At 39.0% G+C, this 570,830-nt stretch overlaps 1 protein-coding gene, 1 long non-coding RNA gene, 1 other non-coding gene and 1 pseudogene across 7 annotated transcripts; 3 read left to right on the top strand and 1 right to left on the bottom strand.

Annotated features, from left to right (window-relative positions):
* The first annotated feature begins 31,050 nt into the window (after positions 1-31,050).
* Positions 31,051-52,482, top strand: LOC129537713 (uncharacterized). The gene is made up of 3 exons (XR_008682086.2): positions 31,051-31,249; positions 33,615-33,691; positions 49,692-52,482. It is a non-coding gene; the product is annotated as an uncharacterized LOC129537713 (long non-coding RNA).
* A 33,212-nt stretch (positions 52,483-85,694) lies between these two features.
* LOC129538733 (U8 small nucleolar RNA) lies at positions 85,695-85,830 on the top strand. The gene has a single exon (XR_008682282.1). It is a non-coding gene; the product is annotated as a U8 small nucleolar RNA (small nucleolar RNA).
* Positions 85,831-183,708: 97,878 nt separating this feature from the next.
* Positions 183,709-556,647, top strand: ZNF385B (zinc finger protein 385B). 5 transcript variants are annotated; one of them, XM_055398885.2, is made up of 11 exons: positions 183,713-183,807; positions 188,551-188,698; positions 189,396-189,716; positions 452,409-452,551; positions 474,067-474,105; positions 478,546-478,656; positions 514,834-514,996; positions 548,996-549,241; positions 550,256-550,434; positions 551,488-551,589; positions 552,992-556,647. In XM_055398885.2, the coding sequence occupies exons 3-11, from the start codon at positions 189,443-189,445 to the stop codon at positions 553,208-553,210; spliced, it is 1,476 nt and encodes a 491-aa protein (XP_055254860.1). In that variant the 5' UTR covers positions 183,713-183,807; positions 188,551-188,698; positions 189,396-189,442; the 3' UTR covers positions 553,211-556,647. The 5 variants fall into 5 exon arrangements, with proteins under 5 accessions (XP_055254861.1, XP_055254860.1, XP_055254865.1 ...); XM_055398886.2 differs by lacking the exon at positions 474,067-474,105 and having other exon boundaries at positions 183,709-183,807; XM_055398890.2 differs by lacking the exons at positions 183,713-183,807; positions 188,551-188,698; positions 189,396-189,716 and adding an exon at positions 397,200-397,286.
* LOC148778611 (phosphatidylinositol 4-kinase beta pseudogene) lies at positions 317,911-319,555 on the bottom strand (annotated as a pseudogene).
* Positions 556,648-570,830: the final 14,183 nt, after the last annotated feature.

Here is a 570,830-nt window from a genome sequence, read left to right as displayed (position 1 = left end):
CAGATTATTTTGACATTGCTAGGCAGAATGATTTGATATGCTTTGGGAGTCTCAGGGTTTTATGAAATTTTATATGCAAGATCAGCTACTGTTAACCTAATTGGGGTCCAGATGTAAGTATTTCATTTGGTAGAGCAAGAGAAAGTAGAAGGTAAGAATGGGTTAGCTTAAAACCCTAAAATGTATATATAAAAGTAGTGGGAGTGTAAATGAGTGCAATCAGTTTAGAAAATTGTTTGATAGTATCAGCTAAATTTGAGCATACATGTTCGCTGTAAGCCAGCAATTTTACTCCTAGGTACTTAATAGGACAGTGGAACACTGCATGTTGAATTGGGGGTCGTTGGTAAAAGGGTACAGACTTTCAGTTATAAGATAAATAAGCTCTAAGGATATAATGTATAACGTGGTGACTGTAGCTGATAACACTATTATGTAAATAAAATTTGCTAAGGGTATAGAACTTAAGTGTTCTCATTAAAAACCAAATCAAAACAACAACAACAAAAGATTGTGTGACATGAGAGTTGAGAGTTGTGTTAATTAACTCATGGGGGTGGGGGGAGTGGTATTCTTTCACAGTGTATGCTTTGTACACTTTAAATATCTTACAATTTTATTTATCAATTATATCTCAAAACTGCAGGGGAATTTAAAAAAATAACACTGCCGGCTAGGTACTTAGGTACTTGAATAGTAAGAACACTGCAAACATTTCTGTCTCCTTTCTTAGCAGAAATGTGTGTACACCAAACGACATGTACAAGAATATTCAGAGTATCCACATTCATAATAGTCAAAAATTGGAAACAACCCAAACATTCATCAACAGTTGAATGGATAAACAAATGTGTGGTTTATTCATACAGTGGAATGCTATACAGAAATGAAAATGATAAAACAGCAGCTATGTTCAATAACAGAATAGTGGTTACCTTTGAGGAGGAGAGTAGGACGATGTTGGGAGAAGAGATAAATGGGACTATTGGGTTACTGGTATCGTTTTATTTCCAGACATCAGTGTTACAAAATTGTCTTTATTTGTGCTAGTGCTTTGACTTGTACAGGCTTAGTATTTTCATACTTTCTGTTCAGTAGCAAAAGCAAAAAGAAAACATATACAGATGTGTAAAATCTCCTACATGTGCTTTTGACCTTCCTTCCAACTCAAGTATAACTCCAATTTTTGCCTCATATTTACTATAAGCAAAGATGCCCGAGGCAGGAGAGTACATCACGGCCACAGATTTGTCTAGTCTCTCTTCACAGCCTTTATCACTGCGTTATTTTCTGTTACTCCATTGTCGGGTCCAAAGAGATACCGAGTATGGAACCTGTGTGTTTGTCTGAACCCTAGTTAGAATTTCAGCCTTTTTACAACAAGAATATATAATTTACCCCTCTGCAAGAGGTTTGAATCTAGGGATGTGATTTGTTTTGGCTAATGAATGGGAGGCGTGAAAAGTCTTGTCACTGGGGCTTAGAGTCTCATGATGCTGGAAATCCTTTTTCCACCAAGTACATGGACAGTTTGCTGGGTAATGAGAGGCCATGACCACACTCCTAGCCTCCAGTGAGCCCTGCACTGGCTGTCACAGACCAGAAGAACCCCCCAGCAACCCCTCAGAACTTTAGGAACTAATAAGTGTTTGTTCTTTTAAACACTGGTTTAAGAGTATTTTGCTTCGCAACAGAAGCAAACAGATACGTACAACAATGATTTGAACTTTTTGCTCAGCAGCTAGTATAATAAATACATTTCACATACTATTACACACTTAACAAATGTTCTAATAATGAGGACAGTTTCCTCTTGTTCTTCTAACCTTTCTCCTAAGTGGTCGATTTTACAATATAAACCCCCCAATGTTTAGCTTTAGAAATGTTAAAATATTTTAAATGTCTATTACACTGTTTTTATCATTATTTTGTTTTGTTTTACTAGACCAGCCTTCTTGAAAGCTCCAGGAATGATCTTCCTATGTGGTAAGGTTTTTCCCTCAAACCATGCTAATTACTGTTTTCTGTCTGTTTAGAAAATAATAATCAAAGCTGTTTTTCAGCAACTGGATGATTTTTTTTTTTTTTTTAAGGAATGTGTTTCCTGTCAGAGAAATGTTGGACAAATTTTCTACGGAGGGTTGTGGGATCTACTGTAAACTTTTGAAGAAAAACTTCTCTCCTTTTGGGACATATCTAAAGGTAACCTTTTGATCCTTTCCAATCTCCTGATTTTAGTTTATGCCACAAATGCAACATAAAGAAGCAAGCCCAGGAAAGTTGGCGTGTATCTCTATGCAGTGTAGTGGGACTGCCAATAATTTTTATAATGGTCCTAACTCTGAGTGATCTCTCTTAGCTGTGCATGGTAGTCCCTATCTTTTAGCTGCTATCTTTCTGATGTGTATTGCTAATCAGAGGTGCGGGATGAGGGAGACTCTGGTGAATAATTAACAATTGTATGGCTACGATAAGAAAACTCACCCAAGTATATGTTCTACTGAGAGAGGCTCAATAGCACCATCATTAAACAGCTGTTAGGGAGTATTGCAGAGAATTCTCTCTCTATTCTTGATATTTCTACTGGTCCCAACTACTTTAAATTTAAAAACGGATAATAACAAGTTTATGGGGCAGATGTTTTGAAATATTAACTGATATGTTTTCACTTTCATCTCCCTCCCATCACTTTCCGTTACCCAGTTTACCCTTTTCAGTGTTTAAATCATTTGGCAGGTGACCTATTGTCCTCAATGGGAGTTGCCACAGTAGAATCAGAGAACAAAGACGTCAAGTCTTGGCTTTTGAGTTTCAAAAGAGTAAAGCTGAGATATTTGGAAGAATGTGTGATGAGGAAGACTTAATTTTTTATCACTCCCTTCTAAGATAAAGATTCTCTGAATTCGAAGGGAGAATAGACAACACCATGTAAATTTGAAATTCTGAGTTAAAGAGTCCTGTAACCTGCTGCCCTTTTTGGTTTCCTGGGAGGGTCACAAACCCTGAAGAATTCTTTGTATCATCGTGGCACTGGAGAATACATTAGAAATGTCTAAATACGATGAATAGACGAAAGAATCTTAAGAAGCCTTACAGATTCCTCATGAAACTCAACCTACAAAGGGAAGTGAAAGTGAAGTGTTAGTCTTTCAGTTGTGTCCAACTCTGAGACTCTGCGGAATGGACTGTACCCCTCCAGGCTCCTCTGTTCATGGAGTTTTCCAGTCAAGAATCCTGGAGTGTGTAGCCATTTCCTTTTCCAGGGGATCTTCCTGACCCAGGGATCGAACCCGGGTCTCATGCATTGCAGGCATATTCCTTACGGTCTTTTTCTGTGAATATGACACTGAGAACCTGTGGACTTGCGGTTTGGGGCCTCATAAGCGGGAGAAGGCAGAGCGGCATGTTTAGTGTGGAATTCGCAGTACAAGGTGTATGAGCACTCAGACGCCGCGGGATCTGCCAGTGTGGGAGAGTGGCGACCACTGCAGCGCTCCAAGATGGGTCCATAACACTGAAGACGAGAGGCCCAACCCAGGGGGGAGAATGGGGAGCAAGGAAACCATGACTTCGTTGACTTTACCCTAAATTGGCTTTGTTAACTTTTCTGTCACTAAATAAAATAGAGTTCAAAACTGAGGGTTGTTAGATGAGAATATAACTGCACGTCTTGTGATGTGAAGTGAGGCTGTAGGTATCATGCAACACCAGATCATAAGGAACATTGTCATCTGTGCTGTGGGAGCCACTGAAGGACTTCAAAGTTGGCTACAGAATCAGCTCTGTGTTTTAGGAATTATCTCTCAGCAGCGTACACAGTGCACTGGAGAACAAGCAAGATTCAAGGAAGGAGCCTTGGTGACAAAGTAGGATGGTGGAGAGGCACCAGAAGAGAAGACTCCATTGTTGAGAGACTTGATTAATCTCCATGATGGTACCTGAAACTTCAATTATATTGAAAGTAACATCGTATAAGAAAAGATTGAGGACATCTGGGTAAAAGTCTAAGTTAATGTGATCATGGTCCTGCCTGGGGAAAGGGGAAGTAATAAACTTATTCCAAGAACTTAATATTGTATAAGATTTAAGAGGGAGCTATGCATTGGAGAAGGAAATGCAACCCACTCCAGTGTTCTTGCCTGGAGAATCCCAGGGATGGGGAAGCCTGGTGGGCTTCCGTCTATGGGGTCACACAGAGTCGGACACGACTGAAGTGACTTAGCAGCAGCAGCAGCAGTAGCAGTACTAAGTCACTTCAGTCATGTCTGACTCTTTGCGACCCTATGAACTGTAGCCTGCCAGGCTCCTCTGTCCATGGACTTCTCCAGGCAAGAATCCTGGAGTGGCTATGGAGAACAGTGTGGAGATTCCTTAAAAAATGGGGAATAGAACTACCGTATGACCCAGCAAACCCGCTGCTGAACATACACCCTGAGGAAACCAGAATTGAAAGAGACACATGTACCCCAATGTTTGCAGTACTATTTACAATAGCTAGGACATGAAAGCAACCTAGATGGTCATCGGCAGATGAATGGATAAGGGAGTTGTAGTACATTCACACAAAGGAATATTACTCAGTTTTAGAAAGAAATGCGTTTGAATCAGTTCTAATGAGGTGGATGAACCTGAGCCTATTATACCCAGTGAAGTAAGTCAGAAAGAGAAAGACAAATACTGTATATTAACACATATATATGGAATTTAGAAAGACGATACCAATGATCCAACATGCAGGGCAGTAAAGGAGACACAAGTAAAGAACAGACTTTGGACTCAGCAGGAGAAACCACGGGTGGGATGGTTTGAGAGAACACCACTGAAGCAAGTACATTACCATATGTAAAATAAATGACCAGTGCAAATTCAATGCATGAAGCAAGGTACCCAAATCTCGTGCTCTGGGACAACCCAGAGGGATGTGGTAGGGAGGGAGGTGAGAGGGGAGTTCAGCATGGGGGGACACATGTACACCTGTGGCCAATTCATGTTGACATATGGCAAAAACCATCACAATATTGTAAAGTTATGACCAACCTAGATAGCATATTAAAAAACAGAGACATTACTTTGCCAACAAAGGTCTGTCTAGTCAAAGGTATGGTTTTTCTATAGTCATGTATGGAGGTGGAAGTTGGACTATAAAGAAAGCTGAGTGCCAAAGAATCGATGCTTTTCAACTGTGGTGTTGGAGAAGACTCTTGAGAGTCCTTTGGACTGCAAGGAGATCCAACCAGTCCATCCTAAAGGAAATAAGTCCTGAATGTTCATTGGAAGGCCTGATACTGAAACTGAAACTCCAATACTTTGGCCACCTGATGTGAAGAACTGACTCATGTGAAGACCCTGATGCTGGGAAAGATTGAAGGCAGGAGAAGGGGATGACAGAGGATGAGATGGTTGGATGGCATCACCGAGTCTATAGACATGAGTTTGAGTAAGCACTGGGATTGGTGATGGACAGGGAAGCCTGGCGTGCTGCAGTCCATGGGGTGGCAAAGAGTCAGACATGACTGAGCAACTGAACTGAATTATTCTCCAATTAAATTAATAAAAATTACCAAGCCCAACCTCGATTCAGGGCAGGGGGCTGGAGATTGAGTTCAGTCATTTGGCCAGTGACTTCATGAATCATAGCTAGGTAATGAAACCCCAGTAAAAACTCTGGACATGAGGCTTGGTGTTAGTGAGCACCAACCAAGGTCTTCCTGGTTGGTGAGTGTGTTGACATCCCAGAAAGGTAAAGCTTCCTGACACCATGGGGAAAGTGCACGGGAGCTCTGCCTCCCCACTACCCTCAGGCCTCACCTATGTGTGTCCTTTATAATAAACTGTTAATTGCAGATCTAAAAAAATTAATAATAATACTTGAGTGGGTTGCCATGCCCTCCTCCAGGGAATCTTCCCAACCCAGGGATCCAACCTGAGTCTCTTATGTCTCCTGCTTTGGCAGGCAGGTTCCCAGGATTTAAGAGTCTTATTTAAAGACTAGTGCTATCCTTTCACATTGAATTATGATGTAAGCTATAGAAAGTCCTATGTAACAAGAACAATCTGGATAATGTACAGATTCATAGTATTTTTTTGTTGGTTGGAAGGCACAGAAGAGAGATGAGGATGCAAAGAACCTAATAAACTACAATGAGAGAAGAGATCCACAGATGCCCCATTCTTGGTGGAATAGCTGAAGGGGGAGGAAGCTGATACAAAAGTGTGTAAGAAGAGTATGGTTGAGTTTTTTAACACATTTTAAAAGTCTGAGTAAAGGCCAGTGTGATGATTCAAAAACACTGAGATCTCCACACACAGAGACAATTTGCTCTCACCCATCAGAGTGAGACTGTTTAAAATATCCAACTCTTCAAGACGAAGAGTATTTATAGATGGAAGAGGGACATTTCATAATAATAAAACAGAAAACAATATGTAGGCACCTAATTAAGCTCTTCAGTGCTTGAAGTTATTAGTATGATAGGAGACAAATTTAGTGAGAGATTTTAGCACCTCAGTAAATGACAGAGCAAATAGAAAAAAAAATCAGTAAAGATATACAAGATTGGAAAAATTGTATCAACTTACTGGATTTACACATCCCTTTAAAACAGTACCACCAAAAAACAAGAGAATGCAGATTCTTTTCAATTGCATTTGGGAAATGTGTCAAGATAGACTATATATGATCCTCTAAAGCAAGTCTCAATAATTCCAAAAATTGAAGTCTTTGGGGCATATTTTCTGTCCACAATAGTATTTTTTTTAATTAAAGTATAGTTGATTTACAATATTGTATTAGTTTCAGGTGTAGAATGTAGTATTTAACATTTTTATAGATTATATTCCATTTAAAATTATTATATAATAATAGCTTTATTTCCCAGTGCTGTGTAATGTATCGTTTTTGTTTATTTATTTTATGCATAGCAGTTTGTTTCTTTTTTTTTGTAATTAATTTATTTTTTATTGGAGGCAAATTATTTTACAATATTATATTGGTTGGTTTTGCCATACATTGACATGAATTCGCCCTGGGTTTACATAAGCTCCCCCTCCTGAACCTCCCTCCCACCTCCCTCCTCCCTTTATCCTCCCTCTGGGTCATCCCCGCATGCCAGCCCCGAGCATCCTATAACATGCATTGACCCTGAACTAGTGATTCATTTCACATATGACAACATACGTGTTTCAATGACATTCTCCCAAATCATCCCACCCTCACCCTCTCCCACAGAGTCCCAAAGACTGATCTATACATCTGTGTCTCTTTTCCTGTCTCGTATACAGGGTTATCATTTGCATCTTTCTAAATTCCATATATATGCGTTAGTATGCTGCATTGGTGTTTTTCTTTCTGGCTTAATTCACTCTGTATAATAGGCTCTAGTTTCATCCACCTCATTAGAACTGATTCAAATGTATTCTTTTTAATGGCTGAATAATACTCCATTGTGTATATGTACCAAAGCTTTCTTATCCATTTGTCTGCAGATGGACATCTAGGTTGCTTCCATGTCCTGGCTATTATAAACAGTGCTGCAATGAACATTGGAGTACGTGTGTCTCTTTCAATTCTGGTTTCCTCGGTGTGTATGCCCAGGAGTGCGATTGCTGCATCATATGGCAGTTCTATTTCCAGTTTTTTGAGGAATCTCCACACTGTTCTCCATAGTGGCTGTACTAGTTTGCATTCCCACCAACAGTGTAAGAGGGTTCCTTTCTTTCCACATCCTCTCCAGCATTTATTGCATGTAGACTTTTGGATAGCAGCCATTCTGACAGGTGAGAAATGGTATCTCATTGTGGTTTTGATTTGCATCTCTCTGATTATGAGGGATGTTGAGCATTTTTTCATGTGTTTGTTAGCCATCTTTATGTCTTCTTTGGAGAAATGTCTTTTTAGTTCTTTGGCCCATTTTTTGATTGGGTCATTTATTTTTCTGGAATTGAGCTGCAGGAGCTGCTTGTATATTTTGGAGATTAATCCTTTATCAGTTGCTTCATTTGCTATTATTTTCTCCCATTCTGAAGGCTGTCTTTTCACCTTGCTTATAGTTTCCTTTGCTGTGCAGAAGCTTTTGATTTTAATTAGGTCCCATTTGTTTATTTTTGCTTTTATTTCCAATATTCTGGGAGGTGGGTCTTGGAGGATCCTGCTTTGATTTATGTCGGAGAGTGTTTTGCCTATGTTCTCCTCTAGGAGTTTTATAGTTTCTGGTCTTACATTTAGCTCTCTAATCCATTTTGAGTTTATTTTTGTGTATGGTATTAGGAAGTGTTCTAGTTTCATTCTTTTACAAGTGGCTGACCAGTTTTCCCAGCACCACTTGTTAAAGAGACTGTCTTTTCTCCATTTTATATTCTTGCCTCCTTTGTCAAAGATAAGGTGTCCATAGGTGCATGGATTTATCTCTGGGCTTTCTATTTTGTTCCATTGATCTATATTTCTGTCTTTATGCCAGTACCATACTGTCTTGATCACTGTGGCTTCGTAGTAGAGCCTGAAGTCCGGCAGGTTAATTCCCCCAGTTCCATTTTTCTTCCTCAAGATTGCTTTGGCTATTCGAGGCTTTTTGTATTTCCATACAAATTGTGAGATTATTTGTTCTAGTTCTGTGAAAAATATCGTTAGTAGCTTGATAGGGATTGCATTGAATGTATAAATTACTTTGGGTAGTATACTCATTTTTACAATATTTATTCTTCCAATCCATGAGCATGGTATATTTCTCCATCTATTAGTGTCCTCTTTGATTGCTTTCAGTAGTGTTTTATAGTTTTCTATGTACAAGTCTTTTGTTTCCTTAGGTAGATATATTCCTAAGTATTTAATTCTTTTCGTTGTAACAGTGAATGGAATAGTTTCCTTAATTTCTCTTTCTATTTTCTCATTATTAGTGTATAGGAATGCAAGGGATTTATGTGTGTTGATTTTATATCCTGCAACGTTACTGTAATCATTGATTAGCTCTAGTAGTTTTCTGGTAGAGTCTCTAGGGTTTTCTGTGTAGAGGATCATATCATCAGCGAACAGTGAAAGTTTTACTTCTTCTTTCTCAATTTGTATTCCTTTTATGTTTTTTCTACTCTGATTGCTGTGGCCAAAACTTCCAGAACTATGTTGAATAGTAGTGGTGAGAGTGGGCATCCTTGTCTTGTTCCTGACTTTAGGGGAAATGCTTTCAGTTTTTCACCATTGAGGATAATGTTTGCTGTTGGTTTGTCATATATAGCTTTTATTATGTTGAGGTATGTCCCTTCTATTCCCACTTTCTGGAGGGTTTTTATCATACATGGATGTTGAATTTTGGCGAAGGCTTTCTCTGCATCTATTGAGATAATCATATGATTTTTATTTTTCAGCTTGTTAATGTGGTGTATTACGTTGATTGATTTGCAGATATTGAAGAATCCTTGCATTCCTGGGATAAAGCCCACTTGGTCATGATGTATGATCTTCTTAATATGTTGTTGGATTCTGATTGCTAGAATTTTGTTAAGGATTTTTGCATCTATGTTCATCAGTGATATTGGCCTGTAGTTTTCTTTTTTTGTGGGGTCTTTACCAGGTTTTGGGATTAGGGTGATGGTGGCCTCATAGAATGAGTTTGGAAGTTTCCCTTCCTCAGCAATTTTCTGGAAGAGTTTGAGTAGAATAGGTGTTAGCTCTTCTCTAAATTTTTGGTAGAATTCGGCTGTGAAACTGTCTGGACCTGGGCTTTTGTTTGCTGGAAGATTCCTGATTACAGCCTCTAGTTCCGTGCTTGTGATGGATCTGTTCAGATTTTCTATTTCTTCCTGGTTCAGTTTTGGAAAGTTGTACTTTTCTAGGAATTTGTCCATTTCTTCCAGGTTATTCATTTTATTGCCATATAATTGCTGATAGTATTCTCTAATAATCCTTTGTATTTCTGTGTTGTCAGTTGTGATCTCTTCATTTTCATTTCTAATTTTATTGATTTGGTTCTTCTCCCTTTGTTTCTTGATAAGTCTGGCTAGCGGTTTGTCAATTTTATTTACCTTCTCAAAGAACCAGCTTTTGGCTTTGTTGATTTTTGCTATGGTCTCTTTTGTTTCTTTTGCATTTATCTCTGCCCTAATTTTTACAATTTCTTTCCTTCTACTGACCCTGGGGTTTTTCATTTCTTCCTTTTCTAGTTGCTTTAGATGTAGAGTTAGGTTATTTAGTTGACTTTTTTCTTGTTTCTTGATGTGTGCCTGTATTGCTATGAACTTCCCCCTTAGCACTGCTTTTACAGTGTCCCAGAGGTTTTGGGTTGTTGTGTTTTCATTTTCATTCATTTCTATGCATATTTTGATTTCTCTTTTGATTTCTTCTATGATTTGTTCATTATTCAGCAGTGTGTTGTTCAGCCTCCATATGTTGGCATTTTTAATAGTTTTTTTCTTGTAATTAAGATCTAATCTTACTGCATTGTGGTCAGAAAAGATGCATGGAATGATTTCAACTTTTTTGAATTTACCAAGGCTAGATTTATGGCCCAGGATGTGATCTATCCTGGAAAAGGTTCCATGTGCGCTTGAGAAAAAGGTGAAATTCATTGTTTTGGGGTGAAATGTCCTATAGAGATCTATTAGGTCTAACTGGTCTATTGTATCATTTAAAGTTTGTGTTTCCTTGTTAATTTTCTGTTTAGTTGATCTATCCATAGATGTAAGTGGGGTATTAAAATCTCCCACTATTATTGCATTATTGTTAATTTCCCCTTTCATACTTGTTAGTAATTGTCTTACATATTGCGGTGCTCCTATGTTGGGTGCATAAATATTTATAATTGTTATATCTTCATCTTGGATTGATCCTTTGATCATTAGGTAGTTTCCTTCTTTGTCTCTTTTCACAGCCTTTGTTTTAAAGTCTATTTTATCTGATATGAATATTGCTACTCCTGCTTTCTTTTGGTCTCTATTTGCATGGAATATCTTTTTCCAGCCCTTCACTTTCAGTCTGTGTGTGTCCCTCGTTTTGAGGTGGGTCTCTTGCAGACAACATATATAGGGGTCTTGTTTTTGTATCCATTCAGCCAGCCTTTGTCTTTTGGTTGGGGCATTCAACCCGTTTACGTTTAAGGTAATTATTGATAAGTACGATCCCGTAGCCATTTTCTTTATTGCTTTGGGTTCGAGTTTATACACCCTTTCTGTGTTTCCTGTCTAGAAAAGATCCTTTAGCATTTGTTGGAGAGCTGGTTTGGTAATGCTGAATTCTCTCAGCTTTTGCTTATCTGTAAAGCTTTTGATTTCTCCTTCCTATTTGAATGAGATCCTTGCTGGGTACAGTAGTCTGGGCTGTAGGTTATTTTCTTTCATCACTTTAAGTATGTCTTGCCATTCCCTCCTGGCCTGAAGAGTTTCTGTTGAAAGATCGGCTGTTATCCTTATGGGAATCCCTTTATGTGTTATTTGCTGTTTTTCCCTTGCTGCTTTTAATATTTGTTCTTTGTGTTTGATCTTTGTTAATTTGATTAATATGTGTCTTGGAGTATTTCGCCTTGGGTTTATCCTGTTGGGGACTCTCTGGGTTTCTTGGACTTGGGTGATTATTTCTTTCCCTATTTTCGGGAAGTTTTCAACTATTATCTCCTCAAGTATTCTTTCATGGTCTTTCTTTTTGTCTTCTTCTTCTGGGATTCCTATGATTCGAATGTTGGAGCGTTTAACATTGTCCCAGAGGTCTCTAATATTGTTCTCATTTCTTTTAATTTGTTTTTCTTTTTTCCTCTCTGTTTCATTTATTTCTACAATTCTATCTTCTAACTCGCTTATCCTGTCTTCTGCCTCTGTTATTCTACTGTTTGTTCCTTCCAGAGTGTTTCTGATCTCATCTATTGCATTATTCATTGTATATTGACTCTTTTTTATTTCCTCTAAGTCCTTATTAAACCTTTCTTCCATCTTCTCAATCTTTTTCTCCAGGTTATTTATCTGTAACTCCATTTTGCTTTCAAGATTTTGAATCATTTTCACCATCAAAATTCGAAATTCTTTATCAGGTAGATTCCCTATATCTTCCTCTTTTGTTTGTGTTGATGGGCAATTATCTTGTTCCTTTACTTGCTGGGTATTTCTCTGCCTCTTCTTCTTGCTTATAATGCTTTGCTTGGGGTGGCCTTTCCCTCTTCTGGCCATTTGTGGAGTTCTCTTTATTATGTAGTTTCCTCGTTGTGTGTGGGGTTGGACAGGTGACTTGTCAAGGTTCCCTGGTTACGGAAGCTTGTGTTGGTGTTCTGGTGGGTGGAGCTGGATTTGTTCTCTCTGGAGTGCAATGAAGTGTCCAGTAATGAGTTATGAGATGTCAGTGGGTTTGGAATGACTTTGGGCAGCCTGTATATTGAAGCTCAGGGCTAGTTTCCTGTGTTACTGGAGAATTTGCGTGGTATGTCTTGCTCTAGAACTTGTTGACCCTTGGGTGGTGCTTGGTTTTAGTGTAGGTATGGAGATGTATGATGAGCTCCTATCGATTAATGTTCCCTGGAGTCAGGAGTTCTCTGGTGTTCTCAGGATTCGGCCTTAAGCCTCTTGCCTCTGGTTTTTGGTCTTATTCTTGGAGTAGCCTCTAGACGTCTCTATCTGTCATTTCCAAGGTGGTTCCCTCTGTTTTAGCTTCTATTTGCTGGTCTCTTCAGTGTCTAATTTCCTCCCTGATACTAGGGGGTGGGTGGACACTTTTTAAGGCTCAGTTGTTCAGTCCTGTTCTGGGAAGGGAGGAACGCTGCAGACGAATATCTCTGGCGTCTGTGGGGAGTGCTCGCAGCGTCTTGGCCACACTGGGTTTGCCCCCACTCACAGCACGTATGCTGTCCCAGTCTACACTGCACAGGCTCTAGGTTGCTCTGCCGGGAACTGTCTGAGGCCGGCGCCGAGTTGTATGCACTTCCCAGGTCTGAGCGGCTCAAGTTCAGGTTCTCAGGTACTCCACAAAGGCGCAGACTTGGCTGGGCCTGCGTTTTGTGCCTTCCCTGGTCCGAGCAGTTCAGGGGACCAGGTATTTGGCGAGCACTGTCTCTGCAACTTATCGCCTCCCCAGTCCCCGCCACTCAGTTTTCTGGGTGTACAACCGGCGCACCTTCTCAGGGGGATATTGACCAGCCCGAGCCCAAGAAATCCTGATTAGCAACAAGCCTGTCTGCAGTTTGTATCAGATGCCTTTCTGGGGCCGCGGTTGCCCGCTCCGGCTCTGGCTGCGCTCCCTGCCTGTCTCGGCGGGGGATGGGGGATGGGCCGACTGCAGCCGGCTCGCTCTGCTCAGTCCTTTATTCTGTGAGCGGGGCTGGCCGAGTCTTTGGTTAGAGCTTTCCGCCTTTTCATGGGGAAGCTATCCCACAGTCTGCTTTGCTCTCCCCAGTTCTCTCAAATTGTTCTCGCGGCATTCAAGCCCAGTCCTCTCTCTAAGCAGTTCAGCCGGCTCCTCCCTGCCCAGCCCCCGCTTGCTAATGGTGTATGCAGGCGTCTGCGCTGCTTTTCCGCTGGGAGTTACCGTTTGGCGGGTAGTCTGTGGGTTTTAAAAAAATCTTAAAAAAAAAAGAGGGTTATGTGGCCCTCTGAGCTTCCAAGGCTCGCCACAGATTCGCCAGTGAGAGTGTTTCCTGGTGTTTGGAAACTTCTCTCTTTTTAAAGCCTCCCTTCCCGGGACGGAGCTCCGTCCTTACTTCTTTTGTCTCACTTTTTATCTTTTATGTTTTTTCCTACCTCCTTTCGAAGACAATGGGCTGCTTTTCTGGGTGCCTGAAGTCCTCTGCCAGCATTCAGGAGTTGTTTTGTGGACTTTAGTCCGCGTTAAAATGTTCTTTTGATGAATTTGTGGAGGAGAGAGTGGTCTCGCCGTCCTATTCCTCTGCCATCTTGTTCCTCCTCGCAGTTTGTTTCTTTTAATCTCCTATCTCGCCCCTCTCCGTTTTCCCCACTGATAACCACTAATTTGTCCTCTCTGTCTGTGAGTCTGTTTATGTTTTGTTATATATGTTTCATTTCTTTCAGATTCCACATAGGAGTGATGACAGAGTATTTGACTTTCTCTGTCTGACTTAGTTCACTTAATATAATGCCCTCTAGGGGCATTTGTGTTGTTGCAAATGGCAGGGTATAATTTTTTATGGCTGAGTACTATTTCATTCTGTGTATACACCACATATTCTATATCCACTCATATCTTGTTGTACGCCTAGTTTGCTTCCATAACTTGGCTATTAAAAATAGTGCTGCTATGAAAATAGGGGTTCATGTATTTTTTTGAATTAATCTTTTCTTTTTTTTAAGATATATACTGAGGAGTAGAAATTTTAGGTCATATGGTAGTTGTATTTTTAGTTTTTTAAGGAACCTCTGTACTGTTTTCCACAGTGGCTGTGCCAATTTACATTTCCATCAACATTTCAAGGGTTCCCTTTTCTTCATATTCCTGCCAACATTTATTATTTCACAAGAGAACTAAATTAGAAATTAATAACATTAAGATGTCTAGAAAATCCTCAAATATTTGGAAAATAAACAACTTATTTTAAGTAACTTATGGACCAAGGAAGAAATCATAAGAGAAGTAAAAAAATAAAATGTGTGGCATGCAACTAAAGCTGTGCCTAGAGGTAAATTTCTATTCCAGATAGAAATGCTTATATTAGAAAAAATAATTTATAAAAAAACTTTATATTATAAACTTGCATTTTATTTCTTTATTTTTTATATTTTATTTTTATATTTTTATAATATAAGCCTCACTTAAAGTTATATTAGGGAAAAAAGATGTAGATTTCAGTACAGTTCAGTCACTCAGTTGTGTCCAACTCCTTGCAACTCCATGAACTGCAGCAGGCTTCTCTGTCCATCACCAACTCCCAGAGTCCATCCAAACCCATGTCCATCAAGTCGGTGATGCCATCCAACCATCTCATCCTCTGTCATCCCCTTCTCCTCCTGCCCTCAATCTTTCCCAGGATCAGGATCTTTTCAAATGAGTCAGGTCTTCACATCAGGTGGCCAAACTATTGGAGTTTCAGCTTCAACATCAGTCCTTCCAATGATCACCCAGGCCTGATCTCCTTTAGGATGGACTGGTTGGATCTCCTTATAGTTCAAGGGACTCTCAAGAGTCTTCTCCAACACCACAGTTCAAAAGCATCAATTCTTCGGCACTCAGCTTTCTTTATAGTCCAACTCTCACATCCATACATGACTACTGGAAAAACCATAGCCTTGACTAGATGGACCTTTGTTGGCAAAGTAATGTCTCTGCTTTTTAATATGCTGTCTAGGTTGGTCATAACTTTCCTTCCAAGGAGTAAGCATCTTTTAATTTCATGGCTGCAATCACCAACTGCAGTGATTTTGGAGCCCAGAAGAATAAAATCAGCCACAGTTTCCACTGTTTCCCCATCTATTTGCCATGAAGTGATGGGACTGGATGCCATGATGTTAATTTTCTGAATGTTGAGCTTTAAGCCAACTTTTTCACTCTCATCTTTCACTTTCATCAAGAGGCTCTTCTTCACTTTCTGCCATAGGGTGGTGTCATCTGCATATCTGAGGTTATTGCTATTTCTCCCAGCAATCTTGATTCCAACTTGTACTTCTTCCAGCCCATCATTTCTCACTATGTTCTCTGCATAGAAGTTAAATAAGCAGGGTGACAATATACAGCCTTGACATACTCCTTTTCCTGTTTGGAACCAGTCTGTTGTTCTGTGTCCAGTTCTAACTGTTGCTTTCTGACCTGCATACAGGTTTCTCAAGCGACAGGTCAGGTGGTCTGGTATTCCCATCTCTTTCAGAATTTTCCACAGTTTATTGTGATCTACAGTCAAAGGCTTTGGCATAGTCAATAAAGCAGAAATAGATGTTTTTCTGGAACTCTTTTGCTTTCTCCATGATCCAGCGGATGTTGGCAATTTGATCTCTGGTTCATCTGCCTTTTCTAAAACCAGCTTGATCATCTGGAAGGTCATGGTTCACATATTGCTGAAGCCTGGCTTGGAGAATTTTGAGCATGACTTTACTAGCGTGTGAGATGAGTGCAGTTGTGCGGTAGATGTAGATTAAGTGACGTATGTTTTTAACTTAGTAAGTGTCAGGGAATGTTTAACAGGAGGATTCCTACGTGCTGTTTCTCATAAATCCTTTGTTCCTTATCAGTTTCGGTTTTCAGAAACTAGTGGAACAGCACACCGCTCCCAGGACTGAGATCATAGGATGAGACAGGCTTGAATCTCCTTCAGTAAACATTCTCCTTACAACAAAACTGCTTAGTCTCGATCCTCTTTCTTGAGATATGGATTGTCTCCTGACATTGTGACCATTATTAATCCCTTGTTCCCTTGATAATGGTTGCTGTACGTTTGGCTTCTGATCTTTATCATTGTCGACAGAAATTTCTTGTACAACAGCCTATATATACTCACAGAAAGATCATTAAAGCACCTTTGCTCCATCAGAGCTTGGGTCCCCGTGTCTGTCTGTCTGTCTGTCTTTCTTTTCCTCTCTCTCTCTCCCCCTCTCTCCTTCCGGCTCTCTCTTTCGCTTTCTTTTTTTTTAAGTTTTTTTTTTTTTATTGGAGGCTAATTATTTTACAATATTATATTGGTTGGTTTTGCCATACATTGACATGAATCCGCCCCAGGTGTATCATCACCTTTGGACCACCAGGTTCCGGTCCATTAAAGGACCCCAACAATAAGGAACTTGAAAAATCAGAGCAAATTTAGCCCAGTGTAAGTAAAAGATCTAATAGGAGTTGAAATCAGTGAAATAGAAAATGGACAAAAACAAACAAAAAGAATGATTTCAAAATTTGGTTCTTTGAAAAGATTAATAAAAATTGTTAAATATCTAACAGAACTGATCAAGAAAAGAGAGAAAGCACAAATAGCCAATACTAGAAATGATGGAGGGGATATCATTACAAATTCTGCATATATTAAAGATGAAAGTGATATTATAAACAATCTTATGCCAGTAAGTTAAAACTTAGATAAAACAAGCAAATTCAATATAGATACAAATTACAAAAGCTAACATGACAATATGTAGAAAATCTTGATAGACTTACACCTGTTAAAGAACTCAAAACCTCTGTATGAAAATTCCCAAAGTTTCAGAAAATACAGAAAGAGGGAACACTTCCCATCTTGTTTTATAAGGCCAGATTTCCCTAATATCAGTCAAGACCAGACAAGACTATTTCAGTCCACACTCACTAAAATGGCTAAAATGAAAATGACTGACAATACCAATGTTGTTAAAGAGTGGATCAAACAAAATTCTCATACATTCATGGTAGGAGTATAAAATGGTACTTTGGAGAACTCTTTGGCTGTTAAAAACAAACAAAAAATATACATTTACTTTGTAATCTAGCTGTCCCATATCTAAGTATTTAATCTAAAAAAAATTAAAATATGTTGTTCACCAATACCTTGTACAAAAGTATTCAAAGCAGCTTTATTTGAACAGTAATAACTAAAGTCTGGAAACAGCCCAGGTGGCCAACAAGAAAATGGGTAAACAGTCCGTGGTATAAAATAGAACAAAAAGCATGAAACAGTTTTTAATTTTGCTGAACAAAAGAAGCCAGACACAAAAGAATGATTCTTGAAAAATAAAATCCAATCAATGATAATAGAAATCAGGGCAGTGGTTGCATGAGGTTACAAGTTGAGAAGGTCTGGGCACAAAGGAAAGTTCTCAGCTAATGATAGTGGTCTATAGCTTTACAGGTGTTTGGGTCACTCAGGCATATTCATTTGTTAGATCAGATTGAAGTGTATATTCAATATCTGTGTGTTTCATTCAATATGATTATACCTTAATAAATATGACTGCAAATTAAAAGAAAATTTAGAAGCAATTTAGGCCACTTAAAAATTGCAAGCTAAATTAAAATTTTCAATTAGGAAACAGTATTCACCCTTAAGAATCAGTTAGCTTATTTTTTTAATGTTAGAAAAACTGAAACATCTTTCAAAGAGATTTAAAAAATCTCATTGTCTCCTTGCATGATTTTTCAAACTGTAATTTTTATGAAGTGAAAAGTCACTCATTGGTGTCTGACTCTTTGCAACCCCATGTACAGTCCATGAAATTCTCCAGGTCAGAATACTGGAGTGGGTAGCCTTTCCCTTCTCCAGGGGATCATCGTAACCCAGGGATCCAACCTAGGTCTCCCACATTGCAAGCAGATTCTTTACCAGCTGAGCCACAAGGAAAGACCAGTTTTTATAGTAAGTTGAATTCAGCACGTTAAAGAAGTCTTTTTCCCTTCTCTTTAGGATTTGATTATTCAACTAGTTATTAAAAATTCTCTGTCTAAAAACATAGCAATGTCAGTGCTTCTCTTACTGATGGGCCATATTCTAACCTTTTCTTTCTATAAACACATTCATTCAAAACTAAATCAATCTTATTTTTGCCACAGACTCTTTGCAGCAAGTTTAATTCTCAGCAGTCTTATAATTTTATCAGTCCCAGATCTCTAGTTAATTTGTCATTAAATATAATTAAGAAACTGAAGTAACTGAGCTTAAGAATCTTCATAAGTTCCAAAGAGTAATTAAAAAGCTTCCTTAATTCATTGGAAATTTGATATTATGTTTTTATTCACCAGAGAAAAAAACCGAACCCAAGAGTCTTCCCACTCTGTGATATTTTAGAACTTTGTCTATTTATCTGTAAATAAGAGAGAAAAGTCTAGGTAATGGGATTGTCTGAGTTTGGTATTATATGCAAAGAGATTCATCATGTTGTGAAACCATAGGCTTCCTTTCCTGTATTAAGCATTTCATCATTATAGTTTTACTATAAATTTAATACAGTTTCAAGAAAAAACATGAAAGTATCAGAAAATATGGGAAATAAAAATACTTGTAGTTGCATGATCCAAATGCAATTGTAGTTAACACTATGGAGTATTTCTTTTTAGGCTACTTTAAAAATAGATTAAGTGACCAGTCCAGGTTCGACGCATAAATTTTCCTCTGTTCATTTCTTTGCATTTGTGCTTTTTTAATAAAATTCTTTTTTAGAAATAAAAAAAAATAAATAAAAATAAAAATAGATTAATAAAATATTTTATTAAATATTGACAACATAAAAAGGAACACTTAAAATATATTTTAAGGCATGCTGCTGCTGCTGCTAAGTCACTTCAGTCGTGTCCGACTCTGTGCGACCCCATAGACGGCAGTCCACCAGGCTCCCCCATCCCTGGGATTCTCCAGGTAAGAACACTGGAGTGGGTTTAAAGAGTAACAATAAAAAGGAATACCTGTGTATCCAATGCCAACGTTAAGAAATAGAATGTTACTAGTACAATTATCCCATGAACAACACGGGTTTAAACTGCATGGAATCCACTTATACACAAGTTGGTGGTTGGTTGACTCTCTGGATGCAAAGGAACTCTGGATGTGGAGGGTAGACTATTATGAATTAACCCCATTGTTCAAGGAACAACTATTTTTAAAGCCCTATATTTCTCCACATGAGCCAATGCTTCTCTCCATCCCTCTGATAACCATTATTCTGAATTTAATATTTCTTATTCCTCTGCCTTTACTTATGGATTTACCACATGTGTGTCTGCCCCGCCCCAGCATTCTACCACATTGCTTCACCTCTCTTACATATTTGCCACTCCTTCTGACTCTTCTTGCTGTGACCTTGATACTTTCTTTAGATCTACCTTTTGATTTTTCTAATGCTTTCTTCAGCTATGTCTAATATTCTATTTAACTTGTTCAATGAGTTTTTCATTTCCATTACTTGATTTTTTTTTTATTTGTAGAAATACTATTTGTTTTCCTCAAATCTCTTTCTTTCTTCTGTTTTAATAGACCTTCACTCTGTTCTCATATTTATAGTTCTCCATTTAATGTCTTTAAATATATTAAACTTGTTTTCTATTTTGTGCCCAATTTATGTTTTAAATTCTTGCAAATCTGTTTTTGCTGTTGTTTTTTACTGTCTCATTTTCTTGGATGTTTAAATGTAGGCTAATATTTTTTTCCTTGTGCTAATTTTTGAGTCTTAGTTGTAAGTATATTTCTACAGAAAGTGTTTGTATTTAAATCAACCAGAAGTCTGGGAATACTACCAACTGGGGCCACTTTTGAATTTCAGTTCAAAATAGGTAGTATGAGTTTCAGGTCCTGACATTTTCATGAGGGTAAGCTTGCAGTTAAATTTTCAGGGAAGATATTTTATCTCCCACCTAGTATCAAGTTTGTTTTCTTTCTCTTTTAAAAAATGTATATATCTTGTTTATTTTTGGTTACACTGGGTCTTCGTTGCTGTGTGATGGCTTTCTCTAGTTTTGGCAAGTGGAGGGCTCATTACAGTGACTTCTCTTGTTGGAGCACCAGCTCTAAGTATGTGGGCTTCAGTGGTTGTGGCATGTGGGCTTAGTTGCCCAGCAGCATGTGGAATCTTCTTGGACCAGGGATTGAACCCGTATCTCCTGCATTGGCAGGTGAATTCCTAACCACCTGTCAACCAGAGAAGTCCCAAGTTTGTTTTCCTGATGATTCCTACTGTGGAATAGCCTTATTTCTGCTTCTCTTTTACACTAAATATGCTGTTCTCTGGAACCCAGCTTTACATGGGGTCTAAAATTAGACTCGCTATGTCCTATAGACCCTAGGATTTGTCTCCTAAACTTTATGCTCAGTAATGTGTTGCTAACTGCCTAGGAACTGGCTCTCTGAGAAAGAGTTCCTTGATTTGTAGCGCTTCCTGGTTCCTGTATTATAAATATTATAAATACTTGCTGATTGCAAGTTACCAAGTTGGAATTATTGAATTGAAGTTGCATAGTAGCCAGCAGCGTCACTCCACTGCTACCTGGCTCTGAAAACAAGCTCAGTTCACCAGTGTTTGGCATATCCCTCAAAGTGGAAGACATTTGAGTAATTACTTACCTCCTTGGAGTTCTTTGAATTTGTTTTAGGCTTCTGTGTATCTACCAGCTTGGCAATATGTTTTGTTTATATAAATTTGTATTTTGTATTGGAATATAGCTGATTAACACTTTTGTGATAGTTGCAGGTGAACAGTAAATTCACTAAGCCATAAATACACACATATCCATTCTCCCCCAAACTCCCCTCCCATCCAGGCTGCCACATAACATTGAGCAGAGTCCCATGTTTGGCAATGTGTTTGAAAAGGAGGGGTTTTATTTTATTTTAGCTCAGAATTTCTTTTCAATAAAAGGGATATTTAGGGTACATGTTCAGCTTTATTGCCAAAAATAAAATTCTGTTTTCTTCCCTTTTAGAAATATGATGTATTGTTTTTATTCTGAAATTGTAAAGACAATACATGTTAATTATCGAGAATTTGAATAGTAAGCAAAAGTGCAGAAAAAATATTAAAACCATCCACAAGTTCATGATCCAGAGCTAAGTACTTTTTGGTACTTATCTTTCCTGTCCCTCTATGATGAACGTACATGTGCATACCTCTGTTTATTTCTGTCTAATTTCCATCATGCTGTATCTACCATTTTATAAGCTCATTTTTATTTCTTTATAATATCTAATGAATTTTGTGTCATTAAATATATCTCTGCAACCCATTTTTATCACTTCATAGTATTCTCTCACGTGAGAGTGAACCATAATAGCAGTGATTTATATTGTTGCTAAGTCTTTACCAGTATAAATAATACTAAAGGGAAGGTAAGAAGTGTGGCTCTGGTCAGTTCTGTTTTCCGCTAGGCAATGCATTCTTTTTCCGTCTTGGAATTGAGACATTCTTCCTCTCTCAGATCAGACCATTTTTCTCTTTCCTTATTTCTGCCTTGCTCAGACCTGCCTCATTCTGCAGCAGCTCTCTTTTTCCTGCTGTATCTCTTAATTCTTCATCATTAATAATTCTTTACAGATCTGTATTTTTACTTTGTCAGCCAAACATATTAAGCATTTAAAAAAATGGTACCACGAAGGGATATATAGTTAAATGCAGCATTTTAGAAGGCTGAAGGAAAAATCTGCTAAATCTTTTCCATTTCTGTGTTCACTAAAATCAGTTTTGCTCCTGGATATTGATGGCGCTATTAACTATTGATATGGCCACCTTGTAAACTATCAAACGTATCCCTTCTCAGCAAATAAAACTATGGCCAGCCTATTGTGGCCAGTTTGGCAAAGGCCCAGAGACAGCAGAGCAGAAGCGGCCAGTGGTGCCAGTGTTCACAGAAGTGACGCATCACTTTATGAGAAGTTACAATGGAGGGCAGCCCTTGTTTACTGAACGCTCTTCACTTCTCCTGCTGCCCTGATACTTGTTTCCACTGATGCTCTTTTGGGGTAAATCATCTATCAGGAAAGGACAAAGCGAGAGGAAGTGAAGGAATGATTCCACATTGACCCCTGGAAAGAAAATAAAATAGGTAATATAACACAAACTTGAAGTAGGAAGAGTAGGTCATATTTCCCAAGAGATTTGTGGTCAAAAGGACATTTGAGACTGTTATTTTTAATAACTCAATAATAATGGATTTTGGAATATATTTTATATTAAAGCTAATTCATGTAAAAAATCAAGTTGTGGAAATAAAAGCAGCCTCACTTCTCTGGTAGAAATAGTTGGCAATCTCATATAAAATCAGAAGATATTAAATGTCAGACTTTAGTTCTAGAAGGATTGCAGATAATGTTTTTGACTAAATTCAATATTCCATTCTCCAAAGTGAATGAGATACCTAGAAAAGCTGTCTTCTACCCAACTCTTTCTCCCCTATTCCATAGTATTAAATATTAGTCAGTCATATTGCTGATATTCAACCCCATGTACTCAGACACGTAATATATAAAAGTGATATATATATAGTCTATTCAGTAAATTCTTGTTCACCCTTTATTCAGAAGCAAAATTAATTTGTTAATATCACTCTCCCTAGCCAAGTCCTGATGTAACATTGCAGTAGATGATAAGAATGTAGATTTTTCTTTAGATGATTTAGATTTGAATACTACACTGTCACTAGTTATCTTTGTGACCTTGACCAAATTATTTAATTATTTCTTCCATTTCTTTATTTGTAAAATGGGCAGGATGAACTCTACTTTCCAGGTTACCTTCAGAAATATGAGATAACATATGTAAAGTACGTAGTACAATACAAAGATAAATGTGCTAAATACCTTATTAACCATCAGCGTCTATTTTAAATGGTCACACTCCATTGAGTTTATGGACAGAGGAGCCTGGTTAGGCTGCAGTCCATGGGGTCGCTAAGAGTCAGACACAACTGAGCATCTTCACTTTCACTTTTCACTTTCATGCATTGGAGAAGGAAATGGCAGCCCACTCCAGTGTTCTTGCCTGGAGAATCCCAGGGACGGGGGAGCCTCGTGGGTTGCCGTCTATGGGGTTGCACAGAGTTGGATACGACTGAAGCGACTTAGCAGCATCAGCAGTACTTACTGGGTGCTTAGTTAGTGAGATAGTGGTTTGGTAAACTAGAAGAGTATAGTGCACATTTTTAATATATTTATTTTTAATAAAAGTTGTATACACTTAAGATTTACAACAGGATGATATATATATATATAGAGAGAGAGAGAGAGTGAAATGATTACTATAGTCAAACTAATTAACATACATTTTCCTCACATAGTTAGTCTTTTGTGTGTGTGTCATGAGAGTGCCTGAAATCCACTGTCTTAGCAAATTGCTGTTGCTCAGTACATTATTATTAACTATCCTCATCATGTTGTACATTAGATCTCTAAACATGTCTATTCTAAATAACTACAACTCTGTACTCAGAGACTAGCATCGCGCTATTTCTCCATTCCACAGTCCCTAGTAAACACCATCCTATTTGCTGCTTCTGTATATTTGACTTTTTAAGAGTGCATATTAGTAAATGTCTGGCTCATTTCACTTAGCATAAAATTTTCCAGGTTTGTTGCAAAGGGCAGGCTCGCTCTCTTTTTTAAGCTGAATAATATTCATTAGGTAGGTAGGAGATACACAGATAATCTCAAATTTTGTATCCATTCATTCTCTGCTGGACACTTGGGTTGTTTCCATATCTTGCCTATGTGACTTATGCTGCAATGAACATGGGAGTGCAGATATCTCTTTGAGGCATTGATTTCATTTCCTTTATTTGATTTCATTTCCTGTATACCCAGGGAAAGGGTTGCTGAATCTTTTGACAGATCTATATTTAGTTTCTTAGAGAACTTCCATGCTTTTTCCTGAAAAGCTTTCCCCATTTTTATCCCCACCAAGACTGTACAAGAGTTCCCTTTTCTAAATATCCTCACTGACAACTTGTTATCTTTCGCTTTTTGAGTCTAATATGAGAGATATTAGTCATAAGCCTACCTTCGTGAAGTTTACAGTCTAGTTGAAGAACAAGTTTTACACACTTTAAAAATGTCCTTGACAATATAAAGCAGTATATAATTAAGCATGATATACATGGGAAAAGCTCTGATTTAGATAAGGGAGTGAAATTTGTGTGGGCTGCAGAAGTAGGCAGGTCTTTTGAAGGAGATTTAACACTCTTAATAACTCAACTGTTACTCTTAATCAGAAGAGCTGAGGCTTTAGTGTCAAATAGGAATGATTTGAATTCTGGCTCTGCCACATCTAACAAATTATTTAGCTTCTTCATTCCTCCGTTCCCCTGTCTGTGCCATGAGGAGGAGTAGCCATAGGGCTGTCTGGAATGTTTAGCAAGATTGTGCGTTTGAATGATGAGTGCAGTTCTTGACCTGTGCTGGGTGCTTTATGAATGTGGAGGTGATATAGAAAATGCTGTAAATGAAAACTGTTAAGGAGAATGAACATAGCAGCTACACAAAGATCAATTTTTAGCGAGCCCCTATTTTGTTATTTATGTACTTGGTGTGATTTTAAAAGAAGATGGGTGTTTAATAAAGGTTGTAATGATCATACTTTGTTATTCTTTTTGAATTTTTTAATAAAATACCAAGGGTTTTTTAGGCTAAATTATTAAATTTTCAGAGCCAAAAGCCATCCATGAATCATTTTCATTCTTTGTAGGGTACACAAATTTTTAAAAACCTTCTCTACCATAGTGTTAATTTTAAAACCAGTTTATTTCCTAAAGCTCTGTTTCTATTAATAGTTTTTACTTTATTCCTTTCCCTTTAGATATAATTCTACTTTATATAATTTTGTCTTTTTTCTAAAATTATATTTATTGTTCTCATAATGACACCTACACAGTTGAATACAAAACACAAAAGCCATTAACGGTGCAGTTATTAATATGCCTACAAGATAAACATGATTGAATTAGAGGTATTTGCATCTCTGATGGATAATCCATAGGCAAATATGTTGAATAATAAAAACCTTCATTGGTGTTCTGTTAAATTAGTGAAAACCCAGTGGTAAATATTAGTATAATATAAGACTTGAATATTCATTATATTTCTTCCACTTTTGGATTTTTCTCTCATTTGAGAAAAAATATTCTTATCATTTCCATAACCCTGGCTGTACCAAATATCATAAAGAAGCCATTTTAAAGAATAATTTCATCATCAGAACTTTAGTTCCTTTCTTTGAAAAAAAATCTGGATTACTCTTTTAAAAGTTTGGATAACATCAGCGTTTACTTTCCTACTAATAAAACTTTGGAAACAGAAGTAATTAATTAATCACAAGTTCATTAGTGGTTCTTATGTGGATGAAAGGAAATTCATCCAGGAGACAATCAGTCAGGGTTAAGACACAGCACGGGTAAAGGAAAATGACGAAAATAAGTCAGTCGTGGGCAGGACTGGAGCCAAGAGCTTTGTATGCTAGAGAGTAAAGGTGGCTCTGCAGGACATTGTGCAGACAAGGAGCAAAATGCAAGGAGCCGTCTTAGTGAGCAGAGTCAGCACTGGCCACCATAACTGGACCTTGTAGGTGCTGCTTTCACAGGAATTCACAGTTGAGATCTCCCCTTGCACTGTGGCAGTCCAGATATTTGTTAGGTAGCCTCATCATTAATGTTGACTTTTAGGCTGACCTAGCCATGGAGGTGGAGAAGGCAACGGCAAGCCACTCCAGTACTCTTGCCTAGAAAATCGCATGGACAGAGGAGCCTGGTGGGCTGCAGTCCGTGGGGTCGCTACTAGTCGGACACGACTGAGCGACTTCACTTTCACTTTCCACTTTCACACATTGGAGAAGGAAATGGCAACCCACTCCAGTGTTCTTGCCTGGAGAATCCCAGGGACGGGGGAGCCTGGTGGGCTGCCGTCTATGGGGTCGCACAGAGTCGGACACGACTGAAGCGTCTTAGCAGCAGCAGCAGCAGCCATGGAGGAGGGCGTGGCAACCCACTCCTGTATTCTTGCCTAGAGAATCCCGTAGGCAGAGAAGCCTGGCGGCTACAGTCCATAGGGTCACAGAGAGTCAGACACGACTGAAGTGACTTAGCACAGCACACAGTATGGTATATTCACTCTCCTAAAAGGAAATCTTTGATTTCTGTGTGGGTGTAAAAGTCAGAGGAAATCTTTTACATCTAAGGAATCTAAGTTTCTATGGACCAAGTACAGGCTGATTTCTTAAGCTTTTTTTTATTCTTTGGGAATTATCTATCTCTGAGGCAGGTCCTTTCCAATAATAGTTGTGTCCTTGAGTTTGGCATTGACAATTGCTTCTAAAATCATAGCTCTAAGATACTCCTTGGTAATCCATTAGACACACAAGGAGAAACATTACTCTTTCAGGTCACTGCGACTACATTTATTGAATTTCTGTTTTGAGGTATTAAACGCTTAGTCAGTCAACCTTTATTGAGCACACATTGAGTATCCAGCACTATATTAGATGTTGTCGACAGGCAGAAAAGATATAATAGATGAGGTTCATTCCCTGGTCTGATTTCAATACAGGAAAAATAAATGTAATTGAAAAAAGAGCTCTTGAAATGAAACATTAAAATGTAAAAATGAATGTAGCACATTTTGGGTATGTCCCACACTCCATCATTCATTTAACAAACAGTTATGGTACAATATGATGTATAAGACCCTAGGATAGTGCTGTGATATTGTAAGCTTTGAATATACCACAGCCTGGCCTTACATTGCTCATAACCTAGGAATAATTATGAAAAGCAGACAAGTAGTTATAACACTTGCAGTGTACAAAGTAACTGGACAGACTGAGATGGCTACAACTAAGAAAAGCATTAGAATAGGTGATATTTGTGCTGTGCCTTAAAAGGTGAGGAAGCTACAACGAGAGAACATGTACAAAGCGAGTCCACCCAGAAGGAAAGCCCAGAACAAAAGACACAAGTGTAGCCTATCTGTGTTAGTCATCTAACGCTGTGTAACAAATTTCCCCATAACTTACTTGCTTAAAACTATTGTAATCATTTGTTACATCTCATAGTATTTATGGATGAAGAATTTGGGACTGGCTCAGCTGGCTGGTTCTGCTTTGGGATCTCTCATAAGGTTGTATTCACATCCTGACCAGGGTTGCAGTCACGTGAAGGTTTGACTAAGGTTGACATATATCTTGTAAGATGATCAAATCATGTGACTAGTAGGTTGATGCTAGCTATGGCCGGGGTTCTTAATTCCTTTTCAACTAGTCTTTCCATGGGTCACTTGAGTGTCCTCATAGTATGTGGCTATCTAGTGAGAAATCCAAGAGATTAAAGTAGGAGCAGTAATAACATCTCTAACCTCAGAAGTCACTCTGTTGTATTTTATTGGCCACACAGACTAGCACTCGTTTAATGTGGGAAGGAGCCTTATAAAAGGATAGAGATCGGGAGGTGAGGACATTGGAAATCATCTTGGAGATTGACACAGGACTACCCACAATGAGGATGATTTTAAAATAATATATAACAATCTGCAAAATCAGGTGATACACAGATATGTGATGTGCAGCATAGTTGGTTTTGGACTCATTTGTAGATATCTATCAGAGATTTCATAGTCTACCTTCCCAAGTAGTTAATGTGGATACCTTTAGGGTAAAAATCGTGTCTTTTTTTCTGTGTTGTTTTCTTCAGTACCTAGAATACTGCTTGGAAAATTTTAGACATTTCATATGTGTGTCTTGAAGAATTGAATTAGTGAATATTTGAATGAATATGATCCAAAAGATAAATTTAAAATATCACAACCACAAGGTGAAGTCTTGATTCAGGAGAATGGGAGAAGCTACAGAAGTGAGCTGGGGCAATTATCTTGTTCCTTTACTTGCTGTGTATTTCTCTGCCTCTTCATCTTGCTTATATTGCTTTGCTTGGGGTGGCAACAAAAGAAGAAGATATAGGGAATTTACCTGATAAAGAATTTCAAATATTGATGGTGAAAATGATTCAAAATCTTGAAAGCAAAATGGAGTTACAGATAAATAACCTGGAGAAAAGGATTGAGAAGATGGAAGAAAGATTTAATAAGGACTTAGAAGAAATAAAAAAGAGTCAATATACAATGAATAATGCAATAGATGAGATCAGAAACACTCTGGAGGGAACAAACAGTAGAATAACAGAGGCAGAAGACAGGATAAGCGAACTAGAAGATAGAATTGTAGAAATAAATGAAACAGAGAGGAAAAAAGAAAAACGAATTAAAAGAAATGAGGACAATATTAGAGACCTCTGGGACAATGTTAAACGCTCCAACATTCGAATCATAGGAGTCCCAGAAGAAGAAGACAAAAAGAAAGACCATGAGAGAATACTTGAGGAGATAATAGTTGAAAACTTCCCTAAAATAGGGAAAGAAATAATCACCCAAGTCCAAGAAACCCAGAGAGTCCCCAACAGGATAAACCCAAGGCGAAATACTCCAAGACACATATTAATCAAATTAACAAAGATCAAACACAAAGAACAAATATTAAAAGCAGCAAGGGAAAAGCAGCAAATAACACATAAGGGGATTCCCATAAGGATAACAGCTGATCTTTCAACAGAAACTCTTCAGGCCAGAAGGGAGTGGCAAGACATACTTAAAGTGATGAAAGAAAATACCCTACAGCCCAGATTACTATACCCAGCAAGGATCTCATTCAAATGTGAAGGAGAAATCAAAAGCTTTACAGACAAGCAAAAGCTGAGAGAATTCAGCATCACCAAACCAGCTCTCCAACAAATGCTAAAGGATCTTCTATAGACAGGAAACACAGAAAGAGTGTATAAACTTGAACCCAAAGCAATAAAGAAAATGGCTATGGGATCGTACTTATCAATAATTACCTTAAACGTAAATGGGTTGAAATTTTCAAAAAGGCTAGGAAACAACTCTCATAGCCATCAATAGTTCAGTGTTGAGTTCATGAATAGTTTTTAAAGTTTGGGACAAACTGTAGTATTTGTTATTTGAAGTACTATTTGTAATTGGCATATTACGATGTAACATTGGTCTTCATTTCCAACTTAAAACGCCTAAAAATGCCTAACAGGTTTTTAGATTTGTGAATTTTAGTTGAAATGTATTTTACGATGTTACTAAACCTGCAGAAATATTGAAATATTTCAGAGAACTTATTCACTGTACATTTAATTTATTTTATTTATAAAAGTTATGAACTGTAGAAAGTTTTACTTGTTGGGTCAAATGCTTGTTGCTTCAAATGCTTGTTGCATTTGAAGTGCTAGTTACAAGAAAATCAAATACCTTCAATGTATAAATGCTATTAAGTTTTTAAAAGACTCTGGAGTATAAGTAAGTTTGTTTAAAGGAATTTAGTCTGTTCAACTTGAATCAGCTCTGTCAAACATTAATTAAAAGCCTCATTTAAAAAAAATAAAATAAAATAAAGATTAAAAAAAAAAAAGAAGAAGTGAGCTGGGCTCTGCACTGAATTTAGAAGAGAAGGTAAGGTGGATAATTAGAATTGTAGGTGTCATCCAGGCTAGCCAAGGCTCCCCCCGGCAGACATGATTATTCCAGTCACTCACAAAGTCCACCTTGTGGTATAAATGAGGGAATGGTTGGATGAAGTAGAATGCAGAACACCCAGAGAGTTTAAATGACCAAATCAGATCTCTGAATTCCATCTCTGAATTAGCCAATCAAACAAGTCTTGCCTCTGAATGTTGTCACTGGAGACACAGCATGTTTACTGTGACATATTGCTATTCTTCACCTTAGAATGTCTTTGGTGGAAATGGCAAAGAATTTGGAGTCAGTTATTTATCATATCATTTGTTCTTCACAACCTTAGTCCCTGGCCAGGCCAGTTGTACTGATGTCCCAAGTAACCCTGTGGTTCAACAAGAAGCAAAGAAGCAAAGTTATGGCATAACTGCCATAAGGCAGGTGCAGCGCATCTGGAAATCCTGAACCTGGAGCCTGGATAGGAGGTCTGAGTGCTGCAGGCTGCTAGGCCCTGCAGCCCCCACACAGCCATCCCCTTTTATAAAAGTATAGAAGGCAGTGAGCACACCTATAGGATCTTTGGACCTGGTGGATTTCTCTCTGCGTGACTGCCAGGACTCCAAATTTTGGGAACATGTAAACCAAGGAGCCCTGGGAGCCAAATCTACTGACACCATTGTGTATCCTTCATCTTGCCCATCCTGTTTGCTTATTAGTACAAAGGGAAAGCAGTCTTAATGGGGCCTGAGTCAGCTGGATCCTGAACCAGCTGTTGTGGTCTCACCCCACCCCTGAGCACAGCACTAATGAAACTAAACCCATTTATGTGGTGCTGGAGAAGACTCTTGAGAGTCCCTTGGACTGCAAGGAGATCCAACCAGTCTATTCTGAAGGAGATCAATCCTGGGTGTTCATTGGAAGGACTGATGCTAAAGCTGAAACTCCAATACTTTGGCCACCTCATGCGATGAGTTGACTCACTGGAAAAGACTCTGATGCTGGGAAGGATTGGGGGCGGGAGGAGAAGGGGATGACAGAGAATGAGATGGCTGGATGGCATCACCGACTTGATGGACATGAGTTTGAGGACTCCGGGAGTTGGTGATGGACAGGGAGGCCTGGCGTGCTGTGGTTCATGGGGTCACAAAGAGTCGGACACGACTGAGCGACTGAACTGAACTGATGTTCAAACAGAGCTATAAAGGTTCTTGGAAACATGGAAGGCTACATATTTAATCCTTTTGTTTTCTCTTATTTGAAGGAAGTGTTTAGAGTTGTTCTGCATAACTCCATTAAAATAGAGGAGAGGTGGAGTACTTCCCTCTACACGGGAGCTGCTGTTAGCAGCTGGCAGGGATGGCGTGTGACAGCTGAAACCTGACTTCCCACTCATGCACTTTCTTCCTGAGGTATGCTAAGGGCTACATCTCCTCGCAGAGGCAGCACAGCTGAGCAGAGACACAAGCGCAGCCATTATGCTGGCAAGAAGCGGGCTCAGGAGTCAGTGAATGGTACAACGCTAAAACTAAAGCTCTGTGTGTTCTTTCAGTGCTAACAAGACTGGAAAGTGTTTCAAATGAAAGGGCTGAAATTTGGTTTTGACAGTATTATTATCACTTTTTGAAAGACGAGTGTCCCAAAGCAGTGCTAAGAGAGTGCATGCCCAGACCCGAAGACCCGGTCAGAAGCGGCTGCCTCTGAGACTGAACCGAGTGGAATCAACAGCTATTCATACACGCCCTCACCCCACACCCATGCACCCTTGCTCAACTCTTATCTGCAGCCCACTCTGTGCTGGAAATAGATCGATAGACTGCTCTGTCAGACTTAGGCAAGGCTGACAGGCGCTCAAACCTCTCTCAGACTGATGTGCAGAGTGGGAGTTTGCCCAAGGGGTTAAGAGTTGAGGTTTCACAGGGTTTCTCTATGCATGAAGAAAATGTGTGGAGTTGAGATCTTAACAAAACAAAGCAGATTTGGGTCTGTAGCAGTCTTTGGGGTTTCCGTTTCCTGAGTTCCCTTTCTGCCCTCCCAGTCCCCACAAGCTTTGTCCCACAGGTGAATCCCCTTTTGTCCTATGTAGAATGTTGGGGAGGAACCCCGTTTAAATAATGCTGATTCAGTGCCACATCTCTGATGCTGTTGGTCCTTTTTAAAAACATTTTATTTCTGTATTAGTTTTCGGCCGTGCTGCATCTTTGTTTCTGTGCTGGCTTTCTCGAGTTGTGGTGAGAGGAGGCTGCTCTTCACTGCAGTGTGCGGGCTTCCCGTTGCGCTGGCCTCTCTTGTTGTAGAGCCCAGGCTCTAGAACATGGGCTCAGCAGTGTGGCGCACAGAATTAGTTGCGCCATGGCTCGCGGGATCTTCCCAGAACAGGGACTGAACCCAGGACTCCTGCATTGGCAGGCAGGTTCTTTACCACTGAGCCACAAGGGAAGCCCCGATGCTGTTGGTCCTTAGCTGAGTTTGGTGAGCCAGGCTTGCAGTGACTGCAATCCTGCCATGGAGTCTTAGCATCTCAGTCCTGGGTGTGAGTCTCTGTCCCAGGTCTCCCAGAGTTAGAGCCCAGGTGATTCTGTGTTGTGGGCTCTGTCCCAGTTCTCCTCCCTGGCCGCTGGCCAGGTGATCTCTTCCAAGACTTGCCCACCTGCCTCAGCCTCTTGAACTTGGGCATTGCTTATCCTGTTTCTCAACTCTGTTGCTCATCAGCGTTGCCCAGGAAGGGCTTTTGCTTTTGTTCTTTTTATACTTTTCCCTGTTTTATTGAGAAAGAATTGACATATATCACTGTATAAATTTACAGTGTATAGCACGATGGCTTGATTTACATACATTGTCACAGTAGGTATAATTAACATTTCATTTTTTTGTGTTTTTTTTTATGATGACAGTATACATAATGTAAGATTTACCATTTTAACCACTTTCAGTGGCATCAAATACAGTGTTGTGTAACCACCACTAGCCTCTATCTCCAGAGCTTTTTCATCTTCCCAAACTGAAATTCTGTGCCCACTAAACACAGATTCTTCTTTCTCTCCTCTCCCCAGCCCCTGGAAGCCACTCTTTTACTTTCTGTCTCTATGTATTTGATTATTGTAGGTAGTTACTAGAAGTGGAGTCATACGATATTTGTCCTTTTGTGTCTGATGTTCTGTTACTTAGCATAATGTCTTCAGGTTCCATCTATGTTGTAGCATGTGTCAGAATCTCCTTTGTTAAGGCTGAATAATATTCCATTCTATGTATATATCACACTTTGCTTATCCACTCACCCACTGAGGGACATTTGCCTTGTTTCCACTTTTTGGCTGTTGTGAATAATGTGGTATGTACGTGGGTGTACAGATATATTTTTGAGTTCCTGGTTTCGATCCTTTGTGTATATAGCTAGAAATGGAATCACCAGGTCATATGGTAATTCTGTGTTTTAGCTTTAAGAAGTGCCATACTGTTTCACACAGCAGCTGCATCATTTTACATTGCCACCAGCAATGCACAAGGGTTTCAGTTTCTCCATATCCTTGCCAACGTTTGTTATTTTCTGGGGGTTTTATGACAATAGTTAGCTAGTGAATATAAAGTGGTGCCCAGCAAGTTTTGAAAATTACCATATCCTTTGGGTCAGTCCTAGAGAATCTGATTTAGTTGAGGTGAGGCTTTGTAAACAGTATTTTTTAGAACTTCCTCAGGTGACATTAGCATGCAGTCAGGATTGATAACCTCCAATGTGTTCTTGGCTTATACTACCTGACTTCTGTCTCATATTCCCAGGCTGCCTTCCTGATCTCACATGAAGATACAGAAGCCTAGAGGGACTTGCCAAGTACACACAGTGGTAATTAACAAAGGTCTGTCCAACTCCAAACCCTGTGTTCTGTCCATTGTACCCCAACTGTGCCCTAAAAGGTGACACAGGATTCCCAATGCAGTCTGCAGAACAGATCACACTAACTCACGGGATGTGGATTGTGTGGTGTATTAGTTTCTAGGGCTACCATAAACTGTATGGCTTAAAATGACAGAAATGTAGTTTCTCACATTTCTAGGGAACAGAGATCTAAACTCAAGGCATTCGCAGAGCTGGCTCCTCCGGGAGACTCTGAGGACTCCTTCCATGGCCCTCTTTTAGTTTCTGGTGGCAGCTGGCAACCCTTGGCTCGTCACTCTAGTCTCTGCATCTGTCTTCACCTGGCTTTTCCCTCTGGTCTTTGTGTCTTCTCTTCTGTCTCCTGTAAGTATACTGGTCATTTGACTCAGGCCTGCCCAGAGCCCAGGATAATTTTATCTTGAGAATCAACTTTTTTATATCTGCAAAGACCCTTTTTTCAAATAAGGTCACAGTCGCAGCTACCTAGAGTTAGGAGTTGGACAATTTGGCAGGGGTTGTGAAGGCAGGCAGGCTTCTTAAGTGGTGCCAGTGGTGAAGAACCTGCCTGCCAAGGCAGGAGACACAGGAGACGCAGTTTCGATCACTGGGTTGGGAAGATCTCCTGGAGGAAAGCACAGCAATCCACTCCAGCATTCTTGCCTGGAAAATCCCATGGACAGAGGAGCCTGGCAGGCTACCGCCCACAGGGTCACAAAGAGTTGGACACAACTAAGGCAACACAGCATGCATTCATGGGAAGGCAGGCAGGGGCACAGATGTCTCTTTACAAGGAGTTTTCGGTTTCTCTTCTAATTGTAATCAATTCCATTGAGTCAAGAGTTCAGTTCAGTTCAGTCGCTCAGTCGTGTCCGACTCCTTGTGACCCCATGAACCACAGCACGCCAGGCCTCCTTGTCCATCACCAATTCCCAGAGTCCGCCCAAACCCATGTCCATTGTGTCGGTGAGGCCATCCAGCCATCTCATTCTCTGTCGTCCCCTTCTCCTCCTGCTCCCAATCTTTCCCAGCATCAGAGTCTTTTCCAGTGAGTCAGCTCTTCGCATCAGGTGGCCAAAGTATTGGAGCTTCAGCTTCAGCATCAGTCCCTCCAGTGAACACCCAGGTCTGATCTCCTTTAGAATGGACTGGTTGGCTCTCCTTGCAGTCCAAGGGACTCTCAAGAGTCTTCTCCAGCACCACAGTTCAAAAGCATCAATTCTTCTGTGCTCAGGTTTCTTAATAGTCCAACTCTCACATCCATACATGACCACTGGAAAGACCATAGCCTTGACTAAATGGACCTTTGTTGGCAAAGTGATGTCTCTGCTCTTTAACATGCTGTCTAGGTTGGTCATAACTTTCCTTCCAAGGAGTAAGCATCTTTTAATTTCATGGCTGCAATCACAATCCGCAGTGATTTTGGAGGCCACAAAAATAAACTCAGCCACTGTCTCCACTGTTTCCCCATCTATTTGCCATGAAGTGATGGGACCAGATGCCATGATTTTAGTTTTCTGAATGTTGAGTTTAAGCCAACTTTTTCACTCTCCTCTTTCACTTTCATCAAGAGACTCGTTAGTTATTCTTCACTTTCTGCCATAAGGGTGGTGTCATCTGCCTATCTGAGGTTATTGATACTTCTCCCGGCAATCTTGATTCCAGCTTGTGCTTCCTCCAGCCCAGCGTTTCTCATGATGTACTCTGCATATAAGTTAAATAAGTTCAGCATATGCCAAAACTCAATCTGTTAGGATCAAGGCTAGAACTGGAATCAGATTACCAATGTGGCCACCTAATCCTTGCCTCAGGCCAAGGAGGCTGCCTGATTTATAATCTGTCTGTAAGGGTCTCTGGAACAAAGTACAATCCCTAAGGTAGATTTGAGGCTGCCTAGGTGCTCAAAGGAAAAGGAAATGGCAACCCACTCCAGTGTTCTTGCCTGGAGAATCCCAGGGACAGGGGAGCCTGGTGGGCTTCCGTCTATGGGGTCACACAGAGTCGGACACGACTGAAGTGACTTAGCAGCAGCAGCAGGTGCTCAAAGGCACCCCGGCACCCCACTCCAGTACTCTTGCCTGGAAAATCCCATGGACATTGGAGCCTGGTAGGCTGCAGTCCATGGGGTTTTGAAGAGTCGGACACGACTGAGCGACTTCACTTTCACTTTTCACTTTCATGCATTGGAGAAGGAAATGGCAACCCACTCCAGTGTTCTTGCCTGGAGAATCCCAGGGACGGCAGAGATCCTGGTGGGCTGCCATCTGTGGGGTCGCACAGAGTCGGACACAACTGCAGAGACTTAGCAGCAGCAGTAGGTGCTAATGAAGTAGTGCCAAGACCCTCCAAGATACCACAGAAACATCCAGAGTAGAGCACATGTATGTTTTCCAGGATCTTCCAGAGCAACAAGGCATTGAGGCTGCTCTAGGAGGGAAGTGTCTGGGGCAGAAAGCACCAATCCCTGGGGGCAGCTCTACTGATAACCTTTACTGACTCCCAGTTAAGAGACCCAAATCTCCCTGGATCTCTCCCTGTCTCCTTACTCAAACGTACCTCATCTAATCTTTGGTGTCCACACTGCCCCCATGATGACACTGACTCTTCTTGGAAAAGAAATGACAACAACAAAATCAACCTCCTTCTCATAGAACAGGCTGGGGCCTGTGGGGAGATGGGAGGTCTCCTTACCAGGCTGTCTCACTCCAGCTTATTTACTGTCCTGTTTGGATCAGAAAGGCCCAACCCTCCAGACCCTGTATAATCTTTCAGCAGTTTAGGGGGAAGGAAGTTACATTTTGACTCATCAATACCTCCACAACATGCCAGAATCAGGGCAGCCCCACTTTTCCAACTGCATGGGCATCTGGTATGCTGAGTGTAAAATCCTGAGCTGAATTATTTTCAGTTTTGACTCCTTTGATAAGGTGTCTTAAGCGAGAGCATTTTGTTTCTCAGCTTTACAGAGAATTGTATTCATTGTTCTCACTCATTTTCTTTTAATGACGGGAATGATTTTATTACAAGCTATGACTTCTTTATGAGTGAATACATCTGAGAATCCAAACGCAGTCTCCCAGTGGATGCAGCCATTTGTAAAACTGTCAGGGATTCTACAGGCGGAGGTTTTAAGAAGTGAGAGAAGCATTTCATCAACTCTTCATGCATATTCTTCTGACTGCCAAGGAAATTAAGTTTGTTTTCACCCTGAAACCTCAGCACATGTTTATACTGTAGACCTAATATGTGTTTAATGCTAATCTTCAATCAGTTTACCCATGGTGGTGAAAACCTTGCAGTATATATTTTTTCCTCTTTAGAAGTTTCCCTTAGCATATCCATTGATGATCTAATTTGTGGGTCTGTATCATAAAGGTTTTGTAAATTTACAATTGTTTAATTGAAATGTCTAAACTGGTCATTTTTATATTTTAATTTCTCCTGTTAGGATGTTTGGTTAATTATACAGAAATAGTACAAGTTCAGGGGACAATAGTATTAAGCTTAGCTCCCAAGTGCTTAGAGGAGTGCCTGCTTCATAGTAAGTATCCCACAACTGTTTATTGAAATGCATATATGCAAAATGGGTTTGTGCCTTATATATAACACATACGTTTAATCTCCCCACAAATTTCATTTTATCCATTTTTAATAGTTCTCTTTGTGTTTTATTGTGAGCATTCGCAAATCTTAGTAGGGTATTTTTGTTATATACACAAAAAACAACATGAATATAAAAGTTGTAGTGTACAAAAGGCCAATAGATACATGTAAAGATGTTCTGTCTTGTTGATAATTAAATAAATGCAAATTAAAGCTGTAAGATAATTTTATCTGTTTGGCACACATGTAATAGTCTGATAACATTTTGAGGATTTTAAGCTGATGAGAGCAATGCCATACATTGTTGATGAGAATTGAAATAGGTATATGAATTCAAGAATGAAAATGTTCATTTCACTTAAGAGAATCATCTCAATATTGGGAATCTAGCCTACAAAAATAATTGCACAAATCTGTAAGTAAACATGCACAAAGAACTTTGTATTAATGAATGATTTTAAACAACCTCAGTGCCATCTGGAGAAGCATGAATAAGGAAACTGTGGTTCAGACCACAGCATATAATTCAACTTTTAAAAAGGACAAACTAGATCTACATAGCCCAGAGGATGGTCAGGGCATATTTCTATGTGAGAAAATTAGTTATGAAGCAATATGTATATAGAATAATACTGCTTTTATTAGAAAAAGTAGGTGTTTATATATATGTGTGTGTGTAAGTGTATGTGTGTGTGTGTGTAAGAGTATAGGTATAGATATGAAAAGCAGTGTAAGATTGGGAGAGTGAAACTCCCCTCAATTTTTATTTTGTTAAACTTACACTTTTTAAATAGAGAAATAGAAATAATTCAGAACATATGGCTTAACTTGATATAGTGATTATTAGAATAGCGTATGTTTTCTTATAAGTTTACTTACTTTTTAAATCATCTTTAGAATCATTGAGACCTGGAAGGCTGGAAGTTATACAGTCATTAAGAAAGGGAGGAAAAATGAGTATTTTAGGGAGAGAAGGACTTCTTGGAAAGTGCTAGCCTGGAGAAGATTGCAGAGAAGAACACTCTAGGCAGAAGGAAAAATGTAAGAGCACCCAAATTGTGTGGTCAGATGATATGGACAGAATTGTGTCCCCTCGTTCCCCTCAATTCATATTTGAAGCCCTAACCCTCCCTGTGTCTAAATTTGGGGACAATGCCTACAAAGAGGTAGTTAAATTTAAGTGAACTCATAGAGGAGGCCCCAGTAGGCTGGGATTAGTGTCCTAATGTGTTCTGTCTCTTTCCTAGCTATGTGAGAAGGTGGTTTTCTGTAACCCAGGAAAAGAGTTCTCATCAGAAACCAAACTGGGCAGCACCTTGATCTTTCCAGCCTCCAGGTTTATGAAAAGATAAATTTCTGTCATTTAAGTCCCTTAGTCTATAGTATTCTGTTATGGCATCCCAAGCTGACTATGATCAGGTTTAAGATCAGTTTAAATTGGAGCATACAGGACTTGCTGAGAAGTTGAATGTACAGAGTAGAGAGGAAAAGATCAAAGATAACCCTGAAGCTCTTTGCCTGAGTGACTAGAGAATGGTGATGCATTACCTAAGAAGAGAAGAAGAGTGGGGTCAGGAGAGTGCATGAGGGGGAGGAGGAAGGATCAGGATTTCACTGTATACTTATTCATTTTAAGATTCTGCCTGCTAGATACTGCGATAGATTTGGACATCACGATAGAGTTGGACATCCAAGTTGGGGCCCAGGGATGGAAATGCTAAGTTGGATGCCACCAGCATTTATATGGGGTTGAAAGCTGTGGAACGGAGTGAGATGATGTAGCGAATCTGTTGGTGGGAGCCTGGAGGCATTGCAACAGTCTGAGAAGAATCAAAGACAGAGAAGCCGACAAGGAGAGCACAAGAAATCAAGAATGGTCAGGCTGCTGCCAAGTGCCGCCAAGAGGGTGCTGCTAAGTCACCTCAGTCGTGTCCGACTGTGCGACCCCACAGACGGCAGCCCACCAGGCTCTCTGCCGTCCCTGGGATTCTCCAGGCAAGAACACTGGAGTGGGTTGCCATTGAAAGCAGAGGTTGAAGGCTGGATCAGCAGATGGACGTCATAGGGTGTCTAGATGACAGGAGTTTCAGTAAAGTAGTGGAAAGTAAAAAGCTAAAAGGCTAAAGAAGAGGATGAGAGGTAAAAAAGTAAAGATGAGTCTCCTGTGGAATTTTGCTCCAATTAGGAGCAGAAGAATGAGTATGGACTTACAGAGAGATGCAGGTTCAAGAGACTTTTTCTTTTAACTTTTTATTTTGTATTGGGGTATAGCCAATTAACAATGTTGTGATAGTTTCAAGTGAACAGTGAAGGGACCCAGCTATACATATATATGTATCCATTCTCCTCCAAACTCCCCTCCCATCCAGGCCACATAATATAGAGCAGAGTTCCATGTGCTATACCTTACTGGTTATTCACTTTGAATATAGCAGTGCATACAAATCCATCCTGAACTCCCTAGCTATCCCTTCCCCCGGCAACCTCAAGAGACAATTTTTTTTTTATGATTTTTAAAACATAAAATGGTAGAACTAACAGTATGATAGACTTCCAGTACCCATGAATATCTTTAACAATTAGTAATCTTGTTATTTAATTTATATTCAGAGTACATCATGAGAAATGCTGGGCTGGATGAAGCACAAGCTGGAATCAAGATTCCCGGGAGCAATATCAATAACCTCAGATATGCAGATGACACCACCTTTATGGCAGAAAGTGAAGAGGAACTAAAAAGCCTCTTGATGAAAGTGAAAGAGGAGAGTGAAAAGGTTGGCTTGAAGCTCAACATTCAGAAAACAAAGATCATGGCATCTGGTCCCATCACTTCATGGGAAATAGATGGGGAAACAGTGGAAACAGTGTCAGTCTTTATTTTTATGGGCTCCAAAATCACTGTGGATGCTGATTGCAGCCATGAAATTAAAAGACGCTTACTCCTTGGAAGGAAAGTTAAGACCAACTTTGATAGCATATTAAAAAGCAGAGACATTACTTTGCCAACAAAGGTCCATCTAGTCAAGGCTATGATTTTTCCAGTGGTCATGTATGGATGTGAGAGTTGGACTGTGAAGAAAGCTGAGCGCAGAAGAATTGATGCTTTTGAGCTGTGGTGCTGGAGAAGACTCTTGAGAGTCCCTTGTACTGCAAGAAGATCCAACCAGTCCATCCTAAAGGAGATCAGTCCTCGGTGTTCATTGGAAGGACTGATGGTTAGGCTGAAACTCCAATACTTTGGCCACCTCATGTGAAGAGTTGACTCACTGGAAAAGACTCTGATGCTGGGAAGGATTGGGGGCAGGAGGAGAAGGGGATGACAGAGAATGAGATGGCTGGATGGCATCACCGACTCAATGATCATGAGTTTGAGTGAAATCCGGGAGTTGGTGATAGACAGGGAGACCTGGCGTGCTGTGATTCATGTGGTCGCAAAGAGTCGGACACGACTGAGCGACTGAACTGAACTCTTACAATTAGTCTAGGAAAGATAGAATAAATGTTTAATTCTTTCTTTTTAATAGTTTTTTAAAAATAAGTTATTTAGCTAGTATCCTTTAACAGTGAATAATTTTAAAAATAATATGAACTCATGGATTTAAATATATTTACTGCATTTCAATACATTGTAGTTTATCCTTCAGTTCAGTTCAGTTCAGTTCAGTCGCTCAGTCGTGTCCAACTCTCCGCGACCCCATGAATCACAGCACGCCAGGCCTCCCTGTCCATCACCACATCACCAACTCCCGGAGTTCACTCAAACTCATGTCCACAGAGTCGGTGATGCCATCCAGCCATCTCATTCTCTGTCGTCCCCTTCTCCTCCAGCCCCCAACCTTTCCCAGCATCAGAGTTTTTTCCAGTGAGTCAACTCGTCGCATGAGGTGGCCAAAGTATTGGAGTTTCAGCTTTAGCATCAGTCCTTCCGATGAACACCCAGGATTGATCTCCTTTAGAATGGACTGGTTGGATCTTCTTGGAGTCCAAGGGACTCTCAAGCTTCTTCTCCAACACCACAGTTCAAAAGCATCAATTCTTCGGCGATCAGCTTTTTCACAGTCCAACTCTCACATCCATATATGACCACGGGAAAAACCATAGCCTTGACTAGACGGACCTTTGTTGGCAAAGTAATGTCTCTGCTTTTTAATATACTATCAAGGTTGGTCATAACTTTCCTTCCAAGGAGTAAGTGTCTTTTAATTTCATGGCTGCAATCAACATCTGCAGTGATTTTGGAGCCCAAAATATAAATTCTGACACTGTTTCCACTGTTTCCCCATCTATTTCCCATGAAGTGATGGGACCAGATGCCATGATCTTTGTTTTCTAAATGTTGAGCTTCAAGCCAACCTTTTCACTCTCCTCTTTTACTTTCATCAAGAGGCTTTTGAGTTCCTCTTCACTTTCTGCCATAAGGGTGGTGTCTTCTGCATATCTGAGGTTATTGATATTTCTCCCAGCAATCTTGATTCCAGCTTGTGCTTCTTCCAGCCCAGCGTTTCTGATGATGTACTCTGCATATAAGTTAAATAAGCAGGGTGACAATATACAGCCTTGACGTACTCCTTTTCCTATTTGGAACCAGTCTGTTTCATGTCCAGTTCTAACTGTTGCTTCCTGACCTGCATACAGGTTTCTCAAGAGGCAGGTCAGGTGGTCTGGTATTCCCATCTCTTTCAGAATTTTCCACAGTTTATTGTGATCCACACAGTCAAAGGCTTTGGCATAGTCAATGAAGCAGAAATAGATGTTTTTCTGGAACTCTCTTGCTTTCTCCATGATCTAGCGGATGTTGGCAATTTGATCTCTGGTGCCTCTGCCTTTTCTAAAACCTGCTTGAACATCTGGGAGTTCACAGTTCACATATTGCTGAAGCCTGGCTTGGAGAATTTTGAGTTTATCCTTATTGATGCTCAAATCATTGCCATTTGTACCCAAGGAGAGGTTCTTCAGTTGTCCCCAGAATTCTTTTGCCATACCCTGCCAGTTTTGTTTGTTGTTGGTCTTACAGTTTCCTACTTTCTGGTATAACGTGGTGTTCTAGGCTCATCATGTACAGTTTCTAACTTACATTAGAATCAGCCATTTCTTCAAAGAGAAGAATTTTTATTTTAAATTTGACATATTGAAGTTCATTTGTACATGAATGGGAATAATCCAGATTAGAAGGGACAACTGTAGAAGCACGATCATTGAGTAGGTAAGAAGGGATTGGGTAGGTGGCAAGGTTGGTTTTCGTGTGGAACATGTAATTCATTGTGATGGTACATTGGGCAAAGCAAAATTTTGTGAAGGAATTCTGTGTAGGAGCCATATGGATGATTAGAAAATAAAACTCTGCCTTCATGATTCTGGGTTAAGTGCCACATTTCCTACTTTATAAATTCTATACTCAAAGGTATAAAATTCAGCTAGTCATTTCCTTGATCAGCAAATATGTTTTTTTACTATAAAACTTTTGTTTTTCTACAAATAACTTCCACAATCAAGAAATCACAAGATATTTGACTAGCAATATGCTAAACTTTTGGGATATTCCATAGATTTTTAACAATTATTTCAAACTCTAAATAAAAATACTTAACTCTAAAGGTTTTAAAATTGTTTATTCCTCAGTATTTTTCTCTTAATTTCCAAGCTGTGTATTTATAATATTTACCCCTAATATATTTGAAAATTGAAAATTATTGATCTGGTGGTTTCTTTGCTTTTGCTGCCAATAGGAGGATCTCTTAAAAGTCACAGTTTTCACCAATGACTGTCTCTGGCATACAAATAGCTCTTCTATCACGTCTGACTTGCCTAAAGAGTCCTCCCGTGACACCTGCTTTTCCTTCATATGCATTGCTGCTGGTAGATCTATGCCATTCCTTTCTTTGCAAGGGTTGTGACATGATCTCTTCTCCCCATTTCCTTCTCATGTTTGTTTCACTATGTTTTAAAGGAAGCTGTCAAGGAATGTCTGGATACTGTTTTTAAAAATGCAAACTCACTTCGCTCACCTTTAGGCCTGGTATAAATGGGCCTCATGAGACTGCCACCCTCTCTCTTCTCCACACTATGGCGCCTGCTTCCTACATTTTTGGTTCACCTGGATTGGGAGCAGTTTGGAAGAGATATGATGAGTCTGTCATTTTGAAACCTGAAATATTCATTTTAATGCCATTCAAGCAAGAGACTACAAAAAGAAAACCTCAGAGCAAGACCCTGAGGATAGAGATAGATAGGGAAAAAAAAGAAAATTAGATGTGAAAGAGTACTCATAACAAAGCTTGCAGGTTTGAAATAGTGCTTTGAACTAGGAGTGAAAGAAGAAACTGTTCTCCGTTCTCTCCTTTCTTTCTATGACATTCTATGCTCTCTGGCACCAGAATCCTGAAACTGAACTACTTATGAATGTTGCTAATGTGCTACAGGTCACCAGCATCAGAGTTCAAAAGTATCATTTTGGAGAATTTAACTAAAATGATTAGAGCACAAGATTTTATTCTAATTTTTTATTAATTTTCACAGTGACTTTCAAACTATCAAACTATCTTAGGAGCTGTTTTTCAAAGTACAGGTTAGCATCCAGTGACTCAGTTTGCAGAAGTATTTACTCTAGGATTCCTTTAAAATAGGAATTTTTTAATGTTTGTTTCCAGACCATTAACTACTTGACAGAGAATCTATGGGTGGGTTAAGCAGCCTAATGAACAAAAGTTGGAAATTGTTAGACAAAGATGAGAAATGAATGTTAAATAAATTATAGGGAGATAGGAAAATAGAATAGATTTATTGATCTGTATATTTTAGGAATAAATCTATGAAAGTGAGATAGAGCCTTAACTGCTGCTCACCGTGCACATAGTATAATTTTGTTGTGTTGTTACAGGGGGTAATCAAGTGTGTCCTCCTTACAACAATGGAAATGCTTACCATTGTTTCCTTATTCCAGTCTATTGATTTATCTGCATACTATTTGACATACTTAATTGAAATGTTTATATGTCTGCATGTTGCTTGTGAAAATGCAATGTCACTGTCATATATATCCCAGAGAGTTATTAAACTTTAATGAGCTTCAGTTAATGATAAATCTTATAGCCATAACATAAAATAAGATGGTGGTAAGGCAATTATCTAGGTAATTTGGGAAAATGCAGACTTACTTCACCTAATGCTTCTAGATATTTTTAAAATGTCCCTCTAGAATTTAATTTATACCACTGAGTGACTGGAGTGGGGCTGAATTTTAGCAACCCTATCCATGACTGCTTTTGTTCTAAACTGGCAATTAAATCACACGTATTGAAGGAAAGCTCTCTCATTTTACATGACTCTTTGGCTAAAGGTTGAAAGCCAGTAACTACTTCATAATGCTTATTCAATTCAACTCAAAAATATTGAGTTCTTAGCATTTCTGCTAGATACAGAGATTACTGAGTCTCTAGTTTCATGGAGTTTATGATCTAGTGAGGAAGACTGAAATAATATAATGTGATATACTCTAAAATTATAAGTTATAAAAATGTGATATACTCTATTTTTAGAGTATATCACATTATAAGTTATAAAAATTCCATGGGTATAAAGCAAGTAGAGTGATTTGCTCTGAGAAGTCTTTGTGGAAAATGTAGTTTTTAAGACTAGCCTTAAAGGATGAGGAAGTTTTTCAATAGGCAAAGATGTTGGGGGTTAATTTTCTGAAGAAAGAATACAGAGGCAGGAAAGCACAAGACATCCTTGAAGAATTGTGAAATGTCCTGTGGGACTAAAACCTAGGCTATGGGAATATGGTATTTGGAAATATGATCTGGGACCAGAATTACAGGGTTTGGTGACATAAGACAAAACTGAACCTTCCTAATTGGCTGTAAGTAGCTGGGGAAAGGTTTTGAACACAGATAGTTCTGTTCTTCTCTTAGACCAGTTTGTGGGATTAGAAGGGGTAGAAACTGGAGTGTTGGAGATCAAACAGAAGACTCTCTCATTTGCCTAATGAGAAGCAAATGAGGCTCTGAATTGTGTAGGAGCAATGGGAATGGAAAGAGAGGGTGGTTTCCAGATTTCACCAGGGTAGGACTGTGATAACCTAGTGACAGACTGGGTTGCACAGGAGCAGGGGCGATGCAGAAACCTCCTACATGTACGCAGAGGAAGAGAAAGAAAAATAAGAAGAAGGAACAAGTTTGGAGGGAAGCTCCACAGTATCTCAGAAACCAGACGAGGACAGGGTTTCAAGAAGGAGGGCAACAGAAACAAATGATTCAGGGAAATACAGTTAAGACTGAGATAAAGAAGAAATATGTCGATTTAACAATCAGAAAGTTGCTGTTAGTTTTTATTAAGGTGATGAACTGGAAGCCAATAAAGGAGAGTTGTTATCTTGGAGGAAACAAGAGTAGAGAATTATTTTTTGAGACGAGGTGATGAAGTGTAAAGGAGAGAGGATTATCTGTTTGAGGAGAATAAGATTGGAAAGGAAATTATATTAGAATAAGGAAAGCTGATTCTAAGGAGAATCAGTGAGCCCCAATGAGCTATGTCTCTCAGTATTCATGTCTTTGTGTGGTCTCTTCTCCTCAAATCTGGGATGGCCTCGTGACCAACAGAATGTGATGTCCTTGGACAGGCTTCCAAGTCCAGGAATTAAGAAGACCTGGCAGCTTCTGCTTTTATACACTGGAGAAGCCAGCTTACTGTGTAAGAGGTCTGAACCTGAAACCATCCTGCTGGGCGGGAAAACCACACTATCCAGATGAAATTGTCAAAAGGACAGAGAGAGATGTCCAGCCAGCTGAGGCAGCAGACTTAAGTGTAGAAGCCGTTTGGGGATCTCCTGCCCCAGAAGATGCCCCAAGGATCACTGAGCACCCCTGCTCTACTCAGACTGCAGACTTGTGCATAAGTAAATGACTGGCTATTTTAAGCCACTGAAGATTGTGAGTGATTATTATGCAAAAATAGATGACTGCAACAGGTGGCTTTTTTTCCCCCTTAATGTTAAAGAGGTTTGAGACATGGAATAAGGCCCTAAAGAAGATGAAGGGAGACAGGATCAAGTGGGAGAATTGGTCTTGGAAGTGAACGAAGACATTGCTTTTTTGAGGCAGAAAGAGTTGAAGAAAGGCTGGGTAAAATTAAAGTTTGACATGAATGGGAAGGAAATGGGACCAATTCAAGTTAGACGGTGAGGTATCATGTTGAGAATGAGGGCTGAATGAGGGGGCTGAGAGCTAAAGAGGGGGAGAAAAGGTTTCACTGCAAGTGGGAACAGGATTTATCCCAGGAGGAGTAGACCAGGGACAGACCTGTGGGTGCCCTGGTGAGTGTGGTGGTCATGAGCTTGGAATGAGGCCAAGAGGCTTGTGGTATTTTGAACCCATCCTTACTGAGATTGTCTTCCATCAGCAATCAAAAAGCGTACTGTCTAGGTGGGTAGACAGTCACTCCTATTTACTTTAGAAGATTTGGACGCTCACTGTAAACAAATGGAAATTTTTTTTTTGTTTACAATAAATGTAAACAAATGGGAAAAAAAAAACCTAGAATTTGTTTCAAGTGTTTTCAAATCTTTTAGAGACCCTCCTCACTTCTATAAAACAATCCATGGACCTGCTGCAAATGATATTTCCATTTGCAATACCGGAAGTGATTTCATTAACCATTGCTGAATCATATACCTGACACTACAGACAATACTATTTATGCTAAAGAAATTGATTGCACATCTATCCTGGCTTCCTGGCCTATTTTCACACTTCCATCCGTTTGGATTTTTGTCCCATGTGTTTTCCTCAGCACTCTGTCTGAAATGGCTGTCTAGTGATAGCTCAAAAACCAAAAAAGCTGCTGTTCCAAATGGGACTTTGTTTCAATAGGGGGCTGCCCTTTCTTTTAAGCTATTACTTAACCGACAGATACTGTGAAGCTTAATTAGTCAGTTTTTAAAGCTCTCTGTGATGGCAAAAAGAAAAAAATTAGTTCTGATATCCTTGAATTGTACAGAGTGACTCTTCTTTGTAACTTCTTATACAAAAGGTAAACTACTGGAGGGATTTGGAATAAGGTTGGTTGTAGAAGCCAAAGCTAAATGAGCCAATGACGTTCAGATGCTAAAAGGAGTTTATGACGTGCCATAAAGTCCGGTTGCTTCCACTTGGTCCCTCAGCTTGCTTTGACCCCAGAGACTCCCTCTTCCCTGACCTCTCATTCCCCTAAGCCTCAAATTCATGGTTGAGTTTGAACCTCTGGTCCTACTTATTTCAGTGCCAGGACCTAACTGTATCGTTTCTCTCAGTTCTGGCTGTTCAGCCTGACTCAGTGACACACTGCAATCAGTGGGCCTGGAGTTTCACACTTTGACATCCCTCCCACTGACTAAAATGTGCCTGCGCAGTAAGGAACGAACTTGCCAAGATGCAATATCCATTGACCTGTGCCAGGCAATGCCTAGTGTTATGGTTGACCAGAGAGGTTACCCAATGGCATTCAGGTAATTCTAACAGCTGATAAAATAGGTTTGTTCACCGGAAAATTTCAAACAGGCCCTTTAAAATATGATAAGATAATGTGGGTTGTCATGTCAGGGTTGCTAAATAAAGTTCCAGACATTCAGTGAGAAGATCTAAGTGAGCATTCATGGTTCTTTCAATCGTTAGCTGGGAAGCAATTTAGGACTCCTTTATGTTCATACCTATATGCTGGAAGTTAATGCATATTAGGACAAGCACGGACTCACTACTAAGTTAAATGAATATCAGGCTGAAGGAAGTTGAGGTTACAGTCTGTGGTACGTACCATGGACAAGTAAAATAAGTATTTCAACTGAAACAAAAACACATTTTTGCTATCCCAGTCAAACTACATGCTAAATAGATTGGGAAGGAGAAAATAGAATCAAACAAATCTATGGATTGGAAACAGGATTGGCATCAACATTACCAGGGAAATTCAAGCCAGACTGGAGATGTGCTGAAAACCAAATTTTCTAAAGGCCCTGGAGACTTTGGCATATAGTATTGAGCAGTTAAATTCTAGAGCTGTTTCATTTGTGCCAGCTACTTAGCATCACCAACATCAAACTTGCATAACAACACTGCAGTTTTACTGCTGAAAATGAACTTTTTTTGGCTTGAAAATGTGCAGAGGGTAAATGGCAAAAAGAGATCTGAACTGCTGTGCAAAAAGCTAAAGGGAAACATTTATAGGAGGAGGCTTGAGCATAAAGAACTTCCCAAAGACATTTGACAGAATGATTTCCATGTAAGGGATTGCCATTACCTGGTTTGAAACAACAGACTAAGGAAACTCATTTCATATGAGGCCTTCCAAAACAATAATTAGGAACAAGATGTCCCAAAGATCATAATGAAAAGAATGATGATCATAGAAAACCACCGGGAGACAGATATTTCCTGTTACCTGATATAAAAGCACAGCTTTTCCTACAATGCTTGTAGTGGGTACTGTTATTTGCCACCTTGATGTGCTCTTCGGGGCTGAGGTGTTCTTTTCCTCAGCTGTGTGGGACACTGGCTGCTGTTCGCTTACAGCTGATTACCTAACCCTCTGCTGAGAAGGCTGTCTTTCTCCAGGTCATGCTTCCTTCCTTCCTGGAGCAACCTGTACCTACTGACTGTCCGTTGGTGGTTACAAAGGCCTGGGCCCCTAGTAAGGACCATCACACTTTCAAAGCGCCACTGGAGGAAAACAGGAGGTCTCCATCCACACTGCTTCTCACTCTGTTCTGTTACCCTGCCTTCCTCCTTCCCTAACAGGGGTTCTTCCAAAGAGCTCTCCTCGGTAAACCTCTTCCAGTCACATCTCTGTCTTAGAATCTCTTTCTCCAAGAATCCAGTCTAAGATGAGGCTAATCTGATACCAACACTGTGTTGGCAAATTGCCAACATATGCTTGTTCCCAGCCTTCCTTTCCCCTGTTCCTCTAAAAAGGAGTCAGATGTTGTTTAATTTCTCCCCCTTTAGCCTCCTCCAGGCACCATACTTCTTTACAGAGTTTTGATAAAGTGAAACACAACGAGGTAGGGAAACAGAACAAAACCAGTGCTCAGAAGATTCCTCTGCCTCCTTTTCCAGTCACTGCTGTCTATCAAGGATCATCACTTCTTAACTTTGTACTCCTTGGGTTTTCCTGCTTTTTTGTAGTGTATGTAATTGGATGCATAGCTCTATAACTTTTGTACCTGGTTTCTTTTACTATATGTTTTATTTGTATGATTCATCCTTACTGTTGCATGTATTTGTAATCCTTTCATTCTTATTGCATAGCATTCCATCGTATGAATATTTCACAACTTGCACATAATTCTTTTGGAAGCACTGTTACTATAGCCGGTAAAAATCTAACTTCCATTGCTTTGTCTGAATCTCTAGGGCCAATAGTTATGTACGGATGGGAGAGCTGGACCATAAAGAAGACTGAGTGCCAAAGAGTTGATGCTTTCAAACTGTGGTGCTGGAGAACACTCTTGAGAGTCACTTGGACAGCAGGGGGATCAAGCTAGAGTCCTAAAGGAAATCAACCCTGAATGTTCTTTGGAAGAACTAATGCTGAAGCTGAAGCTCCAGTACTTTGGCCACCTGATGCAAAGAGCCAACTCATTAGAAAAGACTCTGATGCTGGAAAAGATTGAAGGCAAAAGAGGAGCAGGGAGAACAGAGGAGCCTGGCAGGTTGCAGTCCATGGGGTCGCCAAGAGTGATACAGGACTTAGCGACTGCACAGCAACAAAAACTGGGGCCAAACAGTGCTTTCTGAAGGGAGAGGCTACCTTTTCCCAGGCTTTTCATCCCGTCAATGCCAAAAAGCCATCCTGGCCCACTTTGATAGCACAGAACTACACTGTTAACACAGTAGCTCCTAGCAGACATGTGACTTCTGAATATTTGAAATGTGGCTGGTACAAATTGAGAAAAACATCCACTTCTGCTTCACTGACTATGCTAAAGCCTTTGTCTGTGTGGATCACAACAAACTGTGGAAAATTCTGAAAGAGATGGGAATACCAGACCCCCTTACCTTCCTCCTAAGAAATCTGTATGCAGGTTAAGAAGCAACACTTAGAACTGGACATGGAACAAATTGGGAAAGGAGTATGTCAAGGCTGTATACTATTACCCTGCTTATTTAACATATATGCAGAATCCATCATGTGAAACGTTGGGTTGGATGAAGCACAAGATGGAATCAAAACTGCTGAAAGAAATATCAACAACCTCAGATATGCAGATGACACCACCCTTATGGCAGAAAGTGAAGAAGAACTAAAGAGCCTCTTGATGAAGGTGAAAGAGGAGAGTGAAAAAGCTGACTTAAAGTTCAACATTAAAAATAACTAAGATCATGGCATCTAGTCCCATCACATCATGGCAAATAGATAGGTAAACAGTGGAAACAGTGGCTGACTTTATTTTCTTGGGTTCCCAAATTACTGCAGATGGTGACTGCAGTCATGAAATTAAAAAACGCTTGCTCCTTGGAAGAAAAACTATGACCAACCTAGACAACATATTAAAAAGCAGAGACATTACTTTGCTGACAAAGGTCTGTCTAGTCAAAGCTTTGGTTTTTTCTAGTAGTCATGTATGGATGTGAGAGTTGGACCATAAAGAAAGCTGAGTGCCAAAGAATTGATGCTTTTGAACTGTGGTGTTGGAGAAGACTCTTGACAGTCGCTTAGACTGCAAGGAGATCCAACCAGTCAATCCTAAAGGAAATCAGTCCTGAATATTGGAAGGACTGATGCTGAAGCTCCAATACTTTGGCCACCTGATGTGAAGAACTCACTCATTGAAAAAGACCCTGATGCTGGGCAAGATTGAAGGCAGGAGGAGAAAGGGGTGACAGAGGATGAGATGGTTGGATGGCATCACTGACTCAGTAGACATGAGTCTGAGCAAACTCTGGGAGTTGGTGATGGACAGGGAAGCCTGGCGTGTGCAGTCCTCTGGGTCGCAAAGTGTCAGACACAACTGAGTGCCTGAACTGACTGACAAACTGAGACATGCTGTGTGTGTAAAATACACATGAAATTTAAAAGATATGGCATGAAAAAATAGTTTTAAACTTTTCAATAATTTTATATTGGTTACTTGTTGAAATATGGTTTTGACTGAATGAAATATACTATTAGAATTAATTTTGCCTTCTTTTACTTTTAAAAATGTGGCTATTAGAAAAATTTAAATTCCATGGATTCCTTAATTTTTTCTTGGGCTATAGGGATCCAGATCACTGTCTTACACAGATAACTTCATTACTCTTCTGCCTAAAGTCAGATGGTGGAGCAAGTGCTTTCCCAAGTTTTTTTGTTCATAAAATTTCCAAAGGTCCAAGTGCCCATTGGAACCAGTACATGGATGCTCAAGTCCCATCAGCAATCTGAGGTCTGTCCAAGTGAAAACCAAAAAGCTTGCTGCCTTGGAATGTCAGGTCTGTGTCTATGCCTCGGTAGCCAACAAGCTTGGGTACTGCATTAAACACTGATACCACTTTAATTAAAAACGTGACAAAATGTTGATTATGAAAGCATACGAGGCTAAAAATCATGAGAGACTTCACATTTCCTGCCTCCATAGGGAAACCACTTTTCGCTTCAGTTCACACTGTTTATAGCTGCTGTTGGTTTATATGGAAAATGTGGCAGCTAAAGTTCAAACGATTTATATACGGCAATATAATTTATATGGAGTCATTTTGGAGGCCAGCTGAATAATGAGAATGTCAATTAATTTTAAAGTTTTCAACCATGTGTCTAGGTTTTATCATCCAAAGACCACATTTTAGATCAATTCCAAGCATTCAGATTAAGATGGTCCCACAAGTCCCACAGCAATAAAGAAATTAAGATGATCCTAGTGAAATAGGAATATAAAATGTAAGAATTTATTTTAATGAAGATATGGTTCCTAAGAACTTTACTGAATTACACGTTCTACTTACACATGAAGTTTTATTTGGACATACTGCTTTTAACCTGGAAGAATTCAGGACTGTTGAACATTTTACCAGGCAGATAGATTTTAAATGTTCTCAGCACAGCTGACTTTTCTTATTTTTAACGCACATCTTCCTATTCTTCTCCAGGGTCATTATTACCCACTGTTGGCAAATATGTCCACATACTTCTCCTCTTTAAAGTCAGAAGAGCTTTAAATTATTTAAAACATATAGGAGTATGACCTCTTGATTGTGTATTGTATTACGTTTCTAATCCCAAATTGCCTTAATCCTGTAATTAAAACTGGAGCAATTTAAATCATTTGCACTGATGTTTTTGTGATTCTGTATTTTAATTGCATTTAAATGATGAATATTTGATGCTGTATATTTGTCAGGCAAATAGGAGTAAGCACTCCAATTCCCCCCAAAACACTTAGCTACAATTTAAAACTAGGAAAGCCTTGATTAAAAAAATTAAGAAATTAGACACAGCATGTAAATGTGTCCAAGGGGCAGATTTAAGAACTTCATTCTAAACACCTTTCTGAGAAAAAGAAAAACCATGCTGATTTCAGAAAGGATTAAAAATTGAACAGGCCTAGAGTTTTCATCAGGAAATGATCTGGTTTTAGAATTGCTATTATTTTTTAAGCTACTTTGGGGACTATTTTAGAAACAGCTCAGCTTCTGTGGAATGATCCTCTGAGTAAAGCACTGACTAGAATCTGTTTTTCTATCATTGGATTCTCACATAAAATCAGCCCCATTAAAGTCCCTCTCACATAATCTTGAGAAGGAATATAAGGCGTTTCTTGAGAGCAAGAATGAGAGGTGAGGAATGGCACACAGGGCTCGCCACCCACAGAGCAGCCTGCTGTGGTAATGAGTTCGCACAAGGCCGCTGAAGACAGCGGAGGATGCAGGCATTTGGCAGCCTTCTGCAGGCACGGAATGAATGTTGACACAGAATCCAGAAATGTTAGAGCTGGAAAGGGGCCTTAGAGATCACTGAATCCAACTCTCTTTGTGAGGAAGCTGAGGTCCAAAGGGGAGGTGACATGCTCGGTACTGATTCAAAGGCGTGCACACACACACACAGACACACTCACTCACCCACATGCTCACACACTGCTGGCCCTCCGTCCTCAGTAAATTCTCCCAGGGTGATAGTCTCATCAGGAGAGGAGGGAGCTCTTCTCTTTATTTTTGTATTTTATCTTATTTTTTCCCAGCTTCATCAAAGTCTGATTGACAAAAATTGTATCTATATTTCAGGTGTACAACATGATGTTTTGATATATGGATACGTTGTGACATGATTACAATCAATCTACTTAACATGTCCATTAGCTCACATAGTTACTTTTCTGTGTGTGTGATGATGTGTATTCTCTTAGCAAGTTTCAAGTGCTCACTGTATTTTTAACCACAGTCACTATCCTGTCCATTAGGTTCGTAGACCTTATTCATCAACTGAAAGTCTATATCCTTTGGGGAAAAGTTTTCATTTCTTCACCCCCCAGTCACCACTCTTCTACTCTCTGCTTCTGAGTTTGACTTGTTTATATTTCATATATAAGTGAGATCACAAAATATTTGTCTATTTTTGTTAAGCATATTTCAGTTAGTGTAATGTCCTCCAGGTTTATCCATGTTGCCACCAAATGACATGATTTCCTTCTTTCTTAAGGGTAAATAATATTTTCTTGTATATGTTGTTGTTGTTCTGTAGCTCAGTCATGTCTGACTCTTTGCAACCCTATGGACTGCAGCACGCCAGGTTTTCCTGCCCTTCACCATCTCCTAGCCATCCAGCCATCTCATCCTCTGTCATCCCCTTCTCCTATCTTCAACTTTTTCCAGGATCAGACCCACTGGGTCTTTTCCAGTGAGCCAACTCTTCGTATCAGGTTGCCAAAGTATTGGAGCTTCAGCATCCATCCTTCCAATGAACACTTAGGATTGATTTCCTTTAGGATTGATTGGTTTAATCTCCTTGCAATCCAAGGGACTTTCAAAAGTCTTCTCCATCACCATAGTTCAAAAGCATCAATAATCTTTTCTGTGTATATGTACCAGAGAATATTATTTTTGGTAAGGATGTAGAGAAAAGGAAAACCTTATAGACTCTTAGTAGAGATATAAATTGGGACAATCATTGTGGAAAAGAGTATGGAGGTTCCTCAAAAAGTTAAAAATATTACTACCATATGATCCAGCAATCCCACCTGTGGCTATATATACAAAAGAAATACAGTCACTTAGATATCTGCATTGTCATGCCCATGGCGGCATTATTCACAGCAGCCACAGGACGACCACATCGTAAGTGCCTGCTGATAGAGGCGGGAGTGCTTTCCATGGACCTGCACCCAGCTTTGAAAAGTCACTCCTGAGAAATCCATGAGGCGTTTTTTCAGGTCCGGTGTTTCAGTCTTGAGGGACAGGAGACAGCTCATTTATCTTAAGCCCACGGTCGTCAACAATGTGTCAGATGCAAAGAAGAGATGCACAGAGGACCGAGGTGGTGCTCATGCCCCCGGCCTCCTTCTCTCGTGTGTGTCTGCGTTTGTGCTGTCCTGCTCCTTACACACATCCATACACACAGAAAGTGAAGGCTTCCCCAGGAGGGTGAGGGTGTTAACTTCAAGCAGGAGAATACTCCTATCTGATACTCTTGTCTGATCTGAAGTGAAATAGCCAGCCAAAAATATTCTACCCCATTTTGAAGTTTTGAAAGCGTTTGAGGTTTGATTGAGAAGTCCATGTTCTGCCACCCATAGGGCCCTCTGCCGTGTTCACCTCTCCTGTCTCCCAAAGCCTCACACCCTCGTTCTCACCGGCACAGTGTTTCTTAGCCTCGGAGCTACGGACGGACACCTTGGGCCAAGTCAGTCTTTGTTGGGGGTGAGGTGGGCGTGGGGCTGTCCTGAGCATTAGAGGATATTTAGTGGGATTCCTGGCCTCTACCTCTAGATGCACCCCCTATCTGAGTCATACTAATGCAGACTGGCTCCACACTCAGCCCCCACTGCAGACCCGCTGCTCCAGTGTGATCATTCTGAGGGCCGGGCTGACTGTACAGTCTCTAGTGTCTGCCTGCTCATATCCCATCCTACAGAACCTGTGCTACACCTTACAGAGGTCTGCAGCAGCGCCAGACCCTCTCCCTACGCACAGTACAGAGCTTAACGAGCTCCCATCCTGGTCGCTGTGGCTGCTGCATTCTCCTGTAGTGTGCTTGGAATTCCTCTGAGTGAAGATGCCCTTATTAAATACAAGAAGGTTCTCCACAGAGCTGGGGAGTAGGGAAGACTGGAGCCCTGGCTGCCCTTCTCACAGGACCTCCTGCTCTCTCGCCACTGGTGAGCACTTTTCTACAAGGCTGAGCCCTGGCTCCCCATTAAAGGAGGGGTAGGCTGCCTGCTGATGTCACTCCCCTCTCAGAAGGCACAGAGGGTCCCCACGTCCCGGTGCCATGGATTGCGAATGTATCTCACGCTGAATGAGTTAGGGTTAGGGATGTGGCTTCGTTAAAGTGGTGCTGATTTCAGTTATCCTCCACAAATTATCCAGTTCTTCTGAGCTAACTCCTTGGGTGAGAACAACAAGTTCACAAACCAATCGGGTTAGAGAGGAGTGTGTGGGAACAGGAAAAGAGTGGGAGAAGCATTTTACACTTTATTAAAATAAAGATCTCAGCACCTCTTTTTTCATACAAAAACAAAAAGCAATGCATATATGCCTGCTTAAACTCTTCCTTCTTCTGGACCATTTCCTAGCAGCAAAGATGTATCGTTTTATAGTTTTGTTTATCTTGAACCTCAGTGTTTATGCTCAGATTCATAGGGCTGCTGGTAGGTTCGCAGGTATACAGATGAGAAAAATATCAGCAAGCAGAACATTTCTCCTTCTCTCTCCTTAATATCCTCCTTTATATGCTGGAACAGACCTTCATGCTTACAAAGAGATTTGAGAGGCCATTCCAGGTGAGTGCAGTGAATAAATGGTAGAACAGAGGATCACCCACGGATACAAAGAGGTGGGGGAACCCTTCTTTCCCACATTGCTAAATCTGTTTGTATAACTCATGCTTCTCCAGGAGCTAGAGCTCATTGCTGGGTCACAGAGAGGTTGCCGTGGGGTCATGGAGCCCGTGCCCAGAGGATACCCCCTGCAGCTGTTTGTGGCATCTCCAAAGGCAGATGGTTGAGTGGGATGAACCCTCTCCCTAATACTGAATTCTGTTGCTAGCTGCGTTTCCCAGCTCCAGTCTTATGTCTGCTCTCATGTCAAGAGGGAGATTAGATTCTGATTACTGAGTTGTAAACTACAGTGTGTTTATGGTAAATGGAGGTGGTGGAGCCCGAACTCTCAAGTTTTAAGGAATGTCAATGAATCTAAAGATGCGAAATGTTTTTCAAGAAAGAAAGAATTGTTCCTTTCAAAGCAGATATTCTGAATCCCAACTCTATAGAGTCATCCATGGATAGGCTTCCCCCCTTACAATTGAATGTGTATCCATTTTCCTGAGACAGACTATATCTTTCATCAGATTCTACAAGATCCATAATTGATGAAAGGTTAAGAAGCCCTGTTTCGGAGGCAGTCATGAAGGTGCTGTTTTTTTGTTTTGTCTAGAATTTTGACTTGTCTTTTACTGTGTGTGTGGGTGTTTTGATATTGAATTTTCTGAGGCCAGATATTGTCTATGATATGTTTTCCTAGATGGTGAGCCAATTTGGGGTTGAAAGATCTCTGGAAATTCAACTCTTAACTGTAATTTATTTAGGTCTTATAGAAAGTTTTCCACTTGAATTTAATGGTGACTCTCTGTGTCAGATGAAGTCAGGTTGAGAAAGGTCCTTGGCAGGAGGTGGCGGTGGGGGGGTGGGCAGCTGTGCGTGGGGAGGAAGAAAACTAAATACTCGGGCTGCACCATGACTTTTGTACCTTTCCTTAAATATGCCTGAGGTAATCGAGTTCATTCTTGTCCGTTAAGATTACTGCCCCCATTTATCTTCCCTGGAAGAAGTGTGACATCAAATGCTATCCCGAGAGCAAGCAGTGAGGACGACTGAAGATTACAAGGGTGACTCCAGGCCTGGGAAACAGGACTGTCCTCCCACACTGCTGCCCTCGATCCTCAATTCACTACTCCAAATGCTGCGTCTTTTCACGAAGTCCTGAAATTGGGCTGGGGAGCGAGTTCATCTTCTCTTCTTTAAAAGGAGAGAGATTCCTCACCAATCCATTCTCTGATCTCAAGCCACAAGGGCTTCCTTACTGTTTTTAGACATACCAGACACTTCCCAAAGATCAAGCAGTCAAACCAATCAGGCAAGCTGGTTTAAGTGGCCCAATAGCCCCTATGTTTACATCTATCAAAGCACTTGTCATCTTTATACCATAATCTATTTATAAATTGACTGTTCTCTTCACCAGGTTTAAACTCTGCAAGGGGAATGAGGATTATGTCTTCAACTCAGAGATGAGGCCTGGGACATATAGCAGATGCTCAATAAATGTGGAGAACAATGAGTAAACGAAAGAAAATACAAAAACTCTGAGACCAGATACTAAGGCAGATGTGAATAGCCAATCACAGAATAAAGAATTTCTTTGTGAAGATGTATTTGTTATTATTCAAGAAATTTTATTTAAGAAATCCTCCAGAGAGTGACAAGCAGGGTAGGGAAGAAGTCTCTAAAGATATCTTTGAAAGCAAAATTAAGCAGGGAATGTAAGCTGCTTTGGATCAAGTGCAGACAGACGTGCCCAGGTAACGGAACGGGGCAGGGTCATTACAGGAGCCAGAGCGGCAGCTGGAGTGAAAGTTCAGGGATGTGGCGAATGGAGGCCATCTTGAAGCAGAGGGCTGGGTTATGGGAAGCAACCACTAGGGTCAGAGTCCTAAGAAAAACAGTGACAGTGACTCCAGGTTGGTGTTCTGATGGCCCCAGGTTCACACAGTGGCGTCAACCTTTTACATGGGGTTTGGATACGCCATCTTTCTCATCTACACGGCAGGCTTCCAAATCCAGTTGAAACCACTGTGACCTGATTGAGCCCTGTTGGTACATTCTCTCAAACTGGTTTACTCTATGGCCTTGACCATCTTCTAATTCAGTTTTGCAGTCCTCCAAAACTGATTTTAGCTAACCAAAATTTCATGATGATTTTATTATAAAAGCACACCCACAATTAGCACATTTACTTTCCCTGACTTTCCTCAGCACCATAGCTTTGCAAATGGCATTTCCTTTATGAAAGTACGAGGGTGTATCACTTTCTTTCTATAAAATTGTTACTTGTGTTTAAAACGCTAGTACTTTTTACCTGACTCTCTTGATAAAGAAACTATCTACCATATACAGAACCCCTATGATCAAAATTTAGGAATCAGAAGATGGGTATATCAATCAAGCAGTTTCTGATCCAATGCAGAAGGCTTTATTTTTTCCTTCATAGTCTACTTCTAAGCTTTCTCTTTTCATTAAATCACAATGCCAGGCTAAGTCAGGGTCATGCTGTGCTTGTCATTGTGGTTTATAGATCAAATGAAAGCCAGTATTAATCATCTTGCTTGATTTTGGAACCTATTAATTTCCCAAGAACAGTCCCCCAATGACACAAGTCCTTTATTCTGTGATCTGATGTGGTGTCATTTGCCTTTCCTCCTCTTAGAGTAAAACTTAGAAAATGTTAGTTACATAAAATCATTTTAAAGTTAATCTTTACTTTTCCACTGGCCAAGCAGGTGAAAGTTCAGCTCAACAAAAGTCTACTTGGCTCCTATTTTCCTCAGGAATCTCTAGGTTTGGCCTACTAACTAGAGAGAAACAGGAGTCCCTTTTTATTGTAAAGGATTTTCTAGAGAATGGATTAAGATATATTCTCATATCTACGTTGTTCAAATATTTTGGTGCTGAAAAATTTTTTAAAGTTCTTCAGAGTCTTAAGGCTATCTAAAGAGAGGGATGCTTACAATAAAGTCCTCAAGATATTAAATTTCTTAGGAGAAACTGTGTATACGGTAGACCTTCCATAAATACTGTTCAGTGAATCAGTGGAGCTGAGGATGGGACATGTTCTCTGTCCTCATCCCATCCCCAGAAAGAAGAGGCTGGTTAAGGAGCAGGGGATACTCAGGCAAGGCCACAGTACGTCCTGATTAGAACCATTGTGTAGCTAGATTAACACAGGGTCATTTTGTTAAAGTTTATTTCTGCATAGCATATCATCAGTGTATTCTCTGCTGACAGAATATGCACCCTTTGACTTGACTCCAAATAATGTCATTTAAGTAAAGATTGCATGTGGTGGCTTCAGAAATATGTCAAATGTTTGTTCATTGCAAGGTTAGTACAGGTGTTAAGCTGTAAAGATAATTAAGTTAGAACTAGACAAACAGGTTAGAAGTCTACAACTAGGATTTTTAACCCAAGGGCAATTCTGTATGCATACATTATCATATAAAGTCTAATTTATGGAAGTTGAGGGGACTGAGAACAAAATTAACCTAATTATGCACCTGGTTTTCATTTCAACTTTTCTTTGCCTCTTTATTGACTGTTATGTTTAATGTTAGTTTCTGTTTTTAGCCTTAAGAGAGGGGAGAGGTGTAGAAGATACTTGTAACATCTGTAGCAATGGACAGAAGAGTGAATAATAATAGGAAATGTCTACATGCCATCTGGAATAAACACAGATGTGTGTTTTCTTTAAAACTAACAATCCTGCACTCTAAAAAAGGAAGATTTACAACACTCTACAGAAAGTGAAGAACCCATTCTTGAGTGGCTCATAATTAACAAGAAGCTAACCTGCTTGCTAGTTGCCAGTTTATTTCTAAAACTGCAACTGTAGGCACTGCTGTTTTCCCCTTTGGATTCTGAGCGCAGGATCATGACACCCTCCAGCACTAATGGCAACACCAGACGAATGTTTTCATGCCAGTTATTATATTTCTTTGCATCTTTATGCACTTATATGGCAAATTCCAGATTAGGATAGCCAGTGTTTCCTCTGAAACATCATCATGGAATTCAGAAGCTTTGGAGAAAAGGGTATAAGGTAGACTGATGGAGATTAGGCATATTTCATAACATCACATAATTTTAATTCTTAACTACACAATAATCTCTACATAAGAGAAGATACTCTGTAAAACCAACAAACCACATATAGGGAAGGTTGTCCTTTCTTTAAGCCATTATACATTTAGTGCCAATAACAAATTTACCAAACCTACTTCATTTTGTGGAGAACTGAATTTGCGTTTTTGCTAGGCATCCCACACTTCTCAAACTCAGATGGGCCACAGCATATCTTAACATAATAAAAGGCTCAGGGGGTATGTCCTTTGAGAGATTGCTGACAAGTTAAATTTCTCCAGAAATGAGAGTGTAAATGTAGTTACAAATGTTGGTATTTTGAGACCATCCCAAGGCAATTTGGAGGACTTCCAGGGGCACCTCTCTGAAAATCACAGTATGATGAAATGTCTGATGAGCATGGAAAACAATAAAAAAGAATTATGAAATACCTTCTGTTGTGAATGTTCATAACCTTCACCCACCAAAGGTAGGGACAGGACCAAACTTGCATGGATGAAATGTATGCTTAGAAAGATGCAGTCTCTGTTTTGAACTTCAAAATTTTACCTTTTGATTCAGTGAATCCATTTGGCTTGGCTAACATAAATATAATATTTTCAGAGCCTTCTGATTTTCCACCTTTCTTTCTATGAAAAATAAATTGAAAAGCACAGTTTTGCTACTCAGGAATATTAGCCTTAGTTAAGAGCCATTATCTTTTGTCTGTTTACTTCTGGCAGTGTCACTATAAAAGAAAAGTGACATAATTGCAGCTTCAAGTTGTGCTTGTCATGTACAGGTGCAGTTTTTCTCTTGTATGCAAGCACATGAAATCTATTGGTACTCAAAATTCACAGTGAAGTTAGAAGACATTCAACAATAGCAAAAATTGGGTACTCAGTCTATAACCTATTGGCCTACTACTTCTTGTTGGCTGTGTTTTCTAACTCTGATTCTTTTCCAGGCTATTCTTCACTTGGTAGGTACCTGTTATGTGCTCATTTGATGTATTCAGGATTGAGCTGTAAAAGCAACCTTTTCTTCATTCTTGGATTGTCTCAAAAACAAATGACAGTAAAAAACAAAACAAAAAGCTAACACAACTGGTCTCCATAGATAGAATCCATTTATCCTGTTGCTTTCAACAGGTTGTTTTCATTGTTTCAACAACTTTTGACAAATGAGTGCTAGAGGAAAAGTGCTGACAATTTTAACTTTATTAGTTCAAATATTATCTTCTCAGTTTTAAAAACTTATAGAGCTTATCTGGAAAATAAATAATGGAAGGCAGTTGTTACAGAATAATTACATAATTACAGATTTACTCTTAGAAAAAGGATAGCGAATTGCCCACGCATTACATTAAATGAATATTAACTCCTTCTATATAATATAGTTAAGGCAAACCATATGCTGTTTGGAACTTACAGTATGAGATTCACTTGTCTGTAGGTTCATCTTGACACTGCTCTGCTAGACTGGGAATAAATGGACTGGCTGGGGCAACAGGTTCCCCACATTACTGCTGAAGAGCATTGCCCTGTTGCCTAGGTAGATAAAGATTTGGAAGATGTGACAACTTCTAAACCAATGCACATATGCTCAGTTATGAAGTTGTGTCCAACTGTTTGCAACCCCATGGACTGTAGCCCACAGGCTCCTCTGTCCGTGGGATTCTAGGCAAGAGTACTGGAGTAGATTGCCAGTTCCTCCTCCAGGCGATTTTCCCAACCCAGGGATCAAACACATGTCTCCTATGTCTCTTGCATTGGCAGGCAATTCTTTACCTCTGAGCCACTGGGAAGACTCTCTAAACTGATGACAAAGCTATAAATATCAGGATTCCTAGCCTTGCAAGTAACTGTAAGAAACAGGGTAAGTTCTTTTAAACAAAGATTGCTGCCTGGCTACAAATCTGAGAGGACAAGGTAACAAAATTTATGCCTATCATAGAGTGAGTGACTAGTGCCTGGCCTTTAAGAGTCATTACTGTGTGTGGACAGGACAAAAACCAGTGGTTTTTCTTAAACTGGCTTTTCAGCTGGTTGCACAGACACTTTTGCTGATCCATTTTCTGGGTAAAAAATTATGACCCAGCACTCACCTACAAGGGCTTCCTTGGTGGCTCAGCAGTAAAAGAATCCACCTTCAGTGCAGCAGATATGGGAGATGTGGGTTTGATCCCTGAATTGGGAAGATCCTCTAGAAAAGGGAATGGCAACCCAATTCAATACTCTCGCCTGAAGAATCCCATGGACTGAGAATCCTGGCAGGCTACAGTCTGTAGGGTCCCAAAGGGTAGGACACAACTGAAGCAACTGAACACTTGCACACACACACACACTCACCTACACATATAAAACCGTAAGAGTCATCAAAATAAAAGTTTAATAAGCTGACACTTTTTCTATTTTCAGCATATGCCATGGATGTACTCTATTTGAAATTATTCTTTTTGAAAGTATAGCTTATGAAATTATTCTCTTCTATTTGTCCATAGGTAATAAAGAAATTTATAAGAAATCTATCTATAAATTATAGATAAATCAAAGATATGTATTATCTATGTCGAGATAAATACAGATAATATGTCTATTTTCTGTTTAAATAAATGTGGATCATAACTCACTGGGAGTCTGTGACCACAGTGACATTTAATCCTTCTGTAGTAGGAGAAAGAGCTCATATGAGCTCCAGTCTCTCACCTTCCAAAGGGACACTCGCTGCTTTGCCTGCTTTCTCTCAACACCAATGCACACGGTTTGCACAGAGTTAATTTACACTTATTACTCTAAGCATTCTGACATTTTCTCTTTGGTTCATTTTGTATTCTCAGCTTGAATAAAAACTCGTACAACAGGGGCCATAACAACTTGACTCATGCATCTCCTTCCACAGCTCGTCCAAATGTCTAGTCTGGTGTGTCCATTTCACTGGCCAGCTGATGAAAGTTGCTGACTATTAATACAATGGCAGGACAATGCAGGAGGAATAGAATTTGATTAGCTGCATGGAATTGTAAATGTGGGCTCTTTTTCCTAACTGAAGAGTTATACTCTATAAAACTGGTTGAACTAAAGATTCAAATTAAAAATATAATTAACATTGTTGTATGTTATATAGGAAAATTAAGAGGATAAATGCTAAAAGTTCTCATCAAAAGGAAAAATAATTTTTTCTCTGAATTTGTATCCATATGATGGATGTTCACTAAATTTATTGTGGTAATTGTGGTATTCACTTTGTGTGTGCAATTCATTTCTTGCATGTCAGTCAAATAATGCTGTATACCTTACACTTACACAGTATTTCAATTATATCTCAATAAAATTTGGAATGAAAAATGTATAAATTTTATGACACTCTCCACTATTCATTTGTTTATCCATCCATGCCTCAAACATTTATCAAGTGGCTACTATTTATAAGACATTAGTTTAGGTGCTGGATTTACATAGTCCATGCCCTGAAAATATGTGGGCTATAAGAAAGATAGGGCTTCCCAGGTAGCTGAGTGGTAAAGAATCTACCTGGCCAATGCAGAAGACACAGGAAATGTGGGTTTGATTCCTGGGTCAGGAAGATCTTCTGGAGTGGGGACTAACAACCCCCTCCAGTATTCTTGCCTGGAGAATCCCACGGACAGAGGGATCACCAAGAGTCTGACATAATTGAGTAATTAAGCACGTGCACACATGCACACGCACACATACACACACACACACACAAGAAAGATAATGGATTTCTCTAAACCAACAGTCAAATTGTGTAATTTTGATTTGACTGATCCAGAGGTCTTGCGTATACTTTGCTTTCTTCAGTGTCACTCATTATACAATCTATAATATGACCTAACTTTAAAAAAGAATACCAAAAATGCAACCAGTGGCATCTCATTTACTCCCCACCAAAGGCAACCTTTGGACCTCAACTGCATAGAATTAATCATAATTCTGGGTTCATGAAAACTGTCATCAATGGCCCATTGAAGACTCATCCATCTATCTATCTACCTACCATATCCCAGTTGATCTGTAGACTGAATATTATACTAAATATAAAACATCAATTGCAAAGTTATTTTAATTGAGGCAGCATTTAAAAATGTCTATGACAGAGAATGAGATGGCTGGATGGCATCACCGACTCAATGGACATGAGTTTGAGTGAACTCTGGGAGTTGGTGATGGACAGGGAGGCCTGGCGTGCTGTGATTCATGGGGTCGCAAAGAGTTGGACACGACTGAGCGACTGAACTGAACTGAACTGAACGGATGGTAAGGGAAATTGCTTGTTAATTGATCAGAGGAATAGAGCAGAAAAACTGAAACAGACTAGTACAACTTTTTGTGTATGTCAGAAAGGGTATAGTAGATCACTGGGGAAAGGAAAGATAATTGAATCAATCGAGCTAGGAAAAAATATGCATCACCAATATTAACTGCACATGGATTAAGAACTTAAATGTCAAAAGTCAACTTAAAAACTTTTTGAAGAAAACATAGCTGGGTATTTTTCTAACTTCAGGTAGAGAAGTAGTTCTTAAACAAGATATAGATGTAATAATCATAAAGGAGGAGATTAATAAATTTGACTACTCTAAAATTAAGAACATGTGCTCAAGTCATCTTTAAAAAAGATAGAAGACAAGCTAGGGAACTGGGCGGAAATATTTGCAGCTCACATAACTGACAAAGATCAGAATCAAAATCATGTGAAGAAGTCCTTCTAATTAAAATTGATAAACATGCCCCTTTCCTTCTAGTCTTTCCAGCTTTCCGCTGGTATCTCATTTTCCCCTGACTCTGATTCCCTCATCCAGCCAGCAACAACTGGATGTTGTCTGAATGAGCTGTTCATTTCTACCTCAGTGCCATTTCCTTCAGCTGGAATACTGCCACCACCAGCTGGACCACCGACAGCCGATACACTTCCCTGAGCAAAGTCCATCCCTCCCAAGAACCTTCCTTGATGACTCCAACTCTCCACTGCTTATTCCTTCAGAATTCACAGAGTCCATTTATACTTGGTTGCCATATTTAAATGTATCTTTTTGAATTCTGATTTTTTGAGGTACTTTTACCCTGTTAAAGTGAATACCTTTATACTTTCCCTGAATATAAGAACTCTTGTCTTCCACTCTTCATGGCCTTCCTTCTGCCTGGCTTTGCCATCCCACAGCTTAGCACAAGGTTGTACACGTGAGGATACCCAGCAAGTGGCTGGCTGATTGAAAACATAAAGATTTTACTCAATTTCATCAAAAGCCCTTCCAAAAAAAGAACAAAATTAAGGTGGTTTTATCCAACGAAATAAAAAGAAAAGACAGCAGTTCACACAAATAAAAGCCTAACAGGGATCTTAAACCAGTTATAGAGACATATGGAAGAGATTTTAAAATACCCATTTACGAAAAAATTGTGAAGGAGGAATAAAACAATGTAAGCAAGCCAAATTAAGGAAAAATTACATATTGGAGTAGGGAAAGAAAATAAGTAGCAAGTTTCAGAAAACATTCCGAATGGCAAATAAATGTTCAATTTGGATAGCAACAGATAAAAGTAAATGACTAGGCTAATTAGGACTATAAGCAAGCGATTGTTTAGAAGATAAAAACCCAGATGTGTTTATATCCCTTACTTTAGAAAAAGCAGGTGGAGAGCTACCTTTATCAGACATTTTTCCCCCCCGGGACAACAGATGTAGGCAGTTTATAAAAAGTTACCTGCAAACAAATTAGATGAGGCAGCAATTCTAGATAGGCTGTGTTCATAATTTTTTATAAGAAAGGAAGAAAGTGACAAATATTCATTTAGACATTTTTAGATGGTACCAGGATCATAACAGTTTCAGAATGATTAGAATATAACAAGGTGGGAATGAATCCATTAATTAAAGATCATACAGGTTGAGAAGGGGGCTTCCCTGGTGGCTCAGGCAGTAAAATATCTGCCTTCAATGCAGGATTTTCCCTGGGTCAGGAAAATCCCCTGGAGAAGGAAATGGCAACCCACTCTGATATTCTTGCCTGGGGAAGAATTCCGTGGACAGAGGAGCTTGGAAGGTTATATTCCATGAGGTTGCGAAGAGTGACATGACTGAGCGACTAACACTTTATAGGTTGAGAAATCAATAATGAAATTAATTTGAGTATTTAAGATGTTCCAATTTCTTTGATTACTCAAAAATATTTGAATGAAGGTGATTATTTGTAAATTGAAGCTTTACCAACGCATTATCTTTTAGTAGTGAAACATACTAAAAGGGGAGTTCATCTGCTCTTCAGACTAGGGCTGTTGAGTTAGGCACCAAAAGAACTTATTGCAAAACTGGTTGACATATAAGGTACTTCTGTGACAGGAATCCTGAGGACAGCATTTCAGTAAAACCAGACAATGTCTTTCCCATCCAGATACCTAAGGTCAGCATGTATTCTGTGTTGAAACCTAGACAGCAACAATTACTGGGCAGTAATTCTATGCCTAGAGCTGCAAGACAAGCTGTCAGGTTAAGACAGAGAAAGAAAAAGGTTTTCAAACATTCTGCATTCTCTATGGCACAGAGTTGATTAATGCAGATGCTTCCAGCCATCCATTTAGTCATCCACAGAAGGTATGGGGTTAAAGAAGCATGCCAGCTTTAGAATCTAACAATGTGGGGTCAGGTCCAGGCTCTGTCAGGTACCTGCTGGGTGATCCTGGACTGGTGGCTTTCTCTTCCTGAGCCTCATCGGGTGAGTGAGGGTGGGAGTTTGGGGTTGTGATGGAATACCTCTCCTATAGGGTTATTGTGAGGATTAACTTTGAACATGCCTGTGAAAATATCTTTGCAATCATTAGCTTCATCTTAAAGGAGAACAAAGCGCACGAGAACTGGAAATCCTTGAGATCTGGGAATCGATCAACCACCGATTTTATTGGAAGGGGAACTTTGAGGAGATAACGGATCTGACTGAGGAGAAGGTGAGAAAGTTTAAACAGCAACTGGAGTCCGTGTTTTCCAAGGTGGGTTTTTGTGTATTTGCCTCCTGAAATAGATTAGACTTTGAAATCAGAGACTTGTGTCTTATTTATTTCTATATCCCTAACTCTAAACAGAGCTAAGTAGCAGGGTATCTTGTACACGTAGTCACTTAAATTATTAAATATATGTTGATGTAAAAGTAAAAATGAAAGAAGACAATAGCTTTAGGTGAAACAAATTCAAGAAAAGCCTTTCTGTTTTTTAGTTCTTTTTATTTTGAAAACAGGAGCCCCCTGATTAATTCTAAGAGGGCAGTGTGAGTAAAGTAGGAGAGATCAAAGATTTTTCAGAGATGCACATATTATCTCCAGTGATGGAGACGGGTGAAAGGAAATGAGATCAAGACTCTAGAGGGGATTGCACTGAAGAAAGGAAGAGAAATTGGCATCAAGTGTGTATGGAGGAGGCCTTACCCCAGAGAGAGAAATTTAGAGAAATTCTCAAGTGGTCCTTGTGGTGAGGAAGAAAGTTTACACGCTCAAGTCAGAGGGTTTCTCCCTTCCAGGAATGCAAGAGTTAAGCTTGTCCTTCTGGATAAGAGAGTGGGTTTTGAAATGGTTGAACGTTCCGTAAGAATTTAGTATGAGATAAGTAATGGATAGTTGAAAAGGACCTGGTGTAAGGGTATCAGTATATCAGGAGTGATGAAAAGGAAGACTGAGTGTGAATTACAGGTTAGCAAAAATGGACCAGGAGGGCTTAGTGACTGGATATTTAGTTGTTATTATTGGTGTATATGCAGGCCAAGAGTGGTATGCTGATGCCTTGCCCAATTTTCACCTTGGATGGACCAACCGGAACATTATTTTTTTTCTTTCAATGGAAGAGGATAAGCAGGAAACCTGTATGCAACTTGAAACTTGCTTGGAAGTAAGCTTTTGAAATAGAAATGAGGAAAATGTATATATAAATTTAGAATTGTGCTAAAGAAGAAATATTTCATAATTGGACCTCTAGAGGTGGCAGGGTTGTTTTGAGAAGAATGAGTTCCCAGCAGTACAGAAGCTCATCTAGGTCAAAGGATGCAATGATTGGTTTGGATTAAAACAAATGACATTTAACTTCATTATTCTTGGAATAAGCTTGAATGGCATTCTTGAGCATTATCACTGCTATAAATAAGTATATACTACTTCATGCCCAGTCAACTAATTTTGAAAGGCATTTATTACTTTTATAATAAGAGTTGATATGTGAATACTTTATGCTTATAAAATGTTTAGTTAATATATAATAGGGCAATTTATTTTAGATTCCTCTGTTATTAGTTTTGGTTGCTCAGTCATGTCTGATTCTTTGTGACCCCATGGACTGTAGCCTGCCAGGCTCCTCCATCCATTGGATTTCCCAGGCAAGAATACTGGAGTGGGTTGCCATTTCCAATTTTTTCTTATTCAAAGTACAATGTAACAAACATCTTTGTACATGCTGCTTTGCTTGGATATGTCTCTAGGATAATGAGGGACCTCTGTGTTGAAGGATGTACACACGAATCAGGTAACTTCCTGAGAGGTTATATCAACTTACAATACCATCAATAGTGCATGAGAGCAAGCATGATCGTTTGATAGTCTCATATAACACAGAACCACATCTTTAGTATGATGCAGACAGTAGAAAGCAAACTCTAATCTCAGGCTTCTAAATGAGGAAAACTTAACACATTGAAAGGAAAATCAGATGGTACAAACCACAAAATACAATAAGGAAGATATATCCAAGCATATATCGTGTGACATATAATGTGCTTGAACTGCTGTGTCAACCAAAACTTGTAAATCAATTGATATGGATGGGTTTTGCACTTCCTTCAATCTTGCCACGCATTGACTTATCTTGCTTAGTTGTGATCATGGTATGTTACAGGTCTTTTCTCCTTTCCTCTTTATATCACAGTCAATAATTTCTCACATTACTAATACAAATTCCTAACAAATATCATTAAAAATAACTGCATAATATTCCTTTAATGGGATATGTTTGACTACTCCCTTTGGGTTGTCTTCAGTTCTTCTTATCATTAGTAAGGCTCTGATAAACATTTTCTTGTGGCTCATTTTCTCTGCATTTAGCATTATTTCATTAAGCTATAGTTCTAGATTAAAATTACTAAACCAACAGGAATAATCATTTTAAGACTTTGATAAATATGACAAAACATTGCTTGTAGAAAAAGCTGTTGCACCAATGAAGAAGACATCCATTTCACCATACTTTTGCCATATTGCTTTATCTTTTTATAACCTCTGAAAAACAAGTAACTTGATGTTATGGGATGCTGTTTTAAATACATGTTTTTAATTTTTAGTGAGGATGAACATTGCATATCCCTTTGTCCACACAAAAATTGTCCCTTAATTTACTAAACTTGGTTATTGTTGGATAAACCTTTGCTGTGGGCTATGACCTGTGAATTATAGATTGTTTAGCAGCATTCCAGGCTTCCCAGGTGGCATTAGTGATAAAGAACCCACCTGCCAATGCAGGAGATGCAAGAGACGTGTGTTCGATCCCTGGGTTGGGAACATTCCCTGAAATAGGAAATGACAACCTGTTCCAGTATTCTTGTCTGGGAAATTCTATGGACAGAGGAGCCTGGCAGGCTACAGTCCATGGGGCTGCAAAGAGTCAGACACGACTGAGCGACTAAGCACACACTAGCAGCATTCCTGTCCTCCACATACTAGATGCCCGTAACCCACTAACTCATAACAACTAAAAATGTGAGTCATACAACTGGGAAAAAATCAGACCTTCTAAAGAATCTTATTTTTAGCAAATAAATGTTCAATAATGTAGTAAACTGCCTATTTAGTTGATCTGTTTTGGAAGTCCAGATGTTTGTATCTAAAGTGAGAAACCATCACTCAAAAATATGAAGTAAGTGCAATGAGTTCAGGCTAGAGAGTGAAGTGTTAATAGGCTCATGGAGGTCAGTTTAGAAGATTTCAAGATAGTGCTAAAGCAGAACAGATAGGGAAACAGAAGCTCAGGGAATTTAATTCAACTGCCCAAACTTGCATTCCGACTGGGACTATAATAGAATTCAAGTCTTTTCTCAAGCTAAAGTATAGTTGAGGTACAATATTATTGGAAAGAATTCAAGTCTTTCCACTTCTACTCACAATGACCATGCCCCGCCCCAACCAAGGCCTTAGGTCTTTTCTTAATTCCACACTACCTTGCAGGCCATCCCTGCTCTCCATTATAATCCTACTGGGTCTGTTTTGTTCAAGGAAACTTTTTCAGGAAATCTACCTGAGCTACATATCCTCTAAGACATGACTTTAATGACATGGAGTTCTTCAGTTAACATGTGATGTTTAAATGATTGTCACTTGGACTCCAGGTTTGGTCCCAATAGTTTAAAAATTCTTGGAGAGTACTAGGATAGAGGGCTGTGATCACAAAGGACACTCACAAAACATTATTAACTAGACAGCTTCAATAGCATCTTGAATTATTTTGTAAGGATTAACATGGCCCCTTACCTTAAACTGGCCAAGCAGTTCTAAAGCCTGATGCAGACTTGTGCATTAAACACGTAGTATGGGCTTCCCTGATAGCTCAGTTGGTAAAGAATCCACCTGCAATGCAGGAGATCTCAGTTCAATTCCTGGGTCGGGAAGATCCACTGGAGAAGGGATGGACTATCCACTCCAGTATTCTTGGGCTTCCGTTGTGGCTCAGGGGGTAAAGAATCTGCCTACAATATGGGAGACCTGGGTTTGACTCCTGGGTTGGGAAGATCCCCTGGCGAAGGGAAAGGCTACCCACTCCAGTATTCTGGCCAGGAGGTTCCATGCGCTGTATAGTCCATGGGGTCACAGAGTCCAACACGACTGAGCGACTTTCACTTTCACTTACTGAAATGATTGAGTGAGAGCTTCTTGAGCATCACCTCCTCTGTGCAGAGTCAGGTCTTGCTCTTTGCACTGTGAATGTGAGAATCAGAATGGAAAATCACCGGCTGCATTCAAGCTTGCACAGAGTGCCTACAACTGGTTTGATTCAGTCCTAGGCATTGCAGGTTGGGGTGGGGGAGGGGGTGAATGCAAAATATAAGAAACAGTCTTGGGCTCTAAGAATCAGACAATAGTATTGTAAAGATAAGAGATAGCAACCATTTGCAATGTGTTTGTTTAAAGAGGTTCAGATGGTTGTCCACAACAGAAGGATATTGAGAACTCAAAGACTACAATGTATTAGGAATTTGTGAAGAAATAGGGTATTTCTCCTCAGCTCTCTCAATTCCTTTCCTGAAAATTTTCCTACCTTAAGTTTCCTAAGCTGCAAATGGCTTCAGAAGATAGAGAGATGGCAGTTGTAGTCAGTGAAAAGCAGAAATGAGAAACCGTTTATTCTGCACACAGATTTTGAACTTCTCTTTGTAAGGAACTATATGTTAGGTCTTATAAGGGACTACAGCGCAAGTAGGATATGATTTCTGCTCCCAGTGGCGCTTACAGTCTAATCAATACTTTTGATTAACCTCAAGAAGCAGCATATAAAGAGCTTTTTAAAGATAAGAAAAACTTGAACTAGAACTTTGGCTCTGCCAATTTGTGACCTTGTGTATATTGCAAATGTATGGTTTATTGCTTTTCCCCTCTGTGAAATGACATCAATATTTCCCCCTTATGGGATTCTTACTACAATAAATGAGACAGTGCATTTATAGTACCTGGGACACAGTATTCCTCAGTAAGCTCTGTGTTGGCTATTTAGACACTGAAGGCTTTTGAAAATTATTCAACACAGTAAGTTCAACACTCATAATTTATCTAAAATTATGACATAGGTTAAAGTGAAAAACTCATGAAACCATGCAACTTTAAAAAGTTTTAGTCATCAGGGAGCTTCCCCAGTTATCAGGTGGTTATGAGTTAAATACACAAGAAAAGCTAAAACTAAGAAATAGATCAACGTTTTTGAAAGGAGTATCACCACATCTTCAGATTTACAAAAAGTGGAGGGAAATTATAATTTCAAATGCAGTCCAAAGAAGATTAATTATTTTATATCCATTTCAGAGCAAAGAGTCAAAGGGGAGTATGTGCTAATCGAGGTAATAACCTTGCAATGTCATCAGGGAAGGATTTGGGAGTAATGCGAAGTCATGCAACCTTCATCTTGGGTCCCAGGGCAGTGCTGGATTAAGTTTCAAAGAGACAGATGCATAAGAAGAGTCACAGTTACTACCTCAAATCTGGGGTTAGGGTGCAGGAGGAATATTTTTACAGTATCGATCACTTCTGGACATAAAAATGTTATTTCCTCAGAGAAGGGGGCACAGTGCCACAGCAAAGCACCAGTCCCACTAGATTTCAAGAAAATAAGCTTTTATGAGGAAAAGGTAAAAACAGACAGATCTTGGTCACACATAGGAAAAATAATTAATTTTAAAATATCAAGATAAGTCAAAATATGTTCAATGTGAAAAGGGAGGACGCATGTTAGCAAGAAAGGAATTTCAATACATGGCTATTTTCTGCTAAGAACATTCAGGTAGAAAAGAAAGATGAAAGGGAACTCAATCTTTAATTAAAAAATAATTGTAGGCTAAAAAGACAATTCTTTCTCACAGAATAGAACACTAGTGAGTCACATAAAAACAATTCTCTAGAAGAGGGAGATAAAAAGGCTAGCATATCTCCTCAAGGATGTCTGAGATTTAGCAATGAGTTTTATATCCCATCTTCTAAAGGCAGATACTCCAATTAGATTTAAAAGATAATACAGTTAGGTTTAGAAATGGGATAAATGTAAAACACAAATTGAAAATTCAGAAATAGCCTTAAGATTTTCATTTAAAACAACTTCCTCCACTTTTTTATACTCATTTTTTTAAATATAAATGTCTGGGTAAAATTTGGAATTTCTGCATGAAACCAATTCATTAGCCTTAAAGAGCTATCTGTCCCATCTCATATGTTTCATCAAATGTTTGAGAAAATGAGAATGAAAATTATCTGATTAAAAAAAACTCAACATTTTGTGTTTCAACTCACTGTTATCTATCTTGAGCAGGCAGACATCTTAAGGTAAGTAACATCAGTGGTTTTGAACAAAAACAGAATTTTTTGTTGAACTTGAGTTGGCGCTTTTAAGAACAAATGTCACATTCATTCCATTAATTTCTGATAATATGTGGAAGCTGAAAGATTTTATGGTATTTGCAATATTCATGTACCCTTGAATATAAATATAATTTAGCAGTCTATTTTTTAAAAAATTACATCATCTTCAATCTAGTTGTAAGTTGCTCTGAAAATCCCGCGTATATATATATACACACACAAAATATACATATATATATAATTTTTCTGGTATTTCTAAGACATTTTAGATCTTATTGCCTAATATGGAGATAAAGCTCCTATTGACTTCCCAAATTGTTGTTAAAATAAATCACAATGAACATTTGTCGGTGCTTTTATAGTTTGAAAAATACTTTCCTGTTTGCTTTGATCCTCAGGATAACTCCTGTGGTGAAGGTATATTTATTTTCCCATGTTAGAGACAAGGAAATGGAAGCTTAGAAGGAATGGAGACCATCAGGTGGGTAGTGGGTCAGTACTAAGCCAGAGCTCAAGTCACACTCAGTTAGCACTAGAACTTGTGCTAGCCCCATTATATAACTTAGTTATCAGGGAAGATGCATAGTGGAGATTGTTGAAGATTCAGCTCGACAGGAGTTATAAGGCACTTTGAGGGAAAGTTTGCAGAACACCTCAAAAGCAGTAGAGGAAAAGCAAACAATGAGCAGGACAGTTCTCAACCGATGGGTGCCGTTTTCAGAGTGTTTCACATACATTACATCTTTACAGCAACTCACTGAGACAAGGCTGTGATAACTAGCCCCGTCTTGTGTGCTCAATCACGTCCGACTCTTTGCAGCCCCATGGATGGTAGCTCGCCAGGCTCCTCTGTTCATGGAATTTTCCAGGCAAGAATCCTAGCGTAGAGGCTTCCCTGGTGGCTCAGTGGTAAAGAATCTGCCTGCCAGTGCAGGACCTACGGGTTCGATCCCGATCCAGGAAGGTCCCACATGCCACAGAACGACGAAGCCCAGGTGCCACATCTACTGAGCCTCTGCTCTAAAGCCTGACAGTCACAACTTCTGAGCCCAAGCGCTATAGCTACTGAAGCCCACGCAGGCTAGAGCCTATGCTCTGCAACAGGAAAGGCACTGCAACAAAGAACAGCCCCCACTCACTGCAACTAGAGAAAGGTCCAAGCAGCAGGGAATACCCAGCACAGCCAAAGTAAACAGATAACATTATTAAAGAAAAAAAAAAAAGAATATCGGAGCAGATGGCCATCTCCTACTCCAGGGTATCTTCCTGACCCAGGGATTGAACCCACATCCCCTGCATTGGCTGGTAGCTTTCTTACCACTAGCACCACCTGGGAGGCCCTGTCTTATGTATGAAGGAACTAAGGTTTCCAGGTTTGAAAGTGAGAGCTGAATTTGGAATTTGAAACTTCTAGGGTTCCCTGGTGGCTCAGACGGTAAAAAAAAAATCTGCCCACAATACGGGAGACCTGGGTTCAATCCCTGGGTTGGGAAGGTCTCTTGGAAAAGGGAATGGCAACTCACTCTAGTATTCTTGCCTGGAGAATCCCATGGACAGAGGAGCCTAGCAGGCTACAGTCCATGGGGTCACAGAGTCAGACACGGCTGAGAGACTAACAGACACACACACTCTTACTTCCGTTTTCTTGTGTGTCCACCATGTGCTTTTCAAAATACGGCCCCCAGTTCTGAGACCAGAAAATTGCTGATGGCTGCAAATCAATCTAAATTGTCTATAGGGCCTTGTATTAGAACATCTTATTTGTCCATTTCTTACTTTATTCATTTCTTAGAAAGTAAAACTGTGATTGATGAAGTCTTCAAATGTGTTGATACTTAATACCAAGTTCTTTATCCACTGGAAAGTATAGATTTATAAACAGTTAGAAGGAGTTTGTCTGCATAAGTTCATCAATGTATACGAAGCAATGCATCACGCACCTCAATGACACAAATAGTAGAAACAGGCTCAAATTAATCCCTTTCTGCTATGTTTTTTCTCAAGGTTTAGGGACCACTTCTTGCTGCTGCACAATCCCTCTGTGTTGCAGCTATCCTCGGGCTAACACTCTCTGAGTTGGTTTTACTTCATTGCTGCCAGGAATGAGCAATAACGGTTCTAGGAAAATGATGGTGAGAGAGTTTGCAGATAGCAGGACCCCCTACATCAGATCTCACTGGAAAGGCACAGGCAATGCCCAGATACGCAGTAGGCACAAATCTGCAATCAGAAAATCTCTAGAGAGCTGTTCTTTTTATGTACTTAAATCTTGTGGTTTTTTTTAGTTTACTATTGTTTCCAGTTGAAGTGCATTTCGAAAGGAGGCATTGCAATTATTCTAGTGCTTGAATCCAGAGGCCTAAATCCTGCTCTGGCTAAGGACATTAAGGCACAGCTTTTAGTCAGTTATGTCACAGGTGAAAAACTGAGAGTTATCTGTACCTATTTTATGCTTCTTTCAGCTGTTGTTAGGAAGTGCAGTCCTCGAACTATTCTCCACCATAAGTCTTTGCTCTAGGTGATTAAAAATAGACCGGGAGGAGAGAAGGATATAGTTGCAGTTTGCAGGACATAAAAAAGGCACATGCTGCTAAATTGCACAAACCACAAGGAACACTTCTCACAGGTGTTCCGCTCTGCAGAGGTTACTCATTTGCCTCCAAGTGCAATCTAAGGTGTTGGCTTAAGGTTTCAAAGGCCCCCTCCCCCTGGCGCTATGCTTGAGGTACCTGGAGACACCAATACTTATCTAGGCTCAGTAGAAACCACACTGTTCCCGGCTCTGAAGTGCAGGGCGTTGGAAACTGGGTGTTTTCCTCATGGAAGGCTTTTGCCTCTGGAATTTCCTGCCAGTCCCAGTCTGCCAGAACCCCACCTTACTGACCTTCAGGGACTCATGAAAGACTCGTTTTCTATATATCCTTCACTACAGGGAGAGACCTTATAACCATGATTTTGTAAGAATCAGTTTAAGGAATTAGCATAGCTCACCGTCTTCTGGGTTACAATGGTTTAATTTTGGTGCTGGCTTCCTGTTGCAATTTCAAATAGGGTAAAATTTTCAGAATAAACATACCAAATAAGTGCCTGTTCTTAGTAATGAGGAAGCGAGAATGCCTACCTGGACGTGAAGATATTTAGAATTCTAAAAATATAAAAACTTGTCAGATTATGCTCCTTCTCACACTGGTACCTCAGGTGCCTGCAATAACCCTTAATTCCGAGGCAGGCAAAAACCGCTCCTTTAAAGCTCGAGGACGATGCGCATGTGTGCTTGTCAAATCCCAAACCCACCCTGGAGAATAGCACTGGCTTTGACTGGACGTTCACATATTTACCCTGGACTGTTACGCCAAGGCATTAACAGCTGCTGGCTTAATTATTAATGGAGTTAGTGTCAATCATCTGAGAAGAGAATTAAAGAATAATATTTTAAAATCATCTGGTCCAAAAAGAAAAAAGAATCTTTGTAAAACACAACTCTCTTGTCATTTATTCCTCTTGAACGTCTCCAGCCAAAGGAGTAATCTCAGAAAACTGCTCTTCTAAAATTATTTTTCCTATCCCCTTAAACGTTTTCTGTCTGAGCGCTCTCGCTTTCAGAACCCAGCACTTGCCATGTTTGCATGATTTTCGCAAGATGCCCTACACCAGGGGACCCGATGATACGGTACAGTTTTGATAACTCAAGCAGGTAAGAGAAATAACAGAGGAGCAAGAGCCCCCCTTTGAAGAGCCCTTTAGATCCGCGGCGAGCCTGCGATGCCTTTAGCGCTGCGGGCCTTCCCGGCTCCGCCAAAAACGCGGAGGCTGCTTGGCGTGTCTTAGAGCCGAGAGCAGGTCAAAGAGGAAAAACAAATAGTTGTTCTGATGATCTCCAAGAAGAGAGTTTCACTCTGGTCGTATTTGAAAGATCCCGCCCCCCGCTCCCCCCGCGCCGCTGGATACCCGGGTTTTGGGACCTCTGTAGTTGTCAAGAAATTTTTTTCAGGGACCGGGGCCCCGAGGCCGAAGACCGCGAGGACCCTCCTCATCGGGACCGGGACTCCTCTCCCTCGCGGTGCGCGCACGCCTGGAAAGGCGGGATTTAGAGGCGGCGATGCTGCGGGAGACTCTGCAGTGTCAACGATCCCCCGAATGGTCCCGCCTCATTCGCCCCAGGGTGTGTGCCTCGCCAGTCCCCGCCCGGTGAACCGTCGCCAGCTCCGGTGCGCGCGAGAGGCGCTGGCGGGTCCGACCCCGGGGGTCCGCGGCCAGGCCGGACGCCGGGCGTCTGCCGAGCCAGGCCCGAGCCCAGCCCCGGCCCGGCGCGTCCCGCGGCCGCCGGGCACACGCCCCTCACCTGGGCGAGGCAGGGCGCGCAGGCGCTCAGCGCGGGGGCCGGCGGCGGGAGCCTCAGCCCCGAGCCCGCCGGAGTTGGACAGTTCCGGGGCCGCACCCGGCCGAGCTGCCGCCGCCGCCGCCCGGGCTGCCGCAGAGCGCGGGAGAGCGTCTGCGCGAAGCCCCCGCGCAGCCCCGGCGGGACCGCCGCCGCCGCCCGAGAGCGAGCCGCAGCTTCTGCGCTGAAGAGCCACTGCCCCCACGCACCCGCGGCCCGCGCGCGAAGGTAAGCTCCGGGCGCCCAGCCCCGCCGGGCCCCCGCCCGCCTGCACCGGGCGAGCCGGCACCTGGGCGCGCCGCCCGAGGGCAGGGCCGCCGGGAGCCCCCCTCCCGATGGAGTTTGCACTTTGTCCCGCGGTCCCACTTGTAGAGGAGGATGCCCGGCCGCCGCTTGCCCGGGCCGTGGGCTGAGGTCCAGGGAGCTTCTGGAGTCAGGACCGGGTCGTGGAAGCCGGAGCAGTGGAGGCGTCCCCAGTGTGGGCTCCTGGGCTCCAGTGCACCCAGACGGAGGGAGGATGGAGCAGGGCGGAGGAGAGAGCCCGTCTGTGGTTAGCCGCAGTGCCTCCGCCACCTGGGCTGGACGCCTGTCCCTTTAGTACAGGGAAATGGGTAGTTTGGGGACAGAGGTGCGGGAGGAAGAGAGCAACTGAAGCTTGGGATCCAGAAAGAGTTCTGCAGATGAATGAAGGTGAAAGGGGGGCGGCGAAGCAGACGGAAGGTCTCCAAAGTTTGTGCTGGCTGGGAGCCCTAGGGAGCGTGGGGCTGGGGAGGCTCGGTTAGCAAGCTGTAGGTGAAGGTGTCAGCACGGGATGGGAGGACACTGTGGGACTGCGGAAGGGACGAGGAGAAGGGAGGGGAGGACCATCTGCTTTGCCACGGGTGTTTGCGGGGGCCCGTGGGGAGAAGGAGAGCTGGCAGGGCGATGATTCCCTGAAGCCTTCCACAGGCTCTGGAAGACATGCAGTTTTTATAGTGAATCTGGTTGGGGAGGGTGGCGTGGATGCTGTGGTCCTTCAAGGAAAATAAATTGCTTTCAAGCCCCCTACGCCCATAAGTACAAAATAAACAGTTTTGGAATGCCCTCAAAAGTTCTTGGATTAGGGAACGCGTCTTCATTTTCATGCAGAAATGTGGTTTGCAGTTCTCTTTGGTTTTGCTTTGCTCAAGAGCATCTCACCAAGGTGAATGCAAACTTAGTTAAGATGTGGCAAAAGATGCTCAGACAGAAGAAATAAAACATTTGTGTTGTAGGGCCCAGCTTAAAGCTTAGAAACTGGCAGCTACAGAATAGTGCGTGAAGCTATAAAAAAAAAAAAAAAAAAAAAAAACCAACAAAAACCAATGCATTTGTCAAATTAAAAAGAAGGGTTTTTCACAAAGTAAACTATGTGTTAGATAAAGGATTTGGCTAGAAAGAACTCCCTTAAGTATTTCAGGGCCCAGTTTCTCAGGTTTTCAGAGTCCTTTCATCTTATTTTGATGGCATATGTGCAACGAGTGTGTGTGCTACCTCTTCTCTTCCCTCTAACAGATAAATGCCCTTAGAATGCAAATACGCATTCAAAGTTACGTTGTTACCTTAGGTTCTTAAGGTGAAAAAATATTTGACTAAAGTGCTGGTTGTAGTTCAAATTTTATATTCTTATAAATCAAGTATTTGTAGATTTATAATTTACACTCCTACTCGTTTCCAGAAGTGATTTGAGGAAGCTTGGAATGAAAACCACAAATCAAATAGCTGTTCTTATAGATCTGCTTGACCGTCTCTTGGATACATTTGTAGTAAAAATGTGCTTGAGACGGTGAATTCTCCTAATAAAGGAAAAATTACTATTCTCTGGAGTCATCCTCGTGATATAAATGTTTTGCAGTATAATTCCTTATGTATTCCATTTGCATTTTATTGTTTTACATTATGTAAGTGACGATCTCTTTGAAGAAATTTAATAGCCATTAAATAGCATCTATATTAAAGAAAATAATGTTGATATTTTGCAGTATTTTACCAATATATAGATTCACATAGCAAAAAAAAAAAAAAAGAACAGTGAATTTAATGTGTTGTTCTTGAATCGAGGCAATCAAGGGAGGTGTCTCCTCTACAGTCAAACCAGAGAAGGAACTGTCCTTAGTACTTGTCACCCAGACATGGCCAATTAGTGAGACCTGTCAGCAGTTGGAGGGTAACTTTATAAAGAGCAACTATTACGTGAGGATTCATCAAAGCATATCAGGTGTTCTCAGCATTTTTTTCCTCAGGCTGGTGACCTGGCTCAGAGACAAGAAAACCAAAAAAAGTCCTCCAAAACAAACACAATTCCAAAAGGTGAAATGTCTACATAGATAGTGCTTTGTGGAACTCCCACCATGGAAGAATCTAAAATCCATGGACTACCTCCCCAGCTTTAGATATTTTTTTCTTCCAGCTGAGTTTGAAGATATCATTGCTCAGTTTTAAACAGGAACAATTTATATTAAAAAAAAAAACAAGCAATGAGTTTACTTCTCACTGGAGTGACTGCTTTATTTGTGAAAATCTTTGTTCACAGAAATAAAGAGCAAAATTGGCTTTCTGCTGTGCCTATAAAATCCCACGTCTTGTAAGAGCTAAAGAGCAAGGAGAGTTTGTGCCACTGCTTTTTATTTGCTTCTGGGTTTTTATTGTGACCCTACCACCACCCCACCATTTCACTATATTTGACCACCTTCCCGACTCCGTCTCTGTTCCTGAGCGTCTCATACAGACTTTTTATCCTCCTTTTTCTGTTTTTTCCTTCTGCAGATTTTTCTTGATCTTCTTTTCTATATAGATGACCTCCTTTTTAGTCTTTTGCATGTGACTTTTTATTCAGTGGTGTCCTCTTATTAGTGCTAGGTTATTTCCACTTTGTCCTAAATTTCATATTGACATTTGAACCGCCCACAGGTGACTTTATATTATTCTCAGGTGCTTCAAATCTAACAGGTGTAGCTCTAATCATTCTCCTTACATGAACAAGGGTGATTCTGTCAATTTCTGTACTTCTCAGTCACCTAGAACCTTTCCAATATATTTTCTTCCCACACGTAATTCACAGACAAATGCTGTCTCCACGATGGCTTATGATGCCAACTTCTCTACCTTTTTACTGCCACTGTGACTGTCTTTGTTCAGACTCCACTTATCTCCTTCTAGAGACTACCAGGATGTCTTTCTGACTAGTTTCCCCTCTCTAGCCTCTCTCATTTTCAAACCATTTTACACATGGTTTGCAGAATAAGCTCCTTAAAGCAGAACCAAGTTCAGTCACTGGGTAATAAACTTCTCAGCGCTCTGCCAAGTGACATATAAACCTCTCTCTTGTCTGACGTTTCACCATTTGCAGTCTAGCCCCAGAGCAGCTCCACATTTTTTACTTTGATCTCATAGATTCATTCATTATTTAATTTATTCAGTAGATATTTGAGTACTGACTACATGCCAGGCAGAGCTATAGGTAATAATTTTAGAAGCAATATAGTATACCTTGTATATTGCTCAGTGATATGCTTCATATTTTATTTTTCACTGGTGGGGTCCACTGTAAGAATATCTTGTGTGGTTGATATGGGACCCCGGTAATCCCGCTGGCCTTGCTTCCCTTAGGCTCTGAGGCATCGTCCCAGACTCATGAGTCTCTGTGAAGTAATTTGAGAATCACTGCTCTAGATGAAGGCAGTGTTCCCTCAGTACACAGCAGTCTTCTGAGTTCTGCATCTTTGCTTGTTCTGTTTTTCTGCCTGGAACAGACCTTTCCGCTTCCCCGTTACCACTTCCATCTGTCAGAGAGTCCGTGCAATTGCTGCACGGCTCCTGATCTCCCTCTAAACTTCAGCTTCTGCTCTTCCAGACCTGGTCACACTTTGCTCGACCTCTCCTTGGAACACAAGTCCTGGTCTTCGTTAGGTGCGTGCGCTTTTTGTTTTCTGCCCTAAGGGCATCAGGCTAACCATGCCTGGCCTCAATCCTTCATTTCCAGAAAAACCCAGCTCAGGGCCTGGCTTCTCATGGGGCCGCAGCAAATAATTTAGTCAGATTGATGTCTACTTAGCTACTTAGTTCTTTAGTCCACCTTCTGCCTGTAACAGTTGTTTGTTTTTTATGCGTCAGTTTGCTTCTTACAGTAGAGCCAGTGCTTTGCAAACTTGAATATGCATCTAAATCATGAGGGGATCTAATTAAAATGCAGCTTTTGGTTCAGCAGATCTGGCAGGGCCAAGAGGCTGCATATCGACACGTTCCTCGATGATATTGAAAGAGCTGATCCTCAAACCACACTTTGAGTAGCAAGGTAGTTGTTCATGCTTCCCCGGTTTGGGGGTTTCTGGCCCTCCCTCCCTGCCAAGTGATTTTGCTACAGCTACTGTTTGCTTTGATATTAGATGATTTTGCAAATACTTTATTTCTTGCCATGCTTCCCATAGCCGAATGGAAGGTGCCTTTTATTCCCTTGTATTTCCCCCTTATTGTGTTGATAAAGTATCACGATGGCTAGCTCTCCCTATTTGATTTTTTTCTGACCATTTCCTTTGCTTTCTTATATATTTCTTCTCATTTCCCATTGTTTTCAGACTATGCCTGTTCTCCTTTCTAATTCTGCTATGATTTTTGCTGTTGTTGTTCCTTTGCTCTCTCTGGTTCTTGAAATTCTCTTTGGATGCCTTGGCTGACTCCCTGCCCCAACTGTTTTCCAACTGCTTCCAATTTTTTTTTTTTTTTATTCTCCGAAAGGAGCACTGACACGGGGTGGGAGATTCCAGCTCTCGGTCTGCCTTTCCTGCTCACATGAGACGTTGGCAAAGCTGTTTCTTTTCTGGACTCCTCACTTGTGGATGGAGTGTGTGGGTTCCACGGCTTCCCGGGTCTGCTTCAGCACCAGACGCCACGTGGGAGCCTCACGTGGGGCAGAAGGCGCAGGTTGAGCGAGGAAATAAGGGTATTCTGATGATACTGGTGTTGGTGCCTGCCCCCAGCTAGTGTTTCTGTTCCAGATAAACAGTTTGAACTTGTGTTGTTCTCTCACTGCTCAGAGAAAGACTCATATTTCTTAAGAAAATAACTATTCTTTGGCCTTTGCTAATCCAGTTGTTTTCAACCGTGGCTTCACACTAAATTGAAGAGTCCTTGAAAAAAAAAAAAATCCTGGCATTCTTAGCCTACCTCAAGGGAATGATTTAATTATCAGTATTTTTCTAAGTCTCCCCAAGTGATTCCAATCTGCAGCCTGGGTGGAGAACTACAGGATCTGAGGGCAGTGAGGAGTGGCGCTCGAGAACATAGCATCGTGCTGAGACATACCCTGGCTTTGCTCCTCGCCAGCCTTGAGAGCTTGGGGATGTTACTTAAACTTAGGGCCTTGATTTCTTGATCTGTGAAGTGGGTTGACTTGGTTGTTGTGAGGAATATGTGAGAGCCAGAGGTGCAGAACTGTGTGCATTGTGGTGGTTTATCATGACAATTATTCTGTTACATTTAATATCTGTTGAATCACTAAAGGGTCAGTCGTCTTGCCTTAACAGTTAATACTCTCACCCTCTGCTCAACTTTAAGACATTCAGCACAGTATAATCACTTTCAAAGGAAATTTATGAGCATATTTTTCAGAAGTCAGTAGAAAAAATACAGCAGAAGGCGTACATATTAATAAAACCAATCATTTTTTATATTTGATGCATTTGGTATGCCACATCAACTGTATGATCTCATAAATAGTAGAGATGAATTAAAATACATACAAACTGATACAAAAAGATGACCGGGCTTTCATACATACTTCCTGAAAAATGACTTAGCCCTTTAATAAAGACAGTTCAACAAATAGAAAGGACTGAAATTCATGAGTCTTAGAGAGCATTTTATTTTAGAAATAAATATGAATGTGCTAAATGTTTACATTTCTAAGTTTATAATGTGAGTTGAAATTTAAAAATAAGAAAAGCACACACAGAGAGCCTGTCTTATGCAAGCTAAAGCTAGTCAACTTTTCCTTCTCTTTTTGGCTGCGATTCTGAAATAGCCATTATACTGGTATGTCATCAGTCAATCAAAATTGGATAAATGGACATAACCAATATTAATTGAGAACCTATATTCCCCCTTTTTTTCTGGACACCTCTGAAAATAAGTGAAAGGGGTATTCACTAGTTCCAGTGGGCCTGGCATAGGGACTCAATCATGAATATCAGGAGTTGTTAGGTTAATGGACTTTGGGTTTGAAAGAGATGCAGATGGGTACTATTTTTCATCTTTTTCTCTTGGAATAGAATGTTTTATCTCTGCATTATTTACTTTTTGATCAGTAAGAATATTTTTCAATGAAATCTTCACTAATGTTTATTCTCCACATTGTCATTGTACATTAGAAAATAACACAAATTAGAAGATACTATTTTTAAAAGAACTTTTGAGTCACGCTAGGGAAAGGAGCATTGTGAGAAATGATTAGCTAATTCTTTAAAATCTTTGTTTTAATAAACTCATGTTAAAATTGTGTAAAATTCTGCATAGAGTTGTGATTTTTCATGTGTGTTAGTTAAAGAATTTGGTCTATTATGTATGGTATTCAGAATCTACAGACCTGGACTCTTGGTCAACTTAAACTGTTCACTAATCATTAGAGTTCAGATTCTAATTCATCTCAGACTTAATACATTGCTATTTCTGTGAAATACTAATTAAGGATGTGGAAATGACTACAATTCAGTCAGAGAAAATTATTATATGTCTTGGGTTAAAAGGAATTTTTTTTGCAATATTTATCCTTGATAAATTAGAGAAGTGAGACCCGTATAGAATCTGGGAAATTTAAAATCTGAGCCTAGGAAAGATAAAGGTTACAGATAAAGGTAGAAAACTTCTGCTGATATTAACACTAGAATTTAAATTTCACCCAGAAATTGTGTGGACTCTATCATGTCCTTCAATTTGATACTTTCAGTTCAGTTGCTTAGTCATGTCCAACCCTGAGTGACACCATGGACTGCAGCATGCCAGGCTTCTCTGTCCATCACCAACTCCTGGAGCTTACTTAAACTCATGTCCATCGAGTCGGTGATGCCATCCAACCATCTCATCCTCTGTCATCCCCTTCTCCTCCTGCCTTCAATCTTTCCCAGCATCAGGGTGTTTTTCAATGCGTCAGTTCTTCACATCCGGTGGCCAAAGTATTGGAGTTTCAGCTTTAGCATCAGTCCGTCCAATGAATATTCAGGACTGATTTCCCTTAGGATGGATGGTTGGATCTCCTTGCAGTGCAAGGGACTCTCAAGAGTCTTCTCCAATACCACAGTTCAAAGGCATCAATTCTTCGGTGCTCAGCTTTCTTTATAGTCCAACTCTCACATCCATACATGACTACTGGAATAACCATAGCTTTGACTAGATGAACCTTTGTTGGCAAAGTAATGTCTCTGCTTTTTAATATGCTGTCTAGGTTGGTCATAGCTTTTCTCCCAAGGAGTAAGCGTCTTTTAATTTCAGGGCTGCATTCACCAGCTGCAGTAATTTTGGAGCCCAAGAAAAGAAAGCCTGTCACTGTTTCCATTGTTTCCCCATCGATTTGGCATGAAGTGATGGGACCAGATGCCATGATCTTAGTTTTCTGAATGTTGAGTTTTAAGCCAACTTTTTCACTCTCCTCTTTCACTTTCATCAAGAGGCTCTTCAGTTCTTCTTCACTTTCTGCCATAAGGGTGGTGTCATCTGCATATCTGAGGTTATCAGGTATTGCTCCTGGCAGTCTTGATTCCAGCTTGTGCTTCACCCAGCCCAGCATTTGCATGATGTACTCTGCATATAAGTTGAATAAGCATCAGGTAGAATATAAGTTAAATAAGCATCAGGTAGGATAATCCTTACCTATTCCTCCTCTTGGAGGGCAGAATAAAATGTGATTTGATACTTTAGAGGTGGGAAAGCTCCCTCACAGTCTTAGGGAGAGGTATTACCTTGTATGTTATTAAAATTATGATATTGAGAATAGAAATAGCATAAAATGCTATTGGTTGTGTACACATAAACATACCTGTATATAAGCACCAGTGATTATATATGTATGAGATGATTTTACCTTAATCAGTTGGTCGTTATGCATGGTCTTTAATAATATTTGGAGATGCTGATGATTAAGCAAAACTTCCCACACTTGTTACACTATTGAAGGTGGGAAGTAGTATAGCCTAATGGTTAAGTTCAGCTTCTGGAGTCAGACTTTGTGAACGCAAATTCCAGCTTCTCCAGTCATTAGCTGTGTGATTTTTGATCAAGTTAATCAACCTATCTGCGCTTTAGTTTCCCAAATCTAGGAGACAATGAGACAAACTTTAAAGGGATTATTGTCAGGTAAAAATGAGATAATACACATAACACACTTAGCAAAGTTCTTTGCTACAGAACTACGTGAAGTTCTACAGCACTCACAAAGCTAGCCATTATTATAAATTATCCAGTTTAATAATTAATATCAACTACTTCATATATACACTAATTTCTTTGCCAAGAGAATTTTTGCAACCCTGATTTTTGAGCCTTCTGTTCGAAACTGACTTCTTATTTTTAAATGATGTATGTCTTTGTTCACTTGTCTATTTTTCCTTGTTGGCTTTGGGAGAACAATGAAATGGAAGGGAGAACAGAGGTGGAATTGTAAACACTACAGGAGCTCTTGAAGACGTGTAACCGTGTCAAACGCAGGCAGATTTTTAACAGCAAAATATATAACTTGGGTTTTAGATTTTTGGAAAGACCAAGTGACTTAAAACGTTGCTTCTGCATGAATGTGCTATGTGAACCCTGTATGCATGTGTAAACCTGGAATGTTGGACGTGACCCAAATCAGAGCGAGATCCAGGTATAGGAGCCAGGTTATGTAACCAGTGTCTGTGTAACCAGGGCGGACTCATTCAAGGACAGTCTCTTCTCAGGCACCCGAATTGTAGTTGAATAGTCACCTGGATCCTCCTGGGTTCACAGACATTTATTTTAACACTTGAATTGGATTTTCTATATTGGAATTTAGACAACAGAATAATTAGCAAGGAAAAGACATAATTGGTGAACTACAAACAGCCTTACCAAAGAGTTTAAGTCCAGAACTCCGGGAGTTGGTGATGGACAGGGAGGCCTGGCGTGCTGTGTTTCATGGGGTCGCGGAGAGTCGGACACGACTGAACTGAACTGAACTAAACTGATACCTAATTACTACATGTGTGATTCTTCGTGCTCAGTCTCACTTCCACAGAAATAAAAGTGTCAAGACTCAGAGTGTGGAAGGTAAAATCTTAGTCTTGTTTCTCTCTCGCAGAGCCTTCTTTTTGTGTCCCCAACATGTGGCCACCAGGCTGGTCTTAAGACCTCTCTATTGCAGTGGCTCTTGGACTTTTAGCATGAAAGAAAGCCTGGAGAGCTTGCAAAAAATGCAGATTCCTGGAATTCATCCTTGAAGTTTCTGACTCAGAAGTCTGAGGGTATGATCCAGGAATACAAATATCTTTTTAAATTGAAGTGCAGTTAATTTACAATGTTATATTAATTTCAAGTATAGATCAAAGCGATTCAGTTTACGCATATATATTTTTTTCAGATTCTTATATAAGATATTGAGTATAGTTCCCTATGCTATATAGTAGATCTTTATTGTTTACCTGTTTTACATATAGCGGTGTGTATATATTAATCCCAAACTCTGGAATCTAAACTTTTTATCCAAATATTTTATAAGAATCACAGTTGATTCACAGACCACACTTGGAAATCACTACTAGTTTTCTAGAGGAACACTCGTTTCAACCTGGGATGCCTATCAGAATTACTGTGGCTCTAAGTGAAGTCCAGTGAAATATGCTCTGCTCTGTCCCTCCATGCTGCATTAACCACTGCTGTGAGCCATCCGTGTGGAGTCTGTCATGTGTGAATTCTAGAGAACCAGGCCATGTTCTCTCATTTTCTACCCGCTGGCCTTTACCCACAGGTGTTCATCCACTGTGATTCTCCATGGTGATATGGACCACTGGCCACGACCTCAGTATCCCTGTGAGCTCACTTGTAATACTCAGTTTCCAGGGTCCAAACGTAACCCTACAAAGTCTAAAAGGAAATGATGGGAGGTAAGGTCTTGGAGCCAGAATTTCTCCCCTGCTCCCCAGATGACAGTCGCGCCTTGGTGGAGTTCTCTAGCCAGGTCTCTGTGGCGCTCCAGACCACCCAGGGGCTGTGGTAGCCCCTGGAGTGTAGTGACCGTGTAGTCGGTATGGAGACCACCACGACTGCTGAATGTCAGCAGTGTCTCCCCTTGCACGGCTCCAGGCCTCTCCCTTCTTTGCCTCCTGGGAATGCCACTTCCCCTGTCCTTGTGGTTTTCTGGTGGCAAACACAGGCTCCTTCTCTCTGGTCTCTTCTTGTCCACCACCCTCTTCCACAACTGCCAAGTAGAGGCCAGATGACTATGCCAGGTATGCAGACGTGATGGCACATGTTCAAACTACCACTGTCCTGGCAGAAGGACCCCTGTAAGCCCTTCATACCCTTGCAGTCCTTCTCTCCTCCTTGTATAGAGCTTACCTAAGCAAGGTTTAAATTAGTTGAGAATTTCACAGGCTCTCGGATCTACTGTCTTCTTCTTACACTGCATTGGCAAAGGAATGGTATAACGTACTCGTGGCTGGCCGGGGGAGAAGGCAATCTGGTCTTTAGAAATATGTGATTTCTTGAAATGTTTCTGAATTATCAAGAATTAAAACAAGAAAAATGTTTACTGTGTTTGGGTAATAGTTTTGAGTCTTCAGTGTATGTACTTCAATAGATGCATTTAAAAATTCTATAATTAAAAATTTAATTATAGAATGTTTTAACGTTGCTGTATAAAATAATAAAGAAACTGTATAAAATAGTGAAAGGAGGGAGGGGGCATATGTATACCTATGGCTGATTCATATTGCTGTATGACAGAAACCAGCACCATATTGTAAAGCAACTATCCTCTAATTAAAACTAAATAAATTTTTAGAAAGTGACATTAAAGATGATGAACAACTCTATTGCTGATTATTTTAAAAGCCAGCAATAGTGTTCTGTCTTGTTAAATAGCTTTTTAATTTTAATTTTATTTATTTAATTTTTGGCTGTGCTGGGTCTTCGTTGCTTCAGACTTTCTCTGTTTGCAGCGAGCAGGGTCTCCTCCTTGTGCAGTTTGGGCTTCTCATTGTAGATCCACAACAAGTTCTCTTATTGTGGAACATGAGCTCTGGGCTCTGGGGCATCAGTGGTTGTGGCACACGGGCTCTGTAGCGGCAGCACATGGGCTTAGTTGCTCCTGAGCCTGTGGTATCTTCCTGGATCAAACCCACCTCCTCTGCATTGGCAGGCAGATTCTTAATCGCTGGATCACCAGGGAAGTCCCAAATAACCCTTTTTTTAGAAAAACATAATCTATGAAACCCCAGGGGGTGATTGAGGGTTGGGTTTAACATCCTGTCATTGCAAGATCATAGTATGATGGAGACCTGCATCCAGCCTGACTCAGCCCTCCTAGATGACCATTTCTTTCCTCAACGATAAGAAAAGCTCACTGGTAACTTAAGGGAGCAAGGTTTGTTGAAGGTGAGTGATTGGCGAAAAGATACACCTACCTGGAAAATGATATCACCAGTCAAATTAGAAGAGAAAGGGAATTATGCATATGGGAGAGCACAGCGTTACAGGTCTTCTCCAGAGGTAATTATTGGTCTTGTGGCAGTTTATTTCTAACACTAGGGGAAAAAAATTAAAAGGCAACATCTGAACTGTTCCATCTGGCTAATAATGGTGGTTTTTGGAGAGGCCCTCCCTCCACAGGATGGAGTTTTAATAGTCTCTGGGGCATGTGCTTAGGTGGGAACGTGGTGCTACACCTGAGGCCTCTCAGACTAGCCCAGTTCTTTGTTTCTGTCAGGTTCTTATTATGACACTAGGAGCATGATTTCAGCACTGATTGAAGCCACTCTCAGCAGCCCAGCATGAAGAAAGGCCCAGAGCAGAATCTCTGTGAGCTCCTCACCCCACCCCATGACTGCTGTTTCCTAACCTCCTTAGTGACAGGACGAGGCACACCAGCTGGTGCCAGAATAGGTGGCTTTGAACAGACACGGCGACTGTCTGCAAACACTTGAAGGGATGACATGTGGACAAAGTAGATTCATTTTTCCAAAGTTCCAGCAGCCATGACCAGATTCAGTGGGCAGGATGGTAAGGAGGCAGATTTGAAATCAACACGGGAAGAACTTTCTAATGATTCAAACTGTCCTGTAATGGCCATGAAATTTCATGCTCGCTCCAGGGTGTCAGTGTGCAGTGGATGAGAAGAGCAGAAACAACATTAAAAAAATGGGAACTTCCCTGGTGGTCCAGTGGCTAAGACTCTGTGCTCCCGGTGCAGGGGGCATGGGTTCGATTCCTGGTCAAGGAACTAGGTCTCACATACCTCAACTAAGAGTTCACATGTTACAAGTAAAAAGATCCCACACGCTGCAACTGAGGATCCCGCTTGCCATTATGAACACTGAAGATTTCTTGTGCTGCAGCTAAGACCCAGCACAGCCAAATAAGTAAATAAAAAACATACCTGAGGGTAGCTGCAACTATCATTAAAAACATCAACAAAAACGGTAAAGGAGATCTGGCACTGCACGGAAACTTGAACGGGTTGATCACTGCAATCAGTGCCCTTCTTGGCACTATTGATAAACCATTTAACTACAGGCAATGGAGGGGGACATATAAGAAAAAAGGGAGAAGAGATGTGACAGAATAGTTACTATGTCTTTTTACCCCAGATTATTAAGCACATTACTCTTATTGAGCATCTACTATGTGCCAGGCATCCCTGGTGGCTCAGCTGGTAAAGAATTCACCTGCAATGCGGGAGACCTTCATTCGACCCCAGGGTTGGGAAGATCCCCTGGAGAAGGGAACAGCTACCTACTTCAGTATTCTGGCTTGGAGAATTCCATGGACTGTGTAGTCCATGGGGTCACAAAGAGTCGGACTCGACGGAGAGACTTTCACTATGTGCCAGAACGTTATATCATTTAAGAGCCAAAGGCACAAGATCCCTGTGTGTCCCCTCTTAGCCAGAATTCTGCAATTGTTTTTCAGCCCCTCACATGAAGGTCAAGCCCTGTGGTCATCCTCAGTGACTTCCCATAGGCTGCCCTGAGTACTCATCATATCTGAGCTAAACTCCTTGATGATCTTTTCATGTTCTCATATCGTATTTTCTGCTTCTCTCATGGTGCTTGCAGCATTATATTTTAACGGTCAGTTTGTACCCATTGTATTGAGTTTTTCCTCACTAGACAGTAAGCCCTTTAAAAGCAGATCCTTAGTCATCAAATTAATGACTGTCTAGAAGTAGTGAATTCTAGTGTCTGTTGACTGAGTATTTGATTACTCCTCTCATTTCATCCTATTCCCCAAAGAAATCTCTAGGAGGAATTTTATCCTCAGGTTAAGGACCTGAAAGGAAAAATACTGGAATACTCTTTATTCTCCTGGCCCTTCCTTTCCAGTTCTAATCACATCCTAATTACCTATCCCATTCATTCTGTTCCAGGGGAAGAGCAGAAGGTACTAAGGAGAATGAGGTAGGAAAAAATGCCCAATATTAGAGAAGGGAAAAGTCACTTTTTGTGTAACTCCTTTATCAACTCAACTAGATGTATTGCCTTCAGCAGCGCTAGTTGTAGGATGAGTAGAAAATCCTGCTCCTGATGTTAACTAGCTGTGTGACCCAGAACTAGCCCTGTGACCACCTTGCTACTTCTTCTCAGTAAAATGAAGAGTTTGCCCAGGCAGTTTTCAGGGGCTCATTCTGGTCCATGCGTGTATACAAAGTTGCTTCAATTGTGGTCTGATTTTTTGAGACCCAGTGGACTGTAGCCCACCAGGCTCCGCTGTCCAAGGGATTCTCCAGGCAGGAATGCTGGATTGGGTTGCCATGCTGTCCTCCAGGGGATCTTCCCAACCCAGGGATCGAACCCCTGTCTCCTGGATTGCAGGTGGTTTCTTTACCACTAGTGCCACCTGGGAAGCCCTTATTCTGGTCCAATACAATGTAAGTCATAATATCTTTTCCCTTCCAAGTTTTTCTGAAGTTCTTTTCCTCTTCATAGTATTCTCCTGAATAATCAAGAATACAGAATGATATTGATGAGAAACAATATTGAGAGGTGACATTGGAATAAAACTGTGTTTGTGATCTGACACATCTAAATTGAGTCCCTGCTGTATGACTTTGGGCAAATTATAATCATCTCCAAGCTGAAGATTCATGTCCTGTAAAATAGACATGCTACTCTACATTTCCTAGGATTGCAGGACTCAGTGAAATAATGGATATGAAGTGCTGATTCTCTGCCACAAACATAATGAGCTCTTGGAAGATGATAGTAATTCTTATTCGGAAGTAGCCCCCTCTCTTTCTTCCTCTTCTGTCCAACCCTTGAAAGATACCCACGCACAAGCCCTAAAGAAGTTACTGGGCATAGGTTTTCTGTGTGTGTGTGTGTATGTGTGTGTGTGTGTACTCCTCAGCATCATTTCTCTTCCATCTAGAATTAGTAGAGGACAGTCAAGGTCCCTTCCTGCTGGGGCACTCTGCTCCTATGTGTATAATGGCCAAACAAAGAACCCATTTCACAGTGATGGGGAATATATTTATTTTAACATTTGCATAGAAGACAGGAATGTTGCTGGAAGTAGGTGTGGGGTCAGCTATCTTAATATCATGTATAATATCACACTGAGATTGAGATTCTTTTATTTTAAAAAGCTTTGACTGAGCAACAGTGACACAGCAGCTCCCAAGTCTGACAATAAAGAGACACCTTATAAAAATTTATGAAGTTCAGGTTGTAAAACACAAACCACACACAGTGAGTAGCAGCATTTCTTATTAAAATAATTTTAAGTTTGTTGTCTTCATGTCGCCTATAATAGAAGTTTGTGCCATGGCTAGATACCTCAACAGTCTGTAAACTTTTATATGGGCTTTTGAAAAGGGATGATAGTTTTATGAGATATGATTTTCTCATCTCACCAAATTAGATTATTTGAGATAGTGTCCCAGGATGTAAAATTTCAATCCTGAGTAAATCTGTACCTCAGAGACTCTGTGCAGCCTGCTAGAAGAGTGGAAATGGAGTGTAATAAATCTGCCCTGAGCCCATTTCTCTCCACACAGCCCCATAATTCACTCTGTGCGTGGTACCCATGACCACTTTTTCACGGCTAATCAGTCTGTATTCAGACTGGCTTCTCTCAAGTGCAAGGTGCGTGCATGCTGTCGCTTCAGTCATGTCTGATTCTTTGGGACTCCATGGCCTATAGCCTGCCAGGCTCCTCTGTCCATTGGATTCTCCAGGCAAGAATACTGGAGTGGGTTGGGATGTCCTCCTCTGGAGGGTCTTTCCGACTATCTCTTACATCTCCTACATTGGGAGGTGGGTTCTTTACCACTAGCGCCACCTCAAGTGCAGTACCTCCTCCTTGATCCAGACTGCATCTCTCTCTCGGCATGCTGTACCACTTCCAGGTGTTTTTCGAGAGCTGTGTGCCATCAGGGGCCCAAGATGTTCCTAATCATACTCTGGCTATAAGGTGGCCATTTGTTTACAGTATACTTTTCAATTTATTCTTCTAGTATTTTTGGCTGTGCTGGGTCCTCTTCGCTGTTGGACTTTTCTCTAGTTGTAGCAAGCAGGGGCTACTGTCTAGTTGCTTTATGTGGGCTTCTCAGTAGAGCAACTTCTCTTGTTGCAAAGCATGAGCTCTAGGGTGCGAGGGTTTCAGTAGTTGTGGCACATGGGTTCCTACAAGCTCAATAGTTGTGGCACGTGGGCTTATTTGCTATGTAGTGTGTGGGATCTTCCCAGATCAGGGGTCAAACCTGTGTCTCCTGCATTGTCAGGCAGATTTCTTTACCACTGAGCCACCAGGGAAGCCCTGTTGCAATATACTTTCAAAAAGATATTCTGTTGAAAATAGATTAAAATAGATAACAGCATCTCTGAGGACACCTCAGAGATGGGTCCAGTGGGTCCAGTGAGTATTTCAGCTACGCTTTCCTGAGTCTTCTCTAAGGGGATGGAAGAGCTGCCACTAATGCAACTAGTTTCCTTATTCTGGTCCCTTCCACCTTATCTATGAGGAATGCCTCTCCATCACTCCCAGGGTGTCTATCTTTCCTTCACTTCAGCATTGTATTGGTTCAGGGGCACCACCGTCAAATGCTGCCGCAAAACCAAGAGTGGCTGCAGGTAACTTTTAAGGAGCTTGGGGAAAAAAAAGTGTAGGAAAATTTCTTCCAAGGTGGAGTCAAGGTTATCAGACTGAACTGGAAATTAAACACATCATTTCCAGTCCCAATTCCACTCTTAATTATTTTTGTGATATTGACCGAGGGATTTATTTTCATTGGCCCTCACTTTTGTCAAGTATAAAACAAGCAGTAGCAATGGCACCTTTTAGGAGAGAAAATTCTGTGAATTATAAATTATACAGACATGGAAAATTGTCTTCTCTTCCTCCCTACAATTTAACAACTTATTGTCACAAATTATGTTAATGGACCTGGGACTTTGGAAGAAGAGTTATCAAGGGCATTATGGCACCCTGCAGGATGTAGGTCGAGCATCACTCAGAAGTGAGGTTGTGTAGAAGGCTGGTTAACAGTTGTAACAGCCCGGGCAAGGAGCAGGGATCTAGAGCAGCAGTTTATGCAGAAACAAAAAGCAAATGCTCTGCGGGACAGGAAACTGGTGACGTCAATGGAATCCAGTTTGTTAGTTTTAGGGGAAGAGTTATCTTCATGTCCTTCAGTGATTTTTAAAGACAGTTCATCAAGGAGCTCTTTAAACTTTTTTTTCAGAACGTTTTCACCTGAATGTATTCATTGACCTTCTCTTCAACTCCTGAATTTGCTAATAGCCTCTATTTCTTTCTTTTTTTCAGTTACAAACATATATATATATATATTTCCAGGTTATTTTCCATTATAGGTTATTATAAGATATTGAATACTATTCCTTGTGTTACATAATAAATTCTGTTTATCTATTTCTTATCTAGCTTTATAGGGGAGGAAGCTGAAGCCCTGAGAAAAGCAGAAAGTGGTCTAGCCCTGTAGAGGAAGGGCCGCACAGGGCACTCAGCAAGGACAGGGCTCCAGCAGCATCACTCAGATCTGCTGGACCTGAATCTCCATTTTAAACCTCTGGTTTGCTGCATTTGCACATTAAAGTCAGAGAAGGACAGTCATGAAGTGTAATCTCCCTGTCTACTGAAAGTTCCTTTTTTAGCTCCATACTTCTGAACCTGGTGCAGGCCCTCTGGGTTCATGGAGAAGCCAATCGATAAAGGGAGAAGCATGCCCAAGATGCCATGGATAGCTTCCTGGATTTTATATGTGAAATAAAATAGAGGTATTTAGCCCTCACCATCATTTTGAGGGCTTATGTAGACAAATATAAATAGATAAGCAGGATATGAAATATTTATCTTTCAGTTTAAGGCTTTCTAAGTTGGCCCCTGAGCAAACTCCCTTCAAATATCACCACCTTATATTAGCAGAGTCCCATGTGAAAGTATGTAAATATAACAGGACCAGTAAGCAACATACCTGGTTAGACATCTGAGTGATTAGAGTGACTTAAGTTAAATCTTGTATCTCTGTCTCTAAAATGACTATAGGATTCTAAAGCTGTTAGACCGCCTAATTTCCAAATTCTGGAAATAGCCATTCTAGATGTTTTACAAGAATATGGCTTTAAAGTGCAAACATCAGAGTAACTGCTTAACACCAAATTTGGGAAATAAACATGTTCTCATTACTCTTTTGGTAGTCAGCAAGTCATTAACTCATCCAAGAAGATGACTTTCCACAGTCAAATAAAAGAATGTATTTAGTTTCAGCCATGTGCAGGTGTGGTCAATGGAGAAGATTCTAAGAGGAAAATCTTTGAGCTGTTCTCTTTGTCTTTCACCATCTTGCAAAAGAACCGCTGACTTTGAAAAAGTCCTGCCAGGCACACGACATGACAACTCTTGATAGTGCCAAGATAATTGAATGGGACAGATGAGAGTGAGTCATTTGTTCTGAGATATCCAGGCAGGACCAACCACCTTAAACATTTTTTGAATTCTAGGGCACCTGATACCAAATTGTAAATACGGGATAATGGATGCTTTAGTTCTCGCGTCCCTCCAGGGGTCTCTGGGATCGCCCCCATAGGGAAACTCTTGCCAGTTCCCTGGTGTGACCATCTGAAAGGGTCACTTGTGCACATGTTACATCATTCATGGAAGCTTAGGAAATGGAACAGGGCTGTAAATCTTTACAAATCTGATGTGAAAGATATGGTGTGTGTGATCTATATAGTTCTTTTATGTGAGAGGCAGATGTGACGTGCCCTTTGTGTGATGGCTTTATCTTTGATTCCTGTCCCCATCATTTTTTGTGGCACTTGCTCTCAGCTTTGCAGGTAGAATGACATTGTTGTTTTGGCTGGAGTATGCTGGGTTGACAGCCTTCACTGACTGCAGCCCCTCCCCTGCTGAGATTTTCCATCTCTCGAGGCTGGCATTGTATTATGCCACAGTGTGCAGCCCTGGTTCCTTTATTATTTTTGTTTTTCTCTCTTACCTGTCTCATATTCTCTCTCACCGTTCTTTCGATCGCATGGTACCCAGTCAGATCATGTGACTCCCCAAAGAAATCGACTCATGTCAGTGGCTGCCAGAGCATCCCATTTATGTAGACAAAAATATTCTATAATAGACACCTAGTTTATTCCTTGAGAGTTTCAAAATATTACCACCTTTAAGGGTGTTAGGGTGATTTCTAGATTGAGATAATCAGAGCGGAGATAATCAATCATGTGGTATTGGAGTAGTCAGTATACTTTTGACATAAGAAAGGAATATTTCTGGTGTGTAGATATTGTACATGTCACTAAAGCAAGGTTATAAAGAAAGACTATGGAATATATGTCTTCAGTATGGTTCTTCAAGTTGAATAGTCTATAGACTCTGTCATTTGTGAGAGTTATAATTTTACCCCATGCTGTTTATATTTGCAGTATTCTTTGTTATCACATTTTTATTTAAATTCTGAAAGTGATAGGGCTTGACATAAATAGTGTTACATTTTTTAAGACCATAATTGAACATTCTGTACATGCTTGCATGCTAAGTCGCTTCAGTTGTGTCTGACTCTTTGCAACCCCATGGACTGTAGCCTGCCAGGTTACGCTGTCCATGGGATTCTCCAGGCAAAATCACTGGAGCGGGTTGCCATGCCTTCCTGCAGGGCTGTTGGTGTTTACATGCCTGTGAAGTCACATGGATTCTTTGTCCTTTCTCCCCTCCCTTCTTTGCACTGCTGCTGCTAAGTCGTGTCTGACTCTTTGTGACCCCATGGACTGTAGCCTACCAGGATTCTCTGTCCATGGGATTTTCCAGGCACGAATACTGGAGTGGGTTGCTGTTTCCTTCTCCTCTTTGCACTGATATTAAGCCATATAGTTTGATCTTCTTATTCAAACCATTCCTTTAACTGAATAATTATGATGTTTTCACCTTAGTTTGTTCCCTTTTCTTCTTTCCCTCCTTTTTTTTTTTTTTTTTAAAGAAATTCACTTTATATTCCATGTAGGAATAACAATAACCATAGCAACCAGAGGCCATAGTCTGCTTTCCTTTGTGTGATAGTGGTTAAGCATGTAAAGTGCACTATTTTGCCTGATACCAAGGAAGGCACTAACATCATCCCCATTTTACAGATGATGAAACCCATGCTTCAGAATTCCAGGAACTTTTCTAGGTCATAAGGCTCGTGACTGATAGAACATGGTCTTGAATCCAGGCCTCAATGACTCTAGAGTCTACCTTCTTTATGACAACCATAATGCAAGAGCAGAAAGGAAATCTAAACATCATCTAGTTCAAATTATTCTTTTCACAGATGAAGAAATAGGTCAAGAGGTTACATGCCCCACACTAGGTCATACAACTAGCAAGTGAAAGAGGCAGCTTCAACTGGTGTCCATTTTTATGTAAGCATATTCCACTCTATCTAATAGGATAGCTTGGACCACGTCCTCTCTGGACCGATCCACTGTAGCAAGGAGTATGGGCACACTGTACAGAATTGTTCAGAATGGCTGCTCCCTCATGCTCCTCTTGCTGGGGCTTAAGAGGAATCCTTATAGCTGGGAAGATACATAAATAGCATCACTATTTATGTTGTCTTCTAGGCTGTAAGCCTGTTTCTAGCCAGATTCTCTCAAAGTCAGGAAGCAAGTCCCCACTAAGGAATATTCTATGTTGTTAGGACTCTTTCTCCATTCTGGGCTTCCTAGGTGGTGCTAGTGCTAAAGAACCTTCCTGCCACTACAGGAGACACAATGGGACACTAATTTGGTCCTTGGGTTGGAAAGATCTGCTAGAGGAGGAAATGGCAACCCACTCTAGAATTCATGCCTGGAAAATCCCATGGACAGAGGAACCTGGCAGATTACCGTCCATGGGGTCGCAAACAGTCGGACATGACTGAAGCAACTTAGCATGCATGCTTCTCCATTCAAAGTAGATCAAATCCAGGAGGAAACCAGTCTGCCTTCGTTGTTCTTTGCTCAGTCCACTCTCCATGCCCTGCCTCTAGGTTGAAGGTAGATTGAGTTTGACAGATGGAAAACCAGCAGCAGTCCTGAGACTGGCTGCCAAATGGGACAGAGGAGGCAGTGATCTGATGGGTTGTGGCATTAAACTGAAAGTGTAGAACATCGATGCACAAATGAAGGCAATGAATGGTGACCCTCCTGAGGAAAGAGTGATATTTTTCACTACTGAAGGAGCCATCTTGAAGGTTTGGAAAAGGGAAAAGACAGCTACTGGGTAAGGTGTTGCTTTCTAGATCATGATTTAACTTGTAGAAGGGTCTTCAGCATAGATGTGTGTCCCAATTGGACTTGTTTTTAATAGTATATTTTTCTGACCACAAAACTAAACTGGTTTGAGAAAAGTATGAGGAAAGAAGTTGCGATTCACTGAGACACACGTGTAGATGGAGTGGCGGTTCACTTGATACAGCTGTGTTTTACTCTAGATGTACGTTTCCCTTCCCTTTCCAGGCCTCTGTGCTGTCTTTGTCTCAGGGCACAGTTGTACAGTAGAGATGAAAGCAGAAGTTGCCCAAACTTCTAGAGGAGAGACTGGCTCCGGTGTTCTAATAGCTCTTAGAAGGGACTAGATCCTCTAAGGGAAGAGCATAGGGACCTTGGGGAAAGATAAGCAGGACAATGTAAAAGAACAGAAAAAGAGAGGTTAGTGGATTCAATGCTCTGTTTTTTTGGAGCACTCCAGGACTTTGTAGTGGAATTTGAGCTTAGGGAAGCTAGGTATTTTCCTTGCTGTGTGCTCAGTCGTGTCCAACTCTTTGAGACCCCATAGACTGTAGCCTGCCAGGCTTCTCTGTCCATGGGGATTCTCCAGGCAAGAATACTGGAGTGGGTTGCCATGCCCTCCTCCAAGGGATCTTCCCAACGTGGGCATCAAACCCAGGTCTTTTGCATTGCAGGCAAATTCTTTACTGCCTGAGCCACCAGGGACGCCCAAGGTATTTTCCTTACCAGCCTTATAAGGAATCCTGCAGTATGTGAAGCAGGTCCCCCAGCACCAGAGTCCATGAGATTTCTTTCAAAAATGTAAATCTAAGCGTGTTTCCCAGAAAAAAGTTCCTTCAGTGACTTCCTGTCTGTAGGAGACGCAGAAAAGTATTCCAGGCAGTCAAAATTGCCTGTGTAAAACTATGAAGTTCATGGCACATGTACTCTGCACAGGTGACTTTCTTCATCTGGATAGCAAGGTTGTTGATGAGCAGCTGGAGGGACGGGCAAGGGCCTTCATGGGTGGCCTTGACTGCCATCTGGTGGAGTCTCAATAGGCCAGTGTTTTCAAATGTTTTCTTAGGAGCATACATAATTTTTAAAATAATAAAAAATCTTTCACAGGAAGAATGAACTCTCATGCCATGCCCTCCCCTACATAGCCTTGAACTCTTGAGGTGTCTCTGTGTGACCATGACTATGGATAATAGGGAACCCAGTATCTGATCAGATTTGGGATTTAAAATGATGACCATAATGGTGGTATGAATATACATCGAGGGGTGGAGATGGAGGTCAGACTGGATGCAAAGAGACCAAGGTAGTGAGAAGAAACTTGTGATACAAATCAGTAGGTCCAGTGGGTAAGGCTCTGTGCTCCTAAAACAAGGGACCAGGGTTTGATCCTTTGTCAGGGAATTAGATCCCACATGCTGCAACTGAGATCTGGCACAGCCAAATAAATAAATAAAAATAAATTTAAAAAGAAACAAATTGGAAATGTAAAAATAACTTCATTTACCTATAAATTTCAGTTTTTATTATGAACCTTATTTGATTTGATAGTTGAAATTTAGTTTTAATTCATGGTTATGCTCCTACTCTGAATTAGATCAAATTTCAGGGAAATGTTTTTATACATAACAAAAACCACTTCTTAATGCTCAATTATGGAGAGAGCAGGACTTTTAATCATTTCACACATTTAATTACTGTAGTAATCCTGTATAACCTGCACTATTATTATCTCTGTCTTATGTATTAGGTCTATAAAATGGAGTACTTTGCCAAAGTCAAATAGCTCTTAATGATTAGAGCTAGGATTGGAACCCAGATAGCCTGCCTCCTAGTATGTGCCAGTATCTTTGTTCGTAACCAGTGAAGTTATGATGTGGAAGCATCCGTGGGGAGGGTGCCATTTTGTTCTTGAATATGATCAGTCCTGTCTGGCAACTCTTGCTGTTGCATTTTTTTTTCTTCATCCCATCTGGTTCTAGGACATCATTCATACAAGTTGCTCTGGCTCTTCCGGAAGGATTCATTCAGCTATTCACAATCTATGCCACACTTTTAAGAAACTCGTTGAGGCTGTCTAGGACTGCGTCTACATAGAGCAGTGGTCTCAACTGCAGTTTTGCTCCCACGGATATTTGGCAGGGCCTGGAAATGTTGGTTGCCCAAACTGAGGGTGGGGATTACATTATTGGAATTTAGTGGGTAGAGGCCAGGGATGCTAATAAAACATTCTGCCATACACAGGACAGTCCCCACAACAAAGATTTATTGTTGACAAAATGTTCATAGTGCCAAGGTTGAGAAACTCTAGCATAGACGTGAAATTACATTTCAGCCATTTCGTTTATAAAGTCATGCTTTATTCCCAGCCCTCTGTCTTCCCAGGAAGGCATAGATTCCCCTGGTTCTTAGGTCCACCAAAGCTTCTGTGTTTGTTGTGACTTTTCCCTCCATCATGGCTCAGTTTGGAGCTGTTAAGTGGGCTGGGACCTGACTCGCTTTTCAGGTACCACTTAAGTTGAAACACTCTGCTTACCTTTTGGCTGTTTCCCTCTCCCTTCCTTTTATCTAGTCTGAATGTAAGAAGCTTTGCTCTTATTCATCATATTTTTCCAAATCTGTTGCCCATGAGTTCCCCTAACATTTGCAACAAACTGTAAGAATTGATTACCTTTTCCTCTGCTTTATGTTATGTGATCTCTGTCCTGAGGGCAATAAATACAGAAAAGTCAGCAGACTGAACGAAGTTTTATAGACATGCAAGGAAAACCTTCGTTTGTCCATGTCAGCATTTTGCAGTCTATATTCTGAGGTATCCCACTGTCCTTGGAGAAGTCACTAGATTTTTTATGAAAAGGAAGAACTAATGCATGTGTTCCCTCCTCTCTAAGAATCCACACGTGGGTATAAACAAACCATTTACATTTGTTTATTCCATGACTTCCACAAAGCATTTGACCAGAAAGCTTTTATTTTTCATGGAGTCCCCAAGAATGGCTTGTACATAATTTTGAGAAATGCTAGTCTGTGTGATAAGTGTGACCTTTATCTGAAAACATTGGTGGAGAAAAGAGGACAGTCCTAGAGATGTTAGATTCAACAAGACTTGATGAATGAATGGTCCTGGGAGGTAAAGAAATCATTGAGAGACTGATAGAAATTTCAAGATTGAAGGAACAAATTTTGTATCATTCCTTATATATCGCCAAGTACTAGGCACAAGAGATTTTAAAAAGTGCAAAACACAGAATAACAGTCCTGAACTTATCTTCCTCCTGAATTACTGTAATGGCTTTCTAAATGGTCTCCTACATTTCCTTCAGTGCTTCTTCTAATCTCAACATCACAAAGTGACCAAAGGAAACTTTCTAAACACAGATGTAATCATGGCATTGCTCTGATCAAAAAACCTCTATGACTCAGTTTTGCATAGACAGCCCAGATTCCTTTTCATAGTGTTCAGAGGCCCTTGTTAAAATCTTCTTGAATATGGATTTACCTTGGGGTGGTGAGAAATGAGCAGCAACTCTTATTAAACAGATCTTGCCTTGCACAGCCAGTACCTACGTGCTGTGTGATTTTAGGGACTCTGGGGGACAAGACAAGCTGTCCTGGGGCCCTTCCATCTGTTCCTGCCTCATGCGGATGCCTCACTTCTGTATGTTTTATAAATATATCATGAAAAGTGAAAGTCGTTCAGTTGTGTCTGACTCTTTGCGATCCCATGGACTATACAGTCCTTGGAATTCTCCAAGCCAGAATACTGGAGTGGAGAGAAGATCCCTTTTCCAGGGGATCTTCCCAACCCACATATGGCACCCAGGTCTCCTGCATTGCAGGTGAATTCTTTACCAGCTGAGCTCTCAGGGAAGCCCTATGAATAGATCATAATTCACTCTAATCTTAGAGTGGAAGCATGTGCGTTCCTGTCTCTGCCCACGTGGGGGTCTTCTCTTTGTCCCTCCAGATCCACTTTCACCCTTGTCCGCTTGTTTCTCTGCACCAGGAGGCTGACCTGAATGGACTGAATCCATGGTATCCCTTGGCCTCTGTATTATAGTTGGGTTTGGTTAATGGAAAATACCGAGAGGAGAGAGGGAGTAGAGTGACATCAGAGTACATGTCCCCTGGCTCCCTCTCTGCAGGGGCCCTGCAGTCTGCTGTGTCCTGTGCTGGCCATGCTTCTCGCCATGTAGTCTCCCCCATGGTCTTCCTCTCCAGGTTGCTCTCTCTCTGGTGGTGGTAACATCCCTTCTGCTTTAGCTGCTGCTTCCTGCATATCCTTATGGTTCCACTATGCCCAAATGTCCGTTCTGAAGGAGATCAATCCTGGGTGTTCATTGGAAGGACTGATGCTGAAGCTGAAACTCCAATATTTTGGACACCTCATGCGACGAGTTGACTCACTGGAAAAGAGTCTGATGCTAGGAGGGATTGGGGGTGGGAGGAGACGGGGACAACAGAGAATGAGATGGCTGGATGGCATCGCTGACTCAATGGACATGAGTTTGAGTGAACTCCGGAAGTTGGTGATGGATGGGGAGGCCCGGCGTGCTGTGATTCATGGGGTCTCAAAGAGTCAGACACAACTGAGCGACTGAACCGAACTGAACTGAAATAGTCCCTTAAAAATAAATCTTCTTCAAATATTTTCCTAAACTGAAAGGTGTATTTCTTTCCCATTGGGACTCTAACTGATGCAGTTGACCATCTGAAACACTTAGATTTTTGAGTGTCTGTGAATGGTAAAGATTTACATGGTAAAGAATTAGACAAAGACACATCATAAAATGTCCTTTTGTATTTTACCTCATCATTTAAAATGGTACCATAAATTATAAAATGGAATGTTAAATTTAAAAGTAACTAAATAAGGATAATATTCATTTTCTGGTCAAGAAAGACCATTTCTTTTTTTAAAATTTATTTATTTTTTATTGAAGGATAATTGCTTTACAGAATTTTGCTGTTTTCTGTCAAACCTCAACATGAATCAGCCATAGGTATACATATATCCCCTCCCTTTTGAAACTCCCTTCCATCTCCTTCCCCACCCCACCCCTCTAGGTTGATGCAGAGTCCCTGTTTGAGTTTCCTAAGCCACACAGCAAATTCCCGTTAGCTATCTATTTTACATATGGTAATGTATGTTTCCATGTTACTCTCTCCATACGTCTCACCCTCTCTTCCCCCTTCTCCATGTCCATGAGTCTATTTTCTATGTCTGTTTCTCCGTTATTGCCCTGTAAATAAATCCTTCAGTTCCTTTTTCTAGATTCCGTATATATGCATTAGAATACAGTGTTTATATTTCTCCTTCTGACTCACTTCACTCTGTATAATAGGTTCTAGGTTCACCCACCTCAAATGCATTCCTTCTTATGGCTGAGTAATGTTCCATTGTGTATATGTACACAACTTCTTTATCCATTCATCTGTCAATGGACATCTAGTTTGCTTTCATGTTCCAGCTATTGTAAATAGTGCTGCAGTTAACGATGGGATACATGTGTCTTTTTCAATTTTGATTTCCTCAGGGTATATGCCTAGGAGTGGGATTGCTGGGTCATATGGTGGTTTTATTACTAGTTTTTTTTAAGGAACCTCCATTCTGTCTTCCATAGTGGCTGTATCAATTTACATTTCCACCAACCAGTGCAAGAGTGTTCCCTTTTCTCTACACTCTCTCCAGCATTTTTGATGATGGCCATTCTGACTGGTGTGAGGTGGTATCTCATTGTAGTTTTGATTTGCATTTCTATAATAATGAGCGCTGTTGAGCATCTTTTCTTATGTTTGTTAGTCATCTGTATGTCTTTTTTGGAGAAATGTCTGTTTAGGTCTTTTTCCCACTTTTTCGTTGGGTTGTTTGTTTTTCTGGTGTTGAGTTGTTGAGCTGCTTGTATATTTTGGAAATCAATGCTTTGTCAGTTGTTTCATTTGCTACTATTTTCTCCCATTCTGAGGGCTGTCTTTTTACCTTGCTTATAGTTTCCTTTGCTGTGCAAAAGCTTTTAAGTTTGATCAGGTCCCATTGGCTCAGAGGTTAATGCGTCTGCCTCCAATGCGGGAGACCCGGGTTTGATCCCTGGGTCGGGAAGATCCCCTGGAGAAGGAAACGGTAACCCACTCCAGTATTCTTGCCTGGAGAATCCCATGGATGGAGAAGCCTGGTTAGGCTACAGTCCACGGGGTTGCAAAGAGTCGGACACGACTGAGAGATGGAACGGATTTGTTTACTTTTGTTTTTATTTTCGTTACTCTAGGAGGTGGGTCATAGAGATTCTTGCTTTGATTTATGTCATCGAGTGTTCTGCCTATGTTTTCCTCTAAGAGTTTGATAGTTTCTGGTCTTACATTTAGGTCTTTAATCCATTTTGAGTTTATCTTTGTGTATGGTGTTAGGAAGTGTTCTAATTTCATTCTTTTACATGGAGCTGTCCAGTTTACCTAGCACCATTTATTGAAGAGGCTGTCTTTGCCCCATTGTATGTTCTCACCTCCTTTGTAAAAAACAAGGTACCCATAGGTGCATGGGTTTATTTCTGGACTTTCTATCTTGTTCCATTGGTCTATATTTCTGTTCATGTGCCAGTACCATACTGTCTTGATGACTGTAGCTTTGTAGTATAATCTGAGGTCAGGAAGGTTGATTCCTCCCGCTCCATTCTTCTTTTTCAAGACTGCTTTGGCTATTTGGGGTCTTTTGTGTTTCCATATGAATTGTGAAATTTTTTGTTCTAGTTCTGTGAAAAAGGCTGTGGGTAATTTGAAAGGGATCACATTGAATCTGTAGATTGCATTTGGTAGTATAGTCATTTTCACAATATTGATTTTTCCTACCCAGGAACATGGAATATCTCTCCATCTGTTTATGTCATTTTTGATTTCTTTCATTAGAGTCTTATACTTTTTGGTGTACAGTTCTTTTGTCTCCTTAGGTAAGTTTATTTCTAGATATTTAATTCTTTTTGTCGCAATGTTGAATGGGATTGATTACTTAATTTCCCTTTCTAATTTTTCATTGTTAGTATATAGAAATGCAAGTGATTTCTGTGTATTGATTTTGTATCTTGCAACTGCTAAATTCACTGATTAGTTCTAGTAATTTTCTGATAGTATCTTTACAGTTTTCTATGTACAGTATCACGTCATCTGTAAACAGTGAGAGCTTTACTTCTTCCTTTCCAATCTAGAGTCCTTTTATTTCTTTTTCTTCTATGATTGTTGCAGCTAGGACTTCCAGAACTATGTTGAATAATGGTGGCGAAAATGGACACCCTCATCTTATTTCTGATCTTAGAGGGAATGCTTTCAGTTCTTCACCATTGAGAATAGTTTGCTGTGTGTGTGCGTGATAGTCGCTCCGTCATGTTCAACTCTTTGTGACCCTATGGATTATATAGCCTGGTAGGCTCCTCTGTCCATGGAATTCTTCAGGCAATAATACTGGAGTGGGTTGCCAATTCCTTCTCCAAATGTTTGCTGTAGGCTTATCATATATGGCCTTTACTGTGTTGAGGTAGGTTCCTTCCATGCCCATTTTTTGAAGTTTTAATCATAAATGGGTGCTGAATTTTGCTAAAGGCTTTTTCTGCATCTATTGAGATTACCATATGGTTTTTAATCTTTCAGTTTGTTAATATGGTGTATCACATTGCTTGATTTCTGTATATTGAAGAATCCTTGCATCCGTGGAATAAACCCAACTTGATCATGGTGTATGAGCTTTTTGATGTGTTGTTGAATTCTGTTTGCTAAAATTTTGTTGAAGATTTTTGCATCTATGTTCATCAGTGATACTGGCCTGTAGTTTTCTTTTATTGTGTTGTCTTTGTCTGGTTTTGGTGACAGGGTGATGGTTCCCTCATAGTATGAGTTTGGAAGTGTTCCTTCCTCTGAAATTTTTTGAAAGAGTTTTAGAAGGATAGTCATTAACTCTTCTCTAAATGTTTGGTAGAATTCTTCTGTGAAGCCATCTGGGCTTTTCTTTTTTTGGAGATTTTTGATCACAGCTTCAATTTCAGTGCTTGTAATTGGGTTGTTAATAATTTTTATTTCTTCCTGGTTCAGTCTTAGAAGAGTGAACTTTTCTAAGAACCTGTCCATTTCTTCCAGGCTATGTATTTTATTGTCATATAGTTGTTCATAATAGTCTCTTATAATCCTTTATATTTCTGCGTTGTCTGTTGTAACCTCCCCTTTTTCATTTCTAATTTTGTTGATTTGATTCTTCTCTCTTTTTTTCTTGATGAGTCTGGCTAAAGGTTTGTCAATTTTGTTTATCTTCTCCAAGAATCATCTTTTAGTTTTATTAATCTTTACTATTGTTTCTTTCATTTCTTTTTCATTTATTTCTTCTCAGATCTTTATGATTTCTTTCCTTCTACTGATTTTGGGGTTTTTCTGTTCTTCTTTTTCCAGTTGTTTTAGGTGTAAAGTTAGGTTGTCTATTCGATGTTTTTCTTATTTCTTGAGGTAGGATTGTATTTCTATAAACTTCCCTCTTAGAACTGCTTTTGCTGCATCCCATAGGTTTTGAGTTGTCATTTTTTTCATTGTCATTTGTTTCAAAAATTTTTTGATTTCCCTTTTGATTTCTTCAGTAACCTGTTGGTTACTGAAACCAACATGTTTAGAAACGTGTTGTTTAATCTCCATGTATTTGTGTTTCTTACACTTTTTTTCTTATAATTGATACCTAGTCTTATAGCATTATGGTCAGAGAAGATGCTGGATATGATTTCAGTTTTCTTAAATTTACTGAGGTTTGACTTGTGACCCAAGATGTGGTCTGTCCTGGAGAATGCTCCATGTGCACTTCAGAAGAAGGTGTATTCTTCTGCATTTGGATGGAATGTCCTGAAGATATCAATGAGATCCATCTCATCTAAGGTATCATTTAAGACTTGTGTTTCCTCATTAATTTTCTGTTTTGATGATCTGTCCACTGGTGTGTGTGGGGTGTTAAAGTTTCCCACTGTTACTGTGTTACTGTCAATTTTTCCTTTTATGTCTGTTAGTGTTTGTCTTACGTATTGAGGTGTTCCTATGTTGGGTACATAGATATTTACGGTTGTTATGTCTTCCTCTTGGGTTGATCCCTTGATCATTATGGAGTGTCCTTCTTATCTCCTGTCATCTTCTTTATTTTAAGATCTATTTTGTCTGATATGAGGATTGCTACTCCAGATTTCTTTTGCTTCCCATTTACATGGAATATATTTTTTCATCCTCTCACTTTCAGTTTGTATGTGTCTTGAGGTCTGAAGTGGGTTTCTTGTAGACAGCATTTATATGGGTCTTGTTTTTGTAGCCATTCAGCCAGTCAATGTCTTTTGGTTGGAGCATTTAATCTATTTACATTTAAAGTAATTATTGATATATGTGTTCCTACTGCCATTTTCTTAATTGTTTGGGATTAACTTTGTAGATCTGTTTTCTTGTATTTCTTGACTATATAAGTCCCTTTAACTTTTGTTGTAAAGCTGATTTGGTGGTACTGAATTCTCTTAACTTTTGCTTGTGTGTTGAATGAGATCCTTGCTGGGTACAGTAATCTTGGTTGTAGATTTTCCCCTTTCCATACTTTAAATATAGCCTGCCATTCCCTTCTAGCCTGCAGAGTTTCTGCTGAAAGATCAGCTGTTAAGTGTATGGGGTTTTCCTTGTGTGTCACTTGTTGATTCTCCCTTGCTGCTTTTAACCATCTTTCTTTGTGTTTCAGTTCATTTCAGTTCAGTCACTCAGTTGTGTCTGACTCTTTGAGACCCCCATAGACTGCAGCACGCCAGGCTTCCCTGTCCATCACCAACTCCTGGAGCTTACTCAAACTCATGTCCATTGATTCGGTGATGCCATCCAACCATCTCATCCTCTGTTGTCCCCTTCTCCTCCTGCCTTCAATATTTCCCTGCATAAGGGTTTTTTCAGATGAGTCCATTCTTTGCATCAGGTGGCCAAAGTATTGGAGTTTCAGCTTGAGCATCAGTCCTTCCAGCGAACATTCAGAACTGATTTCCTTTAGGATGGACTGGTTTAGTCTTTGTTACTTTGACTAGTATGTGTCTTGGCCTGTTTTTCCATGGGTTTATCCTGTATGGGACTCTTTGTGCCTCTTGGACTTGATTGACTATTTCCTTTTCCATGTTGGGAAAATTTTCACCTATAATCTCTTCAAAAATTTTCTCATAGCCTTTCTTTTTCTCTTCTTCTCCTGGGACCCCTATAATTTGAATGTTGGTGCATTTGATATGGTCCCAGAGGTCTCTGAGACTGTCCTCAGTTGCTTTCATTCTTTTTACTTTTTCTGCTCTTCAGAACTGCTCTTCTGCTATTGATTCCTTCTAGAGTATTTTTAATTTCAGTAATTGTGTTTTTTGTTTCTGTATGTTTATTCTTTAACTCTTCTTGGTCTTTGTTAATTGATGCTTGCATTTCCTCCATTTTGTTTTCAATGTTTTTGATCATCTTTACTATCATTGTTGTGAATTCTTTGGCAGGTAGTTTGCCTGTTTCCTCTTCATTTATTTGGACTTCTGTGTTTCTCATTTGTTCCTTCATTTGTGCAGTATTTCTCTGCCTTTTCTTTTTTTTTTTAGGTTATTGTTTGAAGTCTCCTTTTCCCAGGCTTCAAGGAAAGTTGAATTCTTTCCTTGAAGAAGGTTGAATTCTTTTTTCCTTTTGGTTTCTGCCCTCCTAAGGTTGGTCCAGTGGTTTGTGTGAGCTTTCTATAAGGTGAGATTTGTGCTGAGATTTCATTTGTTTGTTTGTTTGTTTTTCCTCTGATGGTCAAGGCTGAGTGAGGTGGTAATCCTGTCTACAAACCCTGATGGTTGGGTTTGTATTTTTGTTTTGCTTGTTGTTTAGATGAGGCATCCTGCACAGGGTGCTACTGGTAGTTGGCTGATGCTGGGTCTTGTATTCAAGTGGTTTCTTTTGTGTGAATTATCATATTTGATACTCCCTAGGGTTAGTTCCAGAGAAGGCAATGACAAGCCACTCCAGTACTCTTGCCTGGAAAATCCCATGGACGGAGGAGCCTGGTAGGCTGCAGTCCATGGGGTCGCTAAGGGTCGGACACGACTGAGCGACTTCACTTTCACTTTTCACTTTCACACACTGGAGAAGGCAATGGCAACCCACTCCAGTGTTCTTGCCTGGAAAATCCCAGGGACGGGGAACCCTGGTGGGCTTCTGTCTATGGGGTCACACAGAGTCGGACACGACTGAAGTGACTTAGCAGCAGCAGCAGCAGCAGGGTTAGTTCTCTGGTAGTCTAGGCTCTTGGAGTCAATGCTCCCACTCCAAAGGCTCAGGGCTTGATCTAGTTGAAGACTTCCTATCTCATTCTCTGCTCTCCTCAAAGACAGTGATTTTTCTGAAGCTGTTATTTTTTCATTCCCTTTTGAACCTCCGATCTTCAGACTTCCTCAAGAAAGGCCCTTTCTTTTGTGACTCATTGTCTGGAAAAATTTCCATTTCATTGGCTAATGATTTTCCATGAAAGTTAATGGACAAGAGCTTTGAGTTGGTTTGGGTGGTGGGAAAAACTCCATGTACACACATTTCTCTCCGGTGAGGTCCATGGGCTAGGTGTGTTGAAAGCTTAATGGTGGCAACAGAGGTAAGAATCTTTAGATGGCTCAGTGACTATAGCTTTTGCAGCTAGTCTTTAATGAGCCCCTGGCCCCAAATTTTCAAGTAAAAGAATCTTTTAACTGACTGCAAGGTAAGCAGTTCTCTTCTAGAGTCAGGGGAGAATCTTCTCTAGGAGAGGAATTCTCCATGAAGAATCCAGGTAGAAATGTCATTTCTAGATAGCCTTCCTCCTCCAGTTGGCTTATAGTACACTGTGTTCTTTAAATTAGGGCAGAATATGTTGCACTGAAGCTAAAAAGGACTTCAGTGTGAAATTTGCAAAGAACAGCAAAATGCTATTTTTTCTATTTACAATAATAACTGATATTTAGCTCAGTCTGTTTCTTTTTGGTTAATATTCTTTGAAGCAACAACATGTATACATAAATATGTGTGTTTATATATGTATATATATACTTTAAAGGTAGGTTTATATAAGTTAATTTTACCTTCCATAATTCTAGCCATGAAAAAAAAAATCAAATTACTGATTCTTTATTAGGAAAGAGGGAATAGTGCTCAAATGTGATAGACTAGAGATATCATGAAGCTCCCAGTATTCTTGTTCACTATTTTTTGCTTGTAGATCTAGCCATATAGATATTTATACATCATCTATATATAGCTTTACATCCCATGGAAGCATGTGCTTTTCTTTTCCTGAGGAATCTTCTTTTGGAAACAGCAGAGCAATAAGCATTTCCTTTGTAGTTGCGGAGGGGATGGAACCCTATGAATTATAACAGTGATGCTGGGGTGAGGTGTAGCAAAGAATAATTGCCACACTTTCCATGTGATCAGAAGTGAGGTACTCCATATACCTGAAGACAGGTTAAAAAAAGATGCACTATTGTGCAAGCAGGGTTTGCTGTGAAGTTTTTCTTGTTTTGTACATACTGAAATACCAGTGTTGTTGTAATTAGTGGTTCATGGTGGGGCATAATATTAGAAAAGAGCAAAGTAATCTTTTAAATATGTTGTCCAAGCTACGTTTTTCTTGCTTTCTTTTTGGTGCTTATTTGATCACAGAGAAAAATGTGTATCATGTTATTTGGAAAGAGGATTGAAAAACAGGTACAGCTGTGAAACCTCGAACTGTATACCTCATCAGTTCCCATCTTGTTTGCCTCTGTATTCACAGAGGGAAACTTTTTTTCTACTCTGGGACTTGAATAGGAAATATTGGAGATTTATATTTTTAAAGAATTAGTAAATTAACATTTTAGTTTCTTTTAGCTGTAATTCTGAAGGAGACTTAAAAGTTGACAAAGTCCTAATCATAATGCAAGACTGTATAAAACTACCCTATTTTTTTAAGTTTTAGATTATACTACTGATAGAAGGTTAGTAGCTTTCTTCTTTTAAAAACTGTAACCTAGTATTTATACCTGACTGTGCTGTCTCAGTGTGTTAGATCTCAAGCTCTATTTTATAACCATGAAGATCTTTAAAAGTAGGAAAATAGTCTTGATGTTTATCACAGTGTTTAAGTAAGATGGTGAGATTTTTTTCTAATGTGAAAGTTCTCTGTTGTAAGGAATGCAAGTGTAAAATGCATAGAACTTGCACCCCCACCTTTTAGGTGAAACAGTGTATTTGGAGGAGGGAAAACCACCGTCAGTCAGGTGTCCCTTCGGTTCTACCCTCAGAATGGCTTCTGTTGGTGACCTTGGCCATCGTGGTCTCACTCCATTTTCATTTTCCCTCTTGACACATGGAATTTCTTTATACTAACCTGCTTTCCCTGAACATACTTTGGAGGAAAGATGTTGTATAAGTACCAATTAACAATAATATTGCTTATCTCAAGAGTGAACTTCAATCTGAAATGAGAATGCAATTCACTGGTATTTTTTGACCTTGTAATCCTTACCAAAAAACAATAAATAAAATCTAAGTATATTTTAATGAAGTGCTCCGAATAAATGAAAGTTCATTACCATATAATAATTATATCCAATATGGAGTTTTTTAAATATGAAAATTTGTTATAGGAAGTTGGCAGCTTGAAAATCCTTGGTTTATTACTTAGCAAATGATTCAGGGTTTCATCATATTTATTGTCAATCTCAGTTTTTGGGTACCTAGGAATTCAAAATTATATGCTCAGCTGACCCTTTAATTAGCTCTCATTCTGTCTTACATGATTTATAGCCTGGCGGCTCACATATAAAAATGATGTATGATTTAATGAAGTGAAAAGGCAGAATAGGTTCCCACCTTCAATTGTTTAATGCTATCCTCTGGCTGGTGACTAGAGTGCTGTGGGCAGACAAAGCAGCAGTTACATCCCCTCATTCATTTATCCTTGCAAGGACCGGAAGATTCATTTTTGCTATGATATGTGATCGTTTGCAAATATTCTTTTGTTTCATTAGAAAACAAGAGCATTGATTCAGGTATCTTGAATTAGTCTTAAGAGAAATACGGGAGAGGCTATCGACTCAAATTCTCTTCATTTTGCATTTTTATTTTATTGCTCTAAATGCAGGTAGGCTGTGGGGAAGGCAATATAGTGTTTAATCCACAGGGTTGTGCAGTGTGTTAGCACCACCGGTCCATTAAGTCCCTAAGTGTTTATGGAATACACTAGGTACTGATCGAGGCCCTGTGTTGCAGCAGTGGCCAAGAGAGATGAGGCTGCTTCATGGGAGGATGGCTAACAAACCAGTAAATAAATGCATAAATATGATAATCTCTAACTTGTGAATGGGGTGAGTGAGTGAAGAGCAACTTTAAAAAGATGCGCTCAGAGTGCATACAGGGAGTGGAGGGTCACTCTAGAGCTGGTGATGGCAGGAAGGATGCTCCGGCCAAGACATACATGACATGACGTTTACAGTGCATGAGGGTCTGGAGGCAGCGCTGCTGAGCAGGGGGCACAGAGAACACAAGTCCAAGGAGGAGGGAGCTCGGTGGTCCTGAGGAATAGAAAAGGGGAAGTAGGGATGAGGAATGTGTACACGAGCAGGAGAGGCAGGAGTTGAGAACCGAAGCGGACAGATAGTGCAGGGCCCGGCAGGACACAGAAAGGAAGGCCCTGTGTTCCAGAAGTGTCACACTCCGAAGGCTTTTTCTGAGGTTCCCTCAGCCTCTGTGCTCACCAGCATCCCACAGGCACTGTCATGCCCCTGTTGTTTCTGCATACCCCAAAAAGATGTGGTCCTACTTGAATAACAGAGAGTATAGAGTTCTGGGGTCAAAGCATGCATGAAAGTGTCCCATTAAATACATTAAGGATTCCCACCCTCTCCCAACAATTTTTATTTTGAAAAATTGCAAATATGCAGAAAAGTTGCAAAATCAGTCACGTAGAGTCACCAGCTGGCAGTAATTTGTCACCTTCACTTTATCTCTTTCCCTTTGTGTGCACACTTGGGTTTTATTTGGTTTTGCTGAAGCATTTCAATGTTTGTTGCAGATGTTATAACTTTTCACCATGAACTTAAATACTTCAGCATCTATTTGATCATGTCCAAGAAATTTAACAATACTTTTACCTACTATATAGCCTATATTGAAAATTTTCAGATTGTTCTAATCAGGGCCTTTGTAGCTGTTTTTTAAAAACAGTATTGATATTTTTGAAGAGTATAAGCCAGTTTTTCAGAATCTCTCTCAATTGGATTTGTCTGATGTTTCCTCATGATTAGATTCAGGTTAAATATATTTGTCAAGAATGCTCCATAGGTGTGTATCAAGTGGCTTATCATGTTGCTTTGTCCTAATGTTGATGACATTAAACTCAATCACTGGTAAAGGTGTCTCTGCCAGATTTCTGCACTGTAAGGATATCATTTCCCTTTGCAATCAATAAGTAATCTGTGGCAAGATACTTTGAGACTCCATGACTATCTTGTTTCCTAATTGCCTTTCACTTAATGATATTAGCATCTTCAGATGCATCTTTCTTGAACTGGTTGTTACTATGGTGATTGTGAAAATGATGACTTTCTCTTTCTCTTGTTCATTCTATAGTCATTAGTTGGCTTACTTCTGTAAAGAAAACTTTTCCTCCTCCTATCCCCATTTTAAAAAAAACCAATATGGATTCAAGGACTTTTTTTTAAAGTCACATTATAATCCAGTCACGTCATTAGACATCTTAATGCTATAATTGTCCCAAATTTAACTAGTGATAGCCCCTTCAAGCTAACCATTTTGATCCATTTTGAGTACTTTCTTTTTTCTCCAGTATAGAAACAGGTTTTAGGCAATACTTTGTGCTTTTTGTTCTCTAGACTAAGAATCAGTGATTTCTCCCAAATGTCCTGGTTTATTTTAGTGGAGAATGATGTTTAGAAACCAGTATCTTGGAAGTAGACGTGTTTATTGCTCCCAGCGTGTCACTGCTTTCAGAGGGGGGTTTGTTTTCGCTTCTGGACGTGTTCAGTGGACAGAGCTAGTGGATGCAGGCAGAGAATCATAAGTCCTCACCAATGCCTTGGATTCCAGTCCAACATGACAGCATGTTCCCCTCCCCCCGTTCTGTTTCTGTACGTCCTTTCTCCCACAGAGAAGTGCCTGGCTCCCAACAATATCCATATATTCAGTTCAGTTCAGTTCAGTTGCTCAGTCGTGTCCGACTCTTTGCAACCCCATGAATCACAGCACGCCAGGCCTCCCTGTCTATCACCAACTCCCGGAGTTCACTCAAACTCATGTCCATTGAGTTGGTGATGCCATCCATCCATCTCATTCTCTGTCATCCCCGTCTCCTCCCACCCCCAATCCCTCCCAGCATCAGACTCTTTTCCAGTGAGTCAACTCGTCGCATGAGGTGGCCAAAGTATTGGAGTTGCAGCTTTAGTATCAGTCCTTCCAATGAACACCCAGGATTGATCTCCTTTAGAATGGACTGGTTGGATCTCCCTTCAGTCCAAGTGACTCTCAAGAGTCTTCTCCAGCACCACAGTTCAAAAGCATCAATTCTTCGGCGATCAGCTTTCTTCATAGTCCAACTCTCACATCCATACATGACCACGGGAAAAACCATAGCCTTGACTAGACGGACCTTTGTTGGCAAAGTAATGTCTCTGCTTTTTAATATGCTATCTAGGTTGGTCATAATTTTCCTTCCAAGGAATAATATTTACTAATTTGTAGTTCTATTAACCCCCTCCCCCAAATTTTAAAATTGTAATGTCAGTCCCAGTACCAGCAATAAACTCATTAAGTCCACGATCACGCCACTCTTCTTTTTGCCCATAGAAAATATTTCATTGAGGATGTAAGTCATATCCTGCATTCAGAAGTTACCTCCATTCTTCTGTACAGTTATTCTGTCTGTCTGACATACAATTAAATTTGTGTTTTAAACCAAACTTAGTTTCTTCCATCATTATTTAAATTATTAATATATAAAGCATTAACATGGTTTAAAAGTCAAAACTGTATAGAAAGATGTATTCAGTACTTCCAAGCTTTAAAAACACCATTAGTCATCTTTAACTGTAAGCTCTAATGCGACAGCAGGGTAGATATTTACCATTAGTAAATAGGGCAGCTTCATCAATGTGACATAATGCGTATCGATACACTCATAGAACTTTAAAGGACCATGCAATAATAATTCTTCTTGCTTTGATTCTGGCATTAGTACTTTCCCCTCTTGTTAATCTTCTAACTTTATACCTGAGAATTATATATATATATATATATATATATATATATATTTAGCAGGATACTGTGTGTGTGTGAGAGAGAGAGAGAGAGAAAATATTGATGTGTATGTTTTCATTGTTTTTTTAGGTAGTCATCTATAGAGCAGTGCTTTTCATGTGCCTTATTTTTGAGGTCTAAAATAGTTTCCAAGAAAAAGAAAAAGATCATTTTATTTATATGATCTTTCTTTGTGTTCTCCTGAGATAGTTAAAATATGGGCACATTTGGGGAAACAAAAGGGTGAAAAAGTGAAAAGGGTATGTTCAATTGGGTCTAAATTAGCTAAAATTACACAAAGTGTCATGTTGTTTAATATTTTTGTACATACATGTAAATATACATGTATGTTTCAGTTTTTTGTCCAGTGTGATATACTTAGAGAAATGTGAAATAATGGGCTGTATATGAACAGGGAGGCCTGGCGTGCTGTGATTTATGGAGTCGCAAAGAGTCGCACATGACTGAGCGACTGAACTGAACACTTTAGAGAAGCCGTTTAGTAACTTTGAAAAACTTTTTATATAACATTGTTATTTGGGGCCCAAGCCAGAGAAACTTCAAATATATAAAAAGTTTCTTGTTGAAGGTAATGGCAACAAAATCACTTCTACTCTTGCCATGTTTTGTTTACTCATGAAACAAAAATTAACTGCAGTTATGTCTTGACTATTTTCTCTGAGCATATCTGTAATTCTTGGATGCTTTGATTATTAGTGTCGAGTGTGATGGTTATCATGAAGTGCATATTTGACAATTTAGGCAAGCAATTTCAGTGTTAGCCCACAGAACATGTACATCCTGGCATCTTGTGGAGTGGATTGGGTTTGAATTAGCAGTCTTTCAGAAGTGGAGTGCTGGATTGCTTGGGTCTCCTTTTGTTTTTCTGATTTGCTAATCTAAAGTTGAATGGGTGATAAAGACAGGAGGTCCCAGAATAGCATGATTTACTCTCCTAAAAATTAATCAATTTTAAAAGCCCACAAAACTTCCTCTTATTCAAATTTCACTTTTGAAAGGTTTATGTATATTAAAAGGTTCGAATACTGACTCTGGAAGGGTTAAGCTCATTTTAGCCATTTATACTGTAGTCTGATTCATTTTAATCTGTTTACTTGCCTTCTAAATCCTAGAGGAGCTGCAGCAAGACTGCAATTTTAAAAGAAGAGGTGAATATCTTGTAGCACCTAGGGAACTTCAAGGATCATCCTGGGAGGAATGCCCCGTGAGATGTGGACGTGAAGAGGGGCATGGATTTGGCAGTGGAGGGGTAGAGTGCATTGCTAGGGGGAGGGAGATTCCTTTGTAAACATAGCACAGGCCAGAATTTTTCTATTTTTCAGTTTTGCACAGGGCCCAGGTTATCCAGAATCCAGCAGGAACTGATCTTCCTAATACTGACACAGTGTAATTAATCTGACTATTCTGCTCCTTTGAGATTTGCCTGTGGAGAGGCTATTCCACCGAACCCCAGATCCACCTCTGGAGGCTGCTACACTAAGCTGGGCTTGCCTAAATTGAGATGAAACTGTACTTTATCATAATTTCTTCATGCCTTATGACTGAGTTTTTCCATCAGAAGAATTAATAATCTTCAAGGTCACATGTACATGAATCAGAGCACTAGAAGGTACCCAGAGATTTTCATTATTAGTCTCTTTAAGTCCAGTTCCCAAGAGACAGACATGTTCGGCACAGGAGTGACAGGGCTTGGACCACAATTCAGGTCTCTCCCCTCTCAGCCCAGGGCTTACTCCCTTGCCCACACACCTATGATTTACTGTAACTGAACTGACCTCTCTTTTTCTCTTGAAAGGATCATTTGAGCAAATTTCTGGGCCATGAAAGCATTGGTATATGCTTTCAAGAAAGACTCCTTGTAGAAAATTAGAGATCATAGTTTCATTTTATGCAAGTATGGTTAAGTATATGTAGGTCACAGATTTAAAAAAAAACCACACAATTTAGATGATAAGCTCATTTTTTTACCCTGTGTTTTTTCACGTGACCTCACCTGATAAATTTGGAAACTTGGGTTCATGTTCATATAATTTCATTGCATCTTCCCTTTGCAGTAAAATGTGAAATAGCACTGTGGTTAAGAGTGCACAGCGGGGTTCATACCTGCTCACCATTCACTAGCTATGTGAATTGGAAAAGCTCCTGTTTCCTTATTTGAAAAAGCAGGGTAACAGTACATATCTCATCAGGTTATGTGAGGATTACATTAGAAAATGCATAAAATGTATAGCATAGTGCCTGGCACTTTGTAAATGCACATTAACTGTTATCCACTACCGCCACCATCATCGTCATTATTATTATTATTATGGACACTGCCTGGAAAAGAAAGTCTGTACAGACCAGGCATCTTAAATCCAGGACTCCAGTGCTATTTCTCTTGTTTCCTATTTCACCATGTCATACTGTATTTTCAGATATTTTAACTGCATTAAAGCTTAAATCAGTTCATTTAGTTTTTTTCTATCAACAGACTATTTTTTTTTAAGTTTTAGGCTTATAGAAAAGTCAAGGAGAAATTAGAGTTCCCTATATATACTCTTTCATGCCTCGGTTTCCCCATTCTTAACACCTTGCATTTGTATGGTATATTTCTTACAATTGATGAACCAATATTGATACATTACTGTTAACTAAGGTTCACAGTATACATTAGGGTTGACAGTTTGCACTCTACTGTTCTATGGGTTTTGCCAAATGCGTATTTTTATCCACCTTTGCCATATCAAATATAATAGTTACACTGTCCGAAAACTCTTCTGTGCTCTACCAATTCATCTCTCTCTCCCCTTCCCAATCACTGAAAACCACTGATTTTTTTTTTACTGTCTCCATAGTTTTGCCTTTTCTAGAATATCTTATAGTTGGAATCATAGAGTATGTGGCCTTTTCAGACTGGTTTTTTTTTTCACTTAACAGTATTCGTTTAAAATTCCTGCATATCTCTTTATGGCTTAGTAGCTCATTTCTTTTTATTGCCAAATAATACTCCATTGTATGCGTATGCCAGAGTTTCTTTATCCATTCACTAACTGAAAGACATCTTAGTTGCTTCCAAGTTTTGGCAATTATGCATAAAACTGCTATAATCATCTATATACAGGTTTTGGGGTGAACATATGTTTTCAACTTATTTGGGCAGATACCCAGAAGCACAAATACTACATCATATGGTAAGACTGTGTTTAACGTTGTAAGAGCTGTCTGTGTTTTTAAGTAGCTTACCATTTTATATGCCTCCTGGCAATGAGTGAGAGTTCCTATTGTTCCACATCCTCACCAGCGTTTGGTCTGTCAGTGTTCCAGATTTGGCCATTCTAATAGGTATCTTGTAGTTTTAATTTGCAATTCCCTGATTACATATGCTGTGGAGCATCATTTCATATTCTTATTTACCATCCATATATCTTCTTGGTTGAGAGTGTCTATTCAGATCTTTTACGCTTTTTTAAATTGTGTTGTTTCTTATTGGTGAGTTTTAAGAGAGTTTTTCGTACATTTTAGATACAAATTCTTTATTAGATAAGTGTTTTACAAATGTTTTCTCCCAGTCTGTGGCTTGCTTTTTATTCCCTTAACAGTATTTTCACAGAGCAGACTTTTTTCAGTTCAGTGAAGTTCCACTTACCAGTTTTTTTCCCTCACGAATCATGCTTTCCGTGCTGCATCTAAAAACTACCGTCAAATCCATGATCACTGAGATTTTCTCTTATCTTCTAGAAGTCTCATTGTTCTGTGATTTACAGTTACGTCTATGATACCTTTTGAGTTAATTTTTGTGAAAGGTATTATCTAGATTCATTTTTTTAATGTGGATTCCATTTGCTAGTTCATTTAATTTTTCTCTAGTAAATGAATTACCATTATTCCTAAGAAAGATATTTTAATCACTGAAAACCAGGAAGAATATTTTATTCCTCTTGGCAAACAGTCTCTTAACCTATCTGGAGAAATATTATCAACAATATAGAATTGTTTATCAGTGAAGTGTTTTGGTATTTGGTCTTTTATTATATTTTAGGATGCTTTGGAAAGAATGTGGAATGGTGTATATGATTTAAAGCTGGTTGTATTTCTTAACTAAAACCTAGTTATTCAGTAGAATGTTTTGTATAGTTATTGTTCAAGTGCTTTCACTCTTTTGCAACTTCTTTTTTTTTTTAATCTATTTGTCCTTTGAGTTACTGGTTTGGGGGATTGTTGAACTGCTTGCCTCACTCCCTCCCTCCCTTTCCCCTTCCCTTCCTTCCTACTTTCCTCCCTCCCTCCTTTTTCTTCTTTCCTTCCTGTCTCTCACCTTCCCTTTGTCCCTCTTCCCGCTCCTTCCTGTTTCTTTCCTTCTAAGTCACTGTACTTGGTTAACAAGGCTTAACATCTTCTGACATTATTGATCCTAGGAATAAAACATGAGGTGATCACTGGGAAAAATTCCAGGCACAGAGTCCAGACAATCCATAAAACCCATATATTTCAAATCATGCAAGCTTTGTGAAATATTTTCAGAAATACAGTTGCCAGTGATTTGGTTATGCAGGCCCATTTAAAGGATAGGTTTTCAAGTACTTGAAGTGATTTGTGTTTTTCAAACTCTCAGACATCATGAAAACTCAGAGCCATTTCTTCTCCAAACATTTCCTCTTGGGTTCTTTTCTACCTTCTTTTTAACTTTACTGTAGCCACTCACAGTATGATGGCTTGCTTAATGTTAAGGCAAATCATCTGAAATATAAAATTGAGTAAAGGGTTTATTCTTTTTAAAATTTTACTTAATCAAACTGCAAAGTAGAAATAGGTTTATGTTATACATTTAATACAGAGTTTTTAGTGGAAGGCCTTTGTTCCTAAATGGTATGTGGTGTGATGGTATGATGCACTCACAGTAAAAGAATTAATAATCAATTTAATAAATAATGTTTGCATTTGGTCCAGCTGTTCTTTATAGGATGTATTTTTACTTGCTTTGTTCTTTTGTGATTTCCTACCTATTCCTATCTTAAATCTGCTTTGTTTGAAAGTGTCTATGTTACAAACAATAAGTATATAAGGCAGACCTGGCAATTCCACAAGTATATGTACTTTTGTCTCCAGTACACAGGGTGTTCATTGTAGCATCATTTGTAGTAGAGTGAACAGGAAAGTACTCAAATGTCAATTTATAGTAGACAGATAAATAAGCTGTGATGTATTCATAGAATACCATAGATCAATGGAAATGAATGATTTATAAATAAACACAGCAAAATCAACAAAACTCACGCAAGAATAAATAGTGCATGATTTTACTTTTAGGAAGTTTAAAAACAGGCAAATCTAACAGGTTGTTAATACATTAAGGGCAGCTTGAAGCCTTTATCTGGCTCTCATAGCATGCATGCATGCTTGGTTGTGTTTGGCTCTGCGACCCCATGGACTGTAGGCCTCCCTGTCCATGGAGTTTTCCAGGCAAGAGTCCTGGAATAGGTTGCCATTTCCTTCTCCAGGGAATCTTTCCAACACTAGAGTCAAACTGCATTTCCTGCATTGGCCAGTGGGTTCTTTACTACTGAGTCACCTGGGAAGCCCCACTTATAGTATACTGTATCATTTTATCACCTTAATTATATGTCTCCCTATTAGGTTTTAATATCAATAAAGGTAGGGTGAGTTTCCAATTTGTCTTGTCCACTGTAGTACTTAGAACATGGTGGGAACATAATAAGTGTTGAATGGATGAAGGATCTGAATGTTTTGAATTGATCCATAAAGCAGAAGTCGACTAAATTTTTCTTTGATGTATATCTTATGAATTCCTAGCTTCAAAATTTACCTTTCTTATTGCATTATTTATAGATACAAAAGCAGTTGATGTTTATTTTTAGTATACAACTTTTGGGTAGGTGCTAGGCAGTGAGAGGAATCAAGGCAGAGATTTTATTCTCGATAATTTTTAAGTAGATTAAAACAAAACTAACCATCAGCTTATTTTAGATACGCATCTCTTGTTTGCATTGGAGGAATATTTTGCAGCTGACCCCCTGTTTTAAGGAAGGGTGCTGCATACTTTAAAGGCACCTTGCAAGAATATTTTTGCTTTTCAGCAGAGCTTCCATAGAACCTTTGCTTCATAGAGATGGATGGGGCTGGGGAATGGATATCTGAGTATTTTAGCAGGAGTGAAATCAGTCATCGAGTTAGAGTTGAAATGCCATCTTTTTGTTGTTGTTAACAAGCCTGTCTTTCACATCCAACCCTGAAGAAAACCCATGAGTACATCAAAGCCCTTGCCTGTTTTGTTGTTGCTTTATTTGTGGCTTCACAGAGTTGCATTAAGAAATAGTGTGCTATCAGCCTTTGTGGAAACACTCTTTCCCTTCCTAATGCCTTTAGAAAAAATTATTCCCATGTTAATTTAAACATTGGACTCTATTCCTGTGAGACAATTCCAAACTGTCATATGTGAGGGTGGCAGCTACCTTTTGGATAGCTGGTTTTTGTACTTCAGTTACTTCTTTATCTACCTATCCTCTACTAAGTTTAGGCTCTCATTTCCAGGTCATGTGACTGACTCACAGAGACAATGCAAAATTTAGAAAGGAACATTCCCCCTAATTTAGTCTCACTGAAGTCTCACAAAGCTGTGAGAGGAGATGGCATCAGGATTTTGACAGTGAATTCTAGGATCCTGGGAGGAAGGGGATGACAGTGAAAAAGAAGAAAGTTGGGCTGGCAGATGGTAAAAGCCGTGAGTTAAGGAAGGGACGGAATGTTGCCTTCAATTACACTTTATCCCCCACTCCCCTGCACTTCCTTGAAAATGATAGCAAATCTCAAAAGGCTCATGGGAAGGCAGGACTTGACTACAGTGTAATAAAATGGCAAAGGGCTCATTTCAGAATGGTTTGGTGAGTCATCTTGTGGGGACTTCTGCCTTAAAACATCATCACCGCTTAACTGATAAAGTATCTCTAACTAATCTGAGCTTCAAGATTAACTCTCAAGTGATTTAGAAAAGAGGAAATGAGATGCTTTTTAAGCTTTCTTTATTGTTTTAGAATAGTAGGGGTAGTTTATTTTGTTAATCTACATGCTTTAGAAGGAAAAGAATTGTGTTTTTGTAATAACATATTTAGGCTAGCAAAACAGCACTTAAACTAATGCTCAAAACTTCCAAATACTTATTTTTAGACTAAACTAGTGAATTTAAAATTTATTTTAACTTCCGTCACTTCAAGTGTTTTTTTTTTTTTTTAATTTTTAAAGAGGAAAAAATGAATAGCTAACCATCAGAGACTAGACTGGCTTTGCTTTTGTAAATGGGGGATTAGGATTTGTCTGTCCTATAAAGGACACACAGCATTTAGATTAAGCATAATCTGATTGTATTGCAATACAAAGGCCATTCAAGACAGCTCAGTGTCCAGCGTCTGTAAACACCATATGACCACTGATTAGTCTGGGGAAGGGTATTAATAGAAAGGTAATGATGAGTTTTAATCCAGATCCCTAAAGCACAACAGCTGTGGCTGAAAATGAGTTTCCTTTCAGACTTTAGACGTGATGCTATATTTCTAACAACATGATAAATTAAACTCTTTATTCTTTTTTTTACTCCCACAACGAATGCCTGTTTAACTTTACTATTATTTATTTAGGTAGTTTTCTTGTCCCACATTTCTTTAGAATATAATATAGATTAAATATAGACATTTATTTAAAATTAAACTGACTGTATAATTTGTTATCCAGAGCAGGACATATGGAGGATAAAAATGGGTATTATTAATAGTTACCCAGGGAAAAGGCATAAACCAGGAATCTTCTGGGTAAACCGGCATGGTTGACCACCCTACTTAAAAGTCATATTTTTAACTTTTATTTTATATCCTCCAATAAAATTTTAAAATCACAATTAGGATATTAGAGAACCAAATATCTTTTCCAAATGTGATTCAAAATGTATGGTTCTTTAGTAGTGAAAAAACAGAATATAAAAACAATAACAAAAAACAAAATATGGGTCTGTGGTCACAATCAGTTCTCTCAATGTGAAGCTTGCCTAAATCTGATGCATGTACTGTGTTTTCTTCTCACCTTGTGATTCTCAAGTGTGTTGTTGAGCAAGCACGTACTCATCATTTGTACTCTGTATGTTTGTGTTTCACTGTCATTATTCATATTTCGCCTATGGTACAGAGACTGTCTATGGAACAACAGACTGGTTCCAATAGGGAAAGGAGTACGCTGAGGCTGTATATTGTCACCCTGCTTATTTAACTTATATGCAGAGTACATCATGAGAAACACTAGGCTGGAGGAAGCACAAGCTGGAATCAAAACTGCCGGGGGAAATATCAATAACCTCAGATATGCAGATGACACCACCGTTGTGGCAGAAAGTGAAGAGGAACTAAAGAGCCTCTTGATGAAAGTGAAAGAGGAGAGTGAAAAAGTTGGCTTAAAACTCAACTTTCAGAAAACAAAGATCATGGCATCTGGTCCCATCCTTTCATGGGAAATAGGTGGGGAAGCAGTGGAAACAGTGACAGGCTTTATTTTTTTGGGCTCCAAAATCACTGCAGATGGTGACTGCAGCCCTGAAATTAAAAAATGCTTGCTCCTTGGAAGGAAAGTTATGACCAACCTAGATAGCATATTAAAAAGCAGAGACATTACTTTGCCAACAAAGGTCTGTCTAGTCAAGGCTATGGTTTTTCCAGTAGTCATGTATAGGTATGAGAGTTGGACTATAAAGAAAGCTGAGTGCAGAAGAATTGATGCTTTTGAACTGTAGTGTTGGAGAAGACTCTTGAGAGTCCCTTGGACTGCAAGGAGATCCAACCAGTCCATCCTAAAGGAAATCAATCCTGAATATTCATTGGAAAAAATAATGCTGAAGTTGAAACTCCAATACTTTGGTCAGCTGATACGAAGAACTGACTCATTTGAAAAGACCCTGATGCTGGGAAAGATTGAAGGCAGGAAGAGAAAGGGATGACAGAGGATGAGATGGTTGTATGGTATCGCCGACTCAATGGACATGAGTTTGAGTGGACTCCGGGAGTTGGTGATGGACAGGGAGGCCTGATGTGCTGTAGTCCATAGGGTCGCAAAGAGTCGGACACGACTGAGCGACTGAACTGAACTAACAGAGACTGTCATGCTGTTCTGCGTAGGACAATAAAAACTTGATAACTACAAAGGATTTAATTTTAGAGTCAACACTTACTGGTTGACTCTTCTCTCTTCCAAACACAGTACCCCCAATTCCCTAACCATGAAGTTTGATTAACATAGACCAAAGTAGAGCTCTACTTCAGCTTCCAAAGAGCCTTGATTAGCTTAAACAATCAGTGTTTCCCATCCCATTAGCCACATTATTATCATTATTTTTATTAGTGATACTCTCATGGTGCAGGCATGTACAACTGGACTGGGTACTGGCATTTTAACTGAGCTACTGGAAACAGGCTCTCACTTTCCTACTGAAAGTAATTGAAACTGTAGCTTTAGGAGGTACTGCAGATCCTCTGAATATCAGATCAAGCCTTAGAGTGAGTACAACACCCTAAAGTGCTGGTGTAAATATAGTATTAGTGATATTGTTCAGCTTCTGGATAAAGCCAAACTCTGTCACTGGGTTTTTTGGTTCCAGAAAGCAATAACTTTTCTTTTTAGAAAATAATTTTTGCTGCAGTAACTTTTATTAATGACTTCTGTTGCTTAAGATTTGAGTTGGACTTTCAGTTACTTGTAACCAAAGACTTCCTAACTAATATTAGATTTAAAAATAATTGAAAACCATTTAATTTTCAAATATTTGCGACCATTATTTGAGAAGAGGACTGGCAGGCTATTTTTGTGATTGATATAGGAAGGTCTTTGAGTCTGCATATTGGTTTAGGGAAGAAGAAACGAGATGAAGAGTGAAAAATGCAAGAAAAACTGCCCTAGTCAGGATAATTCAGTACAAAGAGAAACAATGGGAGCAAAGAAAAAAGAGTATTACAAGGAGAAAGGAGTGTTAAGAAAAATCTCACAGACGTACTTGATAGTGAGCCAATTTTGACAAAAAGCTAAGAAGTAGTTAAAAATTGAACTCAGCTTTGCGGCTTAGGGTGGCCTAGACAAGATAGCCAGATATCAAAGGTCTGGTTGTAGCAAGTACCCTCATCTTTTTATCTGTAATTGTGAAGTCTTGGTCGCTCAGTCGTGCCCAACTCTTTGGGACCCCATGGACTGCAGCCTACCAGGCTCCTCTGTCCATGGGATTTTCCATGCAAGGATACTGGAGTGGTTTGCCATTTCCTTCTCCAGGGGATCCTCCCATCCAAGGGATCAAACCTGGGTCTCCTGCACTGCAGGCAGATTCTTTACAGTTGGAGCTACCAGAGAAGCCCCATTTATCTGTAATTAAAATTCACATATTTGTGAGGCTTGCACTGCAGCTGTCCAGTGGAGCATTGCAATTGTATCCAGTATTCTATGGTAACTGAAGAATTTGATTTATGGGGACAAGATCCAGGCAGAAAAATGGGTTTTACTCTCGTTACCTCAACTACTTTATCTCTCTTATGGAGTCAAGGTTAGTAAATTGAAATACTTCTTTGGCTAGGGTTTTATGACCATTGCACAGTTATCTTTTGATTCACTGTGAATTTTGAGCTCTTGAACACTAAATTATTTTTATTGTCTTTTTTTTTCCCTTCCCAAATGGAGAGAACCCATCTGTAGAGGAAATTTTCCATATACAGGCTAGAATTTGCTTTTTCCTCTTGCAACTTCTAACATTATGTAACCACAAAACTTCATGGTCCTTTTCTCAGAAACTTTATACCAAAAGGCTAAGATTGGTGTCATGCTTTATATATAATAGATGGTTTGCTCCTAGAAGTCTAGAATTCCTATTGTGATGTGTTCATTTTTTTATGCAAGAGAATAATTCTTTAGAATGGAAAAGGTATTGCAATGACCTGATCTTTTTAAGGATTAATGATTTGGGATCTTTGGCCTTTCACTTCAGGAGAAGGTGTCTAGCACTCTGTTCTATTTTTATAGCCATGTGGTATTCACTTGTGAGCTTCAGTTATTGATTAAAGTTAAAAAATCTACGAAAGTTGGGTTCAGTAGGTAGAAATTACATTCAGAACACAAATATCCTTCGTGGCTTAAGGATGGTAACTTCCATGAGTACAGGACTCCACCAATGTCTATGTTGCTGCTGCTGCTAATTAGGATTACATTAATGAGACAGAATTTTAAAAAATTATTTTTAATTGAAGGATATTTGCTTTACAATATTGTGTTGTCATACACCAGCATGAGTCGCCCATAGGTATATATATGTCTCCTCCCTCTTAAAACCTCCCTTCTGCCTCCCACTTCCTCCTACCCTTCTAAGTTGTCATGAAGCCCTGGACTGAGTTCCCTGAGCCATACAGCAAATTCCCATTGGCTACCCATTTCCATATGGTAGTGTATATGTTTCCATGTCACTGTATCCATTTGTTCTTCCCTCTCCTTCCTCCCTGCTCCCCACCATGTCTGTCAGTCTGTTCTGTATGTCTGCCTGAATGAGATAGAATATTTTGATTTCCATCAATATCTTTATGCTATTTTTGGACTTTACGTTGCCAAAAGAAAATGGTTTTACATGTTAGTCTGTTGCCTTTATTGAAAAGCTAGTTTTGAATAAGCTGGTATCCAAATCTCCATTGATTTAGTAACTATAAATCATGCAGTGGCCTCACACTTGGAAGATATATGAGTGATAGGAGTGACAGTCAGTCCTCTTTGAAGAAGGGACATAAGAAAGATGGAGAAGGACAAAATCATGTGAATCCACCCTTCTCCACTGTCCTTAGTGAATCGGTGTGCTCGGTCAATTTTTATTTAACTCATGTGTTGTTGTTGTTTAGTCGGTCATCTCCAACTCTTTTGTGACCCCATGGATTATAGCCCTCAGGCTTCTCCGTCCGTGGGATTATCCAGGCAAGAATATTGGAGTGGGTTGCCACTTCCTTTTTACAGGGGTTCTCGACTCAAGGATGGAACCCACATTTCCTGCATTGCAGGCAGATTCTTTACTGTTTAGTCATTGGGAAAGCATATAATATGCATTTCATAAATCCATTGTATAGAAAATTTTCTTTCATGGAAACCCAGAATATTAATTACTTAATAGAATCATATAGGCTTTTTTGGAGGTGACCATTTTCCTCAAAAAGAGGAATTTAATAGGCGTACTGCTGTTATTTTTCTACAGGAAACCTGTATTATTCAGCAGAACATAGTGAATTTTGAGCATATGTTATCAGTGATGAATTATCCCAGCTTCATCTCTTTGGACACAATAGAGGCACTGTTTTTTCCTTGCAGTCTGTTTTGTCACTCCAGTCAGATTAATGAATTATGAACTATGCCATTTCATTAGGATAGTAAGAATTAAGAGAAGATGTTTTCCTTGGGGACTTCTGCTTGGAATATATCATTAATCATATTCTGTGAGAACTATAGTTAGGGCTGAACTGAGAAGGCTAGCTTATCTGACACATACCCAGGGGGAAAACAAGTTGTCATTTAGTCTATCTCAGCTAAAGTAGATCTTAATAAAATTCCTGGTTAAGGAATGACATCTTAAAACTGTTCTTTATTTCTCTCTCTGTCAGAGGACTGAAGAACCATGTGTGAAGCTTTGACGTGTTCTCACAAAAAGTAGAAATCATTTGACAAGAGTATTGTTTTTAGAGTGGTTTTTAAGTCAAGGGATATAAGATGTAAAAATAACTGGCCACTGAGTTGGAGACTTTGCTTATTTTCTCAGTGGCCCTGACCCTGTTCACCCTCCTAAACTCCCCATTCTTCTTTTGGTGGAGGAAACCCAAAAACCTAACAGGATATTTTAAATGATTAACATGAAGATTTCTAATATAAAATGGCATTAAATTACCCCAAATTTTATTAATCTTATTAATTACCCCAATTATCCTATGAGGATCTTATTAATTACCCCAGATGACTCAGCTTGTGGTCATTGCTTTAAACGATAGATGGAAAGAGAAGGAGGGTGTTCCAGAGGGAGAGAGAATGCTGTGCTCTGACGAGCTGGGGTTGGATCTACTCACCAGTTATGGCACCGTGCAGGAGCTTTCAGCAAAGATGAAAAATCTTTCATTCAATAAGTACTTTGAGTGAAAAAGGAAATAAATGTAGAAATCTTGTGCTAAAAGTTCTGTTTAAGATCTACTTGTTTTGATAGATTCGACCGAAGTGCACAAATAGGAAATTTTGTATTTATTTCTAGGTTGCGTGCCTGCTAAGTTGCTTCAGTCGTGTCTGACTCTTTGACACCCTATGGACTCTTTGCCATAGAGCCCGCCAGGCTCCTCTGTCCATGGGATTCTCCAGGCAAGAATACTGGAGTGGGTTGCCATTCCCTCCTCCAGGGGAATCTTCCTGACTCAGTGATCAAACCGATCTCTTTTATCTCCTGCATTGACAAGAGGGTTCTTTACCACTAACACTGTGTGGGAAGCCCAATTTCTAGGTTAGAAATATAGGAACGAGACATGGAGTAATAAACTGAGACTTCTCAATGGCTGATCATATCATTAAGGTTTTAATATTTTAGATGGAGCACCCCCCTCAATTCACAAAACTCTTTTCCAAACTTAAAATAGTCACAGAAAAAGAAAACATTCCCCTATATCAAAGAAAAAATTAAAAACACAACTACAGACTTTTAAGTAATGAAAAAAGAAAATTGTGTATCAGTTATGTTGTGAGCCAAAAAGAAATTTATAGATAATTTCATAAAACCTAAGAGATTTTATTGTTTATTTTTAAAATTTATTTATTTTAATTGGAGGCTAATTACTTTACATTATTGTATAAAAGTAAAATCTGAAAATAAATGAGTGAAACATTTAACTCTAGATAATTTGGGAGGGAAAAAAGTCCTGAAACAGAAACAACAATAAACCGAAATTAATCAAGAAAAATAAATTAATAATAAAGACAAACATAGAATTTAACGTTAGAAAGCAGGGAAATAGTAACATTGATGAATCTAAGACTTACAATCAAACAATGAAATAAATGTTTAGTTAATGGAGCAAAAAGGAGTGAGAAAAACACAAATAAATACATTTAAGAATAATGAAAAGACAGTGACTACAGTCTGAAGAGATTAAGAGTTATGCCAATACCCTGTGTAACTTTATACAGATATACTTGAAAATCTTGGTGAAGCTTTCTGCATGTTAATTCTCATTAACAAAATCCAAGCTCCATAGTAAAGTGGAAAAGATACTTTAAGTAAATATTATAGAAAAATACCAAAGTTTTATAACGTAGCTCTTGCACCTCAGGAAAACACTTCAGTGGGGAATCTTGGGCGATACATAAACATACTTAACACACATTCACATGCATATACACGTGTTTATTCTCCCAGGATGTCTGAAAAGTCTGGAGACATGAAGTAAACTTGTTTTCAACAATATGCTAGTTACATTTAAAAAAATATATTTTCAGTACATTTCCCCTTAACCTCTAGATACCTTTTCAGGGTAAGTACCTGAAGCGATATGTCCAACTGTTAATTTGAAAACAGTATAATTAGTATACTACTAGTATCCATATATCTGTCAACACAGGCAAAAATAGTATATTAATAGAATCTCAGAAATTTTGGCTGTTGAAATGTTGACAAAGCATTCCTATTTTCCATTTTTTTTCTAGGAAGGAGAGGCCAAAATTATTTTTTGAAAAGAGTCCGAGCATCTCATATTTCTCTTTTCCAGGGGTACTACTAAAGGACCTTTGGATTTGACCCTCAGAGAGAGCATTAAGTTAGGTTGCCCAAGACAGAATGAGGTTTTGAGACTTGAAAGAATCTGAAAGGTCCCACCTTAGAGTTATGGCTTATGAAGCAGAAAGGAGAGTGACAGGGGTCCGTTCTTGCTCCCATGGGGGAAATCCTTGGAGGTGATAAGACCTTTCTGGGTGATGGCTAGATGATGTGGTGGAGGGGGAAGTGGTATCATGAGGGAGGCCATTGTGTTTTAGGCAGTTAGAGATGCCAGGATCTACACTGGCATGGAGGGAGTGCAGCTCACCTACCTTTGACCTTTGAGATTTATGTGTGTGTATATGTGTGTGTGTGTGTGTTAGTCGCTCAGTTGTGGCCGACTCTTTGCAATCCCATGGACTGAAGCCCACCAGGCTTCTTTGTCGGTGGAATTCTCCAGGCAAGAATACTAGAGTGGGTTGCCATTCCCTTCTCCAGAGGAACTTCCCAACCCAGGGATCGAACCCTGGTCTCCTGCATTGCAGGCAGATTCTTTACCTACAGGAAAGTCTGTAGTTTAGACACCAGCATCTCAATAGTGTGAACACAGACTGAAAGCCACAGCCTATCCTTCAGTTCAGTTCAGTCGCTCAGTCATGTCCGACTCTGCAACCCCACGGACTGCAGCACACCAGGCCTCCCTGTCCGTCACTAACTCCCGGAGTTTACTCAAACTCATGTCCATTGAGTCGATGATGCCATCCAACCATCTCATCCTCTGTCGTCCCCTTCTCCTCCTGCCTTCAATCTTTCCCAGCATCAGGGTCTTTTCAAATGAGTCAACTCTTCGCATCAGGTGGCCAAAGTATTGGAGTTTCAGCTTCAACATCAGATCTTCCAATGAACACTTAGGACTGATCTTTAGGATGGACTGGTAGGATCTTCTCGCAGTCCAAGGGACTCTCAAGACTCTTCTCCAACACCACAGTTCAAAAGCATCAATTCTTTGACGCTCAGCTTTCTTTATGGTCCAACTGTCACATCCATACATGACCACTGGAAAAACCATAGCCTTGACTAGACAGACCTTTGCTGGGAAAGTGATGTCTCTGTTTTTTAATATACTGTCTAGGTTGGTCATAACTTTCCTTCCAAGGAGTAATCCTATCCTTAAGTTTGCTGAATTTCTTGGTGCTCTTATAAGACCAGGGCCAGATGAAGTATGAAATAATAAATATTGTTAGCAAACACCTACTTGGAGCTAGGCTTTATTTGATTGAGAAAAATAAAACAATGTGGCATTAGATGACATTAGATCATGGAGACAATTTTTACACATGTGTGTGTATATTTATAAATGTGCATATATTTATATACATGTATCTATGAGATGCTGGCAGAAAATCCACGGAAATAGTAGCTGAGTTCTCAAAACAGAAACCTACCTTTGTTACCTTCCATCTAATGAAGAACTGAAATTTTGGGGAAGAGCAGTTCCCCTGGATGAGTTTGATGTTCTTCTGGGTTTATCTCGGGATGTTTAAGATCTGATGAGCATTAGGCCAGCATTGAAGATGAAACATTTCTATCTTTTCCATTGGCTGTGTGTATGTCCCCTTCCAGTCAGCCGTGGGGAGCAAGGCAGCGTGAACTGACCTGAAGTGTGCTGTGGTAATCAAAATTCAGTTCTAATCCAGCATACTGTGTCGGTGCTACATGGTGCCCAGCTTCAAACGTGGAAATATTTCCGGCAAGGGTGTATTTTATGTTTATGTATAAAACACTAACATACTACCAAGGGATTTAACTGTGACCGTTCAGAAATAATTTATCTGTTAAACCTTAATTTAAAATAAAGTGATGTTTAATCAAGAGACATTAATCAATTGTAATATGGATTTAAAGAGCCATTAAGTGAAGGAAAAATTAGTTCATTATATCAGGTTATTGTAAACTGAAAGAAAAATAGCCCTCTGTTAGCTTATAAAGTGGTAATGTTTAAAATGACTAAATTTTTCATGTCTTTCTGCTAGATTGTTTTAGGATATTTTTCGCATCTAATTTCTATTGAGTTTAATTTAGGCATTTGAAGGTACCTGCCCTTATGTAAAAAGGTTTTAATAAAACTATCTGTGCTTTCATGGTTTTTGGAAAACATTTCTATTACACAGTATACAAGGAAATGAAAAGATTCTAGTTCTTCCTGCCTATCACACACACTCACATACGCACACATACTCATGTGTTCTGCCGTACATGTATACCGTTCTCTCCCTGCCTCCCACATGCATATGCTTCCTCGGGCACAAGCAGATATTCATGCTCAGACAGATAAACACATACTTTTTCTTTCTCTTGCTTGGTGGACATATGTATACATAGTCTCTTTTTTGCTCAGGCCAAAAGACACACAGACATATCAGTTCAGTTCAGTCACTCAGTCGTGTCCGACTCCTTGCGACCCCATGAACCACGGCACGCCAGGCTTCCCTATCCATCACCAGCTCCCGGAGTCCACCCAAACCCATGTCCATTGAGTCAGTGATGCCATGCAACCATCTCATCCTCTGTCGTCCCCTTCTCCTCCCAGTCTTTCCCAGCATCAGGGTCTTTTCAAATGAAACAGCTTTTTGCATTAGGTGGCCAAAGTATTGGAGTTTCAGCTTCAACATCACTCCTTCCAATGAATACCCAGGACTGATCTCCTTTAGGATAGACTGGTTAAATCTCCTTGCAGTCCAAGGGACTCTCAAGAGTCTTCTCCAACACCACAGTTCAAAAGCATCAGTTCTTTGGCGCTCAGCTTTCTTCACAGTCCAACCCTCATATCCATACATGACTACTGGAAAAACCATAGCCTTGACTAGACAGACCTTTGTTGACACAGTAATGTCTCTGCTTTTGTCTAGGTTGGTCATAACTTTCCTTCCAAGGAGTACGCGTCTTTTAATTTCATGACTGCCATCACCATCTGACATATGCTGCTGCTAAGTCGCTTCAGTCATGTCCAATTCTGTGTGACCCCATAGATGGCAGCCCACCAGGCTCCACCATCCCTGGGATTCTCCAGGCAAGAACCCTGGAGTGGGTTGTCATTTCCTTCTCTAATGTATGGAAGTGAAAAGTGAAAGTGAAGTCACTTGGTCATGTCCGACTCTCAGCGACCCCATGGACTGCAGCCTACCAGGCTCCTCCATCCATGGGATTTTCCAGGCAAGAGTACTGGAGTGGGGTGCCAGTGCCTTCTTCTGTCTGACATATGGACCCATTCAAATTCACATGCACATATATACATACACAAACACAGGGTAATGATTGTATATATACAGTTAAGCTCTTATTCTCTTTCTCTCCACTGCTAATGTCTGACTTTTCTGTCTTCAGTTTATATTCTCTTGATCTTTGACTTAGATATGGGTGACTTAGACCAATTACTTCACATAATTGCATTTGGAGTGAGACTGATGATTTTGATATGGGCTCATTTTTATTATTTTCATGTAAGTTTAAGAGAAGGCACTTGATGAACTTACTGTGATTTCACATGCAAAGTGAATATTGAGGAGATTATGTAAGTAGATGAGAAAATTGCCTTTCATACATATTTCTTTTTTTTCATACATATTTCTTGAGTCGACAGGATCAGATGAGAAGTTGGCAAAGAATATATCATGAAATTCAAGAAACAATTTTTTTATTTTGCCGTGTTGAAGGGAAATGTTCTTTCTGTGCACTTTGTGCTACTTTTTATTGCTTTCAGCAATTGTGATAGTTGATCAATTATGAAATAATGTGCAACCAAATAGGAAAAAAAATTAGTATTTTGATGGAAAACTGAATGGAAAGGTGGGCAGTTGACTTGTCATTTTGAAATTGAGAGCTTTCTGTTTGTGAATCTATATGGAGAGATATGTGTCATTCTGCTTTCAACAGAGTTGGAAATGTCCACTGTTCTTCACAGTGAAAGCTTCATTTTTGTGTGTAAAAGATTGGAAAGTGCCATCTGGGACACATCATATGTTCATGTTTCTCCAAGAGAATCTGGAAATTATACTTCTGAGATTTTGTTACTAATGAAGAGAACGGGAAAGAAAATCTTCCGTAAATTATACCTGGTCCATTTCTTGTAAAAATTGAAATGAGAGAATGACAAATAGAGTATAGTATATTATATCTGGGCTTCCCTGGTGGCTAAGTTGGTAAATAATCTGCCTGCAGTGCAGGAGACCTGGGTTCATCCCTGGGTTGGGAAGATCCCGTGGAGGAGGGCATGGCAACCCACTCCAGTATTTTGGCCTGGAGAATCCCCATAGGCAGAGGAGCCTGGCAGGCTGCAGTCCATAGGGTCACAAAGAGTTGGACATGACTGAATGACTAAGCACAGCACAGCACATATATCTGGAATATATCAGTAGTTCTGAAATTTCATATTTTAAAAGTATGAACTTTTATTTAGATATGTATTAATATTTTGTTTGGTCACTTTCTTGGTATTGCTAGTTAGATAAGAAACATTTGGAAAAATGTGCCTTGGACAGACATTTAACTTGTACTTGGGGAAACTCTTAGTATGGTCTTTTGATAAATTATTCATCTCCCATATAGAAACCTAAGCAGAGGGAAGTACCTCTTGCTCTCTGCCTCTCTTTCCCCATTCAGACTGGCAAACTCTCCTTGACCATGCCAATAACTTCCTTTTAAAAAAAGATATGCCAGTTTGGTTCCTGTTATTTACAACTAAGGACCCTGAGTCACATAGAAGATTTCAGAGTGAAATACTTAATTTCCTATTTCAACACCCAGTATAGTAACCTGGCACATAGCCGGTATTAAAAAATAACTTTATTCACTGCTTCATCTAAATATTCAGATATTTATGAACACCTACTACATAATAGGCTTTGAGATTATCACAGTAAGTAAAACAAATATATCTGACTCTGAGGGTTTTATTTGGGTGTGAAAATGGACAAATACTCAGATGCATATTAGGTGGGGATGTGTGCTATGGAAAAATACATTAAAGTAAATAAAGCAGGATAGGGGTATGGGTTGCTAGGCTTTTCTGTAGGGCAGTCATGGAAGACCTCTGTGAGGAGGCCTTCCTTCTCAGAGGCTGATGTGGAAGGGCTCCTGGGGAAACAGTGCTCCAAATAAAAGGAATAGCAGATACAAATACTCAGAGGGTGAAGAGCAGAAAGATGCTTGGCATGTTGAGTGAAGGGGAGAAATGTGGAAGATTGGTCTGTAGACATTGCAGGTGTTTGGTAGACCTTGGATATTATGGCCTTAGTCATAACGATTTTAGTTTTTACTTTGAAAGAAATGGGGAATCATCAGAGAATTGTGAGCAGAGGAGAGGTATGATCCGATTTTCGTGTTTTAAAGAATCACTCTGGTTACTATGGGGAGAACAGACTGAGGGGATTAGGAGATGAGAGAGAATGTTCCTTGGGAAACCAAGGCATTCCAGGTGAGTAACCTGCTTGAACCAGAATGAAGGTGGTGAGATATGATCAGATCCTGGAATGATTTGAAAATAGAGTAAATAGGATTTGTAGGTCTATTAGTAGAAGGCAAAAAGAAATGGAGACCCTAATGATGATTCCTAAGTTTTTAGCTTGAACAACTAGATGAATGGAATTTACATTTAGTTAAATGGGCAAGTAATTGGGGATAAAGAGTAGTTTGGAACTTGCTTGTGGACAATTTGATAGAGGTTTATGTAGAATAAGCAGTTCTGCATGAGTTTGAAGTTCAGGTAAAAGATTGAAACTGCTTGTGTGTCTGTGTGTGTAATTTAATATATAGGTATGTTGTTGGTGTATGAAAAGTGCTTAAAGCCAAGAACCTGCATGAGATCATCCTGCAAATGAATGAATACAGGGAAGAGGCACAAAGTTTGAGCCTTGGAGTACTTGAATATTTTCAAAGAAGTCTATGAAAGGTTACCCCTTACAGTAGAAATAAGGGAATGTGCTATCCTACAAGCTCATGAATTATACTTTTTAAGAATGAGGATTTCCTAAATGTGTCATAGGCTTCCCTGGTGCTCAGATGGTAAAGAATCTACCTGCAATGTGGGAGACCTGGGTTTAATCCCTGGATCGGGAAGATCCCCTGGAGAAGAGAATGGCTACCCACTCCAGTATTTTGCCTGGAGAATTACTTGGACAGAGAAGCCTAGTGGGCTATATAGTTCATAGCATCACAAAGAGTCAGACATGACTGAGTGACTAACACTTTGCAACCCCATGGACTGTAGCCTCCCAGGCTCCTTTGTCCATGGAATTCTCCAGGCCAGAATACTGGAGTGAGTAGCCATTCCCTTCTCCAGGGGATCTTTCCAAACCAGGGATTGAACCAGGTCTCCTACATTACAGGTGGATTCCTTAAGGTCTGAGCTACCTGGAAAGCCCAAGAATACTGGAGTGGGTAGCCTATCCCTTCAGCAGATTTTCCTGACCCAGGAGTCAAACCAGGGTCTCCTGCATTGCCGGTGGGTTCTTTACCAACTGAGCTACCAGGGAAGCCCCTGAATGTGTCGTAAACTGATAAAATGTCAAATAACCTGAGGACTGTGAATTGATCACTGAATTTTCAAATGTGCAGGGCATTCATGATTTGGTTGGTTAAGGGCTTATTGTTGTTCAGTCGCTCAGTCGTGTCTGACTCTTTATGACCCTATGAACTGCAGCACGCCAAGCTTCCCTGTCCTTCATTATTTCCTGGAGTTTGCTCAAACTTCTGTCCACTGAGTCAGTGATGCTACCTAACCATCTCATCTTCTGTTGCCTGCTTCTCCTCCTGCCCTGAATCTTTCCTCACATTAGGTGGCCAAAGTATTGGAGCTTCAGCTTCAGCATCAGTCCTTCTGGTGAATATTCAGGGCTGATTTCCTTGCTGTTCAAGGGACTCTCAAGAGTCTTCTCCAGCACCACAGTTCGAAAGCATCAATTCTTCAGTGCTCAGCCTTCTTTATGGTCAAACTCTCACATCTGTACATGACTGCTGGAAAAATGATTGCTTTGACTATGTGGACCTTTGTTGGAAAAGTGATGTCTCTGCTTTTTAATACACTGTCTAGGTTTTTTACAGCTTTCCTTCCAAGGAGCAAGTGTCTTTTAATTTCATGACTGCAGTCACTATCCGTAGTGATTTTGGAGCCCAAGAAAAGAAAATCTATCACTGTTTCTACTTGTTCCCCTCTGTTTGCCATGAAGTGATGGGACCAGATGCCATAATCTTAGTTTTTTGAATGTTAAGTTTTGAATGATATTAAATGAATAACAAAATCAGAATCAATCAGTGAAGACATAGCATAGATATGTTAATAGATTTTTTTTTCTCTGATGAACAAATAGAACTAAATAATTTGAGGCTCACAGCATGTTTTTAGGTATTCACAGAAATACCAGGGCAGTTCTTTTCACTATTTTTAATTAGCTCCCTCTCCCCTTGTGCTTTCATAACCCTTATCATTCTTCTCAAGGAGGGCATGGCAACCCATGGCAGTATTCTTGCCTGGAGAATCCCATGGACAGAGAAGCCTGGTCCATAGGGTTGAAAAGAGTTGGACATGACTGAAGTGACTTAGCATGCACACATGTATGCACCATTCTTCTCAAGTTCCCTAACCACCTTCCATCCATTTCAGTTTCAGTTTATGAGCTTGCCTTGTGCTTGACTTAGGTGGTCACAGTCCCTGAACGTTCTGTCCCCGTTCCCTGCTTGTAAATCCATTTGTCTTTGCTTCGATCAGGTACTTTTTCCTCACAAGCATCAGTACAAAGATGCTCCTCTTCACCTATATGTCCCTCCCTATACGGATCCTTATAGCATCCATCCCCTTCTTTTAGACCTTCATTCTCTGCTTCTCTCTGCTACTTCTTACAGCTCATAAAGCTTTATTCATAATTTCTCCATCTCAAAAATACCAGGCATTGTCAAGTTTATGGTTTCACCTAACTTGATAAAAATGGGAGATGTATTGTAAAGTATTTTGAAAATAAGGAAATGAAGAAAATAATAATCACTGGTAATCTGACTTCTCAGAGGTGATCATCATGTGTGTTTACATTCTGTTTTTCTATATGTGTTTTTGCTGATTAGAATCCAAAAAATATATCAAATCTTCCTTTTTATTTGCCCAATGATATATTTTAAGACTTTCTACATGCCATTAAACCAGTTTGAGAGATAACTACTTTAAGTAGCTAGAGTATTCAGTACTATGGTTATGTTGTGATTTATATATTCACTATTTTCTTGGATTTTTTAACTAGTTTCTATTTTTGATGTAAAATAAAGGTGAATATCTTTGTACATAAATTTTTTACTGCATTTCAAATTATGTTCTAGGCTGGAGTGTAAAAGAAACTGCAGTATCAAAGGATATACTCTGTTTTATGACTCTTGTTATAGATTGCCAAATTGTTTTTAAAAAATGATTCTTTCCATTTATATGCCTACTGGGAAGTTTAAGTGCCTGTGTCCTCAGATTCTTTTAAACTTTCAGGACATTTGAACAACTTATTTGTGAAACAACCTTTGCTGATTGAGTAGCTTAATAAATGTTATGTCATTTCTTAAACTTTGAATACTAGTGAGGTGAAGATCACTTTTTAATGTTTACATTATTGATTTTTTTTCTTCTATGACATTTTCTTTCATATTCTTTGCTTAATTTCCATTCCCAACCATGGAATTTGGGTAGTTTTTTGTTGATTAGTATGATTTATCATATTGATGCTATAAATTATCTGTCATATTTGCTGCAGTATTTTTTCTAATTTATTGCCTTTTCAGTCAGTTCAGTTCAGTCGCTCAATCATGTCCGACTCTTTGCAACCCCATGAATCGCAGCACGCCAGGCCTCCCTGTCCATCACCAACTCCCGGAGTTCACTTATACTCATGTCCATCGAGTCGGTGATGCCATCCAGCCATCTCATTCTCTGTCGTCACCTTCTCCTCCCACCTCCAATCCCTCCCAGCATCAGAGTCTTTTCCAGTGAGTCAACTCGTCGCATGAGGTGGCCAAAGTATTGCAGTTTCAGCTTTAGCATCAGTCCCTCCAATGAACACCCAGGATTGATCTCCTTTAGAATGGACTGGTTGGACCTCCTTGCAGTCCAAGGTACTCTCAAAAATCTTCTCCAACACCACAGCTCAAAAGCATCAATTCTTCGGCGATCAGCTTTCTTCACAGTCCAACTCTCACATCCATACATGACCACTGGAAAAACCATAGCCTTGACTAGACGGACCCTTGTTGGCAAAGTAATGTCTCTGCTTTTTAATATGCTATCTAGGTTGGTCATAACTTTCCTTCCAAGGAGTAAGCGTCTTTTAATTTCCTGGCTGCAGTCAGCATCTGCAGTGATTTTGGAGCCCAATAAAATAAAGTCTGACACTATTTCCACTGTTTCCCCATCTATTGCCTTTTAGTTGTATGCTTTAATTCAAATGCATAAATTAAATAATAATTTATGATTTAATGCAAAATAAATGCATAATTAAATCATTTAATTAAATTGAATAATTAATTTAGTTAAATAAATGACAGAAGATAAGAGCCAAACAGACCCAAGTAGATTTAAGAATTTGGTTTATGTTCAAGGTATTTAATTCATAGGGAATAAATATCTAAATTTGGTGGTAAACATTGTTGGAATTTTTCTCATACTTCATATATTTCATGTAACCTACAGATTCAAAAATTAAAAACACACAAAAAACATAGGATCATGTGAAAGTTGAAATTTATATAATCATGAAGTAGCGATGATCCATGTAAGCATGACAATAAAGGTGGAAACCACTAGGGTAAATATTTTAAAATGTGACTAATTTGAAACCTGCCACTTGGCAAAAAAAATTAACAAAGATAAAATACAAATGACAAACAGGCAAAATTATGTATATCATATATTGAAACTATTAATTTTGTAAATATTTCTGGAGTGCTCTGTTAACAAATCAATAGAAAATTTCCAGGTAGGACCTTGCTCAAAGAACATAAAGGGATAACTTAGAAAAGAAGAAATACTGATAAACCATGACTGATACATTTTTAAAAATCCAACTTCACTAATTTTCAAGGAAAGTAAAATAAATGGAAAGATATAATATTTGAAAATATATATGAATTTAGTTTGCTTTCTAGTACTTTCAGAATATGAGTTACCCTCTGAGTCAGAGTCATCTATTAATTGGAAGAATTTTTACATCATTAAAAACGGTAGAAGAAAAAAAGATTTCCAAAGTTGGCTTTTGAAGCCAGATAGTTGAAAGATGAAAATTTTGTTTGTTTTTAATTCCCAAAGTTTCCTTTTAATGGAATAAGATATATTAAAACCATTTCAAATGTTGATGATGATAAAAAGCATCAATATTGGCACAGAAAGTTCTGTTCAGTACAAAAATGAAAAACTTTAAATTACAAAACAGCTGTGATCCCACTTGTATAGTAGTAAAAAAGAAAATCTCACATAAAAATATATAATCTCACTAAAAATATAAAAAACATTCTTTAAAATGTAGCAGCATTTTCCCTGGATCATGAGGAGAATCAACAAGCTTTCTTGTTTATCTTTTTCATGCATTTTTGTATTTCTGACTTTCCCACATATTGCTTTTATGATTATAAAATAAAGATATTTACATTTTGAAAAACTTGACCTTCTGTTTTTAGTCATTTTTCTCTATACTTCGTTTTTAATTTAAATAAATAGTGACCTTTGAAGTATTTTTTTTAACTTTTGCTGTCTGAAATTGATTTAATATATTGGAGTGACACTGTAAATCCTTCTAAGTAGCCAGTATTCTAAATAGCTGAGTAACTGTTTTAGTACCGTGCATTAGGTAATTATTGATTTTGCTGATGCTCCCCTAATCAAAGATCACTAACTTCTATTCCATGTTATCTATTTGGAGATAGTTCTGATCCATTAATCTGGCTGTCTGTTCTTGTGATATTATCTCACTCTTTTAATTATTATTTCATTACATTCACTGTGTCTTAATACAGATAGGACACATCTTGCTACTTTTTCCTAGAACATTCTTACATATGTGTTTTACCAGATTATTTTGTTTTCTTTTCCCTTAATATTTTATATCTTAAAAAAATTTTTATTGAAGTATAGTTGCTTTCCAGTGTTGTTAGTTTTCTGCCGCACCGCAAAGTGAATTAGTTATACGTATACATCAATCCCCTCTCTTTTAGGTTTCCTTCCTGTTTAGGTCGCCACAGAGTACCAAATACAGTTCCCTGTGCTGTACAGCAGGTTCTCATCAGTTATCTATTTTATACATGGTGTCAATATATATTTATATCAATCCCAATCTCCCACCCCATCCCATGTCCCACTCCCTCCCTTAGTAAATACAGGTTTATTTTCTATATACTAGAAGCTTAAAATTCATTTCCACATGCTTTTTAATCAAATGTATACTTAATAAATGACTTATTTTTCTTGAATATTCAAAGCCATGACTCTGAATCATCATAAATACTATAGCCTTCATGATTGATTCTTTGCTCATGTTGTAAGTAGCTCTTGATTATTAAGTTTTCTAAAATTTCTATGACACATTTTTATTTTCCCCCACATTTTAATAAAGCTTCCAGATGTTATATCTATGCCTTTTTAAACAGCTCCCATCTGTAGCAGACTGGGATTTCATATGATTAATTTTTTTTTAGCACTCTTGCGTATAATAAGACTAAATGACCTCTTTGCTTTGTATTTTCTTGCTCTTGAACTTTTTAATGTATGTTTCCTTTCTTGACCATGTTTTTGTGCAATTTAAATTGCTATTTTAATGGCTGGTAAGTGTGGTATTACAGTGTTTGCATGGGGATACCTCAATGATAAGAAATACAGATAGAAAAGAGTTTTTCTGAAATCTTGAATTATTTTCCTGAGATAAATTTCCTTGTGTGTCCTATTTTTAAATCTGTTGTTCCCTATACCCCAATCTCAGAATTTGTAACTAGATCACTGTCTATTCTGGAATTTAGATGATAGGATGAAAATGCGCAGAGTAACAGGCCAGTAAACTCATAGCTGAACACAAGCGCCTTTTTTTTCTTTTTTTTTTTAACCCTGGAGCTCTTTACCTTTTGGTGTTCCAGAGGCCTTAACACATAGTTCGACAGTTGATCTACTTGATTCAAAATTATTAACCCTAAATGTTTTCTGTGTGGAAGAAAAACTACCAACACCATAAAAAGATGTTGAAACATATTTCATTCTTGTAAATATTTCACCTGCTATTATCTGTCCTGTCATGTTTTGCCAGGTGAGGGCAAAGACATTGCTGATATTTTCATAAACATTTTGCCACTCATTTTATTTTCCTGTTAATTATAATACATATCTTACTTTGTTGTTTTGTGGAAAACTATGTTATTACTAGAGTAGAAACACTTCAGTTCAGTTCAGTCGCTCAGTCGTGTCCGACTCTCCGTGACCCCATGAATCACAGCACGCCAGGCCTCCCTGTCCATCACCAACTCCCGGAGTACACTCAAACTCATGTCCATCGAGTCGGTGATGCCATCCAGCCATCTCATCCTCTGTCGTCCCCTTCTCCTCCCACCCTCAATCCTTCCCAGCATCAGAGTCTTCCAAAATTGCCGGGAGAAACACTTGATTTTGTTAAATATCTAAAGGAAGGCAGGATCCAGGAAAGTTTAAGGACCTGGACTCAGAGTAACAGTTGCTCCTGTAAAGCAATGCATTTCTCAGAAAAGAACTTTGATGAAATATATGTGAATCACCTGTTTTGTTATTTATTTTTGGAATGGTCTCTGTTATACCACATTTCACTTGTTTTTGTATTTTTATTTTGAGATACTTTAAATGTAGAAACAAGTATACAAACTAGTTTACCACCCTGCACCTGCCACCAATTTTATTAAACCTCAACACACTTGCCTTAGTTTTTTCAAAGCCAGCATTACATTGCAGATATAGTTGAAATTACTCAGTGCCCTTGACTCATCCCTTTCCCCCCAGAGGTAACCATGCCTTTGAATTTAGCATTGGTCATCTCCATTCATCATTGTGTACTTGACTAAATATTCATACCTCATTCAAGAATATATATGATATTCTTCATGTTCAGTTCAATTCAGTCTCTCGGTTGTGTCTGACTCCTCGTGACCCCATGGACTGCACCATGCCAGGCTTTCCTGTTCATCACCAACTCCTGGAGCTTGCTCAAACTCATGTGCATCAAGTCAGTGATGCCATTCAACCATCTTATCCACTGTCACCCCCTTCTCCACCTGGCTTCAATCTTTCCCAGCATCAGGGTCTTTTCCAGTGAGTCAGTTCTTCCCATAAGTTGGCCAAAGTATTGGAGCTTCAGCTTCAGCATCAGTCTTTCCAATGAATATTCAGGACTGATTTCATTTAGGATTGACCGGTTTCATCTCCTTGCAGTAAAAGGGACTGTCAAGAGTCTTCTCCAACACTACAGTTCTAAAGTATCAATTCTTTAGTGCCCACCTTTCTTTATGGTCCAACTTTCACATCCACACGTGACTACTGGAAAAACCATAGCTTTGACTAGCCGGACCTTTGTTGGCAAAGTAATGTCTCTGCTTTTTAATACGCTGTCTAGATTAGTCGTAGCTTTTCTTCAAGGACCAAGCGTCTTTTAATTTCATGGCTGCAATCACCATATGCAGTGATTTTGGAGCCCAAGAAAATAAAGTCTGCCACTGTTTCCATTGTTTTCCCATCTATTTGCCATGAAGTGATGGGACCAGATGCCATGATCTTAGCTTTTTGGATGTTGAGTTTTAAACCAACTTTTTCACTCTCCTCTTTCACTTTCATCAAGAGGTTCTTTAGTTCCTCTTTGCTTTCTGCCATAAGGGTGGTGTCATCTGTGTATCTGAGGTTATTGATATTTCTCCCAGCAATCTTGATTCCACCTTGTGCTCCATCCAGTCTCCAGTCTGGCATTTCTCATGATGTACTCTGCATATAAGTTAAATAAGCAACGTGACAATATACAGCCTTGATGCACTCCTTTCCCAATTTGGAACCAGTCCGTTGTTCCATGTCCGGTTTTAACTGTTGCTTCTTGACCTGCATTCAGGTTTCTCAGGAGGCAGGTAAGGTGATCTAGTATTCCCATCTCTTGAAGAATTTTCCACAGTTTGTTTTGATCCACACAGTCAAAGGCTTTAGTGTAGTCAATGAAGCAGATGTTTTTCTGGAATTCCTTTGCTTTTTTATGATCCAGTGGATGTTTGCAATTTGTTCTCTGGTTCTTCTGCCTTTTCTAAATCCAGCTTGAACATCTGGAAGTTCTTGGTTCACATACTGTTGAATCCTGCTGCTGCTAAGTCACCTCAGTCGTGTCCGACTCTGTGTGACCCCACAGACGGCAGCCCACCAGGCTCCCCCATCCCTGGGACTCTCCAGGCAAGAACACTGGAGTGGCTTGCCATTGCCTTCTCTGACTGTTGAATCCTAGCAGGGAGAATTTTGAACATTATTTTGTTAGCATGTGAGATGAATCCAATTGTGTGGTAGTTTGCGGATTCTTTGGCATTCCCTTTCTTTGGGATTGGAATGAAAACTGACCTCTTCCAGTCCTGTGGCCACTGCTGAATTTTCCAATTTGATTTAGGTCATACCTGAGTGGTCTAGTGGTTTTCCCTACTTTCTTCAATTTAAGTCTGAATTATGCAATAAGAAGTTCATGATTTGAGTCATAGTCAGCTTTGGAGAAGGCAATGGCAAGCCACTCCAGTACTCTTGCTTAGAAAATCCCATGGATGGAGGAACCTGGTGGGCTGCAGTCCATGGGGTCGCTAAGGGTCAGACATGACTGAGTGACTTCACTTTCACTTTTCACTTTCACACATGGGAGAAGGAAATGGCAACCCACTCCAGTGTTCTTGCCTGGAGAATCCCAGGGACGGGGGAGCCTGGTGGGCTTCCGTCTATGGGGTCACACAGAGTCGGACACGACTGAAGTGACTTAGCAGCAGCAGCAGAAGCAGCAGTTTCTGGTCTTGTTTTTGCTGACCATAGAGAACTTCGCCATCTCCAGCTGCAAAGGATATAGTCAATCTGATTCCACTATTGATCATCTGGTCATGTCCATGTGTAGAGTCATCTCTTGTGTTTTTGGAAGAGGATGTTTGCTATGACCAGTGCATTCTCTTGGCAAAATTCTGTTAGCCTTTGCCCTGCTTCATTTTGTACTCCAAGGTCAAACTTGCTTGTTACTCCAGGTATCTCTTAACTTCCTACTTTTGCATTCCAGTCCCCTGTGATGAAAAGGATATCTTTTTTTGGTGTTAGCTTTACCAGACCACCTGACCTGCCTCTTGAGAAACATGTATGCAGGTCAGGAAGCAACAGTTAGAGCTGGACATGGAACAACAGACTGGTTCCAAATAGGAAAAGGAATACATCAAGGTTGTATATTGTCACCCTGCTTATTTAACTTCTATGCACAGTACATCATGAGGAACGCTGGGCTGGAAGAAGCACAAGCTGGAATCAAGATTGCCGGGAGAAATATCAGTAACCTCAGATATGCAGATGACACTACCCTTATGGCAGAAAGTGAAGAGGAACTCAAAAGCCTCTTGATGAAAGTGAAAGAGGAGAGTGAAAAGGTTGGCTTGAAGCTCAACATTCAGAAAACAAAGATCATGGCATCTGGCCCTATCACTTCATGGGAAATAGATGGGGAAACAGTGTCAGACTTTATTTTTGGGGGCTCCAAAATCACTGCAGATGCTGATTGAAGCCATGAAATTAAAAGACGCTTACTCCTTGGAAGGATAGTTATGACCAACCTAGATAGCATATTAAAAAGCGGAGACATTACTTTGCCAACCAAGGTCCATCTAGTCAAGGCTATGGTTTTTCCCGTGGTCATGTATGGATGTGAGAGTTGGACTGTGAAGAAAGCTGATCGCCGAAGCATTGATGCTCTTGAACTGTGGTGTTGGAGAAGACTCTTGAGAGTCCCTTGGACTGCAGGGAGATCCAACCAGTCCATTCTAAAGGAGATCGGTCCTGGGTGTTCATTGGAGGAACTGATGCTAAAGCTGAAACTCCAATACTTTGGCCACCTCATGCGACGAGTTGACTCACTGGAAAAGAGTCTGATGCTAGGAGGGATTCGGGGTGGGAGTAGACGGGGACGACAGAGAATGAGATGGCTGGATGGCATCACCGACTCGATGGACATGAGTTTGAGTGAACTCCGGGAGTTGGTGATGGACAGGGAGGCCTGGCGTGCTGTGATTCATGGGGTCGCAAAGAGTTGGACACGACTGAGCAACTGAACTGACTGAACTTAGAAGGTCTTGTCGATCTTCATAGAATCGTTCAACTTCAGCTTCATCAGCATTAGTGGTTGGAGCAATGACTTGGATTACTGTGATATTGAATGGTTTGCCTTGGAAATGGACAGAGATCATTCTGTCATTTTTGAGATTGCACCCACGTACCGCATTTCAGACTTTTTTGTTGACTATGGGGGCTACTCCATTTCTTTTAAGGGATTCTTGCCTACAGTAGTAGTAGTGGTCATCTGAATTAAATTCGCCCGTTCCAGTCCATTTTAATTCACCAGTTCCTAAAATGTCGATATTCACTCTTTATATTTCCTGTTTGACCACTTCCATTTTACCTTTATTCATGGATCTAACATTCATTCCTAGGCATTATTGTTCTTTGTAGCATCGAGCTTTACTTCTGTCACCAGTCACATCCACAATTGGATGTTGTTTTCACTTTGGCTTAGCCTTGTAATACTTTCTGGAGCTGTTTCTCCACTCTTCTCCAGTAGCTTATTGGGCACCTACTGACCTGGGGAGTTCATCTTCGAGTGTCATATATTTTTGCCTTTTCATAAAGTTCATGGGGTTCTCAAGGCAAGAATGCTGAAGTGGTTTGCCTTTCCTTTCTCTGGTGGACCACATTTTGTCAGAACTCTCCACCATGATTTTTTATAAAAGAAGTTCACCAGATCATTCTTCAACTAGTTTTAAATTTAATATTATTTTCAGATTTTCTCTTATGAAGCTAGTACTTTAATTTATTCCTCTCAACTGCTGAACAGTATTCCATTTTGTGACTATCCTAAATTCTGTGGATAGAGATAAATCTATCTCTGTGTATATATTTGTTATTACAAACATGATTGAAATGAACATTTCTCTACTTATTTCCTTGGCAAATATTTTCTCTGCCGTATTTATCTAGAAGTGAAACTGCTATATCATAGAAATACACATCTTCCATTTTAGTAGATATTGGCAAATACCGCGAAAGTGTTTGTACCAGTTTATAAGCCCTCTAGAGGATTAAGTCACTACTGCTCCATATCCTCATAGTGCTTATTGTTGTCAGACTTTTAAATAGTTGCTATTCTGATGCTGGGAAAGGTTGGGGGCGGGAGGAGAAGGGGATGACAGAGAATGAGATGGCTGTATGGCATCACCGACTCTGTGGACATGAGTTTGAGTGAGCTCCGGGAGTTGGTGATGGACAGGGAGACCTGGAGTGCTGTGATTCATGGGGTCACGGAGAGTCGGACACGACTGAGCGACTGATCTGATCTGATCTGATTCTGCATATAGTGTGAAATGGTATATTGCAAGTTTGTATGGCCCTGATGACTAGCAAGACTGATTGAGCACCTTTTCGTATGTCACATGTTTATGGGCAATAATAACATGGTTAAGAGCTGGATGTTAGGTCCAGATACCTTGGATTTGGGTTCTAACTCTTCTGGGTGACCTTGGGCTCATTACCATTTTGTGTCTTATTAGCACAGTTGGGGTAATAGTCATACCCACATCATGGGGTTGTTCTGAACTGATACGTGAGAATCTCTCACAGCTGTGTCTAGCCTAAATAAGGACGATGATGTTGAAATAAAACATCAGTGAGAAGTGAGAAGTGTAATTCAAAGAATTTGATTACATTAAATGTCAGGTTGCATAATTGAAGGTGAATGGCTCTAATCAGCCTGACTATGGCAAGCCTGGAATGGAAGAATTCTGGAGCTTGGGGGACATCCCCTTCTCTTCATCTTCTTGATTCACTCACACTATCCTCTTCCTTCTCAGGAGATAACTTTAGCTCAGAGTCCAGATGGAGGGTGAGGAGCCGATTACCAAGCATGTAACATCCAATTTTTTAAAAAAGTGATGGGTTTGTTATCTTGGAGTTTTATTGAATTATGTTGTTGACCATTTGTGTTTCCCTTATGCAAGTTGCTTTATTATATTTCCCATGTTGTATTGGGTTATTTGCTTTTTCTGATTAATTAGTAGTTCTTTATATTTTGAACACTAATTCTGACAAATTTCTTTTCCCAATCTCTAATTTGTCTGTAAACTTTATGATATATTTTTTGTTTATTTGTTTACACAGAATTTTAAAGATTTGCTGTGATTAAATGGAGCAATTATTTCTATAATGATTTGTATTTTTATAGCTAGTTTAAGATTTTTTCTTCCATAAACAAATGTTAAGGACATTCTCCTGTATTTTCTTCTGTTATGAAGGTTTTGTCCTTTAGAACAATATTCTCTCTGGAATTTGTTTTTGTGTCTAGTAAAAGTTGGAAAGCTAATTGTCAATCACTATTTACTGTCTAGTTTCAGTGGTCTCTTTGGCTGGCCATGACCTGAAATGATAGTCTCTTGGTTACTATGCATTTATAATAGTAGAAATAAGAGGAGGAGGAGCAGGAGGAAGAGCAGCATCAGTTACCAGTCTTACCATTCTGTGTGCTTTACATGTATTGACTCATTTAGTCCTTACCAGAGCCCCATGCAGTGACTCTCATGATCTCCATTTTATCTTTAAGGAAACTGAGGCACAGACAAGTTAAGTGATTTGCCACAAAAATGTGTAGGTGGAATTCAAACCCACTGAAGCTGAAATCAAAACCCAGGCCACCTGCTTCAGACTCCATATTTATAACCACTCTCTTGCCCAGCCTCCAAAGCACCATGGTGGCTGATAAAACATGTTCTCTCTCCTCCTTGTTCTTAAAAAATAAACACGCGAACTCTTGGCTGACTTTGGCCACTTCCTCTGTTTCCTTTGTTTTTGTTTTCTTTTTCTTTCAGTTATCAGAAGAATATGGTATATACACAGGGTTCTAAGTAGAAATTATAATAGTAAATCATCTGATCATTATTTTGGGGTAAAATTATACCCTTTCTATAACTTACTTCAAATCACAAAGGGTTAGAGATGGCCAAGATGACAGGCTGGGGTTGACTTTTGAATTTGCACCTTTGTTTTAGTGATTGTAAATTATTACTTTTCTTGGAATTTATTCTGAAAAAAAAAAAAAAAGAATTTTCCTTAAGGCCATAGTTACTAGTCTTGAGACTCTCAATAGAGGAGACCAACATAAAAATAAATAATTACAATACAATTTGACAATTTGTTAAATTACGGATAGAATTATGAGAGCTTAACCCAAGAAATACCTGTCTAGGAGTTTAATGAATGATGTTTTGATATTGCTATAATAAACAACCTGTATTATTGACATAATAAAACAACAAAAACACAGTGGCTTAGAACCATTTTATTATCATTTCAAGCCACTACAAATTGTTATTTTATTATTTCTTATGTTTCCCTGGGCTTACTAAGCTCAGCTGGGAACATGGTATTGCCTAGGCCTGTAGTTTTCTGGGGCTTGACTGGGCTGGACCATCTAACATGGCTCATTCACAAGGCTGAGGGTTCACCTGGCATCAGCTGGGAGCTAAGGTGGGGTACTGAACAGTGTGCCTTGGTCCCCCTCTGTAACATCTCCGTGTGGCACGGGCTTCTCATAGCATGGTGGCAGCGTTCCAAGAGCAGGAGGAAAAGGCCTGGGTTTGAGAACTCCAGTATGTACTTCTACCATATTCTAGATTCCAAGCCAGTCCTAGTGCCAACACAGATCCAAACGTAGGGCATTGAATTGCCCACCCTTAATGTGAGAAGTTGCATAAACATATGAAGCCAGAGGAATTGTTGGAGGTCCCCTCTGGAGACTGTCAACCAGGGAGGCCTTGCTCAGAAAAGGAAATTTATATATGCTGAATTTTGAGTGATGAGGGAGCCTTTACCAGGGAGAATTAGAGGAAGAAGATCCACAGAAGGTAAGAGTAGAGACATGGAAGAGTATAATATGTAGGGGTAGAATTTTTGTGCTGTGGAGTTATAAGGGATAAAATTGGTACGGTGTGTTCAGTTCAGTTCAGTCGCTCAGTCGTGTCCGACTCTCCGCGACCCCATGAATCACAGCACGCCAGGCCTCCCTGTCCATCACCAACTCCCGGAGTTCACTCAAACTCATGTCCACAGAGTCGGTGATGCCATCCAGCCATCTCATTCTCGGTCGTCCCCTTCTCCTCCCGCCCCCAACCTTTCCCAGCATCAGAGTCTTTTCCAGTGAGTCAACTTGTCGCATGAGGTGGCCAAAGTATTGCAGTTTCAGCTTTAGCATTAGAAATAAGAAAATAATAACTAAAATTCATCAAGAGGTTATGGTGTGCCAGGCACATCTCAAGGATCTTTGAATGACTTATTTATCCTCATGACGACCCTATGAAGTCAGGAGTACTACTACCTTAATTTTAAGATAGCTTGCACGGTGTCATATATCCTGTAAACGTTAGAGCTAAATTAGAACACAGGTGGTGTCATTAGAGATTACCCTCTCAACCACCATACCTGTAAATTATTTTTTAAAATTTGTGTGACATGTTATATATTGTCCCCCATAGATTGTATATATCATATTAAGAGAATTGGGTTATAAGTAAGAAACTGTAGTTTGATCCCACTGGTATTCAAATTGCTGTATTTCTAACACTGGTCCAGATGTCTCAGAAGCAGTTGAGTCTAGGAGTCCCTCAGATGTTGATAGTGGCTCCATGGTTTCAGGAGGTCTAGGTCAAGCAGAGTGGTCTTCTCTCATCTTAGGTACATCTTTTGGTAATACCAAAGGTAGTTTCTTGGTGGGAGAGCTGATCCCAGCAAAGCAGTGGTGACATACTCGATGGTCAGAGCCTCAAAGTCTTTGAATGAAATTCACAGAGAGAAGGAAGAAGTTGGAAACAGAAAGAGACCCAATGACAGAAGCAGAGATGGCAATAAGTGGAGTAAGGGTTAGCAGAGTCAGGGTGATTATCTTGTTTTCATTGCTCTTTTGAATCCCAAATGACTTTCCAGTTTTGAACTCATTTTTATCCCTCCAAGCTTGAGCTTGGACATCATTCCTGAATATTCATTGGAAGGACTGATGCTAAAGTGAAACTCCAATACTTTGACCACCTGACATGAACTGACTCATTGGAAAAGACCCTGATGCTGGGAAAGATTGAAGGCAGGAGGAGAAGGGGATGACAGCGGGTGAGATAGTTGGATGGTATCACTCACTCAATGGACATGAGTTTGGGCAGGCTCTGGGAGTTGGTGATGGACAGGGAGGCTTGGCGTGCTGTAGTCTATGGGGTCACAAAGAGTTGGACGTGACTGAGCAACTGAACTGAAATGAAGTTTGAGCTGAATGGTTCCTGGGTTTCTGTGCCATTCAACTGAATGGTAGGGAAACACCTATCTTCCTAATTTCTAAATACAGCCTATAGTCAATCCCTATTACATGACATAACCCAAGTGAACCTCTATTCTTATAATCAAAAGAGCCCAACTAACATGGATATTTAGTTTTTATCAGATGCTCTGTTACTGGTTATTTTTTTGAGGATAGAGATTGACCCTATTTATATCAGGACTGTCCTTTATATGTATCTAGCCCAAACCTTTGCACTCATTAAATGCTAAAAAGCTGATACTTGATCCTTTTTTCTGTCCATTGGGATTTTGAATATGTTTGTTGTTCATGGGGCCATGATGATCTATAAATTATCATATACAGTTTATAAAACTTGTGAGATTTATGCTTCCCTCTCTGAACTGTTCCATTCATTAGAACAAAGCATTTGTCTAAACACAATTTGAGTTTTAAAAATAGCTTCATATAAACAACTGATATTTTTATTAAGAAATCTTTTTTTATATTTAGGGAAATCTTTATGTAAGTATCAGGCAGACACATACATGTACTGGTAGAATGTTCTCAACAGCTTACCACCACTGTAGGTGGAAAGACTAGCTACTTTGAAAGTACATTAATAGCATGTTGATTATTCTTTCTATTTTTTGTTAAGTAAGATAAAACATTATTTCAAAAATGTTCATTCTGACTGACTGACTGACTGACTAACTATATATTACCTTAGCAGACAAATGTCCTGTGTCACAAAGAAGGCTATTCTGAACCATTGACATCATAGATTCTGATTAACAACACAAATTCTGGAGCCAGATACCCTGAATTTAAATCCTAGGAAAATCATGGATGGCTTTGGGAAAGTTACTTTAACTCTTGTGACCACAGTTTCTTCATCTTAATATGAGGATGATAAAAGTATCTCCCTCACAAGAGTATTCTAAAAATTGAATAAGTTAATACGTGTGAAGTACTTATATTAGTACCAGCACATAATCATAAGACTTAGATACTGTGTTGCTGTTGTTTTATTATTTACTCTTAGTTTTCAAGGCTAAAAAAGGCATTTTCATTTTAGCTCTCTTTTACTATTGACTATGCCAAAGCCTTTGACTGTGTGGATCACAATAAACTGTGGAAAATTATGAAACAGATGGGAATAGCAGACCACCTGACCTGCCTCTTGAGAACCATGTATGCAGGTCAGGAAGCAACAGTCAGAACTGGACATGGAACAAAAGACTGGTTCCAAATAGGAAAAAGAGTACGTCAAGGTTGTGTGTTGTCACCCTGCTTATTTAACTTATATGCAGAGTACATCATGAGGAATGCTGGGCTGGAAGAAGCACAAGCTGGAATCAAGATTGCCGGGAGGAATATCAATAACCTCAGATATGCAGATGACACCACCCTTATGGCAGAAAATGAAGAGGAACTCAAAAGCCTCTTGATGAAAGTGAAAGAGGAGAGTGAAAGGTTTTCAACATTCAGAAAACAAAGATAATGGCATCTGGTCCCATCACTTCATGGGAAATAGATGGAAACAGTGGAAACAGTGTCAGACTATTTTTTTGGGCTCCAAAATCACTGCGGATGCTGATTGCAGCCATGAAATTAAAAGATGCTTACTCCTTGGAAGGAAAGTTATGACCAACCTAGATAGTATAATAAAAAGCAGAGACATTACTTTGCCAATCAAGGTCCGTCTAGTCAAGGCTGTGGTTTTTCCCGTGGTCATGTATGGATGTGAGAGTTGGACTGTGAAGAAAGCTGAGCAGTGAAGAATTGATGCTTTTGAACTGTGGTGCTGGAGAAGACTCTTGAGAGTCCCTTGGACTGCAGGGAGATCTAACCAGTCCATTCTAAAGGAGATTAATCCTGGGTATTCATTGGAAGGACTGATGCTAAAGCTGAAACTCCAATACTTTGGCCACCTCATGCGAAGAGTTGACTCACTGGAAAAGAGTCTGATGCTGGGAGGGATTGGGGGCAGGAGGAGAAGGGGACGACAGAGAATGAGATGGCTGGATGGCATCACCCACTCGATGGACATGAGTTTGAGTGAACTCTGGGAGTTGGTGATGGACAGGGAGGCCTGGCGTGCTGTGATTCATGGGGTCGCAAAGAGTCGGACATGACTGAGCGCTGAACTGAACCGATCTGTCAGAAGTTTTGGGTGGCAGTAATAAAATCAGAATCATAGGGACTTCCCTGCTGGTCTAGTGGTTAAGACTCTGCACTTCCAATGTAGGAGGCGCAGGTTGATCCCTGATCAGGGAACTTAGATCCCACATGCTGTGTGGCATGACCAAAAAAGAAAAAAAAAGAATCATAAACCTTCTAATAAGCCGTGTCATATAGTAGAGAACACTACTTCTGGCCTCTTTGCCTGGGACCAGTCATTTCACCTCCCAGAAATGTTTGTCAGATTTGTAAGTTGTAAGCAGGGTAGTTTGAATCCATGTGATTCAGCTTCACAACGGCTGTACTTTCCAAAGTGTCAGAGGTGACATGATGGCAAAACACTCTATGAAACACTTGTAGAAATACTTGAGGACTGATTTTGTGAGGTTTAATTTGTGCTAAAAATTCATCAACACATCTCCAGGAAGGCAAATCCTCCCAAGACATATGGAGACTGTTTTAAGATTGGTTTCATGATTCTGATCGGGACTGTTTTAATTTTATCATTGGCCACTTCAAAAGAAGGAGAGAGATGTAAGGTAAATTATCTAAAATAAGTCCTGTTAAGATGTGGAAAGTAGAATGCCAATTTTAAAGGGGAAGGAAGTAATGTAGTAAACTGAACTAGAGACATTAACAGAAGGGCTTAGGGAGAGGTGAAGTTAAGGAGTGTAGCATGAAAGAAAAAATGGATGATTTACAAGGATGAATTACATAAAGAAACATTCCCAACAGGATGCATACGGAAGGGTGTGAAGAGAGCTGCATATTTTAGAGACTGGAATAAGCAGTACATATTTGGAGGGTCTTGGAGTATATAAAGAGATCTGCTTAGCATGGCAGCCAGCTGCTCACCTCTCATGAAAGAAAAGAAATGTGCTTAAGCTGAAATGTAAGGGATTTTGGTTTGACTTTCTAAACAATAAAGATTGTTAAACGTTGATCTGAATTGTGTTATCTCTTCCCTGGTAATACTGAAAAATGGCTTAACTGCTAATCATCCAGAGATGTTCCTGTGCAAAGACAAAGTATGGATCCAGGACTTCTTGTTAGCTACAACTTGTTTGCTTTGTGTTTTAGCATTTCAGAGAAATTTCTTACTTCAAGTATGCCATCTTCTCTTGGACTCTTTTCCCCCACCACTCTTACCTTTTGTATTTTTCATATGCTCTATAATTTTGTGTATCACTATTTCCATGCCTTAGTTTCCATACAGTGCTGTGATTTTGTTGTGACTGCGTTAGATGGCTTCCTCTCAAATAAATGATATACCTGCCTCCTAAACACCTTCTGAAAGTGGAATGTGTAACCAATGTTCATTTTTTTTTTATTCCACAAATTGTTATGTATGAATACTGGAGGTTCAAAGTTGAATAAGGCATAATTTCTATCCTGTTGGGATTTACTGTGTAGGGATTGAAGACAGACATAACTCCAATTAAAATGTAAGAAGTGACGTAATAGAAACATGACACAGAGAAAGGAGGTAAGAGCTCTGTCTTGGGAAGATGTGTCTATCAACAGATACAGCTGTAAGTCACCTTGCAGGGAGCATCTTGAGGGGAAGTTACTGGGCCCTGTGTCACTGGGAAATTGACAGACCAGCCCTGGTCTGCAGGGATCAAATGGCCACTCCCTTGACAAGTGATCACTCCTCTGTTGGCAGCTGCTTCCTAGTTATTAACCATGCGGGAGAAAGTCCAGATTTGGGGAGACTAGTACCTGTGTCTGTTGCTTTACTTCCTGAAGATATTTTGAGATTAAATTAGATGATAAATGCAAAAGCATCTAGCAAAAAATAGGCACTTAAGAGATGAATATCTAATAAGTTTCTTCAACAAGAGAAACCCGTAGTCAGTGGTATAAGGGAGAAGTAGAGGGAGCACATTTCTCAATTAATACAGGCTTTATTAATTGAGATGTAACAACCAGATGTAATATGTAGATTTTACTCAATCCTAATTTAAACATAGCAACTCTAAGATAATGTTATGAAGCAATAGGAAAAATGTTGATTAAGAACCAGGTAGCATATAAAATCAAAATGCTTACTGACAGTTTTGCTGGGGTGGAAGTGATACTGTGGTTATGTGAAAAGATGTCCATCCTTTTTAGAGATGTATGCTGAAGTGAGATTTGCTTTAAATAGATTCCACAAAGAACTGAAGGGGAAGTGCTATAAATATAGCGACCCCATGGACTGTAGCTTACTACACTTCTCCGTCCATGGGATTTTCCAGGCAAGAGTACTGGAGTGGGTTGCCATTTCCTTCTCCAGAGGATCTTCCCAACCCAGGGATCAAATCTGAGTCTCCTGCATTGTAGGTAGATGTTTTACCATCTGAGCTACCAGGGAAGTCAATAAACATAGCAGGTTCTTGATGTTGTTAAATCTGGTTGATGGAAATGTGGAGGCTCATTGACCTATTACTGCTGCTCTTGTGTATGTTTGGAAATTTCATAACTAATTCCACTGTCCTCCTTCCCCCAGCCAGCTCTTCATGAGTGGACTGGTGGCTTAGACATGGTTGGCAGCATGCAGGATTTAAGTGAAAAGAGAAAAATAATGTCTAACCAGGAAGTTTAGAACTAAAAAAAATTATATACAATATTGTTTTTAAAAATGTTAACATGTTAACTTAGGCATAACCCTTCAATGAGCACCCCATAAGGTAGATTGCTGTTTGAAAGCAGAGAGGCAGATTTCTTCCACTTCAGTTATAAATAGGAACCATCCTCAGAGTTCATTGACAGGAATGAATGATTTCAGTGTGTATGATTTGTAATGACCAATAAAGGCAACTACAAACATAGTTGATTTTTAATACAGTATCACAGATCTCCTGTTTATTCCTGTTGCTTTATCATTTGCTGAATAACATTCAAAAGGTTAAACCATATAATTTTCTTTATTTAATGAAAAAATTTTTTAAAGTTTAAGAGAAAAACTGATTCATTTTGGTGTTTTATTTTCCCTTAACACAAAATGTACATATATTTCCTTTCCAACTTAGATAATGTAAAAGCTTTGAAGGAGAATTTTCAAAAATGAATTTCTGTCTGAAGATTTATTTCCTATATTGAATAATCAGAGTTAGAATTAACAGTCACTTGAGATTAACAGATTGCCTTTGTAAAAAATATTTTATCTACTTTCAGAGTTTCAGCTCTTGGGTGTCAGATTAAAATTCTGAATCATGTTTGATTCCTCTCAGAATTGAATGTCAAATCCAAAGACATATTTATAACAGCGTTCTGTTCAGGCAAAAAGTCAGTTTTCAGACTGCAGCATGGATGAGTATAAAGCTCTTATTCACAATTGGATGTTGCGATAATTTTAAACAAACAAATTAAAGCTTTAAGATTGAATTTTAGTAAACCAGCCATTTCATTTCCTGTTTTATTATGCTTTTACATTTGCAGAGTGCTGTGTGGTTTATATGTTGCATTCAAATAATTCTTTCTTTCTCACAACAACATTACCACACTGGTACTACTATTTCCGCTTGACTGATAATACTATTGAAATTCTAAGTGGTGAAGTGACTTGTCCTAAGTCATCCAGCTAGTTAGAGCTTACATAAAACTTCTATGCATTTTTTTCTGGTTCCAAATATTTCCATTATAAAATTCCTGTTCTAAATGTCTACAAACAAGAATCTGGTTAAAAAAATAACTTACATGCATTCTAGAGCTCCTTATAAATATTTCAAGATTTTATTAATGGGATATGTCTTCTTACAAATGCCTAGAGAAGTGAAGTGAATTCACATACTAATTTTCAGCAGATTTTTGTATGAAGAAATACAACACTGGCTCAAACAGAAACAGCCAGCTTTTAAGAGAAATAGCTTTATAGTTATTCCTTTTTAATATTGACACCTTAAGTGAGGGTATAAGGCATGCTTATAAGACTAATCTTAAACATGAAACAGGATGCCTTTTCATTAGACTACCATGCTGAATCTTGTGTGTTACAGTAACATCTGATAATCATTACATTATTTTTAGGCAACATATGCAGTTGTTTAAATCTCATAAGGTAGGAAAATGATAAGATGCAGGAGCTGTTGAGTGAAATAAAAATGGATAGATGTATACACAGTATCTGGAGGAGGAAATGACAACTCACTCCAGTATTCTTGCCTGGAAAATTTCATGGAGAGAGGAGCCTGGTGGGCTGTAGTCCATGGGGGTCACAAAGAGTTGGACCCAACGGAGTACACACACACAAACACACATGCACACAGAGTATAGTGCCATTATCATTCTTCTAATAAAGAGGTATATTTGCTTATTGGAGAAGGAAATGACAACCCACTCCTGTAATCTTGCCTGGAGAATTCCAAGGACAGGAGAGCCTGGCAGTTTGCTGTCCATGGGGTCGCAGAGAGTCGGACACGACTGAGTGACTAACCCAACAACAATATTTGCTTATATTAAAAATATAATGGAAACATTATTAAATATAAAATATTACTGCAAAGGAAGAAGGGGACAAGTATATAGGTTAAAATTTCCTGAATATACCTTTTTTATAGATATGATCTTGGAACAATATAAGTATTTTCAATAATTATAAAACACAAATGTAAGAAACAATCCCTGGAAGTCAAAAGCAAAGTGAAATAGCCTAATTGTAACAAATTTGTGGCATAGCTACATGGAAGAACTTCATAAAACTTTAAACCACAGTAATTTCACTATATATACCTATGGATATATATTCTAATAACAAAATACATGCAGAAATTATTTCTGTGAATATATTGTTCAGTTCAGTTGCTCAGTTGTGTCCAACTCTTTGCAGCCCCATAAACTGCAGCATGCCAGACTTCCCTGTTCATCACCAGCTCCCAAAGCCTGATCCAACTCATGTTCGAGTCGGTGATGCCATCCAACCTTATCATCCTCTGTTGTCCCCTTCTCCTCCTGCCTCAGTCTTTCCCAGCATCAGGGTCTTTTCCAATGAGTCAGTTCTTCACATCAGGTGGCAAAAGTATTGGAGTTTCAGCTTCAGCATTACTCCTTCCAATGAACACCCAGGACTGATCTCCTTTAGAATGGACTGGTTGGATCTCCTTGCAGTCCAGGGGACTCTCAAGAGTCTTCTCCAGCACCACAGTTCAAAACCATCAATTCTTCGGCGCTCAGCTTTCTTTATCGTCCAAAACTCATATCCATACATGACTACTGGAAAACCGTAGCTTAGATTAGATGGACCTTTGTTGGCAAAGTGATGTCTCTGCTTTTTAACATGCTGTCTAGGTTGGTCATAGCTTTTCTTCCAAGGAGCAAGCATTTTAATTTCATGGCTGCAGTCACCATCTTCAGTGATTTGGGAGGTCAAAAAAATTAAGTCGCTCACTGTTTCCATTGTTTCCCTATCTGTATGACATGAAGTGATGGGAACAAATGCCATAATCTTAGTTTTCTGTATGTTGAGCTTTAAGCCAACTTTTTCACTCTCCTCTTTCATTTTCATCAAGAGGCTCATTAGTTCTTCTTCACTTTCTGCCATAAGGATGCTGTCATCTGCATATCTGAGGTTATTGATGTTTCTCTTAGCAGTCTTAATTACAGCTTGTGCTTCATTCAGCCCAGCGTTTCTCATGATGTACTCTGCATATAAGTTAAATAAGCAAGGTTCCAGTATACACCTTTGACATACACCTTTCCCAATTTGGAACCAATCTGTTGTTCATGTCCAGTTCTAACTGTTGCTTCTTGACCTGCATACAGATTTCTCAGGAGGCAGGTCAGGTGGTCTGGTATTCCCATCTCTTGAAGAATTTTCCACAGTTTGTTGTGATCCTCACAGTCAAAGGCTTTGACATAGTCAATAAAGCAGAAGTAGAAGTTTTTCTGGAATGCTCTTGCTTTTTCTATGATCCAACGGATGTTGGCAATTTGATCTCTGGTTCCTTTGCCTTTTCTAAATCCAGCTTGAACTTCTGGAAGTTTATGGCTCACGTACTGTTGAAGCCTGGCTCGGAGAATTTTGAGCATTACTTTGCTAGTGTGTGAGATGAGTGCAATTGTGTGGTAATTTGAGCATTCTTTGGCATTGCCTTTCTTTGGGATTGGAATGAAAACTGATCTTTTCCAGTCCTGTGGCCACTGCTGAGTTTTCCTAATTTGCTGGCTTATTGGGTACAGCACTTTAATAGCATTATCTTTTAGGATTTGAAATAGCTTAACTGGAATTCCATCACCTCCACTATCTATTTGTAGTGATGCTTCCTAAGGCCCACTTGACTTCACATTCCAGGATGTCTGGTTCTAGGTGAGTGATCACACCATCGTGGTTATCTGGTATAGTTCTTCTTCTGTGTATTTTTGCCACCTCTTCTTAATATTTTCTGCTTCTGTTAGATCCATACCGTTTCTGTCATTTATTGTGCCCATCTTTGCATGAAATGTTCCCTTGGTATGCCTAATTTTCTTGATGAGATCTCTAGTCTTTCACATTCTATTGTTTTCCTCCATTTCTTTGCATTGATCACTGAGAAAGGCTTTCTTATCTCTCCATGCTCTAGTTTGGAACTTGCATTCAAATGGGTATATCTTTCCTTTTTTTCTTTGCCTTTTGCTTCTCTTATTTTCTCAGATATTTGTAAGGCCTCCTTGCCAACCATTTTGCCCTTTTGCATTTCTTTTTCTTAGGGATGCTCTTGATCCGTGCTTCCTGTACAGTGTCAGAAACCTCCATCCATAGTTCTTCAGGCACTGTCTATCAGATCTAATCCCTTGAATCTATTTGTCACTTTCACTGTGTAATTGTAAGGGATTTGATTTAGGTCATACCTGAATGGTCTAGTGGATTTCTCTACTTTCTTCAGTTTAAGTCTGAATTTAGCAATAAGGAGTTCATGATCTGAGTCACAGTAGGCTCCCAGTCTTGTTTTTGCTGACTGTATAGAGCTTCTCCATCTTTGGCTGCTAAGAATATAATCAATCTGATTTCAGTATTGACCATCTGGTGATGTCCATGTGTAGAGTCATCTCTTGTGTTGTTGGAAGAGGGTGTTTTCTATTACCAGTGCATTATTTTGGCAAAACTCTGTTAGCCTTTGCCCTGCTTCATTTTGTACTCCAAGGCCAAATTTGCCTATTACTCCAGGTATCTCTTCACTTCCAACTTTTGCATTCCAGTCCCCTATGATGAAAAAGACATCTTTATTTCGGTGTTAGTTCTAGAAGGTCTAGTAGAACCGTTCAACTAATGCTTCTTCAGCATTAGTGGTTGGGGCATTAACTTTGATTACTGTGATTGTGAATGGTTTGCCTTGGAAACGAACAGAGCTCATCTTGTCATTTTTGGGATTGCACCCAAGTACTGTATTTCAGACTCTTTTGTTGATTATGAAGGCTACTCTATTACCTCTAAGGGATTCTTGCCCACAGTAGTATATGTAATCATAATCTGAATTAAATTAGACCATTCCAGTCCATTTTAGTTTACTGATTTAAAAGTGGCAAAATCACACGTAGAATCAAACCCTGTACCTGCCAGAGATGCTCAGAGCACTCAAAGAAAACTTGGGCTCACCAGGATCCAGAGACCCCACAGAGACTGAGCCAGACCTGCCTTTGAGTGTTTGAGTGTCTCCTGTGGAGGTGCAGGTCAGAGTGCCTTCCACGGGGCAGGTACTCTGCGTTTAGCAGACCTGGGTTACACAGCATGTGGCATAAGCCCTCTTGGAGGAGGCCACCATTAACCCTACCATAGAGCCGCTAAACAGATGACCCACAAACTGCAGAACAATTATACTAAATAAATTCTTGCACTGTTAGGAAAGTTCTAGGACCCAAAACAGTTTTCCCAACCTGGAGATCCAGCAAAGGGAATGAGAACCCCCAGGGAATTTAACTTTGGAGGCCACTGGTTTTGATTATAGAACTTACACAGGACTGGTGAAACAGACTCTTGGAGGGCACAAACAAAACTTTGTGCACACAAGGACCCAGGAGAAGGGAGCAGTGACCCCATGAGAGACTGACCCAGACTTGCCTGTGAGTGTTCAGGAGTCTCCTGCAGAGGTGTGGGTTGGCGGTGGCCGGCTGCAGGGTCGGGGGCACTGAGCGATGCAGTTTGTGCACAGGCCCTTTGAAGGAGGTTGCCATTATCTTCATTACCTCCACCATAGTTTGGTCTCAGGTCAAACAATAGGGAGGGAACACAACCCCGCCCATTAACAGAAAATTGTATTAAAGATTTACTGAGCACAGCCCTGCCTATCAAAGCAAGACCCAGTTTGCCTCACAGTCAGTGTCTTCTATCTGGAAGCTTCCATAAGCCTCTTATCCTTTTTCAGCAGAGGGCTGATCACATGGACCACAGCCTTGTCTAACTCAGTGAAACTATGAGCCATGCCGTGTAGTGCCACCTAAGACGGACGGTTCATGGTGGAGAGTTCTGACAGAATGTGGTGCACTGGAGAAGGGAATGGCAAATCACTTCAGCATTCTTGCCTTGAGAACCTCCTGAACATTATCAAAAGGCAGAAAAATACGACACTGAAAGATGAACTCCCCAGTTTGGTAGGTTCCCAATATGCTACTGGAGGAGAGTGGAGAAATAACTCCAGAAAGAATGAAGAGACAGAGCCAAAGCAAAAACAGTGCCCAGTTGTGGATGTGACTGGTGATGGAAGTAAAGGTCAATGATGTAAAGAACAATATTTCATAGTAACCAGGAGTGTTAGGTCCATGAATCAAGGGAAATTGGAAGTGGTCAAACAGGGGACGGAGAGAGTGAACATCGACATTTTAGGAATCAGTGAACTAAAATGGACTGGAATGGGCAAATTTAATTCAGAATCAGTTGCAGTGTATGGACCTTATTCAGATACAGATTCAGCAACAGCAAAAACCTGTTAGGGGAAAAAATAAACATGCATATGGCAATTGGGGAACTCTGAATGTTGGCTGGATATTTGATGATATTAGGGAATTATTAATTTAAAAAGTGTGATAACAGTATTGTGGTTATATTTTTAAATCCACATTTTTTACAGACATACTGAAATATTTATGGATTAAATGATATTATGTTAGAGATTTGCTTCAAAATAATCTGGGAGGGGGAGAAATGGCAGTGAGTACAGATGAAATACAAGATGACAGTTATCAAAACTGAGGATGAACTATAAATTCTCTCTACTTCTGTGTATGCTTAATATTTTTTAACAATAAGATAAAAAAGGAATGTCACTTAAGGTCAATCTCAGAGATCATATTGTTGTAATAAGTAGTCATTCCTGTGAAATGATTATTAAGAAGGGCCTGAGGTTAGGGATGTTTTTTTACTCCTTTCTCTAAAATGTACATACATTCGCATGATAGGATGTACTTATGCTGTGCTGTGCTAAGTTACTTCAGTTGTATCTGACTCTTTGTGACCCCATGAACCTAAATACCAAGTTATGTGACCAGTCATTTTGCGTGTATTTTTTTTATCTCCATATTTACCAGAATTTTATGAGGAAATTCAGCTGCCTTCATTTTTCAGATCATGCTAAGAGATCAAATATTTTAAACCAAGACACAGCTAGTAGAGGAAAGATCCAGGCTTGCAATGCATCCCTTTTGGCTTTCTATATCGGCATGCTCCCCCTACTCTGTTCAGTCTGAGCAGATAACAGGAATGGAGATTTTAAATGACAGTGTCTGCTATCTTTTTTTCCATTTTCTAGATCAGCATTTTTTTTTTAACCCAATTTCAAATCTTTTGCATTTTGGCTAAATAAGAGACTCAAAAGCTAGTCAGCTGCTCAAAGGCAATACTAGCCACTATTTGGATCTTTAATTAATAAATGAATCTTCAGTTAATTAAATTATTGAGGCAAACTGTTCCCCTTCCCCACAAGATGGGAATAAGTACAATTTTGGCTTAATATTCTTCTTCGTTGCTCCAAGGCAGTTTTCCCTGGTGTGGGGTATTAATGGTGTGCTGCTGTTAGGAAAGGGAAGGATGGTACAGTGCACCCAAAGGTGAGACCTCATTATCATGCATGTATGCAAAGGAGAGGGGACCAATGGCAGAGAAGACATGGCATTTTCATTAAGAAATGAAAATAACCCCTGGATAAAACTCTGATGTTCACCAGGGCAATGGCTCCCTCATCTAGGATCCAGGGGAGCTTTTAAAATCTTTTTAAAAGGTGAATGCTCAGGTCATCTCTAGATTGTCAGAAGGTTTTGCATAAGTCATCTCTTGATGAGTAATTAAAAACCTCAGTGGAGAGTAAAATCCTCTCCATTTCTTGGAGCAATTATAAAATTTGTGATCATTGAAGCTTTAATGGTAAAATGAAGCAGCCAATGTTCTTGCCTGGAGAATCCCAGGGACGGCGGAGCCTGGTGGGCTGCCGTCTACGGGGTCACACAGAATCGAACACGACTGAAGCGACTTAGCAATAGCAGCAGCAGCAGCCCAGCATGATGACAAAATAAGTTTTTATGCTTCAAGCAGATCAATGACTAATTCCAGACATGATGAGCAAGGCATCTTTTATCTCTCACTTCATTGAAATGGGAGCAGCTTAGACATTATTCCTGAAACTCATAATACATATAAAATATGTAGTAAAGCAATCCTTTAAGGATGGTAAAAGAGATACTAGGAAGTTCGATTCCTAGTTGACCAATAAATATTTAGAAATTTACTACAAATTACCTCAAGATTGGTATAAGAGTACATGCCCTTCAAAACTTAAAATTAGTTTTCCCCCCTTTTTTGTGAGTGGATTTCCTTATACCCCCAGGAAGGATAGCTAAGTTAGACCCTTCATAGCTTCGGTTTCATGGGGAAAACAGGGAAATAAGTCAGCATGGTCTGTAGTAGTCTATTATTTGATTCAAATCTAAAATTTACCTTTACGCCTGGAGACACTTCTGACTTTACTATGTAGTTGTTGAATACCTTTCTCATGTATGGAAGGTCATAGATATTTTCAGTTAAATTAAGAATTGCCCCACATTTTATAGTTATTTTTAACAGGGAGTTAATGTTAACTCTTTTGATATTATTTACAAAATTTGTGTGTCACTTACTTTGTCAATCCAAGTTGCTATCACCACTGCTCTTTTATTTCAAAACATTATGTAGTAACAATCCAAATTAGCAAAAAATTGAAATTGGTTGTCTCATAGTATATAAAAAATGATAAAAGAAGGAAAATTGGATTTTTCTTCTAGATATTTAAACATATATAAACTTTTAAAATTAGTTGCACTTTATAATCTTGAGAAAGAAGCTGTTGATTTATATAAGATTTAAAGCTGAAACTGCAACACTTTGGCCACCTCATGCGACAAGTTGACTCACTGGAAAAATCTCTGATGCTGGGAAAGGTTGGGGGCAGGAGGAGAAGGGGACTACAGAGAATGAGATGGCTGGATGGCATCACCAACTCTACGGACATGAGTTTGAGTGAACTCCAGAAGTTGGTGATGGACAGGGAGGCCTGGCATGCTGTGATTCATGGGGTTGCAGAGAGTCGGACACGACTGAGCGACTGAACTGAACTGAACTGATACTTTCCCTATATATGAATACTCTACATAAGATTTAGCACACACACCATAGTGCAACCATAGTGAAAATACACCAACACCTTATAAATCTCACCACCACAGTTAATCACAACGTTCTTATCTACCCCGACTCTCTTTTTGCCTGTAGGAACTGGATCTTACCTTCCACACATTGAAAAATGATGGAAACCATCTGGAGTCAAGTCTCTCCTGTGCCTCCAACTTTTTCCAGCAGTTCTCTGTATCCACATCTTCTTTAAAAGGCTCTTTCTTCCCTCTATAGCTTTCTCTGGTGAAGGGCATGGCAACCCACTCCAGTACTCTTGCCTGAGAATCCCATGGACAGAGGAGCTTGGTGGCCTACAGTCCATGGGGTCACAAAGAGTCAGACACAACTGAGCATGCATGCGTAACTTTCTCATCCACTGTATCATACATCCCATCTCTACCTCCTCCTTCTAGGAACTCACTGCCATAGTTACCTGTTTTTTAGCTATAGGTTCTTTGTATTCTATCTTAAAAGTCATTCAAGTCTCTTCTTTCTACAAAACAGAATTCAATTACCCCAGTGGCCTCCTCCTTTCTTAGAATCTTTTGATGTAAGAACTATCGCTATTCCTTCTTATTCTTTATTCTCTCATTCATTTTCTTTTTAAAAGCCCTCTCCACATGTAATCTTTCCATTACATGCTTTCATGACTCTTATCTTGGCTGTATCTTTAGCCTTCACTTCTCTCTGTGTTTTATGCCATTTTTTTCTCCTTTACATCTGATCAGATCCTGACTAGTGGTGTTTCCATGTCATCCAAGAAAACTCCAAGTCAGTTTGATCCTTCTTTACTCTATTCTGGTTGCAGATTCAAAATATTAATATCTTGGCCTAAAATTGTAGACAGAGTGTGTTGGATTTTTCCCCTCCATACAATTTTAAATTTCTTAAGACTATGGCTTATACCACCCCTACTCCCAACAGATCTAGAGAAATACGGAGAGTCTAATAGTTATTAACTATTAGAGATGTATTCTTTTGGGGAGAAAAACTCACTTCAGTGGCAGGTGAATGACAGCATTTCAGAGCTATTGACCTACGAGTATGCAGTTATTTTATTAGCATTCTCTTCAGTATATCCTCATTGACCCTTTTCATGGTATACAGCATTTTATTAGGTAATACAGTTTTTGTAATAAGGTTTTATAAATTTTAGACACCTCCAGAAATTGAAAATCTGTTTACAAATTGAGCCATGGCCTAGATACATTTTTAGAGCTAACAACACAGGCATGGCTGCATAAATAGTAAGTATCATCTGCTGCTGCTGCTCAGTCACGTCAGTTGTTTCCAACTCTGTGCGACCCCATAGACGGCAGCCCACCAGGCTCCCCCGTCCCTGGGATTCTCCAGGCAAGAACACTGGAGTGGGTTGCCATTTCCTTCTCCAATGCATGAAAGTGAAAAGTGAAAGTGAAGTTGCTCAGTTGTGTCCGACTCTTAGTGACCCCATGGACTGCAGCCTACCAGGCTCCTCCATCCATGGGATTTTCCAGGCAAGAGTACTGGAGTGGGGTGCCATTGCCTTCTCCGAAGTATCGTCTAGTTAACTGTATAAACACAGTGAAGATTGGGTGGGCATGATGGTCAGATGTCACTTACAGGATGGTATTGAGTTGAGCAAGCTCCAGAAAATGATGAAGATCAGGGAAGCCTCGCATGCTGCTGTCCATGGGGTGACAAAGAGTCAGACATGACTGAGCGACTGACAACAATAATTGAGTTAACCAGAGTGATTTCTCTGGGGAGAGGATTTCAAGTTTCTTCTGCCTTACAATTATAAAAACTGAAGACTGGCCCAGTAAGAACAGCTTGAGTTCAGGATCAGAGACAGAAGGCACAGAAAGGCAGAATGGAGATAAATCCAGAGATGTAGGCTTAAACGGGAAAACAGGTTCAATCCAAGATTTTGTTCTTCCCTCATCAAACTAAGTTATTGTTGTATCTATAAATATATTATGTGATTTGCTCGTATGATAGCTAGCATTGACATAATGGTTACACTTCTCATTTTGAGCTTTAAAATGGAAAGTAAAACCATCACATGTGCAAAACACTACTTTCTTCCTATTTTCTGGATTGTTCTCCCTCACTCCCCACCCCCAACATTTCTGCCACCCTTTCTTTTCACCTTGTCTTCCACCCCAGTCGCCTGCCATTGCGGCTGTTGACCACCAACTCTTATGCTGTAGCTGGATTCCTTGGTACAGTTCAGTGTCCCTGGGTTGTTCGTTATTGGTGGAGGAGGAGGGTTGGAGTTGAGAAAATGTCTTCCAGATATATAGCCTAGTTTCGGCTAAAATGGGAGCTCCCAATCAGTGTTTCTCAACACGTGGTCCTTAGAACACCTGCATCAGAATCACTTAAAAATGCAGATTCTGGGACATGCCCCAGGCCTTATTTGATTTATGTCATTGAGAATCAGCCAGAGAATCTACATTTTAAGCAAATATGCCAGATGAATCTTACAGAAACTGAAATTTGAAACTTTCTGGGATATGTTTTCATCTTCCTATCTTCTTTCCTATATTTCTTCCTCTTTTATTTTTTTACCACCCCCCCCCACCATCTCATTTAACATGACAGTGTGTATATGGTGTAGAATTTTTCAGCTATTAATTGCATTATATCCCTTGTCAGGTTATTTGCACCTTTCAGGGTTTCATTTTTCTCTTACATAAACAGAAAGTTGCCTACTTCTCCATTCACTGCTTAGAATAAATTATTAAAATGGCATTAACCACTTGGTGAAGGCAGACACACAAATAGTAACTATGATAGAAATAATTAGAGTTGTAGGACTCCCTTTTTATTAAGAACAAGATGCAGTAATGTTGGTGTATGGCTTATAACAGAAGGTAAGTTATTCTAGGGCAGGACTAAGGTAAAGTGAAGACACTTGTCTTGGATGCAGACTTTAAGTTTTAAGGGGATCCCAGAAGTTCAGCAATCAAGATAAATATTTTATTTCAACATTTCAAAAAAATAAAAGTTAATTAAAAAAATACACAGTTAACAAAATACCAAAATTTTAAATAAAGATCAGTATCATGATATTTCCTTTTGCATCTGGGTCCAATATGGATTGCCGTGGCAATGTTACTGACCTAAAATATTGCGTTAAAACATTGTTTATGTTGATTACTCAGTTTTTGTATGCCTCCTTAAATTCAACATCTGCGGCAAGAGCCTCATTCCACCTCACTGTAGTCCTGGCCCTGGCTTATCTCTAAGCTGAGTCATTTCAATGTTTAATTAATTAAAACAGAAAAGTCCATTTTTATCTACTTTCTGCAAGAATCTCCATTTAAACATTTAAGTGACATTTTTACAAATACTCTATTTTTGATACAAATATTGGGAAATGTCCAGATTTTGAAAATGTCGTTATAGATGTCAGGGATTCAAGTAAGTCTCAGAAAGAAACTTCATTTTGTAAATAACAGTGTCACCTAAAGATTCTAAGAGGTAGAAGAAGAATTAACAAGACTATAAATCTAGTGTTTGAGGCTCATTTGTTCTCCACATGAACACTAGAAAACTAGGAGTCAACAAAAAAGGAAAAACGGTCAAATATATCAGAGGTGGCCTGGAAAAACAAGGGATTGTGAAAGGGGATTTTTGTATAATTAAATGTCAGTTTGCATTTTGAAATATTGCCGGCTGCCTCCCACTCAATCACCAAGTAAGAAGAGCGGGAATAGTCTCTCTGTGAAACCCAGAACTGAGGGCCGCACTTGGCTTCTCCATGAAGGATGAGCTGCAGGTTGGAAGGATCAGAGCACATCATTTTTCCCAAGGCAGTACAGTATTGCCAGTAAATTCAGTTGGACTTTATAATTTCCCTTTTTAAGAAGGGTAAATAGCAGTAGCCAAGATGAAGTTGTGTAAAGTTCTGGATTTTAGAAGAGGGAGAAATTTTAGAGGTCATCTAGTTCATTCTCCTCCCTTTACAGAAGAGGAATTTGATGCCCAGGCAGATGAGTGGTTTCTCAAGGGCACTCAACTATCAAGTGACTGGTGGAGCTGTCACTTTCTTCCACAAGATACTGGGAGCAATTGTTAGGTTGAGAAACTGGGGAATGGTGCAACAGAAAGTAGTACTGGTTTCCTGTTCCTTGTACATTAGTGGCTTAAAAATTGGTGGGGGAAGAGTGGAAGGAGAGAGTGCGACGAATTAAGAGTAGCACGACCATGTGTAAAATAGCTAGTAGGAAGCTGCTGTAACACAGGGAGTTCAACTCCGTGTTCTCTGATGACCTAGAGGGGTAGGATGTGGGGTGGAGTGGGAGCAAGGCTCCAGAGGGAGGGATATATGTATACTTAGAGCTGATTCACATTACTGTACAGCAGAAATTAACACAACCTTGTAAAGCAATTGTACTCCAATTAAAAAATAAAAATAAATTAGAAAAAGTAAAAAGCCACCCCCCCCAAAAAAAAAAAAAAACAGAGACAGTTATAAAAAAAGAAGGCTTTACACCTGATGTCATGGGACTCTGAAGTGGGGGAGACATCCTTATATAAATGCTCAGGACCAGCTGAACATGTAAGTTTCTTAGTAGTCCAAGAAATACTTGATTTCTTTCTTCCCCATTCTGCCAATTATACAAATGCAAAATTTATTGAATTAGAGTCTACAGGGATAGAGCTTGGACACAGGGATTTTGAAACACACTCCCCAGGTGTTTTTGATGTTAAGCTGCATTAAACATAGTGGCATTAGAGATTCATTTCTTTTTGACAAATATATCTTTATCATCCAATAGCAACTTAGAATTAATTCAAGGGAAGGCTTGAATGAGGATGCAAAGTGAAGCATAGGAGTCCTAGAAAAACAGCTTATAAAAGGCAAAAGAGGAATTCTTCAAAAGCAAATATTGACTTTTCAATTTCGTTCAGTCAGTGTAAGAATGGGAGGAGCTTAGATCCATAATTAGCAGTCCTACAAGGACTTTTCTTTGTTCATAATCAGACTAAGCTTTTGAATGCCCCACTTTGAACTACTTGAGAATCTTATTGATATGATCTTATTGTTATGAAGCATAATACTACTTTATTTATCATCATGGAGTAGTTTCAAGAAAAAAATTGGTTTTTATCTTTATTCCAAACTCAGATGTAGAGAGTTGAATTAATTATAATTCAACTTGTGACCCTCAAGTCACAGCATATAATATTTATCCCTGGATCCTGAGAGGCTCCTTTCTTGTATTTATTTATTTCGTTTCCATTTCCCCTCTTCCTATCACCATAAAGGCACACATTCTTGTGTGTTTGGCCTGAGTCATTTTAAAACTCTTCCACCATACTGTGAATATACTGTTTTAGTATGTCTTACATTCCTCAACTGGGTCATTGAGGTGAGAGAAGAAAGAGCTTATTAGATGCTCCAATACATCTTTCAACAGACAGATATTTATGAGGGTTATTGGATATGCCTTTCAAAATATTTATACTCCTCCCTTAATATGACTTATCTGTGTAATACCGTATGAATTTCACTTGATGATGTGAACATAGTGCTCCAAGAATTCATATGAGCAATTCTCATCTAGCCCAGGTAGTTAGTTCCTACCCTGCATTGCCCCAGATTGCCAGACACTTATAAATCAAAAATACCTAGTACTCATGTATGTAATTTGAAAACATGAAGTTGGTCTACAGCCTGACGTAGTCACCAGGAAATAAAAGTGTCTTTGAGTGGCTATACAAATTGTACGCTGGCTGTTATTTTTTTAGTCTTCTGGTTGTCAATCAGAGTGATTTTAGTAACTTCATAACTTTGAAATTAAGAATTCATCCTGCTGAAATCATCAAGACAGTATCATAGTGGCACAGAAACAGAAATATAGATCAATGAAACAAGAAATAAAGCCCAGAGATAAATCCACGCACCTATGGGCATCTTATCTTTGACAAAGGAGTCAAGAATATACCTATGAAGAGAAGATATTCTCTTAAATAAAGGGTGCTGGGAAAACTAGACAGCTACATGTGAAAGAATAAAATTAGAACACTTCCTAAAAAAAAAAAAAAAGAAAGAAAAAAACACTTCCTAACACCATACACAAAGATAAACTCAAAATGGATTAAAGACCTAAATGTAAGACCAGAACTATAGAACTCTTAGAGGAAAACATAAGCAGAACACTTCATGACATAAATCACAGCAAGATCCTCTATTACCCACCTCCTAGAGTAATGGAGATGAAAACAAAATAAACAAGTGGGACCTAATTAAACTTAAAAGTTTTGCACAGCAAAGGAAACCATAAATAAGATGAAAAGACAATCCTCAGAATGAGAGAAAATAATATCAAATGGAACAACTGACAAAGGAATAATTTCCAAAATATGTAAGCAGTTGATGCAACTCAATACCAGAAAAACAAACAATCCAATCAAAAAGTGGGCAGAAGCCCTAAATAGACATTTCTCCAAAGAAGACATACAGATGGCTAACAGACACTTGAAAAGATGCTTTAACATCGTTCATTATTAGAGAAATGCAAATCGAAACTACAATGAGATACCACCTCACACCAGTCAGGATGACCATCATCAAAAATCTACAAACAATAAATGCTGGAGAGGGTGTGGAGAAAAGGGAACCCTCTTGCACTGTTGGTGGGATATAAATTGATACAGCCACTATGGAGAACTGTATGGAGATTCCTTAAAAAACTAGGAATAAATCTACCATGTGAGTCCACATTCCCACTATTGGGCATATACCCTGAGGGAAACTGTAATTGAAAAAGACACATGTACCCCATTGTCCACTGCAGTACTATTTACAATAGCTAGAACATGGAAGCAACCTAGATGTCCATTGACAGATGAATGGAAAAAGAAGCTTTGGTAAATATACAATGGAATATTACTCAACCATAAAAAGGAATGTACTTGATGAGCTGTATGAACCTAGAACCTATTATACAGCGTGAAGTAAGTCAGAAAAACAAGCATCGTATTTGAAACATATATACCTAATCTAGAAAGATGGTACTAATGAGCCTATTTGGAGAACAGCAATGGAGACACATGGAGAGGGCAATGGCACCCCACTCCAGTACTCTTGCCTGGAAAATCCCATGGATGGGGGAGTCTGGTAGGCTGCAGTCCATGGGGTCGCGAAGAGTCAGACACGACTGAGCGACTTCACTTTCACTTTTCACTTTCCTGCATTGGAGAAGGAAAGGAAACCCACTCCAGTGTTCTTGCCTGGAGAATCCCAGGTACGGAAGAGCCTGGTGGGCTGCTGTCTATGGGGTCACACAGAGTTGGACATGACTGGAGCGATTTAGCAGCAGCAGTGGAGACACAGGCATGGAGAACAGGCTTGTGGACACGGAAAGGGGAAGGAGAGAGTGGGGCAAATGGAGAGAGTAGCATGGAAACATATACGCTGCCACATGTAAAATAGAGACCCAGCGGGGATCTGCTGTATGACTTAGGAAGCCCAAACTGTACTCTGTGACAACCTAGAGGGGTGGGATGGGGTGGGCGATGGGAGGGAGGCTCCAGAGGGAGGGAACATGCGTGTACCTTTGGCTGATTCATGTTGAAAACCAACACAATATTGTAAAGCAATTATCCTTCAATTTAAAAACTCCATCTAAAAATAGTTTGGGGAATGTGCTGCATGAACATTTTATAGAGTAAAATTAGCAATTGCTCTTGGGGGCAACTAATAAATTTGGTTTTCACTATTTTTCTAGTTTTTTCTTAGAATTGAATTAAGTCAAAGCTACCCTTTCTTTCAGGGGGAAAGGGAGAATATAAAGATTTTAAATGTCATCAAATGTAACATAAGAAGCAATGGAGATATTTGGCAAAGAAACACTGTAAAAAAATCAATTTTAAAAGGGCAAAAGACCATTTAAAAGAAAATCAATATGGAAAGAACAGGTAGTCAGAAGTGACAATAAATTAAAAGTTCAAGCAAAATCAACTCTCTTGCCGTCAGACTCTTATTCTGCACATTTCTTTTCTAGGTCATCTTTACTGCCTTCTCTGTTTTTATCAATTCCAACTAGCAATGGGGTGATAACGTTATGAACCTGGACATTCCTACTCCATTTAAAACCTGAAGAGTTGGTCTTGCTCCCAGCAACATCAGGACACTGATTTTTCAACAAGACATTTTTTTCTTTTCACTTATGAGCAGTTTCTGGCTTTGACTCTCACAATCAAAATCTGACGATCTTGATTGCTCTGGTATTTGAGTCTTTGTGGCCTGTTCTTCTCATCATGGTCTTTTATAAACCTGACTTTCTTCTCAGTAATTGGGTCATCTTCTTCCTATGGTACCTTTGGGATTAATTTCTCCAGCAAGGCTTGCAAGGTCATTTCCTGGCAGCCATATCACACCCACCGAAGCTATCAGCTTTGGATCTTGATCTGGTGTTCTAAGTTCTTAATGGAGCTTTGGGATTGCTATTTTCTTTCCATGTTAGTCTTAACTCTGTGTTTGCTGTGTGCTTTGTCCCGATACAACGCTGTCCCTTGTCTCAATCTATCTTTGTTCCTATTAGTGGCAGTAGCTTGTAATAGGTTAGCCACAAGGGCAAGAGAAGAACCTGTCAAAAGACCCGATACAATTACTCAAAGTACTAGCTTCAAACTCACCAATGTCTCCATATTAATTATTACTTATGTGTGTATGTGTGTGTGTGTATGTATATACACACATAGAGAATTGAATTTTCAAATATTCCAGACTAAATTTTAAAATACTATATCAGAAGACAAAAATTAAAATCACATTATTGTCAAAAGTTATACTATCTGATGTTGAAAAGCAATCATCAGAGTCGGAATCTTACAGTAAAGTTTATTTTCTAATTTTGAGTACTCACAGATGTGAAAGCTGCATCTGCTGTGCAATTAATACAACTTCTTTGACTTTTTGATATTAAAAATGATACCTAAGCTTTGCCCAGTGCATTAATTATACCACCATTCCTTTATCTGACAGTTGTTCAGGGTTTCACAGCAGTTCGTCTTTTGGCTTTCAGAACAGCCACTGGAACACATCTCTAGTATCCAGATTTTGTAGTTGAGAAGAGAATTGGTTGGTAAAGCTGGATGGAGGTTGTTTCCTGGATGTGTGTTCTCCTTCTCTAGAGTCAGAGCAAGAAATGGAAGCTGGGCAGCTCTGCCCTCCTGCCTCTGGTAAGATTACACTGGAGTGGTCTCCAAGACAGAGCCCAGTCCCTCTCAACAAGATGAAGAGAAGGATGGTTCGTCACCGAGATCTTTAGGAACAAATGTTTTTAGAACCTTTCTTGCTTTACCTCCTCCTCTTCCTTGACTTTCAACGTAACCACCTAATAGTGGCCACAGCCAATGACACAATTGTCACATATGCCCTTAAGTATATGAAGAGGAATTGTACTGGTTTTTAGGCTTCTTTGATCCTTTCTTCTTCTATGTATCCTGCTTAAAATGATGACACCTACAAAACTATTTTTAAAAATTAAGAACTTCTGTAACATTGACCTGGGAAGTATTTTTTCTAAGCAAAAGGCAATGATCATAAATGAAAAGATGAGAAGATTTGATGACATGAAAAATAAAAACTTTGAAGATCATCATAGACCAAATGAAAATATAAGTGGAAAAGTATTTGCAATATATGAGAGAGAGTTAGTTTGTTTAATATACAAAAGTATCTTTTAAAATCAGTGAACTTCCATTGAAAAAGAATAAAGGAAAGGTCATGAATAGGAAATTTACAAATAAAAGCTATAATACATGGTTAATAGGTGTATGAAAAACCGCCCAATTATGCTAGTAATCACATAAGTACATTTGAGAACATGCCGTGCTTGTCAAATGGACTAAGCGTTGTTTAAACAGCTTTCTCAGTGCTGTTGAGGGTATAGGGAAATAGACATTGTCATGGACTACTGAGAGAAGTTTGAATTGGGAAAGCTTATTTAGAAGTCAAATTGGCAATACATATCAAAAGTGGACTTGGGAACTCTGCTTCCTAGAATTTATCCTAAGGGAATAACCATGGACATGCATAAAGACACAGATTTTAAAAAAATCCTTTCTAGGTGTGTTTAACATAGTTAAAAAAAAAAGTGAAAAAAACACTGTCATACCACCATCCATAGGTTCCAGGGGAAATGAAATGGTTCCAGTGATCCTTAATTCCCTAGAATTTGAAACTGTTAGCAAGAAATGGCTACAAAGGCCTTAGGGGTGCTTTAGATTCCCTGGAAATACTCTTGTCCTCGTATCCCAGGAATGAGACTCCAGTTTGGCTAAATTATCTCTGTTGGGGGAATATTTTGCTGTCATTAGGACTGATATTAAAGATAAATATTTAATGCAAAGAAAAATGTTCATGATGTATTAAGTGGAGAAGCAAGTTATAAATCATGTACAGTAATCAGGTTTTTCTAAATATATAGTTCCATTTTTTAAAATCTAGGGTAGTGTACTTTAAAATGCAAATCTCTGGTGGTGGGTGTGAGGGAACTTTAATTTTCCTTCTTTTTATGTCATTTCTCAAATATTCTGTGTTGATCACATTACCTTTAAAAGCATTAACTGAAGTAGATATACAACTCAGAACATATTATAAATGTATAGCTTAATGAATTGTATATACAGCTGGTTACACACGTAACCAGTACTGAACTAAGACATAGAACACCGTTGGCCCATTTTGTGTTCACTTTAAGTCCTTCACCTCCTTCATCACCACCACTAACACCTCCAAAGTGATGACTGCCTTGACTTCTCACAGCATGGATTAGTTCTACATGGTTTTGTACTTCGTATGGAGAGATGAAATCATACTAGTTAGACTTTTGATTTGGCTTCCTTTGCTCATTGTCATATCAAGATGCATCCTTCTTGTGGCATGTACTTGTAAATCATTAATTCTCATTGCCATATGTTATACCTTTGTGGGAATTAATATATTCCCCAAGCTTCCTTGGTGGCTCAGATGATAAACAATCCACCTGCAATGACGGAGACATGGGTCCCATCCCTGGGTTGGGAAGATTTCCTGGAGGAGGAGGGCATGGAAACCCACTCCAGTATTCTTGCCTGGAGAATCCCCATGGGTGGAGGAGGCTGGTGGGCTACAGTCCATGAGGTTGCAAAGAGTCAGACATGACTGAGCAACTAAGCACAGCACATTCCTTTGTGGGAATTAATGTAATACAATGTACTAACTCATTTTACTCTTGATAAGCATTTGTATACTTTTTAAGTTTGGGCCTATTATGAATAGTGCTTCTAGGGACATTTTAATGAATATTGTACATTTGGTGAACATATCTGTATATTTCTGTTAGATATATGCCTACAAGTAGAATTGCTGGATCTTAGACTATGCTTATGCCCAGCTTTAGTAGATGCTACCAGTTTTCCAAAGTAGTTGTACCAGCCTGTGCAGGAGCCCTTTAGGAGAAGTTCCCCAGATTGCCATAGCTCCTCAGGTCTCTTGGGTGTGAGCCCCATTGGTCTTCAAAGCCAGATGTTTTGGAGGCTTGTCTATCAAATGCTGATCCTAAAAGTTGGAGTGACTCATATGGGGTATGAATCTTTCACTCCACGCTCTGGGTTTTGAGTTCACTCTTCATCGTATGTTGCTGTACCCACCTTTGACGAGATGGAATCTCTACTGTTTCTACTTGATTTGTTGTCCTTTTTCTCTTGCTTGCCCAGTGTGAAGGGGTTGCTCTGCTGATAGGATTATTTTCAGAGGGAATTGTCCCAAATGTAGCTGTAGATTCAGTTTGCCCATAGGAGAAGTAAGTTAAGGATCTTCCTAAAAGATGATGCTATTAAAGTGCTGCACTCAATATGTCAGCAAATTTGGAAGACTCAGCAGTGGCCACAGAACTGAAAAAGGTAAGTTTTCATTCCAATTCCAAAGAAAGGCAATGCCAAAGAATGTTCAAATTGCCACACAATTGCACTCATCTCACACACTAGCAATAGGAAAGTAATGCCCAAAATTCTCCAAGCCAGACTTCAACAGTACATGAACCGTGAACTTCCAGATGTTCAAGCTGGATTTAGAAAAGGCAGAGGAACCAGAGATCAAATTGCCAATATCCGTTGGATCATAGAAAAAGCAAGAGCGTTTCAGAAAAATATCTACTTCTGCTTTATTGACTATGCCAAAGCCTTTGACTGTGTGGATCACAACAAACTGTGGAAAATTTTGAAAGAGATGGGAATACCAGACCACCTGACCTGCCTCCTGAGAAACCTGTATGCAGGTCAGGAAGCAACAGTTAGAACTGGACATGGAACAACAGGCTGGTTACAAATAGGAAAAGGAGTACGTCAAGGCTGTATATTGTCACCCTGCTTATTTAAGTTATATGCAGAGTACATCATGAGGAACGCTGGGCTGGAAGAAGCACAAGCTGGAATCTAGATTGCCGGGAGAAATACCAGTAACCTCAGATATGCCTATGACACCACCCTTATGGCAGAAAGTGAAGAAGGACTAAAGATTCTCTTGATGAAGGTGAAAGAGGAGAGTGAAAAATGTTGGCTTAAAATTCAACATTCAGAAAACTAAGATCATGGCATCTGGTCCCATCACTTCATGGCAAATAGATGGGGAAATAACAGAAACAGTGAGAAACTTTATTTTCTAGGGCTCCAGAATCACTGCAGATGGTGATTGCAACCCTGAAATTAAAAGACACTTGCTCCTTGGAAGAAAAGTTATGACTCACCTACACAACATATTAAAAAGCAGAGACATTACTTTGCCAACAAAGGTTCATCTAGTCGAAGCTATGGTCTTTCCAGTAGTCATGTATGGATGTGAGAGTTGGAATATAAAGAAAGCTGAGCACCGAAGAATTGATGCTTTTGAATTATGGTGTTGGAGAAGACTCTTGAGAGTCCCTTGGACATCCAACCAGTCAATTCTAAAGGAAATCAGACCTGAATATTCATTGGAAGGACTGATGCTGAAGCTAAAACTAATACTTTGGCCTCCTGATGCAAAGTACTGACTCATTGGAAAAGACCCTGATGCTAGGAAAGATTGAGGGCAGGAGGAGAAGGGGACAACAGAGGATGAGATGGTTGGTTGGCATCACTGACTTGATGGACAAGAGTTTGGGCAAACTCTGGGAGTTGGTGATGGGCATGGAAGCCAGTGTGCTGCAGTCCATGGCATCACAAAGAGTTGGACACAACTGAGTGACTGAACTAAACTGAAGGCTATTTTGAACAAGATATTTTTAATACAGAATGCTATTTTGAACCAGATATTTTTAATACAGATCAGGGTTTAGAACCATGGAGTTATCCTTGGCACCAATCCCTCTCTCTTTCCCCAGTCCCATTTAAGCAATCACCAGGTCCTCTTGATTTTTTTTCCTCAAAGTTTTTGAATCTATCCACCTTTCCCCTCTGGGATCACAATCAGTATGCCCTAGCCATTTTCCCTTGCTTGAATGATTTCTCAATGTCATGTGACCACCTCCTTACTTTGCACCACATCTTTTGTCTCCTCTGAAGGCCATGTGATCTTTCCACAAGGCAAATCTGTTCATCCCAGTCCTCTAGTTTAAAATGCTCTGCCCCTTCCCTAGACCAGCACCTCTGTTTGGTATGCAAGGATTCTCATTACCTGGCCCCAGCTTAGCTCATTTCCTTCCCCCTAGCTCTTTCTGCTCTAGATGGACTGGGCTGCTTCAGTTTGTCACACCTGCCGTATTTCCTCCTTCTTCTGGACCTTTGCACTTGCGATCTCCTTTATCTGGAATGTTCTTCCATTTACTCCTGTTCGTCCTTTAGTTCTTACCTCAGACATTACCTCCTATCAGATTGCATGGACCAGGGCAGCTCCCTATTAAAGATGTTAACTTCACTGTTTCTATTCTCTTTACCAGAGGGGGAAAATTTAACTCTTTATTAATCAATATGTATGTAAACATAATCAATCTAAGAGCTCAGCTTCTAACATATTTATATACTTGAACTCTTAATAAGTGTCTGTTATCCAACCATAGCTCTTTGAAACCAATATATGCATTTTAAAAGGCTAGAAACAAACAACAAAGGTAGTTCACTTTGAATGATAGGAATGTGGAAGATTTTCTCCCAGTCTTTTCTGATCTTTGTATTTTCCAAAATTTTTAGAATTGATGTAACTTAGTTTTAATGGGTGAAAAGTGCAATAAGTTTGAAACTGTCTAGATAGTATGTATAGAGATTATGACTGGAAAGAAACTACCGTGTGTTATGTGATCCCTTTAGTTCTACTCCACACCCTCCCATGTGGCAAAAGCCAGAGAATACCATCCTTGTTTGTAAACTTTTTAAGATGACCTGAGAGTTCAATGAGTGGAGATATTTCTTTCGTGAAGGGCAGGTCTGACTCATGTGGGGTCATCTCTTGAATTGCTTGCATTCCCTTCCATGCCTGGAAGGTGTGTTGGCAGGAATCTCAAGGAGCCAGGAGAGCTGCTTCCAGCTTCATGCACAAACTCAGATGTTGAGCTACTGGAATGTTGAGCTCAGGAAAGTGTTGAAGGTAGCATTCCTGCCCTGGCAATGCCAGGGGAGAAATGGGGCTGCAATGTCTGCCTTAGCCCAGGTCATCGTGATTTGAAGTTCCCCCTCCTGTGTTCCATTGCTCTCTCAGGCCAGGCAGAGGGAGAATGGAATCCAGGCTTTCTCACTATAAAGACTGTGCAACCAAGTCAATAAGTATGACTCTCTCTAGGGCTTGTATACCTTTTGGTGCATCAGTTCAGTTCAATCGCTCAGTTGTTGACTCCCTGAGACCCCATGAACCACAGCACGCCAGGCCTCCCTGTCCATCACCAGCTCCCGGAGTTCACCCAAACTCATGTCCGTTGAGTTAGTGATGCCATCGAACCATATCATCCTCTGTCATCCCCATCTCCTCCTGCCTTCAATCTTTCTCAGCATCAGGGTCTTTTCAAATGAGTCAGCTTATCGCATCAGGATGGCCAAAGTATTGGAGTTTCAGCTTCAACATCAGACTTTCCATTTAATATTCAGACTGATCTCCTTTTGGATGGTCTGGTTGGATCTCCTTGCAGTCCAAGGGACTCTCAAGAGTCTTCTCCAACACCACAGTTCAAAAGCATCAATTCTTAGGTGCTCAGCTTTCTTTGTAGTCCAACTCTCACATCCATACATGACCACTGGAAAAACCATAGCCTTGACTAGACGGACCTTTGTTGACAAAGTAATGTCTCTTCTTTTTAATATGCTGTCTAGGTTGGTCATAACTTTCCTTCCAAGGAGCAAGTGTCTTTTAATTTCATGGTTGCAATCACCATCTGCTGTGATTTTGGAGCCCAGAAAAATAAAGTCAGCCACTGTTTCCCCATCTATTTGCCATGAAGTGATGGGACCAGATGCCATGATCTTAGTTTTCTGAATGTTGATCTTTAAGCCAACTTTTTCACTCTCCTCTTTCACTTTCATCAAGAGGCTCTTTAGTTCTTCACTTTCTGCCATAAAGGTGGTGTCATCTGTATATCTGAGGTTTTTGATATTTCTCCTGGCAATCTTGATTCCAGCTTGTGCTTCTTCCAGCCCACTGTTTCTCATGATGTACTCTGCATATAAGTTAAATAAGCAGGGTGACAATATACGCCTTGATGTACTCCTTTTCCTATTTGGAACCAGTCTGCTGTTCCATGTCTAGTTCTAACTGTTGCTTCTTGACCTGCATACAGATTTCTCAGGAGGCAGGTCAGGTGGTCTGGTACTCCCATCTCTTACAGAATTTTCCACATTTTATTGTGATCCACACAGTCAAAGACTTTGGCATAGTCAATAAAGCAGAAATAAATGTTTTTCTGGAGCTCTCTTGCTTTTTCAATGATCCAGCGGATGTTGGCAGTTTGATCTCTGGTTCCTCTGCCTTTTCTGAAACCAGTTTGAACATCTGGAATTTCATGGTTCATGTATTGCTGAAGCCTGGCTTGGAGAATTTTGAGCATTACTTTACTAGCGTGTGAAGTGAAGTGAAGTCGCTTAGTCATGTCAGATTCTTTGCATCCCCATGGATTGTAGCCTACCAGGCTTCTTGGTCCATGGGATTTTCCAGGCAAGAATACTGGAGTGGGTTGCCATTTCCTTCTCCCGGGGGTCTTTCCAACCCAGGGATCGAACCTGGGTCTCGCGCATTGTAGGCCGACGCTTTACTGTCTGAGCTACCAGGAAAGCCCATGAGATGAGCTCGCATGTGAGATGAGTGCAATTGTGCAATAGTTTGAGCATTCTTTGGCAGTGCCTTTCTTTGGGATTGGAGTGAAAACTGACCTTTTTTCAGTCCTGGCCCACTGCTGAGTTTTCTAATTTTGCTGACATATTGAGTGCAGCACATTCACAGCATAATCTTTCAGGATTTGAAATAGCTCAAGTGGAATTCCATCACCTCCACTAGCTTTGTTTGTAGTGATGCTTCCTAAGGCCCACTTGACTTCACATTCCAGGATGTCAGGTTCTAGGTGAGTGATCACACCCTTGTGATTATCTGGGTCATGAAGATTTTTTTGTACAGTTCTGTGTATTCTTGCCACCTCTTCTTAATATCTTCTGCTTCTGTTAGGTCCATACCATTTCTGTCCTTTATCAAGCCCATCTTTGCATGAAATGTTCCCTTGGTATCTCTGATTTTTTTGAAGAGATCTTTTGTCTTTCCCATTCTGTTGTTTTCCTCTATTTCTTTGCATTGACCGCTGAGTAAGGCTTTCTTATCTCTCCTTGCTATTCTTTGGAACTCTGCATTCAGATGCTTGTATCTTTCCTTTTCTCCTTTGCTTTTCACTTCTCTTCCTTTCACAGCTATTTGTAAGGCCTCCTCAGACAGCCATTTTGCCTTTTTTTCATTTCTTTTTCTTGGGGATGGTCTTGGTCCCTGTCTCCTGTACAATGTCACGAACCTCCATCCATAATTCATCAGGCACTCTATCTATCAGATCTAGTCCCTTAAATCTATTTCTCACTTCCACTGTGTAATCACAAGGGATTTGATTTAAGTCATACCTGAATGGTCTAGTGGTTTTCCCCACTTTCTTCAATTTAAGTCTGAATTTGGCAATAAGGAGTTCATGATCTGAGCCACAGTCAGTTCCTGGTCTTGCTTTTGCTGACTGTATAGAGCTTCTCCATCTTTGGCTGCAAAGAATATAATCAGTCTGATTTCGGTGTTGACCATCTGGTGATGTCTATGTGTAGAGTCTTCTCTTGTGTTGGTGCATCACCAAAAATCAAATGTTAAAATCAGTATTTGCCTAAGGTTAAAGCCCAGTACTATCACTCAAAATGACTTTTGAGATATGGAAGCAGAAAATTGTATCATATAATAAATTTAAGTATTATTGAACTACTATCTCTTTGAGGTAATAATTTTGATCTCGCCAACCTAAAGTTCGAACTCAGATCTCTTGTATTGCAGGCAGGTCTTTGTCAGCTGAGCCACAAGGGAAGCCCAAGAATACTGGAGTGGGCAGCCTTTCCGTTCTCCAGCAGATCTTCCCGACCCAGGAATTGAACCAGGTTCTCCTGTATTGCAGGTGGATTCTTTCCCAACTGAGCTATCAGGGAAGCCCATCATATAATAAATTTAAATATTATTTAATTATTATCTCCTTGAGGTAATAATTTTGAGGTAACAATGCTGGCCTTTTTGCTTTATTCTCAGAAAGTGAGAAGAATCCAAAGTAGGATCTTTTCCCAAAATGATTCATTCCCTAATGGAATTAAATAAATAAAAACTAAATATTGTGCTTGAAGATGATTAGTTTAACATCATGAAAGCAAATACAGCACATAATTCTACAAAGTTTAGAATCATGATATAATCTAATTTCTATCATTATTTGCTTTATCAGATAATAAATATTTATACCTCAAAATAAGTACATATTCTATTGTTATAGAACTAGTGCTGGATTTAGTTGTCAGTATATTTCTCTGTTTAACTGATTGAAGTATTTCAGTAGTTATTTTTGTATAAAATTAACAGTTTCATAATTAACACTAATTATTTTAACTTTTTATTCTTGCAATAAGAAACATCCATTTTTATTTCTGATAGAATCTCAGTGTTCTAAGCATATAAGGATATTTTCAATTCTAGTTTCATTTGAAATGCAAATATATGTATTTGGAATTGATCTTCTGGCACTAAGAGTAAAATACATTCCTTGTTCTCATTATTGACACTGTGATACTATTTGTGCATAATGGTAACTTGAACAACTCAGATTAAAAGTTTCAGCAAAGACATTGATCTACATAGACATACAACTATTGGGTCTTCTGAAAGCCAAGACCAATCTAACTGGCAGGTCTTGTTTGATGCTGTACTTCAGCAGAATTAATTATAGCAACTATTTCATTTTGCTAAAGGTTTATGGAGCATCTTCTAAGTGCTAGGCTTCTAGCTGGTTTAAGATACAGAAATAATGAATGAGCGTAAGCTAACCTTGTTTTACTTATCTTTAGGCAACTCAAATGCCCTAGTCTATTTACCCTTCACATTAGCTTATCCAAAATAGTTCAAATCTCTACTCTACTTGGGGTAAGAATTCCAGTATTTTACCAGCTTGCCCTTCTTGCATGGTTTTTTTGAATCCCTGAGTTATCCCAAGCTAGTGGTTAACTGACATCTCAACTAGCTGTCTGATTCTAGACCACACATCATTCTTTTGTTAGTCACTGACATCCTTAAGCCCCTTGCTGCTATTCTCCCATGGATGTCTCTAACCTCAGGTGTCATTCCAGACTCACACAATTTCCTCATCAGCTGTGATGTTTGCATGATTTCACTGATGAGTTCAGAATTTTTTTTTTAAAAGGCAACACAGAGAATTTGACAGTTGTTCCTGGATATTTAAGTTCTCTGAGTTCACAGACCAAAGTCCTCCATAGGCATTCTCTCTTGTTCAGCCTTCTCTGCCTAGTCTCAGCTTGTCTCTATCCCAGGAATCAGTTTACCTCCCCACAAATGGAATACCTGGAACAAGTTTCTCATACATGCATACAGGTCCCCTGTTCCCCAGGCCCAGAGGCAGTCACAGGCTGTATATACTTCCTGCTCCCATCAATCTTGTAGTAAGACTCACAGTGGAACAATATTTTCCTTTTGTGGTAATGCTACCCTTCCAAAGAAGTGTGGTCTCTCCATAAAATATTCATGACAAGAGCAGTACTTTCCCTAAAGATGAGTTTATGAACCTGAAATGATCCCCAGTTCAGTATAGTGTAACAGTATAGTACAATTTGAAATTCAGCGATCTCAGGCCATTCTTGTTTCTAAGGTAAGATGTATTTACATTCTTCCTGTGGCTTCCAGTCTTTACCTCTGAATCAGCTGCTTTTTGTTTAAATTTATTACGAAAGACAATTGGATAGCTACACAGGTCAGGGCCAGTTTTAGAGAAAGTTGTTAAGTTTAAAATTTCCTGACACGTTGCATCTTGGTTGTTTAAAAATCACTCTTTAATGGCAACCCACTCCAGTATTCTGGAAAATCACATGGACAGAGGAGCCTGGTAGGCTACAGTCCATAGGGTTGCAAAGAGTCGGACACAACTGAGTGACTTCACTTCACTTTTAGATAGTTCCTGATTATCCCATCAGGGCTTCCACAATGGCTCAGCAGCAAAGAATCTGCCTGCGGTGCAGGAGACGCAGGAGGCATGGGTTTGATCCCTGGGTTGAGAAGATCCCCTGGAGGAAGAAATGACAACCCACTCCAGTATTTTTGCTTGGAAATTCCATGGACAGAAGAGCCTGATGGGCTACAGTCCATAAGGTTGCAAAGAGTTGGACACAACTAAAGCGACTGATCATGCACACAAGACTATCCCATCCTGTCTTTTCCCCCAAAGCAGTAACTCAAGGAACAACTTTCTTATTCCTTGACCTGTACCAAAATATCTTATCCTGTCATGGATGTTAAATGCTTGGCCATCTAACCTGATGAAATAGTACAAAAAAGACATAGAATACTTGGTCTGATTGTCTTGACCTCTCTTACCTTCGTGTAAGCCCGCCAACCTCTCTGGAGCAGAGCACTGCCCACAGCTCTGTTTAAAATTGGATACCTCTCAAGGTCCTTCTCCCCTATGCAAGTGAAACATGTAATTTAAGATAGTCTGATAAAAACACTTTAAAATAGAAAGTGGGATTTTTTTTTTCTTTTCTTTTACTGAAACTATTCCCTTCCCCTTAGCCCAAAGGGTGACTTTATAAATGTTTTCACCACACGTAGCTTAGAAATTATATCATCTCAGACAGAAAGTAGATGCTGAGACTCTGATATCTTGCTTCAATACTACCTCTAGGTCCTTTTCCCCAAACCTCTGGAATTAAATATATTCTGGTTGCAAGTGGCTGTTAAAAGGAACTGAACTTATTTTTCTCCTAAGAGGGAAGAAGTGTGGTGAAGCCATCACAGGACTAATCAACTGGGACTTGATGGACAGAACGCACACCCTACCCCCAGGCACCGTGTCCTCCCTAGAATGGCCCACAGACACGGTGTTGGAGGCTTGGGAGAGCATCTGTAAATGAGAAAGTAAATTAGGGATCAAATTTAGAAAGGGTTCTGGCATTATGCAGAGGTTACAAGGGAATTCTAGAATAGCCATTTATTTCAGTTTAAAAGTACCTTTCTTACCACTTAAAACATATGTAAATAAATCCAAAGCACAACTTATTTCTAGGACAAATGATAATCAGAAAGCATTGGTCAACTGACTGTGTCTTTTATAATACAAAGAAGTCATTTTTTAGATTTCAGATTTAAAAGGGAGCATTATGATGCCCTGTTTCTGTGAAATACCATGCGTTAATTAGGAACATGGGCAAGTCCACCAACCTCCAGATAAGTTAAACTTTCAGATGGAAGTGTCATCATTACCCAGCTGAGTCAAGAATATTCATTGCTTGAGGTGAAATTTAACACTTAGATTTCAATGATTCAGTGAGATGATGCCTGACCTCACTTTGCAAAGTTAAAAAGTTATTGGTTTTCCTTATGTTTTACAATAGATTAGTTTGCTAAGCAAGGCATAATATTTTAATGACAAGTTTATTTTCAAAATTATTCTTTTTATCATTTAGTTCAGTAATTCTTATGATAAATTTTAATATTTTAGGACAGGGTACAAAGTAATATGTTTGAACATAACTTTTATATGGCACTAATATTTTCTAAAGTTTTATGTGGAAAAGGGCTTTGTGACAACGTAGCATTTTCGATTTAGGGACTAAAGCAAAAAATATTGGTATATGGGCAGTTCAAATCACACTTCAATTATAACAGAATTATTTTTTGTAACTCAGTTATAGGAATTGCTTAAACCTGATTTTTGTGTAGTCTGAATAGATTTTAAGGAAAAAAAGGGTCTATTTGGTGAGCTGAAAGGAATAGATTCATTAGGAAAGTTTTGTGAAAGAAAGAGTTCCTTAAATTGGTGGCATCAGGGTAAAGTATTTATGAACCAAAGAGGTTTGACACATCAAAATTAGTAACATTCTAACAGTTCTCTGAAGGTTATGGTTTGGCATATGGTATAGTTTGCAAAAAGGTGTGTGAGTGTAAAGAAGTCCTTGGCATACTGTATACATGGAATCGATGTCGCTATGGTCATACCCTGTACTATAATTTATTTTCTGAATTTTAAACATTTAACTGGTGAATGCTCCAAATATGGACTAGTCTTTAGTTGCTTCTCCCTAGAGCTGCAAGCCAAACTGGATCAATCAACTGCTCAGACCAATATCTTGGAGTTTTTCCCACAGGCAGAATCCCTCACAAGCTATGATCCTCCCTTTGTCTGAACACTTCATCCCTCTTAGCATGCTAAGGTCCACCTCAGCCAAATCTTTTTCATGGATACCCCTTTCCCTTAGTTTTTGCCCAAATATTCTTTGAATATCGTTCTCCTCTTTCCTCTATGAGAGTATCTTTTTCTTTATTCTAGTTGAGAACCGAAAACATTGTAATAGTCACAATGATATGTACAAAACACGGGTAATATTGGTATTAACTAAAATGAAAAAATTGCATATGTCAAAGTGGAACTGAACAAAATAAAAAGCCAAGGCTATCTTCATTACCCAAGGTTCTTCAGGTACTGGAAAGGCTCCTTTAAAATCTTTACTTAGATTATAATTTATCATTTTATCTTTAGATAAATGAAAATAAGCACTTAAACCAAATTTTATCTTAGTCTGTTTTACTTTTTTCTATTTTTCAATTATTGGATTACCATATATCATATTTCTATTATTTTGTATTTCAGATGTTCTGCATTTCAGCCTCATCAAAGACGAAATTGATGTTTATGGGCTAATCTGGACACCTAAAAACAATTTGACCACATCTATAAGAAAATATGTTCAAATTCTCACTGGCTGACTTATGAAGGGGCTTTTGGAATACAACCCAGTGTAAGTTTCAGACGTGATGTGTTTTCGTCTTTGTTGTTCGCCTCCTCCCCAAGTTAGAGCATGTATTTGTTGGCAGGTGTGGAGGTGTGTGTGTGTATTATATATACCTCTGTGTCTACACATATCCTTTCTGATAGTATGGATTCATAGCATCCGTTATCCCTTCCTTAAACAGATATTTGAATGTCTGTTATGTGAAAGGTGCAGTTCTAGGCCCAAGGGATATCCAGAAATGAGGTTTATGCCCCCCACCGAGTTCACTCTCTACTGAGGAAACAAACATAAGCCAAATAAGTGCACTCATACGGATGAAGTGCGCAGGGTGAGAGGTGTTCTGAAGGGAGGCCACATAGAACTGTGCAAGCATGTAGACAGGAATCTGCTTCTTTCTAGGGTCAGACAACTTTCCCGGAGAGAGTAATGCACCAGCTAAGGTCTCAGGGTAAGCAGGAGTTAAAAGGGCAAGAGAATTGAGAGGTGATGGGAGGAGGAGACAAGGATGGAGTGGAAAATGCTCCAGACAGAGGGAGCACATGTGCAAAGATCATGTCTGCCCAGTTAAGTACTTTGGGTGATTTTTTTCCAAGTATGACTGCTGAGTAGCTGGGAGACTTTAGCTTAAACCATAAAAACTAATCATAATCATGCTAGAAAATAAGAAGGCATATATTTTACAGGCATTTGTACTTTTTTTAAGGTGTGAAGTATTCCTTAAGCCCTGACAACTACTCTGAAGATGGAATTATGAATATGGCAACTTTTCTAAGGGGCCTTGAAGAAAAGGGGATAAAGAGCAATGGGCCTGAGGACCAGCTGAGTAAAGAGAGAAAGAAAATTCTCTTCTCCTTCTGTGAGGTGTGCAACATCCAGCTAAACTCTGCAGCCCAGGCCCAGCTCCATTACAATGGCAAATCTCACCGCAAGCGAGTCAAGCAGCTGAGTGATGGACAGCCCTCACCCCCAGCCCAGGGCTCCGGGCCGCCACCCCCAGCCAGCCCCAGTGCCCACACCAGCACAGGTAGGTGGGGGCCTGGGGCCCCTTTTCCTTCTGGGAGAAATGCTTCCTCTCTAGAAAACGAAGGATTTAGAGCATGGCATATCTTTCACCTTAAAACTGCTGCCACAATGTATATTCTTCTTCCTACAGGGAAAATCCAAGAGCTGTTTGTTACTTCTCAGGATACGTTTTAAAAGTGCTATTAATCTGTATTATACTAGGCACAAATATATAAGTGAAGTCGCTCAGTCGTGTCCGACTCTTTGCGACCCCATGGATTGTAACCTACCAGGCTCTTCCATCCATGGGATTCTCCAGGCAAGAGTAGTGGAGTGGGTTGCCATTTCCTTCTCCAATATATAGATATACATACACACACATATACACACAATTTGTATGTTGGGTTGTAGGCTTAATTCCGTATCTCCATAGTGTGCAAACATGCCTTGACATATTTTGAAATGTGTTTCAAATGGATGCTGATGTCCATTTCTTCTCCTCTATGCAAAGTGAGGCTTTCTTTCATCTCCTTCCTCTGCTTTCCATTGAGTAGCGTACTATTAGATTGTACATAAAAAGCTCCAATTTTATTTATAACACCCTGTGACGCAGGAAAGGAGCATTCATCTTGTGTGCTACAAGCCTTATATTCTTTTGGGGAGTTGGCGCAGCATGCAGGCCGTGTTCTAACAACGGGAACAGGCATTGCCAAAACCAACAAGGCTTACCCCTGAGGTCCAGCGCCATGGCAAGCTCTTTCCCTGCCTCCTGCCTCTCACCCTTTCCTGTGGGCTGGGCAGAGGTAGAGGCTTAGGGATTTTGTCATTCCCGAATCTGCCCAGATTTCTTCACAGTCTTACAAATCCTTTATCCTTGGGCAAGGCTGCCTCCTCCCCATTGCTGGTCTTCGGGCAGGCTCATCTGTGACACAACTAAAGAAAATGTGGTGTACTGTTTTCCATGGTGACTATTTCTACAGAAAGTAGGTATCTTCCACAGGTTTACCTGGGAGGTCAGAATAATCCTCCTCCTAAAAGTGGGAGAAAGCGCCAAATTCCTCTCTAGCAAGTGTTTGCTTTGGTAATGAGGCTTCAACTTGAAGTGAGGTGTTGGGGTACAGCCCTGTGTTGGAATTTCACTTGGTGCTGTTACATAGTGTTTGATTTCATGAAGTTATATCATGATCCACATTAAACTCCAACAAAAATGGCTTGTGTGTGTTTGCTGTAATCAGTTTTGTATTTTAAGCTAAACCTAACTGCTTACCCAGTATATGATTGAATTTCATTATTTTCATCTGTCAATATTTATCATATTGTGAAAGAACTTGTAGGAACTTACAAGATATAAGATAAAATACACATTTATTATAATGTGCTGTGCTTAGTCGCTCAGTCATGTCTGACTCTTTGTGACCCCATGGACTGTGTAGCCCACCAGGCTCTGTGTAGCCCACCAGGCTCCTCTGTCCATGGGGATTCTCCAGGCAAGAATATTAGAGTGGGTTGCCATGCCCTCCTCCAGGGGATCTTCCCAACCCAGGGATCAAACCCAGGTCTCCCGTACTGCAGGTGGATCCTTTACCATCTGAGCTACCAGGGAAGCCCTTTATTATAAATGGGAAAGACTACTTTTCTGTTTTCTATTTACTTATTATGATGATAATTTTTTATAAATATTTTCAGATGTATTAATGTATCTGTATTTACATATTAAAAATATAGTTGGTATTAGGGTAAAAACTGATGACTCTTTTGTATCTAAATCAGAGGGTAAATAACCCTGAATCCATTATCTATGTTTAAATGGAGGTTAACCTATGGTTTCTAAAAGAAGCAATATTAGTAGATAACATTCATGGAACATTTTCTGTAGAGTATATTTTGTCCCTAAGATAAGAACCTTATAGGAATTTTCTCATTTAATCTTCTCATGAACCCTGAGGTAGGTACTAAAATTATTCCTAATTTATAAAATAGGAATAGAGGTGCAGAGATCAAATTTATGCAGGTTTATACAGCATGGAAATGGCAGATCAGAGTTCCAACCATATTTAAGGAATAGTGAGCCCGTAAATCTTCATCAGTACTTTGCTGCTGTCTTCTACCATGTGATAAACTCAGATTAAATTCAGACCCATGTCCTGTAATATATTTGTGATCACAAACGGTTACCATCATGGTAAACTACGTCTCTCTAATGGGTTTTGAAAACAGATATTTAAAACTCCAATTCATGAATTTTTCCATCTTTCTCTCATGCTAATGAAATTATCCAGCTGATATAAAATACATTTAGTTAAGACGTATACAGAATATTATGGATATATTCCATAAATAAAACATAGCTCATTAGCTAGTATAACAGTATATTAATATATAGTAAAATGGGTGAGAAAATGAGATAGCTTTTCAAGTTTTACATTAGGCAGAAAGGAGAGTTTTCATTTACTGATAATATAGTCAGTGATTCTTTTGCAGAAGACTTGGGTTTAGCATGTGATGGAGGCAAGTCACTTAACATCTGAAATTGGTTCGCATTAATCCTCCCATCTGAAAAAAAGTGAGGATAATAATGTCTCCTCTTTGAAATAGAAATTGGACATAGATGTATTTACAAAGATGATTGTGATGATCTATAATTCAAAAATACAAACTGTATCCTGAATGTCCAATAGCAAAAAGGTTAAATACATATTATTACATTATAAGATGACTGATACAAGCCAGAGTCATTGGAAGTTGTATTATGTAACCCAGTGAGAGGGGAAGCTGCCCGTGGTCTCGTGCCAAGTGAACAACAGGACTGGGAACAGAATATACCTTAGTGCGGCTACAGCAGCAGCACATTATTGTTTAGAGTCTCAGCTCAATGAACAGCAAGGCTGACATGGTTTGATTTACTTCCAGTCCCTTTCCTCAGCTTTGACCAGTTGACTATCTATTTCCTACTGGAATTATGGAGGTGTGGGGAGGTGGCCTTGCCCTGCAGCCTTGACAGAGTTGTGGGGCTATTCTTGGTGCATGCCTGCCTGCATGTATAGTTGCTCAGTCGTGTCTGACTCTTTGTGACCACATGGCCTGCAGCCCTCCAGGCTACTCATCTAGGTAATTGCTATTCTGGTTGTGGGTCACAGATGCTCCTGGCAGAACCTGTGGATGAAGAGCTCCCTTCAGTCCCATAGACATGGGCGGGTTCCTGAGATTTAGTTGTATCTTCCTTTTTACCTTAAGTCAGTAGCAAAAGACTCTATTCCTCCACTGCGTGTTCTTCTTTCTCCCACACTGAGTTATCCCTGGCAAGGTTGTGTCCTCCTCTCTCACCTGTGTGCCAGTTCTTGGGACCTGAGGTCATGTGCAGAATCCACCTGACCACTAACATCCTTCCTGAAAACCTAGAGCTAGTGGGGCCCAGGCAGGTAGAGGTGGAGGAGATGGAGGTGGGGGTCTTCCCTCCACTTTTCTCTTACCTGCTCAGGTAGCACGGGGAGACTGGCAAGTCCACTGACAAATCAGGTAGCATCAGGGAGCAAAGTGCCAAGCTCCCCTTTGTGCGCGTCACTTGGCTTTAGGGACTTACACTTACCCCTCAGAAAGAAAAGATAAACTGGAGTCCTAATCCCCAGTACTTCAGGATGTGACCTTATTTGGAAACAGAAATCTTTACAAAGGAAATTACATTAAAACAAGGTCATTAGTGTTGACTCTAATCCAGTGTGACCGGTGTCCTTGTAAAAAGTGGAAATCTTGGTTGAAAGACAGGTCGCACAGGTGATGTGGAAACACAGGGAGAAGGGGATTATCTTCAAACTGAGGAGAGAGGCCTGGAACCGACCCTTCCATCAGTGAGAACCCATCCTGCAGCACCTTCATTCTTCCGGGCCTCCAGAACTGTGAGATGATAAATCTGTATTGTGAAGCCACCCAGTCTGTGGTACTTTGTTAAAACAGCCTGAGCAGATTAACACAGGGGGGAAAATAGAAGCATGTCTCCTCCCCAGAGGAGAGTTGTAGACATAGCCTTCCAACAACTGTTAACCTCAGAGGGAACTTCCTCTCCTCTCTGTTGGTCTTGTTATGGTTTTGGGGTTGCAGGTTAGGTGGGGGGTGCACAGGGTGGTAGTTGGCACTTGAGCCATTTTTCTGAATAAGAGGCGACTGACCCTCAACCACTGGCAGTTTTTTCACTAAATTTAGAATTTAGTGTGTTCCTTTTGGAAGAACAGGAAGATGCTTAGCGTGTACCTAAAGCTATTTTAGAACACTCTGGGTTACAGAAGGAAGAATTAGAGGAGAAGCAAAAAGAGCTTAAATAACTCCGTCTGTATGAGAAGGATCCCTACGCCTTTCCCCTTCCGGAACCAAGGAGAGGTGGAAATAACAGAGAACCACAGATAACTCTTGGTTTTGGACGAAATAGTTGCAGGCTTCTATCCCTCGATCGATCCACAAAGACTGGTATTCCTGGTCCCTAGCAAGGTGAGTAGATGGACCTGAAGCAGTCTTCTGACTGCCTGTGAGCTTAGTGAGCCCAGAGGCTGCTGGATGAGCCTGGGAACCACAGAGGAGCTTCTGAGAGAAGCAAGGAAGCAGCTTTTCCAGCGTCTGGGATTGGAGTAGTGGAGGGAGAATGTTTCCCGTGTGCCATGAGCAAAGTGCAGGCCTACCTGAAGGTCCCTCAGAGTTGTTAACAAGGGAACATCCTCACAGTGCCAGAAGATAAATATCAGACAGAAAGAAAAATCTCTCAGCAGATGCCTGTGTGCAGAAGTGACAACCAGGCCATAAAGTCTCCTATCTGAGCCTTGGCACTGTGTAATCCTATAAGCACCCTCTGTTCCCAACTCCAAATCTAGCTGGAACTTCAGGGAAAGAGGTACCCCACACTGCCTGAGAGTCAGTTTCTGTCACCACGTGATAAGTTTTGTAAGAAAGTGAAAGTGAAGTCACTTAGTGATGTCTGACTTTTTGCGACCCCATGGACTGTAGCCTACGAGGCTCCTCAGTCCATGGGATTTTCCAGGCAGGAGTACTGGAGTGGGTTCCCATTTCCTTTTCCAGAGGATCTTCCTGACCCAGGGATCGAATCTGGGTCTCCCACATTGTAGGCAGATGCTTTACCATCTGAGCCACCAGGGAATTTATCATTTTAGCAGGTTTACCTTTAAAGATTGACCAAAGGAAGTTTTTCAAATAGAAGGGACATGATAAAAGAATAAACCTTAGAGCTTCAGGAAGGAAGAAACGACTGAAAAAGCAGAAATAAACATTGTAAAGCAATTATACTTCAATAAAAATTAAACAGAGAAAAAGCAAAAATATAGGTGCATGCAATAACTGTATCAGTAAGAGTTCTCCAGAGAACCAGAATCAATAGGGGGTATGTGTGTGTGCTCATAAGAATATTTATTAAAGGAATTGGCTCATGTGATCATGGAAGCTGAAAAGTCCCAAGATCTGCAATCAAAAAGCAAGAGACCCAAGAGGTCTGATGGTGTAGTTCCAGTTCAAAAACTGGCAGACTTGAGATCAGGAAAAACTGCTATTTCAGTTTAAATTAGAAGGCAAGAAAAAAATTGATAGCCTAGGTTGAAGGCAGTCAGGCAGGAGGAATTCCCTCTTACTCAGGGGAGGGTCAGCCTTTTGTCCTATTCAGGCTTGCAACTGACTGGATGAGACCCATCCATAAAGAAGGAGGAATTTGTTTTACTCAGTCTATAGATTAAAATGTGAAATTCAACATGAGTTGTAGTAATATGTTTTTAGATCTATCTCCTAGAGTAATGGAAATAAAAACAAAAATAAACAAATGGGACCTAATTAAACTTAAAAGCTTTTGCATAGCAAAGGAAACTATAAATAAAATGAAAAGACAACCTACAGAATGGGTTGCAAATGATGTGACTGATAAGGGATTAATTTCCAAAATATGTAAATAGCTCATACAGCTCAATTTAAAACAACAACAACAAATAACCCAATCAAAACATGGGCAGAAGACCTAAATAGACATTTCTTAAAGAAAACATATAGATGATCAAAAGGCACATGAAGATATGCTAAACCTCACTGATTATTAGAGAAATGTAAATCAAAGCTACCTCATACTAGTCAGTATGGCCATCATCAAAAAGTTTGCAAATAATAAATACTGGAGAAGACGTGGAGAGAAAGGAACCCTCCTATACTGTTGGTGGAAATCTGAATTGGTACAACCATGGTGGAGAACATTATGGAGGTTCCTTAAAAAGCTAAAAACAGAGCTACTGTATGATACTACAGTCTCATTCATGGACATATATCTGGAGAAAACTGTAATTTGACAAGATACATGCACCTCAGTATTCATTGCAGCATTGTTTATAGCAGCCAAGACATGGAAACAATTTAAAAGTTTCAGGTAATTGTGCTGTTACATGATACTTGAAATTTACATGATATTGTAATCAGCTATACTTTAATAAAAATTTTTAAAAATTATATTCAGTACAGCCTTCATTTTAAAGTAACTGATTCTTTAAGAAAATAATTAGCCTCCAACTAAAATAAATAAATTTTAAAAAAGAAAAGAAAGAAAAAGAAAAAATATAGATGGCCTCAAGTTTCTTATGTTTATTTCTCCAACATTTTGAGATCACCTTAACTTTTTTAGACAAAAGGAAGTCATGGAGAACTACTTTCACATTTTTTTCGTAATTCTAGGTCTTTCCATAAGTTCCAAAAGGGAATCCATTGGATAAATTTCAGTCTAATTCCATGTTTTTTTTTTTTTAATTTGGGGAATTATTTTTTTCTCAACTACTCCCTGTGTTCTCTTTTCTCTGCTTAAAATTAATGCAAATGTGGGCTAGTTTAATAATCCTTCAAAATTCATCAATCAATAGATATGTGGGTAGTATATTTTACTGAAGGTTTGAAATTATGATGGAATTGGGTAGATACAGTATTATTAAATCATTTATATAACAAATCAATAAGAATGTATACAGTTCCATATGCATACACGTATGAGTGTACATATGTTCATCCTAACTAAAGACTGTTTTCCTATAGTGAAAATTTCTTATTCGTTCGCTTTCCCAACACATTTAATAAGCCCTCTTTATTACTGTAGCTGTGATTCCTCTGTCATCATGGTAAACACTAACTCCACAGTGCAAGGAAGTACAATCTGTTATGCAAGTTCGTTCATATAATTCTTGTTCTGAATGTTTCCGTGTTCTTCATGCTTTCAGAATAAAATCTACATCTTACCTAACACGCAGTGTGAAATTCATCCAAAGACAAACTCACAGAAACACCCAGAATAACGTTTGACCAGATATCTGGGCAGACTGTGACCCAGGCACATAAAATTAATCCTCACATTATTATTTTCCTCATAAGCTTCTTAAATCATGTTTGATGACTGAAACAAAACTTATGATGCTCAATAAATTAATAATTAAATGTGGGTAAGTTAAAGGAGCCTAATGGAAGTAAAGTTCCTATACTTTCATTTGAAGTAGTTAAATGGTGATACTGGTAGATGGCCATAATTACAGGTATTAAAATACCCATACATATGACTGGTTGTAATATAATCAGCCACTATGAAAATTTTAGAAAGCAATACAGTCAGAGAGAATATAAATAAATTAAGGTGGAGTCCTAAAAAATGTTCAAATAACCCACAGGATGACCAAAAATAAAAAGAAAGAAACATAAATGAGAACCAGAGGACATAAATAGAAAACAAATAATAAAATGTCAGACTTTGCACTAATATATGAATAATTACTTTAAATGTAACTGGCCCAAATATACCAGTCAAAAGACAGAGAGCTTCAGAACAAAATAAAAAAATTACCCAGCTATATGCTGCTACAAGAAACTCACTTTGCAGCCAATGATGTAAGTAGGCTGAAAGTAAAAGAATGGAAAAGAATATGCCATGCAAACAGTAATTTTGAAAAGGCAGAATGACCTATATTAATATGTGATAAGGTAGACTTTAGAGCAAAGAAAATTACTAGCCACAAAGGTAGACATTACATTGTGATAAAAGGTTCAATCTGCTAGGAAGACATAATGACTCTAAATATTCATATAACAAACAAAAGTTTCAAAAATACTTGAAACAAAAACTTACGGAGCTGAAAGAAGAAATATATAAATCCTCAATTGAAGACTTCAACACCTCTCTCTCAATAACTGATAGATTTACTGGAGAGAAAATCATCAAGGGTATACAAGATCTGAACAACTCGACCAACCAACAGCATCTAACTAATTTATATAGCATTCTACCCAACAATAGTAGAATGCATTTTTTAATTTCAAATGCCCATAGAATATTCACCAGGAGACACCATATTCTGGGCCATAAGACAAACCTTAACATATTGAAAAGAATTGTAATCATGAACAGTATGTTCCCTGATCATAATGAAATTGAACTGGAAATCTATAATAGAAAACCAACAGGAAAATTAAACAACATATTTCTTAAGTAATTCATGAGTAAAAGAGTAAGACCCAAAGGAAATAAAATTATTTAAGTTAAAAATATTTAATAAAAATTTTTGAAAATGAAAAAATTTTTAAATATAAAAAATATTAGGATGTTAATAAAATAGCATTGAGAGGGAAATTTATAGCACTCAATGCTTATTTTAGAAAATGAGAGAAGGTCTCCAATAAGTAAGCCCCTATTGTAAGAAACTAAAAAAGAAGAGAAAATATATCCCAAAGCAAGTAGAAAGAAATGATAAAAATCAGGAGCAGAAACCTCTGAAGTGAAAATAAGAGAATGTCAGAGAAAAATCAATAAAACAAGAAATTGGCTCCTTGAAAAAGATCAATGAAGTTTACAAGCCTCTAATAAGACTGACAAAGATGAAAAAGAAAGAAGACACAGAACAGATGATATTACTACAGAATCTGCACTGTAGGACTCATAATTACAAAGCTCCCCAAAGGAAAGTTCTAGATCCATATGGTTTTACTGGAAAATCATACCAAGTATTTAAAGAACACCAATAGTGCACAGTTTCTTTCAGAAAATAGAAGAGGAATAAACAGTTCCCAATGTATTTTATGAGCAGAATTACCCTGATATCAAAACCAGACAAATAAAATATAAAAAAAGAAAACTACAGACTAGTATCTCTCATGAACCTAGACTGAAAAATTCTCAACAAAATATAAACAAACTGAATCCATCAATGCATAAATATAATTGTTTACCATGACCAAGTGAGATTTATTCTAGATATGCATGACTGGTTCAACATTTGAAAATCAACAAATATGAAATACCATATCAGCAGCTAAATAAGAAAATCATGTGGTTATATTGATTGTTGCAGTAAAAGCATTTGATAAAGCCCAACACTCATTTTTGATAAAAATTCTCAGCAAGTTAAGAACAGAGGGGAATTGCCTCAGTTTAATGAAGAATATTTACAAAAAGTCTCAGCTAACATCATTTTTATGGTGAAAGATGTTTTTTTTCCCCTGAGATCAAGAGCAAGGTAATGATGTCCACTTACCCATCTGTTATTCAGCATAGTACCTGAAATTCTGGGCACCATAGTAAGGCAAGAAAAAAATAAAAGGCATACAGATTGGAAAGGAAGAAATAAAATTTTCTGTCTTTGCAGATGACACAATGGTCTATATATAAATCCCAAAGAATCTATGAAAGTTTACCTGATAGACAACTAATAAAAACCAGTTGCATGTCTTTGTATATCACTAAAAAAGAAAAGAAAATGAAGTCGCTCAGTCGTATCCGACTCTTTGAGACTCCATGGACTGTAGCCTAACAGGCTCCTCTGTCCATGGGATTTTCCAGGCAAGAATACTGGAGTGGGTTGCCATAAAATGAACATATAAAAACTTAAAAGTACAGTATCATTTATAATCACCCTCAAAATAAAATATCAGTACTTAGATATATCCTTAAAAAACATGTACAGAATCCATGTGCTGAAAATCACAAAATATTAGGAAAAGAAATCAAATGAGTAGAGAAATATACCATATTCATGGATTGGAAAACTCACCATAGTTAAAATGGCAGTTCGCCCTAAGTTGATCTATAGGTTTCATGCAGTTCCTATCAGAACCCAGCAGAATTTATTGTAGACAAAGAGATTAACCTAAAATAATATAGCAAAACACAGCTGTACAGCTAAAACAACCTTGACAAAGAAATAAAGGAGGAAAAAAATCTCTGTCCAATATCAAGGCTTACTATATAGCTGAAGTAATCAAAAGAATGGTGGGGTTATTTTTTGTTTTTTTGCTTTGTTTTGTGGAGGAACAGGGACTTTCCTGGTGGCTCAAATGGTAAAGAATATGCCTATGATGCAGGAGACCCAGGTTTGATCCCTGGGTCGGGAAGTTCCCCTGGAGAAGTAAATGACAGTGCACTCCAGTATTCTTGCCTGGAGAATTCCCAGGATGGAGGAGCCTTGTGGGCTAAAGTCCATGGGGTTGCGAAGAGTCAGACATGACTGAATGACTAACACATACACATACTGTGGAGTTATAGACATGTAGATCAATAGAAAAAAAAAACCAACTACAGAACCCAGAACTGTAGATCCACACAGATATGCTCAATTGACGCTTGACAATTCAAAATCAATTTAATGACAGGAAAATAGTCTTTTCAACAAATGATGCTGGAGCAATAGCACATCTATAAGCAAAACAAAAACAACTCCTAAGACAAACATTTACACCATATATAAAAATTAACCAAAATGGATCATAGATTTAAAGTAAAGCATAAAAATGTCAAAACTTTTAGAGGAAAAATGGAAGAAATTCTCTGGGACCTAGGGTTAGGCAAAGAGTTGTGACTTGACACCAAAAGCATGATCCAAAAAAGTGAAATTGATAAATTAGACTTCATTCAGAATTAAGAACTTCTGCTTGGTAAAATACCATGGGAAGATAGTGAAAATATAAGCTACAGATGGTAGAAAATATTTGCAAACCGCTTATCCAACGAAGGATCTAGTCACATGAAGAACTCTCAGAACACAACAGTTGAGGGGAGGGAAGGCAATCCAATTAGAAAATTTGCAAATGATAGGAAGACAAATTTAACTGAAGATGAACAGATAGAAATAACTGCATGAGAAGCTGTTCAACAGCATTTGTTATCAAGGGAAGTGTGAAAATAAAACTACTAGATGAATAATGAACTATTGATACTTGCAACAACTTGGATTAATCTCTAGGGAATTACACTAGTGAAAAAAATCAGTTGCACAATTTTATCAGTACATACTACGAATGCATTTACTTGTATAACATTCTTGACATGACAGAAGTTTAAAGGATAATTAGTGCTTCCTGAGTGTTGTGGCTTTCCTTCCCTGACGAAGGGAAATGGATATGATTATAAAAGGTCACCATGAGGGATCCTGTGGCAGTGGATTCAGGAATCTACACAGGTGACACACACATACACGTGCCCACATACACAGGAATACAAATTGTTGTTGTTCAGTCCCTCAGTCATGCCTGACTCTCTGAGACACCAAGGACTGCAGCACGCCTGGCTTCCTTGTCCATCACCATCTCCCAGAGCTTGCTCAAACTCATGTCCATTGAGTTGGTGATGCCATCCAACTATCTTGTCCTCTGTTGTCCCCTTCTCCTCCTGCCTTCAATCTTTCCCAGCATCAGGGACTTTTCAAATGAGTCAGCTCTTCGCATCAGGTGGCCAAAGTATTGGAGCTTCAGCTTCAACATCAGTCCTTCCAATGAATATTCAGGGTTGATTTCCTTTAAGATATACTAGTTTGAGCTCCTTTCTGTCCAAGGGACTCTCAAGAGTCTTCTCCAACCCCACAGTTCAAAAGCGTCAATTCTTCAGCACTCAGCCTTCTTAATGGTCCAATTCTCATATCCATACATGACTACTGGAAAAATAATAGCTTTGATTAGACAGACCTTTATTGTCAAAATAATGTCTCTTCTTTTTAATATTCTGTCTAGGTTGGTCATAACTTTTCTTCCAAGGAGCAAGCGTCTTTTAATTTCATGGCTGCAGTCACCATGTGCAGTGATTTTGGAGCCCCCCAAAATAAAGTCTGTCACTATTTCCATTGTTTCCCCATCTATTTGCCATGAAGTGATGGGACTGGATGACATGACCTTCATTTTTTGAATGCTGAGTTTTAAGCCAGCTTTTTCATTCTCCTCTTTCACGTTCATCAAGAGGCTCTTTAGTTCCTCTTTGCTTTCTGCCATGAGGGTTGTGTCTTCTGCATATCTGAGGTTATTGATATTTCTCCTGGCAATCTTGATTCCAGCTTGTGCTTCATCCAGCCCATCATTCCTCATGATGTACTCTGCATATAAGTTAAATAAGCAGAGTGACAATAGGCAGCCTTGACGTACTCCTTTCCAATTTTGAACCATTTTGACTTGAAGTAAAACTGGGGAAATCTGCATAGGATTGGTAGATTGTGTCCATGTCAGCATCCTGACTGTGATCTTATTCTATAGTTTTATAAACTGTTACATTCAGTGGTGGTGAGACAAAGTGCTCAAAGGAACTCCCTGTATTATTTCATATAACTGCATGTGAATCTTTAATTATCTCAATAAAAATTTCAGTTAAAAATTGTAATAAAGATATTACAATTCTAGTAGCATCATCAGATATAATAATGAACACAGATTTGGGGGTTTGATTTTTAAAAGTGATCAAGCAGCTACAGAGATTAATAAAATACAATCCCTTTTCTTAAGTGTCAAGAGAGGTCAGATAAGGAAATGACAATGTGATATGCTGAGAACAATGACGATCTACAGATAATGTAAATGTGACACAGAGAAAGGAACAGTCAACTTTGTAACAATCAGAGAAGGCTTCCTAGAGGATGTGATACTTGCAGTAAATGTCATAAAATGAGTTTCAGGTTATTCAAGGAAAAACAACATTCCAGGTAGAGAGGGCAGCAATGTGAGTGCATGTTGCATGAACTGTAAATAGTTTATTATTATTGGAATGAAATATGTGTAGGCGGAAGGAAGGGACATCCATCTGGCAATGTATAAAGGAGTTGAAACAGGGAGAAGAGTCATCCTTGTCCCATGGGGTCAGAGGCATAGGAAAAACATAATTGCCCAAACACATGTAAAGAAATCAAGGATAACTGCTGGAATTCAGAGCTTTTCTAAGTTCTCTTTTTAATCCCACTCTGGTTTACATCAATCAGAAGCTTTCCCAACAAGTTCAGACATGCTAGCTTAGGTGTCATTTCCCCAGGACCTGCTGAATGCACAGACGCCTTCCCAGTTTCACAAAAAATTGGCCACCTTTATTTCCTGTCCAGAGTGGCTAGTGACCCTCATCCTGCCCTCTGCTGTCAAAGCCTGAGACCTATCTTCATCCTGAGTGCCCATCACTCTAACATTTCTCTACCGTCTCTGTTCCAGTCACCATTCTCATCCTCTGAGGTGAATCTGAACTTGAGAAATATAAGTAAGTTGGTGCATTGATAGCTGATGGTTTAACCCAGTGAGTCTCGAATTTTAGCATGCATCAGAATCACCTGGAGGTTGTGTTCTAATGTGGAGTGCTGGGCTCCGTCTTTAGAGTTCCTGATTCAGTAGGCTGGGGATGGAACCCGAGAACTTGCATTTCCAACAAGTTCCCAGATGATATGGAAGCTCCCTGTCCAAAATCACGCTCTGAGAACACTAACCCAACAAGGAGGATTTATACCCAGAAACGGTGCTTCTTACTTTAAATAAATTTGTAATTGGGAAGTGGTCAGAAAAGAGAAAGGTGGCTCTTCATTCCTTGTCTTTCTCTGGGGGAACCACTGAGCCATGGGAAAAAGAGGGATGGTGTCATGGAAATAGACTGACGTGGCCCCACCAACCCCTCAACCAATCTCCACCCCTCACTGGGAGTTGTCTGAGTAACTCTGTGCCTCCTCCAGTATCATAAAAACAGTGAAGGCAGCCTGAAAGACTGCAGTTAGGTGGGTGAATGCAGCTATGTCAGATACTTATGCCAGATACTGTGCTAAGTAGGGTATGTCAGTTGAAGCCTCTCGACAGATTTTCAAGGAAGACACTGTTATTATGATGGACAGTGCGAGTGAGGGATAAAGAGGTTGGGTAGTAGCCAAAAGAGGCAAGGCTGGAACTTGGAACAAGGCACCCTGACTCTTCACCATGGTGTTACTGCCTCTCATCTATGGAGATCAGCTGAGCTGGGCAGAATTAACCTAGCGTGTGCGTATAGGTTAATCCTGCTCAGAGAATTTACCTGATGTGCAAGTTCAGTCAGAAAATAGGGGCCCTAAGTTCTCTCTACCTCATGCAAAGAGTTGACTCACTGGAAAAGACTCTGATGCTGGGAGGGATTGGGGGCAGGAGGAGAAGGGGACGACAGAGGATGAGGTGGCTGGATGGCATCCCGACTCAATGGAGGTGGGTTTGGGTGAACTCCGGGAGTTGGTGATGGACAGGGAGGCCTGGCGTGCTGTGATTCATGGGATCGCAGAGGGTCGGACACGACTGAGCGACTGAACTGAACTGAAAGCTCTCTCTGGCTGAGTCCTGTCTATGTGGTAAGGCTGGCTTTCACTGTTCAGAGGACGTCCCCCCTTCTCATTCACTGATCCATGAGACTCTGACACTCTCCCCTTTCCAGCTGTTGTTTAGTCACTAAGCTGTGTCTGACGTTTGGCGACCTTATGGACTGCAGCATGCCAGGCTTCCCTGTCCCTCACCATCTCCCGGAGTTTGCTCAAATTCACGTCCGTTGAGTTGCTGATACCATCCAACCATCTCATCTCCATTTGCAAATTAGAAGCAGGTAGATCACCAGATAGAGTAATCAATGTTAACTTCACATTCTATTCTCCTTGTGTCCTTAGGGAGGGTATGTGTCTATCATGCAGAAGGAGGATTGATTTCATTCTTGGGCTTTGCTGCTGCTGCTGATACTGCTGCTAAGTCGCTTCAGTTGTGCCCGACTCTGTGCGATCCCATAGACGGCAGCCCACCAGGCTCCCCCATCCCTGGGATTCTCCAGGCAAGAACACTGGAGTGGGCTCCATGTCCTTCTCCAATGCATAAAAGTGAAAAGTGAAAGTGAAGTTGCTCAGTCGTGTCCGACTTTTAGCGACCCCATGGACTGCAGCCCACCAGGCTCCTCCGTCCATGGGATTTTCCAGGCATGAGTACTGGAGTGGGGTGCCATTGCCTTCTCCGAAGGATCCCTATTTCCTCAGAATGGCAAGGGATTCTCTCTTAAGGGGTGACCTGTGATCCTGCCTTTGACAGTGGATGGTACCTGTGAGATCAGACCAAGAGCACAGAGGTTCTGCTAAGTTGTGGGAAGACAGACACATCTGTACTTCATCTGAGGTGCACTGGAGATAGAGTTATCATGAAAAGACTGAAATAATGGCTTTGGGCCTCACAAACCAACAAGATAAATATGAACATCCTCATGTTACAGATAAGTAAATCCAGAGGGAGAGAGATCTGGAGACTTTTCCTACAGCCACACTAAAAGATTCAAACTCTAAGATCTATCTCTCTATATATATTACCTCTCATAATTTTTTTACAACAAATTTTTCACAAAGTTAAAATGAATTCAGGGCTATTTTCTTATCATCAGTGTTTACTTTTTCCCCGTTGTTTACTAACTAAAATGTCCATTTTCTCTCCCACCTTCAATTAAGTCCCAAAGAATTTCTACTCTCATTTAAGATTAAGCTTTTAAGACTAGACAGGAGTTAGTCAAACAAAGAGAGTTGGGGGGGAAGTGATTCAAAGGGAGTAAAGAGACTGTTTAGAATCATAAATTGAGAAAAAGCTTGACATGTGTAAAAAGCTGAGATGTGCCTGAAATTGATTGAGAGGATTAGAAAAAAAGATCAGAGGTTTGGGGAAGATTGGCAGAAGGCTTTATAATTATTATTATTATTTTTCACATTTAAAATTTTTAATCATGATTCTGTGGGCCAGAGACTAGGGCTGGTTCTGGCTAGGTGGTTCTCATCTGGGACTCACTGGAGGCTGCAGGCAGCTGACACATCACCTGGGTTTGGTGGTCTCAGATGGCCTCAGGCACATGCCTAGCAGTTGATGCTGGCTGCAGGCTGGGTCACTCTCGTCAGCAGACTCTTCTTTTGGAGGTTATGCTAGGCTTCATCACAGGTGGGTCACAGAGTTACACTGCCATATAGCTAGAGTGGAAGCTGCAACCACAGGGTTCTTTTGGTCCAAACCAGTCAAAAGACCACAGCAGATTCAACTGATAGAAAGAGAGACTCTGCCTCTTGGTGTGAGACGTGGCATCTTTCGTCTGGCTGAACTGAGTAGATTTTAAATTGAGGACGCTGTGGGGGCCGAGGGGAGAAAGTAAGGCTGGGTTTTATAACAGGGAGTGGAGGGAATGGTTTGGAGGTGGAAATGGAGGGCAAGATCTGAAACTGGGTTGTCAGCTGGAGCATTTTACACCGTGTTCTTTTCTTTGCTGCCATATTCTGTGCTTTTCTTTGATGCCTCCAAGAGCTTCAGTTGGTTTTATTTTTTCCTTTCCTTCTTTTTTCCAGTCAAAGAGAATTTATTTTTAATCTAAGAGGAAGTTATTTTAGCCATAAAATATAAGAATGACTAAACAAAGAATGTGTAAAACATAGGCCCTGTGTTCTTGTTATTGATGATCCCTTACTCTCATTCCTATCTACATTCAAGAAACAGCTTCTAGGGTCAGAGCACTGTTATAGATACTTTGACTATTACTATGTGTGTGTGGGTTTCTAAAGTCCGTAAGTCACGTTTCTTACACTGAAGCTCATGTATATTTAAAATGTAAAATTTATCCTCAAAAGCCTTTTCTCAGACATTGCCGAACTTTGGAAATTAAACTCAAAACTGTAACACTCTAGGATTACCACAAGATGGTGCCGCAAGTATACTGAAAATAAGGTATTCCTCATCCCACCACACTTGCTGGAACTCATCAATGAGTATGGAAAGCCACGTACAGAGAGATGAGAATGTATGTGGGTCGGGACATGCTCATCTGACAGACTTTTTTTTGAGCGTCTTCTGTGCTTTAGGTAGCATCTGTAGCAGGAATCAGGGTGTGTGTATGAGAGAGAGAGACAGAAATGGAGGAAGGGGTAGGGGAGATTTTTCTCCAATTATCAGAAATGAGACAGACTACTTAAATATCTTAATGTCTCTCTTTGTCTGTAAAAACTTACAGTCTATTTTAAAAGATATTAACTACAAACATAAAATGTTGTGTGATAGATGCAGAGATAGGACTAGGTTCATCGATGTGATAATATCTTTTCCTTTCGCAGTAGAAACATATGGTTTTGAATACATTCCTTTTCTTCATTTTTGATGAATCAGTGTGCCATTTATAACATAACTATGCAATCTTTTGCAAAATGTAAGTGCCGCAGTGAATGTGTATCAAATTATCAGTATGTCAGTGAGTATCAGTGAGTTTCTATCTGTAAGTGCAATAGGTAGATAAAGCATTTTGGTGTGTAGGTAGGTGGGTTAAATTATTTTCAATGCACCTATTTCCTTAGACCTCTTAGTTATAAGTCCATAAAATCTTTTCATGGAGGAATTACTGCATGACTCATTTATTAGATAGAGCCCATGTGATTTCTGTAGTTTTGCAGGAAGAGACAGACTTGGAAGGGGAAAAAGTCTTGGTCAAAATAACACAAATGAGATCACTGAAAATAGAGCATATGATTTTTTTGGTATAAATCCCAGATCCTTATAAGAGAGTACAGGAATTATCTCTTGGAATAATTCAGACCCAATGAAGACACAGTAGAGAGAATATTTATCTATTTTTCTGACTCTTTGTCTTATCCAGTATTGATCCCTGTAAGTTTCTAAGCATTTTGCAAAATTGTAATTTAATTCTTCCAAACAAGAATAGAGTTAGTGGCCCATATCTGTACTCCCCAGGTAAATTCAATTGAGTTTTATATTGCAGGACTTATTGAGGTTGAAACTGCTTGTGAATGAGAGTACAGCAATTTGGAATAAGATGAAGGCTCAAGTTATAATTCCAGGATCTCCAAAATGTTTTGAAATAGAGCCTAGACATTATGGATTGTGTCAGAAATCTAGAACTATACCTTAGGTCACCTTTAAAAGTCCTTATAGAACAGTTCTATATTCTGTACATGTGGTATAAAATGTTAAAGAAGGATGTCGGTTATATAAGTACAGAGCCCTAAGGAATTGATATGTAAAGGAGTTTGAGTGGAACTTCTAAAAAAAAAAGAATTAATAGGAGTGATTGGCCCTATTTTAGTGAAGAACAGATAGTCTTGTGCTTCAAGAGTACTTTGGACTATGAACTTCTACATGTGTCATATTTATTAATAGACAACTTGTTTTATATCATCTTGGGTTTCAGTCTTTAAAGAATTAAGATTTAAAATTTTTAGATTTTGAAATTTAAAGACTGTCATGCTAAGTCTGGGTGGCTGAGTGATCCGAATCATCAAAGGCACCCTAATATGGGTGTCTTACAATAGAATACATGTATGATCTATTTTAAGCTTATCCAAGGAGAAAGGCTTTCAGTAGCTGGCTCAATAGGAACTAAAATTATTGAGTTCAGATTCTCACTGGGGGATGAGTGTATGGGTCACCCTGACTGACCGCCTTTCTTCACACAGACGTTCTTTCATACCTTGTTGGCATCACAGCCAAGGAGGCTGTTGGACATTGTTCCAAGTTAGACAACCTTGTACAATGGTACCGCTGACCATGGGGGTGCCGTTCCTCCTCGGTCACCACAGGGTTTCTGGATCCGGTTCTTAAGGCAAGTTGAGAAACATGTTTGCACTTCTCCTGATCACATGAGGAGTTTGGAGGAACTGGGTGGTCTGGGTATAGTATTTTTTAGGGGCTGCATATGATGGCATTTTCCATCACGTTGGCCTGCTTCATTTCAAGAGGCTGTCTCTGGTGAGCCTGTCCTGCAAGCTCAGAGATATTGGCCCACAGATTCTTAAAGTTTATCTTTTCTTATGTGGACATGATGTAAAGAGATGTTGATTTTATTCCTGGGCAGTTACTGACTCCAAATAATCAGTTGCTTTTAGAAATTGCAAGGATTTCATCATACCACCAGGGCACTATTTTGGTTGCTAAAGTAAGATTTGGACAAATTATGTTGTACTATCAGAAATGAATAAATGCTATCACCTTTTTCATAGGAACGGGACTGGGGATTGTATTCTAGATACTAACATTAGAGCCACATATTACATTATACTTTGTACAGTGAATAGGAAGACCATTTTTCTCCCGAACACCCTTAGGATTCCTCCCCACTGCAAGTTGGGTTCCCAAAAGGCACTCAGGAAAGGCCTTTATTTGAGGGGGTAACTATAGTTTTGGGGGACTTCCCAGGTGGTGCTAGTGGTTAAAAACCTGCCTATCAATACAGGGGACATAAGAGACACGGGTTTGATCCCTGGGTCAGGAAGATCCCCTGGAGGAGGGTATGGCGACCCACTCCATTATTCTTGCCTTGAGACTCCCATGGACAGAGGAGCCTGGAGGGCTACAGTCCATATGGTCGCAAAGAGTCAAGACACAGCTGAGGCAACTTAGCAGCACACACCTATAGTTGTTAATTCTTTAAAAATAAAAGTTGTAGATATTTAAGGTGTTCAACATAATGATTGGATAAACACAGTGAAGTGATTACTACAGTCAAGCTAATTAAATATATTTGTCTTTTCATATATCACTTCTTTTGTGTGTAGTGGGAGTGGCTGAAATCTAGTTTTCAGCAAATTTCTAGTTCATTTGCCCCCTGAACAATAGAGGTCTGAACTGCATAGGTCCACTTATGTTGTTGTTCAGTTGCTCAGTCTTGTCTGACTTTGTGACCCCATGGACTGCAGCACACCAGGCCTCCCTGTCCATCACCAACTCCCAGAGTTTACTCAAACTCACATCCATTGAGTCGGTGATGCCATCCAGCCATCTCATTCTCTGTCGTTCCCTTCTCCTTCTGCCTTCAATCTTAGCATCAGGGTCTTTTCCAATGATTCTGCTCTTCGCATCAGGTGGCCAAAGTATTGAAGCTTCAGCTTCAGCATTAGGCCTTCCAATGAATATTCAGGATTGATTTCCTTTAGGATTGACTGGTTTGATCTCCTTGCAGTCCACTGATGCACAGGTTCTTTTCGCTAGTAAACCCTACAATACTAGACTATCTGCAATTAGTTGAGTCTGTGGATACAGAGAAACTGAATATGAGGAGCCGCGAATATGAAGGAGCTTCAGATAAGGAGGACTGACTATATAAATTATATTCGAGGTTTCCACTGTGAGGAGGGTCAGACCCCTAACCCTGGCAGTGTTCAAGGGTCAATTGTGTTCAATACAGTATTATTTTCATCATCATGCTGTACATTAGAGCTCTAGACTTGTCCTTCCTATGTGTTATAACTGCAACTTTTTAGTTTTTGAAAATATATCATAGAAGATGGTGAATATTCTGTAGGTCTGAAGTCTTAAATCCAGTGTCAATGCTTTGCTGTGTTAATACTCTTCAATTTACTTAATATAAAAAAGTATCTATTTGGGAAATAGACTCATAAGAAAACTCCAAGTAAACACAACATAATATTCATGTGTCTTAAGAATATAGTTTTTAAATGGGCTTTAATGTTATACAGTTTTAATATAGATTGTAGAGTGTTACTTTTTTTCTGTAAGTGATTTTAAAGAACTCCTATCCCAAATAGTGTATAAAATAAAATATGGACCTTTACTTCAGAAGATAAAGCTTATTTTTTTTTGTTGTTGTTTTTTCTGACATTCTCACATGTGATGTTTAACATTGTGTATGTTGTGTTTTGGGGTGCAATGAGAAAGGGTGAGATAAACCAATGTTTTATGCTTCATTCTGAAAACACATTTTCCTTTTAAAATTTCCTTTTGAAAATTATAAAGTATAGGTTGATAAAAGAAGTATTTATGTCAAGTCCCTTTCACTCTATATTACTTTTTACTATTATTTATTATACTACCGTTATTTATTATAAAGTAAAAGTCCCTTTTACGCTATATTACTGAGTATAGTGTAGGTAATTAATGAGTGGTTGGTGTTATCATCGTTAAGTTTCATAATTTCTTGGCACAGCAATTCTGAATGGCTTCTTCTTGCCGTCTGTTCCCATGTTCTAGTTTTGTCATCTTGCATTATAGCGACATCTCAGCTCTCCTTTTTGTCTCAATCTTAATAGCACCTTCTCGTATTTTTTCCTTATCCTGTTAAAGCAGTACTCATCTCCAAATCTCTTGCCTAAACCAGAGAACACTGCTGAGGTACCACTTTCCAACCCATAACCTTATAGTAGTTTAGGTAAACATTTGTACACATCCATAATCTCTTACCTGCAGCTCCCCAAAACTAAGAAACTCTGAAAATTAGAAGGTTTTGTCATTTATACTGATGGCAAAACCTGACCTGAACCGATGTGAGGTTAACTGTAGTCTTTATTTATCCTGTCTAGTATCAATATGCACATATTTTGCTGGAGAATTGTTACTATGTCTGATTATAGACTGTTGCCCTTGACGCTACTGGAAGTATTATGTAATTCACAGTGTAAGCAGAGTGTTATCTTTATAAAATCTGAAAGCACTTGAATTCTGAAGTGCATCTGGAACAAGGGGTTTTAGATAAGGGATTGAGGACCTATAATTAAATATTTTGGTTTTTATTTTAAGCTTTCTTCTTATTACCAGGAAGTTGCATGTATTATAATAATAATATGAGTTTTAGGCACACAATATCTTGTAGACTATCTTCTAAGACAAGAAAAGTGCAGAAGAACAGAGAGAGATGACATGAAATAATTTCTGAATCAGTGATACCCAATGCCATTTCTCATAGTCCTTTCAGTTGTTGTCCTAGGGGATTTGTGAGGGAAAAGTGATCGCAAAGATTTAGTACATTCTCTTATGACTTGAGTATGTGCAATTACTTCCCCCTTCAACACACACATGTGCATCTCCACTCATATATGTCTGTAACTATCTTCAAGGAAGAACATGCAGCTAGTGTCCTGCAAGGAGTCCATTCCACAAGTAGGGACATGGGACTACTCATGGGAGTTTAATATTGCTCAAGTATTCTGTGTTCTGTAAATATGTGTTGTGGCATATTTTTAATTTTTATACACATGTTTTAGATTAGATACTACTAAATATATCTACATCTAAGAGCTGTGTTATATCAATTGAATACAGTTATCTGTAGAAGATCTGCAAATCAGGAATTGCATTTATTAGATCCTGATTTGCTCTGCCTTTAGAGTCTCAATGAGAACCTAAAACTCATTTTTAAAAATTTGAATAGAATCTTAAATATGTGCTTTGTCAGTGCTGCCTACTAGGAATTTCTCCCAGTTATTTTTATGATTTTTTGGATAAATTGATTTTTTATGTCCCTTTCACTTTGCACTTTGCACGCACATGTCAAAGCTCTATATTTTGTTATCTCAAATCATTGCTGCTATTTTCTGGGATTTAGCCACCTTGTGCCTTTTTAAACCTATGTCAACTGGCTCTTGCAGGCTGTTGAAAGGTAAAGGTATTGATTTGAGGGTGGCTGGGTTAGGGATGTATGGATTTAATGAGCTGTAGATTTAAAAAGCATAATAAGCGGTGAGAGACTATGGGGTTAAAAATATTCTCTACCTTGTATGTATATTTTCTCATTATACAGACTAAATATATTCAAATGTTTATTGCTTAAAAATTCATCTTAGAGTAAAACTGATAATATTTTGCCCTGGCATAACCCTGCACATTTTTGCTATTATTATTTTAATTTAGGGACAGGCAATCGGAGGTTAATGGATATTTAACTTGCTTTTTAACGACATCTGTGTCAAATATGTGAAAACAATTTTTTGTTACAGTTGTAATAGCCTCTAGTGATTTCATTTGTCTGTAGAAAAGTCCCAGGGACCTAACAGCTATTTGGTTTTTTTGTAGCTTTTATGATAGGTCCTTATAATATAGACTACTGATTTCTTCTCTGTATTTTGCTCATTGTTGAAAAGCCAGAGCTATTTTTACCATTTACACAATTTCAATAGACGATTTCTTTATTCCACAAGGTTTGGTGCTAAATCTGTGGAGCCTTTCATAATCATATTCTTTTCGTGGTTTGCTTGAATTTGATCACAGTGGCTGATTTCATGCATTGATAATGAAGGCTTAGGTTGCCTGCTTCTCGGCGTAAACCCACCTCAGACTTGTAGGTTGACAGTGCTTGTGGTTTCAGCGCGCGTGGAGATACAGAATTGAAATTGCTCTGTTTTCTTTACAAATGACTCAGAGTGTGCTTGTCCCTCCCTAAAATGTTGCCAGCGTGTAAAGGATTTTCAATGAGCAGTGCAATAAGCCAGCATCTGGGAAGGTTTGGAGCTGCACTGATATAGCATGGTGCTGTCACACAGATAATCAGGGCTGGAGCCGAGTCTCCGTAGCCCCGTGTGTTACACTGGTCACATCCTGGAAGTTTTGTTTATCCAACTTGGTTGTTCTTAAAGCTGGTGAAAGCCCTGCCAAGATGTGGAGTGGACTTCCTAGCAGAGGTGAGCATTTTTATTCTAAAACTTGGACGTTGGGCTCTGGGGTGTCAGTAGCAGATTCTTTTGAATGCTGTGTTGAATCCTGTGGAGTTGTCAATTGTTGTTTATCACGTCGCGCTGACAGATCTGAAGGGGTAGCAGTGAAGAGCCATATATATGATTCTATAATTTTTGGGGGAGTAACTCCTTAAATGGATGTAACAGTGTTCTTTTTATTCTGTGCTAGCTGTTTGCCGAGGACATCTTACCAGTAGGTGACTCCTTTGCATTTTAAACATTCGGAACAAGTCACTGATATTATGTTATTTGCTGTCATTACTAAAAGTAGGCAATTAGCAGTGTTATTATGTACTTCAGGTGTATGTAATAAAGGCTATGAACTAAATGTACTTTGTAGAATCTTTGACATGAAAAATATATAGCAGGAAACAACAGATATTTATGAGATAACTAAGAAAGTAAGTGAAATAGATTGCATACTGGAGTTGATACCTTGTTAAGCTTGACATTATTAATAATTAAAAGTTATGACCTGTCATGCACTGGACAATCTAAAGTAATTGATTTTCAGAGATGTTATATTAAATGAGAGGAGGAGAAAATTAACAGCATTTCTTCATAAAGCATATTTTAATTAGATGTAGCATTTTAAATGTAGCAGATTTTATCATTTAAATGTAAATAAAGGACTGACACTCATGTGAGGAGTTAAATGAGTAGATAATCACGCTGAGACAGGTCTGATGTGGCTTTATCAGTATAGAGTATTTGAACACCAGCCTGATAAAGGCAAACTCAAAGTTAGCTTCCAAGTAGATGGAGTCCTCTTGCTTAGGCTCTTCTAAACTGTAATTCCTACGTGATGAGAAGCTGTTTCTAAAGAAGAAAGGACTGTGACAGTTATGATATATTCAATAGCAGTATGCTTATTAAGTGCCTGTTTAGTCTGTTAGGTCTGCAGAGAAATCTATTTTTATTTGATTGGAAGCTAGCATGGCCCATGGGGTATGTATATGTGTGTGTGTGTGTGTGTGTGTGTGTGTGTGTGTGTGTGTGTGTTCCTGCTAAATTTATTCAAGGCAGCTGTTTTATAGCTTTCAGCTCTAAAGTTATAGATAAGTGTGTATTTGTTTGACGGAAGATTCGAGAACCCCATTTACTGCCAGTACATGTAAAGCTTGGCTAAGCACACACATCAGGAGCAAACCGTTTGTGTTCGCCAATCTGTCTCAGCAAGTCCCAGGGCCACTATCTTGCTTGAAGCCACTGTGTGCTTTTGAAAGCATGAAATTAGTTTTATACTGAGCACATGGTTTCTCATTTAGCAGCTCTCTTTATGGTAATGGTCAATTTATGGTTCACTGCCAGGATTTCGGTGTTCTGTCAAAGCTGATAGCTTCTGCTAAGGTGTCTCTAGGAGATAAATTTTTGTGAAGCAGAGGGAGGGGAAGACCTCATTAGACTCTCAAGAAGAGACTCTTACCTTCAACCCAGTCTACCTTCCAGAATACATTGTCATTCCTCCAGAGTTCCTTTATGCTGTGTGACCCAGGACCTACAGATTTAAAGTTACTAACATTTACCACTTTGTACCCTACTCGACATGTGACATCAAAATGGCCATGTTCCGAAATGTAAAGTATTTGTTCATCTTTTTGCAATGCATTTGTAGAAAACCACTCTATTAGTGCTGACTATACTGTGTCATTCATCATTAGGCTTATCTGCTCTAGAGCACTGTTGGAGAGGGTAAGGCTTTTATATATTTTATAGTTGATATAAACCCATACTTCATTATACATATATGTGCTATGAAGAGGGTTAGTTAAGGAACAAAATTACATTGTCTGAAGATACATTAAAATGTTAAAAAATATCTTCTTTCATACAACTGCCTCATCTTAAAAAGCAAAAGTTCTCAGATGCTAAAATTATAGAAATATTAAAAATAGTTTTTGTTCTCAGAGTGATAAAAGATGAAATGTATAAGCAAATGTTGTGAGAATGATTTCCTTAGCATTTTCTTTCCATCAGAAAATAACCCTTGTTGAAAGTTTTGCTGGTTATAATGCATTTAGAAATAGAGGTGATCAAAATTAACTACTAAGACATTTAATAAAATGTTTATTCTTGGGTTTATTCTTTGCATGGTAGACATAAAGCTAAACAGGTGAATTCAGATACATTGAAATGGTGCTATTATACTTTTTCTTTCATTTGATTTTGACAATGGAACTGCAAATGCTTTTAAAATCTTGCACTTCCTGGTTTTTTTTTCTTGTTAATCCTGGGATCATTGCCTAGATTAAGCGATCTCACATGATTAAGGATTCAAGATAAAATGTTATTTATTGAAATACAGGGATGTATTATGTGCCATTACAATTAGAAGATTTTCTGTTTTTAGATGAAGCCTAATTTTAAGCTATTTTTATTCTGTCCTTTTGGGAATATCATGTCACAAGTCATCATCAGATAGTCAAGGGTATTTCATTTTAGATTTTGACTTACAAATGAGTGTCTTATATTTCTCACTTCCCCAAAGTCCATGAAACAAATTGGGTTTGTGAGTTGAGAATTAGAAGGTTAAAAGGGCATTTGAGATATTTTACTCTGAAATTCCTGATGATGTAATGTGTTTAGTACACGAAACCTTTAAAGAAGTTTTAGAACGTCAGAATTCTCTTAGAATAGTGAATCTTGTCATATTACACAGATTATGGAAAATTCATTAGAGGAAGTGAAGGATAATTTAGCATATCTGCCTGGAGTCTTAGTAGCAATTTCTCTTCACAAGAAGGATTTAGAAAGTTATGATGAGTTATGATGAATCTCAGTGATGTACCTGCATCTTTTCACTTTTCTATCAAGAGATAGCAATCTGGAATTTCCTTTAGCAGATTTTAAAAATGATTAGTTATGAAATACAGCAGATGAAGTCAGCCTGTGTTAGTTGAGAAACAGAATCAAAGTGCTCTTCAAGTTCACTGAGTTTTCCTGTTGTATACATTCAGTAATTAGTTTGGATTATCTATATACTCTGATTTCCCTGGTGGCTCAGTGGTAAAGAATCCACCTGCCAATGCAGGAGATGTGGGTTCAATCCCTGGGTCAGGGAAGAGCCCCTGGAGGAGGAAATGGCAACCTACCCCAGTATTCTTGCCTGGGAAATCCCATAGATGGAGGAGGAGCCTGGTGGGCCAATGTCCATGGGGTCACAAAAGAGTTAGACATGACTTAGCAACTAAACAACAAATCTATATACTCTTGTTTATTTTGAGGTATGTTGCTGTGGTGATGAATAATTTTTAATATAAGTGTGTCCCATAAAATATTTAGGACATACATGTGCTACAAATTATTTGTTGTTTAGCTGAAATGCAAATTTGAGTTACTGCCCCGTATTTCAGAGAAGTCAAGGGCACCCCACTTCAGTACTCTTACCTGGAAAATCCCATAGACAGAGGAGCCTGGTAGGCTGCAGTCCATGGGGTTGCCAAGAGGACACAACTGAGCGACTTCACTTTCACTTTTCACTTTCATGCATTGGAGAAGGAAATGGCAACCCACTCCAGTGTTCTTGCCTGGAGAATCCCAGGGACAGGGGAGCCTGGTAGGCTGCTGTCCTTAGGGTCTCACAGAGTCGGACATGACTGAAGTGACTTAGCAGCAGCAGCAGCAGCCCTATATTTAATATGGGAGCCCTACCTGGCTTCTATATAAGAAGTTGAGTTTCTAATTATTACCTAGAAAACTGGGTCTACCAAAGCTTAAGTGGAGGTTTCTCTCTTCTGTAAAAGCAATCAGTTTCTACAGTTAAGAGTTTATACCAGGAAACTCCTATGATAAAGTTTCTGTTTGAGAAACTTCAAATGGTATAAAAAATAGGATTGTTGGAGCAGAAATCATGAGTAAGGCTATGAAAGCTTCCTTGTCATTACTGAGATAAAATAATAAAGAATAATTGAATAATAGCTGTCAGTAAGATTTTAAATAAATCACGAGAATTGTACAATAAATTTCTGATTGTTGATATCCTTTGCCAACTAGGACATTTTCAGGATTTTTAACAGGTTTGAGATACTTATAAATTAATTTTATTTTGTTGCATAATGAGAGGTCCCTCCTTCAAGGCCCTTCCACCCTCCATCTGAATTTTATTCCATATTAATTGTCCTTTTGATTTTAAGGCTTATATTTTGGATTGCTATTTCCTCAGTTTCTCAGGGAGGCAGTGTATCTTGAAAGCTTGACTTAGAAGGATCCTTGGATTATTCAATGTACCACAGCTGAGTAAAATAGAATAAACATAATATTTATTGTGTACCTACTATATGCCTTATACTGTATCAAAATATTTATAGGCAGGTTTTATTGAATTTTATTGCAACTTTATATTAGTGAACTATCCATTGTACAGATGCTGAACTATTTATCAAAAATCCTACTCCCAGCCTAGAGTTACTCTATTTTGGCTCTGAATGTCACTTTTACAGAACTGGGCAACCTCCCTAGAGAAGAATAAAGGCTCATCTTCCTATATCTCATGTAAGACTGTATTGCAAAATTCTCTTTGTTCACTTAGCCTTTTCCATTACTTTTCTTCTCTCTTTTCACTTCTTAATATCTCCCTCCCCCATCACTGTTTTTGTAAATATCCCCAACAGGAGTGACTAGACATCAGTATCTAGTTTGATTCTCAAAATGAGAGAAAATATTTGGAGAACTGAATCCTATATACTGTAACAGAATTTTGTGTTAGAATATCTTCCAGTTGCTTAGTCAGTAGTGTAGAGGCAAATGTTCAGAGTAATTTCTTCAAGCTACGCTTTTTATACCCAGTCTAAGATGCTACCTCAGTTCTGTAGTCATGTGACGTGTCAGACCAGGAAGCCTATTTTGAGCCCAAATGGATCAATTGAGTGTGAGAGCAATTAACCCAAGTTTAGAAATGGATTAACAGTACTAGCCCAATAAGGAAATTGCTTAGTAAATCATGTCTTCTTTCAGTTAAATGGTAACTCCCTTGCCCCCATGATCTAGTTAATTTCTCAATGTCTGTTGTCCTAGGACAAATTATAATTGACTTCCAATTTTTCATGCCTATTAATGGTATACCACTATTTCAATTTTGTTATTTTGGATATCAAAAGATAGTATTTTTTGGCCTCCCATCATCAATCTCTTTTCTACTTTTGCCTAGTCGCAAATGTTACTATAATGTTACATATTACTTCTAATTGTTTAAAATAATATTGGTGGCCTCTTCTGGAATCTAAACTGTACCATTTGGGAAAAGATTCTGATTCCTCCTTACCTTAAATATCATTCTATTCTAGTCTCCATATCAGCTCCAATGTCCTCCTACTTACGTCAATCCTATTTGGCTGTGTGGTCTGTTATGGCAAAATGCCAATGTGAATCAGTAATCTAAAGTCCTATCACTAAATACCTTCAAAAATCTTTTTTTTTCCTATGAAATTGTTCTCAAATTATTAGAAAAGGCACTGGTGGTTAAGTAAAAGTTGCCAGTAGTCTGGCAGACTCCATATCTATCAATTTCCTAAAAGATGATATTATCGAATAGCTATATTTTCTTGGCAAATGGCAGTTGAATAATAAATGCATGCCTCCCACAAGGAATGCCTGTTCTGCCAGAGTGAGAAGACTTCTGTCTTATTTCATCCAGGGAGTGTGCAATACCACTGGGGCATTTAGCTGAACATCTTTTTGCTGACATTTCAGAACTGGTGTGTGAATTTCACTTGGAGATCTATGGTAATTCTAATTCTATTTTTTCTCTGATTCGTTCTTTGGTAGTGTTGATTTTTTAGAAGATGATAGAGGAAATGGCTTTATATCCAGAAATGTTGTCTTTGTTTCAGTAAGTAGTGTTTCTTCACTCAAGTTTTTTTTTTTTTTTGTGTGGGGGAGATACTGAGAAAGGGAGCCTGAGTTTTCAGTAATTTCAAAATATTCGGGAGGTAGCAAATTCAGAAATGAATCCACGGGGGCTTCTTTTTCTGCTCTCTATGTGCATTTTATGTACTTTTATTATTGTGCAATGGCTAATACTGCATCTATAATAAATTAGTTAACTCTTGCTTAACTGGAGCTGTTGGATTTTGTACACTTTAGGTATGCAATATTTTTTTTTTTTGAGGCAAGCAATATTACTTTATTCAGAAAACCAATTGGCCAAGAAGATGGCAGACTAATATGTCAAAAAACCCATCTTATTGGGGTCAGGATGTCAGGTTCTTTTATAGAAAAGGAGAGGAGTTGAGGAAGTATTGTGTCTGGTGTCTGACTCCTGTGACCCTGTTGGCTGTAGCCCACCAGGCTCCTCTGTCCATGGAGTTTTCTAGGCAAGAATACTAGAGTGGAGTGGCATTTCCTATTCCAGGGGATCTTCCCAACACAGGGATACAAACTGCATCTCTGTGTTCTTGCATTGGCAGGCAGATTCTTTATCATTTCACCACCAGTGCCACTGTTGGGGAATTGCTGCAGGAATGAGCCAATTCTGACTCACAGATCTGTTTCTTTGACTTTAACCTTTGTTTTTCATTACTTTTGTTATTCGAGTGATGCATGGTGACCTGCCTCAGGGAAACTTGCCCCTCTGCCTGAAGAGATTAACACATTCCCTCCTGGAGGTTGGTCATTCCAGGAGATATTTGCAAGATAATGTTTTTCACTTGGGCTTTCCTGGTGGCTCAGTCCCTAAAGAACCCACCTGCAATTCAGTAGACCCAAGTTCAATCAGGGTCAGGAAGATCCCCTAGAGAAGCCCATGGAGTCCGAAAGAGACACAGGACAGAGCACACATGCACAACACTGATGCAACAATCCCCCGCTGTCAGTGTCTAATTCACAATCTTGTGGTGACAACTGGTTCATCTAACTGGATCATCAGATGAATCTTACTGGGAGTGCCATCTATTGGTGCCAGTGTTCCAGATGTTGAGATTTATTTTCCTTTGTTCCTATTTGGAAAGTATCTACTTTACATCTGTAGACTTAGAAATATTGGACATCGAAACTAGGAGGAAGCATATCAAGGACTTTAGTGCTTTTCTATGTATGGGAAGATGGGAGAGTCAGGGCTCATTGAAATTATTTCCTTGGTATGAGGTACACAATCATCTTTATGCAATAAGGAGAACAAGCAGTGGATGTCATTCTGTGTACCCGATAGTTAGAAACCTTGTACTGGATTGTGAATCATGCTTTAACTGGGGTAAGGAGAAAAATGAATGGCTTGGAAATGATTTATAACACATATTTCTTGCTTCGGAACCTTTACATGTTTATACTAATTTTATCTGTATAACAACCCTATAAGTAAGTACTAGTTAGTTAGTTCAGTCGCTCAGTCGTGTCCAACTCTTTGCAACTCCATGAATCACAGCACGCCAGGCCTCCCTGTCCATCACCAACTCCCAGAGTTCACTCAAACTCATGTCCATCGAATCAGTGATGCCATCCAGCCATCTCATTCTCTGTCATCCCCATCTCCTCCCGCCCCCAATCCCTCCCAGCATCAGAGTCTTTTCCAGTGAGTCAACTCGTCACATGAGGTGGCCAAAGTATTGCAGTTTCAGCTTTAGCATCAGTCCTTCCAATGAACACCCAGGATTGATCTCCTTTAGAATGGACTGGTTGGATCTCCTTGCAGTCCAAGGGACTCTCAAGAGTCTTCTCCAGCACCGCAGTTCAAAAGCATCAATTCTTCGGCGATCAGCTTTCTTCACAGTCCAACACTCACCTCCATACATGACCACGGGAAAAACCATAGCCTTGACTAGACGGACCTTGGTTGGCAAAGTAATGTCTCTGCTTTTTAATATGCTATCTAGGTTGGTGATAACTTTCCTTCCAAGGGGTAAGTGTCTTTTAATTTCGTGGCTGCAATCAGCATCTGCAGTGATTTTGGAGCCCAAAACAATAGTCTGACACTGTTTCCACTGTTTCTCCATCTATTTCCCATGAAGTGATGGGACCAGATGCCATGATCTTTGTTTTCTGAATGTTGAGCTTCAAGCCAACCTTTTCACTCTCCTCTTTCACTTTCATCAAGAGGCTTTTGAGTTCCTCTTCACTTTCTGCCATAAGGGTAGTGTCATCTACATATCTGAGGTTATTGCTATTTCTCCCAGCAATCTTGATTCCAGCTTTTGCTTCTTCCAGCCCAGCATTCCTCATGATGTACTCTGCATATAAGTTAAATAAGCAGGGTGACAATATACAACCTTGACGTACTCCTTTTCCTATTTGGAACCAGTCTTTTGTTCCATGTCCAGTTCTGACTGCTGCTTCCTGACCTGCATACAGGTTTCTCAAGAGGCAGGTCAGGTGGTCTGGGATTCCCATCTCTTTCAGAATGTTCCACAGTTTATTGTGATCCACACAGTCAAAGGCTTTGGCATAGTCAATGAAGCAGAAATAGATGTTTTTCTGGAACTCTCTTGCTTTCTCCATGATCCAGCAGATGTTGGCAATTTGATCTCTGGTGCCTCTGCCTTTTCTAAAACTGGCTTGAACATCTGGAAGTTCACGGTACACATATTGCTGAAGCCTAGCTTGGAGAATTTTGAGCATGACTTTACTAGTATGTGAGATGAGTGCAATTGTGCAGTAGTTTGAGAATTCTTTGGCATTGCCTTTCTTTGGGATTGGAATGAAGACTGACCTTTTCCAGTCCTGTGGCCACTGCTGAGTTTTCCAAATTTGCTGGCATATTGAGTGCAGCACTTTCACAGCATCATCTTTCAGGATTTGAAAGAGCTCAATTGGAATTCCATCACCTCCACTAGCTTTGTTCGTAGTGATGCTCTCTAAGGCCCACTTTACTTCACATTCCAAGATGTCTGGTTCCAGGTGAGTGATCACGCCATCGTGATTATCTGGGTCATGAAGATCTCTTTTGTACAGTTCTTCTGTCATGAAGATCTTTTTTGTACAGTTCTTCTCTTCTTAATATCTTCTGCTTCTTTTAGGTCCATACCATTTCTGTCCTTTATCGAGCCCATCTTTGCATGAATTGTTCCCTTGGAATCTCTAATTTTCTTGAAGAGATCTCTTGTTTTTCCTATTCTTTTGTTTTTCTCTATTTCTTTGCACTGATCGCTGAGGAAGGCTTTCTTATCTCTCCTTGCTATTCTTTGGAACTCTGCATTCAGATGCTTATATCTTTCCTTTTCTCCTTTGCTTTTCGCTTCTCTTTTTTTCACAACTATTTGTAAGGCCTCCTCAGACAGCCATTCTGCTCTTTTGCATTTCTTTTCCATGGGGATGGTCTTGGTCCCTGTCTCCTGTACAATGTCACAAACCTCTGTCTAGAGTTCATCAGGCACTCTATCTATCAGATCTAGTCCCTTAAATCTATCCCTCACTTCGACTGCATAATCATAAGGGATTTGATTTAGGTCATATCTGAATGGTCTAGTGGTTTTCCCTACTTTCTTCAATTTAAGTCTGAATTTCGCAATAAGGAGTTCATGATCTGAGCCACAGTCAGCTCCTGGTCTTGTTTTTGCTGACTATGTGGAGCTTCTCCATCTTTGGCTGCAAAGAATATAATCAATCTGATTTCGGTGTTGACCATCTGGTGATGTCCATGTGTAGAGTCTTCTCTTGTGTTGTTGGAAGAGGGTGTTTGCTATGACCAGTGCATTCTCTTGACAAAACTCTATTAGCCTTTGCCCTGCTTCATTCCGTGCTCCAAGGCCAAATTTTCCTGTTACCCCAGGTGTTTCTTGACTTCCTACATTTGCATTCCAGTCCTCTATAATGAAAAGGACATCTTTTTTGAGTGTTAGTTCTAAAAGGTCTTGTAGGTCTTCATAGAACTGTTCAACTTCGGCTTCTTCAGCATTACTGGTTGGGGCATAGGCTTGGATTCCTGTAATATTGAATGGTTTGCCTTGGAAATGAACAGAGATCATTCTGTCATTTTTGAGATTGCATCCAAGTACTGCATTTCAGACTCTTTTGTTGACCATGATGGCTACTCCATTTCTTCTAAGGGATTCCTGCCCACAGTAGTAGATATAATGGTCATCTGAGTTAAATTCACCCATTCCGGTCCATTTGAGTTAACTGATTCCTAGAATGCTGACATTCACTCTTGCCATCTCCTGTTTGACCACTTCCAATTTGCCTTGATTCATGGACCTAACATTCCAGGTTCCTATGCAATATTGCTCTTTACATCGGACCTTGCTTCTATCAGCAGTCACATCCACAACTGGGTATTTTTTTTTTCTTTGGCTCCATCCCTTCATTCTTTCTGGAGTTATTTCTCCACTGATCTCCAGTAGCGTACTGGGCACCTACCAACCTCTACTATTATTCCTCTTTACAACTACAGAAACTGAAGTATGGAGAGGTTAGGTTACCTGCCCAAAGTCATGCAGATAACTCAGCTGGGTTTGAACCCAGGAAGGTGGCTTAGAGGTTAAAGCATCTGCCTCCAATGCGGGAGACCCGGGTTCGATCCCTGGGTCGGGAAGATACCCTGGAGAAGGAAACGGTAACCCACTCCAGTATTCTTGCCTGGAGGATCCCATGGACGGAGAAGCCTGGTAGGCTACAGTCCACGGGGCCGCATAGAGTCGGACACGACTGAGCGACGGAATGGAACGGAGCTGGACTCCAGAATCCATGCTTTTGGCTGGATGGCATCACCGACTCGATGGACATGAGTTTGAGTGAACTCCGGGAGTTGGTGATGGACAGGAGGCCTGGTGTGCTGTGATTGATGGGGTCGCAAAGGGTCGGACACGACTGAGTGACTGAACTGAACTGAACTGAAGACTAGCTTTTCTATAAGATATTTAACAAAATCTTTCTTGATGTCATTTTGTGAACAAAATAGAAAGCTGTTGTCAGAATGATAGTGTACTTTAGTGGATTTATAACTGCTTGAATGCCTGTACCCAAGTGTGCTTAGTCACTCAGTCATGTCTGACTCTTTGAGGCCCTATGGACTGTAGCCTATCAGGCACCTCTATCTGTGTACCTGGCCAATATTAACTTAAAATAAAGCTCTAGGACTCTGCAGTGACTTGGTGAGAACATTGGTTACCATATCTTTAAATTTATGGATAATATAAAATATCATAAATTATATGATAATAATAAAAACATAGGAAAATACAGTTAATATGAATCTTGATATCAAGGCCATGTCCATACCATATACATTAGAATCTTTGACCGCAACCCAGAAATCGGTATTTTTAAAGCTCCCAAGGTGATTCTATAGCAATGTGCAGACCTACTTAGAACCACTGTTTTAGAAAGATGAACCACCTCCAGCATGATCAATTTCAACTACAGTACATGGAAAAGGGAGTGAAAAAAGATGTAAGAGATGTAAACTCATATAAAAGTCAAAACCATGATATGATTACCCCCGCCCCAATCTTAATGGTGTATTGGGTGGGACTCGAAGAACTAGAGTATCTATAACAGTGAAGTTTGCTCAACTGGCCAGAGTATGCTTGGACTTTGAGAGAATTGCAAAGAGTTTTGGTGCTTTCATTTGAGAGGGACCACCATGGCCAAGGTGCGCTGAATATCAAGGAGAAGAGATCATTAGAGGATTTACTGTGTTAAAACATATGAACTATAGTTTTTAAATCAAGCTTTCAGGTAAAATTAGATCAGTGAAATGGACTTTTCAGGAAGGAAGGTTTTCACTTGTTATAAAGAACTTTACAATAGAGCTGTCTGAATATGAAGAGATTCCTTTTGGGTATAAAGAATACATTCCTCATTGGTGATATTGAAGCAAAAAACACAGAATGTGACTCAGGTGTGTGATAAATGAGGATAAGGACTAGATGGATGGTTAATTTAGATGAGCGTCCAAATTCAGACTGTATAGTTCAATGACCTTGTTTAAATTAATATATGTGAGTGACCATTTGTTGACAGCATTAGTTCTGCATCTAATAAGAGCAGAAGAGCACAGTGATAATGGAAGGAACTCCCATGAGGTTCAAAGCCCAGTTTCACCACAGCTTAGCGACATGACTATGGGTAAATTACTGCACTTCCCAAGCCTCAGTTTCCTCATCTTTAAAACAAGAATAATAATAGACTCCATGACATGGATTTGTAGTAAAGATTGAGTGAGAATAATGTATATAAAGTTCTTTGCATGACAAGTTGAAGGAAAATAGGATAAATATGATATAATCAGAAGTTATCATAGGAAAAGCTGAAAGGTTGCCTAGTGATGACCTTGTGATTGGCATGTGGCAAGTACTTTAATAAATGAAGTCCATTATTATTTACAAATTATTCTTTCCTGTGTTATATGTGTCTTGTAAAAATTAGGGTCTGAGAGATAAAACCTAAAGTAGGTGAATATTTGTGGGAGACACTGACTAGAGTAGAGGAGACCCAAATGGAGTGGCACAGCATAGAAGGTTTTGGGTAGGTAGATGCTACATGAAGAATTGGGATTGAGTGGGAAAGAAAGCGTTATTGTAAAAGGGAATCAGAGAACCTTATTGCTTATGACTCCTCATCTGTTTTCATCCATTATTTCATTTGATCATTACCATAACTCTGGGGAGTAGATAGTAGAAGCAGTATTTGCTCATCCTACTAATGATAAATCAGAATCAACAAAAGGATAAGTAGCTAAAGAGAACAGAACTGAAAATCAAACATAGACCTTCACTCCACAGCTTCTGTGCATCACACCAACTCCTGTCTAGTTCTGTGTGCAGCCCAGCTTGAACATTTACATTTCAGTGAGAGCTTACCTGTTGACTGTAACCAGTGTGTTGAGGTATGGAAATTAAGGGAACGTGATCAGTGAGTTGAATTTAGTCCAAAGATAAAGTTTTAAAGCTTTCCTGTTGATTGGAAGACAGCTTCTAAAGGTTAGAATGATAATTAAAAACTCAAGTAGTAGCTTTACCAGTCAATGATGTTAACATTATTATCACATTTTATGGGATCTGAATACTTAAAGAACTTTTTGTGTAATATAATTAACTATCCTTAACACACCTCATACTAAAAGGTGAACATCTTTAGCATGGTATAACAAATCCAACAGTTAATAGAAATCACCGTATATTAAATGTTTAATAGTTCAATGAGTCGAGAGAGGAGAAAAGGTAGCAGACTAAAGTTTGTGCTTTAATTTCAAAAAAGCTGAACGTGAAAAAAGAGAAAATATGCTGACTTATTTTTTAGACAAAGTTGTAAGTTCCCAAAACATTGTTGTATCAAGCAAGACAAAATTTTATAAATTATTCTGCATAATCTTATTTCAGTATGTAGATTATAAGTGTAGATGTACCAGCTAATCAGAACCTTTAATTATTAGCTGTAATTGCCACAGTTATGCTTCTTGCTGACTAAGGTATTATGTTTATTATTCTTATCACAATTGAATATGTTTATAAAATGCAAAAATAAACAGTTAAGGTACATTTCAGAAACAAGCTCTTTCAGAGTTAAGCATTTCTATATCTAAACAGTAAACATGTTCTATTGTTGTACTTACCACCATGTATATTAATTATTATTTTAATACAAACAGTATACATGTTCTATTGTTGTACTTACCACAGTGTATATTATTATTTTAATGTCTTCCTCCTCTGCTGGACTGCCTTGGGAATAAGAACTATGTCCTAATTTAAGTAGTGGCTCTCAGAGCAACACTTGGCACATAGTAAATAATATCCTTTCAACACTGACTAAAGGATAGGGTCATTGAATACAGAATCTGTGAATTCTTGTGGTGAACTCTATAAATTACTTGATATTTCTGTTCATAAAAATATTCATTCTTGATTTAAAATTACAGTGAGATACTATTTTTCTTACCTCTCAGATGGGCAAAATCAAACCTTATAATATCACAGTGAATTAGCAAGTATGAGAGTATGGGAGCATTCTCATGTATTGGTGATTGAGGTGTAAATTGGTTCCTGTATTTGCAGGGCCATGTGGCGATAACTACTGAAACTTAACATATACATATCTTTGGCCTATCAGTTCTATTACCCTAGATCTGTTCAACATATGTGCTTGCATATGCATACAAAGATACATAAAGCAATACATTTTTTTGCATGTATCTATATGCAAATACAAGATTTTATTGTAACATTATTTATAATAAGAAAATCTAGGGAAAAAAAAACCCAGTGGTAGGTGATGATAATTATGGTTCGTTCATGTTGTTTAATATTGTCTTAGCCTGGGTACCATATAGACTGGCTAACTTATAAAGAACAGAAATTTATTTCTCACAGTTTTAGAGTCCCAAAGTCTGAGAAGAGGGTGCCAACAAGATTGAGTGAGGGCCCTCTTCCAGATCCCAGATTTCTCATCGTGTCTTCACATGGCAAAAAGGTGAGATCCCCGTTTCTTTTATAAGAACATGAATCCCATTCATTAGGACTCTACCCTCATGACCAAGGTACCTCCCAAAGGCTTCACCTTTGAAAACCTTCGCACTGGGTGTTAGGATTTCAGCATATGAGTTTTGGAATCACACAAACATTCAAAGCTTAGCAGATATTATTTAGTAATTTAAAATAAGGCACCTCTACCTACTGGAGAAGGTAATGGCAACCCACTCCAGTACTCTTGCCTGGAAAATCCCATGGACAGAAGAGCCTAGTTGGCTGCCATCTATGGGGTTGCACAGAGTCGGACACGACTGAAGCGACTTAGCAGCAGCAGCAGCAGCAGCACCTACTGTAAAGCATAGGGAACTATATCTAATCTCCTGGGATAAAACATAATGGAAAAGAATGTATATGTGCGCATAACAGAGTCACTTTGTTATACACCAGAAATTAGCACAAAATTGTAAATCAGTTTTTTAAAATTAAATGAATAAAGTACGTAATAAAGTGAAATAATAATTGATATGGAATAGTGTACAAATATAAGTAAAACAAACAACATGTATAAAAGATACATGTGTGCTTCCCAGATGACACTAGTGGTAAAGAATCTGCCTGCCAGTGAAGGAGATGCAAGAGACACCAGTTTGATCCCTGAGTCAGGAGGAATGAAATGGCAGACCCACTCCAGTATTCTTGCCTGGAAACTTCCAGGGAGAGAGGAGTCTGGTGGGCTATTGTTCATGGGATCACAAAGAGTCAGGCATAACTGAATGACTGAGCACACACATACATACATATACTTACAGAGAGTGGGAGGATAGAGCAAGGAGGAGGGAGGGAGGAAAGGAGGAGAAAGAGAGGAAGAGAGAAAAGAAAGATGCGATAAATGATTTCACAGAGAGACTGCAGACTGAATTCAAAGTGGAATTACTTTTAACAATAGTCCCTTTTGTATGGTTTGAAGTATACTTTATTATACCCTTTTGAACATTTGAACTGTTTAACATATACATAGTTTACTTTTCAGAATAAGAGATCTATTCATATAAAAATAAAAGATGATAGAAGTGAAGGGGAAATGGAAGGAATATGATATAATCAGAAATTATCACAGTAAAAGCTTATAGGGCTGCAAGATGATGACGTCACAGTTTCTAGCTACAGTTATTGTATGGGAAAAGATGTAAAGCAGAAGCCATTTCACCAAGTAATTGGATGGTGATCCAATATGTTGCCCTTCCCCTACCCCCTAGTCAAGGTGAAAAATTGGTGTTTGGTCAAGTTCTGAGCAGGTATTGCATTGACTCTCTATGATTATTCCTAGTGCCTGACTGATGGTTTGTTTTTCCTTCCAGAACTTGCTAGAATACATTTCACAAGCATTTATGCTTTGAATCACTTGAGTGTCCCTCTCATAAGATCTTTCCACTCATCTTATTCCTGAGTGTTCATTTACAACACCAGGGCCTTAGGGGGTTTCAGCTTTGTGAAATGAAAACTTCAAAAATATCCCAATGAAAGTCACACTACCATATTAAAAGGAATGGAGGAGAAAGACCACTTTAAAATATTAGTAAGGCATGCCTTAAATCCACAAATAACAGTATTCAATGCTGCACTGAGCTAACCCTGTTTTGTAATGGGTTGGTTTTTAAATGTCAAACATTTTGTTCTCTGAGAAACTCATAACTCTGGGTGATCTTACTTTTGGGGTTGAGTACAAAGTCATGATAAAATGATGGGCAGTTTAATATGAATTCCCTTGCTTCTAGGGGTTTAATGTTGAATTTGACTGTTAATTTAACACATTTTCAAAATCCCAGCTGAGCTAAAGTGGGAGTGATTTTATCTTATATTCAATATCAGCTTGCAGAAATGTGGCATGACTTGATTAATATTGTGATCAGCTGAATATTGATTAACTAGACATTTTTCCTTCTGTCTTCTAATTGGCCTAAATTGGCTGGACTGCTACTTGCTAAAATATACTCTTCAAAAATAAAATATACTCTTGTTTTCATTTGAAGATGATACTACTGGATTTTCAGAGAGCTGTAATATGTTGATCATATATATATCATGATCCATAGATAATGACTTGCATTTATGCATTGCCTACCCAATATTAAGGGTAAAGTTTGTGTTTGTGAATCTATATTAGAGCCAATTAGACAACAGGAAGGCCATGATGTTAGTCTCATTAGTCCATGCTCTAATTGGCTGAACTAGCTGGACACAATCCTAGTTGACCTATGCTAATATTCTATGAATTTTCATCTTTCTCTGTCTCATAAAAATTATAGCAGATACAGAGCAGGGAAAGATGAGTTCCAAACTCCACATTAGACATTTTTAAGAAGTTTAAAGACATATCCAAGAATCAGCACGGGGATGATAATACCCAAACCACAAAAGCTGAGCATTTTTACAAGGAAAGAGAGATCTTAATCCAAATAAGTAAGTTTCATTCCTCAATAGGCATTATCCCCTTATATAAATATTAGTGCCTAATGGTGGCCTGCTTGTGGTGTCTGGAGGTTAGGGTGTCTGTGAATAACTTTCAGGAAATAGCATTTTGGAAATCAAGCAAGCTATTTGCAGAGGGCCAAGTATCCAGGTCTCCAGGCACCCCTATGAATCAGTTGGGGAGCTTTTAAATAGTACCAATCCCCAGGCTCTGCCTTGATTAAATCAGAATCACTGGCATGGGGGTGTTTTTAAAAGCTCTTCAGTTTGTTTTCCTAAAGCTTTAAGAATCAATCGTTAATGGGGTTTGTGCTCGACTGTGCAGGTAATGCAGTCTTTAAACAATAACCACAAATGAGTTAATTGTGAAGGGAATATTTAGAGTTTGTGATTTGGCATCAGGCTGTCACAGGTTCAAACCTCCACTCGTGACTCTCATTAGCTATGTGGGAATGTTCTCTAACCTATATAAAGTCAGCTTTTTTATCTGTAAAGTGTACCTCATTGGGCAGGAGTTAATGGTCAAATGAAGTCACAAATGCTTCAGAGCCTGGCACAATGCTTGAAAACGTGGTAATTGTGAGAAAAATAAAAGCAGGGGTACACCTTTCTAAGTTTTTACTCTTGACTACCTCTTTTGTACAAAATGGGAATAGCATTCAGTTCACTTCAGTTCAGTTCAGTTCAGTTGCTCAGTTGTGTCCGACTCTTTGCGACCCCATGAATCACAGCACGCCAGGCCTCACTGTCCATCACCAACTCCCAGAGTTCACTCAAACTCATGCCCATCGAGTCGGTGATGCCATCCAGCCATCTCATTCTTTGCCAGGTCCAAACATTATTATGTTGAAAGCAAATGTATGCATATTTTCTTGAAGAAATGGATGTATTTTGGTTTTCTAAATGTATTTCTAAAAACTTAATTTATTTTAAATAGTAATTATTTCCATCCTGAAGTCCAAGTTACATTTTTACAGTAAAAAGAAGAGGAATGATCCAGTAGACTGAGTTTTAAATATTGGTGCCTTAGAACATGCTGATTGTTGTGGAAAACCATGGGGTAGCAGGGATTCTTTCAAACATAATTACACATTTGAATGTATTTGCTTCCCTTTTATCTTGTTATCATCCTCTTTGTAGCATAAAATTGTTTCTATTACTTCATACCAAACATCTTGTCTATAAATGACTTTCCTAAACATTCATTTACTCATTCAAGTGTTTATTCAGTAGTATTTTTTAAGCATAAATTTTGACCTAAATTCTTTTATCAGCATAAGAGGTGTATCCAATTGACAGATGAACTGGGTTGCAATAATTGATTTGTAAGTTAATTAGTAGCTAAATTAGGTCTATGCTTGCAAGTCAGCTAAGCACTAAGCAGGTAAGAGGGGAGAGGAGATTGTCAGAAGAATAACACATGATGTCCATAGGAAGAAGTGAAATTTAAACTAGAAATGAAAAGTAGTAAAGGAAGAGGGACAGGAGGAAGTGCCCCACAAGTCAAGGTGTATACTGTAAGGTTTCTGTTATAGCAAGACCAGTATTTAACTGCTTTTCTAGCATTGAGTTTGCATGGAAGAAAGTCCTCTTGGAGCCTAGGAAACTAAGAGAAGAAGCTGTTTAACATTCTTTATAGGTGATATTTATATGATATATCATCAAAATGGAACCCTTTTAAGAGTTATTAATGATTAAGCCAGAAACCAGGCATAAAGTTGGGTTACCTCATACAGGGATGTGTGGTCATTCTCATGAGTATGACCAAACTTAGAATTTTCCCAGTACAGCTTTAAATAGATGAAACAAGAATCCAGATGTAGTTAGATTTAACAATTTAGAATTAACGATTGAAACAGTCTTAACCTTGGAACACTTCAGTATTCGATCTCCTGCCTTCCTGATTGCTAATAGTTATGTGACCCTTTAGAATATTTGGGATATTAGAGAAGACAAGTTTTCATATAAACACAATGCAGCTTGAAAAATAAGAATGAAGTTGGGTAAGGATCTGTACTGGTTAATATCTCTTAACTTGAAAACACAAGGCTTATCCTCTTGGTTTTTATTAAGATGTTGTCCCTATAGTCTTGAAAAATGCTGAAAGGTTTACAACTGTTTACATATTTCATTTTTTAAGACCATTTTTTACTTTTAAGATGCTTTTCCAATGGAATTTCCAACTAGATTTGGTCTACCTCCAGCTATCTCAAACTGAGTTTAATCACCAGGAAAGTTCTATTGATTGTCAATGATGTTTGCTTGATTAATTCAGTTCTAGCTGTGTTGCCTTTTTACCTATGTCTTTCAGCACGTCCTGGAAAATTAAATGTTTCCTTTAGGATTTTCAGTGAATTTGAACTGAAAAGAAGGTTATTTTCCTTTTTTTTTTTGAGTAGGAAAGAATATTTCCATTAGTTTTCTTGAATCTAATTTTGACCCCAGTGTCTATATTTTATATGAACTATATTTTTTGAAGGTATGTTTTAACTCCACTGTGTTTTTTAGGATTTAGTCTGTTCTCTGTCTGATACTTGAAAGTGTTAACTACTTGAATCTTTTCAGAAGACATTGAGGGTTAGAGTTAAGAAAAATTTGAAAACTATCTGTGCTACCCTTGTTTTAATGATCTTCAATAATTTTCTAACTTGATATTTTATCAGGAATTTGTAAGTGGGTTTTAAAGATATAAATACATAAAATGATATGACTGTGTTTGAAGCATGCGTGTTTCATTGCTCAGTGTGTCTGTCTCTTTGCAACCCCATGGAATGTAGACTGCCAGGCTCCTTTGTCCATGGAATTTTCCATGCAAGAATACTAGAGTGGGTTGCCATATCCTTCTCCAGAGCATCTTCCTGACTCAGGGATCTAACCCACATCTCCTGTGTCATCTTCATTGCAAGAGAATTCTTTACTTGCTAAGCCACGGGGGAAGCCCATTTTTGAAGAAATCAATTGATTTCTTTTAGTCTTGCAATAAATTATCGTTATTTGTTGTTGTTGTTGTCCAAAGGTCTTTCCAATTGAGTTTACAGATGTTGTCTTTTTGCAATTTGCTCCCTGATGCTGGGAGGGATTGGGGGCAGGAGCAGAAGGGGATGACAGAGGATGAGATGACTGGATGGCATCACCAACTCGATAGACATGAGTTTGGGTAAACTCTGGGAGTTGGTGAACTGAACCAGTAATAAGGATTTCTGATGATATCAGTTTGGGGAGAAGAAAGTATGACACTTTGAGACCAGGTAACAGTAGACTTAAGACAAAAGTCATTTTTAAAAATATTTGTACAAACAATAATGTTATTTTGTTTTGGGCAAAACAATGATTGACTATTATAAAAATAAATTTTTAGTCTTAAGAAAAATTCATAAATGTGGCTCTTTTACACTGACTGACTGCTCCCTTCTGTATGAAAGAGGTCATCATGTGGTGAGAAAAAAACAGATTTGAAAACTATGTTGAGTTTTTTGGAATCTTATCTTGAGGCTGCTACCACTTGTCTGTGAGACCTTGGGTAAGTCGTATAACTCTCTGGACTCCAAAGTTCTTCTCTCAAAAATCAGAAGTTCAGGCTACATTTTTAATATTCTTTGGCTCAGTGGTAAAGAATCCTCCTGCCAATGCAGGAGACAGAGGAGACGTGGGTTTGATCCCTGGTTTGATAAGATCCCCTGCAGGAGGAAATGACAACCCACTCCAGTATTCTTGCCTGGAAAATTCCATGGACAGGGGAGCCTGGTGAGATATAATCCATGGGGTGGCAAAGAGTCAGACGTGATGGAGCGTACACACATAGACACACACATAAGAAAAGCTGGAAAAGCCTAGGGATATGTTTCATGTGACATTTCATAGCCAATTTTTTTACACTTCACATAGATTTCTAAAGATTGACTGCATTTGTAGTTTTAAAGAAGAGAAGAAAATGTGTAATGTGTTTTCAGTTTCTCTAAATGTGTTTCTCTAATGGGCTTCCCTAATAGCTCAGATGGTAAAGCATCCGCCTGCAATGCAGGAGACCAGGATTCAATCCCTGGGTAGGGAAGATTCCCTGGAGAAGGAAATAACAACCCACTCCAGTATTTTTGCCTGGAGAATTCCATGAACAGAGGAGTCTGGCAAGCTACAGTCTGTGGGATCACAAAGAGTCTGACACGACTGAACGACTCACACACATACACACAATATGTCTAACTGCTTTAAAAATATGAATAATTAAATGAAAGATTATTAGCGAGGGAGCTAAGCTGAAAGAGTTTAATCATGTGCATTTTGTTCAGGCAAATATCTCATTGACTTTTTTTCTGAAAGAGTTAAACATGACAAAAGAACATTTGTTCTCTGAGAAATGGGAATGAGCTGTCTTTGTTTTAAGATCTAGAGCATTTATTGGGATTGCGATGTCCTTCAGAAATATCTTGAAGTGCCTGTATTGTATGTTGTCATCAATATGCAGGCATTGTACTACTAAATATCCTATTCTAGACTTCATAAAAAAATGCCCCAGTGATGTGATCAGTCACCCAGTGAAAACCTGCTCCCTCTAAGCTAGACTAAGCATCTGCTCACAAGTAAGATTTCCTCAATGTTCAAAATAAATCTTTTTAGTCACTTTACAGTAGCTCTGATATGTTCCATATGGCTTAAGTACGTACATTTAGGTGTGACATGATGTTTTTCCATGGTGGTTATTAAAAGAAATTTTTATTTAGATGTGTTCATTGGTTACATTTTTAATCATATAATTCCCAATTTATCCTTGTTCTGCGTGTAATTATAAATTTATGTAAACAATATATCTATGCAGAAAGACTACATGATGATAGTCTACTTAGGTAGAGTATGAATATTTTTGAGTGGTGAGTATGATTTATCCTTCTGCCTCTGTTAGGTCCATATTGTTTCTGCCTTTATTGTGCCCATCTTTGCATGAAATGTTCCCTTGGTATCTCTAATTTTCTTGAAAAGATCTCTAGTCTTCCCCATTCTATTGTTTTCCTTTATTTCTTTGCATTGTTCCCTTATAAAGGCTTTCTTATCTCTCCTTGTTATTCTTTGGAACTCTGCTTTCAGATGGGTATATCTTTCCTTTTCTCCTGACCTTTTGCTTTTCTTCTTTTCTCACCTGTTTGTAAGGCCTCCTCAGACAACCATTTTCCCTTTTTCCATTTCTTTCTCTTGGGGATGGTTTTGACCACCGCCTCCTATACAGTGTTACAAACCTCTGTCCATAGTTCTTCAGGCACTCTGTCTATCAGATCTAATCACTTGAATCCATCTGTCACTTCCACTGTAAAATTGTAAGTGATTTGATTTGGATCATACCTGAATGGCCTAGTGGTTTTCCCTACTTTCTTCAATTTAAATTCTGAATTTTACAATAAAAAGTTCTTGATCTGAGCCACAGTCAGCTCCCAGTTTTGTTTTTGTTGACTCTATAGAGCTTCTCTATCTTCATCTACAAAGAATATAATCAGTCTAATTTCATTATTGACCGTTTGGTAATGTCCATGTGTAGAGTTATGTCTTGTGTTGTTGGAAGAGGGTGCTTGCTATGACCAGTGTGTTCCCTTGGCAAAATTTTGTTAGCCTTTGCCCTGCTTCGTTTTGTACTGCAAGGCCAAATTTGCCTGTTACTTCAGATATCTCTTGACTTCCTATTTTTGAATTTCAGTCCCCTATGATGAAAAGGACATCTATTTTTGGTGTTAATTCTAGAAGGTCTTATAGGTCATCATAGAACCATTCAACTTCAGCTTCTTCAGCCTTCGTATTGGGGCTTAGACTTGAATTACTGTGATACTGAGTGGTTTGCCTTGGAAACAAACTGAGATCATTTGTTAGCATTACTCTGTTGACAAAGGTCCATATAGTCAAAGCTATGGTTTTTCCAGTAGTCATGTATGGATGTGAGAGTTGGATCATAAAGAAAGCTGAGCATCGAAGAATTGATGCTTTTGAATTGTGGTGTTGGGGAAGACTCTTGAGAGTCCCTTGGACTGCAAGATCAAACCAGTCCATCCTAAAGGAAATCAGTCCTGAATATTCATTGGAAGGACTGATGTTGAAGCTGAAACTCCAATCCTTTGGCCACCTGATGCGAAAAGCTGACTCATTAGAAAAGACCCTGATGTTGGGAAAGATTGAAGGCAGGAGCAGAAGGGTATGACAGAGGATGAGATGGTTGGATGACATCACTCAATGGACATGAATTTGAGCAAACTCTGGGAGATGGTAAAGGACATGGAGGCCTGGCGTGCTGCAGTCCATGGGGCTGCAAAGAGTTGGACACAACTGAGCGACTGAACAACAACAAATGATTAAACCTTAAAAGGCCAGAAGTAATTATTTAAAACTACAGCAGTCATGTATTTTCAGATATTATTTTCCCAATTATATAGGACCTTTCCCAAAAGTTTTATTATAAAATGGTTCTTTCTGTAGGATCCTAATATTGCTTAGCTAACACAACTTTCCTTGAAATTTCTGTGGACCAGAAAATAAATCATTTGTATTTTACATTGTTTGGAATGTTAATTTTGGAAGGATAATAGTGATCAATATATTAAGTAGGATAATTCAAGTTAGAGTTTATTTTAATATATTTTTACGAGTTGACTCACTGGAAAAGACTCTGATGCTGGGAAAGGTTGGGGGCGGGAGGAGAAGGGGACGACGGAGAATGAGATGGCTGGATGGCATCACCGACTCTGTGGACATGAGTTTGAGTGTACTACGGGAGTTGGTGATGGACAGGGAGGCCTGGCGTGCTGTGATTCATGGGGTCGCGGAGAGTCAGACACGACTGAGCGACTGAACTGAACTGAACTGAATTTATAAAAGTAAAGTCATAGAAATTGAAGGATTACCTGAAAATTTTCTTTTGTTCTATACTCACCATCTTACAGCTGTGATCTATTTTTCATGTTGAACATTTGTTTGTTTCATTTGCACTGATCACTATAGCCTGAGTGTTCCATATACACATGAAACTTTATGGCCACCAGAAGGTTAATATTTCATAGTAGAATGGCATGCTCGTTTAAATTACACTTTGTGGGGTACTTGGGCATGTTCCTGTCTTTATTTTGTATTAACTGTCTCAGTGTTCAATGTTCAGTTGACTTATTCAACCTGTCTGTGGTTTAATTTTTTCACCCTTAAAGTGATAAAAATGATACCTGCTTCACAAAGCTCCCAGAGATGCTATGTTTATTACATGAAATGATGCCTGTGAAAGATATTTATAAAGCACAAAACAATATTTTACTAACATTATTTGTTCTTCCTTCTAATCATAATTGCAAGTCAATTATTAAATAGAAATAGCCCATAATTTTCTGATATGAAGGAACTTAATGCATGTTTTATAGAGAAGGAAATGGCAACCCACTCCAGTGTTCTTGCCTGGAGAATCCCAGGGACGGGGGAGCCTGGTGGGCTGCCATCTATGGTGTCGCACAGAGTCAGACACGACTCAAGTGATTTAGCAGCAATGCATGTTTTAAGAAGGTGAAAGGAGCTAGTTTTCTACCTCTTAGAACCCAAATGATGGTAACTAACTTATTGGGGCAATGAACATACAATAGATTTTAATAAAGGAAAGATACAGAATATTATGTTAAGCTGACTTTCAATACTATTTCTTTAACTTATTTCATGCTTGTTGTAAAAAAATTTGAAAAGAATGCTGTGGAGAGAGTTTGAAATGACCACAGCCTTATCCACAAGAATACAGAAGTGGGAACTACAATTTAATTCTAGGGAGATAAGCAGGCATTATGACTATAAGATTTCATTTTAAGAACATGATACGTCTTTTCCTATAGGTAGTATGCTATTGTCTAGAATATTCTTTCATTTTCAAACATTTGTACATAGATAAAAACTTATACATTTAGAAAAATCTAGAGTTCTTTATCTGAAACATCTCGTCAATTTGAAACATATAATAGTTCTTGCTATCAAATTTTGTTTTAGCCTTTTTCAAAGAATGTTCACAGTAATTTCGTGTTAAATTTCTGTGCTCCCAGTTGTCTGTTTTGCACCATTTCTTGTCAATTTCACACTGTAGAGCAGTGTGAAACTGACAGAGCTAAAGAAATGGAGAACATTATGACTACTTACCAAAAATACATTGTGTAAAAAGCCAACACCTTAATTTATAGCAACCAGGGGAGGAAAAATGTTTAAAATCATCTTCTTATGTATGTGTATCTCAAAGGAAAATGGAAACGGATATATGCTTACATACATGTATGTACACATATACATAAACACACATACACACAGACATTCACATATATGGTGGGTGATTTTAAGGTAACTGAATCTTTTGATATGGACTATCTAAAGTATGTCCTAGGAAAATGTAGTTAAGGTAGTCTTTCATTTATGAGTAACCTTTTCACTGAAAATTGACAACTCTAGAGTAATTTAATTAGATGTTTCTAAATACTTAGGTGTTTAGAAATTAGATTATTTGATTGAACAGTGTGCACTGAACCTTTACTCACAGAGACCATTTTTCCTTCCCATACCGAAATTTTGAAAAATATGTTTGTACAGCTTGTGATGATAAGTAAAATTAAATATTCATTCTTTAAGTTTGATTAATGTTGCATGGTTTACTGTATACAGTAATGGTATTAATTCATTAATATCAATATCATTAAAATTAATTATTAAAAATTAAAATTATTAAAATAATTAATATTAATTTATTGTAATATTCATTTGCTTACATATATTGTGAAAATTTCCTTAAATTAAATATGTATATATGCGTACTAATAGTGACATAAATTTTGAATTCATTTTCAAGATATATGTTGACCATTAAAGAAGCCTGTTTGACATTAAATTTTTTAATGATTTAGAGTACAAAAATCTCAGGTTAAGAATTTTCCATAAAAATAATACACTTGTATGCACAAGCGCTGTTCTGTCTGTTAAGGACAATAGATACTGTCCCTTCCTCCCTTAACATCCCAGTTACGTCTGAGAAGAGTGAGTTAGTTATTAGAATTTGGCTTAAAGGGTCAAAATAATTATTGGCCTTTAAAAAACAGCCTTCATTTTAATATTTCTGTTTGGAAAAGCATTGTCTTAGCCTCATCTGCTAGTCTTAAACTGAAATATGTTTGAATAATGTTCACTAAAGTATGAACTCTAATGTTATAAATATTATGATGAGTCAATTTATATGAATGTGTTTCTATTTTATAAAATCTTACACATTATTTTCTATGTTTGTTAACTATTTTCAAGGCTTATTACTTAATGGAGAAAATTATAGAGTGATTCTACTGTGGTAGGTATTTCTATGAAGTAATCTAGATATACAAATATTTTTGAGTACTAATTCAATTGAACCTTCAAAAACCTTTATAATACTATAGAATTTATCTCATGATAACTAAATTAATGTATATCCTTTGTTCAGTTTTTTCATGACTTAAAGTAGCATTTTTAATTTTCACTGAGACAAGATTATACTAATGGTCATCAGTTCAGTTTAGTCGCTCAGTCGTGTCTGACTCTTTGTGACCCCATGAATCACAGCACGCCAGGCCTCCCTGTCCATCACCAACTCCCGGAGTTCACTCAAACTCATGTCCATCGAGTCGGTGATGCCATCCAGCCATCTCATTCTCTGTCGTCCCCTTCTCCTCCCGCCCCCAATCCCTCCCAGCATCAGACTCTTTTCCAGTGAGTCAACTCATCACATGAGGTGGCCAAAGTATTGGAGTAGCATCAGTCCTTCCAATGAACACCCAGGACTGATCTCCTTTAGAATGGACTGGTTGGATCTCCTTGCAGTCCAAGGGACTCTCAAGAGTCTTCTCCAGCACCACAGTTCAAAAACATCAATTCTTCGGCGATCAGCTTTCTTCACAGTCCAACTCTCACATCCATACATGACCACGGGAAAAGCATAGCCTTGACTAGACGGACCTTGGTTGGCAAAGTAATGTCTCTGCTTTTTAATATACTATCTAGGTTGGTCATAACTTTCCTTCCAAGGAGTAAGCGTCTTTTAATTTCATGGCTGCCATCAGCATCCGCAGTGATTTTGGAGCCCCCCAAAATAAAGTCTGACACTGTTTTCACTGTTTCCCCATCTATTTCCCATGAAGTGATGGGACCAGATGCCATGATCTTCGTTTTCTGAATGTTGAGCTTCAAGCCAACCTTTTCACTCCCCTCTTTCACTTTCATCAAGAGACTTTTGAGTTCCTCTTCACTTTCTGCCATAAGGGTGGTGTCATCTGCATATCTGAGCTTATTGATATTTCTCCCAGCAATCTTGATTCCAGCCTGTGCTTCTTCCAGCCCAGTGTTCCTCATGATGTACTCTGCATATAAGTTAAATAAGCAGGGTGACAATATACAGCCTTGATGTACTCCTTTTCCTACTTGGAACCAGTCTGTTGTTCACATAATGTATAAGCAGTGACATTTGTGAGTCCTTGATTTTACTACTTTATTGTTTTGATGTAAATTGATAACCAAGCAAAGAAACTTAGCTTAGTTAATAAATTAAGGACATAGTGTTTTTATAAATATAAAATATCTTCAAAATATATGTAAAATATAGATGTATTTTTAAAAAAATAAACTTCCATATACCTATCACCTATTTCAAAAATAAAACCCTACCTCAGATGCCCCCTACTTTTTTCTTACTTCCCAGAGGTAATTCTTCTCTGGAATTGTGTATTAACTATTACCTTGCTTTTCTTTATAATTTACTATTAAACATGTGTATGACTTCAGAAGATGCTTATTTTTTCATCTATTGTTACATAATCTTCCACTAACATAGTTTTTGAATTTCATATTGTTTTGATATGTATCCATAGTTAATTCACCTTCAGTGCTTTTTCTTTTTTATCTTCTTTTATAGTCAACACTCCAATTTGTTTATCCATTCAACTGATGATGCCCTTTGGTTACCATCTTTCCCAGTTCTCTTAGGAGCAGTACTGTTTTGAACATTTACATATATACAAATATACAGATTTGTCTAGGTTATATATTTATCTTCTGTAGGGAATATTCTCTCCAGGAAGTGGAATTTAGGTTATATGAGGTTTGCATGCTCAACTTAAAATGATCATTTTTGTTTATTTTTTTTTTCATGCTGAAGCACAAGAATAGTACCACATGCATAGTAGTCAATTACTATACATTAAATGAATGAATGAATGTCAAAGTAATTCCCTAAGTTGAGATATCAATTTACACTCTAGTCAAGAGAAAATGAGCATTCTATTGTGTCACATCCTTGGCAACACTTGAGACTGACTTTTTAAAATTGTTTAAAATCTGGTGGTTATGAAATGCTCTCTCATTGGGGATTTAATTTGCATATCCCTGATAACTAATGACGTTGAACATCTATTCATGTCTATTGACCATTTATGTTTAGTCTTTTGTGAAATACCTATTAATATTCAATAACCATTTGAGTTATTTAAATAATTATTTGTTATGGTTATTCATGTGGTATAGATACTAGGACTCCCTGTAGCTCAACACTAAAGAATCTGCCTGTGATGCAGGAGACCAGGGTTCAATCCCTGGGTTGGGAAGTTCTTCTGGAGAAGGGAATGGCAATCCACTCAAATATTCTTGCCTGAAGAATTCCATGGACAGAGAAATCTGGTGGGCTACAGTCTGTGGGGTCACAAAGAGTCGGACACAACTGAGTCACTAACATACACACATAGATACTAATTCCTTTTCAGTTTTATATGTTGCAGATATAGTTTCAGTTTATAGCTTGAGTTTTCACTGGTTTTATCTCTTGAAAAAATTAATCCTTAACATTAATATAATCATATGTTTCTTTGCCTTTATGATTTGTGCTTTTTAAATCTTTCCCTACCCCAAGGTCATATAGGTTGAAAACATATTAATCTTCTGCAAATGCACATTTAGCTTTAAATCTTTTATCTACCTGGAATTGTTTTTACACAATCAACTTTATGCAGTTTCTTTCTTCTATATAGACGACCAATTGTTCCAGAGTTCTCAGTGAATATTTTCTTTTCCCCACTAGTTTTTAGTATCGATTGTGTTAAAAATAAAGTTGATTTGTCTGTCCTTATCCCTATCCTGCTGCTGCTGCTAAGTCACGTCAGTCGTGTCCAACTCTCTGCGACCCCATAGACAGCAGCCCACCAGGCTCCCTCGTCCCTGGGATTCTCCAGGGAAGAACACTGGAGTGGGTTTTCATTTCCTTCTCCAATGCATGAAAGTGAAAAGTGAAAGTGAAGTTGCTCAGTCGTGTCTGACTCCTTGCGACCCCATGGACTATAGCCTACTAGGCTCCTCTGTCCATGGGATTTTCCAGGCAAGAGTACTGGAGTGGGTTGCCATTGCCTTCTCTGTTCTAAAATGTATTTACAGCTGCCAAAAATCCCTCCTTATTTTTTTTCTTTAGGAATTATATCTGTCTTGGCCATTTGGCCTTCTGTACAACTGTTAAGCATAATCTTAATGGGATCTGGGAAGGAGTGCCTGGACAATTTTAAGAACTTCTGCTGGAGATGTATTTGATGATATCATGTGGACATGCTGTATTTCCTCTGCTGTATCTTTCTAAGTGAACCTGGTGGTATTAAAGACTTTTATGTCCCATAAGTGTGAACATCAGTCTAAACCCAAGCTGATCATACAGAGTTGGCATTGCAACTCACATATTTATCAATAGCTTAGTTCACCCCTTATTGAAGCTCAGATGGCAGTAAGATGGTATTGTACTTCATCTGCCATTATGACCTCTGGAGAAAAGGCAGTACAACATGCCACCTTAAGGAAAAGGATGTGATTTATTTGTAATGGATATTTAATGAAAAAGGAGGAGGAAAGACTGCCTCTTTTATTTGGGTACAGTAAGGGTTGGCAAGAGGCTTCTCTGATGGCTCAGTGGGTAAAGAATCTGCCTGCAATGCAGAAGACAGAGACATGGGTTCAGTTCCTGGGTTGGGAAGATCCCCTGGAGAATGGCATGATAACCCACTCCAGTATTCTTGCCTGGAGAATCCCAAGAACTGAAGAGCCTGGCGAGCTACAATCCAAACAGTAGCACATGCACAAAAGGACTGGAAGAGACAGGCAAAGTTAGAGGAGGCCAGAGGTTTGTGAACATATGGCTGCCTCCTTCTCATCTCAGTTGACTCATGGAATCAGAGTTATAGTGTTCAAATATGTAAATAGCAAAGTCAAAATAAGGGTCCTTTATCTTTGACTTCCTTTGAAACATGGGGTCAGATCATGGATGGAAACAGAGGGGACCCACTGGACTACACTGTATGTAGGCAACATGTAGAAGCCCAAGAAAGTGGAAGTGATGGATGGTGTGGTTATGTGTGAGAGCCATGCAGGCAGGAGTTCCTGGAAGTGCATGGTAATCTGCTTAGTGAAGAAGATGCCTGAAGAATATTAGATCGGTTTTAAAAAAGGTACAGTTTTTAAAACACATTGACTTGCAAAGTGTAAGTAAATGTGTAACCTTCCTACATCATCTCCTGGTTCTGTTACTGTATGAGTCTATGACTGATTATCTTTAAAATGAAAACAGTAATTTGTAAAGAAACAATATACGAAAACAGTTATTTAAGAGTTAGAAATTCATAATCCTCAGTGTTTATTTTGATGATTTAGTGTGTAATGAAATGTGAGAGTACACTTAAGTGTAACTCAAAGTACAGATGTTAGAATTGTTCTATAACAGAAGAAATATATATTTTTTGATCATAAAGTCAGGGACACACTTTTAAAACCTGTTCTACTGTTCAAAACAGGTGAAGCTAAAAGTCTTATTATTTCAGAGTTAACATTCTGTGGGTAAATAAAAATTTAGATAAATGCATTCTGCATTTAAAAACAATACCTTTTGTGTTAGTAAAGATTGTTCTTTAGAAATGCTTGCACTTCCTATCCGGAGAAGGCAATGGCAAGCCACTCCAGTACTATTGCCTAGAAAATCCCATGGATGGAGGAGCCTGGTAGGCTGCAGTCCGTGGGGTCGCTAAGGGTCGGACACGACTGAGCGACTTCACTTTCACTTTTCACTTTCCACTTTCACACATTGGAGAAGGAAATGGCAACCCACTCCAGTGTTCTTGCCTGGAGAATCCCAGGGACGGGGGAGCCTGGTGGGCTTCCGTCTAGGGGGTCACACAGAGTCGGACACGACTGAAGTGACTTAGCAGCAGCAGCAGCAGCAGCACTTCCTATCATATTATACTTAAAATATTGCTATAATAATGAAGTCTCATTAATTCAGCCTTTACTAATTAAGACATTATGAATATCACTGGCTTAGCATAGCATAAACATTAGGCTACCTATCAAGAAACTTATTTGCCAAGTAATTTAATAGCAAAAATAAGTCTTAAGATGACAGTATTAATCTGTGTGATGAAAAGTTGCTTTCAAGGATTTTGATACATGCTTGCAAATAATAACTCATGATAAATTAGACATTTAAAAGCATATTCAGTAAACGTCCTTTTGGGAGCAGTGCATTAACTGGAAGTTCTGAATAGTTCTGAAAGTTTCTAATTTAATATAACCAAAAATTTGGTAGTATTACTTTCCAGGCTCAGTGGCAAAGAATCTGCCTGCCCATACAGGAGACCCAAAAGACGTGGGTTCGATTCCTGGGTCAGGAAGATCCTCTGGAGTAGGAAATGGCAACCTACTCCAATGTTCTTGCCTGGAGAATCCCATGGACAGAAGAGCCTGGTGGGCTACAGTCTGTGGAGTTGCAATGAGTTGGATATGACTGAGCATGCATGCAAACTTCTCTTAATAGTACTAGTTTCACTTGGACATTCCTTTAGTCTGAATTAGTTGTGGAAATGTCAACCCACCCTAATATTCTTGCCCGGAGAAGTCCATGGACAGAGGAGCCTGGTGGGCTACAGTCCATGGGATTGCTGAGTCAGACATGACTGAAGCAACGTAGCATGCACACATTAGTCTTAACCATGGTTTTATATTAACTATCTGAGAAAATTTCTAAATTTTTAAATAAACATCATATGTTTCCATACATTGGGCTTCCCAGGTGGCACTAGTGGTAAAGAACCAGCCTGCCAGTGCAGGAGACATAAGAGATGAGGGTTTGATCCCTAGATCAGGAAGATCCCCTGGAGTAGGAAATGGCAACCCATGCCAGTATTTTTGCCTGGAGAATCCCATGGACAGAGGAGCCTGGTGGGCTTCAGTCATACATTAAATGACTAAAATCTCACAGTTTGCTTGTTTCTTTTTGGGTATGTGAACCAAATGAAAATTAATGGGAAATCATAAGTGACTCAAAGTAAATTAATAAATGAACTTTCATGAAATACTTAACCATGTAAAGGGCCACACAGTGACTAATTGACTGATTTACCATCTCTTGCTGGATCAGGGTTCACAGAGCAGCATAGTTCAATTCTGTTGAACTAATAAACTATTGAACACTTCTGTGATTGGGCCCTGATCTAGGGCCTGGGCCTGCAGAGATGAAATATGCCCTCTTGAGGCACCAACCGACTTTCATAGGGGAAACACTGATAGTTGGCAACACTGATAATCTGAACCCAATGTGGAATGCTAAGATGACGGTCCAGACTGGAGTCCGTGACACCACAGATAAAGCACTTCAGTTCAGTTCAGTTCAGTCGCTCAGTCGGGTCCGACTCTCCGCGACCCCATGAATCACAGCACGCCAGGCCTCCCTGTCCATCACCAACTCCCGGAGTACACTCAGCGCATGTAATAAAATAGATTATAAAGGTTTTTATGTTTGATTAGTTTTGTTTCTAAAGCATAATGTGAACCAGAAACAAATAACAAATGCCTAAGGTTTCATGGAAAGTGACATCCTGGTTAGGAGTGGGCCTTACCCTCTGCAGTAAATTTTCTATAGATTATTTTTCCTCTAAAGTTTAATGTTTTAGGTTACATAGCCATTGCTTACTTTTTCTAATTACAGAAGGAACACATGCTCCATCTTGAAAAACACAAAATAGTAAATAAAAATTTCCTGTAATTCTACTGTTCAGATCTAGCTGTTGTCAACATGTTGATGCATGTCATGTGTCTCCTCTAGTATTGGAGTGGGGATCTCAAGCCCTTTATCTACATCTGTACTTGAGGATTTACTTTTTTTCCATATTGATTTGCAAGAGTTCTTTATATATTATCTTTACTCTGTCAAGCATATATAAAATATAACCTTTCAGCTTGTCATTTGCGTTCTGATTTTATATTTCTGTCTTATATATGTTATTTTAAATTTATGATTTGATATTTCAGTTTCATAAAAGACATATGAAATTGAATTCCATTTTTTAATTTATGAAATTCTATATCTGGTGTTATATTTTACCACTCAATAACTGCATTCTAAAGGAGATCAATCCTGGGTATTCATTTGAAGGACTGATGCTAAAGCTGAAACTCCAATACTTTGGCCACCTCATGCGACGAGTTGACTCACTGAAAAAGACTCTGATGCTGCGAAGGATTGGGGGTGGGAGGAGAAGGGGACGACAGAAGATGAGATGGCTGGATGGCATCACCGACTCGATGGACATGAGTTTGAGTGAACTCCGGGAGTTGGTGATGGACAAGGAGGCCTGGTGTGCTGTGATTCATGGGGTCTCAAAGAGTCGGACACGACTGAGCAACTGAACTGAACTGCATAAATATCTCTCTATATTTTCTTCTAGTCATCATGTTTTACATGTAAAGCTTTAAATCACATGGAATTTAATTTTACTTTGGCTATGAGTTTGGTTTCTCTTTTTCCTCTGACTTAATCACCCAGCACAGTTGTTCAAGTAATCTTTGGTTTTCTGATTGATCTTAAATTCCTCCTCTACCATATAATTTTATATTTTTGATTCTATTTGGGGGACTTCCAACTATTTTTCTTTGATCTTTTGTCTGATAGCTGGTATTATGCATTTGAAAATTATGATATTTTCACATAATTCACATATGATAGTCGCATATGATATTTCACATAATTTCACATATCACAAAAAATTATGATATTTTTTGTTGGATTAGAGAATACAGATACCCTATAGAAATGACTTGCAGTTAATAAGATTTGTATTTTAATTCTGCCAGGCCTATTTTAGTATGAATTGTTCTTTGTATTTTGTCTTATTTAAAACTTATTAGTTTAACACAATTACTAGTTTTTTTGTGTGTGTGTTTTTCCCTCTCTCCTGAGTGCATGGTATTTTCATATTGATTTTGTTGTCAGATCTGAGAAACTGTCAAAATGTTGGAGATGTTTATGAATTCATTGTTATTAAAATTTACATTTTGTATAGTTGCTACATAAAATCTGAAGCAAAACACTCTAATGTAGCAAAAGAAAGAATGTATCACTCAAGTCTGTTTGGGTCCCTAAATGCTAAAGATTCAATTCAGTAAGTAAGAAGGGAATTTATTATCTAACAACAGGGAGGAGTTAAGCAGGGTGCACAGCTGGCTCAAGAGGATCAAATAATGTTTTTAGCCTCTGTCTCCCAGGAATGTTTTTAAATGCTGGTTTGATTCTCAAACAAGGTCTTTTCATGTAGGAAAAAGCTGATCACAGCAGCCTCAAACTCCTTTTCTGTTTAGCATCCCCAGTAGAAAGATTTCTCTCCCTTAACAGCCATATATCAATTCTAGGAAATTCTCATTGGCCTCTCTTGAATTATGTTATCTTTTCTGGTTTCCGTTGGCCTTTCATGGGTTACATAAGCTCTGAGAATCAGTAACTCTGAGTAGCAGCATTGATTAGATCTTCTCTGTGGGGATAGCCAGGCATGAATGACTTGACTTAGAATGGGGAAATCCCCAAAGTGACATTAAGATACTCCAGTGGGGGTGGAAAAATATATAGACTCATAGGTAAGGTAGATTTTCTATGAACCCAGTGAAACCTCAGCTTTAAAGCCTTTTATGTGCGTGGACTCCTTCCAAAACTCTGGGACAGCCTTTCAGTATGGTCATATGAGTATATATTTTATGGATATTTTAACCACAGTCAGTTAAGAACATCATCTTCTTCATCTCTTAACTCCCTTCCATCTTCCCTTATGATAGGTGGCCCAGGAGTGGCCACACAGCATGTTTGGGATCTAGGTAAGGAGAAGTTGAGTTGGGGATATGTCAGAGTTTAGGGGGATATATTTTATGTGTTTCTTAGTCACCTCCTTGCATAACTAAGTTATTGATTTAAATAAATTAGCTATCGTGGTATAGCAATGATTTCTAAAACTACTCATATTGCATACTGGGCCAAATTGTTTGGTGGAGCAATATTACACTATGAATATCTCTTAAAGCAACACATTATATGTAAAATAGAAGGTTAAGTTTTAAATGTATAAAGGTAGAAGCTAGTTGGTAAAACAATCTTTAGTCATCTGAAGTGCAGCTTTCAAATGGGGAATTTGGTTCTTACTGTATACATACATATACACACATATATGTATATATTCCATAATGCAGCCTATATGATTTTAACCATATTATATAACTTATAAGCTATTGATAATTAAAATACTCATTTCAATAAATCTTGCTAGAGGAATGACTTTTTTTTTTAATTGGTAAAAAATAATCATTGTCATTTGAAGTAATCAGTGAATAAATACAGCCCCCAAATATAGTTTAGAAGTATTACAGATATGTGTCAGGTGGTTAATTAATTAATATAAATACATTTTTTCTGGATATTGGTGATGGTAGAATTTGTTAGCTTTTCAAAATTAGGTTTTTGTTATAATTTCTCAGTCTAATACTTATTTACATAGTTAATTTTATATTTTTAATTTTATATTCCTTTTCTTAAAGAGAATCTCCAACTTTGTATAAGTTTCTGTCTCCATAAAACTTGGATTGCAATCATAGCTATAGCACTCCACCATAGAGTGTGTGATTTGAAATTATAAAGTGTTAAAAAACACAACAGATACATAATGTCCCATGCTCGTCTCTTTCCTGCTCTCAAAATTATTTTTGTAAGCATAATGAGAATTAGGAAATGATTCAGTAAAAGTGAAGCAGACAACCTTTTCATGACATGGTAGATAATGCAATTCCTTTCAAATTTTTCTCAGTTATGTCATTTCCCTACCTATTCTCCCCACCTCTCTCAATACCCACCCCTTCCCATCCATCTATTTCTTTGTCTTGGCAGAATAAGATAAAAGTGATGTTCTTAGGCAAAGGATAATATTTAAGGAAAATCTAAAGAAAATTGGTAATTATCCCCTCAAAAGTTTTAACTCTTGTAAATATTTCTTTAACTCCATTCACTTTCATGGGGACAAAAATGGGAACTTTTTTGCTTTGAGGAAATAGGTGAAAGTTTGCTCGGAAGTAATCTTTTCTAGTTGTATATAAATATTCTTTTAGTCTATTTTTTAAAATATTGAGAGCCTAAAAAATTTTAACAGTTTGTACATATTACTACTGCTGCATAACAAATCACCCAAAAACTTAGTGGCTTAATATATATACAGTAGTCATTTTAGTTCTGTCTCAGAGTTTTTAAGGGCTTCCCTTATAATAAGCTCAGTTGGTAAAGAGTCTGCCTGTAACTCGGGAGACCCCATTTCAATTCCTGAGTTGGGAAGATCCGCTGGAGAAGGGGCAGGCTACCCACTCCAGTATTCTTGGTCTTCCCTTGTGGCTCAGCTGGTAAAGAATCCACCTGCAGTGTGGGAAACCTCAGTTTGATCCCTGGGTTGGGAAGATCCCCTGGAGAAGGGAAAGGCTACCCACTCCAGTATTCTGGCTTGGAGAATTCCATGGACTGTGTAGACCATGGGGTTGCAAAAAGCTGGACACAACTGAGTGACTTTCACTTCACAGAATTTTTATGGTTCAGTAATTTGGGAAAAGCTTGGCTGGGCAGTTTGCCTCATAGAATCTCCTATGGTTGCAATTAGGCAGTAACTGGAACTGGAGCAACTGGGCGTGGGCTGAGCATCTTTATGTGTCCATCAGTGTAGTCTCAAGGATTCTCTGCATCATCTCTTCAGGAGGGCTAGTTTGGGCTTCCTCACTGCATGGCAGCCTTAGGGGAATCTCACTCTTTATGTTGTGGTGTGGCAACCCACTCCAGTACTCTTGCTTGGAAAATCCCATGGACTGAGAAGCCTGGTAGGCTACAGTCCATGGGGTCGCAAAGAGTTGGACACGACTGAGCCACTTCACTTCACTTCACTTAGGGGGCCAAATCTAAGTGTTTTAGTTTTTATCTCAGCTGTATCACCTTTTATGACCTAGGCATTCATTGTCACTTGTTATGGTCTGTTGGTTAAAAGCAAGTCACAAACTCACCCGGAATCAGAAGGAAGGGAATTAGGCTCTCTAGCTTTTGATGGGGGGATGGGAAATTCCTAGAAGAGCATATGGAAGTAAAGACATCTTTGGAATATGTGATTTGCTACGCATTTTTATATAAATCAGATATATAATTTTTAGGCAGTATTTTAAGTATAGTCTAACTCAAGGATTTTTAATGCTCCCATTTTCTCAACAAAATATGGAGACTATCCAGATGACCTTGCAGTAGAACTATATTATGACATAAAATGGAAAAATGATCAAGGATTACATGTAGCTTTATAAGCATGTGAGATTTATTGAAGGTATATTTCTTCATAACTGAGATTTTACAAATGGAAAAATATGACCTATTTAATTATTAAGACCATTATTCAAGCCAAAATGATACTTTCAGAATGCCTGTCTGCAAACCTAAACCTTCTCTATCTGTATGTTGCCACTAGAACACTGACTGGGCAGTTCTTTATATTAATTCTGTGAGATAAAATTGTGACTGTTCTCTCCAAATGACTATAAAGAAAACTAAGCGTCAAAGAACTGATGCTTTTGAACGGTGGTGTTAGAGAAGCCTCTTGAGAGTCCCTTGGACTGCAAGGAGATCCAACCAGTCAATCCTAAAGGAAACCAGTCCTGAATATTCATTGGAAGGACTAGTGCTGAAGTTGAAACTCCAATACTTGGCCACCTGATACAAAGAACTGACTCACTGGAAAAGACCCTGATGCTGGGAAAGATTGAAGACGAAAGGAGAAGGGGACGACAGAGGATGAGATGGTTGGATGGCATCACCAACTCAATGGACATGAGTTTGAGTAAGCTCTGGGAGTTCATGATGGACAGGAAAGCCTGGCGTGCTGCAGTCCGTGGGGTCACAAAGAGTTGGATACGCCTGAGCAACTGAACTGAACTATACATTCACAAACATTACCCACTGAACTTAGCAAAATCATGGGTAATTAGGATGATGGAGCAGTGTGTCAGACAAAGTTTCTGAGTTGGTTCTGAGGGCTTGCATTGCATCATAAAGTATAGGGCACAGAATTCAACAATATTGAAAAGCAGACATAATGTGTGTGTGCTAAGTCACTTCAGTTGTGTCAATTCTGTAGAACCCTATGGACTGCAGCCTGCCAGGCTTTTCTGTCCATGGGATTCTCCAGGCAAGAATACTGGAGTGGGTTGTTGTGCCCTCCTCCAGGGGGTCTTCCCCACCTGGGGATCGAGCCCAAGTCTCTTATATCTACCTGCATTGGCAGATGGGCTCATTACCACTAGCGCCACCTGGGAAACCCAGACAAAATATGGGCATAAATTATTTAAATGTGTACACCACTGCAACATTTTTAGTGAAGGCAAGACAAAAGCAGAACAGTAATAATTAACTCATTATTTACCCATCATAAACTAAAAGGAGATTTTGCATATATCAACATCAATTTAGTATATTATCATGCAGAACAGAGAAATTTTGTTTCTGTGTTCTAGCTTTTATGATGTGCAACTGTGATAGACTCTGAACTAAATTATTTCAGAGAGTTCTAGGTGCCAGGAATACATTAGTTTTCATTCTTAACTCAAGGAACCAGCTATAAATGGGATTTTGGTCCTAATGTGTTCTTAGAAATTCTCTCTGTTTAGAGCAAAGATGGAGAAGCTGTATACAGTTAGCGAAAACAAGACCAGGAGCTGACTGTGGCTCAGATCATGAACTCCTTATTGCCAAATTCAGACTTAAATTGAAGAAAGTAGGGAAAACCACTAGACCATTCAGATATGACCTCAATCAAATCCCTTATGATTATACGGTGGAAGTGAGAAATAGATTTAAGGGACTAGATCTGATTGATAGAGTGCCTGATGAACTCTGGACGGAGGTTCGTGACATTGTGCAGGAGACAGGGACCAAGACCATCCCCATGGAAAAGAAATGCAGAAGAGCGAAATGGCTGTCTGAGGAGGCCTTACAAATAGCTGTGAAAAGAAGACAGGCGAAAAGCAAAGGAGAAAAGGAAAGATATAAGCATCTGAATGCAGAGTTCCAAAGAATAGCAAGGAGAGATAAGAAAGACTTCCTCAGTGATCAATGCAAAGAAATAGAGGAAAACAACAGAATAGGAAAAACAAGAGACCTCTTCAAGAAAATTAGAGATTCCAAGGGAACATTTCATGCAAAGATGGGCTCAATAAAGGACAGAAATGGTATGGACCAAACAGAAGCAGAAGATATTAAGAAGAGGTGGCAGGAATACACAGAAGAACTGTACAAGAAAGATCTTCACGACCAAGATAGTCATGATAACATGATCACTGACCTAGAGCCAGACATCTTGGAATGTGAAGTCAAGTGGGCCTTAGAAAGCATCACTACTAACAAAGCAAGTGGAGGTGATGGAATTCCAGTTAAGCTATTTCAAGTCTTGAAAGATGATGCTGTGAAAGTGCTGCACTCAATATGCCAGCAGATTTGGAAAACTCAGCGCTGGCCACAGGACTGGAAGAGGTCAGTCTTCATTCCAATCCCAAAGAAAGGCAATGCCAAAGAATGCTCAAACTACCGCACAATTGCACTCATCTCACACGCTAGTAAAGTCATGCTCAAAATTCTCCAAGCCAGGCTTCAGCAGTATGTAAACCATGAACTCCCAGATGTTCAAGCAGGTTTTAGAAAAGGCAGAGGCACCAGAGATCAAATTGCCAACATCCGCTGGATCATGGAGAAAGCAAGAGAGTTTCAGAAAAACATCTATTTCTGCTTCATTGACTATGCCAAAGCCTTTGACTGTGTCGATCACAATAAACTGTGGAACATTCTGAAAGAGATGGGAATCCCAGACCACCTGACCTGCCTCTTGAGAAACCTGTATGCAGGTCAGGAAGCAACAGTCAGAACTGACATGGAACAACAGACTGGTTCCAAATAGGAAAAGGTGTACGTCAAGGTTGTATATTGTCACCTTGCTTATTTAACTTATATGCAGAGTACATCATGAGGAACGCTGGGCTGAAGAAGCACAAGCTGGAATCAAGATTGCTGGGAGAAATATCAATAACCTCAGATATGCAGATGACACTACCCTTATGGCAGAAAGTGAAGAGGAACTCAAAAGCCTCTTGATGAAAGTGAAAGAGGAGAGTGAAAAGGTTGGCTTGAAGCTCAACATTCAGAAAACAAAGATCATGGCATCTGGTCCCATCGCTTCATGGGAAATAGATGGAAAAACAGTGGAAACAGTATCAGACTTTATTTTTTTGGGCTCCAAAATCACTGCAGATGCTGATTGCAGCCATGAAATTAAAAGACGCTTACTCCTTGGAAGGAAAGTTATGACCAACCTAGATAGTATATTAAAAAGCAGAGACATTACTTTGCCAACCAAGGTCCGTCTAGTCAAGGCTATGGTTTTTCCCGTGGTCATGTATGGATGTGAGAGTTGGACTGTGAGGAAGGCTGATCGCCGAAGAATCGATGCTTTTGAACTGTGGTGTTGGAGAAGACTCTTGAGAGTCCCTTATACTGCAAGGAGATCCAACCAGTCCATTCTAAAGGAGATCAATCCTGGATGTTCATTGGAGGGACTGATGCTAAAGCTGAAACTGCAATACTTTGGCCACCTCATGCGACGAGTTGACTCACTGGAAAAGACTCTGATGCTGGGAAAGGTTGGGGGCGGGAGGAGAAGGGGACGACGGAGAATGAGATGGCTGGATGGCATCACCGACTCTGTGGACATGAGTTTGAGTGAATTCCGGGAGTTGGTGATGGACAGGGAGGCCTGGCGTGCTGTGATTCATGGGGTCGCGGAGAGTCGGACACGACTGAGCGACTGAACTGAACTGAACTGAACAGTCTCCCTGCAAACACTTTTCTAAATCTTAGGATTGAGAAGAAATCTATACGTTTGTGGTTCTTTACTCTGTATATGACATCTAAGAATGAAACATTAGACTAAAGAAGAGTAAATCTGGAAGAGTAGACCTGGACATCAGAGACAGAGTAGGGATTCCGGTTTTATCAGTGATTAGAAGTGGAATGTGAATTCAGAAGTTATCAACCACAGTGGTGGGACATGACCAAACTGTGGAGGGGATCAGATGGGGCACAGAAGTACAGAGAGTTGGCATGAAGTATTATTATCTAAAGTCATCCTTATTGAGTGAGGTTATTTGGCTCAGTGGCTCGCACATGTGTTTGAGTTGCTTACATCAGCAGTGATAATTGATAACTTGGGTGTGCATGGTTTAGGCAGTAGGGTTAAGCAGGAACCTTGTAATGAATGTTGCAAATGAAGAGAAGTATCAGTATTAGACTTTGTACATTCAGATTCTAGTTTTTCGAAGTGCAAAAAGCTTTAAGATTTCTGGGGACCATGGATATTGTTCTACACGTCAATCTTCCTAGGGGCAGTACTTCTGGCTGTTGCCCTAACCCTTTAGTAGCTACAATTTTTGACCCTCACAGCTGTACCTGGCAGCACACCACAAGGTGTACCCTGTATCTTCTCTACCTAACTTACCTCTTTGTTAAAGAGGCATTATTGCATGGTTGAGAATAAAATAGATTGCTGTGTTCAAAGCCCTGATCCATCATCTACTTATTGGACATCCTTGAGTAAGTGACATAAAATGTCTTTGCTTCAGTTTCCTTATACATAAAATTGGAACACTTTTTATATGTAGCTAATATGAAAAATGTAAAATAGTCTTTACTTTATGACCTTGTCATGGAATCAGCTGAGATAATGTTACTAAAGTAACACGCATTGGCACATGTGCTTAATAAATGTTAATTATGGTCACTGTTATTATTGTTACTTTAGCCACTCACTTCCTCCCTGATGCCTCCAGCCTCTCCTTTGCCTTATTCTTTCTAAGTTTAACCCTCAGCACGTTTGCTTGACTAGCCATGGCTCCATGCATGCTAGAGTAAACTGACTTGCCATTTCACTTGATTTTCCATGTTTAGCTCAGTCAGTAAATCATCTGCCTGCAATACAGGAGACCCAGGTTCCATTCCTAGGTCGGGAAGATCCCCTGGAGAAGGAAATGGCAATGCACTTAAGTATTCTTGCCTGGAGAATCCCATGGACAGGGGAGCTTGGCAGAAACAGTCCATGGGGTCCCAAGAGTCCGACTCAACTTAGCGACTGAACCCAACCAACCAACCAACCCATGTATTTATCACACTATTCCTGTGACTTAGAACCTTTCCTGACATTACAAATATGTATCAAAGTGTGTTATTTTTATAATGTCTATTCTGGAGGCTAGACTGTCAAGAAAACATTTTAATCTTACCTAATGTATCCGGCCAGTCCATTCTAAAGGAGATCAATCCTGGATGTTCATTGGAGGGACTGATGCTAAAGCTGAAACTGCAATACTTTGGCCACCTCATGCGACGAGTTGACTCACTGGAAAAGACTCTGATGCTGGGAAAGGTTGGGGGCGGGAGGAGAAGGGGACGACGGAGAATGAGATGGCTGGATGGCATCACCGACTCTGTGGACATGAGTTTGAGTGTACTCCGGGAGATGGTGATGGACAGGGAGGCCTGGCGTGCTGTGATTCACGGGGTCGTGGAGAGTCGGACACGACTGAGCGACTGAACTGAACTGAACTGAATGTAATAGGAAGGACTGCTGCTGCTGCTAAGTCACTTCAGTCGGGTCCGACTCTGTGTGACCCCATAGACAGAAGCCCACCAGGCTCCCCTGTCCCTGGGATTCTTCAGGCAAGAACACCAGAGCGGGCTGCCATTTCCTTCTCCAGTATGTGAAAGAGAAAAGTGAAAGTGAAGTCGCTCAGTCGTGTCCGACCCTTAGCGACCCCACGGACTGCAGCCTACCAGGCTCCTCCATCCATGGGATTTTCTAGGCAAGAGTACTGGAGTGGCTTGCCATTGACTAGAATTTTAAAAGATTCTTATACATTGAGTGGGCCAACGTGAACATTTATGAATCAAATAAGAAACAGAGACACACAGCTCAGGATTTTAGTAACCCTTAGAGAGGGCATGGCAACCCTCTCCAGTATTCTTGCCTAGAGAATCCCAAGGACACAGGAGTCTGGTGGGCTGCAGTCCATAGAGTCTCACAGAGTTGGACATGACTGAAGCAACTAAGCAGCAGCAGCAGCAGAGGTCATCTAGTCCCATCTCTCACCCAAATGGAAGCATTCCTTTTATAATATTTATTTGGTTAGACAGTAATTAATATTTATCAAGCACCTATTCTGTGTCAAGCTCTCTGTGTTAGGCACTGAATTACCTGATAAGTAAAGCAAATTTGGACTCTGTCCTCATAGAGCTTACAGTGAAATGGGTAAGATCAATATTAATTAAATAATAACATTTACTTTTCACCGTGGAGGAAATGCTTAAGGAAAAATAAGAGTAAATAGCAACAAGAATGGTTTTAATTGGGGGTTGGGGAATAGTTATGGTGATCAGAGAAGAAGTTAGCTGAGATGGAAAATTAAATAGGAGTTAACTGGTTAAAGAAGGAAATGAGCATTTTAAGCAAAGGCAGAGAGTGTAATGATGCATTTGAAAAGCTAAAAGAAGCCCACTGATGCTAGAGCCAAGAGGACGTGTAACAGGAATTAGATAGTATGTTGAAGAGGCAGATACAGTTGAAGAACTACTTCTCCTTCTTCCAACCCTGTCATTCTGTTTCCCACTTCTGAAAATATAATGGATTAGAAGGAGGGCAAGAAGAGTTTATAGGGAGATCATTAGGAATACAGTGTTTCCCAAATTTTAACGTTCATGTAAACCCCTTGAGAGGTCTTGTTAAAATGCAATCTGAATCATTATTTCCGGTTGGGGTTGAGAATGCATTTCTAATAAACTCCCAGTGATGCTGGTGCTTCTTGTTCAGAAATCTTTGAGTAGTAAGGACCTAGATAAAACATATATATTCATATGTATGTGTGTATATATATATATATATATGTACGTATATTGCTAATCACTGCGTGTATATATATATGAGTGCATGCTAAGTTGCTTCAGTTGTGTCCAACTCTTTGTGACCCCATGGACTGTAGCCTGCCAGGCTTCTCTGTCTATGGGATTCTCCAGGCAGGGATACTAGCGTACTGGAGTGGGTAGCCATTTAGGAAATAACTATAAAGACCTTGGAGGAGTATCAAGTTGGAGTTTTGCTTTGGCACTTTGAAGCTGAAGTGCTTTAGAAACTTCTGCATGGAAAAGTCATCTAGAAGTGATTCTAGAGCTCAATGAAGATAATAAATTAAACCCTGTATGAAGATCTCCTACAAAGGAGATATAGAGTGAAAAAAAAATTAGGAGCCATGGATGTGAGCTTTTAAGAGAATGAACATTTGCTAAGTAGTTTAATATGTTTATCTCCTAGCACCATTAGCGTATTCTTCATGAAATATTTTAAATGTTTAAAATAACATAAAATAGTATAATAACCCATATACCTACCACACAGCTTTTTTGTATATTAATATTCACCATATTTATTCATATATTCAAGAAATAAGACACCACTTGTAGACCTCACCCTGGAGGCAGGCACTATCTTGAATTTGTAGTTTGTTACTTTTATGTATGTTTTTATACTTGAGATATGCTTGTATCTCCATCTACCCAGGCAACCATGAAATATATTGCATTGCTTTGCATGTTGTCAAAATTTATAAATGTTATTCATCATGGATTGAATATTTGTGTGCCCCCCACCTCCCACCCCAAATTTATGTTGAAGTTCTAACCCCTAATGTGATAGTAACAGGAGGTGGGGCTTTGGGGAAGGCATTTATTTTTAGATGAGATCATGAGGGTAGAGCCACTATAATGGAATTAGTACCCTTAAAAGAAGACTGAGAGACAGCAGAGTTCTCCCTCAACGCACATGGAAAGAACAGGGCATGTACACAGCAAGATGGCAGCCAGCTACAAGCCAGGAATGGGACATTCATCAAGAATTCAGTCTGTAGCACCTGGATCTTGGTCTTCCTTGCCCCCAGAACTGTGAGAAATAAATGTTGTTTAAGCCTCCCACTCTATGGTATCATGTTTAGTCAGCCTGAGCTGTCTGAGACACTAAGTGAGGTGCTGCTGTAACAAATTCCAAAAATGTGGAAACAGCTTTGAAACTGGGTAATGGATAGAGACTGGAAGAGTTTTCAGATGCATGCTAGGAAAAACAGAAGTTGCCATGAAGGGATTGCAAAAGGCTATTCTGGTAAGAGCTCAGAATAAAGAAAGGAAAACTGCAGACATCTTCTTAGAAAATACCTGAATAAACATGGACAGAATGTTGTTCGAAAATTCAGTGATGAAGTCTCACTTCTCCTGATGAAGTCTCAGATGGAAACCAGGAACATGTTAATTGGACAGTGGAGAAAAGGTGACCCTTGCTAGAAACTGTCAAAAAACTTGGCTGAATTGTGTTAGTGGTCTGCAGAGAACAGGCAAGTGTACACATGTTTGTGTACAGAGAACAGGCAAGTGAAGAAAGTGGTTATTTAGCTGAGAAGATTCCTAAGAAAAGTATTGAAGGCGCAGCTTTATTCCTCTTAACTGCCAGGGGAAGAGAGAAATGTACTGAAGAAGAAATTGCTAAGCAAAAAGGAATCAGAATGTAAAGATTTGGAAAATTCTCACCCTGCCCATACTGCAAAAAATGAGAAAGTGTGTTTGGAAGAGAACACCAAGGCTATGGCTGAGTGACCTTTTTATAAGGATATTAGTATGGGTGTGAAACATGATCTAATCAATCATTTCCACAGTGACCAGGAATAGAAAATAAATTATAGGCAAAGACACTGCCAGAGAAAGCAGGATGAACATAAGGAAGCCTGTCAGTTTAGATCCTATAGGACCAAATCACAGAACTCTTGGTTGTGAACATTCACTGTCTTCAAGACAAGGGAAAAATGATGCCAACAGCAATTTAGAGATAATCAGAGCTCCCTATTCAGTTTCAAAAGGGAAGCCATCACGTTAGTTGCAACAGGCCAGGCAGGGGCCACTTGGCCAAGCCCCCAGGGAGCACAGTCCCCGCCAGCGGGAGCCATGAGTGCAGTGCAGCTCCCACTATAGTGGGTCCTGAAGACAGAGTTGCTGCCCCATTAAGTCTAAAAGGCGGAGCATCAAACCAAAGAGGATTATTCTTGAGCATTAAGATCTGGTGGCATTTACCTTGAGCAGTTTTAGACTTACTTGTGGTCCATCACCACTTCTTTCTTTCCTGTTTCTCACACTTGGAATGTGAATGCCTATTATAGGCCAGTCCCATCATTGTATTTAGGAAAAACTTTCCTTATCTAGTTTCACAGGTTCAGAGCTGGAGAGGAAATTTGCCAAGGAGGTGAATCATCCCTCCAGTCTCACCCATATCTGATTTCAATGGTATTTAGATGAGACTTTGGACTTAGGCTTCAGCATTGATGCTGAAACTATTTAAAACTCTTGGTTCTACTGGGGTGGAATGACTGTATTTCACATGCAAGAAGGACATGTATCTGAAGGAGAGCAGGGAAGAATGTTATAGATTGAATGTGTACCCTCAAAATTCATATGCTGAAGCCCTTAACTCCTAATGTGATGGTATTTGGAAGTAGGGCCTTTGGGAGGTATTAACACAGTATTATAGTTTTACTTTTGTAATTCTTTTTAATCAACCAGTGTTTTGTCTTTGAGGTGTAACCACACTTGATATATGTAACAGCAGTTATTATTTGCTATGTAGTATTTCATTTGAGGTGCATACAATAATTTATATATCCATTCGTGTGTTGATGACAATTTAAATTATTCTCCTTTTTGCTACTGCAGCAAATCTGGCAATATGAATTCTTATGCATGTCTCCTTTTGCCCATATGAACTTTATTTTCCAGGTAGACTCATTAATTAAGTGTGAAATCAATAGAGGGAGTCTTGGCCAGCATATAGGAAAAAATGAAATATAATAGAATAGGTGATATTAAGTATAATACATGTATTAATGTGATATAATACTGTTTCATGAAACTTTGGTTCACCCACCTATCAAGATTTTTTCTTTTCTGAGAAATCTGATTAACATTAAGCATTAAAATACTGGTGGAAAGCAGCCACAACAGACAAAGAAGAAAGCAGATGCATGGGAGGGAGCTGGGGGTGGAAGTAGAAGGAAACAAACATCTTCCAGTAAGACAGGAAGAAAGGAAATATAAGTTTGGATGGCAGTACATTTGTACTTAAATTGAAGAAAGTAGGAAAAACCACTAGACCATACAGATATGACCTAAATCAAATCCCTTATGATTATACAGTGGAAGTAACAAATAGATTCAAAGGATTAGATCTGATAGAAAGCCTGAAGAACTATGGACAGAGGTTCATGACATTCTACAGGAGGCAGTGATCAAGACCACCCCAAGAAAAAGAAATGCAAAAAGAGAAAAAGGTTGTCTGAGGAGGCCTTACAAATAGCTGAGAAAAGAAGAGAGGCTAAAGGAGAAAAGGAAAAATATACCCATTAGAATGCAGAGTTCGAAAAAATAGCAGGAGAGATAAGAAAGCCTTCCTCAGTGTCCAATGCAAAGACATAGAGAAAGACAACAAAATGGGAAAGACTAGAGACCTATTCAAGAAAATTAGAGATACCAAGGGAATACTTCATGCAAAGATGGCACAATAAAGGACAGAAATGATATGGAGCTAACAGAAGCAGAAGATATTAAGAAGAGGTGGCAAGAATACACAGAAGAACTATATAAAAATATCTTAATGACCCAGATAATCATGATGGTGTGATCACTCCCCTAGATCCAGACATCCTGGAATGTGAAGTCAAGTAAGCCTTAGGAAACATCACTATGAACAAAGCTAGTGGAGGTGATGAATTGCAGTTGAGCTAGTTCAAAGCCTAAAAGATGTTGCTATGAAAATGCTGCACTCAAGATTCCAGCAAATTTGGAAAACTCAGCAGTGGCCTCAGGACTGGAAAAGGTCAGTTTTCATTCCAATCCCAAAGAAAGGCAATGCCAAAGAATGCTCAAACTACCACACAATTGCTCATCTCACACACTAGCAAAGAAATGCTCAAAATTCTCCAAGCAAGGCTTCAACAGTATGTGAACCATGAAATTCCAGATGTTCAAGTGGGATTTAGAAAAGGCAGAGGAACTAGAGGTCAAATTGCCAACATCCATTGGATCACAGAAAAAAGCAAGAGAGTTCCAGAAAAACATCTAGTTCTGCTTCATTGACTAGGCTAAAGCCTTTGACTGTGTGGATCACAACAAACTGTGGAAAATTCTTCCAGAGATGGGAATACCAGACATCTTACCTTCCTCCTGAGAAATCTGTACATAGGTCAGGAAGCAACAGTTAGAACTGGACATGGAACAACAGATGGTTCCAAATCAGGAAAGGAGTATGTCAAGGCTGTATATTGTCACCCTGCTTATTTAACTTATATGCAGAGTACATCATGAGAAATGCCGGGCTGGATGAAGCACAAGCTGGAATCAAGATTGCGCAGGAGAAATATTAATAACCTCAGCTATGCAGATAACACCACCCTAATGGCAGAAAGTGAAGAACAAAAGAGTCTCTTGATGAAAGTAAAGTAGGAGAGTGAAAAACCTGCCTTAAAACACAACATTCAGAAAACTAAGATCATGGCATCTGGTCCCATCACTTCATGGCAAAAAGATGGGGAAATAATGGAAACAGTAGACTTTATTTTCTTGGGCTCCATAATCACTGCAGATGGTTACTATAGCCATGAAATTAAAAGATGCTTGTTCCTTGGAAGAAAAGCTATGACCAACCTAGACAGCATATTAAAAAGCAGAGATATTACTTTGCCAAGAAAAGTCTGTCTAGTCAGAACTATGGTTTTTTCAATAGTCATGTATGGATGTGAGAGTTAGGCCATAAAGAAAGCTGAGCACTGAAGAACTGATGCTTCTGAGCCGTGGTGTTGGAGAAGACTCTTGCAAATCCCTTGGACTGTGAGGAGATGAAACCAGTCAATCCTAAAGGAAATCAACCCTGAATATTCATTGGGAGGATTAATGCTGCAACTCCAATCCTCTGGCCTGATGTGAAGAACTGATTCATTGGAACAGACCCTGACGCTCGGCAAGATTGAAGGCAGGAGGCGAAAAGAATGGCAGCGGACGCGATTGTTGTATTGCATCACCAGCTTGATGGACATGAGTTTGAGCAAGCTCCAGGAGTTGATGATGGACAGGGAAGCCTTGCATGCTGCACACCATAGAGTCACAAAGAGTCGGACACGACCGAGCAACTGAACTGAACTGAACATTTGCAGGTGGGAGAGGGAAATGTCTACGTTTTCTTTTGATATGTTCTGTTTTCTTTATGCAATAAAATAAATCATATATGCTGGAAACTAGGATGCTAGTGGGGTAGATTTCTCGAGGAGAGTAAAATAGGCTTGAAATTGCTAATGGAGAGAATAAAAGAGAAAACTTATTAAGCACATGTAAAAGCTTACTAGGAAGTGTGAAAGTTAGGGATTGAAGAGTTAGAATTATGGTTTTAATTATCAGCGGGAGGAAGAATGATTTTCTCTATAATCATTTAGCAGCCCAGGAGTAGGGAATGTAGATAGTTGAATTAATATAAGATTAGAGTTTTTCTGGCAAAGACAACTGAAACAGTATATCAATGGAGGTGTCAACATTGACGAAGTGAAATGAAGGTCACTTAGTCGTGTTTGACGCTGCGACCCCATGGACTATAGAGTCCATGGAATTCTCCAGGCCAGAATATTGAAGTGGGTAGTGTTTCCCACATTGTAGGCAAATTCTTTACCAGCTGAGGCACAAGGGAAGCCAAGAATACTGGAGTGGGTAGTCTATCCCATCTCCAGGGCATCTTCCCAGCCCAGGAATCAAACTAGGGTCTCCTGCATTGCAGGTGGATTCTTTGCCAACTGAGCTATCAGGGAAGCCCCAGTGAACGAATGGTGAAATTGGGGACTAAAAGGAGGATTAGGCACTAACAAACAGGAAGAAAAGGAAATGAGAAAGGCAAGAGAGTGGTGATCCATTTCGGGGGTCAGCAAACTTCCTTCTTTCCTCCCTCCCTCCCTCCCCTCCTCGCTCGCTCTTTCTCTCTCCCTTCCTAACTATGGAATGGAAAATCTGGAAGGAAAAATAGAATAATACAATGATTGCAGAGCGAGGCAAATAAGCTCTATAGATTTAGGTCAGAGAAAAGGGGAACGCAAGAGTACAGGAATGAGAGTGAAGGAAACACTCTACAACTCCTTTGTAGTGTGAACAGGGCCATCAGTATTTTAAATCAGTATTTTAAATAATTGGCACCAAGTGTCATCTGGTGGATGGAGAGGAACAGGGTGCTCCTCTGAAAACACCATATTCAATAACACCTGGAATGATGGCCCCATGTTGAAATTCCAGCCAGATGAGCTCACAGGCCATGGTGTTAGTTAATGCCCAGTATTCCAACGAAGTGTTACAAATTGACTACAGGCCCTGATGGATAAGAGATTTCAGGCTTCCTCAGAGTACCTTTGGACCCTGGCATCTGCTTATTAGTCAATGACGAGACATTACTTTGCCAACCAAGGTCCGTCTAGTCAAGGCTATGGTTTTTCCAGTGGTCATGTATGGATGTGAGAGTTGGACTGTGAAGAAAGCTGATTGCCGAAGAATTGATGCTTTTGAACTGTGGTGCTGGAGAAGACTCTTGAGAGTCCCTTGGACTGCAAGGAGATCCAACCAGTCCATTCTAAAGGAGATCAGTCCTGGGTGTTCATTGGAAGGACTGATGTTGAAACTGAAACTCCAATACTTTGGCCACCTCATGCGACGAGTTGACTCACTGGAAAAGACTCTTAGCTGGGAGGGATTGGGGGTAGGAGGAGAAGGGGACGACAGAGGATGAGATGGCTGAATGGCGTCACTGACTCGATGGACTTGAGTTTGAGTGAACTCCAGGAGTTGGTGATGGACGGGGAGACCTGGTGTGCTGTGATTCATGGGGTTGCAAAGAGTCGGACACGACTGAGCGACTAAACTGAACTGAACTGATTATCCAATTCCATATTGTTGGATAGTGTTTCTATTTATTTGTTACTGTGTATAACAATATAATGAACATCCTTACATGAGTGGCTTTCATAAAACAAAAATCTGATCATGTCATAATTTTTTGCTCAAAGTTCTCCATCCTATGACCTTTAGGATTAAATCCAAATGCTTATCATGACAAAAGAGGGTCATTTTTAATCTGGTTTAAGCCAGCTTGCCCTCAATCCTGATTTTTCAATACAGTCCTGCCTGGGTGCCCACAAAATATCTCCATCACAGTGTGTTATTGACTTGTTCATCTTCCCAGTTGTTGCATAAACTCCATGAGGCACTGTGTGCTTTGTCTTCTGGGTAGAGTTAATGTAGGCAGTCAATACTTGTTTGTTTGCCTGAAAGACTAAATGACTAGTACACATGCTTGTGTATTTCCTTTCTTCCTTTTCATTCCTCTCCACTGTATGTATTTTCATGAGTGTTCTCTTTTCTTTGTCAAAGTTTATATTTCTATTGATCTTGAATAACATTGATTCATCCATTCCATTTCACGAAAGCTGACTGAATTCCTGCTGTATGCCAGTTACTGTTATAGGTGATGCGAAGTAGTAAACAAAACCTCCTGGAATTTACATTCCAATGAGGAAACACACAAAAAATAGGGTAAATCAGTCAATTCTATGCTGTGTTAGCGAGTGATAAGTGCTAAGAAGAAAAGATAACCTAAGGGAGGGGTTTTGAAGTCTGTGTATGTTGTGGGTGGTGAGGATGAGTATTGATATTGGTTAGATGGCAGGGAGAACCTGTCTCCGTAAGAAGGGAAGGAGCTAGTCACACTCTTTCTGGGGGAAAGAGCCTTCTAAGCTAAGGAAGGAGCAAGTGCAAAGGCCCTGAGGCAAGAACACACCAGACATATTTGAGGAAGAGCAAGGAGGCCAGTGATTCTGTCAGGAAGAACTAGAGGGAAATATATGAGGTAAGAGTGGGAATAGCAAAGCAGATGGTCATGGCATTGTCTGAACTTTGGAATTTGCCCTGAATGAAAAGAGAAGCAGCCATGGGGTAGGGGAGTGAGAGGGCCTTGTAATATGATTTGTTTTACTTTCTGCCTACTGTGTTGAAAACAGGCTAAAGGTGAACAGTTAGGCGGCTACTGCAATAATTCAACTTGTTGTTTAGACAGAATGGTGGCAGTGAGCGTAACAGTGAATGATTAAATTGTGGATTTCTTTTGAATGTGGTTTGCTCATGGACAAGATATGGAATGTGAGAAAAGGAGCACAATCACAGATAATACCAAGATTTTCAATTTCTCAAAACATGAAACCAATAAAAATTCTATTCTATTGACCCAGCAAATTTGATTTTGTCCCATTGGCCTAATTTCAGACTCACACTTAACTCATCCTATGTTTAACTGAAATTGTCTCAGAGAGTTCTCTGTATGTGAACATTTTTGTGTTTATTTACAGGGAGTCACTGTAAATTAAGGAGACTCATTTGTAGATGTGTGCCTTACAGGAACCAGTCTCATAATTTAATAAGCATATCACATACAATACCCAAATCTAGTTGTAATATTGGTCATAAAATTTCTTGGAGCATGGTGCTCTAGTAATAAAATTTCCCTGAATTTTGTAAATGCATTTTCTTAGCACCTGGGTTACTCTTCGGTAAATGAGTCCAGATGACTCTAAATGAATTAATAAACATAGCAATCCTGCCTTTTTCTCACAGATTTTCTAGTGACCTTGTTAATAGTTATAAATGGCAGTAAAGTACTTACAATAAATCAATCGTTTTCTATTTTGATTTAATTATTCAAAGCAGTCACAAGAGTTACAAATCTTAAAATATAGACACGACTGAGCGACTTCACTTTCACTTTTCACTTTCACACATTGGAGAAGGAAATGGCAACCCACTCCAGTGTTCTTGCCTGGAGAGCCCCAGGGACAGGGGAGCCTGGTAGGAGGCCGTCTATGGGGTCACACAGAGTCGGACATGACTGAAGTGACTTAGCAGCAGCAGCAGCATGAATTTTTAAATATCTGAATATGATATATGTACAAAATAATGACAGAAGTCTGTTAATACAGGGAGAATCACATTTTTCATAAAATTGTAAAAAATGTAAAAAGTCTCTTGAAGCAGAAGACTGGTCTCTCTCAGACTGTTAGATACACCTGGAATTTGATCCTTTCTGCTCTCATTTATAAACTAAGAATGCATCTCTAGGAGGCTGAGGAATCTATTTTTTTTTAATCTGCCTAACTTCTTTTTATTTATTTTAAATGAAACAAAGATGAATATTTTTAATGATAAAAGGTACAATTTCACAAAGAAGATAGACATCATAAACCATTAGACACATTAACAACAAAGAAGCAAAGATACATAAAACAAAAATCAGAAGAAATAAAAGGGAAAAGAAAAAATATATAATCATACTGAGACATATTAACATTTCTCTGAGAATATTTTATCAAGTGCAGAAAAAATAAGGATAGGAGCATCTTGAATGATGTCATTAATAATTTATAATAGATTTATATTTAATTCATTTATATTAATCATATCCTACACAGATATTTTTAAAATTTTGTATCCATACATTGTTAGTAGATGTCCATAGGACATTTAGAAAAACTGACAAAAAGATAAACATTACTAAATTTCCAAAAGTAGAATTCTTTTTTGTATGTGTGATTGATTTATACAAATACACATATTATTTTTAAAATCATTTTCCATTATAGGTTATTATAAGATATTGACTATCATTCCCTGTGCTATACAGTAAATCTTTGTTGCTTGTTGTATATCTATTTTTAAAATTAGAAATCTAGCATTCTATTCATACTAAGTCAAACATGTGGAATCAGACTGTCATGAATTTTTTAGTTAGGCAAAAATTCATAAGTTTTCTAAAATATATATATTATGTATATTTATATGTATAGAAAAGCTTTTCTACTATGCTTGATAAAGGCTTGAGAAAGAATATCAAAAAGAAAATAAAGAAGAGATGGAGAAATTGGAAAGCATAAACTAAATGAGATGGGAGCACTGAATATGAAATAGAAAAAGTGAAACAAACTAGATAAAAGTAAAAGATCCTCATATAGTCCAGTTGTTTTTAAATATAACTGCTCATTAGAGATTTATCTGGTGTGTGTGTTAGTCACTCAGTCGTGTCTGACTCTTTTGTGACCCCCTGTATTGCAGCCTGACAGGCTCCTCTGTCCATGGGCTTCTCCAGACAAGAATACTGGATTCGGTTGCCATTTCCTTCTCCAGGAAATATATCTGGAGCTCTGGGGAAAAAAAAAATACAATACTGGGGCATTTGTATTTTTCAAAAAATTCCAAGATAATTTTGATATGCTTAATGGATTTTAAAAAGTGATTACAGATTTTTCTATTAAATGGTAGTTTTGGTGACACAGAATTCTATAATTTTTCTGTTGACCAATCATTATACAGTGGTATTAAGTGAGTAATAATTACATCATCACAATAGTGAAAGATGTTGATCACTTTTCACAATCAATAGCCAGACAAAAAAAAAAGATAATTACAATTACAAGCAATAATGGGAATATGATTAACCTAAGAATTTAAAATGATTACATACAATTTGGGGGGTCTAGCAGACTGATGTGGTAAGTGGAAGTATACATGCACATGTTTTCATCTGCTCAGCCAGTTGTCTTTTGGTTGGTGCATTTAATCCATTACATTTATGGTAATTATCAGTATGTAAATGCTATCTAGGTTGGTCATAACTTTCCTTCCAAGGAGTAAGCGTCTTTTAATTTCCTGGCTGCAATCAGCATCTGCAGTGATTTTGGAGCCCAAAAAAATAAAGTCTGACACTGTTTCCACTGTTTTTCCATCTAATTCCCATGAAGTGATGGGACCAGATGCCATGATCTTTGTTTTCTGAATGTTGAGCTTCAAGCCAACCTTTTCACTCTCCTCTTTCACTTTCATCAAGAGGCTTTTTAGTTCCTCTTCACTTTCTGCCATAAGGGTAGTGTCATCTGCATATCTGAGGTTATTGATATTTCTCCCGGCAATCTTGATTCCAGCTTGCGCTTCTTCCAGCCCAGCGTTCCTCATGATGTACTCTACATATAAGTTAAATAAGCAGGGTGACAATATACAACCTTGATGTACTCCTTTTCCTAAAAAGCAGAGACATTACTTTGCGAACCAAGGTCCATCTAGTCAAGGCTATGGTTTTTCCCGTGGTCATGTATGGAGGTGAGAGTTGGACTGTGAAGAAAGCTGATCGCTGAAGAATTGATGCTTTTGAACCGTGGTGCTGGAGAAGACTCTTGAGAGTCCCTTGAACTGCAAGGAGATCCAACCAGTCCATTCTAAAGGAGATCAGTCCTGGGTGTTCATTGGAAGGACTGATGCTAAAACTGAAACTCCAATACTCTGGTCACCTCATGTGATGAGTTGACTCACTGGAAAAGAGTCTGATGCTAGGAGGGATTGGGGGTGGGAGGAGACGGGGACGACAGAGAATGAGATGGCTGGATGGCATCACTGACTCGATGGACATGAGTTTGAGTGAACTCCGGGAGTTGGTGATGGACAGGGAGGCCTGGTGTGCTGTGATTCATGGGGTCGCAAAGAGTCGGACACGACTGAGCGACTGAACTGAACTGAACTGATGATCCTCTTGAGCTTCCTTGGTGGCTCAGATGGTAAAGAATCTGCCTGCAATACAGAGATCTGGACTTAATCCCTGGGTTGTGAAGATTCCCTGGAGGGCATGGCAACCCTTGCCAGTATTCTTGCCTGGAGAATCCCCATGGACTGAGGAGCCTGGTGGGCTACAGCCTATGGGGTCGCAAAGAGTAGGACACGACTAAGCTACTAAGCACAGCACATGATACTATTACTGTTTTCTTAATTGTTTTGAGTTTACTTTGTGTAGGTCTTTTCCTTTTGTGTTTCCTGTCTTGAGAAATTCCTTTAGCATTTGTTGTAAGGCTGCTTTGGCGGTGCTGAATTCTCTTAACTTTTGCTTGTCTGGAAAGCTTTCAATTTCTCCATCAAATCTGAAGGAGAGTTTTGCTGGGTAGAGTATTCTTCATTATGGGTTCTTCCCTTTCATCACTTTAAATATATCATGCCATTCCCTTATGACTTGTAGAGGTTCTGTTGAGAAATCAGCTGATAGCCCAGTGGGGGTTCCCTTGTATGTTATTTGTTGTTTTTCCTTTGTTGCTTTTAATATTTTATCTCTCTTTAATTTTTGTCTGATTGATTGCTATGTGTCTGAGTGTGTTCCTCCTTGGATTTATCCTGCCTGGGACTATGAGCTTCCTGGACTTGGTTGATTATTTCCTTTCCGATGTTAGGGAAGTTTTCATTTATTATCTCTACAAATATTTTCTCAGGTCCTTTCTCTCTCTCTTCTCCTTCTGGGACCCCTATAATGTGAATGTTCATGCATTTAACGTTGTCACAGAGGTCTCTTAGGCTGTCTTCATTTCTTTTCATATATATTTCTCTTTTCTATGTTCATTATATATTTATATTTATATATTCATTAAATATTATATATTTCATATATATTTTCTTTTTTCTATCTTCTGTTCTGTGGCAGTCATTTGCACCATTCTGTCCTCCAAGTCATTTATCCATGTTTCTGCATCAGTTATTCTGCTATGGATTCCTTCTAGTGTATTATTCATCTCTTGTTTGTTTGTTCTTTAGTTCTTATAGGTCTTCCTAAACATTTCCTGCATCTTCTCACTCCTTGTCTCCATTCTTTTTCCTGAATCTTATTCACTATCATTATTCTGAATTCTTTTTCTGGAGATTACCTATCTCCACTTCATTTAGTTGTTTTCCTGAGGTTTTTATCTTATCCCTTTATCTGGGATGTAACTTTCTGCTTTTTCATGCCGATTAACTTTCTGTAATGAAAGTTTTGTTTTGCTTGCTGTGGGATTGTGGTTCTTCTTGCTTCTTCTGTCTGCCCTCTGATAGAGGAAGCTAAGAGGCTTGTATAAGCTTCCTGATGGGAGGGACTAGCAATGGGAAAACCTGGGTGTTACTATGGTGGGCAGGGCCTTGCTCAGTAAAGCTTTAATCCAATTAACTACTTATGGGTGGGGTTGCACTCCCTGGTAGTTGTTTAGCCTGAGGAGACCTAGCCCTGGGGTCTGTGGGCTCTATGGTCTGGTTAAGGTGACCTCCAAGAGGGTTTACCCCAAGGGGACTTTCCCAGACAGCTACTGCCAGTCCCCCTGTCTCTGTGGTGAGCCCCTGCTGACCCAAGCCTCCACAGGAGACCCTCCAACACTAGCAGGTAGTTTTGGTTCAGTTTCCTGTGGAGTCACTGCACCTTTCCTCTGAGTCTTGGTGCTTGCAAAGTTTTCTTTGTGCCCTCCAAGACTGGAGTCTCTGTTTCCCCCAGTCTTGTGGAAGTCTTATAATCAAATCCCACTGGCCTTCAAGGTCAGATTCCCTGGGGATCCCTAGTCCCTTTGTCAGATCCCCAGTCTGGGAAGCCTGATGAGGGATTCAGAACCTTCACAACAGTGCGAGACTTCTTTGGTATTATTCTCCAGCCTGTGGGTCACCCACCCAGTGGGTATGGGATTTGAATTTATCATGATTGTGCCCCTCCTACTGTCCTGCTATAGCTTATTCTTTGTCTTTGGACAGTCTAAGTCTGGCTCAGATGGTAAAGCGTCTGTCTGCAATGCAGGAGACCCGGGTTCGATCCCTGGGTAGGGAAGATCCCTTGGAGAAGGAAATGGCAGCCCACTCCAGTATTCTTGCCTGGAAAATCCCATGGACCGTGGAGCCTGGTGGGCTACCGTCCATGGGGTCACAGAGTTGGACATAACTGAGTGATTTCACTTTCACTTTGGACATCAGTTCAGTTCAGTCGCTCAGTCGTTTCTGACTCTTAGCGACCCCATGAACCACAGCACGCCAGGCCTCCCTGTCCATCACCAACTCCCGGAGTTCACTCAAACTCATGTCCATTGAGTCGGTGATGCCATCCAGCCACCTCATTCTCTGTCTTCCCCGTCTCCTCCTACCCCGAATCGCTCCCAGCATCAGAGTCTTTTCCAGTGAGTCAACTCGTCGCATGAGGTGGCCAAAGTATTGGAGCTTCAGCTTTAGCATAAGTCCTTCCAATGAACACCCAGGATTGATCTCCTCTAGAATGGACTGGTTGGATCTCCTCGCAGTCCAAGGGACTCTCAAAAGTCTTCTCCAGCACCACAGTTCAAAAGCATCAATTCTTCGGCGATCAGCCTTCCTCACAGTCCAACTCTCACATCCATACATGACCACGGGAAAAACCATAGCCTTGACTAGACGGACCTTGGTTGGCAAGGTAATGTCCCTGCTCTTTAATATGCTATCTAGGCTGGTCATAACTTTCCTTCCAAGGAGCAAGCGTCTTTTAATTTCCTGGCTGCAATCAGCATCCGCAGTGATTTTGGAGCCCAAAAAAAATAAAATCTGACACAGTTTCCACTGTTTCCCCATCTATTTCCCAAGAAGTGATGGGACCAGATGCCATGATCTTAGTTTTCTGAATGTTGAGCTTCAAGCCAACCTTTTCACTCTCCTCTTTCACTTTCATCAAGAGGCCTTTGAGTTCCTCTTCACTTTCTGCCATAAGGGTGGTGTCATCTGCATATCTGAGGTTATTGATATTTCTCCCGGCAATCTTGATTCCAGCTTGTACTTCTTCCAGCCCAGCATTCCTCATGATGTACTCTGCATATAAATTAAATAAGCAGGGTGACAATATACAACCTTGACGTACTCCCTTTCCTATTTGGAACCAGTCTGTTGTTCCATGTCCAGTTCTAACTGTTGCTTCCTGACCTGCATACAGGTTTCTCAAGAGGCAGGTCAGGTGGTCTGGTATTCCCATCTCTTTCAGAATGTTCCACAGTTTATTGTGATCCACACAGTCAAAGGCCTTGGCATAGTCAATGAAGCAGAAATAGATGTTTTTCTGGAACTCTCTTGCTTTCTCCATGATCCAGCGGATGTTGGCCATTTGATCTCTGGTGCCTCTGCCTTTTCTAAAACCTGCTTGAACACCTGGAAGTTCACGATTCACATATTGCTGAAGCCTAGCTTGGAGAATTTTGAGCATGACTTTACTAGCGTGTGAAATGAGTGCAACTGTGCGGTAGTTTGAGCATTCTTTGGCATTGCCTTTCTTTGGGATTGGAATGAAGACTGACCTTTTCCAGTCCTGTGACCACTGCTGAGTTTTCCAAATTTGCTGGCATATTGAGTGCAGCACTTTCACAGCATCATCTTTCAGGATTTGAAAGAGCTCAATTGGAATTCCATCACCTCCACTAGCTTTGTTCGTAGTGATGCTCTCTAAGGCCCACTTGACTTCACATTCCAAGATGTCTGGTTCCAGGTGAGTGATCACGCCATCGTGATTATCTTGGTCGTGAAGATCTTTTTTGTACAGTTCTTCTGTGTATTCTTGCCACCTCTTCTTAATATCTTCTGCTTCTGTTAGTTCCCTACCATTTCTGTCCTTTATTGAGCCCGTCTCTGCATGAAATGTTCCCTTGATATCTCTAATTTTCTTGAAAAGATCTCTTGTTTTTCCTATTCTGTTGTTTTCCTCTATTTCTTTGCATTGAACACTGAGGAAGGCTTTCTTATCTCTCCTTGCTATTCTTTGGAACTCTGCATTCAGATGCTTATATCTTTCCTTTTCTCCTTTGCTTTTCGCTTCTCTTCTTTTCACAGCTATTTGTAAGGCCTCCTCAGACACCCATTTTGCTTTTTTGCATTTCTTTTCCATGGGGGTGGCCTTGGTCCCTGTGTCCTGTACAATGTCACGAACCTCCGTCCAGAGTTCATCAGGCACTCTTATCTATCAGATCTAGACCCTTAAATCTATTTCTTACTTCCACTGTGTAATCATAAGATCATAATCTGATCATATGGACCACAGTCCTGTCTAATTCAGTGAAGCTAAGCCATGCCGTGTGGGGCCACCCAAGACGGACGGGTCATGGTGGAGAGGTCTAACAGAATGTGGTCCACTGGAGAAGGGAATGGCAAACCACTTCAGTATACTTGCCTTGAGAACCCCATGAACAGTATCAAAAGGCAAAATGATAGGATAGTGAATGAGGAATTCTCTAGGTCGGTGGGTGCCCAGTATGGTACTGGAGATCAGTGGAGAAATAACTCCAGAAAGAATGAAGGGATGGAGCCAAAGCAAAACAAATACCCAGTTGTGGATGTGACTGATGCTAGAAGCAAGGTCCGATGCTGTAAAGAGCAATATTGCATAGTAACCTGGAATGTTAGGTCCATGAATCAAGGCAAATTGGAAGTGGTCAAACAGGAGATGGCAAGAGTGAACGTAGACATTCTAGGAATCAGTGAACTAAAATGGACTGGAATGGGTGAATTTAACTCAGATGACCATTATATCTACTACTGTGGGCAGGAATCCCTTAGAAGAAATGGAGTAGTCATCATGGTCAACAAAAGAGTCCTAAATGCAGTACTTGGATGCAATCTTAAAAACGACAGAATGATTTCTGTTCGTTTCCAAGGCAAACCATTCAATATTACAGTAATCCAAGTCTATGCTCCAACCAGTCACGCTGAAGAAGCCGAATTTGAACAATTCTATGAAGACCTACAAGACCTTTTAGAACTAACACCCAAAAAAGATGTCCTTTTCATTATAGGGGACTGGAATGCAAAAGTAGGAAGTCAAGAAACACCTGGAGTAACTGGCAAATTTGGCCTTTGAGCACGGAATGAAGCAGGGCAAAGGCTAATAGAGTTTTGCCAAGAGAACACACTGGTCATAGCAAACACCCTTTTCCAACAACACAAAAGAAGACTCTACATATGGACATCACCAGATGGTCAACACTGAAATCAGATTGATTATATTCTTTGCAGCCAAAGATGGAGAAGCTGTATACAGTTAGCAAAAACAAGACCAGGAGCTGACTGTGGCTCAGATCATGAACTCCTTATTGCCAAATTCAGACTTAAATTGAAGAAAGTAGGGAAAACCACTAGACCATTCAGATATGACTTTGGACATGGGGTACCTTTTTTTGGTAGGTTCCAGCATCCTCCTTTCAATGGATGTGCAACACCTACTTGTCAAAAGAATCTGTTTTTATTTGGAGCAGTGCCTGTTCCTTTCTGTGGGATACTTTTATAACAATACATGGAGGAGTGAAATATACACCCGTTTTCTGGGTGATAGAATACCTACCTTGTATTTTCCCAGGTTGTTCTCAGTTTTGGCTTTCAACCTTGAGAAGTCATTTAGGTAGGACTGTGACTTAGCAACTATACAAGTTAAGAAACCCTTATATGAAATTCAGCAGTGAATTTCTTACAAAAATGAATGCTAAAAAATTATTAAGTTGCTAGTTACTCAGTGGCAGTGTCCACAGTGCCCAGAAGAGGCCATTGCCTTAAGATGGCAGAAATCTCAAACATGTCTAACAAATGCCAGAGCTTGGAGAGAAGCAATGTGCATTGCCTTTTACCTCTAAAATCTTTTTATGAATAGATAAAACTAGAAAATGAAAATGAGTTACATGTGGAAAAACAATATTGACATCTAAAAACAATATTGACATCTAAAGCTGGTGGTTAAGTATGATCTGGCATCTCTAATGACCTTGCGTGAGATCGGAGTGACTTTGGCCAAATTTCTTACTCTTTTACTTTCTTTGCACAGTGTATCAAATGGGGATAATAATTTGTTGCTACCTGATATAATTGCTATGAAGATTAAATGAATAGTTTAATGTAAAACTCTTAGGAAAGCTCCTAGCATGTTCAGTTCGGTTCAGTTCAGTCACTCAGTCGTGTCCGACTCTTTGAGACCCCATGAATCACAGCATGCCAGGCCTCCCTGTCATATTATAAACTTTCAAAAAATGTTAACTGCTATTCTTTCTAAGCATGTAATGGAACTCTTGAATTTACATATAAATTGCATATGAAGAGACAAAAGAAAATAATTCCAGGAGAATCTTGACTTTGGTTCTTATTGGTGTGCTGTTATTTTCATCAATGAGTGAGTAAAATTCTTGTCAGAAGTCAAATGGGGAGAATTTCTAAACTGCACGTGAGATTTTCAAAGGGTTTGAGCCATACCATCTTGTCAGTATTAGTAACATATTCAAAAGGGAAGAAAGTGGCTAGTGTTGCAATTATTTTTAGTTACAATAAATGAGATAAACATGATACACTATCAGGTGATGCCAAGAGAAACAATTCATGATCACCATGAAAACCCACCCGGGCCACACTGTCTGCTTTCCCTGCCCCACCATCCTTCAAACTGAATTTATTCAGCATCCCTTGAAAACTGATTGCTATTTACCATTATCACTGAGGATTTCTAAATTTTGTAGGCACAGATATATAAATATAACCTGAAGGTCAAGAGCTCACACAAGAAAAGAGCAGAATTTGCATGGGGGCAGGGAGTTTGTGGCCTGTGGCATATTGATGTGGTAGTTTGAATTTGAAAGTAAAGATGAAAAAGCCAGGGTAAATGAATATAGTAACCTCAGGCATAGAAAAGTTTTGGTGGAAAGGGATCTGTAACATGCCAGCAATGGAATGTGGATTGGGTGGAACAAATATGGCCTGTAAGGATGCAGTCTGCAAATATTTGTTTATTATACAAGGCTACATTTTATAGTCATGGGCTGTAGAACTTGAAGAGTAAGTGCAAACAGAGAAGGGTCACTTACAGCAGACAGTTATATGCTTCCTTCCAGTTAGGTCAGGTCATCTGAATCAGGGGCCTTTTCAAAGTTTCTTTGCCTAAAATGGTAACTTTTTGTGTGTGCTGCTGCTGCTGTTGCTGCTAAGTCACTTCAGTCGTGTCCGACTCTGTGTGACCCCATAGACGGAAGCCCACCAGGCTCCCCCATCCCTGGGATTCTCCAGGCAAGAACACTGGAGTGGGTTGCCATTTCCTTCTCCAATGTGTGAAAGTGAAAAGTGAAAGTGAACTCGCTCAGTCGTGTCCAAATCTTAGCGACCCCACGGACTGCAGCCTACCAGGCTCCTCCATCCATGGGATTTTCTAGGCAAGAGTACTGGAGTGGCTTGCCATTGTGAGATCTAGTTTATTTTCTACTCATTGACTTTTTTTCTTTTGTTTTTAAAAATTAAATTTATTTATTTTTTAATTGAAGCATAATTGCTTTACAGAATTTTGTTGCTTTCTGTCAAACTTTAACATGAATCAGCCATAGGTATACATATACCCCTCCCTTCGGAACCTCCCTCCCATATCCCTCCCCATGCCACCCGTCTGGGTTGATTCAGAGCCCCTGTTTGGGTTTCCTAAGACATACAGCAAATTCCCTTTGGCTATCTATTCCCATTGGCTATCTATTTTACACATGGTAATAGTGCTGCAATAAGCAGTGGGATACATGTGTCTTTTTCAATTTTGGTTTCCTCAGGGTATATGCCTAGGACTCATTGACTTTTAAAAGCAATTCTTTCTACCTCATTTATTTTTAAGTTAATTTCAATGTTAATTCTAGAATTTCCCAACTTACACACCATTTTATGTATTTCCCTGTTCACAAATGTGTGTCATCACCTGCCCATAGATGATATAGTGTATGAAAGCATAGTTGGATCCTTATAAATCCGTAGCCATCCTTAGGACAATTACACAAAGCATTTCCCTGTTAAGTAGATCAGGGTTATCATGTGGGTATATAAATGCAACATGCTGTTTGATATTCATGTTTCCCATATGTATTCTGACTCTTTTGTTAAAAGGAGGAATTATTCAATCATGTAAGAACTTACTATTCTATAACATTTGTAGTCTTTCCACTGATGTTTTAAAATAATTGCATAGCCCAAATCCAAAATATATGACTCTTAACATAACATCAACAAATGTGTCTGTAATGGCATATATACTAATGCCAGCCATATTCCAACAGATGACAGTGTTCAGTTGTTTCTAAAGAGTGGGACATAATCTAGAGCTTTTTAACTGAAGTCTCTGCTTAAGAGTGTAAGTCCAACTTACAAATGTATGTTTTTGAAAAACATATTATTTAAAATTGTTTGCTCCATAGAAGGGTGGGGAAATAGAAGTCTAATGGATGTTGAGTTTCAGTTTGAGAAGATAAACAAGTTCTAAAGATGGATGGTAGTGATGATTGTACAACAGTGTGAATGTACTCAATGCCACTGAACTATACATTTTAAAATGGTAACTTTTATGTATACTAACCACATTAAAAGTTTTTAAAGGTGTCTTTTCCAAAACTAAAGGGCTTTTCAGCATGTTTATAATGTTGCTTGATAACATTATTTTCCTTAAAATAACTCTAAAACGAATATGAACGTGCAAGTAAAAATGCATGAACATGAGACATTTATCAACTTCAATATGGTAAAATTATTTAAATAAACTGGTTTTGGGGTGGAGAAGAAGCACATTAAAGCATTAGCTTGCAGAGAGCATAAGGATGATCTTGATTTTATTCTAATCTTATGTCCTTGTATTTTAGTGGAATGGTTTCTAGCTTCAGTGAAAAGTTTAAAGATGACTTTTTATTGACTTTAGTCAAAGGAAGAGAAGATTATTCAGTAAAGACCATAAACATTAAACTTCTGGTATTTGGAAATTGTAGTAGATTGAATTTCAGGTATTATGTGCAGAATAAAGTGTGTTTATTATGATCACTCCTCTTTTCAACTCTCTATATTTCCAGTTTAATGGCATAATAATAGTATGACTGGGATTTACCAGCCAGAGTTATAAATATGTAACATTCATTTCTAGGTAATATATGACACTATTATTTCATGAAGAGGTAGTTGCCCTTGATGTAAAAATGGATATTTGATTTGAATAAATGATCCTGGAATTTATGTGTTACTCTAAGTTATTCTGTCCTCTCAGATGGTGAATTGCTTTTCTGCGATGCCAAAGTTGGATAAATAATAATTGCCTTCAAGAATTTTTAATATATATTATGGTTATTTTAATATCCAGTTTGAAATCTTTGTGACATAAATGATTTTACCATATCTATTGCCATAGCCATGATTTACTAAAAGATATCTATGTCTCCTGATAACTATGTTTCCCTTTTAAAATATTAACAGAAGGCTCTCTTCACATATATAAATGGTTTCTAATTAGCAAGTTCTTTTTAATGATTTAATTTCTTACAGAATTCAGCTGTGCAAGTCACATACAAATATTGTTTTCATTTACTGTAAAAGAAAAAGAGCATATAAATTTTTGTGATTAGCATTATCTTAAAACCTTAGCACTGGTAGAGATCTTGCATTGTAATCGCCAGCTGGACTGTAGAGAAGCCAAAGGCTTAACTCACAGTTGTTAATGGACATAGGTAGTTAGGTAGTGAGGAGAGCATGACTTTTACCCTATAAAATCAGTTGTGAAAAAAAAAAAAAGGCATATATGTTTATTTTTGTAAGCAAATTAAATCTCATTCCAGGATCAGTTCAGTTCAGTTCAGTCACTCAGTCGTGTCCGACTCTCCGCGACCCCATGAATCACAGAACGCCAGGCCTCCCTGTCCATCACCAACTCCCGGAGTTCACTCAAACTCATGTCCACAGAGTCGGTGATGCCATCCAGCCATCTCACTCTCTGTTGTCCCCTTCTCCTCCCGCCCCCAACCTTTCCCAGCATCAGAGTCTTTTCCAGTGAGTCACCTCGTCGCATGAGGTGGCCGAAGTATTGGAGTTTCAGCTTTAGCATCAGTCCTTCCAATGAACACCCAGGATTGATCTCCTCTAGAATGGACTGGTTGGATCTCCTTGCAGTCCAAGGGACTCTCAAGAGTCTTCTCCAACACCACAGTTCAAAAGCATCAATTCTTTGGCGATCAGCTTCCTTCGGAGTCCAACTCTCACATCCATACATGACCACGGGAAAAACCATAGCCTTGACTAGACGGACCTTGGTTGGCAAAGTAATGTCTCTGCTCTTTAATATACTATCAAGGTTGGTCATAACTTTCCTTCCAAGGAGTAAGCGTCGATAGTGGCGCATTTAATCTCAGTTAACTGGGCACCCCCCACCCAAGGGTCATCTGACAATACGAAGTTCTTTCCTGACTGGAACGGTGAAGGATGGGGGTGCTGCTTTGGTCTTTGGTTTCCACTGGTGCTTGCTGTAGCCCTCCTGTCTGTGGCTATGTTAAGCTTAGATGTTGTTCTTTAAAAAAAAAAAAATTTTTTTTTAAATATTGGAGCATAGTTGATTAACAATGTTATGTTAGTTTCAAGTGGATAGCAAAGTGATTCAGTAATACATATATCTATTCTTTTTCCAAATTCTTTTCCCATTTAGGTTATTACAGAATATTGAGCAGAGTTCCCTGCACTATGCAGTAGGTCCCTTTGGGTTATCTATTTTAAATATAGCAGTGTTTGCATGTCAGCCCCAAACTCCCTCTGTATCCCTCCCTCTCCCTCTTTCCCTCTGGTAACCTTATGGTTGATTCTCTGACTATGAGTCTTTTTCTGTTTTGTAAATAAGTTCATCTGTTTCATTTCTTTTAGATTCCCCATATGAGCAATATCATATGATATTTGTCTCTCTCTGTCTGACACACTTCACTTATTATGATAATTTCCAGGTCCATCTATGGTGCTACAAATGGCATTGTTTCATTCTTTCTAACGGCTGAATCATAGTCCATTATCCATGTACCACATTTTCTTTATCCATTCACCTGTTGATGGACATTTAGGTTGATCCATGTCTTCGCTATTGTAAATACTGCTGTAATGAACACTGGGACGTATGTATCCTTTTGAACTAAGTTTTCTCCAGACACATGCCCAAGTGTGGAATTGCTGGATCATATGGTAACTCTGGTTTTAGTTTTTTAATTAACCTTTATATTGTTCTCCATAGTGGTTGTACCAATTTGAGTTCCCAGGTTCCCTTTTCTCTACACCTTCTCCAGCATCTATCGTAGACTTTTTAATGATGGCAGTTCTGACTGGTGTCTGGTTTTGATTTGCATTTCTCTAATAATGATGAGCATCTTTTCATGTGCCTCTTGGTCATCTGTATGTAGATCAGTGGAACTTCACATTGTTCTTTGACTATTGCTGGCCACAGTTTCATCTCTCTGAGGTTATATTAGGACCTGTAGATAGTTCCAGCACTGAGAATATTATCATTCCTAGTAAAAGTCACACTAAACTTTCAAAGCCTGATGTGGATATTGAATTCCATTGGATTTCAGGCATTAAATGCATAGTTTGTATGCTGTAATGAAAACAGCTTCTTTCTATAGTTTCTAAATTGAAAGTTCTTGAAAGGTTCTTTGTAGCTGAACTTATCTGAAGTGAGGGCCCTGGATTTGTGTGTGCCCTAACCTGGTGGCTCGGAGGTTAAAGCGTCTGCCTCCAATGCGGGAGACCCGGGTTTGATCCCTGGGTCGAGAAGATCCCCTGGAGAAGGAAACAGTAACCCACTCCAGTATTCTTGCCTGGAGAATCCCGTGGACGGAGAAGCCTGGTAGGCTACGGTCCACGGGGTCGCAAAGAGTCGGACACGACTGAGCGACGGAAGGAACGAACGAACGAAGCACATGTGTAACCTACTATAAAACACGGTGCTGCTGATTCAGGCTTATTGAAAAGTAGTACAGAAACCATTGTGCATAATATTTCTAAATGAGTCAATTTTTTTTCTAATTATCTGAAAATTCTTTCCTATCCACTTTATTATTAGGATATAATTTTTGACTTGTGTTTTCAAACAGTGTCAGTGTAAGTGTGAAACCGATCAAATTATTTTAGTCCTTTGCTGGAAAGTGAGTTGGTCAGATAAACTGGTGAGATGAGAGGTAGGTGACCAAACTCAAAATCATGAAGACTTACTCCTATGTTTTCTTTTAATAGTTTTTTTTTTAATTTTGCCAATTCAACTATTAATTGCACCTCCTTCCACTCTCAAAATGTCCCTAGTTGTATGATAAATTATATGGTCACCCTAGTCAGAGGTGCAGTCAATGAAACAGAGTAAAGCTACCTGTCCTATGAGAATATTGTCACTCTAGCTGTGATCTCATCATTCCCTAGCACAGTCAGCCAGTCCAGATTGTCCACATACAAAAGCAAGAATCATATGGCCTTCAAGAAATACAGAAAAAAATAATTTTTTAAAAAAGATAGAATGAGTGAAGGGGTAAGAAGATAAGCTGAAGCTCACAAATGTCTTCTTTCAGAAGTCTATGACTACTGTACTTTAAAAACTCTGAACTCCAATTTCTTTTCCATTCCTAAAATATTTTATTCAATTCCTGCTGTGGAAACACTGTGGCTATATACCAACATGCTCAGTAGGGTGTCTCTTAACTTTAAAATATCAATTCATGGGCAATTTTGTATTTTCTCTTAAAAAAATTAAATACATATTTTACAAGTGAATTTTATAACGTACTGGAATTGGTGACTAGTATTTGCACAGCCACTTCAGTGATATAAATCCAGGGTTTAAAAAAAAGCATTACTGAAACTAAGCTGAGGGCTGTTCCATTTTCTTTATAGTCCAGCAATGAATCTGTCGTCTCTTTACCAGTTTTAAGGATTTTTTGTTGTTGTTCAGTCGCTAAGTCGTGTCTGACTCTTTGCAACCCCATGGACTGAAGCATGCCAGGCCTCCTTGTCCCTCACTGTCTCCTGGAATCTGCCCAAGTTTATGTTCATTGAATCGGTGATGCCATCCAACCATCTCATGCTCTTTCGCCCTCTTCTGCTTTTACCTTCAATCTTGCCCAGCATCAGGGTCTTTTTCAGTGAGTCGGCTCTTAGCATCAGGTGGCCAAACTATTGGTGCTTCATCTTCAGCATCACTCCTTCCATTGAGTATTCAGGGTTGATTGCCTTTAGGATGGACTGATTTGATCTCCTTGCTGTCCAAGGGACTCTCAAGAGTCTTCTCCAGCACTACAGCTTGAAAGCATCAATTCTTTGGTGCTCTGCCTTCTTTACGGTCCAGCTGTCACATCCATACATGGCTACTGGAAAGGCAATAGCTTTGACTATATGCACCTCTGTCAGCAAAGTGATGTCTTTGCTTTTTCATATGCTGTCCAGGTTTGTCATAGGTTTGTCATTTTAAGGATACCATTTTAATTATCCTGAGAGTAATGAGTTTTAAACCTGATAAAAGATCTTCATGGCTATGAGTTCACAAAGATTCATAGTAAACTCTTGTGTAAAATTTAATAATACTGAATTTGAACCTTAAGAAATTGTTTTATCTTGTATCTCTCTTAACAATTGTCCATTTCTTTGAGTCAATTCTTGAGTGTAACACTAAAGTAAACTTCTATATTTTAATGTAAATGTGTCTATTAATAATTATCTTGATTTTTTAGCCTCCATATATATTTGGGCCACTGATAATTCTTTTCTTGACATTGCTCTTATAGGGAAAAAAATGTAATGTATTTTAACTTCTGACTCCATAACATTGAGTTATTTGAGAATTCAGCATATAGAAGAATTCTTTTTCTGCCTTTTAGTATCTTATTACCCCAAGATTAATACTATAGTCAGATAAAAACCTGATTTCTGTACATTTGTTTGGCTTTGTTCCTTGTAGTAGAAGAAGCTATAACAACCAAATGTCTGTTTACCAAGACAGGCAGTTATTGCTTTGTTGGTCCTGTCAATCATTCTGTATCTTGTGATTGTTTCATAAAAAGTATTTGGAGTGACGTTATATGTTTACCAGTTCTAAAAATAGCTCTGCAGAGCAGAACACAAATATAAAAAAAAGATGCCATTGGAACTCTGGATCATTTTTATTAGTTATCAAGCTCTGAGGACTCTGAAGTTGTAAAGTGCTTTTAAATTATTCATTAAGCATCTCTGTATCAGAAATAATTCATTACTGCATTACTCTCTCCATTTTCAAAATGAGTCAATTTATTTGGTCATATCAGCAGCCTGTAAAGGATGGAAGATCATAATTCATATGTTCCTATTGCTCGTGTGCAGTGTTATAGTTACTGAGACTGGAGGGATTGTTTCTTCCTGCCACCCCACAGCAGTCATTCTGTGTACACAGTAGCTGATGCTAAAGAGTGACTTTCAAAAGAAATGTGAAGGGTGGGCAGGATGAGAATCACTGCAGAGGTGAGCCTCTCTTCTTTCCGGCAGATTGTGTCATTCTGTGGATATCCCTTGGCAGAAACAAGGTTAGGAACCATTGCTCTTGGTTTAGGCTAATAAACAGAGATCAAATTATCTTCTTCAGATCTCCCAGGAAGATATGGGAAAATCACGCCTGACTAGAGGTGCTTTAATCCAATGCTTCTCAAACTTAAAAAGGCAAATTCTGGTTTAGTACTCTCTGTATTTACTAACAAGCTTATGGGAAGTGGGATGCTGCTGATGCAGGAACCCCTCTGAGTGGCTAGGGCCTCTGTGGTCCAGGCTTACAGTGGGCCCCTCAGGGGACTGCAGTTGAAGGAGAAAGATCAGGGCCTGTCATGGGAGGAGGCAAGAAGTCCCTCCTGCGAACAGAAAGAGCTAAAGAGGAAGCTCCAGCGACCACCGAGGGAAAGGCACTGAACATACAGCATTGATACAGCCAGGAACCTTGGAAAGATCTTCAAAGGTGAAGCAGACTTATTTGAGAGAGAGTCTTTCAGAAGTCTCTCTGCTAATGCCTGCAGAGGTGGATAAGAAAGATTATTTATACAGTGGCATGAAAGACAACTTCAGCAAGACTTTTTGGATGGGATGTAGGAGAGAAATTGGCTTATCAAAAATACGGTACTATGTGTGAAAATACTTTGTGAAATGTAAAATGTTAGGGCATTTGGCATTAATTCTTAGTTGAGTCAACCAGCATGGAGCTGGGGATTTCAAGGGGTACTGAGGAAAGAAGAGATTGTTGTGGTAGTGCCAGAGAATGGACAGCCAATTTTAAAGTGTATGAATGGAGGAGAGGGGTGGTTGTATGTGATAACAATATCTCTTGCTTAGAGAAGAACTGGAGTCAGGGAGTGGAAAGGGACCTTAAATGTCCTTTGGGTCAGCACCTTCATTTAATATATGAGCAAACCTAGGTCTGGAAACAGAAGTGCACAAAAGTCACTTAGTAAACGGAGCAGAGGCCATTTGGGGGCTGCCAGACTTAGCTAAATTTAGATTTCAGATCACCAAAAATAATTTTTAGTATACATATGCCCAAGGAGTACATTAGGTCAGGTGTAATATTTGTGGCATTCTTATAATAAAGAAAAAAAATTTGTTGTTGATCTGATATCCAAAGTTAACTGGGTATCCTATATTTTATCTGGAAACACTAGATTCATTGAAAATTCAGTATATTTTGGTAAACAGAGATATAGGAAAGATGAGGAAAATATATTAGCCTTGTGTTTAGAGCATAAACTTCATCAGAGTGTGAGTTTCTATGTGTTTTATTTCCTGGAGATTCCCCAGGTCAGTGCATAGCACTCAGTAAGTATTTATTGAATGAGTGAATAAAAGTATGGGAATGTTCAAATTATTGTGGCTTGTAGGATGCTTCACAAAAGAACAGAACTCAGATTAAGATATTTTCTGTGGCCAATATTTCACTTTTCCAGCAGAGCAGATCTTGAGCAAATGTATCAAGAATGTTCACTATGGAAAACATGGTACAAAAGAAAGATAAGATTGTGAAAATGAATTTCTGAGTTGTATTAGGGTTTGAAAGTTCTGTACCACTAGTTTATTAGAATTTTCAAGAGTAATTCCCAGGACTTTGATTAATTTAAAGATTTAAAGAGTGGGTTGTCACATAAATTGATCTGATTTGGAATGTATTTCTGAAAAACATAAATACTTTGAAGCTAATTTTTCTCCAAAGAGAAGTGTAACAGAGGCACTGATTGCTGGATCTCGGCCACAGCATCTGTGCCAGCAATGTGGGTACAGGTGGAGTTGAGCAGAATCATCTTCATCTAGGTCTAAATCAGAGCAGAAGGGACTGATTGGGTTTGCCCAGATTTAAGCACCTTTGATCAAACCACAATTTTGTTAGATTTCTTCAACTGAGACTTGCAGTAGACAAGGAAATGATGAAGTATAAGAATAGGAAGAACAACTGTCATTTGTTGGAACCTATTATACAGAGTGAAGTCAGAAAGAGAAAGACACTATATATTAATGCATATATATAGAATTTAGAAAGATGATTGTGATAATCCTACATGGAGGGCAGCAAAGGAGACACAGATGTAAAGAACAGACTTTGGACTCAGCAGGAGAAGGCGAGGCTGTGATGATTTGAGAGAGCACCCCTGAAACATGTACTTTCAGTTCAGTTCAGTCGCTCAGTCGTGTCCGACTCTTTGCGACCCCATGAATCACAGCACGCCATATGTAAAATATGACCAGTGCAAGTTCAATGCATGATGCAGGGCACCCAAAGCCGGTGCTCTGTGACAACCCAGGGGGATGGGGTGGGGAGGGTGTTAGGAGGAGGGTTCAGGATGGGGGACACATGTATACCTGTGATTGATTCATGTTGATGTATGGCAAAGCCATCAAAATATTGCAAAGTAATTATTCTCCAATTAAAATTAATTAATTTAAAAATAAAATAATTTACTGTGAAGAAGATATTATTGCTTAGTCACTTCAGTCGTGTCTGACTCTGTGCGACCCCATAGACGGCAACCCACCAGGCTTTGCCGTCCCTGGGATTCTCCAGGCAAGAACACTGGAGTCGGTTGCCATTTCCTCCTCCAATGCATGAAAGTGAAAAGTGAAAGTGAAGTCGCTCAGTTGTGTCCGACTCTTAGCGACCCCACAGACTGCAGCCCACCAGGCTCCTGCATCCCTGGGATTTTCCAAGCAAGAGTACTAGAGTTGGGTGCCATTGCCTTCTCCAGAAGAAGATATTGTGACCCCCATTTTTCAGATGTGAAAATTGAGGCAGAGAAAAATGAAGTAACTTAGCATAAGAAGTGGTGAAAAGGGGTTTGAACCTAAGTCTCTCTCTTTGGTGTGATCATGCAAATCAACTCATTCCAAGAATGAAGAATCCTGTGAACTATAATACTGCCTTATCTTACAAAAGAAAAATTCATCACTGAAAATAATTACAAATAGATCATATTATCATGAATCTAACTGTATTAACATGAACTTAATAAACACCCTCTAACCCAAGGTCAGGAAGATCCCCTGGAGAAGGAAATAGCAACCCACTCCAGTACTCTTGCCTGGAAAATACCAGGGACAGAGGAGCCTGGTAGGCTGCAGTCCTTGGGGTTGCTAAGAGTCAGACATGACTGAGCGACTTCACGTCACTTCAACCCAAGGTCAATGGTCCAGTGTTTCAGTTCTGCTTTCATATTTTCTCTCCTGCTCTGCCTTCTGCAGGAGGTTGATACACTCCGTCTGCATTTTCTCACTGTGCAGTTATTACCTTACCTGGGTCTGTCAGATGGTGTCCGAGAAGGGAGCAGATGGTATACTCTAGCCAAGTAATTGAGGAGAGTTTAATTAAGGGTGTATCTTCAAACGTATGGTCTGGGTTAAGAAAACAAATGGGAGACCGTTAAGGACCAGGAAACAGCAACAACTAGAGTCACTTACTGTCCCTGGGCCCTGAAGCAACAGGGAAGGCAGCAGGTAAAAAGTAGCTGCAGAAAGGGGACAGCCAACAGGTCAGGTGCTGCTGTCTTCCAGGAAGGACACAGCCAACCCATTGCCACCAGAGGGGAGCAAAACCAAACATAGTCTAAGGTCAGAATAGACGAAGGAGCGAACTGCTGCCCTCCCTGTCTTGCAGCCCAAGCTCTTGCTGGTCGTCAGCATTAACTAAACTCAACCAGCAGCCTGAGGACAAGAAAACCACCGATGTAGCCCATAGACTCCCAGACACAGAGCAGGGTGGAGAACGGAGCATGTTGGCTCCGGAAGGGCAGATGGAAAATAGCCATTGCACAGCCCTTTCCTGCCTTGGTGACACAGCTCAGTAAGCTAACTTCCCTTCTCCTGCACTCTTGTTTTCCACATCGCTTCCTTTGCTCTGTCAAGTGCTGTCTCCTGCAGTCACCCGCTCCATACACTGCTCTGCACTGGAGCGGCGAGCGCTACTTCGCGTACTCAGCTCACATTATCCTGGCACTGGGTCCACTAGCCGTGAAGCTCCTGGTGCTTCCCAAGTCTGTCTCCAGGTGCACCAAGGGACATGCATTCTGAGGCCCAACCCACTAAAAGGTCCCTTCCTGGTTACCTGATTCCTTGGTTTTCTGATTTTACTTGTGAGGCCTTTCTTCCTTGTCACACCCATTGGCAAACTAGTTGTCTGCCTCTGTTTGCTCCAGAGTGTTGAGTTCTAAAGTTATTTCCCTCAAATGGTCACCCACCTAGGAGATCAAGTAGCCCCTGTCTCTACGCTGAGCCTGATTTCCTCTGGCATTTCTGCCCTTAGGAGCAAGGGGAAGTTTTCGGTCCCTAGTATTTATTGCCCAGTAGAAGCCCATGACTCAGCAGTAAAGAATTCGCCTGCAGTGCAGGAGCCACAGGAGACACGGGTTCCATCCCTGGGTCTGGAAGATCCCATGGGGGAGAGCATGGCAGCCCACTCCAGTATTCTTGCCTGGAGAATCCCATGGACAGAGGAGCCTGGTGGGCTACAGTCCAGGGGGACGCAAAGAGTTAGATACGACTGAAGGGGCCTAGCATGCATGCACACAGAAGCCACAACTCATTTGGCACAGCCTCAGAGCACTGGCACTCAAAGGGCATGGTCCAACAATGGGAGAGTCTTCTTTTCTCCTCCTTATTCTTCCCCTTCTTCTTCTTTTTTAATTGAGGTGGTTACTTTCCTTGAGTATTCAGAGGATGATACATAAAACATTATTTCAGGAAATTCTCTCCCCATTTTATCTCCTTCCCCACCATCCCTCAGCTCCTCGAGTATGTTTTCTCTAAGGTCTTCCCCAGACCCCTCCCCCAACTCTAACTCATGCATCTTCCTTCTTTCTTTCCTTTCTAGACTACAAAAGTCCCCTAGAACTTGCCTGGCAACAGAACCCTGACAGAGAAGGGAAAGGAACAGAGCTGATAGAGGCAGAGCCTTGTTAGAAGATAGAGGATGAGAGAGGCTGCATGCACTCTTGACTAAATTCTCCTCCACAGCTCTCAGATCGTGTCGGAGTGAGAACAGCAGCACTGAAAGGTGTCAAAGGCTTTTAAACTTTTAACAACTTGATACTTCCGGCATATGTCTCACAACCAAAGTCACTTTCTACGTGTAATTTTTGCAATGGCTGCCATCCATGGCACACTTGCTCTTCACCAGGCATTTTACCAAGGATTTTAGTGTATTTATCTGTAATGTTCATACCAAATCTGTATGCGAGTTGATATCAGCCCCACTTTACAAATGAAGCTGAAATGCAGAGCCGTGATTTGAACTAAGGATGACTCTAAAGCATGTATCCTTATCATTAATAAGCGTACTAAGCGCCCAGCAGTTGGACAGATACTTTCACAGTCCGGTACTATCATACATGCAGCATTTTCAATCTTCACATACACCTGATGAGTAGCAGTGTTGTTAGCACCACTCTGTGGATGAGGACGGGCTTCCCTGCTAGCTCAGTGGTAAAGAATCCACCTGCAATGCAGGAGACATGGTTTGATCCCTGTGTTGAGAAGATCCCCTAGAGAAGGAAATGGCAACCTGCTCCAATATTCTCCCCTGGGAAATCCCATGGACAGAGGAGCCCAGCAGGCTACAGTCCTTGGAGTCACAAAAGAGTCAGACATGACTTAGTGACTAAACAAAACCAATGAGTGAGGACACTGAGGGTCAGAGAGTCTTAGGCACCTTATTGTCTTTACAACTAGTATTCGTCAGAGTCACGATTTGAATCCAGGTCCATCAGACTCCAGCTGTGTTCTTTATATCGCTGGTCTATAGTCCCATGATGCCTGTTTTATAACATTGTATGACAGGAACATATTCTATATTAATATGATAGCTTCTTAGCAAATTTCTGGAGAGTTAGGTGGAAAGAGGGGGTGATATTTCTAAGAGGCGAGAAAGAATCAACTTGGCAGGACCTGCTGGGATATGGCTTGAAGCAATGCAGGGCAGCCGCTGAATGCTGGGGTGGGACAATGCAATGCATGCCAGTCGTCTTGAAATAGAGAAATTCGGAGTTCAGGAGGTGAGTCTGGAGAATACAAATAGCGACTGATCCCATGAAACAGGAACCAAGGGACAGATTACAATATTCAGATGTCTTAAATTGATGTTTATTAATTAGCCCTTAAAAGGTAATCGTGTAATAGTCATCTTTCCTGAAGGGAGTCCCAATGGTGACTGGTTTTGTGATTGGTTCCCACTTATTACAGGACTCAACTCAAGCAATCATGGATATTCTTGATAACTCTTAATTATGCCAAATTATATTGGAATGGGAAATGAAGGAAGTGTACTGGATCTAGTTAAAAATAGGGCTTTGCTAGTTTTTGTGTTGATTCATCTAAAATGAATAAAATGTGGAGATGTTTTGATAAAATTATACAAATTTTGGCATGACTAGTTAGTTGTCTCATGAAAATCGGCAAAAAATAGTTGTGAAATAATTCTCAGAAGCCCACAGATTAACTGTTCTACAGGCTTCAGGTAATTTTGTGTTGTATATTTTCAAACAAAATATCAATTGTGTTGGGTGAAAGCCATCAGTTTTTAGCAAATTAAGATGAGTTTTAATGTTAAAATATAAATGTTCTATCTGTTGGGTGAATTCTAATATGATTTAGTGGAGTATTTTTTTCTTTCCTGGTTTTAAGGGAGGGCAAGTTGAGGAGATTGTGCTTTTGAGAGCAAAGGAAGTTGTCCTACATTATATATTCAAAATATTGTCCTGCGTACCAACCACCTCTTCTCCTACAGCCAGACTCTACAGGTGAAAAAGTTGAGACTCAGGGGTAGAAGTGTGTAAAAGGGAACTTAACAGGAACCAAAGCTTGAGCCTTCCTTTCCCCAAGTTAGTCTCTAATGTAAATCCTGCTTTTTCCAGGCTAACATTTCTTCAGTGTTATCTTGAATTTTTGTCACATCTGAGGTTCCGTGCCAACCACTCAGAACCCAGAGACCATGAAGTACCCTAGGAGCTCACAGTGTGGGGCAGTGTTTCGCCCTAAGACCGTGCCTTATTGGTGCTTTGGCTGTGGGTGAAAAGTTCAGGTTCCTTGGTCCCAGAGGGGGCCTGTGGAATGGGAAACGTCTGAGGCTGGCAGGGAAGGAGAGGCGTGTCTCGCTGGAGCCACTGAAGGAAGCACCACCATGAACAGAGCCGATGGTAACACACTGATCTGAGGGCACAGTAGTGCTGAAGAGGAGGAGGGAATGTGAGGAGGAAGAACTCTCTGCCCGCTTTCTGGTTAGTAGAAGGCAACTAGGCGCTGCATCCTGTCGGCCTCTGATGACAAATAGCAGCACACATGATGACGCTGTGCGCAGGTCATTCTGGTTATCTGCATTTGGTCTGTTATAAATGTAGATTGCTATTCAAAAACGTGTTACGTTTAACATCAGCGGATGGATGAAATTTAAGCAATATGGGCTAAGCCTAGCACTTTAAATTGACTCCTTCATAGGTGGTGAAAGATTGTGCTGTCCACACAGTCAGGGCGATTGCAGTTACTTCACTTGAACTATACAGCCCATGAATGGGTATTGACTTCCATTTCTCCTTTTGCAGGATTATATAACCATTGCACTTTTAATTAGGAAGGCAGTGATGCTGATACCAGGAAATTCAATGCAATGAACTTTTTATTATTAGAGATAAAAATTAATCCTGAATTCCTTTGGCCTTTTAATTGTTAACTGTGGAATCAGTCAAATGTAGAGGCTGAAGAAGCACCAAGGGATAATGTAATTGCAACTCTTCAAACAATTGTATCTGTCTGGAGAATGAAGATTGATGATCTGGAAAATAGATCTCATTGTTTCAATTGTAGAATTATGGGCTTGGCCAGTAGCTATTAAGAGAGATTCTCTGGGAAATTTTTTACCAAAAGGAAAAAAAAAATAGATACTTGTTAGATGAAGAAAATTTAATTCAGCCACTTTTCATTAAGCAAGGCCAAAAACTCTAATTCCCAAGTTCTTAGTTGATGAGAGGCCCCAGAGCAGTAATTATCCATTTTTCAAGTTTTCTGATAGAAAGCTCTTCAATTAGATATAGACAAGGGGGAAATTATGGTAAAAGGAAGGGTATTTTGTCCTTTCTAAAGAGCACTAGGAAAATAGAGACTATATCACAATGTTAAGAGATAATTATATTAAATGAGTTAAGCACTTTGAATTGTCTTAAAAGATGTTACATTACTTTCAGTATTACCATTCCATTTTTAGTGCTTGAAATTTTAATTCAGAAAATAAACTTGCATCCAGTATTCATTTATGTTTTCTAAATTCTCAGGGAGGATAGGATAGGTTGCCCTGGGCATCCTTGGACATCCTTTGGAAAAATAGGTCATTCTGTGTTGAAGTGGGTAGTGTGTTTTTTGTTCAAAGAGCCATTGAATCTTTGAAATGTGATTCAGTCTATTTGTCCTTGCTGCTAGGAAGATCGATCAGTTGTCTCACTTGTCGATTCTAATGTGATTTGGCAGGCATTGTTTGCATGGCCGTTATTTTTTCTGCCTTCCTCATTCATATATGGGGTAGATGTAGGTATAAACAATTGACTTGGTATAGGCTGTAGGCAGTCGTGGATTAATTTAAGTAAGAGGAAATGCCTCCTTCTTTGTTCAACCACATAATGGTAGCACATGAATATTTTATTTTACCATTTTAAAGTGGGAGAAGCTTAGAAGGTGAATCGCAGTGACCTCAGACTCTCATTTGTTTGTGACATAGTGTTTCTTGTGATTTCCTGCTAAGCAGAGAGTGAAGATGTAACTGTTTACCTCAACAGGGTAAATGGAAGCAGCTCTACAGCCATGGTCCACCAACTTGCTGAACTCTGAGTATGTATCTGTCCAGGACTTATTTCTAGTCTGAGCACGAAGGTGATACAGAGCAATTGGGATGGTTAGAAACGGTCCCTGGCACTGTGCATGGTTTCAATCTGCTAATGGGGATTCCGGCTAGCAGACAGTGAATGTGAATGGCTTGAAAACCAGAGTATACATGCCTTATCATTATTACTAGAAGGTCATAAGGTTCTGCCTCATGAAACATGAAAAACTCTTCTTTCTAAAATCTCAAACATTTATTTATTTTTATTTGTAATTTGTGGATAACTGCTTTACAATATCGTGTTGGTTTCTGCTGTACAACAATGTGACTCCAGTAAGTATACATAGATCCCCTCCCTCTTGAGCCTCCCACCCCCACCACCACCCCACCCTTCTAGGTCACCACAGAGCCCCAGTATGAGTTCCCTGTGCTATACAGCAGCTTCTGCTAGCTCTCTATTTTACACACAGCAGCATGTGTATTTGTGTGTGTGTGTGTGTATGTGTATATATATATATCTCAATGCCACTCTAAAATTATAGCATTTCTTGTTTTAAAATTAAAAATAAGAAATGTCATATGAGAATGGTAGTAAAAGATGAAGAAGTTGGGGAATCAGGGAAAATTGGAAACCGATGAAGCACTTAGACCCTTAATGTGGTTTATTCAGGGCATTCAAGGTAAGGTAAACACATTAAAAAAAGAAATGAACACTACTATTCTTTAATGGTAAAGTAATAAATATTCACGGGTTTTTTTTTTTTTAACAAGCTATGTGAGAAATAGAGAAATGCAAAGATAAAAAAAAAAATAAAGCTGAAACAGCTACTCCAGCCATGCTGCTTCTACCGCTCACAGGTGGCTGCCATTAGCCGCTGGTGCTTCCCATCTGATTCTGTGTGTGGCTGTGGGTGACATTCGTTTTTTAAAGACAAAAATAGGATATTTTTGTACTTACTATTTGGAAGGTACTTTTAGTCTCAATTATTTGTCATTTTTTGTTTTACATTTTAAGTCCTTGAAAGACATTCAAAAAGAAAGGATGAGAGAGAAGGCAGCTGAGATTCTGCGTTGAAGCCTGCTTCTCCAGCAGCTGGCTGCTCTCTACCACTGTGGGGAGGACTTTCCTTCCTGATCACCGGCCCGTAGCCTCCAGCACGTGAGCTCTGACCTCAGCTATGAACTTCAGAGACCCAAAGCATTGATTCAACCTCATGGGGGCAGTGGAGTTAATGATATGAAAAAAATAGGTAATAAGACTGGGGACCTCTTCCAAATGTGGGTATATTTTCTTCTTGAGTTGAGGAGGAATAAAAACTCAGTGAAATTATCACAAATCTTAAGGGTTAAAAAAGAGTCTATACAGGTCTGTTCTGTAATCCATCTAAATTCTAATAAATACGCTTGTTCAGACATAGAGTTAAACCACAGTGAGAAAGCAGGAATGCTTCAGAATGTGGTAAAGGAACATGAAAACTATTGCTTGGATTTGGAATCAGAACATAAGGAATCAGAAGTAAGGGATAAAAGAGATCAGTTTTTAAAAAATAAAGGATGTTTTCTTTGTAGTTACAATAGTAGGAAATAGAAAGAAACCAGGAGAAGGACACAAAGATCTAACAAATCATATTAGCTTCGTACGTGTAAATAGAGGAAAAAAGCATCCAATAAAGTGGGGCAGACATTGAGAAATTCTGTTCTGAATCTGCTTATAGGGAGTGGGGTCACAAGAGGGAAGAGAGGGGAGTCAAGTCAGCTCCTGCTAGTGCAGGAAAAATATGTCAGAACCCCTTCTGCTGTCATTGAAGTACTAAAAGTTCCAGGAACTTTACCATGATGTATTATGCCTTTGTTTGACCTTGTCACGTATGCATCTATGTCCTTCGATAGCATCACAGGTAAAAGGTGACTGGTTGAGGTCGCCATTTGAATATTACTAATTTGCCCAGCCCAAGTATCATTTCACAACAAGTCTTCATTTGCAATGTTATTTTTAATGGCTCCAGGGTGTGCCATTTTGTTAATATACTATGAGTGATTTAATGTTCTTTTATTATTTGACATTTATGTGACAGTAAAATTTTCACCATTATAAATTATGCTACAGCAAATATCCTCATAGGTAAAGCTTTGTGTGTCGCTAGTTGTTTTCCTTGTATGACTGCTGTAAATTGAGTTAAGGCCTTAGGGAATGTCCATGTTAGGCTGTTAATACCACTTGCCAAACTTTCTTCCATAAAGTCTGTAGCAATGTACACTGTCAGCAATAACGGAACAGCAACCATTTCCCGCATTCAAGGGTGAGACTCTTAATACATCATCAGTTTTATAAACCTCCCGATTATGTTTTTTCCAATAGTGTATATGAATTCAATTAAGTCATATGAACTCGTTTCCCCAATACTCATTTTGATCAAAGGTATGCAATTTTAAAATACCTGCTGGAAGTTAGAGCAGTATTATGTGGTGATCAAAGAATATTTAAACTATACAGAGTGATCATACTCATTGTTGTATTAGCAAAATATTCTAATCTATTTCTCTAACCATAATCTAAAATATTTCTTTGTCTTTCATTCTTCTAATTGTATAACCACTAGATAGGAGACTAGTAGTTCTTCCTTTCCTGAAGACTAGAAAAACCAAGAAGAGAACTTTAGAACATGAAGCCCCTGAACAGATCAGACATATTACTTTTGAAAAGAGTATCTAAAACAATCCTATCCACATTTGAAATGTCTATATTTAAGAAGGTATGACATATTACATGTACATTAATTGATATGGAAAAATATAAATAAGTAGAAGATGTTATCCTTTTGTTATTGACCTCAATAAATGCATTTTTTTAAACAAAGAGGTATGGGAGAGAATAACAATGGTAATTTTGAAGACTTAAAGTGAGTCTAGTGAGATTCAAATAAAAAATACAGTTATTTGAATCATCAGTTCAGTTCAGTTCCATAGATTATTTATTCATGTTATATATTATTTTAAATGACTACATGTGGAGTAGAAAGAGCAACAATCTTGTGATTAAGAACTGAAGTCTTACACTGAACCCTGCCCCTTCTAAATATATGAACTAGGGAACAAAATTTAACCACCTCTGAGTCACAGTTTATCCATCAATTTAAAAAAAGTATTTATTGCTTCTTATCTCTCATAGGGTTGTAATGATTGTTGAGATACTAGATATGAAAATGTCTGCACTGCTACATACTTGTAACGTTACTTACTAATTTTCATAATTATAGCAGTTTGTCTTCTCTCAGGACCTCAAGACCTGAGGTTTTAATATTTAACACTCTAAAGTAAAAAGCAGGATAGAGGAAGGGAAACAAAGGAAGAATAATAACAAAAGATGAATATTTCAAATAAAAATTATTGAGGTATCACATAGCTCTGAAGAGTTCAATAAATGTTTATCTTAATGAATTCCAACAGTTAATACACTTAAGTAACTGCTCCCCAGACCAAGAAATAGACGTTATCAGCACCCAGAAGGCCTCCTTCTGCTCATCTTGAACCAATAACCACCCCCTCCTTCCCAAAGATAACTGCCATCTGACTCCTAATAATATAGTTCAGTGATGCCTGTTTTTTAATTTTATAAATAGAATCACATTTTTAATATCAGACTTTTTGAGATGTTGTATATAGTTATAACTGAGTCATCTTTGTTTCTGAAGAGTATTCCACATTCCATATATACCAAAATTTCTCTTGAGAAATGTTTGAGTTGTTTCCAGTTTGAAACTATTACAAATAATACTGCTTTAAAGAAAAATGTCTCTATTAGATTGATATATACAAATGCCTATATACACACAGACTTATATCTTAAAACCTGCACATACCCTCAGAGTAGAATTACTTTATCAAAAGGTATGCATATGTTCAGAAATACAAGATTTCCTCAAAAGTTTTTCCAAATCAAACAATTTAGTGTTTGAGAATCCTAGTTTTTCTACATCCTCCCAACATTTTGTACTGCTAGACTTTTATATAGCATGCTGGTCACCACAGTATATATGAGATTCCCAGAACTTATTCATCTTATTACTGAAAGTTTGCATATTTTGACCGATGTATCCCTATTTTTCCCACTCCCCAGCCCTTGGTAATCATGATTCTATTCTCTGGTTCTATGAGATAGACTTTTTTAGAGTCCGTGTATAAATGAGATCATGCAATATTTTCATTCTCTGTTTATTTCACTTAGCAACATGTCCTCTAGGCTCATCCATGTTGTCACAAAGAGCAGGATTTCCTTCTTTTTTGTTGAATGATTTCCCATTGTTTATATGTATATATATACATATGGGACTTCCTAGGTGGTGCTAGTGGTAAAGAACCCACCTGCTAATGCAGGAGACTTAAGAAATGTGGATTTGATCCCTGGGTCTGGAAGATCCACTGGAGGAGGGCATGGCAACCCACTCCAATATTCTTGCCTGGAGAATCCCATGGGCAAAGGAGCCTGGTGGGCTATAGTCCATCAGGTCGCAAAGAGTCAGACACGACTGAAGCGACTTAACACACACACATACCACATTTTCTTTATCCATCCAGCCACTGATGGACACTCAAGTAGTCTTTATATCTTGGCTTTTGTGAATAATGCTGAAATAAAATGGAAGTGAAAATGTCTCTTTAAGATACTCACTTTACTGGTTTAATTTCCTTTGATTATATACCCAGAAATGGTACTGCTAAATCATGTTTTATTTTTAACTTTTTGAGAAATCTCTATATTAATTTCCATAATGGTTATACCAATTTACCTTCCCACCACCAGTGTACAAGGGTTCCCTTTTCTCCACATCCTCACCAATATTTACTTCTTATCTTTTTGAAAATAACCATTCTAACAGATATTAGCTAATATCGTTGTGGTTTTAATTTGCATTTCCCTGATGATTAATGCTGTTGAGCTCCTTTTCATGTACTGTTGACCATTTATATGTTTTTTTTTTTAAATATCTATTCAACTCTTTACTCATGTTTAATTCAGGTTATTTGTTTCTTTGCTATTGAGTTATAGAAGTTCCATATATATTTTTAATATTAACCTCTTATCAGATATATGGTTTGCAAATGTTTTCTTCCATTCTGTAGGTTACCTTTTCTATTTTGTTGACTGTTTTCTTTGCTGTGCAGTAGCTTTTCATTTTGAAATGGTCCCAGTTACTTATTTTAACTTTTGGTGCCTATGCTTTTGATGTCGTCCAGAAAAATCATTGTCAAGGCCTATATCAAGTAGGTTTTCAAGTCTTATGTTTAAATCTTTAATTCTTTTTGAGTTGATTTTTATATACAGTATAAAGGTCCAACTTCATTTTTGCATGTGTGGATATTTAGTTTTCTCAATACTGTTTATTAAAGAGACTGTTCTTTTCCCATTGTGTATTCTTGGCACTTTTGTCATAGATTATTTGCCTTTATATGTGTGGTTTCATTTCTGGCCTTTCTATTCTAGTCTGTTGGTCTGTGTGTGTCTTTTTATGCTAGTACCATACTGTTTTAATTATAATCTCTTTAAATTTAAGGAACTTTCATCTATCTATAATTTACTAAGATTTTTTGTCAAAAATGGATGTTTTATTTTTTTCAAATGCTTATATGAATATTATATTGGCTATGGATTTGTTGTACATGACTTTTGTGTTGAGATATGTTTCCTCTATATCCACTTTGATGAGAGTTTTTATCATGAATGGACATTGAATTTTGTCAAATGTTCTTTTCTGCATCTCTTGAGATGTTCATGTGGTTTTGTCTTTGCTTCTGTTAATGTGATGTATCGCAATGATTGATTCGTGTATGTTGAACCATCCTTGGGTGACCCTGGAATGACTCCCAACTTGATCATGGTGTATGATCCTTTTTATGTATTGTTGGATTCAGTTTACTAAGGTTTTGCTGAGGATTTTTGCATCTACATTTATCAAAGATCTTGACCTATAGTTTATTTTGGTTGTATCTTTGACCTCGGTGTCAAGGTGATGGTAGCTTCATAGAATGAATCTGAGAGTGTTCCCTCCTCTTCAGGTCTTAGAATAAATATAAGTTATTTGTATGTTTGATAGAATTCACCAGTGAAGCTGTTAGTCAGTCAGTCATGAACTTTTGTTTGAAGGGAAGTTTTTTACAGATTCGATTTCACTTCTAGTAATCCGACTGTTCACATTTTCTGTTTCTTCTTGATTCAGTTTTGGCAGCCTGAATGTTTCTAGAAACTTGTCCATATCTTCTAGGTTGTCCAATTTGTTGGCGTATATCTGTTCATAGTATTCTCTCGTAATTGTTTGTATTTCTGTGATATCAGTGGTTATTTCTCCTCTTTCATTTCTTATTTTGTTTATTTGGGCCCTCCTCTAAACTTCTTGGTGAGGCTTGGCTCAGTTTTGTTTATCTTTTCAAAAACGCAGCTCTTAGTTTTATTGATCTTCTCTATTGTTTTCTACCTCTATTTTAATTATCTCCTCTCTGGTCTTTATTGTTTCCATCCTCCTTCTTTTTCTAGTTCTTTTAGATGGTAGTTTAGATTGTGTGAGGTTTTCTTGTTTCTTGTAGAAGGACTTCATCACTGTGCACTTCCCTTTTTGAATCACTTTTGCTGCATACCATAGATTTTGAAAGGTTGTCTTTTCATTTTAACTTGTCTCAAGTTATTTTCTGATATCCTGATTTGATTCCGTTGCTGACTTACTGTGTGTTTAGTAGATCGTCACTTAGTCTGCATGTGTGTGTTCTCTCCCTGTTTTTCTTTCTGTGATTGATTCCTAGTTCCATATTGTTTGGTGAAAGAAAATACCTTCTCCGTTTTAGGCCCCCTCTCTCCCTTTCTCCTTTTCTATCTCTGCTTCCTTTCCTGTTCCTTTTGTTCCGTTTCTTCCACGTTCTATGTATTTAACTACAGAAGATAGATATGTGAGCATCTGTTAAATCTTTCAAAGTATTGAGAATAAAAAGAGATATAACAATTTCTAACCTTAAATAATTTATCATATAGTTGTGGGGGTGTAGGGTATATTCAAATTAGTAACCTTTTATACACAATATAATTAAAGCTCAAGATCACATGGAAATGTGTAGACAACAAATCTTAATTTAATGTAGAGAGTAGTTTCTATAAGAATGTGCAATTGGAAGTGTTCCTTAAACTACTTTAAGAGAGAGAATACAGCTGGTCAGAAAAGAAAGGTTTTGAAAATACTGTATTAGTTTGAATTAGAATCATGTTTTAGACAAAATAGCAGTGGTTAAAGAAAAATAGAAATATATTTCTTGTTAACTTAAAACAGATTGTAGGCCATCGTGTCTGGTACAGTATCCACAGTGTCAAGGAACCAGGCTCCTCCTTTCTCTTACTCTGACATCACCAGCACACAGCTTTCACCTTGATGTCCTCTGTGGCCACTTGAGCATCAGTCAATATATCTATATCCCAGACAGCAGGAAGAGAGAAGCAGAGTGACTTCCTCTCCCGTTATGGAAATACCCAGAAATCTCACTTGGTCTGGAGTTTTGTCCCATGGCCACACTTAGCTGCAAGAGAGGCTAGGGCAGGTAGACTTTTTTCCAGGTAGCCATGTACTTAGCTTAAAAAGTTTATATAGTCATAGGGATGAGTGTGTAAGCATGAAGAGGGTCGCGTAAGTGTGACGAGAGTGACTCAAGCAGATACTTTTTGTATCTCACGTGTCTAACACAGGAAAAGAACCTGGCCACAAGATGGGGCATTATATATACTTTGCTTAAAATAGAAATCTAGCATTATTTAATTTGACTTTGTGAAACAGCTGATTTCTTTTTATTCTTGAGTCATAGCCCCTTAGAAGAAGAAAAATCTTCATCATCCTTTTTGTAGGACATTAATACCGAACACTTTCAAGGTTTGTTCTTCTAGTGGTATGCATCTGCTCAGGTGATTCTAGATTGCAACAGTTGAGAGTGCTTTACTGCTAGGAATGGATTTTGAGCTACAATTTCAGAAAACGAAGCAATTTTTTAAAAATAGCAAACTACATTTTAGAAGGTCCTCTAAAGTGGAGTGAAGAAAAAGAAATATCTTTGAGTTAGTCCATCTGGTTTTTGTTTGTTTCAATAGAAGAGAGAGTAAACAGAAAAATCAAGGCACCAAGACACCATCTGAATCTCTTCCCATTTTTGACAGTACGCTTGTCTCAGCCTTCCCCCAGGTCAACTTTTACCCAAGTCAGATTATAGGCAATTAATATTACAGATCTTCTGTTCCATTTAAAATGTTCATTTGCTTTCCTCATTTACCATTGTGACACTGGAACGCTGAAAGAAAGCATTTTTACTGTCATGGTAACCAGTAAAAAAGCCTCATAAAGTTTCTCACAAAACTTTGAAAGTTAAGGTATATTCTCTATGACTGCTTTACATCATGATATTTGTGTTCCAATTATTGTATGTAGACTCAGTCCTTTAATTCCATTTCCTGGTTTATGGGAGAAGTTTGCAAAGAATATGTTTTTAACAGACTGTAATCAAACAGGCAACAGGGATCTCTGGCAAGTGGCTATTAACTGTATAGACAGAAACTTGGAGTGTGATGGTTTTAGACTTCCTGAGCTTCTTGATGCTATTTTAATGCACTAAGAGTATAACCTAAATTTAGATCCTGCTGACTATTACCAGAGTGAAGTGCATACCTCTTTTGCAGACAATGCTAGATTTAGTCACTGTGTATTTCTGTCAAGCTGGGAATGTAGTTTACAGCTCTCACCCCTTCTAAACACTTTTTTTAGTAACTATACATAAATATTTAATGACTGCTTTGATTTGCACCTGTTTATATCAATTTTGTGATCTCTAAAGCAGTTACTGACACTTATGTTGTTTTTCTGATGGTCATGCCATTTTATTTGAATAAATCTGGCATTGAACTTAATATCTAAAGTGAAATCCATGTGGCTTCCTAAATATTTCTGTAGTCTCTAGTTTCTCAACCTGGGCACCATTGGCATTTTGAGTCAGATAACTCTCTTATGAGGGGCTATCATGTACACCCTAGTATGTTCAGCAGTGTCTCTGACCTGTACACATTACAAGCTGGTAGTTCTTTCCTCCATCCCAGCTGTGACAACTAAAAATGTCTAGACACTGCTAAGTAGATGCTGAGGAGCAAAATCATGCCCAGTTGAGGACCACTGCTCTTCGTCTCCTTCACTGCTGAGAATCCTCTGCCTACTTTCTAATTGGGTTGTTTTTGTTGCTGTTGATTTGTATGAGTGCTTTGTATATTTTGGATATTAACCCCTTATTGGATAGACCATTTGCAAATATGGTCTCCCATTCAGCAGGTTGCTTTTTTCTTTTGGTGATATTTTCCTTTGTTGTATTAGTTTGGTATACTCCCATTTGTTTAATTTTCCTTTTGTTTCCCTTGCCTTTGGAGTCACATCCACAAAAACAGAGCTAAGACCAATGTCAATTATAATTCTGTATTTAAAGAGATGCTTCCTTATGAAAAGGAAAGAATTTCCCATACCTTCCTCTTTTCCTTCTTTCCTTTCCTCTTCTGCACTCCCTCTGTCCCTTTCTTTCGTCATTTCTTCCTTCATCATTCCATTTGTCTATAGAAGATAATTGATCATTTAAATAAAATTGCACATCTACTCTTAGAAGGAAAAGAGTCTTTATAGTCACATAGCTTCCTTCATTATACAAACAATGTTCAACTAACAGCAGACACCAAAGCTACTCTTTTCCTAAACTTTGAATTTTTTGATGATTATAGCAACTGATTACAGTCCACAGAGCCTGGCTCCTTCTCGCCATGGGATTTCCCAGGTGAGAATACTGAAGTAGGTTGCCATTCCCTTCTCCAGGAGAGCCCACAGTCTTACCCCTGTGTTCTGTTGCTCGAAATGAAGGTTGGATTTATGCTGGAGGAGAAATCCAGAAGTTTTCATTCCTGAAAAAGCTGAATAAACTAAGAATGTTTGTTTCCTTCCATTTATTCAATTTATCAAATTAAATATTGCCTTTCTCCAAGAAAAATGTGTGATTGAATGGATGCCTTTTCAGTGGTGTGCTTGCAAGAGGTGGTTATTACATTTTCAGGAATTTGGCAAGCCGTTATTAAATACAGCATCATTAAAATTCTATTTAAGACAAAGGTAATAAATACTCAAAAATCACTACTTTATAATTTTTTAACTACATTTTCCTTTTACCTGTGCTCTTGAGGGTTTTTCCATCCATGTATGTATATGAAGGAAGTGCTATATAATGATGTGCTGCTGAGTATTCTTTCCAATTCTACATCCAGTAATGCCCATCACACTGGTAACTTTAAACTAGCAATGGTGGGTTGTTGGCATCATAATTTGGTAAACACTACAAGTAAAGCTTTCTTCCCCAGAGATCTAGTTATTTAGCATTTACTACACAGTCCCCTTTATCCTTTCTTTAAAAACATTTTTGCCTTGAGTTGATTCTGAGGAAGACTCTGTATTATATTGAGAGTTTAAATTGTATAGCAAAGATCTCTGGTGTCTAAATTATGTTAGTGTTGCAACACCTAATAAAGGGACTTTGAAAATGTTCATCAGTTTCTCATTAACATATTTATTATTGAGAATCCATCTTCATTTTAATAATCACTAAAAGAAATACCGTCCTTGTGTTTCATGATCTCCACTGAACCAATGATTTTTGGTTTATCAAATTCAAATTTGTCACTCCAGAGTAAAAACCTACTTTCTCCCTCAATTTGCTGAAGATAGGATCTACTGTAATATACAGGAAAAAGTCAAGATACTTGGATTCCGCTCCTGTCTCAACCACTAAAAAAGGTGACCGGGGCTTAGTGGTCTTGCCTCTCTGCATCTGAAATCACCTAGGCACTTTTAAAAATACATTTTTAAAATGTATTTTAAAAATGTCTACCACACAGAACTATCGTGTGAGACTCTCCAGGGGTGGAGCCTAGTTGTTGGTATGTTTTGAGATGCTCTTGAGATGGTTGTAATGTACAACTGATTTAAAACCTGGTCAGAATATTTACAGAGAGGGCAAACTGCCTATGATCATGAGTTCTGGCTGCAGGGTCAGAGCCACTTTCAAATTCCGTCTCTTCAATGTCCCAGCTGTGTAACCTCAGGTAAGTTACTTTCTGTCTCCATGCCTCAATTCCATCTTGTATAAAATTAGAGTAATATTACGTTAGCAAATGCAGGTAAACATTTACAAAAGGATGTGGCACTGAAATGTTTGTTGCTGGTATTGTTCCTACAAAGAACACTTTCTTAGTAGTTCTATTTGTCATTTCCAAGCAAACTGAACTGATGCTTGGAAATGTATGTGAAAGGTTCTCAGTCATGTCCAACTCTTTGCGACCCCATGGACTGTATGATCCATGGAGTTCTCCAGGTCAGGATACTGGAATGGGTAGCCTTTCCTTTCTCCAGGGGATCTTCCCAACCCAGGGATCGAAGCCAGTTCTCCCGCATTACAGGCGGATTCTTTACCAGCTGAGCCACAAGGGAAGCCATTTCTATATTGGGTTGACCAAAAAGCTCATTTGGGTTTTTCCATTACACACTGCATGCTCAGTTGCTTCAGCTGTGTCCAACTCTTTGCGTCCCCATGGACCCTAGCCGGGCAGGCTCCTCTGTCCGTGGAATTCTCCAGGCAAGAATACTGGAGTGGGTTGCCATTTCCTCCTCCAGGTGATCTTCCTGACCCAGGGATTAAACCCATATCACTTATGTCTCCTGCATTGCAAGTGGATTCTTTACCCACTGGAAAGGTTGCATTCTGAGCCACCTGGGAAGTTACAGCTTATGGAAAAACTCGAATGAACTTATTGACCAACCCAATACTTGAAGGCTGTATCTTGATATTCTTTCTCCTATACTTTTTGTATTTTCTATTCTTCTCTAGCTTTTAATCATATCAATATTTCCCCTTCTAACTGTCCAAAATTTTTCATTTTTCTTGAAGTTGGCAAATCTCAGACAAAGTAAAGTGTTTTAGATGGCTCAAAGCCATAGCTGAACAATAGCTGCTCTGTCATTTTAATAAATCTTTTGAATTAAAGCATTTGCATTGGCTGAAAATGATGTTTTCTTTACATTATAAAGAATAAAGCTTTGAGGTGTTAACAATAATTTTTATAGACCCCCATTCCCAATAAGAACAGAACAAATGCAGAAGAAGAGAAGACTTGTATTTGCTATAGGAACTGTATGATAAAGATGAACAAGTAGTGAAAAATACTTTGATCAAATCTTTAAAAGTAAAACACAGGACAAAATGTGTTTTCTCATCCATTCAGTTTAAGGACAATCAGTGACTAATTAGATGGAGAATAAAGGAAAAAGTCCTCCTGAATATGCTACTTCAGGAGCAAAATGCACTGGGACAAACAGCCAGAGAGCAACATTTTGATGCAGAAGAATATCAGAACCATGGCAAACTACATGACTACTGTTACTGTGGTTTCCTTGGGTGCTTTTTTCCAATGTCTTTGATAGAGAACAGGGAGCGGTAAGTAGATACTATGAGCATCATCAAAAGCTATTTGGAAGTTGAAAATTGGAAAAGATCAGCTCAGTGCTACGTTAACCCTCATATGATTTTATATTGAGAAGAGTGTAGAAATTATTAAATACCACCATGTCATTAAAAATTAATGACATAGGAACCAGTGCCCCAAACTGACTTCTGGTTAGGATGATCCTTCAGAGATGGAAGTGGAATTGAGTCTGTTACTTGTGACTGACTTTTGCGCTTTTCCTGTTGTGGTAAAAACTAAGTGCAGATCCATGAAAAGCTATTTCTCTCAGCCAGGATTTATTTGGTTGCAAGTGAGACTCAGGCTAACAAGAAAGAGGAGATTTGTTGTGAGGGTACAACAGCCAGTCTCAGGAAACACAAAGCCAATCATTGGAACAAGCTGGAGCTCATGGAAACTGGTGTCAACTGGAAAAGATAGGGAACCATCTTTTCTCTCAGAGGCAATCTCTGCGTCCCACTGGCTTCTGCCTTTTCAGCCCTTTATGCTGTCTTTTTTTTCTCTTCGGTGATCTGTCCTTCATCACAAACTTAGGCTTGAGTATGACCCCAGCGAACCTGGTCTCCCACACTTATGTCACCAGTTTCTCATCTTCCCAACTCCTGAACGATGGATTGTCATGTTTTGAACCAGACCTCCAAGAATGTCTTTGATGATTCAATTCAGTTCAGTTCAGTTCAGTTGCGCAGTTGTGTCCAACTCTTTGCGACCCCATGAATTGCAGAATGCTAGACCTCCCTGTCCATCACCAACTCCCGGAGTTTACCCAAAGTCATATGCATCAAGTCAGTGATGCCATCCAGCCATCTCATCCTCTTTCGTCCCCTTCTCCTCCTGCCCCCAATCCCTCCCAGCGTCAGGGAGGGATTTTTCCAGTGAGTCAATTCTTCGCATGAGGTGGCCAAAGTATTGGAGTTTCAGCTTTAGCATTAGTCCTTCCAATGAACATCCAGGACTGATCTCCTCTAGGATGAATGGTTGGATCTCCTTGCAGTCCAAGGGACTCTCAAGAGTCTTCTACAACACCACAGTTCAAAAGCATCAATTCTTCAGCGATCGGCTTTCTTCACAGTCCAACTCTCACATCCATGCATGACCACTGGAAAAAACATAGCCTTGAGTAGGCGGACCTTTGTCAGGAAAGTAATGTCTCTGCTTTTTGATATGCTATCTAGGTTGGTCATAACTTTCCTTCCAAGGAGTAAGCGTCTTTTAATTTCATGACTGCAATCACCATCTGCAGTGATTTTGGAGCCCCCAAAAATAAAGTCTGACACTGTTTCCACTGTTTCCCCATCTATTTGCCATGAAGTGATGAGACCAGATGCCATGATCTTAGTTTTCTGAATGTTGAGCTTTAGCTGCCCCTAAATCAGTTATCTGGTCTGGGTTTGTCAGCTGTGGCTGGAATAGGATACGGTCATGTGACACTAAGAGGGTTTGTATTAGGCAGAAGAGGCTGGACTCTGGCAAGCATGCTTTGGAAACATGGAAACCTGTTTTGTATTCAGCCTTAATTACGAAATGGGTTATCTAAGGCTTTTCCTGCTAAAGGTTGCAGTACATGTGCAGCACATGATTTCTGCAGAATCCTAGTGGATAAAATGAAAAATTAGAATTCTTCCTGATTTACCCTGTAGTTGTAGACTAATACAAGATTGTTTGATATTATATAGGTATTTTTCTAAATATTTCACTTGAGTCATAATATGATAAATGCTGAATGTTAATAGAAATACCTAAAATTAAATTGAAAAAGAAATAGCGTATCATCTCTGAATCTCAGAATTTTTCTCTTTCTGGAGGACCCAAGGAAAAAAACTGAAATACTAGCAGTTATATTATGCAATTATATCTCAAATATGTTACATTTATACAATAGAAAAGCATAAAGCAAATTTTATTATGCAAGTTGCCCATTGAAAGACACATAAAGATCTTCTTGTTTTCTTTGTAATATGAATAAAGGTTTAATATGGATAAATCTTTGAGAAAGATTATAGATGATAGATGAATCTAGGTGGGGAAAAAAACAGGCATTTTTATCAGACATGGAAGTCTCTTTGCAAATTGTATAAATTAGCCTGTTTGGTGAGAGAAATATGTGATCAAATGAAAAAGAGCTTTGAGATCAGGATCAGGAACATTAGTCTAACGTAAGTTCCCTGAGAGCAGGGCTCCTATAGCCTCTGCACTCAGAACAGTGCTTTGAGCAGAAGGGAACTCAATAAAGGTTTGGAGGATGAATAAATATTCTTATGATTTTTCTCTCCACAAGCTATCTGACCTGTATTCAAAATTTCAAAGTGTTTGTTAAATCTTTCTTTAAAACTGCATCTTATTTTTTCTCCTAAAACTGCTTTTATATATTTTTTACTTTTTAAAATTGAAGTATAGTTGATTTACAATATTGTGTTGATTTCTATTGTATAGCACAGTGACTCGGTTATACATATGTATACATTCTTTTTTATATTCTTTTCCATTATGGTTTATCCCAGGACACTGAATATAATTCCCTGTGTTATGCAATAGGATATTGTCCATCCACTCTATATGTAATAGTTTGCATTTACTAACCCCAAATTCCCAGTCCATTCCCTCTCTCATCCTCCTTCCCCTTTGGCAACCACAAGCCTCTTTTCTGTCTTTGAGTCTGTTTTTGCTTCATAGGTAGATTCATTTGTGTCATATTTTAGATTCCACATGTAAGAGATATGATGTAATGTTTGTCTTTCTCTCTTTGACTCAAATATGATAATATCTAATTTCATCCATGTTGCTGCAAATGGCAGTAACTCATTCTCTTTCATTGCTGAGTAGTATTCCATTGTGTATATGTACCACATCTATTTTATCAGTTCATCTGCTGATGGCCATTCAGGTTGTTTCCACGTCTTGGCTATTGTGACCTAGTGCTGCTTTGAACACAGACGTGCATGTATGTTTCTGAATTATAGTTTTGTCCAGATATATGCTCAGGAATGAGATTACTGGATCATATGGTAATTGATCTGAGGAACCTCCATACTGTTTTCTATTTTAAAGCAAGTGGACCCAGTCCCTGGACAAAGCAGAATCCTTTATCTTTTTCTCATTAAAATGGTTTAGAGTTTATATATGTAAATTATATTGGAAAAGTATATTACTGATAAAAATATTTCTATAGCTAATTTAATAACAGGTCAGATGTGTGTGGGGAAGCCATACTCATTTGTCTCTAAACCTATATTTTAGCCATTTTGATTTCAGTGAATTCACCTTTTATAGAATGTTCTAAAGGGTTTTCAGTCTTATTTCCAAGGGCTTCCCTGGTGGCTCAGACGGTAAAGCGTCTGCCTGCAGCATGGGTTTGATTCCTGGGTTGGGAAGATCCCCTGGAGAAGGAAATGGCAGACCACTCCAGTACTCTTGCCTGGAAAATTCCATGGACTGAGGAGCCTGGTAGGCTATAGCCCATGGGGTCGCAAAGAGTTGGACATGACTGAGTGACTTCACTTTCTTTCACTTGTTTCCAAACACTAACTGTAAGCAACTCTTAAAAGAGAGCAAAGCACATTGGTGATATTTATTTATTTATATTCTATGTTTAATTGGAGAAGGAAATGGCAACCCACTCCAGTGTTCTTGCCTGGAGAATCCCAGGGACGGGGGAGCCTGGTGGCCTGCCGTCAATGGGGTCACACAGAGTCGGACACGACTGAAGTGACTTAGCAGCAGCAGCATTCTATGTTTATGGAGAACAGACCTTAAAATCTCTTTGGGTTTCATCTCCTGAAGTTAGATATATCCAAACATTTTTGTTTACTGAACAATCATCTCATTTCGAAATTGTCCAGCTTGTCCAGAGTTTTATGGTCTTGTCCGTCTCTTTCCAAATATATGCTGTAGGCACACTAGAAAAAGCACATTGTTCCCAGCTGGTGATCACTCACATGGGCTCAGCAGTCACAGAGCATTTTGTTGCCCTAGGCAAACCCCACCTCTAAGAGGACAAGCTGCCTTTACATAAAAATAAGCTATGTAGGGTGGGCACCTATCAGGTACGTAGAGAATTTTTTTTACTGAAAAGAAAAAGTTGTGACATTTCTGATTTAACCATGGTGAAAACCTTGACAGATCTCAGGATACAGCTTAAGAAAATCTATGTGGTATTATTTGAACATCTGCTATCTAATGTGAGAGGAGAGCAGGTGCTCTGTCTGCTAGCATCATTGATGATATCATAATTCTTTTGATGTGTCCAGTTGTGCAGAGATCCGATATGTCTGAACCATGTTAATTATTATATGTCACCATATTGTCATGGAAGTCTTCTGTTGACACTGATAGAGAATACATAGTTTAATGAGGGCCATGTTATTTAAGGGCATATAAATCATTCCCTTCATATAAGTTAAACACTGGAGTAAAAATAGCAATGCTACCATAGTGGTTAAAAAGATTTAATACCTTGGAAGAAATCATGTATATAAGTGATTCTTACATACTGTCCATGGGCTGGATTCCTGCCATCACCTCTCTGCAGGCTCTTGACACTCATCTGTATGGATGCAGATACTACAGACCAAGAGATTAAATCACTGGGGAGTTCTGGGAACTGATGGCTCAAGCCTCTTATAAATATTTTTTGTTTGTTTGTTTGTTTTTTTTGGTAATTAATTTATTTTTTATTGGAGGCAAATTATTTTACAATATTATATTGGTTGGTTTTGCCATACATTGACATGAATTCGCCCCGGGTTTACATAAGTTCCCCCTCCTGAACCCCCCTCCCACCTCCCTCCTCCCTTTATCCTCCCTCTGGGTCATCCCCGCATGCCAGCCCCGAGCATCCTATAACATGCATTGACCCTGAACTAGTGATTCGTTTCACATATGACAACATACGTGTTTCAATGCCATTCTCCCAAATCCTCCCACCCTCACCCTCTCCCATAGAGTCCCAAAGACTGTTCTATACATCTGTGTCTCTTTTGCTGTCTCGTATACAGGGTTATCATTTGCATCTTTCTAAATTCCATATATATGTGTTAGTATACTGTATTGGTGTTTTTCTTTCTGGCTTACTTCACTCTGTATAATAGGCTCCAGTTTCATCCACCTCATTAGAACTGATTCAAATGTATTCTTTTTAATGGCTGAATAATACTCCATTGTGTATATGTACCAAAGCTTTGTATTACCATTACCCTCATTCCCTTTTCTCTTATTTATGTCACTCCAATTACTATCCATTTGCACTATTACAGTGATCAAGGTGAGCCTTCTGCATGTGTTTAGTCCTATGCTTGCCCTTACTCCAGTTGAATCAGAGGATCGTTAAGACCCAAAAGAAACTTGAGAACATAACTAGTTCTTGACATTAACTTACTATAAATTTTTAAAGCGAGGTTATCTAAATTAGCTAGTTCTGCCTCCCTATTTTTAGAAATTATATAAATTTTCCTTTTTGTAGTGAAATCCCTCCCACTGTAATGTTTAAGATGAAGGGTTTTTTTTTTCTTTCAGTTTAGTACAAAAATGTAACAATACAGAAAAAGAAGTAAAATTTTCAGTAAACCTGCAGTATTTAACGTATTTTGGGGTATTTTCTTCTAGCTGTTTCTGTATATATGCACATATACATTCATATGCAATTTGCTTTTTATTTACATGTGTGACATCTACTGTATATCCAGTTCTACATATTTTCTCCCACTTGTTATACAGTGAACATTTTCCTACATCACTGAATATATTTTGTAATATTTCACACTATCAACACAACCGTTCCTCTGCTACTGAGCTTTTAGACTGTTTCTATATGTTTGCAATTATATATAATGTAATGAACATCTTCATTAATACAGCAATTTTAATCACTTCTTCTTATTGTTTGTTTCTCTTTTCTGGGAACATTCTGGATTCTGATACTCAGAACTCATATAATTCTGTAAATGTTCACTCTCTTCAAATAAGTGCCAGTCTAGTTAGTAGTAATGATCTTGCATCTACAGAGAGCTGTACTTGTAGAAAATTGCAAAGCTGATTAGGCTACAATTTTTCCTCAGTTAAGCATAATCTCATCAGAAATAATAGTAGTTAATGCCTTTAGGTGATTTTAAGCAAAAAACTAAATATTAAAAATGAATGCTTGAATTTCACATGTATTTTAGATATAACAGATAAGAACTCTTGCATTAATACATAAGGTGAACTTAATATTTAGCATGATAGAAAATTCTGAAATAATGGTGTAGTTCAAAGTAAATGATTGCTCTCAGATACTTTGATTCTCCCCTAAAGGAAACAAAAAGGAAAAATAAAAGTCTCTTCTGAAGAAAGAAAGATTCAAAGAGAAACAAAAGGACCTTTGCTTTTTAAAACCACATTTACTTTTACTTAAACATGATTTATATTTTCAATTTTAAAAGAAGAACTACTTTACATTCTCTGAAAATTGTTAGATAAAAACTTTAGTTTAGCCCTGCTGTCTTATTGACCCGTTTTATAGGGAGACAGCTGGGAAGGACTGGATTGGAAGATTTATAACATTCTTATAAGGTTTGCTTATGCTTTCTTAGTATCTTCATTTGTGCAATGATTGTTGAAAGAATTGAATGTAAAACACCTACAAAAGTGCTTGACACATAACTGAATTCAGGTAATGCTAGTTCATTCCTAATCTTAAATGATAATGACACATGATTTTAGGAGGTGAGTTTTTAAATTGGTTTCTCTCCTTCAAAGAAATTCATCAAATAATACATAAAAAAAAATAAATAAAACTGAGCTAGTAGGTGAATTGGAGAAGGCAATGGCAAGCCACTCCAGTACTATTGCCTAGAAAATCCCATGGATGGAGGAGCCTGGTAGGCTGCAGTCCGTGGGGTCACTAAGGGTCGGACACGACTGAGCAACTTCACTTTCACTTTTCACTTTCCACTTTCACACATTGGAGAAGGAAATGGCAACCCACTCCAGTGTTCTTGCCTGGAGAATCCCAGGGACGGGGGCGCCTGGTGGGCTTCCGTCTATGGGGTCACACAGAGTTGGACACGACTGAAGTGACTTAGCAGCAGTAGGTGAATTATTGCTATTTTTCCATAAAATTATAAACTTACAGGCAATTTGAGAGATGATTGCTAATACAATAAGCAGAAATTAAATCTATAAAGTTAAGCAATTCTGATATCCCCAGGGTTATCCTAATTTCTTTGTGAATAGTGAGTTGGTCAAAAATAATTAAAACAATAACTTAAATGACTTAAATTTGTATAGCACTTTATGGTCTCAAATATTATCATATTTAGTTGATTTGATTCTCACACAGGCAGTATTATAGAAGCCCATGGAAGGTCAGTGACTGGCCCAAGGCCAAGCTAAATTAATTAATAATAAAGCTAGAATAAAAGATAACATGTTATTTCTATCTCTTGCTCCTATTAACTATCAAGTAAAGAGAGAACGATCTAAACTAAAAGTGATAGACTATCTAAAAGTTAATGGAAGGGAAAATATTTAAAATTCTACTCCTAAATGAGATTTCATATTAAAAAACAATACACAATGGAGTATTACTCAGCCATTAAAAAGAATGCGTTTGAATCAGTTCTAATGAGGTGGATGAAACTGGAGCCTATTATACAGAGTGAAGTAAGCCAGAAAGAAAAACACCAATACAGTATACTAACGCATATATATGGAATTTAGAAAGATGGTAATGATAACCCTGTATACGAGACAGCAAAAGAGACACAGGTGTATAGAACAGTCTTTTGGACTCTGTGGGAGAGGGCAAGGGTGCGATGACTTGGGAGAATGGGATTGAAACATGTGTGTTATCATATGTGAAACAAATCACCAGTCCAGGTTCGACGCATGATACAGGATGCTTGGGGCTAGTGCACGGGGTTGACCCAGAGGGAGGATAAGGGGAGGAGGGAGGTGGGAGGGGGGTTCAGGAAGGGGAACTCATGTACACCCGGGGCGGATTCATGTCAATGTATGGCAAAACCAACCAATATAATGTTGTAAAATAATTCGCCTCCAATTAAAAAAAAAAAAGATAATAAATGAGGGATGTATACATCTTAAAAACTAAAAAATATGTATAAAAATTAGTCAAAAGATGTTAGGAAGCAGACATTAATAAAGACAGAAGCAAATATTAGTAGATTAGAGTAAAGCAAGTATATATAAAAATGAAATAGCTACTTAAAATCTACTTAAATAGACAAATGCACAGCCAGCCTGATTAAAGAAACATTACAGAAAGAACAAATATAAAACATCTGAGTTCTAACTTTCAAAAATAACACCCCAACTACTACTCAAACTTCTGAAAAGTTAGTGTGTACTTAGCATCAAGGACCTAGCAACAGTGCCAATTTGTTTTGCTAGGCCTGCTGTAATAAAGTACTACAAACTAGATGGCTTAAACAACAAAAATTTATCCTGTCACAGTCTTGGAGGCTAGAATTTTGAAATCAAGGTGTCAGAAGAGTGGGTTCCCTTCTGAGAGCTCAGAGTAAAGGATCTGTTTCAGGCGCCTCTCCTTGGCTGGCAGACGCCTGTCTTTTCCCTGTGTCTACACAGTCTCCCTCTATACCAATCTGCATCCAAATTTCTCTGATTTTATAAAAACACCAGACGTATTGGATGAACGCCCACCCTAGCAACCTCATCTTAACTTGATTATCTCTGGAAAGAATCTACCTCCAAATAAGATCACATTTTGAAAAACTGGGCATTGGTATCTTCAGCATATGAATGGAGGACTGGGAAAAGACAATTCAAACCATCACTAATGTCTTTTATCTTGGATTCACCACTCATTCACTTTTATAAGGTTTTTTCCTAATAAAACTGTGAAAAAGCCACACCCTTTTAAATACTTTTAAGTGTTATGTAATTTTAGAGCAGAGACATTACTTTGCCAACAAAGGTCCATCTAGTCAAGGCTATGGTTTTTCCTGTTGTCATGTATGGATGTGAGAGTTGGACTGTGAAGAAAGCTGATCGCCGAAGAATTGATGCTTTTGAACTGTGGTGCTGGAGAAGACTCTTGAGAGTCCCCTGGACTGCAAGGAGATCCAACCAGTCCATTCTAAAGGAGATCAATCCTGGGTGTTCATTGGAAGGACTGATGCTAAAGCTGAAACTCCAATACTTTGGCCACCTCACGTGAAGAGTTGACTCACTGGAAAAGACTCTGATGCTGGGAGGGATTGGGGGCGGGAGGAGAAGGGGACGACAGAGAATGAGATGGCTGGATGGCATCACTGACTCAATGGACATGAGTATGAGTGAACTCCGGGAGTTGGTGATGGACAGGGAGGCCTGGCGTGCTGTGATTCATGGGGTCACGGAGAGTCAGACACGACTGAGAGACTGAACTGAACTGACTGAATTTTAGGGCTAGGATGGACCATAGAAATCTACTCTAACCTTACCTTTATTCTTTCATTAAGGAAACAGACTCACTGATATTGGGCAACTTTCAGTTCAGTTCAGTCGCTCAGTCGTGTCCGACTCTCCGCGACCCCATGAATCACAGCATGCCAGGCCTCCCTGTCCATCACCAACTCCCGGAGTTCACTCAGACTCACGTCCATCAAGTTGGTGATGCCATCCAGCCATCTCATTCTCTGTCGTCCCCTTCTCCTCCTGCCGCCAATCCCTCCCAGCATCAGAGTCTTTTCCAGTGAGTCAACTCTTCACGTGAGGTGGCCAAAGTATTGGAGTTTCAGCTTTAGCATCAGTCCTTCCAATGAACACCCAGGACTGATTTCCTTCAGAATGGACTGGTTGGATCTCCTTGCAGTCCAAGGGACTCTCAAGAGTCTTCTCCAGTACCACAGTTCAAAAGCATCAATTCTTCAGCGATCAGCTTTCTTCACAGTCCAACTCTCACATCCATACATGACAACAGGAAAAACCATAGCCTTGACTAGATGGACCTTGGTTGGCAAAGTAATGTCTCTGCTTTTTAGTATGCTATCTAGGTTGGCCATAACTTTCCTTCCAAGAAGTGTCTTTTAATTTCATGGCTGCAATCAGCATCCGCAGTGATTTTGGAGCCCCCAAAAATAAAATCTGACACTATTTCCACTGTTTTTCCATCTATTTCCCATGAAGTGATGGGACCAGATGCCATGATCTTTGTTTTCTGAATGTTGAGCTTCAAGCCAACCTTTTCACTCTCCTCTTTCATTTTCATCAAGAGGCTTTTTAGTTCCTCTTTACTTTCTGCCATAAGAGTGGTGTCATCTGCATATCTGAGGTTATTGATATTTCTCCCAGCAATCTTGATTCCAGCTTGTGCTTCTTCCAGCCCAGCGTTCCTCATGATGTACTCTACATAAAAGTTAAATAAGCAGAGTGACAACATGCATCTTTGATGTATCCTTTCCCAAATAGGAACCAGTCTGTTGTTCCATGTCTGGTTCTAACTGTTTCTTCTTGACCTGAATACAGTTTTCTCAGGAGGCAGGTCAGGTGGTCTGGTATTCACATCTCTTTAAGAATTTTCCACAGTTTGTTGTGACCCACACAAAGGTTGTGGCCTAATCAATAAATCAGAAGTAGACGTTTTTCTGAACTCTCTTCCTTTTTCAATGATCCAACGGATGTTAGCAAATTGATCTCTGTCTCCTCTGCCTTCCCTTAATCCAGCTTTAACATCTGAAAGTTCTCTGTTCATATACTATTGAAGCCTGACTTGGAGAATTTTGAGCAGTACTTTGCTAGCATGTGAGATGAGTGCAATTGTGCAGTAGTTTGAACATTCTTTGGCATTGCCTTTTTTTTGATTGGAATGAAAACTGATCTTTTCCAGTCCTGAGACCATTGCTGAGTTTTCCAAATTTTCTGGCGTATTGAGTGCATCACTTTCACAGCATCATCTTTTAGAATTTGATATAGCTCAACTGGGATTCCATCACCTCCACTGCCTTTACAACTGGTCACTTTACAGTGACTAGTTTTACAGCTAGTAACCAGTTTATAACTGGCAACTTAACAGCTGGTCAGTTTCATCCTGGTTATTTTATCATTTCTTTCAAATCCTTCACACCACTGGAGGCTTATATAGAGACCCTACTCAGTACTGGGCCAGAGGTTGGAGTCTTATTGGAGATGTGGTGCTGCTATGTATTTATCCTTCTTAGTATCATGCCCTCCTATTAAGCATTACTTGCTTTGCGCCTGGTCAGATGAGCATGCACCTTTGCCTCTGGCTTTTTCTCTTCTGCCCTCACAAAGGGCCATTGAGATACATATGCAGTTTGGTGTTTCAGTTTTTAAAAGTTCCTGTGGGGATAAACTGTCACAGAGGCATCCATACGTAGCTTAACTCATTTAGGCAATACCCAAGGCTTATTGTAATTGATTTGGAATCAAAGGTAGCTTCTTTGCTTTTCAGAAATACATTATTAGCACAAACATTTAAGAGTCCTCCATTATTGCTATTCTTATTAAATTGCTGTTTACTTAGAGGTGAAATGGCCAGTCTTCAGACCAAAGACTTGAGTCAGTGGATCTCTGGTAGTCCCAGATAAGTGTGTTTTTAGCAGATATCCTGGGTGATTCATTGGGTTTTTCCACACTACATTTTGAATAACAACAACAGAAACCTGCTTTAAATCAACTTATTATTCATTAATTTGTAAATAGCTTCTCCCAAGAGTACTTGCTTTATTTCCAAATAATATCACATTTTATCAAACCTCAGATTTTCTTAATTTTTTTTGACTGTACTCCTTGGCATGTGGAATTTCCCCAACTGCAAATGGAACCTGTGTCCCCTGCAGTGGAAGCGTGAAGTCTTACCTACTGGACCACTGCGGAAGTCTAGATTGTCCATTCACATCATTACTCTACAGATCACTAGGAAAGAAAAAAAAAAATTTTTTTTTTTATAACTAAGGACTTTATTTCAAACAAAAATTAAAACTAAAAAATTGAAAACTATCTCCCTGGGTGTGGGGAAGGGATCAGGGCAAGAAATTCCCCGAAGCTAGGCCAGTACCCTGACTGGAGGGGCCGTGATCATTCCCTTCCTCACTTCTGGAATGGGGGACCTCAGCAAGTGCAGGACCCTATGCCAAAGCCCACCTACCCAGGGGAACTCGGGCTAGGGCTCAGTCCCTGGGAGGGGACAGTCAGGCAAAAGCATGGCCAAAGGCCAACCACAAGATCAAGTCCTAAGTACCAAGAACCTGCTCTCTTCTCGTTTCTGGGACCCACAATACACGAAGAGGATGGCCTGTGGAAAGAACCTCTCGGATGCTGGTGGGGAGTAGCGAGGCCCCAGCGCCCCCCACATTCATCACTTCTGTTCTCTGGAGGGCAGTGAGTCCTGGAGCCCACCAGGTGGTAATACTGACGCAGCTGGGGTGGCGGCAAGGAAGGCCCAGTCAGTCTGGACCCCACAGCTGGCTCTCCCCACCCGCCCTGGCAAGCTCTACGGTTACCACATGAGCCTTTGTATGTGTTGCCTTCCGTTTCCCTTGGTGGATGGCTGGGTGGGTAGGCCTTCCTGGCTTAGTGTTTCTCCAACACTAGTGTTTCTCAAACACTTAGTGTTTCTCCAACACTAGTGTTTCTCAAACACTTAGTGTTTCTCCAACACTAGTGTTTCTCAAACACTTAGTGTTTATCCTCCTTCCCAGGGAGGGTCCCCTGAACCCCCCCATCGTGCTGGGGCCCGAGGAGGAGGGTGTAATATGATGCCGTTGGCGAGGCACTGGAAGCCATCATAGTTTGGTGGTGATAGACTGCATGCTGCCGTCCACCATCTTCCACCAGCAGCTGGAGCTGCTCCTCAGCCGTGCTCATGTGGAACCTCTCCTTGAGGTTACGGGTGGTGCTGGAGCCATGGAAGCAAGGAAGCTGAGAACCTTGCTGCATGATCTCTACGATCTGCACCACCTTATCCCTGTGTTTCCGAGCCGTGATCAGCCCCTGCAGCATCAACATCTTGTAATAGTTGAACATGTCACCATCCAGGCCGCCCATCACATCCACAGACTCTGTGGTCAGCTTAAAGGCTGATGTCTCAAAGCCCAGGTTTCAGGGTGAGCTGGATAGGATGAAGCCAAACTCGATGTGGATGATATGTCCTTCTGCATCCAACAGGATGTTCCCATTGTGTCTGTCCTTGACCTGCAGCAGGTAGCAGACCAAGCAGTAGCCAGTACAACTTCTGCACAAAATTGCGCTGGGATCTGAGGAATGCCTCAGTGGTGTAACTGCCATGCTCCTGTAGGAAGTAATCAAGCAGGGAGAGCTGTGACTGCTTCTTCACCTGGTGTATGGATACAGCGTTGACCACTGGTTCAATCATGCTGCTGTCAGCTGAAATCACGAGAATCTTATATGGCTTGCTCCACAGGGGTACTCACTCCTGTTCCCAAATGTACTGCAGTTGCTTTAACACCTGGAAGGCAGACAGCTCCTGCCAAAGGTCATCCCCACACTTGACAACGACTGACAGGAGCCTTTAGTTGGGGAGATGGCCATAGGGGAACCCTCTCTAATGCACTGCACTTTCTCCTGCCAGGGCTCTTTGAGAGCAACTGCAGAAGGGTCTTCTGGGTCTCATTTGAAGGCTGTGGGGGTGTGAGCCAGCTGCTCCAAAAGGCACCGTCAGATGTCACCTGCTGCAATGAACACAGAATCCTTGCTTTCCTGGCTGGTGATGCTGTCCACGGAGAACTAGGAGATATTGCCACAGCTGTTGGTGTGTACTTCAGGGAGCTCCACCTGCAGCTTGCCTATGTCATCCAGTGGCCAGGCCTCATCATCGTTGTCATAGCTGGGCACGGTGCTGAAGCTGCCCGCCCGCTGCTCGTGGGTGATGCCACATTCAGGCAGGTTCTCTTCAGAACACGTGCTCTGAATTCAGTTCTCGGGGATCCGGGCGGGGACCCTAGTGATGTCGAAGTTTTCACATTCTAGGACCTCCACTTAGATCAGGTAGGGAGCCTTGTCCTTAGAGTTGAGGACGACAGACTGGGTGTGGGCACGCGGACCACGTGGTGGTCAAAGCCGGCAGTGGGCAGCCAGACTCGGGCGGGGAGCTTGTGGTTGAGCAGGGAGAGCTCTGAGATCCGCCTCTGTGTCTTCTGCTCCTTGGTGGGGAGTGTGGCCAGCCACTTGCCAGTTGCCATCGGGGACTTGATGAATTCTCGCTCAGGAGCCAGTCTGACTGGGGAACTGAAGGAATTATCAGTACTGTCGGTGCTGGAGGAGAGCCCCTCGTCCTCATTCTCTGCTTTAGGGTGGCTGACTGTTCATTTCAGGTTGCTGCTGAGACTTATGCCGGCGATGGCATCTGACTTAGAGTGCTGGTGGGTCCTTTTAGAGGGAGACAGCCCTGTGTCAGAGGCTGACCTCAAGAAGGGCAGCTCTCTTTTTTGGTGAGCGGGCTTCAGCTCATCTGAGAGGATCGGCTTCCATAGCTTGGTCCCAAGGGAGTGTCGCTGAGTGAAAATGTGCATGTCTGAAGAGTAGGCTCCCAGCAACAGCAACTGTCAATAAACTATGATGCTTTAAAGAGATTCCCTCTGGACCTGTGAATTATTCACACCAGCAAATCACATTTAAATTTCTGTTCAGAGGGATTTGGTGGTTCCGTCTAGCTTCAGCTGCATTTCTGGGCCTGTGATAGGCAAAACTTTACAGGTACCATAGTTTCTTCCACTAGTGGTTACCATTCTTATATCCTCTAATGGAATGGAATGCTACTTTCCAAGAAATTCTGAAGTTGCTGTCATTTCTCCAGTAATTAACATCTGCTTCACCAACAACAAGTACACACACCATACCTGTTTGTATTTCATCTTTGTATGCAGAGACTTATTTTTAAAATCAAATCACAGTATGCTTTTTATTTATTTATTAATTTTGTTGGAAAAGTAATGTCTCTGCTTTTTTTTTTCTTTTTTTATTGGAGGCTAATTATTTTACATTATATTGGTTGGTTTTGCCATACATTGATATGAATCCACCCCGGGTGTACATGTGTTCCCCTTCTTGAACCCCCCTCCCACCTCCCTCCTCCCCTTATCCTCCCTCCAGGTCATCCCCGTGCACCAGTCCCAAGCATCCTGTATCATGCGTCGAACCTGGACTGGTGATTTGTTTCACATATGATAATATACATTCTTCAATGCCATTCTCCCAAATCATCCCACCTTCACCCTGTCCCACAGAGTCCCAAAGACTGTTCTATACACCTATGTCTCTTTTGCTGTCTCGTATACAGGGTTAAGGTTACCATCTTTCTAAATTCCATATATATGCGTTAGTATACTGTATTGATGTTTTTCTTTCTGGCTTACTTCACTCTGTGTAATAGGCTCCAATTTCATCCACCTCATTAGAACTGATTCAAATGCATTCTTTTTGATGGCTGAAAAATACTCCATTGTATATATGTACCAAAGCTTTTTAAAGCGTTGGTTTGAAAGAATTATTTTCAAATGGTAAACTCAACATTTGATATCATTCATAAATGATATCACTCAACTGAAGAGACCATATGAACAGCTGTGACCAAGTCCATGCAGACACCGACACTGCATGTTGTGGGCGCTGCCCTCTGCATAGTTTCTGTAAGTTGTGATTAATTATAGACACACCCTGATTCAGAGCTGTGAAAATGTGTGGGTGAAGAAGCCCTTAGAATCTAAACAATTTGCACTGGAAACATCTTCACGCTAGATTATAGGCTAACATAATGAGCTAAAGCTATGGTTCTCAAAGTGTGGTCCCAGGACCAGAAACTTCAGCATCGCCTGAGAATTTTTTATAATATGAATTCTCTGGCCCCACCCTAGACAGACTGAATCAGAAAGTCTAGGGCTTGGGCCCAGCAGTCTGTTTTAACAAGCCCTTCAGGGGATTCTGATGTCGCTCAAGTGTGACAGCCACTAGGTAACAGTGAATGGGGTGCCAAGGGCAGGGAGAGGCTTCCTTCCACATTTACAGAAAAACGTTCATTGGTATAAACATACACACATGCATACACCTGTCCCTGTTGAAACTTGGTTTACCCCGTGTGAGAATTCATATGCATAACCCTTCAGGTCACTACATCCAAATATATATACTTGTTATATGCAAGGCCTGCGTTTTACACTGACCAAACCCCCGGATGTTGATCCGCTGGCCATCCTTGACCACCTCTCTCCTTTTGTCCTGCTTGTTCCTGGATTTGCTTCCCATTTACCTCTTTCTCAGACTCTCATTTTTCTTAAACTTTTCAGCCTATTTTAATCGAAATAAAAGTAGCTGATCATGTAAAAGTTGAATCCCAAAATTATCTTTAATAAGCAAATACAGAAACATGAATGAATACAGGAAAACTTGACTGCTCAAGGATCTGGATCCCAGAAAGGTATACGTAGTTTAGTTTCTGTCCACTGTCATTGTAATATGTAAAAAGAAATAATCTGCTGCAGGATAATTTAAAAACAATTGCTAAAATATGTAATATTTGGATGTGTCATTTTATTTTCTACTTTAAAAAACATAGTCTCAGAAATCACATTCAACTTACTGGCTTTAGTGTTAGTTGGCATGCTGTGTATTCTTCCTTTGAGGTCAGATAGATTTTTCTCCTTTTAAATTGTTAATTCACAGCCAGTAGAAAGATACAAAGAAATGAGATATTCCTTTGTTAAATATGCACTGCAATATCCTTATTGCTTTAAAACTGTAAGGTTTGTTCTCTCAGGAGAAACCTATTTCAGAAATAATTATCTTTGTATTGGAAACAAACAAACAATCCTTTGTGAAACCAAAATTGCATTGGAGGCTCAAGCTCATAACACCAAATACTAAAAATATTTGCATTCTCTGATTCTTGACGAGTGATATAATTTTAATATACAGCCTTCCCTAAAAACATGTATATTATACAGGGCTTATTTTGCAGCAGAATTTCTTTTTAGTTTGGAGTTAAATGTATTTTAAATTAAAAAAAAGCATTGGGGGAAAATTGGGTAGTTAGATTTTTTTAAATATGATTTTATAAGCTTGTTTGCATGAGTTTCACTTGTTTTATTTGTTAATTTAGTAGAAAATGCTACTCAGAATTTCAGAGAAACAGCATGATCAATTCAAAATTTACATCTCCAACTCCAGTGAAATAACCTACTTTTCCATAATTTTGTTTGGCTCTGTGGGCTGAGGAGGCAGCATCTCCTGACAGTCTCTGTATTGTTTGTTAGTTTCAACCAAGGTCCAAAGCGAGTGAGTGGAGTCAGTCCAGTACTCCAGGAGGCTTAGGATACAAGGAAGAGTTTGTGAGGGCTCCCACTCTCACTGTAATAAAACCTGTGGCAGGTTAACATACTTCTCAGCTCTTGATACCTTTATTAAACAGAGTTTTCAGACTGGCTGAATTGACTACTGCTGAGAAACATGCTTCTAGGTAAGTAACAAGACTTACAAATGGTGGTTTTGTTTGAAAGTGATAGGAAATACATATGGAGGTATACTTGCTTTTAGCTGTAATTTTCCAGATTTGTACAGATTTCATATAGTACTGAGCAATGCCATGATTAGTATTATCTGTCATCCTAGGATTTGGGATGATGAGGTTTGGCAATTTAGAATAATGTTGTAAATGTATGTCTAAGTTAAGGAAGCAGTCATGACTCATGTAACTGTATGTTTTTCCTTCTATTAAGATAAGCACAACATTTGGGGGCAGTTGTTATAGACAACAGAGTCTTCATGAACTAAGTGCTAACATGACTTCTGGTTTAAAAATATGTTGGACTTCCGTATGTTGTTAAAATGCTATGAGTCTTCTAGAAAGGGATGATTCTACGTGATTATTAATGTTTAAAATATATGGAAAATGCCTAGATTCTCAACTATAAAATTAGTTTTAAGTAATAGAATGTTGAAAAGGTAAGCTTTGTATGCTGCATCTCTTTAGTAATATTCATAATTATATCTTGTGCAGTATATTTTTAAATATAGCATTTCTTTTCTTAAAAGAAATCTAGCAAAATCTTTCAAAGATCTGATATAGGAAGCTTTCTCTGAGGAGCATAATTAAGTTAAAATTTCATTGGTATCTACATAAACGTTTAAAAAATGTTTTATTGATAAAATACTTTATTGTCAAGTTAATATTGTGAAATACTGGCTGAATTTTGTGGCTTGGATTATTTCTTTGGAAAACAAACATTTTCCTAATAGAATATGTCAGTAAGTGTACAATGAGTAGAGGAATTTTCCAGTTAATAAAGACTAAACAAACATCTGAAATCTCCAGGAAATTAAGTGAAAACATCTTTTATTGCGGTGGTTATACTTTGGCCAGTTGCACACATTACTTCACATGTGAGAACAATTTCAGCCTTTGTTTTGGCACTACTCATATTATCACTATTTAGGGATGTTTGATTATCCATTTGGTACATAGTAAGCATAATCATGTTAGTAGTTTAAAAGATAAATTATATTTCTCCTTTGTTGTCCGTGTGTTTAAATTATTTAATTAGGTCAGTCTGCATGGAGAAGCTTATAATTGATGATGTATATTTAGGTCAATTTTTGCTATAATTTCAAGCCTATTTATTATTCTACTTGGTAATGTGTACTGCTATGAAAAATTACTGGCCTAGGAATTAGGAGACCTAAGTTTGAGTTCTGGCTCATTAACATGGCTCCTAATCACTGGGTATCCTCCTCCATAAAATGATTTCTTAGAGCCTGACTGTATTTTTGCAATCCCATTTCTGCCTTCCTAGTTTTCATTATCCTGTCTTGTCAGAGACTCTAATACAAAATGTAAAGTATACTGAAAATTTTAAACAAGGACCATTCTTTCACATGGCCAGTCCTTTCAAATCATAAGGTCCTATGCCATGAATAGGGAATGGGTGATACAGACAATTTAGGACAATAGTCCCAGCCTCTGGAAAGTGTACCTGCGCTTCTGTAAAATAGCCGCCATTTTGTTTGTCATTTAGAAGGGTAAACATATACACAAGTATATGTTTTACAACCCTCAAAGTCAGAAAATTCTAACCAATACCTGTCTTAACGACGTTTATTTTTTAAAAAATTATACTTCATTTGAAATCATCCGCACAAGTAGCTTCTCACATGCAAAATCTCAAAACATATTATACAGCATATTCATTACCTCTTCAGTTGCCCAAGATTCCTCCATTTGATTGGATATTAAGTTGGCAGACATGAATCTTTCTGTCATTTCACTGAGATAATTTCACTGTGGCTAAAGTGACAAAGCATGAGCTTCAGATGGCAGAAGTTTGACTTCTTCCCTTACTTGGTAAGTGGTTCAAGGAAAATCATCCATCCTTTCTGAACTCATTTCCTCTGTAAATGACAATAAAAATGTTTATCTCATAGGATTGCTGGAAGAATTTAAATTGGTAGTATTTATAAAGGATTGAGTATAGCATTTTAGCATTTAAGTTGGCAACCAATAAATGGTAGATAATTATTATTGTCTTATTAAATTATCAAACATTGACTTCTATTTAGATTCACCATACTGTCTAGGGTTGCTGAAACTATATAAGTTTTATATAGTTATTTACTGCAGTGTTCCAACAAGACAAGTGAATTATTTTCCTCTGTGAATGTAGAGTCAGCCAGAACTCACTCTAAATTATAGTTGTGAGCTATAATTATTTCAATGGTTAAGACCATTTTGGCCTCTGGAAGTGAAAAGTTATATTTGACAGTGCATGTGAAAGAAGTATTTGTGAATTCATCTCTGTCTTCTATTCATACCTGGGTTAAAATGAGCCATGGTGTCGAGCGGTTTCTTTGGAACATTACACAAACTTTCTTGTTCCTGGCCACGTAGCAGTTGGGAAAATGCAAACAGGCCTGAATGGGACCAAAGAGAAAATTCTTGTCAGGCAGGAAACCTAATATTTACACATTAATCAATAAGGCGACGGTCACTAAGGTGGCTATGACTAAGATTTCTTGTTCATCATGAATGGAAACTCGCATCTCTTCTTAAAGGACTTACTTCATGTTAACATGTTCAACAGGACTGCACTGAAGCTCAGTGGTGACACAGGCATTCCTGCACCAGAGGCTGTCTATCTCCCCTCCTCTCCCCGACCCCCCGCCCCTGCGCCAGTAAGGGAGGACCCTTACATTCACCTTTCCCCTGTCAGACTGGCTTTCTGCTTTTCTTTTTTTGAAACATATTTTTTTAGTTGGAGGCTAATTACTTTACAATATGATGGTGGTTTTCACCATGCATCAACATGAATCAGCCATGGGTGTACAGGTATCCCCCCATCCTGAACCCCCCACCCACAACCCTCCCCACTCCATCCCTCTGGGTTGTCGCAGAGCCACCAGCTTTGAGTGCCCTGCTTCATGCATCGAACCTGCACTGGTCATCCGTTTTACATGTGGTAATATACATATTTCAATGCTGTTCTCTCATATTGTCCCACCCTTGCCTTTTCCCACAGAGTCCAAAAGTCTGTTCTTTACATCTGCGTCTCTTTTGCTGTCTTGCATATAGGGTCATCATTACCATCTTTCTAAATTCCATACATATGTGTTGATGTACTGCATTGGTGTTTCTCTTTCTGACTTATTTCACTCTATATAATAGGCTCCAGTTTCATTCACCTCATTAGGACTGACTCAAATATATTCTTTTTAATTGCTGAGTAATACTCCATTGTGTATATGTACCACAGCTTTCTTATCCATTCGTCTGCTGATGGACATCTAGGTTGCTTCCATGTCCTGGCTATTATATACAGTGCTGTGATGAACACTGAGGTACACGTGTCTTTCAATTCTGGTTTCCTCAGTGTGTATGCCCAGCAGTGGGTCATATGGCAGTTCTATTTCCAGTTTTTTGAGGAATCTCCACACTGTTCTCCATAGTGGCTGTACTAGTTTGCATTCCCACCAACAGTGTAGGAGGGTTCCCTTTTCTCCACACCCTCTCCAGCATTTATTTTTTGTAGACTTTCTGATGGCAGCCATTCTGACCTACACGAGATGGTACCTCATTGTGGTTTTGATTTGCATTTCTTTGTTAATGAGTGATGTTGAGCATCTTTTCATATGTTTGTTGGCCATCTGTATGTCTTCTTTGGAGAAATGTCTGTTCAGTTCTGCGGTCTGTTTTTTGATTGGGTCATTTACTTTTATGGTGTTGAACTTCTGCTTGTATATTTTGGAGATTAATTCTTTGTCAGTTGTTTCATTTGCTATTATTTTCTCCCATTCTGAAGGCTGCCTTTACACCTTGCTTTACACCTTTCTTCATTGTGCAAAGGTTTTAAGTTTAATTAGGTCCCATTTCTTTATTTTTGTGTTTAGTTCAACATTACTCTGGGAGGTGGGTCACAGAGGATCTTGTGGTTATTTATGTCAGAGAGTGTTCTGCCTATGTTTTCCTCTAAGTTTTATAGTTTCTTGTCTTACATTTAGACCTTTAATCCATTTTGAATTTGTTTTTGTGTATGGTGTTAGAAAGTTTTCTACTTTCATTCTTTTCCACGTAGTTGACCAGTTTTCCCAGCAACACTTGTTTAAAGGATTGTCTTTTCTCCATTGTATATTTTGGCTTTCTGCTCTTCTATTCACATTAAAGTACAAATGGCTCAACATAGTCTATGAGTTTGAATTCTAACTCACTGAAAAACTTTAAGCTAAAAATTTAAAACCCTAACCCCATGCAATGCTAAGTAATAGCTAGTGGGTTGAAAGATTTGGGATAAACAGATATAACCTCTAGATTAAGCATTCTCATTACTCGCCAAGGGGCAAAAATTCATTCTCGGAAGCAAAAAAAAAAAATTGTACTACTTTTATGAAGTATTAATATAGTACATAAACAGACATGCAGTATATCTATGGCATTAGAATTTCATGGAGCACCCCATTAAAGACAACATTGTAAAGAAGACTCATTTAACAGGGGGAAAATTAAAAAAAAAATCTTGAGAAACAGTGCTCTAGGTGAAGATCTCAAAGGACTCCTTAAGCCTATAAAGTGTGAATTTTACTGGATTTCTTCTTCTTTTTTTTTTAGTATAATGTAACTTATGTCTGGCTTAGTTCAATTTAGTTGCTCAGTCATATTCGACTCTTTTCAACCCCATGGACTACAGCACTCCAGGCTTCCCTGTCCATCACCAATTCCTAGAGCTTGCTCAAACTCATGCCCATGGAGTCAGTGATGCCTTCCAATCATCTCATCCTCTGTCGTCCCCTTCTCTTCCTGTCTTCAATCTTTTCTAGCATCAGGGTCTTTCCTAATGACTCAGCTCTTTGGGTCAAGTGGTCAAAGTATTAGAGCTTCAGCATCAGGCCTTCCAATGAATATTTAGGATTGATTTTCTTTAGGATTAACTGGTTGGATCTCCTTGCAGTTCAAGGGACTCTCAAGAGTCTTTTCCAACACCATAGTTCAAAAGCATCAATTCTTCAGTGACCAGCTTTCCTTATGGCCCAGCTCTCACATCCATACATGACTACTAGAAAAATCATAGCTTTGACTATATGGACCTTTGTTGGCAAAGTCTGGCTTAGTACTTATATTTGAAACTAGTATTTATGTTCTAGTAAGTCAAATATGGTTGTTGTAGCTTTTATTCTTTTTAATTATTAAAAAAAATGAAGAGGAAAAGAAAAGAACAAAATGTGCTTGGATTTGAATTCTAGCTCTATCTCTTCTTTGTTCTGTGACCCTTGGCAAATCACATACCCTCTTTAAGCCTCAGTTTCCTTGTCTTTAAGCTTCCCTGGTGGCTCAAACTGGAAAGAACCTGCCTGCAATGTGGGAGACCTGGGTTCGATCCCTGGATTGGGAAGATCCCTGGGTTGGGAAAATCCCCTGGAGAAGGGAATAGCTACCCACTCTAGTACTCTTGCCTGGAGAACCCCATGGACAGAGGAGCCTGGCAGGCTGCAGTCCATGGGGTCGCAAAGAGTTAGACACGCCTGAGTGACTGACACTCTCACTTCCTTTGTCTTTAACTAACTTGACGTACAATGCCCACCTTGTGGAATTCCAGTATCATAAGGATTAATCGAATTAATGTACATAAAACCTTCGGCACATTGCCTAGGGAATAAATGCATGCCAGTTAGTAGCTATAACTTTATGTGTTGTGCCTTTTTATGTCAATCACTGTCTTTTAAAATTATTATATAAAGCAATTTTTAAATTTGGGAGATAGAAGTATCATCATCCATAAAATACAGTAGTCTTTCTGGGACAAATGTTAATACTATATATAAAAAAAAAGCTAAACTTCTGGTTTTCCTTTAAACCAGTGACCACACCCATTGACATAAATCCAAATGAAATAAAATCTAAATTGTTTTTCTGTTTTACTCAGAGGCAGTCCTTTGCTAAACTAAATGTTAACATCTCTAGATACTAATATAGTTATTAAATGTAGAATGATTCACTGCTCTGTCAGTTCTGTTGAAATATGTTTTCCTTTTAAATACTACATTGGACTTACTCAGCTGTAAAGTCATTGTTTTATTTCCACTAATACCAGTAGAACTCAGTATATTTGGAATTCAGGTCTGTTTGTGATTTCTTTTTTACATGGAATATCATCATTCCCTTTCTCTGTGAGGTATTTGCTTTTAAGTATTCATTAACATGTATGGAATTATAGGATAGAGAAGTTAGTTGAAAGGATATAGAATCAGCCAGTGAGAATCAAACTTGAGAATTCACGCAGTGTTGGGTGAATTTCTGCATTGGTATAACTCAGTGGAAGATTTTTGTTTCCTTTAAAGGAGGATCTACAATCCACTCTCTCTCCTTTCTCTCTTCTCTCTTCTGTCTCTGTTCTCTCTTTCCAAAGTAGAGTTGTCCAGGGTTTGTGATCTGTTAAAATTTTCACCTGCTGACCTTATTCCCAGGTTACCTTGCTTTTATGTTGCAAGACTAATACTCACCTCTACAGATGGACAGCCGATGGAGAAGGAAGAAGGCTATATTTGTACAAATTGTGATGTGGTGAGATAGGCTATATGAGCAATTTGGAAATGCACGTACAGTCCCCCTTGCCTTTCAGGTTAACTTCTTTTAAGCTGGGGCTGGGTCGAAGATCCCCTGGAGAAGGGATAGGCTACCCACTCCAGTATTCTTGGGCTTCCCTTATGGCTCAGCTGGTAAAGAATCCTCCTGCAATGCAGGAGACCTGGGTTCGATCCCTGGGTTGGGAAGATCCCCTGGAGAAGGGATAGGCTACCCACTCCAGTATTCTGGCCTGGAGAATTTGATGGACTGTATAGCCCATAGGGTTGCAAAGAGTTGGACACAACTCAGCAACTTTCACTTTATTTTAAGGTAATTGATCTTGTAACCCATGTTTCCACTTTTCTGTGAGAGAAGTCCTCTAATACAGAACATGTAGCAATGTTTTCCATTCCAGAGACTGGCTTTATAATTCTTGGCTTTGACAGCAGAAAACGCAAGTGTGAGGATCAGAGAATGCTTTAGGTAGACATCATGTTTATTTGACAGAGATAGTCCACTAGCAGTGGAATTCAGAGAACACTGAAGATACAATTACTTAAGAGTCTTCCTAGCTTTTCAGGGAGCTAGAGAGAACAGGTCGGCAAACACCGTATCTCAAAAGCATATGACAAATCAAAGAGCCTTATTTAAAATATATTGGGTCAGATTCTGTATCCATATGCTTTAAAAATCATATTCCCAAGAGGATTTTGGAAGAAGCTTTGATTTTAAAAAGCCATTAGGCTTCAAAATTGATTTAAGAATGCATATGTAACAGCATGGAAGTTCTGGTGCCCAACAGATATTCTCTAATCCATGTAGAATTATTGTAAGTCTACTTACTGCCATTCCAGTGGAAGAGTCTGAGAGTTGTCAAGACAGTAGGAGGCAGATATTTTGGCAGAAATGGTGAGATCTTAATATAACCCTTTTGAGGAGTGACTAGTGAAATTTCCCCAAACCTAGACTTCTAAAAGTGTCATCCCCAAGAAGTTAGAATAATATTCACATATTTTGAACCACAGCATCATGAGGAATTAATAAGGCTTTTTCATGATCTCTGTTTCAGATAAGAGAGCCAAAGTGACTTGACCAAGATGTTTCATCCAGGAAAGTTGCAATTAGAGCTCAATCCAGTTCTTCTTCCCATCCACTTTCTATGCTTACTATATACTATGTTCCAGGTAGGGCAGGTAAGAGCCCTCACCAAAGGCTTTAGTCCACCTATGATGGGAGGTCATGAAATGCCTCTTACTTCATCCCTTATATCACCAAATCCAAGGTCTTCCTCTGTAGTCTGCTTGAAATTTAGCTGAACCAGATACATTATTTTTCTCTGTTAAAACTGTCTTTGTTTCCTCTTACTCATGTTCATTTCTCTGTTTCTTTCCATGGAAATATTTCAAAATAACTTGGAGAATCATCATCAATTATTTTCCATCTCTTCAGGAAGGTTAAAGTGGCCTTGGCCAAAGTGGCAAAGTCACACAGGCCAGTCTGAATTTGTACACTAGCAGGGATATTGTTGAAATGAGATAATGCTTGCCTTGCTGATCACATATTGTCTTTTGAGCCTTTTGGGGTACTTTCATGTGGTAGGTGGAAATAGGGACAATTTGCTTTGATAATTGACTTGTGCCTAATATATTTGATTAAGTCTCATGCAAAGGAAGACGGACCATAGTGTATCAATCAAGAAATTCTGATTGAACACTGAAAGTGTAATCAATTGGTATTTTCAAAAAAGAATTGAGCAAGGGACCTGTTTGCACAGGAGTGGTAAAGGTTTAAGGAGCCAACAGTAGATGTCAGGGTTCCTACTGACCAACTGTAAGTGTCTGCATTCTTGAAGAGGAAGGGGAGGTAATGGAGGTGTCTAAATTTGGTGGGCTAAGTTGGAGACAGAAAGGGAGACTGCTCAGTGAGAGTGGTTAGCATAGAAGGGAGCCACTGCTAGAAAGCACACAAGGAAGGAATACTCCAGTGTCTACAATGTCTGTCTCTCTTTTCCCCACACATAATGGGCAACAAATAGAGAAAAGATCTGCAAGCACAGAACAAGAGGTACAGGTGGTCTTCTGAACTCATTTCAGAACATCTTCCCCACCCAGTATTGAATTTAAACAGCAATTTATGGGAATTTTCCTTTACTGTATCATATTCCTCTGTGCTTTCTTTCATGTTCTAGACTTTGATTGGCTTTTAAAACTTTATGTTAACTTGGGATCCTTAATGCACATGTAAATTATTGTGCTATGCAGCAGTGGTGCACAGGGCTAGTGAGGGACTGAGATCTGTTTGCCCCTAAAAAGAAATAATCCCAACTTGTCATGCTTTTGCATTCCTGATCATGCTTTTTGATGGCCTACTGGTATTCTACAGTGTCAGGAGACATGTATCACAGCAGTGCATGTTCATAGCAGCTCCAGATCCTTGTTCTGAATTCTATTATTTTCATTCTTCTATGCATTTAGGAAAGAGATAACCATTACTGTAGTCATTCACCCAATACATTTTTATTGAGCATTTATTATGCTCCTTAAAGGCCCTGAGGATATCAGGGTAAGCAAAGAAAAAAAAAGGTTCCTGCCCTTAAGAAGTGTATGCCTCAGTTATTTTTCTAAACTATTTAAGACCTTAGGAATTCTCTTAAGAACTGTTAATCTTCTGATGCTTTTGGAGGTGCGGATGGGAGATAGTTTCTGGTGCTTTGCTGAACTCTGAACTGTTGAGTTTACCAAATAAGAGGTGTTTATGGTACACTATTTAGTGGTGGTGTCCATTCATTTAAAAAATAATTTCTCTGTATCTACTATAGGCTAGTATATGTAGCAATTGAGAAATTAAAAAAAATCTTAATGTTCAGAGTACTGCTCATCTAGTGGGAAGCAAATATGCAAATACCTGCAAAAGGCACGGTGTCAAGGGCTGTGGGCCTAGCAAACAATTCCACTGTTTTGGATGAGAGTGTCTATGAAAGTTGCCATAATAACCATAATATCTAGTTTCCTGGCTGCTCAGACAAGTCCTTTAAACCCTCTCTGTTAGTAACTTGTGCTTTTATTTAATAGAAGTCCCATAGCACTCACTTGTAAAGCAGCATTTCCCAGAATCCATGGGCACAAACTGTTCAACTCTTTGAAACACACATAAAACAGGTCCAGGCACAGTGTTAACACTGTTTTAGGATAAACCACATGACTCTGAATTAGGAGGCTCAGTAGAAAGTACAGTCTTAGACATCACTGAACATGTATTTTATATGAATAGCATATACCTGTACTCTGGAAAAATACTCATTGAAATTGAAAAATGAAACCACATAATTTTTTTAAAATGCCCTAATAATAGTTGGCTTTATTTTTATATTTTACCAGTTTAACCTTGGACTCTCTAGCAATATTGGTCATAGCCTTTGTCATGTTTCCAAATCTATACCTTAAAATGCTCAGTGTAAGCCAAGGTTAGCTGATCCTCTGACATGTTGAAAAAAAGAAGCTCAGAATTCTAGTTTTAATCTAAGACTGAAACTTTTTTCTGGCAGTATACTTTTGGCAAGCCCAATAAGGCTCTTCCTTTTTTTCTAAATGATTGAAAGAAACACTCCTATGAAATGTGTTTTTCGTTGCTTCCTAACTCTCTTTTCCCATATTTTTTTAAAATGTACCTGATAAAGAGAAGAGAAACTAGTGTTAGCCACTTCCCATGAGGAGGACAGTCTTCTTCAGGTTCCCCACAGTATTCACGGGGTGGGTTCATATCTCAGTGCCTACTCTAACACCAGCCTGTCCATGTTGTACCCTGCTGATGCTTTCACCCTCGAAGACCTAGGAGGCCCCTAGGGAGCAGCATTCATGTCTTCCTTTATCAGCTTATAGATTTAAAGATCATCTTTGAAGTTCTTATAAAGAGCAATCTCAGGGGCTGTCTTATTGGGATTTTAGTTTTGTTTTTGTACTCATGTATGATGAAAGGGGTTGAGTGGTTTATGTGGACTGTATAATATAGTGTGTCCATGAGTTTGGGAAAGAGTATAAACTTATTTTTATAGTATACATTAGCTACATTTTTTTAAAAATTTTTATTTAATAAATGGTACAAAGCATAATGCCAAAAATTAACAGTTAAAATTTCACCAAATGAAAAAATGCTATAGAATACACAGTTGTAAAAAGCTACATTAAGTTATTTTACAACTGCCTCAGGCTACATTTTAAAATATTACACTCGGTGCACTTTTCTTCAGCCACATTTAAGGTAATGTACCCTAAACATGAGTTTGAGTGAACTCTGGGAGTTGGTGATGTACAGGGAGGCCTGGGGTGCTGTGATTCATGGGGTCGCAAAGAGTCGGACACAACTGAGTGACTGAACTGAACTGAACTGAACCTATAATGGAAAACAATTAATCTAAAAAAATAACAAATATTTTATTTTCTCTATGTTTATAAACTTTTTTGGACTTTTGTTAGTGTGTTTGTTGAGTAGCTTTTTTTTTTAAAGATTAACCATTGCATTGCTTTACATTTATTAATAGATGGAGGTCTTTCACCTAAAAACACATTAATGAACATAGTGTTTCAAAATATAAATTACATAATATTTTTTAAAAAGTTGATACTTACAAATATTGAATCATTATGTTGTATACTAAAAACTAAAATGATGATATATGTCAATTATATTGCAGTAAAATTAATAATAATAGTAAATAATTTTATCCTGTGTCAGTTTACCTAACTTTGCAGAAAACCTATATAATTTGACCCTTTTGCCAGATTTTCCTCAAATGGTAAAAAAATTTTGGGATAACACATTTACTCTGAAGATATTAAAGTCAAAATAATTTAAGCAAGTCTATGTCTTTGTTGTATATTATGCAGCTAAATCACTGTGTGTATAATTTGTGTTTTCATCCTTGAATAACGTCAGTGGCAAAGGGGAATCAATAGGCATTGTTTCCAAATGTTTGCCATTTTGATGCTGAAGATAACTGTTATGCTGCTATTTTGCTTTAATCAATTCTTACTTGTTTCTAGGTATGACTTTATCAGTTGTCTAGTGGATTTAATACCTCTTAACTCTCTAGTGAGACAGGGAAAGGTTTAACTATCAGTCAGCCAAATCATGTGCTGTGGTGACACATCAAGTCAAAGAAAATTCATAATGTTATGTAGATAACCACAGAGTTTTTTGTGTCTTGATTTCTTACCTCTCTACCTTATTGATTTGTTTTTCTTCTACTTCTGATAAAGGCAATAAAATAGCCACCGTGTGTGGAATAAATGTGAGTTACTGATAGTCAAAAGGCTGAAAGAGGCACAGTATCACTCTCAAAATGACAGCTTGTTACAGGATTCTTATTTCAACAATAAAACCCCAAAGCCTTTGTACCAAACTCGGGCAGGAAGGATATCATGTTACGCTTTCAACATTTCAGTTCAGTTCAGTTCAGTTGCTCAGTCGTGTCCGACTCTTTCCGACCCCATGAATCACAGCACGCCAGGCCTCCCTGTCCATAGCAGGATCTATTAGTTGGCCTTTCATTTGTCTTCAAGCATCCCTTATTTTGAATAATGTATGTCACCTTCTCTCACATATGTTATTCTTTGTGAGTGCCCCTGAGTGTGTTTTGCTCTTTGTCAAGCAAAACTTCTCTAAAGACAAGTGTCCTGAACTTGGAGCTTTGGATTAATGGAGCAAAATGTGAATCGGAATTTATTTCCTTTCTAATACTTAAAACACACTCCTTTTTTCCAAAACATATTACATACACATAATCTCTCTGAGTAAGATTTCTCTGCTACTTCTTTAGTTTTCTGAAGTCTTCGTAAAGAGGAACTTTGTTACTCTAAGTGTAGTCTACATATTACAGACATAACAGTAAACACAGACCTTCTATACCTCAAAAAATGATGAAATCATCTATTAGTGAAATGCCTATGTATTTGAGTTTCTGCCTCATGCATTTATTCAATAATATGCTAATAATATGGAGAAGGGAATGGCAACCACTCCAGTACTCTTGACTCCAATACTCTTGTCCAAGGAGAATCACTTGGACAGAGGAGCCTGGTGGACCACAGTTCATGGGGTCGCAGAGTCAGACATGCCTGAGTGACTGACACACACACTTGCTAATAAGTGTCTACTATGTACCAGGATTTGTGCTACATACTAAGTCTCCAGTGGTGCTATTTCTTTTCTCTTAGCCTTGCAAAGTGGAAAGAAAGGATACTGGTATCCAGAAAGACAAACAGGTGTTATGATTAGAATTATGTTTTTAAATTTATTTGGTACTGATTTTACTTAATTAAGCTGAACATTGAGTTTTTCTAAAGTAAAACATTACATGGCAAAACAAGAATATAGAAAAGTATGCAATAAAATGTACAAAAAAAAAAATTTCCCCAAACCCCTAATCCTTATTCCTTCAAACAAACTTTGCTAAGGGATTTTGTCCTTTGTTTCAGAGTGAAACAAAGCAAAAAACTAAAATAAAACATACACACGCACAAACATATATACATTTATGTATACATATATGTCTGCATGAACACAAATAGTATCACATGGTACATTCTATACCTTAATACTTTTACTTAGTGTTCTATCTAGTATGTCTCGTGGTTTTTCCATAGAAGAATTTATATATTTACCTATTTCTTTCTTTAAAGACATTTTTGAAATTTTTAAACAAAATCAAATTTACAAAAATTTGCAATATAGCACTAAAAACACTTTTTTATCCGATTTCCCTAGAATATCTTACTGTTTATTTACTATAATACCACTACTATATTGGCTTCCATGGTGGCTCAGATGGTAAAGAATCCACGTGCAACGCAGGAGACCCAGGTTCAGTCGCTAGTTCTGGAAGATCCCCTGGATAAGGGAATGACTACCGACTCCAGTATTCTTGCCTAGAGAATTCCATGGACAAAGAAGCTTGGCAAACCACATACAATCCATAGGGTCACAAATAGTCAGGCATGACTGAGTGACTGGGAAACTCAAATAGATGTATTCCTGTGTCTCCTCCTCATATACCATTCAGGTTTTGGCAGTTGTCCTAATATTGTGCATTATTTCAACCTTTTTCACTTGATTTAGTTGCCATGTAGATTTGGTCTCCTATCTGAAATAGTTGCTCGGTGTTTTTTTTTTTTTTAATTTTCAAGATATGATTCTTTTGAAGATTACTGGTCACTTTGGATTTTCTGATGCTTCCTCTTGATTAACTTCAGGTTCTAGGTCTTGTACAGGAATATCATGAAATCAATGCTATCTTCCTCTAATCATGTCCCATCAAGACTCAGATAATTTTAATTTCTTGTATCAGTGATGATATTCTTGATAAAATTGGTACTGTCCAGGCTTTCCTACCATAAAGTACTCTTTTACCCTTTCCAACTAACAAGCCTTTTGTGGGGAGGTGCTTAAAAACCATAGAAAGTTTATTTCTTATCAGATTCTCCATGTACTCTTATGTATCCATATAGGTCATGGTTTCCTATTTTATCTAGTGAGTTACAGCCCTTACAGTCATTTATTTTGATGCTCAGATTGTCCCAAATCAGGCCAGAGGTGCTCTTTCAAGCTGACTCCTGTGTCCTTTTAACTTAGGACACTTGTCATTTTTTTAATACCTCCTTGCTCCCTGGTACAGTAAGATGTTTTGGGCTAATCTTATATTCCTTACTCTACCCCTTATGCTAGTCTTCTCAAGGAGTTCTGTTCCTTTTCAGTGGAGAATGGTATTAGAAACCAAGATCTGGACACTAAATGAGCATTGCCTTTGGGGATGTTTCTGCTATCAAGCCCTCTCAGTGGACAGTTCTAAGGACCATATAAATGTATATACACAGACACGTACATTTATGTTTATACATCCCCTTCCCTTGTAGCTCACTTCTCCAGTGAGAAATTGGCTCTCATCATCCTTGCTGTATTTACGTATCTGATCACTTCCTCTGTGTGTAATCCCTCTCCCATTGCTGTGCCCACCTTTCGTCATGCAGATGCCTTCCTCAATCCACCTGGGCTCTGACCTACCACAAGGGGCTGCCAGTCATCCCACCCCTGCTCTTCCTGCCCATGTGAAAGTCGTCCTTACCCCAGTCACTTCCATGACCTGCCCCCTCCCCCAGCAGGCTGGGGTTCATGCACCAGTGTAGATACCACCCTTACCCACTCAGGCTACAACACTTGGTGCTGGGCTGCCCCCATGTGGGAACCTTCGTTACCCTACTGGAGCTTGACTTCACATACTGGATAATCCCCAGCCACAGGAGCCTTGCTCACCTGTTCTGTTCTGACACCCTGTTCTGAGTTGCCAAATTTCCCCCAGTCCCACTCTGATACAGACTCTACCTTGCTCTGCCCCATCTAATAAAGGTAGAAAAAATTATTCAAGAAGGTGGAAGAGTAAATTTTTAAAAAATTATCTGCCAATATTTAAACTTAAATAACTATAAAGGAGGAATAAAAAATCTGATCACTAAATATTTTAGTTAATATTATAGACTATGTCCCCTCTCTTCTCTGAGTCTATCCTTGCTCATCCCCACCACATCTGTGATTACTGATGCTCTTATCCCATATTTTGTCTATTTAATGTAGGTAGTCCTTAACTTACAGGCTTTATATAAACATTCATATACCTGAATATCTTCTTCTGGTTTCCTCCATCCCTGGCATCTCCTCAATCACGTGTTCTTTTTTTTCTCTGGTATGTTGAAGGAAGTCTCACTTCAGTACCACAGCCACTAAAGTAGATTATAGTCCTCTTTGGTCACCTCTTGTTGATTTAGAGCTCATACACGTACCCATATCTACTCACCTGACTGTGAGCTAAGAGCATATTTTTGTAATGTACTCATTTCACAAATTGGAGATTGTGATTTTAATTTCGCATGTTAGAGTATGTTTTATTATACCTAATACAGTGCCAGACTCTCAGGCTCAAAGGTCCCAGGGTGTTGCATGAAGCAAGTCAGGGTTTGTTTTGGGGTCCTAGGATAAGGATGTGGGCTGTCAACAGGAGCTCATTTATCCATGCATTTATTCAATGGATATTTATTGAACACTTCCTGTGTTCAACCTACTGTTAAGTATATTTAACAGGATATGTTACAGGAAGTGGAACCCCTTTTCCAGGGTCTGGGCTTTTGTCTACCACTTGGAAATGAATTGCGTGAGGAGACACATGAGCTGACAAAGCAAGAGACTTCATTGGGAAGGGCCCCCAGGCGGAGAGCAGCAGGGTAAGGGAACCTGGGAAAACTGTTCTGCCACATGGCTCGCAGTCTCAGATTTTATGGTGATGGGATTAGTTTCCAGGCTGTCTTTGGCCAATCCTTCTGACTCAGAGTCCTTCCTGGTGGGACACGCATTGCTCAGCCAAGATGGACGCCAGCAAGAAGGATTCTGGGAGGCAGTAGGACACATCATATCTCTCTTTGACCATTCCCAAATTCTTCTGGTTGTTGGTGGCTTTTTAGTTCTATGTTCCTTACTATGACCTCCTGTTGTAAAATTAGTCATGCAAATAGTTACTATGGTGACTGGCCAGAGCAGGAAGTTTCAGTCAGCGTGTTTCCCCAACAGACACAAAGTTGAATATAACATCAGGTTTATGTTTTTAGATTGCTGGCAGCTTTGTGGGAGATGGATACAGGACAAGGAGAAAAAGGCAGGAAAGCAGACCAGAGAAAACCAGAGTAATCAGTGGGAAGGTGCTGACATGGGGTAGAGGCAGTGGGATGGAAAGAGGGATGGATGAGACCCAATGTAGTTCTTAAATGTCCCTTTATCAAGAAATGAAAACCTTTGCTCTTCTTCATAGAGAGAAGAACGTACATGGGCGTGAATACAAACAGTTTCACAAGGTCTGTCACACGGTCTTCAGGAAGGCGGGGTGCAGGCCTAGGGCATTATTGTTCTCAGGGGGTATATGCAGGATTCCTGCTCTATGGGTCTTCAGCAAGGGAAAACATATGCCTTTTGGGCTCCTGAACCCAATTCCAAAGTGTGTGCATGGAGGCATCCCTCACAAACTATTCAAAGACACCAGCAGAATGTCCTGCAACTTAATTCAGGACACCTCATTCTGACACTGTCTACCCAGAGATAGCATCAGATCCCACTGGTTAATGGCTCAGTCCCACAACACCACCCCCCACTTCAGATACTAATCACAAGCTTAGGTTGTTACCTGTACTTCTGACCAGATCGCTATAAACTGGAGGTTCCCACAATCCCGTCTTTGGGATCGATTAATGTGGTAGAATGGCTGACATAACTCAGGAAACTCATTTAGTCACTAGATTACCAACGTATTACAAAAAATATTAAAGGGTGTCAATCAAAATCCAGGTGAAGAGATACATAGGACAAGTTCAGTTCTGTTCAGTTCAGTCGCTCAGTGGTGACTGACTCTTGGCAACCCCATGGACTGGAGCACTCCAGGCTTTCCTAGCCATCACCAACTCCCGGAGCTTACTCAAACTCATATCCATTGAGTCTGTGATGCCATCCATCCATCTCATCCTCTGTCATCCCCTTCTCTTCCCACCTTCAATCTTTCCCAGGATCAGGGTCTTTTCAAATGAGTCAGTTCTTCACATCAGGTGGCCAAATTATTGGAGTTTCGGCTTCAGCATCAGTCCTTCCAATGAATATTCAGGACTGATTTCCTCTATGATGGACTGATCTGATCTCCTTGCAGTCCAAGAGAATCTCAAAGTCTTCTCCAACACCACAGTTCAAAAGAATCAATTCTTTGGAACTCAGATTTCTTTATATTCCAATGCTCACATCTGTACATAACTATTGGGAAAATCATAGCTTAGACTAGACAGACCTTTGTTGGCAAAGTAATATCTCTGCTTTTCAATATGCTGTCGAGGTTGGACATAACTTTTCTTCCAGGGAGCAAGCATCTTTTAATTTCATGGCTACAGTCACCATCTGCAGTGAATTTGGAGCCCCCCAAAATAAATTATGTCACTGTTTTCACTCTTTTCCCATCTATTTGCCATGAAGTGATGGGACCATATGCCATGATCTTAGTTTTGTGAATGTTGAGTTTTAAGACAACTTTTTCACTCTCCTCTTTCACTTTCATCAAGAGTTTCTTCAGTTCTTCTTTGTTTCTGCTATAAGGGTGGTGTCATCTGTATATCTGGTTATTAGTATTTATATTGATATATATTGATCTATATATCTGGTAATTGATATTTCTCCCGGGAATCTTGGTTCCAGCTTGTGTTTCATCCAGCCCAGCGTTTCTCGTGATGTACCCTGCATATAAATTAAATAAGTAGGGTGACAATATACTGCCTTCACATCCTCCTTTCCCAATTTGGAACCAGTCTGTTGTTCCATGTCCAGTTCTAACTGTTGCTTCCTGGCTGGCATGAAGATTTCTCAAGAGGTAGGTCAGGTTGTCTGGTATTCCCATCTTTTTAAGAATTTTCCACAGTTTGTGGTGATACACAGAGTCAAAGGCTTTGGCATAGTCAGTTAAGCAGAAGTAGATGCTTTTCTGGAATGCTCTTGATTTTTCGATGATCCAACAGGTGTTGGCTCTTTGATCTCTGGTTCCTCTGCCTTTTCTAAAAACCAGCTTGAACATCTGGAAGTTCATGGTTCATGTACTGTTGAAGCCTGGCTTGGAGAATTTTGAGCATTATTTTACTAGCATGTGAAAGTGAAGTCGCTCAGTCGTCTCTGACTTGTAGTGACCCCATGGACTGTAGTCTACCAGGCTTCTCCGTCCATGGGGTCTTCCAGGCAAGAGTACTGGAGTGGGTTTCCATTTCCTTCTCCAGGGGATATTCCTGACCCAGGGATCGAACCTGGGTCTCCTGCATTGTAGACAGACGCTTTACCATCTGAGCCACCAGGGAAGTCCACTACCGTGTGAGATGAGTGCAATTGTGTGGTAGTTTGAGCATTCTTTGACATTGCCTTTCTTTGGGATTGGAATGATAACTGACCTTTTCCATTTCTGTGGCCACTGCTGAGTTTTCCAGATTCACTGGAGCAGTGGCTGTGCAGTGTTGGAGCGACTTTGAGGAGATACCCCACGTCCAAAGGCAAAGGAGAAGCCCCAGCAAGATGGTAGGACGAGTGAAACTGATTTAGAATCAAACCCCATACCCGCCAGAGAGGCTTAGAGACCTCAAACAAACCTTGTGCACAACAGGACCCAGAGACCCACAGAGACTGAGACATAGGACAAGGTCCCAAACAAAGTGGTTGCGTGCTCAAGGAGCTTATGGAGTTTGACATGTGGAAGCATTCTGGTTCCCCACCCTAGAAGCTCCTCCTTTTGGATTTTCATGGAGGTTTCATTACATAGGCAAGATTAACTCATTGGCCATTGGTGATAGATTCAAACTCTAGACCCTTTCCCTTCTCCAGAAATCAAGGGGTAGGACTGAAAGTTCCAAACTTCTAACCGCATGATTGAAGAAAGTAGGGAAAACCACTAAACTATTCAGGTATGACCTAAGTCAAACCCATATGATTATACAGTGGAAGTGAGAAATAGATTCAAGGGATTAGATCTGATAGAGTGCCTGAGAACTATGGACAGAGGTTCATGACCTTGTACAGGAGACAGGGAGCAAGACCATCCCTAAGAAAAAGAAATGCGAAAAAGCAAAATGGCTGTCTGAGGAGGCCTTACAAATAGCTGTGAAAAGACAGAAAGTGAAAAGCAAAGTAGAAAAGGAAAGATATACCCATTTGAATGCAGAGTTCCAAAGAAGAGCAAGGAGAGATAAGAAAGCCTTTCTCAGTTATCAGTGCAAAGAAATAGAGGAAAACGATAGAATGGTAAAGACTAGAGATCTCTTCAAGAAAATTAGAGATACCAAGGTAACATTTCATGCAAAGATGGGCACAATAAAGGACAGAAATGGTATGGACCTAACAGAAGCAGAAGATATTAAGAAGAGGTGGCTGCTGCTGCTAAGTCACTTCAGTCGTGTCCGACTCTGTGTGACCCCATAGACAGAAGCCCACCAGGCTCCCCCATCCCTGGGATTCTCCAGGCAAGAACACTGGAGTGGGTTGCCATTTCCTTCTCCAATGTGTGAAAGTAAAAAGTGAAAGTGAAGTCGCTCAGTCATGTCCGACCCTTAGGCGACCCCATGGACTGCAGCCTACCAGGCTCCTCCATCCATGGGATTCTCCAGGGAAGAGTACTGGAGTGGCTTGATATTGCCTTGTCCAAGAAGAGGTGGCAAGAATACATGAAAGAACTGTACAAAAAGATCTTCATGACCCAGATAATCACGATGGTGTGATCACTCACCTAGAGCCAGACATTATGGAATGTGAAGTCGAGTGGGCCTTAGGAAGTATCACTACGAAGAAAGCTAGTGGAGGTGATGGAATTCCAGTTGAGCTATTTCAAATCCTGAAAGACGATGCTGTGAAAGTGCTGCACTCAATATGCCAGAAAATATGGAAAACTCAGCAGTGGCCACAGGACTGGAAAAGGTCAGTTTTCATTCCAATCCCAGAGAAAAGCAATGCCAAAGAATGATCAAACTACTGCACAATTGCACTCATCTCACACGCTAGTAAAGTAATGCTCAAAATTCTCCAAGCCAGGCTGCAACAGTACGTGAACCATGAACTTCCAGATGTTCAAGCTGGTTTTAGAAAATACAGAGGAACCAGAGATCAAATAGCCAACATCCGTTGGATCATCAAAAATGCAAGAAAGTTCCAGAAAAGCATCTACTTCTGCTTAACTGACTATGCCAAAGCCTTTGACTGCATGGATCACCACAAACTGTGGAAAATTCTTAAACAGATGGGAACACCAGACAACCTGACCTACCTCTTGAGAAATCTGTATGCTGGCCAGGAAGCAACAGTTAGAACTGGACATGGAACAACAGACTGGTTCCAAATCGTGAAAGGAGGATGTGAAGGCAGTATATTGTCATCATGCTTATTTAACTTATATGCAGAATACATCATGAGAAATGCCAGGCCGGAGGAAGCACAAGCTGGAACCAAGATTGCTGGGAGAAATATCAATAACCAGATATACAGATGACACCACCCTTATGGCAAAATCAAAGAAGAACTAAAGAGGCTCTTGATGAAAGTGAAAGAGGAGAGTGAAAAAGTTGTCTTAAAACTCAACATTCAGGAAACTAAGATCATGGCATCTGGTCCCATCACTTCATGGCAAATAGATGGGGAAAGAGTGAAAACGGTAACAGAAGTTATATTGAGGGGCTCCAAATTCACTGCAGATGGTGACTGCAACCATGAAATTAGACACTTGCTTCTTGGAAGAAAAGTTGCGACCAACCTAGATGGTGCATTAAAAAGCAGAGACATTGCCTTGAAAACAAACATCCATCTAGTCAAGGCTGTGGTTTTTCCAGTAGTCATGTATGGATGTGAGAGTTGGACTATAAGGAAAACTGAGCACCAAAGAATTTATTCTTTTGACCTGTGGTGTTGGAGAAGACTCTCGAGAGTCCCTTGGACTGCAAGGAGATCCAACCAGTCCATCCTAAAGGAAATCAGTCCTGAATATTCATTGGAATGACTGATGCTGAAGCTGAAACTCCAGTACTTTGGCCACCTGATGCGAAGAACTGACTCATTTGAAAAGACCCTGTTGCTGGGAACGATTGAAGGCAGGAGGAGAAGGGGACAACAGAGGATGAGATGGTTGGATGGCATCACTGACTCAACGAGTTTGAGTAAACTCTGGGAGTTTTGTGATGGCTAGAGAGGCCTGGCCTGCTGCAGTCCATGGGGTCACAAAGAGTCAGACATGACTGAGCAACTGAACTGAAGTGAATCACGTGATTTATTCCCCTGGCACCCAGCCCCCACCTGTTGGTGCTTATCAAGTCACCTTCTTAACAACAATCCAGTTGCACTGGAAAGGAGCTTATTAGGAAGTAATCACAGGCACCCATTTCACCTTCATAGGCTCTGAAGTATTTTCAGAGGACAAGAGAGCAATTTTTTTTTAATTTATGGAACTTTATTAATTTGATGGTGTCAATTCATGCTTGGTGTCCAATACAGGTTTGCTCTTCCCAATAGATGACTGGACATATAATGCTGTTGGTACTACATGCAATCGACTTTTTTTTTAATGTAAATTTATTTATTTTAATTGGAGGGTAATTACTTTACAATATTGTAGTGGATTTTGCCATACATTGACATGAATCAGTCACAGGTGTATATGTGTTCTCCATCCTGAACCCCCCTCCCACCTCCCTCCCCATCCCATCCCTCTGGTTCATCCCAGTGCACCAGCCCTGAGCGCCCTGTCTCACGCATGGAACCTGGACTGGCGATTTGTTTCACATACGATAATATACATGTTTCAATGCCGTTCTCCCAAATCATTGTTATGCAAAGATGCTCCTATTGTTCTTATAGTTCAGGAAATTCCGTGGGATTTGAGAGCTGTGAATCAGAAACAGTGGATGAAGACCAAATATTGGGTTAGCCAAAAAGTTTGTAGAATGTTATGGAAAAAAATGATCAAACTTTTTGGCCAACGTAATATGATCGCTAAAGAATTGATGCTTTTGACCTGTGGTGCTGGAGAAGACTCTTCAGAGTCCCTTGGACTGCAAGAGATCCAACCAGTCCATTCTGAAGGAGATCGATCCTGGGTGTTCACTGGAAGGACTGATGCTAAAGCTGAAACTCCAATACTTTGGCCACTTTATACGAAGAGTTGACTCACTGGAAAAGACTCTGATGCTGGGAAGGATTGGGGGTGGGAGGAGAAGGGGACGACAGAGAATGAGATGGCTGGATGGCATCACTGACTTGATGGACATGAGTTTGAGTGAACTTCGGGAGTTAGTGATAGACAGGGAGGCCTGGTGTGCTGTGATTCATGGGGTCGCAAAGAGTCGGACACGACTCAGTGACTGAACTGAACTGAACTGAATATGTGAGAAATATATTTTGGTCATCTGAATGATCAATGTAGTCACATTATATTGTGATTTGTAATGATCTGCAAAGAAGAGGGAGTTTCAACAGGTGAGGGTGGGGAATAAGGAGATGGCATAAACAGTCTCCAGGCTTTTAGCACTTAATGGGTCTTCATGAATTGTGTTTGGGGAACTGTTAAGACTTGAGTCTCAAGAGTGACTAGTACTCAGGAGCTATCTTAAAACTCTTCCTCTTATGTAATGATGTTTTGTTTGGGGGAAAATTATGCTCAGAGACTCAGATTGTCTTTGCCAATAATTTATTTAGCACAGGTTCACTGTGGGAATCGTAATTTCACAAGCCAATAACATGCAGGATAATGCCTCTTAAGAAACCAATAAAGAATTAACATACTCCAAACCAGAGAGATTAATCGCACTATTGTTCCAGGCAAGGGGAAGATGAAAGGAATAGTGAGAAAAACAAAATTCAGTCAAGTAAATTTAAAGACCTAATTGCCTGTACCAGGCGATTCATGAATTAGGCCATATCCATCTAGCAACTAGAAGGAAGCTTTGAGGGGTTGTACAAAATGGAAGGTTTTTATAGGAAGAAGAACCGGGCTAGGGAACTGTTATCCAAGAAAAGAAAGGAATACTCTTAGGTCAGGACATTTTCTCTTGGGAGGACTGGGTGTAGCAAGGGTTTTATCATGTAGACTGCCTCTTCTTCCTGGGGGCTGGAGAGGACCCACATGGCAGATTACCTTGTTGGCGCTGACCATAAAATTTCAGACTGGCTGATTAAGATTACATTTCTGGTGAAGGTCGAAACTGCAAGTAGGTTAGGTATTAAATCAAGGTTTGATATCATGGACTTTAGTGCAAGTGACACTATTTTGGGCCTGTGGTTTTTCTCTTTAACAGAATAAAATCCAGATTTACTGGAGGTAGATATTTCTACAAGTTCGTTTTCAGAAAAGTGGGTCTAGCCAACCCTGAGCTAATGTCCAGCAGCCTAGCAAGAAAATGAAAGTCTCTGGTTGCTAGATCTCATCACTGGGGAATGAAGACACTGGCAGGCAAAGTATTTCCTTCTTGGAGCTACTACATGGTTTCTACAACTGCTGGGCTAAGAGCCACCTTGCCCATGCAGGAACTAATGCTCCAAAGACTTCAGAGAGCTGTTTAGATGAGCAAAGAGCCACCTTGCCCAGACCAAACACTCTTGAGTTGCAGGTCAAACCTCTTGGTGTTGAAAGCTTAAAAGTCCCCTGACCCCCTAGCTAGGGTCCTTCCACCACCCATTCTTATTAATAAGCCCCCAGCAGTACTTGCCAATAGCTGAGCTTTTTTTAAATTTATCTTTAATTGGAGAGTAATTGCTTTACAATGTTGTGTTGTTTTCTGCTGTACAGCAACTCAGATCAGTCATAATTATATATGTATATATTTATCTATGCCCTCTCTCTTGAGCCTCTGATTGCTTGTCTACAACAACAGATGCTAATGACAACATCCTGACACAGCTTCCTCAAGGTAAACAACTTCACTCTTAGAACAAAACAGTCTCATTCTTAGGTCAAAGTGGAAAAAGAAAAAAAAAAAGTGGATTTGAAATCACAGCAAACAAATAGACAACAGATGGTGCATACGAAACCCTTAGCATTTTGCCTGTTTGATACATAGACCTCAGTCAATATAAGTTGTTACTATTATTAAGTACCACAAAATACATAAAAGACAACGAGATGTGTTAATGTTTCCCCAGATTGTTAGACGGTCAGTGGGTAGTAGAGCTTACTGGTATTACCAGTGTAAGATTTAGGACTAAAATCTGTTTAAGAGCCAGCCTTTAAAAGTAGCACTCATGCTGTCAGTTTTTCCATAGAAAGATTAGGTGTCACAGTACACATGTCCTAGAAGTAGCAGAAGTCATTTCAGCTGCCATGCTGAGCCACATGAAAAATGGAGAGGCCTTCCATTTATTTTGTAGATTTCAGTTAAGTTCAGTTCAGTCACTCAGTCATGTCCGACTCTTTGCGACCCCATGGACTGCAGCACACCAGGCCTCCCTGTCCATCACCAACTCCCAGAGTTCACTCAAATTCATACCCATTCAGTTGGTGATGCCATCCAACCATCTCATCCTCTGTCATCCCCTGCTTCTCCCGCCTTCAATCTTTCCCAGCATCAGGGTCTTTTCAAATGAGTCAGCTCTTCATTATCAGGTGGCCAAAGTATTGGAGTAGCAGCTTCAACATCAGTCCTTCCAATGAACACCCAGGACTGATCTCCTTTAGGATGGACTGGTTGGATCTCCTTGCAGTCCAAGGGACTCTCAAGAGTTTTCTCCAACACCACAGTTCAAAAGCATCATTTCTTTGGCGTTCAGCTTTCTTTATAGTCCAAATCTCACATCCATACATGACTATCGGAAAAACCATAGCTTTGACTAGATGGACCTTTGTTGACAAAGTAATGTCTCTGCTTTTTAATATGCTGTCTAGTTTGGTCATAAATTTTCTTCCAGGAAGAAAGCGTCTTTTAATTTCATGGCTGCAGTCACCATCTGCAGTGATTATGGAGCCCCAAAAAATAAAGTCTGACACTGTTTCCACTGTTTCTCCATCTATTTCCCATGAAGTGATGGGACCAGATGCCATGATCTTAGTTTTCTGAATGTTGATCTTTAAGCCAACTTTTTCACTCTCCTCTTTCACTTTCATCAAGAGGCTTTTTAGTTCCTCTTCATTTTCTGTCATAAGGGTGGTGTCATCTGCATATCTGAGGTTATTGATATTTCTCCCAGCAATCTTGATTCCAGCTTGTGCTTCATCCAGGCCAGCATTCCTCATGATGTACTCTGCATATAAGTTAAATAAGCAGGGTGACAATATACAGCTTTGACGTCCTCCTTTTCCTATTTGGAACCAGTCTGTTGTTCCATGTCCGGTTCGAACTGTTGCTTCCTGACCTGTATACAGATTTCTCAGGAGGCAGGTCAGGTGGTCTGGTATTCACATCTCTTTCAGAATTTTCCACAGTTTGTGGTGATCCACGCAGTCAAAGGCTTTGGAATAGTCAGTAAAGCAGAAATAGATGCTTTTCTGGAACTCTCTTGCTTTTTCAACGATCCAACAGATGTTGGCAATTTGATCTCTGGTTCCTCTACCTTTTCTAAAACCAACTTGAACATCTGGAAGTTCACAGTTCACATGCTGTTGAAGCCTGGCTTATAGAATTTTGAGCATGACTTTACTAGCGTGTGAGGTGAGTGTAATTGTGTGGTGGTTTGATCATTCTTTGGCATTAACTTTGGGATTGGAATGAAAACTGACCTTTTCCAGTCCCATAGCCAGTGCTGAGTTTTCCAAATTTTCTGGCATATTGAGTGCAGCACTTCCACAGCATCATCTTTTAGGATTTGAAATAGCTAAACTGGAATTCCATCATCTCCACTAGCTTTGTTTGTAGTGATGCTTTCTAAGACCCACTTGACTTCACATTCCAGGATGTCTAGCTCTAGGTGGGTGATCACACCATCGTGATTATCTGGGTTGTGAAGATCTTTTTTGTATAGTTCTTCTGTGTATTAATGCCACCTCTTCTTAATATCTTCTGCTTCTGTTCAGTTCAGTCACTCAGTCGTGTCCGACTCTTTGCTACCCCATGAATCACAGCATGCCAGGCCTCCCTGTCCATCACCAACTCCCAGAGTTCACTCAAACTCATGTCCATTGAGTGGGTGATGCCATCCAGCCATCTCACTCTCTGTTGTCCCCTTCTCCTCCTGCCCCCAATCCCTCCCAGCATCAGAGTCTTTTCCAGTGAGTCAACTCATCACATGAGGTGGCCAAAGTATTGGAGTTTCAGCTTTAGCATCAGTCCTTTCAATGAACACCCAGGACTGATCTCCTTTAGGATGGACTCGTTGGATCTCCTTGCAGTCCAAGGGACTCTCAAGAGTCTTCTCCAGCACCACAGTTCAAAAGCATCAATTCTTCAGCGATCAGCTTTCTTCACAGTCCAACTCTCACCTCCATACATGACCACGGGAAAAACCATAGCCTTGACTAGATGGACCTTGGTTGGCAAAGTAATGTCTCTGCTTTTTAATATGCTATCTAGGTTGGTCATAACTTTCCTTCCAAGGAGTAAGCGTCTTTTAATTTCATGGCTGCAATCAGTTAGGTCCATACCATTTCTGTCCTTTCTTGAGCCCATCTTTGCATGAATTATTCCCTTGGTATCTCTAATTTTCTTGAAGAGATCTCTAGTCTTTCCCATGCTGTTGTTTTCCTCTATTTCTTTGCATTGGTCGGCGAGGAAGGCTTTCTTATCTCTGCTTGTTATTTTTTGGAACTCTGCATTCAATTGGGTATATCTTTCCTTTTCTCCTTTGCGTTTCGTAGATTTAATAAAGTGATAATATGGAATGCAACCCATAGTGTTTAAAATTTGTCACAAACCACTCAACCGTTAAAATTATGATATCTCATTCTCTGACAGTAATTATACAGAAAGATGACACTGTTTCAGCTGAAACCATTCTCTTGACAGTAAATAATGATTGGGAGTCATACTATATTTATTATATTTTTAATTGCATTTTAAAAAAACCTGTGGCCTATATAAGCTGTAAAAGTATATACAAATTGAGACTTTAACCCAGGAAGTTTAGATAGTGAGGTTCTAAATTACCATTTCACACACACTATGAGAAAGATGCCAAAAGGGATAACTTTTAGGAAAATGAGACAAGCGATGTAGAGGATGATGGAGTCCATTAGTAATGAGTGAATTTGTTTGATCAGATGATGTGATGGGCTTGGACTTTCTTCATGTTTTATTTTAGTCCAGGGTTCCAACCCTATCACTCATAATCCAGGAAATGATAGGAATACAAAGTTGCCAAAATTATCTTTGTTTAATTTGGCATCTTGATTTGAATTTTCATAATGGAAGTAAATCTTTCTCCAGAAATTATTCAGAATAGAAATCTCTCTTAAGTTTTGAAACATTTATGACTTCTAGGATATAGGACAAATGGCAGCTTTCCTGTTACATCCCTATTTGGTAAATATTGGGCCTTGATAACTTAGATGTAGAGGTTCCTCTGCACAGCAGCTACATGTCTGCATTTTGTGATCTGACTGTGAGCGCCATGATCACGCAACCATACCGCCTAACTGGTGGGACTGTTCTGAGATTTAAGTGAGAGAAATGGGTATAAGTCTGTACGCACGTCCTGAAGATAGCAATCACTCAATAAAAGTTAACAGTTATTGTTACCGTCATCCAATGTTGGCAACACTAGCAAATAGATCTTCACAGTATCTAGGGCAGTGGTCAAAGAATGGATTATGTCTCCTTTCCTATACAGATGGTCCCTGACTTACTATGGTTCAATTTATGATTTTGACTTTATGATGATGCAAAAGCAGTAGACCTTCAGTAGAAACTGTACTTTTATTTTGATCTTTTCCCAGGCCAGTGATATGTGACCCAGTATTCTCTTGTGATGCTGGGCAGCAGCAGCAAGCCCCAGTTCCCCATCAGCTACACAATCCCAAGGGTGCACCACCAATTCACTTACCGCTACTCTGTACCCATAAAACCATTCTGTTCTTCACTTTCACTGCATCAGTCCACAGATTCCATGAGATAAAGAAGCAAATTATATAAGCACGTTGAAAGTGGTTTCAGGATTTTGAGTTTTATAAATATATAAGGCTAACATTTATTGTCTTCTGTGAACTAACATTGCTGTGCTGTAAGATTTTTTCTTTCATTTTTTTGAGTATTACACTTCTTTTCTTTTATTTAGGTAGAGTTGATTTATAACATTGTGTTTAATTTCTGCTGTATAGAAAAGTGACATTGTTATACATATGTATGTTATTTTTCATATTCTTTTCCACTATGGCTTATCACATAATATTGAATATGGTCTCCTGTGCTTTGCAGTAGGATATTGTTTATTCATCCTATGTATACTGATTTGGATATGTTAATCCAAACTCCCAATTCTTTCTTCTTCCATCCCCTTTTCCCCTTGGCAATCACAGGTCTCTTCTCTATGTCTGTGAGTCTGTTTCTATTTTTTAGATATGTTTATTTGTGTTGTATTTTAGATTCCATGTATAAGTGACATCAAATGGTATTTGTCTTTCTCTTTCTGACTTCGTTTAGTAATGATAATCTCTAGGCCCATCCATGTTGCTGCAAATGGCATTATTTTATTCTTTTTATGGCTGAGTAATATTCCATTGTAAACCACATCTTTATCTATTCACCTGTCAAGGACATTTAGGTTGTTTCCATGTCTTGGCTCACGTAAATAGCCCTGTGCTGAACATAGGGGTGCATGTATCTTTTCAAATTATAGTTTATTATATATGCCCAAGAGCAGGATTGATAGATCATATGGCAACTCTATTTTTAGATTTTTTAAGATATTACATACTGTTTTTCATAATGGCTGCACCAATTTACATTCCCATCAACAGTGTAAGAGGGTTCCCTTTTCTCCATACCCTCTCCAAAACTGATTATTTATAGACTGTAATGATGGCCATTCTGACAAGTGTGAAGTCATTCCTCATTGTGGTTTTTGTTTTTTTTTACTTTTTATTTTGTATTGGGGTATAGCCAGTTAACAATGTTGTGACAGTTTCAGGTGAACAGCAAAGGGGCTTAGCCATACATATATATATATATCCATTCTCCCCCGCCCATCCAGGCTGTCACATAACACTGAGCAGAGTTCCCTGCACTATACAGCAGTTCCTTGTTGGTTATCCATTTTAAACATAGCAGTGTGTACTTGTCCATCCCAAACTCCCTAATTATCAGCCTACAAGTTTCTATACAGTAGAGGAAACCATAAACAAAACAAATACTGGGAGAAAATCTGCAAATGATGAGACTAACAAGGACTTAATTTCCAAAATATGCAAACAGCTCATACAACTCAATAATAAAAATACCAAACAACCCAATCAAAAATGGGCAGAAGACCTCATAGATAATTTTCCCAAGAAGACGTACAGAAGGTCAATAGGCACATGAAAAGAAACACATCATTGCCAATTATTAGAGAAATGCAAAACTGCATCATTGTATTTCTGATTTGTATTTCTCTAATAAACTGTACCATTGTAGTTTTGATTTTCATGCTGTGGTAAGAAATACATTGATTCGTCTGTAATTTCAGTGGGTCTTTTAACTGTGAATGGTTTTGGTAACATCTGCATTGGTCATTTGAAGAATATTGGTTTCCTGAGATGTGTAGATCCTTCAGCTGTAGATACATGTCTTTATATAATATTTAAAAAATCGCATTTGTTAATATCATTATAAATTCCATCAGAAGTCTAAGTATTAGAAATCTGTCAAGCTCACATTAGTAAATACTAGTTTTCAAAAAAATCTTACTTTTTTACTTGAAATCTTGAATTTTATAATTGGCAAAAAAAATTCTATCAATTTTCCTTGAAGTAATAAGTTCACTTCATTTGTTATTAAGAAAATGTCTACTAGATGGCCAAGTGTGAATAACTATAGTTTATCTGCCAACTATAGTTTATCTCTTTCAAATGAAAATGATATTGCATGAAAAAAGCGGCCAGTTCATCTTGCAACTCAATTACCCAGGGGTGATTTTATGCATACTTTTCTTTCGTCACACAAGCTATTCAAAATCTTAACCAAAGGGTTGAGATTTAATGAAATTAACCAATTTCTACTGCTTTATCAAAGACATTCTGAAGATAATTTTTTTCTTTTTCTTTCTTTCATTTTTTTAAACTTTGCATGTATGCTGGTGAAGATAAGAACCACTGGTAGAGTTTGGTGCCACTGTCTTTACTCATCAGCAAATTTATACACTATTTGCTTTAATACCATCAGTACAAATGTCAATGAAGTGAAAAAGGCAGGGAAAAAAGAAGTCTTAATGTTATTATGAAAATAGTTCTGACCTCACAGACCCCGTAAATGTATCTTGGGACCCATACTGTCTATAGACCACATTTAGAGAGTTTCCAGTTAAATTATACTTCATATTGGTTCAAAGAAGAATAACTGAGGTCATTATGGAAACAGTTTCTATGAGGAGAAAAAAAGAGGGATAAGATTGGCTTAGGCACAGAAAGACATGGGTGAAAGGGAAGAACCTTACTGACCTTTGGAAGGGAGGATAATGGGTCTGATGTCCTCAGTTCAGTTCAGTTCAGTTCAGTCGCTCAGTCGTGTCCGACTCTTTGCGACCCCATGAATCACAGCACGCCAGGCCTCCCTGTCCATCACCAACTCCCGGAGTTCACTCAAACTCATGTCCATCGAGTCGGTGATGCCATCCAGCCATCTCATTCTCTGTCGTCCCCGTCTCCTCCTGCTCCCAATCCCTCCCAGCATCAGAGTCTTTTCCAGTGAGTCAACTCATCACATGAGGTGGCCAAAGTATTGGAGTTTCAGCTTTAGCATCAGTCCTTCCAATGAACACCCAGGATGATGTCCTAGAGATCTTCAAAACAGAATCCTATTTTCTGTCTTAAAACTTCTCTGATTTCACGTATCTGAAGGTGAATGGCCAGATCAAATAATTTCTTGATTTTCCTCCAAATTAAATGTTGTGATTTAGTGGTCCCAAAGAACGGGTAGCTTTGTTCAGACTAAAGTTTTTCATACCTCTGAAAACTCAGTTTCGTTCTAAATCAGTCTTCAGTTTTATGTGGTTTCTTAGAGAGCTTCTTGCAAGATGCTGTTCTTAGTAACTTGCAGGTTAGAATCGAGTCAAGTTCTTTGAGACTGTCAGTGTTGCTAAGGGAGCCAGGATGCTCATGCCCAGGATGAATGGAGGCCAGTAGTCATTGACAGTTAGGCCTTTTCTCACTTACATTAAAAGCACCTGAGGCAAGGATGGCCTCTGATCACCACCCATTCTACTTGTGGCTCCTGGGATGAAAATCTTGGCCTTCATTTGGCTCTCCAACTGCAAAGAACCAGAACGTTCTCTGCAAAATAGCTGGCAGGGCTAACAGAGCAGTATTATATCACACATGGTCCATTCGCATTTCCTCAGTTGTCCTGCTAATATCATTTATAGTCATTTTCTTTTTTTTCAATTTAAGATCCAATCCAGGATTATACACTGTGTTGGTTTTCCTATCTCCTTATTCTTCTTTAAACGAAAGAGATATCTAGCTTTATTTGATGGTGTTTGCTGTTCTATATTGTGTTGATGTTTTGGAAAAGTTCAGTCAGTCTAGATGTTTTACAGAATGCCCTTCATTTTGGGTTGATTGTTTCCTTGTGATTAGATTCAGATTAAGAATTCTGGAAGACTATCTTCCTAGGTGTCCTTCCCAGTGTCCTCAGGAGAACTAGGATCTCAATGTACTCTATTACTGCCTATGTTAAGGTAATTACAGGTAGTGTCTGCATGATTTTTCTATTATAAAGCAACTTTTCCCCTTTTTAATCCAAATACAGTCTGCACCGGGATACTTTGAGATTGCATGAATAGTTCACTACCGACTTTTTAACCTCGTGGTTTTAGTATCCAGTGATGATTGTTCCTGAATTCATTATTGCTATATGGTTGTGGAATTCTGGTTTTCCATTTTTATCAATACTTTTACATTTATAAGTTGATTTTCTTTTTCTTTTCCTCCTTTGCATTAAAGAATTTTAAGCATCACTATGCCATCCATGGGGCTGCACAGAGTCAGACACGACTGAAGTGACTTAGCAGCAGCATGTATTTATGAACATATTCTTTCAGTTCAGTATTATTATAATCTTTTCTTCTTACCATTCCTTTGATACTCAGATTGTTCCAAATTTGACTAATGGGAGCTCTTCAGAGTTGGGTGCTGTTTCTTTTTGATGTGTCCTCATCACTATGAACTCATTCTCAATGGCACATCCGGACACTTCAGGCTTGTATTTTCCTGTTTTGAGAGTCTTATTTCTTTTTAGAACTAGATCTAGTTCTAAATCCTAGATCTGAACATTAGGTTTTCTCATCAGTACAGGTGTATCCTTGCTTCTAGGCCTTTTCAGTAGACACTAGAATGTCTACCAACATTCACATCCATGCTCATGTTCACACACACACACACACACACACACACACATCCTTATATGTGTGTGGTACTGCCATAGCTATGCAGTATAATACTGCTATACTACTACTACCGTTAATTCCATTCCAACTTCATTGGGTCCTTTGTCTCCTTCCCCATTATATATTTTCTGTTTCTCTTTCCCCAAGTGAGAATCCTCACACTCCACAATGTATTGATGTACTTCTTTCTTCAGCCCCACAATGCACAAAATTGTTTCAGATCTGCTGCTGTGGACATGGGTTTGAGTGAACTCTGGGAGTTGGTGATGGACAGGGAGGCCTGGCATGCTGTGATTCATGGGGTCACGGAGAGTCGGACACGACTGAGCGACTGAACTGAACTGAACTGCTGCATCAGTACCTCTAACCAACAACGAACTTCCTGTGGCATGTTCAAAATTCCCTACAGCTCTTTTTGTCTTTACAATATATGTCTCTCTATATAGTCAGAATATTTTTACAAATCAGCTTTTATGTAGATTAGTTTTATTTTTTCTTCTCTTATCAACTTGATAAAAGTTGATAAAACTTTTAAAAGTCAATAGAAGTTTAGGTTTACTTCTTTTTGTTAATATAATAGATTTAAGAATTTATTTTCCAATGTTTTTAATGCATTTTTGAATGTACAGAAGCTGGTGTTTTAAACACTAAACCCAAATGTTACCAATGATATGCAAAATTGGGTCATCATACATAAGATCAGTTTAGGAACTAAAAGAGGAAAAGCATTAATATTTTTCTTTCTTGTAATAATAAAATTTAAATTTTTATTACGTCTAAAAGTTCAGGATCAAGAGAAGTTTTTTTTCAAGTAGGGGAAACTGCAAGGCAGTATTAAGCAGGATGGACAAGGAGGCCTGGCGTGCTGTGATTCATAGGGTCGCAAAGAGTTGGACACAGCTGAGCAACTGAACTGAACTGAACTGAACAAATGGTCTCCGGAATTAGATTGCCTGGGGACAAATCCTGGTCCCCACACCACACTTACTGGTTATAACCAGGTTCTTTCCCTGTCTTGTATAAATTCAGGATACTGCCAAGTATAATACAAGGCACTTAGCTCAGTGCCTGGTGAATAGTGCAAAAAATGAATATTACCTATGATTTTTCTGGTGCTTATGGTGATGCTGGTGTTCAATTTGAAACAGTGTATTCTGCATATCCAGAGTTCCTAATACTAAATTTAAAGGCTTATGTTCTTGGTAATGGGTTTTTGTGAGTTTTTCTTTTTCTTTCTTTTGTTTTTGGTATTTTATTCCTTTCTCTTAGTACTTTTGACACACAAGATAAAGTTATGACTTAGCTAGAAGTTCTGGCATTGGGAATGACCTTGTCCTTGTTTTGAAGTATCTGAAAAATAAAAATAAAAATTCCTCCTGCAAAACCCTGGTCAGTTGCTGCTGCTAGTCCTGGGGCAGAATGTCTGTCGGGATGCCAAGCATTACTGCCACTATAATCACCAAGGCATCTGCCAGAGAACTCAGGGCTGAAAACTAGGAGGAAAGTCTTCTGTATTATATCTAATAATAGCTCTGGAAATTTTTATGAAATGCCCTGGCTTGAGAAGTGCCGTGTACTGTAACTGAAGCAAGTGCATTGTTTCTACTCTTGCTAGTAGGTACACTGTAGTATGAACCAAAATAATAACTAGAAATCATTTGTTACAATTTCTTATGTTTTACTTATAGTACTCTTGGGTTACTGCCAACAGTGGCTAGATATATTTCTGTAAATGACCTGTATTTTTAATCCACAAACAGCTTCTTATAAACTAAAGATTTGTATAAACTACTGATTCCACCAGTGAGGAGTTTGGATAAGAGAAAAATGATAAATGTTCACATTCTCATCTAATTTTGTTTCTGTAATTTCATACTCATTTTCTTAAAGAGAGATCCCTCCCGATCGTTTAGATTTCAGGTTCTACAAAAGCTGATCTGCCCACTTCTCTACTAATATATAATGTGATGGTGGTGGTTTAGTTACTGAGTGATGTCTGACTCTTGTGACCCCACAGACTGTAGCCACCAGGCTCCTCTGTCCATGGAATTCTCCAGGCAAGAACAGTAAAGTGGGTTGCTACTCCCTTCTGCAAGAGATCTTCCCAACCCAGGAATTGAACATGGGTCTCCTGTATTGTAAGCAGATTCTTTACTGACTGAGCCACCAGGGAAGCCCTAAATAAAGTATAATCTTATAAATATTCTCATTCACATTCTTAACTCATTATTCAATCAATGATTAGGTTATGGTAAGCATACCAGAGCAGGTTGCCATTTCCTCCTCCGGGGTATCTTCCTGACCCAAAGGTTGAACCCCCATCTCCAATGTCTCCTTCATTTCAGGTGGACTCTACCTGCTGAGCCATCAGGGAAGCCCTCCTATGTATTAGGAATTTGTATGAAATATTTGACCAGATGGCATCACCAACTCTGTGGACTTGAGTCTGAGTGAGCTCCGGGAGTTGGTGATGGACAGGGAGGCCTGGCGTGCTGTGATTCATGGGGTCGCGGAGAGTCGGACACGACTGAGCGACTGAATTGAACTGAACTGAACTGAAAGATGAAATTGTATACATTTAACCTAATAGATCCTATAATAACGTGGCAACTTTTTCTCTAAGAAGTAAAAATTTTTATGCTGTCTGCCAGTTTTTGTACTTCTTCTGTATCCCATGAGTGCTCAGAGTATTCTGATTGAGAATGTCTCTTGAGTGAGACAGAATCAGTTTATATGGCAGGCAAAACCATTTCCCACAATAAATAATCAAGCCCCTCAGAAAAATGTCTGTTTCTACAACTGGTGCAAGAAATGTACAAGAGCCTGGAATATACCAGAAAGCAAGGAAGCAATCAAAAATCTACTGGGGTTATATTTAAAAAAAAGATTTAAAAGCTAATTTGGATGGATTTTTTAAAGTTGACTGAAATTATTATAACACATAAAATATATCAAAATCCATGAGTGCATTAACCATAGGAGAAAAAAAACCTTGGTCACTTTTGAAGGGTATGAGGGCATAAACTCATTCTAAACATTGATTGATAAAGAGAAAGAAAGAAACTATCCTGCATTTCCTGACAAACTGTAATTCATACTAACAACACTACAAACAAAGCTAGTGGAGATGATGGAGTTCCAATTGAGCTATTTCAAATCCTGAAAGATAATGCTATGAAAGTGCTACACTCAATATGCCAACAAATTTGAAAAACTCAACTGTGGCCTCAGGACTGGAAAAGGTCAGTTTTCATTCCAATCCCTAAGAAAGGCAATGCCAAAGAATGCTCAAACTACTGCACAATTGCACTCATCTCACACGCTAGGAAAGTCATGCTCAAAATTCTCCAAGCCAGGCTTTAGCAATAAGTGAACTGTGACCTTCCAGATGTTCAAGCTGGTTTTAGAAAAGGCAGAGGAACCAGAGATCAAATTGCCAACATTCACTGGATCATGGAAAAAGCAAGAGAGTTCCAGAAAAACATCTATTTGTGCTTTATTGCCTATGCCAAAGCCTTAGACTGTGTGGATCACAATAAACTGTGGAAAATTCTGAAAGAGATGGGAACACCAGACCACCTGACCTGCCTCTTGAGAAACCTATATGCAGGTCAGGAAGCAGCAGTTAGAACTGGACATGGAACAACAGACTGGTTCCAAATAGGAAAAAGACGTCAAAGCTGTATATTGTCACCCTGGTTATTTAACTTATATGCAGAGTACATCATGAGGAATGCTGGCCTGGATGAAGCACAAGTTGGAATCAAGATTGCTGGGAGAAATATCAATAACCTCAGATATGCAGATGACACCACCCTTATGGCAGAAAGTGAAGAAGAACTAAAGAGCCTCTTGATGAAAGTGAAAGAGGAGAGTGAAAAGGTTGGCTTAAAGATCAACATTCAGAAAACTAAGATCATGGCATCCGGTCCCATCACTTCATGGGAAATAGATGGGGAAACAGTGGAAACAGTGGCTGACTTTATTTTGGGGGGCTCCAAAATCACTGCCGATGGTGATTGCAGCCATGAAATTAAAAGATGCTTACTCCTTGGAAGGAACGTTATGACCAACCTAGACGGCATATTAAAAAGCAGAGACATCACTTTGTCAACAAAGGTCCATCTAGCCAAGGCTATGGTTTTTCCCGTGGTCATGTATGGATGTGAGAGTTGGACTATAAAGAAAGCTGAGTGCTAAAGAATTGATGCTTTTGAACTGTGGTGCTGGAGAAGACTCTTGAGAGTCCCTTGGACTGCAAGGAGATCCAACCAGTCCATCCTAAAGTAGATTAGTCCTGGATGTTCATTGGAAGGACTGATGCTAAAGCTGAAACTCCAGTACTTTGGCCACCTCATGAGAAGAGTTGACTTACTGGAATAGACTCTGATGCTGGGAGGGATTGGGGGCAGGAGGAAAATGAGTTTGAGTGAACTCCGGGAGTTTGTGATGGACAGGGAGGCCTGGCGTGCTGTGATTCATGGGGTCACAAAGAGTTGGACACGACTGAGTAACTGAACTGAACTGAATGGTACATAGGGAGTGCACTATCCTACCCATGAAATATACTTGCCAAAATGTAGAAAATGAATCTGTTCAAGCCTTTAAACCTAACTACCAATTTTTAAGAAATGTAGAAGAGGAACATGTTATAATAAACCATGGAATCAGTGAACAAAATCCAAATGTAAGATATTCTATAGAACAAATGACTCAATTTTTATTCTAAACAAACATCATGAGAAAAAAGGCAGGTAAAACTATAAAAATTAAATTATTTAACATATGGTGATGAATTAATATTTGGGAGACATTTCATCCATATGTAATATGTCTACTTCAGTTCTTGATTTGAACAAAGCCACTTTGTAATATACAGCTTTGAGGCAATTGGAGAAACTTGAATGTGGACAAGAGTATTAGAAGATATTAAGGGATATGGACAATTTTAATGTGTGAGCATGGTATTATTAAAATGAACTTATTTCTCAGAGATACAAATGATGTGTTTATAAATATAAACTGCTGGGCATACACACTGAGGAAACCAGGATTGAAAGAGACATGTGTACCCCAGTGTTCATTGCAGCACTGTTTACAATAGCCAGGACATGGAAGAAACGTAGCTGTCCATCGGCAGATGAATGGATAAGAAAGCTGTGGTACATATACACAATGGAATATCACTCAGCTATTAAAAAGAACTCATTTAAATCAGTTCTGATGAGGTGGATGAGACTGAGCCTATTATACAGAGTGGAGTAAGCCAGAAAGAAAAACACCAATACAGTATATTAATGCATATATATGGAATTTAGAAAGATGATAACTATGACCCTATATATGAGACAGCAAAAGAGACACAGATGTAAAGAACAGACTTTTGGACTCTGTGGGAGAAAGTGAGAGTGGGATGACTTGAGAGAATAGCATTGAAACATGTGTATTATCATATGTGAAATAGATCACACGTCCAGGTCCAATGCATGAGACAGGGTGCTCAGGGCTGGTGCACTGGGATGACCCAGAGGGATGGGATGGGGAGGGAGGTGGGAGGGGGGTTCAAGATGGGGAACACATGTACCCCCATGGCTGATTCATGTCAGTGTATGACAAAAACCACTACAATATTGTAAAGTAATTAACCTCCAATTAAAATAAATTAAATTTTTAAAGTATATAATATCTGAGATTTATTTAATAATATAGCTGGGGAGGAAAAAGTGGAGCGTATAAATGACACAAAGTTGGTATATATTGATTGTTGTTAAATCTGAATGTGGAGATTTGGGGATTTATTATAGTTTTTAAACCTTTCCCTGAAGTTTTTTCTTAATGGTAGGAAAATGTCCACAGTAAATAAATGTGGGAAGTACATTCTGGAAGGTATTATACCTATATTCTTATTAACTGTTTCAGAAAATGAAAAAATTGACCAACAGAATGACATTTGTGAAATATTAAATGTGTTACAGGTAGTGGTGTGCTGGTAAATGGCTTTCTTCTGAAGAAGAAAACCCTGATTTGTAGTGTTTGCCAGTTTGCACAGTGTAAATCTGCCCGTGGTGGCTGATTTCAAGCTGTTGTGTAATATCACTGAATGTGGACTTTGAAAGCGATAAGTTGTCTCTATGGCCAGCTGCATGCAGCCCACTACTAGGGTAGATGCCAGAAAAGCATTAGTTTCTGGAGTCAGACTCTCGGTCAGATGCCAACTCGAACATGCACTGTCTGTGGTTATCTTACTAGTCTCTCTGAGCCTTGGTTTCCCTTTTGTTAAATGAGGATGGTCATTCCTGCTGCATTCAGACATAAGGATCAAATGAGATCACACATGTAATGGACCTGGTATGGTTCCAGTTACACAGTGAGAGATCCTTCATGTTATTATCCTTTCTTCTCTTCAAGCTAAAATAGAACAGAGGACTCCTGACTTGGGGTAGTTTCAAAGTTTCCAAAGAAAGGAATGAAGTGGATCATCTTTTCAGAGGGCTTCCTGCCCAGAATTTCTATAATTAGTTAAAATTGCAGATTTCAGGTGCAGTGTCACAAACCTGCCAGAAGTTCACCAAGCTCTAATTTGGTTGAATATTATTAGGTAGGCCGGCAAGTTGATGTGACATGATCGTGACTAGAATAGAACTATCCATTACAGGTAGTTCTGTCCACTGTAATCTGGCACTGCAGATGCATGGGAAGAATTAAGTATTATCTTAGAACTGGCATGGTAAGAAGTCTGTAACCAGCTTAATCTTCTCTTAGGGAATGTTAAGACATCCTAAGATGTTTTGGCATGAATAAGCATAAGGGTTATGTTGGCAAATTGGAAATGTTTCCATTCACAATTTTGATGATTGTTTGAGTTATTAATAATAGTAGCATTTTACTTTCCAAAATCTTCATTTAAATTGGTGATTAACTATGGTATTGGTTACTGAAAGAGGAATTTTTCCATTGTTTCCTGAAATTCTACTTTTTTTGTGTGTAGAAATGTGTAGAAACCTAAGGTTAAGGTCATCACTGATTAGACAGTAATGATGCAGTTTTCAGAATTAGTGAATTATATGCATATATAAAAATATTTTTTGAGTTCATTATAACAAAGGCTAGAGAGAAGCTGAATTATGAATCAAGACCATATTTAGAATGTGGAGACAAGAATACCAAAGGCATTTGAAATGAGATTTGTGTGGGTAGGGTGATATGTTTCTAATAGGAATACAACTTGGGGGTATGTTTTTCCCTCTGAAGGAGAGTTGCATGAATCATAACTTTACATTTTTCAGATTTCTGAGCAAATACTTATGAGATAAGAAGCAGTATGTTGTATTATCCATCTGAAATGGACTCAATCTCCTTTGATCTTTAAAAGAATAGTTTTCTTCCAGTAAATTAAAACCTTTGCCCCTTGGAAATTTGAACTTCCTTTTTGTTTAAAATAACGCTATTTATACTAAATTTAATAGATCATAATAAGAATGCTTTTAGAAATAAAATGAAACAAAATAGAGTAGAAAATAGAGTGTGAATAGTGTTTTCTGAAACTGAGGATTCCATTGTGTATGCATGTGTGCGTACGTTCTAAATCATGAAGTAAAATTTCTTTTTCAGTGAGCTGAGGTAAAAAAGAGAACATTTTTAAATGTTTTAAAATGTACAATAAAAAAATCCTGAAAATAAAATAACTCTTCCTCTTATAGTACATATCAAAATTTATCTAGATTAACAGATCTTCTTGGAATGTTGTTGTTGCTTTAAATAGAATCACCCTGGACTTGGTGGGGTCTGTGGCAGTTATGAGTTTCCCAGTTCTGTCTGGTCTCACTGGGAACAACACAAACAACACAGACCGTAAGGCGAGGGGAGTTGCGCTCTTGTGAGGGAAGTGCTTATGGAGATGAACCTTCTGTCTGCTTTCATTTCTTTCTCTCTTAAGCAAGAAGGATACTATTACTTGGCCTGTCCATAAACACACACGCATGTATATATGTATACGTAATTTACTAGAGTAGAGTGCATTTATTATATTATAGTCTTATGTACCAGCCCTATTATCTCAATTAGATTTCAAGACTTCTGAGGTCAGGAGTTTTGCCTTAAGCTTTCTTTATCTTCTCACCCAGCATGTGTCTTGCACACACAGTAGCAGGTGCTTCCTAAGTAATCACTGTTAATAGTAGAAATGGCCAAATTTCCTCCTAACATGGTATTTGACCATATTTACTTATATGTTTATATATTTATTCATGTTGTATCTTCCACAAAATTTACTGCAATTTATGGCATGAACAGAAAAATAGTGGCTGAATTATAAATTAAAAATCATATACACATTTGTAAATACATATTTATACACACACATACATATGCATTCTTATTATCATCAGTTCAGTTCAGTCGCTCAGTCATGTCTGACTCTTTGCGACCCCATGAACCACAGCACGCCAGGCTTCCCTGTCCATCACCAACTCCCGGAGTTCACTCAAACTCATGTCCATCGAGTCGGTGATACCATCCAGCCATCTCATTCTCTGTCATAAATAGAAGTAAAGTCAGAAGAAAAATATAAATATCAGACTCTCTGAGTTCCTTCATAATTCTCTCTTTGAGCCTCATTCTTGCATCTGAACTACCCAGTTGGTGAAGTGAAAAAGAATGTATGTCAGTTGCATGCATGCTCAGTTGTATCTGACTCTTTGTGACTCCATAGACTGTAGCCTGCCAGGCTCCTCTGTCCATGGGATTCTCCAGGTGAGAGTACTGGAGTGGGTTGCCATTTTCCCCTCCAGGGGATCTTTTCAATCCAGGTCTCAAACCCATGTCTCCTGCATTGTTAGGCAGATTCTTTACCTCTGTGCAACCTGGGAAGCACCATGTAAGTTACTTAATTTTTATTGTTAAAGAAAAACAGACACCCTCAGAGGAGACAAAGGTTTCTTTGTATACATAAGAACATGACTCACATGAAGTTTCATATAGGAGACAATAAGTGTAGGCTAGAAAATATCCACACCACTCCTAAAGAAATTGTGGTAATAGATTTTATTTCTGTTACTTCTGCTCCACCATAAAGATGGAGGGCTCAGTGATAAAACCCAGCAAAAGTTGAATCTGTAAAAAAGACAGGAAAGTGTGGTCCAATAAGTTAATCTTTTTTCTGTTCTAAAGATATTTAGAATATTTATTTATAAGAAGATTGTTCAAGCAGTCTCCCTGAGTATCATTTACCCCAAACAGATTTTTTTAAACTAGATGGGATCGCAGAGAGTGTACAATTACATTTTCTGGCAAACATGGAGCTCATAGGCAGTTAGGATTGTTGATTGAAAAAGATCCATCTACTTTAGAAAAAGTTATGGTCAAATCAATATTCTTTGATGGAAATTGGTAACTTTACCGAAGTTCTTGTCTCAAGTCAGGCACTTCATCTCCACACATAATGGGCTGTTCTGTGCAATGTTTTCAAGGCTGAAATCCACAGTATCATTCCAAAGCAGTTTCAAAATATGTGAGAATAGTTTTTGTCTATGCTTTGCTTGTTTTTTCTTTATGGCACTGCTAATCACCAGCTTTTGTTCAGTCTAGTAGTGATATTATTTTGTTAGCCTCTGTGTATGTCACGGAGTCCTATTAGTTTTCATGCTAAAGTGAAAATGAACGTGAAGTAGTTCAGTCGTGTCTGACTCTTTGCGACCCAATGGACAGAAGCTACCAGGCTCCACCGTCCATGGGATTTTCCAGGCCAGAATACTGGAGTGGGCTGCCATTTCCTTCTCCAGGGGATCTTCCCAACTCAGGGATCAAACCCAAGTCTCCTGCATTGCAGAGAGACGCTTTACCATCTGAGCCACCAGGGAAGATTTTCATGCTAAAGTAGACAACGATAACCCTGTATACAAGACAGCAACAGAGACACAGGTGTATAGAACAGTCTTTTGGACTCTGTGGGAGAGGGCAAGGGTGGGATGATTTGGGAGAATGGCATTGAAACATGTATATCATATGTGAAACGAACCGCCAGTCCAGGTTCGATGCATGATACAGGATGCTCGGGGCTGGTGCACTGGGATGACCCAGAGGGATGGGATGGGGAGGGAGGTGGGAGGGGGGTTCAAGATGGGGAACACATGTACACCTGGGGCAGATTCATGTCAATGTATGGCAAAACCAATACAATAATGTAAAGTAATTAGCCTCCAATTAAAATAAATAAATTTTAAAAATTAAAATAAATAAATAAAAATTAAAAAAGAAAGTGGACAAGAAATCTGGAAGTGAATTTGAAATACCGAGGACCTAGTGTTTGGGGGCACCAAATAGGATTGTTAGAATGTTCAGATATTTATGAATCATCTACTTCATACAGTGGTAGAAGAATCATTTCTACAACTTAAAGTCCATAATAAACAATATCTCAAGTAGAGGTGGGCCGCAAACATGGGAGTACTGAGGAAGAGTCCAGGCAGCTCTGGGAGGACTCATAGGAAACCTGTGATTAATCACAGGGGATGGAACAGAGGGTGTTGGACTGGGGCTTCAGAGGAGTTTGGGGAAGCAAAAGAATGGCAAATGGGAATGAAAGAAGATGTCTAGGAATGATCAGGTAAATGTTACTCCTCATTTACTTGGAGGGAAAGTAGGCTCTTAAAAATGCGAGGTGGGAAGAGTAAGGAAGAGATGATGAAATAGAATATCTTTGGGCTGGTTCTGCTGAACCTAAGGAAAGGTCATTTTCAGGAAAACATGAAACAACTACAAGACTGCCGTTTTATTTTTTAAATATGGGTGCATGCGAATCATTTGGAAGGAAATAAAAGTTGTTTAATTGTGTATGGGGGAGGGGAAGTCTAACAGACAACTGTTTTGAAAAATTAAGTTTTTGACTGTAATTTGTTTTATAATAATCAGGGGGCTCAGTTGCTAGTCACAAAACTGACTGTTCACAGCAGAAAAGAAACCTATTGGAAAAGCATTGTGGAGCGAACAGGGTTGCCACAAAGTCTGCAGAACCGGGTTCAGGACAAATGGAAGAAGCTAGAAACAGAGCTTAGTTTCATGCCATGGAATCTACATGGTCTTAGCCTCAAGGAAGGCTAAGAAAATGAAAATCTGGCCTTTTGGGCTCTTAGTCCATTTGGGCTACTGTAACAGAAATACTGCAGACACTCCTTTCTCATAGCTCTAGAGGCTGGAAGTTTGAGATCAGAGTGCAAGCATAGTAAGACTCTGGTGAGAGACCTCTTCTGGGCTGCAGACTGCAGATTTCTCCTTGTATCTTCACATGGCAGAGACCAGAGAGAGGAAGCAAGCTCTCCTGTGACCCTTATAAAACCTCCAGACCTGTTCATGAGGACTCTACTGCCGTGACTTCATCTAATTCTAATTTCTTCCCAAACACCTTACCTACTGATCAGTTCAGTTCAGTTCAGTTGTTCAGTCATGTCTGACTCTTTGCGACCCCACGGACTGCAGCATACCAGGCTTACAAGTCCATCAGCAATTCTTGGAGCTTGTTCAAACTCATGTTCATCAAGTTGGTGATGCCATCCAACCATCTCATCCTCTGTTGTCCCCTTCTCCTCCTGCCTTCAATCTTTCCCAGCTTCAGGGTCTTTTCCAGTGAGTCAGTTCTTTGCATCAGGTGGCCAAAGTATTGAAGCTTCCACTTCAGCATCAGTCCTTCCAATGAATATTCAGGACTGATTTCCCATCTCCTCGCAGTCCAAGGGACTCTCAAGAGTCTTCTCCAACACCACAGTTCAAAAGCATCAATTCTTTAGTGCTCAGCTCTTTATGATCCAGCTCTCACATCCATACATGACTACTATAAAACCTATAGCTTTGACTATACAGACATTTGACTATATGATACTTACTGATACCATTGCATTAAATGGTATGGTTTCAACATATGACTTTTGGAGTGACATCAACATTCAATCCATAGCAAGTGCTTATAGGGAGGAGCAAACTTTGCTCCAGCCAAGACTAATACGATGTGAACTCCTCAAAGATACATAGATTTTAGATTCTGGGCTCCCTTATCCCCCTAGAGAAGACAGCTGTACTAAATCACTCAAACCCTCATATATTCGTGAGTTCTGGAATGGTTTTTAAAGCTAAATTCTTCAGGTCACCCTAGAAAAGGCAACCCAATGAATCTTGATTTTCTGGTCCAATTTAAAAGATGAGATTCAGACCTTCCCAGAACTGTTGCCAATTTGAGGATCTAGTTAAGCCTCATGCATCACAACTTCTTGGAGTTGAGTGCCAATGTTTTAAATTTTGACATCAAATTCATTCTGTTGTTGGTGACTGTATTTTAAATGGATTGGTTGAAAATAAATCTAGATGTTTGGGGGTTTCCCATGTGTATGCCCGTCTGCAGGCTCCCAGGGAAGCCTCGGCAGTGATGATAGCACATAAACTGGCCCTTGCAGGTGCCAACCTACATAGGCAGATCGCTCTTCATGGGTGCTCTGCCAGCCGCCCAGTCCTTTCTACTGCTGCTGCTCTTCTAGACCAGTCTTCCTTCTGTCTTCTGTTAGTTGACATGCTAGTTACAGACAGTCATGCCAGGCCACACTCTGGTGTGACTGTTGTACAAGCAAGGACATGGAAAGATTATCCAACCAGTTGTTTTAAAAAATTCTTATTCCTTTATATGTAGTTTAAAATGATACAGGTTCTGAAAATGCAGAATAAGAACATAACTCCTGTAAAATTCTATAATATGGGGTTGGGGCCAAAATAATTTCTTCATTCCTTCTTAGGAGCTTGCCCTCCCAAGTCTTTCTAGCCTAAATTTAGAAAGTATGACTTATATTTGACTTTGGTACCTCTCTAAGAGGCCTAGTATGCTGTGATTCATGGGGTCGCCAAGAGTCAGACACGACTGAACTGAACTGAACTGAACTGAAGTTATTCCAAGAGGGTTTTTTTTTAAGGGATGTTTCAGCATCATAAATGCCACAAAGTATGTGCTGCAAAAAGCTGGATTTCCTCTGCATATCCTTGAAGATAAATCCAGGAAACTCTGTGGGCTTATTTTTTTAATCAGCCCAAGCTAGGCTGAAAGATGTCCGAGTGAGGATACATCTGATAGTGATGACCCTGAATAAGTTCCACGAAGGGTTTTTATATTACATTTTTATTAGTTGTTGCACATCTTGAGATCTGATTCATTCCTATCTGTGGGTCTCTGAGCTTCTACTTATTTGCATATGTGTTCAGAACCATGCTGATTTTATTTCCGCATTTGTGTGTGTGTATTAAAAGAAAACAAGCACATTGATTTTTGATAAGCAACTGTTGGCTCAACTGATGAGCTGTAGCTTGTAGCTAGAAAGTTACAGCTTAGTACAAGTGGAGAAGCAAAACCTCTGATAATTCAGTGATTGAAGTCTTTTTCATGTATAATTTTATAGCTTCTGTAAGAGACAGAGAAACTAAATACACATTTTGTCCACTTGAGAGTAACCTTTGTCATGAAGCAAGTCTTTCTAACATTTTCACCTATGGCCTAACATAAGATGGTAGGTTTTCACTTTATTTCTGAAGAGATTCTTGGGATTCCAGGTTCCACTGAAAAGTGAGATGGAGGATATGAATTGGAGGTGATGCAAAACACAATCCCGAAGAGGAAATCAAGGAGCAAAACTCCATGTGGAGCTCCGTCCCTTGGCTGTCCTTCCCCTACATCTGTTGTAACTTCTTTTCCTCCTCATTAGAAGGAAGTAAAAGAAGGAAGGGGAAGAGGGGGAGCTGGCAGTAGTGTGATGGCACCAGCTCTCACTCGCTTGGAAGAGCCAATTGTGTGCATCTCTTCCCAAACTTACATTAAAGTAATATGTTGAAAACTTAAAATCAGCCATGGTGGGGATATTTAAACCAGAGAAATTGGCAATGCTGCCAATCAGGGCTCCGTCTCCCCCAGGAGTAGCTTGTTAACATTGACTAGCTTTCCTCGGGTGACCTGCTGTTGAAGGGAACATTATTCATCTCAACCTTACGATTATGATCACTTCCTGACTCTGACTTGTCTGTGTAGGTGATATTTCTAACAGCATTGACTGTAGTCTGTCTTACCCAGACCTTTGAGCACTAGAGATATGTAGGACTGGAATAAAGTGTTCCATTTAAAATTAGTTAGGATGGATCTGTTTCCTATGTTTTTACCTCGTTGAATTTCCCAATGCATTGTAAGTTATCTCTTCACACCTACTTATCTTTTTTTACTCTATTTGCTATTATCCTGCCTTGATTATTTAGACTTCTCAGCATAGAAATTTTATAAAGTATTCAGATGCACAGTGCCTAGTTAGTATGATCCAAGCAAAAAGTATTATAGACTCAATGAGCAATCACTAATGGAAGATCTCCTTTGCCTAAGACATCACAGATGTCTTAGAAATTATCAGAGAAAATAAGGCACAGTACCTACTTTCAAACATATAAAATCTAGGGAGAAAATCAGATATATATCAGTTATATATATATATACAGTTGAGACTAGAGAATAATGTTAAAGATGATATTAGAAAAAGCAAAGAAAAATGCAAACCAGACCACAGAGACTAGAGATTATTTCTTACTGCAGAAATTAGAGAAGGCTTCACGGAGACAGAGATATTTTAACCATGTCTTAAAGAACTGATATGCATTTTAAAGCTCAGCTCTATTTATAGCTTTTATAAGCAGATGACTATAATGTTCACACCAAAGTAACTTGTAAGTTAGTTCATGTTGTTTACCAATCTGCCAAAATTAGCTTACTGTCATGGGAGTCAGGAAAACTTAAAAATAAGATTTTAATGACATAGATGTATGGAATTGTTACTAGATTTAGCAGATGCCAATGCAGAAGATGCATTCTGGTTATCTGTGTGCCCTTCATAGGTTATACGCAGAGCACTGTTTATAGAAGGTCCTTAATAAAAACTGCCAATTTCCTGAGGACCAGTTACATGTCTGGCACTTTAACATGTGTGATATCATCAAAGACAAAAACCAGAAAAGTAAGAAAACTGATTTTATTCAGGCTATTGCGGTAGAGAGAGGACTCCAGATCAGAATATGTCTCTGCAGAGTGGTTTTCACTTAGTCTTTATAGGAAGAAACAGACGAGTTAGAGATGGGGGGACATACCATTGGGATCTGCAGCCAGGGAAAAATCTCAGAATCTTAGTCAGAGGAATGGAAAATGTTTTTCTCTGTGTCTAGCCAGAGTCTAGGGGAAAGCAACTCTAATCTTAGCTAATCGTTTCATAATTTGTAGAACAAGAAATTGACTAGCCAAAACCTCATAGTTTACTACTCTGAAATACACTATTATCAGCATTTTTAAAATTCTTTTTAAAAAATCAAAACTGACATTCAAAGAGATTGAGTGACTTGCCAAGGCTTCATTTCTGGTAAATAAAGAACCAGAATTTCATTCCATAGCTTTCTTTTGACTTTCCTTTTATTATGCTGCAATACACATTGTACTCAATTAATGCTTTAATAGTAATTTCTAAGGTTAATGGAACTTTTGCTTTTTTTTCAATATGTATATTTTCATACGTACTATTTAAAATGTGTACTATTTAAAATTTGTAGAGAATAGCTTCAAAGAACCAGGTCTAAATGTTTAGAATTGATAAAAAGCTGTTCAAAGTAATTCATAATAAAAGTGTGCCTCCTTCCCTATAAGTAAATCTACCTTTCAAGTGAATGAATAGAGAAAAATTTGAGATTATATCTGGTGGCTCAGATGGTAAAGAATCTGCCGGCAGTGCGGGAGACCCAGTTTCGATCCCTGGGTTGGAAAGATCTCTTGGAGAAGGAAATGGCAACCTACTCCAGGAATCTTGCCTGGAAAATCCCATGGACAGAGGAGCCTGGTGGATTATAGTCCATGGGGTCTCAAAGAGTCAGACATGACTGACTGACTGACACTTTCACTTGCTATAAATCAATGAGATATCACTGTTGTTTTTTTTTTTCACTTCTACTTTGTGGGGCCATAACAGTTTGAAGGAAGTGCTTCAGGAGCCTCACAGAGTTCTTGGCTAGATTGAAGGTCAGGATAGAAATGAGGTAAAGCTTGGTTACCCAGCTTCTGCCAGAGTTCCCTTTGGGTTACACATATTGAACATCAGAGTAAAGGTCACTGAAGAACATAGTTAAAATGTGAAAACCAACTGACCTAATAGAATAAATTACTTCTCTAAAACAAATGCTAAATATACACTGTTCCTGGAAACCTATGGGTCCCTGAGTTTACTGGCTGTTGCCAGCTTCCTGGGACCCTCGCCGTGCTTTTTAGACTCAGCAATGCAATGTTAAGATGCACCTGAAACATTGCTGGCGCAGCAGGGGAATCTAACCTAGCCAGCCTGAATCATTTGGCATTTATTCCACACTCAGATCATTGTAGTAATTATGAGTGTGATGTGATAATTTGTGGTTGAGTTTTGTCCTGGGGCCCAGCCATTCAGTTCTTTCTTTTTAAAAAAAAAAAAAATGATGTTTTACTTTCATAATATCTTGTTAATAAACAGGCCAGGTGCTGTTTCACAGTAGCTACATGCTATATTCTCTGAACAGCGAAGCAAAAATTAAGCATAAAACAAAAGCCACTGCCCTTCTGGCTGTCCTGCCTTCGTGAGCATGGTTATTGTGAGTACTCTCAGTGGAATCAAAGAATGAGCATGTTACTTTTAGGGTCCGGGGACCACTGAAGCCAACATATTTAGCGGCCTTGTCATGGTTGGCAGTGGGAGTGTACACTTTGTGACTTAGAGGCAAGAAAACCAAGTCTAGTGCTTTCCTGTGCCCCACCCCCTCCTCTCCCATTCCAGCATAACCTGGCTGTTCCCTGCCCCCTGAGTCTTTTGTAGAGAAGCTCAGGCAATGAAAGGAGATACTATCATTAGTTTTGATTCCCTGTCATCTCCTGGGTTTAGGGGAAGACTGCCATGGTCAGAGGAAGATAGCAAAATAAAAAATAAGGAGACAAGTTGGCCAGAAGATACTGGAAAATAATAGAAAATACATATAGGAGCTATGGAATGTATTTATTCCCTGGAAAGCAAGTGAATTATTTATGTGAGTCAAAATTTCTAAAGAAAGGTATTTTGGCGGCATTGAATCTTAGGGAACTGTTTTAAAAGAAGTTGTGGAGGTGGAGAGACAGGAAATGACGTGACACTCAGGTCAGTGGAAGCTCCATGTACAAAAGCTTAAGGTAGAAATGAACCACCGGAGAAGGCAATGGCAAGCCAATCCAGTACTATTGCCTAGAAAATCCCATGGATGGAGGAGCCTGGTTGGCTGTAGTCTGTGGGGTCGCTAAGGGTCGGACACGACTGAGCGACTTCACTTTCACTTTTCACTTTCACACATTGGAGAAGGAAATGGCAACCCACTTCTGTGTTCTTGCCTGGAGAATCCCAGGGACGGGGGAGCCTGGTGGGCTTCTGTCTATGGGGTCGCACAGAGTCGAACACGACTGAAGTGACTTAGCAGCAGCAGAAATGAACCACAGATATTGACTATAGAAAGGTACGCTCAAATGATAAACATGTAGGCAAAGGTATAGAGGTTGGCAGCAGGAGAGCTAAATTTTACATTTAGTTATTTAAATTATAGTCATTGGTAAGCTGGTATCGGGCTTCCCAGATGGCTCAGCGGGTAAAGAATTTATGTTCGATGAAGGAGACACAGGAGACTCAGGTTTGATCGCTGGGTTGGGAAGATCCTCTGGAGGAGGGAAATAGCAATCCATTCCAGTATTCTTGCCTGAAAAGATCCCACAGGCAAAGGAGCTTGGTGGGTTACAGTCCAAAGGATAGCAAAAACATCAGACATAAGTAAGCACACACATGCCTGAAACAAAAAGTCACTTTGCTTCCCTGGTGGCTCAGACAATAAAGAATCTGACTGCAATGCAGCAGAACTGAGTTTGATCCCTGGGTCAGAAAGATTCCCTGGAGACAGAAATGGCTACCCACTCCAGTATCCTTACCTGGAGAATTCCATGGACAGAGGCTACAGTGCATGGCGTGGGAAAGAGTTGGACTCAACCGAGTGACTAACGTTTACACTTACTGAAACTGGCTGGTATCAGCTTTCTAAGGCAAAGATTAAAAATGTCTATGATTCTTCTTTGATAAGGTTCTCTGGAATTTACTGGGTATCAATAGGACTGTTCACTTTTGCAGGTTGGAGTGGCTAAATCTGAGGAATATTCAGTAAGCAAGAGGAAGAAATATGGTAGCTATCCCTCATGGCTCAGACAATAAAGAATTTGCCTGCAATGCAGGAGACCTGGGTTTGATCCTTGGGTCAGGAAGATCCCCTGGAGAAGGGAATGGCAACCTACTCTAATATTCTTGCTGGGAGAATCCCATGGAGAGAGGAGCCTGGCGGACTACAGTCCATGGGGTCATGAAGGGTCAGACATGACCAAGTGACTAACACACACACAGGAGGAAGAAAAGAAAAAGAGAAACAGAAAAATGTTTTATTAAGTCCTTGTCTTAGTCCATGAGGTCCACTATAACAAAACAACCATCAGTTCAGTTCAGTTCAGTTCAGTTCAGTTGCTCAGTCGTGTCCGACTCTTTGCAACCCCATGAATCACAGCACGCCAGGCCTCCCTGTCCATCACCAACTCCCGGAGTTCACTCAAACTCATGTCCACAGAGTCGGTGATGCCATCCAGCCATCTCATTCTCCGTCGTCCCCTTCTCCTCCCGCCCCCAATCCCTCCCAGCATCAGAGTCGTTTCCAGTGAGTCAACTCGTCGCATGAGGTGGCCAAAGTATTGCCGTTTCAGCTTTAGCATCAGTCCTTCCAGTGAACACCCAGGATCGATCTCCTTTAGAATGGACTGGTTGGATCTCCTTGCGGTACAAGGGACTCTCAAGAGTCTTCTCCAACACCACAGTTCAAAAGCATCGATTCTTCGACGATCAGCTTTCTTCACAGTCCAACTCTCACATCCATTCATGACCACGGGAAAAACCATAGCCTTGACTAGACGGACCTTTGTTGGCAAAGTAATGTCTCTGCTTTTTAATATATTATCAAGGTTGATCATAACTTTCCTTCCAAGGAGTAAGCGTCTTTTAATTTCATGGCTAGTTAGGTGGCTTTTAAACAAGAGGAATTTATTTCTCATAATTCTGGAGGCTGAGAAGTCCAAGATCACTGGTAGATTCAGTGCCTGGTGAGGGTTCACTTCCTCACAGACTGTACCCTCACAAATCAGAAAGGACTGGGGAGCTTCAGGAGTGGGGGGTCTCTCATCAGGGCACTAATCCCAGTCAGGAGGGCCTGTCTTCATGACCTACCCACCCAAAGGCCCTACCTCCTTACTCCCTCACCTTAGAGGCTAAGATTTCAAAATATGAATTAGGGGAAAGGGAGGACACAGCATTTAATATACAGCAACCCTCCAGGTGATTCTCCAAAGTTTGAAAACTACTGCCTTAAAGTATTTGTTGTGAGTATGAAAAGAACTCCAGATTTCTCTCCTAAACCCCTTTTCTCAATGATTTACAATTCTCTGATTAACTCTGGGAGAAAATGTCCCAATCAGGGGCTAAGCCTCTGATGCATACAAATCTCTGTTTGAAAAAGAGAAGTGTGGCTTTGGCCCTATAGAACAGCAACCGCAGGAGCGCCCAGCTGGGCCGCATCAGCCCCTGCCCTGGACGTAGAAACTCAGCAATGATTTTTTAAAAATCAGTTCTTAATCCAAGGCTCAGAAATGTTCTATTTGACAGAGTTTCAGACACCCAAATTGTTATGTCCAGAATGAAAAAAAAAAATAACTAGTGATGCTAATTTAAGAAAATTTAGTAAACATTTATTAAATGCCTGGAGGTAACTGGCAATTACAACCTTTAGGGGTCAAATAAATTTGATGGTAAAGGTAACAGACACCGTGCTAAAAAGGGAAAAATAGAAACATGAAGATGTTTGGCACTGGATGGTAGAAGAGCTAAGATACAACTTTTCGTCAAGAGGATGGAGCGTGAGAGATGAGAGTCATGGCAATGGACAGAGTCAGACGAGAGGAGGGGGAGTCCAGGGTGAGCAGAAGAGTTACTATCCATGAGGAGGGACAGCTTCCCTCGGAGTCATGGTCAGTTTTTTAATTTAAGCGTTGTAATAAAAATGGACTATTAATTGATTGATTGATTGGTTAACATGTGACTCTTAGAGAAAATAGAGCTAAGAATAACTATGAAACGTAGACATCCTTGCATTACTAATAGCTTAACGGTTGGAGTTTTCATTATGTGCAAAGCACTGTACTAAGTATTCTCATTTGATTTTCACAACAATCCTAGGAAAGAGGGACTGCTATTACTGTCTCATCACAAGAGATCGGGAAGCTAAGGCTCTGGGCCAGAGTTGCACAGCTAATAAGTAAGCCTCTAGGATTTGAACTTGGAAAGTTCTAATTCAGAATCTGAGCTCTTCGGTACTCTGATGTAATACAAGGAAAATGTATACATTCCCCAAGTTCTTGGGTCTTCAAGATGACTCAGTGCTATTCTGTTTGCTTCCATCGTTTTTAAATAATTGTCTGGCAATTTTATGATTATAAAAGTAAAACGTAATCATTGCATCCAACTCAAAAACTTTAAAAAGTATTTGAAAATATATATTAGTTTTGGTCCCATCACCTAGAGATTACTGATGTTAGCATAAGCTACACTTGATTCTTGTGTTTATCATACCTGGTGCCAAAGAACTATCTGGAGGGCCCTGTAAAAGGCAGTGAGCTCTGACCCAGACACTTTGATTCATTAGATCTGGGTAGGGTTAAGACTTGTGTATTTTCAATAAATCCTCTCCCATGGTACTGTATATAGTATAATCTCACTTCTAAAAATACTATTCTATACCTTCAATTTTAAAATATCCTTAAGTAGAACATCATTTATTCTGTTTACCTCTGAATTCTTGAGTACTTTTATATTTCTCATCAAAACTATCTTTTAGAGACAGGAAGATAGCTAGTAGAGAAATAGTTCTTAAGCCTCAGTGTGCATTGTAAACACCTGAAGTATTTGTTAAAACACAGAGTTTCTGATGTAATGGGTCTGAGATGGGGCTTCTATTAGTCAGGGTACTCCAAAAAAAAAATAGAACCAATAGGATATATATGGGTCTATTTGAGGAGATTTATTATAGGAATTGGCTCACAGAGTCATGGAGACTAAGAAGTTCCACAATCTGCCGTCTTCAAGCTGGAAAACCAGGACAGCTGGTGGTATAATTCAATCCAAGTCTGAAAACCTGAGAACCAGGAGCTCCCGTGTCCGAGGGTAGGAGAGGGTGAATGTCCCAGCTCAGGAAGAAAGAATGCTCCCTCCCTCCAGCTTTTGTTCTGTGTAGGCTCTCAACAGATTGGATGATGCCTGCCCATATTGGTGAAGGCATAATTTCTCTACTCAGCCTGCTGATTCAAATGCTAATCTCTTGCAGAAACACCCTCACAGAATAGACCTCAAAATAATGTTTTGCCAGCTGACTGGGCTGGTGAAACATTACAGGGCTCCAAAATTTTCTAACAAATTCAAGCGTGATGCAAATGCCACTGGTTCAGGACCACAGTTTGAGAACTACTGTAATAGAGAATACTTCCAAACAAGAGTTCCTGGTTTAAAAAAAAAAAAAAACAACTCTTGTGGTCTCTAAAAATTCCTTAAAATTCAAGGGCAAGAATCTAACCTTGCCTGTTTAGAAACAAATTCAGTGACATATAGTAGCCTGCTTAGTATCACCCCTTCATCAGGAATTCCATATATGAAAACTATTCAGCTGTTTCTGTGCCTCTATGACAACAGTAAAAGTGTAACATGAAAATAATAATTGCTGAGGTTGTCAGCTAAAAAATCTTAAGTGTCTAAATGACCACTGGTAGCCACAGAAGGGACAGTCTGACAAGGACAGTTACATCCAATAATAGGCATCACACCTATCACTGAAGGCTAATGTCTGACATTTCTTAAGTAGGACAAATACCAGAAGAGGATGTTGATGCTACTGGCAGTTTTTATGAATTATACATGATGCACCATTTTAAAATTCGGTGGAAAACTGCCATTTACCCTCTCTAATAGAAGGCATTGTATGAAAAGTGAAGTGCTGGGTGAGTAAACATGAGAAGCAACCAGTATAATGGATCTTAAGCACACTTCTCTTTGCACTCTAGCACCTGACAGAAGACCATCAGGCTTTAAAAGGAAGGCTGGCCTCTGGGAACCCAATAGAAGCTTTCCTGAACTGGATGCCTCAGCACTGTCCATCCAGGCTTCCAAATCAGCAACCAGTTTCTGACATGTACCTCGTAGATTTCATGGCTTTTAGCTTTAACCCCTTGATGCTGGGGCAGTAAAAGTGTAGATCTGTATTTGGCATTCAACATTGTCTTGGTCCATTTGAGCTGTTAGAATACCACAGAACACCGTGTAACTTTTAGCAATAAGACAAATTTATTTCTCATAGTTCTAGAAGCCAGGAAGTTCAGGATCAAGGTACTTGCAGATTTGGTGTCTGGTAAGAGCCGTGTCAAAGACTCTGATGCTGGGAAAGGTTGGGGGCAGGAGGAGAAGGGGACGACAGAGAATGAGATGGCTGGATGGCATCGCCAACTCTATGGACATGAGTTTGGGTGAACTCCGGGAGTTGGTGATGGACAGGGAGGCCTGGAGTGCTGTGATTCATGGGGTCACAGAGAGTCGGACACGACTGAGCGACTGAACTGAACTGAACTGAACTGAAGAGCCATGTCCTAAATGGCCGTCTTTTTGCTATAATCTCACATGGTTGAAGGAGCAAGGAATGTCTCTTGGGTCCCTTTGATAAGGGTGCTAATCCCATTCATGAGGGCTTTACCCTCATGACCTATTTACCTCCCAAAGGTCCCATCTTCTAACACTATTACCTGCATTCCAGGGTATGTAAAAATTTATTTGTCAGTAACCAGAAATACAGAAAACCACTGCCAGACAATGGAATCTACCCTAGAATTTTGCACGTTAAAATTAGAAAATTTTACCATAATTGGGAATTACTAAAGTCACCTGGGAGAATTCATTCATTTATTACTCAGTCAATAGATACCTATTGAGCACGTCCTATATCCCAGGCATTGTCATAGGTCCAGGGGATAAAACAACGAGAAGAAAGAGACAGAGGGACACAGCTTTGACCATCAAGGAGTGTCCTTTATAGCTGTGATGAGTTTGTCTTACTCTATGTCTTCTAGAACCTTGCTGTGTAAAGGACCAACAGTGTGGGTGTCACTCGAGAAGTGCTGTGAAACTCAGCTTCTCAGTATACACCCCAAATCTCCTAACACAGAATCTGTATTTTATTTTTACAAGATCCCCAGGTGATTTGTATCCACATTAAACTTTAAGAATCACTGCTCTAGAAAACAGAGCCTGAGGCAAGGATTAAAGTTCTGATTTTATTTGAGAGTTCAAGCCCAGGGGAGTACAAGTAAGGGGAAAGGGAAGACAGGCAAGGGTGGCTGCAAAGCTATGGGATGCTGGGCTGCCTGCTGTGTCAAAATGAGTCTGGAAGGGGCACGGCAGCCCAGTCAGCAGGTATTATAGGTTAACTTGGCATGTGGATATGGAATTTCTTCTCCAGAAAGATTCACACCAGGATCCCTCCTGATTCTTGCTTTCTTCTGATTGAGGTTCACACTACTGGGCTTCCCAGGTAGTGCTAGTGGGAAAGGACTCACTTGCCTGCAACAGGAAGCTCCCCTAGAGGAGGGCATCACAACCCACTCCAGTATTCTTGCCCGGAGAAGCTCACGGACAGAGCGGCCTGGTGGGCTATGGTCCATAGGGTCCCAAAGAGTCAGACACGACTGCAGTGACTTAGCACGCATGCACCCCTGGCAGGTGCCACACCTGTGCTTCTCAGTTACAGTGTACAAGCCTGAAAGTGGAGGCGTGGTGCAGACCAAGAAAGAGAAAAAAGGAGAGGAGCAGTTAAGGTTTAATAAGGCATGAAGTTTGTGTCTTAAGACAATGCATTTGGAAAATTCAGTAACAGAAGAGAATAGAAGTGACATTGTCCATCAGGAGAAACACAGAAACTTGAATGTTGGAGGTTTGAATGTCAGATTTTGTCATCATGAGTAGCAGTTACTGAAGTCTTTTTAAATGTTTACTAGTCACTCTCTGCTTCCCTGTTTTATGACCTTCTATTGCTCTGGCAGCACTCAGGATCTCCACATACCTATTATTTTATTAGTTCCTTCCTCTCTCTGGATTTCTGGTCATTCTTCTCCACTTTTATCATTTGTCAATACCTTTTGGGTCTCAAATATTCAGGTCTATTGCTTCTCATCTGGCATATTGGCCCACACCACATATATGTCTGTTTGATATCATTGTGCCTATATCCTCATCCTTGAACAAGCTTTAAACCAAGTCCAGATAGAACCAAATAATCAAAGGAGAAACCACAGACCCCGGAGTAAGACAGACCCAAGACCCATAGACACCCGGGTGCCTGGTGTACATGCTCTGATAGGTGTGTGCCTTCCGTCAGTGCTTCCGGTATGGGAAACTTTCATTCAGGTCAACCAGATTCTACTCTGTCTGGAACCTATGGAAATTGTGAAAACATGACCAATACCTAAATGCCATAGGTAGTTATCCCCAAGTAATGGAAATAAAAGTTTTCATTTTTATCATTTCTTATGCTTTTCAAAATTTCTCTGATAAAGTTGTATTGCTGTTAATAAGAAAGAAACTCTTCAATTATTTTTATAAATTAATCTATGTTGTCAAGGCAACTCTTTTAAGAACAGATCAACGAAAAACCAGAATGACACAGCAGCCATTAAATTTTAAATTATTTTCATATTTTATAGACATTCAGTAAATCTCCTTAAACTCCAGTCTAGAGTTTAAAGCAATCTAGATTCCACAGTTCTCAAAATCCAAAGGAGAAATGTCGTTTTCTCACCACAAGAAAGAAGAAATACATGAAGACTCAGAGTAGAGATTGTCCTTTCTGAAGGCAAGACTGAGCTGCCAAATGGCTAATGAAGCATTTCTAAAATGTCTGTGACTCTCCCGTACTGCTGAAGATACTGCCCAGTCCTACAGTAAGGAGAAGAGCCTTAAAAAAAGTCAGGGTGTGATGGTGTTTGCAGGATATCTCAGGTCTTCACTGATTTCAAAGGGAGGAGAGGGAGCCAGGTTGAAAGAAGACTGGGGAGGAGGTGGGAGAGGGGGGCAAAAGGGGTGGCCTTACAGACGTCTCCTGCCACCTGCAGACACCCAGGCATTACGGGACTTTTCCCTGGGCTTCCAGAGAAGGGAGGACTGGAACTCGGCCCTACCAGAAATCAGAACCAGAATTCAAGTTCTCTGCCAAGAGGAGGTGATCAGTCTCCAATCCTCAGCTCAGCTGAGGCCCTTAGACCAGATTCCTACATTTAGGACCAGCAGACTAGAAAAATGGGGAAGGATAGGAAGGGTTAAGGAGAGGAAAGAGAGAGGGAAGGGGAGAGAGGTCAACAAAGTCTCTTGTTCCTTACCAGTCGGGGCACTCTGGCCAGTTGTCCGCATCAGGAGGAGACCAGGGACAAAAGGGTCCCAGTTGCGGCCGCTGGATCTGGTCCATTGGCAGGCAAGCTGGCCCCTGAGTACCCCGAGTGGTCAGGATGTCAGTCTCAGTGAAGAAGAGTCTCACCAGAGTCGCCATCTGTTGCAGGAAAGGGGACCCCTTCCAGGGCCCGAAACTGGGCTCTTGTCTAACACTTGGAAAAGAATTGTTTGAGGAGACACGTGCTAACAAAGCAAGAGACTTTATTGGGAAGGGCACCCGGGTGGAGAGCAGTAGGATAAGGGAACCCAGGTGGAGAACAGTAGGATAAGGGAACCCAAGAGAACTGCTCCACCGCATGGCTCGCAGTCTCGGGTTTTATGGTGATGGGATTAGTTTCCGGGTGGTCTTTGGCCAATCATTTCTAATTCAGAGTCTTTCCTGGTGGCCCACGCATCGCTCAGCCAGGATGGATGCTAATGAGAGGGATTCTGGCAAGTGGACAGACACCCTGTGTCTCCTTTCCACCTTTCCCGAACTCTTCCGGTTGGTGGTGGCTTATTAGTTCCCTATTCCTTATCTGGATCTCCTGTCATAAAACAACTCATGCAAATGGTTACTATGGTGCCTGGCCAGAGTGGGCAGTTTCAATTAGTATGCTTCCCCTAACAGTGTCAGCACTAAAGTCCAAACACCTTTTAAGGAGGTGCGCAGTGATACAGGATACTCTTAACCGTTTTGTTTTTGTTTTTTCTTTTTGAGCAAGAAGAGTCCTTATCAAATTTCTGCTTCACAGTCTAACTTCAATTTATAGGCTCCAAAATTAGCTGAAATATGCTTTCTACTAGTTGAACATTTGATCAGTTTTGATCAGCACATCAGAAGTAATTTTGTATAAATGTAAACAAATATGATTGTGCTTAGTTACACAATTGTGTCTAACTCTTTGCAACCCCATAGACTGCAGTCCACCAGGCTCCTCTGTCCATGGGATTTTCCAGGCAAATCTACTGGAGTGAGTTGCCATTTCCTTCTCCAGGGGCTCTTCCCAACCTGAGGATCAAACCCATGTCTCCCACAATGCAGGCAGATTCTTTACCAACTATATCATCAGCAAAGCCCTTAACAGATGTATTAGTTTATTTCTAAGAATTTATTGACTCCCAGCTACTCCTTATGCTTCTTATGCTATTACAAAAAAACTATCGTCTCTACTCAGACTTACAAAATAATAGATCCTTATTTTGTAAAGGGGATTTACAAATCAGTTCAAAATTCATTGGTACTAAAAAGCCTCCTCACCCAAATATCAATGTTCTCTTCAGAAGATTTCACAGATCTTGAGCTGAAATTCCTGTGGAGAAGGAAAAGTTGACTTTCTCACTGTTTTGCTGTCCTTGTTTACTGAGACACTAGAGGCTTCAGGCCTCTCATACTGTTGATGTTTACTAGGTATAAACAGTTATTCCTCTTGAGAACACTATACTTAAGGACATAAATTTGTAACGGCCATTTGTACTCCCTATAATAATTAAGCTTATTTAATAATGTATGCAAATAAATGCATCTTAAGGGATAAGGAGTAGATTCCTGATTTTTCACATTAAACCAAATCACTTGATAAGTATTTATATGGTATTTTCCAGTGCACACATTTTCTAAGCATTGGGACTAGCTATCACCCTGGTTAAAAAATGGAGTATGATATCCCACCTTCATGCCTGACTGCCCATAAATACACTTAAAATCCAAGACCATTTCTTGGTCTCTTCCATTTTGGAGGAAAAAAGCTGCTTCCTAACAATTGGTTGTCTAAGGAGGCCTTACAAATAGCTGAGAAGTGAAGACAAAGGAGAAAAGGAGAGATATACTCATCTGAATGCAGAGTTCCAAAGAATAGCAAGGAGAGATCTTCCTAAGTGAACAATGCAAAGAAACAGGAAAACAATAGAATGGGAAAGACTAGAGATCTCTTCAAGAAAATTAGAGATACCAAGGGAACATTTCATGCAAAGATGGGCACAATAAAGGACAGAAACGGTAGGGACCTAATAGAAGCAGAAGATATTAAGAAGAGGTGGCAAGAATACACAGAAGAACTATGCAAAAAAGATCTTAATGACCGGATAACCACAATGGTGTGATCACTTACCTAGTGCCAGACATCCTGAAATCTGAAGTCAAGTGGGCCTTAAGAAGCATCACTACAAACAAAGCTAGTGGAGAAGATGTAATTCTAGCTGAGCTATTTCAAATCCTAAAAGATGATGCTGTCAAAGTGCTGCACTCAATGTGCCAGCACATTTGGAAAACTCAGCACTGGTTACAGGACTGGAAAAGGTCAGTTTTCATTACAATTCCAAAGAAAGGCAATGCCAAGAAATGTTCAAACTACCAAGCAATTGCATTCATTTCACATGCCAGCAAGGAAATGCTCAAAATTCTTCAAGGTAGACTTTAACAATATGTGAACCAAGAACTTCCAGTGTACAAGCTGGCTTTAGAAAAAGCAGAGGAACCAGAGATCAAATTGCCAACATCCTCTGGATCATAGAAAAAGCAATAGAATTCCAGAAAAACATCTGTTTCATTGACTATGCTAAAGCCTTTGACTGTGTGGGTCACAACAAACTGTGGAAAATTCTGAGAGATGGGAATACCAGACCACCTAACCGGCCTCCTGAGAAATCTGTAGCAGGTCAAGAAGTAATAGTTAGAACCGGACATAGAACAACATACTGGTTCCAAATTGGTAAAGGAGTACATCAAGGCTGTATATTGTCACCCTGCTTATTTAACTTACATGCAGACTACATCATATGAAATGCCAGGCTGGATAAAGCTCAAGCTGGAATAAAAAATGCTGGGAGAAATATCAGTAACTTCAGATATGCAGATGATACCACCCTAATGGCAGAAAGTAAAGAAGAACTAAAAAGCTAAAGAGCCTCTTGATGAAGATGAAAGAGGAGAGTGAAAAAGCTGGCTTAAAGCTCAACATTCAGAAAAGTAAGATCATGGCATCCAGTCCCATCACTTCATGGCAAATACATGAGGAAAACATGGAAACAGTGACAGACTTTATTTTCTTAGGCTCCAAAATCACTGCAGTTGGTGACTTCAGCCATGAAATTTAAAGATGATTGCTCCGTGGAAGAAAAGGAATGTCAAACCTAGACAGCATATTAAAAAGCAGAGACATTACTTTGCCAACAGAGGTCCATTTAGTCAAAGCTTGGTTTTTCCTATAGTCATGTATGCATGTGAAAGTTGGATCATAAAGATGGTTGAGAACCGAAGAATTTATTCTTTTGAGCTGTGGTGTTGGAGAAGACTCTTTAGAATCCCTTGAACTGCAAGGAGATCAGACCAGTTAATCCTAAAGGAAATCAACCCTGAATATTCATTGGAAGGACTGATGCTGAAGCTGAAGCTCCAATACTTTTGCCAGTTGATGCAAAGAGTCTACTCATTGGAAAAGACCCTGATACTGGAAAAGACTGAAGGCAGGAGAAGGGGATGACAGAAGACGAGATGGTTGGTTGGCATCACTGACTCAAGGGACATGAGTTTGAGCAAGCTCTAGGAGATGCTGAAGGACAGGGAAGCCTGGTACACTGCAGTCCATGAGGTCATAGTCAGACACTGCTTAGCAACTGAACAGCACTAACAATTGGTGATTCTAATGAAATTTGCAGTTGTTTCATGTTTAGAAAATATCTCTTCAATAGGTAGTTAACTTGAGTTGTTTTATATACCAAAGCACTATGACAGATGAAAAAGCACAGGAAGAGTCTGTCTTTATGTCCTATTTTAATAAGAATTAAAAAGAGAAATAAAAGGAAAGTAGACACTGCAGAATTAAGAATCATAAAGTATTTCTAGCCTGCCTAAGAGTGGTAAGTAAAATGGTATGTGCTGGAATTAAAAGATTTATATATTTGAAATAACTATGTCTAACATGTCAAAATAGATTGTATTTTTAAAAAATCATATTGTGTGCTTTAAACATGTTTCTATCAGGCATTTGCTATGGGGAAGGGGCTTTGTTATATAAAAGATATAAAGAACACTGTTTCAACAGATATGGAGTTGGAAACAGAATATGATTGTTTCTTAAAATATGCAATGTAGAAAACAAATCACTTCACAATTATGTACCTTGTCCAAGAAAAAAATATTATTTCCTTTTTGCTGCAGAATATAAACTGCTTTGGATTGAGTTTTAAAATGTGTGCAGGCTCAGTGACATTTTACAATTTTAAATGTTAGAATACTCTTTGGAAATTTTGAGACATTCCCTCCAGTAACCACTTTAACAAGGAGAGCAGACAAGAAAAGATTCCTCAAAAACAATCTTGCTGTTTTACTTTGCAACAAATTAAAATATGTATAGAATAAACCCTATAGTATAGTTATATATTTTTCATATATAGAATAGCTATAGTAATAAATTTTTACAACATATAATAATGTTTACTTTGTAAAAACTCTCTCTGGATGCTATGACTTACTGGAAGAGAAGCGGGCAACAGAGGATTAGATGGTTGCATGTCATCACTGACTCAGTGGACATGAGTTTGAGCAAACTCTGGAAGATAGTGAAGGACAAGGAAGCCTGGTGTACTGCCGTCCGTGGGGTCACAAAGAGTTGAACACAATTGAGCAACTGAACAACAACAGCAGCTGGTTTATTATTTGCAATTGAATTTATATGATGAACAGAATTCAAAAATTATTACTAACATAAATACTTTTTAGTTATAGGAAGAGTTAATGGAAGTGGATTCTAACTAGTTATTTCTTGTCAATTCAAAATTTCTAGCTAATAGGGCAGTTCTTTAATTGGGATAGAATTACTTTTATTATTTCTTTCAGTTGCACCCTTCATTTAGATTACATCTTTTTCCTAGTTATAATTAACCCCTTCTTACAAATCCACTTTTTTCATTTACATTTTTATAATCTTCCCTACATCTTTAGGATTTTGTGTGTGTGTTTTGGCAATTTTTCCAGTGGATTTTTAAACTTAAAAGTCTCTGTGAGCTCACATTGACATCTCCCACAGTGCCAATCCTTAGAGAAAGCTTTCAATAAAAGAGTTCTGAATGGACTCAGCTTTAAAATGGATCGCAAATTACCAAAGAGGCATTTTCTGAAGAAAGACTCGCATTTAACTTCTGATAAATATTGGTGTATGTTGTAGAATTTTTAAAAGAGAGTTGTTGTAGTTCAGGTAGGGAGGGAGTAAGGAAGAAATACCAAACTAAGAAGAACTGAACTCCAGTAGGCTCATCAGAAAATAGTCCTGTGAGCTTCCCCAAGTAACCAACTGCTGTCATCTTGCCTTTATTTGGCCTGCTTCATGGGATTGTTGCTTACAGTCGCATGAGATAATGTATGAGATAACACGTTGAGTACTAAAAAGTACCATGAAAATAGGCAGTAAGATTACACTGTCTTAACCATGGCACACTGAACATTATAAAATAATATTGTCGCTCTAAGGTCCTTGGCCATTGCATTATGTTGGAATGGAAAAATTTTTTTCTTTAGAAAAATTGAGACCCTAGAAAAAAAAATATTTTTTAAATAAAAGATCTAGGATTTACCAATGCTTATACTTTGATCTGTGGGCTTCCCTGGTGGCTCAGTGGTAAAGAATTCACCTGCGAGTGCAGGAGACACAGGCTTGATCCTTGGGTCAGGAAGATCCCCTGGAGAAGGAAAAGGCAACCTACTCCAGTACTCTTGCCTGGAAAATCCCACAGACGAGGAGCCTGGTGAGCTGCAGTCCATGGGGTTGCAAAAGAGTTGGACACGACTTAGCTACTGCTGCTGCTGCTGCGTCACTTCATTCATGTCTGACTCTGTGTGACCCCATGGACAGCAGCCCACCAGGCTCCTCTGTCCACGGGATTCTCCAGGCTAGAATGCTGGAGTGGGTTGCCATTTCCTTTTCCGACTTAGCTACTAAACAACAACAAACTTTGAACTAGACTGCAGCATACCCAGGTTGTTTTAGGAGGTTGCTTTGGAAGATTGTACTAACATCATCTAACACATACAGAGTATGTGCACTCTGTTAAGCCATGGGTTGACAGCTTAGAGCACATTGTCTCATTTAATTCTCAGTACTGCCCTATAAAGGTGGGCAATATTATTGAATTCAATTTGTAGGTGAGGAAATTGTAGCTTAGATAGACTAATGTGTCTAAGGCTATACTGATTAAAAGGTTCAGAACCAAACCTGAATCCACATTTGTTTTACTCCCGAACCAATGCTCATTTGTTCCTTTTTGGCCTGGCAATGCTATTAGCTAAAGCCCAATCAATTTTCTAGCAATCCAAATCCATGAGGAAGAAAATTAAATAGTAAGAATTATATTATTTAACATCAAATTAATTTGAAGATACCTATGGAATCACATGGATCTTTAGAGGTAGTTAAGGAACTGGAAAAGACTCTGATGCTGGGAAAGGTTGGGGGCGGGAGGAGAAGGGGACGACTGAGAATGAGATGGCTGGATGGCATCACCGACTCTGTGGACATGAGTTTGAGTGAACTCCGGGAGTTGGTGAACTCAGGGAGGCCTGGCGTGCTGTGATTCATGGGGTCGCGGAGAGTTGGACACGACTGAGTGACTGAACTGAACTGAACTGAAGGAAAATTTTGGCATCTTTAAAATAAAGAGTTTTAAAAATAATAATGAGGAAAATTAAATGGCAAAATAAACTTATTTAATGAGTTATTGCTTAAGACATGCCTGTTAGCAATGCACGAATTTTCCAAATATGAAACTTATGTCATAATATCAGGATTTTGTTCTCTAATGTAACATTTGAATTATGATAACTTCCATTAAGAAAATAATAATACTCCAGTTGAAAAATCATTCTGGTTTTCCAGACTCTCATATATTGGCAATATGTATGATATTTTCTCTTGAAAAATTACAGAGTAGTTATCATTATAGAGAAGGCAAAAAATTTAATTTACAACTAGGTGGGCTAAAAGAGAAATGTATTCTAACATTTAAAATTGCAAGTCCAATTTGGTAGCCAGGTGATTTGCTAAGTAGAATATTTATAATTATTGTAACACTTTTAAAAAATATAAAAAAGCTTGCATGTTTTATTTTGGCTAATTGTTCAATGTCTTAAAAATAAGCACATAAAAATGGTGTGATCCTAATTGCTCATTTTATTAGTGGACTTTTTTGACTATTGCATAAATATCTTCTCAGGATATTTCCTAATGAAGTCTCAGACAGTTTACAAAGTAAAATAACTACTACTAAAGTGAGCCTAAGCAGTATGTCAGTGGTCAGTAATCCTGTGAATCCTTATATACAATACTTATGTTATATTTCTTCTTTGTTATAGAACTTACTGTAGAGAGACATTTATTTGTTGCTATAGACTTTATGTATACCTCTCATCAATGTGATGAGAATTGTAGGTTAAAAAAAATAGTGGTAAAAACGGGAATCATTTTGATCCTGCCCTGCAGTCTGTTTCTTATTGACTCCTTGGACCTTGTCATCATAACAGATATAGCAGTTCATAGCTTTAAATGGAGAAATAGATCATGAAAAAACAAATTGTCCTAATAGCATATTTGGGAGAAAAGATGTTTAAAAACTTTTTTCTTTTGATCATGACATTTTAGTATAACAATATTGATGGCTCTGTTGATTCTAAGGGACCTTGTAGCAATTGAGTCCAAGAAATATTTGTAATGGGTGTATTTCAATTAATACAACATTTCAAGTAACTCAGAATTATGCACATTTGCCATAACTGTGTCATAAATTCAAGTGGTGAATGCGAGTTTGAAGGAAGATTCTTCAAATCACTTAGACACAAGGCAAAATTACATTTCTACATCAGATTCTTTTTTTACATAATGCCAGAGCTTTTAAAAAAACAGAATCAGCAATATAAAAATGTTATCATACATAGATTTAGAAACTTTATGTACAACTTACGTTAGAAGTCAGAAAATTGTTTATTCCATACCTGTTTTCTAGTTTCATAAAGGCATAAAAATGGCAACCCTAGATAATAACCAAGACTTTTATACATAAAATGAATATTTTATTATTGCTTTGGGATAGTTTCAGAATTTACTTATTGAACTTCAAAATCTTTTTCTTGCTTTATCCAGACTAAAACCTAACCCTTCCTCAGCACAAAGTTATCAAATGAGCTGGCAGCATCCTCAAACCTAAATGTAGTTTCTAAATGTTGCCAAAGAATTATACCCAGAATCCCTAATGCTCTCAAAGGACCATAACACTGTGCTGTTTTATCTTGTGTATTCAAAGAAAATAGTGCTGACTGGAATACCCAAGTGGGTTATATGCCTTCATTCATCCAAGAATGTCTGTGTTTATAATTTACCTTCACCTTGTCATTTATTTTTTTCTTTCTATCCACATACAGTCATGAATCTTTTGAGAAACTTAGCTGCACTTCACCATTTCCTTCTCCAGTGGGAGTTTAAATGCTGTTATTATGTAGGGAAAGTGAAAGTTGGAAACATTTTCCCTAAATGGAACGTGGGTCTTTTCTATGAGAGTGGTATAATTCTGAAAACTTTTGTTGGGCATTCTCCACATGCTGGTTTCAGTGAGGGAGAAAGAAAAAGAAATAATACAAGATTGGTTCTTGCCTTCAAGTATCTCCTGGTGTAGTCGTCAGGACTGCTATAAAAACAAGCTGCTGCTGCTAAGTCACTTCAGTCATGTCTGACTCTGTGTGACCCCATAGACGGAAGCCCACCAGGCTCCCCCGTCCCTGGGACTCTCTAGGCAAGAACACTGGAGTGGGTTGCCATTTCCTTCTCCAATGTGTGAAAGTGAAAAGTTAAAGTAAAGTCACTCAGTCGTGTCCGACCCTTAGTGACCCCACGGACTGCAGCCTACCAGGCTGCTCCATCCATGGGATTTTCTAGGCAAGAGTACTGGAGTGGCTTGCCATTGCCTTCTCCGATAAAAAAAAAACAAGCAGCATCCTACAAAACAAGAATTGCAAGATAGTCACTTTAGTTAAGCAATTTAAATGGTTCTACCCCTTTGTAGAACCAACATAAAGAATTATGTTACTGATGCTTTCAATTTAAAGGCATATTCCTGGGCAAAGATTTGAGAGAGAAAATGTTTGATCTAAAAGATATAGAAATAGATACATAATTCACCAGACTCCCATATTCAGATAAATATTTTTCTCATTCAGAGTAGTTACCTAAGGAAGCTATGCAATACTCCTTTGATTAGAACACTTTAATATTTCCTCTGGTTGATTTTTCTTTAATTTCATATTAAAATAATATTTTAAAGAAATGCCACATAGTTTTCAAGTGCTGTGTTTGGTTTCCAGTATGTGGAGTTAGTTTCTTTCTCGAGATAAGTATTAGAGTTCAGATTGGATCTGATATTCCTTGACCCTTAGGTTGGAAGGCATTCATTAGTGACAATGGTTGGGTCTTGCAATAAATCTGGTCTAGGCTGGAAGATTGGCACAAACAAAGACAAATTCTGTTTAGAATTGTTTTCCCTGAAGGTTTCTAATGAACCAGCAAACAGCACAACAAACGTGAGACTGAGACAAAGGTCAGTGCAGACATTTTCTGATGCCTCCCCTTATTCAGAGAGGTCAGGGCAGTCCACACACCATGACGAATCTGCTCAGACAGACCAGGTCAGAACTTCTCTCAGGCTGTGAGGCTAGGAGAAGGATGTTTATCTGTCATGATAGCAGGAATTTCTTCCTGACTTACCATTATTTACTCTTTTTTTACTGAGTCATCTAACAGCTGCCATCAGTCTTCAGAATGGTATTAAATTTCCAAATAGGCCACTTTGCTGAATCCTGTGGTTGATTTAATCACTACTGGGATAGTTGTTTGCGGTTTAATAACTAAGTTGATTCTGTCATCCAAAGTAGTTATTGGGCACCCAGTTTGGAAAAATACTATACTGACATGTAATGACATAATATTTAAATAATATAGAGTCTCCTTTGCTAAGTTACTTCAGTCGTGGCCGACTCTGTGGGACCCCAGACGGCAGCCCACCAGGCTCCCCCGTCCCTGGGATTCTCCAGGCAAGAACACTGGAGTGGGTTGCCATTTCCTTCTCCAATGTGTGAAAGTGAAAAGTGAAAGTGAAGTCGCTCAGTCATGTCTGACTTGTAGCGACCCCATGGACTGCAGCCTACCAGGCTCCTCTGTCCATGGGATTTTCTAGGCAAGAGTACTGGAGTGGCTTGCCTTTGCCTTCTCCGGAGAGTCTCCTTTAATGGAGGTATTTTAACAGAAAAGAAAGTTTAGGTAGGAAACAGTTCCATACAAAACTATAAAAAGTATTCCTATTTTTAATTATTTGGGGAAAATACTAGGTAGAGAAGTTTAAAAAGAATTGCTCTAAGTTCTGCCCATTAGTGTAGCTGTGACTAAGAAATTTTAGGTATTAGTTGAAATCAAACTGATCGCCGAAGAATTGATACTTTTGAACTGTGGTGCTGGAGAAGACTCTTGAGAGTCCCTTGGACTGCAAGGAGATCCAACCAGTCCATTCTAAAGGAGATCAATCCTGGGTGTTCATTGGAAGGACTGATGCTAAAGCTGAAACTCCAATACTTTGGCCACCTCATGTGACGAGTTGACTCAATGGAAAAGAGTCTGATGCTAGGAGAGATTGGGGGTGGGAGGAGACGGGGACGACAGAGAATGAGATGGCTGGATGGCATCACCAACTCGATGGACATGAGTTTGAGTGAACTCTGGGAGTTGGTGATGGACAGGGAGGCCTGGCATGCTGTGATTCATGGGGTCTCAAGGAGTCGGACACGACTGAGCGACTGAACTGAACTGAAACATTTGGATGTTCTGTCTTTGATATGACAGTATGTAATATAAGCTTATCAGGAATTCTCATTTCATTGCTATTAATTTTTGTTATTTTAAATACTTTCCATCCACATGTACTTGGCACTAAGATATATAAAGAAGTGAATCCCTTAGGTTTTTTAAAATCAGAAAATCTGAGTTTAGTCTCAGTTTTGAAATAGCATAGTTTTGAGCAAGTTCCTTACCCTTCCTGGAGCTCAGTTTCTCAATTTATAAAGTGGGTATTTTTGAACCACAAACCAGTTTACCAGTAATTAGATCACTCAAGAGATTCTATAGAAGATAAACAAGACGATTGGTTGGAAAAGTCAAATACCATCTGTTATTCAAAAGGTCTAAATACCTATTTATTCCTGTGGAGGCAGTTGCTAATACAATTGTTAAAACATTCTTTTACTCATTTACTTCCTACCTTTTGTCAAATAATGTGCTACCCCATAATCCAGATAAACAATGATTCCTCATATCTTTTAGAATTCTTCACAACTGTATCCTCAGGAATCATTTCCTTCTTTACACTCTAAATACTAAAGGCATTTAACATAAAAATCTGTTTCTTATACCAATGTGTGCTCACTCACTCATTCTTGTCTGACTCTTTGCAACCCTTTTGCACTATAGCCCTCCAGGTTTCTCTATCCATGGAATTTTCCAGGCAAGAATATCAGAGGGATTGCCATTTCCTCCTCCAGGGGATCATCACGACCCAGGGATTGAACCCATGTCTCTTATGTCTCCTGCATTGCCAGCAGGTTCTTTATTGCTAAGCCATCAGGGAAGCCCTGCTTATAAGTCTTTTTTTTTTTTTGACATAATAAAGATTGTGAACCATAAGAATTAATAAACTCTTTTTAGAAGGATGAACACTAATTCTAAGCCTAATTTTTCAAAGTACCAAACAGCTCAATATTAGAAGATACCAGTTGTTATGCAGACAGAGCCTTAAGTACGTGGAATTCATTATGGCATTTATTACAACTTGATGCTATTTTTACAATCCAAATTCAAAACTATGGTAATGTGTAATATCATGAGCTCCATAGTATAACAACTATTGGCAACTCTCACGAGAAAAATCAGCCAGTACTGCACCCAAGGTGGCATCACCACAGTGGAACAGGTGAGTCAGCCATGGCAGAAGAGGCAGTTGAGTTAGTTGCAGGCATGTCAAGAAAACAAGCTCATTTTAATGGATTTTAGATTTTGTTGTATTTTTAAGATATCTTCTTGAAAGCATTTTGATTTACCGATATTTTGAGTTCTTATAATTTAGATTTATAGAATACCTTCCATCGCAAAGAATCTAATACAGTCTAATACAGAGTCACTTTACTAACTGCATACTAGTTTGCAACAGGGTAATACTGCAGTTACCATGGTAACTACATTATAACTCTTTTCACTAACTTGGATATTTTTTTTAAGATTCTCTCTTGGTACTGACATTTTCAATGCTTGAGCTCTAGTGAAGATGATTTTTACCTTTTTACACTGTGAAAAGTTGAATTAATTTTTTCAAAGGGTTTTGTACTTGTTGAATTTTTTTGTATCAGGATACTTAAATTTAGAACTTGCTGGTCAAATCAAGAAAAAAAGGCTCATGGGGGACTTCCCTGATAGTCTAGTGGCTAAGATGCCAGGCTCCCAATGCAGGAGGCCCAGGTTCTATCCCTGGTCCGGGAACTGGGTCCTACATGCCACAACTAGGAGTTCGCATGCCCCAACTACAGCTCCCACATGCTGCCATGAAGATCCTTAGTGCCACAACTAACACCTCGCACAGCCAAATAAACACATAAGTATTTTTTAAAAGGCTTATGAAGCAATAATGTTATCTAGTTTTCCCCCTACGTGTAAGACACAAACCTGATATTTACCTCATGTTTTTTATGAAAAATTCAGTGTGCCCAAGCCACATTAAAATGCAAAATAAAATGCTGTTGGGATTTAGTTTTTATCAAGAGGACCCATGAAAGACTGGCACAAAAATAGCTGTATATTACTTGTGTGATAAGCTGAGATGAAGTGGCCACAGGAAAAGTAATTGAGGAAACATGAAAGGCTCATAGAAGCTTATTTTCAAGAGTATAGTACTGACTTTTGCAAGATAACTGTGAAAGATACAGATCGACTTTGCATTTTCTGTCATCAGCATCATATTAAGCCATGCCCATATCCAACATAGGTGCTAATGTATACATTTTATCTGTAAAATACACAGAGTAGTACATACTGTATAGGTACTAACTACTACTGAACTATGTTAGTGTCGCTACGCCGTTTAAGATAAGATGACGCACTGAACCCACAATAAAAATACTAAGCACCAGATGTGGTTAAAAACACAAGAACCAGGAAAAGTCAAGAACAAAACCCAAGGGAAATAGGATCTTTCTGAAAGGATAGATTAGGGTTTCCCAGGTGGCAGTATTGGTAAAGAACCTGCCTGCCAATGCAGGAGACATAAGAGATGGCGGGTTCAATTCCTGGATCAGGAATATCCCCTGGAGGAGGGCATAACAATCCACTCCAATACTCTTGCCTGGAGAATCCCATGGACAGAGGAACCTGGCAGGTTACAGTCCATAGCATTGCAATGAGTCAGACACGACTGAAGCGACTTAGTACAAAGGGATAGATTCAGTTCAGTTCAGTCGCTCAGTCATGTCCAACTCTTTGCGACCCCATGAATCACAGCAGGCCAGGCCTCCCTGTCCATCACCAACTCCTGGAGTTCACTCAAACTCATGTCCATCGAGTCGGTGATGCCATCCAACCATCTCATTCTCTTTCGTCCCCTTCTCCTCCCACCCCCAAGATACCTGGAAATGGGGTACTGCCATTACAATTAAATGAAAATGAAGAAACAGAATTGAAATTAGGAAGTGGCTGGAGGTTGGAAGAATTTTGAGGAACATGGTAGAAAAAGCTTAGATTACCTTGAACAGACTCTTAGAAATATGGACTTTGAAGATGTTGCCAGTGGGGGTATAGTAGGAAGTAAGAATATATTATTGGGAACTAGAAGACAGGAGATCTTTGTTATATAATGGCAAAGCTCAATGGAATTGTGCCCTTCAGTTACATTAAAAGCTTGTAAAAGTTGAGTTCAGTTCAGTTCAGTCGCTCAGTCGTGTCCGACTCTCCGCGACCCCATGAATCACAGCACGCCAGGCCTCCCTGTCCATCACCAACTCCCGGAGTTCACTCAAACTCATGTCCACAGAGTCGGTGATGCCATCCAGCCATCTCATTCTCTGTCGTCCCCTTCTCCTCCCGTGCCCAACCTTTCCCAGCATCAGAGTCTTTTCCAGTGAGTCAACACGTCGCATGAGGTGGCCAAAATATTGCAGTTTCAGCTTTAGCATCAGTCCTTCCAATGAACACCCAGGATCGACCTAGGTATATCTTATTAAGGAGAATTCCGAGCAAAATGTTGAAGATGTGCCCTGCTTCTTGCTGATTAAAGCAAAATGCAAGAAGAGAGATATAAGTTGAAAGAAGAACTTAAACAAAAAGGAACCAGGGCATGATAATTTGAGATATTCTCATCCTATTCAGATAAAAAAAATGCTATATTAAGAGATTACCTCTGAAAGTATGGCATATTTTTAAAAAGGCCAAAGGTATGGCTATACCACTATATACAACCATCTTTGCTGTAACCTTTGAAAGATGAAAAGATCAGAGTGTTCAGTCATAAGAGATTAACGTTATACATCAATTAAGTTAGAGATCTAGAAATCCCATGGATGGAGGGGCCTGGTAGGCTGTAGTCCATGGGGTCGCGAAGAGTTGGACACGACTGAGCAACTTCACTTTCCCTTTTCACTTTCATGCATTGGAGAAGGAAACGGCAACTCACTCCAGTGTTCTCAGCTGGAGAATCCCAGGGACGGGGGAGCCTGGTGGGCTGCCGTCTATGGGGTCATACAGAGTCAGACATGACTGAAGCGACTTAGCTGCAGCAGCAGAGATCTGTTTGGCCCTCAGTCATCTCAACCAGAGCCAAAGATAGAGAAAGGATTATCTCAAAAAATTCTATGGATGTAGCTTCTTTCTAATGGAGACTATTGCTGTGCCATCCACAAGAAATCCACAACGTTCTTAAGAGAATTATATCAGCACAGACACTACCAATTTGCATGGAAAGAAACAAGAGTATGAAATGAAAAGAGAGTATTGGACTCCAAAATTTTACCTATAGGAAGCAGGTTGATAAGACTACAGTTGCACACATATGCTGCTGTTCATGAAAACGGGAGGATGACTCAGAGGGCAGGACCAGTAATCCAGGTACCAAAACTGAGAGCCTCTAGATAAGAAACTACATCTTGATTCTGGCCTTGTCAGGTCCCAAGCACAGAATCCAGTCAGGCTCACTCAAACTTCTTACCTGTGAAACCATGAGATAATAAGTAAGTGTTGTTTTAAGCCTATAAGTTTGTTGATAATTCGGTATGTAGCAATAGAAACCTAATACAGATATTAATCACTAGATTTTCTAAAAGATCCTAGAGAGTTTAGCTCATATAGTTCAAAAGAGAAAAAAATGGTTCCTAGAGATTTTATGTATACTCCTAAACGTTTACAAAAGATTTGCTCTGGAAATGTCTTTTAAATGCTATATTATCTGTATGGTTTCTATAGAAATGCAGTTTTTAAGCTTTCCAGGAAGTAATAAAGGAAGTTTACACAGCTGTTAAACAACCCACAGTTTCCCACACAGAGGCCTAACTATTTAAACGAAAAGGCCGAGGAAAGTTTTTTTTACTTAAAAAAGCCAAATTCTTTGTTTTGAAAGTAGTAACAAAGATCAGATAGTTAAAGGATGATCTTTCCTTTGAACTGTCCTAATTTCAGATTTAAAATTTTTTTAAATGATAGTTTTTACTTTTTACAATATAAGTTCTCTGTTTAGTGATTAACGCTAAATGAAGATAAAAATCAGGTTATCATTTTTCATTGACATTTATTTTATGCTTGTATAAAATTTGTTTAATTGTGAAATAAATCTGCAGTCTGTGAGTCATTTCTAACTTATAGTAAGAGTTCACCTTTATCACTTGAGACAAGGGCTTTGTATCACAGTTTGAATAAGATATTGTTGTCCTGAGATGAGAGTGCTACTTAACAAGCATGTTTCGGCATCACACCTCCTCTTTATGTGAACTAGCTTCAAAAATAATAATGTCAAAAATAACATCAGCTTACAATGGGCTTGCAGCAATGATGGTAGTTTTAGTAACTGAATCAACCTTAGGCTAAGTGCCAGTAACTGGCTCCAGTCATATTTTAGGATATTATTTTCTGTGACTTACACTCAGAACACTGGGGCTTAGATGTAGGCAGTCATGAAGAAGACTAGAAGCCAGTGGTGGTGAACAACCTCTTCCCTGCTGTACCATACACAAAAAAAGTAGGTATGATAAAGTGTATGTTGATGAGATGCCAATGACTAAATGAGCATAGCTGCCATTGGCGAGCAGTGGACCCTTGACAATAGCTTTGAGCTCTGTTAGTTAATGGAACCTGACAATTAGTCACCTCTTATTCTAATATTTATTCAGATTTATTTGTGTTACTGCCAAATGAAGTTGAAATTAGAATTGCTTAATAACAATAACAAATTAAGCAAAATACTAACCTATACTAGTAGGCAAAGGGCTCAAAAGAAAATAAGAAGTAAGTCATTCAAGCAGCAAAGTGACTTTTTTTTTAACCTTTACTTTCTTCTAGTAAATGGTCTTATTTTCTTTGATCGTTTTGTCCTTTTTTTGGCAGCTTTTTCTTTTCAAAGTTGAAAGAAATACATCTGGTTGTTTTACTTCCACCCCTCCCTTTCCCATCATCACTTATATGATGTGGTAGTGGAAATTATATTTGGAGAATATGACAACTACACATGTGCTCTTTAACTTAATGATATTAGAAAGATGTTGAAGGGAGATTGCTATAACTAGGGTGATCATTTATCCCAGTTTGCTTAGGACAGTCCCAGTCTATGCCTATTAATAGCCTCTCCTTTCATTCTCAAAACTCTCCTGGTTTAAATGGTAAATTACATAGTCACTCTAGCTATAACTAAGCTGGGCTAAAGGATGGTATAGAAAAATGTATGAACTTAATAGTTGAAATTTTGGTAGGACCAAGTTATTAATAACAGCAAGGACAGAGTTGCCTTTCTTGGCACTGGGGTCTCTGTGTCCTCTAGAGAACTTTGTCATCTTTTAGGAGTGTTTTCAAGTATTTAAGCATTTTTTTCTTGCTTATATGCGGGAAAAATGAACTACCCAGGTTCTTATAGAATTATAATAAATGAGAGGATATTTTTCCATTCAATAATTTTAAAAATATTCCTACCAAAAATTCTTATTAAAATTATATTTTAGAAATATAAATGGAGTTTTAGTAAAATTAAATCATGGATTTGAAAAAAATTAGAGGACACTATTGTTGCTGATAATGTGGAGTGAAGAAAAAGTGTTTAAATACAAAATATTTAAAATGCTACAGCAAACAGTAAAATTAATAGAGTGGTGTCTTTTTCAGATAGTTTAATATTCTTTGTCATATATAATTTTTGAAGGCTATTTTTGTTATGTTTCAGTGTTTATTATAGTTTAAAGAAAATACTTCTTATCCAAGATAGGGCTTTCATTCCTACTAATAGCAAATAACTCATTTTTTATCATAATTTATAGTAACATTTTGGAGAAATTTAATTGAACCCAGACAAGTTGTATCCTTTGTCTCTCCTTCTAATGATAACTATTTATAGTGAGTTGAATAAATAAAGCTTACTGCAAAGAGGTGATTTTAGAATCCCCATGTTGGTTGCAACAGACAGTATTCCCATTTGAAGATTCACCGTGTTTACTTACAATATACTTAGTATAAGGTTTTAGGGATTTTTGAGAGGGCATTAGAGTCTGCTACCAACAAAAAATGAAGACATAGAGGAGTGAAATATCTGGTGATTAGACTGCCAAAACCCTTCCATAAGAAGTTTAGACATACAACTTTCAGTTAGAGCCAACATACTTTCAGTTTAACGTTTTGTTACCTTGTTAATAATTAATGTAATGCAACAACCCATTCTGGACCATGAAATTCAGTTCAGTTCAGTTCAGTCGTTCAGTCGTGTCCGACTCTCCGCGACCCCATGAATCACAGCACACCAGGCCTCTCTGTCCATCACCAACTCCCGGAGTACACTCAAACCCATGTCCACAGAGTCGGTGATGCCATCCAGCCATCTCATTCTCCGTCGTCCCCTTCTCCTCCCGCCCCCAACCTTTCCCAGCATCAGAGTCTTTTCCAGTGAGTCAACCCGTCGCATGAGGTGGCCAAAGTATTGCAGTTTCAGCTTTAGCATCAGTCCTTCCAATGAACATCCAGGATTGATCTCCTTTAGAATGGACTGGTTGGATCTCCTTGCAGTCTAAGGGACTCTCAAGAGTCTTCTCCAACACCACAGTTCAAAAGCATCGATTCTTCGGTGATCAGCCTTCTTCACAGTCCAACTCTCACATCCATACATGACCACGGGAAAAACCATAGCCTTGACTAGACGGACCTTTGTTGGCAAAGTAATGTCCCTGCTTTTTAATATACTATCAAGGTTGGTCATAACTTTCCTTCCAAGGAGCAAGCGTCTTTTAATTTCCTGGCTGCAATCAGCATCTGCAGTGATTTTGGAGCCCAAAAAAATAAAGTCTGACACTGTTTCCACTGTTTTTCCATCTATTTTGCATGAAGTGATGGGACCAGATGCCATGATCTTTGTTTTCTGAATGTTGAGCTTCAAGCCAACCTTTTCACTTTTCTCTTTCACTTTCATCAAGAGGCTTTTGAGTTCCTCTTCACTTTCTGCCATAAGGGTAGTGTCATCTGCATATCTGAGGTTATTGATATTTCTCCTGGCAATCTTGATTCCAGCTTGTGCTTCTTCCAGCCCAGCGTTCCTCATGATGTACTCTGCATATAAGTTAAATAAGCAAGGTGACAATATACAACCTTGACGTACACCTTTTCCTATTTGGAACCAGTCTGTGGTTCCATGTCCAGTTCTGACTGTTGCTTCCTGACCTGTATACAGGTTTCTCAAGAGGCAGGTCAGGTGGTCTGGGATTGCCATCTCTTTCAGAATGTTCCACAGTTTATTGTGATCCACACAGTCAAAAGCTTTGGCATAGTCAATGAAGCAGAAATAGATGTTTTTCTGAAACTCTCTTGCTTTCTCTATGATCCAGCGGATGTTGGCAATTTGATCTCTGGTGCCTCTGCCTTTTCTAAAACCTGCTTGAACATCTGGGAGTTCACAGTTTACATACTGCTGAAGCCTGGCTTGGAGAATTTTGAGCATGACTTTACTAGCGTGTGAGATGAGTGCAATTGTGCGGTAGTTTGAGCATTCTTTGGCATTGCCTTTCTTTGGGATTGGAATGAAGACTGACCTCTTCCAGTCCTGTGGCCACTGCTGAGTTTTCCAAATCTGCTGGCATATTGAGTGCAGCACTTTCACAGCATCATCTTTCAAGACTTGAAATAGCTCAACTGGAATTCCATCACCTCCACTAGCTTTGTTCGTCGTGATGCTTTCTAAGGCCCACTTGACTTCACATTCCAAGATGTATGGGAACGGCAAACCACTTCAGTATACTTGCCTTGAGAACCCCATGAACAGTAACAAAGGGCAAAATGATAGGATACTGAATGAGGAATTCCCCAGGTCGGTAGGTGCCCAGTATGCTACTGGAGCTCAGTGGAGAAATAACTCTAGAAGGAATAAAGGGATGGAGCAAAAGCAAAACCAATACCCAGTTGTGGATGTGACCGGTGATAGAAGCAAGGTCCGGTGCTGTAAAGAGCAATATTGCATAGAAACCTGGAATGTTAGGTCCATGAATCAAGGCAAATTGGAAGTGGTCAAACAGGAGATGGCAAGAGTGAACGTCGACATTCTAGGAATCAGTGAATTAAAATGGACTGGAATGGGTGAATTTAACTCGGATGACCATTATATCTACTACTGTGGGCAGGAATCCCTTAGAAGAAATGGAGTAGCCATCATGGTCAACAAAAGAGTCCGAAATGCAGTACTTGGATGCAGTCTTAAAAATGACAGAATGATTTCTGTTCGTTTCCAAGGCAAACCATTCAATATCACAGTAATCCAGGCCTATGCCCCAACCAGTAATGCTGAAGAAGCCGAAGTTAATCGGTTCTATGAAGACCTACAAGACCTTTTAGAACTAACACCCAAAAAAGATGTCCTTTTCATTATAGGGGACTGGAATGCAAAAGTAGGAAGTCAAGAAACACCTGGAGTAACTGGCAAATTTGGCCTTGGAGCACGGAATGAAGCAGGGCAAAGGCTAATAGAGTTTTGTCAAGAGAACGCACTGGTCATAGCAAACACCCTCTTCCAACAACACAAGAGAAGACTCTACACATGGACATCACCAGATGGTCAACACCGATATCAGATTGATTATATTCTTTGCAACCAAAGATGGAGAAGCTGTATACAGTTAGCAAAAACAAGACCAGGAGCTGACTGTGGCTCAGATCATGAACTCCTTATTGCCAAATTCAGACTTAAATTGAAGAAAGTAGGGAAAACCACTAGATCATTCAGATATGACCTCAATCAAATCCCTTATGATTATACGGTGGAAGTGAGAAATAGATTTAAGGGACTAGATCTGATTGATAGAGTGCCTGATGAACTCTGGACGGAGGTTCGTGACATTGTACAGGAGACAGGGACCAAGACCATCCCCATGGAAAAGAAATGCAAAAGAGCAAAATGGCTGTCTGAGGAGGCCTTACAAATAGCTGTGAAAAGAAGAGAGGCGAAAAGCAAAGGAGAAAAGGAAAGATATAAGCATCTGAATGCAGAGTTCCAAAGAATAGCAAGGAGAGATAAGAAAGACTTCCTCAGTGATCAATGCAAAGAAATAGAGGAAAACAACAGAATAGGAAAAACAAGAGACCTCTTCAAGAAAATTAGAGATACCAAGGGAACATTTCATGCAAAGATGGGCTCGATAAAGGACAGAAATGGTATGGACCTAACAGAAGCAGAAGATATTAAGAAGAGGTGGCAGGAATACACAGAAGGACCATGAGATAATAAGATATAATTCCAAAAAAAATTATTATATATTTTTAATGTAAAAAATTATCCTACAATCTTACAGTGTACTTCCCCCAGTTACCAAATAGTATCACTTTTACAGGATGAAATGTGCTGTGGGGTTCTGTTGTTGTAAGCATAACAGGGAGTTAATCGCAATGTCATATTTTGATTCTTAGTTTTTTAATGAGGTATATTTATTGCCAAAGTAAAGCATTCTATAAAAATGTAGAGGTAGTGTAATGATTGTTATGATTGAATTGTGTGTTTTAGCCATCCAACATACTGAGACTATTAAATTACAGTGGCCAGTACTATACTTATGAGTTAATAAAATGGCAGTTATTTAAGGAAACAGTTTTTTTTCCCCCTAAGTAGACATTATGTTTGCCTGTGTGAACAACTAGAGGATGTAGAGTGCTCTTAACTACACCACTGCTGGAAGGTCTACGTGTTTTCCAGAGGGGGAAAAAAATGAAAAAGGGAGGAAGAGCAGGTAAAGAAAGAGAGATCTGCTAGCCTCAGATTTGCCTCATTTTAAGAGCATCCGTAACTGTTTATTCTTCATAAATGGAATATGCTCAGATTTCAGTGATTTAATTTTTGAAAAGATACTGTTCCTATACAATTTGTAATCTCAAAATAACTAACTACACTACTGCTAACATGACTACACTTTCTCATTATGAAGCATGAGATAGGCTCTTGGACTTGTTTTCCACTGAGGATAAAGAAAAGAAGCTGTATGACACTTAGAGTCGCTGGAGCGGAAGGGACCTTGGGGTCCAAGTGGCCTTATGGAATAGACTTGAAGGGAGAGCTCAGCTTCAGCCTAACAGCTCTGATGCTTGATAAATCACTGAAAGGCTTTGCCTGTGCCTCAGTTTATCTATTAAGGACAATCTATGCATTCAGTCATGTCCAATTTATGAGGACAAGAGAGAGAATCTATGTGAACCCCAAGGAGAACACATTCCTAGTGTAAAGTATGCAGAACAACGGACAAGTCACAGCAGAAGGAGAAGGGCCAGTTGCTTTTATTCTCTACTCTGAAGCCATAGCAGGTGCTGAGGTCACCATTGGGTAGAACAGTCTTGAGGTGCTTCTAAGAAATTAACCCAGCTTAGAAGGGATTTGGTTAAAGTTTCACTAGGGAAGCAACTTTCTAGGGATGATCATTATACAAAGTCTTTTAAGAAGGTTTATAGGAAAAGCATTAGCCAGCCCAATCCCCTGTATCCTACCGGGTTCTATCTGCTTGCTTGAGAGTCATGTCCCTCTAAGCACTTTAATTGCAGTCTGTATTTTCCTAGTCAACAAAAGTATGTTCTACTCAAAGTAAAACGTCTTCTAATAGAAATGTTCTCATTTTTCCTTAATCCAAGAACCACAGGGAAGCTGAGGAAATTTCATTTTGGAACTACAGTATACAGATAGTACAGAAAGGACTGAGTGAGCATTTTTAATTTTATGGAACAAATAGGAAATATACAGTGAAAAGCATAAAAAATACGAGCATAAAAACTTCATATGATTACAAAAAGAGTTTATAAGAGCTCGAATATATATAGATATATATGTGTCTGTGTATATAGGTATAATTTATATTGAAATATTAAATATATAAAGTATATATTCATATATTGTTTCTTGTGAGGAATGAGCCACTTTGGGACTGAGATGTTTTATCTTTGGAATTAGTAGCTGGATAATTAGAAACTCTCCAAAGTCTCAGTAAACCTTTGCTTTCTAGGTTTGTGGTTACCATCAGTCATCGTAAATGTGTCAGGTAGAGCATTTATCTAAAGTGAAAGCTGAAACCATCAAATGGTATTTATGTAGAGGTAACCATGTAAGACTTTATTTTTTGGGGCTCCAAAATCACTGCAGATGCTGATTGCAGCCATGAAATTAAAAGACGCTTGCTCCTTGGAAGGAAAGTTATGACCAACCTTGATAGTATATTAAAAAGCAGAGACATTACTTTGCCAACCAAGGTCCGTCTAGTCAAGGCTATGGTTTTTCCCGTGGTCATGTATAGATGTGAGAGTTGGACTGTGAAGAAAGCTGATCGCCGAAGAATCGATGCTTTTGAACTGTGGTGTTGGAGAAGACTCTTGAGAGTCCCCTATACTGCAAGGAGATCCAACCAGTCCATTCTAAAGGAGATCAATCCTGGATGTTCATTGGAAGGACTGATGCTAAAGCTGAAACTGCAATACTTTGGCCACCTCATGCGACGAGTTAACTCACTGGAAAAGACTCTGATGCTGGGAAAGGTTGGGGGCGGGAGGAGAAGGGGACGACGGAGAATGAGATGGCTGGATGGCATCACCGACTCTGTGGACATGAGTTTGAGTGAACTCCGGGAGTTGGTGATGGACAGGGAGGCCTGGCATGCTGTGGTTCATGGGGTCGCAGAGAGTCGGACACGACTGAGCGACTGAACTGAACTGAACTGAACTGAACCATGTAAAATTCTTCAAAGGGGATGGAAAGAGGATTTTAAAAGGAGAAATAAAGCTACTATTCATTGAGCACTACCACATTCTGGATGGAAAAATAATTGTAATAATAACAGCAACAATAGTAGCAACCATCAGAGATAAAACAAGTAACTGGATGCGGGTAAAAGTCTCAGATGCCAGGCTTTGCGCTGAACACCCATGGAAACATAATCCCCATCTTACAAATGGGAGACCTGAGACACAGATTCATTCCTCTGCCAGACTCCACTGAGGCTATGAAACTTGTGTTCAAACCCCAGCTGTCTGTCCTCAGAGTCTGTTCCCTCTCTCAGTTCTGACAACCCTGGAATATGGCATCATCTACTGATGTAGATGTTAGTTTCCCTGTTTAGGGGAAGTTTAGGTGACTTCTCTAGGGTCACACACAGATTCTGCAGCAAGGAAGTTAACCCAGCCCTTTTTAGACATGTGCTTTTTGCTATACTAGTCTACGTTTCCCCTTTTTAGAACTTTTGTCCTTATGGTGAAAGTTTAATGAATCTTGAATTAGATATCTGACTATATTTTATCTGCCTCTCAAAAGAAAAATCAGCAGATCAACACTAGGTTTCACACTAGCAATAAATATTTATATCACAGTAATGTCTGCTTTTTTGTTGTTTTTTTCCAAATTGGCCTGTTACATAGGTTTCCACAGGAATCAATTCCTATCACTGACACAGGACAGTCTCAAAATTCTAAACTTGCTTTCATTCCAGTAATTAAACTGATGGTGTCTCAGTGACATTTTCCTTTTTGTTCATGAAGCTACTAAGGTAGAGTAAGGCTTGGTCAATTATTTCTATATTCTTGGACCCTATAGAAAACATTCTTCATGTATCAGATTCAGTTTCAGTGGAAATAAACAAATAGGAAATAGACATGTAATCTGGACTTTAATTGAGGTGGAGGAGAACTGCTATTTCTCTCCCCTTTTCTGGAGTGCAGGAAATTGCTATGGATTAAAGTGCCAATATAGCCTCCCATTTAGCCCCCTTTAGAAATATACACATGTTCTCTCTTTCCTTAATCTTCTCTTCTTTACTGGTCTCTTTTCCCTGTGGAATGTGTGTATTTGGGCAGTTCTGATTTGTTTGGATTTGATGGGAGAATGAACTGGAAGCTGGGTCATTCGGTGCTGGGCTGTCTGCTAATACAAGTAGAAATTAACACAGTTCGACCAGAGTCAAGACCCATGTTCACTTCATGTAAGCCATTGAACAACTCAAGAGTAATGATGGTTTTTTATTTCCTCCTGGCATTAAGACTGAAGAGCAAACTAACAAGTAACAAGAAAATTCAAAATTAAAGCTGACATGTCTTCCTGAATTTTCCCCAAAATGTTTGAGTATGATTATTATTTAATGCTATTTTGTCCCTTAAATGTAGGGTATACCAGTCAACATATGAAATTGTTTCAGATAATAGAGGTTTGCCTGAAAGCTAAGACCAACATACGAAAAATATACCAGAATGGCTGAAAGTGGGGAGTTCTAAAATCCTGAAGTACATACTGATGCAGAGCTTTCTCTGAGATGCTAGGTAGTGTTTTTCAAGAGTTTCTGTCATTTCGTGACATTTTCCTTCTTTGTCTACCCCTCAAGCTCAGCCCTACTGTATCATCACATTTTGCTGTTCAGATTCCCACCATTGATGGTGGGTCAGGAACATCATCAATGTACAGAAAGGACAGTGCACTATAACATTTGAATATGGAAAAGAAAAGCTGCTTCAGTCACTAGGCATGCTGAACGCAGAGCTGTCAAGCAAATTATGCCAGCCCAGGATGCCTGCTCAAAGAATCACTGTGGTGTAGCAGGTGATGAATGAGTGGTTTTCATGCCCTCAGGCTCCTTGCTAAGAGAGAGAGACTAAATAGGAAGATGATTTTAGCAATCATGGTGGGTAAGTCTGACAGAACTCAGATCCCACCTCTTACTTCTACATGCATGAGGAATGATGGCAGGACTGGGTCTTGACTTGTGGGGTGCTCAATACAGAGATGAGAAAAACCATCTTCTGGCCTCTTTGAAATGAAAATTTGCTCAAACAGAACAAGATTTCTGATTTAAATCAGAAGCATTGTGGATCCAAAGAAAAGGGCCTGCAAAGTGCTCACCTTTCCAATGGTGGTTAGACATGGGCATTGAGAAAATGGCACCCAGCTTTTGACCTCACCCCAGAAAGTCAGGGCTTCCCTCATAGCTCAGGTGGTGAAGAATCTGCCTGCAATGCAGGAGACCCATGTTCGATTCTTGGGTCGGGAAGATACCCTCGAGAAGGAAATGGCAACCTACTCCAGTATTCTTGCCTGTAGAACCCCATGGACAGAGGAGCCTGGCAGGCTACTGTCCATGGGGTAGCAAGAGTTGGACATGACTTAGTGACTAAACCACCACCACCAGAAAGTCAAGTCTTATCGTGTTCAAGCCCCATCAGCTCCCAAAGGGATATGAAAGACCACTTTATCTTTTGAGAGAAACTAAATGTAGGGCAAGTTTGTTTTACTTCATATTAATAGATTTAGAAATGGAATTTATTATTAGAAGAAACTAAAAGTTGAATATTCATTAGTACCATTGATCCTCTTTTGAGCAGAAGACTTGAAAGAAAAGCTGGGTTTGGAAGGAATCTTTTTTAATCTTCTCTTTTTCCTATGCTTTTGGGGCCAATGTTAAGTTCTGCCATCTGTAGAACATGTTCATTTTAAGTGTCTTACTTATAAGCTTCAGCTCTTTCAGGAAATTGTTTTTTGCTTATGTTACCTAAATGGCAGAAATTGGCTTCCATCTCACATCATCTCTGCATTATTAAAATGCAGCTTGTTGTGCAGAGTTTTAATGGACTCTTTAGGGCCTTTACATATTAATGTTACATACTAAGAACTATTAAAGCATTCCAAATAAAACATATTCACCAGTTAAAATGTTCTGTTTTGTTTGTGATCATGAATGAAAAGGACAAGCTAGTTATTTTCATGGCCATTTAGAAAAAAGAAGTTGTCATCTAATACAAACTTAGTTTCCTCATATAAGGCAATGTAATCATATAATTCCAAGGAAGTCTAGAATTTATTTCTCTCTCCTTTTGATGATTACCTTTAAATAGTGAATACAAACAAAAACAATTTCAAACTACTCTTGATTATTTTAGTATGAAGTACTTACAGAAAATTCTTAATCTAAGACAGATTTTTCTTCTGTCAACAAGAAGAATGGGGGTAATCCTTAATTTTTCTTCAACTGGTATGTACTTAGGGATTCTGAACACTTAAAAAATATGTAGATGATGTTAATTGATCAATCAGGTAGAAGGGGCAGAGAGTAGGAAAGAAAATGAGAAAAAATACATCACTTTAAAATTGTTTGTCCCACTTTCCTCTCTCAATCTGAAAGGAGTACCATTTTCTCATCAAATATTTACTCAAATATTTGGTATTAAAACTTTGTTCAATCAAGGTAGCAACCTATAAAGTTGGGCCAATGATTTCCTGGATATGACACCAAATGCAGAGGTGACAAAAGAAAAAAAAGATAAACTGCACTAAGTATGGATGTGAGAGTTGGACTGTGAAGAAAGCTGATCGCCAAAAATTGATGCTTTTGAACTGTGGTGCTGGAGAAGATTCTTGAGAGTCCCTTGGACTGCAAGGAGATCCAACCAGTCCATCCTAAAGGAGATCAGTCCTGGTTGTTCATTGGAAGGACTGATGCTAAAGCTGAAACTCCAATACTTTGGCCACATGATGCAAAGAGTTGACTCACTGGTAAAGACTCTGATGCTGGGAGGGATTGGGGGCAGGAGGAGAAGGGGACGACAGAGAATGAGATGGCTGGATGGCATCACCGACTCGATGGACATGAGTTTGAGTGAACTCTAGGAGTTGGTGATGGACAGGGAGGCCTGGCGTGCTGTGATTCATGGGGTTGCAAAGAGTCGGACATGACTGCGCGACTGAACTGAACTGAACTGAACTGGGTACCTACTTTTTAAACAGATGAGGTGGTGTCCCAGTATAGTGCTGAGAACTCTAGTTTAAAGTCAGGCAATATCCAGAGTGTTTATTCCCTACCCTGCTGCCCATTAGATGGGTGGCCTTTGGTGGTTTAGTCGCTCAATTGTGTCCGACTCTGTGCGACCCCATGAACTGAAGCCTGCCAGGCTCCTCTGTCCATGGGATTCTCCAGGCAAGAATACTGGAGTGGGTTGCATTTCCTTTTCCAGGGGATCTTCCCAACCCAGATTGGTGACCTGGAGTAAGTCACATAAATTGTCTGGGCCTCTTTCTTCATTGACAGTATAGACCTTGGACTAGATTCATTCAACAGATATTTTGTTGTTCAGTTGCTCAGTCATGTCTGATTCTTTGAGACCCCATGGACTGCAGCATGCCAGGTTTCCCTGTCCTTCACCATCTCCCGGAATTTGCTCAAATTCATGTCCATTGAGTCAGTGATGCCATCCAACCATCTCATCCTCTGTCATCCCCTTCTCCTCCTGCCTTCAGTCTTTCCAAGCGTCAGGGTCTTTTCCAGTGAGTCAGCTCTTCTCATCAGGTGGCCGAAGTATTGGAGCTTCAGCTTCAGCATCAGTCCTTCCAATGAATATTTAGGGTTGATTTCCTTTCGGATTGACTGGTTTGATCTCCTTGCTGTGCAAGGAACTCTCAAGCGTCTTCTCCAGCACCAGAGTTTGAAGGCATCATTTCTTTGGTGCTCAACCTTTTTTATTGTCCAGCTCTCACATCCATACATGACCACTGGAAAAACTGTAGCCTTGACTAGATGGACCTTTGTTGGCAAAGTAATCTCTCTGCTTTTTAGTATGCTGTAAAGGTTTGACATTGCTTTTCTTCCAAGAAGTAAATGTCTTTTAACTTCATGGCTGCAGTCACTGTCCGCAGTGATTTTCGAGCCCAAGGAAGTCTGTCGCTCTTTCCTTTGTTTCCGCATCTATTTGTCATGAAGTGATGGGATGCCATGATCATTTTTTGAATGTTGAGCTTTAAGCCAACTTTTTCACTCTCCTCTTTCACCTTAATCAAGGGGCTCTTTAATTCTTCTTTGCTTTCGACCATAAGGGTGGCGTCATCTGCATAGCTGAAGTTATTGATATTTCTCCCAGCAGTCTTTATCCCAGCTTTTGCTTCATCCAGCCTAGCATTTCGCATGATGTGCTCTGCATATAAGTTAAATAAGCAGAGTAACAATATACAGCCTTGATGTACCCCTTTCCCAATTTGGAACCAGGCTGTTGTTCCATTGTCTGGTTCTAACTGTTGCTTCTTGACCTGCATACAGATTTCCCAGGAGGCAGGTAAGGTGGTCTGGAATCCCTCTCTTTAAGAATTTTCCAGTTTGTTGTGATCCACATAGTCAAAGGCTTTAGTGTAGTCAATAAAGATGTGTTTTTCTGAAATTCTATTGTTTTTTCTATGATCCAGAGGATGTTGGCAATTTGATCTCTGGCTCCTCTGCCTTTTCTAAATCCAGCTTGTACATCTGGAAGTGCTTTGCATAGTATGGCCATTTTAATAACATTGATTCTTCCGATCCAAGAGCATGGGATATCTTTCCATATCTTTGAATCATTTTCAATTTCCTTTATTAGCGTTTCATACTTCTCAGCATAGAAGTCTTTCACCTCCTTGGTCAGATTTATTCCTAAGTATTTTTATGTAATTTTTAAGGGATTTTTTTTACTTTCCTTTTTTATATTTCACTTTTAAAGTAAAGAAATGCAACAGATTTCTGCATGTTAATCTTGTATCCTGCTAACTTGCTGAATTGGTTTAGCAGTTTTAGTAGATTTTATTGAAGTCTTTAGGGTTTTCTGTATGTAGTGTCATGTCATCTCTATATGGTAGAAGTTCTACCTCTTCTCTTCCAATTTGAATACCTTTTATTTCTGTTTCTTGTCTGACTGCTGTGGCTAGGACTTCCAATACTATATTGATAGACATGGTGAGAGTGAATATCCTTGTCTTATTCCAGATTTTAGTGGGAAGGCTTACAGCTTTTCATCATTGAGTATTATGTAGGCTATAGGTTTGTCATAAAGTTGAAATATGTTCCCACTATGCCTACTTTGGTAAGAATTTTTATCATGAATGGATGTTGAATTTTACCAGATACTTTTTCTGTATCTTACAGTAAAGTGGTTTTGATACTAATAACAGATATTTATGTAAGGTACAAGTTTTTTGTCTTGAGGTGGGTTACTAAAAGAAGAATAGTTAGTTCTGTCTGGATTTAAGTGAAAGAAAGGAGATTGACAAAGACTCTACAGAGAAGAACTGAACTGAACTTGCATTTGAATATTATTTGAACTGAATAATAAATAATATAAATTTGAACTGAATTTGGATGTTATTCACCAGATGAACGAGATATGGAAGGTATAAGAGCACAGGACTATAGGACTAAGTCAGCATAAAGCCTCAAGAACTACAGAGAGCCTGTGTGGCTAGAATGCAAGCATGAGATAAAACATGCAGGGGATAGCTGGAACAAGTGAAAAAGGCTTTACATGACACAAAAGTTTGGATTTTTATGAGAAGCCATGACAGTTTCAAGTAGAGTTTGTCAGCCTGTTCATAAATGTGTTCTAGGAAGACCACTCTATTCAAATATGACAAAGAGTAGATGCAAGAAATCCACTTAGAAGGTTATTACAGAGGCACAAGGAAGAGGTGATGAAAGTGAGTAGTGACCATGGAGTGGAAGGGAAAAAACTGGAAGACACGAGGAAAGGGATTCATCTAAAATCACTAAATGGATGAAGGATGAAGAAAGAAGAGGAAGGTCTCTATAATCCCCGTTAGCTTTTGCCTCCTGTGAGTCAGTTATTCAAGACTGCTGTCAAAACCTCTTGATTCAAGAGAAGATTTTCATAAACATATTTAATGTAAATATATTTTAGAGCTTGATAAAATGGCTTATTGTTTTGAATTCTTGCTTTTAAACTATTAGAATCATTGTGTTTCTGAAGGGAACTTGAATAATATTTGTGCCAAATGAGTCGTGTATAAAAAACTGATTCTTTATTCAGAAGACATACCATAGACAAGTAAATGGGCAAGTTAAGTTACCCTGAATCATGTGACATATTGTGAAGAGGCAAAAACAGTCCGGTTAAGTGCTCACATTCAGAAATCCTATGAGATAGCTTAATATAAATACCCAGGAGACTCAGAAAGCCAGAAACAAGAGCAGAGACTGTACGCAGCAGCCACAGATAACCTGAAGTCAGAATTCACGCTGAAAATTCCTCCCACCCACCCCACCCACCTTCCGTTTGCTTTTGTTTTTTCACTCTGGCTGTGTTTGTCACTTAGCAAATTTCTTGAGGGTATCTCTCCTTGACCCTACCCCATTCGCTCCAGCCCACTGTAAGAACACACCAATAACTTGGTTCTCACAAAAGCTACCATGTCTTCTCCGTTGCCAACTCCAGTTGAGTGTCTCCCTCCTCAGCCTACTTGATCTTTATGCCGTGATTATGAAATTCTCTCATTTTCCCCCTGTGACATCATGATCATCCTTGTTTCCACTCACCTCTGTCCACTTTGTCACTGTCGGGTCATGGGCTCCTCCTTCCTAGGACTCTATATATACTCTTCCTGGGCCATTCATCCACACATTCAACTTCTGTGTGTAGCTAGTGTCTCTTCTAGGGCCTGAGTCACGTCCTTATGTTCCAAAAACAGAAATCTGACTTTCTACTAAACATCTTCACCTGTTTGTCCCTTGGGCAACTCAGATTTAACACATCCAAAAGTGAACTCCTTCTTCCTCAAATGTTTGTTTTTTCTGATTACAATCTCTCATCTTGTCATGACTACATCTCTGCATTCATCTGCTCACGGACACATCTTTTCACACTTTCAGGCATACCTTGCCACTCTAAGCAGGTTAAACCTCATTTTGTCTCACAGATATATTGTAGTCTATAAATTCTGAGTCTTTGCACATGCTTAGAAGACCTTCTTGTTACACATAAGAATAAACATATACATACAATCATTTACTTTACCTGAGTTTTACTGAACATTCAAACCTCTGTGCAAGACTTAATTCCTCCAGAAAAATTTTTGTCCTCAGGTCTCCATTATTAAATCCCCATCTTTTGTAGTTTTATGGTGGATTATACTCTATTATAGAAGTTCTCAATTAGGGTAGGAGGGAGAGGGTGAGAGAGGGAGGTAGGAGGGTAATTTTTGTCCTTAGGGGACATTTGACAATGTCTAGAGATACTTGGTTGTAATAAAGTATTGGGATGCTCCCAGCACCTGGTGAGTAGAAGCCAGGATGCTGCTAAATATCTTACAATGTAAAGCCCCTACAACAAAGAATCACTCAGTACTAAATGTCATCAGTGCTGAGGATGAGAAAACCCATTCTATTGTAATTGCATACTATTTCTTTTCATATTTCTCTCACCAAACTATAAGGTTTGGAGAAGAGGAATTGTGTCTTATTCGACATTGCACATACAGTAGCTAACAGCTGTATGCAGGAAGTAAAAGCTGCTTGGAAAATGGTAAATGCTCAGCAAACATGAGTGCATAAGCAGGTGGGATAGACTGATTGATGGTTTGAATGGTGTCGCATTCAGACCCAGAGAGAAAAACTACATATCTGGACAGAGGGCAATAGGTTCTGAGGTTATACTTCTAAAATAGCCTTGATGCCTCTTCTACTGTTTGAAGTCTGATCATGGAGAGCAATAGGAGGGCTCAAACCATGGTTCATGTTTCTGTCTTGTTGCATATTTAAAGATAGTTGATTTTACTTATTTAAATATTGTGCTATATTACTTATTGAGTGAGATATAAAAATGTGTATGTTTGTACCCATTACTAGTAACTGACATAGTTCTAGGTACCTACTGTACGCAAGTCATTTTAGCATGTTGTGATGGGAGAATAGGGTTTGGTTTAAATTTTGGCTTAGTTTCAATACTGAGTTTTATAAACCTAAGCAACTGTAATAATGCCATTTTCTCAGTTATAAGCATAGTGTTGTTTTGATAATTAAATGGACTAAAGTCCTTGTTATGGAAAACATTTCCTTCTGCCTCTTCTAAAAACTCCCGATATTAGTTAGGAATTGCACTTGACTCAGAAACAGAACTCTGATAGTAATGGCTTATGTAGGTAGTTTATTTTTCTCCCACACAGAAGAACTCTGGAGGTCTACAATCCAACGTTTGTATTATGCCTCCAAAAATTCATTAAGGATACCAGGCTCTTTTAGCTCAACATCTTGCCAGTCCTGAATATGGCCCTGGTACTTAAAATGTCTACTAGAGCTCCACTCACCACTCTTGTTCACCAGGCAGCAGTCTGGAGGGTAGGTTGAATAAAGTCATGCCCTCTTTCTTTTAAGGAGCCTTCCAAAACACATTTATGCTAACAGTAAGTGTGTTCTTGTGTAAATTCCTTAAGACTTAGTATCTTAAAATTTAAAGGAAAGAAATGTGGCATTTAAAGAACTCATTTATCATTCTATAACATTATTTTACCACCTCCAAGTTAGTGTATGTACATACATATGTATGTATTCCCAAATAAGTTTACTATTTTTGATGCAGACATATAGAAACAGAGATCATTAGTTCTGACATTCAAAATTTATTTAATTTTTCACAGTCATATTATTTACTAAGAAAACAGTAGAAACAGTGATACCTCATTAGTACTGAGCACACCTAGTTTCCAGATTTAAATTTCTAAATACCTTCTCTAGTAAACAGAAGTAGGCATCCTTGGAGATCAGGGTTAACATCACCAGTAATAAGTCATCACTATAATCTATTCCTTGGTATGAAGTGATCAACAGGACACTTTACCTCTGTGGTATTCTTTCAATAAACTCATAACTCCAGATCAACCCATGAAAAAAGCATTTAAACAAACCCAAATGGAGGGAAATGTACAAAATACCAGTACTTCTCAAACTTTTCAAGTTCAAGATAAAAAAAAAAGAACAACTGAGAAAACTCTCAGGGACTAGAGGAGACTAAGGAAACTTGATAAGTAAATGTAATATGGTATTGGGATTGTATTCTGGATGGAGAAAGAATATTCCTGCGATATAAATGAAGTCTGGACTTCTGTTAATAGAAATGTACCCATATTTATTTCTCAGTTTGACAAATGTACCATGCTAATATAAAGTGTTCACATTAGAGGAAACTGGGTGAGGAATATACAGGAACTCTCTGTATTAACTTCATAATTTTTCTATAAAGTCAAATTTATTCCAAAATATAGTTTGTTTTAAAAATACAAATTTCTGTCACATGTTGAAAGCCTGTTATATTCATTTGTATAGGCCATTGTTCCCAGTATATTTGATTGAGTATATTTTCCAAGCATGCATAGACTTTGTCTAGTTTGTTTTCTGATATCTCCCCAATATCCAAAATACCTGACATAGAGTAGGCACTCAATAAATGCTTGTTAAATGTTGAATGAATTCACGCATATTGCCTTCTGAGAACAAATTTATGTGTTAACCTAAGGAAAACACTAGGGAAGAAAATGCACATCAAAAATCACTCTGACCTGTTTTTGAGTCATTGTGATTTCCCAATGTATTATTCTGTAAATTATTAGGGCATTCTGATTAGCCCTCCACTGCACAGTCCAGGAATAGTTTGTTCCATTAGGAAAACAAGAGAGAAAGATCCTGGAGGAGTTGGTAACTGTCAGGTTCTTTATTAGAAAAATAGAGGTTTGTGCCACTGATTCTAATTCAAGGAAACTGAAGCCTTTTTAGAATTCTTTGAGATTAATAGATCAGGTATTAGAAAGTGGCACAGTACTAATTTTCTATAAATTAGCCATTTTATCTCTATTACTATAGAGATCTAACGGGTAAGGCACTTGATTAAAATCCTGGCCTCACCACTTACTACATATGTGATTATAAGAAAGTTTTTAAATCTCTTGGGCTTCCCTGGTGGCTCAGAGGTTAAAGCGTCTGCCTCCAATGCAGGAGACCTGGGTTCGATCCCTGGGTCGGGAAGATCCCCTGGAGAAGGAAACGGTAACCCACTCCAGTATTCTTGCCTGGAGAATCCCATGGACGGAGAAGCCTGGTAGGCTACAGTCCATGGGGTTGCAAAGAGTCGGACACGACTGAGAGACGGAACGGAACGGAATCCTCAATCTCTAGTAAAAGTGAGATAGTGTACTTCACAAAGTATATGTACAATCCTTTACTAATGAAAATACAAGATAGATTACTATAACAATGCTCAAGAATAAATGACTCTTACAAACTAGAGGCTTGTTTCTTCTTACCTAACAACCCATGAATGGGATAACAGCTTTTCAGAAACTCAGGCTACTCCATCTTGTTGCTTAGCCACCTCTGATCTGCATTCCTTTTTTTTTTTTTTCTCCCTACATGTTCAACTCACCCTCACTTCCACATGCCAGGTCACAGGAAGGAGAAACTCTGAAGGAAATACATCTTCCCTTCCAAGGGTGTGACCCGGAAGTTATCACTTCCACTTACATCTCATTGGGCAGAACCTAGTCATGTTGCCCCAGCTAACTGCAATGGAAGCTGGGAAATGTTTTCTTTAGCCGGGAAGCAATTTGGCCACACTAGTATTTTGATATTGTGGAGACTGACAAGAAAATTAGCAGAGCCTGCCATAAGCACTTGGAGTAGTGCCTTGTATGGAATGAATGCTCTCCAAGTGACATTCTCTTTAACTCATCTGAAAGAGGATGAGAGTAAAAGGATAAGGTAGGTGGCAGCATTTTATCAACTATGACTTTTGCCATTAGTCAGAATTTAGGATGGACCTTTCTGGGAAGCTATGTTTGCATTTGAAAACTTGTTTATCTTCTTCAAATTAAGACACAGCTCCAAAGAAATGATTTATATTCATCCTAAGGAAAATAAATGCTAAAGCTGAAACTGCAATACTTTGGCCACCTCATGCGACGAGTTGACTCACTGGAAAAGACTCTGATGCTGGGAAAGGTTGGGGGCGGGAGGAGAAGGGGACGACGGAGAATGAGATGGCTGGATGGCATCACCGACTCTGTGGACATGAGTTTGAGTGAACTCCGGGAGTTGGTGATGGACAGGGAGGCCTGGCATGCTGTGGTTCATGGGGTCGCGGAGAGTCGGACACGACTGAGCCACTGAACTGAACTGAAGGAAAATAAGCTTCAGAATTATTTCAAAGTGTACTTGTTTTATATGTAATGGCCTCAGCTAGTTTTTCCTCTAGCTCAGGAAACTGATAGATTAATTTAGGAACAGTGTCCTGGTGGAGAAAGATTCAATTCAGTTCAGTCGCTCAGTAGTGTCCGACTATTTGCGACCCCATGAATCACAACAGGCCAGGCCTCCCTGTCCATCACCAACTCCCAGAGTTTACTCAAACTCATGTCCATCTAGTCAGTGATGCCATCCAGCCATCTCATTCTCTGTTGTCCCTCTCCTCCTGCCCCCAATCCCTCCCAGCATCATAGTCTTTTCCAGTGAGTCAACTATTTGCATGAGGTGGCCAAAGTATTGGAGTTTCAGCTTTAGCATCAGTCCTTCCAATGAACACCCAGGATTTATCTCCTTTACAAAGTAGAATTATGTTACCTATTTTTATATAGAAATTCTTTTATTTGTTCAGTTGTAATTTTGTTAATTGGAACTCTACTTTCTACTTTCAGCATGGGTTCACTTTTAAACTTTTAACAATAATTTATACTTATAAATGTGGGACTGCATCTTTAGGAACATTTTTCCATTATTGTATTGATTTAGTTTGATTATTTTCCTGAGGATATTTACTTTAACGTGCTGAACTTGGACAGTTTTGTTCTAGGCAAAGCAGTTTATACAGAGCCCCATTCGTGCTAAGCTTACCTAGGACATTCTTACATTCATGGGTCCCAAGTGTATATTGTCAGACCCTCATGTGATCTCTCAGACCACACTACTCTCCAGTTGGTAGCTGGACACAGCTTGGTTGGCCCTGCCCTTAAGTTGACAGCAGTATGAAGGATGAACATGATTCTGATGGTGTTAATGAGCTTGGGTTGCTCTGAGAAAATGCTATAGGCCCAGCCACTTAAACAGCAGCCATTTATTTCCCACAGTTCTACAGACTAGAAAGTCCAGGGTCAAGTTTCCCACAGATTCTGTTTCTGGTGAGAACTCTCTTCCTGGCTTGTGAGTAGTTGCCTTCTCTCTGTGTCCTTACAGGGCAGATGGATAGTGCTCTGGTATTTACCCTTTGTTAGAAGGGGATCGGGGCTTCCTATGGCACTAGTGGGAAAGAACCTGCCTGCAGCAGCAGCAGCAGCCAGTGCAGGAGACATAGAGATCCTGCTCGGGAGGATCCCCTGGAGGAGGGCATGGCAACCCACTCCAATATTCTTGCCTGGAGAATCCCCATGGACAGAGGAGCCTGGTAGGTTATAGTCCATGGGGTCACAAAGAGTCAGACACAACTGAAGCAACTTAGTGCACACACATAAGGGCATCAGCCCTATTGGATTATGGCCCCACCTTTATGACCTCATTTAACTATCACCTCTACATAGGCCCAGTCTCCAACTATAGTCACATTGAGAATTAAGGCTTCAACATATGAATTTTGGGAGAATACAAGTATCAGTCCATAACATTTATCTCTCTTTCATTTATCACGACACATACAAAGGGTGAATGTTTTTTCAAATACTTGTCTTGTGTCATCCTAGGTAATCTACCTAAAATTTCCTATAGCAGAATAAAGATTGTTCCAGTGGCTTCCTTAAGTCTCTCTCTCTAATGAGATAACCAGTTTAATATCGGATTGGCACCACAAAATGCTTTAGGAGTTATAAAATGTTAAGATATTGCAATGTAATAAAATATTTACAAAGCACTCTACAAGGCACACATTTCTTGCTTACATTAGTTCTTGAATCGTCGTAGTAACTCTGAGAATGGTTGGAACGTTTTATTGACTCTATCTTATGTGCTAGAAAATAGAAGTTTGGGGAAGTTCAGTGATTTTCCTAAGGTCTCAGAGCTAATTATTAATTGACACTGAGACTGTATTCCAGGCCTTTTCGTTTATAGTCCACAGTAGGCCAAATAAAAGTTTGAATTTGGCTCTAGAGTTACTTAGATTTGGTTTCAATCCAAGATTTGTCACTTAATAACAGTAAGTTAGCAAGTTACTTAACTCACTAAAATACTTCAATCTTCTCTGTGACATGGAAATAAGAGTCCACCTTATAGGGTTCTAATGAAAATTAAATTATGTAATGCCTAGAAATCACTTTGCACAGCACCTGCTGCATAGAAAATTGTTCCAGTTGTTGGTTATTATTTTTAAGCACATATTAAATCCTGTTGCATTGAATTTAACTCAAACCAGATTTATACATTTTACTAGACTTTAGAATAAAATGTTATTCAAAATATGTAGGCTATTGACTAATCTCGAAACACTTTACAAACTTACAAGTGGTAAAATTCATAATAAGGATTTTATTGAGATGTGAGCATCTGAACTGTGACCTCAATATCTGTGTGTAAGGGACGACAGAGGATGAGATGGGTGGGTGGCATCACCGACTTGATGGACATGAGTTTGAGCAAGCTCCAGGAGTTGGTGATAGACAGGGAAACCTGGCATGCTGCAGTCCATGGGGACAAAAAGAGTCGAACACTGAGCAACTGACCTGAACTGATACTTATTCTTGACTGGTCAAGTAACAGATTAAAACAGTTAACAATTAGCAACTATTTTAAACTCTACCAGTTATACTTTAAGCAAACCAGTGGGATGTTTTTAGTTATCTGACTTTGGTTTGAGGTCAGAATCACAGGGATGGGGGAGCCTGCTGGGCTTTCGTCTATGGGGTCACACAGAGTCGGACACGACTGAAGTGACTTAGCAGCAGCAGCAATAGTGCTCATTAATAAAGGAAACTGAGTTTGGAATTCTAATTTTTCATTTCACACCAGTAATAGTCAACATAGTCCAGTAATAGTCAACATAGTCTAATAACTGTGATCAGAGAAACATTCAAGAAGCAAAGATTTAGTTGCTTGAAATTTGCTGTACAGGAAAGTCAGATTATTTGTGACTATTCTCCACATTATCCAGGATTTCATCCATTGAAATGTATGCTTTTTTCTATTTGCCTTGTGTCATCATCACACAGACTAAGGTCAACCAGAGTGACTGAAAGATACTCCTCTAATATGCCCTGATTTTTCAAGTAATTTAATGTGTATATATGGGTAAATTAATAACACAAACTTTAATTTGTTTTGCCCATTAGTCCTGTTTCTCATGGACTAGGAGAATAGGTAATTAGAGAATTTCATACATTTCTGTATTTAATATGTATGCATGTTTGTGATTGTATGAGTATGGGAATGTTCTTATTCAGATAATTAGTTCTAGTTAAAGTTTCATGCAGAAAGTCAAATAAGCTTTTCTCAAGTAGAAGAAACTACACCAAACCAGGAGTTAACACAGTTAACAGTTGGAGCAAAGTCAATTAGCAGTGTAAATGTCATTACCTCTGATTTGTGATCAGCTGAACAAACAGTGAAGGGCCAGTGTGACTTTCAGGCTTCAGGAACAGAATAAATGACTTTGAAATGTAAAAGAACTGCTTCGCCTTGGGTACATAGGTTAGTCAGTTCTGAATCATTTTGATTGAGAATTAATAATACTGATGCTTGAGTTGTTCCTAAATGGGTCTCGGTTCTGGTCAGGGCAACTATGAACACATGGATGAGTAAGGTGGATGAGAGCATAAAATTGTTTTCTTCCTTTGCCTCATAGATGACCTCAGAGTGACTGTACACACACAGACAGCCACACATTCCCCCATGGTTTTGATTTGAGAAAGCAAGATAGATAAACCTATGACATCAGCTTGTGTTCAATTGTCATAGTTTTAAGATATGATTTAATCTGTGGTATGTACCCAGAAAGGATGTATGTAACTCACTCATTGCCCTTGTAACGTATGCTGATTGTATTTTCCCTACTGCCTTCTTGAGAGCAGAGACCACATCTTACTCAGGATGAACACGCAGCCTGGTTCATAGTAGATGCTTAAAGAACGTTTGAGTGAATGTATAAATGGCTTTGAGCTTGTGAATGGAAGTTATGGTCCTTAAATTTGCAACATACATAAATAAAAACATACAATGAAGAATATATCCGTGTGTATGGATGTGTATACATGCACAAACTTAAACCATAGTCAAAGTACTGGCACTAGTTAAGCCATTAATATCTAAGGTGTTTAGCCAGCAATTACAACCTGTCAATATGTAATTAAATAATGAAGCAGGGAAAACAATTTGAACTTGCTAGTTTCTTAATGTGATAACAATAGACATATGTCAGTTTAAAAACATTATGAGTGTTAAATATATCATCCCAAGAAAGTTGACAGAAATTCAAGCCCACCGAATATTTATTCATGGCACAAGTTTTGGGGGTCTTTTTGGAACAAAGACAGACTTAGTTCAAACCACAAAGCAATTATTTTGTTTATTGTTTCCCTTACTGTGGACAGAAATACTATTCATTTTAGTAATTTATGAGAAATACTGAAATCTAATTATCCAAGCATTTGTTAAAAATCAACTATGGTTTTTTTCTAATATGAAGTTATACAACTTATAAGGATTTAATAAACTCTTAAATTAGCCTGATTCCCACCCCTCAAGATTAGTATTATAAAAGAGCACAGGTCTAGTTGCCACATTTTATACTAGAAATATACTGACGTAGCATGGGCAGAGAGACTATTTAAAGTAGACACCAGCTCTGTGTAATTAGACGATCACAGTTGTAGGTCTTACAGATGGAAAAAGAGCTATATTCATGTGGTATGAATGTGGTATATTATTAGAGAAACTCTATGTTTCACTGTGAAATTGTGTGTCTTATATAGAATTAACTTTATATCATCTACTCAAATTAGAACGAGAAGTAGCTTACATGGAAAAAAAAAATTCTAAAATCTCATCTGAGGAGAGAGCCTTGGCTTACTAATCCTGACCTTAAAAAACAGGATCCCTTTGATCCAACAGGGAGTGGATAGCCTGCTCATTGTCTCATGGAGTGTTCTGAAGGCCTCAAACAAAGTCTTAATTTCATTTTAGTAGCCCAATGGTATAAGACTTCTTCATGTCATATTTGTGCATTTATAGGCAATGATTAGTTCCTACTGCCTCAGTATATTTTCATATGGACTTCTTCTATCCCATATAAAGATGCTTGAAGTCATCTGTTAAAGAGTTCTTCCTCAGTTTCTTTTTCTCTGGCAAAAGGGCAAGTCTTTATTACCACAAGCTTAAGTCTTAATACCTCCATCAGGAAGGCAAACATGCTAGTATAGCAGAGATTACTGGATCCAGTCAGTGGGATTTAATCTATATTTGCTGAACTGCCAGAGTTTTTTAACCCATCATGGATATGGGATTGGAGCTGAGATCCAAATACCTTCTGCCTCCTGTCCTCTTCTCCAAATTAGAACTCTCTGTATTACTAACATTTCTTTGCCACTGATTTTCTCTGAAATCATTATATTTGAGTTTGGTGGTTGTTAAATAAATATTTGTATAAAGCTAGGTGTACCTACCACGATTGTGGAGGGACAGATAGAGGTATGTACAACACAATGTGGTAGGTATGAAGTGTTACAGGAACACAGTGGAAGGATACTTCACCCAGCCTTTCTTATTCAAAGAGAGATTTCCTTTCTTAAAAAATGGATAGACATAGGCAGATTAAAGTGGAGAAAGAGAGCAAAGTGTCAGCAGGAGACAATCACACAGGTGAGGAATATTTAGTATGATGGATACAAAGGACGAGAAACAGATGTGTGTTGCTTATGTAATGTTTGAGACAGGCATGGTACAAAATGAAGCTCAGATGGAGGACCATTTAAGCCCTATTAGTGTAAATCACATGCGAAGGCAAAGGTCTATGGGTATAGAGACCTGTTGGTATTGTTCATGCCACAGTCCCAACATTGTGCATTGATCTGACACACAGGTCCTGGTCCTCAGCAAGTATTTGTTAAATAGATGAATGTTAAAAGATTTTAAGCGGAAGAGTTGTGTGTTTCAATTTATATTGTTCTGGCAGCAGCCTTGGAGATGGATCTAAGAAGAATGAAAGTAGGATGAAGGTGACTAATGATAATGGGAAGAGGTGAGAGTCTGAACTAGAGTCAGAGATGACTTTGGTGGATTCGCATTGGAGGGCTGAACATCTAGGAGCTGGTGGTTGTGTGCCTGTGAGAAGAAAGGAGAGATAAGAGGCAAGTGTTACCGTAGAGATGCCATCATTTAACTTGAAGAATATAAGGAGAGGAGTTGTCTAGGAGAAGAATCAAGTTCAAGTTTTTCTGCAAACCTATCATCATTCAGTTGTTTCAACTTTTACTTTAAAAATGAACCCAGGATGAAATTCTTACATATTTTCAATGAAAATCTTGTAGCACTTAAACATTTTTAAATATCCTGCGGGCACTACATTAGCATTAGATGGAGAACATAATCTGAAAACATGAACACTTCACCTTTAAAATTTTATTTTTTATTTTAATGACTCCAAAGCATTTTGACATAACTAATTGCTACTTATTTTTCACACAGAAATTCTGGTAGAGAAATATGTTAATTCTGTCCTCTTTTTGTTGTTGTTGTTTGTTTGGCATTATTCCCCTGGGTTTACCCCATTGAAGATGGGGAGGAATCAGCTGCCACCTTGGAGCCTCACTCCCAGACAAGGGGCCTTTGAAAACTTCTCCACTTTGCATAGAAAAGGAGCAATGCTTGGAGGCCAGGGAAAATTCCAAATGAACAGCGTTTCTACTTTTGTTACTCAATCGGATTTTAACATTTGATGAGGAGCAAAACAAACTCACCAGAACAAAGAACCATCCTTCATTTGAACTTAAAGTTCAAATAACGTTGTTTAATTTGTACTCAGATAGTTAAAGGTATTGTTAAAATAGATAATTCTTGTTCAGTGAAGGTTTGTAAGAAATATTAATTTTTTTTTTTCTTACTCTTTGGCATTAGCTCTCTTCCTCTTCTAAACAGGTCTTTTATTATCTCAGGATATTCCTTCAGGGAGCTTCCCAGGTGGCGCTAGTGTTAAAGAACCTGCCTGCGAATGCAGAAGACATAAGAGATGAGGGTTCAATCCCTGGGTTGGGTAGATCCCCTAGAAGAGGAAATGGCAATCCACTCCAGTATTCTTGCCTGGAAAATCCTTGGACAGAGGAGCCTGGTGAGCTGCAGTCCATGGGGTCGCCAAGAGTTGGACCAGACTGAGCATACACGCGCACATTCCTTTAGGATGAGTAGCTTCATCCTCTCCCATTTCAGAGTAATATCTCTCAGCCCAAATAAGTTTGGTTCTAGGCATGGTTAAGGGGCATCCAGTTGGCAATAGCCAGTGGATATCTGGATATAAAGAGCTGAAGCTTGGGCAGAGGTGGAGCTCTGAGTAGCAGTTATTTGGCAGAGACAGTGTCCTGAGAGGGGAGGATGAGCCAGTGAGAGGGTGTAGAGGGCCACCAGCAGAAAACCAATGGTAGAACACAAACATCCACATCCACAGAATCAGAAGAGGAAGCCTCAGAGAAAGGGCAACTTGAACAGAGAGACCAGAGGAGACCAGTCCCAGAAGGCAGAGCTAAAGAGAAGTTTAAGAAGGAAGGAGGGAGAGAGCAAGAGAAGCAAAGAGCTCCTGGGCAAAACACGTTTCTCTCTCTTATCAACCTGCCTCCTGCACCATCCTCGATTCTTACCCAGCTCTTCTGCACCATAAGAGAAGATGATGGTTCTTTGTTTCTGTGCATATAAGTGTTAATGATTTCTGCCATGTGAAAAGAAAATTTCCACTATGGGCAAGTATAACTCTATATTAGCTCCTTTTTGTATCACTTCCATCTATTTTGTTTATAGGTTTTGTGGCTTTTAATGGTATTTTCCTGTAAGGAGCTATATAATTAATTTGACTCTAATGCGAGTGCTGCAATGGTTCTTATTTTTGTGGTTATCCAGCAGATTTTACCATTGTTTACTAAGGGATATTTTTCAGTCCACTCTGCTCCTGGTGCAGGATGAAACAGATAAATACCTTGCTCAGAGCCAAATAGAAATAGTTTAGATTCTGCTTCTATGAACTTTCTGCTTTGTTGTTTGCACTAAGAGAACTCCTAACAATTTTGAGAAGGATAAACAGAGAAGTTCATTTTATTGTACCACATTCTGAACAAGGACAACGCTGCATGTCCAATTTGCATCAATTTTGGTCTGTATTTTATCCACAAAAAGGTGCAGTGGTTTTTCCCTGAGTAGATTGTGAGGTAGCTATGTTCCATCCACTGCATAATACAGTTTATATGTAAGATTCAAACCCCTTAACCTAGGCAAGGGTAGTATTTCTATAAAGGACCTTCATTTTATTAATTTGTATTTGTGCATTTGGGGCTTCCCTGGTGGTGCAGTGGTAAAGAATCTGCCTGCCAGTGCCAGAGAGTCAGGTTCAATCCCTGGGTCAGGAAGATCCCCTGGAGAAGAAAATGGCAACCCACTTCAGTATTCTTGAAAGAATCCCCCAGGCAGAGGAGCCTGGCGGGCTTAATCCTTGAGGTCACAAAAGAGTCAGACAGAACTGAACAACTAAACAACAAATTTGCACATTTATTCTGGGGAAAGGCTTTGTTATCAGTCTTAAAGATCATTAAAGAAGTGATTTTAAAAGTCATTCCTTTTGGTTTATAAGGACACAGATATGAGCAAAAAAAGGAGGTACAATGGATCTGATGATAATGCTATACTTTTTATCAAGTGAATGTTAGATTTCATTATAAACTTTCTTTTCTATGGCATTTGGTGAGTTTGTTTTGACTGTTTCTTTTCTGTCTGAAGAAATGAAACATAAAGAAATTAAATATTTTATCCAAAGTCACATAGGCATTAGATATGAGTGACCTTGGTACTGCTGACACAACTTGGTTTTCCTCCAAGCTTATTTAAAATATTGATGAAGCCCTTGAAAGCTTTCTCATTTGTTTTTCTTTTTTTCCTTACGTAGTATTGAGTTCTATTTTTGTAACTTCAAAAATTCACACATCACAGTTGTTAAAATGTTCAAAATTAGCTTTCTTAAATTTGGTTTTAAACCTAAATTTTAGATTTTTTAAAAAGACCCAGCTATATGGCATATGATATAGCTAATGAGTAGTGAGTAATATCCATCAGTGCTGAGAAAACTGATATAATTTACTTTTAAGATTTTTTTTTCAAGAACTGAACCCATCCTTTAGTGATTGTTTTTGTTTATATTTTTCCTGGTAGCTGCTACCTTCACAAAGGTTGGCATATCAATTTGACATTTATCCTTGCAAAAATAAAAAATAAAAATTATATATTTTTTATCTGAGTACTATTGCTTAAAATTTTTACTTCTGGTATTGATAGCCCATGTAAAAACTTGAAAATTGAGAAAAGACTTTAACTCAAATACAGTGATAAGGATTAATTTCTGGTGTAGATATACTATAAGTTGCATGTGTAAAGTCTGAGAAGATATATTTGGAAAGGATATGAATTAGTCATTGTCTCATTTTCTTTGTCTATAAAGGATCAACACTTACTGGGTTAACATCAATGTTTGAGGGCAAAACCTTGAAATATTGGCTAAATCTAAATCCTAGCTGTAATATTTGAGACAACCCCAAATCAAATATAATTATAGAAATTCAGACACATTGTCATTTACTGAGTTACCCTGGGAACTTTTGTGATGGCTGACTATTTTGAACAAATGATTACCTTTTACAGAGGAAATGTAAATGAGGGCCTCATTCAAGAATCTCCTTTTTCATGCCATAATTGGATACCAAACGATGTTCAGGTAGGTGGCTTTCATACCAGATCACCAGTAAGGATAGATAAGGGAAAACAGGAAGGAAAGCAAGTATGAAATCACACAAAGGGGAAAGAAGGACCAGGAAAGCTGAGAGAGCAGCAGTGGCAAGGAGGAAAGCAGGCAAGCCTGCCCTGTCCTCCATTTGTGAGGCCCCAGACAAGAATATAGATCGAGGCCCACCTATATCTATTATAAAGGTAAAGATCAAGCCACTGTGCTGCTAAATGAAGTATATTCTGTCCTCCTACCTTCACAAATGTATATGCATAAAAACCTGAGAAGACCAGGTATTATTTTAGAATTCCCGACGTGTCAAAGTTCTATACCAGAACATGGGAGCCCGAAGTGGCTCTGGAGTGTTAACACCACAGTCCCCATGGCCAAGCTGTATCTGCATTTCCTGAAAATGAATCTACATTTCCTGAAAGCAGCCATCCAGAGGCCACCTCGTGGGGCCCACATAGTGTTGTCTATGACAGAGAGAGACACGGTGGGAAGTCGCTTCAAGGCCAGAGCATGGACATATGGAATCCCAGGTGCCCAGCATGTGGCTTGGAAGAGGCAGTCGGAGAGCATAGGCTCCATCTGGGCTCATCTCCTTGCCCCACAGACTTGGGAGAAGCATGGCCAGAGAGGTTGTGTCTGAGGCTGACGTAAGCAGGAGGTGACCTGGATTTATTCCAGTACATATACCCCTGCTGTATACATCTGTGAGGAGGTAGCATTGGCAAGGACTATCTAATACTGTATTCTTAAAACTCCATTCAAATATATAAACATACTTTAAAGGTCATAGATATATATTTCCTACATAACCTTTTAATTGTCTATACAAGACCACATGACTCTCTGTTCTGTTATATTCTGGGAAGCAGTTTAGTGCCTAAGAGCATAGTCTTTCAAGCTAAAACAAGGCTCTGAGTTGTGCATTGATTTGAATCCTGTGTTGTCCCTTTCCTGGTGTGGAGCACTGGGCAGAATGCTTCATGTGCTGAGTAGAGGTAATAAAATCTTCCTCTAGGATTGTAGTGAGAGTACATGAGGTTAAAGTCTTTAAAAGGCTTAGATCAAGTGAGTGCTCAATAGATCACAGTGCTGTCATCATCGTCATAATCACTGTCATTATTTTTACAGCTGTTATTTCTTACAGTGTATAACTATTGCAATGACCTTGGGCAAGTCATGTAACCTCTCAGAACCTCAATTTCTTCATACATAAAATGAGGTCTTTGGAGCAGAGGATACCTAAGGTTCTGTCCAATTAAGACAAGGGACTTTTTGGAGTTCTTTCTTCCTCAGTTTACATTAAACCTGAACTGGACCTCCAGGCTACATTTTAAATTGTTAACAGACACTGTCTACTCTGCATATAATATCACAAAATAAGCTATTTTAAATAACCTGATATTGAAAATGTGAATCTTTTGTAAAATCTGCAAAACCCTGGATTCAGTGTATAGTTTATGAAACAAGTACTTGTGATTCATTGTAGAGTTCCTTTATTCACTGGCTCTTCTAGTACATTAAAAATCACATTTGATTTACAAAAGACATTGAGTTTGCCTGCAACTTTTCAGGAACATATGCAGATATTTTAAATCTCTTTTAATCGCAGAAGCCTTCGAGAATTGGTTAGCTCTGATTCCATTCTCCCAAAAAGGAGCATGGTTGCAAACATTTGCATATAATTTTTGGAGAGGGGGGTCCATGGATCCTAATTTAAGAATCTCTGGCATAAAGCCAAAATAAGAACAAAATGGAATGTGCTAAGGACATTGGAGGCATTTTTGAAATTGGACCTAAAGATACCTGGCCCTTTCCAGGATGAGAGCAAGAGGACTAACATTTATTGAAGGCATCCTCCATGACAGACATTGTGCTAAGCATTTTATATGTGTTATGTTGTTCTTCCCTTTCCAAATGTAAAAAAGATAGGTATTATTTCTGATGAGAAAACTGAGGTTCAGATAATATGCAATTCTCCAAAGTCACATTGCTAATAAGTAGCAGAAGCAAAATCTGAACTGGGGTCTGACTCTAAAGCTACTGTGCATGCTCATTTGCTTCAGTCGTGTCTGACTCTTTGCAACTCCATGAACTGTAGTCTGCCAGGCTCTGCTATCCATGGGGTTTTCCTGACAAGAATACTGGAGTGGGTTCCTATGCTGTCCTCCAGGGGATCTTCCCAACCCAGGGATGGAATCTGCGTCTCCTGTGTTGGTGCATTGCACATGGATTCTTTACTCACTGAGCTATCAGGGAAGCCCAGCATCATGATAAGGGCCCTAAATCCCTTCACATCTCTCCCCAAGCTCCTAAATCTTTGTGAAAGAGAAGATCACAAAAATGCAGAGATTTGTCTTCCTTGGTGAACTTGTTAGAAGGGAACTCCCTAAAACATCTCCATGTTGACAGCCAGTTCTTCCCTCTCCCTTGCTTCTGTGCTGGCTCATTGGAGCTGGGCTGACTTGCAGGAGTGCTGAGCTGCTATTGAGGAGGGGTGGGGCCTGTGAAGAGCTGCGCATTCTCTTGACTGGATGTGACTCAAAAGTTCTGATCCCCTACGTGCCCCAGCGAAGGTTTCAGCTGACATCCTGTAAAAGAGTTGTCAGCCCAAGAGCAGAGAAGTGGCCTGTCAGACTCAAAATGTCCCACTTGCCAAGTCTCACATGAGAAAAGTGAAGACAGGCCCCGTTTGGAAAAGAAGAGCTGCTTTCCAAGAGATTTATTACATAAGGGTCATGTTGCAAAACATGTGCTGTGCTCAGTAGACTCAACTCCTCCTTGATTCATTCAGGTTTCACAAGATAGCTAATTAATCTCTTTAAAGCAGAGGGAATAGGTGGCAGAGTAAATGAAAGGCCTTATATGAATGCCAAAACAACCTGAGGCTGATTGGAGTCCTGCCTTGGTTCTATAACCTGGTACTGAACTTTCTTCATAAACAGCCTGACCCTATACTGTACAGAAATCACTGAAGTTTGTACACTTAAAATCTTTATGTATCAGGCTGAGATCTATATCCTCACTTCTAACCTGTCAAAATAGAACAATCTTGGTAAGGTGAAAAGTACACTGGCAAATCCATTTTTGGTTTCAAGTCATTTTAAGATAGGCTGTCTTATCACCTCTGACTTCACAGTGTGTTCTAGAAAATCGTGCTGTTTTCACAGTGATACTAGAAGCACAGTGAGATTTGGTATTTGATTTAGATTTTCCTTATGATTTTCCACATGATATGGAATTGCTTCATGAGATCACTTGCTGCTAAACATTTCAGAACTTTATTTGGCAGTAATGAGGAAAAAAAAAAACCCAACTATACTTTAAAATGTTTGGGAGTGAAGTGGGCATAGATAGTTAGAAGTAGCTGACATCTAATATGTTATTTTTCTGACTTGCCATGTATGGTACAAGAGATTTTCTGCTAGTGTAAAGAAGGTACCTCCTCTTTACATCAGTGAGGCAGCAGAGCTTAGTGGTTAAAATACCAACTCTGGAACCAGACTCAGAGGGTCTGAGTCCCAGCTATGCTGCTCACCTGCTTTGTGACCTTAAGCGAGACACTTTAACTAGGATGGCTACCATTCTTCTCTCTTACATTGTCCGTCTCCATATCAATCAGCGGGTCCCCTAATATTTGTGGACTGAGGATCCTTGTGTACCAGTAAATGGAATGTGTACCAAGTGTTTGGTAGATTGAATAAATGCCATGTCTCACACATATCCAACATATTCTTGCAAAATGGGTGTCAGCCGTGCTGTGATAATGAAATACGGGTGGACCTTGTTTTATTGCACTTGGCTTTATTGTGCTTCAAACATAATATTGTTTTCACAAATTGAAGGTTTGTGGCAACCCTGTGTCAAGCAAGTCTGTCCCTGCCACTTTCCCGATAACATTTGCTTACTTTGTGTCTCTGTGCCACATTTTGGTACTTCTCACAATACTTCAATCTTCTTAAATTATTATTATGATTTATTATGATGACCTGTGATCAGTGATCTTTGATGTCACCACTAGGACTCACTGAAGGCCCAGGTGATGGTTTGCATCTTTTAGGAATAAAGTATTTTTAATTAAGGTATATACATTGTTTCTTTAGACATAAGACTTTCACATTTAATAGACTAAATATAGTGTAAACATAACTTGTATATGCATTGGGGAACCAAAAAAAATCATGTGCCTCACTTTATTGAGAAATTTTCTTTATTGTGGTAGCAACCTGGAATTCAACCTGCTGTATCTCTGAAGAACGTCTGTGCCTTTATTTAAATGTTACTGACTTCGTGATAGTATTTCATATAATCAGTGAATACTAAGGGGAAAATGTGGTAATGTGAGGAGTTCTTCAGACCATTTGGTTCTTGAAAAGTGTGATCATACTTGAGAAGGCTGGAGAAATATAGCCATTCATTCATTTAAGATATGTACTGAATGCCTACCACAGGCCTGGCACTGCTCTAGAATCTGGGACTAGAGCATGTAAGATGCAGTTGTTGCACTCATGGACACTGTGTTCTAGTGAAAGGAGACACTGAATCAGCACACAGATAGGATGGGATCATCTTAGAGACATAAGTGAATGGAGTAAATAAAACAACAGCGTGATTGAGGGAAGGCCTTGCCGAAGCCCTCAGTTGCGTCTCTGCTGCACTGAGAAATAATTAAGTTGGGAGAAGAGAGCTCCACACTGAGAGAACAGAGACGTAGAAGCTTTGAGATAAGAATGAGTTTGACATGTTTGGGGAAGTGAACGGAAGTTTAGAGATGGGGGAGGGGGCGGTCAAGAGAGGTGATACAGGTTGGTTTTAGAAATAAATAGGGGCTTAATCGTATAGTAACTACGGGCCATGGGAAGGTGTTTATTTTATTCAAAGTGCAGGGAGAAACAGTTGTGCACTAGAGTAACACAGTTTGTCGTTTTAAATGTTTTGTTTGGCTGTTGTGTAGAGAACCAAGCATAGGCATACACCTAAGTTGTCTCGGAAAGATCTGTTAAGAGTCGTTAGTTGTAGTCCAGATAGATGTTGATGACTTGGACTAGAATGAGGCAGTGTAGAAAGATTTGCAGTACATACTGGAGGTAGAAATAATAAAACTTGCTAATAGTTTGGATGTAGTTAGTGAGTGAAAGGGAGAACCAAGAAATCAAATGCATTCAGCCCCATATCCCTGGGTTCCATATCTGTGGATTCAACCAACCACTGATCAGAAATATTCTTTAAAAAAAAAAATTACAGAAAGTTCCAAAAAGCAGAATTTGAATTTGTTGTGGGCTGTCAACTATTTACATAGCATTTACATTGTATTTGGATTTTATAAGTAATCTAGAGATGATTCAAAGTTTACAGGAGGGTGTACGTGCAGGTTATATGAGAATAGTACAGCATTTTATAAAGAGTACCCATGGATTTTGATATCAAGCAGAGCAGGTACCAAGAGACAGCTATATTTTAAGGTCTTGCTAATGTCCTGTATTCACAATGAAACTGTCTGCAGCCATTCTAACCCCTTTTTGTCTCTCCGTTCTGTATCACAGTTGTTTTTTTGAGTTCATAATCAGCTCCAGGTGCTTAGGATACATTGTTGTTCAGTCACTAAGTTCTGTCCGACTCTGTGTGATCCCATGGACTACAGCACACCAGTCACTATCTCCTGGAGTTTGCTCAAACTCCTGTCTGTTGAGTCGGTGATGTCATCTAACATCTCTTCTTCTGCTGCCCCTTCTTCTTTTACCTTCAGTCTCCCAGCATCAGTGTCCTTCCCAATGAGTCAGCTCTTCGCGTCAGGTGACCAAAATATTGGAACTTCACCTTCACCATCAGTCCTTCCAATGAATATTCAGGGTTGATTTCCTTTAGGATTGACCAGTTTGATCTTCTTGAAAACAAAACAAAGACCCCTGCCCTGTATCTCTTCTGTACAACTTCTCTATCAATGCCTGTAATTAACACTAAATTTTTTATGTCTTTGCATTAGTCTAATTATTTCAGATACATTATTTTTGCTTTTCAAATAGACAGTCAACTTCTTAAGGACCAGGGACCCCAAGAATGTCTAGCTCAGTGCTGGAGGGAACAAAAAGGAAGAGTGAAAATGTGTATTTTTTCATAGGAAACTTCTTGTTTATAGGCTGCCTACTTTAAATAAATTTGTGGAAATCCAAAATTGCAGTTCAGATAATTGGAAAAGCAATCATTTTTCCATTAAAAAGGAATTATTTACTCACTCAAGAGTTAATTTAAAATAACTGACTCCCCTAATGAATGTAATTAAAAGTTTGTTAACAGGTCATTATGTATTTGTTAGGAGATGTGGTAAAGGAACTGAAGCTAGACAATCAGGGGCCACAGTCAATTTTAAATTATGTGAAATGAAGACAAAGGAGCTGAAATTTAGAACTGTAAGTGAAAAAAAATAAGTTCTGATTTCTAAAAATTCAAATGTATAGACGGATTTATAGAGAGGACTTCCATTTTCTAAATTTACAATTTATAATTGACAGTTAAAAATTGTCTCTAACCAGATCACATTCATTCTGGCAATGAAGGTTAATCATTTGAATACACAAGAAAACTGACTTTTGGTTACAGCTTTCTGAGTATAAGAATAAAACAAAATTCATGGTTTCCTATTTTGCCTGGAAGAATGAGCATTTTCATAAACACAGGATAGTGACTGTTTTTCAAAACTCCTTATAATAATGATGGCATTGAGTTGCTATTGCTGGTATAATAGTTTAACACCTCTGTGGGTTAATTAAGCTTTTGAGAACTATCCCAGGAATCCAGTGACCATTTATCACTTTGTTTCTGTGAAAAATGCTTCTGAGTTCTAGAATACTAACTTTAAACCCAAGGTCAGGAACACACCCCAATTATCAGGAATCCTCTTATTTCTGTAATTTTCATAATCCATTTACTATTTGAAGACCATCATAATTATCAGTGAGAAAGAAAACTTTTAATCAGGTGGTATACAGTAGCACAGTTCTTATAATGAGAATGTAGATATTCCTTTTACCTCATTCATTCATTTAACACATTTATTGAGTGCTTCTGTGGATAAGGAACTATTGGCAAACAGCCATGAGTCAAGTCTGCTCTCTAACCAAGAAGAGCTTATAGCTCCTTGGGGAAGAAGACGCATATGCAATAGAATGTCTTCAGTACCATTAGGAAAGTGTAGATGAAACGTATTGCAGGTTCAGAGGAGAGCAAGATATTTCCTTCGTATGGAAGTGAGAAGACTTCTTGAAAGAGATAGTATTTAAAACGCCACTTGAAAATGGAGAGAATTTGAAAGGGGACGGTGAAGAAAGGGCATCCAGGGAAGCATGGCAGCATAAACAAAGCAATGGAACGAAGAAAGTGTGGTTGCACAAGAACGGGTCAGTGTTTCATGCAGTGAACACTTGCGGAGCAATTACCAGGCATAAGACACTGCCTGAGGAGCCAGAGATAGAAAACTGAGACTTAGTGTTTGTCCTTAAAGAATAATTCAGTTTAACATAAAAAGTGTGAGTAAGGAATTGGTTTTCAGTTAAGCTTGAGGATGCGGATGAACGCTGAACTGAGGTGCTGGGATTGTATTCTGCAGCAATGGCTTTGGGAGTGATGATGATAATGCTTGTTATTCACTAAGTCCTTCAGGGTTCTTTGCACTTTAAGAATTTACATGCATTAGTTCCTTCTGGTCTCCTCATGAGATATGATTACTATTTTATTCCTACTTGTCAGCTGAGAAAACTGGGGCTTAGCCAATTAGTTAATTCCTTTAATGTTGCCAGCTGGTGAGTAGCAGAGTAGGGATTTGAACAGGTGTATTAGATTTCAAAGCCCGTAACTCACTGAATTGAGTCATGGAAGACATTTGAATAGAAAAATGATTGATTTGAGCTACGCTTCTTAAGAATTCAGTTGACTCAGTGGGACCACAATGATTAAAGGATTGTACTAGTGAATAGCTTATGAGAACCTAAATGGAGGTATTAAGTAATGGGTATAAAAAGGGGAAGGAAGTGAGAGAGGTCATAAAGATAACTACTTAATTCAGGAGCAGTGAAGAGGAAAAAGTCAAATAGAGCCTCAAGTTTTAGCATCTCTGGTACCTGGAAGACTCATAGTGCCAGGCAGTAAAATAAAGACCACCAAAGGAGAGAAATATCTTGGGGAGGTAGTGGGGATTGGAATGACTATTTTAATTTTGTACAAGTTGAAGTTGAGGTGCCAATGTGATATACAGGTGTGAAGGTTATCCCTTCAGGTGGTTGGAAATACAAAAATTTAGCTTGGAAAAGAGTTGTTTCAGATATAGGATCATATTTTGTCAATGCTACAGAACTCTAGGAGGATTATTTAAACTTCAAAACCATAATTTTAGTAGGGTGAAGAAATCAGAAACCAAATCATAGGATTTGTGAAGTGAAGGAATAGTAAAAAAAAAAAAAAAAAAAATAGTGAAAATGGAAGTGTAGGCTGCTCTAAAAGAAGTTAAAAATTAAAGGGAAAGACAGTAGTTGGTAGACTAAGCAGCTAACAAGAATGAGGAATGTCTTTGTTTTCTTTAAGAATGGAATGACTAAAGAAAAATGGTGACTGATGAACTAAAATCTTGAAATCGCTGCAGCTGCATTAACTCAAGGGCACAAACAATGGGTTAGCAGATGAGGGGTCCTTGGTGCCTCCTTCAGATTCATCCAGACTCTTCCAGCCCTTTAGATCACTACTGAAACACTACCTCTGTGTTATGTCTCCCATGGGCTTTCCTGGTGACTCAGTGGTAAAGAATCCGCCTGCCAAGCACGAGATGTGTGTTTGATCCCTGGCCCGAGATGATCCCCTGGAGAAGGAAACGGCACCCTCTCGAAGTATTCTCACCTGGGAAATTTCCATGGACAGAGGAGCCTGGCAAGCTACAGTCCAAGGGGTCACAAAAAAGTTGGACACTACTCAGTGACTAAACAACAATCTCTTCTATAGTTTTCCCTATAGAGGCTTAGATGTTCCTTGTCTCTTTCTCCTATTGCTTTTGGTACCTACGTGCATGGATCAGTGGATCTCAAACATCAGAGTGCTTCCAGATCACTTGGAGGGCCGGTTAGAACACAGAATCCTGGATCCCACCCCAAGAGTTTGTGACTCTTCAGGTCTGGGATGAACTCAGGATTTGTTCTGTTTACAAATTCTCAGATGATACTGATGTTGCTGATCTAGGGACCACATTTCGTATTACTTCTGAACTAAAGGACCTGTGAGAGGTACAAATAAAGAATTTGGGAAACCTTACAGTGGACTAGTGTGCAAGATCTGGAAATGTTCTCGAAAAATACTCAAGAATCAGGTCTGATTTGTTGTTGTTGTTCAGTCACTCAGTCGTGTCTAACTCTTTGTGACACCATGGACTGTAGCATGCCAGGCTTCCTTGTTCTTCACTATCTCCTGGAGTTTGCTCAAACTCATGTCCATTGAATCAATAATATGTTCAACTATTTCATCCTCTGTCACCCCCTTCTCCTCCTGCCCTCAATCTTCCCCAGCATCAGAGTCTTTTCCAGTGAGTTGGCTCTTCGCATCAGGTGGCCAAAGTGTTAGAGCTTCAGCTTCAGCATCAGTCCTTCCAATGAACACCCAAGATTGATCTCCTTTAGGATTGACTGATTTGATCTCCTTGCAGTCCAAGGGACTCTCAAGAGTCTTCTCCAGTACCACAGTTCAAAAGTATCAATCCTTCAATGCTCAGCCTTCTTCATGGTCCAACTCTCACATCTGTACCTGACTACTGGAAAAACCCTAGCTTTGGCTATAGGGACCTTTGTTGGCAAAGTGATGTCTCTGCTTTTGAATACACCATCAGGCATGATTTAAGATTAGGCAGAAAAAGAATGAAATAGTTTGTCTAGCTTCATGAAAGAAAAATACTTTAAATGAAGCATCAACATAATTGCTACAAGTAAAGGGTTTTCTTAAGAGAGGTATATCATAGAATAAAAAATAAAGTGAAAACCGCAGCAATGACTATAATTTTATTTTAATCATGAAGAACTAAGTATTTTATGAGTAAGAAGTCCACAATTATTATTTAGGGGAAAGTAAGTATAGAGCTGGCATACTGTGTTCCATTTAGAGACCTATGTTGTTGTTATTCATAACAACTGAGGCCAAGAGATAGATACCATTTCTAAGTGCTGGTTTTATAATTACCAGTTTGATTGCTGCATCTAATTATTCCCTTGGGTTTACCTGTCCCTGATAGTTACCGTGCAAATCTGACTTAAGTAGATACAACAAATCTCAGAATTTGGGTAGGTATATTTGTTCTGTACATTATTACTAAAGTGTTCGCCGTGGTTGGCAAATGTGCTACAAGTTGCACAACGAAAGGTGCAAAATCCTTCCTGACGTTTGCAAACATCAGTCATTTTTAGTTTCTTTCATTCAGCCAAAAGCTCACTAAGCTAACGAAACAGTATCAATGACCATCACCTTGGCAGAAGCAAGACAACTGTTTGGTCATAGCCACCCTGTGTAACCTGGACGTATCAGAGGCCTTATTCTTCTGATCATATGGTCAGAGGTCACTAGAGGGAGAATAGAATTAGTTAGATATATGAATAAATATATCATTTTAGTTCCAAGCCTACACAATTGTTAATTTCATTATGATAATTCTCCCATGTAAGTGAAATTAGGTTTTTGAGTTCAAATGCATAAATATCCCTATTAATGGTATCCACATCAAATTATCTGCTTTAGTCTTTTTAAATTATACGTTGTGACTATTTAGTTTAAGCCTAAAATTCCACAGAAAAGAAAACAAATTTTCTAGGTCTAATGATATGCAAATAAATTATTCAGGACTGGCAGAATATAAGTAAAGGTCATATTTTGAGAACACTTTCCTTTTTTAAATAAAAAGCAATTTCAAAATAAAGATTTAGTTGCCCACCTAGAAAAGAAAAAAAAAAAAAACAGTCCTTTCAAGTTAGAGTGATACTAAAAATTCCAAAGTGTTACAATAAGTACATATTCTAAGAGAATTAAATTGTTTTGATGGAAAGGATAGGTGGGTGTCAGATTATTTGGTTTAATTTTTACCATAGCAGAGTGGTAGTTACTGAGTAGCTGGGAGATACTCAGAAAAAATACAGGAAAGAAAGTAAGTGTCAGTCTTTTAGGATATATTTGGTTCAGTGTCGTCAGAAGGTAGTCTGCCCTCTCCCTGGAATCAAGTTGCAAACACTATCCTCAATAGTAATTAGAGCTAAGCGGCAATTACAGGACGTATGATTTGTTCAGACGCACTGTGTGTCGGCTGTTTCCTAGCACCATATTTCATGGGAGCACAGGTTGAAATGATGGAATTATTTATCTCTCAGTCTACTACCTCGTACAGTGCTCGAGTGCAGAAGTGAACGAGAATTGTAATCTTAAAAACCAAGGTAAGCATTGCCGACTGATCTGCCTTTACACCTCTGGGAACTTTTTCATGACAAATGTGACCAAAAAATGTAAAACAGTTAAAACCAACTTTAGAAAAGGAAAAATGTATCAGAATTAGAGTAATGTGCTAATTTTGTGACTCCCCCAACCAACATCATCCTGGCATATCTAACTTATTTAAATTGTTGTACAGGGCCACTTTGATAAGTAAAATAAAGATGTGACAGACTTCCCACATTTCCTTTGTGCTGATGAACTATGCTTTCTTTTTCTTTTGATGTTGGTTTCACATTTTTACTAGGTAAAAATATAATTCATATTTAATCCAAGTATGTTAGAACCCTTTCTTTCTCTCTTTCCTATTATCTTCAAGAAGTATATTTAAGCAGATGATTGTACATGCTCAAGAATTAACATTGAGATTGATAGAATAGTGTCTGGTAGCCTGTAATACAATTGAGTAATGTGGGTGATTTGTACTGTTGTCACATGATTTTTATGATAGGCACATTTCAAACTTTTAATGTTCCATCTCGTTTCAATATAAACCCAACTCATGCTTATTTAGACCACTGGGCATAGAAATCTCTCTGGAAACCAGGCAAGTTTAACTCCTCACGAGGCACTGTTTTCTGTCATGTGAATAAATGGATGTTGTGTGGATACAACAGACATTTGTGAAATTCTCCTTTTTATTTTAACATTATCACTTCAGTCTGCCTCACCTAAAAAAATCCTTTTTCTTTCAATTTCGTCATGTTTTAAACATGAATTAATACTACTATTAGAAAAGAGTTTGGAACCTCTTGGTGGGAGGAAGGTGTTTTTATCTCATTGTCCCCAGTAGGATTTCAAGTGGTTTGGGAAATACGAAAAGAACATCAGTTTGTTTTATTCTACCTCAGTGGTAGATTAGGGGAGTAAACACTGAGGGTTCGATAGACTCTTGCTAAAAAATGAATAGATTAAGACCAATGTGCATTAATCTTTCCAAGGTCCTGGAGACCCTGTGTTATGGGAACTATCAGTAGATGCTTTTGCTCAGTGTCCCTTTTATATTAGCAGCTGATTTGGGAAGAAAATTTTTTCTAGCTCTGGGTCCATAATTGGCTTCATTTTGTATATTTGCTTTGTCATGGAATTATTTATCCCTGAGGATCATTTTTTCATCAGGAAATCATGGGATAATTGTAATCCATGTAACAGTGTATATAAGTCTACTTGATATACTTAAAAGTACTTTGTCCCTCTCAATGAAAAGTTATAGTATTTGTGTAACCCAAGGCACATGGTGAATTTCGGTAAAAATCTATCATTAAATTCTGTGGTAGATTTAAGTTCTTAACTTGCCCCATTCTGTGGGTGGCAGATAGTATCACGTGAGCACGTGTAAAAAAATCCTCAGTAGTTGGAACCGACAGCGACGGCTTTTGACATAGTTGGAGATACAGCCTTAATTGTTTTGTCTTGTTATGGGGACAAATTCATCCTGATATTGGCAAAATCTTGCTATTAATCTTTTGATTTATAGAAGCAAATATTGCAAACGAAATTAATATGCTTCAGCTGCAAAATAAGGCAAATGACAGATTTCATGAGCTCTTTCTAGTTTTCTGGCAGTGCTGCGGTGAGAGAGAGAGAGATGAGAGAAAGAGACAGGCACACATACACATACAGAGACAGAGACAGTTTCAGAAACGTTAGAGAGCTGAGAGAGATGTGAGAGGCCGAAAAGATGGACAGATGGGATGGGGGTCACTAGAGAGCAGAGCAAAGTCAGATAAGAGAGCAACAGGGGAAGTGGGCGTTAGAGAGAAAAACAGACGCAGGTCAGTCGAGGTTTGGAAATAGAGATGGTGCAATTTGGGAACTTTGGGTTCTTTTGCGTTTCCTTTAACTAAAATTTCAACATGCTTTGTCATATTAAATGCATGGAGCACCAGATCCATTTTTTGGAATGTTTACTTTCCATTTGTGTCCTTTAAAGCAAAGGGAGCTTTAAAAGGCTGTTTGAAGTTCAGAAGAGACCAAGAGTCAAAACAAATATTCTTCTAAAAGAAAATATTTCCATTCCTTTGTTGCCTTAGAAAGCAAATCATTGAAAAGGAAAATGATGAGTGCAGTGATTAAATTCCCTACTTTCTGTGTGGCTCCTTATTATTAAAGGGTTATGTCTTTGACTTTCGGTGTTCACTGGGGCAGTGAGAAGGAGTCATTTGGGAAGCCAGAAAGAAATTCCAAAAAATGAAAACAGTATAAAGGTACAAGAATACACGTGATACCCAGGGACAGTTATAGTCATTTATGATGAATCACTGCCAGTGTAGAAACTCCCTGGGCTTTCTCCAGAGGACCTTATCTGATGCTGTTTTGCATATCACTTGTGCCCCAGCAGCTGCCTGCTTGACTGCAGCAAGTAGCATCAGTCTCTAGGATGTCCAGACAGTGGCACAGTTCCAAGAAATCAGGCCAGGGGTTTGCCATTCTGTTCAGTATTAGAGATGCTTTGGAGAGCAAGCATCCCCTGGGTCAGAGGATTCCCTGTGTTTCTCAGGATAAGGGTGTCTCCCAGTTGCCCAGCTCCTTTGTTTGAAGAACATAGATGCCCTGCTTAATTAGGTTGTTCCTACTCACACAGTTTTTGCCCTGCTCTCCTTCATTCTTTATAGATTTCTGCCAAATAATTGAAGATGACAAAGAGGCAAATCATTTTAGGAGTGAGATGTTGGGAAATTCCAAATAAGGCATTGGTGCCAATTCTAGTCCACTTGGTAAAATTCAGACTTACCACTCTTCCTTCCCTGTCCAAATCCCCCTCATCCTTTTCCCTATTCTAACTTCACTGTTGCCCCATTACCCAGTTTCTGCTCATCCAATCCCTTGCACAGACAGGTTTAGTCACCCCATAGTTTCCACAGGGATAGAATGGTGGCTTTCATAACTGCTTACACAGGTGGAATACTTATACTGCCAGGTAGAAGCCATCTCTTCTGCGCCTGGATAAAAATGGCTTCCAGCTGATAGAGGACCAAGAGTGGCCTCGTCCATGATGGTCACCATGATTATAAGACTCCGCTAGAATTTTTTTCTGAATTCTCTTCATTGCATTATAATTATGGCAGCCATGACATATGCATGCAAAAAAGGAACAAGATTTTAGTGCAGTTTTTACTCTCTTTATTCCCAAATTGTGTTTTCTAGGAGCATGTTAACTTTTTTTTTAATATGGGCACCAGGTTTTGAATAGCTTTGAAATGTTTGGTTAATAGTTAAGCTAAGGACACCTTTTTTTTTCCTACCAAGGTGGGAGTAGAGAACACCGGCAGAGCAAATATTAACTCTGTTTCTTTAAATTGAGCAAGCTTCTGGGAGAAAAATATCTTTTAAAAAGGGCAATTAAGTAAACCATTATTCTTTTCCTGTCCCCTCTTTGGTTCTTACATGTTGATAGCCTAAACACTGAATGCAAGAACTGAAATTCTCTGAAACAGGAGGGCAAAACATTTTCTGTCCTGGAGCTATAGAATTTGTAGCAGCAGCTCGGTGTGTTGACCTCCTGAGTTGCTGTTTGCAGCCCCTTCAGGCGGCCCATCCTGTGAGCTGCAAAGGAGAGGCCTAAAGATAGAGCCAGAGGCCATAAGGCCCTGCTGCTTTGATCTGTTCCAATAGAAGGTTAGTTGCCACTGTTTTTTCAGATAGAATTTTTGTTGCAATTCTTCTAGAAATTCAGTTTAAAAACCACCGGCAGAAATGTGTGTACCTCCTATATGAAGCTATTTTAATTAGTTATATTGATCCAAGCAGTATGATTAAAAGCATAGTTTGAATGGGTTTTGTTGTTCGCTTCTTTCCCCCCCACACTGGGAATATTAAAATAATTATTTAAATTAGGTGTTGTAACCAATCTTCTGCTGCTCTTTAAAAGGGGAAGAAATGTTGGCTCTTGGCCACACTGGCTTTTCTCTTCCATTTAATTTCTTCCATTATTCATACTAATAAAGCCATTTTAAAATTAAAATCTCATTTAAAAATGAGTGCTTCTACATTTCAGTCTATATACAGAAACAAAACAGCCTGAATACTAATCTATTTTAATTTGTAAAAAATGTAAAGACTTCAATATATGATTCCTGTACATCTTTGTACAGACAAATATTCGAAACAGTGTCTCTGGGCAATAAGCTCTAAATTCTACCATTAGACAGTTACCATGCTTGATTAATTTCTCCTAATCCCATTTTCCTCATGTAAGATGTAGGATAGACTCCTAAATAACGTTTCCTGCTAAGAATTTATGAAATATAGTTCCTCTAGAAATATTCAGCAGTTTGAGAAACATAAGTTGTCTTTCGTAGGAAAGTTTGTATTTTTAGGAAAGTTTCTAAAATAAGTCATATTGCCAGTAGGTCCCTAGCATGCCATAAAGGGAGAGCAAGGAGTTCCTTGGTATCCTGTAACCAAAAAAGACGTCAGACCTCATGAAAGCATCTTGATGCCATAGACAGGAGTCACTGGGCAAATGGAGCTCAGGACCATCTCCCTACGTCTTTTTTTGCCAGAAAATTTCGTCAGGCTGCTGACCTCCCAATCCAGTCTCGACCTCAGACAATTTTAGTAAAGCCCTGTCTGGAGATAATTTTGGCTTCTCTAAAGACTTAGTAATTTAGGAATGAAGCATATGACATTCCCTTTTGATAAGTCAGGTATATTAAAAACTATTTCAAAAAACTTGACAAAGCACCTGTCGGAACTCTGTTTTCCTTTCTTTGAGTTTCCTTTTTTGCATGGTCATGCTAATAATAGTGGGTTACAATGGAAGAACACTATAACGTGGGCGAAAATTATTTAAATTCGCTTAAAGAAGACAGTTGGTTTTTAAGACATTTTTGTGAATTAGTTGTCTTCTTTACTTAAATTCTGTAATTCTCAGATTTTTTGATGATGCTTTAAAATAGGATTGCAGCTAATGAAGTATGTCGCACATTTAATCAAATTATATTTTGTACTCTGTAGTACATGAATCTCAGAGAAGGCAATGGCAGGCCACTCCAGTACTCTTGCCTAGAAAATCGCATGGACAGAGGAGCCTGGTGGGCTGCAGTCCATGGGGTGGCTACAGGTCGGACACGACTGAGCGACTTCACTTTCACTTTTTCACTTTCACACATTGGAGAAGGAAATGGCAACCCACTCCAGTGTTCTTGCCTGGAGAATCCCAGGGACGGCGGAGCCTGGTCGGCTGCCATCTATAGTGTCGCACAGAGTTGGACACGACTGAAGCGACAGCAGCAGCAGCAGCAGCAGCAGCAGTACATTAATCTTACTGATTTTTTTTCAGTGTTTAAATATAAGACGTTCAGTGCATGGACAAAATACTCAGATATAAATGAACCACCCCTGAGCTGTATGTATTGTTTTGCTACACATCCAAAAAGTCATCCATTGCATCTTAGTGCAAGATTCATCATTTTGTGTAGAAGCTGGCACATTACTACTAAACCCAAAGGACACTGTGGCTTAAAATCTATCATGATGTGGCTTCACTGCTGTTTTGTGATGCAGCACTTCATTATTGCTTATAAACTTCAAGGTGGTACTCAGAAGGATTTATTTTTAAAGTCACCATTCTGCCAGGATGCTGCTACTATAGAAGCACTTTGGAGGGAACCCTGAGCTGCCCCAAGGGAGATACAGGCATAAAACTGCCAATTGTCAGGATTTTAAAGACCCAGAGTTCTAAGATACACATTTTTTCTCTTTGGTGTCACTGGATTCTATGTCAGTCTCCTCTATTCATTTATGAAATTCATCAAGGAAGCATCGATATTAAAGGGAACTTTTATTTTCTCACAAATCATTTTGAGCAAAATCAAGCTGGTGGTAGAAAAAATAACTTAAAAAAAACTTATTTATCTTAAAAATATACAGACTTGACAGTATTTGAAGATGTTCTTATTGAGGAATTTTTCCTGTATCAAAGTAGTTTACTGAAATTAATAACATCAAACACATTACTTTTTAAAAATTTCTATTGACATGTAACATATAGAAAAGTATACATACTGTAAATGTACAGTTGGATGAATGTATATAGACATGCCCACCTGGGAAACAGAACTACAAACTAAACATCTCCAGCATCCCCAAAGTCCCTTTTATGCTCCTTTCCAGTCACCACACCCTAACCTCATCCTGCTCTTCCTACAAGAATAGCCAGGACTCCAACAAACAGCATAGATTAGTGTTGCCTGATTGTGTACTTTAAATAAATGCTATCATACAGGATGTTGATATGCTTCTTTATTTTAGTTCTTTTTCTCAGTATGACATTTACAAGGTTTATTTGTTGATTCATATCACCATATACCATTTTTTCTTATTACTATATTCCATTATGTGAATATTAGGTTATGTGAAGATACCAGAATCATTCTTTTTATTGTTGATGGGTTAATTGGTGAATTTTCAGTTTGGGACTATTATATACAGTACTGCTATGGGTATTCTTGTACAGATCATTTCTGTTAGGTATATACTTAGAAGTAGAATTGCTGAGTCATAGCATAAGTGTGTATTCAGTTTTAGTAGACATTGCTAAATCATTTTTCAACATAATTATAACAATTTACACATCGGATAAGAGTTCTAGTTGTACCATATCCTTGTCAGAACTTGATAATCTTCTTTCTTCACAATGGTTACAACAAACATTGTAACAATGGTTACAATGAGGTATGAAGAAATATCTCATGGTTTAATGACTATCCCTAATGACTAATAAAGTCAGGTGCTTTTCATACGTTTATAGGCCGTTTTAGTGTATTTTTGTGAAGTGTCCATTCAAGTCTTATGCCCAGCTTTCCTACTGTGTTCTTTTTCTTACTGATCTGTAGGAGTTTTTTATTCTAGATTGAAGTCCTTTGTCAAAATGTGTATATTGTCAATATTATTTCACACTCTCTGAATGGTCTTTCCATTCCCTTGATTGTGTCTTATCCTTACATTCTTATTCTTAGTAAAGTATATTTATCACTTTTTTCTTTTATAATTATCACTTTTTTGCTTACTGTTAAAGAAACTTTTGCTTACTCCAAGGTCTCAAAGATGTTCTGCTTTTCTCTTTACTGTTGACCTTCTGATCCAAAAAGAGTAAGAATTTCTGAGTGCCTAAGCAAGTTTTAAATTTTAACACATATTTCTATGCTTTTTGTTTATGCAGTCCCTTTCACCATTCTCCCATACCCACCTCTCAAAATATTAACAACTCCTCAGGTTTATCTTAAGAGATAGTTCATCTATGGAAATATTTATGAACCCAGCTCCTAACCAGATCTAATTTCTTTCTCACTGGAGCCTCCTTAAAATTTTGTTAATAATATATGACCACTGACATATCTCGCCTTTTATAAGTATTGATGGATTTAACTATTTATGCTCTCCAGAGATATGGTATAGTGTCAGAGGGATATTGGAATGGTTCTTAACTACAGTAGCTGAAGCTTAATGAACACTTGATAGGTTTTAGGCACAGGGTTAAGTATCTTGTATAGAAGAATCTCCGTTAGTTCTTCTACCAGTCCTACAATGCAGGTATAGAGGTATACAGAAGTAAAATCACTTGTCTAAGATCATACAGCAAGAAAATGGTAGACCTGAAAGTCATCAGTGTTCTCCTGAACAGGTGCTTTTAATGTATACAAAACAGCGTTGCCTAAAGGATTTGCCATAGTATCGTGGTTATTCCAGACCCCTGTGAAAATAAAAAGGATTGATTCCTTCTCAAATTGAGGGGAGAAGCTATATCTCCCTAGACATTCATAGTACCTATTAGTGTATTAAAAACTCCAAGATGTTTTCCAGCAAAAAAACCATTTCAGACTTTGTTGAAACCAGCATCTTCTCTATGTATTTGATGACTCTTTTCCACATAACTTTATAAATAGCCTACTTTTTGGAATAATGGCATGGGCTTTAGAGTTAAACAAACAAGAGTTTGGACTCTGGCCCTACCACATATTAAATGATCTTAATCGCTCTAAGCCTTACCTTTCTCAACTGTATAATGGAGATAATAATGTCAACCTCATAGAGTTGTGTTATAATTTCATAAAATAAATGCCACAAATCACTAGCACAGGACCCAGCATAGAGTAGATTCTCATTAAATGGTAGTTATTATTTTTTTTATTATCTCCTAGCAAGTAAAATAAATTTTGACTCAATTTATACTCCCTATCAGCACTATACCTGTACAGTTGATCTTCTATAAGTATTTACTGAATTAAATAATGCTGTTATTTGGGGAAGGTTATTTTTAGATAAATGTGTGATGGACAGGGAAGCCTAGCATGCTGTAATCCATGGGGTTGCAAAGAACTGGACAGACTGAGCGACTGAACTGAACTGATAGAGCATTTAAAAATCTTATATATTTTAGTTATTTCAGTATTAATACTACATTGAGCTCAAATAAAAGTTTTAACTAATTCCTAGATGCAAAGGAAATCCTAGATTTTAAATCTCTTAGTTTGCTGATAAGATGTTTCTATCTACAACTAGAGAATGTGTCTATACAACTGAGATATCCTCAGATATTCAATTCTGTTACCATAGCATAGTAGTAAAAACAGAATTAAGTAGTCAAATTTCCTGGGTCCGAATCCGGGCTCCTTTTTGTACCATCTATGTGAAATTGGTCTTAACTTCTTTGTGTCTCAGTTTCTCATCTATAAATAGGGCTTAGTAATAGTAGTTTGTTCATTGGATTATTGTAAGTACCTTTGTGTACATAGCTGTGCATATATTCATTTAATATACATTAAGTATATATTTAATAATAATATTAATATATCAGTGATATGTGATAAAATGATATAAGTACATGATTTTATATGTAAATGAGTATATGTGGATATGGTATATACTTATATGCGTGTAGACATGTATACACACGTATGTAACGTGCTAAGGATAGTGCCTAGTATGTACACTGTAAAAATGTGATCTCTGTTACTACGCTGCGTGGCCTTTTCAGAAGCATAATCCTGTATCAGCCACATACACTATTCACATTGTTCCCTCTACCACACTTTGTTTCTTGTTTTTCTCACATGGCAGACTGATAAAAGAATGGAAATGATGAGGGAAGTAGAGGAGGAGCTGTTGATTGGTGACTGTCCTGGCCAAAAAATTACTCAACGTAAGGGGCAACAAAGCTGGAAAGGAAATAAAAAGAAAAATCTGAGTTTAGTGGAAAATCTGAAATGCCACTCATTTGCATTTCTTTAAAGAAATCTATGCGAATTCTATAATCAACATTGTCTCTGCCTAATAGATTTGTATAGTATGTGAACTCTTTTATTTCAGTGCTCACTACAGCAGACATGCATATTGATGATAATGGCATCAGAAGGAACTCCTGCTACCGGTTACAGATGTAGAGTTGATTTCATTCTGTAAACGCTTCTCCATGCACGCTTTCTTTGACTCTGGCATACCCTCTAAAAATGAGGTGTTTTGTTTGTTGGTATTTTGTTATATAAAGAAGAACCTCTAGCGAAAACCTGAATAGACCTTCAGAGTCTGTTTCTAAAGGTCAAAGACTACAGTCATTTCCAGCATTACCTGCTCCTCTACTGAGGTTTTATTGTGCTGGATTGTAGCATAATCCATTGACATAATAAGGCACCTATTATGTTACAGAGGCAGTAGTGAGTTGATTTTCAAATATTATTGGTTTCAGAGTACAATGAATACAACTTGGCTTTTACCATCAAAATGAAATTTATGAGAGAGAGCTAATTGCATTCTTGTGGGAGAATATATGGATGTGTGGAATTTCTACAGTGAGAGCGGTGACTGTTAGATCTTTGGGGTGTTCAAAGGAATTTGATGTAAATAAATAAATGTATATTTATAGTGATATGAAAAGCCTTATATTCAAATAAGGTGGATCCCTATTATGACTCAATTTATTATGATATATATAAGATTATATCCTAAACTTTGAGACAGAAATACACATAGGAAGCATTTTACATAATACTGCCAAATTGTTGGTATAAAAGACAGTATTGGCTGTCCCATGAGAATAGCATCATAATAGGAACATTATACCACCCTTTGTGTTGAAATACCTGCTCATTATATTTTCACTCCTTTTGTTCCTCAGTGAGTCCTTGAGTTTTAGAAAAATTAAGCATTTTCTTGCGGGGTGCAGTGCATTTTGTCCCGATTGCTGCTTATATCTCCCACTGACTTTTGGGCATCCTGAGGTGAGGGGAAATGTTCCCCAGCAACAGCAGCAGCAGCTAAATCTGGAATAAAATGACAGAGGGGTCAAAGCTCAAACTAACTTGTGCAAAATGTGCAGTTTATTCTACTTATTTTCCATTTGCAGAAACATCCTTTGAAGCAATCAATTTTGGTGAAGTGATTAAAGAGCAGGTTTTAAAAGTGAAAACAGCAAGGCTGAGGTGAGGGAATTGATGAAAGCATAGTTAATATTTATTCAGAAGATCTACCAGTACTTTAAAACAATCTGTGTTTAACATGGCAAATTGTCTGGCATTAAAATGCTAATGAAATGGTAAACAACTGCTAAGTTTTTTATGCTAATGAATGGTGGCAGCTAAGTAGTTCTCAAGCCCTGTCTTTATTAGCACAGAGATTTGATTGGATAAGGGGGATCATTGTGCATTCTGACCTTTGTTGATGGAGCAATCTGTTTGTCAAGTTCCATGCTGCAGTCTATTTGATTTGAGTTTGTTAGTACAAAGTGACTCTTGCAGGCTCTCAGGGGCCATGTATTACCGTGTTATCAGAGCCACCATTGTGGGCTTAGAGAAAGAATTTTGTTTCCCTTTGTGAGACCCACACTGGCAAAATATTATCCATGTGTTCATTGGGCATATTAAAAGACAGAAGTTGACTGAGTAAATGTTGAAGATCTAATTGGTTTTGTTGAACGATTCACGCATCAGACAGCATCCCCACAGTGAACAGGCTACAGAGAGGGAAGATTTTGCTGACCTAAAAAAAATGCACAACGTGAGAGTTGTGAGTTACGTTTTATTGGGGGCAAAATGAAGACTATAGCCCGGGAGACAGCAATTCAGATAGCTCTGAGAAACTACTTCAAAGAGGTATGGAGGGAAGTCAGTGTGTATATCCTTTTGGTGAAGGGGGAGTACATGCAGTCAAATAAATATTTTTTGCAGAAGGTTTCTGCTAGTCATGAGGAATCGGCATCACCATGAAGGATTTTAGTGCTTTTCTAGATATGAGGAGATGCAAGAATTGGCCTTATAAAAAATCAGATCCTGAAAATATCTGTCTGAAGACCTGTTCTGGCAGATTTTCTAAGAGCACAGAGCGTGTCACTTCTACTCTCTGAGCTCCTTTCAGCGGGATGCTGCAAGTCAGCAGCGACAGCAGCACCTGATTTAATCCTTGTAGAGGAGGATGGCAAGCGCCAGTGGCAAATGACAGTTTGTAGTTGATGATTTTTAAAGGCATGGCAAGAAAATCATAAACAAAAGGGATTATTTCAAACCTAAGTAACCTATCTATGGGGGACAGAAGGAGTCTGTATGAAAGATTACCTCATTTTCCTTTGGTCGATGGAGAGGTCCCACGTGACCAGTTGCCTCATTGGTGCTCACCGGAAGATTCCACATTCTTGGGTAGGTTTACATTCCTAGGTTGTAACTGCAGTTAGGTTAGGTACTAGCACAAGTGACTCCATTTTAGGTCTTTTCTTTTTTAACAGGCAGCTATAAGTATACTGTATATTTTTATACTTTAGACTTTTGACAACTATAATAGCTATAAATTGTAATAGGCCATTGATCTAATATAAGAAATATCTGTCTTTCAACTTAGCTAAGATTTTGAAGCAAAGCTTTTAAGATAAATATTTTAGTAAATGCCTCTGTAGCATTTGACACATTGATATAATACATCATCTTGGATCTATAAGCTCTGAAGTTAGCAAGGAATGTAACATTACCTAATTAGAAGAACGATGTGTAATTAAATGCAAGGTGGTTATGTGAATGCCCAGTTGAGATCAAAGTATTTACTTTGTAGGGCCTTGCACATCACAGACAGTCAAATATATATCAAATAAAGAAGGAATTATTTTTTAAGTGAAGAAAAAATAGAGTATTTACTTTGACATCAGGGGAAAAAAAAGAACATCTCTGTTTGATCTATGCTTTTAGCTAATTCTCTTTTTGCTGAGCCCTACTCTATATTCCCTAATGCCTGGATTGACTTAAAGACTTGCCATTAGAGATAAATGCTTTAGACGCCCTTCTCATTTTTCCTGTTTTTAGGATCAGTGTATATAAGGTATGACAATCTTTTAACACTATTGCCAATAATGTTCTGGGATGATTTGAAAAATGATAGAGTTTACTAAGGAAGTTCCTTACAAAAAAAATCACTGAAATAAAAATTTTAGCTATTCTGAGACACTATGAAAAAAGACTGATGGAAATTTTAATAGTCGGAGCATTTTCCCATGTTGTTCATTTCTCCTTGAAGTCAACAGGGGATTTTAGGCATGTAATTATTTGTGGTCCTATAGGACTTCCCTGGTAGCTCAGCTGATAAAGAATCTGCCTGCAATGCAAGAGACACCAGTTCAATTCCTGGGTTGGGAAGATGCCCTAGAGAAGGGATAGGCTATCCAGTCCAGTATTCTTGGTCTTCCCTGGTGGCTCAGATGGTAAAGAATCTGCCCGCAATGCAGGGTATCTAGGTTCAATCCCTGGATTGGGAAGATTCCCTGGAAGAGGGCATGGCAACCCACCCACTGTTCTTGCCTGGAAAATCTCCATGGACAGAGGAACCTGGTGGGCTACAGTCCATGGAGTTCCAAAGAGTCAGACACTACTGAGTGACTAAGCACAGCACATTATCAGCATGTCAGAGAAAATTGGAACCTTCATACACTGCTAGTGGTAGTATAAAATGGTTTACCCATTTGGGGAGACAGCCTGAGAGTTCTCAAAAGGTTAAACCATTTGACTATCAAATGACCCAACAATCCCCAGTTCCACTTTTAGGTGTATATCTAAGTGAACTAAAAACATTGTCACACAAAAATTTATAAACAAATGTTCATATCAGCATTATTCATAATGGCCCCAAAGTGTAAACAGCCCAAATATCCATCAACTGATGAATAAATAATAAAAAATGGTACAATTACAATAGAATATTGTTAATCGTTAAAAAGGAATGACATTCTGATACATGCTACAACATGAATGCATATTAAAAGCATGCCAAGTAAAAGAAAACAGTCATAAAAGACCTCGTATTATGTGACTTCATTTATGTGAAATGTCCAGAGAGACAAATCTATAGAGACAGAAAGTAGATCAGTGGCTACCAAGAGCTGGAGGTATTGGGACAAAGTGAGAGTGACTGCTTATAAGTATGGAGTTTCTTTTAGGGATCATGAAAATCTAATATTGATTATGGTCCTGGTTGCACAGGGCTCTGAATGTCTGAAAATCATTAAATTGTACACTCTAAGTGTGTGAATTTTATCTTTATATGCCTGTCATATTTTGTTTAAAAAGGGCATATCAGAGCCTGTCTCCCAGAGAGCCACCTGCACTAGCAGTTACTGATCTGCAGTATGTAGAGACTACAGACTAAAAAAAATGTATGTTATGGTGGAAAGGAGTGTTTTAAATCTCCTACAGACAGGTTATACCAGATATATAAAGACAACTAATAGAATTGTTAAAGGGATAGTTACTAAAATAATACAAGGCTCATTAGAAATAAAAGGTGAAATAAAAAATTTGATTCCAACTCCTCTGTGTCCCTCCAAAACCCTGGCACATCATCATCCTGTTTGGATTCTCTAACTCTCCAGTGTCTAGACTAAGGACAACCTTCTAATTGTTTTTTTAGAGAACAAATTGTCCAAGTGATAACTTTCTTGGAAGTAGACCATAACTATGAGTTCAAGGTTTCTTCCTTGGGTGAAAACCCTATGCCTATCTCTGATTTGCATAAAATGCTCCCACTGGCCAGTCAATAATTATGAATAATAAAGAGCATCTGGCTTCAAGAGGCTCCTCCCCTCCCCTCTCCTACATTTGTTGGCCAGTTGGAGGCAAGAGTTGAACAAGAGGATGATATTCTGCCCCACATGCCAGCAGGGTCTGTGTACTGTGTGTCTCAGCAGAGTCTGAGCAGCCCTGGCCTTTGCCATAGGGAAGCATCCTGTATCACTGTCATAGACTTTGAGCAAGAAGACCCTTTTTAACAGTATTTTCTCCTCCTGTGCCATTTACTGACTGCCAGCATAACTCTGTGGTGGTTTACTTGCTAAGTCATGTCCAACGACTTGGCATAACTCTTGCTTGCAGGTTGCAGCTCAGCAGTCTTGTTTCTATGCTTTAAGTTGGGGAGGGAGATGGATGTGAGCAAGAGGTTAAATTCATTTTCATTTTGTTCTTGGCAGGCGGTACATGCCATACTACTACCCTTCCTGCTCTTGTGCGCACACCTACCCTGATGATGCAGCCTTCACTGGATATCAAACCATTTATGTCATTTCCAGTGGACAGTAATTCTGCTGTTGGGCTCTTTCCAAATTTTAACACAGTGAGTACATGCATTTTTATTTTATTTATCTCCTTCTCAATCTCTTTCATTACAGTTGTGAATAGGCAGTAGATGTGACCTGTGCCCAAGTGTGTAATTTTATACCATATATTGGTTATGCAACTCAGCTGTATTATGCAAGATAATGCTTCACCCATGGGAATTAATCCAAACAAAGCCAGCATATTTATTTTACAAATATTTACGCAGGCAACTTTCCCCTGTTGCTTTGTGCAGTTTTGATAGACTTTTCAGGGACTTCAGAACCTGTGTTATTCTGGGATGCTGTTCCCATGCTCAGGAACACAATTTAGAGATCTCAAGTCACATTGATTTTTCCCTGCTACTAGAAAGAAGAAAAAAATGTGTATGTTTCATCTCCCCGGGGACATTTTTATTTGAAAGATTTTTTTAGATAAAGACTCTTACACAAACAGAAATTTTATTTGGAAGCTATTGTAGATTATGTGAATCTGATACTATTATTAAAAAGAAAAAATTCACTTTAGATCTACATGTTAGTTGTCCACATGATACTTTGACATTCCTTTTAAAACATGATAAATATTAGTGAATTACCTGTAATTGCCAATGTTCTTTATTCAGGGAAGCTAACCTTTTATCTGAATGAAAGACAGTTTTTATAGGTATGCCACGTGGAGCATGACACCCTTCAACAGTAGAATTCCACCCAAAATCTGTCCATAGCCAACTTCTAAGCTTACAGTAAAAGAAAAGTTTAACTGTTGAGGTCCTTTAATGGACTGGAATCTGGTGGTCCAGAGTCGACCGATAAGAAAGTAAAGGAGAGAGAAAGAGGCTGATGTTCCTTGGTTTATGCAGAAAGTCAATAAAGCCCCTGGCACAGGGCTTGCTCTGTTCACGAAGGCCTCAGGTGCCCTCTTAATGGGGTGAAAGCACAGAGCGCCTTCTCGAGAGGGTCTTAGAAGCCCGGGCAAGAAAGTGAACCCAGAGAGCCTCTACGCTCCAGAAATTAGCCTGAAGAGAGAGAGAGAGAGAGAGAAAGCAAGACACGGGGACCAAAGCTCTGACGGAGCAAAGGTGTTGTAATCAACATGGTGTGGGCATTTATACTGTAGTTATTCTCAGCAAAGATAAAGATTAAAATTCCAGACTTACAAAACCTAGGCGATCCATATTAAAGAGAGAGGGTTGTAAATAATCACTTTTACCATGTGGTTCATAAAAAGGAAGAGGGAACTTATCACTGTATAGAAAAACTAACAAAGGAAATGCCTAGATTCCTCAGCCCCTGGGAGAGGCTTGCCTCTCCTCTTAATTCCTGAATATTCAGGAATTAATAAGGAACAGAGAATTCCTGACAGATCCAAAACAGCACACAGGAAGTCTCCTGTTAGATGCTTCCTGAAAGTTAACCAGTTCAGATAATTGCATAAATTATGTCTGTTCAGTCAATGAATACAGCTGGTTGGGGCATGATGGTCTACATGAATGATCCAGCATTATAGAATAGAAGCTACCATAATCAAGAAAAAGAACTGCATCATCAGCATCACCAGACAGGGGACATCTGAAGCACTGCCAAATATTTCCTTCTGCAGATTTATCTTCTGTATGAAGTGAAAACAGCAACAGGACTTTTCCTCAAGGATTGTGAATAAAATCTGCTGACAGGCCTTCTGTCATAACTTAGGCCTTGTAAGTTAATTAAAGGGTCATTGGTCAGCCAGCTTTTTAAAAGAACACTAGCCTTGACTTAGCAAGTAAATGTTTGAATGTTTTCATCTCCTTGGAGTTTTTCAAACACAAGTCACACAATGTTTTTTAAAGGCCTAAAACGGTGAACACTATTTCTAGTGAAGTGGAGCAGTTCAGTAAGATAAATCACACCGGCTCTGGTCACATTAATCCGTCAGGAGTGACCATGCCAAAGCAACACATTGTGCCCTTTTAGAGAATGAACTGAAGCATGCCTATTCTCTCCTGTGTCTAAACATGGGTGATCCATTCCAGACAAAATTGAATTAAGCTATACTTCTGAAAACATTTATTAGATATTCGTGTTTTGATTAATGTACATTTGAAAGACGGCGTTTGTAACCTCTGCAGAACTCCAGTCACTGTCAGGAAGCAGAACTGAAAATGTGAGGAAGCATAAATGCCTCCCATGGTGGCTCACCTCTCTGCATTCTTTTTTTTAACACAAGTAGTACTTATGGCAGCCCACTCCAGTGCTCTTGCCTGGAAAATCCCACGGACGGAGGAGCCTGGTGGGCTGCAGTCCATGGGGTCACAAAGAGTCAGACACGACTGAGAGACTTCACTTTCACTTTTCACTTTCATGCATTGGAGAAGGAAATGGCAATCCACTCCAGTGTTCTTGCCTGGAGAATCCCAGGGACGGGGGAGCCTGGTGGGCTGCAGTCCATGGGGTCTACGGGGTCGTACAGAGTCCGACACGACTGAAGCGACTTAGCAGCAGCAGCAGTACTTATTTCAAAAATTCAAATAAACCATTAACATTCAAACAAAATGTCAGAGTCACCATTCCCTACTGCTGTAGATACACTCCCTTCACTAGAAAAAAGTGCTCTCAGCAGCAGGTCTGCATTCTTCCAGCCCCTTCTAGAAGTATGTTATGTACATATATAACAGGAACCTACCATCTGATTAGTGCTATTCTCTAAGTCACTTTCAGAGAACTTCCAAATGTCTTACATAGACATCTCTGTTTTTAATGGCTATAAAGCAACAGTGGATAGAATATTTTATAAGTTTAAAGAAAAAAAAAACAGCCTTATAGTGGCTTGTTAATGTCGTGTAGGGCTTACAAGATGCACTGATGTTAGTCACTCAGTCATATACAGCTCTTTGCAGCCCCATAGATCCCACCAGACTTCTCTGTCCATGGGATTCTCCAGGCAAGAATACTGAGTGGATTGCCATGCCCTCCTCCAGGAGAATCTTCCCAACACAGGGATCGAATTCAGGTCTCCTGCATTGCAGGCAGATTCTGAGACACCATAGCAATTAACCATATGATATATTAATATTTGGGAGGCGCCAATGGCACCCCACTCCAGTACTCTTGCCTGGAAAATCCCATGGACGAAGGAGCCTGGTAGGCTGCAGTCCATGGGGTCACACAGAGTCGGACACAACTGAAGTGACTTAGCAGCAGCATATTAATATTTGAGAAAATCCAAGGAATAATTCTACTAGTAGAATTTCATTGTTTTTTCTTCTAAGAGGCAAATGAACTTGTAACTTTCAAATGAAAATATTTTCTCGTGAAAGTGAAGAATATAGCAAAGAACTGCCTGATATAATCATTTTATTCTCTCTATATTATATCCAAGACATTTATTGGATAGATAGTTCTTCTGGTAATGTATTAAAAATTAAGTCATTGCAAGTGAGACCCTCTATCATCTTGCAAAAAAACTGAATTTATGGGATCATTGGGTTACCTATGATTTTTCACTGATTTGAAGTTTCAATTACTCTAATCCTTTTCCTATTGTCTTTTCCATCCCAGTGTCTAATTCACCCAACAGACTTCCCAGGGCAATTTCATAGAAGTCACTGTCCACACTTTCCTAGGAAAATAGTTTTACATCACTACTAATAATTATACTGGATTATTGTATTTTGCGATGTTTTACATTCTTCAAAGGACTCTTAGAACGTTTTAGTCCACCATGATTATTATTCCTATTGTCTCCATGAGGCAAAGGCATTAGTGAAGGAAGAACTGAGTCTTGAATGAGAATCTTCTAACTTCGAAAGTGATGTTCTGGCTCTTCCGTGTCCTTGGCTCTTTTGGTCCATGTCACCTCCCACATCATTCAGTGTGAACAAAGCTCAATCAGAAATCTTCTGTGCTCTTTTTGGCAGCTTGGTAGACAATTTTCAGCAGAATCATTAAGCAGAAAGAGGAAAGGATTTTTTGAATGTGTAAAATAGACCTCTGCAAACAATATCTATGAAGCAGGATGTATTTTGAAAAGTTATAATTTCTTATTAGCAAATTTTAAAAGTATATTCTATTCAGTAGTCTCTGTGTTCTTTGAGAACCAACATGAATGCTACCGTAATCACTTCATTTTTAGGTCAAGAATAATATTAGTAAATTTAAGAAGTATATTTTAACTCACAACTGTTAGAAGAATGAACAGTGTACTCTGAGACCACAGCTGAAAGCTTTGGAAGTTCCGAGTTGTGCTGTTTTCTCTAAGTGGATTAAAAATACATATGTGAAGTAATGATTTCCTCCTGTTTTTATAGTGGAGTATGATACTGTTACACAATAAACACAGCAAGAATGAAATGGGATTCTGTCATATCTGAAAGCAGAATAGGTGGCTCTTCTATACGAGATTGTATGCAATGAAGATCCCTACTTCGCAGTATTCATTTAGTGGCCATCTTCCCTTACAACAAATCTCTCTCATTGTTTATGGGTGAGAATAAGCAAAAAATTCAAGAACACTGTTGAAGGAGAGTTCTGAGGAGACATGCTAGGGAAAATGGGGTTTGGCTCACTGCTATTTTGTGGTGGACTGTGTGTCAAGGGTACGTGTCTGGAGAATGAAGATGTTAGCTCTGCTCTTCAGGAGTTATACTTCACAGAGGGACTATTTGAGCCTCTTACAGGTGAAAGACTGAGCAAACCAAAAGGTAAATTTTTTTAAGATCTTGACCTTTTTATCTAAAGCTTGATAGGCTTTCCTGCCAGGCAAGTCACTGAGGCTCACTTCCACCATGCTACCCAACCTTCCTTTATTTGTCATTCAGGGCCCAACATAGATAGCACCTCCTTCACAGGAAACTTTCTATGACTCTTCCAGTCTGACTTAAGTGCCCATCCTCTGTATTCCCAAAGTAGCTCCCAATTGCACCATATTTACCCTGATTTACCATCAATCTTCACTGGAGTGTCAGACTCTTGAGAACAGGGGCTATATTTTGTTTGTATGCTTTGTGTCTGGCACAGTTGCTCAATAAAACGTTTTTGAAGGAAGGATAGAGGAAAGGGCTCTAGATCCTCAGTTTTTAATGTTCCTGGTACCCCATCTAGCAAAGGGAATTTCAGCATTTCTGAGCCCTGAGGTCAAGGTGATAAGAGCAGGTGTTTACTTTTATTTTCCTGAGAATTGTCATCCTTTTTTTAGTTTAAAAGGAGTAATTAGATATAAACTTTTCTCTACCTATAGTTCTGGCTTTCTGTGTGTGGATGGCATGGAAACTCTACAAATACCAACTGCATTCTTTGTCCTAGGTCCTAGTCTCAGGAGCATTTAGTTTAAAATCAAGGTCATTAGTTATGGAATTAACATTTCATATGAAAACACAGTATATGAACTAAAGAGTACTGGGTTTGGGGAAGGAGATAAACAAAAACTTAAAACAAGAATACCATAGTGCCCAAGAAGCTTATAAGAAATAGAATTAATGAGTAAGAAAAGGCAAGATAATATAATCAGTTCAGTTCAGTTCAGTCGCTCAGTCGTGTCCGACTCTCCGCGACCCCATGAATCACAGCACGCCAGGCCTCCCTGTCCATCACCAACTCCCGGAGTACACTCAAACTCATGTCCACAGAGTCGGTGATGCCATCCAGCCATCTCATTCTCCGTCGTCCCCTTCTCCTTCCGCCCCCAACCTTTCCCAGCATCAGAGTCTTTTCCAGTGAGTCAACTCGTCGCATGAGGTGGCCAAAGTATTGCAGTTTCAGCTTTTGCATCAGTCCCTCCAATGAACATCCAGGATTGATCTCCTTTAGAATGGACTGGTTGGATCTCCTTGCGTATAAGGGACTCTCAAGAGTCTTCTCCAACACCACAGTTCAAAAGCATCGATTCTTCAGCAATCAGCCTTCTTCACAGTCCAACTCTCACATCCATACATGACCACGGGAAAAACCATAGCCTTGACTAGATGGACCTTGGTTGGCAAAGTAATGTCTCTGCTTTTTAATATACTATCAAGGTTGGTCATAACTTTCCTTCCCAGGAGCAAGCGTCTTTTAATTTCATGGCTGCAATCAGCATCTGCAGTGATTTTGGAGCCCAAAAAAACAAAGTCTGACACTGTTTCCACTGTTTTTCCATCTATTTCCCATGAATAACCCCCCCCAAATAGATAAAGGGAAAATAGTTACTGAACTTTATATTGTTCAAGAACGGCCAGAAAGAATGAATTTTTGCATCCCAATAGAACTATTTTCTTTATTTTGTTATTCACTTTACTTAAATTTGCAAAGTACTTCATGGCCATCCTTTAATTTTTGTGCATGATTTTTTTTAGCTGGCAAATATATATAATTATTTCTTCCTATTAGAATCAGAATCTCCCAATCATTTATTGTGGATTCCATTTTTTATCTTCCTCTTGCCTGGATAATACTTGGTATTTAATACTTGGTGTTCTATACCTGGATAATACATGGTTATCCTTAATAAGAGACATCTTCAAATTTTGAATAAGTTGCATACGTACCATGATGGATCATGTCAACTTAATATGATAAAATAGGTCCATTTTGTAGGCATACCTGCACACATGCTGTTATGGACTGAATATGTCCTCCTCCCCAAATTCACATATTGAAGCTCAAATACCTGATAATACTTAGAAATTGGGCCTTTGAGAGAAAATTAGTTAGATGAGGTCATGAGGGTGGTGCTCTTATAATGTGATTAGTGCCCTCTTAAGTAGAGACACCAGAAAGCTATTCCTTTATCTACCGTGTGAGAACATAGTGAAAAGGAAGCCATCTGCAAGCAGAAAGACAGCTCTTACCATAACCTGACTGTGCTGGTGCCCTTGATCTTGGGCTGTTAGCCTCCAAGATTGTGAGAAATTTATTTCTGTTGTTTCATCCACCCAGTCCATGGTATTTTGTTATGGCAGCTCCAGCAGACTACGACACATGCAGCCTATATATTGCTTTTGTTTTTGTTGTTGCTCATTTTCTAAATCATGTCCAACTTTTTCAAGTTTCTTTTTGACAGTCACGTATTAGATATATGCACAGATATATTTGTGTGATGCTCCAGAGCTATAGCTATAATCAAGAACCCCCGTAAGACCACAGTTATCTGTCAGTTTCTCTGCTGATTGGCAGTTATTTTCCATGCCTGTTTATTTCAAATGTCTTTGTGAGTCCTGCCATGTTTTTGCATCTCCTCCAGGAAAGGATACACACAATGAAGGTCACTGATACTTTATTGCAAGAGGCTCAATGATCTTATTTTTGAGGAAAAAAAAATGGATTTTTATTACCTACCTTGAAATTATTTTTTTCCTGACTCATGAGCAAACTTGTGGAGAAGAATAAAGATTATTTCTATTGTATAAAGTCCCAAATTGCTATATGATTCTTTGAATCATCCATAACAAGTTGTAGAATGAGAAATATGTTTACCATTTATTTTATCGTTCTAAATTCTTTGAGATTCTGGATCATTCATAGTTTGTGATTTCAATGACTATTTAAATTTTTTCTTTCTTTTAGTAGAAATAATCGTATATTTATCAAGGAGGTCCAAAATAAAGAAATCAGGAATCAAACTCACATTCACTTTGCTGTGAATTCATGCCATGTTTCTCATGAGATGTTACTGTAAGGAAACCTGAAGTAAGCTAGAACATTCCATTTTTACCTGCCTTTAAAATCTATATCAATTTAATGAAGTCCTTAGATTGTGTTCAAATACCCCATTTCTCTTTTTACTCTTGAAATCCTTTTAGAATATATAGATATTATTGATATGGTATGTATACATGCATGTATGCTTACATAATATGTGGCCATATATGTACTCTGTCCTCAATGAAATTATTTGTTCAAGGCATCCAGGAGAAAACATGCATTCACAACCACTTGTAGAATGTCTACATGTGCCAGTCTTTGTGCTAAGGAGGAGTAATAGTGAATAAGACAGAAGCTGCTCTCACTATCTGGCAGATATTACTTCTTCCTCTTGTTTAATTTGTCATCAGATAACAGAGGATTCTGCTTATAATGAATAGTGAAGTCAGTTGATAAAAGCTGCCAAGAAACATCAGGTTAAGACCTTGATGGACCTTTGCAGGGTCAGGAATCACAAGGTTTCAGGAGCATGTGAAAAGAGGAACCTATAGTTCCACCATGCTGTGTCCTCTTTCATGTCCCTTTCATTATCCTAGCCTCAACCTCACATGGCTCTGGAGCCTCATCTTCAGTGCTAGAGTTTCAAGGATTATGTGTACTTGGAGGGCACATCAGATTTTCTGGCAAGACAGATCTTCAGTCTTGGCGCTGTCCCAGGTCAGCATTTTTTAGAGTAGAGTCAACTTGGCAAAATTGTCTGTGTCAGGCCCTCTTTTTAAAAAATGTATCTTATTCTTAACAAGTCTCCAGCTAATTAAAAGAAGAAACCAACAACAACCTTGTTCCTAGGTTCTTGCAGTGACCAGGCCTTTCTATGCCTGTGGTAATGTAGGAGAGCTTAATAAATATAAAATGTGGCAGAATATTATTGTACAAAATATTGCTTCCAGCCCAGAAACAGTATTTCTAAATCAGTTGCTCTATAAATAATAATTGATGGTGGTGTTCCTTGAGAAACCTTTATGAAAAGCTTCTGAGCCCATCAATAGCACAGACTATTTTTTTCTTCTTCTTCTCTCTAGATTCCTATATTCAGAATTAGATCTCAGATCTCTTTGGGGAAGGGAAAAACATGTTTTGGAATATTCTAATTCCTTTATTTTTATAGTGGCTTTTGAGGGTGCTAGAGATGAATTGGAGTGCTATTTAGCAGTCTGCGAAGTTTCAACATCTTTGCAGAGATCAGTAGGGATCTTGGAAAAATACTTTTTTTCACAGATTTAGCTGTCAATTTAAGCTTTCTTACCTTCCTTTTTACGTTCTGATGCTTGAGACAATGTGAAAGAACATAAATTATGTGAATAATACCTTATTTTCATGGAATTCTAGTATCAGAGGGCTTTAGTATATTTTAAAGACATTCTACAATGAAATTTTTTTTAACACATCTATGTTTAAAATAGGCTGCATGTGTCTTTGTGGTAGCCTTTTTGCAGAGCAGAAGGTTGTAGAATATAATCTAGTCCTCTCATTTCTTTCGATAGACATCTCTGCCAGTGAAAAGAGGGCAGTAAAAACCATCAGACAGGCAAGAGCTGGTTCTCCACCCTACAGTATCCTGTGAATTTAAATGTGTGTATTTCTCACAGGTTGCTCGTGTGGGGTATATTATTTAAAGTATCCAATAAATCCTCGTGGCTCCTAACATCAGGCTTTGCAGTATGTTCTATTCAGAAGATGGATTTGTCTTGTCAGTCTCATACTTGTTTTCTCTTATTAGGGACAGTTTCTAGAGCCAAGTGAAGATCTGAGAGGTAAAGCAGAAAATATATGTGTTCTCTCTCACAGGCTTGTGATTTACAAATAATTAGATATATACAGAAATTCTCCAACAATTCAAAACTTGTATCTGGGTCTAATTTCTTTGTTTTCCTTATGTAGACATCAAATTTCCATAATATGTAAAAGGGCTAATTGTCATGATAATCAAATCCACAAAATTTCCATTTCCAAAGTGAGCTGAAGCTATTAGATGCTAAAATGATTACTAACAGCCATTATCACATGATACACACTTAAGTTTCAACTTTGACATACTTACCTTCTAAAGGAGACAGTGGCATTCATTCATTTAGTGAGTCAGTCAGCATTTATACCCCACTTCCTCCCCCAGACCACTTGGAACATCCCCTCTGATCTGAGAAATAAGGCTGCTTGATATGTTCCAGAGTGAGTCTTCTAACAGTCCTGCCTGGCCTTGGAGTCTGCTTTGTGCCACCCTGGGAAGCAGGAACCAGAGTGGAGGGGAGGAAAAGGAAGAGCGGTCTATTTCATTACATAGGGAAGGAGCACTTGACAAGAGTCAGACCACCACAATGGACTTGTTTTCTTTGATCTTGAAAAAAGTAACTTGGTTCTACTTTTCCTCAATCTAAAACGAGGGGTGATTAATACCTTCCTAGTCTATATCATGACATCATGAAAATTTGAGTTATTATATTTATGGAGTGTTGAGGATATGACTGACGATTTAGAAAATTTCTGGAATTTAGTGAATGTGAAAAAACTGAAACAATATAACATACCACCATCCTATTTTCAGTAATTTAAAATACCCATCAATTTCAAATGAGATGTTTATGAGTTGATTCCCAAACAGAAAATCTGTATTCTTATAAATAATATAAATATTTTTATTAATATTTCTATCTCTTTGATCTCATCTTCTTAACCAGTTACCTTAAATAATTCAAGATGTGTTTATCCCTGGGGCTAGAATTGTGCATTAGAGCAATCCTAACTAAGGTCGATGCTAAGAATATGGCTAAGACCTCATTTGTGAATTTTCAATTTACACAGCTTGAAGAAGTCATATCTGGCACTAAGCAGGTGCTCAATTTACATTAGCTTGAGTGATATAAAAGTAGTGCATACCTAAAGACCAGGATCACCTGACTGCCTGAAAACAATGAAGAGGAATAATGAATTTTGAGCAGTGCTGGGGAGAAGGTATATTGAGTGGAGGTTGGGAATAACCACAACTAGTTGGTTGGATTCCTTTTTTCTCCATTTACCTTCAATAATATTTAGATTTTAAAGGCCGTGTATAAAGATATTTTGAGCCCAAAAGCTTTGCACCTGTGACACATGGTCATTGACACCAAAGACACAAAGATGTTTTCTGTTATATTTTCAAACTACTATTGACTTCCAAATATAGAACCTTTATTCTCACATCATTTATTAGTCAAATTGATATTAGTTAAAATGGAAATCAAAAATATTTTAAACTCAAAATAGTCCAATGTTCATTTATCCCTCTTATATTAATAAAGGAAGTATATTCTAAAAATTATTTGGATCTTTGACAGTTACAGAACTCTCTTCACCCTGCTGCCTTCTTTTTTAATTTAATTTGCCAATTTAATTTGAATTAATTTGCCAGTCATATGAGAAAAACCCATGCAACCTTTGCAGTAATACCTAATTATAAATTCAGTGTGACATCTACCTGTAAACTCGATGCTTCCTCAAAAATGACTAGTAGGTTTATACTCTATTCCCAAATATTATATAGCCCTTAAAGATATGTACATATGTATGAAAACTGTTTTTTCTTAGAATATAAACTTTAGCCTAAATAAAACTTTAAAAATATACAAGCCAAGATATTCTAGCTCCATAGCTGTCAGGAATAGCAGATAAATGTATCAATCTGTAGACTTCCGGGACAGGAGGGGAGGGATTAAAACAGATACATTTTAAATCAGTTCCTTCATACAAGAACTTTCTAGAAACAAGAGCCTGTGGCACATAGCTCATCACTCCTTGTGCAATCAGACCCTCTATTGTCTTCTGAGAGAGCTTCCACTTTACAAGCGCGGCCCCTTTAATGGAAGAGTAGCCTCTGAAGAAGAATTGTTACACCCATACGTGGAGTTCTTCGAAGCTACACTTTCTGGGGAACCATCATTTTGGTTACAAGCAAGAGTAATATCAGAATTTCCTGGGAATCAGTCATCACAGGAAATTATCAGCAATTCATAGACTTTCCTTTTTGCATTTGCTTCGGCCTCAAGGGTAATCACAAAAGATTATAGTCTCCATTTCGGCTTCCATATCGCTGAAATATTCTTCTCTGCTGAGAACAATTGATTTCCAGAGGCCAGCTTTTAACCCCAGCTTCAGGAGGCCACTCGGACTGCAATGGTTTGATAACCGCCAACAGCTGTTACTGTGATATGGTTCTGATGTGAGGCAGAGATTCAGTGATTCCTGACTAATTATAAGAATCCTTTTAAATAAAGTGACACATCAACTTCTCATGCTATTGGATATTGTTATTTTTTTCCATTTTAGTAAGTGTTAGAAGTTGAGGGAAACAGAAGAGTAAATAAAAGTTTTCAAATGAGTGTTGTGAAGATTTTGAAGCCAGCATCCTGAGAGACCGAATTTCATAATGGAAAACAGAATAATTCAGAAATGTTTCTGAAAGTCTTCAGAGATAGATTAAAAATACCAGTGATTTTTGCTTCATGATATTAAGACTCTTCATGAACATTACTAAGGGATAAAAGCAGTTATCTATCACCTCAGAGAGCAGAGGAAGGCACTTTATTCAAATTCTTTATTTTAGTTTGCAAGTATGTTATATTTTGTATTATATAAATGCAGAGTTGAATCAAAAATGTTTTTTTTTTGCTGAGAAGAGTTAATATGTATATACATATCCTTACATACAAAAAGGTAATAGCAAGATGACTATATAATATATAGTAGTTTTTATGTCACCCACCCACAAAACCACTCAGGGACCACTTTCCTAACTAAAGTCCTAAAATGTTGAGTGTGGCAGGTAAGCCTGCATGAAGAAGAAGGACCGGTAGAATCAACATTGGTATAGCCGTGACATCCTTGGAAGGGAATGGGAGAAGGGAACAGATAATATGCAAGATGCCCAGCTAAAGCTGATTTACAGGTAAACAACAAAGCATTTTTAATATAAGAATATTCTATGTAATATTTGGCACATCATTTATATTTTTAAAAAAGGACTTTTATTTCAAACATGGTAACCAGTGCAAGAGATCTGGGTTCTGGTCTTAGCTGTAGAGGTTCAAGCAAGTTACTAGAATTCTCCAAATCTTTTCTCATTTCAAGTGAGAAAGTTGGACCAAAATAATACTAGTGAGACTGGGACCTGACCTATATGCTTTAACCAGACCTGTTTTCAATGTTTTATTATACTGAGTTTCCAGTTAAGATTCCGTTTGGGGGTAGAGTTGGGGGAAGGTTCTGAAACTCAAAGAAAATTAAAAGTTTGAAAGATGCTCCCTGACATTTTACAGCTATACTGTGAGATGGACATGGGACAGCCCACAATGATGCTTAGGATTGGAACGTTCCAGATACACTGCCTTGCATTGAGCCTTGCAGTCCTCACCTGTCAGGTTCCTTCTGAGTGCAAGAGTAAGGAGTGTGTTGTCCTCTATTTGGGGGGAAAAACGCTTCATTTCCACTTTCTTTACAGAATGAAGAATACATTCAAACAGGTCCAGACTCCCGATTTTGCGATTCTTCCAGCCTGGGGGGGTTTTCTTTTCATCTGAAGCCTTTCTAATTTGTGTCACGGGCCTATTTTGCCTCAGTGTCAGGATGTTCCTGATTAGTTACTGAACATCCTTTCAAGCTTGGCTTTGACAGAAGGGTTTTGAAAGGATGTCAGTCAGTGCATTTGGCTCTTGAGGAGGGATATTGGTTTTTAAATCAAGAAAGCTGATTACCTCACCGGTCACTGAGAAAGGCCTGTGACACTTTTTTAGCCCATTTACCAGAAAAATAGGCAACTGTATCACTATTGCTTAGATTCAGAGACTTAGCACCAATAATTTTTAAAAATTGCATTTATAATCATCAGCAAGTACTGTTTGGTTATTTGTATGCCTTTTTTTCCTAATAATAAAAAGTTCTGTTTTTTTGCGTTTTTTTAAGTTCTATTTTAAAAAAAAGTTTACTCATCTAATGTTTGAATAGAAGCGTCAGCACCTGGGCATGTATGTGTCCATGCAATGAGGTTTGAGTAAACCTTCAATTAAATCTCATACCCATTGCAGATGTAAATTGAAAGTCTTATTTGTTAAACTGAACTTTTTGAAATACTCTTTGAAGCGGCTTCTTAAATTACCCAGCAGCATAACTGCAGCTTTGCTGCAACTCTCTGATCCCTAGCAGTGTGGAAAATCACCAGGCATGTGGAGCCAGCCAGGAAAATGGAACATTTTACATTTGCGCTGACCATATGATTGCATACAAGGATCTACTGTCAGAGTTAGACATTCAGCTTCAGTAAGGTGCACAGGTCTAATCTTAGAGCATCTCCCATTAACAAAATAACTACTGTCTGAAAAAGAACTCAAAATTTATTCCTTCAACCTAGAACCATTTAAAAATCATCCACCAGAGTGTTAAGCTGGGTTACCACTAAAGAGAGGGAGATGGGGAAACCACCCATTCCTTTCCTTTTAGCTTTTTTGCTTGCACCATTTGGAAACTCCAAAGTTCTAAAAGTGTTAACAATGTAAAACATTGTTTTCTTATAATATCTTCACAAAAAAAACTGTTAGAGTTTAGCCAAAATATGTGTTGTTGTTCAATCACTCAGTTGTGTCCGACTCTGCGACCCCATGAACTGCAGTACATCAGGCTTCTCTGCCCTTCACCATCTCCTGGAGCTTGCTCAAACTCATGTCCATTGAGTCAGTGATGCCATCCAACCATCTCATCGTTTGTCATCCCCTTCTCCTCCTGCCTTCAATCTTGTCCAGCATCAGGGTCTTTCCAAGGTTCTTTCCATCAGGTGGACAAAGTATTGGAGCTTCAGCTTCAGCATCAGTCTTTCCAATGAATATTCAGGACTGATTTCCTTTAGGATGGACTGGTTTGATCTCCTTGCTGTGAGAGACTCTCAAGAGTCTTCTCCAACACCACAACTCGAAAGCATAAATTCTTTGGCATTCAACTTTCTTTATGGTCCAACTCTCACATCCATACATAACTACTGGAAAAACCATAGCTTTGACTCAGTGGACCTTTGTTGGCAAAGTAGCGTCTCTGTTTTTGAATATGCTGTCTAGGTTTGACATAGCTTTTCTTCCAAGGAGCAAGCATCTTTTAATTTCATGGGTGCAGTTACCATCCACAGTGATTAGGAGTAACTCGTGGTCATTTTGTTATTCACTAGAAAGTACCAGGCCAGTCACACTGTACAAGAAACCCACTAGGAAGGTCTCCAGGTGAGATGCATCTATCACTTAGCCCTCATCCTTAGAGAACTTTTGAAAGCAGATCACTGTGGTTTCCCTTTCTCTTTGAGGGTATGATGACAGTGGTGGCTCCAACTATTGTCTTGGGACTTGGGAGCTGAAGAAAATTCTATGTGGAGATCTCACAGATGGCTGTGAAAGCCAAAGAGCATGCGCTTTGCAGTTTTCACCAGTTGTATGATTCTGAATTCTGTATGAACTTCCCTAAATCATGGGATAATGTCCTTATCCTTACATATTTAGTATGATTTTACATGTGAAATTATCAGAATGACAGTTGTATCAAGGCAGTGAAGGTGTATTTAGGAATTATCCATGGTAAAATTGTGTTTCTTTCTCATTCTCCTGTTTTATTTTTTTCATAGTAAAACACTCTGAAAGTACCTTATTTATAACTTCAGAAATACTTGTTCCCCTCACTATCTGAAAGCAGAGAATTACTATAAAATCGTCCCTAAGTTGAAATGTTGTAAAGTGAAGAAGAAGCAGTTTCCTTAGGACACATCTTGTTAATGGATGCCCAAGATAAATCCAGATAAAGCACAGAAGCCCAGACACGAGTCAAAGCTATGGCGGCTGGACGCGGAGATGCTGAGTGTAGTTCCTGCGGAAGGAGCTTACTGGTGCTGCTGTCGCTGCTTCAGATGCCCACTGCCTCTCTGTATAAAGTTAATGCTTTATAGAAGCATTTCAAAAGAAATGCTAAACACTATTTTCAAATTTCAGCTTTTATCATAAAAGCAAAAATCCTGTTGGGATTTCTTTCAGTTAGTGAAAACAGGTACTAATACAGGTCTTTCTTAAAACCAAGTGGTGCAAAGCAAATTTTCAAAAGCAGGGAGTTACCTGTATAGACCTCCCCAACTAGAATGTTGTATTTTTGAAGGCTTGTTCTCTACTGTATGTCCAGCTCCCAAAACAGTGCATGATGGTCATTTAATAAACTGTTGTTAAATGAATCAATTTTCAAGAAAATACAGTGTGTGTGCAAACTAAAAATTATCCATTTATAAAAGTGTGATGTGTTGGAAAGGAGCAAACATTCCCAAAGACAGAACTGTCTAGGCTGATATGAAACACTTAATCTCTGAAAATGTTGCATTTTTTGTTATCAGGGTGCTCTAGAAAGAGGATATTATTTTATGGCAGAAATATACATCTCTAACATTCTATATATGTTTTTTTTTAATTCTTCTAGAAATGAAACCAAGGTGGAATTTCTCAAAAACAAACAAAAAAAACCTCTCTAAAATGCAGTTTAGTTTCCTTTCAAAATAGATTCCAGGGTGTTTTTTCCTTACCCTAGCCATCCTTTTTGTCATGGAATGTTGTTGTTCAGTCACTCAGTCGTGACCGACTCTTTGCGACCCCATGAACTACAGCATGTCAGGCTTTTCTGTCCTTTACTATCTCCCTGAGTTGCTCAAACTCATGTCCATTGAGTCAGTGATGCCATCCAACCGTCATCTTTTGCGCCTCCTTCTCCTCTTGCCCTCAATCTTTCCCAGCATCAGGGTCTTTTCTAATGAGTCAACTCTTCGCATCAGGTGGCTAAAGTATTGGAGCTTCAGCTTCAGCATCAGTCCTTCTAATGAATATTCAGGACTGATTTCCTTTAGGATTGACTGGTTTGATCTCTTTACTGTCTAAGGCACTCTCAAGAGTCTTCTCCAGAACCACAGTTCAAAAGCAAACTGTGTTATGGAATAGATAATTCTTATTTGATGAATTCCAGAGCTTTTCAAAGAGGGCCTAACAATATGGAATTTAAGTGAAAGATGACAGACTTTCTAAATTCATTTTAAGGGAAAAAAAGAAAAGAAAGAAAAGGAAAAAAATTGTATTCTGATCTATACTCTGGTTGCTTCCAGTCGCTGGACTGGCTCCACTTAAGCTTTCTACAAGGAATGTTGACCACCACTAGGGAGGCTCTGGAAAGGGCCTGGGTTCCCACTTAATTTCTGCAGCTATCAAAATACTGCTAATTGTCAACCAGTCTCAAAATATGCAAAGGTCTACAACATTTTGATAAAATAGTAGTCGTGGTACTAGTAGTCGTAGTAATAGCTTTAGTGGGTCTGAGACTTAGATCAGTGTGACCTATTATTTTCTTAAGTGTGTTATTTTAGCCTTTACACCAATTCTGGTTGACTTTCTGGTGGAGTAATGGTATCCCTGTGGTAAAAGGCACAGCTGATTTTGTTTGCCAGTCACAGTGTGTGGTTTTAGCAAAGAGCTAAATATGGCACTTGGTTGAATCAACAGTCTGGGAAGAGTGTGGTGTGTCATTTGTCTTCCTTTCAATGACATGATGGCATTCAGGTGGACCCCTGTCAGGATGCTCTGGGTAGGAGAAGCAGTGACAGGATGGCAAGTCTCAACTTTTACACATTCCAGATGCAAAAATGCAGGTCTCACAGCATGCTGTTCCAGGGTAACGTTCCATGTGGCTTATTTTTATTGAGACTTCTGATTTGAAATCCAAAGCAGTACTGAGTTGTGCAGTTGAAATAAGGCTGCCAATGATATGTGTTTATATTTCCTGATCTTTGAGAAAAGGAATTTGTCTCACAATAGTTGTGTCTCCTTTGTTTCTATTTAAGTTTTTAAGGATTTGAAACAAGTAAAACAGTAATAATAAAGGCATATAGTCAGAGTATTTAAAGATAAAAGGCAAAACCTTTTTTGTAGTAACCTCATAGAAATAAAGTACTCTTCAGTGACATAAGCTATCACTTTTAGAAGTGTCAGTTCCTGAATATTTGAAGTTCTAATGAGATCCTGTTGTCTCATTCTTTTCCATAAATCCAATAATGGAAAAGGAAAGGATGAAAAATAGTCATTCTTTTTGTACTCCTGTAATTTGACAATATTGCGATTAAAAAACTGATCTTTTGCCAAACTTCTGGAAAGCCGTAAGTCACAAGGGTTTAGTAGCTGAGGTCTGCTTTGCAGTAAATCAAGGACAGGTACAAATGATGACCATCACCTGCTATGTGTAATCTCTAAGTATTTCTGGAACTTTTTTTTTTCTGTATGCAAGTCCAACAGTTACAATGGGGAACGAGAACAGGGCAGCCCCAATTTTTATTTATGGATTTCCTGAAGTAGCCCAAGAAGAAATGGGCTTGTCCTTCAGTTCAGTTCAGTTCAGTTCAGTCGCTCAGTCGTGTCCGACTCTCCGCGACCCCATGAATCACAGCACGCCAGGCCTCCCTGTCCATCACCAACTCCCAGAGTATACTCAAACTCATGTCCACAGAGTCGGTGATGCCATCCAGCCATCTCATTCTCCGTCGTCCCCTTCTCCTCCCGCCCCCAACCTTTCCCAGCATCAGAGTCTTTTCCAGTGAGTCAACTTGTCGCATGAGGTGGCCAAAGTATTGCAGCTTCAGCTTTAGCATCAGTCCCTTCAATGAACATCCAGGATTGATCTCCTCTAGAATGGACTGGTTGGATCTCCTTGCAGTATAAGGGACTCTCAAGAGTCTTCTCCAACACCACAGTTCAAAAGCATCGATTCTTCGGCGATCAGCCTTCTTCACAGTCCAACTCTCACATCCATACATGACCACGGGAAAAACCATAGCCTTGACTAGACGGACCTTGGTTGGCAAAGTAATGTCTCTGCTTTTTAATATACTATCATGGTTGGTCATAACTTTCCTTCCAAGGAGCAAGCGTCTTTTAATTTCATGGCTGCAATCAGCATCTTAGAAGGGCATATATTGGTCAGAAAGGAAAAAGCTGAGACTCACTTCTCCAGAAAACTTACTTAAACCCCAAGCAGGCCTTCTATGTAGCTTGACTGGGCAGCTGCCCTTCAGGCTGCAGGAAATTCTAGAAACACTCCTCCTTTCTTTGCAAATCTTACCTCCTACACAATGCTACACACGATATCCATAACCCTGCTTGGTGGTCCATTGGCGGGGAAGAGTGGGGGAAGAGACTCCTGCCTGAGTTTGAATCCCGACTTCAAACCTACAAACTCAAGGGTGACCAGTTATTAAGCTTTTCAAAGCTTCAGATTCCTCATTTGTAAAAGTAGGGTAACAGTGGTGTCTGTCTCACATGACAGTGGTGACTGCACGAGATAATCCCTTACGAGAGTTCCTGGCACATGCTAAGAGTTCTGTAAATCTAAGCTGCTCTTATTAAGATGTTTATTATTATGATTACAGCTTAAAGCATTAGTCATGCAGTTGTGTCCGACTCTTTGTGACCTCATGGACTGAAGCCCGCCAGGCTGCTCTATCCATGGGATTCTCCAGGCAAGAATATTGAAGTGGGCTGCCATTCCCTTCTCCAGGATTACAGCTTAGAGAAAAAAATTAAAAGGCAAAAAATGAGGAGTATAAACACATTGATGTCACTGTTAAAGGAGGATCCTGGATGCTTAAATTGTGAGAAAATCAGAAAAGGGGAAAAAAGTTCAAAGTAAGGGTGGGGCAAGAGGGCGCAGACCTTCATGGACCTTCTCTTGCCTCACTGATTTGCTTAATCATCACCCTTTTTCATTTTTACAATGTCCTTTCTTGTGTTTGACTCATCCTACCCCATCTAATTTGGGACAACATCTGGAACATATTAGACCTCCAGAAATGTTTGTTGAATGACTGATCTTTAACTTTTTAACCTGACTTCTGCTCCTGTTTAGTAGAAAAGCTAGTACTGCCTGCTACCAGGCTTTTTCTAATGAAAGTTCTTGACTTATAATTCTTACTTTACTAATAATTGCTAGCTATGGCTATATTATTTTCTATGTCACTTGTTTCACTGAGCCTGTGATATAATGCTGAACTGACAGTTCCATATGAGATCAGTAATTGTAATAATGTGTCTCTGGGTATGGGAAAAAGCAACAAGAGGAAATATTTTCCTGGACCAGGAGGCTAGTAAGACAGTGGTTCAGAGACTTTTGCTACTTGCAAGGCCTGATCCAATTTTAGCACACTGAGTGGCCCATCACTTCCCTAGACCTGGGAATGAGGCTTCCCAGCACCGTGGGACACAATGGCCATGAAATGGTGTCACATGGTCAGATATGTGGCTATGAAGGGACCCTGCTGACTGGAAGTTGGTACTTGCCAGTTGCCTCTACAAAGATTACATCATGACCATTGCAAGCTGCTGACCTTCAACACCCCCTGAAAGAAGTTCAGGGTGAAAATCAGGAATGAGGCCCTCTGTGCTCTGAAAAAAAAAAAAAAAAAATGGCAGAACAGGCCTTCAGATAGTTAGATCTTTTCAGAAAAAGATTTTATGAGTTCCAATTCTTGCATCTTCTCCTACCTAGAAAAACACTGATGTCATTAATGGTGAAATCTGCTTTGGCTATTAAAAAAAAATTTTTTTTTTTTTTTACAATTAAAAGTCAAAACAGAGTAGCTATGGTTCAGACATCCTGGGAAATAACTATTTCCTAGATATCCTGAAAAATGATATTATGTGATTTCAGATTAGACGCTGTGACCTAATGTAGAACTTAATGCTCCTGTAATGCATTTTTGCTTCTGTACTTTGCTTGCTGCTTGTAAAACCAAAGTTACTCCATTTTAAAATAAGGTTGTTTTTAAGTAAAGATTCCTAAAATTGTTTTTGAAAAAATAAAAAAAATAAGTGGTTACCAAATGCTTCATAGAATGTCAGTTAAAGCAGATAGCTACGTTTAAGATGAAATGTCTTCATCTTCAAGAATAGCATGGGTACCCAGCCACATATGAGAAACCCTGGTATAATTCCTGAGCAGTCTTTTTTGCTATTTAATTAAGTATAGCTTGGTTTACTCCCCTACCTAGCCCCACGTGATGGCCAGTGAAGTCATTGTAAGATTCATTGTGAGTTCATACAATTTGAACTTCATCCCCTTGACAATTATTGAGATAGGTGAAAGGTTTGTAATTTTATTTTATTTGCCTAAAATTCCACCCAGGAAAATTATCTCAAATGTAAATGTCATCTAGTACTAAGTTATTTGTTCATGTCTTCCCTACCCTGGATTCTCTGCCCTCCCCTAGACTTCATCCTGCCTTTAGTGAAGTGCTGTGGTGTGTTTTTTTTCCCCTTGGCTAGGTTTTATTTGCAACTGCATGTGTTTTTATATGATTGCTTACACTGTGTGGATATAAATTACTTTTTGGAATAATAGTGAAAGTAATGATCTTTTAAAAAAGAACTCATACAGATTTGTAGTTCCATAAATGTTGTGAATACCCCCAAAGATACCTGTTTATTCTTATTTTGATATTGAAAATATAATAGATGGTGTGATAAGACTAGCTTCATGACTTCCTTTTGTAAGTACTGTAATAAAATGGTTAATTTGTCCATACATACCCTCCAATTATCTCCTCAATTCCTGGCAACAGCCACAGACCCATCTTTCATTTTTATTGCCTACCAGTTAATTGCACTAATAGGTTTTGCTTTTCATTTCTGCATGACTTTCATTAGAAAAAGTGGCAAGTGCTAACTCTTGCTGCTTTTTAGTTAGTACATATTTCAGACTTTTTAATCAGAGATGAGCAAAGCAATGGATTTTTTTAAAATTTCATGTGAATATGCTTGCTGGCCTCAAAATTCCAGATGACTACTTCTGACTTTTACTCTTTTAGAAAAGAAGAGGCTTATTTGGGACCAATAAATTCTGCCAGGTAAGGAATATTGGTAGCTAGAGCTATGTGGTAGTTCATTGTTTTTCTTTCTCTAGAAAAGCTCTTTTTAGTACTGTTTACCAGTGAATCAATCTTCTCAATTCACAGACAGGTTTCTTGTGCAATGTGAACTAACATGAGCTAATTTAATGAGTATTTAACAAGGCATTTGCTCATTTAAAAGTGTTGTAAACATTTTAATAAAGATGTTTGAAAACGTTTGTGCATTTTTAATAATCAGATGTGTATGAAATCCAATTGAATCTTTAAAAATAAGAGTTTGTTGTATAATTGCAGTACCTTAAATAATTTTCCTGAGTACTCTACATATGAAATGATTACGATATAGATATATAGTATTGACTATACTAAACTGAATCATTTTCATTTATCACATTTTATGATTTATGAGAATGTTTTTATTCAGCCTGATTGTTTTATTCATCTTGAAAATTGGTGATTGAATAAAAGACTTGCCATTGATTTAGTTATACATATCTTTTTATGAAATATGAAATATCTCTGGTGGCTAAGCCAGTTAAGAATCCACCTGCAATGTGGGAGATCTGGGTTCTATCCTGGGTAGAGAAGATTCCCTGGAGGAGGGCATGGCAACCCACTCCAGTATTCTTGCCTGGATAATCCCCATGGATTGAGGAGCCTGGCAGCATATAGTCCATGGGGTCACAAAGAGTTGGATATGTCTGGGACTAAGGACAAATCATTATGGTTAGAGAGAAATGAATTTGCATTAGGGGAGTAAAACATTTAAGTTGATATAAATTAACATTATGGTTATTATTTTATATAAATGTGTGTGTGTGTGTGTGTTTGTGGTAACTTTTTATTTTTTTGACTGCATAAATATATATTTTATTTTAATTAGAGGATAATTGATTTACAAGGTTATGTTGATTTCTGCTGTACAAAAACATGAATCAACTATAAGTATACATATATCCCCTCCCTCTTGAGCCTCCCTCCCCTCTGATCCCACCCCTCTAGGTCATCACAGAGCTCTGAGCTGAGCTCCTTGTGTGACAACTTTTTTTTTTTTAGGGACTTGATCATGATTTTATTTTTTAAATTTTTTTTAAATTTTAATTGGAGGCTAATTACTTTACAATATTGTATTGGTTTTGCCATACATTTATCTAAATTTTAAAGTATTTTAGGAATACTACAAGAAAAAATTCAGGATTTTACTACTCTATACTTTTAAAAAAAGAGAAAGATGTAAAAGCCTTTTCTATGTTGTTGCTAAGTCTGGATCCTGCTGAAATGACCCAGATATTTGTAGTTACTGTGTGCTAAGTCACTTCAGTTGTGTCTGACTCTTTGCAACCCCATGGACTATAGCCCGCCACGCTCCTCTCTGTCGGATTTTCCAGGCAAGAATTCTGGAGTGGGTTGTGATTTCCTTCTCCAGGGGATCTTCTCTACTCAGGGATCAAACCTGCATCTCTTATGTCTCCTGCATTGGCAGACGGATTCTTTACTACTAGCACAACCTGGGTAGCCCTTCAGATGGCAAGTACTGAAAATATCAGATAGGCCGTGTATGTTTCAAAATATCGGATGAATTGGCAAGTTTCTTTCTTATACTGTTTAAAGTCTTCTTTAAACTAAATTATGTCCTCTTAAGTGACATATGAATAAGAAATATAATTATAGAATTATATGATAAACAGGGGAAAAGAAACAAGATTGAGACAGGAAAAAAAAAAAAAGTGGACCTTTTCTTGAAATACCTGTAACAAAATACAGAATCAAGTGGAAAACAGAGAAAATTTGTTCCAAGTGAGAAATATGAAAAGATAAAATTTTCATGTGATTAGCAGTTAAGCCATTCAAAGGATGAAAAGAAAGCCAGAGTTAATGACAGATGCAAAGGAATAAAGTAAAAGGACTGTTTTATGAGGATAAGTAGGATTATATGTATAGAGAAGTTGATTCTAAGAATTTCTTGAAGGAACCTCTTTAGTTTGCTTCTCATGAAGCAAATGGGTGGGAACTCACCTGCCTTTATATGGGGGTGCTTAGCCACAACTCACCTTTCAGGAAGAGAGCACTCGGCCTTGGAAACATAAACAGTATTTTCAGCTGCTGCTGCTAAGTCGCTTCAGTCGTGTCCGACTCTGTGTGACCCCATAGATGACAGCCCACCAGCCTCCCCCGTCCCTGGGATTCTCCAGGCAAGAACACTAGGGTATAAATATGAGATTTGAGTAGAATTGCATTTGCATTAGGAGTTACTTGAAAAATTATGTAGGCAGCTAACAGTTTCAAATATTGAAAGGGAATGTTTATATCCAAGGTTGTATTGGAACTCTCAACAGATATCCTGGTTTACTAAAAATTTGGAACTAGGTTTTTGTAGATGTATCGTTTGTCTATGTTTCTATATTGAAGTATGGGAACCACTAGGATGTGCAGATTTATTTTAGATGATGGAAGTTTTAATTTTTAAATTTCAATATATTTTTTGAAGTGAAACTATGATTTTATAAGTATCATTGCTGCATTCTTAAAAAGTCTATTTTAATATGATTTAAAGAAAAGTGTTAGAATAATAATAATAATATATATATATATAATAGTATAGGCCTATTACAAAAATGATGAAAGTACAGAAAATGTGTTTAGGAAATATTCATATTGTTTTAGTCTAGATAGTTCACCTGTCACTAGATGTATTTTTTAGAAATTTAGAATAGAAAATATCTCAATAAAATGCTCTTATTTTTTTAGCTTTGCAAAATAGTGCAAAGTTTTCCATCCTGCCAATGAAGTTTGGCTGTTTTATTTTTAAGCCTGTCTGAACTATTTTGCCATCTCTAGTAACAATCAGAAAGTTACAGGTTCATGTTTTGCAAATTTGTGAGACAAGTATTTACACTGTGAGTATACTAACGAAGTGGACTAGGGTTTAATTTTCTGATATTTTGAGATTTTTGCCCATAGAGGTTTTTTTTAAATTCTTGTTAAATGAATTTTAATACAATCAGCTACAACGTTGAGGAAAACAAATCCCCAAATTTTCCAGTAATGATATTTTATATTAAATAGTTAAATGTAATACTCTTAACAGTTTTTTTTTTCCTCTTTCACTTTTTAAGTTATCATAAATAAAATTGACTTTTGGAGAATGCCCACAGTCCTGTAAATTTCCATACATGTATAAGTTTGTGTAACCATCACTTCAGTCAAGGTATAAAATAATTCTTTTACTCCAAAAAACTCTCTTTGAATTTCTAAGTGTTCCAAACCATGTAACTTGTCTTTATAGTAGGAATACATTGTCCTAAACTTGTAGCAAAAAAAAAAAAAAAACTACTTTGCTGTACTGTTCAATAAATCTGTGCTCCACTCTCCTTTGTAATGAATTTAAGTTCTTCTAATTGCTAATTGTACACTTGGTTGATTTATGGTCCTCATCAGGGATAGCATTCATTTTTCCCTTCTATCAAACATTTTCAACTAATCCAGTCCTAAGCTCTAACCTCTGGAGATTTCCTAGACGATGGCATCAGTAGATCTGTCTTTGTTCACGTTACAGCTGTTGATAAGTTATGCTTTGTTCGTCATCCACGTTGTTTTTTGAACTGCCAGTTGTCTGACGTTAATGCTGGATTATTCTCTGGAGTACACAGGAGAATCACTGCTGCATTTCTTTTTATAGGCCTGCAGACAGTGTTCTTTCTTTTTCCAAGTATTTTCATGACTTTTTGCCTTGCTTTTTCTACGCTATCATTGGATATTTCTCTATGTATGGTACATGCAAACCAAAGAGAGGAAAGTCACAGGCTGTAAGTCAGAACTTTACTTGAATATTTAAACAAGGGTTGCATCTTAACCATTCTGTTATGGACATTTGAGTAGCAAGAATTTCCGGTGAAATGAATATCTAGAGTTCATAAGCAATAATAAATTATTTAAAAATAAAGATCAACATGTGTCTAACTGTACTGTAATATAAGTCTATCATTTGTGACTTTGCCACAGATAGAAAATTAAGAGATTTAAATATATCTGTAATAGTCATCACTGAGCTCATTCAGACCCTCTTCAGTATCATTACCTCACACAGAGAAAACATTAACAAGTTAATTTTAACCCTGATGTTTGGGTCTTAAGTTTTCTTGATCTATGAATCTTTTAAGGTTTTTCAAGGTTTCTTATATAGATATAAGATATCTTGAAATGTTGTGATTCTCCTGTGATTTTTCTGTGTGTGTTTTTATTTGAAAAGGTTTTTTTTTTATTTTTGCTTTTAATTCTTGGAAATAAGTATATTACTAATAAATGAGATTCTTTATGATCCTTGTTTGGGAACTAAAAGTTAAAAACCTCAAGGAATAATACAGCTACTTTTACTTGTACACACTATTGTCTGTCCTTTGAAGCTATAAATTGACTGTTCTGTCATTTGCTCCTCAGATGGATCCTGTGCAAAAAGCAGTCATTAACCACACATTTGGAGTGTCCATTCCCCCAAAGAAGAAACAAGTTATTTCTTGTAATGTCTGTCAGCTTCGCTTTAACTCGGATGTGAGTATCACCTTTTCATTGCTCTCTGTAGTCTGTCAGCTTGGAGTCTGATTGTTCTGAACGTGTACATCTCTTCATATTACATATTCTCTTGAAGCACATTTATTGTAGGCTATTGGTGGCCCATTATTTCAGTGTGCAAGATTTTAAAGGGATTCAGATTCAACATTAGAAACTTGAACCACAGAGTGGCTAATAACAAAAATCAAGGATTTCTCTATGTAACCAGTCTCATTTGTATCATTTTATACTTAATTCTACCAGTTATATTTACTTTTCAGAAATACTTGAATAGCAGAAACTATTTTTTAAAAGTTTAAAATGCAATGAAAATATGAAAAAATGCAATGAATGTTGAGGAAAACCATTGTTATTATTCTTGATAGCAAGTATCACATTTAAGTGTATGTGCCAAATCATATTAAACACCTGAAAGAATAGTTTATATTTTCCCAGAAGATAGAAATACAGGGAAAGCTTTGTAAATTATCTTATCTGGTAAGCATAACCATCTGGTTTAAAAAAATGATAATAAGAAAAGGATACACATTAATATTTTTGATAGTCAATTTTAGGATGTAGAAGTAAAATAACAGTATCACAATAAATAATATTAGAATGTTTATAATATTCAATTATCAAGTAAAGCCAATGACCAATGCAAATCTGAATCTGGCAACTGATTATTATATGTGGTATTTCCCAAGATATTTTACCATCAAAGTCATTTTGCAAAGAGTATGTTATAAGATTCATGAGTTTCAGAAATACTAAAATGGTAAATACTTTTCTTTGTGTATACCAGTAGATGCTATTTTCATAATTCTATTTGGGAAACATAATGAAAATTATAGTCATTGGAAAAGAGGAGATATGCTTATAATGACTTATAAAAGTATATTTAATGCAATTTCAACCAATCCAATGAATTTTTTTGGCACCTGATAAAATCTTCCTCAAATTCCATATTCAAGAATGAAAATGTTCCCAAATAAATTGAGAGATATATAGTACCAATTCACTAGAAATCTCGGTATTATTAAGATGTCATTTCTTCCCCAATTGATCCATACACCTAACACAACTTCGATAAAAATCCTAGAAGGCGTTTTTTGTAGAAAATACCAAGACATTTCTTAAATGTAATAGAAAAGCCCTATGATAGTCAAAATGTTTTTTAGGAAAGAGGAAAAGACTCTGATGCTGGAAAAGGTTGGGGGCGGAAGGAGAAGGGGACGACAGAGAGTGAGATGGCTGGATGGCATCACCGACTCTGTGGACATGAGTTTGAGTGAACTCCGGGAGTTGGTGATGGACACGGAGGCCTGGTGTGCTGTGATTCATGGGGTCGCAAAGAGTCGGACACGACTGAGCGACTGAACTGAACTGAACTGAACTGAAAGCTTGAGTACTTATACTTTTTGATTTTAATACTTACTATAAAACCTATAGTAATCAAGATCATATTATTGGTGAAAGAGTAGTAGACACATTGATCAATAGAACAAAATAGACCCACACCTGTACAGTTAGTTGATCTTCAACAAAGTTGCAAAGATATTTCAATGGAGAAAGGTCAGTCTTTGCAACAAATAGTGCAATTGGATATCTACATGTAATTTTTTTAAAAAGAACCTTGAGTGCTATTTCCCACAAAATACAAAATTAATTCAAATAGATCATATGCATAACTATAAACTTAAAACTATAAAACTTCTAGAAAAAAACATGAGAAAATTTATGTGACCTTGAGTTGGACAAAGATTTCTTTGTCTAAAAAAATATGAAATAAAAAATGTGAATTATAAAGATGCTCATTATTGGACTTCAAAATTAAAACTGTCTCCTCTTCAAATGATACTATTAAACTGTTAAGAAATTGAAAAGAAAAACTACAGATTGAGAGACAATATTTGTAAGACACATGCCTTGTATGCAGAATATTTAAATAACTTACAATTCAAGAATAAATAATAAATGGGCAAAAGATTTAAATAAGTACTTTACCATGACAGATAAATATGCAAAACAATTCTCAACATCATTAGCTGTTAAGGAAGCAAACCACAATCAGATACCACTATACCCATTAAAATGATAAAAATTAAACCAATTGATATTACCAAATGCAAAAATGAGGACCAAATGGAACTCTCATTAACTGTTGTTGGAAATAAAAGATAGTGCAGATCCTTTAGAAAACAGTTTGATGGCTGTTTATATGAATTTTTATAAAGTGGTAGATATATTTCTCATATAGCCCATCAATCCCACTTCAAGTTATTTATCCAAGAGAAATGGAAACATTTGCCATATTTATATGTCTTTATAGGAGCTTTATTTATAATTGCCCAAAACTGAAATTGATCCTAATGTCTATCAACTGATGATGAAATAAACTGAAATATAGCCCTACAATGGACTCAGCAGTAAAAGAAGTGATACACCAATGCCTCCCACCGCATGGATAAATTTCAAAGGCAGTGTGCTAAATAAAATAAGTTGCACACAAAAACTATCCACTGTATGGTTACACTTATATAACTTTTGCAAAAGACAAAACTGTGGGGACAGAAATCAGACCCATAGTTAATAGGGACTGAAGTTGGGGTTGAGAAATTCATCACCAGGGGACATGAGAGAACATTTTTGGGTGATGGAAATACTCTAAATCTTCGTTGCTGTGGTAGTTACACTACTTGTTTCGTTTTTTTTCTTCAAAACTCATAGAACTCAATACCTAAAAAGAATTTTACTGTATGTAAAGTATACCTCAGTAAACCTGACTAGGATAACAAAATCAATGTGATAGGAGTCATGAAATATTTTGTAAATTGAAGACTAATTATAGGAACATACCTACTAGATATATTAAACTACAATATTGCTACTAGATTTAAGGTATAATAACTAAAGGAATTTTTTAAAGAAAAGACGGAATAATAAATACTGAAAATAGATCCAAGTATATTTAACATTTTTGCCCAGTTATTATCCAAATTTATATAGCCATGTAGGGAAATTAACATCTTTGTAACTTTACGAATATAAAATGAAAATGTTCACTACTTAACTGGCCACTGACAAAATGAATGCCCAGGTGAGGACATGCTCCATATTTAATTCTAGCATTCCCACTGCAGTGATGCCAGATGTTGAAGCATCTCATAATACAAAGTGAAGAGATTGTAAAGTAAAATTGCAAAAATCTTGCAAAAGATGCAGACTTTCATTAATACAAAGTCACTGACAAATGAGGATCTGCCTGTCAGAAGTATTAATTGAACAAGAGAAAAATTAAAAGGTTGATGATAGGCTGCTCAAAGTGTTTTAACTATCAAATAAGTAATAAAAACCTTTGCAATTATGAATCCCTTGAATTAAAAAAGAGAAAACATTTATTTACATGGTCCAAAAAGAAAATTAATTTTGAAAAAATCATTGAAGAATATTGTTTCATCCTATTCCTATCCTCCTACTCTCCATGCCGTTCTCTATCATAACTACATTAATATTTCTTGCCTACCTTTCCTGGGTTTGTTTATGCAGACATAACCAAGTATGAATGTATACTCAATCTCCTTCCTTTTCTACATACAAGGTAGTATACTATTTATGCTTTACTTTTACCTTGCATTTTTTTAGCATAACGATGTATCCTAGAGAATTTTCCCTATCAGAACCTAGTAAGCCCCCTCACAGTTTTTTCATAGGTGTGATAGGCAAAGACGTCCACATCCTAGTCTCTGGACTTACTATATTACCTTGTAAGGCAAAGGGGAATTAAGGTAGTAAATGGAATTAAGAGCACTGATCAGCTGACCTGAAAATAACTGTCCTGGATTCCCCCCACAGGCCCAAAAGCCCTTAAGGGTAGAAGAGGGAGGCAAAATAAAAGGTTAGAGTGACATGATATAAGAACAAATGGAGTGGCCATTGTTTGAAGGTGAAAAAAGGGACCACATGCCAAGGAATGTGGAAAGTTTCTAGAAGTGAAAAGTCCAGGAAATTGACTTAGAGCCTCCAAAAGAGAATGCAGTCCTGCAGACACCTTGGTTTCAGCCCAATGAAACCCATGTTGGACTTCCAACCTCAAGAACTGTAAGATAATAAATGTGTGTTGTTTAAGTCACTGAGTCTGTGGTAATTTGCTACAATAGCAATAGAATACTGATATAGTAGTCTATGTGTAGATGTCCCATGGTTTCTTTAACTAGTCCCTTATTGGTGGACACTTAGGTTTTTTCTTATCTTTGGAGTTAACCTAGATTTTCATAACCAATAAATGACAGATCTTCAAAAGAGACTTGGGATCCATCCCTGGGTCAGGAAGATACCCTGAAGAAGATAATGGCAACACACTCCAGTTTTCTTGCCTGGAGAATCACATGGACAGAGGAGCCTGGCAGACTACAGTTCATGGGGACACAAAGAGTTGGACACGACTGAAGCGATTTAGCATAGCATGTAAGGGTCAGACATGACTGAGCGACTTTACTTTCACTTTTCACTTTCACACATTGGAGAAGGAAATGGCAACCCACTCCAGTGTTCTTGCCTGGAGAATCCCAGGGAAGGGGGAGCCTGGTGGGCTTCCGTCTATGGGGTCACACAGAGTCGGACATGACTGAAGTGACTTAGCAGCAGCAACAGCAGCAGCTTGTACATAAATTTGTGTCTCTTGCCTATAAATCCACAACTCTCCCATTATCAGTTCAGTTCAGTCGCTCAGTCGTGTCCAACTCTCCGCGACCCCATGAATCGCAGCACGCCAGGCCTCCCTGTCCATCACCAACTCCTGGAGTTCACTCAAACTCATGTCCACAGAGTCGGTGATGCCATCCAGCCATCTCATTCTCGGTCGTCCCCTTCTCCTCCCACCCCCTACCTTTCCTATTATCTTATGTTGCCTTAATTAACTCATTTTCTTAGCACTTACTGTGCTCCTATTTTATTTTATGCAAAGCACTATACATACTAGGGGCTTCTCTGGTAGCTCAGCTGGTAAAGAATCCGGCTGTGATTCAGGAGGCCCCAGTTTGATTCCCGGGTTGGGAAGATTCCCTGGATAAGGAATAGGCTACCCAATCCAATATTGTTGGGCTTCCCTGGTGACTCAGATGGTAAAGAATTGCCTGCAATGCGGGAGACCTAGGTTCGATCCCTGGGTTGAGAAGAATCCCTGGAGGAAGACACGGCTACCCACTCCAGTATTCTTACCTGGAGAATCCCCATGGACAGAGGAGCCTGATGGACTACAGTCCATGGTGTTGCGAAAAGTCAGACGTGACTAAGCACAGCACAGCATACATACTAGACTCCAGAATCCAACAGCAACTTTTACTAGTAAACAGGGTGCATGAAAGCTTTCAGGGATTAACCTTATTGGATCCTCTCAGAACACGTTCTGAGTTTTCAGCTCTATATGTTCATTATTCTATACATAGAAATGCTGCACAGTGTAAAACATGGAATTAAGAGTCCTTGAATGTGATTTAACCCCTAACTTTGAACTTTGATAAACCATTTCACCACTGTGGGCCTCAGTCTCCTCGTCTGTAACATAACCTAAAACGGCTACCTGGTCTTTGAGAGGATCATTCCAGCACTATGATTAAAAATCATTTCATGGTATTTCTTTAGAAGGATGGGATTTAAACACTTCCATCTGACAGGTGGAATAGCTAAGACCTAGAAAGAATGACTATGCATTTTATTTGTTATTTGTGTCATGGGTTGAGTGAGGGGAGCTATGTCAGTCTCTTTCTACAGCCTAGAATTACTCTGGGAGCAGATTCATTCAGTGTCACTCATTTCTTTGTATTTACTGACAGAGACATGGACAGATGTACCCATGAGCACGTGACCGCTGGCCTTCGTGTCATCACTAAAGCTCTGTTGATAATGGAGAAAGAAATTAAATTTCTGAGCCATGCTTAGACTCTGGGCAGGAAAGCCACAAAGTCTGGATGGCAAATTCACAAGTGTGACATATACATGTTCTCAGTGTTTAGTAATGGTGCTATAATCTGCACAACTGAGCTCTGAAACTGAGCATTCTTTATTTGGGGGAGAGTTTATTATTTTATAATTACCCTATTTACATTTTAATGTAAGAATTAAGAAGATGCTCATCCTTATTTTCTTTAATAACATTTCTAAATCAGCCTAAGACTGAATTGGCTTTCCTCTTCAGTGTAGAAAATATGTTTATTGAAAAATCTGGAAGGCAGATTTGCACAGTAAACAGACTGCATTCTGCCATTCTCCATTACCCGTATAAACTGTACCAGAGCAGACTTCATGCATAAAAATTCAATATGACCTAGTTTAAGTGTCCAGTAACCCCCTTTGTTCAGCTTTTATCATCTCAGTAGAACTCCACTGTTGGAAAGCAAAATGCTACAGCTTTATTTACACAATACAGCATCATGCAAATGAACAAGCATTAATCATAAACACTTCCCAAGTGAACCTTTGCAAATTGACACCATTAACTTTGCCAAGGGGCAGGCGTTGCAGTCCAGGAATAATATGTCTTTCCAACTGAGTCCTAGACATTTGCTCAAATGTGAATATCACCCATATCCCTATTTCCTCTTGACCACGTTTGTTCTGTGTAACGTGGTTTAGGCTGAGCACTGAATGAAATTGTCTTGGGCTTGAACGCCCCCTTCTTCTCCAGTGAACAAGTAGACTGCAACTCTAGTGTGGCTATAAATTGATAAGCTTAAATCTGAATCATTCCCATTAGCTGGGAAATATGTTTCTAGAGTTAAGCCTTGCCAGGGAAATAGGTCTTCCATATGTTCCATAGTCAGGTTTTAAAAAGACTCTCAAAATTATTGGACTTATGGTTTTCATACGAAAAGCAAGAAACTAGAACTTTTAACAAAAGCTTTTAAAATATTTTTGAGGCCGACATTTCTCTTTTTGGCTAGTTTGAAACCTGGCAGATCCCAAATAATTTCTAATTTTCATATTAATTTTAACTTCTTAGAGAATAGTAGCAGAAGGATAAAAAAACTGACCCTTAAAGAGGTTTTTACATAAAATCAGGGCAACTTAATCCTCCTGAATGCTTAAAAATAGAGATGATCTTTTATTGTTGTTATCTCAGAGCAGAGTTAATCATAAATACCCTAAACATGTGACTGAGCCCTTTATGCTTCATGGGCAAATCAAAATGAGAGCATAATGATCTTTTTAATCAAGTTTTATAAACTCTAATTCAGGAACTGACCCTGAAATTTTGGTACTCAGCATTAATATCACAATTGATTAAGCATGAGATGCAGGGTCCCTAAGTGTTAACCCCACTCATTTGGAGCTAAGTCATTTGACTTTTTTAATTTATAGCATTACTTTTTGAATGGAATTATAAATCAAATCATCTATTGTTCACTTTTATAAAAAGTTACCTTGTGGCTCCTCTAAATTTTTACTTTTGTCTGTTGTTTTTGTCTTTGCTTTGGATTTTGGTTATCTAGTATCTCCTCTCTCTCATTTTAACCCACTGTTCTTTTCCCTTGCTATGTTCTATTTCCTCATGTCTTAAGTCATAAGGAGATAGATGACCTCATGCCACTTCACTGATTTACATTAGACTGATACAGTACAAATGGACAGAAAATTAAGGATATGCTTAGAAGTTAAAATAGCAAGGTGACCAACTGTTTGTGTGAACACTTCTGTGAGTGACCTGAGCCTCTTATTCTTTACTATAAATATCTCTGCGATTTCAGTAAGTGCAGTCATCCAACAATCACCCTCAGTTCATGTGTAATTGATACATCTGCAATGCTTCTTTGCTCTGCATTTTGCATCTTTGTCAATTTAGCAGTTTTCATTTGGACAAGGTTATTTGTATATGTTCTCCTGGGCCTTTCTGCCTGTATCTCTCTTTGTAATTTTAATCTTATGCCCACTTCCTGATTTCTTTAGCAGTTTATATAATACAGTACAAATTCTCTGTCTTGTATAAACAAACTGCCCCCATCCACCATCTGCCACTCAAGAGGCTTTAGTGTATTTTCTGCTGGAGGCCCTGGCATTCCCTATCATCCAGCAGGGATCTCAGCAGTCATGAGATTAGGGAGAAAGCAACAATTTCAGGTCCCACATAAATGCCCTTATCATGTGCTCTTGGCTGACCCTCCATCTCCTTTGGCCCCCAGGCCTTACTGCATCTCTCCACCAGCTGCCATGAGGCAACAAGTCCCTACAGCAGCTGTGGTTCCTTCCCTGGGAGGTCAGAGCAGCAGGGAAATAGGAACCCCTTACACACCTTCTTGGAAGACCTTTCTTGAAGCAAAAGCGGAATAAGCACCCAACTGCAAGGGCACCTGCGTAAATCTTCTGAAGGATCAAGCTTTTTGTTTGAAAAATACTCTTCTAGGGAACTTGCATTTCGCTCTTGGCTGCCTAGCTCTGGTTTTCACTCTAGAAATTCTGTCCACAGTCATTCATGTTTGTCTTTCCCCGTCAAAACATGTTCTCTTCGCATCATGTTCCTCCTTCCTGTGTTCTCTTTTCTATTCCTTTCTCCCTCTCCTTTAGCTCTTCTCTGGCACAAAGGTATAACAAATGCACTATTCTTTCCTTCTCTCCTGGACATAATGTCTTTATTAAGCTTTTTCAAGTGTAATAACTGGATTCATTGCTTTAAATTCTGAGGCACTTTTCACTTGCAAAGCCCCTAAAATGTATTTTTAGAAATTTATTTTTTAATTGAAGGATAATTGCTTTACAGAATTGTATTGGTTTCTGCCTAGAAGATAGATTTCTTTTAAAGTATGCTGAACATACTATTTAAAATTCCAACCAGTGTAGTGTTTAAAACAATTTTTCCTGTATTTCCTGAACTTTCAGGCCCTTTGATAACTGATATGTCAAGGAAAACCTTGAACAGTCATTTTCTAATATTGGCCCTCTTTATCACCATGGACTTCCCTGATAGCTCAGACGGTAAAGAATTTGCCTACAGTGCAGGAGACCTGGGTTCAGTCCCTGGGTTGGAAAGATCCCCTGGAGAAGGAAATGACTACCCACTCTAGTATTCTTGCCTGGAGAATTTCATGGACAGAGTAGCCTGGCAGGCTACAGTCCATGAGGTTGCAGAGTCAGACACAACTGAGCGATTAACACACACATCACCACCATCAGATATGTCCAACAAATATCTACATATGTTAGGTCCACAGATGAACTTAACTCTTCCCTCCTCCCATACATATGTATACAGTCACTGCCTGCTCCCCGTGCATACCTACTCCATTTCTCTTGAAGCCCTTGAGATGGACAACAGCTCCTTTAGTCTATTAATTTATACTATATTTATATAGTCACATATAGATTGAGTATACACAATTATGTATGTGTATATGTGTAACTTGTGTTTTTTTAAGAATTGATGCTGATAAAATGTGAGCAGCAGAGTTTTAAGAATACTGGTACTTAGCCTGCTAAATTTCACCTATGCTAATAGTGGCCTTCCATTCAGAAATTAAATAAGCCATGGAAGTTAGTCCTCATAATAAGTGAGTTTATGATGAAGGGATTTGGAGAAAGTCACACTCAAACTAAATTCTGCAGTTAGTCATTAAAGAAAGAAATGATAATCTCATGCTGGGTTGGAAAGTGAAAGCTAGTTGTAAAGTTTACATCTGCTGCTAAACAGTACAAATTATTAGATAAATGAATAATTTTATAAGTTTGTAAAACCAAGTGATTCTGTCAAGAAAGAAGGTACTGACGATGCAAAGAATCAATAGCATCAAATGGAAGTCTAGAAAATGATAGCCTGCTTTTGTCAAACATTTTACATTTTTCCCATAAATAAGACTATTTATATTGATTCTAAGGTGTGGAGGGTAGTGAAGCAGATAGTAGGTAATTAAAAGCATAAATCTCAGGAGCTTGGGAAGGTAATTCTCACTTTGCAGGCAGAGCTGCCAAAATGATGAACATTTTTTGCTTCAATATGACAGAAATATAGTGTGGTTACAGGGAGAAGGAACATAGTGAACTAAAAGTTTGCTTCAATAGCTGCTGCTTAAGAAAGCTCTTTAAAAAATTTAGTCAGCCTTTTGGAACTTATTCATTTTTTTAAATTGCCTTAAATTAACACTATAACATTACCAAAATGTTATAGCCTTTCTCAGAACTACCTTATTATAAATGGACATTTGATCATTTAGAACTGATTTTAAATTCATCACTGAAAATAAAAGGAAGATCAGGATAAAGAGAATCTTTTAAAAAGTGAGCATTATGATTTATAAAATCTCATCAAAACATATATTTAACTAGTGGGGAAATTAATACAACACATAATTTAATTATATGGATGTGAGAGTTGGACTATGAGGAAAGCTGATCGCCGAAGAATTGATGCTTTTGAACTGTGGTGCTGGAGAAGACTCTTGAGAGTCCCTTGGACTGCAAGGAGATCCAACCAGTCCATTCTAAAGGGGATCAATCCTGGGTGTTCATTAGAAGGACTGATGCTAAAGCTGAAACTCCAATATTTTGGCCACCTCATGCGACGAGTTGACTCAATGGAAAAGACTCTGATGCTGCGAGGGATTGGGGGCAGGAGGAAATGGGGACGACAGAGAATGAGATGGCTGGATGGCATCACCGACTCGATGGACATGAGTTTGAGTGAACTCCGGGAGTTGGTGATGGACAGGGAGACCTGGCGTGCTGTGATTCATGGGGTCTCAAAGAATCGGACACGACTGAGCGACTGAACTGAACTGAACTGAAGAACACATAGGTGCCTTGTATGACAAGTTACTTTCGACATTTGTATGTGTTTAAAGTTTGTATATTCAAAGTTCTGATGACCTACTTAATGTGATGTGAAGAACAGAAAATATGAAAGTTTGGACAAGAAAAGTACCAAAACTCACTGTCCTGTATAAGAATAAGTTTTCAACAGAAAAACATTAAGCTTCTGTTGCATAATTCCTTCAAGCTTTGGTTGTGTTTTTGTTCAGTCTCCCAGTTCAGTTAGTCAGTTCAGTCGCTCAGTCGTGTCTGACTCTTTGTGACCTCATGAATCACAGGATGCCAGGCCTCCCTGTCCATCACCAATTCCCTGAGTTCATTCAAACTCATGTCCATCGAGTCGGTGATGCCATGCAACCATCTCATCCTCTGTCGTCCCCTTATCCTGCCTTCAATCTTTCCCGAAATCAGAGTCTTTTCCCATGAGTTGGCTCTTCACATCAGATGGACCAAAGTATTGGATCTTCAGTTTCAACATTATACCTTCCAGTGAAAAATCAGGGTTGATTTCCTTTAGGATTGACTGGTTTAATCTCATGCTGTCCAAAGGACTCTGAAGAGTCTTCTCCAGCATCAAAGCTCAAAATCTTCAGTTCTTCAGTACTCAGCCTTTTTCATGGTCCAACTCTCACACCCATACATGACTACTGGAAAAACCACAGTTTTGACTGCATGGACTTTTGCCAGAAATGTATCTCTATTTTTTGAATACTGTCTAGGTTTGTCATAGCTTTTCTTCCAGGGAGCAAACATCTTTTAATTTCAAGGCTACAGTCACCATCTGCAGTGATTTGGGAGCCCAAGAAAGTAAAGTCTGTCATTGTTTCCATTGTTTCCCCGTCTATTTGCCATGAAGTGGTAGGACCAGATGTCATGATCTAAGTTTTTTGAATGTTGAATTTTAAGCCAGCTTTTTCACTCTCCTCTTTCACTTTCATCAAGAGGTTCTTTAGTTCCTCTTCACTTTCTGCCATAAGGGTGGTATCATCTGCATATCTGAAGTTATTGATATTTCTCCCCACAACCTTGATTCCAGCTTTGTGCTTCATCCAGCCTGGCATTTTACATGATGTATTTTGCATATAAATTAAATAAGCAAAGTGACTATATACAGCCTTGATGTACTCCTTTCCCAATTTGGAACCAGTTCACTGTTCCATGTCTGGTTGTAACTGTTGCTTCTTGACCTGCATACAAGTTTCTCAGAAGGCAGGTATGGTGGTCTGGTATTCTCATCTCTTTAAGAATTTTCCATAGTTTGTTGTGATCCACACAGTCAAAGGCTTTAACATAGTCAATGAAGCAGAAGTAGAAGTTTTTCTGGAATTCTCTTTCTTTTTCTATGATCCAGTGGATATTGGCAATTTGATCTCTGATTCCTCTGCCTTTTCTAAATCCACCTTGAACATCTGCAAGTTCTCGGTTCAATTACTATTGAAGCCTGGCTTGGAGTATTTTGAGCATTACTTTGCTAGTGTGTGAGATGAGTGCAATTGTGCAGTAGTTTGCATATTTTTTATCATTGCCCTTCTTTGGGATTGGAATAAAAACTGATCTTTTCCAGTCCTGTGACCACTGCTGAGTTTTCCAAATTTGCTGGCATATTGAGTGCAGCACTTTCACAGCATCATCTTTCAGGATTTGAAATAGCTCAACTGGAATTCCATCACCTCCACTAGCTTTGTTCGTAGTGATGCTTCCTAAGGCCCACTTGACTTCGCATTCCAGGATGTCTGTCTCTAGGTGAGTGATCACACCATCATGGTTATCTGGGTCATGAAGATCTTTTTTGTATAGTTCTTCTGTATATTCTTTCCACCTTTTCTTAATAACACTGCTTCTGTTAGGTCTATACCATTTCTATCCTTTATTGTGCCCATCTTTGCATGAAATGTTCCCTTGGTATCTCTGATTTTATTGACGAGATCTCTTGTCTTTCCCATTCTATTGTTTTCCTCTATTTCTTTGCATTGATCACTTAGGAAGGCTTTCTTAGCTCTTTGCTATTCTTTGGAACTCTGCATTCAGATGGGTATATCTTTTCTTTTCTCCTTTGCCTTTCGCTTCTGTTCTTAGCCCTCCTCAGATAACCATTTTGCCTTTTTGTATTTTTTTTCTTTGGGGATGGTTTTGATCACCATTTCCTGTACAATATTACAAACCTCTGTTATAGTTCTTCAGGCACTCTATCAGATCTAATCCCTCGAATCTATTTATTACTTCTACTGTATAACTTTAAGGGATTTGATTCAGGTCATACCTGAATGGCCTAGTCGTTTTCCCTACTTTCTCAATTTAAGTCTGAATTTTGCAATAAGAAGTTCGTGATCTAAGCCACAAGTCAGCTCCTGGTCTTGTTTTTGCTGACTATGTGGAGCTTCTCCACCTTTGGCTGCAAAGAATATAATCAATCTGATTTCGGTATTGACCATCTGGTGATGTCCATGTGTAGAGTCTTCTCTTGTGTTGTTGGAAGAGGGTATTTGCTATGACCAGTGTGTTCTCTTGGCAAAACTCTGTGAGCCTTTGCCCTGCTTCGTTTTGTACTCCAAGGCAGACTTTTCTGGTATCTCTTGATTTCCTACTTTTGCATTCCAGTCCCCTATGATGCAAAGGACATCTTTTTTTTGGCGTTAGTTCTAGAAGATCCTGTAGGTCTTCATGGAACTGTTCAACTTTACCTTCTTTGGCATTAGTGGTAAGGGCATAGATTTGTATTACTGTGAAACTGAATGGCTTGCCTTGGAAACGAACAGAGATCATTCTGTCATTTTAGAAATTGCACCCAGTGCTGCATTTTGGACTCTTGTTGACTTTGAGGGCTACTCCATTTCTTCTTAGGGATTCATTAAATGTTGCTTTGCTGATCAAACATTAATAACACCTTTTAAAAAATATTATGGTCTTCTTTTTTCCCTGTGTAAAATTCCTGTGTTAATAACTATTTTGACAAAAGTAAAAAGATTTCTGAAACAATTTCCAAAGCATTTTATTGCTGATTTTTGTCACCTTCCCACTTTGGGTTTGGGAAGACTTTGAAGGCTTGTGAATTTTTCTCTTTTTTTGGTACAGATTTCTTTAGTTAAGATTGGGTGTGGAATCCTTAACAATAAGATAATGTTTCACTCAATTTTTGTTGTTTAGATTCTTAAGCTAAAAAGTAAATGCAGCATACAATTGGAAATCAGGTAGAATTTCTTGGCTGAATACCTGTAGGGTTCCTGAATGATTAATTCCTGGTTTAAAGTTTATATTCAGGTGTTATTTAGTATGTGTTTGATTTCCCATAGCTTATCGTTTGTATGCTTGAGTGGGCAATAATTTTCACAGTCTTTACAACAAGGAAAAAAGCATTACTTATGTAAGACAGAAGCAGAAAAGCTAGATGCAACAAGAAGTAATCTTGCCTACTCTCTTGCTTTCAAGCAAGTGGATGAATTAATACAGTTTAAAGCATTGTGCGAAAGGGATAACTTTTAACTACTTTTACTTCTCAAGCAACTTTTTAAATAAAGTGACAACATTTGCCCTGGAGGCTAGAGAATTTTAAATATGGTGAAAGTCGCTTAGTCGTGTCCGACTCTTTGTGACCCCATAGATATACAGTCCATGGAATTCTCCAGGCCAGAATACTGGAGTGGGTAGCCTTTCCCTTCTCCAGGGGATCTTCCCAACCAGGGATCAAACCCAGGTCTTCTGCATTGCAGGCAGATTCTTTCCCAGCTGAGTCACAAGGGAAGCCCTTTAGATATGGTTGATCAGCATTAAGATAATTTTTTGGAGGGTGGGGGGTAGGGTAGGCAGGAGTGCCTGACCAGCTATAAGGAGCTTTATGAGGCATGGCTAGTCACTGGGGAGAAGATAACATATGAAGAAGTATTGCTCTAGCCAACGTCTAAGATTTCAAGCTAGGAACTTTTGTTGAAAAAATAGTGTTGCTGTTCAATTTAGTTCTTCAAGGAGAGTAAAGAAGCTGTCAAATTAGCCAGAGACAGAAGAAGAGTGTCAAAATAGTTCATGCCTAGAAAGGAAAATTCAAGAAATTCAAGAAATATAAAACAGGTTCCCTACCCTCGTAGACCTGATTAGCTAGGGAAACAAAACAAATATACTTAGAAACCTTGTTGAACTGTGTGATGTTAACCGCTGTAAGGTGATATTAATATAAATTTAGGAAAGCAGACAGCACATAGGCTAGAAGTATCATGAGCAAAAAGCTAGCATTTGACAGATGCCTCTTCTTCCACCAGGCTCTATATTAGATTCTTTCCACATATATTATTTCTGTATTTGTACTGAGTGAGGTTCAAGGAGGAAATGAAACCATGAAAGGCTTGAGAGATGGTCAGCATTTGAAAAGGAGAGAATTATTAAGTACTAGAGCTGAAACAAATAGGGCATCTTGAGGATATGGTCTATGAATAGGCTGCAGGGGGTCCATGAACTTGTAAAATTATGCACAATTTTGTCTGTCTGTGTATCTGAAACCGTAATCACTTCAAAAGATGTTGAAGTGATTGAATCTTCCATTTCCTGAAAGAAATGTTTCACAGTTTCCTTTGACAACATGTTCTAATATTTAATCATTTTTAGTATTTTGTCTTACCTAAATCTTTATTAAAAAAAAATAAGAGAGAGAGAAAAGGAACCGTGGTTTTTTTCTTACTCACTTTAGTTCTGTCTTCTAGGGCACATGAGAAACAAATGTGGTATTCACTACTCAGAAAATAGATCTCATGAACAAGAACTCCCAAGAATTCTTCATTCTGTTTAGGTTCTGATTTGGGGGGACTGAGAATATGATTCAGCTTTTATTAATGTGTACTTCCTTCAGGTATAATGTTTTTCAGCTCTTATCAGTGGCATACCTAATATTTCTGACATCAAGAGCAGATCATTTTTAACATCTCCTCTATAGGACAAAGTCATTTTCAGAAATAATTGTAAAATTACATAAATAGTAAAAAAAAAAAAAAAAAACAGGAACGAAACTCAGAGACTTGTTATTAAAGTTTCAATATATTACTATACCACTAATATCACAGTATAAAAAGGGAAGAAAAGTAAAAGATTCATCCTTTTAAAGTATATTTATGTATTTTTAAGTGAGAAAAACATAGCCTATATATTATTCTATCACAGAAATGATCATAACATTGCAGTAACAAGTAAATTTTAATAAAATCAAAATTATATAAAAAGTACAATTTATGTACCCACTGACTTGTACCACTGATATTTTCTTCTTCATTCCTTAGTTTTAAAGCACAGAAGAACCTAAAATGAAGCATAAATTTTTATTTGAAAGGTATTAACAGAAGTCAGTAAAATTCGTCACATATAAGCAAAAATTTTTATTTACCAAGCAAAAATAATACACATCATAGTTAGCACTGTCTCATCCTTAAAATTTAAACACAAACAAAAATTCTAATCTGTCATGGAAAATGAGAGAATTGAAGAATTTCAAGTTCTGTTTTCTTTGTCTTTAGTAATCACTGTGCTATCATTGTTTATTTCAAAATCAGTTATTGAAATGCTAGAACATGAGTGGCACAGAGCTTGCAAACTTGATTCTTAACCATTAGGAATTTACTTTCAAAATGAGTAAGTATAGCAGAGCCATTGTGAATTGGGTGTTTGATAATGTAACTACAAGTTCTGTATATTAACTCCATGTAGTTAATTAAAAGACAAGTAAAAATATATGTTACTTTTAAGTTTACATACATACTACTGTAATTCAGCTATAATCACACAATTGTTTAAAACAGACCAACACTTTTTTTTCAGGGTGGAGTATTTTATTACTGTTTAGAATTACCACCTGTAATGATAATAAAAAGCAGACCTGTTTTCAGTTAGTTTTATTACTGTTTTCAAATTGTATACACACAGTGCAACTCCTTATTTCGTGTGCTGAAGCGGACATCTCCTCTCTCCCCTCCAGTATACCATGTATGCGTGTGTGCTAAGTTGCTTCAATTATGTCTGACGTTTTGCAACCTAGGGACCATAGCCACCAGGTCCCTCTGTCCATGGGATTCTCCAGGCAAGAATGTGGAGTGGGTTGCCATGCCCAACCCAGGGATCAAACCAGTGTCTTTTATGTCTCCTGCATTGGCAGGCAGATTCTACACCTCTAGCACCACCTGGGAAGCACAGACTCTAGTTAAACTTATGGAGATAAAGTTGTGCTGATTTATACTTGTAATCTCCAAATAGTTTCCTTTTTTATCTTTAACAGTGCCCACTGCATATTCTCTGAATTGTAGCTTTCATTATCTCTGACCTGCGAGCTTGAGGCGACCTGGTTTTTGCTCTGGAAAGAAATAACATTCTGTATTATTTGAGAGACACGTATAGAATCCTTTTTTGTGATGATTTATTTGTTCATGTCATGAATTTTTGGCTTTTTCTTATACCATTTGAGAGGAATGGGAAAGAATAGATTTATTAAAGGGGACTTAGGTTATTCGTTAGTTTTGTAAATTAAATCATGTAAGCCAAAAAAAAACCCTATATGCACTTTTAAACGAAAAATACCAACAATCTCTTTTAAAGATCTAATTTATACATTTACACAGATGGTCATAGAAAGAGGTATTCACTAACATCTGTAAGTATTGGGGAAATGATGGATGTCTATATTTGTAAAATGCCAAAAAGAATTACTGAATGTGCAGATATAGATTAAAAAATACAAAATTTGAATATCTGAAAGGCATTCTCTTCAAGCTAGTTTTCTGAATATCTAGACATTGAATAATTGCTTTTTGCATAAATTTCCATTTTTATGAATGCAGTAAATTCTTATTAATTTGGACAACACTAATTAGAGATTTGTAATAATTCAGGTATGGGCTAAATTGTACTTTTGTTTGGTCCAAATTTGTTCTTCAAAGATAATGCAAATGAGTATTACAAAGAAGGATGTAGCATAGAGATTTAGAATACCAACAGAACCAATTCTTTTATGATTATGTAAGTACTTTAAGGGCACTGATTAAAATGCAAGCAATGATACAATTTAAAATAATTCTTACATACTTTATTTACTTTTTTTCTTCTTACATACTTTAACACATCACCTAATAATCTCTGGTAGATAACAGCATTTCTTCCAAAATGTTCAACTTTTCGATTTTTTTTTTTTTTTTACCATTCATTATGCCCTTTACCCAGATTATTCCACATTGTTGAGGCTTTACTGAAATTATAATCATCTAGTAATACCTAATCCCATTCTCTTTTTTAAAAAGCAAATGATATTTCTGTGACTTGGTTAGTATTTTCCCAGGAACTCTTTTGAGTCAAGTGTTTGAACTTACAAGGTATCTAGGTTTTATAGTTCAGAAGGCAATGGCAAGCCACTCCAGTACTCTTGCCTGGAAAATCCCATGGATGGAGGAGCCTGGTAGGCTGCAGTCCGAGGGGTTGCTAAGGGTCGGACACGACTGAGTGACTTCACTTTCACTTTTCACTTTCATGCATTGGAGAAGGGAATGGCAACCCACTCCAGTGTTCTTGCCTGGAGAATCCCAGGGACAGGGGAGCCTGGTGGGCTTCCGTCTATGGGGTTACACAGAGTCGGACACGACTGAAGTGACTTAGCAGCAGCAGCAAACAAGCATTGTTTTGAAGGATGACTTATCCAATTTAGTTACCTGCACTGATCAAACTGACTGAATGAGCCATAAGTCACTGATTTTGTGTTCTGACCTGGGGCAATTTTGACAGACAAGTGAGTGAACCACTGTATATAAGAATTGTCTTTCCAATAATTGCGGAATTAGTCTGTTAGGAATCTGTTCATTCCACAGTGAGGTGGATCAAGCAGCCAGATCCCAAAAATCATACCAACTGGTGACCCCTGCTCCAGTCCACAATTTCTCATCACAGGCAGAATTCAGTCAGGAATTTGAAGTAATTTCAGTTCAGTTCAGCCACTCAGTCGTGTCCAACTCTTTGCGACCCCATGGATGGCAGCACAGCAGGCCTCCCTGTCCAATACCAATTCCCAGAGCCTGGTAAACTCATGTCCATTGAGTCAGTGATGCCATCCAACCATCTTGTCCTCTGCCGTCCCCTTCTCATTCCGCCTTCAATCTTTCCCAGCATCAGGGTCTTTTCCAATGAGTCAGTTCTTTGCTTCAAGTAGCCAAAGTATTGTAGTTTCATCTTCAGCATCAGTCCTTCCAATGAATATTCAGGACTGGTTTCCTTTAGGGTGGACTGGTTTGATCTCCTTGCTGTCCAAGGGACTCTCAAGAGTCTTCTCCAACACCACAGTTCAAAAGCATCAATTCTTTGGTGCGCAGCCTTTGTTATTGTCCAACTGTCACATCCATACATGACTACTGGAAAAACCATAGTTTTGAATATATGGACTTTTGTAGGCAAAGTAATGTCTCTGCTTTTTAATACACTTTATAGGTTTGTCATTGCTTTTCTACCAAGTTGTGGTGTGGTTGTGGTTGAGATATTAAGAATTGTCTTGATTAGACAAATATCGAGGAGGTAAAATCTATAGGACTGAGTGATTAAACGTGGGGGTGGAGATAGAGTGTGACAATGAGAATGATCCCTAGGTTTGGCTCTTACAAAACATGTAGAGTGATGCCATTAGCAGTAAAGGAATGCTAGAAGGAGTAGGTGATTTTGGCAACAAAGCAGAGACAAATCATACAAGGATTTTGATTTTGAACTTATGTTTAAGGTGCTTTGAGATATCCAAGTGGATATAATGAATCTAGAGCTCAGGAGAGCAATCTGGACCAGAGAGGGAGAAACCAGGAAATTATTGGTGTAGAGATGCATGGGAAAGTTGTGTGGGTAAAACTGAATGGGATTAGACAGGAAAGTTTGGAGTGAGAAGACAAGAAGGCTTAAAACTGAGCTTTGGGGTATAATAACAATTGAACGACTGGACAGCGGAAGATGAGCATGCAAATCGTTCTGAAATGTAGATGAGGGAACACCAACCAAAGAAAGAGCTAGGGCAAAAGTGCCTCCCAGAAGTGAGAGATCAGGAGGGTCATGGATCACTGGTTGATCAAGCCAGATGAGGAATAAACAGTGTTTTTTGTTTAGGACTCAGGGCACTGTTGTCTTCGTGATGTCTATTTCAGTGGATTGAGGTGGACTAGATTAAAGAGAAACTGGAGATGCACATACAGTTAGTTAAACAGATTTGTCTGTGAAAGGAGGCTGAAAGTTTGAAAAGCTCATGTTGAAAGTAGGTTGAGGGACGGTCTCTTCTGGGTTGGAGAGATCAGGCCTTGTTTAAAAATATGGATGGCAATGATAAGGATTTGGTTTGGGAAGGGGGAGTCCAGTATAAATATTAAAAAAGAAAAGGGGTAGTAGATATTGAGAAAGGGAACAGAATATCTGGACAGAAACTTGCCTTGATAGGAGGAATAGCTCCTTTTCTATTAAAGCTCTGACTGTTGGTTTATAGAACCTCCTGAGACTTGAAATCTGTGTGTTTAGGAACCCCATTTCTCTTTGACTTGCTGTGATAAGAACCTTCTAGTTACTCTACTGTCTTTTTTTTTTTTTTTTCTTTTCCTAGGTCTTAGCTGGATCAGATTGTGCTAGAACAAAAGCCCTCAATGGCTTCTCATTAGCTACCTAATCAAGTATGGTATTTATTAGCTACCTTCCCACTATTTAGTATTTATGACCCAAATAATAAGGCACTTGTCTTTCTAATAATTTTCCATTCCTGTTCCACACACATTGCACTCAAACTGAATTATTCATATTTCCCTAAACAAAAACTGGTTTTTCCATATATTTTTTCCTTATAGCTTTATTATTAGTAGTATATATTTCTTGTCTTGGGAATTCTTTCCATTATTGAAAGCCCATCTCAAAACTCTTTCTTTTCTCAAATTTTCATACCATTTTATTAAGCCCCAGGAAAAGGTATGTGCACATTTTGTTGCCTGATTCCCAGAAATAGGTTTAGGAAAGCATATAATTATAATATATCCATAATGACAAATTGGGTATGGAAAATAATTAGGAAATTTTTAAATGTCTGGTTTGATTCAATTAAAGCATTTTAAAATCATTTCTAGTTATAAAAAGAAGAAAAACTATCTTTTGAAGCATCTAATGCCTATTTTTGCATCATGAGTGACAGGACAACTTTGAAAAGCAACAACCTATCTATCTATAAATAAGGTACAGTTGAGATATCAATTCAGTTCAGTCACTCAGTGGTGTCCAACTCTTTGACACCTATGGACTGCAGCACACCTGGCTTCCCTGTCCATCACCAACTCATGAAGCTTGCACAAACTCATGTCCATCGAGTCGGTGATGCCATCAGCCAACTTATCCTCTGTCATCCCCTTCTCCTCCTGCCTTCAGTCTTTCCCTGCATCAGGGTCTTTTCCAGTGAGTCAGTTTTTTGCATCAGGTGGCCAAAGTATTGAAGTTTCAGCTTCAGCATCAGTCCTTCCAATGAATATTCAGACTGATTTTCTTTAGGATGGATTGGTTGGATCTCCTTGCAGTCCAAGGGACTCTCAAGAGTCTTCTCCAACACCGCAATTCAAAAGCATCAATTCTTCAGGGCTCCGCTTTCTTAATAGTCCAACTGTCACATCCATACATGACTACTGGAAAAACCATAGCTTTGACTAGAGAGACCTTCATCAGCAAAGTAATGTAATGTCTCTGCTTTTTAATATGCTGTCTAGGTTGATCATAATTTTTCTTCCAAGGAGTAAGCACCTTTTAATTTCATGGCTGCAGTCACCATCTGCAGTGATTTTGGAATCCCAAAGCATAAAGTTTGTCACTTTTTCCATTGTGTCCACATCTATTTGCCATAAAGTGACAGGACCAGATGCCATGATCTTAGTTTCTGAATGTTGAGTTTTAAGCCAGCTTTTTCACTCTCCTCTTTCACCTTCATCAAGAGGACCTTTAGCTCTTCTTCACTTCCTGCCATAAGTGTGGTGTCATCTGCATATCTGAGGTTATTGATATTTCTCCTGGCGATCTTGATTCCAGCTTGTGCTTCATCCAGCCCGGCATTTCACGTGATATACTCTGCATATAAGTTAAATAAGCAGGGTGACAATATAGAGGCTTGACGTCCTCCTTTCCCAATTTGGAACCAGTCTGTTGTTCTATGTCCAGGTCTAACTGTTGCTTCTTGACCCACATACAGATTTGTCAGGAGGCCAGTAAGGTGGTCTGGTATTCCTATCACTTCCCACAGTTTGTTGTAGTCTACACATTCAAAGGCCTTGGTGTAGTCAATAACACAGAAGTAGATGTTTTTTTGGAACTCTCTTGCTTTTTTGATGATCCAACAGATGTTGGTGATTTGATCTCTAGTTCCTCTGCCTTTTCTAAATCCAGCTTGAACATCTGTAAGTTCATGATTCACGTACTGTTGAAGCTTGACTTGGAGAATTTTGAGCATTACTTTGCTAGCGTGTGAGATGAATGCAGTTGTGCGATAGTTTGAACATTCTTTGGCATTGCCTTTCTTTAGGAATCAGTGAACTAAAATGAACTGGCATGGGCGAATTTTTCAGATGACCATTATACCTACTATTGTGGGCAGGAATCCCTTAGAAGAAATGGAGCAGCCTTCATAGTCAACAAAAGAGTCCAAAATGCAATACTTGCATGCAGTCGCAAAAACAACAGAATGATCTCTGTTCGTTTCCAAGGCAAGCCATTCAGTATCACAGTAACCAAGTCTATTCCCCAACCACTACTGCTGAAGAAGCTGAAGTTGAGTGGTTCTATTAAGACCTACAGACCTTATAGAACTAACACCGAAAAAAGATGTCCTTTTCATTATAGGGGACCAGAATGCAAAAGTAGGAAATCAAGAGATACCTGGAGTAACAGGCAAATTTGGCCTTGGAGTACAAAATGAAGCAGGGCAAAGGTTAATAGAGTTTTGCCAAGAGAATGCACTGGTCATAGCAAATACCCACTTCCAACAACACAAGAGAAGACTCTACAATGGACATCACCAGATGGTCAATACCGAAATCAGATTGATTATATTCTTTGCAGCCAAAGATGGAGAAGCTGTATACAGTTAGCAAAAACAAGACCTGGAGCTGACTGTGGCTCAGATCATGAACTCCTTATTGCCAAATTCAGACTTAAATTGAAGAAAGTAGGGAAAACCACTAGACCATTCTTGTATGAGCTAAGTCAAATCCCATACAATTATACAGTGGAAGTGACAGGTAGATTCAAGGGATTAGATCTGATAGACAGATTGCCTGAAGAATTATGGACAGAGGTTCTTGAGTTTGCACAGGAGAAAGTGATCAAGACCATCCCCAAGATAAAGAAATGCAAAAAGGCAAAATGGTTGTCTGAGGAAGCCTTACAAATAGCTGTGGAAAGAAGAGAAGTGAAAGGCAAAGGAGAAAAGGAAAGATATACCCATCTGAATGCAGAGTTCCAAAGAATAGCAAGAGAGATAAGAAAGACTTCCTCAGTAATCAATGCAAAGAAATAGAGGAAAATAATAGAATGGGATAGACTAGAGATCTCTTCAAGAAAATTAGTGCTTCCAAGGGAACATATCATGCAAAGCTGAGCACAATGAAGGACAGAAATGTTATGGACCTAACAGAAGCAGGGTTATTAAGAAGAGGTGGCAAGAATACACAGAAGAACTGTACAAAAAGATCTTCATGACCCAGATAACCATGATAGTGTGACCACTCACTTAGAGACAGACATCCTAGAATGCGAACAAATCACTACAAACAAAGCTAGTGGAAGTGACGGAATTCCAGCTGAGCTATTTCAAATCCTAAAAGATGATGCTGTGAAAGTGCTGCACTCAACATGCCAGCAAATTTAGAAAACTCAGCAGTGGCCATAGGACTGGAAAAGGTCAGTTTTCATTCTAATCCCAAAGAAAGGGAAGGTCAAATATCAGTTGAGATATATTATGGTTCATTCATGTAATGGGGTAAATATACACACTTATTTTAAAAATTAGAAAACTTTCTAATTAATGACTTTTTAAAAAATCTCTAAGATCTATTGCTAAATAGAAAAAACAAAATTCAAAACAACATATGTGGTGTGTAGGCATTTGTCTAAAAATGGAAGAAAGGAAAAATATATACATATATATTTGCTTGATAGGCATGTCAGTTATCTCTGGCAGGATACACAAAGTGACAGCAATTAATTGCTAAGTCTGAAAGGTAGACTTTTCACTGTTTAGGTTCTTTTGTTCTATACTTTTCAACTGTGTGATTATATTACTTGGATAAAAAATATATACAATTTAAATTCTTAAAAGCTGAAGTAATAGCTATTTGGACAAAAATGAAATTCAGTAGAAATCATGGCTGATTCAAGTTCAAAGACTGCAGATATTCCAAAATATTGCAACTATTGGTTGAAAAGAATAAAAAATCATCCTTTTAAAGCCTTTCTGATAATATATATATATATAATATTCAATTCACAACTTTCTATTGAGTCTATACCATGTAGACAGCACATTAAAAAGCAGAGACGTTACTTTGTCAGCAAAGTTCCATCTAGTCAAGGCTATGGTTTTTCCAGTGGTTATGTATGGATGTGAGAGTTGGACTATAAAGAGGGCTGAGAGCAGAAGAATTGATGCTTTGAACTGTGGTGTTAGACAAGACTCTTGAGAGTCCCTTGGACTGCAAGGAGATCGAACCAGTCCATCCTAAGGGAAATTGGTCCTGGGTGTTCATTGGAAGGACTGATATTGAAGCTGAAACTCCAGTATTTTGGGCACCTGATGCGAAGAGCTGACTCATTTGAAAAGATCCTGATGCTGGAAAGAGTGAAGGCAGGAAAAGAAGGGGACGCCAGAGGATGAGTTGGTTGGATGGCATCACCAACTGAATGGACATGAGTTTGAGTGAACTCCGGGAGTTGGTGATGGACAGGGAGGCCTGGTGTGCTGCGGTTCATGGGGTCGCAAAGAGTCGGACACGACTGAGCAACTGAACTGAATTGAACTGATACCATGTAATAGGTGCTTCAGAAAATTCAAAGATGAGTAAGACACGGTTCGCATCGATCTTATCATATATGAACAAGTTTTGTTATGATTCTTATTGGTGAGCAGAACTTTTAAAACAATATTGCGTGGCATCAGAAATTGAAAGGCCACTTAGCATTCATTGATTATGTTGAAATTTTTTGGTATTTATCAATGAATCAAAAGTATGGGCATTTTTATTTCAGTTTTTCCTCTGGCAAACCAGTTTCTTATATGTAAGGAAGGTTGACCAGCTTAATCTGGAATGGAAACTTCTAGCTCAATATGATACTTTAATGTAAAAATAGCCTTCACATGACTCAGGTTAGCTAAATGAATACTAAAGATGTACAGTTTTATTATTTTCTCTTACTTATATTTGTATGTTTTGAAAAAGGTATGGTATTAATCTTCATGTTTACATATTTTACTTAATTTTAAATTATAAAATGTCTACTGGGCTTTAAAAATTGGTTTAGTGCTTTGGGGTAGGAGTTTTACAAAAACCTATTTTGTAAAAGAGGTTTCCCAATGACTAATGCTAAATAAATAATATATTAAACATATTATAAAACATTACTAAAGCCATTCTTCAGCCAATTTTCTGAGCATAGCACTTTCAAACTTATTTTTCCACTTTTGTCTACATTAAGGATATTATATACTAAGGAGACACATTGCAAATCCTAATTTTAGATTTATTTTGTATCATTTATGTAAATTTCTTTAATATGGAAATGGAAGTAAATGTAATACCTTCTAGACTGATTAAAAATTAATGTGTGGAAGCCTGGGAGCCTAATTTAAAGGACCATCAGAAGACTTGAATTAGTTAGCTGTAGAGTCACAGCTTTAATGCAGAGACAAATTATATTGCATTACTTATCATTGAGTAACAAAAATCACTCTTAGAAAGCACACAGTGGCAATCCATTTCCCCATTGAAAGATAGCAGCACTCTCAAACCCTTTAGGAACTTGGGGTGTAACTCTGAAATCACTGTAAACTCTTCTTTATATTTCAAGGTAGTGGAAAATTATTAAATAAAATGTGCCAGTTTATTATAGAATTTGAAATTAGGTTTAGAGATGTGAATACTTTTGAGTGCTTTGGGGTAAATCATAAAATAAGACACTCAAGGATATTAAGTAATTATTATAGAGGAAAACAACAGAATGGGGAAGACTAGAGATCTCTTCAATAAAATCAGAGATACCAAGGGAACATTTCATGCAAAGATGGGCTCGATAAAGGACAGAAATAGTATGGACCTAACAGAAGCAGAAGATACTAAGAAGAGGTGGCAAGAATACACAGAAGAACTGTACAAAAAAGATCTTCATGACCAAGATAATCACGATGGTGTGATCACTCACCTAGAGCCAGACATCCTGGAATGTGAAGTCAAGTGGGCCTTAGAAAGCATCACTACTAACAAAGCTAGTGGAGGTGATGGAATTCCAGTTGAGCTATTTCAAATCCTGAAAGATGATGCTGTGAAAGTGCTGCACTCAATATCCCAGCAAATTTGGAAAACTCAACAGTGGCCACAGGACTGGAAAAGGTCAGTTTTCATTCCAATCCCAAAGAAAGGCAATGCCAAAGAATACTCAAACTACTGCACAATTGCACTCATCTCACACGCTAGTAAAGTCATGCTCAAAATTCTCCAAGCCAGGCTTCAGCAATACATGAACCGTGAACTTCCAGATGTTCAAGCTGGTTTTAGAAAAGGCAGAGGAACCAGAGATCAAATTGACAACATCCGATGGATCATGGAAAAAGCAAGAGAGTTCCAGAAAAACATCCATTTCTGCCTTATTGACTATGCCAAAGCCTTTGACTGTGTGGATCACAGTAAACTGTGGAAAATTCTGAAAGAGATGGGAATACCAGACCACCTGACCTGCCTCTTGAGAAATCGGAATGCAGGTCAGGAAGCAACAGTTAGAACTGGACGTGGAACAACAGACTGGTTCCTAATAGGAAAAGGAGTACATCAAGGCTGTATATTGTCACCCTGCTTATTTAACTTCTATGCAGAGTACATCATGAGGAACACTGGGCTGGAAGAAGCACAAGCTGGAATCAAGATTGCCAGGAGAAATATCAATAACCTCAGATATGCAGATGACACTACCTTTATGGCAGAAAGTGAAGGGGAACTAAGAAGCCTCTTGATGAAAGGGAAAGAGGAGAGTGAAAAAGTTGGCTTAAAGCTCAACATTCAGAAAATAAGATCATGGCATCTCGTCCCATCACTTCATGGGAAATAGAAGGAGAAACAGTGGAAACAGTGTCAGACTTTATTTTGGGGGGCTCCAAAATCACTGCAGATGGTGATTGCAGCCATGAAATTAAAAGGTGCTTACTCCTTGGAAGGAACGTTACGAACAACCTAGATAGCATATTAAAAAGCAGAGACATTATTTTGCCAACCAAGGTCTGTCTTGTCAAGGCTATGGCTTTTCCAGTAGTCATGTATGGATGTGAGAGTTGGACTGTGAAGAAAGCTGATCACCGAAGAATTGATGCTTTTGAACTCTGGTATTGGAGAAGACTCTTGAGAGTCCCTTGGACTGCATGGAGATCCAACCAGTCTATTCTAAAGGAGATTAGTCCTGGGTGTTCATTGGAAGGACTGATGATAAAGCTGAAGCTCCAATACTTTGGCCACCTCATGGGAAAAGTTGACTCACTGGAAAAGACTCTGATGCTGGGAGGGATTAGGGGCAGGAGGAGAAGGGGACGACAGAGAATGAGATGGCTGGATGGCATCACCGACTCTGTGGACATGAGTTTGAGTGAACTCTGGGAGTTGGTAATGGACAGGGAGGCCTGGTGTGCTGTGATTCATGGGGTTGCAAAGAGGCAGACACAACTGAGCAACTGAACTCAACTGATGGAATTTAGAAAGATGGTAATGATGACCCTATATGCGAGGCAGCAAAAGAGACACAGATGTAAAGAACAGTCTTTTGGACTCTGTGGGAGAAGGCGAGGGTGGGATGATTTGAGAGAATAGCATTAAAACATGTATGTTATAATATGTGAAATAGATCGCCAGTCCAGGTTCAATGCATGAGACAGGGTGCTCAGGGCTGGTGCACTGGAATGAATCAGAGAGATGGGATGGGGAGGGAGGTGGGAGGGGGGGGTTCATGATGGGGAACACATATATACCCATGGCTGATTCATATGAATCAAATACCACCACAATATTATAAAGTAATTAGCCTCCGATTAAAATAAATAAATAAATTTTTAAAATACAGTCTCTATAATTTACAGTATTCATGATAGAATTAAGAAATTAATTTTCTGGGATGAACTTCACCTTGACCCATATATTTGATTAATCTGTTTTCAAAAGGAGATTATTTTTAATTTTGGGCTAATTTGAAAGAAAGGAAATAACAGGAGGAGAGAGCAGAATTCAGCAAATGAAAGGATTTGGAGCTCAGATCGCAATTGATATAGTCAGTCTCCAATAACTGTCTCTTTTATGCCCCATTCTACTCAACTCTAAACTGGAAATATAGAGTATCGTTGGATAATCAGGGGCAGAACTTTCAATTGCTGGGAATCATCTAAACTTAATAACCTACCTTCCCATAGTTGAAATATAAAACTTACTGGAAAGATGAGGCCAATTTTTGTTCATTTGGAATTATACATAAACAAGCTTATTTAAAAGATTAAAGCCCCTTCTTTAAAAAGCCACTTTTTGCTATATTCTAGGTAATTTTAAACTCAAACTGCCATATTTTTTTTTAATTCCCTCTGTACATTCTGTTGTGGCTATTAGGTCCATTTATAACTTCTCCATATTTCAATGTGTAAAGTAATTCCACCAGTGAATTATGCACCAGAAGCCTGAACATCAATACTCTAGTTGACTAAGAGTGCATTTGAAAAACTACCTTGAAGTCCACCAAAAGTCTTAGCATTTTAAGAAATGGCTTAATTTGCCTATATGGAAAGTTTGGAAAACATAGACACATACATGTGTAATGCTCATATATTCATATAGCGGCATTTTCAAGCAGCTATAATCCAACAACTCTACTTCTGTTTTGTGATATTTTGATAGAATCTGAATTAGGCCCAAAGAAATTCAGCAATCTAGAGTGTACATTATGTTCTTCCTGGAGTGACCACTTTTCTCTTTAATAATATGGAAATATTTGGAGCTGATGGCCTTTATACATATATACTACAAAGCCAGTAAATATGAAACACCATAGCCAGAGTTCTGGCCTTGAAGGAATCCAGAGGACCCTATTCACATTGAAGTCCATGTGACTGGCAGCCCCCCCACCCCACCAGCACACACAGTGTACAGCGTGGCAACCTGGACAGGCTATAGCCACCTGGAGTGTTTCACTTAGCTATAAATTATGAATTAGCAAAGTCATTGCATCTTTTTAAGCTGAAAATCTATAACTGAAAAGTTATAATTTTGTTTGGACTTTGTTTTCAACAGAGCCCAGTAGCTGAGGACTAAACAAAGTGGATATCAAAGCCAGAAGTATTTCATTACTAATATTGCAGGCCTTAAAATTGCAGATTTCATCAGAAAGACTTATCTATTGATTAAGTAAGCCTTTCTCTTGGGTGTATTTTGTTTCTTATGTTGTAGCATTGTCTCTGAAAGGATGTGATCTTATCAGTACAACAACGGGCAGGAAAAAGCATTTTTAGAGTTGAATGTAGCCTTATGTTAAAGCAAAGATTCAAGTAATTATTTAGCTACTACTCAGTAAACTCTAGTATGTCTAACTACGGTATGTTAAGTGTCATGCTTTTATCTCAAATTATTAAATCTCCTATATGAATAATTTAGTTGTGCTTTGAATATAGGATTATAGTTTGCAGCAGAGGATAAAATCTATGATGTACAAGCAACAACTTTCTTATAGCCATCTATATAAAAGATGCTATAAGTAGAACATTGTTCTTTACTTGTGGAGCACTATGCTATATTTTCTCTTTTACACTGGATAGTAATGGATGCGGCAGCCTTTCTTTATTGTTCCTTTTATATGTCTGTGTTCTAGTGATACTGAAAAGCAGCTATGCCCAGGAAACACTGTACAGTTCACAGGACTTCACTCTCCCAGCACATGCTGGTCCCTCTACCTGAAATGCCTCTGCCGCCACACTGCCTCTTCAGAACTCCACCCTCGAAGTAGAGCACAGCTCTGATACTCCTTTTCCATGAAGCTTCCGCAGTCCTCCTCCAATCCAAAGAGATTTACCTCTCCTCTGACTCCCATACTGCTTTGTTCCAGTTTATCTCCATTTTATAGTTTCACTCTCTGTTTGGGTTATAGTCATTTATATGTTGGTCTTTTCTTCCAGCTACCATTCTTGTGAGCAAAGGGTCTTTGTTTTTAACCTTTCACAATGTCTAGCGTATGGCAGGTGCTAAGTAATTCCCTGTGGAAGTAATCAGGTTTTTTTGTTTCCTCCTTGTTAGTTTAGGCTGTTTTATGGTAGTTTGTTTGACATCTGTTTTATTTGCCATTTCAGTATATAGACTTTTTTTTTTCTGAAAAGTAACTGGCCTCTGCTACTTCCCATGTAACACTACTTAACACATTGAAATCTAAGGTCTCCAGAAAAATCAGATACTAACAGTTTTAATGATACACTTTCTGTAATTAAGAGAACAGTTCCAATTACATTTTAAGATGCAAAACAGTTGGGTCTCTTAGTAAATAAATATTTGAGGACTTCCTCCAGGGCCTTTATTCTCCTCCAGCCACTTGCCAGTTTGTGTTTGGGCTGTTCTTTCTGCGCAAAGAAAACATAGTTCAGTGTCTTCTTTCAAGATCCTATCTACCTCTCTGAAGTCCAAAATAGAAATAAGGTAAAAAACAGATACAGGAGCTCAGTGAATTATTGAATTTCTCATTGTTGCATTTTTATTTGTAAAGTAATGCATTATCTCATTATTTATCTTTTTTCTTTGGACCAGTAGGGTCCTAAGAGAAGTGGAGGATTTCAGAAAGTGAGGGGGCCTTAGTAATACAGATAGAGATGAATGGAAGGAAAAAAATCCCAGGGTGTCATCTCCTGTCCAAGCTATTCCTCTACCATTGGGTGGTCAGGTGGCTACTGGAATGACCTCTGTAAGAGCCTTAGATATCAATGAATTCCTGTGTGAAAGTCAGTATGACGCTTTGGGTAACTCTCTAATTTTGACAGTCCTTGGCATGGGTTTATTTGATTACTGCCAGTTTAGGGTGTATAGAAGCACTTTTGGAAGGGAATCAGAAAGCAAACCATTAGTGCTGGACAAAGAGGTGTCTGCTGATTAGCCGCTGAGGTATAAAATAAGTCCCTTTGGCGAGCCGAGTCTCTCCGAAATGATGCAGGAACCATCGCTGAGCAGGCTTAGTCGTCTTGCCCCATTCTTAGGCCCTCTGGCTCTTGTCCTTGTTGCTTTCACTCCTAATTAAGGAGATTCCCAGGTAATGAAGTCAGGTTAATCGTGTTGCCATTTAACAGTGTCTCAGTTTCACTTGAAGATCTGCCCGGGATTTAGAAGCTGTTGACACCTCAGATACAGTACTGAGGACAGCAAAGTGCTACTACAAGAATACCACAGGAAACTGGAAAGATGCCGAGCACGAGTGAGTGGTGTCTGCCGCTGGCTTAACCCGGCATCTTTCCCCAGCAGCAGTGAGTAGAGGCTAAGAAGGCTTGTTTCGCTTTTCTCAAGGCCCCAGAACTCAAAAGGAAAGTGAATCACGGCTCAAGAGAGCTCTTTCCATCTTGGCATCCAGTGAGGTGTCACTTAGCTGGCTCTCTATCCCAAGTGCTAATTGATGCTGTTAGCTTTCTGCAAGGATGCCAGGAAATAATAATGAGGAAGTGACACTCCACTTATCTTGTGCTAGGAGGTTTTATTTAGAGAACTTGATGTTTCTTTAGCCAAAGGACACCAAAGTAACATCTCACTATTTAGTATACTTGGAAAGATGAATTACTAGGCAGTCTCCTGGTGTCTCGGAGAAGGCAATGGCAAGCCACTCCAGTACTCTTGCCTAGAAAATCCCATGGACGGAGGAGCCTGGTAGGCTACAGTCCATGGGGTCGCTACGAGTCAGACATGACTGAGCGACTTCACTTTCCCTTTTCACTTTCACACATTGGAGAAGGAAATGGCAACCCACTCCAGTGTTCTTGCCTGGAGAGTCCCAGGGACGGGGGAGCCTGATGGGCTGCCGTCTATGGGGTCACACAGAGTCGGACACGACTGAAGTGACTTAGCAATAGCTCCTGGTGTCTTGTAGAAATTGTTATGTACCAAAGAAGCAGGCCTTTCTTAGCTCCTCAACAGAAGGATCAGGCCTAACATACTATGTTAGTGTTGGTTTGGCCAAAAAAGTTCATTTCAGTTTTTCCATAACATCATACATAAAAATCCAAATGAACTTTCTCAATCCAATAAATTTATTTCCATGAATTAAGAAGATATTCCCTACTCAGAGAAACTTCTACTAAACTATAATCCTTCACTTAGTCATTAAAAGCAGTGTGCTTTGTATGTAATTTTTTACTTCGAATAAAATTATATTGTTAATTTAATGAGTGCGTATGTTTCAAGTGTGGAGAAGGAAATGGCAACCCACTCCAGTGTTCTTGCCTGGAGAATCCCAGGGAAGGGGGAGCCTGGTGGGCTTCTGTCTATGGGTTCACACAGAGTCGGACACGACTGAAGTGACACAGCAGCGGCAGCAGCATGTTTAAAGTAAGGATACATAGTTAAATGGGCTCCTTTGGTGGCTCACCGTTAAAGAAACTACCTGCCAGCCAGGAGATGTGGGTTAGATCCCTGGGTCAGGAAGATCCCTTGGAGAAGAAAATAGCAACCCATTCCAGTATTCTTGCCTGGAAAATCCCATGGCAGAGGAGCCTGGTGCACAAAAGAGTTGGACAAGACTTAGTGACTAAAGCAATAACAATAACATATAGTTAAATAGGGTTACACGTGGAAGCATTTCAGATCCACAAAGTGGCTTCTACACCTACCTGTGAGACTTTTGATAAAGTATTTAACTTCTCATGTCCAGTGTTCTATTTGTAAAGTGTTGACCAATAATTGTACCTACCTTACGGGGTATTATGATAAATAGTGAACACACATAATACATTTAGAACTGTCCTTCACAGAGGCTCAATAATATTGGTCATTGTTGTTATTTCTTCATGTTATCAATTTTTAAATTTTTATTTGTGTATTTGCTTCATTTATGCCTCAGTTCAGTTCAGTTCAGTCGCTCAGTCATGTCCGACTCTTTGCAACCCCATGAATCACAGCACACCAGGCCTCCCCGTCCATCACCAACACCCAGAGTTCACTCAAACTTATGTCCATTGAGTCGGTGATACCATCCAGCCATCTCATTCTCTGTCATCCCTTCTCCTTCTGCCCCCAATCCCTCCCAGCATCAGAGTCTTTTCCAGTGAGTCAACTCTTCCCATGAGGTGGCCAAAGTATTGGAGCTTCAGCTTTATCATCAGTCCTTACAATGAACACCCAGGACTGATCTCCTTTAGAATGGACTGGTTGGATCTCCTTGCAATCCAAGGGACTCCAAGAGTCTTCTCCAACACCACAGTTCAAAAGCATCAATTCTTCAGCGATCAGCTTTCTTCACAGTCCAACTCTCACATCCATACATGACCACTGGAAAAACCATAGCCCTGACTAGACAGACCTTCGTTGGCAAAATAATGTTTCTGCTTTTTTAATATGCTATCTAGGTTGGTCATAACTTTCCTTCCAAGGAGTAAGCGTCTTTTCATTTCATGGCTGCAGTCAGCATCTGCAGTGATTTTGGAGCCCAAAGAAATAAAGTCTGACACTGTTTCCATTGTTTCCCCATCTATTTCCCATGAAGTGATGGGACCAGATGCCATGATCTTTGTTTTTTGAATGTTGAGCTTCAAGCCAACTTTTTCACTCTCCTCTTTCACTTTCATCAAGAGGCTTCTTAGTTCCTCTTCACTTTCTGCCATAAGGGTGGTGTCATCTGCATATCTGAGGTTACTGATATTTCTCCCGGCAATCTTGATTCCAGCCTGTGCTTCTTCCAGCCCAGCGTCCCTCATGATGTACTCTGCATAGAAGTTAAATAAGCAGGGTGACAATATACAACCTTGACGTACTCCTTTTCCTATTTAGAACCAGTCCGTTGTTCCATGTCCAGTTCTAACTGTTGCTTCCTGACCTGCATACAGGTTTCTCAAGAGGCAGGCCAGGTGGTCTGGGATTTCCATCTCTTTCAGAATTTTCCACAGTTTATTGTGATCCACACAGTCAAAGGCTTTGGCATAGTCAATGAAGCAGAAATAGACGTTTTTCTGGAACTCTCTTGCTTTTTCCATGATCCAGCGGATGTTGGCAATTTGATCTCTGATTCCTCTGCCTTTTCTAAAACCAGCTTGAACATCTGGAAGTTCACGGTTCACATATTGCTGAAGCCTGGCTTGGAGAATTTTGAGCATGACTTTATGCCTACCCAGCAGTATTTGCTGGATTTAGCTATTCTCAGATGTTAATAAAACTTAATATTACACTTTTTCCTCCCTTAGAATTGGATTTTTTTCAACTTGACAGAGAATAACATGAGAAGTCCTTGAGCAAACCAACTGAGAACAATGATAAGTCAATGATAGTCTAGAACAATATTTATGAAAAAATATTCATAAAGTTAGGGACTAAGTATAGTCAATTCAAATCTGTCGACCTTGGGGGATCCAGGTTATGTGCTAGGAAAATCACATATATTTAGTTGAAATGTAGAAGTAAAACCTGACTCTTGTCCATTGCCACCTCTACCTACCTACCTACACACACACTCACACACACACACACACACACAACCTGTATTCTGCTTGCTGAGGAAAATGGATGAAAACATTAGTATTACCATCTTCAAACACACACAAGTATATATAAGGAAAACTGAAGTTTAAAAAGTTATTATTTTAGGAATCTTCTAACAGAAACTTTTGCTTTCGCTTCTTATTTTATAAAACAGGCTTATCAGCATCTTTACCTTTCTAAGTAAACTAATATACCATATAATGTATGTTTTAGTTTTTTTTTGCATATAATATATATTTTAGTTTGTTTATATTTTGGGGGTCTGTTTTAAATGAAATCTGAGCTGCTGCTGCTACTGCTAAGTTGCTTCAGTCATGTCCGACTCTGTGTGACCCCATAGACGGCAGCCCACCAGGCTCCACTGTCCCTGGGATTCTCCAGGCAAGAACACTGGAGTGGGTTGCCATTTCCTTCCCCAATGCATGAAAAGGAAAAGTGAAAGTGAAGTCACTCAGTTGTGTCCGACTCTCAGCGACCCCAAGGATTGCAGCCTACCAGGCTCCTCCATCCATGGGATTTTCCAGGCAAGAGTACTGGAGTGGGGTGCCATTGCCTTCTCTGAAATTGGAGCAAATATACTTAATTCTTCAGTTAATATGTGCATTACACTAGATGCCGATAAGGTAAACTCCTTGTTTTTTAGGTAGAGCACAATTTTCCAAAAATCAGAAAATTGACTAAATGTTTTCCCATAACTTGTTTTTGTCTTTTGAAAATTTTTAATATTCATTTGCCTTGATCACTTTTTTTTTTTGATCTAGTATTGAAGTCACAGTTTCACCTATGCTTTGTGTATAAGTGAATGTAATACTAACTGTTTTGGCTTCAGAATCACATCTGAGATCAGAAACAAGCATTGTCCCTATTTCCTTTGTGGCTTATATTGTCTATTCTTAGAATTGAAGTCATCAGAATGACACATTGAGCACATAGAGATGACTCCACAATGAGATGCCATTTCCACTCACTAGCTGGTTGCTTTGTTGCATCACTTGCTCTCAGAGCAGAGCCAAGAGGAATATAGGTTCAGGGAAGACAGATTTGTAGCTCAAAGGAAACTAAATGGAGTGGTCATGTAAGGTCTTGCCCGGGTAGGACACTCAAGGTGCCCGGCCAAACATTTGACAAGGAACCCCAATGGGCAGTGGTGGGAAGACATTAAGGACAAAGTTCACCTTCATCCCAGTTTTGCCCTAACCCTTTTGTCCACTTATATAATGTCTGGTTTTGAAAAACACAGGTCCTCTGTGTTGTATAGAAGGTCTCAGTATGCAAAAATCTCTTAGATACTGGTCTGCTAGTCATTAAATGCCAAAAACGTAGTTGAGTGCTGAGCTATAAATGTCTGTGGTGCCTATGATTGAATGTATTTTTTCCTGCATGATCATCCATTGTGGTGTTTGTAAGTAGCAAAACAATGAGCCTGATTTGTTCTCCTTTGTAGAGCCAGGCCGAGGCCCACTACAAAGGAAGTAAACATGCCAAGAAGGTCAAAGCACTAGAGGCAACGAAAAATAAACCCAAAATGGTTTCTTCCAAGGACAGCGCAAAGGCTAATCCCAGCTGCTCCATCACTCCAATCACAGGCAACAACTCTGACAAATCAGGTCAATGACACTTTTTGTTCTTTACAGTCTTTGTGTTCCTCCTGGTCCGCTGTCTCTACCCCATTCTCTTCCCCTCCACTGTCGCATGTTACTCTCCATGGTTTGTTTGTATAATATGAATATATTTCCTTCACAGGAAAGGTTATGTGTTTGCACGGAATCTAAGCATTTGATATGTTACCATTCCATGTTGTTAAATATATACCTTTAAGTATATATGTGTGTGTGTAAATATATATATATATATAATATATGCATGAAAATAAGTGGAAGCTTCTTGGTCACATTGTGTTTAGACAAAAATCAAGAAATGGGTCTAAAATACTGAGTTTATTATTCCCCTCTATTCATTTTATGTTTGGTTTTTGCAATGGACTTTTTCAGTCAAGGAATTCTTAAACTTGTTTATTAACAGACATTTTTATATTTTCTTACCCCAGTAAAGGGGAGTTGAAGGGCAACAGAGTAAAGTTTTTTGAGAGAGTGACACTATTAAGTGAATCTAGAAATGTGTCCAATAATAAAAGATATTGATTTTTTAAGGTCTTTGTAGACTTCCCCTCAGAGTTATAAATGAACTCAAAGATTTTAAAGGAACTTTTCACAGTTATGAACTGACTTTATATAATTGGAAATGGGCTACTCATGGAAGGGCCTCTTAAGAAGAGTCTCTATTTCATAGTCCCAGTGAATCAGCAGTTTTTCTGAGTAGGTTCAAACTGAATGATTCAGGAAGAAGAGAAAAAAATTGTATTTCTAGTGGGTATACCATGAAATTGGATGTTTAATAGGCTTCCACACATTCACAGCCACCCATCAGCACCCAAGATGGATAAGTCTCCCTGTTGCAGTGACTGTCTATGAAGGAAAACTGAGAGAATAGGTCCTTTTCTCTTACGTTTGACTCTCTCTTTAGGCACCTCTCTGTGGTTGGGAGCACACAGACACACACTGCTCTTCTGATTTTCTTCTGCTCTCCAAATCATTATAGAATTTGAGGAGGAGACTTAAGAATGCTTTCCTGTGGTTGCCCAGGGGCTTGGGAGAAAAGCAAATCCATTTGTAAGAGGAGGATTCAGAAAACCCTCATCAGACAAAGAGACTATGGAAAAAGTGACCATTATTGGTGAGGTCCCATAGATGCTGGTGCCCAAAGCTCTGAAGCCTGGAATGAATGAGCTGATTCAAACTTGGTGATAAAAAACTTTTGTTCTCTGTATGATAGGATCACTAAATCATGATACCTGATGAACAGATAATAAATACTAAATTATTACATCACACTTCTCCCCTTCTAAAGAACAAAACCTTTTACTGCAGATTAGTAAATTAATCTTTAACCCAGACTTATCAGTTATTAGAGCCAAATATTATCTCCCGTTTATAAAACAGCAAGCCACGGTGAGGTCCACATTGCATCTGCTATTTGCCCAACATTACCCAGTGTTTGGAAGACCAGGATCCATCATCTCTGACTTCCTGCCTGATTTCATTTTCTACAGGATATTGTTGCCTGTATGAAATAATATTCTGAGAAAGGTTTTCTTACCTGAATTGTGCTATTTATCCACAGAAGTCCTTATAAGCAAAATGATAAAAATAGTGGAGGTTATTGTCACTCTACTCCTTCAGCTTATTTAAGACTTTACAAATACTCATGTTTGCCTAGCAGGTAATAGGAACACACCAAGATCAAGTACAGTAGTGGTATAAACAAGGGAAGAGAACTGAGATCTAGAAGAACCGTAGGAGATGACAGTGGGGAGAGGAAAACAAATCTCAAGCCCAGAGTCTCTTCTCCAGTAGCTGTGTGGTAGTCTTCAATCCTGCATCCTCTGCTGCTTCTGCCACTCCCCTATGTACCCCCCAAAATACCTGTGGTCCAACAGTATTGACCTCACTCACCATGTCATTGTCCAGACTTGGATTAGAAGTCATGGAAGCTGTATGTATTTGAGGATTACCTCACTTTTCCGTGTTTTCTGTACTCAAAATCTTCATCATAAATTATTAGGCAATTCATTGGTTAGGTCATTCAAATTACTTTTTTGTTTCTCCATATTTTAAATATTAATACTAGTGAAACATTTAATTTGTCCTATTATATCTATAAAAGCAATACCAAAGCTGTTGAAAAATGGCACTATTTAAAAATAAAGTGGGTCATATTTGCTCAATAGATATATGGGTTTTTTCACCTTCAAGTAAATGTTGGCTTCTAAGCAAGACTTTACACATGTGTTTTGTACAATTTTCAAGTTAGAAAATTAGAAAGTTTGCCCGGATGGGAAATCTGGTCTAAATAATGTAATACAAAACCTATTGTTGACCACCTATTTCTAAATCCTTAAAAAGTTCCCTTTGTCATAATATTATGAGAAACAGTCATAACATTTTGGTAACTGGTTTTGATTTTGTTTAAAACCCCACTTTAGGAGAATAGGAGACATAGGGACCACACCTTCATAAACAGTCTAGGTGGGTCACGGAGGGAAGGGGGAGGGAATAGGAAGGAGTGTGGTACTTAACTGAAGTGTTTTATTTCAGACAATGCTGCCTCTAAGGAGTCAGCCAAAAAGGAGAGTAACAGTCACAGTGAGAAGTCCTGGTTGACTGATAATTCTTACAAGACTGAAATTCACTAGCATTGATCTTTTTCTTTTGAATGAAGAGTTCCTATCAAGTGAGTTCAAGCAGTGTCTATGTGATTCTGAGATATTTGAGTGAAAAGGGAATATGCTAGTAACATGATGTCTCAGCTACCAGATTTCAAAATCCAGGCATTCAGAGCATCCAAAGGAGTTAGTAATTCAATTTCCTTTCTAACATTTTAGTATCAGTAACTTAGCAATAGAGTATTGTTCAATGAGGGCAAATCCTGAGGAAGAGGAAATAGCCAACTTTTAAGGGAGGGAGCTCTGGGAGTACAGTATCTGGGGATTCACTGAAAATCAGTCAAGGAAAAAAATGTCATTTCAAAGAATCTGACAAGAAGTATGGGACCGACAGATGATCTCACTTTACTCCTTGAGAACACAGATTATTTATTCTAACAAGTGACCTAACAATCTTCTAAGTGCTAGAAAAGTCTTTTTACCTGCTATTTTAGCAACTGGGGCAACCATTTTTTTATGATGCATTTGGAGACATAATTTGAGCATGTTGTGTCTGGATCTGAGATTTGTTATAATGAAACTATCAGATATAAAAAGTTCAGGGTATTATTGTAAGCTTTCTCTTTTTTTCTTTCAAATCTGTAAAGAAAATGAGTTTACAGTAACAGGAATTTCATTTATTATAAGAAACTGACCACATGATTGAAAAAAACTAAATATTTTTTATTTCAGGCAAGGATAGCTGTCCTATTCACTTTTTAGAAGTTAGAATAGAATTAAACATAATATCCAAAGAAATAGCTCTCTAGTCTTCTAGGATCTATCCCAACTTTTCATGATGTATCAGTGGGAGTTCAAAACTTTGTAGGAGGGAGGATAAATGTGCTTTGGGAAAATTAGGGTCAAGACACAGCAAGCATTAGGCAGCTTCAGGAAGATGGCTAGAACATATTGGCCAGATACTCTACCCAAATTTCTCCCTGGAGTTCAAGTGTCATAATGCCATATGACAGCACACTTCCCTGTGATAATATGCCCCATACATCAAGTTGAATGCTCTTTGTGACAGCATTTAACTCATAGCAGACTGAAAAAACAGAGCCTTTGGAAAACCTTATTTTGTGAAAATAATGAAATATTTTGATAATCAACCTAGAGATAAAATATTGTGATAATTCAACCTAATGGTCCATATGTCTAGTCTTTAGCACAAGATATTTTTAATTAATTAGGTATCAAGATGGGGAAAATACACGTCTAGCTCAAAGTATATAAAGCTATTTAAAGCTAAACAGCTTTTAATCAGTTGCTGTCTAAAAAGATGAAAGCAGATGGAATGATTCAAAATGCTATAGATATATTTATTAATGCAATTAAGAGCAAAAGATGATGGAACCAACATGTTCTGCTTAAAATGTAACAATAGGAATACCTTGGCTTTGTTCAGTCTATAAAATCCAGTCGCATAACTATTTTCATTTGACCCTCTCACAACCCTGGGACCGGTGAGGCTGGGATTAGTATCCCTCTTTCATACATGCACACAATAAACTCTATACCCATTTATTCACTCAGCAAATATTTATCATCTATGCTAAGTAGTGTAGTACATCTATAACATTTGCCATTTCTAGGGAACGACAATGAACAGAAAGACATTTTCTTGCTCCTAGGGAGCTTCCAAAGTAGTGGGGTTTTGTTTGTTTTACTGTATTGTCTCTTAGGGCTACAAAGAAAAATAACATACAGTAGCCACCTTCAAGCTGCTCCCCAAAATATGACAACATTGAAGGACCTGGGTCTTAGAAAAAATGAAATGGCTTTGTGAGCTTGCACCACTCATATCCCAGTAGAGTCAGAGCAGGAACTTGGGGCTTCTTATCCCATGCAGATTCCACTGTTCCCATTACTTCTAAACTTTTCTGACTTGGAAAAATTAATACAAGTGTCCCAATGGGCGAAGTCAAAAACCGCTAACCCACTTTTTTAAGGACTATTGAGTAGGACTATGTATTAATTTTAAATTGTTTGCTGTCTCTTGATATTTTTCAGTAGGAGAAGTGGCAGTGAAAGGGCCATTAAGGCTTTGTTTTATTGATAATCCTTCATTTCTGTGCACTATGTTGTCTGTTTCATTTAACTCCAAAAGACCAAAGCTTTAGGACTTAGATATTTTTTCAAGGACAAGTTTGAATGAAAACACTTATTTCAGGTAAATGACAAGTGTTCTCAAAGCTCCTGCTTGACAGCTGTTGACTTTATGTAACTGGAGGCAGACCAACTCCTTAGGATAGAGGTCAGCAGAGGGCAAGAGCATCACCAATATGGCAGAGCCTTGGCTGCCTCCTCAGGGGTCCAGTGGATTGTCCTGAATGTTGTCCACAATTTCAGTAGCATTTGGATCACCCCATCTAAAAGATTTCCACTGGGCACAGAAACATTGTGTTTACCCCTATGTGTATGCATGTGTGCTCAGTCACTTCAATCCTGTCTGACTCTTTGCGATCCTATGGACTATAGCCCACCAGGCTCCTCTGTCCATGGGATTTTCCAGGCATGAATACTGGAGTGGGTTGCCATGCCCTCCTCCATGGGATCTTCCCAACTCAGGGAATGGACCCATGTCTCTTGTGTCTCCTGCATTGGCAGGCAGATTCCTTACCACCAGCGCCACCTAGGACGCCCTGTTTATCCTATACCCATGACCGTAACATGGAGACAGAGATGACAGTATCAGAAAATAGCTAAGAAGGAAGGAAAGTTGTGAGGACATCTCAAAACCTGTTTTAGTTTTCAGCATAATGTGCTTTTGCATGGTGGGAATTCCTCAGGTGTGTACCCAGAGCAGGTATCAACTAGTACATCAGTACAATTTGCCTGGAAAGGCTACAGTTCAGCTTTTATGGTCATAAAAACCTTATGAAACTGCATTTTTCAGTTTTGTCGAAGAGTGTTTCTGCCAAAGATACAAATGGAGACCCTCGCCTAGTCATTTTTATGGGTCATTATGGGTTCCCCTGTGTGTTTCACGGTTTTTATGTGTTGTTACAGATGGGGCTAAGTTTCCCAACTGACAGCTTCTCATTTCCACAGACTGCTGCAGGACTCCATCGATTAGCCAGCAAGGTCTTTGTAAATGCCTCCTTTCCCCATTTCTGTCTCTCACACCAAGACCTTGTGCTGTTGAGTAGAAGAAAATGATAGTTTTCTGCTTTGGCAGCATCTGTCATTTTTAGACAAGCGTCATCATAAATTTGGCATGCATCTACCCAAATTCAGGAGGCCAAGATTTAGTAGCCCTCATAAAATAATAGATTAACTATATTATGACAAACATCTTAAGGCTGAAATTCTGGGATACAATCATGTAGAACATAAATTGAGTCCCATCTGTCTAAAGAGAACAGACCATTATACTAAAGCTCATATTTCCATGAAATGTACATATATCATTAAGACTTTCAAAGTCAATTTAAAAAATGAAATTGCCTCCATTTTTGTCCGTGCACCTTGAATTTGACAGCACCATCCTGCCAGGCAAGGCTGATGACTCTTGTGTAGTCAAGTATTTGTCATCCTCTGAAAACTAACTTCTGAAACTTCGGAGCATTTTATATTGCTTTGAAGCAATACTGAGCATTTATTGTCAGGCTCTCCACTTCTGAAAGTTATTTCCTAGTGTTGCTCTAAGAAAATGAACCAAAAGTTGAGACCACCTTATGATTTACTGAGGATCTGTTAACTTATGACTTACTGGGGATATGTTATAAACCATTATTTTAAGGATTATATCACTATTAAAAATTTTTCTCATCTTCAGACATATTTATTTTAACTGGCATTCATCTCTTTCGATTACATTTATTTACAACTTTTCTGCATCAAATAGATACTGAAATATAAAAAGACTTTGTATGTACACGAAATTTTATAAATGTACAAACATAAATTCCCTTGAGATTTTAACAAAGATTATTACATTTTTATGACATTAAATTTATTTGCTTCGGGAAGAATTCTCTTACACTGACATATTTTCCTGAAATGAATCAATCATGAAATAGAACTACTAAATAAATATTTGTAGATTCTGTGTGCAGAGCACTGGTTCTAGGTACTTTGGGGGATTCTGGGCAGTTCTGATGATGCTTATAGCCTAGTATCACACAAATTTAACTCTATAATAAAAAGTTTAGTGTTTTTCATAAGAACATTTCTAAACTATTTTCCTTTTCTTGACATCTTTCTCTGAGAATCAGGTTCAATCTTGTGGACACTGGGCATAGTATTGTGGACACTGGGCATAGTATTATGCAGTAATGGTTTGGTGCTCTCATTTCTATAGACCAGCATAACCCAATAAAACCTTCTATGGTGAAGAAAATGATCTATAATCTGGGTTGTCCAACATGAGTGCTATGAACTATTCAGCTCTTGAAATGTGGTTTGTGCTCCTGAGGACCTGCATATTTAACGTTATTTAAGTAGCCACATATGGCTTCTATATTGCGCAGCGCATCTATAGACTGTAGTACTCTTTGCTCTTTTGACCAGCTGTGATTCTAGAGAAGGCATTCCATTCTCTGAGACTCTCTTTTCTCATTGGTAAAGAGGGAGTAATGCCCTCCCTACAAAACAGTAGTGTTGTGTGAATCAAATGAAATGATTGCAAAAGGACTTTGCAAAGTGTAAAGCGTAATTAAAACAACTATTGTTGATATTCTTACAGTTTTGGAGGGGTTGTTTGTTTGTTTTTGGTCCTCCTGTGGGGTCTTATTGCAGCTACTTTCAATGAAAGGTGACAGCTGCCCCTTGTGGTAGTCACCTATCTTTTATTATGCTGCACCTAATACAGTATATTCTAGAAAAACAGATAAAACAGATCCAAGCTTATTAAACTTATATGCAAAAAAAAATAACTTTAACAGCAGTACAATTGATAATTAATGTATATCATTATATGCCTGGTTCAATTCAGTTCAGTTGCTCAGTAGTGTCCAACTCTTTGTGACCCCATGGACTACAGCACACCAGGCTTCTCTGTCCATCACCAACTCTCAGAGCCTGCTAAACTCATGTCCATTGAGTCAGTGATGCCATCCAACCATCTCATCCTTTGTCGTCCCCTTCTCCCGCCCTCAATCTTTCCCAGCGTCAGGGTCTTTATCAATGAGTCAGTTCTTCACATCAGGTGGCCAAAGTATTGGAGTTTCAGCTTCAGCATCAGTCGTTCCAATGAATATTCAGGACCAACTTCCTTTAGGATGGACTGGTTGGATCTCTTTGCTATCCAAGGGACTCTCAAGAGTCTTCTCCAACACCACAGTTCAAAAGCATCAATTCTTCAGCGCTCAGCTTTCTTTGTAGTCCAACTCTCACATCCATACGTGACTACTGGAAAAACCATAGCTTTGACTAGACGGGCGTTGGTCAGCAAAGTAATGTCTCTGCTTTTTAATATGCTGTCTAGGTTGGTTATAGCTTTTCTTCCAAGGAGCAAGCGTCTTTTAATTTCATGGCTACAATCATTATCTGCAGTAATTTTGGAGCCAAAAAAAAAAAAAAGTCTCTCACTGTTTCCATTGCTTCCCCATCTATTTGCCATGAAATGATGGGACCAGATGCCATGATCTTAGTTTTCTGAATGTTGAGTTTTAAGCCAAATTTTTCATCTCTCTAAGAATTTTCCACAGTTTGTTGTGATCCACACAAAGTACCAATGTTTAAACATTTTATATAGATTATCTTATTTAATTATAAAAATCCTTTGACGGATACTAGAAAATGAGACCTAGAGAGGGGAAATAATGGCTCAGAGTCATTCAGATGAAAAGTAGTTTCAAGGTCTCACCCAGGTGATCCCTCAAATTCGCTACCATGATACACTGCATTTAGATGAAGGTTCATGAACTTTACTCACATGCTTTTTGAAGATTGTTTTAGATTCTTTTTTACTGGGTCTGACATCTCAGAAATGTGTGTTCTTTCTTTCCCCATTCTATTTTACAATTGTTTTATAAAAATCAAATTTTGAGTAGCTTTGATATATTAACCAAGGTATGATTCTTGAGTGCCTTTACCTAGCTAGCATGTAGTAGAAAGAGCATAAGCTTGATTATTTCCACCTCTCACTGAATGTTTAACTCTAAGTAATATTCATTAACCTTCTCTTCCCCTATCTATAAAATGGGGGAGCTGATATCTACCTCCCAAGATTATTGTCAGGAATAATGAGTTAATAAATGTGCCTGGCTCACTGAAGACACTGTCCTTTTTAGTTTATGACCATTTCATGCCATGCAACAGTGACCTACACTTACATCCCTTTATGTGCTTGTTTTATTGTTGTTATTGTTAAGTCTGACTCTTTTGCAACCCCATGTACTGTAGCCCACCAGGCTCCTCTGCCCATGGGATTTCCCAAGCAAGAATACTGGATTGGGTTGCCATTTCCTTCTCCAGGGGATCTTCCCAATCCAGGGATCAAACCTGAGTCTCAGTGCAGGCAGATTCTATATCACTAAGCCACAGCGAAGCACTTGATTTATTAGCTCAGTTTAATTATTTTCATTTTTGTCTTCATTCCAGGACATTCAATTCAGTTCAGTTCAGTCACTCAGTCATGTCGGACTCTTTGCGGCCCCATGAATCACAGCATGCCAGGCCTCCCTGTCCATCACCAACTCCTGGAGTTCACTCAAACTCATGTCCATCGAGTCGGTGATGCCATCCAGCCATCTCATTCTCTGTCGTCCCCGTCTCCTCCCACCCCCAATCCCTCCCAGCATCAGAGTCTTTTCCAGTGAGTCAACTCGTCGCATGAGGTGTCCAAAGTATTGGAGTTCCAGCTTTAGCATCAGTCCTTCCAATGAACACCCAGGATTGATCTCCTTTAGAATGGACTGGTTGGATCTCCTTGCAGTCCATGGGACTCTCAAGAGTCTTCTCCAGCACCACAGTTCAAAAGCATCAATTCTTCGGTGATCAGCCTTCTTCACAGTCCAACTCTCACATCCATACATGACCATGGGAAAAACCATAGCCTTGACTAGACGGACCTTGGTTGGCAAAGTAATGTCTCTGCTTCTTAATATGCTATCTAGGTTGGTCATAACTTTCCTTCCAAGGAGTAAGCGTCTTTTAATTTCATGGCTGCAGTCAGCATCTGCAGTGATTTTGGAGCCCAAAAAAATAAAGTCTGCCACCGTTTCCACTGTTTCCCCATCTATTTCCCATGAAGTGATGGGACCAGATGCCATGATCTTTGTTTTCTGAATGTTGAGCTTCAAGCCAACCTTTTCACTCTCCTCTTTCACTTTCATCAAGAGGCTTTTGAGTTCCTCTTCACTTTTTGCCATAAGAGTGGTGTCATCTGCATATCTGAGGTTATTGATATTTCTCCCAGCAATCTTGATTCCAGCTTGTGCTTCTTCCAGCCCAGCGTTCCTCATGATGTACTCTGCATATAATTAGGATCTGATAAACCTGAACTCTCCCAATGGGACATTTAAAGATGTGGAAGGACCCTTCTTGCTCTTCTGCACATTTTTGTTTAATGCAGGAAATGTCTTTCTACTTGTCTCCCACTGGTTAACTTATCCTGCATTATGTCCCCTGCAGATGCTGGTATTGCATCCTGCACATAGCAGTCACATAGTCAGCATTTATTAGATTAATATCATTAAGAAGAATTTAATGGGGTAAGCTCTGGTACCCTCCCTAGAATATGAACAGGGCAACAAGACACTGGTTAGCTCTTTTTCTTCATATTCAATAAGACGGATGCCCTACCTCCTAAGTCAACAATCTGTTTTATGTGTAGCTAGGGTATTAAAATTCCATGGATGGAGGAGCCTGGTAGGCTGCAGTCCGTGGGGTCGCTAAGGGTTGGACATGACTGAGTGACTTCACTTTCACTTTTCACTTTCACACATTGGAGAAGGAAATGGCAACCCACTACAGTGTTCTTGCCTGGAGAATCCCAGGGACGGGGGAGCCTGGTGGGCTTCCATCTATGGGGTCACACAGAGTCAGACACGACTGAAGTGACTTAGCAGCAGCAGCAGAGTATTAAAACAAGGGAAAACTCAAAACAACTTCATTTATTGAGGGAGAAAATTGGTACTACTTGTGAAGAAGCAGCCCAGCCTGAAGCCCTGGTTGGCTGCTGATACAAAAGGAGTAGAGGGGAGGTGTACTCAGAAAGAGAAACATGGCTCTGCCTAACAAGTCCCTGCTGGCATTTATGTCCGTAAATAGGGAGAAATTTGTCAGTCCATACATTTCACTTCTAACATCTTGCAAAAAATTCTTAGTATTTAATTTTTTGGTTTTTGTATGCTCTTAATATATTAATTACTTAGCCTCTAGAAATTATGTTCTTTTTCTTTTAAATATGAAATGACATAATTCGTGTCATAGTAGAGATTATTTTATTTCTTGCTTTCAAATATTTGAACTTCAGATAGAGTCTTCAATGAATTTTTCCCATTTAATAAGCATCCGGTCCCATCACCTCATGGCAAATAGATGGGGAAACAGTAGAAACAGTGGCTGACTTTATTTTTCTGGGCTCCATAATCACTGCAGATGGTGATTGCAGCCATGAAATTAAAAGACGCGTACTCCTTGGAAGGAAAGTTACGACCAACCTAGATAGCGTATTGAAAAGCAGAGATATTACTTTGCCAACAAAGGTCCATCTAGTCAAGGCTATGGTTTTTCCCATGGTCATGTATGGATGTGAGAGTTGGACTGTGAAGAAAGCTGAGCACTGAAGAATTGTTGCTTTTGAACTGTGGTGTTGGAGAAGACTCTTGAGAGTCCCTTAGACTACAAGGAGATCCAACCAGTCCATCCTAAACGAGACCAGGCCTGGGTGTTCATTGGAAGGACTGATGTTGAACTGAAACTTCAATACCTTGGCCACCTGATATGAAGAGCTGACTCATTGGAAAAGACCCTGATCCTGGGAAAGATTGAGGGCAGGAGGAGAAGGGGACAACAGAGAATGAGATGGTTGGATGGCATCACCAACTCAATGGACGTGAGTTTGGGTGGACCCTGGGAGTTGGTGATGGACAGGGCAGGCTGGGGTGCTGCAGTTCATGGGGTCACAAAGAGTCAGACACGACTGTGGGACTGAACTGAATTGAACCAAAGGTAAAACAATTTGTCTTCCCTAGCACAATATCTTTATTCTTAGTTCTCTGTTAACAAATAAAATATTTTCCTCAGTGTGGAAATTAGCGTACTACATTTTGAGTTAAAGAGAAGTTTTTTATGTTATCCTTTTCAACAAAAATTTTACCCCATTATTAACCAATCCAGTGATGACTATCTAGCAAATGTCATTTTAAGTACTTTGAAAAATCATTAGCAGATGTTCTATTTATGTTATTTATGGCATTTTAAATTGAGAGAATCCTTTTGGAAAGCAATGTCATAGAATAAATCAAGAACCATAAAAATGTTAATTCCAATAGATGAATTACCTCCTCTTCCTGTAATTTATACAAAGGAAATAATCCTAAATACAAAACAAGAAAAATAAAATGATATACATGAAGACGTTCATCACAGCATAGTAAAATCTGAAAGCAAGATGATCAGCTAGGGGAATTGTTTTTAAAAAGTACTTATACCCCATAGAATATTATGCCACTTTAAATAAAAATAACAACATGAAACAAGAGTATAATACATTAAATCAAAAAGTTACAAAATATATTAAATCATAAGCTACAGAATGATTTTTTGGTGCATGTATTTACACATATTTATTGAGCTCCGCAAGGTACCCAGCCTCACACTACACACTGGATACATGATAGTGAACCAGGCCAATGTGGGCTTTGCCCTCATTAGAGCATATCAACTGGAATGGTAATACTGAACAGATGATGACAAGGGTGATAGAAAGAAAGGGATGCTGACCTAGTCTGGGAACGAAGGACAAGCTTAAGCAGGAGACTGAAGCTGTCTCTATCTGTTGGGAGAGACATAGAGGCTCTGGTTTAGGGGTGGAGGGAAGAGGATTCTCAGAAAAAGGACCAGTGTTGCATAGATGTGAAAGACTGCCCGATTTGAACATCTGAGACAATGAGAGAACACTTGGGGACAAGAGAAGGAATTTGGGATGTTGGTGAGAAAGTAGCCGAAATGATGGCCGGGGACAGAAATGAAGGTAGTATAGGCATAATGAAGTGACGGCCTAAACACCATGGTTCTTTTTCTAATCTTTTAATTTTTATTTTATTATTAACTTATTTATTTGGCTGCTCTCAGGTTTAGTTGTGGCATGAGGGATCTTTAGTTGCAGTATGCAAACTCTTAGTTGTAGCATGTGGGATCTAGTTCCCTTATCAGGGACTGAACCCGGGCTCCCAGAATTGGGAGTGCAGAGTCTTAGCCACTGTATTCCTGTGGCTGACTAGTGAAGCCTGTTCTCTGAATGGTGTTTTTAAATCCATAAAATGAAATTTATAGTTTAACAAAGGAAACCAATTGTATTAAAATACCATTGTCAATCTTTGTTATGATACAGTAGTATACCAATAATGCATTAAATAAGATCTAACAGCTGGTCTAATATCTGCCATAGTTTTGAAGTGTTGCTAAACAGTATTTAACCTTTCTATCCAACCAGTCCATTCTAAAGGAGATCAATCCTGGGTGTTCATTGGAAGGACCGATGCTAAAGCTGAAACTCCAATACTTTGGCCACCTCATGAGATGAGTTGACTCACGGGAAAAGACTCTGATGCTGGGAAGGATTGGGGGCGGGAGGAGAAGGGGACAACAGAGAATGAGATGGCTGGATGGCATCACCGACTCTGTGGACATGAGTTTGAGTGAACTCCAGGATTTGGTGATGGACAGGGAGGCCTGGCGTGCTGTGATTCATGCGGTCACAAAGAGTTGGACACAACTGAGCGACTGAATTGAACTGAACTGATGACAACTGTAATATCTCATTTAAAAATATCTGACATGTATGGGTGACAAAGGTAAATGTACCACCAAGACTGCTGTAGTTTGTTGCTTTCATTTATAATTGAAGGATATAGTGAATTTCAGTTAGAGATAAATGAAAATAGCTATATCTTTTTATCATCCAAGTTCATGGATCCTGAGAACTCATGGACCCCTTGGAAGTTCACAGACCCCAGGTTAAAAACTCCTGTTTAGTGTTTAAGAGGATTGTGGGGTTTTGGGGTTTTTTCTCTATTCTCCACATACCATATTCTTGCGAAAGAACTTCTAATGAGTTGATGGGGCATCCTTGGTGGCTCAGTAGTAAAGAATCTGCCTGTAGTGCAGGAAATATGGGTTTAAGATGCTGGTTCAAACCCTGGGTGGGGAAGATTCCCTGGAGAAAGAAATGGCAATCCATTCCACTATTCTTGCTTGGGAAATCCCATGGACAGAGGAGCCTGGCGGACTACAGTCCATGGGGTTGCAAGAGTAGGATGCAACTTAGAGCTAAACTACCACCACAACCAATGACTTAATGAGGTTTATATACCTTGAGATACAGGTAGGCAGGAAAGAAACTCTTAGCCGTTTGTTTTGTATTATAGTTGGGAAGCTCACAGTCTGCAATACAGTGTCATATCTCTTGCTCAATTTCCTCATGGTCAGAGTCATAAGTCCCCATGTTGCAGTACCCCTAAGCATGATGAGACACCCTAGACAAACCCCTTTAGAGATCAGGCTTCTTAAATCAATCTCACCTTTTTAAAGGAGACTTTCTCTGGTCGACAGACTTTTTCCTGCAAACTGTATGTCTTAAATATAAAGCTGGTTTTGACAACTTTGCAATAAAGCAGCAGATTGAATTTAGGTACAAATGCTAGATTTGAAATGGAGAATTATGATTGCCTTTTAGCAACATATTTTTAAGGGGTTGATAGTTTTCTTATACCTGGGCAGTCCAGCCCCTGAAAGTCTGCACAGTCTCCTTAGGGCAGGCAGTACCTAGTTAAGTCCATGAAGAGTAAAAGCCTGTACGTATCTGCTTGTAACAGCCTAAGGCAATAAACTTGTTGGCTGACAATGTTTTACCCTTTCTCTATTAGGTAAAGATATACATTTTAGGTGAGGACTCAGTTTCCTCAACACCTCTCAGACTGACCTTTCCATCATCAACGTGCTCCTCACCCTGCCTGGAACCTCAAAGCTAAGCCTAAAGTCTGTGTCTAGAAAGGAAGAGGGTGGGAGGAGGAGAATCCAAATGTCCCCCTTGTACCTTGTGAATGTTTCCTCTGTGAAGGGCCTTTAATTTAAAAGAAAAAGAACCTGTTCCTCATTCCACCTAGAAAATTAGTTTTTAATCTTATTCCTGGCTTTTGAATCACTACTGGACCTACTCCCTGAGGTATTTGATTTGAGTGACATGAGTTACTTATTCTTCATAATAAAGCTGCCTCAGAAATAACTGTGTCACATCTCTTGGTGACAAATTAGAAAAGGGGAAATTTTTCAACCTGAAGAAGTTGAAATATGATTTCTCTATTGTATAAGTCAAATGACTGGAAAACTATACAAAATAAGAGAAAGCTGTTCATTAGATTCAAGGTCTAGCAAATAAGCCCTCTTTTGTGCTCACTTAGAAGTGACAAGTTCACTATATCAGCGCCAGCTCACTGATACAGAGTGTAAGCTGCCAGCTTCCAACATGGAGATATTTGGAGATGCCACTGTTTTATCTGAGTGTGAGACTGGCAGCTTCTGCTCTTCAACAAAGTGGCACAAGGGCCAATGGAGCAGATGTCATATGGTGCTCAGACAAGGAGGGCAGTGACTATCATTTCACTGGGCCACAAAATCACCGAGGGGGGTGTAGCCCATTGGCCAGAACCTGATTGACACAGGCTTTCAAATGGAAAGGGCAGGGATGTCCTCAGTCACTACTGAGCCTGGCAGAAAATTACAGCACAGGACCTGTTTTGAACTTATAAAATTAGCCACCTGACTGATGGGTCCTATGTTACTTAAATACGCTTTCTTGTTTTTTAATCGTAAGTGCATGCACATTCCAATTCAGTAGAGTCACTTTTATTTATAGATAATTTCCCCTGCTTCCAGGATTAGTCTAAAGGCCAAGATATGAAAATTAGACATAAACATAGTTAATTAGGAATTAGCAAGCTTCACAGTGATAAACCATGCTTGAAGAGACAGGATTTCTGGAATTTAGCTAGAGGCATGGTAACATGGCATTAGATAGAAAGGGCCTGAAAGCATCATATTGACCCAATGTATAATATTTTAGTGCTATGAGAATTTCATAAACTAGCTTTCACTTCCATGTCAGTACTTAGCTTTTTGGTGTATCTCAGCTTGTCATGAAAGCCCTTTGCTTTGTTTTACGTATCATAAACCTTATGGAGAATTCTATATGGCTTGTTCTTTCCACTTCCAAAGTGGTCCAGCAATTCACCCTCAAGTGGGGCACTGAGATCAACATTTTCCAATGAAAAGTCTTGTGACTATCAAAGCAAGTGAGCTAACTAGCAGGTGTGAAATAAGTCGGACAATACTATACTACATGGGTAACCCTTCTGGACAATTGGAATTAGATCAAGTCCAAATGAGGCTCCTAGGTGGAGAAGGCCTAAACGGCTGACTAAAGGACTCAGAGTATACTGGGTCAGTCTCAGGCCACCTGCTAAAGATTATGTGTCTTAGGGATTTGGGTTGGTCATGAGTGGTATCATCACTAGGATACAAAGCCTGCCTTCAGTGAGGGACATCTGATATCTAAAAGGGTGAGGAAAGTTAAACAATACCACAGGACATAGTTCTTGGAATTTCTTAAAGAGCATTGCTGCATAAGTTTATCAATCATGTAATTCTTGATAACTCAGATGAGTATCAGTTCAGTTCAGTCGCTCAGTCATGTCCAACCCTTTGTAACCCCATGAATTGCAGCACGCCAGGCCTCCCTGTCCATCACCAACTCCCGGAGCCTACCCAAAATCATGTCCATTGAGTCTGTGATGCCATCCAGCCATCTCATCCTCTGTCGTCCTCTTCTCCTCCTGCCCTCAATCTTCCCAGGATCAGGGTCTTTTAAAATGAGTCAGCTCTTCGCATCAGGTGGCCAAAGTATTGGAGTTTCAGCTTTACCATCAGTCCTTCCAATGAACACCCAGGACTGATCTCCTTTAGGATGGACTGCTTGGATCTCCTTGTAGTCCAAGGGACTCTCAGGAGTCTTCTCCCACACCACAGTTCAAAAGCATCAATTCTTCGGTGCTCAGCTTTCTTTATAGTCCAACTCTCACATCCATACATGACCACTGGAAAAACCATAGCCTTGACTAGACAGATCTTTGTTGGCAAAGTAATGTCTCTGCTTTTTAATATGCTATCTAGGTTGGTCATAACGTTCCTTCCAAGGAGTAAGTGTCTTTTAATTTCATGGCTGCAATCACCACCTGCAGTGATTTTAGAGCCCAAAAAAATAAAGTCAGCCACTGTTTCTACTGTTTCCCCATCTATTTCCCATGAAGTGATGGGACCAGATGCCATGATCTTAGTTTTCTGAATGTTGAGCTTCAAGCCAACTTTTTCACTCTCCTCTTTCACTTTCATCAAGAGGCTTTTGAGTTCCTCTATTGAGTTAGATGAGTATGAAGTGAAGTGAAGTGAAGTTGCTCAGTCGTGTCAGACTCTTTGCGACCCCATGAACACCAGGCTCCTCCGTCCATGGGATTTTCTAGGCAAGAGTATTCGATGAGTATAGTACAATGTAATTTGTTACCGACTGCTTACAGTTACTGATTGGTAAGTTGGATTATTGGGCTACAAACCTCTGATGAGTTTCCAAACATAAAGAGCCCATGAGAAACCTTCCTGAGACCCGGACACCAGTTAAGTTGCAAGAGGTCTGGCTATATTTTTGTGATATTTGTGTTTTCACCTGTACTTTAGATTTTCTGGCAAAGGTACATGCTTATTATTTATATGTAAGTTTGTAGGATTCCTAAAGATATATATGCATTGATATTTGATATGTATATATAAACATATATGTAACCTTTGGAAATAATTATTCGAGTACTTTACATAATTAATGGCTAAAATGTATTTATCCATTCTATCTATATTCATTTCACTAGTTATGATTTGGCTGTTAACAGTGGATTTTTCTAGTATTTTTACTTGTGAGGCTAGAAAACACTGCAATGAGTTAAATATTCCTTACTTCAACAAACTTATTGTCCACCTATGGTTTTCTGTATATTGGACACAAAGATGAATTAAAACATTGTTCTAGAGCATAAGAATATCTCTATCCCGGTAATAAATTTAAGTGTGAAACATTGTAGTTAGTGTGAGATCAAAATATATAATTATATGAAGAGGATTATGAGAATGTAGAGCAGTGGTTGAGAGGGAAAGACTTGGAGAGTAGACTAGAAGTAACAATATCTCTAAAGAAGTTTTATGATGATCCAAGGAGGATAAATGGGGGCCTGAAATGAGGCTATGGCAGATGGTAGATGCTGAATAAATGTCTATGGGATGAAAAGGTGAATAAGGCTGACAGAAGAGGTATTTAGGAGGTAGGATCAATAAATTTCGGTCATTCATTAAATGTAGAGGATAAAAGAGGGAAGAATTCAGGAGTCTTTGCTGATAAGTCTAACATACAACTGTAAGGTCATCAATTGACGTGGGCACTTCTTGGAAGGGTCCCTGTGTAGAGCAGCTCATTCATTCAGTATCTGGCATGTTGAGTTGGAAATACCCAGAAATATATGTCCCAGACTCTTGGTGAAAGGGGGGCAGGGTTCATGAACCTGTAGAAATTTCACCTGTGGTTTTAGGAATCTCTGTCAGTGTGGTCCGTCCGTCCGTTCAGTCCCTCAGTCATGTCCGACTCTTTCCGACCCCGTGGACTGTAGCCTACCAGGCTTCTCCATCCATGGGATTCTCCAGGCAAGAATACTGGAGTGGGTTACCATTTCCTTCTCCAGGGTCAGTGTAGTCGAGGAAGTTATTGGAGTGAATCAGATCACATAAGGCACCAAAAGAGGGCAATAAATGACCTTGAGGGATGTCAACACTTAGAGGCAGGCAGAAGAGTAGGAACTGATGAACAAGCCCTGGAATGAGCTTTTCTTGAGGCTGAAGGAAAACCAGGCAAGGGCAGGGTAGTGCACATCAAGTGGGTAGAGCATTTCAGGAAGGAGCTTTTATGCCCAACATAAGAGAATACGAGAGACAGACCATCGGCTTTGGCAGGTGGGCAGGGATGGACAGGGAGAGAGGAACGGGAAAGGGCCACTGCACAGGGCCACTGCAAGCTCAGTGCCAAAGGAAAGATAAACGGAAAGCTCCATGAATGAACCAAGTCAGAGAATGGCTTTGGAACATGAAAATCTTAGCATTTTGTAAACAGAAAGAACCTAACAGAAACAAAATAGAGCCATAGGAAAGAGAGAAGAGATTTAAAAGATAGATAGTCCAGGTGGAAGCACATTCCTTTCCTCAGAGATACAAACCAAATAGGTGCAGAGGGAAGAAAGTGTAACATCAGTGGTCAATTCATCCAGCCGGACCATTTCTCTCAGGAATGGAAGGCCAGACATTTACTCATGAGAGATCTGCAGTATTAATAGAGGACTTAAGAAAAAGGGTAAAGCTGCCTTGGGCAAGCTGACTGGTTGCGTGTATTTCCTTTATAGAATCACTTGTTTTCCCACTTGTCTGATTTACTGACATGTTCTCCAGGTATATAACTTTTCTACTATATATGTTTCTAATTAAGCAAATCTAATCTGTTAGTTTACAGAATTTTAAAATGTGTATGTTGTTATTCCATTACCAAAAGAGCTCTACTTTCCAAAAAATCTTTTAAATAGTGCATTCAAATTATTACTAGATTTTCCAAGATCTTTTTGCACATCACCTTCTAAGAAAACATCTAATAAATAAAGAGAGGCAAAGTGTTATAGCCAAACATTATCTGCAATGTAGGTCTTTTCTTCCTACTCTTAACAGCTGCAGTCCTCTTAGACTACAAATGAATCCTCATTTCTTTGTGCATCTACCGATACAGTGATGATGCTCCAGCATCTGTACATCTCTAATTACATTTTGTTTTGCAAAGAACTCCAAGGTACCAAATTGGCTTATTCATCTTGCAGTTCATATGCTGCTGCTCCCTCCCCTCCCTCATACATCCATTAACTATCTTAATGGAATTCTATCTTTAAAACGTGTCATCAGCTGGTGGTTTCTGTCATCTGTACTGCGTCAGAGCATAGATAAAAAGGGGACAAGTGAGGCAGAGGCTTAAGAAGTCTTCTGCAGCACACGAGTTGACACACATACACGTTCGCCATGTTTCTTTGTCTGGTGCAGAGTCCCATGGGCTTTTCAGTTTGATTCCTCACAAGACCACACTAAGAAAGAAGGTCCTCTAACAGACACCCATTCATTTCTTGTCATTGAGAAATGGGTAACATGAAGAGAATGATTTCAGAATTCTGTTTCAAAGTGAACTGCTTTGCTCTCATGAGTGCTAAGCTATAATCCGGGCATTTCTTTTGTTTTTTCTGAAATAATAATGAGACGTTGGACAAAGCACTGGTGAAAACAGGAAAGAGTATGGCCAGCCACCCTTTCACTGCATGCTTCTGGTACCTAATCTTTTTCGCACAGTATCAAGTGTAAAAAGGGAAATCATTGTAAAAACTGACAAGTAGTATCCTTCAGTGACCTCCGAAAGCACAAAGTATGACTCTGTTGAAATTGTAGTCTTGTTTCCTGAGCACTTTTCCGAATTTGGAACTCCTTTGCTATTGTGGAACGCTTGACTTAGAAAGACATTGGTAGGTGTGAGTGAGCAAGGCTCATAGTTTTTCAAAAACTCTCTGACAAATGGTAAATGACTGTACAATAAACAGAGGACCTGTTGCGTTTTCACTGAAAGCAAAATACATATGTTAAAATTCTATCCAAAATTTAAGTCTTTTGAAGCCATAATGATAAAAATAATATGTAACTGAATGAATACTATTGCTCCTAAAAACTCATTGCTTTGGGGCCTGGGGTGTGAGCTGGCATTGTCCATTTGCAGTGATTTACTTCTAAAGACTGGTTCACATTTTTTTTCGGTACTCAACACAAGACACAGATTTAGATATCCACAGCCCTTAAATGTGAAACAGAGCATCACCTTGATCTCATTAACTGTGAATCATTTGAGCATAGGCCCCAAAACTATTAACTTTTCATTGTGTCTTCCACCTGGAGCCCTTGCCTTACCTTTACAATCTTATTGTTGCTTAGAGCCCAAGGAAAAAATGGTGGTATTTTGCACATGTTCAGATTAAGGCACCAATCAGTCACTTGCTTTAGGTTTATTAATCAGTAAACATAACTAAGAATACCCAAGTTTTCCTGGCTGAGAGACCAGGAAGTTTGGTCACCCTCCTAAATACCATTATCTCTAATCTCAGTGAATGATACCACCCACCATTCACCAAGTGTTCATGCTGAAATCTTGGTAGTAATCCTTGATTCCTTTCTCTGATACCCTACCTCTAATCAGCCAGTAAATCTGGTTGTTTCTACCCATAAATATATCCTAAACATACTGTTCAATTCTCTACCACCACCCTGGTCCAAGCAACCATTGGCTCCCTTTTGGACAACTACTAACTCATCTCCCTGTGTTATCCTCTCACAAGTTCTTCTCCACATACCAGTGAGAATGATCCTAGGAAAACATGGCTCGGATCACCTCTCAGGAGACTGCTCAGAAATCACACTTAGATTACATCCAAATTTCTTTCATACTCTATCAGACTTTATGGCTTCTGATCAGTTCCTTCACCTCACAGCCTGCATTTACTCTCTTCTCACTCACCTTGATCTTACTCATTTCATTTTAAGGTTTTTGTATTTGCTATTCTTTCTTCCTGGAATGCTCTTCTTCCCAGAATTCCTGCTATTTTATTCAAAGGTCTGTCAATATTACCTCTTTCAGTTCAGTTCAGTTCAGTCGCTCAGTCGCATCTGACTCTTTGCGACCCCATGAATCAAAGCACGCCAGGCCTCCCTATCCATCACCAACTCACAGAGTTCACTCGAATTCACGTCCATCAAGTCGGTGATGCCATCCAGCCATCTCATTCTCTGTCGTCCCCTTCTCTTCCTGCCCCCAATCCCTCCCAACATCAGAGTCTTCTCCAGTGAGTCAATTCCCATGAGGTGGCCAAAGTATTGGAGTTTCAGCTTTAGCATCAGTCCTTCCAATGAACACCAAGGACTGATCTCCTTTAGGATGGACTGGTTGGATCTCCTTGCAGTCCAAGGGACTCTCAAGAGTCTTCTCCAACACCACAATTCAAAAGCATCAATTCTTCGGCGATCAGCTTTCTTCACAGTCCAACTCTCACATCCATACATGACCATACTAAAAATTACCTCTTTAGACAGACTTGAAATGACTCTATTACCATGCCGTGCTTTATTTTTCTTAGTACACATAATGCTATGAGACTATATATATATATATATATATATATACACACATTATACATATATATGCATGTATATACATATATGTATATATTATACACATTTTATATAGGCTTATATATATGTAAAATATAAACATGCTTTATACCTGCTTATATGTATTTAACATACATTTTATAAATATATACACATGTAATAAAAGTATATGTGTATTTGTATGAATATATATATATATATTTCTGGCTCCACCTCTAGATAATTCATTTCATTGAGTCAAAGATCTGGTCTTTTCACCTCTAATTTTAGTGCCTAGGATAGTGTCAGAGGTACTCAATAATTATTAAATTAGTTGGATAGGTAGATGGTTATTTCTTTATGACTTATTCTTAGATGGGACTTCCTTGGTAGAGTATTATGAACTTCACATATGTCTCAGAATGGTTCTGCTGCTTCACATTTCAATCAAGCATGTACTATATCTTATCTTCCCCTCTCTGATAATCTTTAAATCGTTGCCATTTCTCAGTGGCAGAAAATATTTTTAGTTGTTATTTATACAACTTGATAAACCAACACATGTGTTATCAAAAACAAAAATGCAAGGACATTTTTACTTCACATAGAGCATCATAACCTTCTTTTGGAGGTCCATTAACCCTTCTGGGAAATTAGTCAATAAGTGAGAACTCAGAGAAGAAAACACAGAAGCAAAAGATATGCCTTTAAGAAGGTTTCCTAGGTTTCATGCAAATTTGCAACCTTAAAGAAACTTTATTAAAACAGACTTATTTGTCTGGTTCTCAGCAAATTTTGCCTATAACATGCTATGTTTATATGGCATCATGTAACTAAGATATACAAAGATATTTCCATCCACTCACTTACCTTTATTCAACAATGTCAGGCCTTCAAAAAAGTATTACTGAGACTGAACATTCTTAATCTCTACTCCCTCAAAACAGAAGAGCAATAAGAGGCACTGGCTTAGGATTCAGAAGCCTGTAGTTGAATCCATGCTCTACCATTTTAGTAACTGAATGAACGTGTGAAGTTATTTAATCAGTCTAAGCCTTGGTTATTTTTTCTTTATGAACAATTGTAATTATAACCCATTAGAGAGAGGGAAGCATACCACTCTCTGGGGAGATAATCTATAATACATGTATCTGAAAAAGGACTCCTGTTCCTATAAATCAATAAGAAAAAAGCTTACCATCTATTTTTTTTAATGAGGGAAATATTTGACCAAGCAATTCACAAAAGAAGATATACAATTAGCCTTTAATATGCAAAGATGTTCCAAATCATTAGTCACCCACCAGAACAGCTAAAGTCAAAAGGACTGAAAACAGTGATACTATTTCTTAGAATGTAGAACAATTGGAATTCTCATACATTGCTGGTAGAAATATAAATCAGTACGGCCATTTTGGAAAACTCTTCAGAATCTACTAAAGATAAATATACATGTAGAGAGAAAATATGAGTATTTATGTCTACCAAAAACATGTCTAAGAATGTTGATAGTAGCATTACTCAAAATAGCCAAAAATTGAAACATTTCAAATACTCATTAATACTAACGTAGATAAATAAACTATGGCACAGTCATACAATGAATACTATCCAACCATAAGGAAAAGTACAAACTTCTATAATATGTGCAACAATATGGATGAGTCTCAGACATAATGTTGTATGAAAGCAGACAAGTATGAAATAACATATATTGGGCAATTCCATTTATATGAAGTTCGAAAATAGGCAAAACAGATCTAAGTTGATAGAGATGAGAATGGTGGTTATCTTTGAAGGGAAGGGAGTATCAACTGACTGGGGATTCAGTGGACCTTTCCAGGGTGGTGGAAACATTCTGTATCTCTATATCTTATATATTAATATCCTATATCTTCTGTGTATCTTCAGTTCGGTTCAGTCACTCATTCGTGTCCGACTTAGGTTAACATAAATGTATCCGTTGTTGTTGTTCAGTCACTAAGTCATGTCTGACTATGTGACCCCATGGACTGCAGCACACCAGACCTCCCTGTCCTTCACTAACTCCCAAAGTTTGCCCAGATTCATGTCCATTGAGTCGGTGGTGCTATCCAACCATCTCATCCTCTGCCACCCTCTTCTTTTACTCTTTCTGGAGCTATTAGTAACTGTCCTCTGCTCTTCCCCAGTAGTATATTGGACACCTTCCAACTCAGAGGCTCATCTCTCTGTGTCATATCTTTTTGCTTTTTTATACAGTTGATGGGGTTCTCATGGCAAGAATCCTGGAGTGGTTTGCCATTCCCTCCTCCAGTGGACCACGTTTTGTCAGAACTCTCCACTATGACCCATCCGTCTTAGGTGGCCCTGCACAGCATGCTCATAGCTTCACTGAGTTATGCAAGCCCCTTCAGCATGACAAGGCTGTGATCCATGAAGGGGACACAAATGTATACATATGTATAAATTCATTAAACTTTGTGTACTTTACAGTATATAAGTTATACCTCAATAAAAAAGAAATTAAAAGGTACCGATAGTTAACAGTACCTCATTCGAGGATATGAAAAATAAACGAGATAATGAACCTAAGTTCTTACCATACTGCTTGGTCTATAGAGAGTATTCAACTAGTATTGGCTATTAATTTGTGATTATTATTGCTGCTTTTGCTATAACTCTAAGCTATAACTGCCAGGAACATCTACTAGGTCATTTTTATTTGTTTGTTTTACATAAAAGTAAACTTCTTGAAATAAGGATTGAGCCTCTGAATTCAGCTTCTAAAACACTGCTGCAACCAACTTAACAATATTAGTTACGTATACAGACATAGGAAACAAACTTACGGTTACCAAAGTGGAAAGAAAGGTGAGGGGATAAATGAGGAGTTTGAGATTAACATATACACACTACTACATGTAAAATAGAAAGCCAACAAGGACCTACTGTCTCACACAGGGGACTATGCTCAATATTTTGTAATATCCTATAAGGGAAAAGAATCTGAAAAAGAATAGATATATATGTAAGCATAACTAAATCACTTTGCTATACACCTGAAACTAACACCACCTTGTAAATCAACAAGCTTCAATTTAAAAAATAAAAAATATATATACAAATATATATAGGCTACCCAGGTGGCACAAAGGTAAAAAAATCCGCCTGCCAGTGCAGGAGACCTAGGAGACCTGGGTTCAATCCCTGGATCGGGAAGATCCCCTGGAGTAGGAAATGACAACCCACTTCAATATTCTTGCCTGGAAAATTCCAGGACAGTGGAGCCTGGCAGGCTATAGTCCATAGCGTTGCAAAGAGTTGGACATGAATCAGCGACTGAGCACACAGATATGTATATATATTGCTTGTATATAAAATGAGGCTTGTTATTATGGTAAAGTTTAGTTATTTAGTGTAAAAATTTTAACTCCTAAAAATGCATTTAGCTCAAGAGTTTTGTTCCCTTTTAGAATTAAGAATTTTTTAAAAATTACTTTGAAATGCAAATCATTAGTTTTATGAAAACATATTCAACCTGTTTAGTATAAAAAGAAATGAAAATCAAATTGACAATGAAGTACTGTATTACATCTGTCATATTGGCAAAAGACAATGGATGCTTAGGCTGGTAAAGGTAGAGGGAAGCCAGAAATCTCTTACAAAGCTCTAAGAGTATTAATTTGTATAACCATCTGGAGGGCAATTTGGCAATGTGCATCACAAGCTTTTTGTCTCAACAATTTCTCCTCAAAGTTTAGGTCCTGAGGAAACTATAGCACAAGCATACAGAGATGTCTGTACACAGTGCTGTTTATTGAGTATATGCAAATCCAGAGGAGTACAAACATGATTGCCTATATACTCTGTTGAATCTTCCTTTCTCATTCCTCAAAGGCATTGTCAGATATCAGAAGAAAGTCTGGTCTTATCTGCAACTTTAGGCTCTTATCCGACTGAACACTGCCTTCATCCTGGCTCATATTGGACCATGGAAAAGAGGCATAGCTTGCCCTTTCCTTCTTCCCCATCATATCATTTCTGATTCTTACCCTTTCCAATCTTTAGGGATGGGAGAAGGAATGAAGGGAGGGCAAATACTTTGGTACTTAAGGACAACTATTGATGCCTTCTGCATGGCAGGTATCCAGATGCTTCTCAAAGACCATGTATGAGGTCTCCATGTGGTTCAGTTCTTTCTCAGTCCTGACCACCAAAGGTCCACTTCTCAGGCTCTTACTGCCAGGGTCCTGGTGATCAGCCCTCTTGTGTCTGTACCAATAAGAAGGCTCAAGCCTGGCCACCTCTCAGCCTCATCTCTGTCCAGTCTTCCTTTCCTCTACCTCACCTGGCATGAGGGACAGATCACCAAGGCTTAAAGTCGTCTGATGCAGGAATGAAATACCAGTGTCCCCTTGTTACATGAATATCTAGCTTTACTTATTTGTCTGGATTCAGAAGCCTCCAACCAGACAAGAAACTTACAATGCCAGCGAGTCCTCCAATCCCTATACAGTCCAAGTTGTAGGTGATAGGGTGTTGGTAACAGGATAAGTCTACTACCTTTTTTTTTTTTTTAAATGCTACCAGTATGTGTCTGGAGGTTCTTTGAGGACTCTCTCTAAGGTACTGAATTACTTGATACCAATTACTTTCAGTTTGGAGTTGTGGCCTTCATTCCCAGGTAAAAGAATTCCTACTCAGTATCTTTTTTACAATAGTAAAAGTGCAAACCAGAAATAACCTAAATATCAAAAGATTTGTTAAATATAGTATATCCATGTAAGTATACATCATTTGGTGTTATAAATCATGATCCCATTCTATCTATATTTATTGAAATGGAAAGATATTCTTGATATATTGCTAAGCAACACATGTTAATTATAGAATATTACATTTCTGTCTATACATATACACTATTATATACAATAATGTGGAGTAACAGATATTGAAGCATAACCAAGTCAAGGATCCACAAACTGCTACCTGCAGGCTAAATCTAGCCTGCTGCCTCTTTTTCTAAGTAGAATTTGTTCAATCACATCTGTAGGTGGCTACTTTCCTGCTATTATAGCAAAGTTTAGCACAAGTTGAAACAGAGACTGTGTGGCCAGAAGCCCACCATGTTTATTATCTGGTGTTTTACAGAAAAAAGTTTGTTGACTTTTATTTTAGATGATAGAATCATGGGTGATTTTAATTTTGTTAAATGGTTGTCTAACTTTATTTTCTATATCAAGCATTTATCATATAAAATACGGTATGTATCTGTTATTGATATCTGTTATCAAAGCCATTGACACCTGATTAGGAAAAAAGTTCTATTTATAACATTAAACTCAAGAATAAACCTCATGTGAAATCAAAAGTTGATTATAGCTTCTAAAGTTCTACTTCAAAATAAGATCTATGATACAGTTAGAATATTATTTTGTTTTTAAAATCAAGACCTATAAAGGGACATGAATCTTCTAATCACCTACAGTATTAGTTTCTGAAAACTGATTTCAGAATTATTACATGTTCTTTTCATCTTCCATGTCACAGAATTAGTGCTCTGAGGCTGTGTATAAGTAAAATAGTGCTAAGCTGGGTCAATTCAAGTAAAATTTTTGGAGCAAAAAAAACAAAAATTGATACATAAATATTGAAAACTGATTTCTTTCACCTGGTTTATCAACTGGATATGAACACGTTCCAAAAAGAGAGATTTTCAAAATGTTTAGAGCTTTGGAAAATAAGTGAATCAGAGTGGGACCTTTCAAGAAAGCTACTTTAAAAAACTAAATTCATTTGGATGCATAAATTATGGATATTTGTTATAAAGGGCAATTCTGATGCAGCTTAGCAAATTTTGCTTCAAAATCCTGCAGGATAAAACCTTAAGAAAGGAGTTTGAGTAATCAGGAAATAATTAAGACAGTCAGAAAACCTGCTAATTAACATTAGGTGAGGGAATACTTGAATCTAGAATTCATATTAACCAGAAGTTCCAGATGACATGCATCTTTATTAAAAGAAACAGAAGTAAACAATTCATTAATTAAACTTTCAAATACACAAAATAAGAAGGCTGTAAAAATGTCAGTAAGGGAAGAGAAATAACAGACTTTGATAAAAATATCTAACAATTAAAATGAGAATAATAAAATTAGGCTTTGATGCTTATAAGTATACATATCCAGAAAGAAAGTCAGAATTTAAATAAATTATTGCATCAGAGACTTTCCTGATTTAGCAGCAGCAGCAGCAGCAGGATCTGTCTTATTGACTAGCTAGTATCAATCCAGCAGCAGAATCCCCTAAATATGATGAAACCATTTGCACATTTCCAAAGTCAGTATGTTCCTAATATTCTCAAAGTTTAAGATTCTGATCTATCTAGGGCATGCAAACTAAAACATAAATTATCTAAATGGTAAACCGTGTACATCTTAAACCCTCCATAACTTTTTAAAAGGGAAACAGCTATCCTTAGTATCTACTTGAATAGTTTTAAAGTATTCTCTGTCTTCTGACTCAGCCCATCCTTATAGCTCCCATTATGCCTCTTGCCATTTTCCATGCTCACCTACCAGGTACTCGCCAGGAAACCCCAAGCTTTCTAACACCTAAACATTTCCTCACATTTCCCCTTCTCACCATTCACTTCCTGCTCTTTTCCACTCCATTCCATGCTTATCTAAATCTGATCTTCAAAACTCATCTTCAAAACCTAGACAGAATGCCCAAGCCAGGCTTCAGCAATATGTGAACCGTGAACTCCCAGATGTTCAAGCAGGTTTTAGAAAAGGCAGAGGCACCAGAGATCAAATTGCCAACATCCGCTGGATCATGGAGAAAGCAAGAGAGTTCCAGAAAAACATCTATTTCTGCTTCATTGACTATGCCAAAGCCTTTGACTGTGTGGATCACAATAAACTGTGGAAAATTCTGAAAGAGATGGAAATCTCAGACCACCTGACCTGCCTCTTGAGAAACCTGTATGCAGGTCAGGAAGCAACAGTCAGAACTGTACATGGAACAACAGACTGGTTCCAAATAGGAAAAGGAGTGCGTCAAGGCTGTATATTGTCACCCTGCTTATTTAACTTATATGCAGAGTACATCATGAGGAACGCTGGGCTGGAAGGAGCACAAGCTGGAATCAAGATTGCCGGGAGAAATATCAATAATCTCAGATATGCAGATGACACTACCCTTATGGCAGAAAGTGAAGAGGAACTCAAAAGCCTCTTGATGAAAGTGAAAGAGGAGAGTGAAAAGGTTGGCTTGAAGCTCAACATTCAGAAAACAAAGATCATGGCATCTGGTCCCATCACTTCATGGGAAATAGATGGAAAAACAGTGGAAACAGTGTCAGACTTTATTTTTTTGGGCTCCAAAATCACTGCAGATGCTGATTGCCGCCATGAAATTAAAAGACGCTTACTCCTTGGAAGGAAAGTTATGACCAACCTTGATAATATATTAAAAAGCAGAGACATTACTTTGCCAACAAAGGTCCGTCTAGTCAAGGCTATGGTTTTTCCCGTGGTCATGTATGAGAGTTGGACTGTGAAGAAAGCTGATTGCCGAAGAATTGATGCTTTTGAACTGTGGTGCTGGAGAAGACTCTTGAGAGTCCCTTGTACCGCAAGGAGATCCAACCAGTCCATTCTAAGGGAGATCGATCCTGGGTGTTCATTGGAAGGACTGATGCTAAAGCTGAAACTGCAATACTTTGGCCACCTCATGCGACGAGTTGCTGCTGCTGCTGCTGCTGCTAGGTCACTTCAGTCGTGTCCGACTCTGTGTGACCCCATAGACGGAAGCCCACCAGGCTCCCCCGTCCCTGGGATTCTCCAGGCAAGAACACTGGAGTGGGTTGCCATTTCCTTCTCCAATGTGTGAAAGTGGAAAGTGAAAAGTGAAAGTGGAAAGTGAAAAGTGAAAGTGAAGTCGCTCAGTCGTGTCCGACCCTTAGCGACCCCACGGACTGCAGCCTACCAGGCTCCTCCATCCATGGGATTTTCTAGGCAATAGTACTGGAGTGGCTTGCCATTGCCTTCTCCGCATGCGACGAGTTGACTCACTGGAAAAGACTCTGATGCTGGGAAAGGTTGGGGGCGGGAGGAGAAGGGGATGACGGAAAATGAGATGGCTGGATGGCATCACCGACTCTGTGGACATGAGTTTGAGTGAACTCCGGGAGTTGGTGATGGACAGGGAGGCCTGGCGTGCTGTGATTCATGGGGTCGCGGAGAGTCGGCCACGACTGAGCGACTGAACTGAACTGAACTGAGTGAATTTCTTATATCCTCTGCTAAACTATTACTTTTTTAAAGTCAGTGCCATGCTTTGCTTCAGTCAGGTCCAACTCTTTGTGATCTCATGGACTGTAGCCCGTCAGGCTCCTCAATCCATGGGGATTCTCCAGGCAAGAATACTGGAGTGGGTTGCCATGACCTCTCCAGGGAATCTTCCCAACCCAGGGATCGAACCCAGTTCTCCCGCATTGCAGGCCGATTCTTTACCAGCTGAGCTACCAGGGAAGCCCTTTTTAAAGTCTATACCTACTTTGTTTATCAAAACTATGCTCTTCAGTTTCTAGCACAATTGTTTATCTAGCACAATGTCAGCAGTTAGCATATTATTAATTTGCACTTGTTAATGAGTAAATGACCTCTTTTGAAAAGGAGATGTAAAAAGGAAATCTGTGTACTTTTTCTTAAAGAAATCGGGACACAGAGGAAAAATATATAATTTTGTCCATCTTCTCAATGTACCCTGAATCAGATGACTGTTGAATACCATAAGTGTTTTTAAGGCAAATATGCTTTAAAACTAAGCTATAATTGTAAAACAAAGAAACAGCTTTTTCACATCTCCAGGTGACTAATGTATGCTTTTTATAATGTTAATGCCACGTGAAGTCCTTTCTGTGCAGGAAGATTAATACATTACATGGTGAATAGTTACAGAAAAGATCATGCTCATTGATGCTACCTGCTAATCTGTGGGGTATTTTTGAATATTGATGAGCCTCAGTTTCCACATTTTTAAGGTAGAAATAATCTTCAGCCTTATGTTTTTCACAAGTTTGTTGTCCGATTAAAAGATAATGTTGTAAATTATAAAGTTCTATGTAAGAGTATAGGAAGGAGGTCAACATAAGGAAAATTAAAATAATGATATGAGTAAAAGACAGAATGAGTGACTAAATCAGATTCTTTAGGAATTTATATATTTTATTAATTGCTTGAAGCCAAGAAGGATTTCGCTACGCAATAACTTAAGCTTCTATCACAAGAAGCTGTGTAATAGCGTAGGAACAAATCTTAAAAGATTACTGAATTATTTCACTGCTTTGTATCATTCAGTCACTAAGTCATGGCTGACTCTATGCAGCCCCATGGACTGCAGCACACCAGGCTTCCCTGTCCTTCACTGTCTCTTAGAGTTTACTCCAGCTCATGTCCATCGAGTGAATGATACTAGCCAGCCATCTCATCCTTCGTTGCCCCCTTCTCCTCCTGCCTTCAGTCTTTCCCAGCATCAGAGTCTTTTCCAATGACTCTGCTCTTCACATCATGTGACCAAAGTATTGGAGCTTCAGCATCAGTCCTTCCAGTGAATATTTAGGGTTGATTTCCTTTAGGATTGACTGGCTGATCTCCTCGTTGTCCAAGGGACTCTCAAGAATCTTCTCCAATACCACAGTTCAAAAGCGTTGATTCTTCGGCACTCAGCCTTCTTTATACCCCAACTCTCACATCGATACATGACTGCTGGGAAAAGCATAGCTTTGACTCTATGGATCTTTGTTGGCAAAGTAATGCCTCCACTTTTTAATATGCTGTCAAGGTTTGTCATAGCTTTTCTTCTAAAGAGCAAGCATCTTTTAATTTCATGGCTGCAGTAACCATCCACAGTGATTTTGTAGTCCAGGAAAATAAAGTCTGTCACCGTTTTCCCATCCATTTGCCATGAATGATGGAACTGGATGCCATGATCTTAGTTTATTGAATGTTGAGTTTTAAGCCAACTTTTTCACTCTCCTCTTTCACTTTCAAGAGGCTCTTTAGTTCCTCTTCGCTTTCTGCCATTATCATCTACATATTTGCTTTGTGAGTTCTAGAAAATTGCAAATTCAATCTTCAGGATCCTTATAGAGAAGAGAATACCAGGCCTGAAGTAATCCTCAATCTAACTTACTTACTGTTACCATTTAGGAATAATGATTTACTTCCTTCTTTCATACTATTTGAGGTCAATTTAGTAAAAGCCTGAGATCTTTTCCATCATACTTCACGGTATCTTGAAGTTTTAATAAACTTTCTAAAAAGGACTAGAGATTGTGGAAACCAAGGATTAAAAGGGATCTGAGCATTCCTTTATTCCAAATACCACCCAGGTGTTGAAATTTATCTACAGTATCCCTGCTGTGTCTAGTGTTGACCTTGATGAATCCAACTCAGGAAGAGGGATGGAAATCAACTGCTGATCCCTAAATCAATTAAACAGAAATACCATCTCCCCTCATTTTTGATGAGTGTGGAAGTGTCAGCTTGCCCCAAATACAGAAGAGACACCCAGAACCTCATCATTCCTTCATCCTTCCTTCCTTCTTGGTCATCCAAGTCCATGGTACATGGTTAAGGCAATTAAATAAATTTTCCGTTTTAATTCCCTTTTTCTCTTAATGAGAGTTTATCGGCATATCTACAGACATTTTCTAAGAGCATGGCTCTACTAGGATTAAACTTGTGATGAATTTTGTATTTGCCTTAGAAGCTCCAGCTTCTTTCCCAAAGGAGCCACTAAACAGAGTCTGTCTTGAATAGCAAATGAACCCCAAAGTGTTAGACTCTGTTAAAGTCACTTTGACCCCTCTTATAGCCTGCACATGGGCCTTGAGGATTATAAACATTTAGTAGCTACATGATCAAAATGCCAAGACATCTGTAAATGATTTGACTAATCCTCATACTGTGCTTGTGGTTAATGTCATTATTTAAAACTTATGATTCAGACTGGCAGTAGTTAATAAGTATGAGTAGAATCTTTGGATCTTTTATTTTGGGTAAACTGCATTGCCATTCAAAGAGCAGAAAAAACTTAACCAATCATAACCAAAATTAACTATGTTTCTTCTCTCCCCTCTGCCCTATTTCCCAAGGTTAAAATTTTAACTTGGTATAAAAATTGTCATAATTAAAACATGAGTAGTCAAATGAAACTGCCATTACATGTCTTATTTCATGTTACCATCATATCATTTAATCAGAATGGAAGGTAGCTGGTTTCCCTATATATTAAAGGGACAAAATTTATAACTCAGGGATATCAGACAGAAAGTTACCTGCTGCAAGTGGGAGAACAAAGTCATGTTTCAGGAGTCATCATGACCTTGCAGTGATCTGATATGGGAACAGAAGCCATGGAGTTCTTTTTTCAATCAATCTCAGTTAAAATCTGCACCACAAAAAAAAAAAAGAAAACTACAAATAGAGAACAAACTTCTGCCTGCCAAAGGGAAAGGTGGGGGGTAGGCAAGAATAAATTAGGAGTTTGGGATTAACATATATACAAACTACCATATATAAAACAGATAAACAGCAAGGATCTACTGTACAGCACAGGAAACTCTGTATTCTGTAATAACCTATATGGAAAAGAACCTGGAAAAGAATGGATGTATGTATATGTATAACTGAATCACTTTGCTGTATACCGGAAACTAAAACAACATTGTAAATCAACTACACTCCAATATAAAATAAAAAATTTTCAAAAACTACATATAAAAATCAGATTTCTACTTTTAATTCCTTTATGTCAATTTGTCTGTCTTTATGGTATATGAGGATTTAACATTTTCTCTGTGTGTCTCTCTTAGAAGAAAAAGGGAAGTTAAAAGTCAGCATTTCCAATCAAGTATCAAGTTCTGAAGGTGGCTTATTTCTTCTCAAACCTGGTACAACACCCCTGCCACCTGGAGCAGCCCCTTCTCCCTCCACGAGCACGAATGGAGCGCCTGGTACTGTATCTGAATCAGAAGAAGAAAAAGCCAAAAAACTGCTTTATTGTTCACTATGCAAAGTGGCCGTGAACTCCCTGTCACAGCTAGAGGCACACAACACAGGTGAGCAGCTACTGTTTGAATTTAAATAATGTTTATAACAAGATCCAGCTTTTCCCATCAGAATACCTTATCCTTTGTTGCTCAGACATTAGGTTTGTTCAGTCTTCTCTACTTTTTTGATTCAAAGGAGTGATTTTAAGAAAGTATGGTATAACAACTTTAGAAACAGCAAGGCAAAAGCAGCTTAGAGATAAAATTTGTTCTCTTCTTTATTTTCTCAAAAGCATCTAGTACTTCCCCAAACTCATTATGATGAAATGACAGAAATGAAGACAAATCTCTATGCACAACGTTTACTGCAACACACTTCTAAGAGAAAGAAATGGAAACAACCTAAAAGTCCCTCAGTAGGGAAATGTTGAACGAATTATAGTAACCCAGTATGATAGAATATGTTACTCAGCCATTACAGTAAAATTATAAGAAAATATGATTTGATGTGTGAATTTTTCAGGGTATTTAATTAGCATGATCCCAATTTTGAAAATATATTTTTTTAGTATACTAAAAAAAGAAACTGAAAAGAAATACACCAAAATGATAACAGTGGTTATCTCTGGGTGGTGAAAATAGAGGTAATGTTTATTTTCTTATGCTTCTCTATATTTTCATATTTTCTTTATTATATACTTATGGTTTCCTTTATTTTTTTCAATGAAAATATGTTAAATCTATGTGCATGCTAAGTCGCTTCAGTCATGTCCAACTCTGCGACCATGGGGACCTAGCCCATGAGGCTCCTCTGTCCATGGGATTCTCCAGGCAAGAATACTGGAGTGGGTTGCCGTGTCCTCTGCCAGGGGATCTTCCCGACCTAGGGATGGAACCTGAGTCTCCTGCATCACCTGCATTGGCAGGCAGTTTCTTTACCACTAGCACCACCTAGGAAGCACCAGATTAGCGTTAAAAAGGTCATTTCAAAACGTTTTGGGAAATTCAACCTGAAGATAAACTTTTCAAGAGCTTCATATAGTTCTTAAATAGCTATTTACTGTATGTTTCTTTCTATCTTAGGATCTAAACACAAGACTATGGTTGAAGCTCGTAATGGGGCTGGTCCAATTAAGTCCTATCCAAGACCTGGATCAAGATTGAAGATGCAGAATGGCAGTAAGGGGTCAGGACTACAGAACAAGACATTTCATTGTGAAATCTGTGATGTTCATGTTAATTCAGAAATTCAACTCAAACAGGTAATGTACCCTGAATTAGTAGTCACTATTGCTTGGGTATCCTTTTGACTATATCCCTAGTCTATATTAATGATTCTCACTGTGCTCACAGTTAAATTTCCTGACCTTATAGGATGCCTACGATATACAACATGCAAGTGCTATGTGGAAGAAAAAGTGCACCTCCTATTACCACAGGCTTCCCTCGTGGCTCCGATAGTAAAGAATCTGCCTGCCATGAGGTAGACCTGAGTTCGATCTCTCTGTTGGGAGGAGGGCATGGCAACCCATTCCAGTATTCTTGCCAGGAGAATCCCATGGACAGAGGAGCCTGGTGGGTTACAGTCCGTGGGGTCGCAAAGAGTCGGACATGACAGCAACTAACACTTTCACTTTTCACTTACTATTACTACATGTCAGATTCCAGGCTTGGTGTTAGAGACCAAGGAGCACCGCGGTCACTTGGAGCTTACAGCTGAACAGGGACTTCTAAGATAGTAGAGGTTCAGCCTGTCTTCCAAGGACCCCGAATCTGCTTAGGGAGACAGATTCATCAGTTGCTGTGGTGCATGCATGCCTGTTCAGTCCCATCCGACTCTGTGCCCCATGGACCGTAGCCCACCAGGCTCCTCTGTCCATGGGATTCTCCAGGCAAGAACACTGGAGTGGGTTGCCATGTCCTCCTCCGGGGGATCTTCCCAACCCAGGGATCAAACCTGTGTCTCTTACATCTCCTACATTGGCAGGCAGATTCTTTACCACTAGTGCCACCTGGGAAGCCCCTAGTCACAGTGCTAATACCAGGCAAAGTTGAAGGAATGCCATAGAGAAAGGAAAGGGGGAGAGGCATTACAATATATTGGGGAGCAAATCTTTATTCAGAGAGCGTGGTGATCTTACCCACACCACCACGGAACCAGGGACCTGGAACTGGCAATGGAGGAACCAGCTCTTCACCTGATCTCAGCATGTACTATTTTCAGCAACTAGACATATTTTTTCTGTCTAGGAAATAGATTTTACATAGCATAAAACTCACACATCGATTCAGCTAATGCATCAAACTTCTTTCAGCACATTTCTAGCCGAAGGCATAAGGATCGAGTTGCTGGGAAGCCATTAAAGCCGAAATACAGCCCTTACAACAAACTCCAGCGGAGCCCAAGCATTTTAGCAGTAAGTTCACCTTGCCTGCTCACCTGGCTTGTGGGGCAGCCTTGCTGACTGGGGCAGAGACTGTGGGTAAGAAGGGTCTAGGGACTAATCGGTCCTGAAAGGGTTTTGACTTTAAATAGCCCTCATGGACAAGAAATTTAGAAGGAACTTAGTCCCTTCTGTAGGACACCTTGAAGATAGATTGCTTAGAAGAAAGAAACTGAATCTCTTTAAGGGCCAATACCTTACTGTTCACAAGACCTTTTCTGAAGATTCCCTTCTTTAGCATATAAAGAAAAGTCTTGAGAAGAAGGGCAGTGATGCCTGAGGAATCTTGGAGCATGTTACACTTGGGGAAAGGGACTGCTTTCCAAAAATGAAGTGCATCTATTTAATATCCTCCTCCTTTATGGGGTGTTTTTCTCTTTTTCCAGAAAGCACATGGGTTGTGTGTATTCCTCTCTCTTTCCCTGTCTAGCAGGCGTGTTGAGAGTCAGCCTGTCTTACCTGCTCTCAATATGTGCTATTTTCAGTTTCTTTGCAAAAATATCAATGGGCTCCACCAATAGATGGCATATAAATACCCAGATGGAAGGATTTCCTAATCTCCCTGGGACTCAGCCCAATGTGATGTTCTGTCTGAGACTGAAAGCTGGGATTGGCCAGCTGGATACTGACATTACCCCCCAGCTTTTCCAAAGCTCCGTGGATGCTGCAAGCAGGTGTTATGAGCATTAAGCAAATCCAGCTTGCAAAACTCCTCCTGATTGCAAAAGAGAGGGATTAAAGATTGATTTCTTACTTTACAGGAAGATTCCACCTGGGATTCCTTTTAAATAGAGATAGTTTCTACCCCACTTACAGTCATTACCAATGACAACTCTGAGTTAGCTGCAGATTTTCAGGGAATAGTTTTTAAGTGGACAGAGAGGTATAAACTGACTGTGTCTGCTTGTCTCCTCACGGGTCCCCAGAGTCCCAAACTCCACTTACCTAACCCAGTTCAACTTTTTAAAGATGTGAGGTGAAGGGTAAGGCACATTCTCTTAAAAGCCTCATTATGGGTTAAGACAAGCCAGAATTTTGAATGGAGCTCCTCCACAATCTACACAGGAAAGCTTCTGGGCATGTTTGGTTTTTCCTTGTGAGCAGCAGCATAAAATAGCTTCAGTATCTATTCATAGAGGCTTTCCTCCGACCTGGTGCCCAGGGGCAAGGACCACCAGACAAGAGTTGAAATGGAAACAAAATTATAGCTGAGGTATGCCAAGAGACTTTGAAACCAGCTTTGTGAAAATAGACGGGTCAAGATTTTTAAATTTTGACTTGTGAATGTTGGTTTTTACTTAAACGAAAATATATCAGTGCTGCCATCATTCAAAACTCTTTCCCCACCCCACCCCTGGTTTTCTCCCTCTACTAGGCAAAACTTGCATTCCAGAAGGATATGATGAAGCCCCTGGCCCCGGCCTTCCTGTCCTCGCCCCTGGCGGCGGCGGCGGCCGTGTCCTCGGCGCTGTCTCTGCCCCCGCGGCCTTCGGCCTCGCTCTTCCAGGCTGCAGCCATCCCGCCCGCTCTGCTGAGGCCGGGCCACGGCCCCATCCGCGCCACCCCCGCCTCCATCCTCTTCGCCCCGTACTGATGTTCCGCAAAACCTCCAGACGGTTGAGGCAGTAGGGAAGTAGAGCAGGAAAGCCAAAAAAGGGTTCAGCAGTTCGAGCATTTTGAGTGGCAGTGCCGCACCCCGCTGCAGGATGCAGCATACCACCCTGAGCCCTGACTCCAAAGAGAAAGTCGCTGAGATTCAAGAGTGTTTTGGTGGAGGGGCGCTCCTGTAGTTTCGGAATCTGAGCAGCACAAGCTTTGTCTCCCACTTTCCTCCCTCTGCCCTAACCCATTCAATTTGTGTATCTGAAATACTGAGTTTCTTGCAAATGTGTTTGTCAGAAAAAAATATATATGTGCATATATATCATTCTCTGACGGTTTTTCCATGGGTGTGATCTGGCTTAGAAACAATATGGAATATTTTCCTGACAGACTTGAAAAACGAGGGTCTTCCTCACACGTCTGTAAATAATCCTGGAATCCAACTGGGCACATTCTAGTGTGGAACAAAAATAGATGAACACAAGTGCTTGCTTGTGGATGCCATCTTACCCGCGGATCGCCGCGTTTCCTTCCTGGTGTACTCTTGTTGACAGGGATCGTGTACTGTTTCAGACCCAAGTGCTGTTGTAGCCTGTGTAGTACTAGATCTGTGTTTCTTGTCTGAATTAAACACTTTTAGTTGCTGTGTAAATGTTAGGAAGCAAAGTAGCTTTGAATTTTCTCTTTGAGAGAACAAAAGATAACGTAATGTATTTTCTTTGTTTTACATTTTATTTGATGATATTTAAACAAAATAGAAAGCCATATAACATAGCTCTGATTACTACCTGTCTGCTATTTTTGTTTAACTTATTTTGGAGCTTCCTCACCAGGTTTGAGTTGCTAAGCAAATGTATACAAACAGAAAAAGAGCTTCCTAAATTGCACATCTTTGCACCTCTTGTGTGCTCTGCAAGAAGACAATGAATCTATGTATTTCTACGTCATTATCTTCATTTTTAACCCTTTTCATTTGTAATGATGCTACATAATTTTGTGGCTCCCTAATGCAATAATGTACAGAAATTAAAAAAAAAATTTATAATTGAACAATCTGTCTTTCTGTTCACTGAATCTGTTGCAGGTCATGCTCCCATGCCCCCGTTTCTAAGCTGATATCAACAAGACTGGAATGTTTGTGATATCAGGGGCAAGAGGTATAAGACAGCAAAATAAAATGAACTCTTTTAGAGCATCTATATCTGCAGTCTGTAAATGGTAAAATGTCTGTGTATTTTTTTAAATGTACCTTTTCAATAAAAGTACAAAAAATAAAATGTTTGTATTTTCAAAGTTATTTTCTCCAGAGACACCTCCAATTTGAAATCATCTGATGAAGGATTTTCAGTAGGTGTAAAGATTGCTTCTAACGTATTTAGCATTTTCACTTATTTTCAGCATATTTATTTGTCATGTTTATTCATTACTGTTCACAGCATCTGCATGAAGCGAGACTTTACTGCTGTTTTCCCTCTGAATCTCTAAGAAGTTGGTCCAGAGTTGTAAGTGTGACCCAAAATCACAGTAGCAGCCTGCCAAAAAATTTGACATAGTTTTTAAACATTCCTTGAGTCTTCTAAATCCCAAACTCATCTTTTATTCAAATACAACACAATAATGATCTCCTTTTAGAGGAACTGATTCCACTCTCCCCTTTGACCTTTTCTAATCAGCCAACTTTTCTTCCACTTCATTCTGTTTTTAAGTGTAAAGAGCAATACATCCTTGTTTTTTCTGGTTATCTGCTTAATGAGCTCTAATACATCGTGGCTTAAGATAAAACCATGGTATCGTATCACAATCTCGGGGGGTCAGTAATTCTATCAAGGCTCAGCTGGGCTGTTCTGTTCCTCCTCCTGCTGCTGCTGCTGCTAAGTCGCTTCAGTCGTGTCCGACTCTGTGCAACCCCATAGACGGCAGCCCACCAGGCTCCTCCATCCCTGGGATTCTCCAGGCAAGAACACTGGAGTGTGTGAGTCCTCAATAAAAGATCCCTGGGTAGTAGTTGGCTGATAGATGGGCTGGTATGGAGGCCAAAATATCTTTGCTCATATGTCTGCCTAGATGGAGGGACTGGGAAGCTAGACTCTACTGGAGTCTACAAATTCAAGGGCCTTTGGGTAGTCTTCCCTGCTAAGTGGTCTCAGATAGTTATCTAGTAACTCAGGGCTCCCAGAGAGAGCATTCGAAGAAGTTCTAGTGTTATAGTCAGGCGTTCCGGGAACCAAACTCACTCAGAAGGACAATGCAGAGACTGGAGTACAGTTTATTACACCGGTGGGCCCAAGGCCGAGTCTCCTCTTAGCCAGGGACCCCGACCAGCATTTGTGAAAATCTTTTATACCCCATGTGTACGTGTCCAAACCTACCTCCCCAATTTCCCTGAGACTTACATAAACAAAGGAAGGGTAAATACAATCCCAATAACCCCATCATTCACGTGTTATGTGTTCAAACAGTTAATAAGCCTGCAGTTACATCCCAATGGATACAGAAAGAATTTATGACCTGTCTGGAGGCAGGGGTGATTAGAGTATGTTTTCTCTTAGGCGATGAGTTAACCTGGATGTGATCTTCAAGATTCCCCTGTCCACACGGGGTCTTATCCTTCTATTGTAGTTTCCACAGGCACTAAGCACAGAGTTCAGAGTGCTTTGAAGAGGTGGCCGAGCATGATCAGCATGAACAGGCCTAAGATGAAGTCCAGGCCCTATGAATTCCTTCTTCACTAGGTGGAAGTCAAAAGGCTTCCTATAAAATTGTCTCAAAACTCCCAGCATGTCACTTAGGCTGCATTCTATTGATCAAGCAAGTCCCTGAGATCAATCTAGATTCAAAGGGAAGGAGATTATTCACTTTGAGAAAAGAATTTTTGGCCATCTTTAATCTACTACTCTGTTATAGAATTTTGAGGGAAGTGGTAGTAGCACGGTGATCCAACCAGTCCATCCTAAAGGAAATCAGTCCTGGGTGTTCATTGGAAGGACTGATGTTGAAGCTGAAACTCCAATCCTTTGGCCACCTGATGCGAAGAGCTGACTCATTTGAAAAGACCCTGATGTTGGGAAAGATTGAGGGCAGGAGGAGAAGGGGACGACGGAGAATGAGATGGTTGGATGGCATCACTGACTCAATGGACATGGGTTTGGGTGGACTCCAGGAGTTGGTGATGGACAGGGAGGCCTGGCATGCTGTGGTTCATGGGTTTGCAAAGAGTCAGACACGACTGAGCGACTGAACTGGACTGAACTGGTAGTAGCTTTATAGCTATTGTGCTCAGTCATGTCTGACTCTCTGCAGCCTGGACTGTAGCCTGCCAGGCTCCTCTGTTCATGGAATTTTCCAGGCAAGAATACTGGAGTGGGTTGCCACTTCTTACCAAGGGATCTTCCCAATAGGGGCTGGTGCATGGGGATGACCCAGAGGGAGGATAAGGGGAGGAGGGAGGTGGGAGGGGGGTTCAGGAAGGGGAACTCATGTACACCTGGGGTGGATTCATGTCAATGTATGGCAAAACCAACCAATATAATATTGTAAAATAATTAGCCTCCAATTTAAAAAAGGAAAAATTAATTGTAATTACCTCAAAATATAATGCCTCCATAGGAAGTAAATTTTAGAATAATTTCAAAGGAGCTCATTTTAAATTAGTATTTTTACTAAATCTAAGAAGTATAACTTCTTTGGCATGCGTAGGTCACATAGAACTAGATCTGCATTGTAGTATTTTTAAATTTAGAATCTAATTTTTCATTTTGCAAAACTCAGGTAAGATGATTATGGTTACTTACTGCAATACTGCACAAATACATACCTGACCAAAAAATTAGAGTATTAGAGTAATTTTCCAGCACCACAAGCTGAAACTCCAATACTTTGGCCACCTCATGCGATGAGTTGACTCACTGGAAAAGACTCTGATGCTGGGAAGGAGTGGGGGCAGGAGGAGAAGGGGACGACAGAGAATGAGATGGCTGGATGGCATCACCGACTCGATGGACATGAGTTTGAGTGAACTCCGGGAGTTGGTGATGGACAGGGAGGCCTGGTGTGCTGTGATTCATGGGGTCGCAAAGAGTCGGACATGACTGAGCGACTGAACTGAACTAAACTGAGAGTAATTTGCATGAGTAAAAGGATATAAAAACATAAAACAAGAATAAAATTCATGAGAAAAAATAGCTCACTTACAAAGAAATAAATTGGGGAATAATTATATCCAGCATTAATGTAAACTGGACTCTCAACCTTTTTGATATTGTTCAATATTACAGCAAAAGACTCAACTATCTGGTTGCAAGTTATTTTCCCACATTTGTCAGCACTTTTATCCTGCATTCCATAAAACTTATAATAAATATCCATACATATTACCCATCATTCCTCAGTACCATGTTCATTTGTCACTCTGCACATTATCACATACCCCACAATATATAGTATTGTTTAAGATGGCAAAACATTCAAAAGATCCAATAATGAAACAGTTATAAGACCAAACACAGTAATATTAATTCTATAGGTTATTAAAATATAAACATGTTTATAAGGTTTTGCTAATTTAAAAGGTGCTTAATATAACCTGAGTATCATGTTAATATCCTAATTTAAAAGTAAGCTAGCTTATGTTAGGGTGTACATAGAAGACCATCAAAATATATAGACAACATAAGGTTAAAATGAATGGAATAAAAGTTTTTATTTTTGGAATAAAAGTTTATTTTTGGAATAAAAGTTTATTTTTTGTTTATAATTTTCTGTATTGTTTAATTCATTAATTACATGTACTCACTTTATAATAAAGTAAATATATATGTTTAAAAAAAAAAAAAGAAACCGTGTCCCTTGTGCCTTCTGCATTGGCATATTCTTTACCACTAATGCCACCTTGTGGCTATTATAGATTGTTTTCCTCCATCTTAAGTCCCGACTACGTCAGTTTTTTAAGTTGAGAAAAATAGGGGTTGAAGTAGGAGCTAAATTTTCTTTTCTAAAATGTTAAGGACAGTGGATGACTATGCAGCTGTGAAATGTGGCAACAGACTTCCTCTATCAAAGAGTTACTCAACTGTTAGAAAATTGTTGACCTCAATATTCTAGACTTATAATCAGGTCAGTTTTAGTGTCTATTAAGATTCCAGTTTTACATTCAGAATTAGAAAGTGAAAGTGAAAGTCACTCAGTCCTGTCCGACTCTTTGCTACCACGTGGACTATACAGTCCCTGGAATTCTCCAGTCCAGAATACTGGAATGGGTAGCCTTTCCCTTCTCCAGGGAATCTTTCCAACCCAGGGATCGTACCCAGGTCTCCCGAATTGCGGGCAGATTCTTTACCCGCTGAGCCACAAGGGAAGCCCTCAGAATTTGAGAGGCATTTTCAATATGACTCTTTTGAATTCTCACCACTGGTAGTTACAATAAACCTTTGTTGGATCTTCAGACATATTTTGAAGGAACTGTGTTTTAGTTCAACTCCAGAGAAGCTTTTTTTTTAATAGACACCATTGACAATTACATTTCATTTCTCTTGTATCATTCTGCTGCTGCTAAGTCACTTCAGTCGTGTCCGACTCTGTGTGACCCCATAGACGGAAGCCCACCAGGCTCCCCCTGTCCCTGGGATTCTCCAGGCAAGAACACTGGAGTGGCTTGCCATTGCCTTCTCCGTGTATCATTCTAAATCTCTACCAATCCTCAAAAAATTTTAAATATCTACATACAAATAGACCTAGGAATTTATTGATTATTATAGAGTCTAAGTTTTTAAAAATCACCTCAGGGAGGAAGTATGAAAGAATAAGAATTAATTAAAATGCAAAAGAAGCCAAGAATAGATTCAAGCAATGATTTATAAAACACTATCAAGCAGATATATCTTATCATCCACCCTGATTCTGAGGTGGCAGAATGGATCAATCCTGAGGGGTATATTAATTTGAACTAGTACCCCTTCCTATGCCATTTCTAGTGGGAAAAGACTACTATTCTACCCCCTACTTATTCAGAAAGTTAAAAAATGAGCTGCTTACTCTGACATAGTCCACCTCTGGTCTCTATAGAATCTAAAAACTGGTTTCACATAGGATTGCCAGATAAAATATAAAAATACTTCATTAAATGTTCAGATAGGTAATGAATAATCTTTAGCATAAAATTTTTATAATTTTTATTATGACATTACACATAGACTAGTATGTTCCATAAATAAGTGTCTGGAACATATGTATACCAAACAATATTTGTTGTCTATCTGAAATTCATATTTAAGTGGACAGCTTATATTTTTATTTGCAAAATCTGGCAACACTTGTCTCAGGAGTATTCCTCTTCTTCTCAAGTACCATAATTGTTCAGGAGAGAAGTCACCTCCTGGGTGTTAAAAGCTAAATGGTGAGATTTTTAAAGGCACACTGTGAAACACAGTCACAAATAGACAGAGGAAGGAACTTGCAATAAGTAAATGTCAATGATATATTGACATTGATAGGACCAGGACAGGGAAATATGTAGCTGCAGATGCCTCTAACTTCAAGCTGTTTTGATACCTGTTTAACAAGATTAAAGTATTATAAAGCAAAAAAAGAAAAAAAAATCCTTTAATATTATGCACAAAACATATCACCCCTGAGTTGTTCCTTCTCTGCCCTAAGAGAATTCTTTTTTTCTGGAGCAGAAATGGTTGTGGTTATGTAAATTTTTCTCTCAGAAAGTGCTTTGAGGCCAACTACACTACAGTTAATGTAGCTGAGAAAGAGAACCAAGGGATTCCCACTGGGGAAAAAAGAAAAAGAGAAAGAACTGATAGAATATCAGGTAAAAATCCTGTTGTGCTAAGTCTCCTTTTGGAAGTCTAAAGAGATTAAGTGAGGAGAACGAGTTTGGGGGTGTTTTGAGGAATGGGTGCCCGCTGCCTGAGCTGCCATCAGAGAGAGGGATCATGGCAAGAGGGGGAAGATAGGCAGGAACTCCTTGATAGATAAATCAGCATCAAGACATATACGTTTGGGACTTCCTGGTGATCCAGTGGTTGAGACTTTCTGAGCTTCCAAAGCAGGGGCATGGATTCGACCCCTGGTTGGGGAACTAGGCTCCTGCCTGGCGCATGGTGTGGCCCACAAAAACAAACAACAAAAAAACTCACATAAAGATATATACCTTTGATAAGCACAAGCATCTTCAGGCAGAAGAATTTCATTTCGCCTCTCTAGGTCTGCTGTGAGGATTCTGGTCTCTGCTGATAGTTTTCTTTCTACCAGATCTTCATTTTGTTAATCTGTCGGCCCTCAATTAATATTACAGGTGACATGGCCTCTCTGAGAAAATGCCAGTCTCTGGTGCCTTGGTGGATTGAGGAGAAAATGTGTATTGCAAGAGGAAAGTCCACAGGGGATGCTCATCACTGCCTCCTTCCTTCCTCCAGGTAATTAGCTCCCCAGGAGAATTCATCAGGGATATGATGCAGGTTTTCAGCAACTATGAAAAGGGACTGTCGGGAACTGCCCTGATTTCTTTGGCTAAAATCTCTAAAGCCAGAATGACAATCTAATGTGCTCTTCTACTCCTCATAAAATGCTCAGACTATATCAAACCTCAGGTTGTCAGATCAATCCCTTCTGTGGATGCAATGAAAATATCTTTATGTCACATTATTCATTTTAAAGAAGTCACTTATCTACAGATGATTGGACAAGCTTGTCATTAAGCACCTGTTTTTCATTTTTATTATAGTAGAAAAGTAAAATTAGACTAGAGGAGAATTAAAAAGAATAATACATATTCTGCACTCAAAAGATCTGAACTGAAGCTCTGGTCATTTCATACACTTGTTAGTTCTATGACCTTATGTCAGAAAATGATCTTATGTAATTTCCTAACACCTCAGTATTTCATATATATAAAACAGACATATAATGATACCCAAATCACTGGGTACTTCTGAGAAGCAAATAAAATTAAACATGTAAAAATGTTTCTGTAAATTACAGTTTGCTAAACAAGGTTTCATAGTAAGTAGATTCAGTTCAGTTCAGTTCAGTCGCTCAGTAGTGTCCGACTCTGCGACTCCATGAATCACAGCACACCAGGCCTCCCTGTCCATCACCAACTCCCGGAGTTCACTCAAACTCATGTCCATCGAGTCGATGATGCCAAAATGAAATTAATTTTTTCATTTTAAATTTCTAAATTTTAATTAAGATTTTCTCAAATTAGCCAATTTTTGAGTTTTTAGTGTTAACCTAGACTCAGAAAAATACATCTGTAATGGAGAATAGCAAATCCATTAATTGTAAGTTGATGCTTTTATTCACAAGAGTATAATGCAAACAGAAATAGTACTAAAATAGTAGACCCAAAATAAATGTGAAGTGTTTATATATCACAGAGTTGTTTGAAGTTTATAAATCTTGTATTCTGTATAACAAAAACAGAATTTCAGGTTGTAGAAAATCAAAATCTTCTTTGTGTTATTAAAAAATTACTACTGTTACAAAAATAAGCTTCTTTCTGATATAGAAAACTAAAAGACACTATAAGGAGGATTTAAACATGCAAGACAAATTAAGAAAATATTTATAATAAATGTGATATATAATTTCATATCTTTATTATACAGAGAAGTCATAAAATGAAGTGAGGAAACTCTTTCAGAGAAGAAACATGAGAAGTTCAATAGCAAAACAGGTAACAAGGCAACCCAGAAAAGGCAAAATAAATACCAATGCTTATTAAATATGAAGAGATGTTTATCATCATTAAAAAATACAAATTAAATCAACATTTTTTTGATCTAGCATATTGACAAATTATAAATTCTCTAAACCTTATGTCAGTGAGAGTGGAGGAACAGATACATTCATATAGTGTTTGTAGTAATAAAAATTGCTTTGACTTTTCTGGAATTGTATGTATCATTATGTCAATTACCCATAATCCTGGGCCCAGGAATTCCATGTCCAAGGCTTTATTTTAGGACATTAACCCTGTAAATTTAAGAAGATTTGTTTTTAGTGTCTACAGTATTTCTTAATTGTTTGTTTATCAAGAGAAACTATTCCTTAGCCCAGATAGTCATAGTTTCATAGTTCAGAAACGTGGGTAAGTTACAAACTTCAGTGAAACTCAACTCAAGGAAATTCTTTCCATTCCAAAATCACTTTGCGCTCTGAAAGATACCCACCTTCTCCTCAAAATATCTGCCTCAATAATTTCACTCAGATGAAAAATAATGGGATAATGATAGTTTAAGTCTGGTTCAACAAAAATTTACAACCTTATTTATCAAGGCTGAAAATAAAAGACTATTAAAAATAGCTGAAGAGAGTATCATAATGTTACTGTAACTGTTGGTTAGTCAGTCAGTCAGTTCAGTCGCTCAGTCGTGTCCGACTCTTTGCGACCCCATGAATTACAGCACGCCAGGCCTCCCTGTCCATCACCAACTCCCGGAGTTCACTCAAACTCATGTCTATCGAGTCGGTGATGCCATCCAGCCATCTCATTCTCTGTCATCCCCTTCTCCTCCCGCCCCCAACCTTTCCCAGCATCAGAGTCTTTTCCAGTGAGTCAACTCGTCGCGTGAGGTGGGCAAAGTATTGGAGTTTCAGTTTTAGCATCAGTCCTTCCAATGAACACCCAGGGTTGATCTCCTCTAGAATGGACTGGTTGGATCTCCTTGCAGTCCAAGGGACTCTCAAGAGACTTCTTTAAGGCTTACATCTAAATCTGATGTAGAGTTCTTTTTTTTTTCTTTGTATAGGCATTTCCATTTACTCTGTGCCTTTTTTGTAACTTAGCCTTTCTGAGACTCGCTTTGCTAATCTGATGCAGCTTTTTTCAGCTACCCGATATATAGAGAGTGGTGCTATGAGTCTGGAAGTACGTTTCAAAATAGCGGAAAAAAGTTCATTTATATGGACAAGTAAATAAACTCTGGAACTTACACAGCGGGAAACAGCACGATGACGTAATTCTGTAATAATGAAAAGATGTTGAGGATTTGTGTCCTAGTGGGGGAAATAATAGGGTAGAACAACAAATGATCACATTTGCATTGAAGTTTAAAACTATCTGTTCATTTGTATATATACTTGGAGAAATGTCTGATAAAAGCGTTATCCAGACTGATAGACTTTACCCTTGAGTTGTAGATTTTCATGTGAATTTATATTTTATTCATAATTTTTGGTAAATTTTTGCATTTTTTTAACAAGGAACACATGTTGCTATTTCAGGATCATGTAAATATAATCAGTTACCCTGTTACAACCAAAATAGATGACCTCCACTATATAATGACAGAGAGACAATTTTAAAAGACCCCAAGAAATTATAATTGGAAAATAAATGCATAATAAATGTCAAATAAAAATAATGATAAAAAGCAAAAAAGGAGTTTTACCGTTACTTCAGATTTCTTTTCTGCCTTGAGAAAGACTATTTTGCTGACATATTGAGAAATTGTAGTAAGATTACTTTAGAAAAGGAAACACCCAATAATTTAAATAATGTAAATAGCTTCTTCAGATCTATGATTCTCAGTGCCTCTTATATAGATTCTTCTCATCTCTCTCATGTTCTAAGTTCTGTTGTTCAACCAATTCTGTGTCTTTTATTACTAAACACCAATTCTATGGCAATTGCATAGCCAAGGCCTAGATTCATACAACTCCATGACATTATTATAAGATCAAAATGAATTCACCTTTCACTGTTGACTGGAAGTACATTTTTATTATAAAATACATAATCTAGTCAATAGGCCACCAACTGAAAAAAAGCAGTCTCCTTTTTCCTTCTCTGAGATGACAGCCATTTTAGGCCTATCATCTGATGTTTCATCCTCTGTAATTTAGGCAGAGGGGAAGAATCAAATGCTTAAAAAGCGCAAACGATGTAAGAACTAAGAGCGAAGAGCTAGTAAAATTTCTTTGAGGAGCAGCTGACAACATTTAACCTACAGAACCCAGAAGTTTCAAATGATAAAAGGATAATGTAAAACACAAACTCTCCTTCCTGTCAGGCAGTTGGAATCCCATGTAGCCACTTCCCTTAAGAGAATTCATTATTTGGATGCCAAAACCATTTCACTTTCCACTGCATATAAACTCATGGCACGTATGGGACTAAACGTTAAAATCAAAGCTTGCATGATAAATAGGAAAACCATGTAGTGAAGGAACCCTTTGCACTTTGATTTCTGTCTTTCTAAGATAAAGATCAGTAGGCTTCTCTGTGTAGCTCCAGGTAACAGGAGGCTCTCCCGAGATGCACTGTCATTACAGATAGCTCGCAGTCAAGTTCACACCTTCTTTAAAACAAAAGGCTGGCTTTAATTGTCACTCACAATTCCCAACATGGCTGAGCCCATTTTAAATCAATATACTGTGCAGTTAAGCACTGAAATTGGCTTGAGGACAGAACACCAAGCAAGAGTAGAAAACAGCACTGGTCTCAAGCCATAAAGCAGTGCTTTTGTAATAGGGTGGTTGCTTTGCTTTTGTTTTTGTTCAGTCGCTCAGTAGTATTCAACTGTTTGCAACCCCATGGACTGCAGCATGCCAGGCTTCCCTGTCCTTCACCATCTCCTGCGTTTGCTCACACCCATGTCCATAGAGTTGGTGTCATCCAACCATCTCATTCTCTGTCATCCCCTTCTCCTCCTGCCTTCAATCTTTCCCAGCATCAGAGTCTTATCCAGTGAGTCAGCTGTTTGCATCAGGTGGCCAAAGTATTGGAGCTTCAGCATCAGTTCTTCCAATGAGTATTCAGGGTTGACTTCCTTTAGGATTGACTTGTTTGATCTCCTTGCAGTCCAAGAGACTCTCAAGAGTCTTCACCAACACCACAGTTCAAAAGCATCAATTTGGTGCTCAACTTTTTTTATGGTTCAACTCTCACATCTGTACATGACTACTGGAAAGACCATAGCTTTGACTAGATGGACTTTTGCGGCCAAGTGATGTCTCTGCTTTTTAATACACTGTCTAGGTTTGTCAAAGCTTTTCTTCCAAAAAGCAAATGTCTTTTAATTTCATGGCCGCTTTGCTTTGTCTGTAGGAAAAAAATTTGGACTGCTGAGTCTTCACTGAGGTGCAAAGGACAACCTGGATCATGGATCCTCAAAGGGTAATAGAAGAACCACCTGGAAAGTTTGTTAAAATGTATATTCCTGGGTACCACACCTCTCCCACTAGAGATTATTATTCCAGAGGGCAAGAGTGATGCCCAGTAATCTGCATCTTAACAAGTACACACCCCCCACCCCACCCAGTGTAACATGGAGAAGATAGAAGACAGACAGGTTCATAACACTGAAAAAAGCATTATTGGCCTCAGGATACATATATGACTCATGGATCTAGGCAGTGTTGCATATCAAGTCCAGAAAAGTGAGTGTTAGTCACTCAGTCTTGTCCAACTCTTTGCGACTCCTTGGACTTCAGCCCGCCAGCCTCCTCTGTCCGTGGAATTTCCCAGGCAGGAATACTAGAGTGGGCTGCTATTTCCTTCTCCAGGGGATCTTCCCAACCCAGAGTTTGAACCTGGGTCTCCTGCATCACAGGTGATTCTTTACCACCTGAGCCAGATTAAAGCAATAAGTATTTCCAAAGGTTACACTGAGTAGACCAGACCCGTGGCTTCCCTGGTAGCTCAGACAGTAAAGAATCTTCCTACAATACAGGGGACCTGGATTTGATCCCTAGGTTGGGAAGATACCCTAGAGAAGGGAATGACTACCCACTCCAGTATTGCCTGGAGAATCTCATGGACCAGAGGAGCCTGGTGGGCTATAGTCCATAGGGTTACAAAGAGTTGAACATGACTGAGTGACTAACACTTCCACTTCTTTTCAGACCAGACTTCAGATTAAGACTCCAAGAGGGCCATCTTCAAACAATCAAATACTTTTAGTGAAACAAAGATTTTAAATGTCCTAGGAATCAATTCACTTGTTTTTCTCCTTGCAAACAAAACAAAACAGAAGGCATTTGTAATATGGAAGAGGACCTAGTGATTCAAGACAAATAAAGGAACCAAGTTACTTCTGATTTAAGAAGAGAAATAAGAGAAAAAAGGTTTTAGGTGTTTATGGAAGATTGTTCCTAGTTCTTCAGTAGCAATCCTAGAAAAGTTAGAGGATATTTTAAGGTGGCTTTTAAAGCAATATCTCTAAAATGTATCCATTATTGTCATGGACTAGGAAGAGCATGGCTTTAGGGAAATATAGGGGAATACTCTAGGATACATCTCAAGGAAACGCTATCCCTTGATACTAAAATTTAGCTAATATAATGCTTGACTTATAAACCAGGGGATATGATGTCCAAATAAGTTTATTTTTCACATATGCAAGTCTTAGTCCCTTCAGAACCACATTTTCTTGGTTTTATTTGAACTTTTGGATAGAATCTTTTCTAAAAGTTATAATCTATTGTCCTGCCTTCTTAAACATGATATATTGTCTGTAATATTTCCTTGATGATTCAAGCTCATCATTAAAGCCATCATTTGTGGCACATATGCAGAAGATGTCATATAGTTATGGAAAGAAAAATGCACAAAAATCAGAATCTCCAAATTCCAGTCCCCATAGCCTATCCTTCCTGGCACTTTATCTTAAGCAACTTTGAGACTCAATAACCTCATCTATAAAATGAGGATGATACTACTTGCCCTGCAAGTATCAAAATGTATTGTGAAGACCTGATAAAAACAATAAATAATAAATGCTCAATGAATTTTTAGCTAATATATTGTTGGCATGATAAGCACTCCACACACCCAGGAAACAGATGAGGAAACAAAACTCCAGAGATAAAGTAACTCACACATTCATCCCAGCCAGCCTCCAAGACTGCTCACTACTTTCAGAGCTTTAGACTCCTCATCTAAATCCTGGAAACCATTTGTAGCAATGCCGAGCTTGTGAACTCCTTACAGAAGTTCCTGCTGAGACATGACATCGAGTAATAAAAATAGGAAGATGGATGGGAAAGAGCTTTCAGTTTAATTTCATGTAGCAGTCATTTATAGTTGATGTCAGACTCTGGAAAGACAGTGAAATTATAAGAACAGTTCCTGATTTCAGGTTACTTAAAATGCTGGGACACCGGGGGATGGTAAAGGGAGGAGCTGTTTTGAAGACAACACTCATGAACATTATTTCAGTGTATAATAAAAGCAAATGGAAGACAATGAGCACAGTGAGTGGGGGTGGCACATATGCAGAGTGAGAAGTCAAGGAAGACTTTCTGGAGAACAGGATAGCTGGGAAAAAGAAAAAGCATTCCGAAAAGAAGGAATGGTGTGAGCAAAGGCATGGAAGTACGAAATACAGTGGATGGAGGGAATCGTGAGCAGTTCATAGAACCTGAACATGGGAAACTATTACTAAAAACAGGGTAATAGTCAGCTGGGAGACAGTTGTGGATCAGTCATGAAGAACCTCATGTAGAAGTCTGAGTGAAGTCGTGTGGCCTGTGGTATCATTAGAGGATTTTAACTGGGAGTCATATGATCAGATCTGCATTTAGAGAGATCTTTTTGGTAGAAACATAAAGTATGGGTTAGAGAAGGCTATATAGACCAGAGAGATAGTTATGCAGCCACAGGATGACCTGAACTAGGGCCTCAGTAATAAAAAATTATGACACGCTCTGGACAGCAAAAAAAATGCTATGTGAAAACTAAGCAGCAGCAGCTTGACACTACTGTATTTTAATCAACTCCTGAGCAAGAATAATGAAGCTGGAGCCAAGGTAAATACTCACTCCTACTCAATGAAAGGGTTCACCTTTGTCATCCCCATATATCCAGCATGGGACCTTGTACTAGTGAATCCCAATAAATAAATTAATGGTGGGCACCAAGTCAGGGCTGCTGAATATGTAAAACTGTTTGCCTTCATCCTAAATAGTCCCCCAACTATCATATTCTCTGATTTCCATTGTTTACTTTTGTGATGTGTCATTTTCCTTAGCCACTCCTCTAAGTTTCTGTGAATGAAGAACCAGAGAAGCAAGACCAGTAGAACTATGTGTAAAATAAGAACAGAGCTCACCAAGCAGCTTGAAGGATGCTCCCAGGAATAAAGTGTATTAGAACCATTTTTGGTTTTTTGACATATGTTTTAGCTGCTCAACTGCAGCATTTTTTTCTTTTTTTTTTTTTCACTTTCAGATGTTCCATAGTGTTTATAAGTTGAGATTGTCAAGAAATGACTTCTGAAACATATAAATCACTATTGCACAATAGGAATAAATAATCATCTTCATTCTACAAGCCATGAGGTGCTAGAGACTAGTGCTAAGAATACTAAAATAAAGAGACTCTCACAGGGCCCTGAAGGAGCTTATTAAGACCTTCAAGGAAAGTAAAAATTGGGTAGTAGATTCCTTTTCACATGTGTCTATTTGTTTTAACTTGATTTATTTTGTTTCTGATAATACTGAAATGAATCAGGCTGAGGATCACCTGAGGAGCATTCAAAAAATAGCAAAGCCATGACCTCAACATTACATCAGCTGAAGCAGAATGTTGGTGATGAGCCCTGGGCATTGACAGTAAAACAAACTCTCTAGGTGACCTGAATGAGAAGCCAGGTGTAGATACATTATTATTAATTACTTGTTATTATTAGATACATTAATTGATTATTAATTATTTAAAGCTAAGGTTCATGGGGTCGCAAAGAGTCAGATAGGACTAAGCGACTGAACTGAACTGAACAAAGAGGGACCACACCTATGACTTTGAGAGGAATTTAGTGTCCTGATCACTACTGAAGGCAAATGTATCTTGTAAGTCTGAGGAACAACAAACAAAAATCCCAACTTTCTAAGTGGGGGGGGGGCGGAAGAATATTTGGTTAAGTGATGTTTTTCTCAATCAAACCATCATCTAACCTACTTAGGTATGGACCTATGGAGCATTTGAGCTGTCATCTGGCACTATGTTCATGGAGATTTGGGGAGAAAAATGTTATAAGTTACTGCCAAACTTCTGATGGAAACGAATTAAACTCTGGAAGTAAACTTCCTAAAATTACTTATCTAAATTAGAGATTCCTAAAGTGACACAGAATAATCTGTTAGACCGTTGATGCTAAATAATATTAATTACTTAATTGCCCACAATCTACACAAATTCCTGTATGGCTGACTCCAAAAATCCACATAGGATATTGGGCTATATCATGATGATAATGAGGGTGGGGAAAGATGATCCCACATAATAAATAATAACAATAAATGATAGCTAGAGACCTGAATGCTCTGAAAAGTCATGGATGCTTCTGAACCATAGCATATGTTGAACAGTCTTAAGAAGGTTATAAATGATCTTTATCTGTATGAGCTTGAATTTTGCCGGCCTCCGTCTGCTGCTGCTGCTGCTGCTGCTAAATTGCTTCAGTCGCGTCCGACTCTGTGTGACCCCATAGACGGCAGCCAATATACCCTATGCACCAGGTTCTTCTGTGTGCTAATGTAATCTAATTTCCCCTCCGAGATCATTTATGATCAGAATCTGTAAACTGAGCCAGAAAGGGATCCTCACAGAGTCAAATGCTCCTGCTACAGCTGAAGACGGCAACAGAACCAGAATCATATTCCATGACAGAGAGAAAAGGAAAGCGCTCCCTAATTTCTCTTTCCTCCTTTTGAATTTTGCCCACTTTGCTAGCCAAGTACAACTGGTGTGGCAAAGGGCTTTCTTATTTAGGGCTGCCATTGATGAATACTAGCATGTGCTCCAACCATGAACATCTCAGAGAAAAAAAGGGTAACTCCCTTTTCTGCATCTTTTACAACACTTACCAGAGCAAAGCTGGAAAACTTCCATTATAGGCATAAAAGCAATAGTGTTCACCAAATTTCCCATTGCGTAGCTCTGCCTTAATTAGCCACTGAAAAGAGAAACCAGCAGGTAATGGAAGGCCTCCGGCACCTGTTTTCATTGCTGCACACCTGGAAGCTAAGCCCTGCCATCTGTGAGTGTGGAGGAGGTGAACCGGGTTTGCACAATAAGGTCAGTGGGTGTGACCAGCTGGGTGGAGCTGCAGCTCTGGGACTGACTTCCTGAGGCCTGAAGTAGTGGCTCACAGCCCTCCGCACTTGGAGTTCAATTCTCATGGCCTGCTTACCCATTCTCAGCATCTCAGAAAGTAGGTAAAATGCTGCTTGTTACAAGCAAACAGAACAAGTGGAGCCAAGCTCTTAGGCAATGCAGAAACTTGACAGTTTAGAATGAGCCAAAACCCTTAAGGACAGGAGCCCTCTGGCATTTAGGGGGCCAGAAGTGAAGTCTGAGGAGCAAATACTGCTTCAGCTGCAAGGGTTCCGAGGCTGAGAAGCCTGCCCAGTCCACATAGCCCTGTCTTCAGGACAGTTCTGTCAAAAAAGGGAGCAGTCTGGAGCGACTGCAGACGTGCTCAGCTCCATTTGCAAATGCAATGGAAAACCTTGACCCACCACACGCCCAGTGCAATGCAGTTTTTAATTTCCCTCTCTGGGGAGCAGAGGGGAACCATGACAACAAACTGATGCAAAGGAAGAAGAAAGTCTGCAGTTTTGCTGCTCCCACACGTAAGTGGGGAGCAATTTCCTGTTAT

This window comes from Moschus berezovskii, chromosome 2 (assembly GCF_049115385.1).
Source record: "Moschus berezovskii isolate FMDL1 chromosome 2, NW_MosBer_1.0, whole genome shotgun sequence".
NCBI lineage: Eukaryota > Metazoa > Chordata > Mammalia > Artiodactyla > Moschidae > Moschus > Moschus berezovskii.
Note: the sequence above shows the minus strand (reverse complement) of the source record. Positions and strands in the feature narration are given on the sequence as shown.

What these genes read in the sequence shown, in the direction of transcription:
- ZNF385B (XM_055398885.2), top strand. Translation starts at nt 189,443, where the DNA reads ATGAATATGGCAACTTTTCTAAGGGGCCTTGAAGAAAAGGGGATAAAG. An exon ending in GGACCAATAAATTCTGCCAG is followed by an intron (nt 474,106 to 478,545) that starts GTAAGGAATATT and finishes TTTGCTCCTCAG; the next exon opens with ATGGATCCTGTGCAAAAAGC. An exon ending in GCTAGAGGCACACAACACAG is followed by an intron (nt 549,242 to 550,255) that starts GTGAGCAGCTAC and finishes TTTCTATCTTAG; the next exon opens with GATCTAAACACAAGACTATG.